The sequence below is a fragment of the Falco peregrinus genome, chromosome 14, assembly GCF_023634155.1.
Source record: "Falco peregrinus isolate bFalPer1 chromosome 14, bFalPer1.pri, whole genome shotgun sequence".
In the NCBI taxonomy this organism is placed as follows: Eukaryota; Metazoa; Chordata; class Aves; order Falconiformes; family Falconidae; genus Falco; species Falco peregrinus.
Window position 1 is genome coordinate 16,497,110 of NC_073734.1, and position 576,716 is coordinate 17,073,825.

The 576,716-nt window shown below is 39.1% G+C and overlaps 10 protein-coding genes and 1 long non-coding RNA gene across 16 annotated transcripts; 5 read left to right on the forward strand and 6 right to left on the reverse strand.

Moving 5' to 3' along the window:
- Positions 1 to 1,881: 1,881 nt before the first annotated feature.
- On the forward strand, positions 1,882 to 4,804 carry LOC101922682 (cytochrome b-c1 complex subunit Rieske, mitochondrial). The gene is made up of 2 exons (XM_055818935.1): positions 1,882 to 2,169; positions 4,006 to 4,804. Exons 1-2 carry the CDS (start codon positions 1,959 to 1,961, stop codon positions 4,614 to 4,616), a joined length of 822 nt encoding a protein of 273 aa, XP_055674910.1. The 5' UTR covers positions 1,882 to 1,958; the 3' UTR covers positions 4,617 to 4,804.
- Positions 4,805 to 5,415: 611 nt separating this feature from the next.
- LOC129785663 (uncharacterized) lies at positions 5,416 to 322,367 on the reverse strand. The gene is made up of 6 exons (XR_008749831.1): positions 322,257 to 322,367; positions 303,288 to 303,394; positions 271,521 to 271,702; positions 266,093 to 266,301; positions 147,207 to 147,367; positions 5,416 to 5,668 (listed from the first exon to the last, which is right to left on the reverse strand). It is a non-coding gene; the product is annotated as an uncharacterized LOC129785663 (long non-coding RNA).
- A 16,396-nt stretch (positions 322,368 to 338,763) lies between these two features.
- On the reverse strand, positions 338,764 to 355,617 carry SHCBP1 (SHC binding and spindle associated 1). 2 transcript variants are annotated; one of them, XM_055818851.1, is made up of 13 exons: positions 355,494 to 355,617; positions 354,481 to 354,651; positions 353,753 to 353,868; positions 352,602 to 352,810; positions 351,453 to 351,545; positions 348,660 to 348,893; positions 348,394 to 348,562; positions 347,015 to 347,135; positions 343,851 to 343,982; positions 342,812 to 342,930; positions 341,974 to 342,060; positions 341,529 to 341,670; positions 338,764 to 340,758 (listed from the first exon to the last, which is right to left on the reverse strand). In XM_055818851.1, the coding sequence occupies exons 1-13, from the start codon at positions 355,603 to 355,605 to the stop codon at positions 340,439 to 340,441; spliced, it is 2,025 nt and encodes a 674-aa protein (XP_055674826.1). In that variant the 5' UTR covers positions 355,606 to 355,617; the 3' UTR covers positions 338,764 to 340,438. The 2 variants fall into 2 exon arrangements, with proteins under 2 accessions (XP_055674826.1, XP_055674827.1); XM_055818852.1 differs by lacking the exon at positions 341,974 to 342,060.
- A 35,145-nt stretch (positions 355,618 to 390,762) lies between these two features.
- Positions 390,763 to 395,871, forward strand: LOC101922328 (histamine H3 receptor-like). The gene is made up of 3 exons (XM_055818591.1): positions 390,763 to 391,037; positions 391,112 to 391,278; positions 393,580 to 395,871. The coding sequence occupies exons 1-3, from the start codon at positions 390,782 to 390,784 to the stop codon at positions 394,459 to 394,461; spliced, it is 1,305 nt and encodes a 434-aa protein (XP_055674566.1). The 5' UTR covers positions 390,763 to 390,781; the 3' UTR covers positions 394,462 to 395,871.
- Positions 395,872 to 396,991: 1,120 nt separating this feature from the next.
- VPS35 (VPS35 retromer complex component) lies at positions 396,992 to 422,464 on the reverse strand. The gene is made up of 17 exons (XM_055818590.1): positions 422,391 to 422,464; positions 415,579 to 415,677; positions 414,005 to 414,101; positions 413,070 to 413,193; positions 411,445 to 411,627; positions 410,906 to 411,119; positions 410,042 to 410,125; positions 409,473 to 409,582; positions 406,377 to 406,473; positions 406,145 to 406,293; positions 405,419 to 405,626; positions 404,735 to 404,890; positions 401,758 to 401,880; positions 400,637 to 400,816; positions 399,215 to 399,454; positions 398,937 to 399,080; positions 396,992 to 397,899 (listed from the first exon to the last, which is right to left on the reverse strand). The coding sequence occupies exons 1-17, from the start codon at positions 422,391 to 422,393 to the stop codon at positions 397,720 to 397,722; spliced, it is 2,391 nt and encodes a 796-aa protein (XP_055674565.1). The 5' UTR covers positions 422,394 to 422,464; the 3' UTR covers positions 396,992 to 397,719.
- An 89-nt stretch (positions 422,465 to 422,553) lies between these two features.
- ORC6 (origin recognition complex subunit 6) lies at positions 422,554 to 429,122 on the forward strand. Of its 2 annotated transcripts, XM_055818470.1 has the most exons (8): positions 422,599 to 422,678; positions 423,111 to 423,240; positions 424,069 to 424,232; positions 425,316 to 425,405; positions 426,554 to 426,666; positions 427,951 to 428,025; positions 428,423 to 428,540; positions 429,046 to 429,122. In XM_055818470.1, the coding sequence occupies exons 1-8, from the start codon at positions 422,614 to 422,616 to the stop codon at positions 429,098 to 429,100; spliced, it is 810 nt and encodes a 269-aa protein (XP_055674445.1). In that variant the 5' UTR covers positions 422,599 to 422,613; the 3' UTR covers positions 429,101 to 429,122. The 2 variants fall into 2 exon arrangements, with proteins under 2 accessions (XP_055674444.1, XP_055674445.1); XM_055818469.1 differs by having other exon boundaries at positions 422,554 to 422,678; positions 428,423 to 429,122.
- A 2,647-nt stretch (positions 429,123 to 431,769) lies between these two features.
- MYLK3 (myosin light chain kinase 3) lies at positions 431,770 to 468,189 on the reverse strand. Of its 3 annotated transcripts, none has more exons than XM_013297910.3 (14): positions 468,061 to 468,189; positions 450,063 to 450,128; positions 448,976 to 449,066; positions 447,228 to 447,666; positions 443,768 to 444,327; positions 441,936 to 442,041; positions 440,754 to 440,847; positions 440,324 to 440,433; positions 438,939 to 439,080; positions 437,846 to 437,916; positions 436,300 to 436,428; positions 435,065 to 435,217; positions 433,102 to 433,234; positions 431,770 to 432,081 (listed from the first exon to the last, which is right to left on the reverse strand). In XM_013297910.3, exons 1-14 carry the CDS (start codon positions 468,067 to 468,069, stop codon positions 432,010 to 432,012), a joined length of 2,175 nt encoding a protein of 724 aa, XP_013153364.1. In that variant the 5' UTR covers positions 468,070 to 468,189; the 3' UTR covers positions 431,770 to 432,009. The 3 variants fall into 3 exon arrangements, with proteins under 3 accessions (XP_013153364.1, XP_027639642.1, XP_013153362.1); XM_027783841.2 differs by lacking the exon at positions 468,061 to 468,189 and adding an exon at positions 452,571 to 453,618; XM_013297908.3 differs by lacking the exons at positions 450,063 to 450,128; positions 468,061 to 468,189 and adding an exon at positions 466,656 to 466,818.
- Positions 468,190 to 479,007: 10,818 nt separating this feature from the next.
- C14H16orf87 (chromosome 14 C16orf87 homolog) lies at positions 479,008 to 492,432 on the reverse strand. Its single transcript, XM_055818471.1, has 4 exons — positions 492,241 to 492,432; positions 488,068 to 488,164; positions 485,348 to 485,530; positions 479,008 to 479,556 (listed from the first exon to the last, which is right to left on the reverse strand). Exons 1-4 carry the CDS (start codon positions 492,304 to 492,306, stop codon positions 479,438 to 479,440), a joined length of 465 nt encoding a protein of 154 aa, XP_055674446.1. The 5' UTR covers positions 492,307 to 492,432; the 3' UTR covers positions 479,008 to 479,437.
- Positions 492,433 to 503,444: 11,012 nt separating this feature from the next.
- Positions 503,445 to 528,536, forward strand: GPT2 (glutamic--pyruvic transaminase 2). The gene is made up of 11 exons (XM_055818438.1): positions 503,445 to 503,834; positions 514,572 to 514,661; positions 516,138 to 516,246; positions 519,906 to 520,039; positions 522,096 to 522,339; positions 523,096 to 523,175; positions 523,748 to 523,884; positions 524,566 to 524,740; positions 525,544 to 525,699; positions 526,750 to 526,862; positions 528,110 to 528,536. Exons 1-11 carry the CDS (start codon positions 503,487 to 503,489, stop codon positions 528,198 to 528,200), a joined length of 1,677 nt encoding a protein of 558 aa, XP_055674413.1. The 5' UTR covers positions 503,445 to 503,486; the 3' UTR covers positions 528,201 to 528,536.
- Positions 528,537 to 532,592: 4,056 nt separating this feature from the next.
- LOC101913422 (borealin-2-like) lies at positions 532,593 to 540,271 on the forward strand. Of its 2 annotated transcripts, none has more exons than XM_055818440.1 (10): positions 532,593 to 532,800; positions 533,200 to 533,328; positions 534,290 to 534,330; positions 534,674 to 534,734; positions 535,412 to 535,476; positions 536,275 to 536,342; positions 537,726 to 537,764; positions 538,848 to 538,980; positions 539,245 to 539,331; positions 540,119 to 540,271. In XM_055818440.1, exons 1-10 carry the CDS (start codon positions 532,671 to 532,673, stop codon positions 540,164 to 540,166), a joined length of 801 nt encoding a protein of 266 aa, XP_055674415.1. In that variant the 5' UTR covers positions 532,593 to 532,670; the 3' UTR covers positions 540,167 to 540,271. The 2 variants fall into 2 exon arrangements, with proteins under 2 accessions (XP_055674415.1, XP_027637374.1); XM_027781573.2 differs by lacking the exon at positions 532,593 to 532,800 and adding an exon at positions 533,008 to 533,110.
- Positions 540,272 to 543,340: 3,069 nt separating this feature from the next.
- Positions 543,341 to 555,459, reverse strand: DNAJA2 (DnaJ heat shock protein family (Hsp40) member A2). Its single transcript, XM_055818439.1, has 9 exons — positions 555,264 to 555,459; positions 552,342 to 552,401; positions 551,167 to 551,390; positions 549,765 to 549,845; positions 549,319 to 549,452; positions 547,416 to 547,612; positions 544,928 to 545,072; positions 544,627 to 544,754; positions 543,341 to 544,112 (listed from the first exon to the last, which is right to left on the reverse strand). Exons 1-9 carry the CDS (start codon positions 555,339 to 555,341, stop codon positions 543,924 to 543,926), a joined length of 1,236 nt encoding a protein of 411 aa, XP_055674414.1. The 5' UTR covers positions 555,342 to 555,459; the 3' UTR covers positions 543,341 to 543,923.
- Positions 555,460 to 576,716: the final 21,257 nt, after the last annotated feature.

Consider the following 576,716-nt stretch of genomic DNA (forward strand, 5'->3'; position numbering starts at 1 on the left):
TTGCAAAGGGGAGAAAGACTGCTATGGCATTCTGCCTCCTTGTCTCTTAAAAATGCTGCCCTTCCTCAGTGTGAATGGCCTGTATCTGCCAAGATTCATTTTATTAACTGAACTACCACCTCCAGAATAGCTCTTGGGAGTGGATTTGGTTTTAATTTGCCTGGAGGATGTCATTTGCTGCTTGTTGCACGAGGGAAGGAGCTGACAGCAGCGTTGTTTTGTTTCAGTTCATTTTTCAGTGCAGTCAACAGGGTGAAATCACACATATTACCTAATTAAAGAAACTAAACATACAAATGAATCAGTATTTCTGTCTTGCACACTGCTGGCATACCATCTTAGAAGATGTACTTTTAAAAACAAAGAAAAAAACAAACCAATTTTATTTCCCTTTGAGAAGCTCCACAAAGTAACACCATCAACCATTTTAGGACTACCCTGGCAGGTCAAGCCAGATCTATTGCTCTCTATCAGACCAGAGAAGATATATTTAAATCTACCAAAATATTTTCTTTAGTATTTAATATTTTTCAGTACTTTGATTTGCCTGTGTCCACAAAAGGACAAGCAATGTACACGGTCAGAAAAAAAATATTAAAACAAATCCTGGAAACAGAACTTTTTATTTAGCTTTTTGCTGCTGAAAAATGTGGCGGGAACTTTTGGAGAATAATCCTTTCTATCTTTAGGAAAGCAACTTTGTATTTTCTTCATAAATAATCAAAATACTTCAAAGATACCCAGAGTACTGAAATCTCTTCCCTTAATGGAAAAGCATTTAAAGTATGTGGGAGGGGAGAGGGTGGGGGTGTTCTGGGCAGCTCTAAAGGTGCAACAGTATGCAAGCTTCCCGTACCATTCACACAGCTGAATTAAACTGATGTGAGCGAAGACAAAAAATTGGACTCAAGTGTTTATAACTCTGCCCATGTTTGTGATTGAGAATGGAAGAAATATATTTTTGGCAATAATTACAGCTGCTGTGTTCCTTCACCCTCCTAATCACCGATGATGAGTTTCTGGGGAACTGTCTGACTTCCCCAGCAGCCTGAGCTCCAGACGCCGTGTGCTGATGAGCAATGGAACACACTGAAGCTGTGGCAGCTGGAGGCTGCCTGCAGAAACTGGTTAACAAACCCAATAAGTGCGCTGTAAAACGTGCTTTGCAGTCTTCAAACTTAAATGTATAAACTTATCCGTCACCGATTTCCTATGACAAGCTGAAAAAGATGTGTTTCTTCCCACTCTGCAGCGGATCTAGGAAGTTGAAAGGACAAAAAAGCAAAAAGGGAAAAAAAACCCCAAAGAATTAAAAAGTGGCAAACGTTGTACAGAACTCAGCGGGCGTGCCGTGAAGCTCACGGGGCAGGGGTATGCTCAGGCAGTAGTTTCTGTACAGACGGTAACGGGCCGATCTGACACAGAGCCTGGTACCGCCCGAACCCCGGCAAAGCCCAGGGCCCTTCGTGCCTGGCCCCGGCCTGGGCTGCGGGCGGCGCCGCTCGCCCTCACGGCCTGAGGCTGCGATCACGCAGCCAAGCTTCTGGAGAGGGGGAACGGTGCCTTGAGAAAAAAACAGTTTGGCACATGAAAGGTTACGAGCAGAGCAGGGAATTAAGATTAATTCTGATGCTCCCGACCTAGAGACAGCCCAGGCCGCCTGGCGAGGGGAGGCGCTCCGCCCGCCCCACCGCACCGAAGCGGCGCAGCGGGGGCTCCTGGGCCGCACCCCCGGCCCGGCCCGCTGGGCCCCTCCCCGCTGCCGCCGGTGGGTCCCGCAGCCCCGGGACTCACCCGGCCCCGCCCGCCCGCGGCGCGGCCCGGCCCGGCACCGTCCCCCGGAAGTGACGCCGGCCCCGCGCGACGGCGTGCTGCCGTGACGTCAGCGCGCGTGCGCAGCGCCCCGCCCCGCCGCCGGGAAGGTCGCAGCTGTGACCGGCCCAGCCGCCGCCGCCGCCATGTTGTCCGTGGCCGCCCGCTCCGGGCCCTTCGCGCCCTACCTGTCGGCCGCGGCGCACGCCGTGCCCGGCCCGCTGAAGCCGCTGGCGCCGGCCGCGGCGCGCCGGGCCGAGAAGGTGCCGCTGGACCTGAAGCGGCCCTTGCTCTGCCGGGAGTCCATGAGCGGCCGCGCGGCGCGGGGGGGCCTCGTCGCCGGCGCCAGTCTCAACGGTACGGGCGGAGGGGCGGGCGGCGGGGCGGGCGGCGGGCCGGGGACAGCGGCTGTGTCGCCGCAGCGGCTGGCGGGGGTGCTGCGGGCCTGGCAGCGCCGCGAGTGCGTGCAGAGGCGCTGGCGCTCGCCACCGTCCCGTCCCGTTTGGGTGCGGGTTGCGGCGGGGACAGCAGCAGCCGCTGGCTGCAGAGCCGGGGCCGGCCGGCTGCCCGCAGCCGGGTATCGGTTTTGCGTTGCGAAGACGCAGGAAAACTGCGTTCGGCTCCATGGGGCGTTTAACGGGGGGCAGCCGAGCAGCGCTGTGCAGCGAGAACTCGCGGCGCGTTTTACTGCCGCGGAAAAGCGGCTCTAACGGTGAATTCGGTGTGCCAGAACCAGCGGCGCGCTGCGCTCGGGGATCGCCGTGCCCCCGGCTCACGCCGCGCTCGCCCAGCTCGGGCGCAGGCAGCCTGCAGCAGCAGCGCGCCCCCGCCCCGCAGCCGGCGGAGCCTCGGGGAAGATGCGCCGCGGCCGCAGCGCTGCGCACCTCCCCTGGCACCGCCGCCGGTACCTCCCCCGGCACCTCCCCGTGCAGGATGAGTTCCGCTGAGAACTCTATAAACCTGTAACTAAGACTGAACGTCAGCTACGTTAGTTTCAGTTAACATCAAGCGTGCTTTTTGCTGCATATAAGGAAGGTTTAGAAGTTAATCGTATTGCTTGTTACTAAATGAGAAAAACTTTAAGTCTTGACGCCGAAATAAATTGGCATGGTTTACTCTGTCAGAAGTTTGAATTTAATTTCTCTGCAATTAAAATCCTACAGCAAATACCTGCTCTATGCTCAGTTACTTGTAAATAAACGTAAATATTTCCCCCATTATTTTGCCTTTAAATCCCCAAGAGCTATTCTAGGTACTTTTGAGAGAATGAGTTTTATTAACCTCTCTTGACTTTGTGCCAGCTGCTAGTAAAAAAATAAAGACTAAATACTTCTTTATAAATAAGAAGCGTTGCACTCTGGCAAGTAATATGTTCTGTCTTTTGTGCGTTCTTCACTTTGGCTTATAGATGTTCCTTGAGGGAAGCCGCTTTCTTGTTCTGAAGAAACTAATGGAACACCTCTTGGTTAGCCATCACGTTAGTTTAGCACACAGGTTTGATGTGAGAATCCCACTCGTAATGCTTTGGTAACTGGATAATTATTAGTTTTATCCTTAAATCCTTCTATGAAGTGAGCCTGGCAAATAGGGAATTGTAGGTTTAAAAATTATTTATTGTGGCAGTTGGCTTTGACAATAGTTTGATGTAAAGAGGGATGCCTGATGCTGCTTTCTTTAATCTGAAAAATGCTTAACCACATACTGAAGATTATTAAAGGCATAGAAGTTACTTAAGTCAAAAGAAAGCACAAAAGTGTTCAGCAACAGATGTGCAATCTTTACTAAATCAAATTTCTTTGTAGTAGTTTTTTTCAGGGAAACTTTTGAATGGAAAACAGATATGTCTTTTCTTAGCTAGTCATGGTATCCTCCAGGAGTTTTTTCTTGAAGACTTCCGAAAAAACAGTTTACTTTAAACCCAGAACTTCTCACAGATTTTTGTGCATCCTTACCAGGCTTTGTGTAATTTTCAAATAGGTAAAACTAAATTCACAAATCACCTGTTTTACCTATCAAAAATACCTTCTGGAAACCATTTTCCTACAAATTAAAATCAAAATTTATAACTAGAGGAATCCTACCCAGACTTGGGAATAACTTTTACCCATTATTCCAAAAATGCAATTAAAAAAGTGTATATACATCATAATATTTTTTACCTGAAAGTTTTGTCATTTCATATTTTTCTTGCAGCACCTGCCAGTGTTCGTTGCATCCATAATGATGTCGTGGTACCTGACTTCTCTGCCTATCGTCGTCAAGATGTGCTAGATGCCACCGTATCTTCTCAAGGCAGCAGTGAAGCTAGAAAAGGGTTTTCATACCTCTTGACTGCAACAACATGTGTAGCAACTGCATATGCTGCTAAAAATGCTGTCACCCAGTTTATTTCCAGCCTGAGTGCCTCTGCTGATGTGCTAGCGTTGTCAAAGATTGAGATCAAGTTATCTGACATTCCAGAAGGCAAGAACATGGCTTTCAAGTGGAGAGGGAAGCCCCTTTTTGTGCGTCACAGAACCCAGGCAGAGATTAATCAGGAAGCTGAAGTTGATTTGTCTAAACTGAGGGATCCGCAGCATGACTTAGACAGAGTAAAGAAACCAGAGTGGGTCATACTGGTGGGTGTCTGCACTCATCTTGGTTGTGTGCCCATTGCTAACTCTGGAGATTTTGGCGGTTATTACTGCCCTTGTCATGGGTCCCATTATGATGCCTCTGGCAGAATCAGGAAAGGTCCTGCTCCCTATAACCTTGAGGTTCCGAGTTACCAGTTTCTTGGTGATGATGTTGTGGTTGTTGGCTGAATAATGAGGTGCTTGCTCACTTTCATGGCTCTGTGAATGTACACTCACAAAAGGGTTAACTGAGATTCTGGAATACTGTAAAACCAGATGATCCTAAAAACGTATTAGCTGTCTAGATTCTCAACCAGAAGTATGTTGGAATACTTCCCTGTGTTTTAATTTTAATAAAAACTTGGAGTGAGCACTTCTTCGTGGCTAACGATAATGTGTATTTATTTGTGTATGGACTTCTAGTGTGTCCAGTCAAAGAGATACTACAGCAGATGCAGAATGTGTTCATGGAGCCCTCCTGAAGGGCTGCTCATGCAAGACAGACACTGAACTACAAAGCCCTTGTTTCTTCATACCACGTATTTTCTTCTTTTGTAATTTTGTTTTGTTTTGCTGCATTATGGCAAGGAACATCTGAAAAAGGTCTTGCTATGAATTTCTAACAGTGAAGTAAGTTTCAAGATAGAATTCTATGAGATTTAATCCTTTTCCTTCCAATGTATTTTTTCCCTTGCTTGTTTTCAAAGGAAGTGAAGGAAAAGTAAATAAAGACCTACCTAGAAAGAAAATTCTTTTACACTGGTCAGAGGCAGCTTATAATTGTTTAGCTAGAATGATAGCAATATAATTTTATGATGATTTGGACAAAAATAAGCATGTCATGTTAAGAGTTATAAAATAGTTGTTTAGTTGCAGATAAGGCTTGATCTTACCTGTATCTAAACATCAGATCAGGTGCTTAGGACACTGGGAAATCTGACAGTTTTCCAAAAGAAGTTGAGAGGGAAGTAAAAAGAGAAATCCACCTTTTACAGAGGGTGAAAAATGCTTTGTAAGAACCACTCAGTCTGGACTAATCTCTGGTGTTAAACATAGCGAAATGTTGATGTGCCATCAAAGATATTTTAAGACTCAGTGATTTGTGTCAAAACTATAATTTCATACTGCCTATAAACTAAGCCAAATAAAGGCCAAAACTTTGAAACCTCTCTTACCTTGATGCTGACTCTGAAGGCATGGAGAAATGCAGCCTGGAGCAGATGATCTAACCAGCCTTGGTCCTGCCAATACAAAACAAAACTAGCAATTAATTGCCAATGGTAGATGAGGAGAAACAAGGTGTGCTGTGTCCAGAACAACCCAAAAAAGCAAAACAAAAAGACACCAAACTATTTCCTGTTTGCTTCCAATTATTTACTGCTGCTCTATGAATGCTTTTGTCTTGCACTGCATTAACATGCTCCCTCCAATTGCAGAACAGAAAATACAATCCTCAGAATTCCGTGGGTCTGGAGTGTTTAGCTTCACATAAACGTCATGTAGAGCTGTGGTGATAGTTGGGTTAAAACTGAAGTTTTAAGCAAAATTAATTAATTGACGCGTTTGGCTTACCTGTTCTCAAACAATTCAGTGAAAAAAAGAACATAAATGGCTGCTGAAGAAGTTCTTAGATATGCATTTTACACCCTTTTGTATTTGAGCTTTACACCTTATCACTATATCCACAAAAACATTCTCAAGAACTCTTTTTGGTATGACGTCACACAAAACCAGTACTGAAAGGGATGTTCCCCAACTTTTATGTAAGCAATTGGTGTTGGTATATGTGCCTTGTATTACAGGGTTGATCATTCCTCAAATTTTCTATTTCAAGGAAAAAACCTCAGGAACTCCTGAAGTAGCATTGCTCATCTGCTGTCAGGTGGCTACTTTTACCTCATCCTAAAAATGTTTTTTAGCCCACAAGTACATTTTTTAGGCCAAATCTTTGTTTACATAATCGCTAAGTAACTGTGGTACCAGTATATTAGTCCCCTGTAAAGCAAAGAAATGGCCAGGGCAGTTTCTGAGCTGACAAGTGAACACAGTGAAAGCTAGAGTAGCTACATCACAGCTGGGCTTTAAAGGGTCACGCATAAAATTCCTTGCACAGAATAAGCTGCTACTTAAATTACATCAAACTGACTGAACCAAATCATACCAATTTCAGCTAATGCGGCACCATGACATTGAACGTGTTTGAGAATAATCTGGCAGCTTTTACTGTAAACATGAGATGCCAGCAATACCTTTTTTCACCAGACTGATGACATAACAGCTGAAGAAGCTGAAGTGTTGCTTACTAGGTAGTGCAGACCTGATAGTCTTCATCTTCTCCCCTCCAAGACTTTGTTCTCTTCATAGCGGCAAAAAGCATTCCTGATGGGCTGCGCATGTCTTAGAAAAGAATCGGGGTTTACTAGAATTTGAGAATTAAGGTGAAGAGTTTAGAGCCTCAAATCTCCAAAACCAGTCACAGTTTGGTATTGAAAGTATGAGCGGAAATGAAAAACCATGACATTTCATCTGATCACGTTAAAATACTTTTTTACTGTGAAGGTTGTCAAGACACTGGAGTAAGTTGTCTGGAGAGGTTGTGGAGTATCCATGAAGATAAATGCCCAAATCACACTGGACAAGAGTCCTGAGCAACCTTGCTTTGTGCAAAGCAGTTGGACTGGATCACCTCAAGAGGTCCCTTCCAACCTCAGCGACATTGTGATTTGCAAGGAGTATTGTCCAATTATTGTGTTGTCTTCTCTGGGACTAGAAACTCCAGAAAGCCCAGGCTCCCTAAGGGGAAGCATGACTGGAGTGAGCAAGGGTAAACCTCCAGTTGCCAGTAATGAGCTCATAATTACCTTGTGGGCTAAGATGTCCTTGGAAGGAGCCTTTACCACTGCCACTAATTACAGACATTGCCACCATACAAATGGGTAATGTTACCCTTTCCATGGCTAGCATACCCCGTGGGGCTGGAAGTGCAGGTGTTCAAGTACACAGAAAAATACCACTATATTTTATTAAATTCTGAGGATTCATTGTGTTCATAAGCAGCAATGGTTTACTGGGCTTTACTACATGTGTATTTCCACTTCGTCTCCTCCTGCACTGCCTGCCTTTCTTCCGAGTGCCTCCAAGGCTCGAAGCAGCAGCCACGTGTCTGGTTCTTCTCAGCTAGCTACTTTCGCTCCTTTAGAACAAAACAGTCTTCGTGAAGTTGCTGAATGGGGTTCATGTTTATTGAATAAAAAAAAAGCTCTTCAGGTAAGGGGAATAAAGATTCTAAAATCAAAACATAATTTTCTAATATTTGACATTTCAAAAGCTTCATCTTTCCTTTTCTGTATCTTTGGAAGAGGGACAATATATTTAATGGTTACTGCTGCCAAAGGAATGATTAGCGCAGAGACTCGAAATGAAAATTCAGAATATTAATTCATTTTCGACAGGCGTTTTTTTCACCCTTCCAATTTGATAGGTCCACTTGTCAGAACGGAAGACAGTTCCCCACACAGCCTCTGTACAGTCATCAACGTATGTTCTTGCAAATGAAATGAGGCAGCGTTCTCAAAGGCTGTATTGCGCAGCAGCACAGTTATCAAGGACACTCGCCACTGCTCACCAAAGAAATAGACCTGAAGAAGAAATTCTGTAAGAGGGTTCTGAAGCAGTTTGGATATATCTGAGGAACACAGTATTCAGTTCCCCAGTTAAAGGAGCCTGCAGTGTCAGAGCAATACATTTCTCGTCAGTAGAAGTCACAACTGACAGAATAATCACCCTTCTTCAACCCTGAAAAGGTAAAAAGTAACTGATTTGCAGACAGAAAGAGTTTAAAGCTATCGAAGGCTGGGTGTCCTCCATTGATAAGGTTTTCTCAGCTACCTACAAATGATGTTTGTTCTATGTGTTAATTGCTTTTATCCTCCACAGAGCTGGTAGCACTGTTCATTATTCAAATGGTTCACATTCTAAGACAATTTTTGGTTATTTACACTGTTGGGAAGCTCTGGCTGTGATCTATATTAACTATGCCAGATTTCCTGCTCTCAAGTAATTTATTTTCCCTATGTTTCAATAAATAGTTTTGAAAAGATGTCTAAATGAAAAATACCTTTCATGTTAATAATGTAGGTAATGCCATCTCTGGAGGACTTTTAGCACTTCATGTCCATTAAAGTCTTGCAGTTTTGCTGACCAGTATACGTTCTGCAATCACCATGAAAATCCAAATTTTCTCTTGTCATAACCTTTTACAAATATGCCGTTTACATAGGCTCAGCTCAAAAGTGTCCGACAATCATCTGGGGGCCTGGTCTGATATGCCTAGAATCTGGTGGTGGTTGGGGTGGTTCCCCAGGCTGTAGCACCTAGTGCATTCAGAGTAGAGTTCCTATGGATTTCAGCTACCATTAAAAGTACCTGACAGTCCTGCAAATCACGATCTTAAGTTAAAAGTCTGGAAAAGGACAGAGAAATGCGATGACCACCTGCAAACAGCTAGAGGTACTGCAACATTACACAGGAACCACAGCACAACTGGGCATACACCTCACACCTCTGGAGTATCGTTCCAGAGCATCCTCCCTTTCTTTTCCTGCAAGCGGGGAATTCATCCCTATGCAACTATATCAACAAGCAAAGAGGGAACAGCTTCCAAGATTTACTTTTGTCCAAAACCCAAGCAGTTGCAAATGTAATACGCTGCACTTGACAAATTATTTAGCATAATGACAACATTTTAAAAACTCCTTTGTTCTTGCAGAAAATAAGTAGGTGTTTTGGTTTTGTTTTCCCTTTTTTTTTTTTTTATTAAGGAAAATACAAGAGCTTTTATGCACTAAAACCAGGGGAAGAACAGATTTGTGTAATTAGGTTTTAGCATAACATGGATGCAAAATGATGTTACTTAAAGCCTACAAGGAAATACTGACCTCAACATTTCAAATCTTTTGGATCTCAGCTGGGATTTCAACTTTTCAAATTATACCGTTGCATTGTACTTCTAGAGAAAAATGAACAGAATATATATATGTTCTGCTTGCAAAGTTGATATCTACTCCCAAGATGAAATGACACCCTTTCTGCATTCCCATATTCCCTCTTGGGAATCGAAGAGGCAAACCACAACAATATAGAGGGCTCCAGTGGATAATACTGTACGTGCTCCCCGAAAACTCAACTAGAGCCAGGCAGGCTCGCCTCCTTTACAGCCTGCTGGATTTGTTTTGCATTCCTGCAGGTAACATGAGTCTGCCAGGATGCAGATAAGCTGAGTCAGAGCCACAGGGGCATTGGGCACATCCTGAATATGGTATTTCTGAAATCTTTAAGCTTCAGAATACCTTGTCATTAAGTGATCCTAACCCAAGCTGCCATCATACCCCAAGATCTTCAGAGTTAAATTACAGCCTACAAACCTTCCCAGCTTGTTCCTGTGGCTACAGAAAACACCAGAAAATTTTCAAGATGCAACTCGTATAAGCTTATTCACTAATAAAATAGTAAAACAAAGAACTCGGATTCCTAGAATTAAGCAGTATTAACCAGAGACTACAATGTGGTCTGTAACGATGCTGATGTCTGGATATATTGAGCTAGGATCCTGCCAGACACCAGCTTTACAACACAAATGTCACGCATTTCAGGGACTCTGTCTCAATTTATGCAAGTAGCAGTCACCGAAACTTTAAAACCATTGTGTCCAGCCTATTTGTGGAGCAACCCACATCCTATGTGCATGCAAATATTAATTCTAATGTGTAATTTTCTTTGTGTCTCATGGAAGAAGAGATCTATTAGACTGCTTTCTCCCTTTCCTTTTCACATGGATTCATACAACACGAAGTTCCTGTAGTTGAAGCAAGCGGACAAGTACAAGAAATGGTGTGCTGCCTGTATTACAACAGGCTCAGGGATGTTGAAATGTGTATATGGTTCAGCTGAGGCACCTGATTCTGCCAGATGAAGTCAAAGGCCAACACTACAGAAAGACGGCGAGAGTCTAAGTTTAGCAAATCAGCTAAAACTGAGAAGTCAGACAAAAAAACCCTCCTCCTAGTAAATAAGGAAATGGCATCAAGAGGAATGTAGTTTCAGAAAACAATTTGGTCACGCTTCCATCTCCTAGCCCCAGCCACTGCTAATACACTTGCCTTAAGGTGTGTGTTATCAAATCCTGGGTGGGTAGAAGTGGCACACCAGGTGCAATCTGCTCATTCCTGTACCTACTGGGTGTATTGCAATCATTTGTGGATAGTATTTGCAATGGGAGGAGGAGAAGGGGGCACTGAGGACTTCAAAAAGGTTCACTGTATTTAGAGAAGTTGTGTAGAAATTTCAAGAGGACAAGAGCTATGACAGGTAACACATAATGCAGTCCCTTAGGGGAAGAGTTGTTTTAATACCAAATTTTCAAAACAAATGACACTTCAATTTATTAAAGCCTTCATTCAGATTTTGTGCATATTAAAATACAAAATAAAACTATAATCCTATTTGTAAGCAGCTGGAGTACTATAAGGTGATAAGTAATAGCCTCCATGGATTTATCAAGAACAAATCATGTCAATACAGTCACATTTGTTGCTATAATAGGATAACAGGCTTTGGAAACAGGGGGATATTAGTAGCTACCAAACTTTCAAGTAAGATTTTTACACAATCTCCCAAGACATTCTCATGTCTACTATTAAATCTGATATAAGTGGAAGTATTGTAGAGGACAACTGCTTCAACTACAGTCCTTACCGATGAACTACCAGCGGTTAGTTCCCTGTTGAACCAAAGAGACGTGCTGTGAGGAGTCCTGCACAAGTCTGGGTCTAGCACCGTTTGGTATATTTGTTAATGAACTATATGTCACAAGACAGAATAAGCTTTATAAAGCTTGCATGCAGTGGTAAACTGCTTAGAGCTGCAAACACTGATGAAAAAAGGGTTAGAGTTTAAAATAATCTTGACAAATAATGCTCTGCAAAGCTAGAACGTGTCGCAATCGGAAGTAATAACTAAGCAGCAGATCTGCAAAGAAGGATCTGGGGTTATAGTAGATCACAAGCTGAAGATAAGTCCAGGACCATAATGTGATGAAAAAGGCTGTCCCGTTGGGATTGAGGGTTGTATGGGAGATGTGAAAACCCATCTTACTTTATCACTGGGGAAAAGATGATTTGTTGCTCAGAGTGTTTTAAATAAAAGGAAATTGTGGCCCAACTAGAGTAGTATCCAGAGGACTACAACAGCTATGCTTAAATTTACATATGACTGAAATATAAGCGGAACAACTGGAAAAGATGGAGAGGACAGAACATTTTTAAAAGTATTTCAAAACAAAAATACAAAGAGATAATGTAAGCTATTCCCTGTAACCTTTGGGTGTAAGCCAAGAAATATAATGACTTGAATCAGAGGCAAAGAGATTTAATTGAGACTCTGGGGGGAGGAAAACAAGTCTTTCCAACTGTAGTTAAGATTAGTTCAATTTTCAGGTATCCTGAAAATAGATGTGGAATGTCTGGACTGAAAATTGTAAAGTACACTTCCCAGTAGCAACTCAGGAATAACTGATGGGGTTTTGGGGACCTTCCGAGGTGGCTTCCAGCTGTACACCTCCATGAATCTATGAAAACAGGGATGGATGGTTTGTAATATTTTTAGCATATCACATTGTATCTTTGAAGATTATATCAGTGGGGAGAAAATATAATACTGAAATGAATAGAATTCTTGATACAGGAAAAAGGTAAGCTGAGGAATCCTTATGCTAAGGGACTGGAAAATTAATGGAAGAATAAAATTGGTTACAAAACATTACTTTGGTCAAGAGGTTGCAAAATAGGGAAAACATTGAGGGAAACATCACTAAATACATGCTTTATTCTCACATTCATTCCTTAGTATCTGTTTATAGCCACTGCTAGAGGTAGGGTACTGAGCTATATGGACTTTTTGTCTATTAGAGTTGTTCTTATATTGTTTAATATCCTGCGTCAACTATGACTAATGAAATGCAAGAGAGAAACAACAGATTATAACATGTCTGGCTTAAAGAAAACACAGAACTTCTGGCATTTATTGTCCTAACACAATTAGCAACCAGTTTATGTCACAACTGTGATATATTTTCTTCATGAAATATTCTGCATTATAACATTTTAACAACCTCAAGACATTACTTATAGCATTGCCTTCTTCTACCAATGCATACTCAAAATGTAATGTACCATCCTTTACTACATGCGCATTTTTTTGGCATTAGAAATTTAGAATAAGCGATTCTGGAATTAAACCATATTAGAGATGCATATGTTATGTTACCTGGTTTTACCTAGCTTTTACAGGAGCTAGAATCATGAGACATGGAGGACTGTCTTTTCTGTCTATAAACGGCAGTAGTATTAGTAGGGGAAGATCACTTCCACATTTAACAATATTACATGGTGCTGATATCTTCTGTCAGCCAATTACAGAACTGGCAACTGTACCATGACTTCGTCCTCGTCCAATACAAGCAGAAGTTATGCACCTAGAAGCAGAGCTGGGATCAGAAGGTGAACATACAAATGATAGTTTGTCTTGTTTCAGGACTTAGCATGAGCCTGTATTTGAGATATCTTTAGTAAAAAAAATCTACAGTACAAATCACCAGTATGCAGATGTCTGTACATAACTTTCTGCAAGCAATCTGATAGTAGTGTTGGACAGAACTGGCTTATTCTCACCATGTAACATAGTAACAGAACTCCAAATTTTCCTCTGTGAGTGCTCATATAATTTGCAAGTAATTGCATACATGTCAGCCTCTAACTCCGATCACAAATAAAAAGTGCCAGCTCCCTGCAGAGTTCTCTTGGTTTGCACAGCCCTAGGACGACCAAAAGAGCTATTGAGAAACACATAATTTCCTAGCAGGTCCAGGAAATTTTATATGTATGGGGATTTAATGTTTTTAAAAAGGTACTCAAAACCAAAATGTAAACTGCTTGAATATATGTTCTGAGAGGATAGACTTTGTGGGTACAGAAATTATCCTCCCATGTCTACACTGTAGAAGTTAAAGAAGAGCAAGAAGCAGCTAAATGAGGTAAGTTTTATTTCACAGGGTAACAGCACTGGGGCTTTGTATTGGTCTGTGTTTGGACCAGGAGAAGGATACCAAGCAGTTTATTTTGTTAACTGTTGCTGTTGTGCCTGCCTCATGTATAGTTGGCTGATGACGGCACCGTTTAGGTAACATTACTATTTGAAAAAAAAAAATAAATAATGGAGCTGTCCATCTAGATTGCAACAAGTGTGACAAAGCATTTCAGATGTCAGTCCAAACTGTCACCTGGAGGATGTCACCCCTACATACAGCACAGCCTGTCAGCTGTGACAGGCTACAGCTGGGTTTTCCCCTCTATTTTCAGTTCCAACTGAACTGCAATTTTGAATTAAGTATTAAAGTATCATGAGTTTCAGTAGCTTTTCCAGCAGTTTGCCTGGAATTGTGTATATTCCAAAGGTCTGAAGTACACTGAAGTTTTGTGCAAGCTAGAATTTCATACACACAACAAGATGTGGCTCACAGATTTCCCACTGAAGTACCTATAGTGGCATGACCAAATCCTGACCTAGCGGTTATTCTTTGCCTATAATGACATGAACTTTGCCTGATAACAAGATTGCATATTTAGGCCAATATGTTTTCCTTTTTAGACTTGTAATATGCTTTGATTTAGATGTTTTTATTTGGAATTTAACGTTTCCACAAGCAGAAGCCTCTATTTACTCTTTGCTCCAGTTCTTTTAATACTTCTGCTTCAGAATACAGTACAAAATAAAAATATCTCTTTCCTTCTCACTGTACTTGACATTTACTAGAAAGATGAATAACTACTTAAAAAATATTTTTGTTGCTTCTAACTAAAAAGAACATTGCTATTCGCTCATAAGGCATATCTGACATTGTATATCTGATAGACAAACCCTTGCATTATGATACAAGAAAAGAAAAAAAACTACCTATACATATATACTTATTTGCATGTATAAATATATATGTCAGGCTCTTAGAATGCAATAATTTAAACTTTACTAGGGTATATTCATTATCAGCTTTTGGAAGGTTGAACATTCCTCCAATAATATTTTTTAGGCCATAATCACAGTGCCACTCAGCTTGTCCTGCTCACTTCTCTTAACCTACTGGAAGAGTTGTTTGTGATCATTTCATGTAATTGAAATTGACAAAGATCTTCTCATCTTGTGCCAATCATTTTTCAGAAACATTTGTTTTTTAAGATAGTTTCCTTTTTTAACAGATAAGCTGTCCTTACTTATAATTCATATCAATAGATATAGGCCATTCTTACTCATAGTCTATAAATCATCAACCTTTTTCGGACTGAATTTCTTGTCATCTCTAGGCTGCTCCGTTGAGGTCACTAAAGGTTGCCATTGCCAGTGCTATTTATCTTCCAAATTTTTTCTCCTCTCTACTTTTTCAGTTCATTTCATTTCCCAGGCAAACATACTTCTACTTAATGGCAGCAGGTCACCTGCTTCTCGCATAGACAGGAGTGATGCTCCACAGGTTCTGCACTGTGAGCACACTTACAAACTCTGGGCTCTTCACTTCCACTGCACTCGTAACCCCAGTGAAAAACACAAGGATTGATCAACTGGGTAGGTTAAAAGAAGTCTGGAAGATCAGTGATAAAATCACGGAGTTATGGTCTAGCTTGTGGTTATGGATTAGGCAGGTTTTATGTCCAGAGCCCATCAGTCTAGAAATAATTATTGTCTTAACAAATCCAGTATTTTTGTACAAAGAAAGTAAAAATATCTTCACAGAGATCCAGAGTCAGCATGAAATAGGTTGTTGCAACCAAGCATATAGCCCACAGGAGTAGGTATATCATCCTGCAGGTACAATGGTAGCCTAAATCTGTCTCATTTTATGTACTAAACTGAATAGTGCCGTGGGGCTTCTATCTTAAGTGGCAAAATAAATGCACCACAAACAATAATGAATTACAATTTTCTGATTGCCAAAGCCCCACTGCATACAGCATGGCCAGAGTTACAGCCTCTGTACCTTTGGTGGAGAAGATTTAGCAATGTACAAAGAAAAATCTCTTGAATCTGTGACTGCATTTCTCCCCATCATGTTTGTGATATTTAAGTAATTTTCCCTTCCATTTACCTTCCACAAAGCTCAGAGGCAGCAGAAATTGCCTCATTCTGTGGTTTTTAGCTGTCTTTCGTTCATCAGTAGTCTATCATCAGTATGCTTCTCCCAAGTGAGATGTAATCTATTAACATTTTTCGCAGCTTCTTGTGTGCTGCTTTTTCGCTGTCTTTACCCAAGTGAGCTTTAAGGGAATGTTTTTTAGCTGATTTGTATTTGTTTGGACGATACAACAGTTTTCTCCATTTTCTTCTGTAATTAGTTTTATCAGTATCAGTTTGTTCTTCACAAGAGAAAAAAAACCCAGCTCCAAACACTGCACATATTTGGTCTCTATCTCACATTCTTTAGACTTAGTTGCAAAGCCATTCTTGTTTCTTCTGCAGCTTTTGGAAACATCTACATTTATCTGTTAGTATTTCTATTTTGAAATAAATTGCAACAATTAAATAATAATTAAGTCCTTGACAGAAATTATCTTTAGCAACTCATTTAACTAATGTTTATAAAACCACTTTCATCTAAGGATGTTAAAGACTGCTATTAACATTATCTTCTAAGCTGCATCCCAGTTGCACTGCAGTGTGTATTCCTGAATGACACACTGCTTTGAAGTCTTTAAACTACACAAGAAAGTCATGGCTTAGGGATGTTTTTGACAACTAATTGTAGTTTTTGATAAAACTCTTCCAATTCACTCTGTAAGAACATAAGTCTCAGTGTTTTCATTATTCTTGGTTCATATTTTATTTAGGCCAAGATTAGCTTGTCACTCACTTGTCTCCGGTCTCTGACTCCCCAGTAATGTCCTTCAGTGTAATCACAGAAACCCCGCTATACGCAGCATAATTTATTTCTGTTTCATATATGTACTAATCTTTGATATATCCAACTCCTTCTGCCACATGATTATATGGTACATAATATTTTTCAGACATGTTGGCTTAAAGTCACATTTTCTTTCAGTTGTGAAAGGTAATTTAGGTGTGACGTATCTACTGTTTAGCCGCGACTCTCGGTACTGCAGAGAAGCGCTTGTCCTTTCCCCCACGGCCATTTTAACCCCAGCAGAATGATAAAGAATAGCAATGCTCGGAATACAATGACTTGTAGAACAGCAAGGGTAACTTGAAAAAACTGATTAAGGTGATGTAGTCCACCAGTAGCCAGCTCAATATACAAGTTATAGTGGTCCATATGCTCTGCAGCTTCTTCATAGACTCGCAACAACCTCCCACTGGGCCAATACATTTAATCAGTGATTGAACTGAATTTAATTTTTTAAAACTCATGTTTCATGCAGTACTAATCAGAGGAGAACAATATAGCAAGAAGAGTAATTGACAGAAATCTTAAGGACATGTATTAGAAGCAGGCTACATCTGCCAGCGTAATATTTAACACCATTCCCTTTCTCAGTGTGTAAATTGTAATTGCATGAGTCTCCCCACACAGAGAAGGAGAGTAAGTGGGTGGGAAGATGCTCAGGAAGCATTTCACAACTCTGAGACTGCATAGGAGCTAACACTGCTCAAAACATTGCTCTTTTAAAGACATATTTAAGGGAACAGAGAAGAATTTTCTTGTTTCAGGATGAAGCACATCTGCCATAAAACAGACACTGTTCAGCTACCAGTTAAATATTTCCAATGCACCATTCACATAATGTCCTAAATTAACAACAAATAAAAGGGATAGAAAGGAATAAAAAGTGTGCAAAGAAATCATCAAACAAGCATAAAACAAAAGGAATATGGATTACACATGGAATCGTTGCTTCAGAATGTAGGGAAAGCAGAAAAATACAGGTAGTTTAACAAGTAGATCAGAAAATTCAGAGAGGAAGGTCCATCTGTCATTTTTGAACACAATGCTCCAGGCTCAGTCTCTGGTTCAAGAGAAGCCTACAGCAGGTGACTGCTGGAGACTAGGGCTGTAAACTCAGAGGAAGGAAAATTCTAGTCTTGCATGTTTCTTGTGCTCTTTCCAGAAGTATTTGCTACCAGTTGATGCTGTAGATAGGGTGGGCCAGCTGTGACCCCATACTGTATTTCTTATGCTCCAAGTAAAGGAAGTAGCTCAGTGGCACTAGTAATTATCTTTCTCAGTGGCAGTAATTTACCCTTTGTTTTATGATATCTGTGATGAAGCAACAGGCTTCTATTTATTTAGATTTACTTATGGCTTTTTGAACAAAGCATGCAGTATATATAATGGGTGACAGTTACCAGTAATGTTATTGTTATTGTCATTACTGTAGAGATTTCAGTGTAAAAACGTTTATAGAGCCAAGGTTTATACAGACCGATTTCACATTGCACCTACTACACTAAAATACTCCACTGAATACAACAGCGCAATAATTCTAAGATACGCTGAATCCAGAGGTTTGAGTAGCAATGGTTATGGCTCCCTTAGAGCCAAGCCAATTCGAGAGCAAATATATAGCTCACATTTTATCTCCCAAATGAGACAGAAAAAGGCCAGTAGTACATTCCTCATAAGCAAAAAGGTTTAAAACTTGAATATAGACTTTTAAAACTTGCATATATTTTAGATTATCGGTACTTGACGGCTCTGTAATAAAAGCTATGGTCAATAAATACACTCAGCAAGATAAGGATGATCTTTGATATACCCAGCAGTTATGAAAAATATCAGCATAGGATACTATTTGGGTTTGCATCAATCCATTTTTGCTGTGCTCTTTGGCTAGTCTTCTGATCCCTGCTACCCTGAGTAGTACAGGTAGTAGTATCTGAAATATCACAAGCTTCTCTGAACTTTTCCAAATTTTAACTGCATAATGAGATCAGCATGTATCCATCATAGTTTAATGTCTTCAAAGTACTCCTTTTTAAACAGAGGCTGTCACAACCGTAGCCAACATGTAGCCTTTAATCAAAGTAGCTAGAAAATAATGCACTCATTTGCTTAATAACATTTGTTGCTAATGTTACATACTAATGCACCATTTCATTACAGAATTAGCTAAGTTAGGTCAAGGTATTATTGAAGTTGCTTATGGAAATGATTGAATAAACTTTGAACCAATCCTGCAGTACAGCACCAATCTCCAGATTAAACGGGAACAAAATTTCATCTGGTTATACAAATTTGTAGGAACTGGTCCAGTGTTTTGAAAAGAAAGTAGTTTTTTAAACCACTCATTATTTAATCAAGCCTATTTACCTTAGAGTGGTTAACTACTTATTTAAATCTTTATAGTATTATAGAATCTTTTAGGTTGGAAAAGGCCTTTGTGATCATCAGGTCCAACCATTAACCCAACACTGCGAAGTCCACCACTAAACCATGTCCCTAAGCACCACATCTACGTGGTTTTTAAACACCTCCATGGATGGTGACTCCACCACCTCCCTGAGCAGCCTGTTCCAATGCTTTCAGTAAATGAAATTTTTCCTGATATCCAATCTAAACCTCCCCTGGTGCAACTTGAGGCCATTTCCTCTTGTCCTGTTGCTTGTTGTCTGGGAGAAGAGACTGACCTCCACCTGTCTACAACCTCCTTTCAGGTAGCTGTAAAAAGCAATAGAATTCCCCTCGAGTCTCCTCTAAACAACCCCAGTTCCCGCAGCTGCTTCTCCTTGCAGGACTCCAGTTATGCAAGTTATCCCTCCATGTTTTCATGATGGCAACTATGTCACAGCCTTCCTGCTGCACAATGGCTTCCAGCTCCCCCTGTTTGTTGCCCATGCTTTGGGCACTGGCACAGATGCACTTCAGCTGTGCTATCAAGCCTCCAACCCTGGTATAAAGCCCCCAGGCTCATCTCTAACCAGCCTGATTTTATTCCCTTCCCCCTCTGAATCTAGTTTAAAGTTCTCTTGATAAGCCCTGCTAACTCCTGACCTAGGATCCTTTTCCTGCTTCAAGAGGTGAACCTTATCTCTTCCAGCAGGTCTGGTGTCATGTAAACTGACCCATGATCCAAAAAAAAAAAAAAAAAAGAAATTTAGCCAATGGCACCAGGTGGGAAGCCAGGTATTGATCTGTGTGATCTTCCAATTACACGCCCCTGCAACTAGCAGGACAGAGGAGAACGCTGCTTGTGTTGCTGATCCCCCAACCAGTCGCCCCAAGGCCCTGAGGTCTCTCTTGATTGCTCTCAGACTTCTTGTCATTTGGACTTTGTCATTGCTCACTTTGAAGACCAGTAATGGGCAGTAAGCAGAGGACTGTACCAGGCAAGGGGATTTTCTAGTAACATCCCTGACCCTGGCCCCAGGGAGGCAGCAACTTCCATGTGGGTTGGCTCTGGTCAGCATACTGGGCCCTCCGTTCCTCTCGGAGTGGAGCTGTTGATGACAACCACCTGTCTTTTTTTCCTAGCAGAGCTGGTTGTGATGCATGGGGTTGACTGACTCTCCCTAGGCAACTCCAAACCGGGTGGGCTTTTGTCCACATCACCATTTTCCTTGCCTTCAGGTTCCAGAGCCACACGCCTACTGTATAGGGGCACCTGGAAGGTGAAGTAGGCTGGGGGTGATTCACCTGCTGCCCCAAGCAGGGACCTGTTTCTGCTCCTCCCCATCACTTCCGACCCTTCCATCTGCCTGGTGGTGAGTGTGTAGTGGAGCATCCGTGTCTTGAGATGCATCCACATGGCGCATTTGTCTCAGTAATGGCAGAGAGCAGCTCCCCCAGCCCATCTCCCCTTCACGCTCCCTGACACTCCTAAACCTTTCTGCTTCCCCTTCCAGCCCTGCCACCGGGCTGAGCGGATCGCCCACCTGGTTGCCCCTTACACAGGTGTTGGTCCACTGCCCTCCAGCAGCAGGGACAGGCTCAGCGCACCCTGCAGCCCTGACCTGGGCAGCTGCGTTTATGTGGGAGCTCTGCCTGGGTCACCACATGCCTGCTGGTGCTGGCTCGTGGCCAAACCATGGCTAGGTTTCTTCTGGGGGCAGGGGGCAATGGCCACTATTGAAGCTCATCTCTCGGAGGCACTGGGGGGACGGCACCCTCCCCACACCAGCCCTGGCTCATGTGCCACACTCCTGATCGCCCACACTGCCTGGGGGCTGCTTTGCTACCTGTGGGGGTTCCGCCACCTGCACTCCTGGCCCTGCCAATGCTGAGCCAGAGATGCCGCTAGTCAGGGTCTCAACGCTTCCTGCTCGGGGGGCTGGGGCACCCCCTCTCCCTCTGCCCTCCCTTCTCGGCTTTGCTGATTCACGGAAAGCTGCCCACGGTCCCTCGACACGGTCCTCTGCTCTGGACCCCCTCTGTCAGAGCAGCATGCCTGGGAAACTCATGTCTTGTTACACCTCTTGTTAATACAGCTATTGTTCTTCAAGCATTTACAAAAAAACCCAGGTAAGCTATCTGGTTCCTGTAAATAATATATTAATTAAATATTCTTCACACAAAATAATTAATTCTGAACAGTAACACTGCATTATAAAACAATTCCTAATAAAACATGCTCTAATTATAATTCCAAAGCTCGCATTATTTTTGAAACTTGTGTTGGCTTTTTGATAGATTATAATAAAAGCAAATTACTGTACATTTTAATAACATAGTTGTCAAATAAAGCCATAATGCCCAACTGATGACTAACCACAATGTATAATTCCCCATAAAAGCTAATTGACAATTGATTTTCTTAAATACTGAAAGAATTCATCATGATTAACACCATTACAATGAAATCCAAAGGAATTAAAAAAGATTTATCTCTATTTGAGCATTTCTGCAAATATTAGACCTACTGAAGAGAATAACAAAGTAGGTTAGGAATGCAGCATCCTCCTCCCTAGTTCATAGAATATGAATTGCAATGATGTAACCAAGGGGCTTGGTGCTTTTTTGTAGGTGCATCACGGTTTATATACACAGTAGCAGCATGGCACGTTGCTCTCTTAGTACTCAAGCTCTGTCAACATGTTCAGCTCTGGGATCACCATCTCATTGCAAATCCTTGACTGGATTTGCTCTCAAAGAAAATTTGGGGGGGGGGGGGGGAAAACCCAACAAAAAAACCTAACTGTATGGGAAACAAGATGATGAAACCAACAGTCGCTATGCAGATAATTTTTAAAGGTAGTTGATATGACAGCCTCAGCCGCCCTCTAAGCACAGAGGGTGGATTTTATGCTGGAGGGGAGCTGACAAGGGAGGCACAGAGTTCCTTGCTGCTCCACATCAGCTCCGTGCAGGAGGCATATGGCCTCAGGGGCTTGGGAAGAAGCTATGGAGCTGTGCTGGAAGCAAGCGTGCCAGTACCCAGAATGAAGCAAGGTAATATGAAATGGAAGCTAATGAGAGGCAGGCAAAGACCCCCACTGCCCTGAAAATTGGATAATTGGAGCAATAATTTTTTCCTTGCCATATTAAATACAAAACAGGAAAGCCAGTGAGCATGATTATTATTTATCGGCTTGTCTAAGGAACTTTAAGCAGTAATTAAAATAAAAAACAGAAACATTTCCCTACCCTGGAGAATTTTTAGTATGCAGCACCCCAACATTGTGATGACAGGCATTTCAAGCCCTTCACTCAACCTCAGTAGGGTTCTCATGGGAAACTTTAAAAAGTTGTCACTGTGGGATACATCAGAAGGTACAAGTGACACTGGGTGGAACATAATAAAAAGGTGAAAGGCTATTGCTGTGTAAGCACACGGCAGTTTAAATTAGTTGTGCATGCTCAAAAGTGCTCTGTACAGTCCAGAGAACTTGCAGCTCAAGGGCAAGAGGATACTAGGCTGGCTTTTAAGCTGCTTTAGCTTCTTTGTGATGCTTTGATACTAGAGGAGCTACCAGGGTCATTTGAACAGCCCCTCTTCCATCAGAAATAATCAGATCTTCCCTGGTATTTAATTACAAATCTTTTGGTTTATACTTTTTACAGTGTGTATTTCATTCCCAGCTATTGCAATTCCTTACTACAGTAAGAGATTCTTTCCTTTTTTATTTAAAATTAAAACTAAATGAGAAAGGATATTTTCTAAATAAATAATTACAAAATAAAAAGCAAATGAGATTGCTCCTGTGCTTTAATGAGAACATAGGAATGGTAAGATGAGTCATATAAACTAGAGCAATGTTGAGAGAGATGTCTCAGTTCAGTACAACTATATAAAATTAAAGAGGAATATAAAGTCAGGTAACAGTCTCCATCTAATTAATCCATCTGAATTTGACATGGCTTATCATGTTCAAACAAGTAAACTACAGTTTTAATATGACATCTGTTTTCTTTGTCCCTAGAAACAATTATATCAGTTTAACAGAAGAAAAAGGTATTAAGATTTGTGTGTGTATGTGCTTTCCATACCTAACATGCTGTGAAGCAGGCTAACTCTGCAGAGGATGTCTAGGAAACTGTCATTTGTGTACATCAACCTCACCCAGACTAAAAAACAGAAACAGTTTAAATAGAGAAGAAACACTATTCCCAACCCACAATTTTCTTCCTTAACAATTTCAAAACTGCTGTGGAATTATTGATGAATTCCTAAACACTTAAGAACGACCAGATATTTGGATTTACTATCCAGCTTCCAGGTGGCAACTAAGGAATTTAGCAGTCCATTTTTCACCTACTTTTGTGTAACTAAGTTTACTCTGGCAATGAGTCTAATCTGCTCCCTGATTGCTTCCCAATGTTTCTGAACTGCCAGATTTCAAGCTGGGAGCGTAAGATGTCTGGAAATCTCATACTAGAAAGCCAAGTTCCCACGAGAAATTGGCTTAAGCTGCAAATATTAAGGCAACTATCATCACAAAGCTGTGAGCCTTGAATACAAGCTTGGAGTCACAATTTGCTTTCCAGTACAGTGATTTAGGCTTTCCGGCTCCCCATTAGCTGCAGCAGATTGCACTGGAGCACAGAGCTAAGCCAGGCTGGGCAGAGCCTAGGAGCCATATTCTACATTATTATGTACAAACACGTCAGTCAGTAAATTATGTATGTATATGAAACACCAGAAAAAGCCTTAACCAACTCTATTAAAAAAAAAAAAAAAACCAGCACAACACCAACCAACCAAACAACTGCCCAGAAAAAAAACAAAACAAAACAAAAAACCACCAAGGTAAAATAACTTAAAGAATGCAGTGGTTTCATTGAATAAATCCCAGTGAGCAATTTTAAGATAATAGGCTAAAATATAACGGAAAGCACAGCATTGCTTGTTCAAAAGCTATTCTGATAGGAATGCTAAACTGACAATAAACACAAACAACTAATAATCCATTTAGTGTCCAATATTCTATAATGAAGAGTTAGACTGGTCAGATCCTTTGGGAAAAGGTATAGAGCTATTTACTATTTTCCATAAAACAAGAATATGAGAGCATTTGTTTAAATGGAAAGCCACACATATTTTTGTGGGCTATGCATAAGTGGATAGTGACAACCAGACTTCTAGACTTCCTCTCCCTGATCAGTTTTGAGGAACTGCCTTCAGTATGAAAAGTACCTTGTAATCCTTATTGGTTTCTCTTTGCATGTACTTTGCACCTATCTGTCAGCACACCTGAGGAAAATGATCCCTGGTTTAAATCTATGGCTTATGACAAATACTGGGAAATGCTTAAAAAATAAAGCAAAACCAAAACATGGCACAATATGGGAATTGCTTGTGGATGTCACTGTCAGAAAACAGCAGTGAAGGAACAATTTATTAAGGTTAGTTAAAAGAAAGTCAAATGCTGAAGACAACTTTCATCCACGTAGAATAATACTAGCTATTTAATACTACCAGTCCTCATATTTCAAACGAGGTATCAAATGAAATTGGGAGAACAGTATTTTTCTTTACTTGGCAAAAGGAAAAATGTTCTCTGAATAGCTTGCATGGGTAGCCTTTCTGCATCCCTTTACTGGAATCAATGCACTGATCTTGCTAGAAGTACAGTGTGATTATCCACAGACAAAACAAGGATGTCCTGGTTTTCCATTAAGTTGAGTGCCAACTATAATTTGTGTGTGTGTGTGTGTGTGTGTGTCTCTGCGCACATGCATACATACAGTTAGAGGTCATGTAACGCAATCATTGCTCATGTTATCTCATACCAAGGTGTGAATATTTATGCAAATAGGAATTTCTGGTTTGAGGACACAGTTGCATATTTTTACAAGAGAATTGCTACCCTCTTGAAAAAAGATCAGACCTGCTATGTCACATGAATCACACACGTGACAGTCTGCATGCATGCTTCCACATTTAGATTTTGTTTTCATTGTTCCCTGTAGGGTTTTTTTTCTGGCTATAATTAAAGTTAATCACATTTCAAAGTACCAAGATAATTATCTCCATGTCAAATTAGCTATTTTCAAATGAAAGACTATTTCTGCTTAATTTTTCCTATCTTGAAAGCAAAGCAGTGATCCCCAGATCTTTTATGTCATTTCTTTATGAACGTCAGGTTACGATAAGCTACTTTCTGAACCACTGCTTGAATACAATTTATTTTACATAGCTTTGCATAATAAAATGGCATTTTAGATAACTTATTCAAAGGGCAGATACTAATTCTCTAAAGATTTCATTAAATCACTCTCTTCGTGTTAAATTAATGTGCCAAGTTAGTTTTGGAATAAACAAACTAAGATATTTAATTGCTTTGTGATAAATATGTAGTATTTGCTTAGAATTTTGTCATGCACTTTTACATTTCAAAACTCCATATATTTCTCTGTGTTGAGAGATTTAAATTTACATTCTTACTGGTACACACAATAATATATATCTAATAAACTAGTAAGTCCATATGTATATCAGACAAAATTTTTCCTCTTTAATAATTATTTTGTATCCTGTGTTTTCCTAAAATTTGTATAAACAATAGAAGGTGTTTTCTTGGAAGAAGTCAATTCTAAATAAATTGACACGGAAAACCTGAAGGATGATGATCAGCTTTGAAAAACGGGAACTAAGATTAAAATATGCAGCTGCACAAGAGCAAGACAACAAAACTCAGAACTGAAGCTAGATTTACTCTACCTCAGACTTCACAAGGCTGCTCCTTTCTTTTCCCCTTAAGTAAATGTAGAGTGCTCCAAACATCACCATTTAACATACAGTTAGCTGGAAACTAGCTCAACTGAATTCAAGTTTGAGTTTCAGAAAATGATCAACTTCAAGTCCAGTCAAATCAAATATTACACAACCCTCCTCCCAGTTTTAAAAGCCCTGTGACACTGCATGTGGTTATTCCATGACTGATCCTGCAAGTGTTCCATTCAACTTTTATCACTGGATAAACAAAAACACTACCTACTAAATCTGTGGTTAAAGATATGCACTGCTGAACAGTAATTAATGCAGCATCTTTAATAAGAGGAAGATTTTGATGAGCTTTACAACTACAAAATAAGACAACAGTCCAGCAACAATTATTTTCTAACACTCTTAAGGAGGAGAAAGATTTGACTTGAGATTTTAGAGCCAAAAGGTACCTTTGGCAGCCATCACTAATTATTATTATTGCTGTTACAATATGGTTGGATGCATATTTTATTTTATTTCTTGGTAATATTTCACATTACTTTTAAAGGACATGAAAATCCATTGCAATACTAATATTTCACACTGATTTATGCAAGCATAATGTTGGAATTAGTGCTCTTTGATGGTTTTTTTTTTTCTGATAGGGTTGTAAAATATTCTTGGGAGTTATTTCATTTTTTTTTATACCTTCACAAGAAAATTATACTTAGGTAGAATAAAGTATTTAATTTCTTCAGTTACCAATGAATAAACAATCTTCTCATTTAGGATAGTTTTTCAGTATGTACCACAAACTGTGGAAGGAACAGTTGAACTGTCATATTGGTACTGATAGCACATTTTTAACTAGAGAATTAATTATTTCACAGTTCTGTAGCTGAAATGTTTCTAGTGAAACTTCTGCAGAGAAAAAAGGTGATACTTGCTTATATTTATGGAATTATTTTTCTGGAAAATAATCGACGTTGGTCAGTTGCTGGATTAATTCTTAGTTAGATATAGCATCTAGGAGAGCTTCCCTTCCTTGTGTATCCATACTCATCCAGCTGATCTTGCTGCAGTCTCTTTTGCCAGGTGAGGGACACGAGGGTACAACACACTCAGTCAGGAGCACATGGAGGAAGGGAGCCAGAATTTCATCATCCTCCTGAGATTTATGTTGCTGTTTTTCTCCAATGGTCTACCAGCCTCTTAACAGCTAATGTAGTACAAAAATGATCCATTTTACTTTGCTTTTCTGCATGACATTCACTGTGCTCTAAGGATGTTTACCTCAGTAACACACACGCAGAGGGAACACCTACTTGATGGATCACAGGCGTACTTAAGCATGATCTACATGCCAGTCTGCTCTGTTCTGCTGGTTTTGGGTGTATTTAAAAGAGCAATGAGTTTCATGACTAATTGTCCTCCATTAATAGAAGAAAGCACTGGGTATAAATTGCATTTGTGAAAGTTCAGTGAATTTTGTTCAAGGGCAGAAAAAGCATAGAGAAACATTTTATACTTCTTAATAGGATACACAAAAAAGTAAGTTTTTAAACTCTTTCAGGACAAATATAGTCAAGCATTATGATAGAAAGTAATCCCCTGGGGGGTGGGGAGAAATCCACACATGCTTAATTTTAAGCATAGTCTTAAGCCTCTTCAAATCCAAGGGTACTAGAGCTCACCAAATTCAGTGTCAGTAAACTAACAACTCAGTATAATCTAAACACTACTGAAAGTGAAGTAACCACCCAAGTGCTTCCTTGACTCAGGCAAAAATAATGCATATGGGGAGCTCACAAGTGACATCACCTTGGGGTTTTACACATGTATTTGTATTTCTACAAAAAAAAAAAAGTCAAAATACTTCTTTTTTCCAGTGGTAGAAAAAAGTGTGCACGCATGTGTAAAATTTGGGGATTGTGTGAAAAATCAGCTTGTTCTCCATCCTCCACATGCTAAAGCAGACAGAGTGCACTCTTAAGTGGAGCACCCCCATGGGAGTACAGCTTATACAGAGAAGTCCTCAAAGGGTTAAGCCCCTGGTCCATTTTCAATAGTTTAAAATTCTCTTACTTTAATTATAAAAAGTTATTGTTTTTCTGAATGAAGAGGAAGAAAGAAGAACAGATGGTCAAAGCAAGAGCAGAAAGTATACATGCTAATATGTGACCAAGTCCTGATCAGCATCCAATTGTGAATACCAGCATCTCTCAATGGGATGAAAATTTGATGATAGGTTGCATGTGCAATTGAGCAACGCAAATACCTTATCCTCAGCTGTACTAAGGGCCAAGGCAGCACTTGTGAAAATAATTATTTTTTTCGAATACACAATTTTGAGGGTCATTGCCCATAGATTGCTGAAAATGCTCTCTCTGGGAATCTAGACTTATTTGTTTGGCCACGAGTTTCTATTTCACAGTGTAAGATAAGGCCTATTTGCTGCTATTGCCCATCACAATGTAATCAGCTTCTGTTATTATCATCAGTTTATTCATTCTTCTGTAGCATACTGTGCTGTTCTGTTCAATCAGAAGAGATTTATTGTAGGAATGACTTGTTTGTTGATTTGCTTGCTTCCCCTCCTCCCAGACAGCACATACGTGGAGATATGTAGGTGAGCTACAACATTTTAATGGTTTCCTAACCCTAAATCAATGTAGCTTCTGGAAAAGTCTTTAAACTGATGCCCATCTATGGTGTCTAACTCTCGTTTTTCAGGGTAGTATTAATATCTAGAAACTTTTGCCTCTTCACGTTAAGAGAAATTGTTTCAGTGCAGGATAAACAATGTGAGAAAATGAGGGCACTGCTGCCTACATTTGAGAAACGCTGCCAAAGACAGCAGGCCAGGGCCAAAGAGAAACTCAATTCTCCTGCAAGCAGTCATCCTGTGGAGGTTAGCTGTAAGATAGCCTGGCTGAGCACACTAGAGTCAGCATAAGTGGAATTTTCTGCTGTGTTATAAAACTGTAAACCTTCTTTCCTATATTTACAGCTACCCAGGCATTTTTTCCTACTACCAGAAGCACTTCAGGGGTTTGCTAATGCATGGGAAGCACCTATCTGATAAGAAACATAAATAGGTACAGCAATAAATCAATAAGCATTATGCTACTCCATGATGTGGAAGGGGATCATTTCATTATGCCAATAACAAAAAAAAAAAAAACAAAACCAAAAAAAACCCCCCAAAAAACACACACACCAAAAAAACCAATGCACGTCATACTACTATACAAAGGTGTATTTCTATGTACAGAGAATCTGAGGAATATTATACCTTGATAGGAGAGGAAAATAGTTACAGGACTTGCTACTCACTGAAAGCAATCAGGATTGCATGGCAACTGACAGTATAGACTTATTAGAGAAGGTTGCATTAGATGACAATATGCCTTATGAGGGAGATAGAGGCATTATTAAAACATAACGCACATCAAAAGTGATGCATACATTACACAGTGACAAGCTAATGCTTCCCAGGAAAAGACATTGTTTTAAACAGAGCTTTAATTACATAATTTTCTTGTTCAAGTGTGCAAAGCTCTAGCCAAGGAAGCATCTCTTTCCATATCAGTTTAAATAGCACCTTTCTCCTATCTAGTTGGTAGCTCCTATTTAATACTGTATTGCCACCAGGAAAATAAAAACTAATTGCATTAATAAAAATCTAATTGCATTAATTAACAGGTGTTTTATTTTAAAATTTCTATAGCAAAATGAAAATTGCGCCTGAGAAGTTGGACCAGCATGTTAATGGTCCTACTTTTCATTATTTATTTGGTACATTTCTTCAATAAAATCGGTTTCTTCCTTTAATTAAACACATTTTATACTTTTATTGCTGTTGCATAAAGTCCAAAAATCACAACAGGGAATACATTACTGAGTCATTACCCACTTCTTAGATGACTGAAAGCACTTAGTTTCACCTCAAACATCACAGTGCTCTCGAGAAGGGGAATATGACGGTGATTATTAATATTAACAATAACTTAGTATTGTGCTTCTATGCTGACGGTCTCCCAGTGACTCTCACCAGCTGTGGATCCAGCTCACCATAGCCTGCAACTTAATCTATTGACAGCTTGTCCCCCACAGAGTTCCTCTGCATGGAGAGAAGCATCCATCGTCCTGTGCTGCCAAAGCAGCTTTTGTCCAGCAATGGGGACACAAGCTAGATTTTGGCAAGACCCAGCACCGGAGTAAAGCCTCAGCTCTGTTCCAGAGAGCGCTTAACCTTGAGTAAATGAAATATTAAGGAAAGATAACACCGTACTACAGGCTTTGAACACTGAAATACAGAAATAAACCTAATGCAAGCTGCTCTTGCCAGCCCTGCAGAATACATGAGGTCCAGAAAGGATTTCATAAATGTTGCAGAAGGCTATTCCAAACCAACGCATCAGCATGAAAGGAAGCATGAAGAAACAGAGGATGGAGAACATTATCTAGTTTTTCTTTAAGATGCCTAAGTCCCAAGGGCGCAAAAAACCACACAGTCTACTTAAGTCACAGAAATACTCAGTGTTTCAGTGTGAGCTTTCACATGCAAACAAGCTTTACAGGACAGTGCCATAGGCTTGTAGTAACCAATCTCATCTCAGTACTCTAACGCCTTTATTTTCATTACCTGGAACACAGTGCCTCTAAGGCCTTTCCTTCTCTATTACTGCTTTTGAACACCACAGTCTGTTGGTACTAGCAACATTTCTCTCCATAACAGTCTCTACATTTGGGATGGTTAACAAGAGGGTCCTGGATCTTTTTTCCTGTCTCCCTCCAGCTATGTATTTCCTTTGGCTGTAGCACATGGGAGTTTTCATCTGTTCCTCTTCAAGTTGTCCATTAACGCTACTCATTTTTACAGCCTCCCACATGTGCCACTCAGTCTTCCAAATGAAGGACCGGCTTCACATCACATTCCCCTCTATTCCTTTCACCTGCACACAAATAGTGTAGATGTTTGGATAAGCGCAAGAAAGCTGCATTTTCCCAGTCACATCATTAGCGTATAGACTGACCAGGAGACATAACAGAAGTAAAAGGATGGAAAATCATTTCAGTCAAATTGTTAGGACTTGGTTGTGGTTAAAAAGAGAACCTCTGAAAATATCTGTATCAATTATAATTTAAACTCCTTTGTGATCATTTAAAATTCCATCCAATTAAGGTAGTTTTTGCAGTATACCTCAAGAAACATCCTATGTGCAAAGTTTCCCTCTATTTATGTTCCCTGGCTCTAAATGCTGCTGCTCTATTGATTACTATAATTCAGCTCTAATTGCACTTTTACAAAGCAGAATGAATAGATTACAGTTGAGCTAGGAGGAAGCCAAACATCAATTATTAATATAAGAGAGCTGGCCTTTACCGTGTCTGTATTATTTACCTTGGGGAGTTTAGGAACCTGCTGAATAGTATTTATTCTTGTAAATTAACCACTTCAAAATATTTGTTTCCATTAAGAAAAGCACCCAGACTAATAAAATACACTTTCAGAAAATGCAAACAAGCCCTCAGTGTCTGTAACGATACGTGAAAACCCAATGCACTTTCTCGGGAGGAGGCAGCCGTGGTATTTCAGAAAGCAGCCTATATATTCTTCACCAAGAATAAACACAGCTGGTTGATCTCCAGATTAGCTTGCAGCACGGGGTCTTTGGTTACTGTTTCAGTCATTGCTATTATTGCTAGGCTATTTTAGCCTCGACAGGGATCCAAAAAGCTGACTGTTTCAGTAAGGAGAAAAAGCTAGTGGTAAAAATGGTATTTCCTCAGTGCAATTTTTTGTATTTACAAGGCAATTACATGAAGCCCTATTTCCCAGCCCTATTTTGGCAGCATAGTGGCCATAATCCTCCCCCCCTGCCAGGCCCCCCTCATTCCTGACTTTCTCATTGGTCTCACTTCTTGCCTGTGCATCCTCTGCTTCTTTGCTCTAGCAGTCTTCATTTCCATTAACAACAGTTAAAACTGACACACTTTATACTCTAACCTTATGGCCTATGGCTCTGGCTGATTATTTGGCTCTATTGATTTTTTTGAAAAAAATATAGATATCGTTAAAGAAGGAAAAATTTAAATTATTCCTCTGACCTTTATCTCTTGTCTTTGGATACTTCATCTGTCCAAAGAAAAAAAGAGTCATCTCTTTTCTGCCACTGGTTTGGTCACCTGCAGAATGATCTGGCTTGGTGCAGAGTGTGCCTGCAACCATATGCACAGGCCTACAAAGAATTTCTTCTTAGGAGTGAATTTCAGAATTGTCCACAGGCAGACAGTACCAGCCACAATTCCCCCCTTCAGTATTTAACTGCTACTTTGAAGGCAGCTCACATGCTGTATAGATTCTGTCGTTCTGTAGGTCGAGGTGAATCTCTTGCAGTAAACAAATACTATGCTTAAAAGCTTTTGTTTCTCAAATAAAAATATTCACCAAAGCTAATTCTGTAGATTTCCACTGTATCATAATCAAGAACTCACTGTACAATAATTAGTTAGCCATTTGCAGCTAGGATTGGAGGCATTCATCTTCTTTCCAAAAGCATATATATCACCATCTGTAACATCCACACAGTGTTTTGAATGAGATAAAACATTTAACACATTGGCTGCTAAAAGTTAGTAGATTTGTTGCAGAACCATAAAATGTGAATTATATTGTGCTGCTCCTTGGAGAGTACAACCCCAGCATTTGCCACTATGGTATAGTCTCTCATTGAAAAGCCTGGAGGGAATCCAATGAAATCTGTGCACAATATTCAACTGCAAGAGTGTTAATCCATGTCTTTTCTCTACCTGATTAGAAGAAACCAGCTCTTTTCTACCCATTACGCATCTTTTATCGGCTCCTGCAATATATGTTTTTATTTCTTTTCAATTCTTTGGAAGTAATATCAGTGCAGTAGTACTCTAGTAACTGTGTATCTGTGATAACAACTTAGGGCTAGATAGTACCTAAGAAAGAAAACAAGATGCTTCTCCTTTGATTTACCGAGGAACTGATTAGAAACCCTCTGAGCAACACAATCCTTGGATATGAGGAACGTCATCAAGGTGGAGCAAGGAAGACTGATAGCTCTGACTTGTTTAGATCCCTCTCTCCAGACGTGCTGTCCTGCGGAGGGTCCCTGGCACCTCCAAAACTTCCAGTTCCCTCCTCCAATGTATTGAGTGCCAGGGGGCCACAGGCCATCCACATTCCACCACCACCCTCCCACCCTCCACATCTCCAAATGTGTTACAGGCAGATTCCTGGAGCTGAAGATTCCTTTACCTCATTTCAGAGTTAGATTTTTCCACAATATAATCCCTACCGTGCAGATAAAACTGCACTGCTCATTGCTGGGTGTGTAATTTTGAACTGGGCTGTGCTAAAGCCCAAGGGAACTGGCCTAACCAGTGAGCAGCATGAGCAAGTGCCCTGTTCTTGATATGTACCTCAACCCTGGGTCACCTGCAAATTTTATCATTGGCAATTTTATATTTACTTCACTATTATCTGCAAAATGGCTGAATAAGATTAATATCGACACTAATTCACTAAAACACCCACTCATTGATTCCTCATTATCAAATATTTGTCATGATCTAAGGGTCTGGCAGTTCTTAAAGCACTTATACCTGTTTTAATAATGTTGCACAGTGCTAGTTTTCCCTCAGAAATCACAGTTTAAGCTATCAGTCTGTAAGTCAACCAATCTCTTCAAGAATTTTTTAATTTATTGACCAATTTCATGTATATTTTATAGTGCTAGAGACCTGAAACATGTTAGAATCCCACAATTTCATGAAAATCAATTATAAAAATGAGAAAGTTCTGAAAAACCTCTCAAAGAACATTTATGGTTCAGGGATGAACTCTACTCCTTAAACACCAGAGAAGCCACACAAGACATCAAATTCAAGACAAAAATTTCATAGGAAGGCAGGTGGCACTCGCTTACCTATATCAAATCACCTGATCCAGTGGAATATTGCGCAGTGCTAAGTCAGCAGCTATCAACTGTACATTTAAATAACTATACAGGTACTCTGTACATGAAAAATGAAACCAGATTTATTTGAGATCTATTTCAAAACATTATGTAAAAGATATCTACAAAACCCCCACCGTCAATTAAGAAGAGTCAGAGAAGTTCTCTCTACCAGATCCATATGTTCTTATGTTCCCTTTTCCTTGCCACTCCCCTCACATGAGAAATCATTGACTTTATCTGGACATGAGCTTTCAATGCATTTTTCTTCCACACCCCTGCCCCCTACCTGATCTTTTTTCCCTAAGCCTTGAGGTATTAGACAAATGCTATCAATTTAGTGAAAACTTTCCTTTTTCTTCAAGAAACAGAGATGAAATCCACTCAGATAGGAGGAAATAAAAAAGGGAAATACTTTAGTCAACCTTGAAAGAGACAGAACAACACTGGAACACCCATTATTTTAAGTATTTTAAAAAAACCAAACAAACGAAAAAAAACAACCACCAAACAAAAAAGCCCACACAACCAAAAAGCCAAACCCCTGAGAGATATGTCTTTGTTTTAGTGATACTTTAGGAGCCTTGAAAGACACCTATGAACATTCACTTTTTCACGTGTTACAAACCACCTTTATTGCAATATACAAGTAGCAGTCTGTTATATCTTGAACAGATATAACATTATTAATAGCAAATTTCTCCTCCCAAATGAAGTCCTTCCATGAATATTTATCTACATTCAAATAGGAATGTCTCTTATCTCTGAAAAGAATTCATGAACTTTAATGGCAACTTCAGATAACTTAATAGGTTTATATTTCCCTCAAATAAACAGCTTTGCATTAGCATATGAATGTTATTATCTATCCTTTAACTTTGCCAGATGCTGACCACTTTGTTGCATTTTTAATAGCCTACCTATGAAATTTCTTCATTAAATGTTTTTGATCGAGTGTTAGCTTTGATGTCAGCTTGAGAAAGAATTTTGCTTGTTTGTGTATCAGTGAGCTGAAACTTACCTGGAAACGCTTTATGCCAGCCTAAATTACAAAAAAGGCCTTACACAGCTAGGCTTACTTCTCTGTTATAACACAGGTATCTGAGGAAAACACATTAAATACCATGAAGGATGCAAAAATACTACAATCTGAACAGCATGTAGCATCACCATTCTCATTCTTTCTTACTACAGGAGAGCTTTTTGAAGAATCAGAATGCTCATTTCACAGAAAATAGTACTTTATGATGTTTTTTCTGCATTCCAGGGGAATTTGAATTACATGTATAAATGTGGACTTACATACAAGAGAGAAGAGAGATGGAGAGATCCCTTTGAGACCTTTGTAGATTGAAGAACTTTATTTATGTACATCTTCCCATTAACATTTTTATTATTAATGAACAACACATGCCTGATAACAGTCACGGAATTTTTTTTTCCTGTGTGGAGAAGATCTCAAACATGGTAATTACTAAGGTCTCTAATGGATCCCTAGGCACTAGAAGAGATTCTGCTCTTCAAGTTTCCTATTAAAGGTTTATCTTGAAGCTCTTCCTAAAGAAGGGAAAATACAGGGATGAAGAAAGATCCTTTCCTCCCAACTTGTTTTATTTTGACCTTCGTTGACTAACCTAGAAAACAGCAAATAAGCATTTTTATTTTTTTTTCATAGGAGAATATCATTATCGTGAATTGAAGACAAGGCTATACTGGACATCTTTCATTTAAGTTAATGTACACACTCTGATTATAACAAAGTCTTTATTTTTACATGCTTGAGGAAACATCTCTTTTATTTGGTATTTCCATTAGTTTAAAAAGTGATTCCTACTACTGAACATGTATGTTCTTACATAACACCCTTTGTGCTACACTGCTTCAGGTCTCAGTCTAAGTAGATAATGAAAGTGATTCTTCCCCACAACACAAATTCCCACCTAGCAGACCCAAGCAAACAGATGCCTCAGAAGGTTGAAACAGATAATCCACCCTGATATAGAAAGAGATTTGTATGCATTTGGTTTTACACCTACTCTGATACATGCAGCCCTAGAGCTTTCCTGGATTAACTCAATTATTCATCATCATCTATTTATCAGTCTACTTGTGTCTGAAATGAATTTCAGAGTAAAATACAGCAACAAGGAACTTGCTACCTCAGTGGACTGAAATTGTTCATGTGACTGCCTCAGTTCCTGATTTACACAGGGCAAATGGGCATTGCCATGCAAGTCAAGCTAATGGTCCATTTGATCCTTTTTCTTACTGTGTCTTAGAAAGGAGCAAAATGTTGTACAGTGGGAAATGATACATAACTATTTAGAGAGGCAGGTTTCCATCCCATCCCACCCTCCAACAAAGATGCTGCTTCCAATTAAGCATGAGACTTTACAACCCCTCCACAAGAAACTCTAGAGTTGAATTGCGTTGGTAACATGAATTTGGCTAAGAGCCAACTGCAGTCCCTCTTGAAGTTTTTCACACTTGCCAGTTTTCCCTTCTGTTCAATATTAATTCATTATTTTCAGTACTGGTTTAAGAAGTTAATCTTCCAAGTTGTAGATCAGACAGTTACTTACTATGAATTTTTATTGGTTATTTACTTGTTCCTGTACCTTAAAAATCAGTAAAATCAAGGCAAAAACTTCATAGAAATGCTTACTGTTTTCCTAGTTATCTCTATGCACGTACCTGGAGAGATGCAGGGTGTGTTCAATGCTTATAGCTGTCACCAGGCTGTTTTAATTTTATCTTAGCAAACTTACACTCCAATATGTATTGATAGTAGGAAGAGTGAAGCAGCTAAAAGCTGAAGTCTTCTATAGTGATTTTAATTAAGAGTCTGTCACCATCTGAATTATTATTACCGTTACTTTAGAAATTAAATTGCAGCATAAATTATTATAATAAAGAAGACTGGTGATTGTGATTTTAGCCAAAGTGCCTGAAATAGGTTTAGCTTGCATTATGCCTTTTGGGCCACTGGGGAAAAAAGAAATTCAAAGACTTTCCATTTGGAAGAAGAGCTGTGATGATGCCAGATACTTCCATAATTACCTGCTGTTCAGCTATGGAAGCTATAGTTGCCCTATCCCCACCTTCAAAGCCCATGGAAGGCCACGGCACTCCCACAGTTTCTCACCCGAGCGCTCCCTTCCTGGGGTCCGTGCTCTCATGTTTGCTGTATCACTGTGTCTCCAACATGCCCAGCTCCCCTCTGTTCCTGCTTGCTCTCTCTTACAAACACACCACAGCAGAATGAAATCCAGAGAAAGCCTTCCACCTCATGTGTACACCACAAATACGTTTGTTTGAAACATGAGATGTCTGCATTTGGGCTGAAAGCGGCAAATGTGTAGCTAGTTGATGTAATAAAACAGCTAAATTCTCAACTTTTTTTTTTTTTTTAAGGGGGGAAAAAAAGCAAGCATTCACTAACTCATAACCATACTTTATCAAACCATGAGAAAAATCAGACAAAAGCCAAGAGAGGAGAGTTTCCAACCAAAGACTTCAATACACAGGCTCCCCTGGGAGTGACTTACACATTGCACGTAAGGGGGTGCCGCCTGCTTTGACTAATGCCTGCGAAAGGTGTCAAGCAGCTGCTTTGCTGGCTGTTGGCAGGGTCTCCTGACAGCCACCTCATGTCATTGCTTTCACTCAGCCACTCCACTCTGGAGAGAAGAGAGGAAGGAAGCTGCCATTCCTACCAAGTGCATGGGGTACAGCACAAACACCAACACGATGCTGCAACTTCAGTGGACTGAGCGGATGCATGTCACGTGGAGAGCTGAAATGGCACTAGCTTCCAGCCTGTGATTGACCTGAAAAGTCATACCCCAACACCACCATCCCCGCTGACCTCCAGTGTGCTTGAAAGATTGGGTTCTCTTTTTTTTTTCCAATCCTTATAGCTTTTAGGGGAATATAAGCAATGAAACTGGGAGGAACTGAGTCACAGCTGTACCTAATACGAGCGAGTCACCCAAGCACTTAAGAGCAGCAGCCCCACACTCCACGAAATGCAACACTGGAAAAATGAAGTGCTACAACAGGCAGAAACGGATTGTGATCCTTAAGCTCCCCCTGCCTGTACCTGCAGACGCACAGCAGCACTTCCTTAGCTAAAACAGCCAGAAAATGGTTTTATGTGAACACTAAACAAGGGAATTATTTCCTATTTGATGCAGATTGTCTTCACGTGTCTGGGCTGAGATTCCTTTTCCTTTGCACCAGAAAACTCAGTTATTTAATTTACAAAAGCATGTGTCTTGGCAAATGAAATGCAGGTGCAGCTAGTTTTTCAGCAGATGGATGCAATGTTTTTACTGTACCCTGAAGGCCAACCAAAACTACAAAATAAAACAACCAAGTATAATATAAAATTCAAACTCTAAGAGAAAAATAATTTTGGCAGCAGGTTAAGTAGGGTGAGTGACTAACAAAAATGCAGAAGATTAAATATTTTTTAAGGAAAATAGAAGATTTTTTTTTTCATATTTAGAGCTTTGTTATCTTTTTTGCTAAGCTGTAATTAATTATAAAACTTTTCTAATTCTGGCTATGAGTTTTAAAGCCCATGTAGTATAAGTCCTTAAAAACCTGCATTTCAAGTTATAGCATTTAATTCCAGTTTTTCAGCAATGGAACCTTCAGAAAATAAAAAGCTCTCAAGTGAAGAAATGTCACTGCCTAGATTCGGATCAGAGTTTCACTTTTGCATGCAAAACAGAAATAATTTACATTTGTTTCAAATTGCTGTAACATGTCAGAATGTGGAGAGCATCCGAGTGGACTGTTTTCTTTATAAGGTAATAGAAGTATTAAAAAGTGGAATCTTACTGTATTTTTCAACAAGAAAAAACATCTTCAACAAGTTAGTTTTATATTCTTACCCAGGCTTCACATTAGGTAATTTATTGTCTGAAAAACAATCTGTTAATATTTAAGATCGCCAGGGCCTGCCCTGCATTACTTGTGTTTCATTCCAAAACCAAAAAAGCATTATGTGTTGGTTGGAAAGCATATAAAACTATGTCTGTACAGCTGATGTCATTTTTCTCCGGCGTGGGTCTGCACAGTTCATACACACCACCACCATCATCATCGATTCACAGCACTCTCTATAAAATGTGTCTGGCAATAAAAGCTTGAAGTGCATTTAGAAAAAAATAGAGCAAATCTTCACCTTTCACAGATGGGTCTTGTCCAGTAGATCTGATTAACTGGTTTGGCAGCCACTCTACCAGAAAGCCACACGCACAGCATAATGCAGTGCTACTCTACGACTTTATCTTAATGTAAATCATGAGATTGTTTACAGATACTCAGAAAATGATAGATACTCTTAGTCTTCAGCTCAGAATCTCTTTCAAATGAGCATCAAAATAATGATTGTTCTCTCTTCTACAAACAGATGCAGGCATTGCTAAGCCCCCAAGCACAAGAGTGAAATTCACCCCAGTGCCAAGGACCTTCACTGAGACTCTCACGCATAAAATGAAGCCAAGGCCTTGTACTTCCATCAAGCACTTTTTCCAAGGCAATACCTCAGTACGCCACTGCAAATGTATATCACTGCTTAATGCTAATCTTTCAAAATCTGTCTCAAACCGCATGATACATGTGGGCAAGTTTTCTGGTTTACTTCTGTGCTTCACACAAGGGCGGCTATATCGGAATGGTCGTTGAAATGACTCCTTTACGTATGCTGTGTACAAAGCGATACAGCATGTTGTGTATTATTTGTTCAGAGTCTCACATTTAAAATGCAATAAAAATAATTCCAAGGAATAGCATTCCTACTTGGGTCTGTATGGCCTGGTTTAGCACTTTTAAAGAAGTATGTTTTGAAACAAGAAAAACCCAAGGTAGAAATGAATTCTTTAAACTGTCCTGATCCTTGTTTTCTATCCAACTTCGAAGACCTTGAAATATAAATAGCACCAGAGCAGTTCAGACACTGAAACATGCACTAACTCCTCTGCAGGCATAAAGAAAAGTTACTCACTTATGACAGGTATACCCATTTGATCATTACCTGAAAATATTCAGAACATGCATCCCTGGGAGACAAAGAATCTTGCTAGGGCTGAGGGCTGTCATATTTTATGCAACTCATGTCTTTAGTAAATCAAGATTATTACATCCACCAATCTAAGCCTGAAAGGGGAATCATAGTAGAGAACTAGGCTTTAAATTTTCTCATTATAAAGAAGTCAACAATTTTGTTCTGGACCCAGAATCCCCCCAAAGCCACACGGCATTCACAGTAAGCCTCCTAGTACAGCACTCTCCTACAAATCTGTTATACACTTCATTCCTTTAGTTCCAGAGTTTCGTGAAACTCAAGCCCTGTTATATAGGGGTCACGCAACTTGGGTAAAAGTAGGAATTTGTCTAAGCCAGGGCTGGATGTGGCCACAATATGAATGATGAGCAGTCACGTGGCCTTTCTCCATCCCATTCTAAGTATCACATAGCCTGCAGGACTTGCAGCAGCTGTGCCTGCAGTTCCCTGGGACTTCCCCAGAAATCCTCATTTTCACATCCCTCGCTCCACACCACAAAAAAGCAACATCACAACAAAGGTAACACGTCTGCAAAATACCTGAATCCTTTGTACAGGCAAAGGCAGACCAACAGGACAGCACGTGATAAGGAGCAGCCATATGAGGCCCAATCCTAGTTTCCAATACAGACACTGGGAATCCCCAGTTCCCAAAATATTAGATCTATTTGATCTCTAAGGAAGGAAAAAAAACATGTTCTATGCTTAGCCTTACATTTAGCAACATTTCTGTCAGAGGCTCAGCAGGTATTCCTGCAATGCTCTGCATTGTCTAGCTAAGCTGGACTCATGCTAAGCAGCAGAAGAGGAATGGATAGAAGCAACGTTCTCATTGTGCTGCACCTATAGACTAATCAGATTCTCTTTCAGGATCAGGTTGTATGTAAAAAAACCCAAACAACAAAACCCACCAAAACTTAGTCTGGGTTTACCAATCTAGTTAATCCATTGTCTCCATTTGCATCTCCTACCAAATCTCATTGTTACAGCAACTGCATCACCTGCAGATCCCTGTCAGGCCCGTTCCCAAGCACCATGTTACCGACCTCTCTTCTCCACCCTTGCGCAGGAAGGTGCCAGGTCCTGCCAGGGCTCAGCGCAGCCCTCCAGCCACAGCACTTCTGCATCCCTTTGGAGCAGTGCTAGCACAGCAAGGTTGTTTTTCCAGAAACAACTACCCTTTACTGTACATAGGGGCCACCTAACAGCTAGAGGAATCATAACAGGCTTTTTCATCTGTGCCTAGCTCTCTCATTCATTACTTGGCTTTACTAAATATTTTAGGAGCTAAGGGCTGGGTCTGCTCAGAGAACAACTGGTTTCAAAATCCCTCTAGAAATGATCTGAGATCTGATGGCACATCTGTCCCCTCTGCCCTGAGCTCCCCCCAGTTCTTCATGTGGAATCACAAACTAGCATATATGACTGCATGACTACCTATAGGTTTCATAAAAATACACATCAGCTACTTCCATTCAGGAGTCTACTTTTCTTCTCCTGCTCTGTCCACTCTCCACTCCCTCTAGCCACAGACCCTCCCCTAGCCCCCCCCCCCCCCCCCCCCCCCCCGTAAGCTAGGAACTCCTTTGGAAGGAAAGGGTTAGCTCTGGCAATCATGTCTCTAACAACATTTAATAACACTGCATAAATGCTTGGAAAAATATGGAAGAAGTGTTTACAGTAGCTGTATATCATGAGATTTATAGGCCTATTAAAAATTATTAGGCTTTACTATTTCTTTAGTGACAAAGCTGCTTTCATAAACTGCTCTCGACAACTTCATATCCAGAGTCTGCAGGATCTGTATTTTTAAGTTTTCAAAGTAAAAATTACATATTTCCTTCACCATAACATTTTTCGTTTTGTTGTTTAAAACAGCAATTCCCTAGCTCTTCTGGCCTAGCAATTCAGTTTAAAAAATAACTATTACCCTGGAAACACTTTCAAATGGACAGTATGATTACAGGGACTGCTGTAAGTAATGCTGTAAAGTGTTCCCAAGTGCCTGAATAACTAAAATGTACATGTCACAGATCAAAGTATGTTGTCCCGTAGGCGGGTTCATTACACGGTGCACAGTGCCAATTCAAGCATCAAGTTGAGGTATTTCTGTTCCTTTATCCTAATTTGCACAACGTACGGAGCTAGATGGTCACCCACAAATACAAATAGCTTTCCAATTATCAAAACTTTACAGTTCAGCAAGCAAAGACATCAGCCTTCATTGGTTACAAGTTACATAATTCCTCCATTACTTTAACACTCGGTTTCCTATTTGTCAACTAATTCTCTCGCTTCTCATGTTAATTAGTTCACATGCTCAGTCTTAACTTCTTTTTGGGTCTGGGGGGTTTCTTGAGTTGGCAGCTGCCATCTCCCCCTGCCAGAATTACCTTCCCCTAGTGCATGCTTCTTGTGGTAAACTTCTAGTCAGATTCATTTATAGAAAGAACTTTTGGGTGCTTAACGAAGCCCTTAGCAGGACATACAAAAATACTTCTATCTTGAATTAACCATTAACAACTCATTTGTTCTAATTGTCTTAAATTCAAACTTCTAACAATGTATTTGACTTAAATGATTAAGGGATTAATTAATAATGTCAAGTATGCAATTGAGCATTGATCACTGATACCAGTTTCAGTAGCTGCTACACTGTGGTTGGACTCGGGGACCTTATTCACAATGGTAAAATCTTTACCCCTGAACATGGCAAGCAGGGAGTCAGGACAACGGAAACATCATTTTCATATTGGCTACAATACAAGCTCTCCCCGTTCCACCCTCTGCCTCACCAAGAAACAGAAGGGTTAGTACTGTCCTTTTGTACACATGATGGCCACGATTCCTTCCTTCAGCGTCCACATATCAATTCCCAATGGCTAATAAGGAAAAGTAAGAGATCTCTCCACTTACTATGAGAGCATAATCTTAGATTTGGCTTCAATTGATTAAACCGATAAAAACATTTGCAAATGTACTTTGTATTAGAATCTAAAAACAGGGAATCATGGCTGCTCTAATACATATGCCAAAGATGATACAGCTGGACAAAGAGAGTCAAATTCAGGAGCTGTTTCATAATCTCATTTTAAATTGCTCAAGTTAACAAAAGGAAAAAAAAAGTTTGAGAGTTTTGAGTTGAAGTGGTGGACAGAAATCACCCTACTCCAGGTTTCATTTGGGTTTGCCTAGGAAAAAAAATCTCATCAAAACTTGCTCAGCACAGAAAGACCTTTGGAATGGGCCTTTTTCCACTAACAAAGGTAATCCTTTGTGTGATACAGACATTTTGAACAACCAAATGACATTAAAAAATATTCTAGCTGTAATCTATTACTTTCTTCCATAAATGATAACAAAAATCACAACACGACTGCCAAAAGAAAAATTGTTTCTATTTCTGAAGGGTGATACCAAAGCTCTGTATTTTCTGTCAAGGCATTTGCAAAGATTTCTCTCCATCACATCCCTTGAGTCTTCAGTACTGGACAGGTACTCTATGTTATAGACAAAAGTTACAGTCAAACTGTGTTAATGAATTAAACACAAGGCTGTACAGAACCCATCATAATTTACATGATAAAACCGCTAAAATCTCAGTGGTAAATCACAATGAGAAAAAATGGTTTGTTCAGGTTAATCCTGGTTAAACCATATAAATTTTTCAATATATCCCAGTGGTCTTTTTTACAGAAAAGATGAATGTGACCTGAATAGAAGACAACTGATTTCAGACTTTGCTGAACCCATTCACAAGAAGAGGTAAAAAAATTTGAAGCCAGCAGGCAAGAGACAAAACGATTTGAAGTTTTCCTTCAGACTTTCATCTGTGTAATATACAGCCCCCACTGTGCAATCTAAGATTATTGGCAACACCAGCAAACCATTACTGACCAAGGCAGCAATTAAAATTCAGCACTGCCCCTAACATTACCTGCTGTTTACTGTTGGCTAAACCAGGAATAATGCTGCAAAAAGAAATGCTGCAATACTCCAGGCCAGTGGAGTTTGTAAGTAGAATGCCAGTGACTTTCAAGATGCTTTTCTATTAAACTACTGGGTGGGACCAATTCCTTCACTTTTATGGAGCTGAATACCACCTACAGCGGACTGAAGTGGGGCATCAGTCTTTACTGCAGCACGTATTGTTTCCAGTGCTAATCCACTGGAAGAAAACTATCAGCCTGAGATTTTCTGATGTGCATCAAGCTTCATGAGAAGTTCTACTTTTCCTCTAAATGGAAAGGAAAATAAACATGTCTATAAAGGTTCTCCTGTGTGCAGGGAATATGAGAACAAACTCTTTTTTCTAACTAGCTACCTTGGAATGGTTTAGCATCAATGAAGAAAGTGAGATGACTCATAGGAATAATGATTTTTATGAGTATAAATACTATACAATCAGGACTGGAACACAGGCTGCATATGGTTAATCTCAGTAAGTACACTGAGGAGTCATGGTGTTTCTCACATGCACGTACAAGACCACACTTGTATTTACTGTTTAAAAAATTATTATTATTGATTTTGATTTAAGCACTGTAGACATAAAAGTATGGAAGCTATTCTGTGTTGTGTCCTAGGAAGTACAATGCATACAATTAGATCACAGTTGTGAAACAAAGCACACTACGCTCACCGAGTGCTGTTAGAGCCAAAATACAAAGTCAGATTAACAAAAGAAAGCAATAACCAAATCAGAAACATTTGTAATGGGATTTTGAGACTTTCAAAAGGTCTTCCAGACAACATTCTGGAATTTGGAATGTGCAAAATCACATAGGAAGAACAAACTACTTAATATCAGGAATCAATCACTAAATTCTAAAGACCCTAGATTAGATAAACACAAGGCAAAGCGACATCCTATGTTAATATTGTCCATATGCATGGACATTAAGAACGCACACAAACATTAGCGACTATGAACAAATGCTTCATAGCTTCAGATACGTTCAGTTTTGGTTTTCTCCCTATCTAGAATGCATGCTCAGTTATACCCACTTTTCTATACAAACGCAGCAAGTTTTTGATTGCACACATTGGACCTTTTGATACAAGTTTTAAATTATAGTTAGTGGCACAATTGCCATTTGTCTCAGCCAGCTAACAGGAAGAGAAAGAGAAACAAAAACTTCTGAGATTTCAGCATTTTCACAAGCAGAAGTGCTGTTGTCAAAGCATTAGATAGCAGCAGTAGTGACCAGATGATCTTGAACAATAATTTGCTGGGGTCAAAGCTAAAGCAGATAATAGAATTAAAAGATTCATTTCACTGAAGAAGGTGGGTGACTAGCAAAATCCCTCTCTCCAGGAAAATTAAAATAAGGGGAAACCAACCACAACAGCCATACAAGCAGTAACGCAATCTTCAAACAAAGATAGCACAGAAGTGTGGAACAGAAGACTAGAAAGTAGTTACTATTTTTCCCCCACATCATGGTTAATATGTAGTACATCACGTATGTATTTCAGAAGGTTCCACAAAAAAAAGTTCATGCTCATATGGCTTTGGGCTACTATTTAAATAAGTTAAGCAACAGAAGTTAGTTTTAACAAATCCAGCAGTCTAAGCCAAGTCCAAATGTGATGATGGCACACAACCGCCCTGACCACCCAGCACCTGGATAGCATCACTACAAATGTGCAAGTCTTGAGCAGAACCTATGCAAGTCTTGAGAAGAATCTGTGCAAGCCTACAAGGAAGAAATTAGGGTGCAACAAGAAGAAACAGCCTTTTATTTCTTTAAGCACTCTGTGGGCTAAACAATCCTTCTTTTACATATTCCCATCTAAGGCAAGAGTTCATAATCTAATACAGGATTCCATGGGTAGTTTCCCTCTCCCCCCTCACATTTGCCATGATTTCTCCCACATTAATTAAAAGAGCAACTACAGACATAAAGGCAAAATTTGTTAAACGTATTACAGATCTTACTTTTTCTTTCTGAAAAAGTATTCTTCGCAGAATATAGTATCAGATTAATATAGATATGGTATCCCTAACAAGTTACAACAGGTAATTAGATCATGGACACCTTCAACAGCAGTATAATTATTTTTACATTGTCTGCAGCTAGTAGTTAGAGAATAGCAGATAAGCTATTTCTAGACAACTCTAATAAGATTGTGGCTTTATCTGAGCCCAGAGATATCCTCTTTCCCTGCAAGTTGCATACAACTCAAGACCTGACAGATACATACATTAGAAACTTTTTATAATTCCAATAATGAAAAATGAAGTCATTATAAAGGCAGCCAAGTGAGATTTGCAATGCCAGCATTTTAAACTAACTTCTGAACACATAAAAGCTTTGTCACTTATCCATACCCTGAGTCTCTGAAGAACTAGCAAATAGATAAATTTTCTTAATTACTCCACCTTATAACCAAATGTCATCAGTTCACTGGAAGTTTACTAGATCCAGTTTCAGTTTTCATATCCAAAATGTTTGCACTCTGAGGTGGCTTCCTAACCTCACACTTCACTAACTGGACATAGTGCTGAGCCAGAAGGGATACTCATGGCTATGTCAAAAGCTCAGCTCAAACACTAGGTCAGCCCAGTGCAGAAGCAGGAGCAGAAAAGCAAGCATGGCAAGAGGCCTGCCTAATCCCACCCACTTGTTTGACAAACTTGCTTGACGTCAGGATAGACCACTCGAGTTTGGAGAAGGAGATCCCTGAAAATCAACTAGCTGTCCTGGACCCCTCTTCTCTCCAGGGTTGTATCCCATGGGATTCTTATAAGCAGATCCCTGAACAGGCTAAAGTCTGCTCTTCTGAAGTCCAGGGTCGGAATCCTGCTGTTTGCCTGGACCAATTCAGTCAGTGCAGCCAAGGCTGCCCTCAGCCTTCATATCCCCAACCAGTTCTTTCTTGTCCATAAATACCAGGTCCAGCAGAACATCTCCTTTCATTGGTTCCTCAATCACCTGTGTTAGTTGTCATTGATACACTTCAAAGACCTCCTGGCTTGCTGATGCCCTGCTGTGTTGCCCTTCCAGCAGGTATTTGGGTCATGAGCGTACACCATGAGGACTAGGACGTGCAAATGTGGTGCTTCTCCAGTTGTCTGAAGAAGGTTTTGTCTACTACTTCTTCCTGATGAGGTGGTGTGTAGCAACCACCACAATGTCACCCCATGTTGGTCTGCCTCTTAACTCTGACCTATAAGCTCTCAGCTGGCTCATCACCTTCCCCAGGCAGAGCTCCATGAACTCCAGCTGCTCTCCCACACACAGGACATGTCTTCCTGGCCTGTCCTTCCTCTCCTGAATTCTGTATGCATCCTTCACAGCAAAGATTACACAGCTATAATTTTGTTAATAACACCACCACAATACCTGCCTAAACTGAAATGGAAAACCGAAACTATGGGATTTGGCAGATTATTACCCAGACAAAGTTTGAAGCATTAAAAAAAATTATCTAAAACTTCACCTGGCTAGTGACTGATACAGCCTCACAGTAACCTTTAGAGGTGGCTATGGGAATACAATGGAAGTTACGGCTGCTGAACCAGTTACTGGAGCACTTTGTAAATAAAGTTAGCTGAGTAGCAGGTGAAAGGAAAAGTAAACTTCACCCTTTGAATATCTGAGTATGGCCTTTTATTATCAATATTGGCACAAAAGCAAACAAGAGTTTAAGCACGGCATCAGCAGAGCAGGAATGCTGAGCATACAGTCCATATACAGTCCATGCAGACTCACTAATATTCATGATTTGCAAAGGAAAGTGTCTGTGTGTGTATCTGTGTGTGTGTGTCTCTCTCTCTCTCTTCTAGCAAGGGGACTACCATTATCACTTACCAGTCACTCATTCCACTTCTCCAGTACGCAGCAGTTTGGTCATGCCTCCCCGAGCACCTAAGCATCTCACTGCACCACACTCATCATCTCACTCTATTTTTAAGGAAAACTCCCCCTTCCCCCATGCATTCACATAACCCCTATGCTCTCTCCTAATGAGCTGTGTAGAAAAACAGCCATTTATCCTAATTAAGGGACAAGGACAAGAACACAGGCATTTCCCGTGTCTTAATTACAGATACCACTTTTTGCAGCTATCACCCAATTTCTAATTGTATGAATACTCATATAGAAAATTCACAAGTTCTGTGAGTGTTTTGGTTTTTTTTTAATCTGATCTTCAAAGCAGGGTCAAACTCAGAAAGACAGAGAGGAATGCAAAAGCTGTCCTGCTTTTCTTAGTGAATGACTTGGAATCAAGGCAGTAAAAAAAGTGAAAAGAAACATTGCCTCTGAGGACAGATTTTGCCAGTTTACGTTCTGCTGGAAGTGCTGAAGATGAAAGCCATCTCCCATACTCATGGAAAGTCAGAGAAGCAAAGCAGCAAGTACCACCAACCACTGCCCATCAGGACAGAAGCTTCATAAGCAACTCGCACAGCAGCTGAAGGGAGCTGAAACTGCACCTTCTGATGCAGAAGTGAGCACAAAACAAAGTACAGAATCTGTGGCAGCTCCAGCTAGGGACTGCACATTATACTTCTTGATGACAACTTAAGAATCGAATCAAAATATTTTACAGTGTGAAAATCCTTTAGTGAAAATCAATTCATTAAGACTAATACAGTGACAATGTGTGGGTTGCACTTCCCTCTGTGAATCCCAGATTGCTTAATGAAGGCTCAAGGAACTGAGCCTTCCAGCTAGAGCTGGTCAAAGTCTGCAATTCCTGCTGCACAGAATATTTTGAAACAGACCTTGGGGATATATCCTACAAAAATTGAAATCTTAAAATTGCTTTCTTCATAAAATAAAAAACTCCCTAACTACTTCATTCTGATATTGCTTTCCTCTCCCTTTATATTGCAAATTATGTCACAGCATACATAGTAATATTTTAAATTATAAATCAAACATAAAACCTATAAAAATTCCTTTAAGTTATTAAAAAATAAATAAAGTCGAAGTCACCACTTTTTTAGGTCATTTTGATATGAGAGAAATGGCATTTTCTAAAGAAAAAAAACCCCACCACTGTCAGGAATTTCTTTAACAAGTTCTTTCTCCGGCATTGAAGAAAGTAATCCCAGGCTGTAAAAGCAGGTCCAGAGAAAACAAAACCACATCTCCCAGTGCATGTTCCTACGCATAAACCAGCAGTCACTACACAGACTTTTCACACAACCAGCTGCATTGCCTACTGATATTTCTTTCAGTATAGATAATTATTCATGCCCTAAGTAAACCAAGAAGCACCCTTCTGAAAATGAGAAATTATTTTTCATCAAGTTTTATTTCAGGTACTAGAAAGAGCACAGGAGTAAATATCTTGCACACAGAGACTGACTGGAATAGCAATGCTCTGTTTTGTTTACCTGGAGCTCATCTGCTACGCCTCAGCAGCTTTAAACAATTATTTCAAAATGGAATTTGAAATTATCAAATTACCATCAAACTAAGTTTTCACAGGTAGAGATAACCCATAGATATATACCAGGAACACATCAAGTAGGGAGAACTCAGGTTCTGCACCATTAATTTCCTTTCCTCCTTACCACAAACCTGGTTCTGCCCACCACGGCCAGGTCACCATGCAGCTGCTCAAAGAAAGGGGACAGTGGGCCTCTCTGCCTCTTTGGGCAGCAACAGCAACTTGAAGTCTTCATGAAATGATGGCTGCAAATTATAATGAAAGAGAGGATGATATTGAGGTAGGGGAAAAAGAGGGAAGTGACATGAGCCACAGGCTCCAGTGGCTGCTCCATGCACAGAGCGGGATTAGAGACTGCTGGAAATGCCAGTGATGCCCATCATGTCACAGTGCCTGCCCTCCCAGTGCCTCGGGTACACTTGTGCCACCATCCCTCTTTTCCCCAACAGGCTCATGTCTCACATCACTTGCACATAATCGTTCACAGAAAAAAAAGAAAATCATACTTCTGCTGAACTGAAACCTTCCCAGAGCACTGTAATGTTACTGTTATTGATTTATCTATTTAAAGTAATGTCAGGATTTTGTCATTAATATTTGATTGGTCTTTTTAAACCGTTACAAGAATTGCACAGACCATAAAAAGGTGTTACAGTAAAGCACCATAGGCAGAACAGCATTATCCTAAACCACGGGGGATGTTGGTTGGCACTATCTTCTACATCTTAAAGCTCTCACAATGTATCAAGACACCATTATGTCATTGCCAGGACCTGACTTCTCAGCACACATGGATTTAAAGATGAGATTAAATAAGACTACTAGAAGTGGCAGAACAAAACAAAAATCTAAAGTTACAGACATTCACAGAATAAAAAGCCATAGTATGTTTATTCATTAGTCAAAGTAAATTCAACATAGTATGCATTGAAGATTTGCACATTTTAACAGGACTTATTACAGTGAAAGGCTTGCACATAAGAATGTACCATTACAAGTGAAGAGCTCTGTCCTATTTCTTCAAATGCAAAGAAAAATAGATCTTGGGGTACTTTAAAATGTGTGCATTACCCCAAGCATACTTAGTATTCTGAAAACATAACTCACAACAAGAGCAATCGTGCTTTTAGAATCAAAGAGAGGATCTATGAAGAAACCTCATCAATGAATTTATGCAAGGCCTTATACACAAACAGAATTAAAATGCATTGGTTCTTCAGAGTGCAAAATAAGTTAAAAATGGTGCCAGGAGAATGATGCAACCCCAAACGTTTATTAGCCACCTATCCACACTACTGACCTAGGGGTAAAATCAAGCTGCCAGCATAACTGCCCAAAGAGTTGGCAAATGAGCCCAGATGCCTTTGATGAGGAAGCATCTCCCATATTTTGACATCTGATGCCTTGGACCATCATCCCAGAACATGTGTTTGGTAGAGTAAAAGGTGTTCAAACTTTTAGCTATGTTATTAAAAGCATACATGTAAATATGCCAGGTTTTACTTATAGAACAGGGGTATTTTTGTATTAATTTTAGATAGAAGTGGTAACTCTACCAAGTCTTTAAGTAGCCTGAGTGCTCCCAATGCGTAACCCAACAATATGTAGTTTGTAACTCTAGTAGGCTGAAGTTTTCCATCCTAGGTATCTGCCACTGAGCTTTCTAAAAAGTTTCAGGTATGAGTTTTGGAAAACTTCTGGAGGGAATTTAGGAAAGAAACACATTCTTTATTCATGGTAAAAATGCTCACAGCCTTTCTGTTGAGGTGTTCTAGTCCAGTATACCTGTGAACTTTAGAAGGGACTTGAATTTTGGCTACAAGTGATGTCCTGGTTTCTGGGCAGTTGCTTTGTCACTCAGAAATTCTTCCAAACATTGCCAAATTATAAACCTCTACGATTCCTCAGCTTTCACCTTCACAGCATTCAAAATACATGAGAATAAGGAGATTCATACTGCATTTTCTAAATCAATACAACTTGAGCACTAATTTAGGAAAGTCTAATACAGTAACAAAACACTACATTAAAAATTGAGTTATCACTAGGGATAAGAGCAGGACTACAAGAATTTAAGACCAACTAATTAAGCCCCAAGCAGATCACTCCACAAGTACTCCTGAAACAGGCAACAGATCCTGCCCCCTGAATAATAAACAAGGTTTGGTAGAAATACTGGAAACACTAGCTAAGTTTATAAATTCTTGCGTCTCACAAAGGTTGCAAAGCACACATCTCCCAAATTACAAGCTGCATACCTGTGGGTGTGATAAAATTTCCCATAAAGGAGGCAAGTAGCTGTGGTAGTTCAAACCATTTCTCCAGTTCAGGGTCAAACCCTCTCTCCTCCAGATGTTCATGCTGTATGCAACATCAAGGGGTACTTACATACATGGCCTAGAGTGGAAATGAGTTTTAAGCTATGTAAAAACAGCACATTACTGCCTATTATCATAAAGCCTGAGTCTGCTATTATATCCACAGTATAAATAAGAATAAACTCCTTTGAAGTCAGTGGAATCAAAATTCTCAATGCCAAGAACAGAATTAGGTCCTCCACTCCAGGCTCTCCACCTACCACATGGACAGAAGTGAAAGACTGATAGAATTGTATGTATTTTAAAAAGTCAGCTTTAAGAATTATACTGCTAAGAAAAGCATGTTAACAAAGTCATTTTCTATAAAAATCTATTTAGCAGAGAAAGGAAGACAGACACGTTTATAGTGCTATGTTTCTTCATGGCCAGAAAAATGCAAAATTAAGCAGGAGAAATTCTTTGTAGTTTATACGAAAGACAGCGTCTGCCAGAAAAGATGTTCCCTGGTAGGAGAGCAGTGGAAGTGTCTTTTGACAATTCTGATCAAGTGCTCTAGTTAGTATTCGGGATGGCCATGATGACAGATTAGATGAATAATTTTGGTCCTTTGTCAGGACTTGGATGATATCTACCTACAATACATCTGTATCAGTGCACTCTTAATTACTGAGTAAAGGACAGATAGAACAGCACAAAACTTTTCTACACATCCTTTATGCTCAGATAATGACAAGTTCATGTAAATTATGGCACATATTACAAAAGAAAACACTATGCTTCTTTTCATTATCACTCACTATACATGTGTAGCATTCTGAAGAGCTATAGGGAGAGTGTTGTTGAACAAGATTCATCTTGTTAAAGAGTGAAGTACAGAATTTGAGATGATAAAGGTCTGAGGACCAAACTTTTCATTGTGCATCTTACTGTAGTTATGCAGAACAAACTGCAAAAATTTAGATTCAGTCTCCTTGTAGGTGGAGAAAGGGGTTGAGGGAGTGATAGAGTGACACAAAGACATCAAATTGTTCTGTGACTTCTTTCTCTGTTTTCTTTAGGATTAAGGCTTCCTGTCTGTACAAGTTGATGAATGGCAGAGTGCAGAGCATCCTCTGTATAAAAAAAAAAAATCCTCCATTATTTCACATCTGCTCTGTATTTACATATTTATTTAGTCATTTCATGCTCCAGAAAAGTGCTTTCGCTTTAGTGGACAATCACCATCCTAAGATCACCTGTGGGTTTTTTTTTAGCATTTTCCCAATCAATTCAGAAGCCCAACATAGGCTTTTAAGTTTTTCTCCTCTTGTAGCTCACCATTTGTCTTTTCTTTTAGTCTTCTCCCCAAAATTTTAGGTTTGTCCTAGTTCTGGAAGATGGTTTGGTGGACTGCAGTGTATATTGAGTTGGAGTAGGTATTGTGTGCACTTTATAGAGCTAAGGCTATTTTGCATAGTTCCTGTGAGAATTGAATCAGACTATATAAATCCTATGCTCCTGGATTCTAGATATCAACCATTTTAGATCTCAGCATCTTGACTTGTTCCTTTCCCTACACCCTACAGCCTTACATATTTGCCTAAGAGAAAGATTATTTCCAAAGAATTCTAGATTATGTTCTCCTTTTTAAGTCATTTACCAGATTTGCTACCACTAAATATCATTTCACTTTAATGTGTGCTTCTTAAATACCTTAATATTATGTATGCTCATTGCTTTATTGCTTATATAAGAAAATATGAACTAATAATCAATATATCTGATGTAAAAGCCCAGATGCTTGGTACAGAAGTCTGAAAAATAGGAGATGAAGCAAGTAAAAAGCAAATAATTCTGAAACTGCTATATTATGATATTATATCTGCTGTGCATTTGTGCAATAGGAACTGTAGCACATTTCTCAGTGTACAGTAATTGATACAGTAAACTACTGGACTAGAAAATTGCTATTGAAAACATATAATCAACCTTTTGAAGTATATAAACCCAGAGAAATGTGAGATTCTACTCTAGATGCAATTCTGCTTCCTCAGGTCACGTATGACTAGTCAGTTTAGATTTCAACCTCAGAAAATAGAGGTGAACAAATTGCAGACAACAGCTCTTACAGGTAAGTTTGTTTAGAATTTCATCATCCCATACACGTAGCATAAAGTCTTTCTGGACTCCATCTTTCGAAAGTATATAGCCCATGCAATAACATGGGAACTGCAGATCTTGATAAGTCCCTTTCATCCCAGAAATGTTATATATGTAAAGATTTAACATCTATTAATAGATCAAAACAATTTTGAATTTTGCCTTTTGAGTCATCTAACCTGATACAGATCAAATACTATTGCTTCTGTTTACTGATAGGTTGTGATGCTGTATTACATAAGAACTATTAAGGCACGTACCAGGTTGAGCTGCTGCTTTGTTTTCCCCTTTACACACACACTCTTCCAGAGAATTCTTTTCCATCCAAGGTTAAATCATAAAAGACAATTCATTATTTGGCATAGATAAGAAAAAGAACTATTAACATATATAATATACTGATTTGTAAGATACTGTCCCATAGTAATGGATCTAAACATTTGCCATGGAAAGACATTCATCTTCAATATACTTCCACTGGTAAAAATCCATGAACTAATGATTGATTGTAATTTGATGTTTGAATACATTTGTGCAATGATTAAATTTACCTTTATCATTTTAGAAGATCATCAAGTTAAAATTCCTCTTTTCATGCCAAAGCTCTCAAATTGACTTGAGATATGGTTCCTAGTCAGGCTTCCAAACCACCTTCTTCAACAATTAAAATTGATTGAAAATATTAATCAAAAGGTATAGTGGCTTGAAGTTTACTTTTTATTGGAGTCTCCCAATGTCATTGGTAGATACTGAATCTGATCCTAGCAGAGGAACTGACTTACCAAGGTAAGCACACTTACCCACTGTAACACTGTAACAACCTTTTCAAGCCCTAATTTTTCAGAAGGCAATTACTGAGCCAGCTTTTTCAGAATATTGATTTAGCTTCTTAAGGTGTCTTAAAGTTTTTGGAAAAATGTTATGGACCCACAGGCAGACAGAGGAAAAAAGAACAACCCAGAGAGGCTGTGGAGTCTCCTTCTCTGGAAATATTCAAAACCTGCCTGGACACACTTCTGTGCAACCTACTCTAGGTGAACCTGTTTTAGCAGTGGGTTAGATTAGATGATCTCCAGAGGTCCTTTTCAACCCTAACCATTCTGTGATTCTATATCACAGGAGTTCCACCTGACCCTCAAATCTGTGACAAACTATATTGTGCTTCAGATCCTTACAGATCTTGCTATTAATTTAGGAATATCCAGATCACCAGATCAATAGCTCTTGGCAGCATTTTACTATCATCTTAAAGAGAAGCAGCTTTAAGATAGCTGCCCATAGAGTATGAATTTTGGGTTCCAATCTTTATCTCTAGGCAGCCCCACACTGAGAAGAGACAATTCTGCTTTGACCTACATCCAACTCCTCTTAATTTTAAAGTGGTCTTCTTGAAAACATATTGCACTTGGTGGCAAATTTGTGATGGGAACTAACTTCTGATGAAGATTCTTGGCAAAAGTCTCTTTCATTTGTGCTGAGGCTATTTTACTGCTATCAAAACCTTGCATTATCTCAACCCGCCACAACTTGCTGAGTTAAAAAGCCTTTTTATCTAAAGATAGAGGTATGCTCACTGTGATAGGTTTCTGGGGCAGTAGAGGTAGAATGAAAAGATCCTATAAAGATAAGTACTTTAAGATGGAGTTCATTCAGTAATTCAGCATTAAAGGGTGTTCCTAACTTAATAGGTGGGTTAAAAAACCATGGGGTTTTTTCACTGTCTTCTGATCCAAGTATTTAGCCTGCTGTTGGTTTTTCTTTTTTTATAACAAAACTTTCTGGCCAGATGTCTGCTGCTTTTTAAGCTCCTCAACATCTGTACTAAACAGTTAGGACATTGCCTAGTCGTAATGCTGGTCTTGTAACAACCATGAGGCTTGTGAATTTGCAGATTTTAGCCTTCCTTTCATGCATATATTGTAACATCTCCTCATGTTTGCTTAATCTATAGGAAAAATGGCTCTTCAGACCATGCCACATGCTGATGTGACTGGACCAGACAGGATTTGTTCAGATTCTGCTCACATTGTCTTCCAAATTCTACAGATCATAATTTCAATATGCATCATGCATATAAAAAAAAAAATGTATGCCCAGGTATGAAGTTATCAGAACTTCCTTATAAATAGCTGCATAATAAAATAAAAGTGTTCTGGGTTTCTGCTAATTTAAGGGAAAGCTGTGAATTAAAACTATGAATTTTAATTGCTTTTGAGGTGGTGAGATGCATGTAAAATGAAGATGAAAAGAATGCACCAACTCTGTCTCACATTTTGGATGAGAACATCAGAACTAGGAAACTTCCAAAAAAGTCAGTTTACTCCTCTAATATGTTTTATATAACTTTATCCTTATATTAATGCTACCTCTTAATGGGTGAATACAGCAGATGGTAAAACAAAATTCAGTCCTTTTGTACCGTCAAGGTGATCATGGGGCTAATACATTCTCTGCCTCTCAGTCCGTCCACAAGCAAGGCGAAAATGTAAACGTGACATCTGCTGCATCGCCTCACAGTTGTCAGCGGAGCACCCTAAAAGAAGGTCCATGAGTTCCACCAGTATATCAAGGCTCTAAGCCTGATAGCCTGTGCCTGGGTCCATAAAAGAATCTCTGTGTAATTACTGCTTTTCTGACAGGAGTCCAACTACATGCTGGCCACTGGCCAATGTGCTCTCAAACTGCAAGAAAACATCAAAGAAGCAGTTTACGGATAGTAAAGCTTTATAGTAAAATTATATCATGTTACCTATTAAAAACAAAACACAATCTCTGTATTTGCTATTGTGCATGAACAACATACGAAGACAAGGAAAGCTCACTCCACTGAATTAAGTCAACATAGAGGTGAATGGACAAATGAGCCTAGACAATAAAATGCATCATTCTCCCATGTTATCAGCTGAGTTTCGTAATAGTATTGCATCACGGGTCATGTTTATATTTCTAGGATGTAACTAGTTCTTTCAGCAGTAATTCATCTTGCAAATTTGACCATAAAGCTAGGTTTACATATACTTTTTTATAAATGAATGGTTACATAAATTTATTTTTCTTAACTCAAAGAGTAATACTTCACCATCCTATCTGCTCTGTTGTGGATTGTGTTAGTGACTAAACTGACTAGCAAGGTAGGACACTAAGTCTATATTTAGCTCATAATGACATAATGACTGTAGATTGCTCTAAGTGATTTGTAGAGTGATACATGAATGAAGTATGCCATGTCACATCAGCAATCAGCTTCTAGTACACATACACAACTTCAAGTGAGGCATGTATTTTAGTTAGAAATTGTTAGTAAGGACTAACAGGAATTAGAAGTCAGCACATACAAGACCACCTATATAATTCTAAATTAAGTGTTCTATTTAGGAAATGTATAAAATCAGGCAATTTTAAAGTACTTATTTTGAAGGGAAACAGTATTAAATGTTTAGTCCAACTCTTAAAGTTAATGTTCAAACAATTTTCAAAGGGTGCTTGATTTGGATCTTAAGTGTTTTCAAACAAAATCCAGGCCAAAACATTTTTAGCCATTAAGGTGTTTCACTGATGTTTGGCTCACAGAAGAACAAAGGAGGGTACACGAGAAGCCTATATATTATCCATAAAAAGACCCACAAAAAACAACAAAACAATTTGCTGGTCATCGCCTCAGAATAGTAGATCCCACAGAACAACAGATGGTGAAATCAGTACAATTCCTACAATCCAAAAGACACTGGCAAAGAGTATTTGAAGTAACATAAAATTGCACTTTCTGAAGTGGCAAGAAAAAGAAAGGAAAAAGGCAAAAGGATATTAAACCCAAATCTACTACACACAAGTAAATGTGCTACATGTTGATAAGCAAGACTAATACTTGAAGCTAGCTTCTCTGTAAGAGATCTAAAATACGTGCTAAGAACAACCTGCTTCTTCTCTAGAAGACAAACCTAGTTTTGCTTAAAAGATATTTTTTCCCATCTTGAGATTTAGTTATATTTTTGCTTCTCAATAGTTAGAATTAATTTTTATAAAATACCTATGTTAAAGTGGTATAGCAGGAACACTCCTTTGTTTTCCAGTTTGGCTGATCCCATTGGACAGAACACCCACGAAGAAAGTGCAAATTCGGTGACTTGACAAGTATTAAGCGGCACAGGAGGGAGGCAGGCGGGGTGCAGGAGTGCACTGTGGGGCAGCCACCCCTAAGCCCAGAAAGCCCCCCGGAGGCGGTGGGGGTGGCAAGCACACTGGCATCACTGGCAGAGCCCCACGCCAGCTGCAGAGCCCCTTGTGCCGCCAGGCGCCAGCTCCCAGCACTCACGCTGAGCCAGCCCAGCCCCGCTCCGCTGCTGCACACCTACAGCATGCCGCCGAGCAAGACCGTGCTCAAACCTTTCAAAATTACTTCTGATTTCTAGCTATGAGAAACCATCTGTGGAGTTAATTAAGCATGCCTAAAATCTATCATAGCTATTTGCTATGAAATTCCTCTTCAGACTTTTCAAAAAGGGTAAAGCAATGGAAGCCACACTGGGGGAGGGTGATAGGTGTAAATACCCATGCAGCAGCTGCACACAGGCAGACTGGGTTTGCAAGGTGGGGTTTCCGACAAGAGACCCCTACTTTGCCATGGTGGAAATATGTCACTGTTCAGATACCAGAAAAAAAAAAACCACAACCAAAACCAGTTTTGTGATTTGCAGCTTTTTAAACCCAGGAATCATTACTTGCCACAAATCCTCTGCAACAAGAAAAGAAACTACTTTCCCATTTTCACCATCATTTTTCCATTGCATATGGTTTACACAATAAGAAATCTGCGTACGTGCCATTTGCTGTGGATCTGCACTGGTAGAAGCAATTTCAATGTTGTAAGGGTGGTTTTCATATACAATTGAATTGATGTAATGTATAGTTTAGAAGGAAATTATTTTAAATTGAGGGCAAGAAGCCAGCTGAAGTCATAGCTACACTTAATGCACATGCTGTATACTGTAAACATTTTTGTCCTCATAAACATGCAGCAATTTAGTTTAATACAAACTTCTTGGGTAGGGTGATCTTACTCATCCTGCAGCATAAAGATTGCTTTGTTCTGTAGTCTCTGGAAAGCAGTATGTAAGAATGACCCAATGTGGATTTAAATTAACTGGAGCTGAATTCCATTGATGATAATCTGTGGTTTTAATTATTCTCATCTCTTCTCAAACAAACTCTGTAGGTTTTCCACCCTATTGTAATAATTTTCTTAAAGTTATAATTATAATTTAATAAGCCTAGTGGCATAGCAGCAGTGCATAAAGCTGCTACGCAAAATACTGTAGTTCCAAATACACCCTTGGGTTTTCATTAATGGCATTTACAACTTGAGATTTTACATTTCAATGGAGGGTAAGAAAATATATTCTCTCCACTTTTTTTTTTTTTTTTTTTTTTAATTATCTTGAAAAAACACATTCCAGAACTCTGACTTTGCCACATATGTAATAGATAACTGCTCCTGAAGCTTCACTATTCTGGACTGCTGGCAGAAAATTCAGCTGCTTCTCCAAGTAAAGGGACAGGCAGCAATCACCCTGGCAAGACACTGTTAGAGTGGATCATTTAAAGAAAAGCATCTCAGTAAGGCATGCATGTGCACCAAAACTGACAACATGCTTAAGGACTATGTAAGCATACCCCAGCTAAATTTAACCAACCTACAACTGCTATCAGAAACAGCGGTGTAGATCATTTTTTGCTGTGGACTTGAGCAATATCTAGAAAGCTGCCTGCCAGCTGGTTTTGCTGACCTGTCCAAAGCAGGTTTTTACAGAGAGCTGAAGAGAGGAAATGAGAAGCCATCAACGCTATGCTGGACCATGCTGCAACCACAGCTCTAGCTGCCATGCAAAGATATTTCTTGGTTTGAGATAACCCAGTTTTATAAAGAGACCCTGAAAACACCACACATCTAAAGGGACTGGTAAAACTATGATTAAGTGTTTTGGTCATTCCTGCATATTGGCTTTGTTTGCTCCTGACTGCACTAGGAAATGCTCATGCTGAAACACAACTATGAAATGTCAGGCTGACACCACACTGACTACCACGGGCATAGAAAAGGGACAATCACATTTTAAATCTTGCCTGGTATTTGAAACCTCTCACTGCAAAGGTAGTAAAGATCACCTGATACAGTAACAACCACGCACCAATTTCACAGAAAGTAATTAAAAAATAATAATTTGTAAAAAATGCCTCTCCTAAAACTCACCATAAAACTTGCCCATCCTATAAAGAATATGAGGACTCTCAAAATCCATAACCAGCCAGTCTTCACTCACACTTTTTTTTCCTCAATGTAAGTCTGTTGCTGTTCCTAAAGAACGGTTACATATTTTGGATATATTGTTAAAATTTTAAGGGGAGGTTTTAATCTCATTTACCTTGACTTAAATCCAGTTTAACTTCACTATGGCAATTCAAAAGGACCAATATCAGCCTGCAGTTTTGTTTTTACTTATAAGTTTTTGGAAGAAAAATGAATGCCACTTCAGTTTCTCTGATAGTTCCCACACTTAAGTTCGGAAGTAAAAATGTTACTATAGTCTCCCTAATCATGAAAATTTCACTCTCTAGAAAGCTTATTTTAAAAAAAAATAAATTCTTTTTTGCAGATATTGCACATGTTTATATATATATGCATATTATCTTTAAATTTTAAACCACACTTGCATTTTAAAAATGACACTAATTTGCTTTTCCCAGATGTATCACTCTTAATCCTAACAGCTAACTAGCTTTTTTATATTGCTGTTATCACTATTTAAAGTTGAGAAGAGGCTTCTAATTGATCCAAATTACATATTCAAATTAGCCTTTTATGATCTCAAATTAACATACCATAGACGTTTTTTTTAATTTGGTCCCCAAAATGTCACCAAAGTAATTTGGTTTTAATATATTAATTAGTACAAATGCACAAATTATTAAACTATAATAAACTCCTCTATCTGAATATTCCTCCTCAAATAGCACCCCAAAGTAACTTAGAGCACACTACGGAGTCACACATTCACAAATTTGTCTTCCTCAGGTTCTTTAATATTTGCCAATGCACTTTTGTTTGCTATCTACACAAGAACTAAAACATCAGAAAAAGCCTTTGGGATTCTCCATCTGGGGGACTTAATGCCTCATATCTAGGTGTGTGAGGGTTTTTTGTTCTCTCTCAATATTGTATTCACATTCAAAAGGTTGAAAAGAGTAGAGAGATAGCTACTTTTTTTTTTTTAAAATGTCTTATTTTAATTAAAACATCTAATTTTGGAATTTTGTTTTCTTATTTTATAAGCTCATCTGCAGTAGAAAGAACCAGGCGAACTTTCCAGTAGAAAGAACTGAACAATCTCCAGTGCACAATGAGGACTCAAGTGGCTCCCCCCTTCCCCCTGCTGCTATCCACCCACCTTGGCAGCATATAAAATTAAAAAACATTACTTGCAAGACTAGAAATACATGTCTGTTTACCTTTTAAGGTTCCTTTTTTTCCCCATTCTTTACTACTGGGAATTTCCAGTCTTTTAGAACCAGGCTCTGACACTAGCCCAACACATCTTTACATTTTCCCAGGCTTATCAAAACCTATTTCATCAGTTCACTGATTCTTGTGTCTAACCTTTCATAAGCAGAAACTGTACTTTGGATAGTTGTTACCTAAACCTGTGGCGTGCTTCACTGCAGGAAAGCAGTTATTGTTGGGTACATCTATCCAGCCACTTATGTCTTTAAATGGCCAACAACAGAATCCAGTCCTGGAAAATCAGGAATCTAAAAAACAGGTCACAGATCCTAGCTACAGTCTGGCTCTCTTGATGAAATGCCATCAGTGACTGGTTTCATAAGGAATGCTTGTCATTACAGAATTATACATCTCTAACTGTTAGATTCCTGCTTCTATCTGTATTCAATTTCAATTTGAACACTTGAGACAAAGTTCAGTTTTCACACATAGCACAAATCCATTATTATTTTACCCCGGAAACTGACAGCTTCCCCAAAGATATGAATGATTTATTTTGTTTAGCAGTTGGCTTGGCTGAGTGATAGCCTCATCTGCATGAGTTATCTATTCCCAGAGATGAATCAACCATGTTTCCCTCATTAAGTCATTCATCTGCAGAGCTTAAGTATACTTCTCTTCACTAGAAGTTCAACTGTTAGTAAAATAAGACCTATAACTTTCCACATTCCTTACTAGTACTTACACACCATATGTCATTGTTTAAACCCAGCTGGCAACCAAGTACTACACAGCCACTCGCTCACTCCCCTGCAGTAGGACAGGGGAGAGAACTGAAAGAATAAAAGTGAGAAAACTCATGAGTTGAGATAAAGACAGTTTAATACGTAGAGTGAAAGCTACACAGGCAAGCAAAGCAAAACAGGAATTCATTTACTACTTCCCATGGGCAGGGAAGTGTTCAGCCATCTCCAGGAAAGCAGGGCTCCATCTCACATAACTGTTACTTGGAGAGACAAACGCCACCACTCCAAATGTGTGCCCCCCCCTCCCCTATACTCAGCATGACATCGTAGGGTACGGAATTCCCCTTGGTCAGTTGGAGTCAGCTAACCCCCAGCTGTGTCCCCTCCTAACTTCTTGTGCAACCCCAGCCTACTCACTGGTGGGGTGGGGTGAGGAGCAGAAAAGGCCTTGATGCCGCATAAGCACTGCTCAGCATTAATAAAACCATCCCCATATTACCAACACCGTTTTCAACACAAATCCAGAATAGCCCCATATTAGCTACTACAAAGAAAATTAACTCTATCCCAGCCCAAACCAGCACACCTTACAATACTCATGAACTTTTTGCTACTGAATGTAATCCTCTGCTCTTGGAAGATTTAAAGGTTTGGGCTTCGTATTCATTAGCTGAAGCATCTGTGCATGTTAAGCACTCCAGACGGTAACAGCAGAGGTGTGCCACCTCAGCTGGGAATGAGTTTGCCTGACAGTGAAACTGGCCAGAATTCTTCATTCGTAGCAAATCTCAGATTTGAAATTTGGCTTCTGTCCAACCTAGAACTAAATATTTTTTTTTTTATTTCTTAAAGGAATTTTTCTATGTTATATGCTATAAGGCCAAATGTTAGAGTTTTCAAAGCACAACGTTTCTTAGATTCCTCAGCTGATGAAAGTTGTTCATATGACACACAGCACTGGTTCTTAACCAAGATGTGTGTTCAATTCAGATATTTTCAGCACCAAATCCTGTGGCCTGTTAGCAGGTAAGTCACTGAGGAAAGTGAAGTTTGGATACTTTTATTGGGGACTTCTGGAATTTCAGTTTCAAAGGCCCTCAGGGCACAGATTTCATGAAGTTCAGTACGAAACAGTGTCTAGTTTGTAAAGTGCAGTTACTAATGAAACACCTGTTGGTCCCAAACCCCCTGGACAGTATTTTGAGGTATGGACTAATCACCACATTGAATTTACTATCAGGTGTATGCGCACAGACATTTTCCTGGGAAATGCTGGACAACAGTATGCTGGACAAGTATTTGGGTGGAATTGTTCTGCTGCATCACACTTCGCATGCTGTTGGCTGGACCTGGGCTTGTGGAGTTTCTGATGCGTTTTGTTTAAAACCAGAAATTATTATATGGATGTAATTGCAGTCCAGAAATGAAAAAAAAAAAAAAAAAGGTCTCTTCAGTCTTTCCTGGGCTACTGCTTTTTTCCTTACAATATTTAGACTCTGTAAAGTGAGTAAATATGTTCTTGATGAACATAATCCTGGAGAAAAATGCCTTCCTTCAATTTAAAAACAAAACAAAACATCAATTAACCCAGAAGAGGGTTTTCAATGGTTAAAAAAATAATAATCTATTAACACTGTGTTGCCCTCAATTTAATAATTCTTTAACAGCCCTTCCCAGATTTTCTGCTCACAACATGAAATTTCTCCAAGAGCTGCATTAACCTACACATAAATAACACACCAATTTCTAAGTTCCTCATTTATAGTATCAAAGAAAGTATGCACAACTGTAGCAACCTTATATACCTTTAAATACATCTTAGTTCAAGGAAAGTTTTTCAAGTTTTCATCAAACATCTGGAGTTTTACAGCAGAATAAGAAATACAAGCAAGCCGTAGCAAGTTTTCACATTTCTGCTATCAGTGGATCATAACAGAAACCCACAGTTCTGCTGAAGCAAAGTGTATATGCTCAATATGTGAGGTGAGGGAAAGTGTGGAATATAAAGCCTACAATGCCACAAGTCCAGAAAAATCAATAAAGAAACTGCAACACAGAATGATACATGTCAGCTGATGTTTTTGAAGTAAAGGTAGAAAGTTATCTTTTCTAAAAACAGTTAATGTGGAAAAATATACTTCTCTGCTCACTTCAGGATTATACTCAAGTTTTCTTGAGTCATTGCCTTTTTTTAGGGGTTGCTTTCTGAAAAGTTTTACTCTTGGGACCAACTCTCAGTCCAAGATAACCCATCTTCATTTCAGCAGAACTTCTGCTTTGTAGACAGCATTGAGGATAACTCTTACAAGACTGAATCATTCAAAACTTTTGAGGGAGGGGAAAAAATAAAATAAAAATCATTCAAAGCATAGATACTATCAGAGTGGAAAATTCAAACGCTACATTTGGTTATCTTGTTCACAGTTTAAAAAACATTTTTTGTCTCTCTCATTATCTCTACAGTCTAATTACAAAGTAGATCGAACTAAGGTTAAAAAATTCATCAGAAAACTATTCAAAAGAAAGACTATTGAATGTAAAGCCACTTGCTTCAAATCCATCTTTGGTTCGTACTTTGTTACAGCTCTTTGATAGGCTCATGCTGGAACAATTTGAACTGTCACAAAATTCTGTTAAGCCCCTTTGTAGACTCTTACTCTGCTCACTAGTGAGGATAGTCACTAAAATAGTCCAGAAAGATGGAAAGCGCATGATCCTAAAGAAGAAACCTTTTTCTCACATTGAAAAGTAACCCAGGACAGTAACTGAGTGGGCTGAGAAGATAAACGTGTGGCATAACAACACACACGGTACCATTTCCACTATAGATGCAGATCTTCATTCATCATTATTACCAGATTTCCATAAAATCCAAAGTGTCTTAGAGAGGAAAGCCTAGCTCAAAATGAACCTTTCCAAAAAACCTACCGTAAACTTTTCTTAGCCAGTTCACATTAAACATTTTTGTTAACTCATTATTCCCAAACTAAAAAACAATTAAGAAATGGAACTACTCTATATCAGGCATTTAGAATAAACTAGATTATTTCAGTTGGAAGGAACCTACAATGAAAGGTCTAGTCCCACTGCCTGACCAATTCAGGGCTGGCCAAGTTAAAGCACGTTAAGGGTGTTGCCCAAATGCGTTATGCCTTCAGGCACTTATATATATACACATAGATACACAGCAGCACTGAAAATATAGCATGTACGATACAAATATACTGTATATTCTTACTAGAACAATGATTTTTGGAAGTCAGCTGAGCAACAATAAGCCTTTTCAGCAGATTGAATTTCAGCAGATAGGTAATAGCAGTTAATCTTCAGTAGCAAAGCTGACGCTGATTATAAAATAAAACATATCTGATGGCCATTTTATTTCTTATAATCTGTGTTTAAAATTAAATTATCCCCCAGCAACTAAGTTACTTGAAGATCTTTCTCCTTGGACAACTTTTGGATCTAGTATTACTATGAAATATTACACAGTTCACATTTAAACACATTTATCAGAAGCCCCACTTGCCTGCTCCCTAGAACTGGGAAAGACTGGGGCAAGGAGTCTCGTTGCTCCTTATTCCTGATCCTAAGCCCAAGCCCTGCTCTGTTAATATTTTTCCTGGGCTCCTGAGCTGGGAAATTAGAATCCCTGCTTTATTCAAAAGGACATATACTCGCGGGCAATACTTGACTTTGAATCTGGATAAATAAAAATCCAGAGATCTCAAACTTAAGTGACTTTGTTGTGTTCATATCTTCACATATTTACTAAATGTATGATGTTCTGCACCAAAATAGCACAAGAACAAAGTGCTCAAGGCATAAATTCCTTTCATTTGCAATACATTTACTGAATGACAGAGATTGCGGCTGTTGCTTCTGTATCTTATATGGCTGCACAGAGGGGATCTGCAAGGCAAGAAAGTCAACATAGCCGTGGTAGTTCAAAATAAAAAAGGATTAGTCTTCCCCAAAATGCATGAAAGCTGCACCTGGGATTTTAATAATGATAAAAATATTTGCCAGGCACCACACAGCCCATCTGAAGTTCTCCAAGGGAAAATTTACCTTCAGTCAGACACCTAAGAAAAACAGCATTTTCACAGCACTGGATGTTACCAGAAGGTGTGTTTTGTTTTTCTCATTTCACAGGGCAATCCAGTATGTGTTGTCTATCAATCTAATTATGCCAAAAGCAGCATACAGTCAATCTGCCAGACAGGCTTTGAACAGTGAATAAGCTGGAAATCAGCAGATCTGAACATTTTTTTTTTTTAAAGCCAAACCCTCAAAAGTGGAAATTAAATCAATTTCTTATTATTCAAATTGCCCCAAGATCCGACTCTCTATTTTAAAGGGTCTGGACAGAAAGACAGGTTAATTCAGCATTTTGACTGTATATGAGGGTTTATATATAAATATATATATATAAAATTCTAAACCACCCCAGCTCATTTTATTAGTTTGCTGTTCCGATACTTAGATGCATATGAAGTGAACTTTGCTTGTTACTTACTATAACAGCATATAGTCAAATTGATTTACAACAAACTACTTTCAAACCTACTTACCAAAACTTGGCAAAACCCCAGAACTGGGTAAAACTCTCCTCCTCGCATTGGTTTCAAGACAGACTAATGAAGTTGTGCCTGATTTATACAGCAGACAGCTCTAAGCATACAGAAAAGTTGCATCAGTTTATCTAAAGACATTGTCAAATTAAAAAATGCAGCTTCAGCAAACTCTTACATGTCCTCTTATTCAAGCCAGGTTTACATGAGCCTAATCTACTGGAATTAGCAATTTATGTGTTATTTCTCCTATAAACAATATAGCATCATGTAACCAAATGCATAGCTACTGCTACAAATAAACATAACTTTGTCACTTGAGCTAATTGAGATAGCTTTAACTGGGGAAAGTGCTGCAGTGCTTCCAGGTCTTGAGCCGGCGTCTCTGCTCAGTACTGCACCTATTTTGCACAGTCGCTGTGCACCATGCAAGAAGGCCGACATCAGGGTTGATCTGGGGTGGTTTTGTTCTTCCCCCATCTCTACACCTCCTGCGTTGCCTTGTCATTTGGTCTGATAATCATTTGGGAGGTTGCAAGCTGCATCAGGTAACCAGTTATGGCTAAAAATAACCTGAGCAAGAAAGGGTGTCTTTTGTACTGGGCAGTTGCTGAGGGAAGCAGAGTGGTTCAACTAGGACAGATGGAAAGAAAAATGACCAAGCTTTTTGGAAGCACAGTACATTTCTCAGCAAACCAGATGCAGTGCAGCTCTTACTGCACAAGAGGCCTCTGTACAAGCTGTAGAATCCATCTCTGTTTGCTTCAGGAGCTGAACAGCGAATCTGTCCCTTCAATTTATTAAACAAAAAGGGGGAGGGGAGGTGGTGTAAAGAAAAGGTCCTTAATAGCTTATATACAAAACACACTTTTATCCTGATCAGTTTGATTTCATATCACTGCTTTTGATTTATACAAGGTGATTTTTTCCATTCTCATCATGTGTCCTCTTCAGTCACAGATTTAATTAAGATTAGGAAAATGAAAAGGTACTGAGAATTAGCCAGATTTTTGAGACAACATCTATAACAATTATTCATTCAGGGCTAGCCAGAAAAGATTACACATGTAACACATTCTGAGGGGAGGGAATACATACCATATGGTAATTTCCAATTTATGGAATACAGTGTAATTTTGTGCTAGACAAGTGTCAAATGTGATTAATAATTAATTTCTGTGGAATCTCGTGGGTCCCTTTTCTGTGCTTTGTTTGTAGAAGATTTAGGTTTGCAGAACACTTTGAATCAGCTAAGACATACTAACACATAAAACATGTTTTACTTTCTTAATGGTGACTTATCATCACAGGTTAAGATCTCCATTTACTTCAACATTCTCTACAGTTTTCCTATCCAAACATTAGCATGATGGTGAAAAGAAAGCAACAGGACAAAACTGATCAAAGTTTGTGCAAGCAACAAGTGACACCACACCTCTTGCACTGACTGAGGATACAGCTGGATACAGGCTTGGCTAGGTAGAAGCAGGCTTGGCCAGAGCAAGTTTCTTATAATATAAGGATCCCTGTTACATAGACTCAGTGCGACCAGCCTCAGGAACAAGGAACACTGGTAAAGTATTAACCTTTGATAGGTAATGGCACTTATAGGCAGCATTTAGCTCACTTAAGTACTGTTCTAATCAGCAAGACTTCATGCAGTCACTTCTGCTCAGAAGGGTTACTTTTTTCCCCCACTAACATCATGAAATCATTGTTATTCACAGATTCAGTTTAGATTAGAAAGAACAAAAGACAGCAAATGTTTGCAAGTGTGCTCAATTAGGGCTGCAATAATTCTACATTATCATTTGTTTTCATGTGGTTTTAAGTAAAAGGCGGAAGACCATGAAACAATAACTGTTCAGTAAGATTGCCCTTTTTAAATTTTTCCTTCAGACACTTTGGTCTGTGGCACAGCTTTTCCCTCCCTTGCAGAGGCTGAAAGCATTGGTGCTGCTAGAACTGGTGCTCAGCATGGGGGAGCTCAGTCCATGAGGTAATGGGCAGAGGCTGCACCCAGTAGCAATGGGAATAGGGGAGGGAGGTTCAAAGCAGACACCTGTAGACTCACACCAACATATCCACACCATTGGGCATCCTAACTTCACAGAAGAGTGTGCTGATAAGCTTGGTAATAGCTTTGTTTCCTGTCTTGCAGCCTATGGGATACAGCTCCTCTCTGTTTTCTCCCTACTGGGAAGAGGATGGCTTTTCCCTGTGAAGTGCTGAGTGCACTGAGGCCATTCCCACGAAGCCTCCAAAGTATTGATGTAACCTTCTTGGGGTAGTCTCTAAACCAGGAAAGTAAAGATAACTTATATTCCCCATCTTCTACTATCTTATCCAATGCATTCACAACAGTGGCAGAGACAGGCCACTGAGACAGATCTGTTAACTCTTGCCATTTCTTATATTCTTCTGTTCTATAAAGGAGAGACAGAAACATCGCATCTAAAATGAGGAAGTGAAAGCTACTTAACACAAGATCAAGCATAGCCATGAAAGAGGAACAGGAAAGCCACCACATATTGATGTTGAAAAGAGAAATTGCAGAAAAAACACTCAGAAAAGAAACCCAGAGCAGTGAAGAAATCATAATGCATTATATTCTTGTGTGAACGTAGCCCCTCCAGCACCACTGCTGTACACCTTTCTTCTGCTTTCAGGAACACTACACCCAGGCTCCCACCAAATTTTATACATGTGTAGGCCACGTGCCGGCAACAGATGTTTTTAGCCATTCCCCATCCTCACGTGTATAGGAGCAACATCCCAAGGTATTCCCTGGGGTATTGTGTTCACATGAAAACTTTTACATGCCATTTGCAAGGACTTGTACTACTAGAAAGTAGCAGTCCTTTACTTCAGTGAACATGGCTATGAGCAGACTTGCTTGAAAAGGTCACTTAACTTGTTAAAATCCAATGAGAAAGACTTTGGGGGTAAACTAACTGAAATACTGAAGATCAAAAGCTAAAATTCAATGATCTAGTAAGTTGAACAAGAGTATAGAAATTAATTGTAGTGATCATTCTGTTGAAGGCCTAAGATAACGACAAGTGATCAGTATGCATGAATGGGTACAGATACATACTAAGAACAAAGTAGTGAAATACAAACGTGAGAAATATAAATCTCTACAGCTTTTGAAAACTGATTCACAATGATTTATCTTGCAAAATCGCACCTATTTTACATCCAAAGCGCTCATAAGCATATTTCATACAACGATGCATCTTATTGCTATTTGCCTGCTCTGTTCCTCCTTCCACGCCCACAACAGAAAGAACATAAAACGGAATTAAAATTCACAGCACACATTTGAGATACTGTGTAATCTGAGTTGCAAACCTTAAAGAGAGTCATGAAAGATATCCCAAAACACTTGACAGCTGACTGAAAGCCTAACCTCCAACCAACACAGATTTATTAACATGGGTTTTTAAGCATGATGATACTACATGTGCATTACTAGCAGGTTAGAGACATTTAAATCCTCTTTAAAGCACCAAAGAGAAATACCCTCAGGAAAAATAATTATTTAATCAGAGCAGGCTGCTTAGCTGTACTTTTAAATCTGAAAAATCAAGGTCTTGTGGTAGAATTTTATAAGCAAATGGGTACTGTACCCAGCAAAGTGCTGTGGAGACAAATGTTCATGTTCACCATGAACTGAACAGAATAGGCCCTTTGCACTGTGCAGCATTGCTGTGTTGTTATGGGAAAGAGGTGTTCTCACAGGTAAATTTAAGGTTTAATATTTTCTTCTTAATCTAGAATGTTCTGTCAAAACTTTCCAGACTTGAACTACAACAAGGCTTTCTAATCTACATACACAAAAAGAAATTCTCTCCTAACCTTGTATACCAAAAATATTCCTCACTGTGAGTGGTAGTGATATCAGCAGTATTTTCCCAGGGAGAAATTTCAAACTGAAAAATTACAATTCTTCTATGGAGGAATAATTTGATATGCAGGCCTTGCACTGTATTTTCCCTTGTAAAATTCCTGTCATGCTTGACAGAGTCACCTGTCCATTTCACAGATGGGAATGCAGATCCAAAAATACAGAAATAAAAACATTCAGACAGTCCTTTGGAGTAATGGATACTTTTGAGAATCTTACTATGTCCATCCATATTAAAAGATGCCTAAATATATTCTCTATTTGGAATATAAGTATTTTTTCCCATGTTCCCCCAGGAAGTCTGGAGATGAGCAAGGAACCTGGGTCATTTCTCCAAACACAGACAGTGCTTTGAGGCAAGAGCCTCCATCCTGACAAACAGCAAAAGGCAGGTCTACAGTTTAAAGTATCAAACCTAAACATGCAGCCTTAAGGACTGTAGCAAAGCCATATACTCTGTGACTAGAGCACAAAATTTAATTCATAGCGCATGTTGAATAGCAAATTAACACAAATGTTTCTGCATTATGTTAAAAAACTGCCCAAATAAACTTTATAAACAAAAAAGTATAGTTGCACTTCAATTTAATCTCATAAGTAGACTGTCTGAAGACATACATTAATGGGTAAAAGCTGTTTATTCTGGGGTTCATTGATAGTTCAGTATGAAAGACAACACCCTATACAAGATCTCTGTATCTTCAAAAAGATTATTTCACTGTTTTGTAGTGCTAAGTAATGCTAAATCCCCCTCAGTGATGTTAATAAATGCACTGCTGTTAATACTGCAGAAAAATGTTACACCTTCACATATCACAGTGTGCAGTTTGTTATGATATCAGGGGCTCTGTACTCTCCAGAGGAGAGAGAAAAGTAAACATTAAAATTTAGATATGAAATGGAAACATCTAAAAAAATCTTGGTAGAGAACCGTAACTTCTATGAACAGGTGGAAGAACAAAAGAAAGGTATGAGCATAGTCTGTAGATACCTAAAACCGTCTGCTGAGTAACTTGCAGAACCTTTTATATTTCTGCTAGCACTAGGAAGACAATTAGAAAAAGTGTTTCACAATTACTTAGGCAAGTTAAGAATCAAGATTGATGAACATGGCCCTTTGAATTTGCTTTTCATACACATTTGCTTGATAATTTGTTTGCAGTCAACAGTTCGATCTGGTGTAGTATTTTGTACGCAGAAGGAAACAGATTACAAGAGTAAGTGACAGGACAGTTCAATAAACACACTAAGCAAGGGGAGACAGTCTCATCGGTGGGCATATTCACTTTGCAATATTTTTGAGGATGTAATTCATACATACTCTTGAAGCTCCTGAGCTTGTTAAAACTCCAATTATATAAGCAGACACAGAAGCAAAATTTGTCTATTCAGCATTGTGATCCATATTTTTTTCCAGGCCCTCATGCTGTTCAGTAATCTCTCAGAGCTAAGAAGTCCGACAGATTCCAGTTTTCTGCCTGACACCAATTTATCCGCACTGAACAAAACAAGCCAGTATATAGCTCAAGTGTTGGCTTACACCAGAGCCTCTGAAACTTATCACCTCCCTCCTTCATCTACCCTGAATAATATTACCCTATAACCAGCCAGGCTTCTCTGACAGGGTACTGGAAGTTTATTTTTGTAACGACAGAACTAGGTGACTGCAGATATTATGTTACATCCTCTTTTTGAGGGAAGGGAGGATGTAATATCTCTCAATATTTGGAGAATTAGTGCAGTGTTGAGTGTCACAGAGTCATTGAGAGAATGTCACAACAGAAAATTCCCAGGCGAAACTATATTTCTATTTTTAGACATTTAAGATTCCACTTCTTGGTTCTCCTGGACATAATAAGATTAAACTGATATGATTATTTCTAGGAAATATACAACACCATGCTCCTACTGTTTGTGGTGCTTTCCCTTGATACAGCCACATTCTCAGCAGGCTTCAATGACCACTTCAAAGCCTCTCCCGGGCTGGGGCAGGTACACCCTGCCCCATTCACACCACATCCCTGCAAGCTTCTAGTACCACCCAAGTTCAACAGCAGAGAATGCATGTGAGCAGCTGAAGCACTAAGTTTAACAGACCAACAGACCATTTGCCCATTTCATTTTGCTTTTAATTTCTCTTACACAAACTCCTTCGGGAGCTCAGTGCTCCAAGTTCAAATCAGTTGTCAGTCAAAATCTACAAAAAACATCTCTTGCTAGCACTTCTCAGGCTTTACTGTGAATGCCATAGGTTTTGGATTATTCATGATATAAACTCCACTTCCTCCTGCAATTGTCATGTTTTCTATTAATCAAGTTTTAATGGCTGAAGGTCTTTCTGCCCTTTTTTTAAGTTTGGCAACCACATGTATTTGTCCAAAACAAATACTTTTTCCCAGAATTTCCACATCTCTCCTTCTCTACACAATATTTTCCAAACCCAGCCTAGGAGTTCAGAAGGAATACTTTATTCTATTTAAATGTAATATTTGGCAATCCTCTGAGCAAGTCCTTTGATGTGTCTTTGGCTTTTATTTTGGCTAAAGGCCCAGATTCAGAATGAAGCCTTGCAGGCAATCTACCATAGCAAAAGCAACAGGAAAATAGGAAAAGCATTTAGTGGAAGTGGCAGCCCAAGCAGTTGCACGCACAGGCTATTTAATACTTTCTCGGAAGTTTCAGATGCAGCTTTCTCAGGGCGGAACAGAAACTGGAGGCTGTTATCACACCTCAGGGAGGGAGACAACCAAGGTTACGGATTGAAGCAAGGGATATTTTTACTAGCCTTCTTAAAAAAGGATTTTGCTTTAAGATTACATTTATGTTAATATCAAACTTAATACATTAAAAATTCTTAATATATTTTATCATGTTTATAACAATTTTAGCAAACCTTTAAAGGATATGGTATCAAGAGGGGAAAAAGGTATCACTTGAATAGATACAGGAGAATGGACACATGGCATGTAAAACAATCAAGCATGTGACCCAAAGGATGAAGGTGTCAGGAAATGAAGATTCCAGTCATTGGCCAGTCACATAACCATGCATGGTAACAAATCCAGAAGTCCCTGAATTCTGAATGACACTGCCATCACACAAAAAAATCATGTGTTTTTTCAGCATCATGTGTGCTAGACAGCAGGGAGAAAAACAGAACAGACAGCTATTAAAAGCTTCCTTGGAACAATCATAAATACCCATTTTCACTTTTGGCTTAAATTTTCTATAGCTCTACTATCAAAAATGATTTATCTTCTTTCATTTTTCACATTATCTGTAAATAGGTTATTCCCACTGGCATTGCTGTAAGAAACATTTGTCACAGCTGTAAGAGGGGGGAGCCTGGCTAATTTCTGGATTCAGAAACGAAGACGAATAGCCTTTCTCACCACACAAACACCCCTTAATATCAGTCAAGCCCTTTCTTCTGAATTAAAATATTATTTTGAAATCTGACAGGTACCTCTCCACCTTGTTTTTCTTTTCATATCCTGATATTTAGGTTGATATGTGCCACTACATTTGCTACTAATAATGATGCAATTTTGTAGAAGAGCAACTTATTTTAACAAGTATTGGAGTATGTGGAAGACAGACTAAAACACAGCAGTACATAGTTAGAATATTAAATATATTAATATAGCCTAATAATAAATTTTTGGCACCTACCAATTTAACTCTGCCAATGCTCCCTTCTTTTATTATTCTTTTCTTATTCTTAGGCCTGTCTACTTAGACTACAAACTTACTCTAAAAAAGCATCTCTCCCAAATGTTACTGGGTCCCCTTTCAGCTGGAGTCACCTATATGTATTACTATGCATCACACTAAATTAAGGCATAAGAATAGACAATTTTTGAGACCTAACTACTGATAAGAACCCTGCTTAGCAGCATTTTTAAAAAGCTGAAAAAAGCTCAGTGACTTGATAATCTACCGAGTGTCAAACCTTCCTTCAGCACTGAAAAACTGAAAACTGGATAGTAAGAAGTGACTAAAATGAGCCTTTTTAAGGCTCAACCTATTACTAATTGGTCACAACCATCCTGCAGAACCTCATTTGTGACACCAGTAGAACAGAAATTATAATGCTAGTTTAATAACCTGAAAGAACTTTGCTACTAAAAGACTGAATCATTTCTTTAATATTAAACAGTACATTTACTTTGTAAATGATGAACCAGTATTTCAGCAGAATGCACAGTGTTAGCCAGCCAAGACTTTTCCTTATTAAAAAAAGGAACAGAAACCACTGTGAGCTGAATTCCACAGTCCTTTCTCCTACAAAGCTCTCTTTGAGGTCAATGAAAAATTTGGCTATTAAAGAATGCTGAACTCTGACCTCGGAATCACACAGCACAAACCATATTCGGTTTTGAAAATAACATCCCATCCTAGGTCTGGAAAGATTTCAAAACAGGAGAAACAGGACATCCTTTTTCTATTATTCTTTCCTTAAGTTCACAATACCTGAAAGATTACAACTTAGCCTGACAAACCATCTCAGCCTCCTCATTTGCTGGCCGATATTGTTTATTGCTTACTTATTTCTTCTTTTAGGATATACAAGTAGTAATAAAGACCATGAATCTATTTAATCTAGCGAGAGTGAAGCAGCATTTATCATTAGACACATTAAGCACAGTAAAAAGAAATACTGTCAATAAGCTTAATGATCTTTTCCAGACTGAAGCAACTGTAAGTCATGATGAACAGGGAAAGAATGCAAACCAAACACCTTTCTTTTTATTTTCTTTCTATCATTCAGGATACTTTAGATGAGTGATGTCTAAACCTAGAGTAACAGAAGATCACAAGGCAAAAAAAAAATGATATGGCAATAATATTCTGACAGAGAAGATCTAGTGATCAGTATTTACAAAAAAAAAAGAATATTTCTTTATAGTACATTTTAGTACAGGCTAAGACCCAACACCATAGAGATTGTCACCTGAATCTTAGAAAAGCAGAACCTGGCTGATTTAAACTTTCAAAAATTCCAGACAACTGACTCTTACTGGATCTGCAGTGCTGAATTCAGTCTCGTATACATAAATGATGCCAATGGGATAAACGCTGCATGGCCCTGTACCTGACAGCAAGACCAGTTCACTTCCAAGGCAGTCACACCTTCACACTACACACACTCTACTACTTCCACAGCTCTTCAGTCAGCATCCCCATGGATAGCCTCAAGGACACAATTACATATTGCTCAATGCACCCAGGGCAAGAGTAAACACTGGCATGATTCAGACAAGGTAAACATCTTTTGCATTGAGTAAATCCCACTACCTCAATAAAACCTATTTTACGAGGCCTAAGGGCAAATCATTTTTCTTAAACAGAAGGAAACAGCAGCTGAAGCTGAAAAGCTGGGCCAGGAAGTTTTGGCGGAGAGTTATTTGGCATGTTGTCTGAGAAGGAAGGTGATATCTACGTTCGATTCTGCCATGACATTGAACATGCATTGGAGTTGCTAAGCATACTTACCGAGCCTTTCATATGATTTGAAATTCACATTTCATTCTTATGAATACCATGTTCAAAAATATTACTTTCAAACTCCAGTTATACTTTCCTACCTGTTTTGCCTACTCATTTTCTATGTCTATTAAAACAGTAGACTCCGCAACACTCTTACATAGCTACAAATCTGTACTTGACTACAACAATGTTCAGATGACTGTAGATTCATTGTTCAGAAACTTTAAATTTAGCTTCAGATCAAACAGCCATTCTATTTTCACATTCAACTTTTGTCTTCGGTCTTTTTTTTTTTTTCTAAAATATATTTTCATTGTAAGTCAGTCCTTTATGTCTAATTTTATAACGTCAAAAAACTTTCCCATGGTCTCAAACTACTTCCATTCTGCTCAAAATAATAGCTTTTACTTAACATGATATGATAGAGCAATTTAACAACTCATTGTCTTCTAACAGTTAGTTATAGGTGATTAATCTTAGTCCTATTAGGTCTGAAGAGTCCCTGAGCTCAATCAATTCTTTCTAGACACCTAAACTGGGGCTGGGATTACATTAAGTGCTTGAAACAAGATACAGGCTGGCCAGAATATTTTATGCTTCAATCAGGTCTGAATAGTTTACTTTCAGTTTAGAGAAAGATCAAGTACAAAGTTAGAGCAGTCTCCCGTCTTGCCTGGAGATCCCTTCTAAGCCATCAGATCAGGACTGAAAGTGCTGGAGTGAAATGCCAGTCATGTTACACTAGGATAAAGGGCATACCTCGTGCCCATATGCTTTGTTCCATCAGTCTCCTCTCATGGAGCTGGGTTTTCCTTGAGGGTCCCATTGCTCTCTCAGAGGGAGGGGGGATTTATTACTCTTTCGTACCTCAAGATACGGGTGGTGATTTTACATCAAAGATGTAAAAAGACTTCCATACTCTGTCTGATAGAATGATTCACCAAAGTTGAAATAGGCCTCCCTCTTTTCTTTCATAAATGTATTTTTTCTCATAAAAAAAAATAAGAAAAAAAATCACACCCCTCGTATTACAGAATTCCTTTAGAAAATACAGTAGACTCAACCTTGGTGCTGCTCCCTTGGTAGGTGTATCATACCCTCACAGACTTCAGATCCCTTCATTTGATCTTGACAGAGTCAGACCAGCACACCCGGCAGCAGTCCAGCCCCATTAAGGGCATTCCTTCATGCACGCAGCCCTGATGGGAACCACTATGACATCCAGGGAGCACAGGCGAATGGCTGGGCTGCAGAGCACTGCTGCCACCAACATACCCACAGGCAGAACTTCACAAAAAGAAGAAAAACTACCACAAGCATTGGCAAAGATTCAAAAGCAATTTTTTTTTTTTTAAGATATATTCATGACGTTTACTTCTTCCCTGTGATTATTTGAGACCTTGAGCAAGATACTCTGAAAACAAACTTCAGTTTAAAGTATACCCTTAAATACCAACCTCTAACAATTGCTTTGATTGCAACTCATTAGAGGTAAATTACCACGTGAGAAATAAAAGGAAGATACAAATATGGTATCATTTGACTTGTGCTCACTACACAGTGTGTTATAATGCTTTGAGAAATGACAATGAAATGAGAATAGTAAGAGCAATGTTATTTCTGGAATAAGAGGTAGACATATCTTAGATAAGTCTAAGTTCTGTTTTTTCCTGCATCTGACAGCATTTTGATCTAACATCTTCCAGATGCCAAAAAAAAAAGTGCAATTTTTTTTGGTGAATCAAAAAATGTAGCCTCTTCTTTTCAATTGGAATAATCCGTGTAATATTGGTCTGTGTATATGAAATAAGGTCAGCTCACGACCCAAATTCCTTCCCAAAAGAGCAAGAAAACACTCTCAGAAAATGTTGTGTGCCCATTTTTCAATTAGGTGTAAGCCAGGATAGAATTTAAGATATTGTCCATTTTATTTCCTTAAACAAGACCATTATTAAGTCAAAACGTAGGTCCTGCTCTGTGTAGCTTGTATAGTTTTATATGATCATGAGCTGGCTGGTTTTGTCTTAAATACAGACCTAAATGCTTACCTATACAAGTGTGCCCCCTTGCATTGTCCAAGAATGAAATGCTTGATTTAACAATATGCAGAGCTGCAGCAGACTGCAGTATGGAATGGATGCTCCCAGTTTCATCATCAACAGGCAAAAGATTTTCTTTTTTTCCTTGGAAAAAACTTGTGTAACATTTTCTTTTTAAACTATATAGAATCATCCCGAGATTTGACATCAGCTGGAAGGCTTAAAGGTGAGATTGATGTTTAACAGCAGGTATGTAGTCCAGTTTTATCTTCTTAGCAATAAAATTTTGAAGTACTATGCTATACAGTCACTAAACTGCTTTCCTTATTGCCACCCAGTATGGACACATTGACAGCAGCAAGGAGAGAGCAAGATATTCAATATGAAATATACACATAACAAAATAAACAAATGGGCTCTTCCTTTCCCTGCTTTCCCCTCTTTCCTCTCCTCAGCACACACTCCAAGCTTTACTTTTCCATTAGGACATTTGCCAAACAAAACCTGGGAGATGCCAGCAGCATGCATGCGCTTCCCCCGTATACTTTGCAGGGCAGAGCAGAGCCAGAGGACGGTGCTAGCCCGGCTGCCTGAGCAGAGGACTCTTCCTATGGGGTGCCAAGCCCCCCAGTCCCGCTTGATGGAGCCTCCTGCACCCAGCACGACCTGGCACGCAAGATGATTTGTCTCAGGACAGAGGCGGCCCTGGGCTGCCTTCAGATTCACAGATAACCTTGGGGCTACCAGAACTGAACAGTATAACACACTACAGACTTCAAAAATCCTTAGCAGCGAGCAACCAGCTACCCTGCCTAATAAGCCTGTACACTTCCTTACGATACTCAGAATATATGCAACTAAAAGCTTATTGTTGAATATTAATTACAAATGGTTAAAAAATTATACTACTCATGTTATGCAAATACATCAACTCAGTCAACCTGAGAATAAACAAGTCTTTCAAATATTTATATGCTGCAGAAAGCACTGCAAGGGTAATTTATGCATTTGTTGACCCTTATTCTAAATGTTCAGCCATAACACTGCATCTTTGTACTTGCCATAAATTCCTACTCCTCCTCCTGCCACTCCTATAAAGAATGTTATTGACTATATCAGCAAGAAATAATCTCCATTCTAACAACCACTTTCAAATTTAAGAATACTTATGTCTCAAATATGACTCATTTTGTTCTCTGTGCATATATATTAAACCCTTCTGTACTTACTCAAGTTAGGAAGGGTGCAGGAGAGTCACTTGGGTGGCTTTGCATAAAATTGCCACAGTACCAACATGGTTAGGGTAGTTTGCAGAGCAAAAGTAGCTGTATGCTTCTCTAAGCTAGTTTAAGACCAATACTGCTACTATGTTTGGAAGGTGCTGTAAGTGGTCTAATAAACTGCTGAAAGTTTGGGGAGGATGTCTGTGGTATAGGTAATCCACAGTTCACAAATATTCAGAGGTAACCAAGCAGCATATAAAATAATGGTCCTCCTCTTGTCCTTAAAAAGGATAGGGTTGGATTATCAAATCTCCTGTAATACTCAAAAGAAGCCAGCTCAGGAAACACTGTGTGCTTCAGAAATTATTATTACACTTATACTAACTACAATTAAATGTTACCTGTATGAAAATTCATAAGGTAACCTCACAGCCAAAGAAAGTATTTCTGTGCTGCACATGGCATGTTAGACTTTGCTTGTGATGTTTACTCACATTTCTAATTACAGAAGAAAATAAGTTCTGTTGAAGTCAATGAGATTTTATACAGATTAGTTTTTCAAATAACTAGACTCACTCTAGAAGCAAGAAGTGGAGGGGATTTAAATGAGCGCATTTAAAATGTAGAAGTTTTAAACTCTGTCAAGAATGATTTTAGGTGTTCAGGAACCTGATTTTGGAAACCTATTTGTCTGCAGCACCTAGCAAGATAAGCTGTTTTTGCAAATAGGACTATGTCAGCTTGACATTTTTGACAATACTACTCTCTGACTCCCTTCAGCATCCTTGTCCTTTCAGGAACTTCACAACATTAAAATCCAAGGAGAGAACAGACTTCAGCAACTGATAATATATTCACAAAATGGTACAACAACAAAGTATATAAAACCAACTAGCTATCCCAGGATTGTCAGGCAAGCAGCCTATAAATCATGCAGACATGTTGCCACATCTGTTCAACAGACATGAAAAGGAATATATTGCTCAAAGAATAGTTACCAGAGTATTACAGGACTGTAAGAGTAAAGGCATTATTTTCACTGCCAGATTCTCTCTCACATGATCTTTATTGTAAATGTTAAATTATTTCATTCTAAAATAATTAATCTCAGTCCTTACCAAAATATTCAGAACATGAAAAGGTTTGTCAGCAGGATCAAAGACATGTGTGCTGAATATTCCTGCCACCTTCAGCAACCAAATACACTCAGAACATGGAGAGTTCCTTGAAAAGAAGCTACTTGACTGCTACTCTAACTGCTGAATATTACTTGTAAGTCACTTCTGAAGTAAAGTCTTTACATACATTTGCACCACACAAAGTCTCTTACATATGGGATACTATTTGCTTCCTAAAGACAACAGGTCAAACTAAAATTCAGCTTTTCTCAGGGTCTGCTAAGCTAGCCAAGTTTCCAGGAATTCCAAACAAGTTGAGCTCAAATAAGAATCACTATCTTCATGGATGTGAGGATGGTATACAGGAAAGACTGGCAGTGTTTGACATCTTATCTTATTCTTCCGAGGAACAGAGCAGTGCACACATGAAATCCAGACAGGCAACAGGAAACATCCCTTTGCTCACAAGTCCATAAACAGGTTTTGGCTTCTCACATTTCATAGAAATATAATGATCTAAGAAAATATATTCCCAAAAACTGAATGAAAGGAAACATTTTTGTTGCTGTAAGCTGTAAAAGTTTTTTTTTCCCTCAAATGGTTCCTGCATTATCATCTACCATACAGAACCACTCAGTCAGCTATGGAAATACTGTAAATGCACTGCTGTCAGGATCCAGTTTTGGCGAAGAAAGCAAGGCAGGATAGGTATGTTTAAATAAGTCAACACATTACAGTAAAATGGACCACATTTGGTGACCTCTAGCTTCTATGTTTATTTATAACAAAACCCAATAATGTACTACATGATTAATTAAAAATACACTGTCCAGAATGAACAAAAGCCAACAACATGCTACAGTCCATTAAATGAAATGATGATTCTGAATTGTAATTGCTTTATAGACCACTGAATTAGAAACTAGGGAGAAAAGATTTATCACAGGAGATGTTTGAGATCATTAGCAAAAGTTTAATTATTAAAAGGTTTTATCTCTGAAGGCCAAATCTGTTTCTGTATTTATGTGTGCTTCTGTTTTTTTTCCCTAAATTACTAAGAACAGTCATTACCAACCCCACCCCCCTTAAACCCCCTTGAAATATTTTATGCACTCTTAACCGCTTTAATGAGATGAATGTAATCCTCTGAGGTCTCAGTTCAGGAAAGCATATAACTGTATCTTAAGTCCCACTGGGGCAAATCCTCAGCTGATATATATCACATGTATGGAACTTCGGCATCCACCTCAGTGGGACTTAATTGCCTTCTCAGTAGGTGGCTGAACCAGGTTATTAAAAAAAAAACAAAACAGTGTTCCTTAAACTGTCATGCAGTATTGACAACACAGAAATTAATATTCTTATGTGGAATTTCATTATAATTATTTTTATGCAATATGAACATTCAGTACTATGTAAATGTTACTGTGCACTAGATAGTACAGCAGCAACATTTTTCAGTCTAAGGTAACACAGCACTTCCTAAAAGATCATTACAGGTCCTTGTGGTCAGGCAATCATTTAGCTGGTGATCTCATTTTGTAGCCAAAGCCATTAAGACAACATAAAACTGATTTCAGGAAAGCACATTAGCTAATTAGAAAGCAATCTAAAACAAACCAAAAGGAAAATATTTGATTTATTCTAATTGTTTATAGATATATTGTAATACTGTGGTTGTCTAGTTTGGTATCTTGTCTGGGGGAAACAGATTTTATAGGAATAGCAATAATATGGGCTTTAGACTTCTTGCTTTTCTTTTAAATAACTTTCTAATAATTCACTTGCAGCTTCTACTGGCAAGAACTGGTCCCAGTTTTATGCCAAATTTTGCTCATGTTGATGTCAACAACCTTCATTAGATGCAATATAAAGATCTCAACATTTTGTGAACAGGAAATTAGTTTCACACCATCTTTCACCAGCTGGTCTGTACAAACCACTCATGAATTTAGGGTGCAGAAAACAGTCCAAACCTTTCTTAAAAGCACAATGGCATGACATGCTTTTCAACTGGTAGCACTGTTTCTTTCTGCAGCCTACTCCATCTTGCTTTCTTTTCTTGGCTTCTTACTACACCTTTTAGACCATAAGCTCCTTGGGACAAAATTATCACTCATCCTGTGTTCTCCAACTGCATGGAAAAGTGGGGCTCAACTGTTTGCAATCACAGTGTAAGTGCTAAATAAATCATAAAAGCAGTCACACTGCATTACAAACCGTATTTGTCTACTATTCCACAATATGAACACAGTGATCTTTTTAGCAGAAAATGCCTTTAGATTTTGCATTTATATAGAACTTACCACAGCAGGGTCCTGGGATAAAATTGGGACTCCTATGATCAGGCTTAAAATGCATAATCATTTCCATTGACTTCTGCTACTGTTCTGGATTGCTCTAGGCTCCTGCTTTAATGTGTACAGATACCAGTTCAAATGACATAAGATGCAATCAGCAATTGTAAGCTGTTAAATCTCACCAGGCAGAAATAGCTATTTATTTCTTGTCACTGCATTTCCTGTGCAACGTGAAGCCTTTCCTTATTCACAGGCTTTCATTATACTCATCAAAAGGTTTATTCTTATCACAGACAAGACCAAGCATATCTAAAGAGATATTGTAGGCACTGCAGTACATTCACCACAAGTCAGGTTTGACATATTCATTTCTAGTGCATCATATATTGCCAGTGGATAGCTTATAGCTTCTTTCTCTAACGTTCAGCTTCTACAGGCAAACAAGTTTCTGCCTTAGACACTTCACTAGAGGAAGCGCCAGCACGCCCCCAATCTGCAACTACCATGAGATGATTCATAACATCTTTCTCCAAGTCTTTTCCACAGAAAGAATCAATTCTTGCTTGGGTTTCTCCATTGCTATCCCAAAATAACTACCCCAGATCCAGCACATATGCAGATTCTGCCAAAACCATCCAAGGTCAAGAGCTTTGCAGGTTTGGGGGGTGGTGGGTGGTGGTGGTGTTTTGTTTTGGGGGTGGGTGGTGCATTTTTTTGTTTGTTTTGGGTTTTTTTTTTCTAATGCTTTAAGTTTTATTATTAATTGAGTAACACGGGGAAACATTGAGCTCTGAATTAAACCAAACAGTTGTGATTCTTGCTGCTGTGACACTGTAGCTGCTGCTATTGCTTAACTCTCCCAGTAGCACAGATCTTTATCCACTGATGTCTACTGCAGCAACCTCAGTGGTTTTAGTAGAAGGAAGACAATGTACAAGCCTATTTAGGCACATGCTTGATAATTTTTATAACAGGAAGGTAATTTTTCAAAATTAATTGTAGCAAAGAAGATTGATACAGCTTGTTACTACAGCAATGGATGCGGAATAGCTAATATTCTTCACAGAGGTAGTGCTGCTCCTCCAACGGCAGGGGTTAGCTCCCAGTTTACGTTCTTCATTTGGAGGCCAGGAAGAAACAGCAGAGGTGGCTCTCCACTCCAAGCAGCCCATCATTCCTGGGCACAGCAGGGTGTAGGCAGAGACATTTTCCTACACTTCCTTTCTGTGTCCCCCACTGAGCTGGAAAAGGGTCCTTTCACACTGAGGTCTGAGGCAAGGCAAACCTGCATCATCCTGCTCCATTCCACAAAACAGTACTTGGGAGCTTGCTATTAGCAGCTGCCTAAGGAGTTTTTTGGGGTTTGATTTTTTTTTTTTCTTTTCTTTTTCCTTCTCCACAGATGGGCACACTTACTCTTATTTAGATAGAAATCATAGCAACTTTTTACAGGGAAGGTGGGCAATTGCAAACAGTCACGTGCTGAATGTGGGCTGATAAGTGTGTGCTAGAGCTATGAGAAAAAAAGAGGGAGACAGAAATTAAGGGCAAAATCTTCTCATCATATACATACACATGTATTTATTCTGATCAGATATCTGAACAGTATGTCTTTGCATGCAGACTACTTACAAATACGTATGGTCCTCTGTAAGCCAATATTCCCACATTTTGGCTGTATAATATTATGCTGTAGGTGAACATATGTATTTAATACAGCTAGATCTTTGAACAGGAAATAGAACTTTCTCTCAGATATTACAGCAGAAAAGGTGTAATATGTGAATCCAGTACTGCACAGCCCTAGAATAGCTTGTCCGCTAGACAGTATTTTTTTAAACCCATCATTTTTTGGTACGTAATGCCCTATAGACAGACATTTGTACAACTGCATGATGAAGATTCTGACTTTTTTCAAGACTTTGCATAGTTTTTACCACTTTTTCGGTCTTGCCTTTCTAATCAAGTTTCAGAAAACAGTGGCAAGTGATTCAAGTTTCATATACTCCCCATTCCTTTTAAGATCAAGAAAAGCTCCTGAATGGTTTTTGTAACTAACCAGTTTGGTGTCGGAAGTTATCTTTATTGGTGACTATACATTTGCATGAGCAACACATAATGGCATTTTCCTACCTTTAGTTGCGAATACTTTCCCCTTTTTATCTAACAGATAACACTCACTTTCTTCCTCAAAACATGTTTGAACTTGCTTCCGTTCCTCTAGAGTTTTTAAGAAATGCACATACATTATTATGTCTGGCCATTGCCAGTCATTGATCAGCACCAATTTAGCAGGTATGAAGCAAACTTGGCACGACTTACTATCTCTGCAGGAGACAAAGGTCATAATTTCAATTATAGTCTTCATTATTTACTACAATTAAATGAATTTGTTAATAATGCCAAAGCTTGGGTTGTTTAACATAATTAATTAAGCCAGTCACAGACTATTCCATCCATTAGCAATGCATTTCTTCTCAGGCTTCTGGTGTTTTACATTTCAGTTAACTGTTTCTATAGCAGACATCAAGTACAGGCAAAGCAGGGGAATTAGAGAGTCTAGCAGCATCTGAAACATCTGTCACTGGAGATGAGAAAACAGCACAGGATGTGGACATACAGCCTAAGCCAATGCAGTATTTTTCTTTTCCACAAGCAAACAACAAAACACAAGTTACTCATGGTATGATGACAAAACAAAAGTAGTTTTGAAATGCTCACCTTGTTCTGCTAAGAGACAGAAAAGAGAGCAAAGTATTTTTTACAGAGGAGGTAAAATACAATACTTACTCTCTTATTGTTTTTGGCATGTGGATACTTTGGTTCATAGCAGCAAAGGATGTTTAATTCCCTATGACTTCAAATAGGTTTATAGTATTTATTACACAAAGGAGATAAGTCACTTAGTTGTTTTGATAGTATGGATTAGTTAGAATAGGAAAGCCTACATTCTCTCAAGTTGAATGACTTCGAGGACCACAGAAACCGATTCCCGCTGAAACCAGGCGCTGTGGCCAAACCCTGCCCTCCTCCCCACTCTGGCTTGAGGAACACAAGGGAGACAAGACATCCCCAGGTGCTTGGAGCACTGCTGTTGAGGGAAGCACAGCTGAGAGCACAGAGAAGAGCTAGGGGCAGCTGCTTCTCATGGCACAGCTCCAACTAGCCAGGCAGATTGGGCAGGCTGAGCAAGCCCACCACAGCTGCCTGCCCCCTGGATAGGGGGAACTGGCAGAACTGCTGGCAGGAGACACTGCTTGCTAAATAGCGTGACGAAGTATTTCATTTAAGTGCTTTGGAAATACTAGTCCAGGCTTAGAAAACAGACTATAAGCTCTTCAGGGCAGGGACCATCTGTCTGTTCTCTACTTAGGATGGAGGGGTCCTACTTTTTCACCAAGTTGTTAAGGAACTGCTGCAGTAAAGCAGGCTGTGTAAACATAAACATCATATATTCAGGACTTAAACTGCAGAACAAAATGGATGATGCTTAACTGCAGAGTGACAGGCAGGCAAGGACTAGTTCCCAGCAATGCAGAGCATTGCTCTATACAGCACACTACATTACAGTTTGTGGGTCCTTAAATTAAAACCTGAAGTTTCTTGAGATAAACACCTTTCCTACCCCTCTTACACCTTTTTTCTTTGGCTCAGAATTTCATTTGAGTTTTTATAGTCTCTAGTTTGGCAAGTGATTTGATGGTAAAGCTTCAGCTGACATACAAAGAACACTAACTGTATTCACAACAGCTCCTGTAGGTAGGCAGATACACATTTGTGCAGCAAAACCATCACCTCAGTCCTGCCTTAGACCTTGTTTATAATAAATGGTTGGATTAGTCAGGATATCAAGAAAGAAATTAATAATTCAAATTAGAAAAATCATTAAGTTCTAATTACACCAGGGTTTTGCAAAGTACACATTGAAGCTAGTAGTTTTTCATGGATATGACAATGAATGGCCCACATCCCATAGCTATGTCTTTCCCACTAATTAATTTTAATTCTAGGAACTGCCAAAAAACATTTCCCCAAAGTACCCTTTGGTTCTTCAAATGGAGCTGTAGTTCTGTTTTGCTGAACCTGAGAATCTTATGGGGTTCTAAGCATGCAAAGTGCTGAAGGATAAGCACCCAATACATTACACAAATGAGAAGATTACTACTGGTAGTTCTTACTCCTACCTTCCCCTGACATTCTACAAGTAAGTATTCCAAAACACCCTCTTGTCTTTCCCAGATTTGATGGCAACTCCTCCTCCCTCGAAGGTTACTGGCTTATTCTGTCCCAGGAATACCTTCACTTCTACCAGGTCATGGTTGAAAGTTTTAGACATTTCCTCCCCCTCTGTCACACTCTCCTGCAGAGAAGGGCAAAAAAACAAAAATAGCTGAAAGAGCACCAAAGCCTACAAGAGTGATTGCATGGCCCATTTTGCCCTTCTTAAATCACAATTAGTTTTCCAGACAGAAAGCAGTAATAAGGGGACATCTGTACATGGCATCCTGTCCTCAGTGTTCACCAATACACTTGTAAAGAGAGAACTGTGACAGAATAACAGCACTAATTTAACATGCTGCAAAACACATTGCCTCCAGTGCTTTGTCTGAGCAACACACCCTGACTCTATTCAACACAAGACAAGAATTAGATGCTACAGAATAGCCTATAAGCCGTCCAAGAAAGACCATTAAACTGCCCAAGCTCTCTCTGCAGGTTTGTTACTCAACACCATTAGTGATTTACAACCTTAAATCCTCCCTTTAGTTAGGCACCTCTAGCTTAATTATACTGAAAACCACCAGCCTTTATTTCAGTAATGCCTAAATGCTTACTGCAGGAGGACTGAAACTCGTTTCCTGTCAAGTGAATGCCCACACTATGAAGCATAACACTATTCTTATACCTACTTGCTCTCCTTGACCCAACAAGGATCAGAGACCAGCAGACAGCCTGGTAGTTCCTTTGGGCTGAACAGGAATTGATCCTCCATCCTGGCTGGATTCTCCATCACTGGGCTGTTCATTAAGCAGTTGTTGTCCTGTTATGTCATGCAATGCCATAAAGCAATCGGAATGACAGCACAGCTTTGGAAAAGATTTCAGTAAAGTTCCAGCATAAAGAGGAAAATCACTAACATCCAGCTTTTATCACCTATTTATGTTTAATTTCACAAGCCCTTTGTAGGCTGAGGAGAACCATAAGCATACTGCTCAGTCGTAGATTCATTGTGCTTCCTCTCAAAAATGCAAGGTAACGCTAAACAAATTAAGAAGAGAAATATTTTTTATATCTGTTCCAATACTGCCATGTTTACTAGTTGAGGAAAACACTGCCATATAATATGTATGTAACAACAGGCTGTAACAAATGAGAGTAATTAAATATGTAATTCCTATAGCAAAGCTGTGTAACTGCAAAAACCCTTACCACATTTTAACTTTACATTAATTTATTAGAATACTCTTGACCTACTATGAATTTTTTCTATATACAAAGGGAACTAAAGAAACCTTCAAAAGTATTTGCTTTAATTTGTCTAGTTATTGCATAAGATCATATTATTAGGTCATTTTCTATTATACATTTGTAACATGTTCAGGAACACTGAGGGGTGGTATTTTATTCTTTAAATTGCCTTGGCATTTTCCATCAGTAAAGAAAGATACTGAGAGTTGCACAGCAGTTTAAACTACCTCACGATAACAAATAATCAGCGTGCTCTGCATTTGTATGAGGTATCTACAGCTACGAAGCACATGGGAGGGATATATTTGTTGTACATTTCTAAATATCAGAAGAATGTCAACACAAAACCAGCTGTTATAGTTCCCATTTTAGCTATGATTCAAATGGTAGGGTACAAGATTGCAAAGCATTGGACAGCTTTTATTCAAGCAGGCTCCATTCCTCCCATCTGATGAATTCTGAAACTCTATCAGAGATTTGCAACTTAGTAGTGAACACGGCAACTGCAATCTAGACTTACACTTAGAGGATTGGCTTGAAACTGAGCCAGAAAAAAAATAAATATGTTTAAAGACTAAAGTAAGCTGATTACCTATAAACCAAAGGTTCAGCTGTACCTAGCAATACATGTAGTGTAAGTTCAGAGTCCTACTCTTCTTGACGAACTGTGGGAGTTAGAACTGTCAGGCCCTGAGCACCTCAAGCAGCTCCAATGTGCAGCCGTGGATCAGGCTGCTGGGAAAATTGTTGCATATGAAGCAGCTGTGAAAAGCTTTGTTGGGACCTTAACCTGTTCATTTAGGAGGTGCTATTAAAACCCAGTGCCCGAGCTTTTAAGTATATTAAGTATTAAGTCATTTTATGATCAAATAAATACAATTTTAGCATGGTGTTTTTAGGTTTGTCAGCAACATCAATTCACATTAGCTTCATGTAGATGGTGCATAGATTTTCATCGATTCATGTTTTAGGATATACATCTGTGACCTCAACGTACACCTTGAGAAAAGAGCAAAAACTTGTTATAAATGTGTATTAGTATTCAAAATAAGGAATTTTATTTATACCGACATATTAAGCAGAAATGGGTGTGGGATATTTCCAATGAGGTGATTATTCTACAAAGCCTAAGCCACCTGTTTCAGTCTTGGCTGTTATGGCAGCCACATAACTCTGTGATACTGCTTGACTTTCAAACTTTCCTGAAAAATTACCTTTCCAAGTATTCTGTACCCTTCAAATGCAATATGCTGTACATTACTGTAATTTGTATCTGATCTATTTAGATCATGCATTCTAGGTTAGATTGTCAGATGCAAATTTTTTTAATTTTTTTAAAATTTTTTTTACAGAGCTGTCCTTCACCACTTGTGCAGGCTATACAAAGACAAAGTAAAACTCTCCTCTATAATATTTTCTAACTAGGTTAAAGATATACTCTGATTATTTATGTCCCTTGATGTTACAGAAGGAACTGTTTGAAGATGCTGGCTTCCAGCTGTAAGGGCAAAAGGATAAAATAAGACAGACAGAAGAACATTCCATTAATCCAAGTCATCTAGAACAGACTCCTGCCTGGCTGGAGTCTCTCCTGCTTGCAGCATCACTCACAATGTTCCATAAATTGGTTCTAGGGAAGTTCTAAAAAAAGACCGGACTTTAAATAGTTAGCTGACAGCTAGCAAGTGGCTTGAATCTTGCTGCTCTTAGTATGACAACTGTCAAATTTGGCGAGGTAAGAGATCAACTTCTATTTATTGAAGGCAAGAAGCTAGAGAATTGGAGGTAGACACTGGAGAAAATTGATTAATTAATATTTGACTTCTGAGGGTATTTCTTTGACTTGTTCCAAATTATCAGCATAGGACGACAGGAAAAGTACCTGCATATTGTTCACAAAAAGTAGACAAAAAGGCTTAAATAAAAGGTCCATCTTCCACGTGCTAAAGTTTACTAGGAGTGATAGCAGAAGAAATAAACCCCAGATCTTATTTATTCAACAATCTTTCCTAGTCTTAGCTATTTTTAAAGCAAGCTTGGGAGGGTATAAGGCAGACAGATGAACAGGTTTTCCCCCCCAGGATATGACTGGTTAATAATGGCAGTATAACAGAAGGGAATTCAGCCAGATTCTGTTTCAAATGCATGAACATTTTTTTGGAGGATGCTTTAATCTTGTCAAAACAATCAAGCAGCTAATTCAAGTCAAGCAAGGCCTTTGATACACAGTGGATTACACATTCTCAACTAGTGTGGATTTACATTGTTTCAGTGCAGTGGTGAATAATTTGTTTTGCTGCAGCCAAGGTCCAAATTCAGCATGTTTAATAGCAGAAGAGAGAAAATTCAAACACTGTTGCCAGCTAGATGTCTTGGAGGACTTGAAATGATAGAAAATCAATTAATCCCTGGGCAAAACCTGCTCTTGTAAACTGCCATCCTGTTTTGTACCAAGTGAAAAATAACATTGATGTTGATAACACCCATTAGGTTGACATAATCTTATAGTTTGCAGCCAGTTGGAAATGTCACCTTAGCAAATACAATGCCTTAAACCACCAACTGGCAAAACCATAACAAAACACCAGAGACCATTAAAGCGAATTTAAGGCTTCGCATTATAGGTCAACAAAACCAAAAAGCTGACGAAAAGCACCACGAAACTCTCATACCAACAATTCAGCTTGTATATATAAAACCATGGCTGTGCAAAATTTGACAGTCTGGATCTGGGACCTTCTCCTTCTGCTTGCTCAGCAGCAACAATCATGCCAGCAAAACACTGGTTGATTTCCCATATTTCAGCATGAGAATTTCTACTTTTGATTCTTGCTCTGAATAATTCCAGCAGTCCCCAGTGGATTGGTATCTGACTACTCTTTTGCAGAACAGATGCTACACTTCCACATTCACTGCCTACAACATTTGAGGCTGGTTGTACCCATCCACAGAGATCATCTCTCTGATGCTGCTCACCTCCAGGAACTTTAAAAATTATAAGAAATGTTGGAGTACTGTGGAATGAAATCAGAAAGCCATCCCCCCAGTAGGTACAGGTGTACTAGAACTGTGCCCCAAATTAAACTTGTTACCACACTATCCAAAATCTTTTAAGATACATACTCTCCTAGTTAGACAATCCTTGTTCTATGTTCATTTCTTCCACCTCAAAAAAAAACCCAAACAAACCAACAAAAAACAAAACGAATCACAGTCATCTGCAACTAGTAAACTGATTTATAGCAAAAAGTGAAGCAAATACAGAGAAAAAAAAATCTGCCATTTAAAGTACTGCCTTAATCCCATCTCTAGCAGACAGTATTAAAATTCTACTTTCTGGAAGAGCTGTGATAATTTCATTGACTCTATTGCACATATTTGGAAAACAAAGTTTACATGGTTGAGGCTCTCTGGGCTCCATAACAAACTGACTTAGATTGTCCCACTTAATATTTGTATCATTTGCAGGCAGTCTCGATTTGGCAAGATAGGCATCAGAAAAATAAAGACCATTATGTACCAGAAAGTTTTAAAGTAGGACCAACAGCAAACATGAATACAGTTAAGTTTTTCAGGGGGTGGTTTAATTCTAATACTCATATTTGGTAGAAGTCTTGAACTGAAGGCAGCTAAGATATATTAAGAGGTCCCCTATTTCCTGAACACAGGAAATTTGATTAAGCACCTTTTTCCTGTTGCTGTTCTGCAGTGATCTGAAGGTTCTAGTTTTCCCTGTACTGCTCATTAGAGGTTGCTCACTGGCACACAAAGGCTAACTTTCAACACAGAAAGCAGAAATGCTGAAATTGATCTTAGTCCTTTTATATCATGTGCCAGGTATACAGATGCTGGACAGGTGTGTCAGTAGGGAAGTAGCTCTGATGGACTGATGCCAATCTATTTACCTGTGAAGAACAAAGCTCCAGCTAAGAAAAGATTTGTGAACATGTAAAAGAGAGTGAAAAGATATTTGAACTTTTTAAAACGGGGGAGAGAGAGAGATATGAAATTGTTCTCCTATAGTTCAATTGTGTTTACTGACCTAGGTCTGAAGGATTCAGCCACATATTTCTTCACTTATTCTTACTTTAAGTGAGAAGGATGGTTTCCTCTCTTATTTTAACTCAAGCCAAAAATATCACATCTGGGGATAAACTGAAAGATGACAAATGATAGTGTTAGCAGAATTAATTGCTCTGTCCTCTCCACAAAAAATTTTTCCATAATTCTATGTGGCATTTCATTTTAGTTTATGGAGTTTGTTTGGGGTTTCTTGGGGGTGAGTATTTTCTTTTCTCCAAGGAAAATATTTTCTACTCTCTTCTTCAAACCTTCCATCGAGAGAAAGACTGTCGTTTCTACAGTCCTCTCCCTAAAAAAAAAAATAATTAAAAAAAGAGAAAAAAAAAGTAAGAAAAGAGTGCAGAATTACCTCCTTATACCAGCAAAATATAAACCTGAATCTTGGCATCTACCATAAAAACATACTTTCATTTACAAAAAACCCCCAATCAAACAACAACCAAAAACCACCACAAACCAACCACAAAACCCAACGTATATCTTAAGATTAGATCTTACTGAGACATCTTCAGGAAAAGCAGGATTAAAAAAAAAACCAAAAAAAACCCCAAACAAACCCACAAACCAATTTTAAACCCTCTTAAATACTAAATCAGGTATTATTTTTTTATTCCTTTCTTTCCAATTCCTATTTAGCCTGCTGGAAAGGAACAGCCTGCTCTTTGGTTTATCTGAACTGTTAGATGTTTTTTTTCCTTCCTTCAGCTTTTTAACATGTCCTTGCCTCAGAGATTGTAAGAGCAATAGGGAAAATACCAAGCATGTTTTCAGATAAAATCCTTGTGTTTTCCATCAAGAGGCAGTGAAGTTCAAAATTAATTCTTAATTAAATTTTAGGCTATGTTGAGAGAGGTCAAGTATACCATTATTGTTACGAACATCACTGGTTTTGTTCAGCTAGAACGCCACAAATCTTTTTTTAGCCATCTTTCATTGCATTTTGCAAGCTATTAATGAATCATTTTGTCATGTGTAGAATATTATCCATCTGAGGACCATCACATCATGAAAAGACATTAAAATGTGCTCTCATTATGGACATGGTGATTACTATAAATCCTTATTTTCAGGTCTTGGGATAAAACTCACTTTAGCAGATGCATTTTATTAAAACATGCAGCAGCTAAAGGTTTCTCTGGAACCAAGTAGTGTAATCACGTAATGACAGTACTGGTCTCAGAGTGAAACGAAAAATTCATTTTCAGATCCTTTTGATCATTTTGCATCACATGAGGATAAGTGTTGTAATATATTAAAGGCTCTCGCATATTAAAGACAGTTTGTACTTAAAGATCATGGTCTTTCATTAGGAATATCCATTTTTTTCATGAACCAATGAAAGAACTGTTCTTTATTTGTCTCTCCATGGATTCATCTATTAGCATTTGAACAGACTAGCTATAACCAATACGTGTAACAGGAGGCTGCAAGTTGAGCCTTTCTTTGTCTTAGAGACACTTGTAGTGCCCATGGCATCTCTCTCAATCTTCACTGTATTTAATCCCACAACACATTCAGAGGTGAAAAAAAAAATATTATCCTGTTGATAGGGTAGCAAAGCACAGACCTTGTGCAGCATTGAGACACTTTCTTCACTCTGGTATCAGATCTGGCTATCTAAACACCTTTTGAGATATGAATCTAAGTGGCCCAAAGTGACATATGTTGTCTACCAGCAAGCAGTATGTTGAAGCCAGCTATTTAAAAAAAAAAAAAAAGCACGCGCTCTTTTTAACCAACATTTTTCTTTTCCCTGAACAGAAACTGCAAAGAAACATGTGAGTATCTCAAATCAGGGTGCTTGCAGCAAAGCCAGTCAGTTTGAACAAAGCAGACTGAGTTGATGCCTTTTGATACAGTTCAACAGCATGTACTTCAAGGAATAAAGCCAGCTGAATCCTGTCATTTTCAGATCTATAAGGTGGTCTGCAAGTACAAAAGGTGCCCATGCAAATTTCCTTTTGATGCACAGATAAAAGTGGCAAATGATGTGTGGTTATTCTTATATATAAAACCACACAAAAGCCATGACTCCATCTGCTTACCACCAAGAGAGGCCTTACTTGTCTTGAGACCTAAAAATACCTTATTTGCACAACACAAAAGTATGCTTAGTCTCTGAAGTGAAACATTTTAAAAGGTGAGCTGTTTGTTGTTTTTTTTTTTAAATGCAGCTATTGATTTTCAACTGTTCCTGCCCTCTTCTCACCATACCCCCAGGTTTTGTTCTTATGGATTAAAAATATCAGGAAAAACCAAAACAGTTCACCCAAAACAAACCTTCACAGTACCAGTCACAAAAATTAAGTAAATAGGAGATGGATCATCCCTCATCCTTTTCATTTAATAGCCAAAAAATCATACAAGTTCAGAACTAAAGACTTTTCTTGATTTCCTGTTCCCACATCCAGTCTCCGTAAGACAAGGATTTCATGGAAGGAGCAGCAGTTTCTAGGGCAGAGCAGAGCTGCCCAGCTCGAAATACTTCCCACCCTTGCACACTATTTGAACAGTTGCCTAGGCAGCATTGAAAAAAAAATTAAATTAAAAAATGGGCGGCAGTCCTTTTGGATTGATCCAGCTAGTTCTTACTCTGTAAGGGTTCTTTAGTAGTTTAAGGAAGAATTGGGGACTACATCTTTAATTCCTCTATCTTGAGAATCTAGCTTAAAAACGTTGCAGTCTAAAGCACTCAAATTCATTAATAGCTTGAGCCAACTGAAACCAAATTTTATAGCAAATAAACTAGTCTGGGGAAAAAAAAGAAAATCTCTTACAACCATAAGCCTGAGAATCTATTTAAAAATACACTTTTGCCTCTCTCTTTTCCTTTTGTGATTTCCCATCATTTATAAACCTTGGATAACTAAATTCAGTGCCAGTGGTGACAAACATTAGGACTGCTGGAAATTAGCTGTTAGATAGACCCCCTATTCTTATGGAAAGGTAGTCCTTTACAGAGGAGTTAAACTAACATTTCAAAGTATTAGGCTTTTCCATTCAAACATAGATCTGACTTTTCATACTTTAAGGAAAGAGGACTATCATAATTAATCTGATGATTTAATGTAATTCTCAAGGTGTATATCTCATTACATTTAAAAGGAGCCAAAACTTGATAAACAAATAAACTGTGGCTCCTACCTACCCTCGACATATCCCTATCTACTGGTACTTTTGACTCCCAAAACCCCAAAGTTCATTGAAATACTACTATTGGTAGCAGCCATTGGATCAAACTTTTTGATATGAAGTCAAGGCTATTTAGTATAAAGACTTATTACTAGGAGACTTTATTTCCACAGAAACAGCTATATAAAGAACTACATGTTTATCTTTTGATTCATATTTTCAGAGCCTGTGACCAGTCACAGTCAGAAACTTAATATTACCATCCTGAAAGGAATTGCTGCACTCAAGCCCTTTTCTCTATGCAGAGGAAGTCTCTAAACAATACATTTGGCTATAGGAAAATTCAACCAAGTGTAATGAATTTTATCACACAGCAGCTGTTCAAATAAAGTAAAGCAAATTTGGCTTAATAGCTACTTGATGAGAATACACTGGTCTAACAGAGAGGCCAAAGCAAAAGTGTACCTGTGTTGTATATTCTGTCACGTAGTAAAGCCTTGATGAAAGAATAACCCACCCCCCCCAAAATATAATTTTCAATTTTACTCAACTATTTAGGAAACTAACAGTATACAGAGTTTTGTATTAAAGATTTATCTCTATAAATATACAATAAATCAATTAAAGAGTTGATGTGATTACATATACGCACCATAGGCAGTGCCCACTATTGCTCTGGAAAAGGAAATCCTGTTCATTTATAACAGTAAAGTTAAAAGATTTGGGGGAACATTACCTTGTAGGCATCAATCTAGAAGTAAAATATTTAAAGTACTTTTCTGTTTGAGTTATGCAATTCTTTTGTACAACAGACAATACAAAAAAGCTCACATAGGATGAAGAGAACAAAGCTGATAAAGTAATTTCCTTGTAAGCTATCACTTTGATGAAAAAGCAGTAATGCTCTTTTAACTGCTGTCTCGCATGATGGATATGAAATTTCTGTAGCACATTCCCTGTTCAAGATCAAGTTTGAAATTGTCCTCTACTGTGGGCCAATTTAGCCCAAACAATTTAACCTTGAGGCACTGTGCAAGAGAACTCAAACATTTCTTCAAAGAGAGGGGAAAAAAAAAATAAAAAAGAAAGAAAAGCACTTGAACAGTTTTAGTTCATGCTACATAAGAAAAGAGAGCTTCTGGACGGAGTATGTTTTGAGAGGGTTTATATGGCTTCAAATCTAATATTTAATATAGTCACAATAAATATTTTTAAACACTTAAATCCTTTTAACCTCTTCTTATAGACGTGTTACACAATTTCACATTTCATTAGGTCAGAATTAGAAGGTGCTGTGAGGACAAAGCTTCATTATAATTAGCTGCAAATGGAGATCTGGTCTATTCTCTGCTAGACCATTACACTTGGACACAATCAAATGCATCCTCATCTATTAAGCCACAGGTGAACTTTGAACACTGACTTGTAGATCCATAGGAAAGGCACTCAGCTTTAATTTCTCAATTTGCATGCCATGAAGGCTGACCTGCAACAGGTGATGGTAGCAGCTCCAGCTTGCACAGGTGGTCTCAGGCCAGCCATGCCTCAATCTGCCTTTCAGCTCCAAGAACCACTCACTCGGCCATATTCTAAGGAACTGTTCACTCACTCGGCGAGTCACATTTTTCCTAAGGTAGGAGGGACTTAATATAATGTCCCAAGGCTCCCCATCAATGCACACTTTCATTCTTCAACATTTAACAGGAAAACAAAGATTGATTAGAATAACTGCTCATTCTGCGTGGGCTATACTGCATGAAAGCCTTCTCCTCCTGTATCTCTAGTACCGAAAGAGAACACTTTTCCCATCACCCTCCACACTTCAGATTGCATTGCACAACCCTGTCAACTTCCTGGAGTTCTGCCCTGCCTTCAACTCTCCACCCTCTCTTTATTTTTAAATAGAAAACACCCCTCCTTTCCCCCAGATGATTCGATAACTGAATAGGGCTGATTGAACTCGATAATGTCTCTACTGTGTTGTACTAGTGACTTACAAAACGCAAGGAGACAGCAATTTATGCTATTAATACGGAGAACAACACTGGAACACCCTCCTCCTTTGAGAAGCAAATTGAAAGTTTTCAGCTGGAAGCTCTTACAGTTTCAATACTTTCCTTATCTGCCTTTGTCCGCAGTTGCTGATGAGAGCTAAACTCTTGCATGCATCCCAGCAAATTACATGAGTTTAATCAAGTGACTGTGTGATATATTTCATGACAGCAGATTTAGTTACCCTGCTGTGATAAAGGGTTGATCAATGTACTATTATTCTTTCCTTTATTGGCTTTTCTTTCTTCCCAGCAAGCATAACACTACAGTATCACAGACCACATTTTCTACAGTTGAGAACTCACCACCCACTTCTAAATCCAGAGGCAATATTTCCCACTTCAAGCAATAAAGTCATTTGTTGCATCTTAAAAATCATGGTTTTCTAGCAATCCTTTTATTTTCACAGAACTGAAGTTACTACACAGAACTTTGCATATGGGCCATCATTATCTATAAGGCTCCTTTTTTTTTTTTTAAACCTCCTCTAAATAGTTCAAAGCAACTGTTTTTGTCCAAATAATAGTTAAAGAATTCCTGCTTTATAGTCTTCCAAAAAAGGAGAACAAAGTAGTAATTTAGTCTTTTGCCCTATTGCTTTCCAGCCTCATTAAATCTAGTCCTTAGTCCAAGACCAAGCTAATGACATGAACTTTAGTCACACAGCCATTGTACTGTCTTTCCCAGCAAAGCTGGGGTTAGGCAACATAATATGACTCCTCTTCAATGATCAGATGAGTAAAACACTATTTTTGGCGAGCTTCTGCAGATGTGTTTAAAAAAAATATTTCCTACATAGTCTCCCTTTTGAAAAATTGTTCCTAGAGGCTGAAGATTTTCATTTCAAAATGCCTCAAATGATGTTCATTGCTGCTACTAGTAAATCATACTGTTCTACAGCACACCTCGGAAACACCCTCTCTGGCTGTAAAATGCCATCTATTACCTAATAGGACATGATACAGGACCAGCCTAATAGGACACTATACAAGACAACATTGCCTGGGTTTGTTCTTTTTTTGTGTTTTGGGGCTTAGTTTTTTTGAAGGTCTTCTATCCCAATTCACTTTGGGATATTATAAGAATGCAACCTTTTAGAATAAAAGGGCAGATTTCAAACTGAAGAAGAGTCTGTGCTGTCTGTAGAATTTGCTCTGCTACTCAGTGTTCTGTTAATGTATTAAAATGTGTACTAAATTTAACTTTACACTTAACGAGTAATTGAAGGATCAGAAAAGCAAAGCTCCCCTTCAAGCTTTTTGCTTTTACTGCCATTTTCTGTCTTAGTAAGCAATGTCTTTATCATGATGTCATTTCTTCTAAGGTAGTAATTGCAAAAAATGCAGAAATCATTCATCTACAGTAGAAGTTTGGAATGGGCACTTAACATTGGAACTTACCTTTGCATTTTGATTATAAAAGAAAATGGCCCATATGGCATAAATATCTTCAAGTGAAATGGGAGTTCATGAATTTATAGCAAAAGTGATAAGGGTAAAAAGACCTCAAGAGGAAATGTTGTGATAATGGTCTTTTAATAGACCTAAGAGAAAAACTGGCTAACTCTTACCATAGCTAAGCAAATAAAGGCACAAATCAGTGAGAAAAGTTGCTAGTCAAACAGAAAAGAATCCAGAGCAAAGTTCATATAATAAAGTGATCTCTCTCCAAGTGAAAGTTAAAAGGCAAATCTCAGTGAGACAAACCTAAGAGCAATAAATTAGAATACAAATGAAGACATAGGTTTTACTGGATGTTGAGAGCTTTGAACTGGCTTAGTAACTGGAAGGGCAGAAGACTGTTCACACAAGAGGCTTGGGAAAAAAAGAGGTGGGGTTTTGTTGTTGTTGGGTTTTGGTTTGTTGGTTTTTCTAAAAATCAATATAATTTTCTTTACCGACTTTGAAATTACTCCAGTGAATCAAAATTCAAATCTGCATTCATTAAGGTATTAAAATCACAATTTCTTAAGGAAATAACCTGTGGTTTCAATTATTAAGTGATAAAAGTACTTCTGAACTCATGGTCTGTGTTATTGGTTCTGGAGTCACACATTCATTTCTATGGTGCAGACCTACTCTAGGAAATAAATGAATTTCTGATTGGATACTACCAAAAAGGACTAAAATTTCATTTTTAATTAGCTTGAAAATGTCCAAATCGTTATTCTAAATTTTTACTTATTTTCTCCAATAGCTCTAATATAGACCAACAGCTTCTATATTATCAGCAGTTCTGAATCCTTCTTATGCGTCTTTAGATGCATAAGTTTAAGTCAAAAGTGCTCCAGTGACAGACACAAAATCTTTATACATTGAATAAGATTCCTATAGTCAAGTATTCTTCAAACCACAGTCTAGGTGTAGGGTTACTATTTAATGAAATTGTATGTGAAATAGAGCTAACAATCTTTGTTTTCTGATATTAGTTTGTTTCCGTAACTATGCTACCTGTGAAGTCTGGTGTCATACAAACAAGTAGAGTGAAAACATAATAACACAAGACAAGACAACTTCGTCACTGGTTGATTTAAAGTTGCTAAAGCAAATGCTTCTTGATGGCATGAGTACTGCCATCAGTAGTACTCTGAAACAAGAGAAAGGCTTATAAACACATGGTACTACACACCAAAAATCCCAAAACAAATATCCAAACATTTAAATGTGAGCATTCAAAAATAGCGTAATATGTCTGACTTAATTCAGTCAACAAATAATTTGCATTTTTCTCTAGCATAATGAACCTATAGAAGACAACACATACACTAGCTGATCCACGCATATACCTACTGCAGACACCAAGTCCTCCACGCTACACTGACTGGTCACTTTCATGTCTATAAAAATACCCTCCTTTGAAAGCTGTAATTATCACAAATCAAATCCTCAGTTTCTAATAAATTGACACAGAAACCACAACCTTTTACTATGGAATTTAGACCCATTTTGCTGCATAATACACTAGGGCCTTTATTTTTATTCTCTTTTCTGTATTACCTATGCAATAGTAAGAAATAGCTTTGGCATACATGAAAAATAGCAGGCAAGATGTCAAAAACCCAAACCAGAACTGTATCCACAACAAGACAGGTAAAAATCCCAATCAAGTTGGCTGCTTTAATTTCTTTTTCACTGTAGCATGATGTGGGTGGTAGAGCAGGAGGGAGACTATCTAGGACTACGCAGAGTCAGAGATCCTGCAGAAAGTAAATGCAGGAACTCCTTGCTCAAATCCTGCTTTGTTCTAGGCAGCATTACATTCAACAAGTCACATCATAAAAGAAAAAGTGAGACTTCTCCATGCTTTAAATTGCTATTGCTATAGTCAGGTTTATCACGTGGTACACTCTATCAATGAATGTCTTATGAAGCAAGATGCTATTACAGTTCCTTCTGATGTAAATTAAACTAGTGAATACAACTGAATTAACAGCTTCTCTCACACTTCTATATACAGAAAAGGTAGCTGATTTTGTTGACTAAGTGATTAATTTTTAATTATTCTCTCAGATTCAACTGTTAAGGGGCATGGTAATGCTTATAATTGTGACTTGACTTGTGTTGGGAAGTTCTTGTTTTGTTTTCAACCACTTACTCTTCCTCCCCCATTTCTCCTAACAGCCACACTATAAAACTCCAAAGCAGATTTGTAAACTTTTAGAAAGAAGGGAGAGGAAACATGAAGTTTTCTGTTATGTGAATCACCACAGACCACAGGTCCCAAAACAAAGCCAAACAGGAGAATCTGTGCAAAATGAAATGCAGCTGCAATATAATGACCAGGAAAAGGATTCAGGAGTTATTACAGAAAAATCCCTAAAAGCCCTCTTCAGAACAAGCCACAGCAAAAGTGAGGAAGGTATTAAAGCCTTTGGATTACACTGACAGTTGCAGCTGAAACAGGTAAAAGCAAAAATTCTACTCTTAAAAAAAAAAAAACAACCAAAAACCAAAAAACCCCACACAATACAAAAAACAAGAACTAGACTTTCACCAAAATATTGCACTATAGATAATTAATTTTTCTTCTCAGTTATCTGTGAAGTAAAGGCATATGGCTCAAATTCATTATCAGGTTTGTAGGGCCCTCCACCAGCCTAAGTACTGGAGGCTTCCTTCAGTGCACAGGTCTGTCTAGCAGCACAACAGCACCCCAGTGACAGCGCTCACCAGCTTGACAGACATGCAGTAGCGATCAGAGAGCCACTGCCCTGGCTTTATCGAATGTCCTTCTCCTGGGCAGAAAAGCTTACAGGAAATGCCACAGTGTTCTTGGCATGGTCTTGAGACCACCTGTCCCTGACAGAAGCTCACCAACCGTGTCAACTTCTATGGTGTATCTTTAAACCACGTATTCCAGCTGTTGAAGAACTCTGGTTTTGCTCTTTTATTATCTTGCCAATGAAAAAACATGACATACACTACATACCACATCAGAACGCAGCCTTGGGCTAAGAAGAACCTCTATACTGTCTAGGCAAAGTTTTCAGCTGCATTACACCAACAGGGCCACAAAGACATCATCATTTTAGGGAATATGGCTAGAAACTACAGGTTAACTGAAACAAAATCAAAGCTTTTATCTGAACTACTGAAATTAAAAAAAATAATCAAGTGACAGATCTAATGACTCAGTGTTTCAGGACATTACTGCACACGTGTACCAGCTGGAAAGAAACAGAGCAGTTTAAAAGGCATTTCTGAAGTACCAACCAAGCTTTCTTTTTGCTCAAAGAAGTAGATTCATTGTTGGTTAACATTCTTTCTGTATATCGTGTATTTGGACAAAAATTGCACTTTGGATTTTCCTATTCTGCAGTACCATCTAGTGACATTGCAACGATGGGAACTGAGCTTCACTGCATTGCTTCTCTTTGGTCATGCAATTATTAGACCAAATCTTGCAACTCCCACTTTAACCATTTCTTTCCTGGCTTGTTATGAGCCCCATAAAAGAACACATATGATAGACAATACACCCTAGAAGAAATAAAAACATCCATGAGCGCAGACACAAAGCACTTTCTGCCTGCTTTCTGGCAGACTGGAGAAGAGAGGATTTCAATGAATCTACAGGTGTGAAATACATCCTGTGTGAAACCAGCTTTAAAATAAAATGCAGCGATTAGTAAGGTACTTACATCACACTGATGTCACTACCTATCCAGTAACTCTGTAACAGTATCTTAACTGGGAGACGGGGGAATCTAATAAACTGTGTCATTAATGAAGGCAGCTGCTTCCCTGGTTCCCAGAAGATCTTGGCTGAACCCACCCCTCAGAGGCATTCCTGAGAAATCTAGAGGGGGAAAAAATTATTTCTAAGCACATTCCAGTATTCTCTTATGTATTGAATACAAATGTTCTTATAAACGTATTAAAATAGTGACTATTACTTAGAGTTAAAAGACTGTATCTGTTAAAAAACACTTAGATACTGCTCCTACAGAGCAAAATAAATACTTCATTTCTAGGTTGCCTTATCTCCGGTTTACTGGGGAGATTGAGAGAGACAAAGATAATGAGGTTTTACAATGTCACAAAAGGTAAATAAAACCTTAAACTATAAAATGAATTCCTTTGCTACAAGAAGTTTTAACACCATTTTACACAGCCCCCATCAATCTGGATTTAATAAATGCTTCCCCACCACCCCCCCCAAGCTATTGTTCCTAACTCAGCTCACAAAACAAAAACGTACATTGACAACCAGAACTCTCATACCTATTCCTAATTACAGTACCAAATGCAACAACTTAAAAACACACACATGTACCATCTTTGAACAGGTTTTTGATCCGCTATATTTGTTCAGGATACAGGCTGTGTAGCTTAAAGACTATACTGATTCATACACTAAAAGCTGTAATTCATATCTATTGCAGCGAGAGAGAGTTTATGTGCAATACTTAGCTTAAAACACATATAAAATTATCTGGAAAGAATACTTGAAGGACAGCTGATCAGCAGCAAGCCAGAATTACCAGTAGTTGTGCTCTTTTTTCTTTTTTTTAATTTGCCCAAAAAATATTCAAATCATCTATTGTCTGGACAGGTGAAAGTAGTTTTTGAAATAAACAGATCATAGCCAATGCTGGACAACCATATATCTGGACTTGCATGAAAAAATGACAGGCAAAACCATTACCTGTGCCAGCATAAGGCAACAAGAAAACACACCGCTTGTACAACTATTTACTTCACCTGATGTTTCAGGAGTTTCAGGGCAGCTGCTCTCTGCATAATGTGAGCAGATGACACCAAAGCATTGAAGCATGGGCAAGACTTGATGACTCAAAGTAATGATACATCAGTATTCTAGGATTTCATGTCCATGCTTTTTGGAAACACACCACTTTCTATAAGGATATGGTTATAAAACTTGCATCAGAATTATCTAATAAAGGATTGGGCTCTGAATAAGAAGTTTCAGTAAATGCATGTCCACAATTCTGATGTTAAATCGGGTAAAAAACAATGGTACTGTCAGAAATTCTTGGCGCTACTTAGTTTCGCGGTCATTGCTTTCAATAGAAGGCCTGCCACTGTCTTCAACAGGATCAAAGAAATAAAGTCAAATTAAGAGCTTTCGAAAACTCTACAAGCTCAAACACAGTGGCCTGGTTGACTGTTGGGTTCCACGAATTTAAATGCCAGTAAACCAAAACAAACCTACTCTGCAGCACCATCTAGTGATGCTACGTGGGTTTCACAAGAAACCAGTATTGCAAAACAGTTTTTAACATTAATTGCACAATTTATGTGTACTAATGCATTGCATGCAGCTTACACTGATCACTTGAGAAGAATTTTAACCAAGTTTAGCTATATGTAAGACAGAGCCCAGTACCTCCAGACCACCATTAGAAAGAAATCTGGAGAAAGAAATTACTTCATAATCCTCCTATAGGTTAAGCCAAAAATAGTGGCAGCAACATTAACTGAAAATAGAAACTTTAAATTCATAGTTAAGATATGGACTGGCCAAAGCAAGATAAATTTGAATTAAATATTGCAACCAAAAAAAATTACGTCAAGTATTTGAGAATAGTCTTAATCTAAAAAGTTTCAGGTTCTAAGCAACTTATTGTATTGGCAATTCTAGGAACACAGAAAAAGATGTTATTTTTAGGACTTCTGCAACTTTCTCCTTCAAGGAACTCTCAAACTGATGTTTTAAGTTTGGGTACTGGGAGGTGGGGGGGAACCTTTTTCCACAATAAGTTTCACTACATATAACAGCACCTGTTACTGCTGTATTAAAAAAATTAATAATAAAAAAATCATCACTGTCCTACCTCAGGATAGCCTTCTACTGACATGATTACACTACCCCAGTAACAGATTTCTAGCAATTCAGAAGAAAGAAAAGTGGCAGACTGCTTTAATGGAATTCTTGCTTTCTTTAGTGACTGCTGTTATTGCAGGAGACAAAAGTCATGCAATAAAAGTTAAAGTGACTCTTCTTCAAGAGGAGGGAGAGAAGACGGCAGTGCCTATTGCCTGAGTAAATGAGCTTCAGACCACAAAACCCAACAGCACTGCACGTTAACTTCTGAAGAACCATCATGAACCAGTGAGTTCTGGCAGCATTAAGCCACTCTTAGGAAGTTCTAATTCATTATCTGAAGTACTAAATTTTCTTCCTTATTAACTGTTTATCTACTACATATTTATAATAGATGTTTTCCTCCTGTGGGATGCTATACTGATTCTACTGATTTGAGGTCTCAAAAAGGATCAAGAAAGAATCTGATTAAAAGCAAGTTGGTTTAAGCTGAAGCACTTCAGTCCGCTAGAGAATTTCACAACCTGCTGCAGATGGTGGCTAGCACCTAGCAGAGTTCTCAGAGCTGTTCTTTGCACTGATACAAAGCGTTCTGCTGGATTTTAAGACAGACCCCAAAAGACACAAAAAAACAAAGCAAACCAAACTATTTACCAGCACTAAGTGGAAAAGTTTCTGTGAGAGCTACACTACCTAACAAAAATAGTTGTACTTTTCCCCTGCATACTCTTTCCTCCCACAATATTGAGAGAGAAAGCTAAGGAATACATGGAGCTGTAATGCACAATCCATGTTACATTAGAAGCCCGCAGAAACTATCAAACCATACAGTTCTGATGTCTTAACTTTCAGAAGAAATTATTATGACACACACACACACAAGAAAAATACCTTTCAACGGACCAAGGTCTAGTAGCATTGCTGTCTCCGCTTACCTTATATCATTAATTAAACTTCAATAGCAGCAAGTGTAGTCACTTTTATCCCTGATCTTACATCTGCATCAAATGTTTCCTAACCATCGTTATCTTAGTGATGAAAGTGTTAATACAAATAAAGTTTTAATAAAGACCTATTTGAGTACAAAAGGACAGGCTAAAAATTAATCACACTTTCTGTGTTTTGAAGGAAACTGAGGCTTCAAACATACTTCCCTCACCTCTAAGTTGCTATACATTTTGAGATAAAAACAATTATCTATAGATGCTATCACATCAAGGGGTGCTGTTTATTTTTGCCTGTGCAACTAAAAGAGATGCAAAAAACAGGTGGGATGTGGTACTATTTAGGCCCAGTACCAGAGATGCTTAGTAGAAAATTCCCCCACCATCTCTCATGGCTTTTTATGATATATCCAGAAAGTCAGTCACACACTACAGCTCTTCCAGATTTACAGGGTTACTGGTTACCTACACAGGTACAGCCTCTATACCTGCATTTTTGCCTGCCTTTCCTAGCTCCTGTAGCCACCTGCCAGAAGTTGAAAAGATGTTATTTTGGGGATTCCTTCTCCCCACCCATCCTCAAATCCTTTTGAAGCCATGTTTAGAATACACTAGAGTGGAACTCACCATCAAGAAAATAATTTCCCTATTATAAAGACACAACTTTTGAGAGCTGTGCTAAGATAATATAGGAACAACTGGTGAAGTGACAACAACACAAGGTTTAAGAGAATTGAGTTTTGTGCAGATAAATAACCAGAATCAAATAGGGCACAGTGCGATGCTCCTGCTCACAAGACCTGCTGCACAAACTGAAGAAGCTAAGCATAAAGAGGACAGCTCAAAATAAACTCACCAGAAAACCCCACATTATACTTCTGTTGTTCTACTGTTATCTTTAGGAGTATCTTAGTACATCTTATAAACTCTGAGAAGAACAAACTCACGGCAGGCTTAAAACACATTTCAGGGGGGATTAGATAAACTTAATTACATTTAAACTCCTAACATAAGGGCTAAAATTACTGGAAATGCTGACCACACACCAATGAGGCCACACTACTGGGCTCTGTTAATTTTCATCCCAAGTGAAAAATAACAAACATAGAATGATGTCTATTTAAAGTACTTTTTAATTATGTACTGCCATATTGTATCCTACTGCAGATTAGAGAAACAACATCCAAGTGCCTCTAAATGAGATGCTTTACTATAAGCAGACTGGGAGCAATAATCACTATTTAACCCTCAGAAATTACTCAAAAAAATAAATCAGAGCAAATGAGGGAATCTCATACAATCTGCCCCATCCCAGAAAAGGGCTGGCAAAATCAACATGGGACCAAAAGAGATACTTGGTTTCTGCTTTATGCCACTGAGTTTAAAGAACCATCTCTTTTTATGTTACCATCAGCTGAACCAACTGAGGAGAGAGGCAGGAAATCAAGGGAAAAACTTCAGTTAGTGTTGATTATATGACTGACTAGATCAAGTATTAATGAAATATAGCCCAACATCTCACCTACGCAATAAAATCCCTTATATGCCAATCATAAAAAAACCCATAATCAACTATGCATACCTGATTTCATTTCATGGTGCTAGTTACCTAACACAGCTTCTGTCAACACTAAACACAACTATGCAGATACACAAAGCTCAAAGATCCTGACCATAGTTCTTTTCCGAGGGATTTCTGCCTTCTGGCTCTCAAACTAACTTGAGGTAAATTGGCAGCACATTAAAATACTTCAGCATGTAGCCCTTTCAGAACAAGGTCAATTAAAACCAAATATAGTAGTTAAGTCCCTTTTTCAATTCGACCACAGGCAGCTTGGACTCTACAGCAGCAGAACCAGGTAACATGGACAACTCCACAGGCCCTCATGGACCCTTGGGCACCAGGACGTACAGTGCTGCCCACTCCAGCCCTACTGCCTGTCCCACCGGCAGCAACACAGGCAAGTGCTCATCATGGGACAAAGGTACATTGGGAAAAGCAAAGGAAGGAGCAGTAACAGCTCCAGAAATTGCAAGTCGCAGTGAAGGAAGAACGAAGCAAGCAGTAAAACTAAGGAAGCTCAATAAATACAGACAATACAAAAAGATACCCTAGCAGAAGAACGTCTCTTCCTCAGTCCATGGTTAAGAAGCCCCCTTCTCCTGTCCTCCCCAATCACAGTCAGTGCAGCAGGTTTTTGGGTAAACACCAGATAGTGCTAATATTCAACAAAAATATTGAAGAGGCAAAAATCAAACTAGGAGGAAAAACAAGACCACTGTGAAAAGAGAGTGATAAGGTCATTTAAAAACCACTGTTTTCCTTCTCAGCATTTGGGTTGGTGCAAAAGGAGCATATCGCCACAACACAAGATGTTTTTACAGCCAGAGTGGTTTTGTGCTATTTCTACTTCCTTCAGCCTCTAGAAGCTGGGATGGGGATACCCACCCTCATCCTAGCTTTTGCTGGGATGTGGCTAAGCTTCATCAGTCCTTCTGAAGAACCAGATCCCACACCTGCCCAGAGCCCTTAGGACCAGTTCCCTCACTGTCCATCAGTGGAATCAGTGACAATGACCTCCAAGAGCATCAAAACAAGTCTTATAGCCCTTTCTGTCTAATACTGAGCTACAAGGAATATCAGCGTCTCTAGGGATAGAAGAAACAGGCAGAAATAACCATAATGGTCTGAGGAAAAAAAAAAAATAAATAAATAAAAAAGAGATCATTAGCAATGCTACAGCAAAAGTGTGATGAACACAAGACAACTGAATTTTTAGAATTTTTGACTGGTTTAGAACACAGGCTGAAAAAACTAGCTAAAAATATGATTTTTCACTTATGAATAATGTTTTATACTACAAAGGTTTTGCCTTTATTTGGACACAAGACAAAAGTATCTGCATATGATTTTTCTAACTCCTGGTATCATTTATTTTGTGGAGGTTTTATTCACTCTTCCTAGAAGCTGTCATCCAATTTATTCATCAGAATAACAGATCTGCATTTCAATAGTAATTTGTAGACAAGTTCCAACACCAAGTTAAAATAATATATTAATAAAACCAAACTGCAGGACAACTTGGAGAGAATATGAAAAGACAGAAAAGTACTCCCAGGAGCAGAAAGAGAAAATAAAAAAAATTCCAAGTTGCCTGCTGGCTCAAAGCCAGATTTCCACCTCCCTGTGAGCTCTTCAGTAAACTAGGATCCAGGAACATTCTCTGTCTGTTGGAAACCGAAAACCATACTGAGAGCAGTTGTTTTGTAGGTAGTGGTTTCATAACTAAAACAAATTTTCCATCAGCGAATCTCTTTCCTACCCCACCTACAAATATCTCAGATATAAGCAACTGTGACATGTGACAAGCTTGAGTTTTTCTCACCCAATTCTCTCCCCACCACCACTAGCTCTCCCACAGCGATATAGCCACAGCAGCTACCCCCAGGCAAGGGGGCAGTGGCAGCACATCACCTGCACTGCACTGGCCTCCCACACCAGCTCTGGCTCCTCGTGCAGTGGCTATTTGTAATTACCAGACACAGCTGAATGTGAGCCAGTACAAGACACTAAGGAGCTCAAATCCGCTGCACTCTCCAGTGATTCTTCTCTCGCTGCCACTCAAAAGGACAGTATTATTCCCGAGTTCAGCCATGGGCAGGGTGATTCAAAAGGGGCAGATAACAGCTTATTTAAGCTAAGACATTTTTCTTCTTCATTAGGTTTCCTGGAGTGACTGAATGGTGTAGAGGATGCTTTTTAAGCCTGGAAAGGAGATGGGAGTGGGTGAAAAGTATGAAGAATAGCCACAAAAGTTCCTTTTCTCCAGGGAAAAATCTGTTGAATAATGAATTTAACAGGGAGATGACACCACCCAACTGTTCAGTTGAGATCTGAACAACATCCTTAATGAATAAAATATTAGCACTAGAAAGCACATTTATAGTCTCCTATAAAAGAGCTTATAAGCAAACCATAAACAAACTATGGCAACAAAAAGGCAACGTACGTGTAAATATTCATGACATTTTCCATTCCACTTAATTTTCATCCTAAAACTGCTCAAGGCCCAAATATTTTTTTTTAACACAGTTACATTAAAATAAAAAGGAGTGAAGGTACAAAGGTCAATCTCACCATGCACAATCCTTCTTAATTACAAATTTATGATATGATGGTTCTTTTTATGAAAAAAGATAATGCCAGAATTAATTAGAATCCATACACTTTAATCCACTACAAGAAATTAATTCATTGTACAAGTGCCTTTGGGATTGACACCATCTCTAGATTGTGTAAAAAAAAATAAATTAATGAGGCAGATCTATTCATATCATTGCAAATGATGACTGGAAATGCAGGACACCATAGTGAATTAGTTTATCAGGGGAGAAGCAGGTAGCCTATGGATCACCACAGGTGCAAGCTTGTAGCGTAATCAGGTGCAAAGACCCGTTTAAATTTCTAACTGTTCCAGAACAAATGCTCAAAACCAGCATTTTGCTACGGCTAGCAACAGTCTCACCCTGCCACAGAGTGCCAACTGCACCAGCCACACAGCACCTTATATATACTTCCTAGATATTATTATAACCTCAGTAATTTTAACTGATTTATGTAAATAACTATCTTTTATAATTTGCATACAGTGCTTTTCCATTGAGCATTACAATTTCATTGTTTTAATCATACTGCTAATCTCATCTTAAAAATTACTCAATTTATCTTCTTCTCTTGCCATTAGATATTTGTAAGCAAGAATGCTAGCGATATTCAGTAAAGCTGCTGCTGCACTTTCATATTTAGGGTTTTATTTCACACTGAGGAATACAATATTATACCACATCAGACAACCACCTGGAAGGATGAGGAGAGTTTATGGAAAATTACCATTCCACAGGTCTGAACCACTGTTGCTTCAGAAATCTTTCTGCAAATCTCACTTTATGAGGCATAAAGAGGAAAAACACCAGGTATATAGGGCTCCTCTCTGAATTTCTAGCTAGATTTTTTGATCTGAAGAATCACCTATGGAACTAATATTGCCCAGATTTCCTAAAACTTTGTAAAATCCTATGTCTACACTGGATTAAAGATGCTGAACCAAGCCAAGGGGCCAGGCACCAGCACAAGTTGGTTGCACCTGTGTTGGTACAAAGTGGCTGTGTTGTGAGCTTCTACAAAGAGTGCTCCTCAAGTGCCCATACTCATCACAATCACATAGGGGTTTTTGTGAACACCTTCCCATGCTTGCTTGGACTTCTTTTATGAGAATGAAGTGTTAGAATTTTAATACCTAATTGTCCTGGTTTCAGCTGGGATAGTTAATTTTCTTCTTAGCAGCTGGTGCAGTGCTGTGTTTTAGACTTGGTGTGAGAACAAAGTTGATAACACACTGATGTTTTCAGTTGTTGCTGGGTAATGTTTATACAACGTCAAGAACTTTTTAACTTCTCACACCCTGCCATCATAAAGGCTGGAGGGGCACAAGAAACCGGGAGGGGACACAGCCAGGACAGCTGACCCAAACTAGCCAAAGGGATATTCCACACCATATGATATCATGCTGAGTATGTATAAGCTCGGGGAAGAAGGAGGACAGGGGGAGATGGGACACACAAGACATTTGGCATTATGGCATTTGTCTTCCCAAGTAACTGTTACACATGATGAAGCCCTGTTTTCCTGGAGATGGCTGAACACCTGCCTGCTGCTGGGAAGTGGTGAATGAATTCTTTGTTTTACTTTGCTTGCGTGCATGGCTTTTGCCTTACCTACTAAACTGTCTTTATCTCAATGCACAAGTTTTCTCACTTTTACTCTTCTGATTATCCCACTGTCAGCAAGCGGCTTCATGGTACTTGGTTACCAGCCAAGATTAAACCACAATACCATATATACTCTGAGAGATAGCAAAGTGCATGACTTTGACCTTTCTAGTGTTCTGTAGTTTGACTCATTGGTAAATCTTACTTATAGCCATAAAGCACCAAAAAGAGCTGTAGTGCTAACAATGCTCAGACGCAAAATACTTCCAAAGGGGACAGCTGATGAAAGGGCTTGATAGGAATTTTCTGGCACTTACAAACTTCCTCTTGGATATTCAGTAAGAAAAAAGGAAGGAAGAACTGCTCCAAGCACAGAAAACCAAATAGCCTGAAGATAACTACCAGAAAGAATTTTATCCAAACTGGAGTTGTATTCTCTAGGGTAGCTCCACTGATTAGAGCAACAGCAGAGCCTACAGTTTTAAATAGTTCTCAGATGTTAGATCCAAAGCTAAAGAGCTTTGCCATAATGGCATGACAACCATCATCACCCCAGAAACTTTCCACTCTCCAGACAGCTACCATATGATTCTTTAGCTCAGGTGTAGGCACAAGAAAGAAAGGTTGTTTCATGGAGGGGGTTTTTGGCTTATGGGTTGTTTGGATTGGGTTGGGGGGTATTTGTTTTTGGTTTTTATTTTTAATCTTTGACTCTGAAACCTATTTTTAAAAGACGACAGCATACTCTTGCACTTGAAGATTAGCAAGAAACAACTCTCTTCCCATCCTGGTGGTGTCAGACTGAACCATTTCAGGGTCACAGCTTAAGTATCAAAAAGCTGTGACGAGTGATGAAACACTAAGAGATACCTCACAGAATGGACTGTAGTCATGCCAGCAGTTTCTGGGAGTAAACACGCAGTTCAGAAGAGTTTATTCTTAGAAAGCAAACCAGAAACCAACAATCACATTATAACAGGAATTAGTTTAACTTTTTTAAAAAGTTATCAAAAACCAAAGCAGAATATTCCTCTGCTGCACGAGCATGCTGGAGTCCCAAATCACCTCAGTTTCTCAAGATTCCTGTCACATAGGCAACATTAAACTTTTTCCCTGTTTCCGTTAATAAAGTGAGAGAGACAGCAAGGGGATTATTTATTCCTACTTATTTTCAGTCTGATCTGTTTGTTTAAATTCATGGGAATAAAATAGTTCCAGACTTTTTCTTATTTTCAGTCTGATCTGTTTGTTTAAATTCATGGGAATAAAATAGTTCCAGACTTTTTTTTTTTTTTCTTACCTCTCTCAACCTCCTTAGCTTTCTTACTTTCTTTTAATGTTTACCTTTCCCCAGCACCCTGTTCTTAACTTTTCACACATTTGGACCCTCTCCTCCTTTTCTACGGCCTCTTACCCCTGCCCCACATCAACTGCAGTGCAGCATCTAAAAGGGGTCTAGAGGGAGTCCTAGGATGTTCTTAGGTCTCATCAATTGCATGTGGCTTAACTATCACCAACCTTAATTGATAGGATGACTTGAACTGCAGACTGTTCTTCCAACCTCCCATGCACCCACTCTGTAATAATTAAGAACATTCAAATGAAGAATTTAGAGCACAGTAAACTGGTACATGGCTAGCACATCACTGGTCTAGCAGTTCATGCAAGCACAGCTACCTTTATCTCAGGCTTAAAACAACAACAAAAAAAAAAAAAACCAACCACCTCAGTTCCCCCCCCCCCCGACAAAAAAAAAAAAAAAAACCAAACAAAAAAAACCCCACAACAACCAGACAGAACTGTTATCCTAACTGATTTTCCTTGAATCAAAGTCAGGGCTTGATCATGCAAGCTACTTCTCTGCAGATTGGAGACAATAGCAGTCTACAGCATTGACATGACTGAATCTGGACAACAGTCCACATCTGTGGTTAAGGTAGTAGCAGTTCTCTTACAATCAAGTGGTTGAACTAGAGCTTGAAAATATCCTACATGGTAGAAGAGTTGCACAAACACTACTATTTAAAGCATAGTAAGTCATCTAATAATAGCTTAGCTTGCAGGCACACATAGCTCTTACACAACACTCATACTGCAATAAGCCCATCTTATTACACAAGAAACATTTAATACAGTTGCCATTAAAACAAAGTAGGAATTGAAGAGGGTTTTCTTATTTTCTGTAATACAAACTGTATTTAGCAACTGGAACATATTTATTCTCCAATATTTTCCTTATTTACTCACTGTAATCTATAGTGGTCCATAAAGAGTCCATTTATCGCAGAACTTGTAACCGGTACTATTTGGACACTTTGGATATTGCTTTGGGATTTTTTTTAATATTTGGATATGCTTAGGGAGTTTTTTTAAAAATCAAGAAAAAACTTACAGATAATATTACTTCCACTTAAAATCTGATTCTTTTTCTATAGTCCAAATAACTCTTCCAATATTCAGGCTAGTCTAAGCTATGAAGCTGGTGCTTTATAGCAAATGCCAGCCTTGTCCTGGAATCATTCAGAGGGTCAGAGAGAATGTCTATAGGTTATTTTAGGCTATATTGTGCTGTTCCCAACAGCAACCTTTGCTGAAGGTCAGTCAAGTCACGGTCTGGCTCCCACTTAAATAATTCTTAAAATTGCAGAGGTTTTATTTTTGCTTTTTATTTAGTTGGGTTTTGGTTTATTTTTAAATCCAGTGGTTCTTCACTAGTATGTATATAAAGCTTGCAGGAAAAGTTTTTGTTAGAGGTTTGCAAACTTCACAAAAAAATGTGTAATAAAGAAGTGCATACTATTGCAGCAAACTTGACTTATTCATCTTCTGTTATAAACAGAAAAATAACCCGATTTGCTGGGCTGCACATTCCAAATCTCCCCACATTTTCAGTAATGCAAAGGGAAAGAGGGGTCGCAGGCAGAAAAGGTTGAAAACAAGTACTTGCTGAAAGGGAAACAAAGCATTTTATAAACATTGCATTTTTGCATACTGAGGCTTGGAGGCAAAGAAGATCCACTATTAGGTTGAAAGATCATGCACTTGCCATACACCCATGCAGTGCCTTCCATTTTGGTGTAGCTACACGCTCCAAGAAAACTGTTTAACAGGCAGCTCAGCTGTTCTCTTCAGCAATGACAATACCAACGGCCATTAAATGCAGGAAAATATCTGATACTGTCATCCTATCTAAACAATGCAGCTTGGAAGCATTAAATTGCTTAGTGTGTTTCAAGCCTGCAGTAATGAGAACAGAAGCATACCAAGGCACATCAGGACATTGTTTACACTTTTTTTTAGGCATTAATACACTTTTTGATAATGCATGTTTCTGAATTATTCCATTAGAAACAAACAGAGATGAAAAGCTCTCACGGTCTCCAAGACATTTCAAAGCCATGTTTTTTGTTTTGTTGTGTTTTTTTTTATAAAACCCCCAAACTACTAAACAATTCAAGGCAATAATGCAAATTAAGTGATGATATCTCATTAATAACAACACAGTTCTAATAGAACCTTGATATTTTGTAAGGAAGAGCTTGTGTTTTTGGGGTTTTTTTTTAAACGCCTTGTTCTTTTTAAGTGTTACTCTACACTCTCATCTGTACATAGGTGAATCTTATTCCAGATCAAGCAATAGCAGCTCTGATTTCACAATCCCTAACTAAATTCTACTCCTAAAAACAACGATGGGTCAGCATTCACCCCTTCCCACCCACAACAAAGGAGGACAATGAGGAAATATATTTACATGAAGAAATATATGGGTTCAATCCTTTAATATTCCTTTTAAGCCACTAAAACTAGATTTATTCTACTACCTCAAAAGATTCAGTCCACAACATTGAAATCCCTGAGAGCGTACAACCTTACATTGTTATTTTAACTGAAGACACCATTGTTCTTTTATGCTGGACAGAAGGTGCAATTCAAGATTTCCAGTGTGTATGAGTTTAAATGATGAAGTTGAAGATTTTCTTTTTTTGTCAGGTTTGTGAATCCATAAAAGATCTCTGGAACTCCTGGTCATGTGAGTAGGCTGAATAGTTTTGATTAAGTTAATCACACAACTCAGTTTCTGGAAAGGAGACAAACTTCTACATTTACCTGTTATAGAGGTACATGGTACTAACAGCATTCCAGGAGTTTCTCCATCTAAGTCAGTGAAAGGATCTGAACTCGCACTTTTTTATATACCCATATATTTCACCGCCAGCTGGTGTCACCATGCACCTTAAATTTATGCCACATTATTTCATACTTATACGGCTCTCCAGCAAGCCATAGGAGAAAAGATTTTAAAGTTTAGGAATAAGAAGCACTAACACTGTATTTTATATACAACCATCCAACTGGCCTTCATTTTTTAAAGATCTGAATTAAAGAAGTTCCCTAAAGAAATTAATTAAAGGTTTTTTCATTGCCTTTGTACAATATTATTTTCACTTCCTTTTGTACATTTTTTTTGTAGCAACAGCAGTCCCCACAAAAATGGATTTATTCCTATGAGCAGAAGAATTCACTTCGGGCATAGCAGTAGCTACTGCTTGTACTTGGAATCACACTTTTCTACTTCAGGACAGGACAGGTTGACTATGTGCACTGAGGATTACTAACTTGCTTCTGTGCAAGAGAGGTACAAAGAAACCGTTAGTTAGGAAGAAAGATATAGGAAGAGAGAGGCTGGTTTGTTTTCTCAAACACTCAAATTGCATGGCCAGATGAATTTCCTCCTAGGATATTTAAAGAACTGGCTGATGAAATCCTTAGAGCCATCAGCAGTTTATTTTTGAGAACTCAGGAGATACAGCTACAGCACAAAAGATTAAATTTAAAGAACAGCAAGTGTGGTGTACCTATAGAAGGGGAAGAACTGAATAGTTACAGAGAAATAGTAGAACAAATGATTGGGTTTCACCGCACAAAAGACAACAAGGCAACAAGAACAGCAAGCAGGATTTATCACAAAAACCTATAAAGTTAACCTAATCTCCTCCTGTAGACAGGTAATGTGCTTTATAAAAATAAAATAGCAGTGATGTTTTACCTACATCTTGGCAAAAAAGCACTAAGGCATATTAGAATTATGGCATCAGAATGTCTTCCAAAGAAACGCAGTATACAGCGGTCTATGCACAGAACTTTTAATGAAGGTACCAGCAGTTTCCTGGCAGAGAAAGGTTGCAATGACAAGGCACCCACAGCATCAAATCCTTTGAGTCAGTCCTATCAAGTACCATAATGACAGGGTTGATGAACTAAGGATATTGCAAACTTTGCCAAAGCTGGAAGAGCCAGGAAATACAGCAGGAGCCTGGACAGAACTCAAGTAATCTTAAATTGGAGACGAGCTCTGGAAAGAGACAGAGGACCAAAAGGTACAAAACTTCAGCAGAAACAATCAGCTACTGCTGTAAAACTGACATTGTTCTGGATGTTGTATGGCAACACATCACAAGCAGTTTAGCATAAAGAAGCAAAGACAGGCAAGAGTCCACGACTGCACTGAGGTATATAAAAATCTGCTCCTAAACTGTGACAAAAGTATTCAGAATAAATAATGAACACTATAAAAAAAAAACAGACATAGAAGCTTAATGGGGAGTACAGGAAATATATAAATATATATATATATAAATACAGCTGTCAAGAATAGCATAGGCCTGTGCTACTCGATCCTGCCTCAAAGACGACTGCAGTATCAGAGGGTCCTGAAGGTCCTTTACCAGCACTGCGATACCAGGGCACCATGTTTTGTTCCCCACAGTCCATCCAACCTCCTTCTTCATTTCCTTATGTCTTTTTTCCCTCCAGTAGCCTTATTTCATCAGTTACAGAACATTTGTGCATTAACATCTTTGTCATACTAGCATATCATTTTCTAGAAGATCACCAATATTTTAATCTACTGCCTTCATTTATACCTCATTATAGGATCCTTCAGTATAACAACCACTGAATTTCTAACCTCTTGAAATCTCAAGTATGGTACAACTGTAAAGTCCAGCCTGCTTTGATCAGTCTCCCACATGATTCGCCCATTATAAAGGTAGCAGAAATCCAAACTATCCTGGTTCTCCCCCCATCCCCACCCCACACAGCCTTCTGATAGTAGCAGCAATAGAAAACAATTTGTTGTAAGCGTCTGGAGATTGAGTACTGACCTGGCCACTCAGCAACCATCCCAAAATACTCATTTTGTCACACAAAGACTAAAATTGCAATGGGAAATTAACAGTAAAGAATACAGATATACACTGACAAGTAACAAGTAGAAAAATTTAGCTTTCAATTATAGCTCACTGAAAAAGTCATACATGCCAATTTCATATTTTCCTCCATGTCTTGTGCTCTACTAGTTTCTGTTTAAAGCCACATATTCATTTCTCTGTAAGACCACTTAAAGAATTGTGTGGAAAAAACCTACTAATCACCAATACAATTGGTTGCAGTAAAATGTGCAATAGCCATAAACAGCCACAATGCTATTATCTGTGGATAATATAAAGACGTTATTAGCATCAATTATCACTTCATAATGAAGAAATAAAAAGCATCCCAAAAATTAGAAGGTAAATAAAATGAAAGATTAAGGTCTTGGATATCTAAACTCCCATCAAATATAAGTGGACTTTTCACTGCGTCTCACTAATCACTAATTCCTTGAGAATACTTACTATTAAACTGTATAATGCAAAATTGCTGGAGTAGTTCAGCAAATACAAAGTATTTTTCTTTGGTTTAAAATAGGTCTTCAGCATTTCTAGCATCTCAGGAAGCCGATATCAGTTGCACTGCAGATCAGTCCCCTAAAATACCAAGCAAAATCCTTCTCAACAGTTTTCCTGAAGCCCAGAGAGCAGAGGAAAGATTATAGCAGATTAGTAACATGCAGGCATTTGTTTAATGCTAATAAAAGCCATCCGAATAGAGAGAAGGAAGATCAGGGAAAAGAAAAAAAACTCACCGAAAGGTACTCCTGATTGCCTAACAAGGGCAGGTTCTGCCCGACTTGGGCAGTCCCATCACAGTCTATGACTTTCAAAGGCTTGTTGTTTGTTTTTTTTAAAATCGGACCTCAGTCATACAGTTGTATTCTATTAGTGTCTCAAAAACTGATTGTAATGGTTCTCTACTCTCCTGTAGTGTGTCCCTACAGCATATAGGAGGAGGGGGCACAATGCTTTAGGACCCCTAGTCAAAATTAAAAGATAGCTGCAATCATGCAATTAAAACTGTATGAGAAATTCTACAGATATTTCATATCTATTCCCTAAAGCTTACAACAGCATAAACAGGAAAATGATGGGGGGGGGGGGGGGGGGGGCGGGAAGAAACATTCAAAAGATTAACAGGGACTGAAATAGATTGCTAAAGGACCGGACCAAGAGAAGTGGTCTGTTCCAAGGGAATTCAAGGATTTCCCCTTACAGATGCTGAAGTACACTGGAATTCCCCACCTCTCCACCCCTCACCCCATTTAAATCCATTCAGCCTCTAGGTCTCCTTGGTGACTTTCAGGATTTCTATAGAAAGCATCCTGCAATTTTACAAATGTTGCAGAGGCTCTATAAATTAAAAGTTCTCTTCCCAGTAATGAAATGAAGATTGTAATTGCATGTATCTGTAATAGTAATGGATATCTTGCCTTTATTTCAAACAGATACAGGAACAGACTCTGATGCAGTTGCTTGCACACACACACACAAAAAAAAAAAGATCGATTTTTATCCTACTTGAGGGACAATATGATTTCACTAGGCAGTGGGAAGATTAAATTATGTAAAACAAAGGCAAAGTTAAATATACAGTGAAGATAAATGTCTGTTATTTGCTAGCACACAAGCATGTTATGTTTAAATGCAACAATTTCCTAGTGAATAAAATTAAGGGGTATTTCTGGACAAAACAGCTCAAACCTAGGACAACTGTGCTCTCCCGTCTTCCTCTTTAGAAGTTTATACTGAGAACCAATGATTATGATACCTTTTATCTTTAAAGAAATTACTTGCTTACATTATAGATATAGTTAAAGCAATTTTTTGTTTCCATCCTTACATCAAAATAGCATTAAAAGATGTTACTAGAGATTACATCTGCCAAAGCTCCCTTCATTTCACAATAGGATTGTTTCTAATAATTTTTCAGAAAAATACCACCTCAACACTTTTATTTTAAAGAAAGTGTATTTCCTTAACAAATGAAAATTATTGTGACCTTTTAATAAAAATAGTGAAGCAAGGTGAGAAATACAATACATTTTTAGGCAATATCCTATTCTTTTAATATTATCTTAAGGATCAGCTAAAATTCAAGATACAGGACATCCCTTCCTAACTCCAGACTCAGCTTCATTTTGCCTATACTATCCAGAGCCCAAGTAGACAAAGACAGTAAATAAAACCAGAATTACCTAAATACTAGAGGTGCAGGGAGAAGCCAATCACATGGTGACATCCACACTCTTTTTAAATACTCAAGATATTAACAAAAGCATAAGAACAAGTTAAGAGAGTTCCTGTTTTTCAGGATCTGTGACTTCATTCACCTGCAAGTTCATTTAAAACGTAACGACATTAGAATGAGTCTTTGTAAACTGAAACTACACAGCCAGCCATAGATGAGACAAACGAACATTCATAACAGATTAGGTATACCATTTTTCAAAAGGGTTTTTTTTTTCAGAATCCAACAAGTTGGAGCTGGTTAGAAGCTCAGAAGGCCCTACCTTCTCATCTACCTAACCACTCACCCTCATATAGTCCTAATCAGAATCCATCTTCAATGCAAAAACAAACAACTATGTCAAATTGACACAATTAAATTATCCTCTACCCTAGTTAGAAACCTCATTTAAACAGTAATGAGGGCAGGAACACGTCTACTCCCAATTATGTATCAGCAATAGCTTTGCCAGAGCTAATAGAAGACACTGTCAGCTCCCAGTAAAGTCAACCTTTAAGTCCAGTTGTATCTTTAATGTAGCCAGTCATGCTATTTTTCTGCCCAATTATAATCTCCCCTGTATCGTTAGCTGTTAAACTGGGTAAGTAGTAAGCATGCAAGAAACTGAATGAGTTAAATGCTACCTCACCACTGTTGAATACCAAGTTCTCTGTAGCTGTAACTCTAGTGTTCAAAGTGATGGTGCAAAAAGAAAAGATAGTCCTACCTTGGGATAAAAAAAATAAAAGTTATATGAGAAGGGAAAGGAGAAACAGAGGAGATAGCAGAGGTCTGAAATTCAACAGTCAACTAATATTTCACTTCATATATGTAACCTTGTACAGGTCAAGCTTATGTTTTAATTCTTTTTCCTTTCAAATATTTCAGTGCATGCCTCTCCCCAATAATGCATGTGGCATAGCTGTCATTACAATCTAACTGCTATTGGTATTGGAGAGCAAGAGTTTCTAGATAGCTAACAAAGCAATTTTAACTTTGCTTTTACCATGCTTGTTACACCAGAAGTTACCTTCGCTTTCATGTATTAGCAGTAATGCTATAGCTGTTTCAGGAAACCCACCGCATGTTTGTACCTCAGAACAGTTTCTTTGAAATTTGTAATTCTACTCATAAATTAGTAAGCATATGCAGCAAAGTTTGCAGGCAGGTGGACTGTTGCTGTATTACCACTTAAACATACCAGACACACCAAACTCATTTGGCAGTTATAAATGAAAAATATCTTAAAATTAAGTCATCCAGGCAATTCACTGGCTAATTCTTCAATTTTACAGAGCGATTGCCACTCCAAAGCATGTGTATAGCCATTAGCAATGTTTTTTTTAGCCCAGGAGATACCCATAATATTTGCACAAAAAGGATGCACCTACATGCTGCCAAGACAAGGACTATAGCTTAGGAATTCTCCAAACATAGCCCTGGCTCAATGGACTACAGCATTTCAGACAACTATTTCACAATGAGTCACATACCCTTATGTCCAAAAGGCTAATAATTCAGCACATTTTGTTGGCTACATAAAAACATGCATGTTGCTTTTAGCAAGTTCTCAAGATTGAGGTTGGAGGGCCTATGCAGAACTTTGTGGCTTTACAAACTACAAATCATACCACACAAAAGGGAAGTCCCTCAAATATATCAGGAAATTATCTGTACCTCCAAGTATAGAGTTGACAGATGACTATTCTGACACAAAAAAAATGCACATAAATGTAAGCAATTCAAATTACCTCTGGAGAGTAAACCAAAATTCTTAGGACTGGTATTTTACCATCACACTAAGTTTAGGTAATATGAAGTCTGGATGACATAAGACAGAGTGTTCCCAGAAATAACGTTGTTTCTATTACTGTCTGACAAATATCAGAACAGCAGCCAGTTGAGCATCATGCATTTAAACTGAAAAATCAGCTGGCATTGGAAGATCATTTTCCTCTTAAAAGAGAAGCTAACATTATGTCGGGCAGTGTGAAAATAATGTTATAAGAAAGAGTTACTGGAGAAAATTAGGTTGTTCCCAATAATAAAAACTTTCCTTCTCTTACAGGAACACTTGACAACCAACTGACAAGTCACCTTTTTAACTAAGCAATCGACTGACAAGTATTTGACAAATGGGTTTTGGATATTGTTGTAATTATATTTACGAAAGTCAATTACTTTATTTCAGTAGCAAATAGGACATGTTTCAGAGAATTTTCAACAAAGTCTTTGTTCCCTAATCTATTGCGAACGGCCAACAGACAGCTGGTGGGCTTTTGAGCATTTAAAATTAGAATATCAGCTGCCAAGTCTCACTTCAAAACTCTAAGCAGTAAAACTGCTCAAGTTTCACAGCTGAAGCAGAATTGACATATTTAGATATATATAACACAGCATAAAGATAGAAACATATCCAGGACAATCTGGGGAACTGGAAGTTTATTGTGAGTTTTGAACCTAGCTTTGTCCAACATAACTAGCAAATGCCACATGCTAGTTTCATCAGTTAAGAGATACCTTTCCATCAGGTCCAGCACTCATTTATCCTAAGCTCAGCATCTTCCCCTCCTTGAAACATTGCACAACACAACTGAGAACTGGAAAGTACAGCAGCGCAGATTTTTTGCCTTGGTGGAATTTGGTATGGTTTCAAAGCTGTAGCTGGTAGAGATCATTAGACATGTACAACTCTGCTCTGATCCTGTAGGTTCAAAGTGTGACACAACCACAAGCTAGCTCCTGGTGGTGATTCAGTGGCAGTAAGAGACATACTACTGCACCAGGCAGGACCCAGGAGACAAACTCGATTTTCAGTCTCTGCAGGGAGATAGGAACCCAGAGAAAATGCTCATCAAGGAAGTGATACGGACCCTCACTTGCCATGCAACCTTTGGCTCTTCATCATGCTTTTCATAATCTTCAAAACCCTTTCCAGCAGCCAGGCAATACATTTAGGGGTTGTGTTAGCTTGAGATAAATTCAAGTACGGCTGGATGTGACCAAGCAGTGGCCTGAATTAGAACAGCAGTGCTTACTTTCAAAGTGTCAGTAGTCTCTGCAGTGCATGCCACCTATTTTTCCTCTCAGTAACCTGTATTTATTTCCTATCCTCACAGATTTACAGAAGAGATTAATAGGAAGATGGCCATATTAAACCTGAAAAGGATGGGCTAGAATAATTTATGGTTTTAAGACAGTTGCATTGTCTTTTTAAGCTACAGATAAATTTAATCTATATAAATACAAGTGTCGTGATAAAGTCACAGTCTAGTGCATTAGAAAGCACTTACTATCCTGTTAAGGACAAAGACGATTAAAATCAGGTTAGTAAGATGAATAATGACAGTGTCATTTTAGCTAATGCACTAGACAAAACCTATCTGTAAATATAGATATAGCCTCAAGGAACCCCCATCAGCACCAGTGTGGTTTGCTCTGTAATCACTGATGACTAACAGGAACTCCGAAATCAGATCTATGATTTTATCCTTGTCAAAATAAAACGGTGTCAGTTATCTGAAGTACACATCAGGAACATTAGACCTTTACAGCCATGATTCATAGTTTGCAGTGCTTAGGAAAATCACTATGGTTACATACACCCCCAAATAAACAAACTTTATTTCTGATTTTCTTCAGAATTTCTTCAGCCTTTACTCCAGTATTCTCCTTGGTGGGAACAAGTTGGTTAGAACCAAAGCAGACAAACTCTACAGGCAAAAGCAGCAGCAAGTGTTGCCATTTTTATTTATTCACACGTGGCCCCTTGCTGTTGACACATCCAGCCTACAAACACTACCAGCACTCAGTCGGAAAAGCACTCCTGCCTCCTCCTCCATCTCCCAGCTAACACACTCTGGGATGCAGCAGTACATACGGGCTGCGCCAGCAGGGTGAAGCTGCTTACCACCTCACCATCTAGCAGCTGCCTCCACACCTCCTATGCTGTCAGTCTCCAAGGAAGCCATATCAAATCTAACTTACCATGCAATCCTTGTTCTTCACAACCAGTTCTCTGGGGCAGCCTCCATCCATTACCACTGCCACTGCTTTATCCCACTTTTTATCCATTTTCTCAATTGCTGCTAAAGTTATTTACTGTCCTGCCTACACAGCCAGGAAACTGCTACCCATCTATCATACTCCTTTACACCTTCCCAAATTGGCTAATGGTTAAATGACACCACAAGTATGCGTGTTTCAGAGCATTAAGTGGACTTCAACAATCTTATTTGTCCCAATTCAAAGTATTGCTTTTCCACATCTAGCTTTCAATATGACATTGAATTTCACCTCTCATTCCACAAATATAAATTTTGGAGAATTCCCTGCCACATCTACTTCAAATATGGGAGAGAGGAGGAGAGAGATAAAGTGAAAAGCTAAGTGATGGCAACCAACAAAATACAAAAAGACACACTGGAGAACAGAATCCAGCTTAATTTTCAAACTAAGGCTTAGTCTCTGTTGGATAACCTCACTCCTTTGTTGTTTTTCTTTTATGCTTTCAAATTGTGTACCTTTAAAAGTAAGGTCCTATGTGGTCTGCTTCAGTTCTCTTGTGTGCAGGTAGAAGAATCTTATCTTGCTTTCAATGAAACACGTGAATACTGTTCAGAAACTGATATAAAACAGGAATGATATTCTAGTTCAAATCACTCAGTCCCAAACCTGCAAAACAGCTCTAATGCAGTTACAAGGCAGTCTTTCAGCAAAAAATAAGAAGCAGTGTTCTCAAATATAAATCTGTTTGGTTATACTGTATGTAATAGATCTTCCGAAGAAGCCACCTGGAGAAGGAAGTATCAAAAAATGAAGGCCAACTGCAATAAAAAGCACAAGCCTGTTAACCTGCAACATGCTAGCACATGCTTCCTCAAGCTAATTAATCAAAATCCACTGAAGACTGAGAATCATTAGCCTGGAGTTTCTCTGGCCAGATAAAATAGTCTAGTCTAGAAAGTTAGGCTTTTTTCTATCCTCTGCATATTAGTTTCACACAAATTCCACCTGCAAATGGGTTAAAATAGACTCCTGTATTTTTTCCATATCTATTACTGCTGAAATTTCTAGTTTGCTGCTAGTTCGGTAGAATAGGTTCCCCATATAAAATTTAATTATGTTTTCCAGGTTATTAAAACCAAAACATCACAAACTTCTTTTTGACATGCAAGCTTATAGAGGATCAGATCGCAGAAGATACTTTTATTTTGCTCCAACTTCACCCTCTCTCTCCAACCCTTGTCATCAAAACTTTTCTTTAAGCCATATCCCTCAGCACCTGAAGTAATCAAAACATTGTAAGATTGATACCGTATCCTCTTTCATTGCTATCCTAGCTATTTTGGCAACAAAATTACTATGTAATTTTACAAATGTAAAAATACATTTGACTCACAGCTTTTTGCTTTATCATTCATTTCCTAAGGTAGCCTCACCAGTACCTTCCCAAGATGCTCTAATTGGATAAAACAGGCTAAGATCACAACTGCTGAAGTACAGATTAGGTCAGATAAAATAAAAACAATTTATAAAAAACAGTTTTGTAAACTCTTTCAGCTTTCAAATATCCATACTCTGAAGCCCTAAAACAATCTGGATATTCCAGCTTTTCCCTGTACAAGCTTGCCTTTCAAGCAACATTTAAAAAAAAAAAAAAGCAGAACTACTTTACTTTACTTGTTAGTATAAATGAAACTATTTCTTCCAGATCAGCCCTAATTGTCCTTCTACAAGACAGCAATTATTGAACTGCAAAATACCTTAAGGAAATGTAATACCTGTTAAAGTTTCTTATACCAGCCCTCCCTTTACTTTAAGGTAATAAGCTTCCTTTGTGATTGTTTCTTACTACACTCCATACTTTTTTTCCTTTGTGATGCAAAAGTAGTGCAAAGTCACAGAAATATGCATAACAAGTGTCCTTTATTGAGCCTACAGGGTGATTATTTATTTTAGGGGGTTTTGACAGTGTACCAAACTCTGCTGCACTCAACATGTTTAGACATACTCTCCCCAAGCTTTTGTCACTCTAAACAAGTACTTCCAACCCTCATCCCTTCACAAAATCTTTGGACAGCAAACCATAAGCTTCAGAAAGACTTGCATCTTTGGATGGTCCTCCCTCACTGTGAGCAGGTAAAGAGCTTTTGAGAAAAGTGACAGAAACTGGACCTTGAAAGTTATTTAAAATAAGAAGCCTTATTGTAAGCAGCACTAACTCAAGCCTAACGTTTGCTGCTTGCACCCTTCAACATGGACAGGCATGGCCCATGCACGCAAAAGAAACTGAGTTTTGGCACTCTAAATATGTGGCAGAGAACAGATTTCTGACAAACTGAAAGAAAAAAACCCAACAAACTAACACGCAGTTACCACTTTGATGTGACTAACATTTCCCTTTTAGTCATTCAGCGTACCAGTCCTTATCAAAGGACAGTATTGAACGTATTTCAAGTACAATCTTTTTTCTACATACCCCAGCTCACAAGCAAAGACTGCATTTCTTCCATTGAGACCTACATTACCTTCCAAGAACAATTTTTTTTACAATGGACTTCATGCTGCGCACTTCTGTGTCATCTGGACAATGCAGCACACACTACTGATAAGGGATTTGAATATTTTCTGCATAGTTTCAAGTAGCTTCCATCTACATTATCTTCTGTGATGCTGTTTTCAGTATGCTCATGGAGGATGTCCAATTTACATTGTCCCTTAAGTATTTCCAGAAATGAAGTATTGAACTAACCTATGTAAAAGTTGTCTTTGCGTTGTAAATTATAATTTACACTTTCAAAGACTACAACATCCATCAGTACTTAAAGTGTCTTTAACAGTAAAGCTATAGTCAGAAAAATCAAATTCTCTCTGTTCTCAATGTATCAAATTGCATATATATTTCAACAGTAAAGTTTCCTCAAGCCTGAGCAACAGGTACAACTACAGTGTTTCAGGAAATCCCTTGTATTAATAAAAAGAATTAATCATTTTAAAGAGCCTCTTTTGGCATTATTGCAATTATTTTCCTTTGACTAGTTGCTGTAATATTTTCCTCAGACTAATTCTGATATTTATGAGCAAGTGTCATGATTATAGTAGGCCTCTTCCCATTTTCAGTTTCAGAGGGCAAAAAAGAAGCATCACCCAAGTTCCAACTTACGCGATAAATATGAAGTGTTCCACATCAGAGTATACAGGAATAAAAAGTGCCCCTTAGAGAATCATTTAGGTTAGAAAAGACTTTTGAGATTATCAAGTCCAACCATTAACCCAGCACTGCCAAGTCCATCACTAAACCATGCCCCTAAGCCCCACATACACATGGTTTTTAAACACCTTCAGGGATGGCAATTCCACATGTTGCTGCCTGTTCCAATGCTTGACCACCCTTTCAGTGAAGAATCTTTTCCTAATATGCAACCTAAACTTCCCCTGGCACAACCTGAGGCCATTTTCTCTTTGTCCTGTCCCTTGTTATCTGGGAGAAGAGACCTGCCCCCACCTGCCTACAACCTCGTTTCAGGTAGTTGTAAAGAGCAATAATTATCTCCCAGTTCTCAGCCACAGTGACTCGTCCACTTCATGTGCATCAGTATTTGACTACAGTTAGTACCCGTAGCTATGTCAAGGCAAAAATTATGTCAAGAGCTTCCTCTCAAACAACTCTAGGCATTGATCCTGAAGACTAAACCCTCAGGCAAGAACACTGTCAAGATGAACACACTGTGCTAGATTCCTTGCCACCCACAGGTCCTGCCTTAGACTAACTGCAGCTCTGAAGACTTGAGTCTTTGGAAATTATTCTCAGACTTTCTTCCACTTTGTTTTTACAAGCACATAATTGTCTTTGGTAGTGTCCTACATGCGGGGAAAGGCACAACAATGTCCACTGCTTGCTCACCTCTGAAACGTTAGCTACTTTAGTTCCCTTTCTTGCCAGTAGGGGAGGGAAAAGGAAGAGCCAATTACTAACTTTAACTTCGAAACGAAAGCAGCAGCAAAGATGTCTGACGGTTTTCAAAAAATAAGATTTATCACCTTTCATCCTACTGGGATCATATCTTTCTCTGATGCCATTTCAAAGTTGCCCAAGTTTTTCCCTAATCTGCAAAATGATTAGAAATACCTACTGTCTCATGGAAAGACGTACTTTCCCTAACCAAACGCAAGTATTCTTTAGTTATGCCATGGCCCAAATAGAGCAGTGCATGTTTCATAGGGAGCGAGGGAAGGGTATCCTCCCTTGGCATGCATATTAAGAATGGTTAGAAGTTTTCACTGAAAGTTTTTAGCAACAATTAGAGATATGTAAGCTGACATGATGCTGCTAGTTAAACCTTTGTAAGCCTTGCAGAATTTAGACTTATTTGACCAGTTAATCTTATAACAGGATACTACAGGTCATAAGGTGTTTCTTAAAATACAAAGGCCTTTTACCCTCACATTTGCCAGACTACTAACTACATTACAACCAGTAAAACCTCAGAAATGTAAGAACACCAACTTGCAGCACTGTAAAGCTTGGCTCATTGATCTTGGCAGTTGTACTGTTAGAAGAAAGCCCCTCTTTGCCTGCATACTTCTCCCTCTCCCATATTTAAACAAAAAAATCTGGCTTTTGTCTTTGACAAACCCAGAATTACCAGTTTCCACTAAACCACTGATCCGTCTAGAAGAGCTAGGACTCTTTCAGAACATTTCTGAGTTGAGAACATTTAGCAAGTGAAATGGATAGGTGAAAATAGGGAAAGGAGAATGACACATTGCTGAAAACCACAGTTGCGTTACTGGAACTCTAGCAATGGCAACAGTGGAATTATTAACAAGTTACCATTATTGACTGCTTAATGCTATCTTGTAATCTCATGGGAATGCAAAATACTAGCCAGATTCTCCACTACTTTGTACTTAGTTATTTAATACCATTAAAACACTACTAATCTAAGTTCAGAGACACACACTATATTCAATTCCGCCAGGTTCAAACAGCTATGCAAAGACTGCAACAATAGAGCGCAAAGACCATAGCATGCATCTTCACAATCCCTATTACTGCACCCTCAACTACCTGCTGTTAAGATCAAATCAATTCACCACTTTTTAAAGTCAAGACTTGTGAAGTATTGATCACTTCCACTGCCTACTGTATATTTAAATAATGCATCCTATACTCAGGCCTTAGTAGAGGGCAGATCCCCTTGATACTTTATCATCTCTACAGCTATAGATTTTACCATTATTGTATTTGCCTTGCGTTACACTGGACTAAGATTGTATTTTTGATTTATAGTAGCAGACAGGCAATTTATTTTGCTGTTTACTTTTTATAGTTGTTTAGGTGGGAGTAATATATAGAAGGAGATACTTGCTTAAGTCACTAATATCTTCTACTGAGTGGTATATATTTTTCTTGAGAGAACAAAGACATTTGTTGATTTGAACAAACTAAATAGTGCAAACTGCAGAAAACAACAGTATCGCCACCATCTGCTAAAGGTGATTAGTTACAGTATTATACACCCAGAAAAGTCTTGATGGTACTGACTTTCCTTAGGGCAACTGTCCAGCCTCCCAGAGTTTAGTCCTGTGAAAGTAAAGAGCAAGTAGTTAACCACGTACATAAAGCCAGACATTCTGGCAGCAAATTTAAAACCAAGCCTGGTGCTTAGTTTGGTTATGTCATGTGTCCCTGCTTCCCTTCGTGCTTCTCTTTGTTTCCATTTCCATACTAGCAGAACGAGAGCCCAAGCAAGTACACGGTTTAGCCAGGAAAACACTAGAGGAATTGGCCATACAGTAACGGCAGAATCACACAAAATGCCTAGAGGTTGCAGTCCTGCTTGAACTATAGCAAAGAAGCGCCACATGCTTCTAAACCAGGTGAGAATGGAGTGGTTTCAGCTCATTTGCTGATTATGCAGGTTATCACAAGGTATTTGTACTGAGGTGAGTTCTTCCATCCAGAATCCCCTTTCCTCCACCCCAGACCACCAGCACCCATCCAGTGCCCTCAGAAGGGCCAGAAAGACAGAGACAAAAAAAAAAAGAGACACACCATACATAAAAAAAAAAAAAAAAACCACCCACACAAAAAATCCCTACCATACACACACGTCTGAGGTCTTGCTGAACAGGAAGGGAAGTTTAGTCCCAAATTATATTAGGAGAGAAGAAGAATCAATTATCACCTTAATCCTGAGGCAGGAAAGCCAAAGATACCCATCATAAGCCAAGTGTATTCAACACAGCCTACCCTGACATGTAGGGTGAGCAATTTGTTAGCTCAGCTGAGTGCACTGTTACTCAGTTTACAGGGAAGTTACCTATTGGATTTGGCATTTAGAGATGCAAATCCAAGCTAAGCATAGTCATAACAAAAAGTAGCACTGCTCACTTACACTAACCTAATCATGCACTAGCGTTTACAGATTAACATTATCACCACCACCTAACTTCATTCAACATAAGCCTATGTAATTGTTACTATAACATTTGGCAACACTGACTAGTGCCACCAGGCAGTTTTAGGTTAGGTAACACAGCCAGCTTCATATTTCACAGCACAGTTTTCTTAGCTCTTACTACTCCCTGCTTAACACTCCGGTTTCAGCATTCGGAGTGCCCAGCCAGCGGGCCTTACACTGTAACTCTTTTTTACCAGTGGTACCCAATTAATTCAAGGAAGATAGAGGCAGATTAAGTTTTAAAATTGCAGACAGGATGTCACACTCCACAGTATCTTTCCTCAAGACAACTGTGGCTGTGCTTTGAAGGTCTGCCTCTATGACAAATGTTTATTTCTCCATGGTTCTTTTAACAAATGGGAACACTGACTGCGTGTCTCTCTGTACTACCCATTCTGCTTTCCAATAGGCCTGCTTGCCTTGTGGCTTACCTGCACACAAGTTGTAAAAACATCTTTTACAACAGAAATATCTCTGTCCATATGAAGTTCACCTTTCAGTTACTTCCTCAAGAGGACACTACAGTTCTAAAAAACCAAAATCATCACTTCCCCATGTGGGTGCGCAGCACTGCACCAACAGCAAGAGCTTCATTCCTCTGACTGTTCACACTAGTTTGGGAGATTAAGCACACATTGTAAAATAACAACAGAAGGGACCCAGTGAGTCTCCTGCCAGGAGCAGGCAAATCAATAGTCCCTAGCAGGCTCAGATTGAACTCCTCTTTAAGAAAGAGGACTATCCCACACCCCTCAGACTTCACCCTTCTAAGTGTAGAGCTTTAGCACGTGCTCCACTAACAACTCTTAAAAATACTTACAGCTTCTCCTGAACACTTCCCAGCACAGCCTGCTCACCCAACACATGCTCCCAATCCTGCTGACTTGTTTACCCCCTTCTCTATAACCCTCCAGTCCCACAGGTGCTGCCAGTCTCTGGTGATTGGCGAATTGGGTCCAGCTGCTCCTCCAGACAGGCCAAGCTGCTGCTTCCAGCCCCCTGTGACAGGGACCTGCTTGATCCCCACCTTAGGGGGTGCACAGTAGGGTATGGCAGCAGTCACTCACAACTTTACCAGAACTTTCAAAAGTTGTGGCCAGAGCCTACAGCAGCTCTCACAGGAGCACAATGTATTTAGGCACAGACAGAGCACAAATTTGACTTCAACGTTTCTCACTCCCAAATTCCCACTGATGGTATGGGTGCTTCCTCCTGTGGGGACTGGCAGGCCCCATGAGCCTGCTGCATGTCCTGGTCACTTGGTACTGCTGTGCTGACTTCAGATCAAGCACACGTCACTCTGATCTGGTCTCAGCCACTCTGAAAAGTCTATTAGCTTCTTTCAACCTTCCAAATCACTGCCTTGGCTGCAGTTCTCATAACTGATATAGTGACTCTAAAAGAGTTCTGAGAGGTAACCCCTACCTTTTTCCCATTTCTATTGTGACATGACTGGAGAGTTACCCCTCCTCTTTAAACTTTTTCTGTATTTCTTGAGCAGAAGTGTAGAAACAGAAATACCGAGCTTCACCACTGACGGAGATCACCAGAGTTACAAGGAAACTGGAGGGGAAAAAAATGTTAATTGTATTTTTACAGATTTCTTCACTATAATTTCTGTGTTGAAATACTGCATTTAATATATATGTATAAGATGTTTTTAGTCAAAAAGATCAAATAACTAGCTGCATTTAATAAGGAAACATACCCTTCAGTGCCTCATATATTTTTTGTCCTATTGCTTTCATTCCCAAGTCTCACTCTCAGATTCGGATCTGCAAAGACTCAAATACAGAAAATTAACCATACTCAGGCCTGATCAGGACTGAAGTCCAAAAGTACATCACCTTCATTCACTGCTTCATGAATCCTCAAGTGGAATTTCTCAGGGATTGGGGACAAACTTTGCCCAGTTTCTTTTGAGAAGACCTGTTTAGAGCATTCTAGTTCCCACAGTTCACTAGAAACATTTTTTAATTTTTTTGTATTGGGAAACAGATATTTTTTTTACATTTCAGGGGGAAGCTTGTGGAGGACTGTCATAGTTTTTTAAACTCTGGATAAATATTAACAATAATTCCATGTCTGTATTGAGGTCAATGTTAATTATTACTATATTAACAATATGGCCTTGATGTAATGCTGCTGAAATCTTTAATTTAAACCTGAAAATAATATGTAGTAGGTAGAAAAAAGATCTAAAAACATATTATGTATCAAATGGTAAATACTACAGAAAAACAAGAATGGAGACCATGGAACTACACCTCATAAAACCAAGCTCATAATTCTTTTAGAACTACACTGACACAATCTCTCTAGCTATCACAGAATTACTCACAGAGACGCCCTGATTCATGGTGGGGGTTTTATGTTTGAATTTCTTTTCAAGAGTCACTCAGCTGTGCTGTATTGGATATCAGAAAGAAAGTATTTTTCAGAAGTAAAGAAAAATCTTTGTCTGCTGGAAAGCTGATGATCTTGATTGTAAAAATCCCAACAAAACATTCAGGCATAAAAATTAATACAAGAGTTTACCAGCTTCAGGAGTCCAAGCTTTGAAGAATCAATTATTCTTCCTCTGGAATACAAGGGAACTTTCTTATATTGACAAATCTGCAAAATTGATCTTTTTCATTCCTAGCCATAATTCATCATCTTCAAAAACGTGAAGCTACAGCACAATAGAAACAAGTCCTTTTTAAAAATGGTAATACATTTCAAAAAAGTATTTTAAAATATGTGTTCTTCCTATTGTAGCAAAGCACAAGATGGCAGGAGAACCATCCTGAAAAATCAGTTGTAAAAGCAATTAAATCATTATGCGGATGTAGGGCCAAAGTTGCCACACAAAGCCCAGAATATGGTCTGAGGCTTATACACATGCAAAGGCCAGGAGAGAAAAATCACTGTCCTGCTTTTCTGTGATGCAAGAACACTGCTGTTCCTGGACCCAAAGGGCATACGCTGCTACTCCCAACCCCACTTGTAAGCCCAAAGGTGACCTGGATTTTGGCATTCTGCAGCACTGTGCTTGTTTTGGCACCTCCAAAATGGGAGGTACACAGGCCAGGGCTTTGACTGCAAGGACTAGGCTGTCCCCAAGGTATTCCTGAACTTAAGTAGATTTGTCCAACACCTACAGCCATCAAAAGCCTGAAGTTTTCAGTTAACCTTCTCAGGCACGTGTGGTAACAAAAATTCACAATACACCCTCAGAGTTTCCAAATACTAGCTTTCTTTACCTAAAAGAAGTGACAGCACATAAGCAGTAAATGCACCTGAACCATGCACTTCCCATTGGAGGGTATCAGATGATCTTTCCTCAACAAGTTGGTTCACCTAGGCAGCAGCCAGTTCTGTAAGTGCTTTTCTTTGATTAGAAAATCACTCGGCTTTAATGACCTCCCTGTTCTTAGCCCTGTATCATACCTTGCATGAATTTCTAGCTTTTTTTGTATGACAGAAAGAGATGAAAGACGGCTAAAAAGTTACAAGTGCAGCAAAAGTACATTGGGTTCATAATCTTAGAACTAACAGGTTACCTAAAGCCACATTACCCTGAATACCACTCCTCCATAATAGACAGGTATTGCTTCTAACCCTATAGACAAATCATCGAGAAAAAGGGAATAACGCTACCAGCCAAAATACTGACATGTAATTACACTCCCTTGAAGTATTTCCAGCATGTTTCCGCTTAAGTCACCTCAAATCCTTAGGCATCAGAATGTAAATACCTAAAACTAAGCTTTACATATTTCAATTGAATGAAAACCTTATCTTTATCTGTTGACATCTAATTATAGCTTTCAAACTGTGTCAATTAAACTGGAAATGGATAACATTTCTTCTCTCTTCAGAAATACTGTTAAATAATTGTAAACTTTTTTCTTATTTCAATAATTGATCTAAGAAAAATCTAAGACAACCTATCATACAGTTTTGAAATTGAAATCTGGTGAGTTATAGACAGCTTTCTGTTATGCAGTGAACTGTCATTGGCAGAAAAACTATACAAAAATACAACTGAGGCATTGGTATGTACAGCATTCATTCAACACAGCTTTCAGAATAAATAATCCTTTTTGTCCCCCGTGTATTTTGTTATTATACAGTATGATGCAGTACTAGTTAGGACAGTGTACAATGACATTAGTGGTCCACTAATCATTTGTAGTATTTAGGTTGAACATAATTATTATCTTTACTTTTGAACAGAAATGAGATTTCCAATTCAATGTATGTTTGGCCACTAGGAAAAGGAAAGCCAAAAAAACCCTGAGTTTTTGTGAGTATTCTGATGAGTAGTAATAAGCACATTGCATGCAGCTCAAACAATTCCTAATGTTCCTAATGAGTTTCATACATACCTTATACATATAATGAAGAAATGCAGAACATTTTAAAGAAAGTGTATATATTTTGATACTCCCAGCTTTGAAAAAAAAATTAAATCAGTGCAGTTGATGGGTTAAGAATCACAGCAGCTAAAAATATCTTTCTGTCATGATGTGTTGGTTCTGACATTAGGAAACCATAACTATAAAATTTGTATTTATATGCAGCCAGAACGAACTGATTTAGAGCTTCCTTTTCTCCAAGACAACCTAATTTATATTTTAATTTGCTGGAGGTAATTGATTATCATGGAGTAAATGCATTGTACTGAAAACTCTATTAAATCACTGACTTAATGGGAGCAGAATGATTTTTTTCTCTTATTGGATAAAGTTTAACCTTTGTAAGCATTTTAAAACTAATGTATCAGGCTTTAAATATTTTATGGTCTGTATTAAGCACTGTTTGGGGTTCGTGTCCCTTTAGACTCCAACACAGTACATTATACTATACAAAGCAATTTGCCCAGAGTAATGAGTTCTGTAGTAGCTTCATGAAGACCAATATCGAATTGCTGCTGCTGCAGGCAAACATTTGGTCTGATATAAAGTACAGTGGGGAAGAGGCTGGCAGATTGCTGCTCGTCCTATTTGTATTGTAACTAGCAAAAACATGAATATTCTTTAACTAATGGGTGGTGGTTGGTACAGGGCTCATAGAAACCAATCCAAATTTACAGACCAGAGTAGATAAACTCATCTTTTTAAATACTCAATATCAATAAGGCTATAAAGTGTAATCTAGTAGATAATTAGACCAAAAAATCAAGGCAAATTGATGAAGTATAAAGGAAATAGAAAAATCTATGCATTTCCAGCAACCAATACCCTCAAACTGAAGACCAGAACTAAATTAATAAAACCTGGAAAATTAATTCAGATAATATCTATGTTTTATTAACCTCATGTCTCTATGTTTCTGAAGTGTTTGCTTATACTGATCACATTTACCAAAGTAGGTTTTATTTTATGAGTTTATTTTTTTCCTTGGGAGTAGTTGTCTAGCCTTTTTAGCTGATTTGGTTTAGATAATACATAAGATACACTCAGTTGAAAAGGTTCAGATTTTACCGAGCATTGAGATTCTTTTAGAATCCAGGATTATTATTTTTCTAGCAGATAGCTTATTCTCTTGTGAAAAAATAGCTGCTCAGGAAATGGAAGATTAAAAAAAATTGGGGTTCTTCTCCATTTTTTTTTATTTACAACTGTAGTATATTCATACAAACATTTTGAGGGTTCTTCCATTTACAGAAGAAATTAAAATCAGCTCTGAGTATAATATTACTGAGAGTGGGGTTACCCAATAATTCATGCTGCTTAGGAGGAAGTGCATAAACTCACTTATGAAACTCCATGCAGATGAGACTGGAACTAAAAACCTCAACCTTCATCTCTGCTGGCCATGACAAATGGCTCATTGACTGTTTTTGTGGCTCTGTTCTAACGGAATGGGCAGGAACCCTTCATAGGAGGAGAAGCGCAACTCTTAAGACAGTCATATAAAGGTTTCTAGTTAATATTAGTGGAGATAATGCTATCATTTTACAGCCCTGGTGTAGTGCCAGCTATAGCATGAACTAGATGGATAAAAGCTGTATCTTGCCTTTGGTCTAACTGTGCAGCTACATGGGCCACTTTCTTTCTCATCCTGCCTGTGATCAAAAATGCTTCAAAGCACACTCCTCGGACACATGCCTTACCACGTCTTCTGCTGTGTCCTTTTCTCTAATCTGAAATATGGTAGTCCTGGGTTTCCTGACCAGCTGTAGTCTAACATACATCTGGATCAATTTGTTATTGTTTAAAGCAAGTGACTATAATGCAAAAAATGCTAACACCAGCTAACACCAAATTTATGGGTAGGTTTTAAGATACAAGCTTCTCTGATTCTCACTTCCCCACACCTGCTAAAGAGCTTGGCTTTAAATTACTTTCAGTTTCAAAAACTGAACTCTTTTAAAGCAGATGGTAAACTTCCACTGCAAATTAATCATGCTGCTCCTATAATTTTTTAATAGAAGTCAGATGCCTAATTTCCTGCACAGCATCTTGACAATTTAACCCATCTAGTACAAGCAGAGGATTGTTTAGAAAAGGAACCTTCTTTAAAAACGAACTGATAGCTGCAGGCCTAATGCAAACTGTAAAGCAGAAAGACCATGAAACACAATACAGAAAGAGCAATACATAAACCCATGATTTGGGTTCTTACATCAAACATTTGCATTTCAAATCCTGGAAAGTGCTGTGCGTGTTGATAGCAAAACATTAAGTTTCCTATTCCTTACAGGTTTTTTTCAATTAATCTCCATCATCTCAGGCCTAAAGTCTCATACACAACATTATGTGCTATCAGACCACAGACCTGATTTTCACTTTGTGAAATCTGGGGTCAAAATGTTGCTTAATTCTCTCATTCTGCCTTATAGAAGTGAATTCAGTTCCTGCAGCTGAGCTCAGAGCAACATGAAGGACCAACCCTGAACACTTTCACCTACGCTCAGATCAGCAACAAAGGGATGATGAGATAGAAGAAGCTATAAAATAAAGGCAAATTCTGCTCCTCCTCATCCCTGTCTTCCAGCTCAGGAGGCTGAGTACCCAGAGGATAACTGGTCTTACTATAAAAGACTGAGGCAAAGAAAGCATCTCATGCTTTTCCTTATCCTTTGTGGCAATGTTCCTCACCACTTCCAATAAAGGATGCAGATTATCCTTGGCTTTCCTTTTGTTTCTAACATTATTTGTAAAAACATTTTTTGTTATCTTTTACAGAAGTGGCCAGGTTGAGCTCCAGCTGGGCTTTTGCCTTTCTAATGTTCTCCCTGCACAACCTCACAAAATTCTTATAGTCCTCCAGAGCTGCCTGCCCCTTCTTCCAAAGGTGATAAACCCTCATTTTTCCCTGTGTTCAGCCACATTTCTCTGTTCAGCGAGGCCAGGCTTCTCCCCTGCCAGTTCATCTTTTGGCACATGGGGACAGCCTGCTCCTGCACCTTTAAGGTTTCATTTTTGAAGGATGCCCAGCCTGCCTGGACCCCTTGGCCCTTCAGGGCTGCCTCCCGAGGGACTCTGTCAGCCGGGCTCCTAAACAGGCCAAAGTCAGCCCTTCAGAAGTCAAGTCCTTTCTCTGACTAGAGACATTAAAGTCCAGGTATCATATCTGGAGAGACAGGCACAGTGCATTTTCCTTTCCATGTGAGCAGAACCATAGACTCTTTGAGGATATCTGGAAATATTTTCACCAAAGTATGAAAAATGAGTACCTTATACATTGATATTTTTTTAAGAATCAAATAGATCCAAATGTATCAGACTGTCTGAAATAAAACAAGAATGGATTTAAGAGAAAACAAAACCACAGCAAAGATAAGGCTCCTTCATATGCAATATAAACGTTTCTGAGAAAAACAATGGGGAATTTACTAAGTGGAAGATGCTTCCCCATGCCCGTTCAGGCAAATTTTTAGGACAGTCTGAAATTTTGTTTTTTATTTTATCATCCTGCAAAAATACATTGTCTAGCCTACCAAATACGGAGTTCATTGGATTAAACAGAATTCAAAAACTGGTCTGTGAAAGACGAAACTTGGGTAAGAATATGGACCCTTTGGGCTTCAAGCTTCTCTCTGTATGCTCATTGTGCTGAGTAAAAGAGTAAAAGATACCTGTTTGTGAAGGAGCTATTACTGTATCACTTTAATAAGTTTATAAGTCACATCTTAGGGGCAAAACGACTTGCTTGAACAAACATTAGTTGAGCTAAGAGGCTGAGGGCTACAGCAAAAAATCCTACAACTTAGAAATCCAGAGTTTCTCACTGTACAAGCATGTAAACCTGCTTTTGCAAAACCAAGTCAGTTGTCATAAGGATGCATTAAGGAAAGACTGACAGAGACCTAAATTATGGTTTACCCTGAAACTGAGAAGACAGATACTTTGTAACACACTATTAGGCAGGAGCATCTTGGCTAACTATAAGTGCCATAAGCAACCTCACCATGGCAGTAGAGTTCTGCACAGGCTGATTCATAGTTCTACAGTTCATGGACTTCTTCACTCCATGCTGTCTTAAGTATCTCTGCAGGGCAGGTGTGATCTAACCTGTTATATCAGGCTTCTGCAAAATGCTGCAGCGTGATATCAGTGCTCTGGATGTCAGCAGTGACATATGAAGGTTGTAATAAATATTTTTTTCTGATTCACCTTAACCTGGGTTATAGACAATTTTACACAGATGACTGCAGCCTCCACACTCTGCAGGCGGTTATGAAAGACGCTTCTCCAAGTTCACCCTGACTCATTTCAGAGAGAGAGTTGTTTAGGTGAGTGAAGGTATGGTTCAAACCAACCTGTCCTAAAAAAGCACCTCTGACAGAGAAAGCACTGGACTGACTGAATCCAGAAGACTACAAAAACTGTAAACTGTTATTATTTTAAACATCCTGTGATTATTTTAAGTCAACTTTATTTTAAGGCCCAATTCTGTCAGGTGTAGCTGATAATGGCAATTAAATGTGAATACAAACCGGGCAGAATTTAGTTTACCCTGATAAATGCAGAACATTAGAGCTTTCTGGAGCTCAGAAGTCATTAAGCCTGGAAATTAATCATGTTCGCATGCACAGAAAAATCTAGTCCCCAGAGAGTTTTGCTAAAATTCAGAAACAGATTCTTTCTGGGTTGAAAGCTATTTGTTCACTAACATTAAAAAACAAACACAGTAAATCTCAGTGCCAATGCCAGATTTCAAGTCTGCAGTTACCAGCATTTGTCCTGCATTAACATCTGTCTTGATGGTTGTGTTCCTAGATCCATCTAGATCCCAGACAGCATTTCATACATTGAAACAATGAGTGGCCTATTGTTGCTAAATTTATGTAGTGTAATTAAATGTTATCCCATCCACAAATCTTGCTTTGCTGTCATATATTTCAGGCCTATCCAAGTGCTGGAACACCAAGCACTACAAGAAAAAATGTCCAAGATGTGCTAGACCAAAAGTACTGCTTGCTAAGTCTGAAGACATATTGCTACTTGTTTATCTGTTTTATGTAATAACTCTCTTCTATCTTGACTGGCTATTTATTTGCATAGTCTCCCCCAGTGATCCAGTTATCAGGTGGACCAAAATAATTAATACAATAAGAATATATGGCCATGATGCCTCCCTGAAAGGGAAGAGGGAGAAATTCATTGTGGATATTAATTGTCTGAAAGGGGGAAAAAAGACAGATGCATTAATTTTTATGCACATTTGCCATATATTTCTGCTGGTCACATCAGATATATAAGTGTTCTTTGATACAAGTATGCCTCTAAAGAGAGTGCTGGGAATCTTGTGCTGGCAGTTGTGTTATGTAAGTGTACTGTCAGACAGAGTGACTCGGGAAGTAGCTCTTATTTTGAAAAATTAAAAACCCACCAGAAAACAAAAAGAAAGGAATAAATTTATGGTTTTGGTTCAGGAAATCTCCTCTGGAGGCATAACATAGTGCTTAAAATAATGAGAAACCCTCTTTGGAGGTATCTCTTACCAAGAAAAAGCTATAGTCTAAAATTGCAATGCTAGAAATGCTGCCCTAGAGAAAGTTATAATACAATGATGAAAGACTTGAGATTCATTTCTGCAACATAAGAAAAATTCTGCCATGGCTCTAAACCAATGCCATTATAAATCTAGGAACATTGGTGCCCTAAAGACAGATCTTACTACAGCACCACATATGAACACTACGACTATGGAAATCTGGATGTGACAGTAGAAATATAATACCCTGAAAAGGAAGATTTCCTCCACTGAAAGCTAATGAAGATCTGTGCTATCTAACAACAACTGTAACAACCCTCATCAGCAATGTTTTGAAGGTTTCTCTGTTTCACAGTTTGCTTAGCAACTGAGGCCTTTCAACACCTACCACTTCATTCTGAAGTGAAGGGTGGACTTTGAGACAGTTTAATAAGACATGTTATCCCTTTATGGCAACTTCAGAAAACCATTCATCCTGAAGGACAGTATGAAAGGCTGACTTGCTATTAGTTGCATTTGAGACTCTTCTACTAGGAGAAGGCCCTCTAGAAATGATGAATGCACAGGTCATGATGATTTACAGTAGAAGTCAGTCGAGGAAGCTACCTTGACATCAGAAATAATGGCATTATTCCTTCTTTAAATTGAGATAGTATCTGCAGAATGGTTTGACTGTAAGCAAGAACTTCATCATTTTACCACATCACATCAATAAGTCATACTCCTTTATCAACCATCAATGGGTTCACAGAATTGAAAATATTATTGTAGGAAAAAATTTAGCCTTTTAACAGACTCCAGTTAAGTAACTCTATATTATAAAAATGTACTGGAAAATTATAGTAGCCAGTAATAGGAAAAAAATTGATAGCATCTTTATGTACCTTGATGGTATGTCTGAAAACTTGTCTGTTCTACCAGTATCAGCTGGTCAAGAAAAAATAAATGTTATCTCTTTTCCCAACCTTATCCTGTCACATAATTTCTATGAATAAATTTGAATTATATTTTAATTTTAAATTAACCCTATGGTCATATACGACCCAAGGTTCACAGACTTGTGAAGTGTAGTTCTCCTGACACTGGAAGATTGCTTGGGGTGACTCTTACATGTTATTATGGATGATTAATGAAAAGATGCAAGGAATTACACTGAAAGAACTACCAGAATAGAGAAGCTGCTAGTGGTATCCCCCAGAGACTGATCATGGGATCTGACACAAGATTAGAAGACACTACCAATATCAAGAATTGTGAGATGAAATTTAACGCCATCTACAGGACAACCAGGGGATCCGGCCCAGTCAGCACGGGGCTATGAAAGGCAGGTCCTGCTTGACAGACCTGGCCTCCCTCTGTGACAAGGTGACCCACCTAGGGGATGAGGGAAAGGCTGTGCATGTTGCCTACCTGGACCTTGGTAAAGCCCTTGACACAGTTCCCCACAGCATCTCCTGGAGAAACCAGCTGCTCATGGCTTGGAGCATGTGTGGGTACAAACTGGCTGGATGGCCGAGCCCAACAAGCGGTGGTTAATGGAGTCACATCCCGCTGGTGACCAGTCACACGTGGTGTTCCCAGGGCTCAGTACTGGGGCCAGTTGCGTTTAATGCCTTTATCAACGATCTGAACAAAGGGATCGAGTGCACCCTCAGTAAGTTTGCCGACAACACCAAGCTGGGCAGGAGTGTTGATCTGCTTGAGGGTCGGCAGGGTCTGCAGAGGGGTCTGGGCAGGCTGGACCGATGGGCCGAGGCCAATTGTATGAAGTTCAAGAAGGAGAAGTGCCAGGTCCTGCACTTGGGTCACAACAACCCGATGCAAAGCTACAGGCTTGGGGAAGAGCGGCTGGAAAGCTGCCTGGCGAAAAAGGACCTGGAGGTCTTGGTCAACAGCCAGGTGAATGTGGGCCAGCAGCATGCCCAGGTGGCCAAGAAGGCCAAGAAAATCCTAGCCCTTATCAGAAATAGCATGGCCAGCAGTACCAGGGCAGTGATTGTCCCCCTGTACTCGGCACTGGTGAGGCCACACCTTGAATACTGCATTCCGTTTTGGGTGCCTCATTTCAAGAGGGATGTAGAGGTACTGGAGTGTGTCCCTCTGGACACAATAAGGGCAATAAGGCTGGGGAAGGCTCTGGAGCACAAGTGTTATGAGGAGCAGCTGAAGGAAGTGGATTTGTTTAGTCTGGAGAAGAGGAGACTCAGGGGGGATCCTATTGTTCTTGACAGCTATGTAAAAGGAGGTTGTAAGCAGGCGGGGGTCAGTCTCTTCTCCCAGACAAGCAACAGGAAAAGAGGAAACAGCCTGTGGTTGCACCAGGGGAGGTTTAGGTTGGGTATTAGGAAAAGCGTTTACTGAAAGGGTGGTGAAGCATTGGCACAGGCTGCCCAGGAAAGCGGTGGAGTCACCATCCCTGGAGGTAGTTAAAAGATGTGTAGATGTGTCACTCAGGGATATGGTTTACTGGTGAACTTGGCAGTGCTGGGTTAACGGTTGAACTTGATGATCTTAAAGGTCTTTTTCAACCTAAATGATTCTATGATTCTGTGACTATAAGGTGCAGGTTTTTTAAAAATAGCAAAAAAGCTTCTTTTGCTATTAATGTACATTCATAAATTGGAAATTATGAAGACAGAAAGAAATCTAGATTATTGCTCAAAGGATGTTTATGTATTACCACCTTGATGCAGCTGTGAAGAAGGTGAATGCAATTCTAAATTGGATGAAAAGAAGCATTTTTATTAGGCACAAGGAAATATTCATGTTAGGAAATAAGAACACAGGAAAGACCTAATTTGGCACATTGCTATCTGGTATAGTTCTGATTATTCTTGATCCATATCCATTAACATAAATGAAAAAAAAATATGAAGAGGGGTTACTTTTTAAAGTATGTCTTCTGAAGAGAGTCTGGGAGAACCTGGATTAGTTTAAACTACCTAAAGAGAAACTCAGGGCTGAACGTGAGCACTGTGATGATCTCCTACAGTGAATGCTGAATGACGAATGACAGAAGTACAGTAGAGGGAAAAGATTGGGACATAGGATGGGGGCACTGGTGTTCTTTGGAGTGTTGCAATACAGAGACCTGACTGGTGTGTCCCCTGGAGAGACGCAGGCCACTGACAGTGCTAATGAACTCTCTTGTTTCTCTTTTGGTTCTGTTTTTGTGGAGGTTTTTTACACCACCTTAACATTTATTGATTTAGTGTTTAAGTTAGTTATAGAGCATAGAGAAGTACTTTCTGTAGATTCCTGCATGACAGGTAATTATGATGTGGTTGCCACTGATCAATAAGGAAATAACTCAATGTTCCAGATGTTTTCAGCATTTCCTTCTAGTCTTCTGCTCAAAAGTTTAATAGTAATATATTTTCCATCTTTCTGGTGTGTGTTTTAAACAGCAGACATCCACAGAGTCACAGAATAGTTGAGACTGGAAAGTCAATTCAATCAGTTTTCAATCCATCTGGCTGTCCCAAGTCTCAGTAGATATCCCCATTCTGATATTTTAAGAAATATAGTTACCATTTGATAAGAAAAAAAATACAATTTTATCTTACATGCAATAATAGATCATTCTTGCTCAGATATGTATTTGCAAGTGTGCATTCAAGGACAATAATTGGACCTCTAGGTGTCCAAATCTTCATCAGTTTGTATGCAGTTACTTGAACTGCATCCACATGATTCCACAAAAATGAGAAATCTGTATATACATGAAATGTGGAACTATATTACTAATCACTACTTTGATTCCTCCTCCTCCAGTCCTTTGCTAAATATCCATGGCTAATTTATGCATCACAGACATAGTGCCAATTCATTCACTGTCTGAGACAGCAGAAATATTTCTCAGATATGCCATTACCTTAGCCCATCCTCATGTAGGCAAACCCATCCAGGCCAGTATGGAGCTACACTTCCATTTTGACCTTAGTGAGTATTTGACCCAAATAACTTCCTAGTGTAAATCTTATTTAAATATTTATATTCTTTACTTTTAGTTCATTCAGATAACTTCAAGAAAACAAGAAAATGCATAGGCTACTAAGGATTAGTGGTGGCGTAATTAATGAGAAACTATCAAATAGGTGTGGTAATTACAACATTCTCTGCGACAAGGTGTTCAATGGGAGAATTCAAAGTACATCCAGGGTATTTAATCCCTTGGAACTCATTTTATATCTGCTTTATTAGGAATGAAATGTGAAGACTTAAACATTGGTCTTGCTTTCGTTGGTCAGAAAATAGAGCTTATAATTATCTTCATAGAGCAGGAAAGTATTTAAGTACTTTGCATTGTATGTATAGCAACACGTTATGGTTCACAATGCAAATTCTGCAGGAGCCTAAAATACAGGCAGATCAAAAAGAAAACTGTAAAGTAATACAACAGAGATGTGGTAAAGCATTATATATAGAAAGCTGTGCACTTAAAAATAAACATCACTTTCCTGTCTAGGGAAAAAAAATAAATGAAGAACTAACTGCCTCTTCAGTTTCAGGGAAACCAGCAGTCCTTGCCAGAAGAATAAATCAGACAGTAGGAGACAAAAACTATTACAGAGTCACTGTGTGAAAAAGTGGCCTCATTGAAATTGGCTTTAGCATTGTGGATGAATGCCCGATGGCTCGAAACAGATCTAGTTTAGTAAACCTTATCTTCTTCGGTGGTAGATACTATGAAACATACTAGTTACAAGGTCAGCACTGCAAGGTCAAAAGCGTGTGTGGTCATGTCCTATGTACTGCATTTTTAAATGTAAACTAAATAAGGGAAAAATAAGGTAACGTGTCATCTACTGAGCAGCTGGAATCGGTTATATAAGAGAATGTAGAGAAAAAAGCAAGGGAAAGTAAAATGATTGATTCAGCTAATAACTGAAATCAAGAGAGCATAGATTCGTGCCACAAATGCTTCACATAGGTTTTTTTAACTCCTGAAGCTGTGTTTTAGCCTGGTCTGCCTCTTAGAGCCTTTTCAAACAGCAGGTCATCACAAATGATTGTGTTCAGTACAGTAAAATCACCCATATTGCTTCAGTTCCTTTCCACTGTTATTTGCTGGACTGGCACTGTAAATCAGGCATGACCAAATCAGCTAAAGACTAATGGACCAGTTGCCAAGATACAGCTGTGTGCCTTTAGATGCTGAAGTCTGCAGAGGAAATTCTCGTTCTGTTTGCTGGTAACATCAGCGTCCTTATGCTAAAAGCAGTACAATCACCCATGTAAATGAATGTCTTTCTCAGTTTCTAGCGCTCTCCCTTACCAGTACACCATTTGGAGTATAACCAATTGTATTAAGAGGAAAGGAAAAAAGAAAAGGTAAAGTGAAAGGAAAGTCATGAATGGTATATATATATGCTCTAATAAAGAGCTGGAAAACAAAAAATCCAACATGCTGAGGAAAGGAGGGGAAAGAAAGCAAGTTACTTCAATCACGTAATGCAAAGCTTAATGAAGATGGCAAAACATGGTATAACAGAAAGCTCTGTCCTTTTTGACAGAAATCTGCACCCACTTTGGCATCACAGAATTGTCTTTGATAGCTACAGTGTCCTCACACTAAAACCTCCCACCATTTGGAGAAGCTTGGTGCATCTAACAGATGCATATCTGTTAAAAGTATTCATTAGAGGAGTTTCATCTGGCAGAATAAGGCTTTGACAATGCCATAGGAAGCATGGTTGGAACAATAATTTCCTTTTCCCAGCTTTCCTCTAACTTGTTAGGTGTGTGCTGAAGACTACAAAGAAGTGCCAATTGAAGTTTCTGGGCCTGGCGGCTGGACAATAAATACAATTTGTGAAGGAGGCTGAGTATCATTGCCCAGTGCTGGTCTTCAGAGACATACTGCATAAAGAAGAAGTTCTTGTATAAAAACACAATTCCATACCTTAAACAACATGCATATGGACATGGCTTTTCCCAAGTTCTTGCTTCTTTTCCAGGCACTGAGCAGCCCATGCTACCTTACATCTGGTAAAAGAACTGCTGCACAACTGCAGTTAAAGTGTGCACCTTCTTGTTCTGCAATGCCCAGTTCTGTACTGCTTGTGCTATGAGTCTACTCAGATCCATACAGTGCGCCAGAATCACTTGGACAACATATTTACCTGCATAGAGGCACAAGGGCCCCTTTTTTCAGAATCTTCAAAATCCTAAAGCATTCTCTGCTGCAAATAATGTACATGATCTCAGACTTCCCAGGTATGAAGCTTGTGCACTGAATTTGCTCAGAGCAGGTTACTCGGCTTTCCCTTGTCTTTCTTGAAGGTTTACAAGGAGAAAGGCATATTTGAAATTTAAGAACAGCATATGTGGAAGCATGAACAGTAGAAAAAAGCTGAACATGCTTCAGTGAATTTTTATGCACCGTGTTACCTACATGACTTTCCTGGAATTCTAAGCTAAGGCCACCCCAAGGACTTGTCACTGCCTGTTATGAAGGAAAAGACAAACTGAGTAACAACACAGGAGAACAGAAAAAAATCTAAAAAGAAACCAGTCTAGCAGGAATTCAGTCAGCCATCCCCCTCTAAAAATTACCATGGTTGAATTCAGTGAGGCCAGACATGTGCGCTAGCCTCAGGCTTGACAATCTGTCAGAAAACAATGCTAGCCTCCCATGCCATTTTGCATTTGGATATGAAATAAACCATGAAATGGTTTTTCAGGCCTGAAAAAGCTATCTGTGTTCTAAAGCTTCTAAAAGGACAGGCAGAGTCCATTAATGGTAACATCTGACTGGGGAAAAAGCAAATGGATAGGTACTGGGCTTCAGGAAAGAATTGCATTCAGAAACACTCAAGCACATTGGAAACTCTTCTGCACTAAGCTCTTGGTGTACAGTCCTCAGCTTTTGTGGTACTTTCCATCTGCGGAATAGCTAACAAGAACTACCTAACCCTTACAGCACCACAGTGAAGTACTGTTATCTCCATGTCCCAATGAAATTGAGTTGCCTCCCTCAGAGGTCTGACTCAGATTCAATCATGAAACTGTAATCCCTGGCTCTCAGTGCCTCCTTCCCGCTGGCAAGAACATACTTCTCTCCTGGCTGAACTTGGCTGTTTAAGAAGTCTTAGATCTTTGGAAAATACTGCTTGGTGATGACATGAACAGCTTACTTTAAAGAGTAAGTAAGAAGAATAAAAGGAGAAAGACATTTTTTATGCAGCAGAATCATAAAAAAATTATTTAGTAAGTAATCCTACCTCCTTGTTGATAGAGTGGCTGAAAGATTCCTCAAAATAAAGCATCCTGTTGCTAAAACCTTGCTTTCTTGTTTGAAGGCTTTGTTTCCCTGGGCTCTTTCCAGAAGACCAAGCCAGCAGGCAGAATTCCAGTACTGCACAGGAACAACAGTGAACACAGCCTGGAAAGCAAATTGCAAAGTGAAATGTGACTTCATATTTAATACTGGGTCATTTTCTCAAACACCACTGACAACATATATGCATACTGTCTACCATCGCCCTCAGACCTGAAGAAAATAAATTCATTAATGTAAATAGAGTTTTGAGTATGGCAAGAGCAGAGCTGTGAAAATGTTTTGCATTCATTCTGAATGACCAAAAAAGTTCTGGAAACACTACACCTATAGACCAGCACCAAAGACAGCAGCTGCTTCTAAGCAGAATGCAGAAAGCTCTGCACAAAATGTGAAATGAAATGTTTGGAGGTAAGTGCAATGCTATTTCCCCAGAATTTCTATAAATTTCTGTATAGACAAGACAGAAATTCTTCATCTGAAATGCATACGCAATCCCTTTAAATGGACACTATTTACCTACAAGAGGTCAAAACACTTACTTAAACCAAAATCTACTTTTTTATGTTCCTTCTGTTGTTACAAAGCAACTACCTCTTTTAGAAATATCTATAAATGAACAGAAAATAATCTACCAAAATTATCTTAATAATTATTTGGTTTCTAGGCAGTATTGCTGTAACTTCTCTCAAGGTGTTAACAAAGATGTTCAAAAAACTCATGTTGTCAATCATAAATGATGGTTTCTTGATTGCTTGGTTCAAATTAACAAGTATTTTTAAAAACTTATAAATATAATTAAATTAAATTTTTGATACTTTATGAATTTACTAGATGCCTTTTTCAGTCTGTATTTTTTGCACTAACTTTTCTGAAGTTGTTTCTTAGTTCCTTAGTTACTAAAAAGTTAAATATTGAAAGGGAAGCCAGAAGAGATTTGGACATCAAATTCAAAAGGACCCATGCTGTATCAGAAGAATATTGTAATTTAAAATCCCATAGCTGCAACTAAGGAAATGCTAGGAATGGCATAACCTACTACTTAGTGTCCTGTTCTTCTCTTTCCTATGGCCTGGCTCCTCTCTGTACCCTCCAATGCTTCTGTAATCCCTGAAGTTCAGTCCAATGCCCTCTCTTTTTTCACCACTATTTCTGTTCTTGCTTTCTTCATGTCCTGCTAATAATTCCTTCCACAAGATACTTGGGTTTCTCATTCAGTGCTGTTATGTCTTTGGTTGTTCATCAAATACTTCAGTTTTCTGTTCTTACTGTCCTCTCCTTCACCAGCAGGTTACTGTCTGTCCCTCTTGTCTTGCCAGTCCTTCACATTCAGCTCAGGCAGTTCTCTCCTGTCTCCTCCAGACCGTCAGCACAGGAGAGACTCTTTCAGGTGCTGCGCCAGGCAATAAATTTGGGTACAGCAACAGAGCTGCTTTTCTACTAACTTCCTCCTGCATGCTGGAGAATGTTTAGATGCTGTTGTAAACCCCCCAGCAGGACTGGTGCTAATCATGTTCAGCTCAGACAAAACTTTGAGAGAATCTAAGTAACAGTTGTTAACACGTTTGTCTGGAATAAGTCATAGAATCATTTAGGTTGGAAAAGACCTTTGAGATCATCAAATCCAACCGTTAACCCAGGACAGTCAGAAGCTTACAACTTGTTTAAATTCTTCAGAGACACCTCAAAGGACATATCCCTCCTTGAAGACTTCACTTTCCTCAGACCCAAAATTGCTTTTCAGGAAAAATGGTTTGCTGCCTTTGGGAGTTCTTTTTTGGTTTTGGTTTGTTTGTTGGGGTTTTTTTGAATATATGGATAAAAGTCAGTTCTCTTTCAGACCAATACTTAAATTTTTGGTAAACTGTATACAAACATTTCTATGTATCATGGAGAATGCCGGGTTAGCTTCACTCTGTCCATTCCTGTTGCTTTCAACGGGATGTATCTTTGCCCGTCCACCACATGCTTCGTTTCCCATGACTTGACAGTTTTGTGGTTTTTCAAAAGGGATCAGGTCAGACAGGCTCTTATAAATGTTGCAATACATTATTAGCCCTGGGAATATGAATATCTTATTCACCCAGAGTTAAACCTCAACAGAAGAGTCTGAAAGCACCAAAATCTCACTTAGAGAAAGACAAAAACTAGAAAAAGGAGTAAGTGTGATCTCCTGCATCCACCAATTCCAGCACATCATTTCTAATCGTTCAAATGCAAGCCATAAAATACCACATTAGAAGTCAGAAGAGTATCAGCAAGCCCTCCTGTATGCCTGACACCATGCAAATACATAGGCAATGCAGACATGCCTATCATTTGTATACAGTCTCTAGAGGCTCCAGGAGTCTGGATCTGCACATCAGAAGCAGATTTATTGGACCGTGACTGTGTGCTCTGCGCAGTAAGAACCAATGAATCTTGTGTTGGATTGATTAAAATTGTAATTGTACAATCTCTGTGATCCAAAGAACGAGGAGTCATTTTTCACAGTGAAACACTTAGCAATTGGATAGACTCAAACTGTCTGCCTCATGGCATTTGTAGCTGTTCTTTACATTGCCACATAAATCAAAGGCATGTATTTTGACCCTCCTACACAAAATGCAGCCAAATAAGAAGTGATACCACAAAAAGAACATTGCTGGTTGAATTTAGAACAGCTTTTCAGACAGAAAAACAATAGTGAATATAAATCCCTTACCTCTTCACAAAATTTTATATAAACTTCATAATAAAAAACACAAAAAATATAAAATTAACAACTAAGTTGCTTAAACTGTACCAATATTCTATTTTTACCACTACATATAAAGGGGAAGAAAGAGGGGAAATGCCAACATAGAAATAGGTAGCAAAATGATCAGGTTCATTTCAAAATTAGAATGGGTGAGCGGGGGAAGAGTTACCCTCACTTCTTTGTTTATATTTCCATAAAAGCTGTTCATAAGACCAAGAATTGAAAACCCTTGCTCTCCATGCTTAATAAGGTTTTCAGGCAATAAAAATCATAGCAGTTTTAAAAAAAAAGTTTAGATTCTGGTTTGCCATCCATTATGGTTATGGAGAAACGTAAACCACATATACAAATAACCTATGAAATACTAAAACAACTGCCAAACCTCTTCAAGAATTCTGCTATAGCTCATGGGCTAAGAATCAGGTGTCAATTTATATTACTAGTGCTCATAAAACTTCTCCACTATAGTAGAAAAACTGCAGGTATTTCTCTTTGAGTGACACATCCACCCCACCTCCCAAAGTAAAAGGGAAAGAGGTAAAAAACCACAGATGCTCAGAAGAAATAACCATATTTCCAGCAGTCAGAAAGTTTTCTTAGGAGACTGCTCAGACAGCTATTGTGACATCTAGTATGTCTACATTTATATGGAACTGAAGACAGAGTTCAGAGACAGTCTAGGACAGAACAACTCATCAAGGGGACTGCTATTGTCCAAGGGTCTTAAATCTGATTGTTCAGACTCATTGGGTTATGCAGTTAATGAGCTACCTTTGTATCACGTTATTGATTCTGTGCTCTAAACTATCTATTCTGTAATTCAAAGGAGCAAAGAACAGACTAGAGACACATTAGTGGCACCTGTGGAACACAGTTTAGCTGCCCACCAGCACACCCTTGCAATATATATGACACAGACTCCAAATGTCAGTTTGTGCCATGAACTATGTTAAAATTATGAAATCATCATATAAGCAAACAAAAATAAGAAGCTTAAGATGGAAAGCATCTATGCATTTCAAGTTCATACACATTGTCAGTAATTGTAACTTCCATTGCAGCCTTCAGCAGCTACATCTGCTGCTCAGGTGACACTGACAAACTCAGCCACTACCCAGTTCATTCACATTCTGAGGAATCACTTGCAGTAGCCATAACAGTTCTTGATTTTGGGTTATTCTTAGCAAAGTCACTCACACAGCTCCCCACAGCTCTTATCTGAAGTGATAAGAGAACAAATAAAAATTGTATCCTGCTTACCACAATTAATATATTTCCAGCAGGTGATGCCACAGTTCTACCCAATCAGTGACAGTACAAACATATTTTCCAATGAAAACCAGAATGACCGTATTGAATCACTTCTTCTACTTCACATTATTTCTTTAGATTTAGAAATTAATGGAAACCAGTCGTATTTTTCACAGCCTGATAAATTAAAAGTGTGTTCACAGAGATCTGACCATTCAGAAGCACAAAACTCAGACCCAACAAAGCAAATTATTTTAGCTAATCTGTAATCTAAGATCACAAAATATACCTTTTATACACCCATAATAATTTCAGGGGCCACATAATCAGTGTAACTACTTGCCTGCAGCTAAGGTAGGGAGTCAGCCAAGATATCCAGTATGTTAGTGAGAAAAACCCATGCACAGCTTCTGCTCAAGAGCCTGTAGGAGTATCTATTACTATGTCAGACCTCAGTCTCTAATACTTCAGCTGTCAAGTTCAACATATTTTAAACTTTGTAGAAATGGTAAAGGAAGAGATCATGGCCCACAGCATCCCAACACATTATTTTTCCTTTGGAAGGCTGCAGAACCACTGCTTTTACTTAGAAAAGTTGTAGCAGGGTGACAAGTCAGGCCTCAGAGCAAAGCCAAGACTTAAAACTTGACCTTGACACAAACAGATTCTGAAGTATAAAAACTCTGTGTTCAAAAGCTTCTCCTGTGGGGTTTACTGTTTTCTGCATCTGAACCCAAGTGGTTTGAAGATACAGTTCAATTTTTCATTTCTCTTGAGAGCCTTTCCATGTAGTGGAAGAACAAAGCTACCGCATTGCTAAATCACTGAATCAATGTCAAGATGTGTTTATTTGAAAATCTCCGATAGACTGTAAAAAACATTTTCTTCAGATAAATGTATCACCATGATTGTGGTTCTATACCTTTTTATCACAAATGATAGCTACTTCAGAAGAAACAGAAACAAAGGCATACTTAGCTTTTTAAAAATTTGTATTAACTATCTCTTTTCTTCATTTGAAGCCTCCTCCTCTGAAGTTACTATCAGTATCAGAACTGTCCTACCTGGGGGGAGGTTGAACAAAGTTCATTCTGGAACACGTTGGTCCAGCTCCTGGCATTTGCTGGCAACTTTCTTTGCTAAAGTGACAGAAAGAAACCCTTGTTCTAGGAGTACATTCCTAGCACAGTCAGGAGGGATGGACTGAGGTGGGGGCCTGCCAAGGGCTGGCTGTCCTATAGGTTACCATAAAACAAGGACACACTGTAATTACAACATAAAGCAACTGGCTGTGAAAGATTATAGCCATCCAAACAGGTGTTTGTTTTTTCTTATAAATATGTAGGAGCTGTTCTGCTTCCATTTACTGTTTCAGCTAACGGCCGTAGGAATTTTGCCAATTTGCTGTGTCAGGTATGTCACTGCTCATTTGACTTTTCTAACCAGGCTTTTCCTAGTAATGTTCACCAGAAATTACTAAAAAATAATTAAACAAACCCCAGATCATTTATCATCTCTTGCAATTAGAAGAGTTTTCTGCGATCAGACTATTATGACAAAATGTTTATTTATATATTAACTGTTTTATAGGTGAACGATCAGTAATTCAACATACACAAATGGACCACTAGAAAAAGCTGTGATGAGTTTGCACCAGCCTTCGGCTCTGACATTCACTGCTGTCCTTTCAGGTGCTCGCTACAGGCAACTTCTGGCTATACCTTTACCTTCTCTTTCTGAGAGCAACTTGAGAACAGGAAGGTCATTGCTGACTTTCTTTCACATCAATAAAAAATAAACCTAGTTAAAAGCAGAGGAAAATATGATAATAACAAATGCCATCTAGCACTCCCCTCTTCTATGCAGCACTGAGAGGCTGCAGTAGGAACAAAGTTCCAGGGAACAGATGCCTTCAGTCTTGCAGAACACTGGTTTTGTTAACAAATCACCACCAGTGGCCCCTTCTACTGAAAAGCTTTGGATGCAACAGCAGAAAGTAAAAGTCTCTAGCATTTAGGAGAGTCAATTGCATACAGAGCATTGTGGAGTTCCAGAGGCTTATACCAGAATGACTCTCAAACAGTTATCTGCACGTGGCCAGCCCTCTCGGTCCTATTCTCTGGAACTGCATGGTGCAGATAAGAAGTGTGACTGCAGCTGGACTTTCCAAGTCTTCTTTTTCTCCTTTTTCTTTTTTTTTTTCTTCCCCTCACTGCAGGGAAAAGTGAGTCCTAAACTACTGGCAAGAATCTGTGAGAGGAAACAAACTACAAAGCAATTTATAGTGAGTATCGATCATTTGGCTGAATGTCCAGGAAGTCAATCTGCGCTCAATCTTCCCCAATGTACGCTTAAATACTATACACTAACTAAAACGGACAGCAGAGCTCTGATGGCCCATCTATACTGAGTGTCATTTAATTGTGCACATACCTGAGTGATCTTTAAATAAGCTGCAGCCACAGTAGCCAAGCCCTTAGCAGCAACCAGCTGTCTGAACAGTTGTTTCTTTGTTGAATTTTGCAGCCCATCCTGAACTCTGTGTTGTTTTTCCATAGTGAGCTTAAGGTGTACGTATAGCTAGGCAAACTTGCACAGATGTACACAGTGTATGTGGCTGCCTACTCTGAAGCAACTTGTATTGAGTGCATGTGCCCAGGCGCTGGCCACAGCGGGTCTCTGTGAGGAGAGGCCGGGGCTGCCCCGCGCTGACAGGACCGGTTCCAGCCGGTTCCAGCTGGTTCTGTGGCCGCCCCCGAGCAGGGCCCAGCTGAGCCCCTCAGCGACACCTCTGGGGAAACCGGTCTGGGAAAGGGCAAAGCGCTGCCCCACAGCCAGGGGACAGCCTGAGGGACAGCCTGAGGGACAGCCTGAGGGACAGCCTGAGGGACAGGCGTGAGGGACAGGCCTAAGGAATAGTCTGAGGGACAGGCCTGAGGGACAGCCTGAGGGACAGCCTGAGGGACAGCCTGAGGGACAGCCCTGCAAGTACCGAGGCCAGAGGAGAAGGGTGTGGAGGAGGTTCTGGGGCTGGAGCAGGGGTTCCCCAGCAGCCTGTGAGGAGACCATGGGGGAGCAGAAACCCACACCGCAGCCCATGGCAGGCCACACGCCAGAGGAGATGAATATTTCCCAAAGAAACTGTGGCCTAAAGAGTGGACCTGCACTGAAGTGGGGAAAAAGTGAGAGGAGGGGGAGCACAGAGAGGAATGGCTGTGGACTGACCACAACCCGCCATTCCCAATCCCCTGCCCTGGCTGGGGCCGGCAGGTAGAGAATCATCCTGGGTATAGTCTGTATGTGCTGTTGTCATTTCCCATACCCATTGCCTTCAGAGAAAGAAGTGTTGTCTACTACACTCACAATAAAAAACTGATCCTCAAAGTCTAGATAACAGGGAATACAAATCATCAATCCCTGTAAAACAAAATCTTCCTTTACAGGCAAATGCAGTCAATGAAATTATGATAACTATCATCTCCTATCTAACTGACATTTAATTACTTCAAAAAGGCTGAATAAATTTGAAGGAGCATTAGATCTCTAAAATACACTCATTTATGGCAGTTTCTTCACCACTAAAAAAATTTATTAGTTTTCCTGTGCAATATAGGCATGCACATATACTCCAAGCTACAATAAATTGAAACATAAATTATACTCTAAAGTTGTACATAATATGCAAAAGATACATTCTATCTCTAGCTGGTCATTAAATTTTATTGCCAAAATTATTTTTGCAATAGCCTTCAAGTTTTAACACAGGAAACTAATCTTAGATTTTTCCAAATCTTCTGATTCACATACTAGTTAAAGTGATTGCCCTTGCTAAAACTGTACTAGCTAAAACATACGTGATCACGCTGAAATCTCCCACTCATAGTGCAGCCCCTTCAGGCCACTGTATTTTAAGAATCAGTTTTGGCTATTCTGGATCAATGCTGGCAGCATTTCTTTGAAATCCACATTTGCCACTTCCCACTTAGGGCAAAAGCAACAGCTTTATTCTGGACTGCATTCCAGTACGTGATATCTTGCTTGGAATTACTGGGTAAGACAAGACAACAACTGCTCTGCTTTTTTCACAATTCTGTCTTGTGAATCAGAGATGCTATGGCCGTATTTCCGAAAACCTTCCCAATGGACCATATAAGTTATGACATTATGCATACTCTAAACTGTTTTGGCATAGGAACATACATTTAAATCCGTTATGCAGAAGGGTGGATATATTTACTAAATTTCAATAAGAGCATTTGTTCAAATAATTTTTAACACCTGACGGAAATATCTAATGGCCATAGAACAGGCACACCAAAATCTTTCTCAAAAATTAAAGCATTTTGGAAAGGTACTGGAGAAAGAGCACTGGGAGGGGGAGAGCGGGACAGTGTGATGTATGAGGTCATTCAGTGCTGGATATTCTGCCCTTGATTCAGCATCAATACCCACCTAGGGCCAGTGGCACCGCCGTAGTGGACAAAATGTAAACATCAGGTCACAACCACCAATGCGTAATTATCATATACCTCACAGGCATGGCTAACTGTACCTTTTGGAGTAATTACATCTTATCCACTGAAAACACCTACTAGTAGTTTACATTGGGTAGAATATGCCCCTCATTCCACCCATTAGTGTGTAATGTGGCCTTGCCTGATTAGCAGATGTTTTATTCTGGCCAGAGGTAGCTTATTATTGAATAAAAGCTATTTTGTAGCTTAAGTCACGTGTGTATTTCTATCCTAAAATAATAAACTACAAGAGCTGAGGAGAAAGGAGAGTGGGATCATGAAATATTTCACACATAACAAAACCACATATGCAGAAAAGTATTTCTGATGTGCAAAACCAGGAAAGGTTTTATATACATAGAACATCATTATTATTGCACGTAAGTACTAGGATTTGACTGTTTCACCTCTAGGTGTCAAGGACAATAGTTAATTCATACAAAGTAGATAAATGAGGTGGAAACTAATCAGAAGAGGTTTGTTTATCTGTTCTTTCATGATATATGACACTGCAATAATAAGACAGTAACTGTGTGTTCTATCTGGCTGAGAATAACTTCCAACATCATTTCTCATTTTTACATATCAGATCTGAAAGCACCTCCCAGTCTTTGAAGTTCATCACAATTCAGAAATAGTAATTAAGCCCAGCCAACTGGTAACAGGGGATTTAAACAAGAGAAGTAATAACATTAAATTCCACAAGTCTGTATTGTTTTACTTGCCTCAACTGACTTGTGTGCATGTCATCTCCTGTTTCCTCTGAATGTAATGGTCACAAGTTCCAGAGACTGCATTAAAATGGTAATTTTTCTTCGTCCTGGGAAACTCCAAATATGCATGTGGTTTTAATTGCATTTTGATATTTTTTTTAAATGTGAAAATACTCATTGTCTTTTGTTAGTACACTGTATTACAATGCAAGAAAACAATTATTTTGGAACACATGTAATATCATGCTTTGATTTAAAAGTCTGTATTGCTAAATATGCTCTCAACAATCCAACTACAACCTGCTTGCTTGCTGGGAGATGGGAGGATGGGGAAGATTTGTAAAAGAAATTCTTCTGTCTTATGCCAAAAATCCAGAGATTTACCAAACAGCTGATGTGGTTCAGCAGAAAACAACTTCCTGAACAGCTAAGAAAATTGAGTTCATTTCACAATTTCAATTTACTTGTCCAATGGCAAGGGCCTCTCCTTCTCTGTGTTGATAAATACTGACACAGAAGTGTGTTATGTTTGCTATTTCTAGAATTTGCAACAGTAGAACTGCCTTTGCCCTCCAAAGGCCAAGACCTCCAGAACTGGAGCAATCTGACAGAATACACAGTGTTCGCTTCATATTTTTTCCCAATTACAAAACACTGTTATTCTGTTTCCCTTAAAGATGCCAATTACAAGCTGCTTACTAAAAAAATAATTTACAGGCTGAAGGAAGTTGATGAGAAGCTACTATTTCTGACAGCAGATTTAACAGTAGAGAAAATGATAAAATAAATGAAGAAGGGGGAGATGTCTATTTAAGCAAGTCAATGAGAACAGATAGAAAAAAATTTATGTTCTGATAAGTGGTAGGAATTTGATTTAACAGAATTTATTAACCATACATATAGTCCTTCACAAGCGCATAAATGCAAGCAGAGGTCTAATATAATCCTATACCCTCCCCTGCCGTCTCACTTTTATAAATGTAAAAGGCACTGACAGCCAAATAAAAATAATGCATTACTTCAAGAGTCTTTAGAAGTAACTGAATTGTTGTTATGCAGTAATATTTATATTGTCTGCCAATGTGCTATATCTACTTTTTATAAAACATAAATACATTTTCAAAGAAGCATATTAGAGCCTTGCCTGCAACAGTGAACAGGAGTTTCTGGAGTAAGTCACATAAGCAGATATAAGCAGGCATGGATTCACCTTGAGCTTTTAGGAAGGCACAGAAAGCCACAAAAATGTCTCATTACTCTAAGAAAGAATTTCATTCTCATAGGTCACAGTCCAATTTTGCAGATTCTTGCAAAATCAGAATTGCTGATTATTTTAGATAACCTGTAAATGTTTTGCTTTAGAATATGATGTGGTAAATGCATGGGAATTGAATGATGTGAAGAATCACCTACCCTGTGTGAACCGAGTTCTTCCACGTATAGTCAGATACAAAACAAAACTGAATGCAGACTAACTGCACTTGCATCTTAGGCTGAGCAAAGGACATATGCGTATTTTGAAAATCAGATTTTTAAAAGCAGATACGTAACATACTGTTAGCAGACCACGTGCAAAAATGAGGAACACAGAGTCTGGCTCCTGACAAAACTATCAGGGTATGAACATTCTTTTCAAGGAGACAATAAATTATTTCTATATGTTTAAGAAGAAGTTACATAAAGCTGAACTTCTAAAAACGGTAAATCTATTTCTTATTTTGTTGGGGTTTTAAATGTATTTATCTGCAGCAGACCTTAGCTTCCCACAAAAATACACCTGGGGAGTTGGCTCCTAATGTTCCAATATATTCCTAAGAGAAGAGAGTGACAGGCTGTGCTTACCTCATAGCACTGATGGCTGGAGTGGTTCACGGGAACGCTGTTTCCAGTCAATTTTAACCTAAGTGGCAAGTCCTTCAGAGTCCCTTATCATTCACAAATAATCCAAAGTGTCAGATGGGGAGGGATTCTCTCCTTCAAGACTAGAGCTATATAATGAAAGTGCTGACAGTCTTTTAATTATCAGTGGCAAAAATGGGTGCTACTATAATAAATCTCCTTTCCTAAACACAGACAAATCAAAAAACTAATTAGTAGCTTCATCAAAGCTCTCTAGGATCAAAGCTGGTCAAAAAGATTATATAGGAAATGCTACTCCAACTGAGTTTAAAATTAAGATGGTCATTTGGGTATACTTAAACACCCCACACTGGTAGTCAAATAAGAATGCAGTACAATATTCTGCTGACATAAAAAAAGATGCCACATAACATTACATTATGGAAATATATATACACATTCTAGTTTTACTTTTTTTCATTTCCTTATTTTTTAAGGAAAACATGAACAGCATTGAAAAGGATAAATGAATGCCATGGAACCCTGTAACATTTATGATTATGATTATGCAACATTAAAAGATCTTTTCTGTAGTCTACACCTTATAGTAAAATCAAGAAAATGGACAGTGAATAATGGTTATCTGGCAAAACAATAGCTCTGGATATCTATTTCTATCTCTCTCTTACACAAGTGGCAATGATGCACTGTAAGATCATAAACCAAGGCAGTTGATTCAGACAAGCTCTAATAAGAAACAGTGAATCTGTGGTTCAGCAAAAGCCCAAAGATACAAATATATCAGTGTAAAATGTTGGAATGATTCTGAGCACGTTAACTATAAAATATCATAGCATATTTGTTGGCATGCTAGAAATACAAAAAAAAAACATTAATCTTAGAAATTCACCTTTATGTCTGCCACTGAGAAAGGATGCTTTTCTGACAGAAATGCACTGTTATCAGTGGCATTCTCTAATACACATACTACGTAGAGCTGTAAAGCTCTGATACTTATCCTAATACTTTCCTGGCAACACACATTTCTAGAGTTCAGCAAACCAGTCTTAGATACTGCCAAAAAATTATTTCACATTTATTTAAAAGACTTTTCTTCACTTCAAATGACTCAAAACAATTACAGGTATCTTCCAGTTTCTCACTACTATTATGACAACAAACAAATGCATAAACCTTGCACATGCGAAACAGAAGAAATCACACTTCTGAAAGAAAAATTAACAGAAAGAGTCACAAACCCCATACAGTCAGATAAATATTAGAACAGGGTTTCTATGACACGGAGATAAAACAATGAGGAGATTTCAAAAACACAAACATTATGTGGTCAATGGGAGCTAAGTGCCAGCCTGCCCTGTGACTTTGAAAGCTTTGCCATAAAGCACTGAGTAATCACTGCAATAAGGAAATCTTTAGTATTGTCTAAGTAGCTGTAGGGAAGTATGTGGAAAATACACTGAAAACAATGCTGATCTGACACAGAAAACAAAAAAAACAATTCCCTTTGAATATAAAATCCACTAGACCAAGAACAGAAACATTTTGCAAGTCCTATTAAACCACAAATTGCAAAATCATTGTGTACTGTGATTTACACAAGAAACTGCTGAAGATGTCACAGTATGAAATTCAGTTCCTAGGTAAATTATTCTTCTAACTGCAAATAGGTAAAATTTATCTCAGTTCTGATTGAGTTATCAAGTTTGATAGCAGTTCAAGCTATCAAATAATACAAATACAAAAAAAAAAAGCCAGGGAAGAGCAACCCCAACCTGTTGTTTGGATCAACAAGTCTGGTGAAATGTCTCAGTTTCTTTTTCTGGAGATTCACTCTTCTCTCTTTTCTTTCGTAAGAACTGCCATACTTCTAAACTTTCATTCTTGAATATTGTTTCTAAGTGCATGTATTGCAAAAAGTTACTCTTCACTTTTCGAGTAAGATATTGAATTCTCACTCATCATATAACAAGCAAACAATAGAAAAAGTGAACCCTGGACACCTATGGATTTTCATCAGGTGAATTGTTTTTTTTGGAGGCTGAAAAGGTACAATATCATCTGAAACCAGAACATCTGTTACACTCTCCAAAGAAACTAGATAAGAAGAATGATGAAGTGGCATATGGACTATCCATGAAAGTTACTTTTTGTTCAGCATTTACACACAATGTTTACACAAAAGCAGAATGTCACCAGAGATTCTTTCAGTTTTGTGAAATGAAACCACAAAGCAGGACATTCTTGGTCCTCATTATGAGTCCAGATACAACATCTGGGCATTGGTCAAGCAAAAAAACCTCACCTTCAATAATAAATTCCTTTTGTATCTTTTTCCCAGGGTATGTTTCATGGGATTGGCATCTAAGAACAGCAGAAGTAATTGAGGTCCTAAAGGATGCTGTAACACCTGTCACTGATACATTTAGAACTTTTGTTATATTGCAAGGTAAACTGATTGTCTCCATTTCTTCTTGGATGATGTGTAGAGGAAGATATTAATTCCTTATAACGATAAATGAAAAACTACTGAAAGTGTTTTAATATCACAAGAGTAATTAATGTCAATACACATACCATCAAAAGCCAGTCTCCTAAGGGAACAGTAATGTTCCGAGTAAATGCAACCTACTACAAAATTCTTTTCCAGAGCAGATGCTTTTTTTTTTCCTGATCCTCTGTAGTAAACATTTCACTTACTTAAACTTTAAAATACAATTATATTTCTAGGGACAAAACCATTTGTCCATACTGTAATGACAAAGCTTTTAGATTTATGTTAAACAAATAATTGCATTGCCTTTTTTAAAAAAGACATTTATTTTGCATTCCACAAACATTCCCTGTATGTTTCCATCCCTGCCAAAGATTTAGAGTAAAGATAAGCAAGCCTACCTATCCAAGAACTCCTTCAATTCTTTCAGCATGCTCTAAGCACTAAGAATGGTCAGGCATGATTTAGTCACCGTTATTGATGATCAAATCGGATTTTCTCTGTGTGAGGTTTATGCCTGGCCTGTTTTGCCACACACATATTAATCATCTATGGTCATTGCCTAAGCCTAAAATATAGATAAGATGAAAATTGCTGTAATATGGGCTTGCACAGCTTTCTGTGATTCTAGGGCTGATGTAAATGCAGCACACAGGACAAAAGGCTGAGATGGAAACAAGCCTGACATTTATTTCTTTTTACTTCCTGTTTTTCCATTTGTTGGACTCAGGGTATTTTGAAAAGGAGAACATAAGAGAAATGGGACACAGAAAAATAAGATTAGACCGCCATTCCAAAACAAAACATGGAGTGTAGTGGGGCTGACAGCATATTTAACTGGGTTATGGTGAAGTCATATCCTGAAGTCATGTTTTCTCAGTTTCTGTAGAATCCAGACCTAGACTGGGGTGCAGCTTCTCCGGTTATGCATGAACGCCAGCTGAAGCTTATCTCCATGGATGGGAAATTCGACATATCTTTTACCAATGCGCATTTTCTGAAGTCTGTACAGGAATCAGCTGCTGCTAATCGTATTTCTAAGCTACCAGACTAGCCAAAATTCACATCAATCACCAGCTGTCTTTTGGTTGTTGCCATACCGAGTAAATACCTTCTAGCACCCCATGGGACATAACTGTGCTGCTTAATATTTTTGGCACTTCCATATTTTGTCAAACATAGTTGAAACTGGTCTGCAGACCTATCCATGGAGGTAAAAAAGGAATGTCACAGACAGTATTGTTTAATTATGTTTAGGCAGAAATATTTCTAGATTTACTGTAAAAATAATAAAGATTACACTTCCACACAAATCTTGAAGTGCACGGTTTATTTTTTTTAATAGCATATATATGCACAGTGTGAAAAAGATGTAGCCATCTGATCATGTACATGTTTTTAAAACTAATTGAAATGTATACATTAATAACACTTTCAGTGGGGTATTTCTAGCTTAAAATCCACCTGTGTGATTCAAAGCACTATCAGGTTCTCTGGACCTCTTTATCAACCATCTCATTAGCAGTACTGAAATGGTGTGGAATCAGTCTGGGGTACATCTCCCTTTGTGTGGAGACTGAAACTGGACCATTGCAGAATTCCATAGGCAACACAATCATTAAGGACAAGCCATTTTTAGATCATTAAGAGACAGAAATTACCACTACACGATTTAGAGAGGGGGAAAAAATCCCAAACACCACTACAATTGCATTAAGCCTTTTCATCAAAAAATGCATTAGGGGTGCATAGGCCTTTTACTAATTTGCTTTGGGTTTCCTAGAGTTCACCCCTGTCTTTTCAGGGTAAGTCAGCTTGTATTGCAAGCCTAAATGCTAGATGGAAAGTCCTGAGATTCATTGCTTTTTCTAAAATAACCTTTCTGATGTTCCCTTGGCTGCATACAGTGCTGTATTGGCTGCTAGTGTGTTTGCATAATGCATGCTCTGCAGTAAGCTGATTCCTTACTGAAAAATATAGCACTTTAATGTTTGTGGAATTTGTTGCAAAGAAAGCAAGCTGTGTCTGGGACAAGCTTCAGTTTAATAGGCAAGTAAATTGACCAGACATTTTAAAGGACAACTGTAAATATCTCTTCAAAATCATCAGTACAGCTAAAACCAAGTGTACCCAGTGACAGTACTGAGTTAAGGGGAAAAATATCCCCCCAACCTGAGCCAATTCTCTCCCTTTGTTTATTCATATATATGAAGAAAGCAAATCAAAGCTGGATTTGGGGAAAAATGTGAGGAGAGAGAAGTGCAGTGACCTGCTTATCTCCCACCATCACTCTCTCCCTAGCTCTGACATGGCTGAGAACAGTTAAGAGCAGGTTGCACAGGTAGAATGAATTAGCCAGTCTGAAGAAAACATTTCCCCAGAAAACTGACTCAGTCCTTGGTTCCAGAGTCAGCTAAAAGAGGCTGCTAGCCTGTGGCATTCTAGTGTTGATGGCCAGAGCTCATTAAATATGATGATCTTTGTTCTTGTGAAAAAGGTAACTACTGGCATGAATGGGCATTTCCTCATTAAACATCACTTTGTCCCTGGTAGGGCTCCAATATTTTAAACTTAAAACTCTACGTCTCCTCCCAACATCTGAGCAAACAGTTTTTAAAAATTATTTCTGTAAAATGAAAAATGAAATTTTTTTCTTACCATGATGCAGGGAAGTTCTCGGCACAGGAAACTCTTTGATGTCTTTAATGAGGTAAGAGCACCCCCCGGCCCCATGATGTCAAAGCACTATCATATAGATTGCTGCAATAAAAATGGATCCTCTGGACTCCACCTAAGATATTCCTTTATTGTCTGGGAACTCAAAAAATATTAACGTATCTTAACAACCTACTTCTTTTAAAAGAACATGGTAACATGGGCCATATAACCACAGAGATTTCCAAGTTTTGGGAAAGAGAGAATACCCATTGCACTACTCTCACACTGTCAGAAGACTTTAAGTTTGCTCTAAGTGTAAATTGTGATTGTTTTCCCCACATAGCTCCTATGGCTCAGTTGTGGGAAAAGATTTCAAAATAAAAATCTTGCAGAAAATCCTGATTCTGAGGACTTCAGACCCACGTCCTATTATGTATCCTTGTCTGACTGCTAGATAAGGAACACGACACGATCCAGAGCTTTTACAAATTTTTCAAGCTTATATCCTAAGTGGTGTCCTATAAAAAGGAAAGGGGAAAAAAGAGCTATTATTCTTTTTGTGGCTAAATCTTTAACAAATATGATTAACTGAATAAAATATTAAAAATAGACACCTGGATTATCTAACCTAAGCTCATGCAAGAGATTAAATAATGATGTATTACATGTAAAGTTTCCTATGGGAAGGCCAGAGCATTGAATATTTGCATGTTGTTGGCAGTGGAATTTTAAGCAGTGTTTTTCATAAGATAGTCAAACTTACAAGGTAAAGAAATTTAAAGAGGATGTGAAGGGCGAGTGCATAAGCATGTCTAAAGGAAAGTCATTAATAGCATAAAATACTCATCATAATAGCCTGATAAATGAGCTTTCATACATCCTACTCGGGACTTACTGCATTTCAATATGCCTTTTTTTTAATTTCCAAATGTAAATGAATTGACCTTGAACATAACTTGAATGCTGGCTCATGATTCTTTACACAAAGACTCAGTTCATTCAACAATGTCAATGAAGTAAATTTACAGTCATTTTGCTTCTAACGCACAAGTCAGCAGGGGAAGTTAAAGCATTTTTACACAGCACTATACTTGCCAGTAAGCTGAGGTTACTTGCCTTGATTTTCTATTTGTAGTCTGCGCATGATTATTCTAGATACATATGGTCATCAGATGTGCAAATTAAAATGAATTTTATAGAGAATATAAAAAGGAAAATTTAGAAAGAACCTACAAAAATAGTTGCATTTCATTTTGCTACAGAACACCTTCCTCTTTTGCCACAGTAAATTTTTAATCAGGTGGAATTTATTTATCTTGCTGTCTGCTGTATGTTCCTCTGTAACTGGCGTAGCCCAGAGGCAGAAGCTCATTTGATGTCTTTGAGGCTCACACCATCAGAAGTTGCAACATTACACTTACACCAATAGTTTAGAATTCAATTCTCAATCAACTTGAAAAGGCAACTTCTGTCTTCACTGTCCTTTTTATATTTCCACTTGAGATATATTACAGTCATTGTATTACTGATGCCTGGACTTACAATTATTTGCAATGTGTCCTTGTTTTCCCTCACTTCAGACTAATTCTATCAAGTAAACTCACCGTGCCTGGTAAATTAATTTCTTCAGATACAGGCTGGGTTCATCTTTGTACCAGCCACACAATGCTTCAGAGACAGAAAAACAAACACCTTAAAAAATTATCTCTACCATGTCAGAATTTGCTTGCCTTGAAGAAAGATCCATCTCTGGCAGCCTTTATGACAGCATACTGTGTTTCCACAAACAACTTTTCACAATGTAAGTAATCAAAATTCTCCAACTTGGAGAGAGAAAACTGTAAACATTTAGAAAAAAAAACCCAGAAAACTCTAGATTTTTTTTTAATTATAGATGTTTACAGACAAGTATGTATAATATCAAATTAAGATAAACAGCAAAATAATAAGTTCAGATGTGTCACTTTACATTCAGTAACTGTGGCCTGTTGCAAGTGTTCTTGAAATACCCTCTTCTAATTTGCTGGTGGTATGAATTTGGGTTTGGAACAAGACCATATATCTTTTCTTTATGAAGCAATTTTCTGATCCTCTGCATTTATTACAGCTGTAGTCCTGACAGTTTGTACCTGACCTTGATTATCATTTGATATTTATACAATACTAAACAGAATCTTCTGCATGAAGCTGCCACAACAATCATGCCTAACACTGCTTAATTCTGCAAGAGGTTTCTTGCTTATTGTTTCCATTTACCTAGAAATTTGAAACTTACTGGAAAAAGACAGGCAGATAGGAGACACAGAGGAGAATCATCTGGGAAGTAAATGAGAAAAGGGACTTGTCAACTGTAATTACTGAATAAATGAAATACAAAGCCTGTCTGGGTAATTCACACCCACCCCCCCCCTTTTTTTTGCTTTTCTCTTTTTTTTTTCTTTAAGAAAACTGCAAGCTTATGTTTACATTTTTTATGACAAATTAATTTCTTATTTAACAGTCATCTCTTTCAATGAATGAAGAGGCAGAAAACTTAACTGACAGATAAGATTTGTCTGTCTAGAGCTTCATCTCAAAATTATAGCTTTTAATGAAAGTTGTAAACACAAGACCTCGTTTTCCAGCAGTTTTATGATACGCATGACATTTGAGCATCACTGTATTACCTCTCAGGATTCAACACCTTTTCTTTTTAGAATTCATTATGTAGTCTGTTACAGTTCCCAGTCATCACTTGCTTAACAATTTCAAAATCTTGTGCAAAGATGTACTGTTAACTCCATTCACTTGTTTGTAATTTCTCCAGGTTTATCAAGACTGGAATAGCCCCTGATGTGTATGGTTAGAAATCAATACCATCTTTGACCTTGGAAAAATCATGTGTAGAAATCAAAAGAAACACAAAACTGCTTGCCTGAAAAAATTTAGTTATTCCATATCCCTCAAATTATTACAATTATTGCAAAGTGTTAATGCACTTAAAAGGTAGAGGAGTGCATCACACCAGGACAACATATTTGTGATTTTCACAGACCAACCTTTCAGAATTTTCAATTATTTTCTACATATTCTATTGCAAAACATTTTAAAAGTTTTATTGAGAGCCTAATGATAAAAATGTACAAGTTTCTAAGACACTATATTCCACCCAAATAACATCAGGCAACCTTGGTTCTCTGAGTATTCTTTCCTTCTTTATGAGCTTAACTTTCAAACTTTACTTTCTTTTAACATAATGAAAACATCTGCACAGTTACATGCATGTAACTACTTATTTGCACACATACGCCCATCTAATATATTATTAAACATTTTAAGGCATATGTGGAAAAAAACATTGTTAAAAATCTACATTCTAAACATGGAAAATGAAGAATCAGCAAGAAGTTCAGTCGAAAGCAGTTACAAAGACTGCCCCTGAGAAGTTCTTCCCACTTTTATGCAGTGTTTTAAAAACATTAGTAATTTGCCCAGTAGATGCACATTCTCAGAATCTGTACTTCTATAAATCCCATTATCTGCCTTCCCTTCAATTACATTGTTGTGGAAACTGCTGAAGTATAGCAGACGCTGAGGGGCAGGGAACAGAGGTTGCTAGCCAGACTTTATTCTAAACTTGCCATTTTGCTCTGTAGCAAGGATCTTAATCCAGGATCTGTATGCATATAAGAATCCCTAACAGTATGGTGAGTAATAGCTGCTGTTCTTGAAAACAGCTGCAAAGCAGGGATTATTTTGCTCTATTATATATATTGTAGTAGAAGGAGCCTTTATTTTTATTAATAGGAAGTGCGGACAAAGTAAAATTTCATTATTATCTCTCTCCACCACAACCAAACACATCAACAGATGATGTATATGGAATATATATATTCCATAATTGCACACTTGCAACATACATCTAATATTATAAACACTACTACTCTAAGTTACCAGTTGTAAAAAAGTTGCAAGGTATATTTCATAATATAAACACCAATACTCCAAATACGTGGATCTGTTAAGTTTAAAGTTTTCCAGAATCAAGAGTATGGCCAAAGGCACATACCAACCTCATACTCATCCTGTTCTTAATGAGAAAAGAGAAGGAAGTGATTATGTACTATTAATATTCGCTTGATCTTTTGTACAATATTTTTTTATTTAACTTGGCCTCACCTCAAGAGCTGGGCATTTTCTCATATAACATTTGCCCTATTTCTTCAACCCAAAGAAATATGTTCAGGAACATGTTTTTATTACATTGTCATTCATTCCTGTTCAGACCTTCAATTTTAACTAACGATATTAAGATTTTATAGTGGCTAAGACAAAAATGGCTTAAATATAAGCACTGCCCATGGTGAATGAACAGAAGAAGAAACCAACAAAGTCACCACAATTCTCTATAATGCAGTAGTGCAATTCCAAGACCTATAAAACCATAGGAAGATGATACTACTACCTTTACTATGCAAGTGTTGAGCTCTAAAAGACATTTACAGAAGAAGAAATGCACCAGAAAGATCTTAAGGTCTAGTAACTGGGGTTTTAGGTTGAAGAAAATCAGCAAGCAGCCCAGAAATATTTTTATACCATAAAATCAAAATAAAGATATTCTAATAGAAGATGATGGAACATCAGGAACGTTCCTAATGCATTAAAATCATGTGAAATAATCCCCACAAACCCTAAATCAGACTATATGCCTGGCTGTTAGTCCTCTTCTATGCTGAATACTCTAAAGGCACAGTGAATGGATTAAAGTAAGCTTTGCTAAGTGCTTAGAGGCTGCTTCATCATTGAGCCTTAGGGGATCAATTTTTCTAATGTGGAAATGCAATTTGGATTTCACGTCTCAAAACGGCACCCTTCTCAAATGAAAATTCATGTTTAATAGAAAATTACAACATTAGTCTTTAAAAGCCCCATGTCTTTGGCTTCAGCTCTTTAACAGAAAGATTTTAGGAAGAAGATCTGTGCTAAATTTTTTGAAGTCTGAAGAACATTAGAGATGCTGAACTGGTTGTCCAACAAGTCAATCAGGGATTATGATTTTATAAAGCTATAACATTTTTTAAGCACAAACTCTCTCTCCAAGGCTTTGTTACATAGACGGAAGAAATTAAGTAACTGCTGACTGGTTAGATTTCAGATGATTTAATTTTCTCTGAAAACCAAGCAACACATTAAAGCCAATAAAAAATGACTTTGCCAAACCTGCAAAATCAAAACAGCTGAAGAAAATAACCCTGGAATAGAACACACTTCAGACAAATCAACCAGGAAGCTTGTAAATCCAGAGCAAGAATGTAAATTTCTGAACAGTGATAGTCAAACTTCATCTTGAAAACAAAAGCATAGTAAGATTATCTGTTAAGCGCCCACATTTCCCTTGTTATAGACAATATCCAGAAATACATTAACAATTTACAGCGGTTTTATCATAACTACTGACTGGATCCATTTTTATATTACTGCATGTACCAATAAATGATAATCTCCTACGCTGCTAATAACATTTGTCAAAAACTGGAATCCAATTCTTCAAGACACTGACAAAGCAGTTGTATTCCAAAATGGAACCAAACATGACATTTCCTTTAAAAAAAAAAAAAAAAAGGTAAAGGCATTCTCTTCCTTTCAACAGCCCTTTATGCCACACTACATCATAGCCAGACCTATGGAGGTTAACCATTCAGTTAATGAGCCTGATTATTGAAGCTGCTGAAGAAGAACCTGAGGTTTTTAGTGGATCCTTAATCAACTGCAACATTCACCACATGACCATATCCATTTTGAGAATCTGTGCTTTTTCAAAGAAAAGGATTTAATCCAAAATAGTCCAAATTAACTAAATAGTCTAAATTAATCTCTGTATTGTTAGAAGAATGTTAAAGTTAGCAGACAATACCTGAGAATGTAGAACTGGCAGGAATATTCTGATGTTATTTTCAGCTCCTGTAAGTATGCAAGGAGCACAAAAAATGTATGTAACAAAACACTATTTTTATCATTAAGAAGTTAAAAACACCACATCTATTATATACATATGTATACATACAAACACCCCAACATATAGATGCAGGTTCAGTGCCTTATTATGTGCCTTATCATAACCAGATTCTACTTTTACATGCCTTGGGGGGCTTATAAGAGTAGAACAAATACCTTCCACAGTGACAAGAGTGCTACACATAAATTCTGAATGTGAAAGATGTTTGTTCAAGAAAATATGTATTTCAATCAGAGATCCCTGTGGGGACTGAAACCTAAACAAAGTAAACAGAGCATATACGTATTTTTATTTCCTCAAGAAACCTGTGAAGGCAGCACACAGGAAAAGAAGTGCATTAAGGAGAAATTCCCGGCTGGCAGCTTTTGTTTTTGAGAACACACTAGCCGGTTCATTTATAACGCAGCTTCTCTTCTGACTGACACATGTTCATCTGCATACTCAAAGCTTTATAAACACCAAGATAAAACTAGCAAGCGTAGTTGTTTACTTGAGGTTTAGCTAGCACAATATTTTAAATCTCTTTATCAAAGTGGAGAATTCAGGTGCTAATTTATACTCTGCTCATTTGATTCTCGTCTACACCTTGAAAGCAGCTACTGCGCTTTTCATTCTATGCCCTGGGATACTATTAAACCTGACAAATTCCCCAGCCATGCTTTAGGTAAGTACTAATAGCTGATTGTTACACAGTAGCTTTTTCCAAATTATAAACAAATCAGCTTCACCCATAAGCCAACCACCTCTGATGCCACATAACAATTTCTGTGGAGTAGTTCAAAACATTTCCACTGTGTTTTAATTTGGTTCTTGCTTGTTTCAGTTAATGCTACCCAAACACTTATTGCCAATATGGCCAGATGGAAGTTTCCTGTGAACTGAATTTGAACCACAAGTTGCCCATTAGGTAACAGCTATACATTAATATATGATACACAACTGAAACTCTTTTAGTACACCCTTGTCAATTCTTTACCTTTTTCTTCTCAAACAACTGTCAAGTATTTACATATATTGATACTTGTCAAATATTTAAGTATATTGCCAAATATTTACATATATGACCTGTATATTCCCTGTCTGGGTGCCTTATGGCCCAGAGACAGTGAAAAGTCCACAGTCAACTTCATATAAATGTCCCTAGAAACCTCATTCAGAAGTTTACCCTATAAATTAAGATGTATTACAGGGAATCTCAGAGGACTGAAATTTGTCCTCTTTATCCACAGAACTGATGACAAAAAGCGGATGACATGAATACACATTTTGCTATACTCAGTTATGACTGTCCAGCTACCTGGACACTGGAGATCCAGTTAACAGCTTTACTGCATTCGTATTTACAGAAAGCCACCTTCCATGGACAGATGTAACTTCAAAGCGAGAAGAGCCACAGTGAGCCTTTCATCACATTTGTGCCTTTTCATGTTGTCTTTATTCCTACCTAACTTAAAAGAAAAAAATACAGTTTTGCATATTCTCCAAATTGTGTAGCATTTAAAACCATGAATTTTTACCACCTTGCATGAGCACAGCACTTGCTGACAGGCTACAGAAACTTTGTGACAGAGATAATCCTTCCTATGATTTGCTCTCAGCTGCTAAAGGCACACTTGATGGGGGTAGCATTCACAGATTGCACTCAGCAAAGAAGTGTGATTCAAATAGAAAACATTTTAAGCATGTCAGTGTTGATAATTTTCTATTTAGTTGTTATATTTTCCAGCTCGATGAACAGAGACAACATGCCTTCTGCTAGAAGGCTCACCTTAACACAGAAGGTGGATGTCTCTGTAGCTGTAAATTGAATTACTTTTTTCCTGTTTCTCAATTAACAGAAAATTAACACGGTCTCTTTTGAGCTTCCATGTTGGCCGAGTTGCCTGGTCAGACTTCCCTGAAATATCAAAGCACCATTTGGGAGCTTCATTTAATTGAAGTAAAAAGTTGTAGTATGAGCATAGTCTGGATGATTAGGCAGGTAGGTGGGTGACTATAGCAAGGTGTTCTAAACTCAGCCACGTGCCTTTCAATCATCTCTTTCAAGAAAGAGCAGAGCACGTAAAGGTCCGAGTGATCAGACAGGCTTCAGGTGAACTGGCAGAACCCCAGTGTAGGTGCATATTAGTGCAACCCTTTTCACTAGACAAACCAGAAGCTCAGTTTTCTAGTGACTGCATGGTGTGCACATTTCCTGTTATGCTGTTATATTCCAAGGTTTTAAACAACTGTGCATAATCTTTGAACTGAAATACTTTTCCAGACAGTTCCAAAACTTCCAGGCAAGTAAAAACAGGCATCTCATTCACTGGAATTATGATTTGTACTACACTACAATGCACGTAACGTTTCATTAAATCTTCAACTATGTTCTGAATGTGCTTGAATATTTTTGATATACTTGTTGATCTATTCCGAATGAATTCTGTTCTTTCACTGTTCTGACAGGTGATAGAGCAGTGTTTGTATACATGGACATCTTCACTGTTCTGATGCAAACTTATTTTGGTTTTCATGCTTCTTGTAATGGGCAAAGCCCAACAGATTTACTTATATTTTTTGGTCCCCTGCTACCTTCCCTCCCATTCCAAAATGCTTTCAGTCCTATAGGCAACTTTCATTTCCGAATTTGTTGTTACACATCTGGATGCATCAGTTTAAAATGTTCAGATCTGTAGTTTTCCTGCCACTGATTTGCAACATCGTTATTCAGCCTTGGTGAACATTGTCTGCGGTGGATATGATTGCATTTCAAAGCTCAGTATGATTGAAGTGGAATTATTATCATTTCCTAGCTGTTTTAAAGTGCCTACTCAATATTTATCCTTACAGTTTTGGATAAATGGAACATGTAACCATGTTCAGATTCCAGGATATAAATTCTGCTCTGTCATTTGAGCCTGTCATATTTACAACAGCTAATAATTACTCAGAATGACTAATGTCAGCTATCCAATTCAGAAACTGTTTAATAGTCTCTCTATTCAGCTACTAATTTTGCTGCAGTTTTTGTGCAAGAAAGATGTGGCCTATGCAAGGACTCCAGCTTATCAAATGTGTTATGCATTCCGCAACAAAGTTACAAACAAATTTACTGTGCAATTTCAGATACTCATTCATGAGTTCCAGACCATCTCAGGCACTCTCTGGCATACTCACAGTATGACTTCTAGGAGCCAGACTGGAAGTCCAAAGGTTTAATATTCTCTGGTGCTTTATTTTAAGGTGTTGTTAGCCACCATGATTTCTTGACATGCTAAGTTTAGATATTCCAATAAAACTGCTAGGAAATCACTTGCATTAGGTAGTCTGCTTGGTTCTTATCTTTACAACTAGAATTTTTTCTTCAAAATTGACAGATAAGATTGCTGCTACATGAATGAAAGAAAATGCCTGTATTCTGTAAAAATAAAAAGGGAAAAACATACAGAGAAAAGCAGATACAATAAGGTGGGGAAGATGGAAGAAAAGGCAAGTTCTCTAATGCCACCAGACACCAAGAAAATGAAACCGTTGATGCTCCTTACCCAGGGGTGTTGCTGATTCATATAACCTCTGCAGCTTACAGATAGACCTGGCTTGCAAAGACCACTTGCCTTAGATTCAAGCAACATTTTTGGATGTCATTTGATTTCTCTGAAAAGAACATTTTCAAAGAACCTTTCCACAAAGGGTCCACACTAGTAACTTCCTTTCCAACAGATCACTATTTTCTGCTGAGTACTGCCAGGATTGTCTGTTCTAGTTCTGTTCTCCATTCCTCATTCATCTCTTGCCTCACAGATACAATATGCTCCCTCATCCATGAAGAATGAAATAACATCTGTCCTGGTGGTTTATTAACAGAGCGGACAGGCTAAAAATGAATTGACCATATTTTGAGTAAGGAAAAAAAAACCAAACAAACAAACCCCAAACCTAAATGTTTTACCACACTTAGGTCCAGATGCCTAGGTAGAAAAAGTTTTAGTTGACAATCAAATGATAAAAAGCTCTTTGGAAAGTCAAGTAAGAGCTTGCAATTAGTGTCTAGTCTAGTCTATAATGTGTTATGTGACTGAAAAATGCTGAAAATTGTAAAAATACAAAAGCTTTTGGCTGTTATTTGAAATTTGATTTATAATTGCATGAATAGCATTGTCATTAATATACAAAAGGGAATAGCATTAGTCTTTAAACATATATTTCCAGGCTAAAGTGATGCAATCCTTGAAGACATACTCTACTGTGATATCTACTCACTGTTACAAATCCATGTTCACATCTTCAGGGAATTCAGAGAACCAAGTATTGGGTAAATACTCCAGTCTCAGTTTTGAGACTAAAATAGCAGCACATGCATTTTTGCATGGACAGTCACATCTGTGTTTCTTTGTCTTATTGCATATTTAATGAAAAACTACAAATATGTGTATATATATTTATGAACATGCTTATGTTAAAATAACCACATTTTCTTAATACACAAGTGTGCTGAATACTAAGAGCCTGATAAACTGGCTCTTTCAAAACAGTGATCATTATTTGCATTTAATTAATTAATCTATAAATACTAGCAGAAATCCTACTGCTTCTTTTCCCCAGTGGTAACATGATCTGTTTCCTAGCATGTTGAACAACCTGAACAATGAGTGTATAAGAATTTTTTTGCTACTTTGGGAGGTAGTGGATGCAATATGAATTTAAAGTTGTTTTTACATAACAGGGTACTCAAAAATAGTTCTTAACATGAAATAATTTCTCAGTTCATTAGATTTTCAAACTTCTCAAAATTGCCAGTATTAAGCAAATGTTCCCTTTGAATGTGACCAATGTTCAGTATTTCAATACATTGCATAATAAAACAAAATTTTCAAATGAAGATTTGCTTTGAAATGTGAAAGCTAAGCAATTCATACTTTAAAAAAAACTTGAAGGGTTTGGTGGAGACTTCTAAAATCTTTATTTTTATATTTTTAAGGACGGTTAGTCAAAATCTACAAAAATAGAGATCAGTAAATCTGCCTACTTCACCGGCAATATTTGGCTATTTGCAGATATTTCACTGAGCGCAATTCACGAGAAACTCAGAGGAGTCATCCCCAAAATTACTAGAAAATATTAATAAATTCATTTTATCCTGCTTTATTACAGGGCATCACCCTTTTGTTTCATCTATTTATGGCAAACCAGAGCAAAAAAATATTTCCTTCAATAAATGTCCATAAAGATACATTGCAGCTAGCAAGTCATGGTATAATTCTGTGGGTTTCATGCAAGTCTTTAAAAGATTATTTTAGGTGAACATGGCTAGTTTTGTTCTCAAATCAAAGCACAAAGAAAGTCAAAGCAGAGTGGCATATTCTTAATGGTTCTTTGGCCTCTTGCAATGGCTCCCCAGAATGACAGGATGACAGACCTATTACTTCTTCCTTGATCTAACATCCAGCATGCAGCTGAAAATCTCCCAGGCCATAAGTGACAAGTGTTGTAAGTACCATCACTGCTGAACTAGGCGATTTTAATTTCTGCTTTTGTCAGTCTGCAGTAATAAGCCTGTCTGCTGCATCACCGAAGGGAAACACACTAATCTTTCTGAAGATATCTGTTTGAAATTCCAGACTTTATGCAGAGGACTCACAAATATGAATGGCTACCCTGCTCGTGGCCTTTTTGAGATATCACTGAAGCTCAGATGCCAAAAATTTAGAACCATACTACACTACATGACCTATAAATGTGAACCAAACTCCAAAGAAGGGAACCAAACTCATACAGAAAGGAATTTACATCATCTTACTAGACTGAAAATAAACCAAGCAGCATGAGAACTGAGTGCACAGTACGCAAGGAATGAAACCCTGGCTGCTACAGCCATTAAAACTGCTAAAATTCATCACAGCTACCATAACTGAAGTCATGAATATGAAACTCCAATGGTAACTAAATCCATAGTACCTTAACAGAAATATTGGAACTTCATGTAATCACCTAAATAAAGCTGTTTATTTTTGTACTTCTTTTTTTTGTATGAGTACTGAAGGTTTTTTGCTGAATCATCAGATTTTACCTCAGCCACCTCAGTGATGCCTAACGTTTTGGTTTTTTTTTTAATGAATGGGGTTGAGCTTTACCCAGCTGTTCACTGCCTTCCTTGGTGCTTACCTATACGAACTCATTAAAATGAACAGAACTATTAATGACAGTCAGTACCAAATCAGCACCACCAACACCCACCCTGACTGCATTCATACTTTACCAAAAAATTTTTGGAATTCTTCTGGATAAAAGTGCAATAACAAATTCATTTATTAATGGATAGATACCAAGAACTATTAATTTTGAAGTTAATATAACAAGCTCTATTTATGTGTGAAATACCAAAGAACCATTAGATTTGGCATTCAAATTTTCTTGGTTTGTGCTGTAGTTAAATACTAAATTATGCGACCTGTTCAGGTAGCTATGATTACGGGTGAAATACCATCTGTATTTCATGATCATTCAGTAAATAACTTCTGGCAGTGCAGTAAAAACACTCCTAAACTGTGTGATTTATCTGATAATGGAATAATGTTCTTCTTTGCAGACCCAGACTTTAAATTTGATTTACCTGCACAGAATTTTTTATAACCATATACGCACAAGATTGATCATATTTCAAACATATTCTGAAGGAAAACTGGGGTAGTGCACTTAAGAAGAAACTTAAATTAGAAGCTCAAATTTTAAAGGAAAAAATTTAGTCCAACTTATAATAAATTAAACAGCAGAAACAGAATTTAAACTCTTCACAGAAAAAAAAAAATTCAACTCTCCCATATTTGGAAGGACTTACTGGTTAATACAGCCTCTTCCTTCCTTGGAAGTGATTTAAATTTTGCACACATTTTTAGACATGGTTGGTCTTACAACTGCATGAGAAAGACATGAGGATTAAAGTTAGATCTTTTTTTTCCACAGAACATTTCATTCTTCTGGCCCTTTCAGTATTGCTCTCATACATATTCATTGAGTGAAAATGCTTTAAATTTTATACTAATCCATGGCCAGTTTTCATTCAACAGAAGGTAAGAGATTTCAGAAGGTGCATTGCAAAGAAATGTTGTTCTCAAGGAGCTCCGAGGATAGGTAAACATAGTAAAGCACTTGCATTCACTGATGTCACTACTGAGGAGATTACAGACAGCAAATCTGGGTTTTCACCACTCCAAAGCATATTAGGGGTCATAAATTCCCACATACATTCTATCATAACTCTCACAGGAATATGTACAAGTATTGATGATGAAAATAAGTCTCCAAAGTAAAATCCCTCTTTTCAAGTAATCATGCCAGTCTGTTGAGATCTATGGTATTTTCAATCCAATAAAAACGACTTTTTTGCAAGTACTTAAAAGAATTTTTACCGTATTATCTGATGCAGCAATATGTCCTTGCAAACACCCCTTCTCTCCCCTTCTCTCAGTCCATATTTCAACATCATAACTTACACTGACTTTAGCAGGATATCATGCAGATCAATATATTATTAAGTAAAACAATGTATTTATAAGTCCATACAAGGCTGTTGGTATCCACCTACCCACTAATTCAGTAGAGGTTTCATCAGCTTTTAGAAACAATATCCCTAACAGAAAAGCGGTTCTTACTTTTTTTTGTCACATCGTAATGGATTACATGGACAGAAATTAGTTCAGTTACAAACATTTGTGAATTTAGTGGTGGAGCTAAGCACAACTATGAGGACAGACATATGATAAACAATTTTACAGTCAAACAGTTGAGCAATTTGGCAGTTGAGTATTCTTACATGTCCTAGCTCAGTGCACCTCTCTTTGGGTCTGAAGTGTTAAAGAAAAGCAGGAGAGCTATACCCAGGTAAGTCCAACGCCATCCCATCTCACTGGATTAAAAAAAATTAAGCTTAGTCACAAAGTGCTACGCCTCCTCCATCTCCAGTTAGAGTTTAACTGACAGCTCATGAGACCCTGACATTTCATGAGTAGGCCCCCTAGAAATATTAGGCCATGTATAGAAATGTATTCACACACAACACACAGGCATATTATGTAACTATTCTATTAAATAGAAAATGGAAAATAAAGATTTCAAGTTTTTTCCACACTTACGCCATGTCTAGAAGGCAGGAAACTCCCTGTAGCAGAGCACAAGGCAAAACCTTTTATACAGAGTTTTCTTGGAAAGTTTGCTTAAGATTATATCACAGCTCCAAAGTGTGTGGTGTCCTGGTTCTGGCTGGGATAGAATTAACTTTCTTCCTAGTAGCTGGCACAGTGCTGTGTTTTGGATTTAGTAGGAGAATAATGTTGATAACACACTGATGGTTTAGTTGTTGCTAAGCAATATTTATACTAAGTCAAGTTCAGTCTTTGCTTAGCAGCTCATAATGCACCTTCCCATGATGAGAAGAATAGGATAGAAATGACAATTTTATTGAGCATTGAAATGGTTCTATATGCTAAGAATTGTCTTTCATAACTTGCACAACATTCCAGATAATTAAAAATCTGATAACCCATCCTGTGGCAGAGATAATAGTGAGCATCAAAAATGGTACAAATGAATCAACCCTATGTTACAGATCAGAATATGGAATGCAATTGAGTAGGTCTTATTACTACATGAAGATAGATAAATTTGCAAGCCTTATTTAAATACACATAGATTGACATGCATATACGTATACTGCAATTTACAAGCAGTTTATGAAAAAGGAAGTTCCTCAGAAATTAATACATGAATACCAAATATCTAAAACTAAAGATACCTTAATATGCAAACTCTAAATAATTAAAGGTATGAGGGATGAAACAGAACATTTAATTGGCATAAAAGTGCAGAAAGTTCCCCACTTCTAAAGCCCACCTCTCGAAGTTATTTTCACACAGAGAATCATTCTGACAACACAGAAATTCTTGGCAATAAAAAGAATTAAAGTATTTACTAATTAAAGATAAATGGAGACTATTAAGTACACTGTTTGAGGTGTGGTCTACTTCTGCTCTCCATTTATGAGAAAAATTCAGCATAATTAAATTTCTATTATTGAACTGTTTCTCTCTCATTTCCTCTCCCTGCATCCCAACTGGTTTCCATTTCAGAACTGTACATTTCTTCTAGACCTTAACAAACTAGTTAAGGTGATGTACTTTGGCATGATTTCATTTCACATGATTTTATCATGTTAGATTCTCAAAAGCATCTAGCATGCAGACTCCCATTTCTCCTTTAACCACTCTGCTAGGCACTAGAGCAAAAAGGTCAATTCCACCGTAGCAAAATTCATCAAATCTTTTCTTACTCTCTTAGCTACATTTTAAGAGACTCCCAGAAATGCTTCCTGAATTTGCCACCTTTCTCTCAGTTCACATTAAAATTCCCCAACAAAACTGAAACTCTCTAAGGATAAATACCTTACCACAGCATGGGAATAACTGTGCTGATATAGCTCACTATTTCCAGTAGAAAGTGGCTATCTTAATCATGACACTAAGTTTCTGAGTACGTGTCCTGTGAGTTCAAATCAAGAAAGAGATTCAAACTAAACTAAGTATTTGTGTAGTTATTAAAAAAAAACACCCACAGGGGCCACCTTCTTTCCAGCTCACATCTTGCAGGCTTACATACCACCATTCAGTGGTGTTACCTCGAAATTCATGCCAGGTTTGTACCTCTGTGGGGCACAGCTACACACTCTGTGTGAACATAAAACTATATCATGCAGTTAGCACACTTCACCATCATTCAACATGGAAACAATTTCAACTGATCATTCCTCTTATATTAGATTCAGCTCAAATTTCTGCTTATGCTATAAATTTTACAAAATTCTTTATAATATCTGATCCATCCAGAAAAGTTGCACTTACTGGTTTGTGCCTTTATTGAGGTAGATGGACACTTTCAGTTTTGTCATTATGCTAAACCTTCTCTGCCTTCAGCCTCCTTCTATCTCCAATTATTTTGGCTACAGATAACCTGGAGTTCTGTTGTTTTTTTCAGAATGTTTCTACTTTTAATGCTATTTGGAGTAATACCCTCCTGGTCAGAACATGAATGAATGGTTCTAAAAACCTTTACTTTCCAAAAGTAAATTATAACCATGTATCATGGTTGCATTATTAGTCTGAGAAACAGGAACATTTCCTAGAAGAAAACACCCTGATATATTTCACTATGATTTGAACATAAGCCATCTATACACATTATTAAAAAATCTGTGTGAAAGTAATGGTGTTGTGATACATTAACTGAAGTATCCTAGTTGCAAACATCTATAAATTCTGTTGACATACACCCATGGTTTTGACACAGAAATTAATTCAGACATAAAAATTACTTGATTTATAAATAAATCAAGCAAATATATTTTAGATGGAGTTTAGATGCTGCATTTCTGTATAAAACTGCTGCATTGACCCTGGCTGAGAACCCATGGCATGTTTAAGAATCAGTGATTCACCTAGCTGTCCACCCGAGCAGGCAGGCTGTGCGGTGTGGCGCACCCAGCCTGGCCTGGCGCAGAACCCTGGACCGCCGTTAATACAGTCTATTCAGTTTCATTTATCTCCACCTTTAATACAGAGCAAGTTTCTGTCAGTCAATTTAAAAATAGCAACAAAGACTACTAGCAATCTGCCAACAAGGCTTTTATTTCTAAAATATGTTATGTAGATAAGGAATACATGAAAGCTTAATGACTTCTTACTAGATCAATGACAGCATGTAAAGGTGTTTGTCTTTTTAAGGGGAAAAACAAAGGGTTTTCCGGTCCAGTCTCATTTCCTTTGAATATTCTTTCAAACATTAAAAAAAAAAAAAAAAGTTAAAGAGACTTTATGGAGTTTTAACAAGGTCAACAGACCCAAAGAAAAAAGAAAAAAATAAAAAAAAACCAACCAAACCCAGCTGGTACCAGACTGGAGGAGGAGGCAAACAGAAAATAAAAATATATTTGAAAATCATAGGATTTTGCTATTTGCAACCTCAACATTATCAAACACTTTCCCTAAAAGTCACCCATCAATGGATTCTGAATTCAGCCTGTCCAGAGCTCTCTGACTAAGCTTGGAGTTGCTACCTCCAGTCACTACCAATACCACTACCTGCCGTTTACGGTATTGCCAAAGGCTGGCTGAGGAGGGCTCTTGGACTTCCAAAGCTGCCACTGCTTTAGCACATGAAGGATTAACAATATGACACTTCTTAAAGAAGCCACACATTTTGAAACAAGAAGGTCAGATGATCTCAGAACCACCTAGGTATCAAAATAAAAAACTATTTCTATGCAGATTTTTATGATAGCTGTCTTTATTTCTTAAGGGAATTGTCTCGGCTTGACTGAAGTGACACTTTTTGAGATACTCAGCAAAAAGTGAATGTGACCAATTCTTGTGCTTATGGGTCACCCCTGTCAGACTGTTGATAAATAGAAAAGTCTGTCAGCACAGAGCAGATAAGATTTCTTTCAAACTAAGTACACCCTAGAGAACACTTTCTGTCTGGAAGATACTGAAGTATAAGATATCATCTTCTTCATTAATAATACTGAAAAGTTTACCGGGCATTGCAGGAAAAAAAAAATAATAAGAGCATTACATTTTATGTGGTTATACAGTCTGGTACATACCTCAGAATTATACCAAAGTATCATATAAATATGTGAATTGTTCCTTCAGCTGTAGCCATTATTTTAATTCTATGGTTAAGCAAAACAAAATATTTCTAATAAAGGAGGTTTATTGCATTTTCAGAAGCAGTTTGTAGCTTGCTGTAGATGGGCAACATTCAATTTTTTAATAATTGCAAGTAATTTCTTTTTTTAAAGGACTGAAAATACACTTTAGTGAAGCTTACATATTAGTCTGTACATTTTTTCCCAAAAGCTTACGGTACTCCAAATAAGTAGTATTCTATTAAATCCAACATATACAACATTATAGAATGTTAAAAGTCTAAGTTCAGAATTAGCACTGATGCCCATTTTTAGTGGTTTCCCCCTATATTCTACTTCAGAAATGGAGAGAAGAGGTAAGAATATATCCTAGCCAATTATCCACTGAATGAGGTAAAATTCTATTGAAGCTCAACAGGCCTTTTTTGCAATCATAAAACAAAACGCTATCTTCTTGTGGCAATGTTTCTTCCCAGATTTAGACTTTGAAATGCAAGCTTTTTTTTTTTTTTTTCAGCATAGTTATAGGAATGAAAAACAGAATGAGAACTGGGAAGTTATTCCAAATTTTTAATTCTTAGAGCTCACCAATGGTCAGAAAGTCAGAGAGAGATGAGACTGGGCCCTAAAATAGAAAACAGGTTCTTTCAGTCTTTACCAATACTTTTTTTTATCTCTATGAATAAAGATCACTTTATTATAACATCCCACAATAACAGATTACTGCAGTAGTATCAACAGGGCGATAGGAGAATACTCTAATACACATGTGCTTGCAAACCAGGAAGAGAAACCAATGAAGACAACTTTTCCCTCCAAACCTGAATGCCAAGCTGCCAATTCAAAACTTGGATTATAAAACCATCTCTTAGGTCCAGTGGGAAAATGATGTATTAGGTACTTAGGGCTTTTGAAAAGGCATAGTCAGTCATGCACCAAGGGCAGAACTTGTCTTTAGGATTTATTTCACACACTTTCTGGTGCCTTATCAAGACATCACAGATTTGTGACTCCATATATTGTGTCAGGATTTCCCATGGAAAGAGCAATAATAAGATACAATACTCAAACCCACAGACATCGTGGCAGAATGCTTGAATGAAAATACACCATTGTGGTAAATGCTCTTCCTTCAGATGCCACTAGAGTAGCTGTGCAATTCATAAGACTTGACTTTTACATTTGGCAAGTGTTCTGTATTACTGTTGGTTTATCACTTGCTGAAACTGTTTTAGTAACAGTTTTTATAAATTTTTTATAGAAGTCATCTAGCAAGGTTTTAATTTTCACTAGGTATGTTAGCTCTAAAACCATGAGCCTATCAGACTTCTTTTTGTTCAGAAGCCCGCACACAAACAAGATTACAAATATCAAGATAATTGACTTTACTCAGGTTAGTGTAATAATAAAGTTTTCTGCTTTATGTAAATTCCTATAAAAACCAGACAGACCAAGTAATCACTGATGATATTGCCAAATGCTCGCACAGACACAGTGTCATATTAATAAAGCATTTCTGAGAAATTTCTGCAAAGAATTTAAGTGGAGCATGGATGAAATATATATCAACATTCACCAAACTGAATATCTAATCCCATTTAAAAAAAAAAAAAATCACACTGGTAATTCACCTTTTCGTCTAAATAAGCAGAAAAACTATATATAACATTGATTGTACACAAAAAATGCATTTTATACCCCTAAATCACTTTCAGGCAAGGGTAAGGGTTTTGAGAACCTATACGATTTTATCTAAGGGCAGACCTGCTGATTCAGTGGCAATTGTTCTCAGGATTATCTTTGATTACCATGGATCCACGAAGAGGCACATGGACCACAACTCAGACAAATGAATTAATCCGAGTGAAACTGAAACAGCAGTTACAGAATGAAATTCTGACACAATATCCTCCCACAGAATGACTTTATAAAGTATTAATGGAGTGTGCCCACTGTGGCAATACAATATGAATTTATCCCGGAGGAATATAAAGAGCAGCATCTTCCATAACAGGGCAGAAACAGCCTTTTTTCTGTCTCTTTAGCTACAATGAATTTGCATCCAATGGTGAGATACCAGTCGCCAGATTGTTATTGCAGGAATATTGGTGGCAGCCATTGCTGCAAGAAGGCTTTAAATATAATGAAGCAACAGTATAAAGGGGGAGGGGCAGCAGCTTTGTGTGTGTACTTGTTATTCTTGCCGCTTGTGAATATCACTGGGAAAGGTCACTTGAATCCGGCAGTTCACAGCATCATGAACTGCTAGCTCAGATAAAGGCATTAGACTGTGGAAGTTGATAACATGTTCTTCCTTTTCTAAGATATTAATCTGAGCTACACTTCTTGATCCCTACACAAGGATTTTAATTTGCCCAGCAAGGATAGCACTGAACACCATCAGATATTTTCTTTTGATAGCGGTGCAAAATCACAGAAAGCCTTTTAATGAACCATTTAAATCCTACTGTTTACAGCAGATTAGCGTGCCCATGCACTGTAGCAGGCTCTAAAGATACTCACTATGCCATAATATTCCATAAAAGTGCACGCTACCAAAAATCACCTTCACACAATGTCTGACGCTGATACCTGCAAGCTGCTTATTAGCATCACCATACTTTTCATGACTCACATCACTTGACCAATTGATGTAATAAATAAGTTGCTGGGTTTCAGCTTGTTTTCCCTTTTTACTGTACTGTACTGTTGTTCCTGAAATAACTCATTTTAACATCCTCTGCAAGGAAATTATAACGCCCCTGGTACAATGGGGGAAAAACACAGTACTGGCCTATCTGTAAGCATGACACTGGGAAGGATGTTCCACTTTCACTTCTTCCACAGCTCCTCTCTACAGACACAGTAATTCATGATTTCACAATACAGAGATTTTCTTGATTTCTATGACAATTTCTGGAAATGAGGCTCAGGTCACCCCTATATCTTTCAGGAATGTAATTAAATTGAACCATATACTGAAAATACTATTTCTTTTCTGTATATTTAGCTGCAAAGAAAAATATTTTCATGCAAGATGTCTTACATGTACAACATTCAAAATCCCAAGAAAGAAACTTCAGGGTTTGACTCATCCTTGACAAGGTTGCACCAAGCTTTACACATTATGCAGTAACCATGCAAGTTAGCACTTTTTGTATCACCTGCAGTATTGCCCAAGCTCTCAATTACATGGGGTTATGTGGAAGCATAATCCTTAAAACTTAAAACAAACAAAAAAAACCCACAAAAAAAAAAAAACACAGAAAGACAACACATCATAAAAAATAAAATGCAATATCAATTTTCTGGCCTTACTGCTTTTAGATATTGATGATTATTCCAGCAGTATTTCTCAAATGGAGACCCAAGAAAGAAGCACAACTTAACACCTATAGCAGAGCTACCTTCCGTTCTCCACATTCAAAACTTTCAACATCTTAAGAACTATTGAAATCATAAGAGTTTGAATTCTGCAATTATTTTTTTCCCAAAACAAGATTAGACCATGAGAAACATTTTTAATTTTTTCCCTTTAAACGCTGTATAATCAATCAAAAGCTTTAACAGTATTTCATATCTGGCTGTAACAGTAAATAGTATCTCAAGCAACACCAAATGCAATAAAAATGTGCTTATAAACATTCACATCATAGAAAGTCATTTCTTTTGTATCTTTATGCTAGAATAGGAAATAAGAAACATAATTCTGTGACAAAAAGTACTAGAGTAAAAGCAAATCATTACAAAACCATATAAAACAGAAACTGAAATGTGCAAGGTTAATCTTTTTTCCTGCTCTGTTAGCATTTCTAAATTAACTTTTTTGAGCAAGGTCTAGTTACCAATAGCTAGCTCATAGCTCAAGTCATTTTTTTGCTTAGCAACATACTGATAGCCCGTTCAAATCGCTTTTTGTTTAGCCACATACTGTATGTTCGATTTGTATCACACGCAAAGCAAAGCTAGCTACAACAGGTTTAAAGAATCACTATCAGGATTTTAAAGTACCTCATAGAAACTACTCCCTGCTTTTTTTCGATATCACAGAGGTAGCAGAAATGGAAGTATTGCAAGGCCTTGTTTAAACAGATACTTGCATCAAGAGCCCTAATTATAACTAATATAAAAGCATTTGCTGGACTTAAAATCTATTTAATAAGAAAGGAAAAAGAAAAACTACTAGCTTTCCAGGATTATCAGTCACATAATAGCAGCAATATTCACAGCAATAGCTGTGGTGAAGCTGCATAAATAAGCCACAGCCTGAATTATGTTTACTTGAGATGTATCTGTTTACACTGGGTACATTTGAGCAATGGATTGTTAAAACTATTTAGAATTTACCTGGTGTAAAGAGCTAAATTTGACAACTGCATCCCTAGTCCTACCAATATTTAAGTATTTACAGACATTTGGGAAATCTCTTTCAGATTTATTTCTCACTGTGTTCCCAGGATAAGGGTTTAAGTTCACATCCCAGACAAACTTTAATCATATAACACCTTGAAGAAAATAAAATAAGTAACAATATAATTTTGATTACACTATTAAAAATTCTGGGACCATCTTTTTGGAAGTACTACAGTGCCTTTAAAATTTGGTCCTTCGAAGAAAAAAAAACACCCCAAAAAGCAACTGGCAGGCCAGTGAAAAAAAAAGCTTTAGAGGCAACAAGGCTCCAAATCAGAGACTGAACTTCATTGTCAGACCTGTCACTAGGTCTGATTTGTATATGACTTAAGAATCACTCTGTCTTCTATCTTTTCCCAGTGGGTAGCCAAAAGTATCAAGTTTCTGCCCACTGGGTGGGAACATCAGATAAAGCTCAAAGTAGCAAATGTCATCAGTATGCGGTCACACAAAGACAGTGAACTTGGGTCAGAGTAATCATGTATGATATGAAATAGTGCCAGGCAGATTGCTAGAAAATGCACTTACCTCCACCCACATGTATTTTCTCACCTGTCTGGGGGCTTGGTTTGAATCAGCACCTTAGAAGTAAGAGGCTGTGCTGTTAACATTTTCCCATATTGCTCAATACCAAAGGTATGATGTGTAATACCACATTATATTTTGGTAGGTACCTACTAGAGAGAAAAATGACAGAGGTACCAGCCTTAAGTTAACTAAAATTCTGCATTTCATCTGAACGTGTCTCAGAACAGTATTTAAATTCATTCCATATGACTGCACAGCAGGATACCTCACTCATTTTTCTCTATTATGGAACAAGGAAAAATGGTCTATTTGTTTTTTAGAGTGCAAAAACCCAATGTTATACAGGGCTTTCAACTGACTGAACAACTCAATGATAAAAAGGGCATGCATCTGCTGACAGCTGCAGCGCAAACTATTCCTGTTCTTTGAAGTTATTGGATGGAAACAAGTAATGGAAGTGCTTCTTCTCTATTTATAATATTTTGTGCTTAGAAATGACCTTTTGTTTCTCATCAAAGGTACTGAAATACTTGAAATATCCATACACGTTCACAAGAAAATTTATAGTGATGTATCTTCTAAGCCTGCTGTTGCATTCAAGGCAAGTTTTCTACTGAGTTACAATAAATAACTTAGACTTTTCTAATTCCAGCAGTCTTAAAAGAAAACCTCTTTCTAGTGCTTTGTACATTTTATTATTTTGCATAAGAACAGGTAAAATCTGAGTCTGCTAAGGATGTATTTCTCAAAAGAGAAAATGAACTATGCTCCACTCATTTCTGCCTGCATAAGCATTCACTGGGATGACTTTTTGATTGTGTGTATAGTTTTAGGGCCCTAATGCACAGCAGTGTTTTTATTACACCCTTTAAAATGTTTGCATCATACATTATAATCAAAATATACATAGCAGTTATAGACATTCATGTGAGTATCTCATTTACTATACGCCATGAGGTAATCATAACATTTTATATCATACCATAGAATTCCAAAGTGTTTAAAAGCATTAGCAAGTTAAATTATATGACAACTTCATGAACTAGGTAAAGATCACTTCAAGATAACTTTGTACACTAATGAAATTAAAACATTTTTATATTAGCAATGTTCTGCTTAGTGAAGAACAAACACTGGAATTAAAAAGATACTAAAATTGTCCAACAGGAACAACGTTATAATTTAATCCAAAACCTCACTGCAGAATATTCATGAGACCACTGCTTTCAGAAAATGCTGTAAAATTACTAATATTATTGTCATGATAAATATCGTTTTACATTACTCTGATGAAAACCAGTTAGAACACAATAAATGGCCAATGCAGTTTGATTTTGGAGTAATACAATTTCTTCAGCTCTTACACCTAGGAAAAAAAACCCTAGATAACTACAAAACTTTCCATCTGAAAAAGTTTTCCTTAAGGTTCTGGAGATGGAAGACCCTATATCTCATCTTTTCTTAAGATTTAATGTTTTTCTTACTAGGATTAGAGAGTAGTTTCACATTCACTAGGAGCAGGATCCTATTGCATACATTGGTAACTCTTTTTGTTCACAATGTATAAAAATTCCCCATCAACAAGATTTATGTCATTATCAGAATACAACACATAAAACAATTTTACCAGTGTAAACCAAGACAAATTTTGATTAGAGTTGTTCTACCATCAATGTCAAAAAAAGAACCCACAAACGAGCAGGTCTTGCAGTGTACTCTGAAAGTCAAAAACCCCTCAAGTTTTGCAAGTTTTTAAAGCAGATTTCAGAAACACACTTTCATTTTTGAAGTCTCAGCATCCAGATACAAATACAGGGGGTTGCTAGGGAAATGCACCATGCGTTCTTATTCTTCCAGTTATCATAAGGGTACATGGGGAAGAAGGGAGGTATTATGGTCAGAGATCAAAGCATTTCTATGCTCACAATACACCTGAAAACAAACTGGAAACCACTGCTGAATGAGGAATGAATGAGGAGCATCATTTTTTACTTGCTGGATTCTAAACAATGTCCTCTTATTTAAATCATTATCAGAATGGTTATTCACAGCAATACAGCTGTGAAGAGCAGAAGTAACTTTCAGGAATACTTGTGTAAATCCTTGACTTGGAGGAAGACGTGTGTGATTTCACAGAACTGATGAGACTTAGGATAAAAACCTATTGTCTCCCCCACAATTTTTAATAAAAGTTGTTGAGAGGCATATTTTCAAATCAGTAGTGAATTTGACATTTACCATATGTTCACACGCAGCATTCCTCACTGTATGAAGGGTATAAAAACTTCCCATAAAGCTCCACTAATTAAATTCAAACAGAAACTGACAAACAGGATGAAGAGCTGACAGTTTTGGTAAGTGCAAACCAGACCAAGTATGCATCTTAAATCCTAATAGCACCATCTGATGGAGGATCACCACAACACTACAGAAAAGATTCAAAGTGTGTTAGAAATTAATCTGAAAAGGTTTTAATACATTTCCTTAATTTGTTTACTAAACTGTAAACATAAGTATACAGATTAGTGGTAATCTGCTAAATAAACCTAATGTAGATTTTGACATTTTAAGTCAATAAAAGTTTTGATTTAGTAGGAAGGAAATCCAGTCTGAGGTTAAGCCAAAAGGAAGAAAAACAGTTTCTTGTCAGTACTCTTTCCAGACACCTCTTTATGTAAGTCTGGATAATAAATTTAAGCACATCTGGTACCTAAGTCAAGTCTTTATTGCTTGTAGGCAGTCAGATTCCCAATATGGAGTAAAATATAAGTGTTTGTGCTTCCTTAAAGGATACCAAGTAGGGTATTCTTTTTTAGCATAGGAGTCACTGAATACCAGAACGGTGTAAGAGAAGAGCACAGGCTTTACAAAGGTAACTCTGGAGGAGAAAACTATGAGGATCAGAGAGCTTTATATACAACACACCAAGCATCTAATCAGAAGGATGGTATGCCACAGCTAAATTCCATGAATATAAGTAGTTACAGTTGTTCCAAAAGCTTTTGGTGAAGCATACATAGTTCCTTCAGAAAAATGTCATGGGCAATCAGTTTAACTATTCCACTGTTTGGTACTGGAAAAATGTAAATAAATTTCTCTGCTTCAAAATGATTCTTCATCTTTTTCTGTGTGTTTTAATAGTAGGTAAAACCTTTTATCAGCTTCCATCTTTTTGGCTTTTTTTTCTTTTTGGAAAATTCTGTGACTTTGGAAAAATAAATACATCAAAACCAACAACTGTTTTCCTAAAGTTAGGCAGTTAAACTAGTAAGTAGTTATACAACAGGCCACACAAAACCACAAATAAAGCCTTTTCCAAGGTTTTGTACCACTTAGCAGCTAAAAAGGTGATTAATGCATAGATTTTTGGCATACATATCCCAAATGAACACACGGAAAGAACAGAGCCTTTCAAAAAGAAACTCTTTTTTGGGGGAAATATTTTTTTTCTTTCTCTTTTTGAAAAAAAAAAATATCTAGAAATCACAAGAGTATTTTAAGCCAACAAGAGCTTAAACAGGAATATTACAATATTTAAGAAGCAACACTGCACCCAGAACATGAGTGCAGCTGCTATCTCACTGTTCAGAGCCCCTCACTAAACACTAAAACAGGAAGGAGAAGAAATGATACTTTATAAAAACATAGCTAAAGCTAACCTGCTTGTGTAAATGTTAGTGGTCTTGTTAATGATTTAAGGGACAGTATCATCAGGGCTACAGACGTTTCAGTCTCCTATTTAGCTCCTGATATTGCCACTGAAATTCTCCTCCCCTTTATTAATACTAATTGCCATCATTCCCTTCAGGTATGCTTGAAAAACACTTTGTTGACTAACCAGCTCTACAAATGTATTTCTCTCAAGGTAAAGTTCAAAACATAGTAAAACCTAAGCATTCTTCTGATTCTTGAGAGCCAAGTGGCCACACTCTCAAATCAAATCCTGTTAGATAAACCTTAAACAGCTCACAACATCAGCCAACCAACTGTACCCACTGCCACTAACGCACAGCAATGAGCCTGCACTGTAGGGTTTGCTCTACAAGTCTAACGATTGTTGCAAAATTAATTTGCATAAAGACAGGCACAGACAGTAAAAGAGATTAGCACTCTGAGGAAACTATCAACTCAACATATCTTCTATGTTATATATATATATAGCCTCTCACTGAATAGGTGAATCTTCATGGATAGAACAGATGACAAACAGAACTTATAATTATTTTCAAATATAAGGCAACTTCTGATTTTTCTACTTTCTTAGTCTCCCAAGTAAAAGACACTTGAGACGCTGTTTTCGCTTGTGTCTTCATTGTATGAAGAACCTATAAAATCTAGCCAGAATCAAAAGCAATAGCTATAATACCTCTCTTTTTATTACTGCTGCTGCATATGGAGTAGGTAAAAAATTCCTTCCCACTGCAGGTCAGGATTTCAGAAAACATCAAAGCCGTCTGCATAGTTTCATACTAATAAAATGAAAAATCCATGACACCAAAGACACAGTCATAGAATATCCTTGCTTCATTCCTCACCTCATGATTCATAAACAGAATTTACTATGCTTTGCTGTATTGGATGGCCCTTAAACTCAAGGGCTCCTCATCCAAATTCATCCAGGAAAAATAAATTTACAAGGAATATGCCTTACCTTTGGCAACCTCACGTGCATGCAGTTTAGACTTTTTCTTTATTGCCAAATTAATTACCTAACCCTTAAATACCTTCATACATGCTGAGAAGTTAGCACAATCCCTCAATTTTTCTACTTTCTGCCATGCCTGAGCAGCCTCCTTCATCAGAAGCCATTGCTTCTACCAGATCCGAACACCTTTCAGATATGACCCTTTCTCTTTTTATTTTAGTTCAACAGGGGTTTTGTCCCTCTCTTATTCTCTAAAAGGTCAGTAAATGAAAAGGCAAAGGTGAGTAATCTAAAAAGTTACTTTAACTTTGAAGATGTGTAACTTTGATACACTTTTCCCCTTCACTATATTGCAAGCCCAAGAGTAAAACTGTTAGTCCAAACCATCTGCTCCACTATGAAAAGTGAAAACAAACGATCTAATGCAGGACCTCATTAGCATACATATTGTTAACTGTCATAGCAGTACCAAATAACAGCAAAATGAGGAAAACTAAAAAGCACAGTGACAGGTGCTTCAGACAGAACCAGACAGTGGAAAATGTAGAAGAATCTAGAAGAAAGTAAGTTAAGTACTTGGTCCTACAGAGACAGAAAAATCCACATGGATCCTCTTACAAGAGTTTTGTTACTGTTTTGCATAAATGGCTTGGATTTTGTCTGCCTTTGTAATAAGAATAATATGAACTAGCAAGCAATTTCATCTGTTGACCTCTGAGATTAGAAGTACCTTTAGTTCCTGGCAGTTACTCTGAAGACAAGAAATCTACATCCTCCAAGGAGATTCTGTTTATTGTTATTGATCTGCTTAAGAAAAAATAAAATACAAGAATTTTCCACAGAGATATGGTGGGGCAGCTCACACCACTGGAGCACTGTGATGGATGAATAGACTGTTTGGGAAGGATGGGCCAGCAAGGTGAGGAAAGGAGTTGTCCTGTACGTGGAAAAGCAGCTGGAGTGCATGAAGATTTGCCTGGGAAAGGTTATGAGTCAGCTGAGAGCTTATGGGTCACAGTTAGGGAGCAGACCTACATGGGTTAAATTGTGGTGGGTGTCTGCTACATAACTGCCTGGTCAGGAAAAAGTAGATGAAGCTTTCTTCAGACAACTGGAAGCATCATCACATTTGCAGGCCCTGGTCCTCACGGAATACATTATCCAGCCTTTAGTATCTGCTGGAAAGGCAACACAGTGGAGCACGAGCAAGCCAAGAGGTGTCCTGATTTTTGGGATGTGTTGATAACTAACACAGATGGCCAAAGAGCCAGCAAGCACAGGTTGTCTGCTGGACCTGATATTTACAAAGAAAGAAGATCTGGTTGAGGATCTGAAGATAGTTAAACATTAAAACAGGGACCCAGAGATGCTATGGAATATCTGACCTTAGAGAAACTCAAACCTGACTGGACAGCTAGACAAGTCCCTGAGTAACTTGACCTAGTTAACCAGTCTTTGAAAAGGGGTTTGGATTAGAAGACCTCAAGAGGTTCATTTCAACCTAAGGTGTTTATAGGACTCCAAGACTTTTTTCAGATAAAACTGGTTTATTTTTTAAAATGTTTTCCCAAACCATTTCATTTTCCAATAAAGTAGAAACTTCCTAAGATAGTGTTTTAAGAAAAAAGAAAAAAACCACAGCATTTTTTTTTCCTAGAATTTTTTTTCTGAATCACCAGAAAGACAATAAAGCAAACAAGCAAGTTTCTTCACAGTTGTACTGTTTCGAAATCAAATACACAAAATAGTAAGAAATGGAGATATCTGATTACACTCTGTTGCCTTCAGAGTATTTTGTATGTGCCTAAAGCAGGAAATAATAGATATGAGAGTGAATTCTGAAGCAAAAGACAATCATAAGTAAAAAATACTGGAGAGCAAGATAAGGAAAAACAGGACACAAAGATTGTATTGAAGTCATTCTAGTTACGCTTCTTTTGAAAAGTAGAATCCTAGAGCAGAATATAAAAACAGACAGCGCCGATAGACCTACTGATAACAGAAGACCTTTAGGGCCAAAGCGTTTGGAACTATGCATACCTGCTGTTCAGTCAGCTCTTGTATGTGTTCTTACAACTTTACTTAAATAAATGCCTACTACTCTGCATTCACAGGACAAAGGAAATTGGGACATATTTTTGCAATAAAAATGTAAAAGGCTTGTTACAGCTTTTTTACTGCCTTTTGTACGCATTGATGTTTATACTTCATTACTTTAATTTTTGTTTTTTACTACAGGTAGTGCCCTAAAGTTAAAGTGGTAAACTACAAGCTTTTAAAACAAGCAGATGTTTCTTATTGTGGAAAAAGACTACAGCTATGTTTTATGCCAAGAATAAATTTTAACACTTAATGGCTTTCACCAAAAAAGTCGTCTTTTTTTTTTTTTTTGTTTTAGTAGATTGAAGCAGGTAGAAAAGACATGAATTATTTAATATCTGCAATCCATTTAGGAGAACTGAAATCCTTTCCAGACTTGCTATTAGCATAGTCATTAGTGCATCAATAAGAGCATGAACAGGTCAAAATCATCCTTGTCTATTGACTTTACTGAAGTTCTGTAAGAAAATGTATTACCTATCCAAACAGTATTAAGAGCTTAACATTTTCAGTTTGTTTTCAAACTTCACACAAAATACAATAAATTGCTGTATCCTGAAAACATGATTTTTTTCCTATAAAAAATTCATTTTCTTCACAATTACTTTCTAGTTCTTAAATTTTAAAGCACATTATCTCACACCCTCTGGTGCCAAACATTTTCCATGCACAAAAAATCCCAGGACCTACTTTTCTTCGTCTTCATTAAAAGAGATTTTACTCCCTATAAAGATGAAAAATTGCCTGACCAAACTAAAACAAAACGAAGAAAAATGAAAAATAAAACTACATCTTTCCCTGATGTAAAAAAGCTATTTTTGCTTTTTAACAGTGGGAGGAAAAGAATATTTCTTTAAGTTTTCTCTCCACTTTTGACCTTTGTCCAACAACTTCCAGCCAAAAGACAGAAGAGAAATAAATGAAAGAAATGGGGGGAAATGAAGACAAAAACTTAAAAAGAAATTAGTCTTTTAGAATGACCTATTAAAAGGTGTGGGCTTTTAATTTAAAATATGAATAATTAATCTGAATTTTTCAGTGAGAAAACTTAGTTGAAGGCATTTTGTCAAACACGCAAGCAGGGAATATGCAAAGGGTGTGATTCCATTTTGTTACATTGCAAATACACTCTGACAATGTCCTTGGTTTATTTCATTTTGAAAGACTTGGTATAGAAACCTAGACTGAATCAGCAGGGTTGGTTACTTCACAAGTCCCACCTCCAATCCTATCAGATTTTGTTAAATCACCACAGAAAAAAAACCTACCATTTCCACTCTCAGTACTAGACTGCAAAATAAATTGCAATGTGAGAACTGTGCTTTATGCAGAAGATACATTTGACAAACGAGATCCATAACAAATTTAGTCCAGAGCATTTGTCTTTATTTTTTGCCTAACTATGCCTTTTATACCACCTTATGATCTGGTCACTAGCATCACACCTGAATTCATTTCTTCTGAATGTAAACAGTTCACATCCACGAGGAATAAATCTCCAGGGGTTCTGTTTATCAAAAAAAAAAAGCTGTACCCATAGGTAAGGGGCATTCAAAAGTCTGCAAAGGGCCTTAGGATAAAAGTGTACTATGAAGGACTGTCAGGTACACCTAGGAAACGATTAGTACAGAAGGCCAGTAACTCAGCAAAAGCAGTATCACAATGAATCAATTTTCTTATTTCATATTGACCCTAAAATGACTTCTAAGCGCTGAACTCTATGCCAAGCAAGTGCCAGAAAAGCAAAGGGTTTCAGGTATCTAGGGACTTCAGTTTTGATCTAGTATATCACTGAAGTGGAAAAGGATCAGACAAAGTGGTATGAGCAGCAGTGTAAGAGACAGGAGAATGAACAATAGTCTAAGGGATATTTTCACATTCTTTAAAGCAATGTATTGTGTAGACAAATACTAACACACACAAGTTTCTAGATATTGCAGATGTATTTATCACTCCAATAACTGGGAAAAAATAATAGAAACTTTAATCTTACTATCCCCATTAGGATGGCAATATTCACCTCTTGGTTGTTTCACCGATGTGTGTACAGTACATTATTTGTAGCTGTTTGCAGTTGTCTGTTTCTGAGGTACGAACACTCTGTAGTCATTGTGGAACAACCACAAAGTATTAGCCACCCCTCCATTTGGGCCTACTGTGAATCATCACAAGAGCTGGAAAAACAGAATCTTTAAAATCTATTTCTTCAACACGATTAAACAGTCCAAATAATAAAGAATGAAAATCATTACCATTTTAGCTAGCATTACTAGCAGTAATTTCTTATTTCACTCTTATTACATAGAAACAAGTAAAGATCTGCAAGACTAGCAAAGGCATAGCTGGTTGCAACTACATCTGATGGAACAACGGGAGAATCCTGATGCACGTAGCAAAGCCCTAACATTCATTGCAAGCCCAGACCTGGTTTGGTTTTTTGTTTCATGTCATGGCAACCATCCCAGTCATGGGAGGGCTTTAACTGCATCACAAACCCTGGATACTTCTACTGTCAGATTCTATTACTTTTGGCAATGCTGACAATATGACCTTTTCCTAAACCAGCCCTTAGCACATTTTTTTTTACTTGGATATTATGTTCTGGTAAGAAGGTTGTGTTTAACAGATGTTATTAAAAATATTAAATAATTAGGAAATTGTAAAACTGTTCACTGTTATTATAAACTTTTAAATTATTATTTATCTACTTCTAAAATCAATTTGACACTGGACAAACAAGATTTACTGAAAATATATATAATATATAACTCAGTTTTAGACAACTTTATTTTGTAGTTTGTAATATGCATAAGATCAAGTTTTGAAGTTAATATTATTAGGGGAAAACTTCTCAACTGGCACTTTTTTTTTATTTAGAGAAATTAGGATAATAAAACCAATGATTTTAAGTAAATTAGAAACTTTACTGTAGATACACAAATAATCTTACTTAGCAAAATCGATAAAAGCAGCATACAATCCCATTAGGAAGCCACAGAGATGAATTTTCTCCAACATTTTCTACTTCAGTTAACAGTCCTGTAACCCAGGGAAGAAAAACTGCCTTGACTAGTTTTCAAAAAAAACACTTCATTGACTTTTTTTCCCCCTCGTTATATCATTCAGCTGACTTAGAGTCTACAATTTTTCTTTTCATACAGTCCAGAATGAGTTTACAAGAGATTTACAATAACGATAAAGTGTTTTCTTCAAAACAGAAAGCTGAAGAGATCCAAATGATATACAGAAGTGAGAATCCATCAACCACTCTTCTTACTGTGTAAGGCAACATGGGCATGTACCAAAACACACAGGATTGTAACAACCATTTGGGACACTAAGCACATACCCTTCAGCGCTCATTCAAAAGCTAATATGAAGAAAAAAAACCACAACTTTTTTCCCTATACAACACTATAACAGCTTACTTTATCACAATAAAGTATGTAAATAATACAAAGATACACTTCATTTTTTTCAAGATTTTCTGTTTTCTAAGGACAGAAGAATACAGTGTAATAAGATTTGGATTTATAGTTAAAAAGTAATAATCTCTAATGTAACTACTCCTTGTGAGAGTAATCAATTTCTTTTGTTTTCTTTGCGTTGTATGTGTTGCATATATTCTAGTTTTTACTACGGGACTTGCATACATGACTGTAAAATGCATATATTTGTATTTAGAAAATATATCCATGTGACGCCCACTTTGTGCAAAATTTTTAGGAAAATAACATGGATATGCAGGATTTTATCACTAAAGATTGAAGTCACTTGTAAAAGCAGCTCATATCCTTTCAAAATTACCTAAATACTTTTTAACGTTCCATTTGTTTCGTACATTAGAAAGATCTGGCTATTAAGTTCAATAACTAAAACCAAAACATCGCATGATTCAAAAACAGTGTTCATGTAGTTAAATGCGTTCATTATTTTCCATAAATGCTGTCTTATTTTCATCATTTCTTCCCTGTGTCTGCCCCACCACCGCCACCTCAAACCATAGGCCTTATACTACTTATTTAATGCACAGTGGCTGATCTCTGAGGTGCTATTTATCTGCACTGCCAAGACACATGAGATAACTCATCCTTGAGCAGGTGTAAGCTTGTACTCAAACAGATTGAGTACATTGAACTTCCAATACATCTTAAGATACTGAGGTCTTTAATTTAGTGCATTCCATAGTCAGTGACAAACAGTAAAAACAGTACCCTAAAACCCAGTCTCTGCAATGCTGTAAATTTCATTTATTTTTTTAGAACAGATCCATTTTCAGTTTGCAGCTCTGAGGAAGTTGAGGAAGCTTTGAGAATGTATAATAATCTTACAGAAAAGTGATTACTATTTATTCTTAAAACCTTCCTGCATTTTGATAAAGACTATTAAAAAACAAATCTTAATTTTTTAGAATTCCTCCAAAATTTCACCTGCATTCGTCAATAGATGCTGTCCTGTCTTGAAGTAGGATCTCAGTTTTGAGCCAAATAATTATAAAAAACACTGAAGACAAGACTGTAAATAAGGCCATCCCACAGAAAGTGGGACGCATGCCTCTGTCAAAAAGGCAGGACATTGCAGCGTGCTGAAATCTTCTGTCACCTTCTGTCGGTTTTATTTTAGATGTAAATTCAGATGGGAGTATTTCAAAGATGAAGTAAGAAAAGGAGATAGGAAGGAAGGAACAGGTCATAATTTGAACCTTACTGTTCATGCCTTCAGCTGTTCACAAGACAAAAATGAAATCTGGATTGTTTGGTGACATGGTGCTATTTTAATGGGAAAAGTAGTGCTGAATCTCTGTGATTAATGTACATGTCAGACTACACAAACAGAAAGATGAGGTTTTAAGAGAAGAAAAATATTCTAAACAAGCTTATACATCAACATATTTTACATTTATTACTGGAAGGACCCTTTTTATAACTTCGACTAATTAGTACTGACAGCAGCAGAGATGAACAAGGAGATTAAAGGCACCCCTTTGCGCTACATTTAAACCATGACAAGGCCAGAAATAGTATAAATTTAGGTGATACATATAAAATGGGCTCCAATTTTATTCATGCAATTTACCTCGACAATTTTTTCCAATTTCCAATATTTAATTCAATTTCAAATGTTACAATTGCTTCATAGCATCAAGAAAATAAAAATAGTGATTATAAATTCAATCTATTATGGCGTTTACCTAAAGATTAAATGAAATGCAGAGGAACACTGTTAATCTACTACAAAAGTCAGAAAACTTTCAGTTGGACTACATATACTCTTAGGCGTTCATTAAATCTGCAAAAATTGAAAACACCTTTTCATTTGTGGTCAATTCAACCATAGTTGCTGTATTAAAGCTGAAAATAAGTCTTAATCCTAAGAGAATGAACTACCTGTGTTCAAAAAAGAAAGCAATGTTTCAACTGATTTCTGAAGCAAAATTTCAGTTCAAGTTTTTGGATTTTTTGCCTCAAAATAGGCAAAAAAGTTTCATGGTCCTTTCTGTATAAGGTAATAAAGTTGCATTTGCTAGTATTCTATTCACATATCAGTATTAGGACCCTAACTGCAATTTTGCATATCTGTCCAATTTCTGTTGCTAGAGAGCTGTATATATTGCACTCCCTGCATGCCATGGTATAAATTACTATCTGCATCTGAAGGACTGCAACTCCCATTAGCTGCCAGGAATAACAGTGATAAGGATTAGCATTGTGATTAGCTTAAAATAAAAAGTAACAGCATCACCAGTGAAGCTGTATTCTGTAAATATCTTTAGTGTTTATAGTCTGACATTGAGGTTATGGCTTGTTTCCTTAGTAAGAGCAGTAGGTATATAAAGTGTCTATACCGTTAGTAATTATTGCTAATTACTAAAATCCCTGATTTGGAAATTTTAAGCAAGGAACACAAATAACTGGACAATTAATCAGTGGTAGCAGTGCAATTATTGGTGCTGCTGCTTATCTTTTACAAGGAAACAAACTTTACACAGATATTTGAAAATGCCACGCACCAAAATACACTATTTTAATGGCAATATTTTCTTTGTTTCTTGAGCAGGAAACAGAAGTTCATACTCCCAAAATCTGTCCTTGTAATCACAGAAAATAATCAAAACTTCCCTATTCTCAGCTCTTTAAGTTTTTTTTAATCACCTGTAATATGAATGAATATGACTACTGTAATTCTTCAGAGTGTTTCCTCTCAGAAACAAACAAGTGTAATCAGATCAGTTCTGACAGTTTAGCTTTATTCTTCATAATAAATTCTTAAATGGAGTATCGTTCTGCACAAATAAATTTGAAACAGAAGTTATCAGCTGAAGGGAACACTACTCTGACATTATGACACCCAGGTGTTGTCTTGGCCATGGCAGCAGGTGACACACTGAAGTAAGCATTACCTCTATGCTGATATACCCAGAGAGACTTAAAGAAATAGCCTCGAGATATGGCTTTTGGACTGCAAATAAGCTGCCAGTTACAAAAGTCTTTTGGTGAAGTTATAGCTAGACATAGGACAACAGAGCAAAACAGGGGAAAAAAGCTAATGGTTTTCATTACTGGATTGCTGTACTTGTCTTCTGGACTGAAAAGTTACCTGATGCTAAGAGCCATGCTGCGTAATTTCCCTGGGGAAAGAGGAGGATTTGTCAATGAGTCTGACATTTCTTTTGTCCAGTTTTACTCATTCCAGAAAAAAAGATGAAAAGACATCCTATTTCCCTGAGGAAAAAGTAGCAGAATCGATTTCCCTTACTGGCATTTTTCAAACCTGCCTGTCTCCTTCTGCCTCACAAGTGGAATTACCAGTTGAAGTTGTTCAAAAACTGGTTATTGAGTTTTTGTGATGGCCAAAAAAGTATAAAAATAGCTAACAATAACAAAGTGTTAGTTCTTACACAAATAAAACACTTGAGAACTAAATTTTTGATCAAATTGATTAATCAATTTGACCCAAAATAATCATTTTGAAGAGATAAGAGTTGGAATCCATCGCTCGCTCAGGATAAAGGCTAAATACCATCTTTTTCAACATGGTATTTTTACTCCCCTAGATTCTCCCATTCTTTAGGGCGATTTCCTCTCAATATCTTCCTTTCCACTTCCTATCTGGAAGTGAGCAAGCCTTTATTCCCACTTTCTGAGCCAAAAGTATTTATTACATTTGGCCTTCCTTCAGACATACTTTTTTTTGTCCACTGTAATCTTATTTTCTTTTTGGCTGAATTAACTACACACCTCATCTGCTCTGTTGACAGCTACATTTCTCCCTCTCTCCCTGCCTTCCAGCTCATCATCTCCCTTTGACCTGTGTTACCACAATCAGCAAATGCTCCAACCCTTGCACTTAAGAGTCTGTTCTCAGGGAAGTCTCTCTCTCCACCTGCCTTACTTTCTGCTCAGTCTTTCCTTCCTGTTCGGTGATTCTTCCTGTTTCTCTTATTACAATAAAAATGGACACATAATTTGATTAACTTAAGCTCATACATGAACATGAAGAAATTGATACAGCTGAGAACACCAATTCACAGCTGAGAACATCAATTCACAGCTCACAGTCCCAAAATCTCCTGGCTCAGAAGAGGGAATAAAGACTGAATACTCTCCAGCATGACTTTAATATCCCATCATATAGAAACACACAGACAAAGCTCTCCAGCTTTTCCCCACAAAAAAAAAATTAGTATTCAGCACTAAGAAATCTATGTGGATAGATAACCATCAGAAGACTGCTGCAGAAGAACCTCAGCAAAATCCTGCGCATGTGATACCTGAGTGTTTATTATTGGAGCACATCTTCTGATCTGAAAAATGTTTCACCACACTGGACTGATACTTATAACACAGTAAGAATAACACTTTTTCTATTTTGCTAGCTTGCTTTGATGACCTATTGATTTACTCAGCTGGTTTCCTGAAACATCTGGGGCACACAGATACGACACCAAACTATCTCATGGACACAGGATTAAAGCTGAAAGTTTCAAACTGACATTTCATTCAGTGGGATCTGAAAATAATGTGTACGTTTCCTTTGACAAAGGTATCAGTGCAACCTAGCAAAACAAAGTTGCAATGATGAATCTCAACAGGACTTGAGAGCCCTCTCTGTGATTTTACCAGTCACTATCTGTGCCGAAATAAGGAGCTGGTTATAAAGGCAGTGTCTGTGTGTGATCTTGAACAACTACTTGTCACAGAACAGAAGAAAATGAGTGGTAAAGAGCTCGAGACCTTTATGCTCAGAGTATGCATAACTAATATAGAAAATACATATTCAGACTCACCAATGTTATCTAGTAGGTCAACAGAGACTATCGGCATCCTTTCAACATGAGTGGTCTTCAGGAAGGAGTAGCTACGGTGCACACATTCATATCAGCGTACCTTCAACAGTAAGTCAGGCAAAAGCTTATTCGTGAATAATTCCTAGACTTAACTAGGACTTGCTGTAGCAATACAATGAATGAGTTCTAACACATATAGTCATCTCATGTATCAGAACTAATCAATGTGTGAAATCTGCGTCAAGTGCTATGCTCCTAGTGCATTAAAATTGTATAATAAAATGTTAATCAAAGCTTCAGAAAAAATATTGAAGAACACATAACAGTACTAAATACAGACTGGGAAAACAGATAATATATGGAAAATAGCTCCTATCTAGTGGATTACAAAATACAACACAACTGCATCAGTACTCAAAAACGTGTTCAGCAGGAAACAGCATAAAGATACTTCTTCATTTAACCGAAATAAATCAGACACATGGCAAAATATTTTCTTTGAACCAGATAATGGTTTGTCTTGAACGGTTATCAGGCTTTTGAATCAGCACAAAGAGGTAGAGATGCTAACAAAATAGAATGGTGGTAACAACTAGATTGAAATTGACCTGTATGAAAAATCAGTTTGGGTTGCCAAGTAAAATCAAGGAAGTCTTTATATCCGTTTGAAAGGGGAAAAAAAATGTTTAAAAATCTAGAGACAAGCAGCATTCTGTTCAGGCAGAAAAGAAGTTTCAACCAAAGCTTAAATGTTTCTTTCAATCATTTTCAACAAAAAGTAGCTGAAGTTAATCTGAAAGTATAATTTTCATTAACTACTTTTTCCTGAAGAACTTTCCTTGAAGAAAAAAAAGTGTAATTCAACCCAAATCCAAAATATTTCCAATTATTCCTGTGTTCCAGATACTTTGTCCCTTCCAAAATAAGTTTTGACAGACTGACAAAAAAAATTTAAAATCACCATAATCATAAAAAAACTGATGTAAAAGGTTTCTTGTTAATCTCACTAAAGATTTGTATTAAAACAATACTATAGAGAATATAATTACAAAATTAGTCATGAAAAAACCTCCTGTTTTTAAAAAAATAAATAAATAGTCTCAAAAAATGCTGAACTCCAAAATCAAAAGAGATTGGTAGGTGTATGACTTTCCAGAAGATAATTCTAGATCTGAAAGTTGCATTGAAGATTTTCAGGATTTTCAAAAATTTCAAGAAGGAATTATGTATTTTACTTTGAACATCAGATTTTGCCTATCTCTTCCACCACTTTTAACTTGCAGAAAAGAAGACTTAGAAGATGTATTTGTTACTCATGCATTAAGATATCAGTTAGTTCTACAGAAAGGTACTACGGTAATTTAATCAAGACCCAAGACACAATGAAAAATTAACACCAGAATGGTTTTGATTAGGGAAGGCAAACAACATCAATAACATTTTGTGAAACTTCTCATAGCTATTTAACAGCTAAAACCTAAATACTTTAGGAATATTTTTTCTAAAAAAGTGGCAAACTTTAAAACATGGAATGGAAAAGCAAATATTATAAGAGATGCAGGAGGAAGAGTTTAGGTAACAGTTCATGTAATTGTGAAATTCACAGTATCCATAAAAAAAAAAAAAACACACCAAGAAGATCAACATAAATTAAAATACTGCAGGTGATAACATTTCATTAGTGCTGAAATAGGCATGGGCTAAGCCCACCTACCGTTGAAAAAACTGGTATATTTAAAGTTGTGATGAATTCTAACTACAAGATACTCCAAAGATGCAGTGTCCGCATCTTTTAAAGTCACTGCTGTATATATTCAGCAGTTTATTAATCAGATTTAAGCCAAATTAATCAACACATAAGCTACTTCCCTGAACCCAAAAAAACCCAGCCATCTAACACCTACCAAGGACAGCATGTAGAAGAGACTCTGCAACTGAAACCTGTGTTATCTTTCAGACAATGCCTGACAGGCATTCTCCCAGCCTTACCAGCTCTCTCCTCTCCTCTCGAGTCTGACTGACGCTGCCAGACCTGTGCTTCAGCACTTTCCCTATGTTTTGTGCCGTGTTTGGCACTCCCAGTAATCAGGCCACACCATCACACAGAAGAACAGAAGCCCATATGCAGCCTTCCAGGAAGTTCTGTTTCCTCTGACAGAACTGTATGTTACAAATAGGTATCTTTCTCTCCAACTGTGTCTGAAAAGAAAAATGGGCACAGAGGCACTTGGACAGCATCTCCACTGTGGCAATTAAACAGCTGTGCACGACACATCTGAAACTAATGTTTTGACATTTTCTAACTGAAGACATTTTCAATATCCTGTAAAAAAAAAAAAATCTCAGCATTTCCATTTTACATCCCTATAACTGACATTCTGATATTTGGATCTAAGTACTAAACTATGAGTAAACAACACTACCAAATTTGTTATTACAGAAAAGAGTTTGCTATAATTGTTCTTAAGATTCTGGTAAGACCAGGGCCTCCAGCACTGATTTAACAGACTATTTATATGCATTCTTTCTTTTCAAATTTAACTTGATAACTTAAGAACTTGCTTCTACTTTGAATAGTAACATTCTTGTAAGTTGTTCTCTCAAAGAACATTCATTTTCCCCTCCCTTTGTTCCTGTTTTCTTGCTGACACCACCACTATTTGTCAAGTATTAAACCACTGTAACTTGTGTGGTGAATGTATATTCTGTTTTTACTGCAGATGATAAATGAAGTAGATTTACCCTGAAGAAGCAGATAATTTGTTGATACTCATAGTCAGTCACAATGTGAAATCAGATCAGTCTTGCCAGTCTTTAAAATTTTATCCATCCCTTATTGAAACTAGTGTTTGCATTAACATTTGCTCTAGCTTGGTTTGCCAAGTCATAGATTAAAAATCGCTCCTGGAAGCTGAATTATATTTCAGTGACTTTCCAACACTCCTAAAAAGATTGTTACTTGAACAAAAATCTCTTTTCTGTATTTTCGGAGAAGATAAACATGAGTAAAAGAAAGAAAATAAGCTCCTGTGATATTTATGTAGAGAAATACATGTCTGGAGTCTCGGTGTTTTTTTAGCTTAAGTTGATTCTTAAGACATGCAGTGCTATATGAGGTTCTATTTAAAAGGGAAAAAAAAGATGTGTACAGAGTAATTTTTGTATTTGTTTTAACCTGCTATATTTCCCCTGCCCTTGACTGTAAGTACTACTATGTTTTTAGACATTCCTAATAGTAGAAAAACCTTCCACTGGCGATTTAAGCTGACTTTATAGTTGCTTTGTACTGCCATAGTGACGTCAGGATTTCAGTAATCTCTCAATGACAAAAGCATTTTGAATACCTGTAAGAAAAATCCAACCTCTATGACTGAAGAATATCATCTTGCAGCACTTCCTTTTTTTTAAGTTTAAGAATCAATGTGTTCAAAAAAAGATACAAAATTTAATTCTTTATAATTAGCAGAGAGCACTTGAGTATCCAGTAAAGCAATTAAGGATGGCTGTGACACACCTCCTTAAAATATTTCATAATGCTGAAAACTAGTCTATCTCCAGAGAAAAGCTGTGAGCTGTAGTTAAGGGAATGATGCTCAAATGAGTCTGGTAATGCCAAAATGTTTCTCGTGTCTCAAATATTGGTAATTTTGCCCTTACACAGCAGGCTGTCTGAGTCCATTGAGAAGTGGACCTGATGTGGACAACAGGAGGCTTCACTCTGTCTCTAGCTGGTTGGATGCAAAGGACATGCTGCTGATGTTAGAACATTTTCGTTGATATATTCAATTTTAAGCTATGTATATCTTGTATTTCAAGAGGTGAACCACACCTTGAAGCAAAATCCCATAAGATGAGGGTACAAAATTTGCTTCCCTTCTAGTGCAGTTTGAACACTTCTGAGACCGTATGTTTTAAAGCAGTGCCTCAGCCTATGAACTTCAAACCTTGCAAAATATCTCTGCCACTCAGAAATGGCCAGAGTGATCTCTCTTTTTGTTTACCAGGAACAGTTGCTCACAGTTTTAGAACCTGTGGGGAAAGCTTCAGCCTCCGGCATTTTTTAGCCACTGAGTTTTTGGTCAAGATGACCAAAAATTTCATGTTATAATCTTGCAGTAATTCTTAAACAAAAAAGAAAAAACCCTACTATTAGTTGGGATTATTCTGAATAAAATTGTAGATCCTTGGTTAAGACTACTAGCAATTTTAATTCTTGCATTCTGATGCTGCAAAGAAGTCTATCCACTACAACTCTCATCTTTCTACCATGGCATCCCCAAGAGGACAGTTAATCTGCATATTTTCAGCACAAGGAAAAATTATAAATAATTCCAGTACTAGAACAGGTCTACTCGATCGCTACTTGCCTTCAATGTACATCTGTCTACATAAAGCACCAATACCCTTTTCTCTAATTTCACTGTGCTACAATATGTCCTTTAATTCTTACGGAATGAATGATTGCTTTATAATCTTTTAAATCACAGAGCTTTGTAGTGAGGACCTTACAGCAACATTATTACAAACAGGTCAAGCAGTAATTGCTTCCCTGTGATTAATTTAATATAAATGGAGTCATTTGACTTTTATTCAGAAACTGTAATCACAGGGAAAAGTCAATATTTTCTCTACTCCCTCATCATTATCACCACCCATCAGAGCTTGAATCTTAACATGTCTCAAATTAACCCCTCCATCCAGTCGTATGAATAGATTCAAGAGTAGGTGCTTAAAACCATGAAATAATAAGAACTAGGCTGAAAAAATAACTAAAAAACACGTGGCTATTAGGGAACAATCTTGAATTTGCAGATGCTGAGAACTGGCAGGAGATAAAAAGGCCTCTTGAAAGTTATTAACTTTGCTCTTAAAAAATGCATCAGAAGTACCACAGTTTTAATAACGAAGTTACTACAATCTCTGAATCATCAAAATAGAGAATATAAAGTTTTGGAAAGCTCTGTGCAAAGGTAGCTTTGAAACTCTGTGCTTACTCCACAGCCCAGTATGATCAGCATTAGATAAAGACCCAGTGCCTTGCTGTTGTACATCAGCACCTCTCAGGCACAGGAATTACGGTTTTAATCAAGTGGTTTTTCCTAACACCTCCAATTTGACCAACATATCTCCTCCCAAATAGTAAATATCAAATGCATCTGCACTTCCATTAAGTTTTGAGATCAGTGGGGCAATGTGCACTGAAATACTAAAAAAAAAAAAATTACATTACTATCACCCAGCAACGTCTCTGGACCACAATCACAAATATATCATTTAGCACATACAGTTCATTAATTGTAAATGTTTGGCAGAGAGCTGCATTCTACCTCTAACAGAATGTACCTAGCCCCTGCCTACAACTGCAGTTCTAAAACCTGAATCACAGATATGGTACTTGGTCCTGCATTTTTATTCCAGGAAAAAAAAGTCCTCCTGAAATCAATGGAGTTTTGTCTGATTAAAAAGACCAAATAAATACATTGGGCAGAATATGGGAATGCAACTGGTACTGTCAACTGAAAACAGTGGTGAGAGAGAAATACGTATTTCTTTTCCTGTAATAGGTACCAGAGTCGGAATGATAAAATACTCCTTGCTTCTTTCCAAAAGATTACGAAAAGCATCTGCAGCTTGCCTTTTCCACATAGCTAGCTGTTGCATTACACGCATGTTTCAACCATTCAATGGAAAAAGACAAGTTGTCTGATTTTTACTATTTACATACAGATAGATATTTTACATCCAGCTAGCTAAGAAAAGTACAGGAAATCACCTCTGTAATGCCTGTGATCAAACTCCAATTCCAAATTCAACAACCTGGTTCAGATTTTCTTTTTACTGCTAGCTGTTCCCTCAAAAGTCTCTCTTTCATACTTCAATACTTTCCAGTTGCTCAGGCAGATCTATTTTGGTTCAGAATGTATAAAACAACACAGCTTTGCTAAAGCAATCTGGGTCTTGGTCAAAGAACAAGTTACAGGATGTATTATTACTTCCTGCTAGGTACAGGTTCAAGAGCGCAGTTTCAAAACTAATTCCATTTTTCTGAATTTAAATACTTGTGATCATGTACAGAAGGCAAAATGCATTATTACATATATTGTTTGTCATGTTTCAAGTTGTCACCTTGCTCCAGGACAAGTCAGTCATATATTCAAACAACTCAGATAACAGTAAATAGATGCTTGGCATCTGCCAGGATCAGTTGCAAAGCATAAAAACGGCATGGAACAGAAATGACTGTGCCTTCTTTAAATGCCTTATCAATACTAACGAAATACTCTGTGTGGAACCGCTGAGGTTGGTTTCCACTGTGTGTGCCCTGCTCTTTCCTAACTTCTCTAAGGTACTGGAACTCTGGAATTAATGTTTTAACCTACTAAGAAAACTATAATTAAAAATAGCAGTAAACTATGTAATCTACCTAGGTAATGGGATAAAGATGAAAACCAAAGTCCACATCCTTTAACTTTTGACACTATTCAAACTTTATTATTTGTGTATTATACACAAAACTCCAAACTATCATCAGGGTTAAAATGACTGTGTTCAAACTCTGAAACCATAGATATTTTAACAGTTTGTACTTCCTGCTCTCTCTGACGCTACAGAGGACCATGATTAGTGCTGGTATTGTTATTACTTAATTTTTATGTGAACATAATTCAAATAGAGGTCCAGCTTTGCACAGTGCTAAACCAGAAACTTAGTAACTCATACTATACCTTCATTAATAAAAGTCCCTTCTTTCACGAGTCAATAAAATGAGAAAAAACTATGACAAATATGCACATGACATTTTATTTCCTAACATAAATCAGTGAGAAAACTCTCTCATTTACAGCTTGTCAGAAAGCAACATTGTAACAAGTAGATGTGATGTCAAATCCACATATAAGCTAACCTTTTCTGTCACTCAAAAAATGTCGTTTACTATTGGATGTGATGCCATATCCAGGAGTATAACCAGTTTGACTGATAGCTCTGGATGTGAAATATGAAGAGAAACATTTCAAATAGATCTTAGTCCACCATTGTAATTCTCATATATTGATGCAAAAAGGAAAGAATCCAAATAATTCAGTAATAATACTAGAATATAAAGTCCTAGTGAAAAACAATTCCAGATTTGCTTTCTTTGTTCATAAACCCAGAACCACCACAAAGGTGGGTGCATTTGTTCCACCGACTGTGTTTCCTGAATTTACATAAAGTAAGAACTCACTGAAAAAAATACCTTCAACCTCTGTTGGGCAATTAGCATTTTAAGACAGACCCAAAAATATGGCTCTAGATAGTATTTAAGCTTGAAGCAGCAACCTTATCAGTGGTTACTATCATAGATTTAACGCGACTCGTTTTTATTCATATCTGAGCCTCTTGTGGGAGATTGTATTTTATTTAAGCATGAATTTCCAATGAGGTATTGTGATCATGTAATACAAAAATCAATTCTTCCATGCTTAGCTAGCATGAATTGATACAGCTCCACTGAAGCAAATCAGCATAAGCAAATGAAACCAGGAGAGGATCTGTTTCAAAATATATGATTCTGCTTTTCTTCCTCAAGCTAGAATTCCTGCTGGGGGAGAGGAAGCAGTTTTATACCCTTAGCAGAAAAGTTAAGATGAAGGGAACAAGACACTGCATGAATGTAGTGATGCCCTGTATTTACAGCTAGTAAGCAGCTCTCATGTTGTACACATTCATCCATATGCACTAAAATTGCATGCCTGTTCACAGAGTACGCACTTTGCCTTTTACTTGCAATTAAGTGAATATTCTTTGCCACTAAAATCCAGATTGCTTTCTGATAGATAGTTCACTTCATAGCATCAGTTTTCCCAGAGTGACAGCACCAGCACGTTCAGTGCATACAATAACTACTGGAGGCATTACCGGATTAGAATGTATTGCTTCTGTATCAGATTTACTGTCCCAGGATCAGGAACACAAGCTCCATTTCTGTGATTGCCTAATAGTACACTGTCCAGTTGGTTTGGTTCTGTTATGCAGAAGTATGTCAGCTTTCAGTTCAGTTATGGATGAGTTGGATAAATTCTATAATATAGTTCTAGGATTAGAAAATGTCAGGAGTGAGTGGTACAGATATATTTAAGATTGCACAGTAAAGATTATACTAATGGTAATTCAACGGTGTTCAGATTTGCTGCTTTACTGCACACTCTTCAAAAAGGCTTCTTTCACCTAGTCATGTCATCTGCCTACACACGCACACAGAGCTTAAGGTCCCATACAATCCCCCTTTCATTGCTCCAGCTATCATTTTTTCCTGGCTTCTTGACAGACCAAAACTCTGAAATGCACACTATTTAATTTTTTTATGTCAATATTAAACATGGCATAACCCAGACTGAAGATAAAATATACATCTTTGTTCCAAATCTCATTTACATTTAGATGCTAAATAAAATATTTTTAGCTTAGAAAATGAAACATTTGACCTTGGAGATGGACCTAGCTGTCCCCCAACCTATTCACTGTCTCCCAACACACTTCTGCTAGGGTACAGCAAGACTGAGAGAGAGAAGGAATAGTAAGATGCTACAGTAAGTATTAGCTATCAGCAACCTAAAAAAAAAGATGCATTGTTATGCCTGAAGACTGTCAAGACTGAAAGACTTGATTGTTATGAATATATATTAAAAAATACAGCAGAGATATTAATTATTTGGACATTTTCAGGAAAAAACAACTTGAAATTCATCTTATAAGCCATCTGTCATACCTATTAACAAAGAGAAATTTGGAACTAATCTGAAAATTTTGCATTTTTGCTTTAAGAGTCCTTTTCACATCTAATGTTTATAATAAGAAAGCCACTAATAAGCTCTTTTTTGCTTAATCATTCAGAACAGAAGGAAGTATTTGCAGCAGAACATATTCAGTGTCTTTTGTGGTTAAGAACATCCATTTTAATAACTTTTTTCCTATGAATTTTTTATGCATATACTGTAACAAAACATACTTCCTTTTATTAAATTTCTGTTACACAAAATCTTCTGGGAGAAAACCAGTAAGACTGAGTGGAATTAATACATACCTCACTGCATTTCTGCTTCTTTGGGCAGAACATAAAGCTGCAACCCAGCCCCAAGATATCCCTTGGGGAAGGATACATCAGGCATCGCTCCTTTTAGATAGATAGATAGATAGATACACAGCCGCCCAGAATGTTGTACCACAAAATGAAAATACTTCAGATTATTATTACAATAGAAATTTTACTTGCACAGATCCACTGGTGAAACGCCAGCACCAACATCCTCTGTCTGAGGCAACGTGACACAACCTTTTTTTATTTCTTGTACTCTCAGTCACAAAGACATAAAAGATTTGAAACAAATGGCCTATTTCTGGAAAAGTATGTTCCCAAATATTACCCCCACCAGATCCCATTAAATTCTCAAAATCCACAGCTAACAACAGATTTTAAAAACATACAGCAACGTTGTAACTTCCGTCCCACTTCCAGAAATACAGTAGAGAAAGGTAAAATACAGACTTGTAAGGAGAAATTACTGAAAATTACACAGTAACATCTCAGACGCATGCAATATATTAAACATTGAGAAGGTCCATGAGCATGATTACAAAGCTGCAATAACCTGACTATACCAGTCTGGTCAGTCCATTAGATTACAGATGTGTGTAACTCCATTGCCAAAATGTACAATTGTAAATCAACCATTAATTAACGGATCACATAACTTTAACAAGATTAGAAAGATATTTAATCCTTCACAAGCAAAATTTTAGTACTGCAAAATAAGGCAATTAGAATCCGGTCTCAGGTTTTTCTGTGTGGCTGTTTCATATGACATATCTAATGCCTCCAGGTCTTGCCCAAGTGCAGCTGTTTTAGAGAGAACCATCTGAGCTAAAATTAGATGAACACAAGAATTTAAAGCCTACATATTTTTTCACTATATTTGCCAATTTGTAAAGGCTTATTACTGAAGAGTTTTCCCAGCTATGTAGTGCACAGATTGCTCAATTTGCTGAATTATAAAGTTATCCTGGTAGCTAATATTCCTCAAAGCAGTAAAAAAAAAAAAAAAAAAAGCAAACCACCACAGATAGGAGAAGAATTTAGTGGGCTAATGGCTTCATTATGTGGACATCTCCAGTTTTATGGACACGCACCCATCACACCCTCATCATTACTTCTTTTCCTAGTGTAAAAACAGAAAAGTCAAACAAAGCCCAAATGATCCTGGTCTGGAAACCAATGTACTGATAAATGCTCCCACAACTGTCCTGGGTTCCTTAGTTCCTCTAAAGGCAGTTCCAGGCAAACATAAATTTATAAATTTGGTTCTAATCTCTACAACACTTCTGTGTTAAAATGTATAATCACAACTTTTGCTAAATCGGACTTCAGAGTTTAACCTTCATGCATCCCCTGTGAGTCTGCCCTAAATTGCCATGACTTAGCTACTAAACTAATATCACATGCGTTTGATTCCTGATCATAGTATTTGCTGACCATTCCTAAAACTATCTCAACTACAGGCATGTCTAACCAGCCCTACTCTGAAAAGGTCACTGTAAGAAACATCATTACTACACAAGTGCTTTAACATTATCTATCTGTACTCTAAAAGTCCGTTATTTGGGAATAACAAGGACAAGAACTATCAGACAGTATGGAAGTAAAGAAGCTAGTGAGACAAAGACCTGTAATATCTGCTTGCTATAGTAATACTTCTTGGAACAGTATCGGTTTCAACAGTTTACCTCCTGTTTTCTTCTTTTTAATTCCCACAAGAACTCCTAGTTATCTCGGTCGAAAATTTCTGCTTATTTACTGTATCTGATGCATCAGTTATCATGACAGCCTAAAGCATCAGTTCAGCTCAAAACAATTTCAGCCAGATTTTTAGGGAAACTGATTTTCCATTATGTTTACTTGCTTCTCAAAAGAACTATCTTCATGGAAGAATGCTATTATTTTTATAAAGTGATACAAGCCCTAGCCTAACAGCTATAAAGGCTGTACATTTGGGGGGGGGGGGGGGGGGGGGGAGCGGGAACGGGACATACAGATAGATTCATATACAGATAGATCAATATATATTCATAGATTCAGATCAGTGGGTCCAAGAACTCCATATTCTCGACATCAACAAATAAGGAAACTCTTCACAAAGTATGACAAAGTACCCTCCTGCTGCAATGCACCTGAGTACCAGTTTTGAAGAGCCAGATCTCCCTGCAATTCCTTTTTGTGAAGAGTTAAAATGCTCCTTCATATGACAGTTTCAGATAAGACTAAAATTTCATCACAGCTCAAAAAAATAATTCTACAAGGAATTGTTTGAAGATGAAACAAAGACAAGAGCTACTAAACAGAAGAAAAGTAAAGAAGCCACTTTTCCAGAACAAGAAAAGAGCAGAGAAACTTTTAGAACTGAAAAGGATGCCTGAGTCATGACATCACTTGATGCAACTCACTTGCCCAGCTTGCTCAGGACTAGGTCTAGTGTTAAAAGTGAGCTGTATATGCCACTGACGCAGACCATAATTCTGTTCAAGTTGAAACATGAATGATAGAACAGTCTGGCAGCTGCTACCATGTTCTCAATTCAGACACAATTTATGGCAGAATCTTAAACAGACAGTAACTTAAGAAAATTTTCATTTAGAAAAGCTTCCAAAAGCCATTGAGAACCCTCATACCTAACAAGAAGTGGGCTAAACTTGAGGCTTACAATTTCTGTGATATTTGTCAAAACAGGAAAAATTTCTCTTTGCCATTTTGCTTATTTTCCAGTGTAAATGCTACACAGTTTCTACAATATTGGATGGGATTGACAGTGTTAAAAAAAAAATAAAATTCAAAACTAAACAACATAGTCACTTAGTTCTAATCAATACTTATTGGGAAATGCTGGCAATAAAATTCAGCAACGGTTTAATGGCAACTCTTCTGAGCTTTTCATTTCATCTTTTCAATTGCAAGGTATAAAACTAGAGCTTCACATGTTTGTGGTCATAAAACTTAAACAGACACCTTCGTGCTATGGAAGTACGCAAACAGCTGAACAGCTGGTGATACTAAGTAAAACCCACAAGCTTCAACGCTTTGTTACAAAGTTATGTATGTTACAGCAAAAGAATGAAAATTTAAACGGAAAATAGCCTGTAAATAGTAACACAAGACTTTCAATTTTAGCAACAAAATTCCATCCTGCATTGTAAGACTGTAGTATGGAATACTGGATACAGAAGAGGAGGGTAGACAATCCTCCCACATACTCACTAGGAGACTAAGAAAAAATAGTGCTGAAAACCTCCACTACACGTTAAATTATATCCTTGAGTAATTTGCTTCATGATACTTCCCAGCTGCAAAAGAGAAAGGCAGATGCATTGCTTCACTCCAGGAATATGTATGCAACCCATTTCTCCTGTGCCACTCGTTGGAAGTAGCTGGCTTGGCTTTGTAAAGCACGTTAAAAAAGGCTGCCGACAATTCTTTCACAAAGATTGCTCAAGGTATTCTAGGAACCTTAACCAACCTACGGCAGAGAGGAACAACAAATGCCAGATACATAAATCCAAGTTCTTATTCTGCCACACAGACCTTTATCTCTGGCAAGTAACTGATCCACTGTTGCATTGGAGAGAACTGCTTTTCTTAATCACACAGGAAAGATGGGAGATGCTTAGTTTTTACAGTAATGGAGCCAGAGGAAAACTTATTAGACAGTTTTATGCCTTTAACTTGGCATGAAGGAAATGAACAAGAATCAAACTTTGTAATGTTTTAATGCTGGCAGTAACATTCTTCAAGCAGTTACCACTTTTCACATAAACTGATCTTCACTACCTTTGAGGCTCTTGTAAAGATCAAGACCCCCTTCTAGCTGGCAAAGCAGACGTGAAGCCAGCCTAACCAGAAAAGGTAAAGCATAAATGACAGAAAAAGAAAAGAGGAAAGGCTGAGCAATGTCCTGGGTGATGCAATGTAAGCATTCCGGCCACAGGTCTAAAACCTTTTGCTTCTATGGAATTTCTATACTCTCAGACACAAATACACGTTTCCTAAGGCACTGGTCTCTCTCAGTTGACCATATAAGTTGATCACTAAAGCCCTTTCAAAAATGCAATAACATAATCAACCCGGAGTCCACTATTTTATTTTAAAACATCTTTTATCACTCTATTTTAAAAACTACACATTTAAGCTTTTTTCAATGTTTAAAAATTTGGGGGCTACATCATACTGGTTTATAGTGATTTCATATTTTTACCACATCAGATAGTTTCACTAAAACTTATATAAGACATGCATTGTAGGCACTCATAAATATGCAGTGGCATGTGAAGCAGTTTGTACATGTGCGTGAGTGTGAGCTTGGGGTTTTAGCAGCTTTTCTATTTGCAGTTATTATTCCCTTAAGTCTAACTCTAAATGGAAGGAATCATACAGACAAGTGTTCACCAAGTGAAGATGATGATTTGACATTTCTGTAAGTACTTTACTGAGTTTGCCAGCCTTTATAGACTTTGTTACAGAATATGAAGCTATATATGTATTGAGCGAGGATGCTGAAACTCAAACTGCAGTTTATTTCAATCAATATTTCTTTTTTGAAGCCATGGACTCTCATGTAGTGCTCATCTGACAGCCTTTGATGTGAACAGCATTAATAACTGTTGACATTTGGCTTGATTACTCTCCGTCTACAAGCATGGACTAGTCAGACACTGACTAATCCCTTCATTCTTTATATTTGAGTTGCTGCTGTTTCCGTTCTGCTTGCTACTACACAGTTTTATCTGTAACTTTCAGTGCGCCAAAAATATAGGATTAGAAAACTTGACACTAACAAGATGTGTGATGTTATTAAGCACCAGCAGAATCTGTAAAAAACGTAGCCTGAATTAACATCAGTGACACGTGTGCCTTTCTAATGTCTGTACAATAATTCTTAAACTAGCACCATCCTGCTTTTGTTTCAGTGTAGACAAGCTACACACTTTTGGACTAGATTGTTGCTCTCTCAGATGATCAGCACAGCGCATGCAGTCACAAACAGTGCACCCTCCTGGAAGCAGTTCAAGGAAGGAAACACACACAGAGAACACACTCTTACTGTTCTGAAGGTCCATATACCATTCAGACTGAACTAGATATGTTATCTGGCACACTGAAAGGTGTCATTACAAGAAAGGGTTATCCTGATCCCCACAACTGATTCTCAGGCTTAGTTAAGCTATAATTAATGAGCGCACAGTACTAGCTTGCTCTTCCACTTGCAAAGCCAATGACAGTTTTTAAAAGACTACATAATTTATTACACAAGATGCCTTTTTTTTTCATTTGGATTATAAAACACATCTAATGCTCTCCATCTCAAAACATTTCTAACTCATTTCCCATTATAATTAAAAATGCTCTATTACTAACCTAAAAATGTATAAACAATTTACTCCGGGGGGGGGTGGGGGGTGGGGGGGGTGGGAAAGGGTGCATAAAAGCCAGCAAGGTCTTAGGAATCCTCCTTTTGAGTAGGAACTCAGGAAAAATCCTGCCCATTAAAAGCTGTTAACTTACAAGACACTATAATCTTCCCATTGAGCTAAACCTCAGTCATTCTATTCAGAAGCTTAACCCAAATAACCCAAATTCATATTGTGTTGCTATTCCAAAAACGGACCCTGGCACTTCATGGAGATTTTTTTTTTGTCTGAGGCTATAAAATAATTATTAATAATGAGGAAATAATTTTAAAAAATTCAGTACTGAGGACGACGACAATGCAAGAGTAATCAGAATACAAAACTGAATGAGGTAGCAGCTAATGTTCTGAAATGCAAACGAATTAATTTACAGGGCTTAAATACCTTTCTTTTAAAGATATTTTATAACTGCTGCCCTGGGAAAAAATTATTTAAGAAGTCTAAAACATATGTTGAAAACCAAACCAAAACAAAACACAAAAATCCCTCACATGTATTAAAACAGCAATTAGCCATTTTTTCTTTCATTAATATCAGTAACTCTGATTTCATCCATTCTTCAGCAGTACATCTACCTGCAAGATTATCCTTGAGTAAGATTATGCAAGTAACCTTTAAGTTTCATCAGAAATGTTATTTCAGTTAATATACACAGTAGCATTTTGGACAATGATATTAAATGTTTACATTAATGTACATAAATTCATCCTTTGCAAAGATTCTCCTCCAAAAGTCTGTTTGATTTTATATGAAAAAGCTAAAATTGAAATCACAATGTTTATGGGGGTTTTTGTTAAGACTGTGAAATATAGTCTTTACCTTGTCAATTCAATCTTTTTCTATTTTTGTTACTTGTTTAGCACAATAATATTGGGTGTTCTGCACACTATTGATGTTTTAAATTATAAGCAAATATTGTAACATATAATTATTATGAGAGGATACTAGTAGTATCAAGTAACACAGCCAGTGCTTGCTACATTGCTACATCGGCATTTGTTAAGAAAAACTATATGGAATTATCTACACATTCTAGTTACTACAGCATATGCAAAATTCAAAAATATGCACTACTGCATTTAGGTGGGATGAACTAAAAGGGAAACCAACTGGAGCTATCCCTTTCCCTGACCTGTTCTGGATGGACCATACCCTAATTAACACGTAAAGAGACTGTCAATTAGACAATACTTTCTTCTCCATTTTTCAGCACTTCCTGTCATTTGGGAAGAGGAAATTTGTGCAGAAGACAGTCAGACAGAGATTCTGGTCAGACAGTCTAGCTTAATATCAAAGAACACCCACAGCTGCATTTACAATTATTCTGCCACATCCTAATATATGATGACCCCATGACCTTCCTTCATCCCTTCTACTGCATACCATCTGTCTTATACACACTCTTGCCATTCTTCAGCAATTCAGAGTTCAAAAGCTTCCAGGCTGAGCCAGAAATTATATCTTTGTGTTTAACTGTCCTTCCTGGAGCCATAATATCTTGCTGCAGCCATAATATCTTGTTGCAGTTAGTTCTAAAACTTAGTTAAATGCTGTGTGAGGAAATACTCCTTTTATTTGTTTTGAACACGTTCCTGATAATTTCATTTTGTTATCACCAGTTGTCTTATGAGAAGAGACAGGGAGCAATCATTCCCTTTCCACCTTCCCTATATTACTGATGATATCATTGACCTTTCTCATATCCCTCCCCGCCATTTCTTTTCCAAAAGGAATAGTTCTAGCCTATTTAACCATTTCTCATGAGGAAGCCATTCTATTCCTTTGCACACACTTGTTGCTTTCCTCTATACATTGCAAATTCAATTAAATATGCTTCAAACAGGACAAGAAGCATATATGGAATTCAAAAAGAAAGCTCAGCATGGATTTCTAACATCACAAAAGCATTTTCTGTTTTGTTTTGTACTCCTTTCCTAATAGTTCCTAATGTAGTATTTGGTTTCAGGCCACTACTTAGCACTGACCAGAAATATTTAAAAAATTCCTTGTATTATTAGCTTCAAGGTCTCTTTTCTGATTGGTAATAGCTTTTCTAAAGCTTGTTATTGAGTTTTTAAAGTTAGAATTTGTTCTCCTCATGAATTATTTCACATTCTTCAACTCTGAATTTCATATATGTCAATTAGAAACCTGTCAGATACCTTACTTTCACCAATGGCATGGTGGTGGACTAGGGCACCATTTTAGCCAGTAAAGATCTTAGTAGTGAGCCATCTGAACATAACAGTAATGAAAGCCATCACTGAACTGTTCCAGCTGGGAGCTACAACAGTGAAAGATGTGAATGAAAGTTGTTTCATAGGTTGCACGAACACTGGTGTGTATAGCCTGTGATACAGCCTCTGGGCCCAAAGAACCAACTGTTTATCTGTTTGTATTGCCCCCATGGAAATTATGCTGGCACAGCTGAAAGGAAATTATGGAGATACCTGGAACACAAAGCACACTTCTCTAGTCTCTGTGTAAACACATTTCTCCTTCTGTCCAACCAGAATTTCCCCTGTTGCATCGTGTGCCTGTTGCCTCACATCCTTTCACTGTGCTCCTTTAAGAAGAGTGTGGTTCTTTCTTTAAAACCACCAATCTCTTTGAGCAACACTATTGACTAATAGCTGAATCAACATTTTTACTACACATGTAAAAACACACCCTTTAACACATCTTTTTCTCATGCCACACAAAGGACCAAGCATTTAATCACCACACATACTTCACCTGGTGGAATGAAGACATTCTGTTAAAGCAATCTCAGTATGTTTTGAGGAATTATTTAAAATACAGACTGCTGAAGGGCCACACAACGGATGTTCTGCATGAAGGAAAGTCCCAGTAACAAATTCCTAGGTAACAATCTCCTGAGCCCATCATACTACCCTGATAGTTTCAGATCTTCTTGTCACTGTAATTTCCTATGCTTAGTGCAGAATATCCCATTTCCTTAATGAACACTGAGAAGGAGAGGATCAAGTCACTGATTCTAGTACCCTACCACAGACAACCACATCACAGAACCTTTTTCAGGAACTCCTGAACTCATTAAGGTGTATTCTAAGATTACTTACCTTTTTTCCCCCTTTGCAGAACCTCTCTTTTGACAGAAACATTCTTGCACTGAAGGCAAGACTCAGGCTTAAGGGAGTTAAGAGACATCGAAAAGTACAGGCTCATGCATGGACAGCACTATACCCAAATCTAGCTCACTTGAGAAGATTGCAAGCATCCACACTGACTACATTTTGTGCTGCCACAGCTACACCTCTTAACAGGTCTTAGGCTACCTGGACACCTTTGGTGCATCTAAATGAGATGCAGAGAAGGTGCATTAGGTCAGGCAGCCACCTCCTTCAGGAAGCTCATTGTGACTGATCTTTTTAGATGGAAAAACCTACTTTGAAACCTCTACTGTCTCGCAAAATCACTGTAGTAATTTATAAAAACTGTGTTATGATACAGCTTTTTAAACAATATAAGAGATTTAATGCCAGAAACAACACGTTACTACCACATGCAATCGGTTTACTACAATAGAGGAGAAACATCACTTTTCTCAGTTACATACTCAGCTGTAAATTGGGGTTGTCATCTGTCAAGGTAATCAAGACAGCCTTGATTTTATGAACGTGAACTGACCACAAAAAAAGAAAAAGCAATTGTCCTGATTCTGTACAGAATAAACAAACCTAATTCTATCAGTAAATGGCCAACAATCTGAATAAAGACAACAGGCAAATGCAGAAATAACTTGCTTCTATTCTCTTGAGTCACTTCTCTTGGTAAAAAGGTACAGGAGTATGTGAGGAGAGCATCTTTTCTACCAAGACTTCACATAATTACTGAATCCCCCAATGTAGGATGTTAACACAGGACCTAAGTGACACTGCTTTCTTAAAGATGGTGTGATTTATGCTGTTCTTAGCTCACAAGATGACCTTTCTATTTTTACTGTAATACAGAGAACCACAGAGAATCTTTTACTACAAGTAAATGTCAAAAGGACTGCCACCACATTTGTATAAATCCATGACTTATTATGGTTATTGCACAGTTGTTACAGAGGAGAGTTCTGTTTTACTTTTCTGCTTATCTTTACTAAGAACTGCAGGATATGTGATTCAGTAGAAACAGCCCCAAAAGAGCAAAACGTGTCAGAAATATGAAATCACCTTTCCATCACAACGTCATAAAGGAGGCTGCAGACTCATATTCTCTGCCTATTCCCCAAAATCCCACTGGAAGATTACGTGATTTTAATGCTTTGCACAAAAATTCAATTTATACAAGCTTGATAGCATTTTCCATGATCATTTAATTCTAATTTAAATTCAGAGTAAATTTTTCAAGTGGTTTAAGAATGCTATAAAACCCAACCTCCTTCATTTTACTGAGAAAATTTAAACCACAGCTAGGACTTGGAGTTATCTAAGGCCCTGAAAGGTTACCTATGGAGATTTGGTCCATTAGGATCAAACAGTGTCAGCAAAGAGCACTGATAAGAATACACTTTCCAAATACTCAATGAATAATGTATATCCCATTGCTTCTGTGGCAGATGTATTCCCAATTAAATATGCAAAGCTATAAGAACCTGCTTATTAACAAAATCCAGTTCTCACTGGATTAGTCCTGTGCCTACCAATGTGGAAATAACAAGCCAAAGCTCACAAAGTTATTTCTAGTATTAACCAGTTTTAATGAAATCATGGAGGTGCCTAGTAATTTATTTTAATAGGTTTATACATATATTCTTATTGTAGTATGATGTTATACTATTTTGCCTTCTGTGTTCCTCGCTTGGACTCCCTCCTTTGTAGCCTTTTCTCTTACAAAATTTTAAACAGAAAGATAGAAAGAGAGAGAGAAGAAGAAATCTAAAAATCTAGCTGTTATGTTTCAAATCATATGTTGTTATATTTTTTCTTTGGGGTTTTTATGATTGACATTAAGTAAATTAAAATTATAGCATGATTTTATCTACATTCTCTGCTTCTGGTTTTTGGACAAAAGAATCAGTGTATCTTGAAAAGATCTGTAGGTAAAACATGATTTATAGCTTCTGGGACATAAAGTCCCCATCCGACATTCAGAAAAGAAACTAATGCACAAGATATCCAAAGATGATACACTTCAAAACTATCAGAACATGACAAAACTGTTAGTTTGCATCAGAGTCTTTACAGAGTTACAGTCAGTGTAATCAAGCAGAAATAGCTTGTATTGTTGTCTTGTCAATATCAATTTAGACCGCCCACTGGTTCTTATTTATTTTTTTATCATTGATTCTGCATCTTTCCTGCCTATATCATACAGCTAATTTCCTTCTAATATGACAAAGCCTTAAGGATTTATAGACATTTCTCAAACTATAACAAATTGCTACTCTTGTTAGGGTTCCAGCTGCAATCCCCATTGGAAAAATTTTACAAGAGAAATACTATTAAAGTGATCCCTGGCTGTTGATGCAGAAATAAAGACAAATCATTTTTAGTTAAAATAAAAAAGGGCAGAACTAGTAGTGGAGTCAGGGAATTTTCTAACTTACAGTCATTTATCAGAAAGAAATAAAATAATTAAAAACCCATAACAGTGTTTAAAAGTGTTGAAGGTCTGTAAATTCTTTGTTTAATACTGCAGCTAAAAATCCTTATTCATTCATTAAAAATATATATCTGGTATCATCTTGCAAGAAATATTCAAGTTTTTTCTCCAGAAATCAGGCCACATGGAATCATAAGATAAACTTTATAAACTAAATTATTTAGCATTCCAAGTTCACTATCTTTTTATTTTTCTTTTTTTTTTTTTTTTTTTTAATAACAGACTGTACTGTTATGTTCAATATAAGCAAGAAACATCAATGGACCTCCTAGTGTCAGGAAGATACATGACCAGGGCACAGCCATAGGGCCAACATTCAGATGCTCTAGCAAAGGACAACAGCAATTTCTGCCAGTTAGGCAATTAACAACTTACTTCTGTCTGCAAAATATTAAGAAAAAGAGAAGATTTTTTTTCCTTTGTCAATTTTTTAAAAATTTTTCACTTTAAAAAATGCAAATCCTTTTTTCTCTCTTACAAATAATATAAGAATGACATCTGGTTTTAACATTAAGAGCTGTTTCCTAAATTCAAGAGATCAGTAATGTGTGAAAAGGTTGAAAATCTACTCTGACATGGACATGCTCAGAATTTTCAACTTTTTGACATACAATGGATAATAAGTATGAGTGAAAAACAGAGGTCTGGGGGTTTTCACTTTGTGCAAGATACCAAAAGATCTGTTAACCGAGACTCACTGGCCCTGATCAGAGCTTCTGACAATGAAATCCAAACAGAAGAGAAACATGGAGGAAATCTGCAGAGGGATCCACTGAGGACAGTTACTACAAGTGTCTTAGTAAAAAAAGCCAGTGTTTGACACCAGCAAGAAACATCAAGTATAGCAAAACTCCACATCCACAAGCCTAGGGCCTTCACTGTTGCTGTTAGATTTCTTTTTGCACTCAGTGTGCTGCCAGTGCTCTTCCCTTTCAGCTCCCTGGAACCAGAGGTGACTAAATACAACTGCCTAGAATGCTTAAGCAACAGAGAAAAATGAAATATACAGCGAAGGCTCAGTGCAGTCTCTTACTTTCAAACAAGCCCTGAAGATGTAAGGAAAGCCAGCCAAGGTCCTTCCCAGCAGAAATGAGAGCTTTCCCTCTTGTGGAGAAGTTTACGAGTGCTGAAATGGCCCACTGTGGGATTTTGGGGGAAAAGGGAAAAACAAAATCAAAACACCCCAACATATTCTCTCTGTAGAGTTTAGCAGTTTTTATAACTTTGGAGTGAACAATAAGGTTAAACACTTAAAAAGAAAAAAATACATCCATTGCTGGTGTGCCAGTTACAATAGGCATATGCTGTGAACTCTCGTACTTCCAGCATAATAAAGCTGGCCTCCAGAAACCAGGAGGAAATAATTTTATTCCTTAAACTCCTTTCATAATTAATAAAGTGAAATCTAACACTTCAATAGCCTTATTCTTTTTTCTCACTTAGAACCAAGAGCAGTAGGATTCTAGTCATCAGTCAGATGAATTTCTAAAGGATTTAAGAGAGACACTACAGAAAACCAAGGTTGCTGGACAGTTTAGAAGGGGTTCCCTGACTCTGACCTCATAATATCCCCAATTACTTTTCTGTTTCTTTTCCCCTACATCTGTCTAACTCTGTTATTAAATTGAACAGACATTCTTCTACCCATGCTATTTTCTCAACACAAAAATGAACAATTTGTTAGCCAGACAAAATCCTTGAAACAATATTTGTTTCCTCACCATAAGATGCTCATCAGAGACTGCATTTGTTGCATATTGACCCTCACACTGGTTTACATGATAATTTATTTCCACAGCAAGCAGAAACTGTCCTACTAATTAACCTACTGGAGACTCAGCGAGAGACTCCACAGCGGCATGAAGTCCACACAGGATTTGTCTGTAGAATAAAGTTCTCATTTTTAAATCATCCTCACTTCCTAGAGAAAGGGAAAGGAAAAAGAAACTAGAGGGGAAAGAGCCACTAGTAAGTTTAATGTTAAAAGAATTTACGTTATTTGCTTCTACATGTAGTACTGTAAACACACCTAACCAGCGCTTCAAGCCTCCATCACACAGAATAACACTGACCACTGCTTCAGGAGTGTAATATTTCAGTGAGGATAGAACAGGCATATGAATCAAAAGCTCACAAAGATAATGGGTGGCAGAGATCAGATAATATATAAGTACAGGTTTTAGCCCATCAATAACAAAAATGTAGCTTCCCACATACCTCATTGCAACCAGAATGGAAAACACGGTTTGCTCTGTAGATGAAGACCTTCTTGTCTTTGAAGGAATATCATAGAGTAGAAAGGACTAGTGGCAGAATTAAGGAATTAAGCAATCTATCCTAATACCTTTCAGATGAAAATGGAAGAGAAAATCTTGCATTACAGATCAGATTAGAAAAGTGGCAGCTATCATGAAAAGCAAGGACAATAAGTTTGTTTTTAGTAAGGAACTTAAATGAGGATATGACAGAGCAGTGAGTTTGGAAGACACTACTAACACCAGTGGTTTTTTAAGGAACTGAAGACAAAAAGGACAGAAAAAAATGGTCTGAGAAGAGATTACTATTACTAAGCATAGAAACAATCAGATTGTAGATGACAGTTTGAAAAGTTTAAATGCTACATGTGGAGCTTGAAACAAAAGGCTGAACTGAGATGCAGAAAGGGTGGTTATAGCTACCTCAAAGTTCACGCAGAGAAGTAAGGTGAGAAAAGTCTGCAAGAAGAAAGAAAAGTCCAAGTAGAAAATAAGAACAAAGAGTCTGGTAAACCTTAGACAGGTTTTACTATATAGAACTGGTCCATTACCCACGTCACTTCACCAGCTCCGTTTTTCCAGTACCTCCTTTACTACAGCTTTGAAAATTTAAAACCTTCATTCAGGATGCCATTTTAGACTGAACATAACATCACAAATCTATCTGCATTTTTATCCTTCATTATACTGCACTTGCAAGGTAGAATTCTGGTAACAGATATTTATCTCTGCAACCACTAAATATTTATGCTTCTCATCAAAAATTTCTGAACTGCAATCAACAGAACTGTTTGGTGCTATTTATATATGTAGCAGTACTGTGCCTTGGCTCTTACAGTGGTATCTGAGCTTCCCTGCTTGACGTTAGTATCAAGGGCAAGCTACTGTATCAGTTTGCTCAGGAAAGTGCAAAATTTAGAATCATTAATGCAGTGTATTGAATGCTTCAGAGCAGCCCAGTAAATTACTTTGAACTCCTATAATTCTTAGAAGACTACAAAACCTTTTCCACAAAAATCTCTGGTATGAAACAGGACAAAACCATACAAATTGAGTTTCAGTTTTCCCATCAGCATCCAAAATCTGAGCCAAGACTTTTGATGTAGGACAACATGAAACCAAATCTAGCCTTTTAACAGAAATTAATGAGATAGGGATAAGACAAACCTGACTGACATTTAAGGCTGTGTAAAAATGTACAACTAAATTGGGCATGAGGTCCACTGGAATTCTTTAAACAACTTAAAACTGCTTTGATTTTTTCTCCTTTCCTACTAATTTTCCTTTTCAGTTTGCCTTATTTTTAATTTACTTCACTTGAGTTTAAGACAAAAACAAGGAAAGGAGTCAGGATATGATCTCTGACCATATTTAGAAATGCAGCACAAAAATGTAAAAAATTATGTAGGGATGGCCAGGAGATTTGGGTTTGGAATCATTGCAAGTTCAGGTCATTTAATTTCCTACTCCCTTCCCTAAATGACCTAATAATGTCTCTGCATGAAGCACTTCTGAGCCATTTAAAGAAGTAGCATGATATCAAATTTAGAGTTTTGGAGCTCTGTTCTATTAGGTGGATGTATGAGATGGGCATTTGTAAAAGGTGGAAAACAGTGCAAATGGAAAAAGTGAAATGCAATCAAAGATTTAAAGGTCAAGAAAATTAACTCCACTGAGATGAACAGAACCATGATTTCAGGCTTATCCAACGTTATTGCTTTGTTCCATAAAAGCAGTAGTTACTAATGCAAATAATCCCTGCTTCCATTTAAAGTGAAACCTAAAGAGAAGGTGTACGGCTGGACATACACTAGCACATGTTACTTTTCAAAACAAGGGGGCTGTAGAGTGAAGCGACTGATGTTTCCACATTATAGGTGTAGCTCGCACCCACACAAGTGTAGTAAGGTCTTACTTCATCCCAGCTATAGTCTGATGCTATGGATCGACATTCCCTTAGTGGAGAGAGTATATTAGGTATGCTCTCAGAACAAATATTCTGGCTTAGTTTCATCTAAAATTAAAAAGTATTCAGTTTGTGCTCTCCATGACCACTTCGTGGTGTAACCTAAAATGCAGTAAATGGAGACTATCAAGAGTGACCTGATAAAAACTGAGACATCAGTGTCACAAGCATAGTTAGCATCATCACCTAATCCACCTGTAAAAGTTACCTTATTAAACCTTATGAAAGGCTTGAAAACTGAAATGAAGAAACAATTGTCAAATAGTAATTAAAGGGCAAGAGACTAGCAAACCACCTTTAACATAATAAGAAATCTGCGGACATAAACAGAAGGGAAAAAACCAAACAAGCTAGAACCAAGATTTTCAGTCTTAAATCTCAGAATCCTTCGGTGAGAATAAATGGTACTGTGAACGTGATGCTCAGTCCTGACCTTCAAATAAAAGAATCTTAGACCCTTTTGAACTTCGAGAGTTTAAACAATTGAACTGAACTATATTCTGCCTTCTAGCACCTTGCAGCTAACCCTCTTCCTAATGCAGAGGACAGTCCCTGTTTATCTGTGACCGCGTAACACTGATGTGAATCACACAATCATTCCAACTCACCAGGGTGATGAGGTCACAAGGGATCACTTCCCATAGATGAGTTTCCTAATTCTGTTTTAGTGTGGATAGTTTTCATAATGACTTTTGTCAGGTTGGTTAGCTGCTAGGTTTGAAGCATGCACGCAAGTCAGTTTAAGCCCAGGCCTTTGTTTTGGCCAAAAATCTCTCAAAATGTCAAATGACCATAATTGTTCACTGCTGTATCACCCATTTATATTTTGTCTAACCTCAATTTTCAGACAGTAGGTGGGAGACCTTTAAGATTCTATCATCCGGAATGTAAAAACAAGAAGAAAAAAAAAAAGGAGATGTGAATAAAGAAAATAGATGCTCCACCTTTTTCCTTGAAGCTGCCATGTGAATAATGTATCAGGGCAGGTCAGGAAAACCTAAACTTTTCAATCTTTTTGAATGTGCTAGTAATTTCAGCGGACATTTTCTTTGTGATTCTTCAGCTTTACTTAGAAAAGTAATTTGTAAGATCTGTTCTTTACATTCTTGAGGCTTTCATGCAGGAGATTCACTATCACCTCTAAAAGAATGTGAAATGTCTAATTATGCTGCCAAGCAGAATGAAAACACTTTGGAGAAAAACTGAAATTACTTTTCGTATGCATTGGAAATAAGAGCTGAAAAAATATTTCCATTTTTAATGGACACATTTTCTAATGGGAATTTTTATTAAAATACAACAACCATATGAAAAGGGATGTGCCTTAAGTCATAAATGCTCAGAAGGGACACAAAAATACTGGTAACCTTTATATTGATCCACAAAATCTTGGGGCGGGGGGGACTAGTAAGCCTCCGTAAAAATAACTTCAAAATGGCAAGTTCAAAATCAGTTTGATCTTTCTGGACAACTCTGAATCAGAGTAAAATCAGTATTGAAAAATACAAAGGGCCATTTTCTAAACATTTTTACTAACGTGTCCCCAATGATGTCACTGTGTTAGAACAAATGAGCAAAAAGTTTATTGCACATACAGAATTCTTAGCCTACTGCAAGAAAACTGACAGTAACGTCCTGCATTTCTGCTGAATATATGTATGACTTATGATTACACTTTGATAAAAAAGAAAAAAAATACAGGTCTTATCAGCTTGTTAAAAAGTGTATCTTTCTCAAAATACATGTTTTGTGAATGCAAAAATGAATAATAAAAGAACAGGAAAAACAGACTGAGACTAGAGTAGCAGTAGCAAGCTGAAGTAGACAAACACTTTGTTGGGGGACGTTCTTTAACATGAATTCAATAAAGTTAAAAATGTCATCTTCCTTTGTGCAATGAGGAAGCCACTCCATTTATTCCAGTTTAATAAATAAATAAAAATATTTAAAGAAGATAACATTTTTGGCTACATCAAAGGGGGGAAAAATTTATCGCTGGGTAACAGACTTCCTTAAATAAAATATTATGTACAGCATTTAGAGCCATTTAATACTGTTTTCATGACCTTCCAGTTAATGCCTCTTTAAAATAGTACACAAGCATTTCTTAGGCTGACCTACCAGTAAGAAGGAAAAAAGCATTTATATGCAGTAGCAGAAGATATCAAAGGCTGAAGATATTTTTACTTAGTAAAATGACACAGGTGTTATATAAACAGCTTAGAATATAATAATGATATAGCAATAATTGAAGGGTGCCCTCCTGTGCTGAAAAGGAATTTAGTCTAGTTAGGCTAGGCAATACAGCTTCTTTCCTTCCAACAATTTTAAAGATAAGTGTACTGTAGTGATTTATTCTGATCCTCATAGACATTGTAATTATTGTAATAAAGATATCAAGGTACAGGTAGCTGAAAATAATTACTAAAGCATAACTTATTAATAGATAAGTTAGTTAAACAGGACAAGCGACATGTTAGTTGATACTGTTTGTATGGTAAATTCTTATGCTAGTTGTTATGGCAATGGAACCAAATAAAGGTACTTTGAATGTGTAATGGAAGGAAAGTACAAACTTGACTAAAATAAATCACATTTTTAACATAGCAGTTCTTTCAGCTGAAGCTCTGGTTCATACATTAGACAGCTCTATATGCCTTCACCCTGACATACCGTTATTTGGAACAGTTTGTAACATTCCCATTTTGTCTGTGAATAGACATTTTAATTGAAAAATCATTTGCCCATAAAATTATCATCATCAATTTACATTCTACAAAGGGACTGCATTATGACCATAAAACAATTTGCAAGTGGATTCATTCTACCCACTAAATCACTTTACATTATTCTGTGAACAGAATGATTAAAGTAGGTTAGCATTTTGCTGGCAAAGTAATTATGTTGTTATGCATTTCAGCCACACAGATACTTATAATAGCTAGTCCATTTATCTTGGTGACATAACATCTATACTAAACGGGCAGAATACATTTTATTTACTTGATGCAATTTATTTAATTCATAAAATACTTTTAAACTTAGTTTTTGTTATCAGGATAGTTTTAGGTAGTTATTTATTTAGCTTTCCTGTAGAACAAATATAATCTTGCATACAAGTAATGAGCAGAATTTGCAAGTGAATTTTAAGAAGAAATGAAAATAAATTAGTAGATCAGCTACACAGAACTTACATTTTTAGATCAGGGAAAATCTACACAGTATGACCTGGTGCAACAGTCTTCTCTTTGGGACTAAATTGCTCTTACTAATGAGTTAGAAAAGGGAAATGACAAAATACAAGGGCAACAGCCACGGTGCTTCAGTACATCATAAAACACAATGTGAATGAATGCTTGCTAGTTGGCTTGCTCACTGTGGTGACCAATATTGACCATGTATGTCACTCCCTAATAAGCAGTAAGCCATCCATAGATGCATCATAACCCACAAAATTCTGGCGGAAAGCTACCTTTTCTCATTGCAGAGAATACCAAAACAACCAGAAGACACTCATAAAATCCTGCTGTAGTTTCACCAACTATTTCAACAACATTAAAGAGCTTGTTCCCACTCCCAAATTCTGGACACTGATCAGTATCCAGCTCTTGGTATTTGGTCATTGATATACGCATGTTCGCTTGACACCATACAGACATAGACAACAACTATAATAATTAATAAACAGCATTGGTAATTCTACTTCTCTATTACAACACCAGGGGACTCCCTGTTGTTCTGCAACTACAAGGATCCCTATGACTGTTGGATACAGTTGAACCTACTGCACGTAAACTAATTATGTTGCCTGCATTGGAAAAATACATGTAAAGTCTGGACATTTGAATTTGAGTTCCTCAGCTAGTGAGGATTTCAAGTCCATTTGCAGGAATTCTACTGGTGTAAAAATAAAAGGAAGAGAAAGTATGAAGCTTGATACCTTCCAAACGATCCATCTCTTCCACGTTCTGTAGTTTCAAGGTAAGAATAGTGAAATGGCTGGTTTGGATTTCTAAATACGCCAACAATGCCAAACTTTTAAGAAATAGCCAGAAAAAAATGTATTTACTGGTAATCCAACTGATTCCAAGATTCCCAATTTATTGAAGTTTTCAGCTGAAAAAGAACACTACTAAATTAGTATATAGAGCTTACAATTACCTTTTGCAAAAGAAATACACCCCTGCATTTTTTTGTATTTGGAAATCCAAAATCTGCATGGACACATCACTGAATAAATATAGCCACTTCAAGGGAGGTGAAAAAACATTCACATCTCTTTAAAACTATGCTCAGAGTTTGTATCATGGCTACAAAGACAATAACATATATTTGTTGACAAACAATTACCGTTTAATATCTTCATCAATGACATAGACAGTGAGATCAAGTGCACCCTTCACCAAGTTTACAGACAACACCAAGCTGAGTGGTGCAGTGGACATGCCTGAGGGACTGGATGACGTCCAGAGGGATCTGGACTACCTCAAAAAGTGGGCTCATTTTGAACATCATGAGGTTCAACACGGCCAAATGCAGGGTCCTGCACCTGGGTCAGTGCAATCCCCAATGTCAATACAGGCTGGGGGATGAAGGGACTGAGATCAGCCCTGCTGAGATGGACTTGTGGATACTGGTGAACGAAAAGCTGGACATGACCCCATCGACTTAGGCTTACAGCCCAGAAAGCCAACTGTATCCTGAACTACATCAAAAACATGGCCAGCAGGTTCAGGGAGGTAATTCTGCCCCTCTGCTCTGCACTGGTGAGACCCCACCTGGAGTACTGCATTCAGCTCTGGAGCCCTCAGCACAGGAAAGACATGGACCTGTTGCAGCAGGTTCAAAGGAGGTCCACGAAGATGATCAGAGGGCTGGAGCACCTCTCCTGTGAAGAAAAGCTGAGAGAATTGGGGTTGTTCAGCCTGGAGAAGAGAAGGCTCCGGCGAGACCTTACAGCAGCCTGCCAGCACTTAAAAGGGGCCTGTAAGGTGTGGACAAACATTTTAGCAGAGCCTGTTGTGATAGGACAAGGAGTAATGGTTTTAAACTAAAAGAGGATAGATTTAGACTAGATATAAGGAAGAAATTCTTTGCAATGAGAGTGGTGAAACACTGGAACAGGTTCCCCAGAGATGGATGCCCCATCGCAGGAAACTTTCAAGGTCAGGCTGGGCAGGGCTCTGAGCAACCTGATCTAGTTGAAGATGTCCCTGCTCATTGCAGCAGGGTTGGACTAGATGGCCTTTAAAGGTCCCTTCCAACCCAAAGTATTCTATGATTCTATGAAATGCATTTCAGAGTGTTACAGCTACGAAGAATGAAATCACAACCAGGTAATGGCAAAAAATCCTTATGAACATTTTTTCTAAGACAAAGGTATTTATGCTAGCTCCTTATCAGATTTTGTTTTATTGCTTGATCAGTCACAAGTAACTTAGATATTAAACATATATGGCTCTCTAGTAATTTTGCATGTTCTTCTTAATAATTAAAAGAATGAAAAACTAAAGATTATGGAAGTACTTAAAATGCTGTAACATTCTGATTGTTTCAATATTACATGAAAACATTTCAGTATTCACAGGTATTAGGTATTAGTCTGCCATATGTATCAATAGTAGTCAAAGATTTCATTTACAATTTGCCTAATTCTTTGTATTAAGAATACATTCTGTGTAGCTGGTCTAGTTGACTGTTTTGCAACTCATTCATTTGATTTCAAAAATAAATTCTTCAACTGTATAATCCTGAGGGCAAAGCAAATCAAAATAATTTAATTTCTTCAGGTATTGTTTCTTGGGAAAACATAAGAAAAAATACAGTTCTTCAACACAATTTATCATGGTTACGTTTAATTCAGAGATTTAAAGCAGATTTACTACCACATACTGAAAATGTTAAGTGAGCGTTTCATACCCACAAATACTGCATATTCTGGTCTTGCCTGTTACTACCTGGGGCATTTTTCTTATTCAAGATTCATCTTTGCCTTTTCTTTTGAATCTTTTGCTAATAGAGTTACAAATGGAAAATGAAATTTAAGGGAAATAAAGAACAAAAGATTATATGATTCATGGCTCTTACAAAATAATGACCTAGCCCCGCAATCATTACACAAGCTCCTCCATTCCTAAATTGTCTGAGTTCAACTTACCTCAAGACTTGAACATGCAGATTACAGAGGATTGTGCATTTGACCTGTGTTTCACTTAAAGACTTTCTGACATGATTAGATTTCATCAGTTGATAAAGCTAATAGTGCATTTTCCCATTATTGCAAATATAATGTCCACATATTGATAACTTCAAAAACCTGACTATGTAAGTGATAGGATTGGTCAGGTTCATGAAGAGGCACAGGCCTTTTTGTTATTTTTCTTTTCTTCTTCATCGAAAAGTTGCAAGTTTTAAACAGAATACCAACTCTCAGGGACCAGTTAAGATCTCAGCTGACACAAATACCAAAACTGCATAGATACAAAAGCTGAATCATTCTCTCCAGTACAGAAATTACCTCTCCAGAGGCAAACGAAAGTGTACCACTGTTAGCGAGCAAAAAAGAAACACACCTGAATTGCATCTCGCTCATTATAAAGGTATAGTAAACAAGTTTTTTTGTCCAATGTTTATCCAATAGCATTGAAAATTACTAAGTCCTCTGAAAATATGAAAGTTCATTATTTTTTTATTTTACATGAAAACTTCATGGTCATATCAACAATTCTAAAACTGTTCCCTTTACTGTAAAAATTTCACCTCTATGGAAGTTTGCAGATAACACATGGAAGAAACATACATATTGCTTCCAAATGTACAACTACAAGTGCGAAAGAATCCATCTCAAATACCTCATTTCAGTGAAGGAGAGCCATACTGGTAACAATGGAGATTCCACAGAAAAAGGTAGCTCTTACTTGGTACCCTTCCCGTTATTCAACCAAACTTCCCACACTTGTAACAAAGGATGTTGCTAAATTACCTTCATAGGTTTTCTGTCTTTCTGACTTCCCTTGACTATGCACATGTCTGCCTTGGCTAACGAAATGCAATGACAGCAGATTCTATGATCAACTGGCAACGACTATTCTATCTGCCCCTTCTGATGCAGAGTAAAGCATTCCCACCAGCAGCTGAGCCACGTGTAGGCCATGGATCTGGTTTTTAGACATACTATGTCCAAGTAGGTGTCTTATGATCTTAAATTCTCACATAAATAATGCCACTAGTTACAGGCAGAGAACTTAAAACAGCAGTTATTTCTCCAGAAAACAAAACATCGAAACCTGATTAAATATCTGTGTGTGCTAATATAGACAGTCATAGCATTCATAGAACTTCCCTTCTACCATGATTAAATATAACTTACATTTAACAAAAAGAAACAAACAAAAAAGCACAGAAAGGATCTCCACACATACACCCTTTCATGACACTTTTACACCATAAATGAGCTGTTGACTTGAGGAAAAAAGAAAAAAAGTACTTTCACTTCACCACAGGTTTGTTACATCAGTTCCGTAAATTACTCACAAGCACCAGACAATTTTTTTAAAGTTATCTAGGGGTTCTTCACGGGTTTTGTTGTTTGGTTGGGGTTGTTCTATTTTTAGAAACAATATGTTTAGACAAAGAATTATGCACCAAAAGCTACATGGACACAATAACATATTTTTATTTGTTGTTCTATTATTTTTTTTTAATCTAAAGAAATTGTGCTTATAGCAATACCATTCCTGTTAAGAGAACTCACAAACTGGTTTCAATTCACAACTGCACAGTCTTTATAAACTGACAGCAGCACTACAGCTTTCCAAACACACTCCATTCTCATTAAATGACTAATCTAAAACAAATCAACCAAAACACATAGAATAACCACACCGAATACAAATGTTTTGCTCCCAAATTGGAACTCAAATTTAAGTAAATCATATTATATCTCAGATCTGAGTGACCACTATTTAAAAATAATTTATTACAAAAAACACATTGGAAAAATCAAGGATTTTCCTTAGTAGCATCAGCAATCAATTACCCAGGCAAATGATTAATATACTTCTGAAATTCAGCAGCAACATTATATAGGCAATAATCTATAGGCAGTTAACAGATTTTTAACAATACTGGAATAAATAGACTTTGTAAAAAAAAAAAGTCAATATTGAATAATGAAAATTATTTCTACTTAAAGGGGTATTGTCTGAAGTCAAATTTTATGTTTATCTAATTCCTAGTATAGTGCTATGCATGCAAGTACATTACTTTGCACAACAAATTTGACCAGACAATCATTTCTTTAATTATTATATCTACTTGTTCTATTCCTTAATACCTATTTGAACTTCCTTCCTCAGATCCAGTGTAATACACCTAGCTAAATGTACACCAAAATGTGCATAAAACATACCCATTCACAAGTTCCATCAAAACTCCTGCTTAAAACAAGCAGCTTACACATAAGAATTTCCTTTGCTTGGCTGATATTTGCAGGCTACATGGCAAACTCAGAGACAGCACAAGCCGTGACAAGGGTGATTGCTGTATAGCCCTGACACAAAAGGTCCGAGTCCTTGGAAGAAAAGATAATGTCCATCCTTCCCTTACTGCCTCCGTCGCATGCAGGATCATAGAGGAAAAGGGATAAATTAAAGCAATCTTAACTGCCACTCTCCCTACTACTCCCCATTGATTGCTTCTTTCCATTACAAAGTGTGTCCTTCCGCCCCCTGGCATTTTTCCAGTAAGCTGAACTTGTAAACCAGCTGAAAGAGAGTATAGTTGTGCATTCCCTTGTACACAAGTACAAAGCCATGTAAGTTGAGAAAATTGTCTTATAGCCTACTAGGGATCTAAACATGAACTGTAATTGGGGGTGGGGGCAGAAGTGGTGGGGTTTTTTGTTGTTGTTTTGCTTGTAAGCAAACAAACTGGGCTTATCTGCAGCATGTACAAAGACCCTTCTAATTCCATCATTCTCAGTTGCTAGTCTGAACCCCACCAGAGCTCTACTTAGCCAGGCCCCTAGCTGTCCAAGGAGACTAAAATTATGACAACATTCAGAAACTGAATGTAGAACAGAACCAGAGACTAAGTACTAGAGAAAGGAAAAGGAAAAAGGAAAAGGAAAAAGGACAGGGAAAGGAAGGGAAAAGGAGGGGAAAAGGAAGGGAAAAGGAGGGGAAAAGGAGGGGAAAAGGAAGGGATAAAGAAAAAGAAACATAGGTGCCTAAGAGTCACAAAAGCGTGTCAAATATATGACTTTTAAAACCACCTATTTATTTCATTCCACCTGAAAAACACAGTGGAAAGTAAAGTGCCTAGATATTGTAAAAGATTTTATTAATAACTTCAGTCATCTTTAAATAACTTTGAAAAATTTGTTATGTTGCACTGACTTTTAATAAGATGCCTACTCCTAGGTGGCCATTAGAAAAGCAAGCTATTTAGAAAGTGTACTCCATGAAAGGTTTCTATCTTTATTTTACCCATATGAAAGCTATAAAAAAATCCTAATAAAACCTCTATATCTATCCATTGCAAAGAGAATCTTCTTATAAGGTTTCTTTAAAGCACTCTAAGCTCTTTAAAACACATCACTAACTGTGATGAGAGCCAATTCACTTTAGTTTCTGATTTTTTTCAAGGCGCAGGACATGGAAGCTCAAAATCCATTAACCAGCTGCAGAAAGGATAACAAAAGGAACTATTTAGCCACAAGTAATGCTAGTGTCTGCAAAGAAGTATAAATACGGCATTGTCTCCCACATTCTGAATAGTCAAACCTGGAGACTATTTAAGTACCGTAATTCACTGGGAGTAACAGATCTCAATCCGCTGCTTCATAACTTGATGGTTACCAGTCAAAATCAAAGGTAGAACAAATATGTAATGTACCAACAACCTCCATTCTGTCACCTGAATCATTTTCTCTTTGTAAATCATCCACGAAAGCCTAAGCGAGATTGCTGGGCTGGGAAAACTTCTGTCTCTTGTACATAAGGCTGCTCAGTCAACAGGTAACAGAAGTTTTGTTACTAAAAATATTGTGTAAAGACCATGGGAAAACTGATCCTTTCACTAGTCTGGGCACCCATACAGTTGACCACAAGTCCTGAAAGAATATGGAATCCAGTGATCTGAGGGGTGCAGAATTAGGGCAGGAATATAGAGATGTACATAATTAAAACTTTCACAAATCCCAATCGCTATTTGCCAAATATGCATGTTTAGGCTTCCCCCCCCCCAATATCTTAAAGGTCAATCAAAGGTTTTAAACCTCCTAGAATTACACTTGTAATCAGGATTATATAACCAGCCTATGAGACCAATAGATAAAGTTTTACAATTTTAAGTAAAACTTAATGAATTGTGCACACGTATTTGGATTTGGGACAGATTTTTGAAGATCCTGTTTTTTCATCTGAGCATTTCTTTCTCCTAATGAAAAGATATCATATGACAATTTGGGGGCATAAAATTAAATTTGGCTTTGGATAATTTTTAATTTCTGATCCCACAGCTGGCCTACTCTTTTGATGTCCCTGTTGATGATTCCATTTTTTCAGAATTGTATGTTCACAGCTGGCTCACTTGAGCAAGGCTACATAAAGCGTTTGATATTCTGGATTTAGTGGGGGGGGGGGGGGGAGGGATAAAAAAATAAGAATAAATAAATTAACTTTGAAAACTTAAAAGAAAGAATATTTCAATGCTCCCTTTATTTTAAAAGTGGAATCTGAAATTCTCTCATTCTGCTATTGATCTGTTGTAGGAACTTCTTCAGACAATTCATGTCAGAACCCTATTTCTCCACATTTAGTGGGGATCATAAATTATTTTTTTCTTAGAAGGTACTCCATGGACACAATTGGTAGGTTTATGTTTGTCTTGCAAATGAACCACTTACCATATATTCCTTTGTTATACTTCTAACTAGTTATCTTAAACTGTCCTGTGACTGCAACAAGCTGTTCCAAACACTTGTGATTATGAAATCTTAATTGCCTCTTTGTAAATGTTACAGAAACATTGCAAAGAAAGACAAAATTGGCAAGTAGCATTTTTAGATGAATTATTTCTCCCCATCCCATCTATTATGTTTTAAACAATTCTACATAATAGACCTTCCTATGCCTTACTAATATGTTCTTAAAATAATACTATCAGCACATCCTTTATGAAAGCTTTAAGTTAATATATACTCAGCTAATATAAAATGTCTAATCTCCCATTAAATCAATGGAGCAAGATAATTCACATGATTGAAAAAATATACCTACATTGTTTCAAAACAGTCTCCTGTTCTTGGCGCTCTGTAATCCAAGTGTCCTCCAATAAAATAGAATGGTGGAATATATACATCTCTATATGACTTTATAGATCAAGGAAGCTAGTAATAATCTATAAGTACATACTATTATATCACTGGTACAATTTTTGCTTGGGAAGAAATGTGTTTTATTTAAATAATGAGGGAAGGGGAATATCAAGCCATGCCCTTGAACACCAAGTAAAGAAACATGAAGTACAGCATGGGATGCTTTCATGTCTATGCTCAAAAACAATGCTAAATCACATTCTTTACAAAAATGATCTGAGGCTTATTCATTTAATCAGATATTTAATTACAAATAAGACAAACAGTGTTAGAGCTATGAAAAGCACAAATACACTTGGAGGCCTTAACAGGTAAATACAATTATATACTGTAATAAAACCTAGCACAGATCTTTTCAGAGCACTCAGATACACTTTTGGAGAAGGATAAACAATGCAAAAACCTATAATTGCAATGTCAGTCATGGTGCCTATACAGAATACCAAGTACAAAATCATATCTTGCTTGATTTATTTCCATGGGTCTTTGGCAAAAGAAAAAACTACAGTCAACTGCAGAAGCACAGTGTCCTCTGCTGGGGAAACTGACTCAGATTTCTTGCCTGAACATAAGGGGGGAAAACACCTGTGACTCTCCTAACCAAAACTGAGCCAGTTCAATCAATCATCATTGCAAAAATCCCATTTTTCACAACACCCATAAAAATAGTACAAGACATAAGACCAACCTGGAGATAGTTCTTCAGTGACTTCTAACAATTCCAACTTGATTAATAGCTCAATAGCCATTATTTATATAATTCACCATAAGTGATCTTAAAATACTTTACTTTTTCATGCATACTGTCATTATGAAAATGACCAATTGAACCATTTGTCAAAGTGAACTGAAAGGGCTCTGAGTTCTTAATCCTTTTTCTTTTTTATTTTATAAGATCAGAATTCAGTTACAAAATGTGCCATCTGTAATTTAAAAAGGAACAAGGAACACAGCATAAGTCAATAGCTCTCTTCGATTACTGGATGTGATCAATTCAACTATATACCCGAAGAAGCTGCAGCTTTCTCTTCTAGGAAAATAAATAAGCTATCTCATTCTAAACTGAGGTGCAGAGAAAAAACCCACACCAACCCTGTGTGAATTTTCTCTCATAACAAGTCAACAGTGCAAGGGTGTAAACTTGTAAACTTACCTGAACAAAAAAGAATTCAACTATCAGAAGCATTCCTCCAGTTTGAATTACATTTACATATGAATGTTAAATATAACGTTTGAAGGGGAACATAAACAAATGTACAGAAAAATAATAAAAAAATAAATATAACAGAAGCATCAACCACTAACCACAACCAATAACAAACAATAGCTTTGGTCTAGAAATGAATTCACAGGTCACATCCCTTATAACATTGCTTCTGTATTTTGTGACAAGATCAGTAAGAATGAACTCTTTTTCAGGCAGCATATGTCTGGCAAAGGAGTATTTCTGTGCAAATATTTAAACCAGCTGAAACAGTTACATTTTTTGCTTTGTTAACCACCATAACACTGAAGTAACCTCACAGAAGTGATATAATGAAGTGAAATTAACTGTCTTCATGGACATAATGCGTTGCTGCGTACCAAATGTTCACCACTGATGCAGGCAAACATCTTAGTTTTAGCTTGCACTATTAAAAGCCCTGACATGTACTGACAGTAAAAACTGAGTACATACCCAGAATGGAGACAAATATATTAGTAAAAAGGAATATGGACAGGACAGAACACAGCTTGTAGTGTTGTGAAACACTGCAGACAAGGTAAAAACAGGCAAAATAAATAGTCTTAGTGTGTATTAGTTGTACCCCTAAAAATGCCACCTGCTGTTCTGCTGGAAAAGACAACAACCACATCTCTTCAAGACAAGCTGGCAATGCTTCAAATTTTCAACTATAGTGAAAAATCATATGAACCTTTCACTCTAATATTGAATGACCAATGGATGATGGGAAGAGACTCAAAATGTGTTAATGTGGCAAATTAATCTCCCTGGCAGAATACATTCTACTCCAACTCTTCCATTTCGTAAAAACTTGAAAATATCTTCTTTTCTTGGAGTTCTTTAATGGGCTTGTGGAAATTATAACCTAGGTTGTTGTATTTAGTTAAATCAGTAAGCAAGCATCTTTTTTAAACCATCCTAGTTTGTATGGCTGTATGTGAACAGCAACTGATAGACTAAAAATTGTCTGTAGTAGTATGATTTGGAATTGCTGACCATTAAACTAGGGTGGTCTTACCCTTTTGTTTAATTCACATGGACATAATTTAGAATGCCTCTTGAAAAAGCTTCTGATTTAGTCTCAGGTTTGTAGCACAGCAAGACCTTACTGATCTGGATTTTTTCACATTAGAAATTATTAGCAGTCTCGAATCTGTTCTTTTAACGCACATATGATTTTCATGCACAGGTTCCTTTCATCCATAATTTCAAATTAATTCTGATGTGCATTATGCATAGTTCAGTAGCAAATGAAGGGAAGGCTATTTGGCAGATCCAGGAGAAAACTCTAAGGCAGGTACTGTTATACACATCAGAAGTCCAGCCTTCTCCTAAAAAATCAAAATTGTTAATGATACCACTGGGGAAAAAAAGGCCCCATCTTACCCTTCTGCCTCCAACAGCACGGAGATGTAAATGTTTTAAATATTCTATAGTTCTTCAGAATGCTTAATTTGTTGCATCTTACATCTAATGATGATAAGTCTCCTTTAATCCAAGAGCACATTAACTTTTCCAACCCTCAAAACATGTCCTGTGTCTGCCTTCACTTAGGCTCATGTCTACATCATACAAAGTTATACAAAAACCTACAACACTTTTGATCAGAGTAGGTACTTAATGGTCACAGGAAGAAGTATAGCTAGAAAGTCTGGGAAGACATTGACCTTAGCTTCTGCCTGAAAGAGGGAGCTATAGTGAAGCAAAAGCAGGGCTCAGGCTATAACAGCTAGAATATAATTACAAGAGCAATATCAAGACTGACTTACATGCTTACAGATCCAACGGTCCCTGACACTGCCAAGTATGACTTCAGTAAACAGCACCAGGAACTACCAGTGTCAAAGAAAACTCTTTCTTCAAAGAATGTAAATGATGGATGAGTCTGGATAATGGTGAAGTCCAGAAAAATTGCACAGTTTAAAAATGTCAACAATAATTGTGTCATAAAGATCAGAAAGCCAATTTACAGCAACAGAAGGCTCACAGTATGAGATGCAGTACAGCAAAGAGTTTACTTTGTATTTATGTAACAGCATAGGAGCTGGCATAGTGAATGAATGTACTTAAATACCACCAAAGACAAAGTGTCTACCCAAGACCAAGACATTCCCTTAGCTGCAATGTAATTTTCAATGGGAATTTTAATTTTTGAAGTGTCAGAATTTCATTTATGTAAAAGGGGTGATTCTACTGCTCTTTTTAAATTACTTTGCACTCCCTTTTAATATGCTTTAAAATCCACAGTTAAAAATGATATACCATACCTACATATTATATTAGTACATGTTCAATTAAGTGTGTGATTTACAATTATAATGACTACAGCTCCATGTGCACATTGGCCAGCTGCACGTGTGTTAATTTCATTTGTGCACATAATAACCCAATTTGTTTGCACAACTGTAATCTTTATTTGCCTAAAGTTTCCAAACTGTTTCCAAATTAGTTTCATTCATTCAAAATTCACATTTCGTGAAAAGGACATAAGAACTCATCTTAATTGTGGCAGCATTTAGGCAACTGAAAGTCAGCTAGGTAGACAACCAAAAATCAAGGGCGTGTATATGTATACAGGGGGAAATACTTTCAGAAAAGGATAAAGACTTTTCCCCTGAGCTAGAACCAAATATTATTTCTCTGAATTAAATGGTAAATTTAAAGATAGGAGGGAAAGATAATTCTACTTTGCCAATAGCCATTCCAAGTAAGATAACCAAGTAGCAGTTAAATTTGACAGCCCAGCAACATACAGCTCTAAGCAGTTATAAAACATTTATCAGAATTGTCCTTAAGCATAAGACCAACTTGACTATAGGCATTAGATCCCATACAGTAGATATGGTACAACAGATGTCTTCAAATATTCAAATAAATACTTTATCTACAGGCTTGCATGGAAACACAGAAAGACCAGACAGAAAAAAAAAAAAAAGAAAAGAAAAAAAAAACAACCCAAAAAAACCCCACAGTTACTCATTTAGCAATTATGAAAAAAGAATGATTCTTTTTTTATAACAAAATATCCTGCCTAGAAACCATGGTTGCATCTGTTCTGCTGCATACAGACCTTTTTAAGGCACTTCTCTGTAAAATGTTACTGGAAAAACCACCCATATCAATTCACAGGGATCATATTATTATACATGTAATATACACATCAAAGCACATACTAACATGCTGTAATAATTGGATCCTAATAGCATTTTACTTGTCTCCTGATATGTTTTAAAAGCCAACTGCCTTGCACATTTTTTGTCTTTTCTGTCACAAAGGACCTTTATACCCATCTCTGTTATTATTCATCAAACACACTGCCAGGGACATAAAGCAGCAGAATAATTTAAAGTCTTTGATCTATATGGTGTTCCTGTAGCACTGTTCAGCTCACTAAAAATCCTATTCAAATATATCATTGCATCTCTAATATCAGATTATTTTAGGACATCAAAGTCTAGAACTATCTATAATTTTTTAGTTAGTTCATCAATACATTCCTTTTCTGGAACTGGGGGCCGGTGGGGTGGAGGGGGACGGACAAGACTTTGTATTGCATAAATGATAAAGAGGATAGCTGTTTCAGCTTGAACAGATTCAATAGAAGTTTTATGTTTCTAAGTCTACTAATGGAGTAAGAGTGTCATCGCTCCCGTCTGCTGGTAAAAATAAGGAAAAGCTACCACAATCATTTAGTTGAAGTCAAAGCATTGTCAGCGTGATCCCCTAAGGCTGCTTTCTGAAGCTGGAAATAAATTATTTTTCCTCTTTGCTTGCTATGCCAAGAAAAGATAATGCAGCACGTTCAGTTAACATTTGTCCCTGAAGCACATTATCCTTCCAGGAGTAATACATGGGAGTAGCACAGACATCATGTTTCAAATTAATCAGGAATAGGATTAAACATGCAACAAATAGAAGTTAAAATATAATATTTAAAAATAAAGTTAGAGCAGTAGCAAAGTATAACTACAATATTCTTCCTTGCTACTGTTTGTTGCCATCGTAAGTTTGATTTTATCAGTTACCTTCCTCTGTTTTTTAATTTCTCAGCCATAATGTTTTACAGTACAAACCTGCCATTTATTAAGGCCTAGTTAGAAATGCATGAGCTTTTTCCCTATTCCTTCATTTTTTAGCAAAATCCTCACTTCAAAGGGATTTTGATCTGCATATAAGATCTGAATGACTTCAGATAGGGACAGTGGACTATGGAGTGCCAGGGAGCAGCGCTATGAGAGGGGAAGGTAAGAACTGAACAGCTGGATAAAGCGAGTGTTGTTTCTGCTGAGAACTGACAATGAAAATCAAAGCAGAATTTTGGAGCATACTCAAACTAATGCCATTTGAGTGCCAGCAATAAGTATGAGAAATCTGTACGTGATACATAACACAAAGGATAGCAGTGGAAGGGCAAGTGGCAAGGCTCACCAAAAGGTATGTGTCATCTGAATGTGGAAGAACATTCACACTGCAGAATTAACACGTCAATCACTTGGTTAGGATTGTTATAATCAGACAAATAAACTAGCATGCTTATTCCCTCCTCCTCCTCACATGTGGTATCTTAATTTCAGTCAAAAACATTTAATTTACTAAATTCAGGTTTCTCAGTGAATTATGCCAGGACCTCTCTAATTTCTTCAGCTGCAATTTGCACTAACTACAATACGGTAATAAGAAGCATGACATTATTTGAAAAAGGTAGGTATAATGAACTGCTGAGAGAAGAACAGCACAATCAGTATTTATTTTGTGTGCATATTATGAAACTTCTTGTATTTATTTGCCACAATAAATCCTAACAATGATTGCTCAAAACTTCATTTTTACCTCACTGGAAGCTCTTTTCTTAATGGAATCATAGTTTCTTTATTTCCTATAAATATAGTAAAAACCTAAAAGTAGATAAAATAATTAGTTTATGCTGATCAGCTGTATTAAATTAAATTGGCTATATTAAATTCAAGGACAGTAATGATCTGTCCTTATTTTTACATGCTCCAGCCTTACTCCTATGGAAACAGAGACTAATGCTTTATTTCTGCACAAACATGCTGAAGCAGTATGCAATTGCTTCCCTGGAATCACATTTTCTCTTTCCACCCATTTGTTCTTCAGAACACATTGTCTTCCTGTTTTATCTACCCAGCATCTTACACCATCTAATGTTCATTTCAAAGACAAAAAAATCCTTTATCCTTTTGGTCTGGCAAAGGATTGTTTTTTTTCATACAATGATGTTGATATGGAATATGCCACATCAACACTCTTTTGCTCTCCTACCAAGAGGCCAAATGAAATTTCTTAAGAGTCAAAGTGCTAAAGTGCTTTACCTACTTCATAACCTTAATCAGACCGTATACTCCTCATTCAAAATGTATAACACAAATCAATATAAATCACAGGATTTTAAAATAGTAAAACTGTTGCTCAATAAAATTGCTATCACACTAAAAAAGGAAGAACTGCAACTTGCATGAATAAGGCATTGACAAGCTTCGTGTTAACATGTAGCGGATTAATTTGTAGAGGTATGAAAATATTTAAGAGCTCAGAGGCTTACAGTTAGTGTTTTTTTAAGAGCTCAGTCAAGCATAGGTTTTATACAAAAATGGAAGCGCTCCAACACTGCAGTCCTTCCCTACTTGGAGCAGCTTCAAATACAACAGGAACAGAGAAGCTAACTTCACACTCAGGCAAGCACAGACAGCAGCTTGCACCACTGATTATTCCCTATATTCAGCACCTCCAAGAACATATCTTGAGTAGTGGGTCTGGTTTGGTGTTTCCCGTTGGAGGAAAGGCACCGACAAACTGGCGTGAATCTAGTAGAGGGCCACCAAGACTGTTAGGGGCCTGGAGCAACTGAAGTACATAGAAAGGATGAAGGACCCAGGTTTGTATAGGCTGAAGAAGGGAAGGGTAAGGGTATCTAAATGCAGTCTTCAATTACGTAAAGGGGTGAGGGTTTCTAGAGAAGTCACAATTAGTCTCAGAGGGAGACAGCAAGAAGCAACAGTCACAATCTTCAAACACATGAAATTTTGGTTAGATAAGCAGAAAAAATTCTTCACCATAAGAGCAATCAAACTCTGGAACAGAGGTCCAGAGAGGCTGTGAAATCTCCATCCCTGGAAACACTCAAAATCCAATTTAAAAAGATCCTGAGCAACTTGATGCAACAAAGCTGTCTCTGGTCTGGACGGTGAGTTGGACCAGTTGACATCTAGAGGTCCCTTTCAAAATTTTTTTAAATCATTGACTGAAAATATAAAAATGCAACACCTTCCAACTAGTTTGTGAGCACTGATTCACATCAGGGAAGGTAGAAATTTTCTAGCCAAACTTCAAAAAAACACCTTTGAATAACTGGTGGATGGGATTCAAAAAATGAGTATTATGATTTAGTAAGTGTGGCTGAAGATGAAGTTCTTCCATTTAGCTCTCTGCATCTTTGTGAGGTATCTTTTTCAGCTATCACAGCCATTAAAACCAAATGTCAAAATAAACAGAACTTAGAACCAGACCTTTGAATAACTGCATCACAAAGTGTTAAGTCGAGATTTTCAAAAATAATGAAGCATATCCAATCACATTGCTTTCTCTAAAAGTGTTATTTATATTATACTTTTTAATTTTTGTTATAATTTTATTAATGGTATTTATTAACTTTTTCACTCCCATTAAATATTAGTTAATATAAATAATTATATTAAAATAAATAAATAATAAAGTTATTTCTCATGTTTTTTTAATTTCTATTTTGTGTATGTTTTGTAATGTAATTATATAATCTATAAATTTAAATACATATATTGGGGGTGTATGTTCAAAAACATTTTTGCTGATGGGATGCACAATAAAAAGGTTTGGAGACCACTGCGCTACGCAATCACACAGTCAACGTCACTCACTCAGTCTGAGTGCACATTAAAGCACATTCATCATTCATTTAAAGTAAAAGTAAAATACAGTTCCACAGAATATTCAGGACGGTATACTAGACTAGAAGTAGATTAAGAATCAAAAGAGAAACTTAAAACTCTAAATAAAGCTTGAGTTACATGAAGGCATCCAAAAGATTCTTGTGGATTTAGTAAATTATTCTTCATGCGTATTGCAAAATTTAGGACACAAACGCTGGACAGATTAGTTATTCAAATAAATCCTCACACCAGCAGGTGGTAAAGGAATCCAAAGCACACTTGATTTTCAAGGAGGCACAGCTTAATGTCAAGAATTTTTAAGTATGGGATAACTGTGCCCTATTGTATAAATATTCCAATTAGGTTTGTTAAATGAAAGGCACAGCAGATTGCTCCAATAAAGTTTCTGAGACACTAATTAATGCCAAACTTGCAAACATTTAGCAGGACAAACTCCAGGAGCAAATTCAGCTGAAGCTATCAAAGAAGGGCTGCAAGAGACCGCAAAATCTCATGAGTTACTCAGATGTGCTATTTGAAATGAAATCATTAGTGAATTATGAAAGCAACTACACCACAGATTTACTTGTTTGAATCAAATTACAGTTTACAGTAAGTCACATTAGAGTTATATCTCCACCTTTACAAACAGATTCCATTAAAAACTGAACAAAGTCCAACACTGTATTTATTTTCTAATAAAGCGAAATATCTATGCATATAAGCTTTTCTAGACTGAGGAAGAAGAGAGACATGATTCTTTAAAAATTAATTACTTGGCTATTGAAGTCAGTGGAAATTATTTTCATGTTCAATTAATATTTTGAAGATTAACAAACATTTTTAAAACCTGAAATCTTTACCTTCTCTATGAAATTTCCATTCTGGCCAAAGTGCTTTAATTACGTTAATTTAAATTAATTTATAAGCATTACAATTAGTGTTATTTCTTAGTTTGGTTTCTTCTCTCCCACATACCAACAAGACTATGAGCTGCAGAGTTAAACAAACAAAAAAAAATTTGAAAGAGCAGTTTTAAGTGCCTTCCATCGCCCATTTTCACCTCTGATCTTTTTATTTTCTTTCAAGAAAACAAATCAAAAAGCAAGTTTTCCTTTCAAAAAACACATAATACCCAGCTTCTAAAATTAATTACTATAATTATTAGGAAATACAGTCATCCTGCAATCCCTACACCATGTTTTATGCTAGACAGAATAAAATAGTGTAAGGCTTTAACATATTTGTTGTTAATTGTGAAGTGAATTGTTGTTCCAGAATTCTCTTGCATCCCTGACTGAACAGTACATCTGTACACATTTTTCAGAAAATTCTGAACAACATTTTACACTGCTTTAAAACTGGCAAATGAACACAGTTAGGTCCTCAATGTAAAAATTGTATTTAATATCATCTTATTTTGCATAATTGCCTTTTTTATTCAACTCTCTTTAGATTTGATTTCAGTAGTCACTACACCTCCCTCTTTTCTATTTCCAGCTCCAGTAATCTCGCACAAATCTCACATGCAACAACCTAGAAACATTATTTAGCATTAGACAGTCAAATCCCGATAGCAATTGGAAAGTATTAATAATAGTAAAAGTATAAAAATCCAGATCTTTAATATCAGCCTATTCAACAATCTGGAGATTTCCACAGAGTAGATGTTTGGGGGCACCTACTGGTATTTTGTACTCTGAGAGCTATGGTGAGCCTGTGACTTCTGCTCTCTAAATGTTTATCTACCTTGTACAAGAATCAATCTCATCATCCTTCCAATACAAAATATATATCTCTCTCCAGACTACGATCTTCTGTTATTTTCATGAATTATAAAGTACAAAATTAATTTAAGGTCTATCAGTATCGAGCACTTCTGGCATCAAGCTACACACACAGGTCCCTCAATAACTCAAGAAACTCCTTAGCTGAGCCTTTGATTGCTTGGTGTTTGGGGAAAATAAAATTATATTTATCCAAGATATTTTTGCTTATTTCTGATGGTTCTAAAGCCAAATCTAGGAAATATTAATGCATATTAATCCCATTGCAAATAGAGAGGATATTTTTCTTGACTAAAAACCAATTCTTGAATGAATTTTAATAAAATAAAACATAGGAATTAAAAATGTGTTGAACCAAATTCCTGTTTACCAGAATATATATTTACACATACTTGTTTGCAGTATTTGCCAAAATCTAATTAGAAGCATCTGCAAACAGTTAACTTCTCCCAACAGCTGGAAAAAGGTTACAGACTAGCAATCTTTTTGAGAAATATGTTTTTTCTTTAGTTGAAGTTTTAAGGTGAAATCTTAGGACCATTAGCAGTTTTAACAGCAAGTTCTGTTCATGTATTAAGTACCAAGTCTCACTCCCAACGCTAAAGCTTGCATCAGGTTCTAGGCTCATGGATATTTTAGTGAATATATTAAAAACAGAATAGGGTGGTGCGTGGGAGGGTTACAATTATATTTAAGACTACCCAGCTTTTCACACCTTACTGAGACATGGATTTTAGCAGAAACCTGTGCAAGAACTGTACATATCATTTATTTTTCATCTTAAAGTAAAAAATGCAACAAAGACTATGAAAAATCCCTTTCAAGCTAGCTGACCTGAAAAAAAGTCTAGTTTCAGTGAGCCAAAAAGCTTTAATTCAGGTCTCTTTTCATATATGAGCAGCCTTATATCTGTAACTGAATTTAGCTCAATTTCTAATTAAAATAGTGCCTTCAAATAAGCAGCCAAACATTTTATTTTATTTTGAGAAGGGTGAATCATAAGACACAAGCCTACCAGAAATTTATTCTTTGAGGGGGATAGGGGAGTGGACTACTTCTGGGTTTACTTTTCCTAACAGAAAAACTTCACCCATTTCCAACTGAACTCATGAGTACCTCTCATTGGCACAACACTGCATCTTTGCACAAGTCACTCAGCCAAACAAAGTGCTTCTCTTGCAGAAATCATATCTCTTTATAGTGTTTCAGTTTGTGTAACCCAAAACTTACCACAGCCATACCTGAAAACATCACACTCAAAAAAGCTATAACTTTGTAGTTATATACAAAACAGGACTGACAATAATTGAATTTCTATTAGCTGAAAATAAATATGCTCTATTTTTAAAAAGCTTTCAGAATAAGAAGAAAGTGATCTGAATTTTGTAATAGCTGTTATTGGCTAAGACTTGAGTCCCAAGTGGTCATTTCAATGCACTCTTACTAGCATGTAGCATGTAGAAACATATACTAAGCAAACAATAAAGACACTTGAGAGAAATTCTCCTGAGTCAAGCTGGATCAAAATAATAAGCAGACAGCAACTTAAAATAAGCTATAAACTTTTCCAATAACAGAAATAAGCACACAGAAAAGAAAAAGAATACAGAATCTTGGTCATCTAACCAATAGACTCCTGTTTGCATTACATCCTAATTAGTATTAGTTATTACAAATTTCAGTTAGAGAATTTCTTTTTAAAAGGGATGAAGAATCTTTAGACTTAATTAAATCCAGAGTAAGCCAAATTCCAAACAATAAAACAAAACCTTTCCTTCCCTTGCCCCCCCCAGATAGGAATGAATCTGTGAAATGTTTAATATACTTTGTTTCCAATATTTGCATTTCTAGAACTAATTGCTGTTCACAGATGCATCATAATTGGCTTGTTCAGACATTAATGATTTCATGACTAATTACAATACTTAATAGGCCATCTCAGGTAGAATTCCAAGAATACATCTACAAAACTATGTTTAATGTGTGAAGAGGGAAATGTTAATGAAGAGATGAAGACAAATCATCTACCAAAAATCAAGAACGAAGACAGGTGATTCAAAAAAAGAAATAGGTATCCGAAGTGAGAACAGATGTTGCCAAGTCACCACTGACTTGTATGGCAAAGCTGCCCTTTCGCTAGTAATTCCAGCCCTTTCCTTTATCACATGCTTATTCATATGAAGATGCATATTTGTGTTTTGTATCTTTTTTTAATAACCCAGTCATCATTCAGATGGTCAAAAGCGCCTGCCTAGTCCAAATGAATCCAATTGGATCCACTTTTAAAGACTACAGAGATTTATTTTTTTTCATCACAAACCCTAGATATTTAACTGAAGCTTTTGTAGGAAGTCCTGTGGAAAGCATCCCAGATTAGCAGACTTAAACACTGACCCCACAACAGCCTTATTTCACTTATGGAGCAAGTTTCATTTCAAACTTGTGTATTGCCTCACTTGGAATATGAACTTCAGTATTCCATACGGCAGACAACTGCTCACCGAGATTATTGCTTGTTGCCTGATGTCTGTCACTCAGTTTGTCTTTATCCTGAGATTAACTAGGAAAATAAGCATATTCTGAGAGCATGTGCATTTCTTCATATACACACAGCTGTTCACCTGTGCTCCTGACATCTCTGAACATATCACAGCAGTTACATTCTTAGAAGTTTTGTTAAAGGCTGAAATATGAACCCAACTCATATTATACACCAGAGAAAGGGTTATGAACATCCCAGCCATAGGAAAAATTTTAATCAGCATTTGCTGATTTGCCTTTTTAGATAAGCGAGTCCAACCATGAATTAGAAACCATCTTATTATATCCACTACTTTCATAATTAATTGCTGGTGAAAAAGTTAATAAGGTTTATTTTTTCAATGTAGCACAGAAATGTCAGAACACTAACATAGCCTAAGAAATGGAAATTGCCTTTTACAAAGAATACTGATGATGATTTAGCCATAGTGTTTATGTTTAGCACATTTAAACTGCCTGTACTAGAAATGGCAAATTAGAAAATATTCATGTACATAGTGATTTTTAATCATTAAAAAACCCAACACAGTTTTAAAAATCATCACTAAATCTTTGGACAAGTAATAGGAATAAAAAAAGATCAAATAATCCATGGGTCTTTAAATGAGAGACTTGAGAGCATCAAATAAAAAATAAACAGTCAAAACAGCAAAGAAAGGTAGTCAAATTTCCCTCTAATTTTCTTTTTCTAGTTTTTTAATTGGAAGCCACTTTTTGACATTGAACATTTTGGATTCAAACATTACTTCCAAAAATATGTGTAATTTCAATGAGGAAAGCTACAGTTATGGCCAAAACCATTTAAGATCTCCAAAGGACAAAAAGTGACTCAACAGATGCAACAAAAATGTTTAAAATAAAATGTGAAATCTCAGCCTTCTCCCATTTCCAATTTATGCACATAGATTGAAAAGGACCATAGTATGCAGTTTGATATAAACAGCCTCATTGATTTACCATTAATTTTCTTTCTCAGTAATCATGAATTAAAAGAATCTGATTAAGATAATCCCTTTTTACATCATCTATAGTTTTTTATACTGTACAATCACAGTGATAAGAAAGCACTGTGCTGTCCAGCAATGTAGGACCCAGAACAACCAAGCTATTCTGGCACAGCATCTCTCCATATACCACTCAAACTGCATATTCTCAATGAATCATTTTGATGCTACCTGCAGTTTTAAACTCAGACAATTTAACACACAGAGACTTTAAATAGTTAGCTCCTTCCCAAATGCTACCGTGTTCTGTGAGGTCTGTCATGTCATCCTATAGTTTCATCAACTTCCAACTAGCTTCAGCAGGAGCTGAATAAGGCTTTATATCTATTTGTACACGTTCTCTGAGTATGTGACAATTTTAGTTTTAGAATGCTTAAAATATGAAAATTATTTGATAGTTTCAGCCTTCAAGTTTAGTCAAACCACACTTAAATGTAAAAAAAACTCTCTTGGGTTTAGATTTTATTGGAACTAGCTCTCTTTCATCAGAAAAGCTAAAACTAAGGGAATGCTGCTGTTTGACAACAATTCCAGTTTACATATAAATAGACCTGACAGCTCCTAGCAGAGGTGACATTGCCACAAGAACTGTGTCATGCTCTTCACATTGTACCTGCACAATCTTCTTGATGTGTGATCACTTCACAGAAATGGTGTGAGAAATCTGAGAGCACTTTAGTTTAAATCTGCTGTTTCTGCCTTTGGCTTCTACATCAGGACAGTTCATTTCTTCCTGTGCACACTAACACAGCTGTATTTTAAATGCAATGTAGGCAACAATTATGATGAATATAAGAAAAAAGATTTTACCATTATTTGTTTGAATTTTCAAAGAAGCTAACTCAAATATAAAGCAATTTCAATTGCAACAGAACCTGCCCTGTTTCCTCATTAAGTCTTAATTTTATATTATTTTTAGTTTCCATGTTTGCAGAGAACATTTATTCATTAAAGCAAAAACAGTGCAAACCGAAGATAATATTCTTGTTCCTCCATCTCATTTGATTTCTTTTTAGAACAGGAGGCAAATCCTATCACAAAAACAGTTCTTATCACACCTAATTAGTGTTAAAATGAGTTAAAGATGAGTCAATCTTTCTAAAGAGTAGAAATAAAAGCATACTTGATCTTCAACATTTTAAACTGCTTAATTCCGCAAATAGCCATGAATAGATTACTTGATAGCACTACCCACAAAAAGCACAGAACTTTATCAAATCTACTCCCGCCCACAGTCACAGTTCCATTCAAAGCCATACGTATTTTTATTTTTTTTTTTTCTATTTCCAAAGCATGTTTTAAGCACGGATTTGCTAATTTCATAGACATCGTAGCATCTGACTAAAAATGAAGCACGTAAAAACAGACATTAAATGCAGTACAAAATAGTAGCGCAGGCTATTAAAGTTGTAATAAACCAAAGAAGGTAAAAATACAAGTTTTCAAAAGCAGGCATTGTATCAATCGCTTAACAGAATACTTTGATAAAGTATACCCTAAAATACATCTGGAATATTTTGTCAATAATACTCCAGTTTTACTTCTGTATATGCCATATCTAGAAACTCTTTTAGACACAATAAGAGCACTTGTAGCCACCAATAATGTTCTCAAAGCTAAGCTGCACCATATATAATTCTTCACAGCATAGGAATAATAGTGAAGATTTTTTTGTTGCTTTTTTTTTGTTTATACTGTTGTATTTTAATTAATGCAAATTGTCCCATAGCTGAAGTATATTGATAGAAATGTTTCTTTATGACTGATTGCTCTTGTAACAGTGCATGTTCAATAATACTTAATTCTTAGCTTTCATAAACTCCTAGGGATTATAAAGGGATTAGTGGGAGATTCATTTAGACATCTTGAGACTCTAATGAGAAGGAAAAAACAAAAAATACAAAAAAGTACAGCAGCCTTTTTTTAAGTCCCTAGTATTTAATATCTGTTTAAAGACAACCAGTTATAAATATATCATGCCTGCTTTTCTTCACTTTAAGGGATGAATATAATACAAGGCAACAACTAGTAATAATATAGATTATCATCTCTGTAGCTAGTGTTGGAAAAAGTGGTAATTTTGGTTTAGGAACCAAAAGCACTATTTATAAAACCTCAAATGAGAAAGTTAATGTTCTAAAGGCAAATCCATATCACAGATATATAGTGAGGACACTGAAGATGAACATTTGGATCTTACAGCACTATAAAAGATAATTAACATTTTGATCAGTTGAGGACTACAAATATACTCACAGTTTCTGGTTCCAAAAGTAATAGTGGTGTAAATCCAAACAATGTATTAGTTATATGCAGTTAAACTGGATTCATGCCCATTTAACAAGGCATGATTACATATGATTACATGATAACAAAATATAGGCTAGATTTGAACAGAAATATCAAGGAGATGAATTTAAATATATGGAGTCGCACTTACAAGAAAGTATTTCCTCTCACATTTAGTTTCTTCAACAAAATTTTGTAATCGGGGGTTTGTGTGGCACAACCTTCCTCCACACGGTTCATTTCTTTATTCTGGAACGAAATAAAATCACAGACACTGTATCAAGAGGTTAAACAGTACACAGAGAAGAATAAAACAAAACAAAACATAAATAACAGAAGGTGGATGCAAAAAAACCACAGCAGAATAGAGACTAGTGTATTTCTTATAGCCCTTTTTATCACATGGTGAGTTGTTTAAACTTGCCAACCAGAGAAGAATTCAGCAAAGACAGTGTTATTCAGTCTACGTATGTATTTTCAAAATGAGTATGAAGAATCTCATATGGCATAGTGTCAGCCCTGACACTCATTTGTTTGCTTAAGTGCAGTCCATTCACTCATGTAGCAGCACAGTAGATTGCTGTTTATTCCAAAATGTAGTTTTACATTTGGAAGAGGAAGGCTGCAGGACAAGGCCTCAAGGACAAGAGTCCAAGTACTGTTAGCCTGATGAATAGAGACATTTTAGAACTTGTAGGACACAAGCCCTGGGAACAAAGAAGCAAGCTAACTGCAGACTCTTGAGCCGTTGCAGTCGAGATGGCAACCAGATGGACAAAGAGGAACAAGTAGCCAGATAAGGGAACGGATAGTGCCGATAAGGAACTTTATTAATTAAGAAAGTCACGTAGGAAGAAACCCCTTAATCTTAGAATAGAAATTGTTGCTATGACAAGGTAAACTAATCAGTTCTTATTGTTTTAACGGTGTGCCTTAAATGTCAACCAATCAGTGGTTTTTACGCTTAAGATTTAACCAATCAGTGTGTAATATGTAGAAGATAGAAACGTATATAATTGTAAGAAAATCACTAATAAACGGACAACTTGCTTGCATCAAGCTGCGTCCCGTCTCTTCATTCGCCGCAGAAGGCTTTCTTCCTTCGGGTCTTGGAAAGTACTCTTCACCTGTACAAGTGACTCTTCTCTATAAATGGAGAGTTCCGTGCAACTTTTAAAGTCCATGGCTGCCTCATCCTCCATAGACCCTGCTGGGGCCTGAGCTGAGCCTGCACGTGTAGCGTGAACTTGCCAACACCCACCAGCATCCTACCAGCCTCACAGGATCCCCTCCAGCACCCTCATCAATTCTTCTCCCAGCTTCCAAAGAGAAGCTATCCTAAAAAGAAACTAACACACTTCTCCCTCGAAAATCCAGATAAAAACACTCATTCAACTTTAAACTGTCTCCAGGGTACATTTAGCTTTTCCACCTTCTGAAATATAATACTTTCTTTAGTGGACAACTATCAGAATTCACATATTCACCCCTATCTATTAGCATGATCACAATGCCCAGGTATCTTCCAAGTTTTTTTTTAAAAAGCAAAAAAATCCTTGTAGTAAATCACACCTCAGCTGAAACAGTTAAAATAATATTTTTATATTGATATGAAAAGGTAAGTATCCATAGGAACAGCTACAACATAAATTAGGGCCTGTGAATAGGTACATTGTACTTTCAGAAGACCTTATAATATAAGTATCTCTTGACTTTTTCATTGTTTGAATAAATGACTACAAGACAAGGGCTTTTGAGAGGTTGCTGATTAAAGTGCCCTTTATTGTTAAAAGCGTAATTAAGTAATACTTGAATTTATAACTCTCTTTGGGGAGTCCACACTCCTAAAGAAATTAGAAAATGGCACAGCCAGAAAGTCATCTAGTTAATAATACTTTTTAATTATCACAGTTAGCCTGTGTGGCATTCACATTTGCAAGGTTTCATTTTATTTAAAGAAATTAAAGTGCAGATCAAGTCATGAAACTCTCCTCTTATGCATTGTCCAAAGTCTATTAAAGAAAATATAATTTAAAAACAGCATGGAGTTATAAATAGCCTGCTGTTTGTAATAGCCTGTCAGTCTGTTCCCAATTATATATGTTTAGCTAACAGCTCTCTAATTAGCACTTGCTTCTGACTACACAGTTCCTAAAATGTTTACATTGGAAGTCACAAATTACCATCTAATTATGTTGGCTACGTTATTTTGCATAAAACATAAATAAAGTATCTGCCTATGTTATAAAAATGAAATACACGGTCATCACTCCATGACTATAAGATATACCATTGATACTGCAAGTCTCAGAAAAAAGAATGCTGAATTGAAACACTTCAAAAGCACAATAGCAACTTTACTCCCATCAAGTAAGATCACATATATTAAGAGAGCGGATCTCTTCTGAAACGTATTTTACTTGGAAAAGCAAAGTAGAATGAACAGCTCCCTTAAATCTGCGGAACTTTTCAAATGTGCATATTGTCATATTTCCATCTACAGTCCTTGGGAATTTTGCATGAAGGATTGCTGAGCAGCAGTGAGAGGCGAGATGGACATGCAAAACGAGAAGGCTGGCAAATAAGCACGCCTTAGGAAGAGTGGGACACACAAGGGTTGTGGGGGAAGCGATGTAAAACCCAGAAAAATCAACATTCTTGTAAAGAGCCCTTTCAAGCCACTGAAACTTGAAAGAAAACTGAAGGCAGCCTAACCTGTATCACATGCTGCCACTTACCCATTCCCACAGCTAAATCAGAGCCAGCCGATAATTGCATTTTCTTTTCCCTCAGAGTGTAGGTTATACTGTTAAATCAGAACCGTGGATCAGATTGAAAATGAAAGACTACTCTTTCTCAGAAAGAAGTGGCCAATGTCTACATTAGAGGGATACCTGACAAAAACCAGCAGTTTTCTCTTTCATACCTGAGCTACTGTAATCTATGTATGAATTTTTTTTCTTAAGAATTATCACAAAGTGGTCTCCAAATTGTCAAATGAAAAGTACCAGCCTCTCTGTGTAATTGCTATATTTAAATAGGATTTCTTTGTCAAATATGTTGAAATATTTCTTTGCTATACTTATGAAACGTGTCATGCTCATTTACAACAATACAGCTAACAACATTTCAATGACCATGTAACAGTTATTCTTTCAGGCAGGCATCGACAAGACTCATGCTTAAACATATAGAACAGTTGGTAAATATTTTTTTCCCCACTTATGTACTTTGGGGATTTCAGAAAACACAATTTTTTCACATCACTCACTTTCCTTCACTAGTATTGCAGAACAAGTTCTTTGAAGTGGTATTTGTAACCTGGGTTTGGGCAAATCTATCTTAATGTGTTCTACCTCTTTCTAATGGCTTCTCTAAGATATAAAAAAATGGTTGCTTCCATTTTTCAAGCTGAGGGTTTGCTTCCTAATAAAAATACTACTCATTTTTGCAGTTAACATGCATTACTTTAAAATACTGAATTTGGATTTACTTGGTCATTTTCTAACTTATTCTATACTGTATTACGTGGTTATTGACTGATATTAACATCCAGTGAGTGGCCTACAGCTCAGCTTTGTGACAGTGATCACAACCATTGGAGCCCAGGTGTTCAGTCAGTTTTCAGTACACCTCACTGTCCTCTTTACTAATCCATACATCTTAAGTTTGTCTGTAAGGATGATACAGGAGACAGTGTTAAAAGCCTCGTAAAGATAAGAACCACCGATGCTCTCCCTTCATCCAATGAGCTAGTCATGTCATCAGAGAAAGCAGTCAGCTTGGTTCAGCATGGTTTCCCCTTCAGAAAACCACGCTGACTGCTCCTGATCACCCCTCTTGTCCTCCACATGTTAGGAAGTGGTTTCTGGAAAATTTGCTCCATCATCTTCTAAGGGTTTGAGGTAAGGCTGACTGGCCTGTAGTTCTCTCCATCTTCCTTCTTGCCCTTCTTGAAGATATGAGGAACATTTGCTTCTTTCTAGTCTTCAGGAAGCTCTCCCAACTGACTTGCAATGACCTTGGCCAGCTGCCTCAGCATTCATGGATACAGCTTATCAGGTGCCATGTCCAATTTGTTTAAAAGTCTCCTAATCCAATCCCCTTACACTAAGGGTATGACTTCCTTGCTCTGCACTTTCCCACTGGTCTAAAGGACTCGGGTTTCCTGAAGGCCAGTCTTGCCAATAAAGACCAAGACAAGACATTCATTCAGCATGCCTGCCTTCTCCATGTCCTCTGTTGCCAGATCTTGTGCCCCTCTCAACAGCAAACCCACATTTTCCCTACTCTTCTTTTGCTGCTGATATGCCTATAGAAGCCTTTCTTGTTGCTCTTAACATCTTCAGACTCCAAGTACATTTTGACTTTTCTATGCCTGTCACCATACGGCTCAAATCACGTCTCTCTGTTCCTCCTGGATCACCTGGTTGTGCTCCCACTTCTGGTACACATCCTTTTCATTATGTTTTAGTTCTGTCAGGAGCTCCCTACTCGTTCAAAATGAACAGTGCATCCTAACACCTTTGCTTGACATCCTGCTCATCAGAGTGGACTATTCTTTCACTTGGAGGTGGCGATCCTTGAAAATTAACCAACTTCCCTGGACCTCTCTTCTCCTCAGGGCTATAGCCCATGGACTTCCTCCAAGCAGGCATTCATGCATCATATAAGGAGCAAACATGTCCATGCAACCGCCTCAGGATAAAAAGCACCAAATTTTATCTTGAGTTATGCTGTTAATATCCTAAACATATAGGTGAAAAGTTGAATGTCACACTAAGGTGACTGAGACCACCTCACTGGATTCAATACTTGATTTTATACAAAAAATAACTTCTGATGTAGTCATAATCTTGAATGCCAGAATGCTAATCCAGATTACAATTCTTTAACATTTGCTCCAATTCTCATCACAGACTTTTTTTTTACATCATCCACATTTTACACATTCAATATTACTTTGGCTTACTTCCTAATTCCCATTTACTGGAATTGGACTTCAGGACATTTTTAGACTTCATATGACCCTTCCCTACCATAGTGGCAGATATCTCAACAAGAAATCACATTCATGCAAAGAACCAGCAACTTCATGTCCAGTGAGCACCTCTTACAACCTCCCAGCAGTATGGCAACAACTGAGTACTCAGTAAAAATAAAGGATTGCAGAATACATCAGAAAGCGAGTCATATCACCTGCAGAACACGAAGAATTCCATACACTTCTTATATTCTTGTATATAGAAATAAATATTCTCTCCTAATTTTTGGAATCAAAGTTGTCCATGGAAAAAGATAAAATTAATATTACTTGATATTCAATCTCATTTCATACTATTTCTATAAAGCAAAATAAAGAAAAAATAGGGGTTTTTCTGTTTAATAAACATTAACCAAAGGCAGTTAACAGAGATTATGAATCAACACTTAAAGAATACTCTTTCAGGACTGTGTTGTGTCCTTTTATCTTTAGTGATACAGTATCTGTTTGTTCCATAAATTCCAACTTCACAATTTTTGGTCATATGGTTATGTAGTGAGAAATCCAGCATATTTTACGGGGTTTTCTGGAGCCAACAATGAGGTTACCTTCACTAAACACTACAAAATCCTAAATGGGAAATTGTTGACTAATACTACAAAAAATAACTCATTTCTGATGAATAAATATAGCAATCATGCCTTCCCTTGCAGAAGTTTGTGGGAGATGAACAAAAAAACATGAGACATCCTATCCTCTTATCAGGAGCTAAAACAAATATGATAATTAGAAAACATTTTGTTTTCCCATGAGAATAAAAACCACAAGAATACATTGCCAATTTATGGCACCATCACTGAAGCTATTTAAGATAAGGCATGGTGTGATTACTGCCATGTTGTATTCCGTTTGATGGAGGGATTTGGATTACAGTAGCTGAAAGGTCAAATCAGCAGTTACAATTCATATGCCAAAGCAGAAATTCTTCTCTTAAGAAAGCCATACAAGATGAAAAGACATGGCTATAAATACTTGAACGAAAATTATTTCAAAACTAAGGCATTTGGATGAATTATCACTCTTTGGAAAAAAGTATGTATTTCTTACTAAGTTTTCAATTCTGTTACTTGAGATGTGTAATAAATATCCTTCACAGTCAGATTTGACACCACTGCTTGTTAATACTTCCTAGAATGAGACGGTTTTTCAGACACTTATTGTGTAGTGGTTTGACCCTGGCAGGACACCAGGTGCCCACCAAAGCCACTCTGTCACTCCCCTCCTCAACCGTATGGGAAGAGAAAATATAACAAAAGGCTCGTGGGTCAAGATAAGGACAGGGAGATCACTCAGAAATTACCATCACAGGCAAAACAGACTCAGCTTGGGGAAATTAATTTATTATCATTCAAATCAGAGTATTGTAATGAGGACTAAAAATCAAAACTTAAAAACACCTTCCCCCCCACCCCTTCCTTTTTCTGGGGCTCAACTTCACTCACAGTTTCTCTGCCTCCTCCCCCCTAGCAGCGCAGGGGGATGGCAAATGGGGGTTACAGTCAGTTCATCACATGTTGTTTCTGCCGCACATTCCTACTTGCACTTTTCCCCTGGTCCAGCGTGGGGTTCCTCCCACAGGAAACAGTTCACTATGAACTTCTCCAACACAAAGTGATCAACGTGTAAATAGAACCCCAGTAATTTCAGGAAGAGACACATTATAGAAACATGAAAATCCCATCCCATGTCCTTAGAGGCTGACACTGAAAAGTTAAAAAGCCAACCAGATTTGTTGTGCATTTTCTCTAATAACAGTTGACCTCTGCTTGTGAATTATTCTTTCTTTAGAAAAACAAGACAAACCCAGAACAGCAGTTCTCCTGTCCTCCAAGGACCTAAACTATTTATTTTTTTTTTATATCCTTACATCTCAATACCTTAATTATTAATTTGTTCCCTCAGCTGACTTGTTTGGTGAGCTGTCCTCACCAGTACAAACCTATTTACCAGGCTGCAATTTTCAACATATAGATGATTCTTCACGGTATTAAAAATCTACTCCCTAAACACTTCCCTATCACTCAGAAAATTAGCTGTCACACATAATTACATTAATTTAGCTTAACATTCATAAAAAATGAGCATGTTATTAACAATGAAAGCAAACATATGGAACAGGTGACCTTGCTTCTGTCAAAGAATGTATTTAGTGCATTCAGCATTTGGTAGGAATGACCTTTAAGTATAGTTAATTGGCTGACTCAACTACAGTGAGAGAGAACATTTCCACTGATAGTAAATTTATTATGGAAAAAAAAAAAAGTTTCCATACCTTGTTTTCCTGTCTTCCAAAGGAGAGAAAAGTTAGGCAGTAACACAGGAAATTACTGTTCCCGCCACGTCCATCTTTTGCGCAAAAAGCCACTACATTGTATTTAGGAGCTGGACATGCCCATATGAGCATCATCTTTGATTTTCAACTCCTAAAACATCCTATGACCAACTTGTCAGACCAAAGTTTCCCCACTACTTGAATTTTTCACTCTTTAAAGTTTAAACTGGAGTATAAAGTCCCATGACTTACTTTATATAGAATGACCACAGCAGTTCCCTATCACTGTTTTTATTTCTGAATTACTCTGTTTGCTTTATTGATCATTTTCTCCAGTTCTTACTTTTTGGATAAGATAATGCAAGTCCTTGATCAGAAATCACTTGTGCTCTGACATATTTCCTACCAGAAAATCTGTCAATTCCAGCTTCAGAATAAAAAGATCATTTTAACCTATTCTCACCTTACCCCTCATTAGTCCAAGGCTAATTCGCTCCCTACCAAGTGAGGAGGGGAACCAAAACAAAACCCACCACCCAAAAAAAAAAAATCCCATATGTTTACAAAGCCACAGAATTTCTATCAGATATTAAAAATCTAAAAAATAAAGATTGCGTTGTAATTAATACAGCACTAAATTTAAAGGACATTAATCCTCTTTAAAAAGAATATTGCTGTAACCATTTTAGGGAACCTCAAATTCCATAAGCAAATCAGTGATATCTGGAGGGAACAGGATAAAAGAATAACCATTCTCACAGGCTTTGCACAATGCCTCCAGAGTGTCACAAGCAAAGCTTTCAAAGCTGCAGATGTCCTTACAGAAAGAGACATTCCCAGCAACTCCCTAAAGGAAGGTATAGCTAATGCTGTTGCTATTAAAAGCCTTTTGACCCACCATTATTGCTTTTATGATGAAAAATTTTGTTTCAATAACTGTTTTCTATAGTCAATAAGTGCAAGTGAATTTTGTAGGCTTATATGCATTTTCATTTTAATGAAGAGTCACCCCAATTTGTATTCAAATTGATTTTTTTATGGTAAATATTTTATTTTAGATTAACTGTGAATATTTTTTAATCTCATTGCTATCAATAGAATTCAGTATTTGACAGAGGAAAATTATGCACATCATCTGGTTTAAAATAAAACTTCCATTGGTTTATGGGTTGTTAAATTTTACTTGAATCCAGAGCAATCACAGCAGAGTTCACTAAACTGTTGATTCCGTTTTAGAGACATGCAAGTTGATGGAAGAAGAAATACATTAATATTTAGGAAAGCTTTATAGTTTTCTTGCCACCTAAAAGGTTTCCTTTCTATAGCTACCATGTCTGAGTGCCTTTTATCTTCTGATTGAAATCTATTTCTTTGAATTAGGCAACACGCTTCACTTGCAACTAATGTGTGTAAGGCAGGGACAATTAAGAAGAACAGCCAGCTTCACACTGTGGAGAAACCTCAGGGCCAATCTGAGCTGACTTGCAGACTGAGTTAAAGAGGGTTTCTGTTTGGTTTTCTTGGTTCACTTTAACTTTATAATGGAACTCCAGTTCACAGGTGGCTTCTTACACCGCAGAAGATAATTTGCTGAAGTTCAATAGGCTGCAAGGGTTCTCAATGCTTTTCTGTCACCTTTACCAGCATATAAAGGAAAATGGCATACTGCTGCTTTGATACTTCAACTCAAATTTTTCCTGCAAGAGTCAGACATGCTGGACTTACGGTCATTGAACTGGTTTTATGCTTTGTCTCGTTAGAATACTTTAATGCAATATTTGTTTCAATGGCTCACTGGGACAAAAAAAAAAAGAAAAAGAAAAGGAAGAAAGATCATGGCAATTAAGAAGCTGCATTTGTGCTAACGAGGACATCAGACTTGCAGTAGTTTGGCACCACTAAGTCAGAATATTTTAGCTATCTACTGTTAATTCATTTCAGTTCCCCTTACCTTTTTATTTCCTGCTTTAACTGGAAAAGCTAATTTATTGCCTTGCTTTTCTTTTCAACTTGAAGCAGTTGAAATCTTGTTTCTAGATTAATCAACATCTCAGTGTGAAGCAGCAAAAAGTCAGAGAAGCAAGCATGGGTCACTGTGCTGTGAAACTAGTGTTTAATTCATGATTGCATAAAATGGACACTAAGCATTTCCTTTTGTTATGGGCGGCATAGAATTTTTTCCTCAGCTCTTACTTTTAAATTAGATTTGTATTTCATAAAAAAAAAACAAAAACAATCACAAAAAACGTTATTTTTTAAATGAAGCACAAACTGCTAAAGGTTCTCATCAGAGCCTGCTGCGGAATAGTCAGATGGGTTACGGATCAAACCATTCCCCCCGATCTCATACATTGACAAAAAAGATCTAGGTGAAAATGGAGACTTCTTCAATCATTTTACTACATGAATGGATTCTCTATAGATTCTTTATAACCCTGACTGCAACTGTTACTAAAGAAACCTTAGTGACCTTTTTTTGTGTCCATTGGCACATGGGTTTGCACTGTAACCTCTTAAGAAGCTAAGAATAAAGAAGCGTTACCTTCTCTTTCCTGAACAAAAAGAGATGTTTAACATGACATGGATTTAAATGTGGATGAAGTTTCAGGTGATATATACAGCCAGGTTTTGTTATGCAAAGTAAATGAAGATACCTGGTTTGAAGTCAAAGTGTCAGGAGATAGAAGTGAAGAAAAGACAGCACGGGAGGATTTAAACAGCAGGCAACAACTTTAGCTCAGTCAAGGGTTTGAACACACTCAAAGAAGGGCTTGCTTACATAGTTACAACCGTAAGTTAAGACTGACTTTCCTTTGAACAAGAACGTAGGAAAGGTTGCCGGGTCAGACAACATGCACATCCACAATTCAGGATCTATTCTCAGCAGTAAGACAAGGGTTCGCATATAATGATGCTTCCCCCAGATATTCTTCTAATAAATTGCAGCTCAGAGGATTCCTGAACAAGAGATGATGCCCTTATACTTAATTTTGAGAACTTTCCTATCCAAATATTTATGCAATCATTTTCTGAAGCCATTTATCCACAGCTTCTAGGCACTTCTAGGTCTTCAGCTGCTCCCAGCTTTTCTGAAAAAAAAATCTCCTTTTGTTTTGAATATAATTCTGTGTGATGTCCTCCAGGCCTTATGTTGAAAGGGACTATGTTGAAAGGGGTGGCATTATTACTTTCTCTGGCTGCAAAGTCCTAATCTTAGTAGTTTTTCTTTTCATACCCTTCTACTCAGCTTCATTTCAGACTCTTTCTTAACCTGTGAAACATAATGTTGGGCAGATTTGCTACATTTAGGGGAAAAAAACATTCATCCTTCAAATTGCAACAATGCAGGTACTCAGAATGCATAAGGTAAGTGAACAAAGCAAAAGACTAACAGTTCTGAACAGAAGTGTAGGTTCATCAGAGTGAGAGTGCAGGGGGCCAGCCATACCTCTTCTCTCACTGGTTCACTGCTGGTGAGAGGGCTGTGGAAAAAGAAGGGCTGGCATTAGCCACCCTGCCTCAGCCTCTAGTGGTTAGCCCAGTCTCCCTCACAATAAACTTGAGTGGTTGTATTACAGCAAAGACTAAGTCTTCAGGTTTGGACAGAGCCTAATAACGGACAACCGGATACGCACTGGGGCTACAGCAATGCAGGCAAATATTATCTGCAGTTGGGCTACTCTTCCCTAGTCTCAAAGAATATAAACTTGGGAAAATCACTTTCACAAAAAACGTTTGCTTAAAGGAGGAAAGAAATTTTGCTTAAAAATATCCACATATACATAGATACTATATTAACAGCTATACATTATAATAGTCATGTAAAAGAAAGAACAGTGCACTAGGAGAGTTTGAAGATTTAGAATTAGAACCCTATATCACTGAAACTTCCCGCATTTCCTCTGACATCTCACTGTGCTTCATCTATTACTTCAGAAATGTGGAATACTTCCCTCACAACATGTGGAAGAGGGAAAAGTAATGAATTTCCAATGAAGTCTTCTGGAACTACAGTAATGGAACACAGAATTCTCAATAAAAATAATCACAGAAGCTGTTGAAATATTTAAGATCATGGTAGGTTTCTATTTAACTTTTAGTCTGAAATCAAGTATTTTCTGGGATGTTTCAAGCATCAGTATGGTTCTTCTGCTGTGGCATAGCTAAAGTTTAGCTAAAGGTAGATTTCACTTTTTCAAAGCCTCCTTCTCTTAAGAGTTTGTTTCTTCAGTGTTTCAGAAATTACTATCATCATTTGTCATTAGCTACACAGATAAATGTAGGTATCTGCTTTGTCACGTCACAATTGCATATTCCTTTAAATCCTTGCATGGAAGTGTTTCATTTCACTGCAGTCGTATATTCCTAACAGTTTATCAGCTTCACTAAATGTCAAAGTTTTAATCTTTTTACAACTCATCTTGTATAATTCTTTTTAAGTTAACTCTGAGTTCTGCATACCAAGCTCTGTGAGCTGCACACATTCCCGTACATAAAGCAGTTAAGTAAAAATCTCTCAGCCTCAGCTAAATCCTTATGACATACTGTGCAGGGAAGGCTGACACAAAACACTCCCTCCAGGCACTTCTCTTTATCTTTATGGGATTTTTTCCACCTACTTGATTAGTACTAGACCTTTGATGCAACAGTGACTATTGTCCTGGCACACGTTCTGCAGAGACTTTATTTTGATAACAAAACAGGTTCCTTTAAGGATTAGCAATTATAAATATAAACAAACAGCATGCTGTCTGCTAAAGGTCTGCATGCTAGAAATCTTGTAATACACACCTGAGGTGAAAAATGTGTGCAAATCAAGGTTTCTAGAGGGAGAAATTGTCTTTTAACTAAATCCCCACGATATAGCTCCTCAGAAATCATGATTTAAATATTTTTCATTACGTCAGTCTTTGCTCCCTATAAGATAACAGGATACTAGACAATTCCACATCAGATGCAGTGATAAATCAGTTTTTTTCCTGGAAATTTAACCAGATTCAGATCGCATTGCCTTATTCTATTGTAACCATTAAAATTCAAAGACTCCCAGTAGCAAATCAATTTATGTGATGACTACATTTAGACTAGTTAGCCTACCTGTTGCAGTTTTCTGATCCCAAGCTAGTTATGCTTAAAAGTATGTGCTTAGAAGGTGAAACCATGTTTGCAGTATGTCTTTCATGAAATGTTGTATATAATATAAACTCACAAAAATCTACCGCATTCATCTCCTTTCCTTATTCTCATTCTTGTGATAGACACTATCTACCTGTTTCATGCATGAAAAGAATCCTTTGAATCTGAATTTAACTAAATAGCACATCTTCCAAAACCATTATAGGAACCTGTAATACTAGCAGCAAAATCAGAAGCATTTTTTTCCCCATTTCATAAGTATGGGATAACAATATCACAGTTGTAAATCCTAAAGCAGTAAATTCATATTTATACTCATGTATTTTAAGATTCTGGACATAATGAAGGTTTTGTACCATCAGGCCTCTGATAACATAACTACATGGTCTATATGGAGCTTAATAGTCATAAGATTTTCTTTCAACATAGTGGTGCATAAAGATACAAATATGCAGAAAGTAGGAAGTACATCACACAGCAACGTGAATCAAGTTTTTTAATTTTACAGATTCAAACTATTTCCAGTCAGTTAACGACTTACAGAAGTGAAAAGAGCTAGAAGAGTGCATATGTGCCCTGATCAAGCTCCAGTTGTGCTGTAAGACAGATGACCACAAACCCCTATTCTGAAAGCACCCCTTAAATATAGTCAGGAAATAACTGCTTTATCTTAATAGGATTCACACATACTGCTAGGTGCTTTCAGGAGAGGCGTTCCTAGCCCCTCCTCTAACAGTTCCCATTTCAGGAAAGGAACAATGGAGCTCATCCTCTCACATGAGAGTAGGGAACATAACCCCACCTTAGACTTCAAAGAACTGAAGCCCAAAACCATATAGCACCACATATAACATGCTTACAACATGTTTGTTGCATATTTAATTTAAATTATTCACTATTTATTGTCATCCACAGCTGAAGGACAACAAAACTATATGAACAGGCATAGAGGACAATTGCACTCCTTTCATACATGCATCAGATAAAACCCAGTTGTTCCGAGGAGCAGATGGAGTTTCCTTACCTGCTTCTCCAATCAAACAATACTTCCAAATGAGAGAAGCTGTAAGACCCATAAAGGACAGGAAGAGGAAGAAGTGTAGCCAAGTCGTGCTGGAGAAAAAATAGTATGCACTCCACTTTCTTTTTTGCTGATTTTGAGGCAACAGTCTGCTCCATCTCAAAGGCATTTACCATCTCTTGCATAATCCAGAGTGGACGGTCTTCTTCCTCCTAAATTGAGAAACCCAAAAGTTTTGGCTTACTCTTTAGGTATAAAATGTTAGATACAACCACGTGCTGCTTTGTTACAAAGGATGACACAACTTGGATCCCAAAGCTTTAATGCTGAAGCACTACAAACAAGTTAGTTAAACAGATCCCCGTCACCACTTTTGTAAGTAAGATGAATAGCAGAAATGCAATGACAAAGCTAAATTGGGCAAGGATAGGTAGACCAGCATTTGATGGGGAGGGGTGGGAATTGATTACGCACAGTAATCAAAGAAAGTTTTTGTCTTCTCAACTTTCAAGACTTCCATAGTCCTTTCCACTGCAAATAGTTTGGAATGTTTCAACAAGCTAAACTCTTTCCATGTGTCCACTCATGGCAATCACATTCAGCATCAAGTCTTCCTTCAAGCCTTTTACACTCAATCTACACACAATTTCAGTGTATAAAGACTTAATACTTGTTGATACACAGAAGGGAGCTTTACAAAGAGACTAAATTTCAGTCACAGACCTAAGGAAAATTGCTCAGTCATTTACAGGTAACCCACACAGATTTGCATCATGAAATATGCTCACCATACTGTGCTAGCTACCAAGACATTGGCCCTTCTCAAGATCCCCCACAAGTTTACAGCTAGCAACTCCAAAAAGGGGCTCATGATGAACCTATGATTAGTGCAGGGTTTATATACCCAACTACGTGAGTACACATTACATACCTTCATCAGAAAATGACATTCTAAAATGTACTTTCATTAGAGCTGCACACATGCTTTCAACCTAAGTTAAATCTACATATATCTTTCAAAGCAAATCAGTATCAGTTTCAAGTCCCATATTAATCTATTTCATCTGTATTCACAGAAAAGCAGACATGCTAATCTTTTGTTTTAACTTACAGCACATAGACTACTTCCACATGCTAGTCAGGACTGCCCAACACCCACAATGGCTGAACCAGAGAGCATCAACTAAGTAATTTTCAAGACAAGCACATTCATCATTTGTGAAACTTCTAGAATAAAGTCTCTTGGGTATGACCCAGGTCCCGCTAATCCTGCTCTGTGGACACAGACTGGATTGTGAATTCTATTGCAGTATCTCATTTCAAATTAGGAGACAGTGAAATGCTCCACAGGAAGTCTCACAAACCACAAGTGAAAAAAGGTTTTCTCCTGCAAGCCAATTATTTCTAGTTAGGCTATCGCCCAACACAGACTTCAGTCTCAATACTCTTCGCAAGATACTAAAATTAGAATAAAGCTGACAGTCTTGTCTCAGTACACCTGCCCTGGCTCTCAGTACATCTATGTTGGGAAAGCTAGATCTGATCACAGCACATTCCAGTGTCTGTTTAACCTGGTTAGCATGGTGAACAAAGCAGCGCTGGTGTGGGCTTTAGCATGTGCTACCAACCAGCCTTTCCCTCTTGAGAGGCTAGGTGCATGGTGCAATTGCTAACTCAAGCCATAGGAACACCGTATCATAGACTCATGTTTCATCCTGATCCACATTTTTATATTAAGTAGAAGGCAGCAGTAGTATGCTGCTCTGCAAATAATCAAGAAGCAGGAGTCAGGCAGCCAGACATGTAACATGCAAGTTCCACCAACAATACTGACAAAATACATGTAAATAAATAAGTAAATAAATATAAATAACAGGTAGAGAGGTCTCAAAAGAATTTACTCGCATCAGAATGTCACAAATTTATTGTTCATTCTGCTCTCCAAAGAGTGCATAATTAAAGTATTTTAATTACTAAACAAAGCAGCAAAATGAAAAATGAAGCAGTTGCAAACATACTAATTATGGCTCCTCAAAAGTGTCATAAACAAAGTTTTTTCCAGCCCACCTGCCTTTTAAATAATTCTGCCCCTCACTCTCACAGTGACCCTTTAGGAACGCTCATATTTTTAGCCAGTTTACTTCTGATACGTACTACATCATCTCACCCACCTCCTAAGACATACACACACTTCTCTCTATTTTTCTTATTGTAAACATTTAAATGGTGTTTGAAATTTCTCAGTTGGTGAAAGATATGCAACTTTTATTTAAAAGGAGTGAACCTTTTTTGGTATGGTTTTTTATAAAAGCATTATGTGACCCGGAAATGTGCACTTGCAGCCCAGAAAGCCAACCATATCCCGGGCTGCATCGAAAGAAGCATGACCAGCAGGTCAAGGGAGGTGATTCTCACCCTCTGCTCCACTCTCATGAGACCCCAGCTGGCGTACTGCCTTCAGCTCTGGGTCCCCCAGCTTAAAAAGGACATGGACCTGTTGGAGAGAGTCCAGAGGAGGGCCATGAAGATGATCAGAGGGCTGGAGCAGCTCTCCTGTGAATAAATCCTGAGAGAGTTGGGGTTGTTCAGGCTGGAGCAGAGAAGGCTCCAGCGAGACCTTACAGCAGCCTGCCAGTACCTAAAGGGGCCTACAACAAAGCTGGAGAGGGACTTTTTACAAGGTCCTGTAGTGATAGGACAAGGGGCAATGGGTTTAAACTAAAAAAGGGCAGATTTGGATTAGATATGAGGAAGAAATTCTTTACTGTGAGGGTGGTGAGGCACTGGAAGAGGCTGCCCAGAGAAGCTGTGGATGCCCCATCCCTGGCAGTGTCCAAGGCCAGGCTGGATGGGGCTTTGAGCAACCTGGACTAGTGGAAGGTGTCCCTGCCCATGGCAGGGGGGCTGGAACCAAATGGTCTTTAAGGTCCCTTCCAACCCAAACCATTCTGTGATTTTATATTATTTCCTAATGCCCACTCCCCACATGGAGTCATCCTAATCCTTTATTTTTGACTTCTACCACAATCAATTACATTATTTTTTCATGAAGAGAAGATAACAACTTCAGGGAAAAAAACAGCAGGATTGGACGAACTCTTACAATATAAAAAGCCAGTGTTGCATGCTGCAGTTGTACTTAGTAACAAATGAAATGAAAAAATAAACATTATACAACACAGGGCTTTTCTTATTGAAAAGCCTTACAATATTATCTCTGTGGGATTGAGGCAACTTAAAATTTTAAACCATTTTTAGATTGCCCATTTAACAATTCTGAGAAAAAGGTCTACTCTACCATCTTTCATATTGGGATCATTATACTCATACTCACATCCAAAAAGCCTACTAATAAATCTAGTGGAAAACAAAAATGAAAACTATTTCTTGATTTTACTACATCTATTTCCTTTTGTCCTCTGAAGTAATATAAGTAATTTGAGTAAATTAAGTAATTCAATTTTGAGAACACACTATTTAACAGCACCTCTCTGGAGAGCAAAAGATGATGAACAAAGCTTTATTTCACTAGTTTTGGTTGAGAATTCCAGTGTTAGTTGCCATGGAGAATTCCATTTGAAGAATTTACTCTAGATTAGGATAGGAAATGAATGTATTTCCCTGATTCTCACAGAATTTCCCTCACAAAAGAAACCATAACAGAAAGTTGCATTCATTCATTTGGCACGCTGGCCATCAATAGCAGTAAATAATATGACATCCTGTGAGACTTAGTTTTCATTAAAGGAGGCCATAAAAGGTTAAATTTTTTGTCATTGGTGATTAATGCCATAAATTAAGGATACGTTAGAGGGAGTATTGCACAATGGCATTAGCCTGTAATGAACTTTGTTTGCTAATATAATCTCAGATCTAGTTGTGAATACAAACTCTTGAAGGTTAATGGAGTAATATGGTATATTATTATGTTGTCTTTTGCATTTATACATTGGTAGGTCAAACAATACCGGTCATTAAAATTTGACCTTGGTTTTTAATAAGAAAAAGTATGGAGAGGAAAAAAAAATATGACTAATCGATTCAGGAATGATAATAATTTCTTTTCAGAAGAATCCTACAAATTTATCTCTCAGCTGGCCTTCATGTTGTGTAATAATGTCTTTAGAGTTATCATCTTGAAAATAACGTTAGTCCTATAATAATTTTTTATCTGATAATTGTCAATACAGCCATAAAGAAAATCTTAGAATTCAACCCACATTAATTAAATGTCAGTATCAAGCCTGTTCATAACAAATTATGCTCACAACAGATCCTTAGTTGTTAACTTTTTCAAAAGCATTACTTCACCTGTTTCATCATAAAAACAAATTCTTCAGTTTGTTTGGATTATTCAAATGGTCCTATAAATGCTCACTAATTTCTACTGGGTTTGGACAGACTGGAAGAAAGTATAGAGTATTGACAAATAAGCGGAATTTCTAAACTGAAATACTAGAAATACTTTTCTTCAACATAGTAATTTTTCTGTTTTAACAAGTATTTATTTAAAATCAGCCATAATTCTACATGGGGTAAAAACAGACATTTCTCTAAGGATTTTCTTCTGTATTTTTTAATATAGGATTTTTTCAATTTGAAATTTAGCTCTGTCAATTATTTATACCATTCTAGATTAGGCACACAGATGTAATGCCTTTTTCTTCAAATTTGTGTTTCTGACTTTTCCAGATCTCACTTACATTCTTTTCCATGTATTTTTATGTCTAGTATTAACTTTGTCTCCCTTTCAGAACGCATCATTTTCTCTTAAGCAACACAAAGGTTTTTTTCTTGTCGTTATCACCTACTATTTACAAGAAAATATTTCTGAATTAACATCACCTATCAGCTCTTCAGAAGTTCTTTTCCTTTTGTATCACCACAGTGTAAATGAATCCCATATTGTTCAGAGTCAGCAGACAATATTATGTGCAGAGCTTATTTAGAACCATCGTGCTGCTGTCAGAGCAGCCCCTGCAGCTCTCTGAACCCAGCCATCCTCTACCGTGTGACAATTACCTGGCTTCTACAAGCCTTCAGTAATATAAACCAATCCAGTATGACAGTCAGGTTTTAAGCCTATTCATATAGTGCATCCTCATTGAGCTCACCAGTTTTATTTAATTGTTTATTCTGAAAGACACCAAAGCAACAGGTAACTCCTTTCTTCCAGATTTAATTGCTTTTATTTTATGGTTCTGAAGATACAATGAAAGATGGGACTAGACTATACACTTTCAGCTTAAAGGACTCATTCTTGTACACAGAAAAGGGGAAATGAGCATATCACTGAAGAGTTCAGAGGAAAAAAAGATGTTAAGAAGATGGGGCCAGGCTCTTTTCAGTAGTGCCCAGTGACATGACGGGGGAACAGGCACAAACTGCAACACAAGATGTTCCTTCTGAACAGGAGGAAGAACTTCTTTACCTTGAGGTTGACACAGTACTGGAACAGACTGCCCAGAGAAGTTGTGGAGTCTTCTTCTCTGGAGGCATTAAAAACGTGCCTGGACAGAACTCTGTACAACCTGGTCTAGGTGAACCTGCTTTAACAGGGGGCTGGACTAGTTATCTCCAGAGGTCCCTTCCAACTTTGACCATTCTGTGATTCTGTAAGAACAGAAAGAAAAGTCTTACTTTGTACTCAGAAAGTTTACAAATGATCACTGTTTTGCCCCACTTTAGGGGATTTTATTAATCTGTTTTGAGTTCTTTTTTAAATGATTAAACATCATCAAGTTGTTGAAGACAGCCTAGACTCAGCAAAAAGAGATTTACATCTAGAGAACTGTAGCGAGACAAATGTTCCCATATAAACTGCTCCTTCTAGCTATCATAACCCCTTAGGAATTAGCACCTCCCTTAAATGTCATGCTATTGGATTAAGCCACTTTCCTGGCTTTGTCCCATTTTGACTTTCGACCGACTAGAAGACTCAATATAGAAATCGGAACAGAGAGCTAGTGAAAAGATTACCACCAAGGAGGTGTTTTTTGTGGAAAACATCCTGATTCCTTCACTTTCAAGGGAGGACAGACTACAGGCTCATATGGTAGCCTTCTGTGACCTCAGAGGTTAATTTCTTCCAAGTTTCCTGCCAGCAAGTAACTCTGAAATTCTGTTAAAACTATTTTGTTTATTTTTAAGGGGTGTAATATACAGTATTTAGTGAGGGAAAAAAACTAATGACCCTTTTTCAGAACTCAATTACCATGTAAAAGAAGAAACTTAATATTGTGTAGGTTTCAGAGTGTATTTTGCCTAAGCAGAGATTTGTTAGTGTTTTTCTTAAAAAGAAAATCAAACAAAAAGAAAAAACACCAAACCATCAAGGTATATATGTACACTTTAAAATACGCTTCACTGCTTGCCTTTAGCACCATTTGCAAAAATATTCCAAATTCCCCATTAATAAATCCAGAAGAAAACAGCTTATTTGCATTAACAACTGCACTGCAGTTCAAAATATGCAGAACAGATCTGTTCCAGGCTCTGCTCCAATTTGCTCTATGACCACAACCATTCCATTCCACTTCAGTTTTAAAATAAGATAAACAGTACTGATGTTTAACTAGCAAACAGCCCAATACCTCCACAAATAACCTTATCGACATTTCAAGAAAGCGAGGTAATTTCCTGCCTTGTGCCAACAGAAATAAAAATATTAGTAACATTTACTGCATTCATCACTAACTTAAATAAACCTAAATAACCTAAATAAACATGCTTCCAAATTGAGCAGAAGATAATGCCATTTGCCATGTCTGTTTGAGACTACACTAGGAAAAAGAACATACTCCTCAATTTATACACAGTTTACTTCAAATCCGTAATCCAGCAGTGAAACACACCATTATATAATCTTAGTTATAAATTATTAAATAATAATTAAGTGTAAGTTGTTGTGAGTGTAATTGGACCATTAGTATGTAGTTTTTGCTCCTGCGGTTATTCAACTTAAGCTTTAGTGGAGGTCTCTGAACAATTTCCTATTACCTTATAATGACTTTCAGCAAGTGCTTATCTGCATCCAACAGATTTCTCTGCTTCAATATACTGTGCTGCAAGAGAAGGAACTAACTGAAATATCATCACCATGAACTAATTATTTGTGGTTGAAAATGTCAAAGAGACCCTCATAACTTGCTGAAGCATAAAATTTGCCCTGCCTTTAACTTGTTATAGTCTAATGAGATTTCAAGTTATAACAGCACATCCCAGTGCTTTCCCTGACACTGTTTTAATCAGATTTCCTTTTTTTTGTTTGATAGGCTTCTGAGAAAATATTGCATATTGCACACATCACTTCAAAATAGTCTCTAACTGCTAATGAACCACAAAAATGGCTTATGATTATTGTGTAGCTTCCACAACCAGCAACTATTCTATGGATGCCATTTGCTAAGCTCTGCAGTGTGCCTAATAGGCCTAGAAGGGTCCTTTTCCAGCAAGTCAAACATTTTCTTCTAAAACAGTGTTTTGGTTTTGTGTCTTACAAAATAACCAAGATAGATAATTTTACTAGATTTATAGCAATGCATCCAAGACCAAACACATCATAGAAAACATATCATAAAAACAAAAGATAGTGGTACATAAAAAACAACACAGACATGTCAGAAAATTCTTGTCCTAGATAAAATCTTTCCAGCTTTGACCAACAAACTTGTTGGAAAAACCTTGAAGTCATTAGCTGTTTACTAAATTCCTCAAAGTAGCATATATGAGTAAAGAATATAGTGTGCCACAGATGCCATGCCAAAAGGGTTTCTTCACATTCAGCTTTCATCTTTTCAGCTATGCCACAAGTTCACACTGTCCAGAGTAATTGCGGCAAAACAGGGAAAAATATGTATGCAGGAAACCAGCTCTTTCAAAGGTATAGTTGATTAAAATAATGTTTCTAGAGAGAATAAAAATCAGTGGATGTGTCAATGACACTATTTTTGAAGAAAGCTTGTTAAAAAGGAAAACTCAGGTAGCAGCTTTGTTGATGTTACCTGTATGCTGATGCTTTTTAAATGTAATACAAAAAAAAAAAAAAAAAGAATGAATGATATTTTTTTCCATCTATCACTTATATTGTTTTTTAAAAAGGAAAAGATGCCATATGTTCCAGTTCAAGTCTTGATCCTAAATTGTTATTGACTGAAATTAATTCCAGAGCTCCTGGCAAATCATCATTTATGTATGTGTGATGCACAGAAGAAAGCACATTAAAAGAATTACTGTAAACTGTAGTATCTTTGTACAGACTACAGGAGTGCAGAGAATGGCCTTTACAGATCTTCAAAAGCTATTTTACAGAGCATTGTTTTTTCCTCCCTGAGATGATCTTGCTCATTTCAGCTGGTGGTATTTTTTTCTGGCATACATTCAGGAAACTAAAAAGTTAACCCAGAGGTATATGACAACATTTGGAGACCTCTTCAGAGTGTTCTTAAGACTGTGAATTACCTTTTGGACTCAAAGGTCCCCAGTTTAATTGTTGCATAACCTATCTTTTAAAAAAAGAGGTTTCTAACACACCGTGTTATAATTCCTGGTGAATATCTAATCTTCTTTATAAGAGGTTAACAAATGCCATCAGAAGGAATAAAGCTAACTATCAGCTGCCTACTGAACAATACAGAACCACACGTGTTCCACTAGTCAAACTCTAGCACTTTATAAGAATCAATTTTCTACTGTACTCTACTCCTTTTGCCATAACAATAGAAGATTAACGCATTCCTAGGAACAATCAGAACTACAGGAGGCTAGAAGCTTTTTTCAGGGTCCATCCCCACTATCAATATGTGACAAGTTAATGGGTCTTAATTATAAAAGCAACACTAAGCAATTAAGCAAACTGAGGGATTGTAGTCCCAGCTGTGGCAGCCCATTTCTTTTTTAGGATAACATATATTTTCTATTTAAAGGGAGATTAATCTTCTAAAGCATACCAAAAATCTTGCTCTGGGAAATTTCTTACTTCTTATTAAAATGAAATCTAGTTTGGGTAATGATTGTAGAAACAAAGTACCACTTTAGGCTTTACATTTTCCAATTGCAGCCAGCCATTTGATCTATGACTGAGTGAGACTAAATAATGGGAAGAACAACAGGTACAGAACTAAAATTATCTTTGACCTAGTGTGTTACGACAGCTATTGCAATATGAAATATTTGTCAATCTACTCAGTTTTATACAACAGTGACACAAGAAAATTCAGTTGTTATTCCCTAGAATTGCTCTTCTATGTACAATAGACCTTTCCCCCCCCCCCTTTCAACAGCTCACCACTTGCATAGAAAGAGTTCAGTTTTCCCTTGCACGTATCCAGGACTGCACACACAATTCTGGTTGCATATAGTCAGATGTACTAACAGCCACTGTGAAGTGCTGGTAAACTTCGACTGTACGTGCAGGTGATGACAGTTTTACACGGCGGACCTAAGAGTTACACCTGTATGTATGCAGGTGTTACTGTATTACAAAGTACACTAAGATATTAGTGCAAAGCATATACCTTTGTTTATGTGCCAGCATATACATGCAGATTAAAAGCACACAAAACCATACATGCTACTGAAAGCCCACTGAACACCTAGCCATATCTAAAAGATCGTATCATCTTTAAGAATAAGATTTGTCTTCTACTTGTAGAAATCCAAAATATTAAGAGAGGGAGTTTGGGGATACGTGACACATATTCTGCCATCCTAGGACAGAGTTTTACTTCCAGTTATCTAGGCATTTCAAGATAGCCTGAAACCCACCACGTTAAAATTTAAGCTGTTAAAAAGTATCTCTCTACTTTATACATGATCTTGTAATATTACTTTCCTGATCAATAAATTCAGTAAGCCTTTGTATAATGTAAGCTTTTATTCGCTGCAAAGCTGGACTGCCTTGAGAGTTCCCACAGCAGATGTTTGCCATAATTGCTTGTAGTATTCCTGCTATGGTGTACTTGAAAGTAGAGCTAGTAAATGGCCTCTAACAGCAAAATATGAGTCTACAGAACAAACCACTGCATCCCTGTCTCATGAAAATACACTGCTGTGGGACTACTGAAACTGCCAGCCAGACTTCTAAGAAATAGAGAGAGAAGATATCATTAGAAGAATCATTAGAAGAATGTTAGCATTAAAATGTCAAGTCTTGCAGCCTTACAGGAAAAACTTCATATAAAATGAAGTTGAATTCCCCCTAAACAAAAAATTCAGACTGCATCTGTCACTTTTACAATATATTATTTAAAACAAAAAAAACACACCCATTCAAGCAGCTTTACAGAGGAAATTCTAAGAACTGAAGCAGGCCGCTAAATTCTGCTCATGGTCTACCTGCTTCTTTAGTTAATTAGTTCATTTTCCTTGAATTAAAATTAAAGGATGCATCTGGTTTGTTTAAGAATAATAGTTAACTAAAATAGCAGCTATAATGCAGTAGAGGGGAAAAAAAAAATTCTTAAAGATACCATTACATGAAATTACCATAGGTATTTATTTTGCTTCCACCTGCTCCATTTGTTTCACTATACTAATACTCTAGTAGTCACAATTAACACAGGACATATTTTCATACTTTTTCTATCATTAGCAGACACAGCCTGAAAAGGCACATCCCTGTACCATGAGAGCACAAGTCATAAGCACAAACCTGAATGCCCATACCCTTTGCTTCTCTCAAAGTCTGTCACTAGCAGCTGAAACTATCTAAACTGCAATTCCTCAATCTTTTCATTTCCCACATTTCCCTTTTTAATTTGAGGGCTACCACTGAGGACCCAAGACACAGATACACAGCGGTAAAGAGCTTTCTATCAAATTGCTGGTACATCAGCATTCAGAATGTACTACTTTTGGAAGTTCAAGCTTGCAAACAAGCCTGATTTATTGAGCTGGAATTGATTTACCATACCTTATATGCAACACTTTAAAAAGCTGTTCTGGGCTAATTACATACTCAGCTGATCCCCAAGTGATTAATAAAGTTCCTGACCAATTTTCTCTCTTCTGAGCTGCCAGATGGAGTACAGAAAACTCATGTACATCCCATAATGCAGATTTTCACATTAATGAATAAAGCTTACACCTAGGAAAAAAAAAAGAAAAAAAAACTAGGGAAGTTTACATCTGCTTTACTTTTACATTTCTAAAAATATACAAACGACTCAGAAATCAGGTCTGTATTTTAATTCTCAGATTAAGTCAGAAATCTCTTTGTATCGGCCTTTGTTTACACAACAGTACTATTATATCAATATTTTAAAATGAATAAAAATGTATCTTTCATTAAATAAGTCATAAGCTATCACATGCCTTTATATATGCATATGCCATCTAGAGCTGACAAGAGTTCCCCCCTGTTTTTGCAGTCTCCGTTCTTTCCGAAGAACTGGTTAAGTGGAGTTAGCATCACTTTGCTCTTCTCACAAACAAAAAACATGCTGAAGGTGACCTTGCTGTTCTTTTTATTATTTCATAATGAATGCAAAAAGTAATCAGAAAAAGATTTCCAGTGATTCAATTCTTTAGAGAACGATTCAAATTCATTTGTCCCTTACAAGAACCAAAGGAGAAGGGAAGGGGGGGAAGGCGCCATTATTAATTTAGGCAATTAAGACTACTTTGAAAGCAATATCCAGTACATTAAAGAACCTGTCTCTGGAGTGCTGCTTACAGTCTATGAAAAGTTAATTTTAGAGCATTTCAAGTGAAGAAAGGTCACTTCCTAGATATGCTCTACAGAATATTATAATTTTTAAACAGTAACCTAAATGAGAAGTGGTTTTTTGTAAATATGGAGTGAATGGTTAAGTGAATTAGAAACAAAATTAAAGCCATGTATTACATTTACCATGTCATTTTAAATTAAACTATGTATAACAAAATTTACGGTCTTTTCCTCTTACGTATCGAAGAAGAATCTATGGGTTTCTTCCCTAACATTACACAGTACACAGTCTAAAAAGAAAATTTCTATACAAGACAAAATAGTTGACATTAAATCTTTATAGTTTCTATGATCAACTGGTTGGAATGAAAACTGAACAAAGCCCATATAAAGTATAATTGCAGTTGTTTAGGGAAAGGGAGGGGTTGTGTCTTACAGCGCAACATTTACTCTGATACACAACTCTTGCCAGTCGCAATGTTCAGGAACAAAAGGCAGCCTCAAAAGGTATATATGAACTTGAACATCTAATCAAATTCTCTCGACTCATCTACAAATTACCTGTCTCACTTTTAAAAAGTGCAGAAACAGATATCTAAGTGAAAACTTGGTATTTACTGATGGCATCAATTCTACAATGGTAAATTGCATGAGTGCGAAAGGAACTACATTAATTTATGTAGAACTTTCTAAAACGATACCAAGAAATAAGAGTCCAAGAGAGACATAATAGAGGCAGTTAAGTAAATTTCTCCCACTGCAAAGTCAGAGAAATGATAATACAGTCACAAAGGCAGAGGGCTGTGATTAAAGTTTCAAATTCTGCCTGCAATAGACTTTCTACTTGAATATAAACACTGCACAACACTGCACAACACTACATCCTCATTGCTCAGTTTCTTATTTATAAAAAAAGATTAATCTTTTCCACATAAAGGTGGAAGCATATGTTGCTGTTAGAAAGAAGCTTCAGAAGTACAGCAAATTTATCACAAATTACAGAGCTGGTTCTCACAGTAGTCAACAGGTTTGTGTGATATTATTCTTTGGCAAATTCAATGTTAAATCCACTAGCATAACTCCTGTGGAAGATAAAGTAATAGCCTCTGATACGGTAATAGTCTCTTATTTTTATACAAGCATTAAAAATGTAAGAAAATGTGATGATGAAGTTTCATGCACCTTCGTTGCAACATAGAAATTACATACTAGCACAGATTCCAAATTCACCCATATGAATGATGCAGCTAGACTAGATAAAAACCATAGCATTTGTATTTGTTATTATTCTGTATTTCTTCCAAAATGCCTTAGATCCCCCATTTGAATCCCCCTCTCAAACAATCATGGTAACCATCAAGAGTGATTATCACAAAACAGTCTTCAATGCAATAGGAAAACTATAGACAGAAATGCCAACAGCTCAAACAATCTTCACACAACATTAAAAAAAAAAAAAAAAGCAAGCATATTTGGAATAAAGATTTGTTCCAATCAAAGGATTACGGGTACATATAGTAAAACAGATTATCACATTCTGTCAAACTAGAAGACAGCAATAAACTTCAATATGATAAAGCAAAAAGATTTCATGGGCCTAAATCTTACACTTCATAATTCCAAAATATATCATCTTTCTATAAAAATACTAAGAGGTAACAGTCCCAGTAAACTATATGTCCTATCTTTTCTCCCTGTACTGGGGTAATAATAGTCAGCTGACATTGTGAAATAGTTGTATGTGCAAGTTAGAAATTTCTTCCCCTCACACGGACAGACAGATATCACACATGGCTTTAAGGATGACTAGATTTTTAATGAAAGCATCATAGAATTTTCTCTAAAACTATTTCAACTTCCAGAAATTTTAAATTAAAATATACTTCTTTTTTTCAATGCAACAGTAACACCACACTGCCAAGACAGGCATAGATTACCACACAAAGATACCTGCACAGCTAATAGCAGGGTTTCACTGGACAATATTTGTAGAATTGTGCCTTTCTGCATCAGAGGAGTCCTGTAAGGTAGACAAAGAAGCAATGAATAAAATGGGGCAACTTGAACAAGCACTGTTATCACCCAAGAAAAAGGCAATTTTTTTTCCTCAAGTGAGGACATGGTGTTATAATCATCGTGTTTGATTCTTGCTGTGTTCCAAGGAACCTTCTTTTGTACAGTCTTTGTAAATAAACTGAACTGTATTAAAAATACTCAGCTTCTCTTTCTTCCTCTAACAGAAACAACAATAACAACCCATTGGACAACCCAGTTTAAAGAAACTGTCAGAATGCTTTTATTGGCAATAGCTAGGTTTAACAAGGTAAATGATGAAAAGGAGCAGAAAAGCAGGTGAGTAAGGAAGAATGAAATTAAAAACATAAGCTGAGAGAGCAGAAGAGAGCAAATGCAGCTCAAGGCAGCAGAAAGGCACAGATTTGCGAATTAAATATGTCATAATAGAAGGCAGATTGAAACTAAGGAATTTTATGAATAAACCTGGCTCAGTCCTCCAAATTATCACCTCCCCTGAACTGCTGACAACACTCTTCCAAATGCATTCCAGGATGCTGTCGGCCCTTTTTTTGCTGCAAGGGTGCATTGCTAGCTCATGTTCAACTTTTTGTCCACCAGGACTTTCAGGTGTTTTTTTGGCAGACCTGCTTCCCAGCTAGGCAGGCCCCAGGCTACACCAATAAATGATGTCATTCCTCCCCATACACAGGGCTTCACACTTTTCTTTATTGAACTCCCTGAGGTTCCTCTTCATGCTCTTCCACTAACATTCAAGGTCAATTATAATGCTGTAGTGACTATGGTAAAGCCCAGAGCAAATCCACTGGAAAGTAGATCAGATAAACTTTCTTTACCTGCAAGTCCTCAGCAGAGGGCCACAGCAAAAGAACGAGCTTTTTGTTGGCAACTTAAGAATAGGAAGAAAAATACCTTGGCACTTGTCAAGTAAAGTACTTTGTCCTTGGAATTAGTCAGTTATTCACCTCTTACATCTGTCTCTTGATTGTATCTGATACTTGATCTCAAGACCTTATGTGGAAGGGAATGTACCCTTCCAGTAAACACAGCTTGGGCAACAGCTGAAAGTCAGAATTTATGTACTTAAAGTTCTCCTTTCTTTTGTGACATTGCCTGCAAGATTATGCACCGAGTACCTCAACACGTCTCTGTTTTAGAAGTAAACCATTTTGCTAGCCTTTGTCAGGAGTGTTTAGAAGTATTCTTTATCTTGAACAAAGGTTGAGTCAAATAATTCTTTTGTTTCAGCTGGGCGTTGCTAACTGCTTTAGTTCTTAGGCCACTGACTACAATGCATGTCATGTTCATCCACCCTTTATCACTGTGGTAAGTCATTTCATAGACCGTGCTTCATTTAAAACTAAACAAACATCTTCTGTCTTTATCCTGGCTCTACTTCAGCTTGTTAAGTACTACAACCTATGTCATCTGTTTCCCTAAACAACCTACATGAGCACAGCATTACAGGATTAGCAATTTAGGAAAATGAAAAACAAGCACCAATTGGCACACAGATGCAGTCATTTGATTTGCTTTAAGTAGACATTTCAGTACAGTCTTTTCCACCCAATAAACATGTCTATAAATAACATTAAAAAATAACCTTGCTCCTGTAGGCACCATCTTTTCAAATACTGCAGTGCATATATGAGGCATAAAAAACACACAAATAAACAAAAGCCTCAAAGCTGTCCTACACGGTTGGTAGAAGAAGCCTCCTCTTTGCAGCATCTGCTGGAATTGTTGTTTAATAAAGATAAACCCACTTTGTCAAGATGCTTACCAGACACAAATACGAGTTTGTTAACTTAAAGGAAAGGTAATTATACCAAGTGTTCTAACCTTCCTTCTTTCATCTGGAACAGACAAGGTCACCAACATTACCACTTAAATAAGTGTCTTCAAATATGTTTGTTTATCAAGAGGAAGAATCAGACATTTTCACAAAGCAGTCTTGATTCTTTCTGCCTGAGCACAAAAAATACCAGAAAAGTATAGGAGGTAGCCTACTTAATGCAGGAGCAAATATATTTCTGCTTTTGCAGGGAAGAAAACAACAGCAAACGTGGGGGCTTAAACTTTCACTTGTGTGCCTGCACATGAAAATACAGAATCCTAAAACGCTTAATACGATTCTGTCACAGATAAGTTTCATGTGTACGTTCAGGATATAATACTCTTAATCCAATTCAGTTTTACTGAAGTCAACAGCATAACCATTGAACTATACCAAATTACAATTGGAATTGCATTCAAGCTGGACATAGCTGCTTGTTTTTTCAGTAAAACCCATGTTCAACACACATTCTCTACATCACAGAAAGTATTTGTGAAACTTAAATACTTCAGGGTCAGGCAAAGACGAAATAAAGCCCAAGCTTAGTAGTGATTCCCTTTCCTCTCCTGCTCAGTTTAACATACAGGGATGTCAGTGGAGGAGTTCCTGAAGATCACACCCCAGTTGTTCACCTGCATGAGAGGGCCCCTGCTGCCCCATTAAGTTGTGCTAACAAATATCTGTGGGACTCTGCTGTGACCTAGATCAGGGAATGGACTCAGTTTAAATAAAATCCTGCTCAAAAAGTTGGTTTCAGCAGGGTTTTTCCCCCCTGTTGGGGTTCATGGTACAGCTTAAATACTAAGACAGCCACAGAGTTTCTTCAATGATGCTGACAGACCCACTTAATACTGCCCAATATCTTCACTAGACAGAATGGAAAACTCAATGGCACAGACTGTAAAAGGGAAAGAAAATAACTATAAGATGTTGCTTAGAGCACTCACCATGGATGGTGGCAGGGGAATGGGGAAGTAGAGCTCTAGCCCCATTCCTATTAAATGAAATATGCTAAAATAGAACAGCAGCACATAAATTAGAAAAAAAAATAAAGAAATCAGCTCAGCATATGAAAGAACTAAATGGCTAAAGGAGAACTGGCAAGAGACAGGACATTCCACCTCGCTTTGATTTAAAACAGAAATGGGATCTGAACAAGGATTATCATAACTAATTAGTACACCACAAGCACTGGGGTAAAAAGCTGTACCATTTTCTGCTACCTTATTTCTAAAGTAACACTGAAACCTTTGAAAGTCTATGTGAAAAATTCCAATGCTCTCCTTAAAAAAAAAATACTAACAAATTCAAAATATTTTTGAGGGGAAAATAATTTGATGCAAGTTGGTGTTATTAAAATCCTGACCATCGCCACCTGCAAAAGAACATCAAAAATGAACAGAAATTAATTAGAGTTTACATTAATCCAATGATTTTGGGTGGCTTATCTTTTTGCCTCAGTTACCAAACTGAAAACTAGAGCTGTGCTCATTTGCAAAACTCTTTTTAGAACCTATATTAGGAAAAAACATCCTACATAAGCACATCAATAATTCACATGGATACTCAGAGATCCAACATTTCTAGGTATTTTTAAATACTGAAAACAACATTTTGAATAATCTATATTAATCATGTTGATCCTGTATATTCCTGTAATCTTCCTAATTGGAAAAGAAGACCATAAAGAGATTTTAATTTTTTTAACCAAATTAAATGGGTTGTTGAGAAAGCATCGGTGATGCAGTGCCACTGCTTTCCTAGGAAAAGCCAACCAGCAGAAGATATAGGGCAAAGTTTTTCCAAAAGTGTCTTGGAACTGAAGAGTTAAATACTTCAGGGCATGTTAAAAAGCAACAGTGGAATTATTTATAACAAAAAGGTACAGTGCTTTTGAGAGTCTTTATGAATACACACATGGGACTCCCTAATTAAGCACTTGCATGTTAATACAAGTCACATTCAGTTGGTCTGATCATCAGCTAAGCTCTGGTTGCCTAAGGTAACTTACCTGGCACACCCACTCACCAGGGCTGCACTTGGGTATTCAGTAAGAAAACACTGCAACAGCCATTGAAAAGACTAAAAATCACATCAACAGTCATTCGCTTTTTTCTCTGGCATGAAATATTTTCAGACACACAGCCAGTTACAAAAATACCTATTTACAAAAGGGTTGTGTTTCACACATATGCTTTTTTACTCTGCTGTGTGCTCCATTTCTTACAATCATTATGAGAAAACACGTTCAACACATTCAATCACAGTTTTGTAGACCTGGACAGATTTTATAGTAGAGGAAGATACTAACGCCTTGAATAGCTTTAAAGTAAAATACAAATTTAGATTTACGGACACACTAGGTATTTCTGAAAGGTAAATTTTGTATTTTTTTATTAACTTACCCTTTGCAGATTAACTAATTTTACACTGACATCTTACTTCACATGATAGCTACATTAATTATAATTTGACATTATATATCTATAAATAATCAATATTATCTTTATATCTTTTTGCATCCAATGAATAATTAAATTGCACTATACAACATCATCAACTTTATCAATGCTGCTTCTCCTCTTTGCTTCAGTATTAGGTAAATAAGCAATTAAAGAACTGAAAAGTAACATGACAATAGCAAACTGGTTCAGTAAGTCAACTTTTGTAAGATTCTGCATCTTGTATGCATTTATAATGGAAGTCTAGTAGCTCTGAAAACATTTCTTGTGAAAATACATTGAATGTACATATTTTAGGCCAGTTACTTTGCTCAGAAAAGGACCTTCAGTAACCATGAACACAGAGCACCTATTCCAGTGTTCATGTATTATGTAGACTTTATTGAAGACACCTCTTATATTGCGGTACATCATCTACCTTATCTGAAGCAGTTAAACCTGCTGATTAACCAGGCTTCTAAAAATAGGTTAAAATAGACACTGACTAGTGCAAACCAGTGCACTGAACCTCTTTCCTCACCTTGGTTGCAGCAGTAAAAAAAAAAAATAAATAAATAAAAAAAAAGTCTTAAACTACCTCACTAAAAGTTATGAACCTACACATACACACATGAGAATTTCTGTCAGGGAATTTTTATCACTTACCAAACTTGACTCAAAATTGATTTATGAAGAAAAATTTAAACACTGAAAAACTTGCTAAAAACTAGAACAAGTATCTTCTCCAAAATCTTCTAATATAGGAACTAAAATATGAGTTACTAGCATTAATATATATATTTATTTTTTTTGCCTAAGTAAATAAAAAAAAAGAATAGGTAGAACTAAGGGTAGTTTAGAACCCAAGCCATTTAATACAAGTAAAAAGTAAAACAGGAACAGTTCTTTATAGTGTATCTCTGAAGCCAGTGAAGCACAAGACTTGATGACAACCAACTGGGATACATTTTGCTGCAAAAAGCAACTCTTCCCCTTCTCAGATACATTAAATAAAAACCAATATGGACCCAAGCACTTGAATAACTGAAAATCCAGATCACAATTCTCCCAGGATACCAAACAAAACAAAACAAAAAAACCCCACCAAAACAAACAAGCAAAAGAACATACACCCCACATGGCATTGCCTCCTATTTTTCCTTTAAATTTTTTATAAAGTACTGAGTATTTCTGCTTTTGGTTCTTCTCAAAATCTAACTTTCTTGCATGACAGATAAGTATTTAGAATATATAATTTTCAGAAGGTAACAGCTTTTTAAGTCTTTGCTGATAAGAAGTACATGAACTGTACTGTTTCCTGGAAACTTACATTTAGACAAAAACAGGCTTTTCTCAGTTCTGTTTACCCCTTTCCTGAGCAAATAAGCACATCACAGGTTTTTCTACAGCTACTCATTAATCTAAAGACTCAAATCACAACATTTTGAGAATTTTTTCCACATATCTAAATAACAGCTTACAAATTTTGTGTTGTCTTCTCTAAATAATTGTATTGTAAAGGAATGTATAGGCTTAAGGACAAGCCAAATAGTTTCTTCTTCAAACATTTTCATTAGTTGTGAGTTTCCAGAAACACTTATAAAGGAAACAGCAGGCCTGCTCATAAGGTGTTAGTTTCTGAAGTGAAAGCTACACAGACAAACAATCACAAAAGATCACAATATCTAATTAGCCACCTGCAATTTGTGATATGTTGCCTCAAACCCCACTAAGATTTCACAATATTTTAAACACAGCCTTGAACTTCTGACTTTCAGTCTAAGCTTGCTTAAAACAAAGCAAAAAAATGAAGAAAATACACTTCCCTGAAGGAAGTAACTTGTAATCTTCATTAACCCCATTATGTGCAATATCATTTCATCACCCTAACACTCCCTGCAGCTGCATCAGTCTGGCAAGCACAAGTCACAAGAAAAGCTCATCTACATACGGCTTCTGGCCTTGTTCACTAGAAAAATTTGCTGAAACAAATTACAGTGTCAAAATAAAGCTCATTAAATTTTTATATCAGATTGCTATTTTACCCTTAGCTCCCTGGGTATTCATCCTTCTTTCTGTCATTAGTTTTCAGTCCTTAAGGCTCAAATATTTTTCAAGGGCAGAAGCAGACCAATTATAAAAAAGGAAGTTATTTGCTTACTAGTATAAGATGAAGCATACAACCATCACTAATTCACATTTACCAAAAATATAGCTCAATTACCATGTCACACGACTGCTGAACAGCATTATATTTCCACATGCATTTAATTTAGTACCAGTATTTGTGCTGAGGCAACAACAGCAATTAAATGTACTGAAATGGGGATTAAGCACATTTTCCACCATTTTTCTGTCCATTATAGTGTTCTTTTTCCTTAACCAAACAGCTAGCCCATTTGTCCAGTGGTGATGTTAATGTTTCAGATACAAAAATCCTTTGGCATCTAGAAAGGTTGAAACAGTTATTAACATCACCTTAAGCTACAGTCATGTTGGGTTTTTTCAAGGAAGAGTCATTTAAAGAATTGAATGACATGAAAGTTATATTCCCATACTCCCATCAAGTCAGTGTTTTAAAAGCAGATAAACAATTAAGAAAGCTGTCTGATTAAAAATAAGAATGGTAAACTAGTGTTTACTTGCCACCAAAAATACAGTTTTATGCTTTTGTTAAAAAAAAAAATGTTCGTTATTTTTTTATTGGGTTTGAAATATTTATTTCAATTTTTTTTAATACTTGTAAGTACTTCTAGATAGCGCACATAACCAGTATTTCATTATGCATTTCAAACAGTACTTTAGATCTTACTTGTTCACAAGGCCAGACACATTAAGACTGTGATTTTATTCGCCATCACTTCAACACTTTAATTTACTTTCAGACCTGGCACATCTAAGTATCATTTGATGGAACGCAGCCATCCCTTCCCAGCCCAAGCCCACACTGTTGCAGCCAGGTAGGCTCCAAATCAAAGCAACTGCTTCTGAATCTTCACAGCAAGTAGAATTCCTCTCTAACAAGTGTCAGAGACAGCATATGCTAAACCTTGCAATGACTTTTTCATTTGAATTTATTTTGTTAAGCTTTCCAGGTATCTTAGACTTCTGCTGAATCAGGATTGCACTTCAAATCTGGTATCTGCTGCTGATCTGCACTTTATCAACTCCCAATATTTAAGTAGTTAACAGGTAATTAACCCAAAGGAATATGACAAAAGTCCTCTGTTTTTCAGCTGCCTGCCCCATGTTTAAGCTACTAATCATCATCATCTAGGGAGTAGAGTCAACTTAGTGAGCCCTGCAACAAAAATAATTCATTTATAAAAAAGCCAGGGGGCAGGGGGAGAGGAGAACTAGGACCTGAAGTCAGCCCCTCTCCCTCTCATCCAATGAATATTTATTCAAGTCAAAACAGCTGTCACATACCATTGTGAGTGATAAGGAGAAGCCACCTGTATTCTAATGATTCAGATATCCACAGGACTTGAAAGAATGAAGGACCAAGGTCAACTTCTTTGCATTAAAAAGTAAAACATAAACCAGTTTGGTCTCCTTGTACTAGGTCAGCACATTTAACTCCAAAAGGAGTCTACATTTTCATGACCTGTTAAGAACATTTTGGAAATTTTGAAATTAAAGCACTTTCCTAATATTTCAGCAGGGAAACTTCTTTCACAAATCTTTCCAACTTCAAAGTAAAGTGTTTATTTCATTAATTTTTTGCCATAACAGATAACTCTGCTAAAGATTCCGATTTTGATTAAATTGGCATTTCTTATACTACTGTATTTGGTTGGAACTGACCAGTCTTTTCCTGTGAACATAATAATGCTCTATCTAGATTGCAGCAAAACTGGAAGATTATCTGAAAACATATTTTCATTTTGCAGATTTTTCCTTTTGACGTACTTATAAAACTTCAAACAAGGAAGTGGAATGGTATTTTAACATTCAGTTTTTCAGCAAGCATTGTTTTTCAAACAGAAACATTTTTCCCTTCAGAGGGAGCACAGAACTGATCAGAACAACTAGCATCTTCACTGACGTTATCTAGAGCAGAAACCAATTTCTGCAAGAACTCTGGCAGTTTGAAATTTCAAGTTGTGACACACACTGAAGGAATCATTTTTCTTACAGAATTTGCAAGGTTTTCATTTAAGAGGTTTAATACTGCTAGAAGGTTCCTGTTTCTCGCATTTTTTTCACTTTGGCTGCCATCTTTGGACACCACCAGAACTGTCACCTATTTGCTTTAAGTACCAACACTAGAAATGCATAATTTTCATTTTGCAAAATGCTAGCTTGGGACTCATTGTAATTTGGAAGACTGGTGGTAAGGGGGAAGGAGAAAGGATGCAAACCACTGGATGTAATGCTCTTTCTACAGGTGGAGGTAGAAATGGAAGGAACTGAAATTAATTTTTTAATGATACAGAAAACAAACCCCTGGAGCATCAGGTCAACTGGCTGCATAAGAAGCAACTGTCTAAAGGGGATTACTATTCCTAACTTCCAAGACAGTCACACATGCAAGATGATCCTGAGTATACTAAGAAGCAGGCTTCTGATCACACTTAAAAATGAATATGATATTTGCCATTTTGTAAAAATAGGATAGAGTTATTAAAGTTTTTCTAAATCTTATATGTGACTTTTGGCTCATGCATAATAGATTTCAATAACTCCTGAGGGAACTGGCAGTCTACTGATGTCAACAAACCAATACTACTCATATAAATTTCCAGAAACACTCAAAAATCCCTGACTGTCCTTGTGGCCAGATGCTGAGTGGCTAAGTATCCCACAGCTGCCCCAGATCAAATGGACAGACCCACTCCATATTCCCATTTTCTGCATATGCGCTAATTTATAAACAGCAAAGTACCTTCAGGTTATTCTTTCACTTGACTTACAGTAAAGTATTTAATATTGGCCTTCCTGCTTGGAACTAAATCAAGGGTAGAGTAACCCATTTAAAATCTTCCTAGCTATAATTGCACACCCTTTCATGCCAGAAATAGTTTGAAATTGAAAACTATTTGAAATTTGTGCAGACCAAAGACAATATAGAGGAACAAAGATAACAACAGGTACTGCTTAAAGACCTAAATTTGTCTTCAGAACTTCCAGATATCAGTTACAGAATTGCATTTTACTTTCTGCTGCTACCTGAGGCAGCTCTTTTATCCAGAACCTGTCAGTCTCCTAAATTAATAATTAGAGCCAGTTCAATGATCCATAACCAGGGTACTTTCTACAGTCATTGACAATTGATTTCTATCTAATTCACAAGGGGCCAAGCTCTGGCTTTATGTACAACCCAATATTCTTTCATCATCCATGTGTTACATAAGGGCTGAATTCACATTAGGATTTCTAATCAGAAATCTGTGCCATTGATTCCTCAGCTTTCAACAAGCTAATTATAGTATCTGTGAGCAAATAACAGTTAGGGAAAATTTTCTGAGGTATTGTTTTGGGGAGGTTGTTTTGCTTTCCTTTTTTTTTTTGAAGGCTCCCTTCCAAATTTATAACATTAATGAGGCAAAATTATCTGACACATGGTATGTCACTTAAATAACGAGTATTTACTCCATCTGCGCAAGTCCCATTGACTTCAGTGAAAGCTCTACACATTGGATATACCACAGAAAACTAAAGATCAGAAGAAATAAATTTTTTGTAGGATGATGGCAACTATTGCTAAAATTTGACACAAAAATAATTCTTTATCATTATCCTATTGAATTAAGCTTTTGTTCACTCTTGAGTTTCACAGGCCTGCTAATGCCTTTTTAAACGTGCTCTTTTCAATCAATCACGCTGATTTAGTGAATTGTGTTCTCTATCATTCTGAAATGAACCAAGGTAGGAGGGAAGAAAAAAAAAGAAAAAAGAAAAAAAAAAAAACCACAGTAGCTATGCACAGCATATGTCCCAACACTGACAGAAGTAATATATTTTGAGGACCTGAAAAAGAGACATAGTCACAAGTTAGACAAACACAGGACAGAACAAGGTTTCATTAAATAATAGTGTTTTCATTGTATTTGTAGCAGTTATAACAAGCATATTCGTGGGTGCTTCTGAAGCTTGAGTTTATGAAAGCAATGTGCACAGAATAAGGTTAAAAGGGCTAAGATTTTGTCCTAAAACTGAAATACTAAACCTGATCTAACTCTCCCAAAATATTTTAATTTCTGAGGTACCATGTTGAAATAAAACATGTCTCAAAGTAGCAGCCATCTTCTGTTATCAAATTAAAACCTGTTATCATTCTTTCTGATAAATCATGTATCACATTTATTTCTAAATTACATTTTTCCAAAAACATTTTATCCCATACCACTGCTTCTCCATAACCCTTTAATCCTCAAAATGTTTGACTTGCTACAGAATCAGATGTATTTATAGAATGGAAGAGAGGCAACTGAATCACATTTATCACTTGTAGCTTTGAAAGTTTGAGGTTTATAGATCAAGACACTATGAATTTTCCTTGGAATGTTAACATATCAATCAGCACTGCTCAAATAGGAGCTAATCTGAATTTTAAGAACACTTTAATACTTTATTGTTATAAAGGCAGGCAGTCCTACGATTAAAATGAGCTATTTTATTACTGAAACCTCATAAAACACTGCATCTGAAAACCTTTGCTGTTTGTAATATAGCAAGCCTTTCAATCTGAAGAATTGCATATTGTGCATTACACCTCTTAAACTGATTGGATGCTGCCATCAGCAGCAGCTGTGGGAATGTGCAGCAGCTTGTGTCTGTGTGAGTGTGCCAACGTTAGCATTTCAACAACTTTTGTCTGAGCTGCATGTTAGGATTCACAGCACATCTACAGTTTGTCATAGTCAGTACCCTTGAGACCGTTTGATTTCGAAGCTGCTTGCTACAAATCCTCTGCAATCAGGTTGTGCTTGTTATTAATACCTTTAATCTGACCTCAGACAGGAGATCTAGTGCAGTGTGATTCTGCCAAACAGAATGAACAGTAATCAGCAACCATATCTGATGGATTATGTTCTTTGTACACTATTTACGGTGAGCAAGGAACACAAAAACATGCATATGTTCATGCCTGTGTGTTACTGTGCACGCAGGCACTGGAGCTGGGTCCATTTATAAGCTCACCATTATGTTCTTTGCATCAAGATCAGTTGAAAAAAATAGCATTTTGGGGAAAAGGGACATACTGTCCCTCTAATGAAATGAAATATTTAGAGCTTTTATCAGCTAAACAAAAAAAAATGTTATACTTTGCATATACTATACAGTAAACAGTAATTCTGAGCACTGTTATATATGTTGGTTTCTTTTGCATATTTAACTGGAAGTCCAGCGGCTTTCTGGATCTTAGGAAAAATTAATAAAAATTTCTGTTCTCCTTCTGGAAAATGTCACTTATCATTTTACTACTACTCATCCCTTCCATTTAAGCTGCCATTACAGTCATAATTCTGAGACCTATGTAACTAGAAGCCAGTACTGTATTACTAATTTAAGTGAATGTTCCTTCCACAGAATTTGTTCTGACAGTGATGTGTTTTTTTTAATGTATAGCCAAAGGCAATCTTCTATGTATACGCTCTAGTCTAGTCTCTTGGGCCCACAGTGTCTACAAAAAAAGGCACATCACTGGGTTCTGATAGTCCAGAGAACTCATCTGCTGTGGCAAATAGCACAAATTTAGCCCACACACACACAGAGAAAAAAACCTCAAAACCCACAAACATTGTCAGTGGAAGCTACATGAAATTTCATAGCATGTACTTCTCAAAGAATGCCAATCTGCTGAAAATAATCAGCACAATGAACTGAAATACTGGCAAAGGTAACAAAAAACCCAGGTGACATTCACTTTGAACAAATATACATTAGATTACTTAGACTACTTCCTCTAAATCCAGGAAATATTGGTGATAAGTGAAAACTGGGAGTCAGCTGAACAGCCACAAATGTTCACAAAGCAGTAACTTCATGCAAATAGACCTTATCAGCTTTGGTTGTATTCTGGATCATTATCACGTGTTAATTTTACCAAATTATTTTTCAGCTTCTACTTGGAGAAACTATTGCTAGAGACCATTGAATTTAATTTAGAGCTACATAATATATGAATTCCTGAGTTCAGAGATTAGCCAAGCCCATCCTCTAAACAGAACTCTTAGTTGAAGAGCCGGATAGGAAAGAAAAACGAATCAATGAAGTAGCACAAAGAAAACAAACTAATAGTTATTAAACAAACATGAAATTCCACAGTGCAGGACTAGCACGAGTACCAAATGTCAAAATTAGGCTGAGAAATTTCACTGCACATTGGTAGGGTGCAGGAAATTATTATCGATAATTAACATACCCACACCCTGAGATTAATGCAAGTAGACATGTCTCACTCTTGCAAAATTTCTTTGAGAGTCTCTTTTCTGAATAAGTTTTACCTACCAGATAATAGCTATCATCACTGACACTCCAAAACATCTATTAGTTGTTTTTTTTCAAAACAAACACAATCATTTTCATCTGCTGCCAATTGATTTTGTTCTGTTACTTAAGCACGGGTCTGTGTGTTTAGCTGCATCTGAAATGTTTGCTTATACTCATCTCTAGAGGCCACCAGGTCAGGATGGGAAAAGAATTGCTCTTTTACGCTGTCATTTTCATTTATTTAACAACAGGCTTTTACGTGGTTGTTCTTGCTGTTAGTTATCTAACTCTAAAGGCTATTATAGCATCTTGCAAGGAAAAAAAGACATTAAAAACTAGAACTAGAAAGAACAGAACATCTTGGGAGAGAGGAAGAAAACTAATAATTTAATATGCCTGTAAATAAGTCTAAAAAATACATACAGCTGTGAATATTATGTACACCATGCTAATGGTACCAATAATTCCACACTGCATGGCAGAGGAGTAAGAGATTTCCAGGCCTGATTCATGATCATTTTACCCAACTGCATGCATACTTCCAACCATAGATCCTGCAGTTAATTCCAGCATTTACCCTCCTACTTTTATTTGATCTCTACAAAACAAAAGTGTTCATTATGGAAACATCAGAAAGTTTCTTTTTTTTTTTAATGTTGCATATAGACTGAATTTCTTTCATAAGTTTCTGAACTATCAGGCTTATGACCACTTTTACCGCATGATCCACATGAATCAAGTTTGTCATATATTTCAGGACAAAAGTGAAAACTAGACAACAATTCATGAAACATGCTGGAAAGACTATTTGACAAGAATTCAGTTAGCAAATCTCTGAAATTCTATTGAAGTGAAAGCAAACAAGTGACAAATACCAATACAATTCATTTTTACCGAATATTGCTTCAATTAAAACTTTCCTTGCAAAGGTAGCACGTTGGTGTTTAACTGCTTGTCAGCTAACAGCAGGTTTTCACTTATGGAATAACATCTTCACCATTAGAATTGTTTGTATTTTAGAACTTGTATAATTTTCTGGTGTATTCTGAAATTAGTTCAAATGCAGAGAATTTCTGAAATGGAGATGTCTGCACTTATATCTGCATTGAAAGAGATTTTTCCATCTCCAAAGCTAATATTCAGCAGAAGACTAGAGAATATCAAAGCATGAAAATATTCTATATTTATGCCTTCTCAGCTTACACTGGTTTCCCCAAGTTCACTGCGATCCGTAGTATAGAAATACCTTCTGAAAAATACTGGATGTTTGCCATATAAGCTAACTGGACCATAGCAATGACTATTCAAGTTCTGTTAGCTAAAAAAAATTAAAAAAAAAAAAAAAAATAAAAATCAGTCAATGTAAACCAAAAGAAAAAAATAATTTCCTTTTAAGCAGAAGGAGAGCCAGATACAGGGCAGCTCATATCTCAAAAAACCTGTACTCTAAGGTACAGAATACACACAAAGCATATGTTAACACCATATGAACAACGCCAAGTAGTATAGCCTGATAGCAAACAACTACCTCACTTCAGAGCTCACAGCTCTCTCCACTTTTTAGATAAAGGGGTCTGGTCATGACTAATATCACTTCCTAAGCATAATTTTTTTTCAAATTGGTGAGAGACTTGGACAGGGAAAGATAGGGCCTGCCAGCTAACCAAATTCAGGAAAATGCCTGAGGACAGCAAAGGGGTTTTGAACCCCATGGCACACTGACTCATCATCAACAGGCAAACAGTGCAAGGACAAAAGTAAATACATGGAATTACTTCCCTTGGCAAGGAAAAGAGTTTATTCAGAAGTGCTAAAGAGTTTTTTTACAGGGAGGCCAAGAGTTAAGCTGATTTGGCAATTTTTTTTCGGAGTGAAACAGCTGTCATATAGAATCTCTAAGCCTGAACAGACTCTGATCAGTGTTTTCAGGAACTCAGTCTTGCCATTTATTTCATGGAAGCCTTTGCCAGAGGAAAAAAAAAAAAAAAAGTCAGATGGCAATAGAAGACAAGGTTAGAGTATGTAGAAAGATTTCATATCGTTAAATTGGTTAGGTTCAATGGATTGAATCTTAAAATACTTCAGTTGTCAAGAAATCTAGTTGTAAGCTCTGAGAATCCATGGTAGACAAAAGTTCCAGGAAAGTAAAAAAATGGGAAATGCAGAGCTGATCTTCCAAAAGGGAACTTCGGGTTGTCATTGTGCACCTTAATTTCAGCTCTTAAAAAACTCCAAAAAACAAACCAAAACAAAAAATGACCACCACCACCACCAAAACAAACCAACCAACCCACTACAATCAACAAACTCCTGAAGATAAAAAGCAATTACATAGCAAGTAAAATTCATTTTTTCAAAAACAAACCAAGTTAAACTAATTAATTTCCCTCTATCACAGGGCGGAAGATCTTCTAGATATTAGGTAAATATAAAGTTTCCTGTATTTTGTAGGAGGTTTTTTGATAGCATTTCATGTGACAGTCCTAAACAAGCTTGGAAATCAGATGAAGATAAAACTATTGCATGGTAAGAGAGAAAATGGTAAGAGAGCAATCCCACTCAGAGAACAGTTATGAGTGACTACCTGTCAAGAACACACCAGGAAGGCTTCACCAAGGTCTGTTCAGTAATTTTTCAGATCATGTGGATGATAAGGACTTTTCTTATCAAAGATACAGCTGATACAAAGCTAGGGACTAGAGTCATCCTGTAAAACAGGTTCAGAACTCAAAGTGAGAGTATGACATGTTAAAAAGTGCTTGTGCTCTATAGGTTATAAATATTGCTAAGCTAAAGGAATGATGTAAAGACAGAAATAACCAACAACCACTAATACAGAAAGAGAAGGTGGTTAGGCAGCAGGTCTAAGCAGCAAGACTGTAAGTCTTGCTTAGACTTAGACTGTAGGTCTATCACAAGCTGAACGTAAGACGACAGAGCAATGCTGCTGCATGAAAGGCAAGTATCATACTACAACACGTGAAGAGAAGACAGGAGAACCCTTCCATTCTATACAGATTAGTAAAGTCTCAACTGGAGAACTCTAGAACAACATTTAGGTGCCACACAAAGAAACATGTGGGCTAATGAAAGTTTCAAGAAACTGGCCTCTGTTCTGTGGAAAGAAGTTAAGACAGTTTATATCACATTACAACAATTAAGCAAAAGCATTTACTCCAAGCTATATTTCTGTCAGCTTTTGCTGAAAAACCTCATCTTAGCAAAGAACTTCCTGCAGTCATTTCTTACTTATAGTGAACATTGCTAGCATTATTACTAACTAAAATATATGTGTTTCTTATTAAAGTACAGAAGCCAGGGCACAAAACATTACTGTCTTGCACTGAGGAGCCAACTCAACGTAGTGCTGGTTTACTAGATCAGTGATTATGTTATACAGCCTATACCTGGGCCAGCTATTAATACATTCCTTTACCTCAGGATGAAAATCCTTCACTATGAAAGACAGAAATGCTGACTTTTTAAAATTAAATTATTTTTAAATGTGAAAAAAAAATATTCATTCTTATTTTGACTAAATTCCACAGCAGAATGAGAAGGTGTTGCATATAAGCACTTCACTGCTTGCAAACCCTAATGACACGTTGATTAACACAGCAATTGATAGTAAGGGAGCCAAGCAACCTCAACGGGCCATACACAGCAACACTGTGACTTATGACTTCAGATTTTTAAATTGGCCTCTCCAGCATGATATGATAAATCAACACACAAGTCATTAAATGGTTCATTATCCCAGTAATATGATTAATTCTCTCTGCCAGGAAACACAAGAGGTGATGGGCATCTTCTACTCGTAACTATGACTGTCCATCAATGTAACAGACTAAGTGTATGAGGGAGTTCAGTTTGGTGTAGAGGTCAATAGGATGCTTCACGTGGCAATTTTTCTTCTGCAAGGCTTGACCTCTTAGCAGGAAAAAAAAAATCCTGCTGTGTAGACAGCTTTTAAAGCTAAAACAATTGTCAAGTTAAAAAATAAGAGCCATGACAGAAGAAAAAGAAACACGGCTCACAGGTGCCTAGCAAGCTATTTTCACACATTTAGTCAACAGGCTTGAGTTAGATTCTTTCTTTCTTTGGAAAGCAAAACTTAGATGTAGTTTAAAAATGCAAATAATTCTGGTGTTATCTGAACATGGTCACTTAGACATGCTTGCCTTTAGTCACCACAATTGCTTAGTCACCATGAAATTTGGCACAATCGACAGTTTGTGCTTAGAAAAGGCCAAAACCTAAAAATCACGGCAATAGGCTACAGATCGAGTAAGCTATAACTGGCAGCTTTACATGTCCGAGCTGACACGTAGTGTGTCTGTTCTCTGTAGTCTAACGTGCGCTACCAGTTCCTAAGTACTCATTATAGTTACCACTTAATCAAGAAAGTGTCTGCAATTACTAGTAAGCTAATAGTTTTAAATGTTTCCCTAAGCAATTGTTTACTGTAATAGGAGTACATTAAACATTTTTCTAAATAAAAACATGTATATAAAAGTTAACTGACTCAAGGAAAAAGTAATACAACCCTACATACAGACTACAAAGAGGAAAAATCCATTATTTGAAGTATACAGAGAATAGTGCCCAACTGGGCATAGAATAGCTGCTCTACCATGACAGAACCAAGTATCACTTTTTTACTATGCATTCATAATTCAGATTGTCTGCAAGGTCCAGACAGCTATAGCAATACCACCGTACAGTATATTTATTAGTGAAAAAAGCAGATATTTTACTAGAAGTCATTTATCTTATAAAAACTTGTACTACCATATTGCTAAGCATAAGGTAATTTCTTATATTCAGTTACTGTGACATCAGAGTATGTGTGTGTACGTGCATATATTTAAATTTTCATTTATGCTATATGCGTACACACGCATATATATTCTTCCCCTTTTTGAGTGAAAAATTTGAATTCATATATACTTGTCAAGAGCCAACAGTTATATTTAACTTTGTTAGTATGTCTGAATGAGAATTACTAGATACATAAAAAAATAAGTCTGTCATCGCTGTGTTATGCTGAAGATCATGGAAGATCCCTGTAAAGATAAAAGGTTTTGGAAAAAAAAAACCTCTGGCCTAAACCAATGAAAAGTAGAAAAAAGTGTATTATCATTAATTCACAGAAACAATGAATAGAAGCAAGTGTGCATCCCTACCTCTAGTAACTCACAATATATCAACATATATTACATAATTAAAAAAAAACCACACTGGTCTGCACAAAGATCATGTCTTTAACTGTAAACACAGTAGCTCAAGGTTTATGTTGAAAACTGAAGGATTCTTACATTCCTTTCCAAGATTATATTTCCAACCAAAGTTTGATTTTGTTAAGTTTTTTCTGGTGTCTGAAAAACAGTTACAAACATCAAAAATACAAACACTTATTATATGGCACTTACAGGAGATGGGAAAGATGAGGTTTTCCTAAAGATACCAGAGAATTGTGCAAAACCATAGCAAGAGCCAGGATTTGGGTTAATTCTATGTGCAGGATAAGTCCAAATGTTGCACCAGAACCTTTGGCTGGGATTATCCACACAAAATTTGATACAGCAAGATGCAAAGGATACTTATGCAAATTATTGCATGACCATGATGGTCCTCATATAAATTATTTAATATAGTTACAGCAGGAAGCAGACCTCTTCCTCAAAGTCAAAACATTACAAATTAACAGACTACAAACATTCCATAGAAAACACCACTTAAATCTGGTCTTCAGCATCCCTGTAATTACAGGCTAGAGATGAGAGAATTCAGGCACAATTTAAAAAAAATATTAATGTGCTTCTAAAGAGGATCCAATTCTTTGAAAACTTAAAGTCCAGGCATTTTCACTAATGCCAGCTGCACTTACAGATTTTGAGAAATCTGTTACATGGATTTCTAGGTATCTATTATGGACCTCTCAAGAGGTGTTGTATAAACTGGCCAGAGCAACATGATGGCATGCTTGAATTAACTGGCAAATGCAAGTAGATTGGATGGTTTGGCTTTGAGGCTTAATGGAATTTCAGCTCTTACTGCCCAGAAAGTCTTCACAAATATCTGTTCCTAGGACACAGAATTGCATAATGAGACCAGAATCTGGCTAGACCCTCCGGGAGTTCAGAAACATGCAGAAGTTCACAAACTCACCCACTGATTGAAATATGACATGGCCCAGTTTGAAGCACTCAGTTGAAAGCACCTTGACTTAAAATAAGTAGATTTTGGCAAGTGTTGCCTGCAGTAAATGTGATAGAAGCTCTTTTCTGATACTGACAAGTACAAGAGTAACACACTCCCTGTGGCTTCCCAAGGAGGTGAATGGCATGGGGTGCTGTACATTTACGAGGTAGCAGATAGACAGCATTTGTACACTGTTCATTCATCATGTTGATTAATAAGAACACAACCTGATGTTCAAGCTTCCACTCCATTTTCTAACCAGTTAATGGATGGAGATCTCCATTCAACATCAAAGTTCTCTGGCTAGCCAGCAACACTCTAGATTTATCACTGTTTACATCAAGATAATTTATTTTTCTTAATTTGCTTTAAGTTTCTTAGTTGGTAGAGCACACAAATAGAGCATGTGTGGGAGGCAGCAGAAAGATTCTTTGCTGTTTCAAGTTATTGATTCCAAATAAGTGTTGCTCAAAATGATTCAGTCTCAAAATCATGCATTATTTTGAATGGCTGACAAAGTTCTCTATAGAAAGAGGTAATTCAGAAATTAAAAAACTTGGAAAAATATTTTGTTTGCTTAAATTTGTGGAGAAAACTACTAAACAAAAAATAATGTCATGTTGTTAAAGTAACAGAAATTTCTGTTTGTGTGGAATATACAAAGGAAAGGGGCTGAGGAAATAATGAAAAAGAAAAGAAGAAAATGTAATGTGTGGGCCTAAAACCATTTCCCTTTAATCCAGGGATATTCCTGTCATTTGCTACTGGTAGCAGAAGGTAACAATTCCCCTGCCTTTCTGTTTGTTTAGGGGCGTGGAGGTATTTGTATACAGGAAATTCTATTCCAAAGCTATTTTCTGATGCAAGTCACATTGAAGAAATCACTATATGTCGCTGAAAAGTTTTGATTCTCATCAGCCTGCATTTCTGATTAGGTCTGCTGGGCTTATTTTGTCACAGCTCCTGACCAGCTGTCCTGTAAGGATGTGATACAGGAACCCGTCCTGTGTTTAGTCCGCTGAAAGCAGGAGTCCTTTGCAGTCCTGTAAGTGCACATGCGTACACATACACAAAATCCATGCTGTCCAACAGGCCTTAACAGCAATTAAGACTACAAAAGCCAAACAAAATTGTTTAACTTTTACTTCAGCAAGTACAGTCTTGCAGAGGCTGAGTGAACAACGATCAGTAGTTGCATGACATTTTACCTTAATTCTGATCCTTTTTCCTCCCATTTGACTTCAGCCATGCAGCATTCAAGCCTGTAACAGCACCCCTTGTGATATTTGTTCACCGCTATAGCAATATGTCAGAGCACTCTGTATCATTTAAAAACCTAATGAAGCTCTAACATTATTGCTAGTTGGACTGTTCAGAAAATTCTACAATGGTAATTCATTTTGTTTCCATTACGGTATTTTCTCTTCCACATTAATCTTATGCATCATACTGATGGAAGTGCTTTCATGTAAGCTAATGTCTGTCATTTGCATCGTTAGAGGTTGAATGTTCCTTATTTAGGAGTCACTACTTCTCCCTGTGTATTTTATTTTATACCCTTTAAAAGCTGTCAAGGCATGAAACCAAAGTAGTTATGGCAACAGGAAAACTTTCCCATATCTCCCAACCAACAACTCTCTTACAAAAACTGGTCCTCCTCTTTTCTTCACTGCAACACAGTACTGTCACCATTATGAGTAATAAACAATACCTTACTATTGTACAGGAAGAAAAGCTCTTCATACAAGTTAAAGCCTGGTCTACACACAGATTTTGGTCCACTGTGACTTATATATAAATGAGAATAAGGAAAACTTTAAGCCCGGATACAAGGTTATCTTCACAATCTAGCACCAGTGGAAAGAGAGAAGAATGTCTAGAGCCTGCATGCAAATATGTTTATAGCTGTCATCACATCCACAGGGTGATAGTGCTACCTAAGGATGGATGAGATGTACCTTAACCACGTTTTTCAGTAATAACACAAAGCATAGCTACACAGAACCTTTTGTTCCTTTTAATTATAAGCACAGCTGCTACTAGAACAAACATGCAAAAGTAATTTCTGCATTCATCCTGACACAGTCATCTTCAACCAACACAGAAATATGGTGACTTTCTACTGTCCTAGATTAGAGCCGGTTTCAGAGAGGTTTGTACAGTAATACTTGCTCCTTCAAAAATGGATTTCTGTCAAGTTTCTTTCTTGTATACTTGTATTGGTGTGCATTGTAGAGAAGATAATTTTGGAAGGTATCAGTGGTAGTGCAAAACTGAATCTGAAAGCAAAGGAACATTTTACTACTAGCAATATTTAGAGAGGAAGGGAAGAAGCTCTTTTTGTCTGTTATTTTAAAAATAAACTTGGTCCAAACTATTTAAGTGAAGAAATTGTCCTAAACCATTTCAAAAGAAAATTTCTTAAGGTTCACAAAACAGTTTTGCGATTATATCTATGCATTACTTCATATGTACTACTTAAAAGTAAGTACACACTACTTGAAAGGCCTTAGTTACTAGTAGCCATTAAATATAAACAAAACCACACATATTCAAAATAAGAATAAATTATTTTTTCAGGTTTAAAAATAATTTAACCTAATAAGGCCAGCATTTCTGTCTTTCATAGTGAGGGAGAGGCCCAATCTTCTATAGCCTGTATTTTACTACTTCTTTTCTGTGACATAAACCAGCGCAAAAATATTACAGCAGGAGTTAAGGTAAATGCAGCAGCTTGTTGCACTTAAAAGTTTGTTTTCCATAGAGGAAGAACTACTAGTTCTACTATTCATCCATCCATCTATCTATCCCATCAGAAAGAGCACTGAGCCATGCAATGACTATCTCAGATATTTTTTTTCTTAAATTAAGCACATTCATACTGTCAATACATGCAGAACTTCCAACAAAGGCGTGAGCACATGTACACACATGGGCACATTCAGCTGGAAAAAATCTCTGCAGTTTAGAACTCAGAAGTTATGAGATTGTCTGGGTCCTATTATGCAAACATGTGCTCTTGCTTTACCTTCTGGGCTGCTGCACAGCATTTTTTTCCTACATTTCCCCAAATACAATGCCTAATCGTTGCTAAACAGACAGGTTTGAATGAACTTAAAACCTGAGTTGAGTGGAATCTAACACAGGGTGATCATGACCTTGAAAGTCACAACCCCTAGGGTTTTTATGGCTTCGTGAGCTGATAAACCTGGGTCCAGAATTACAGCGTTTCAGGGGAAGGATTTGCATTCTTGTCATCTTTGGCAAATCCACAATGATTAGTGATTTTATCCTGTCCAAATTAAGCCATATTTAACAGGTTTCATGATATACTATTTAGTAGTTTATCCAAAACGAGTAGGATGTTAAGGAAGCTCTGACAATTTTAAGCAATTGTTAGTTTTGCTTCATATAAAAGTTTATATAAATAAGCATATACACAGTTTACATAAAAACTTCAGGGGGGGAAAAAAACAACAACAAAGTTCAGGGCAAGCAAAACACATTCACTTATGCTTGGATGAACACTCCTGGAATACTGCTAGAATCCTGATCATTTTGTAAAAAAATATGAACAATCTTCAGCTGATGATGGTCTCAGCTGACATGCAAATTCCTGGGAACAAATAGGCTTTTGTGATAAAAAAAGCACTGTGTGTTAGGGTAGCATTCATCTAGATAATGATTTAGTCACAAATGACCATGTTATCATGAAGATTTACAATGAAATTCTGACCTCTCTGCACTAAATAGCAGAACTATTATCCTCATTGGGACCAGCTCACTTCATTCTGACAAATATGCGCTTGATGAAAGGGTGCGCAGCTACCCAACAGAACAACCGCTGGCCCTTAAGAAGAGCTCAGGAACAGCAGTTATAGTTATAGCTACTTTAATTCTTCTGGAGGAGAGCTAGCTCTTCAGTGAGCATTACGAGACATCTTTTTGGGGAATAGTGATTACAGAGAAGTGGAAGGATTTCTTGAGGGAATCACAAGGATACAAACACAACTCTAACAAAGCAAGATAAAGTTCTTTTTCCCTCTCTCCAGAAACTCACAGAGCAGTAAAATAAGCAATATAGATATAACCCATTTTTATTCTATCATGAACTCGTGCAAGGACCATCTCTGACCAAGGATATTTGTGTAACTTCATTGCTAAAAACTGAAAAGATGCCCACGTTTCCTTACTTCTCTAAGACACACTACAATGCCTTTCTTGACTTTTTTATTCTCCTGATTGATTACACTTCCAGGAGAGTTGGTTTTTTTTGTTTTTGTTGTTCTCCAGAAAACTAAAGCAAATACAGTCTTTCCCACAGACACACCACAGGACTTTTATAAGCTGCTTATGCAAATGACTGCTTAACTGGAGATGGTTCTACACACGACACTAGCATCAATTATAAATTGGGATGCACAGAACTAAGACGCAATAGGAACCCTTCTGCTTCTGTTTTCACAACATGCAGTTTAAACTTTCGATTGGCCTCTAATTCAGTAGACAAATAATCTTATAGCCAAACTGTCTCAACAAAACATACATTATTGGTACTGCTGCTGCTCAACTCACCTTTTTTCTGGGAGATTTGCTTTATACTTCAGGATTGGCTCCATGAAGGAAATCAAATCCATCCCTTCTGCAGTTTCAAGCATACTATTCTGAACTAAAATTTTCATCTGTAGAGGGGGGGAGGGGGAAGAATAAAAAATAAAGGGGCAGGGATTCTCAGAAACTTTCTACTTGACATAAACAAGCATAAGCATTTGTGTTACACAGAAAGATACCTCCCATAAACCAGCCTTCAAACACTGACTAGTCAGCAGGTGGATTGAACCTTCTTCTCTGCAATGCCTGGGTGGGGACCAATTGCCTCATTAGCTTCTTACTTGTGTCCAGGTGTAAAGCAATGAGGAACCTTCCTTGTCGTTCACATATACACAGTTCTGTTTTACAAAGTTAGGTTACCCTTGCTTTCTGAAGGTTGTTTTTAATTACCCACTTACATAGAGCCTTTCCTTGGGAAAAGGGAGGAAAGTTTGGGTTTGGGTTTGGTTGACTGGGGGTGTTTTCTTTACCTCTTCTGGGGAAATTCACTTGTTCTTAAGATAACAAAGTTCAAACCTGCAAAGACAAGGTCCTCCATTCCAGCAAGCTGACTTGGCAAAGTTAACTTGTGGATGTTCTCATGCTTGAGAACAATCAAATGCCCAAGTGAGAGACTATAAGAAGTGTTCAGCATCATGCAGGATCCAGCCTTGAATATGGATAAATAAATAAATAAATAAATTAAATAAATAAATAAAAGCGAGGAGTTTCCCAAGTGTTTCATTGCTTTGGTTGGCTTTTTTCTATCTTGTCATATACTATACTATTTTATGCCTTGGATTTTATGTCAACTACACTTTGCACTTCATATTTTTGAAAATAAGCATATCCTGTGAGGTTTTAATTTTAGATGTCAGTACATTCTAAACAGTCCTGCACTGAATTCAACTTTATCCCATCTCAGTAAATGTTCCCTAGGAATTAAATGGAAGTGACAGCATCAGCATTGGTTGTAGATGATGTATTTGGAACCAAATTACATAAACTAGTATTATGTATAATTAATAGATGTCCAAACAGAGAGATCTGACTTTCTAGATTGAATTATAGAAAAAGTGCCTTATGGCATATCTTTGCAAATCTGTTTTCCTACGACTGGGAAAAATTTACATCTAAACCCAATGAAATATGACATATTCCTCCAGAACAGAGATATTTCTGAAACTAAACTGCATTAAGTAAAAAAAATTAGCATAGGATTAACATTTGTTAAGGAGTCCTAATATGCAAAATTATGTTATTGAAATTGAAAGCAGTTGGGTTTGTCTCTTGACATGGTGCTAGTGGTGGAGAACCTCAGAGGGACTGATGTTCCAGCCCCAACAACTAACCAGGATTCAGTAATAACTAACTAATAAGTAACCAGGATTACTTATTAGAAATAGTAAGTAATGTAAGAATCAGTAGTAAATCTCTTGGAAGAGATTTTTCCCTCAGTCCTTCCAGACAGAGTTTGAGCCATTTCTTTCAGACTTCTAGTATATGAGATATATCTTTTTTTAGTGAGACTCAGGAAGGGGGAAAAAAGAAGGAAAAAAAAAAAGGGGGGTGGGGGGAATAATCTTCATAAACCATCAAGTATGAGGAAAAAGACAAAAGCTGGGATTAACGAGTCACAAATGGCTCAAGTTCAAAATCTCCTGATTTTTTGCTATAACCTAGCAAATTTTTTACGTTTTCCTAATGATGTATTTTCTTTGCCAAATGCAAACTTTTAACTAAAACAAGAAGGGAGAACAAGTACACTTTTATTCAAAATCATATAATAGTTAAATGAGAAGAAAAACATTTCTGAAGTTTCGGATTTTGACATTGAACATTTAGTTATACTTACTATCAATTTTAATGCTGACAGATACTGAACTTCCCTAGCCAGGTGATTTCTACCAATACAACTGTCTTTTCTGATCAGAATATATTGTCCTGCATATCTTTTCACTAAATATTGGCAAGTACCAAATGCACAATGAATAATTTCACAAAACACCTTTCAAAAATGTTGAGGCTCAAAGTGATCCAATACTGAATTCCAGAGGTCTGGAGGGTTTTAACCCAATTTACAACACCGCAATGTAAGAAACAGAAATTAGTCAACTACATGCGAAGAAAACAAAAAAGAACAAGTTATATCAGTTACCTTTAATAGTGTTTTAACTTGAAACCTATTGTTTTCCAAACTACTCACTAAACTGGAAACATCTCATAACCTCACAGAAGCAATTTCCAAGTGCAACCATTCAGCATACAAAACAATTTAGTGTTACCATAGCAACATATTCACATTTCTAGACTTCTGTGTTTATTTTAACAGTGAATCTTAACACTGCATGAGTGTATGTTCACACAAATACACAGTGGTGGAGTAACATCACTCTCCCAGAAGCCAACAGAGAGATTCAGTACTTAAAGCAGAGTTTGGCAGGTGAAAAATTCCACCTGCTAGCACATGTCAGTAGTGTATTTAGTATACATGTGTACAAACCACAGACTGAGACAACTTAACCTTATTCTGGTTTCTAGGTGCTACCTGATAAAACAGCAATAACCAATGCACTGATTGCTATGTATACACATGCTTGCAGTATGTTTACATTTGAGCATAAGTTCTGGTGTAAGCTGGAGAAGCAATGATTTGAAGGTTATCGTCTCACGTAAGAGCGAACATAGCTATCTTTAGAAGGAAATTGCTTAGAGCCAGTCATGTATGTTTATGTTTTGTCCTTGCTCAGATGCAGGTTTTGTAAGCTGTTAGAGGACGTTTTATACCAGAGTGCCTTCTAGTGGCTAAGGAGCTAGAAACATCAGCTTGAAATAGAAGTCCTAGTATTTACCAAATAATTATTCAGTAAATGAATCAATAGTTATAGATGCCTTATCAGAAATATTTGTTGCATGTCAGAACCACAGTTTTCCGTGGTAATGCTGCTCATAAAAATAGAAACATAATTTAGGAGTGGAAAGATATCACTTACCAAACAAGTAAGTGAAAAAATAGCTAACAAATACACTGTTCATCTTTGGGTATATACTTGACCTGGATAGCAGGTTTATGGCAGGTGGTAAAAGTTAGCAATATCATAGTTGATTTCATTGAACAATTCCATTAGCAGTATTTATCAGAATGATTTTTAACCATACCAGCCACACATCAAAAGTTTATGTGATATTGAACCATTAAAAAAAGACACAGAAGTTTATACTTGGACCTGCTTAACAGTTTTTGGCCAGCCACCTGTCACCACAGTAACTCAACATCTAAGAGAGCAACGCTGCATCAGGGCCAACCGCACAATTTGCTTTTTTAGATCAGGAAATAAGATCTCGCTGGTGAGTTACACATACAATAATAGCCAATCCATGTTATCTAAATATCCATCTAAACTCTGCTTCATGTAGGTCTGTCCTAGGAAAAGGAAGTATGAAGTAGCGAACTGATATTGTTGGCTCCCACCCAGAAACCCAGTGTAGGGGAGCTAATGACTGCAAAGGGAATAACTACAGACCACTGTCTCAGGCTGTAGTTTGTAACCAAGTCCAGGCTGTAATACTTTGATCAGACTACAGAATGATATTGAGAATCAGACCAGCACAGAAAAAAAGGCCCAAAAAGTACTTTTGTAACAACTTTCTCAGGTATATCAAGCGCTATTAAACTTGTAATCAAGTCCTTTGGCATTTACAAAAGTAAATATTACAAACAAAACAGTCACAACTGGAAATTCTCTGAGATATAAAACTGTCTGAAAAAGTGGAAAAGAAATGGTCAGATTGTTCAGGGATTGTTGCATTTTTCTAAGCCTACCAACCTTATTTGTAAAGTGTTTTGCAGAGGCTTTGCATTAAGATGTGTATAAACTAGAGGCATAGATCCCTGGCTGCTGTGTTTAATATACTTTGACTAATGGCAGTAGGCTTCAGAACAACCCTCTAGCTTGAAATGTTATATGAAAAAACTGAAACTATTGACGAGAGAAAGGATGACGGAGGGAAGGGAATTTTCTATTCAGAGAGGTTCGTGCATCTTCACCCAGCCTCTAGGCTAGGTCACCAGCACTATATTCCATTGAAGCCGCTTCTACAAATATCTTTTTATTTTCTGGAAACATAACAAACCAGTGTACAGAAGCTACTAGAAAATAGTACCACATCCAAGGAAAAGCTAAAGAGGTTATGCATTAAACTGACCCTAAATTTCTTTCAATGTTTCATACGCATTTCATAAGAGGTGCTTAATGGTTACAGAAAATCTAGGGAGAGGGCTCCGTTTGAATTCAGGTTACATTATTAAAAGAAAGACTCAAAGCCAATTACAAGTTACTTTCTATAGACGATAGATCAACAATCCATACTTTCCCAAATCACTTCAGTGACTAGCAACCCAGTTATCACACACATACCACTGATAATTATCTTATTAAAATCCAAAAGTAAATGCTGCCATTCCAACAGTCCCCAGTGAAGACTTCCCAATTAGGCCAGCTTTATGCCAGGTATTTTATTTCTGTCACATGATTCTGTGACTAAGTTATTTACATTTTTTGAAAAACATGGCAAAACCCTCTAGTATTTTAGGGAATTGTGCATGTAGATAAAAACTTGTAATTATAAACATCAAGTGAAGCATCAGTCCTACTGGAGTGCCCTTGGGTGATCTGTAAGCAAACCCCTGAGCAGACAGAAAATGTGGGTTTTTTCCTTTTTCTCCTGGGGCTTCCACTACCAACAGTGATTTATCACACAGGTTAGGTCAGTACAGCGCGGCCTTTGCGCAGGCTCCCTCTGTCAGCAGTCGCTGCCTCAGCCATCTGCATAGTCACAGAAGAATAATTACTTTTACACCTATAAGGCTAATTCATACATGCAAAATTAAACACTGTGGAAAGTGGTATCTTATGTAAACAATGCATGTAGCATCCTACTAATTTCACTGACACTCACTGAAGGCTTTTAACCAAAGAAGTCATGTAAACGCGTTTACTGCACACATAGTTCCTTAATAGCTATCAGGGCCAAACATAAATTCTCTCTCATCAGCTCAGCATCAGTAATGGAACAGGTAGCCTGTCCCATGGCAAAGCAAGCCTTGTGGGACCTGCCCATAGACTGCTTTTCATGACTACAAAGACGACAGAACACGATATCCCAAATAAAGCATCAGAAACCAAGCGCAGTTGTCTTCTCCTTTAAAGAAATTTTCACGTTTGCAGTCTAGCTCAGCATATCTGCATTGGAAATACAAGCCAGGTCAGGTCTTCTGCTGTCTTCAGCAACAGTTGTGTGGATGGGCCTGGACCTCAGCAACATCTTGCAGGAGCTAAACTGTTGTTACCACCCTGTTCCTGCTCCACAGCTAGACCTTTCACCTCTAAAAGCACTTTCTAGTGAATTCATAAATGCAGGAGGTCTTCAGCGCGTGAATGTTCTGCATCCCTTTCTGACATATGTAGTTGTGTGTATATGACCACCCTTAATAATTTCAGGTTAGCTTTGATCAGTATACAAAACCAGGGGAAATTTCTAGCGTATGACCACACCTGCAATTCCATTCTCTCCATGAGGATGTTTTGAGGAGATGTTCATGAGCAGAATTACCTTTTAACTTCCTCACAGTGATCTATGTACTGAAGTTATATATCCCTTCTAGGTAGAGGCATGATACCAATATGAGTTTTCCATACCAGCACTTGCACCAACATTTTAGTAATAGAATAGTTCTGTAATCCTGTTTCATTTTTTCCTCTTTCTCTCAATATAGTTGTAATATGTATTGTAATATGTATTTCTTATGTCAAGGAACAGTAGCCAATATTAGTCACAGATGTAAAAGCAGTTCTTAATCAGTGAGCTTGAATGGTTGTATGGAACACAGTTGCTGAGGCAGAAGATTTCATAAAGCTTCCTGATGCAAAAGGGAAGGGCAGGAGGTCCCCTTCATAAACCTGGTAGTTATGAACTCTTGTATTCCCACCTCTTTGCTGGTCCCATATAGTTCAACAAGACACATGAGCTGTTTGTACCAAGTTCCCATTCATAAGACAGGAAACATCATTTACCACATTTAGCAGAATAGCGAGGAGAACAGATAATTCATGTTTTCAAAATATTTCAAAGTTAAAACAGGAGGATTAATATTTTTTTTCTTCTTTTCCTGCCTTCAGCTTTACTAGAAATTTATCCTTCTATGTGCTGGTTATGACTTTTAGCTTTTCCAGGGAGCTAGACTCAGAAGTTTGCCTTCTATAACCTTTCTAATCCTCTTGTGAGCCTCTACTCTCCACTAGAAACAATTGTAGTGGATCCATTCCATTCTACATCCAAACTTCCTATGGATCAGCTATTTTATAGAAATGCTAATTCCTTAATAATATATGCTGTATGTTGATTGTCAAGAGGCATTTTTGCCCCCACTCATCCATTCAGTCTTTGGTGTTGTTAGTGCTTTTCATGTCAATAAAGACATGATTTATTTTTTTTCTGGTATCAAGTCTTGAGATGGGAGTTGTTAATTTTAATAGATACGCTGCCAGCATATTCTTGAGATTTGCTTCTGTTTGACAACTTGTTTTTATATTTCATACTTACAATGGGTAAATGTAATGGTAATGTGCCAGAACAAAGCAGTATTGTGACAGTTTGAGCTCTGGCAGCAATTAGGGAGCTTGAAGAGTGTGGTAGTATTTTGGGAACATTTCATTTCAAATCCAAACATGTTTTCTGAAGATGTTTGTTTTCTGATTTATTTGGAATACATACAGAACTTTTGCTGCATCATCATTATGCTCTGTACTGCTGCTGGAGTGTTCAAAATGCCCAAAGTGCAGAAAACAACCAGTAAAAGCAGCTGTTCAGAGCTAATGTATATCTGTTAGCACAGAGACAATGCCAGCCACAGGCAACTGAACTTAAGCACTTGGAAATCAAGAGACTGACTTTCAGACATCAATGCTTTTTAAAACGGTGCATTATGGTTCTTTTGGCTACTTGGCTTTGATACTTTACTTTAGATGTGGAAGACAGCATCCTTTTATGTTGTTTGCTCACAGTCAATGCAACTTACGTTATATCAGAGGTCATGCAGATTGATGGTGTGCCATGCTGTCCTGGGAGTGATAAGAAATTGTCAGGAAGGAGGAAGAAAGAACACACTTTTCCCTAAGAGCAACACATATAGTTGGCTGGAAGAGACTCCTGCAATATACATGTAGGTGGCGGGGCAGCAAGGAGGGAGCCGGCAGCACAAGGGTAGCCTGGAAGAATCCTGGTAGACGCAGGCTATGGGTACACAAGCAGAGCTTTGAAGTGGCAGGGGGAAAAAAACTTTTTCTTAGCCACTGAAAATATGCATCAACTTGTATTTTTCCTTAAATGAGAAAAAAGGTGTTAACCAAGGATGGAAAGAAGGGTCCATACTACAAGAACACAGCAGGCAGGGGAAAATCATTGTCAAAATGATATTTTCATTCCATTTTACCAAAGTGATTTGATCTTCTTTTAATTTCCAGATAGCTTGTATTCAGCAGTGTTTTTTGAGATTGGTACGTTAATGCAAAATGTTTCCAATTTAAAAAAACAGAATTTCCTGACAATGCTCTGTAAAAAATTACTGACAAATTCTAACAAAGTTTTTCATATGCCCCATATATGTGGGTAGTACTTCTAGCTGCCTGTCATGATTAATGAGATAGCTCCCGTCAAAGACAGGAATAAGAGTCTGAATTTGTTTTTACTGAAGAAAGCAAATGAATGGTATACAGCACTAAAAAAAAAAAAAATCATAAAAAATGCAGATCTATAATTGTGGAAATATAAACAGTATTTAACCAAGTGGGAAAGTTTCAGCTAGACAGTGCATGGATTTGGCAAATGCTTTGCTAGCACAAATAAATTCTGTCTTTTCAGAGCTTCAGTGAAGAGGAACAGCATTGCTACAGCCAAAGGAAATCTCCAAAGATTCTGGACTGGGTGGCATGTGTATTTCTTACATCAGTACAGAAGGAAATGTTTTAGGTCAGTTAAAATGGAAGGAATGTAGTGTTGGCTTGCTTTACTGAATTAACTGATGAAATCCCAGCTTTGTGGTTTTGTTCTTTATCAACATCTTTTATTAAATTGCTTCAGAAATAGTCTTGCCTCTGAAATGAGCAAAAGCTCATAGTACCACAGGTAGTGGATCGATGGAATTAATATCCATTTCTGATTGCTATCAGGTAGACAGCAGTTTAGTAGAACATTTAAGCTTTAAAGAGCAAGTTTAAATCTTACTGGAGACAATTATGTCCTTCACTAAATTTAACTGAAGGAAATGGTTGTAGTACCTTTAACAGGCTCATGGTTATGTTCAGAAGTAAGATAAGTAGTGTTAGTAAAAGGTAATAATAGAGTAGCCTGGACACAAAAATACATAAGACAAATACAAATTATCTACTGTATAGGAGAGTGTTATATTAAAACAAAAAAAAAATAATTGTTCCTCTAGCTCAAACTTGAAACAGTGAGTCAGATTGTAGATTTCCGAAGGGGTAACACTTTAGTGCTACCCTTTACTACATAATAGTCATAACAATGTCTTGGTTTCTGTATTCTTACCCTAATTTTAATCATTTTTATAACAGGGAGGATTTCCAACAAACACTAGGTCCAAGGCAAAATTAGTCAAAGTTATTCAGAATTAAACTTCATTTCATTTTTCAAACTCAGAGAAGGTTAAGCCAATCTAAGCTTTTATGATGTATCAGTCCATAGGGAAACATGACATTATTAAAGGCCAGACTCTCAACAGGCATCAAGGTTATAAAATACAATGGTACATAACAGGATCCCTGTCTCCCAGGATGTCTCATCTTGTACTTTGTGATACTGTTATGCCTCTGTGCTTCTTTAATCAGATCAGGTAGGATTTGTAGGCATTGTTCTAATTTGATTCATGTGCTGTCTGTATGTTAGGTGACAGTTTTGCCACTCAAGTGTCAGCGAGATTTTTTAGGACTCAAAATATCCTGGTGAAAATTTTCATTGGGAAGTTCCCAACAAAATCCATTAAGAGGACTCAGAAAACTACTTTTTTTTCCCCCTGAGTTTCTACCAACTGTAATATCCACCTCTGAAATCTCTGAAAATTTAAACAGAAATCAAATATTATCTGTCTTTAATTCTTCCCTTTTATGAAGGTCTTGGAGTTTACTGTAGAATTAGTTGTATTCTGGATTTGAAAGGCTTTAAAGAAGCCACAAATATCTGACCTATTATACCTGCAATTGTGGAGTAAGGGTAGGATTTTAGTTTCAAACAATATGCAGTGTTTCACTGTCAAATTAAGAATATTGGTTGGAAAATCACACAAACTAGGATGCTATCAGCAAATCAGAAAAATGTTTAAATGGAGTACAGGTTTATATATGTAGTATGGAACTACACAGAAAATAATTTTATGTTTTTCAAAGTAGTCATGCTAGTTCCACACAAATTGCATATTCATACTAACATCTTGATCTCTGATAAAATCCAATCATTCTAAGTGTATGTTTGTTTAAAAAAGGTACTTCACAAACCACAAAGTATAATTCATGACAAGGCATCTTCAAAAGTATTTTGTGACAGTAGGACAAATTTGCTACCAATAAATTTCTGGCACCTGATGGAATTAAACTAGCAGTGAATTTAGCCCAATGCGCTTTGTTGTCTTTGGATATTAATTGATTATTTGGCTCCATAATGTCTTTTTTTCAGTGTAGTAGCTTTCTGTAACACAACCTCTTCTAACAGACCTTCAGAATGTCTTCCTGTACCACTCCAAAACGCATGGCCTAGTTAAATTTGGGTAGAGGCCACTGATAATCAAACAGACAAGGATCCAAATAAAGTTGCCTAATCTTTTACTACCATTTTTTTTCCCCTGCTTCTATGGGAAAAGCCCAGGAGCATCTGAAACAAATGAGCACCTGATCTAAAACAAGCCTGAATTAGTGCTGTGATACGTTGGCTGACATGTTCACAGAGAGATGATGAAGGTTAAGAAGTTTACAGTGGAGTTTCTGCCAGCTGCATTTTCCACCACTGAAAACTGGGGATTGTCCTCCAATACAATGGATATTTCTGTCTGTTTGTTTGTCCAGTACAGGTGGAGAGAAGACTCAAACTTCTTTTCTAAAACAGAAGGATAAATACCTCTACATGGTTTTCCCTCGAATGCCTATTTTCTTCACTTTTTAAAAAATTGTATGTACTTGAAAAGGAGATTTAAAGGCAATAAAATTCTTTCTGTAGTGTCAGATGCCCTTCATGATTCTCTTATCCCTTCAAAATTGTTATTTACCGTGAAACCTGAAAGCAACCAGCTACAGGAAAGTGTCATTCTACTTTAAAAGCCAAACACATTTCAAAAGTAAAACAAAACCCAAAGCATTTCCCTCTTGCAGGGTTTTTCCTAATGCATTCACACAAGTTTTTGCACCGTATTTTGAAAATCATATTTGATAATGCCAGAAAACAAAATCACATATAATTGTCATGAATAGAAGTTTTCAGCTTTAGGAAAGATTTTAGATAGTAACACAGTCAACATTACAAAAACTTTTAAGATGCTCCTCTTTCCTTCAGATATTAAAATAGGAGCTCATATAAGTCCATCACCTGCAAATGACTACTCACCTAAGTAAGAGATTTTGTAGAAACAGACTCATAATCTTGGTTCAGAAGGGTTTTGGCATATGTAAGTCTAGAATCTGGCCTATAGGAAGTGTTAAACTAATTTGTATTACAGAGAACTAGTGACACAGAAAATGAAAGCAGACTCAATATCTGTAAAAAGCAGTCTCATGAATATTCAAGCTTTTATTTTAAGTAATAGTATATATTATCCTGCTCAAAAAAGATATTCAACATTATCAGCGGGTAAGTAGCAGTGGGGCAGAGTGCCAAATTGTGATGTGAGGCAAGGCAGGAGGAAATTCTACTTACAAAGAGAAACGTGTATCTTTGGTTTGGGAACATACATTATGCAACAGTTTTCTAATTCTGCCTACATGTTAATGGCCTAAATGTTTAGATTTGCATCTGGAGCAGATGTTGGGCAGGACTTGCAAAGCCTCATTTTTGAAAGGTTTAAAAATCAGGAAATATCTTTCTTTCTACACACACATATCACACAGGAACATATGCACTCGAACATTGAAGGAAATTAGCTGGGAAGCAAATTCCTATTTTGTTAGTGTTGCTTATGTTTGCTCATATTTGCTTTTGAACTCAGAGAGAGATGCCATCATGGGTGGGGGTGAATATTGTCAGTACTGTTTTTTAACAAAAATATCCAAATTGCATCCCAGTTCCGTGAATGTCTGTCCTGTACTGGGCGAAGTGGGAAAGGAAGAAACAGTAGCTATACCCGTAAGTGGCTGATATCACAACTGCTCAAACTCTGATGGCTTTAGAGCGCACCTGTGTTGTGCAAGTAGTGACTCAGTCCTACACCTCCCAAACTCACCTCATAATTAAACAAGGGCTCAAACTCTGGGGTACTGCAGGACAAACTCCCATGCAATTCCTTTCAGCGGCACGAACAAGCCAGGGAAAGCCCTGGATAAGTCTAAATTCTCATCTCCCATAATTCCTTGTTAAGACCTCACACAATTAAAATACAGGTGGTTTCTGGGTGTCATTTAGTTGTGTGGGTTACAGATCGGGGAGTATGTTATGCTTGAACCTATTGCTTGGCCCATCTTCTTACAAATAATCTATAGTTGGTGATATGTGCCCAGAGAATGCTCTGACACCCTCACATCATCTTGGAAACCCTGTTACTCCACAGAGCTCATTCTACATCCATTTTCCGTGACTGAATCGTGCAAACAGTCCTTTCCCGCAATAGGTCTAAACCATTTATCTGTGGGAGTACAAGAGGCCACATTTCTCCTAGACCTGTTTTGCATCCATCATTCTGCAGTACAGTTTCCTCTTCTTTCCGTAACAAACATAGCTCAAAGTTTCCTTATTCAAGGCTCTGTGGAGTGGTTCCCTAGAACATTCTGGATGCTGTGACGGACTGACATAGAGGCACCCAGGATAATCAGCAATAGAGCCGAGTTACGGTATCTTTAATGATGAATTCCTGATCGCAGTTAATCTCCAGACTCATATGTCAGAGACCTGACAACAGCCCTAACTAATGTAGGAAAATTTTGTAGTGATATGAAACAAATACAATTACATACAGTCAGCTGTTCATGCCCCTTGAAAAGAGAAAGTGAAAACTAATAAAAAGCTGTATAGAATTCCACATCATCAGCTAGACCTTTCCAGAAAAGCCTCTTTGATTTTTTTCACTGCAGCTATTTATCAAATGTAACAGAAATAAACCACAAGGCAAACAAACTCCAAAACAAACAACTGGCACAGAAAGATTTTGCTAATCCCTTCAAGTTTTCAGAAGGAAAATAGAACTCCTAAGGACACTATGGCTTGGCACATTTCACGTAAAGCAAATAATTTCCCTTCAAATAGGTTTTCAAGTTATGAGATCTCTATCTATACAGCTTTTCTGTTTTTCTTTGGGAAGTGGGGGGAATTTTTTTTTTATTTTTGGATGAGATTTCACAGCCTTTAACCTTTCAACAATGCCTAAAAGTATTAAAATGTTGTTCAGCTCCCAAAGCCCAGGAATGAAGGAGAAAAAAACCACATTGTCAGAATTTCTTTGCTCTTTATTCACTACTTGAGGGAAGCAGGAAGACATTCCTGGATAAGAAAACAGTATAAACCACATTTGGCCCTTTTACTGCAGAAGTCATCACGACTGGCAGGGAATCCATCTGTTCAATGTAACACCAACATATTTGCCTTTCTGTCGGTTGATCACTAGAGATGTTATTTATTCATGCTTTCACAGTCCTCTGCACGTACAAAGTATTCATCTGTGTCTTTAGTAATTAATGTCACATTACCAAAGGGGAAAGCAGTTTCTCAGTAGAGTGCAACTAACTCCACCTTACACATTACACATTATTCCACAAACTTCACATAACGAAGACCTATCGGTGATGGTGATGCATTAAAAACAGGGAGTCTTGCCAAACAAGATGCCTGGCAGCCTTCTCTGCTTGGGTTGTCCCTGAGGTAAGTAATGCAGAGTAAATCTGAGATATTCCTGTTTCCACAGAAGAAGTATAGTTCACTGATTGATTTTTGCTCTCTTGAACGATAGACACACAGTTCCAGATTCTAAGCTGGCAAGGTTATTTTGTTAGGAACGTGCTATATTTATCTCCATCTTCAGGTTCAAGAAAAAGTACCCGCTGTTGTAATATGGGAATAATGGGTATTTCTCTCTTAAATAGACCATGGTGCAAATATGCTGCGAGTATACACGTTTCACTGCATATGTTGAAAACTATTACGAGAATGGACAAACTATTGCAAAAGATGGTCAACTGCATGGGGTTTTCTTTCTGAAAGAAAGCACCAGTGCTTCCCCCAAGGAAACACTTCCTGAGCAGAAAGGCTTTTTAAAAGGGAATTTCCTCAACTAATGCACAAGAATATTGAGTGGAAATCAACTTTCCTGTGCCCTTACCCACCCTGGACCAGAACCACGGTGGATAAATTCCACACATGCAGAACACAAGCACTATTAAAAACTTGTATAACTAAGTGTTCAATAGCTCTTGCTCTACAGGACATTGTCTCAGCATTTATAAATGAATACTGGCCAAATACAGCTGATGACTAGGAACAAGGCCCAAGTTCTGTAAGGCAGAGGAAGACATAGGATTCCTTAACCCAACTGTTCCCTTACAAATGAGACAAACCTCAGAAGAGTCATAGAGCTTTTGAGGTCTTAGATGCTTTGTTCAAAGTGCAAACTACTGAATAGGGCTCTTTCCACCAGTGACTTCACGATATACTCCAACGCTGGCTGGTTCAGAAAGAGTGTTGATTTCTAGGTGTGTTTTGTGAAGCCTCATCTCTTTTTCTCTGGCACCTGAGCACTCAAAAGGCATACAATATGCAGGCAAGATTTTAAGTCCAAGTGCTCTGCATCAAAACTTCACAGTTGCATTGATACTAACTTGCCTTTTGTTAAGTGCCCAAGCTGTGAGATCAGGCATGTATGACAGAGTTAGGTTTTTAACTTGCAGGGCATCTAAAACTTGAGGTAAAAATCTTGTTCTGTTTGTTTTTAAAGTAAAGATGAAAGAAGTATTGATACCATATAAAGGTAGGTATAAAACCCAGGATATTTTACAAGACTTCATACATCTCTTCCAGAGCAGAAAGACTCTGAGGATCAATAATCACTGTATCAAAAAGGCCATAAAACACTTGGCAGACACAGATGTTACCTTTAGATATTTCATTCAGTGACCTTAAGATATTATTCCTCTACTACCCAAAATGTCAAATACAAAACAAAGGTAGGGGAACCTAAGCAATAGAGATCTTCACTTGAGGCATGTTTATGTGCACCTTCCAGAAGCCAGGTAACAAGGTTGTCTATCCATATAGTTACTTAGGAGTATTTCTGGAATTAAATCTACCTGTCTTGCTTATTGCTTCCTCCTTAGTACATTTCCAGTAACAATTTGCTGAAAGCATGCAATACAGCTACATCAGTCACTACAAAGCTGTAATCACTTTAAAACTCGGTATCACCTTTGTGTTGGCCACAAAACCTGAACCTGATATCATCTTTTAAGTTGCCTAAAATGTATAGATGTTTAAAAATAGAACTAAAGACTTGGCATCAAAATTTGCTGCACCAAGTCTGAAACTTCTGTCACTAGCTACCTGAGAAACTAAGGACCACCAGTTTCCTGGAAAAGAAACCTGAACGTGATTTTGATAAGAATAACGAACCAAATTTAAAAAGAATTCAGAAATACTTCTGATATAATTCCACTGATTTCAGGAAGTTTATCTTAGCAGCTATTTTACTTCTTCAAGTTTATTTGAACCTGAAACTGAACAAAAGGCAAAATCCTGTAACCAGAGAACAGGCAGTCTGCATCTGCAAGCTTCAGGATTCCTTATCCTTTTCCTCAGCTGGGCAGGGAGCCTAAACATGTCAACATATAAAAAATAAGCAACCAACATGGCTCAACAGCTGTGCAAACTTTTTTCATAATGACTTGATTAAAGTTTTTAAAAAAAATAATTGATTAAAAATTATTCTGCCTTCTTTAAAAGTCCTTCTATTGCGCTGAGGTAGTGTAGATCCACTGAGGCCTGATCTACAGTTTAAAGTTTTTGTCAGCATAATTATTTAAGGCATATTAATAACCCTACAGAACTTATCCCTTACAGCCATAGCTAGCAAGACCACTTTCCTCAGTAAAACCAGTTTCATTTGAAAAACAAGGAATGCTCTTGTTAGTGTGAGGTAAGTTTCCATTAGACAAGTTTTCCAGTATTCCTTTAATCTAGAGCCTACCTTAGCTTAAAAAAAAAGAAAGAAATCCAGAATTACCAACTATTCTAAGCCTAGAACTGAAGACCTTTCCACAGTATTGTCACTCCCTTGGAGACGTACCTTAAAAATCCACACTTGCCTTTGAAAATTAATCTTACATTTTATAAACTGCTGCAGTTTTTCACTGCTTATGCCTATGAGCAACTTAAACCCCTTGTATATAGGGGCAGAAGTTATCCCTTAATTTCATTAGTCTAGAACTGACCAGTTTAAGATCAGCATTAGATATTTTACCACTTTGCTACTTTGGCATCTGCAAAATACTCTCTCAGCAAATAACGCTGCCTTCCAAACCATGTAAAGCTTCACCAGACCATGAACATAGCTATTTAACATCCCAGATTTTTTCCACACTCAACAACTTCTATGATACAACCATACTTCACTTCTTTCTCATGGTTTCAATGTAACTGAATATGTAGAATACGCTGGAAAAATAGGATGAGATTTAACAAGCCTGCACTAATTCAACCAGATTAATATGTCCAGTTTGCCAGGATTGAAGTGGCTTTACAAAGAACAGAAAAGAATGTGTGTGCAGAGTCATTTCACCATGGACGCTCCTGGCACTGATTTTCTAGCTTAACCAACGTTCTCACAGCTCTCAGCTAGAAGTGGCAGCTACCAAAATGTTTGTTAACTCTGAGAGCTGCTGATGCTCGGCCAGGAACTGGGGGTGCAATGGAATCCAGGAATCAGCACTTCGTCACAGAAAGAGGAACTAATCTTTCTCTTTCTTTCACACACCACATCTTGAAAGAGCACAGATCCACTTCTTGGCATAAATCAGGATAAAAGTGATGCACATGTGTTTCTCTGTCAAGGAAAGGGAAAATATCTTACAAGAGTCCAAGGCAGTAGGAGGCTGAGAAGGAATTTGTACCACTACCACTGTAATGTACTCTTGTTGGTAAGAAATTCCTCTCGTACCATCTTTGGCACATTACAGTACTAATACAGAAAGGTACGCAGGTCTCAGTGATTGCACCAAAACTACAAGAGCTCCAGGGGAAGAGGTGGGAATGTTTGCCACTATTTCTGGGCCACATGACCAAAACATGCAAAAGACACTGGGCAGTGTTAGTCCTCCAATAAATCTCTTGGTCGTGTGCTAAGCCTGGTCAGATATCAGAGCTTTAACCCAAGATTGTTCTTTCTAAATCGTGTTTACATTATATTCTTCTGCAGAAAAGGACATTTCTCTCTGATTTTTTGGTGTTAGCTTGTCTTTCCTTTGTATGTGTACAGCTCAGATTATGATGGAGCCCTGCCCCCTTATGTTGCTCTGAGCTTTACTAAATTGATTACAATTAAAATAGACAGTTCTTTGACTCATCCTCTTTTCTTAAGTAGAGCTAATGCAGCTTAACTGTCCATAGAAAGAGTCTTTAAGTATCCAGTGCAAGAGAAGTCTCGTATTAAGCATTAGCAGTGGCATCACCGTGTATCACCGTCATTGTTTAATGTGTTGTGCTGTTTGACAATATAGTACAAATGAGCAATTAAAAATACTCTTCTGTGTAAAAAAAAGCCTTAAGTTTTAACTCTCTCACTTGTATTTCAGATGTGCTGTCTCATTGAATGGCAGTTCAAACTACAGCAAGAAGCAATCCTTGGGTGTCCTTCTGTTTAAGAATGAACACAGTTGTATCTACTGAAAAATTAGGTTGTACACAGAGCAATTTAAAATTTCTTAACTCCTTTTCAATCTCAATTTTGTTTTTAAACATATTCAAACACATAAGGAGATGTGAAACATTAGAATGACTATATTAAGACATGACAAACCCTCATAGCCGAGCATGACATATTTCACAACTACATTCCAAGACATTAAAAAAAAAAACCAAAGCCTGAACATGCATAAATTAATTATTAAACCACAGGACTTTCAAAAATACCGGTCTTAATTATGAACAAGGGGTTTATTCTGTGTTGATGGAAAATTCATGGTCAAGGAAATAATTTCCAGCGTATGCAAATGAATAGAATTTGTATAACTTACTATATAAGAAACACTAAGATTGTAAAAGACAAACAGTTTACATAAGAAGCAGATGGATGCAAAGAACTGATTCATAGGATAACATGAGTGAAATAAACAGTAACCTTGCTTCATTGTGATTAGTCCTTACAGAACAGATTGATGAGTGTCTCACTAATTCTTGAAGGCACAACAATAAACGCCTGTGGGATTTACACAATGTACAAATTCACACTGCTACAAGTTTTTTAAAATATTCATTTGCTTGTCTCCATTTCTCCTCCAGTGACTCACAGAGCTTAGACTACAGCTATTTAAGCCCTGCATAGATATTCCTGAATATAAGCATGAAAGGCATGAATGAAACTGATGCTATGGGAAAAGGAGCATGTTTTGATTCTTAATGTTCCCAGATATGAATACTCAAGAATTACTGAAACATCACAGAAGAGTTATTCAAGCAAAATTAAGCAGCAGAATGTTTGTCAATACTTCCATAAGAAATGCACTGGCTTAACTACAATCTAATTTCTAGATGCAGATTTGGACCAGTGTTGGGAAAGATTTTCACTCCCAAGTAATTTCATTCTATATCTATTTCAGTATAGAAAGAAGTCTATTAGCTTTTAAAACTACACAAAAGTATGTCTTAAAAAAAATGTTTTGCAAGCACTACTTTAAGAAAAAGTATCTTTAATGAATAATTCTGCAGATACATAGGTGTTTAGTTTGACTGATACATAGTTGATACTGCCTTTGGTGGACAGAGGGATGTTAAGAATGCATCATAATAAGTGCCATAGCTAAACTTAGCTGGAGTCGTATCAATATGAGAGCGCAACTATAACAGCCATTACATCAGTAATACAGTACATGCTCATGTTGAAATGGAAGGAAACACTTTTTCCTATTTGTTGTACATGGAAGATTTGGGTCTGATGACATTTTATCTCAGCTGGAAATTGGCCAGGAGTATTAGGTAAACTATCCTGTGGCAGTAGAAATTACATTACAGCAATGTAAAGACTTTTTATTTATATTCCTAAGTTATTTGTCAAAGCGTGTTGACAGTAGCTTACCTCCTACGAGAAAGTACTGTAGCACACCGAAATGCACCTGCAGTGTCCAGTGACTTGTAAGGACGCCAGCCTTCTTAGCTGTCACTACACTCTGTCATCTATTACTATGCAGCAGACATGCCACCCACTGTACACCTGGCATTGTGATTTAAGTCCCACGCATTGCATGACTATCATTTTCAAAAAGTGTTTCCATGTGGCAAAGAGTTCTGAGAAGCAAGAACAAGTCAGCCAGCAACTATTCCTCAGAACACTCAAATTTTATTATGGCAAGCCACAACAGCAGTCCAGAAGCCAAGAATACATAAAAGATTATTATACCATCTGGTATGTTTAGGAAGGTTTTTGTTCAAATCTAAAATCATACAACACCACCAACACCACCAATTAAAAAAAAAAATATATCTTACCTTGTTCTTTTTTCCCTAACATAACCTTCTGGCTGAGCAACAAAATGCCCAGCAATAATATTCTTTCATGCTAACGGTTTAGACTTTATAACATTATAACTGACAAACAGTTCCTACTGAGAGAAGGGATTGTGACAGATGGCATGAGATATTGCAGTAATTTTGCTGACAAAGCAGTAAGCACGTGATAGAAGTTCAAAATATATTCAACATATATTCCAGTTGAGGAAGTTTTACAGGCATTAAAGTGGAAGCTTGATAGTAACGTTAATCAGAAAAGAGGGGAAGTTTTCTGCACCACTGAAAATAGAGATATGATTTTTTTGTTTCTGTTTTCTGGATGAAGGGTTAAAACTTTCATTTGGAGAACAAACAAACAAGTTATCTTCATACACTAGAACAGGATTAAGAGGCCTGGAGCCAAACTTTACAGCACTGAAAGAACAGGTTATTTAAGGTAGTGTAATAGCCAGACATTGTAGATTTGACACAGGCAAATACTTCATATAGTTCATCCATTTCAACCAGTACGAGAAGTCCACACAATTTTGCTGGAAAATCTGAATTCAGCTTCAAGAGACAAGTAAACGTATCACCAAATTTACCAACATTCTTTAAGTTAATTCTTTATGGATAATCAGATGGTCACAGATAAACACACTCATGTCACATCTTCATACCAAAGTGCTCTTGTCCGGCAAGTGGGAACTTAATCAAGGATGATTGCATCTGCTCCCAGTTCTTCTACAACCCTTTTGTGTGACCTTGGGAAAGCCATTTTGCCTCTCTGTTTATGATTTGTCATTTACCCTCTCTACCCCCCTCTGTCAGTCTTGTCTGTTTAAAATAGGCAAGTTAGGGATCAAGCTGTAATGGAAGCAACCAAATCCTTGGAAGAAAGCTCTATGAATTACTGCAGAAACAGAAAATGATACAGCAAATGTTGCACATGCTAAGAGCTGCATCCAGTGGTATTTTACACAATACCAATCTAGAATCATAGAAATTTTGAGGTTGGAGAAGACCTTTAAGATCATCGAGTCCACCCTTTAACCCAGCACTGCCAAGCCCACCACTACAGGTGTGGTATGAGTGCCACATCTACACGTTTTTTAAATACCTCCAGTGATGGTGACTCAACCACTTACCTGGGCAGCCTGTTCCAATTTTTTATCTTAAGCAAAAGCTCCCACTGTAGCACTTCAGGAGGAAAAATACATGAACTTTTATAGAGACCACAAAGTAAGGAACTAGGCATCAGGACAAAAGAAAAGATTTTATTCCTGAATTGTTTAATTCTATTTTAATTTTTAAGGTTTTTCTTTAATAAATTTGAGGAGCAGGTTAAATCTCAAAAAACTTTTCCTTTCTTGTTCTCATAGAACTGAGGTGCACATTCTGCTTACCAACCATCTGTACTATACCTTTGTGCACTACCAGAGCTATAAGCAAATCTACTGTTTAAAAGAGAAACCCACTAAGCAACAGTAAAAGACACCTAACAGTGTCTTTAAAAAAAAAAAGGCATTAAAATACACCTACAAATATTTTAATCATGCGACCATCAATGATTATTCTTATAACCCTGTACATCAAGGTTAAGAAAGGCTGATTTTTCCTACATAAACTGGAAGAAATACCTATGTTCCTCCCCACTGGATTTCCAGAGCAATTTTTACTCTCTGTCCTTTTTGAAACGGTGCCCTTAAATTATTCCCACTATTTTTGTCAAAGACTAGAAGAACTGTAATCAGAATCCTTCACTGTCACTACCATCCCCTTACTGAAGTGTTCTGATTTCATGAGACATTTTGTTCCCTTCACAGAACCCTGTAGTGCTCAGTTATCCTTGGAAGAAACCACAGCTCTACCACTGAGTTGGATTTCCAACGTGGTTTTATTCCAGCTAAACCAACACAAAAATACAGTTTTGTCTATTGTTTCAGCTCCTTCTGCCTCCTATTGCAAGCGTTCAAGCATACAGAACGCATGGAAACAAGACTAGCTTTTTGCCCTCTTTGCCTCTTTGCTCAGGAAACAAAATTGCTCCAGCCTAAAGCACAGTTTATTTCAAATGCCAGCTCCTCCCAGCTCTCTCAAACCCATTAAGCCCTTTGCTAAACCATTTACCGGAACAAGCCAGAATGTTCCATCTCAAGAATGTAAGCTCTTGAAATAAATGTTACTGAAACAAGAATTTAATGTCTGGACTTCTGCAGATTGGAGGTTTACAATTTTAAGTTGTTGTAGGACTATAACTTTCATAGTAAATCAGGTGGGAAGACTGATGTGAAAAGACTTTTACGTAAATGGAAAATGTTAGCCGTTTACTTTGACCAAACAAAAGTTAGATCTGCTCTTGGTAGAATTTCACTTCAAGAGATGAAAAAGAAAACCGATTTCCTTGTCCATTCGTCACCCTCATTTCTGAGATTCTCTCATTCCCACCTCAAATATGGTGCAGTTGTAAATCTGTTACTCAGGATGTTCGAGACCTACAACCCATTCAGGTGTAGCCCCTAGAAGGTCAGCTGCCCATGAGCACTGGGGGCTGTCTTCAGAACAAGATGTTTCAGCTTTTCAGTATCTGGGAATACAGGAAAGCGCTAGCTGAAGCTGTAAATGAATACGAAACCAAACAGCCTTTTTACATGTTCAGATATCTTTTGCACTATATCCCCCATAGATTAAATCTATAGAAGAAACAAAAACCTAACAGCTTGTAATTCCACAGCAATGTGCATTATACTTACATGCAGGTAATCCAAAGAAGTATTTACCCCAGTCCTCCATGTTCCCCGCTGCTTCTTCATCTCTACCGACACCTACACTTCTTACACAATACAAATTTTCTTCTGATAAGGGTTATCTGAAGATATGCTTTTAAGAAACAGAGCTTTTAAAGGATGCAAAAATCCTTGGAGATGCAGATCACATAAATAAGAACAACAGAAATATTACTGAAATCAGCTGGGGAAAAAAAAAAAAAGAGAAAATCCAATATAGAATAAAAGAAAATTATTTTCCTAGTTACAGCAGCGTAGCTGACAGCTGGATTTCAGAAACCTGATTGGTTAAGAATTATTAAAAAGATAATAAAATCAGTCAGTGCTAATGTTGATCACAACTAGTTGGCTGTTTTATAAATGATAATTTATTATAAATTTATTATAAATGATAATAAATAAATGCAAAATAAATGCAAAATGCAAATAAAAAGGATATTTTTCAAAATTAATAAACATTAAAAAGAAGCAAGCAGCCAAAAAAACCCAGAGTCAATAGGATCATTAAGGAATGTGAATACACTAATAGTGACAGGTGGGGCTGATATTGCTAAAGGCCTGAATAAGTTACTTGCTTTAACATTCATGAAATAATTTGGAGGACATCCCTGAGACCAAAATACATTTTCACAGGGGAGGGCAACATGGTGAATGAAATATGAGACAGTGTTAGTATTCCAGAGCTCATAGAATAATTAAGACAATGAAAAGCTGACATCGCATCATCTTACAGTGAGAAGAACAACAGAACTCTTACTTTCTAATGGGAAAGATGATGCAACAGCAGAAACTAGCAGATGACAGTGCTGTACTTCAACATATCAGAAACAAAACGGCTGAGCTGCTGGCTGAAATAGTTCCCTGCTTCCTACCGCGGAGGACAAGGACATTGCTTCTGCTATCTCTACTCTTTTGAGAAATACCGTAGACCTCCCTTAACTTTCAATAAATCAGCTTAATAACTAAAACCAATATTCTAATGACTGTTTGCTGACAGGCACACGGCAGGGTTAAGCCATCCTCCCTGCAGGCCACCGGCAGCCCCAGGGACGTTATCAGGGTGACACCACAACCAGCTGGCAGGACCCGTTCAGGGTCACAAGAGGCCTTTAGCAGAGCTCTTCAGCCAGTTTGGGTTCGGAAACCCAAAAAACCACACAGTAAGAGGCCACATGCTTGCCAAAACCCGGAAATAGAAATTAAAGGAATAATGGGTTTACTGTCAGTATGGCTAAAGCATAGCAGTAACACCTCAAGATTCTGTGCAGCGCTGTTTTCTAAAGCAATGTGACAGAAAACATGCAAATTTTGTAATATTTGGCCAGCTTGTTCAAAAAAAAAAAAAAAACCCAAACCCAAATGGATCCACCGGAATAGACTTGGTAAGCAGCACCCAAAGGTGTGGGTTTGTGGTTTCATTCGGTAGGTTTGGCCACGTCCTACACGGGAAAAGTTTCTGGGCCCGTTCCTGAGGCGCAGGAGGGGCCGCGCTGCGCTGAGGTGAGCCTGACCAGCTCCATGGTGGCCATGGCTAGTGCGTCTAGTTCTGCTGCCAGGCTGCAAGCACGCCAACGCCAACATAGATTTATACACCTTATCTCCTGGATAAAGGAAATATTCAGTCAAGTATAGCTACTTTGTCATAACTACAAGATGAATTTTAGGGAAATGTTAGATTTACTATCAAAGAAGAAAATTACTCTTGTTTTTGTGAATAAGTAAGATCATCCAAGAGGCATCATTCACCTGCCAGTATGGTGAATCACAGTGTTGAGTTGGATTTGCTTGAATGCCACAGACCTTTTTTTTTTTTTAATAAAATGAAAGCTTTCCATGCACATTTCAGCATGAAAGCCATATAACTCCCTATTCTTTGTACTGATTGCAGCATAAAAGAAACATCTGCTAGAGCACAAATACTGCAGAATAATCTTCTTTGGGTTAACATTTGGTATTGCCATTATGAATATTTTTTTCTAACCAGATAGCTATAATAGTTCTAAATAATGTAATGTACTATGATTAAATGAAGGAGAAAATTAAGCTAAGACCATACAGACCACAAGGCTTCTGCAGCATCCATTCCCTGTTGTAGGTGCAGAATGAGGGATTTGTTAAAGATGGCAAGAAACTGAAACTTTCCACAGAATCTTGGAATATCAGAAAGATAGATATGCCTTCATGTGCAGTAGATGTAGCTTTTCGGTATGCAACAGTAAGCTACTTTGCATTGCATAGTATGCAGATGAGATACCTAAATGAATTATCATTTCAGGCAGTGTCTATCAGGGGTTTTCCAAGATGCTCACTTCTAGTGAGCAAAGAGCAGCATCACATAGAACAAAGAAGGCACGGCTGGTTCAGGTCGGCTGTTACTAGTAAGTCCTTTCCCAAACAGAGGATACTTTAGGTCATCGGGCCATAGGTACGTGACTCATTTCAGCTGGCTCCTTATGCAAAGCTACCCTACACAACTAACACACAAGAAAAACATCTGCATTCATCATGCCCTCCCATATTTTGTAAGAACCATTCAGGCTACGGCGACTGTCCCATTTGCCTGCCCAAAATTACCGCTGTTCTGGTGGAAAGCCCCTAGCAGCTTTGCAAAGTCAGTTGTGAAGCTCTTTCTCTTTTGAACTGGCGATTTTCACTAGCTAAGCATTTTCCAAGGAAGAAGGTTCAATGTAAATCTGCAATGAGTCACTCACGTTCATTCTTTTCCACCACTTGAACTCGCTCTACACTTTACTAGGTATTTTCCTCTGTGAAAGTACCATTTCAGTTAATGACATGTACTGGGTGCAGCGTGCTGGTATGGCTTTCTTTTCTGTGCCGGAATTCAAAAGACTTAATTGCATCTTGAGATATGAAACTACCTACTTTTATAGGTGACTGTACTTATGTCCACCCACTTTTCCTGATGTTTTCACCTTGATTTATTGCATGTTTCTTTAAAAAAAAAAAAAAAAAAAAAAAGATAGGTGTTGCAGGAGGGAAGGAGCACAAATACAGTATTAGTGCTTATGGCATTACCTCTACAGACTTCCACCCAAAAACGAGTGAGGTACCTTGGAGGCCTGGGAGGTGTTAGCAGAGCACTCGCACAGCTGATTTACACAAGTGCAACACCAGGTTGGAATTGTTTGCACAGACGTTACACCCTCATGTTTCCCATCTGAAGCAAAATGCAACAAAATAGAAAGCCTCTCCTATAGCGGGCTAACGAATTTAAACCAGCCTCCTCTGCCAGTTGCTATAGTAACCAGCTGCAGTAAGTGCTTTGCAGAAATTTCAGGCACAAACTCTATGAATTGTTTGCGTAATTGTCCTGGGTTTATATGCAGAGAGATCTTTGCATTACTAAAAAGAAGTCACTGTATCACAGGAGAGATGTGTGCTTTACTGGCTGTGTTAGCAGAACAGATGTAATACAGGACTGTAGAATAAATAAAGCAGACACTGAATTTTCACTATGAATTTTTAACAGTTATAGCACATCATTACTCTGTGATATATCTGTTCTGGGACATGAAACGGAGCATTCTGTCTTCAGGGCCGTCAGTGAAGCATCTCCGTCAGCATAAAATTCACTTCTAAAACATCTAGATTTTGTTTCTCTTATACAGTAAATATTCTCCAAAATTACAAATATTTTTATATATAATCATAGAGTTTAGAGAAAATAAAAGCCCTGTTAGAGGGACATCTATAACCTCAAGTGAAACCTTCGGAATGTCCTCAGAATATATAACATTCAGTCAGATACTGCTGTTGTGTTTGAGGAGAGAATTTGACATCTAAAGTCCCTGATGGATACTTTGTTTCCTCTTTAAAAAAGTTGGATTGCTTGTGAAAAGGAATATACTCAAAAGATGCAGACCCTCCTGCTTACATCTCAGAATATGCAAAACAGGAAAGTTATAGCTATTGCCCTGCACCTGAAATGTAGTGTTAACCTCTTTTCAGCATTGTAAGATGAGATGTAAAACAAAGCATTTTACAAAATAAAACATCTAATGAGAGCCTTAATTACAAAAAAGCATAGCATTTCACCACTTTAGACCCAAAATGTGATTACTACAGCTCAAGATACTATGTTCTTATGGATTTGAAGACATTTAAGCAAGACAAGTTATGACTTTAGTCTGCCAATTCTAAGTACCTTACTAACTCAACTAAAAATACAGTCTTATAAAAGAAACTAATGTATAGCACAAAAAGGGTAAAAACATGCAGAGCATTCTGGTAAGATATGTCAGAATAGTTCTGTGTTCATTTTTTCCTACTTTTGGCAGAAGCACATCAGAATAAAATTTAGAACAAAGAATTATTCATGCCAGCTAAGCTTTATTTTTAACTCTTGACAGAATTTGGCATTACGGTAGTGGATTTAGTATAAATTTAGACCAAACCCTCTTCAAACGCTTTGCTTTTGAGACTGTTCACCCTGCTATTTGAATTCTCTGCACATATGGTGGCATAACTTTGTTCCCATGGCTTTTCCTCCACTAGTCTATTTTTATTTTTTTTTTCCACTTACTAACATACTTCTCAGGTTAGAAGCATACTGACTGTTAATGATGTCAGCATCTATCATTTTATTACTTGTATTTCTTTTAAAGAAATTAGACTACTGCACAGGTCAAAAGGTTGGCTGATGCTTTGGTTAGCAAGAACGTGAACCCTTTACAATCCACTAAGCTGACTCAGAAAGTGTGTTCTCCGTTTCATTAATCAAATCATACCCAGCTTCCATTGATAATCACATTGATGGAGTATGTTCATATTTAAGCAAGCAAATCAGCCTGTTTTCAGCTGGTTTATTTTCCCTAATTTATATCACTAAGACATTCAACATTGCCAGAAAAAAAGAAAAGAAAATCTGATTTCTACCATATCTCATTGCATTTGTACCTCCTAAAATACTTCTAGAAGCTTTTTGCCTGCATTTGTGTTAAAAGACCTGGGGATGTTTCTTCTCCATTAGTTATTTGATTAGTTAGTTTCTACTCTGAATAAGCATTTACATGTTCATCTGACTGACTGTATCAGAAAAAAAATTATTAGAATGTAACCCACAGGCTATATGAGCTTAAATTTGCACAGCTCTACCTTTTTTCGGGGAAAAAGCTAAAGTACTGGGGGCAGGGAATACAGATAATTTTTAAATCATGTAAGCATACAGTAATACACTACTAGCCAAATGTCATGGAGGGAAAATAAAGGAAACAGATGTTAGTGAAAAAATTCATTTAGTGTGTTTCCAGTGGATTTATTTTTGTTTACTGGAACAGGATGAAAAATTAATTGCAATATATTTTTCATTAAACCTTTCTTGTCCCCCCCCTTTCTTAAACCCATACAAATTGGAAACACTTAACACAAACAATATGATATTCTCACAAAACAGAGTAATGTTTTGTGAAAACTTTGTTGGTTTTGCAGGGCAGGGGTAGCATGCCTGGCAGTGCCATTCGCCGTGCGTCTGGCTGGCTGGCAGTGGGAGATCAGTGTATTGCAGTTTCTCACAAGCAACTTAAATGCTTCAGGTGCCCCCTCCATCATTAGCACCAGATACTGCAGAAAACTCATCTCTGATGGTGCAGGAGTGAGACAAGTCTTCACTGCACGCTCCCAAACACAGCAAATACGAGCAACTGCGAGGCAGTGAGTGGTCACTCCTATGAGCCACCCCGTATCATGAAGTGCAACAATCAATAGTGCTTCTTGTTTAAAACTAGAGCTTCATGCCTTACAACAAAAGAAAAGCTTTTCAAGTACACATTCCGTCGCCAGTTCCCTACCTGCCTCTCTTCCTCCTTCTTACCTTGTCTGTGGCTGTTCCTATTGCCCTGCTGTTGTGGTACTTTGAAATGATGAGCCAGAAATGGATCTGACCTACTTGTGGAGGAAGAAATGGAAGCTGTGAAGACAAAGACTAAACTACTTTAAAAAAAAAAAAAAAAAAAAAAAGAGAGAGAGAAAAAAGAATCAGCAGCATTTGCCCTACTTGCAGGATTGTTAATGTATAGCAGGTAGGGAGGAAATACTGACAAACGCTAGTATATCTCTGGTCCACAACACCTTTCCAAGGAAAACAGCTTGGCACAAGGTTTTCAAATCAAGTAGTCGTTATTCATGAATCATTGCAATCAATGTCGTGTTTCTGATCACTTGGCACCATCTTCCACTCAGTGAACTGGTACACCCTTAGAACTGGCTATAAGGGTTGAAGATCACATTATTTTAACACATGCAAGAAATGCTTTTTTTTTCTTCTGATTTTTGCATAGGTTTTTCCTGTCCAAAAAAGAAAAAAAAAAATTTCCTTCTGTTCCATTATTTTCCTTTTACACTGCAACTAATATAGGTGAAAATATCTTGTCATCCCTTCCTAGTGTTTCTACTGAATATTTACTGCAAGATCCTTCAGTGTACTGTGTTTAAAGTCCATCCTTTTGTTCCTCATTTTCCTTGTTAAGTGAGATTTGATCCGGTTGTGTTCTAAACTGAGGAATCTGACAAATCTTTACTATGGATTTCTTGTAATTTAAACTTTACCTTTAAAGCATTTTTTAGTTACTATTTCTAACCTTTAAAGTCTTCTTCCTTTTCAGTTTTTAAAATTTGTTCCTTTCTACCTCTTTGCTAATTCTAGTTTAAAGTCTGAGGGTTTTTATCTGTATGGCACTGAGTGAGTTTTCCCCCCTTTTATTTGTAAAGTTGCTATAAAAATAAAATAGGAAGTCATTCTGTATTTCAGATGTAACTTCTAAAACATCTTACTGGCTTCATCTGAAACCTGTGCTCCTAAATAATTCAGGCACTTAACTCTAACGCAATCCCATTTAAATAAAGCAACATGTTAAAAAGGCGACTGCTGTTTCTGATAACCCCCAATATCAAACGCATAGAGAAAAACAGGATCAGCAATTTTGTACAAAGTTTTGTAGAAACAGTGTTACTACAGTTGCAAAACTAAGAAAGTATGTTTCCTTGTTATAAAATACAGCTTAAATTAAGCTGGCTATCCAACCTATAATGGAAGTACATTCTAAGAAGAATCCACACATCACATGAAACATAATACAAGGTGGATTCTGCAAATGCTTTCCACATTAGGTATTTCTGGAATTAGGTTGGGAAGAGAAATGGTGAATTTCACCACAACAAAGGGCGCTTATACATATTATTGGTCTCATCAAGGTTCCTATCACAGCATTTTATGTACTGTAATATACATTTGTCAGAGTAGAAGATAATTTTCTCTATGCCTTTACTATAATTTCCCCATAACATTAGTCTCAGACAATTTTTCCCGCTAATAAAGCAATACAGACAAAGAAAATTCTATACAGCTCTAAAAATAATTATTGGTGTTCAAATTACTCTCAGTCAGTAAAGGAAGATAAACATAGATGATGTTTAAATTGAAAACAGGAAAGTAACATTCTCAAACAGTAGGAATGATCAAAGTTACCTTGCATTGAAATACTGAAATTGATTTGTCATTAGGCATAAAAATTCAAGTACTTCATATACCTAATAGGAAAAAAAAAAAAAATCAATGTTCTTGAGGGGGAGGGGAGGTTGGCAAATTCTTTATTGATTTGAAAGAAATTCTAATTTAAAAAGTCAAAGAGATTAATTTACTGTATCACTTAACTACTACTCAGCAAACAGCACAAGTAAGCCTGGTGTACATGGCCAAAGAAACACAATGAAAAGTATCTTAACTCAATGTCTGTGCATAAGTGGATACACTGAAATAACAACCTAAATCTGGTTAAGTCAGCTGCTCTCTCTGAACTTAATTTCTCTAATTAAAAGCATCAAGCATCTACCCACCATAAGGCAATTACAGGCTTGCTTCTTCATATCCAAAATAAAATGCAAAACTTCACAACTGAAAAACAAACTATTACTACAGAATACAATACCAAAAATAAGAACATGATTGTCTATGAACCCCACCCACCCAGAAATGGAAATGGAATATAAGACACATATTGGAAGAGCATACATTTGAGGCCGTCGTGTGTTTTACAGTACATTTCCACTTAATCAGGTAGAACAAGGGAAGGACTTTAAAGACCAAAAACACAGTGAGCGGCAAGTAAGACAAGTGCTTTCACACCTCCTGTCATCCCATTTTAAGGCCAAAAGGTTCTTGCTTTTTATCCCTATATTTCAAACGAGTCTGAAAAAGAAGACATCCTGATATGCTTAAGGGGAAAAAAGGAGAAAGACGAAAGACAATAACAGTCGGGAGTTCTGTCTGCCCTCGCAGTCCAATACCGACACCCAGAACCAGGGAAAGGATAGCACACTCTCCTAGGCTGCTTCGTAATTCAAGACATAGTCTGGCAATACCTTATTCTTTTTCTGCATGTTCTATCTCACTTTTTGTGTCTTTTATCACCGTGAGCATGAGGCAGACTTCTTTGAACTCAAAAAAGAGTAACATGAAACAAAAGCTATAGATGTGAAGTAGTCTTGAAACCCAGCAATGCATGAACATGTGTTCGTAAACAAGTATCAAGACCTATGAACAACATTAAAAGCATAATCAAAAAGACTTGCACAACCACTGGTACAGCCCCTCAGAGAGCTTAAACAAAAAGCAAGTTATATGTCACCATCATATGCTTAAATAAGTCATCCACATTTTCACATTACCTTCCTTTGTCTATAAATACAAATTTAAGCGAAGCATGAGGGTGAATTATGCCCCCCATACAGAAAATCCCTGGTATAAACAGTAGCAAACGTTAATTGCAGGTGGGCTCAAACTTAAATAATGTGTTTGACACCTCTGGAAGAGAAAACAGAACCTGAATCTCGTTTTAGAAAGTATTTCTAGATGGACTTGTCTCAAAATCACCAAGTCCAAAAAACCAGCAGCTTTTAGACAGAGGAACGTTAACTACAGGAAAAGTGGAGATGCTAGTGCTGCAACATCTTGCCGCACACACAGGGGAAAAAAGAATAAAAATAAAGTGTATCAAGCTTCCTTTTTATGCAAGTGCGTTGTGCTTTCAACTAGTACTGTCTGCATTTATATAATCTGCTCCCAGGCCCTAATGACAATAAGAATTACTGTCTGCTACTACTATAAAGTGTAGCCACGAGGATAAACTGAAAGACATCTTTGAACAGATGAATAAGGCGACACGGCTACAACACAGCATCATGGATTAAAAAGGAGAAGTTTTTGCAGGCTGCAAACAGTGTCTTAACAGACAGCTTGACGTGCGGTTATGCACAAATCTACACTGCCAGAGACACAGGTAGGAGTTAAATATTCAGGCACTGGAAACACCTTTTGAGAGTCACGAAACACTATTGATATTTAAAAACCATTGTGAAACCATTATGATATTCCAGTCATGATGTTGTTTCTGTTCCAGAATTTAAAATAAAAAAGGAGGTTGGAAAGCCTTAGAAGCATTAGACCACTTGATCTCTGAGCAAAGGTGCACGGCCAGCCAAGCACGAACCTTAACCTGCAGCATTTCCCTCCCAAACCGCAGCAGGTACATCAGTGAGTAGCGCATCCCTTAAAGACAGCTGCGCAGGGTGGCTTTGTGAGGACTAAGAATGTGCTAATATGCTAAATACCTGTGACAAACACGCTTCACACTATTAAACAAGCACACCAAACCTGGAGAAACGCGTTTGAATAAAAGGGCATGTTTTAAAACAAGCTTTTGAAGATCTGAAAGACTCTTTGAGGACTCTCAAGTAAAGTGGTACTTCTGTGTATTACTGCTTCCAAGTTTTAATTTTCTGCTGAGAGATTATGGTGTTGCTCAAGTGGGTTAAGACCACCCAATCATTTACCAAAAATTACACAAGTGCATCATACAGCGTGAGTGATTCAAACAGCAGTCTGCAGACCACGAAACATGCAGGTGGACCTACACAAAGCGGTAGTCAATCACTGGAGTCAGTCAAGGTCAACTAGAAACAAGCAAGATGAAGAAGCTGAAATTAGTCTGAACACTTTGCTAACGTTTCTCCCTCGAGCCAGCTGGCAAAATTCCTTTGCACTGGAAAAAAATCTTCTCTGACACACAACAACATGCTGCTGCTGGCAAGCTTGCTGCAATGTAGTACCTAATTATGACTTTGACAACATACAGACATCATATTAACTGATCTCAAATATTGGAGGACAGAGGCTTGACTTATTTCACCCCTCCTTCATTTGAAAGTAAGAAACAGGCACCTTACAGCACTGATTGCTCCTCTAATTGAACTGTGGTAGTTATGCAGGAACTTTTTTCTTTGCTCCAAAAGTTAATCTTGGTGAGCTGAGTTTTATCATCTTTGTTGTCCCCACTTTTTTCTCCCCCACCACTTTTTTTTTTTTTTCCTTTTTCCTCCCCTAGGAAGACGATATGAGGTCTGGAGCCATGCTTTACTCTCTCTTCTCTGGTGAAAACAGTATGAAAGGAACCTTAAAGACTTTAACATAAATTCCAGAAATTATCTTTTAGATCCTAACTTTCTTTTATGAAAAGCATTTCCAGATTACTTGCAAATCAAGTACTCAGGTAAAGCATACATGCTTGAATACATTCTAACTAGGGTATATGTGAAATAATGGCAATTTAAGTGTGAAATTCCAAAGGAACAGCTTGGGGGGTGGGGGATGTCTGTTCCTGCATAGACCCCCTGCCCCCCAGGGTGGGTGAGGGACCAGGAGCTGAGGAGATGACATCCAAAAGCACAGAAGGAGACAGACCTCAGATCAGCCATCGGCACTAGGAGCAAACCACTCACTTTAGATTTCCTTTCCAGTTTTACTTACCTTTCAATTGGACATTTCCCATGACCAGCAATTGCCAAACCCCTTAGGCTGCTCACTCCAAGGTTAAAATTTCAGTCTCTTGCTTAAGCTTTCTGTTCTATATAAATAATAAGTTATTGGAACAGAGCTGAGTGTGAGTTTCACACATTTCAGATGAACGTACCCACCACTGTTTGGACCATTTTGGAAGCAGCCTCTTTTTAATTTTACACTTCTGGTTTACTAAAACAGGCTTGTGATTTAATCACCACATTATCCACAGGAAAACGTGACTGCTGCAAGGCGTAGATAAAACCGAACAAAAAAGAAATCCTCTTGTGAAGATGAAGGCAATAGGGAAAGATTGTTTAAAAAAAAAAAAAAAAAAAAAGGGGTTATCTTTGTACCACTCCAAGTGTATAAAACTCGCAGTATTCTTCAGACCAGGAATATCGTGTTCTGTACAACAGCTGGCTGGGTAATTCCTGATACTTTTGAAACCAGCCCGAACAGCGAGGAGTAAGGCAGCGTGGTTATCTGCAGCAGATGTCGAGCTTATCTGAAGCTCTGCAGCTCCACTCTTTATCTGAAGTGCTGCAAGGGGCAGGCCGATTGATTACAGGGCAAGGCGGCCCGTATTTCAGACAGGCTTTGCTCCCCCCACCCACGCTGCGGGGTCCCCTCCGGCTGTAAGTCTCCCCAAGCTCCAGGGCCAGCACTGCCACCGCTACAGCAGTGGGTGGCTGTCCCATGAGGGAGGAAGGCTTTAAAGCACAGCACCGCTGAAGAACAGCGATGTCATTTTCTTTCTTGTTAGAAGGTGGCTTAGCAAACAAGCGAGCCGCTGCACAAGGCTGCTGCTTGCCATGCCTCCTGCTCCGGCCGTGAAAGGCAGAGCTAAACCCATCCTAAACCCACCGCTGGGCTCCTCTGTAGCACGCAGCAGCCCTGCGCCATGTGCTGCAGCAATCCGTTCCCATTTGGCAGGTGCAGCAGTGGGGCACGGAGCTGTTGTATGCCATTCCCAGAGAAAAATCATGGGAAAGTCTAGTACTACAGCAAAGAAAATTTCCAGTTGCTCTACTGCTTCTGAGCTATTCTAGGCCTTTCCCCTCCACTGCTGCAAATTCAGAGCTCACAGTCTGGCACATCTTCCCTTACACCAATAAAGTTCATCCCAGTGTAGAATAATTTATACCACAGCAGCTCTTTAGTTTACCATAGGTAATAAATGTTTTGTGGGAAATAAAAAAAAAAAAAAAGAAAGAAAAAAGGTGGGTAGTGAGCTAAAAGTGATGACAAAGCTTGCGGCACTTTAGCTTTACTTCCCATGGTGGGTTTTTTTCATAAAAATATAGTATTTTGGAATATTGTTTAAAACTTGAGGTAATATATAGCCAATTATTAATTTCACTTTGTCTAATTAATCATTTATTAAGTTTTAAACTAGAAGTTCCAACTCAACTGATTTGCCTCAAAAGCCGTTTCATATACTCTAGGGCTCACAGCTACAGTTGTAAAATCTTTTGCTTGGAATGTATAATTTTTATTAAATTATGAAGATGAAGACATGTAAATATCCATGCTTAATAAATAAGACTAGATAAAGACATGTAAATATCCATGCTTAATAAATAAGACTAGATAAAGACATGTAAATATCCATGCTTAATTACCAGAATCTGTGCTGTCTAGGAACCCTTTGGAAAAAAGTGAATTCCAAAACCAGGAATATAGATTAATACGGTTTGTCATGTATTACTATCCAGGGTTCAGGTATGATAAAGTGGCCCAAGACATGCTGCATGCAGCTTATTCCTCCTGGAAATATTTGTATGGCAGTAATTTATCTACTCAGTGAAGACATGAAGGCGCAGGGAAAATGTTAAAGAAAGCTTGAGGCTGCCAAAAATTTGAGAAAGGAAGAAATAGTGGAACAGCCATACAAACAATAAAACGGAACCAGGACCAACTAGCTAAGCCATGGGGTAAACTTAACGGCACATTTAATAAGCATAAAATGTAGTAAGTCCAAGAACAGGCTAGACACATAGGATGGGGAAACCTCATCCTAGGAGAAAGTTATTTTGCAGCTGCTTAAACATTTCTTGAAACTAAACGTTTTCACTAGCTTTTCTGACAGCTACATAAGAAATCATTCTGGATTTAGTTTCGTAGTCAGGAGGCAGGGAACGACCACAGAGATTAGGGTAGAGCCGTAGTCATTGCTGCAACATCAAAATACCTTTAAGAAAAAAAAAGAAATTTAAGCAAATTCAAAAATCTAAGAAAAAATTAAATTTTCAAGAGTAATATTTAGAGGAGAAACTGAATTTATAGTTTCAAATAGATCATCTGCTAACAAACACATTGCTCCAAGCTGAGGGTACAAACCTCATGTTATTCAACTGTTCTTTCCCTTTATATTTAAACATTTCTCCTTCTGCACTTCAAAGGGAAATTAAAGCTGCAAAATAAACTTATATTTATCACTAACATAAGTGATTGGGAGGACAAAACTCTGAGATGAGTATTCAAAAGCTTAGCCCCCATGAGGCTCAAGCGTCACCAAAATTTAACCACAACTTTATCATACAGCTCCTGCACGAAGGAAACTGCTGGAAGCTGTACTAGCAGCCTCATTTTGCTCCTTGACCTACTGACAACCTGCACAATAGAATCACCATTGGCATCTGGCACAGGAACGGGCAAAACTGTTGGTATTGAAAGCAGAATAGTTACGCTTTTTTTGTTATCTTCATAAACGTAAAGCTGAATTTTCAAAAAGGGAGATAAGAGGCTGTCAAGAGGTAAGGCAGGCTCAAACTGAAGTGCATGGGAAAGAATCGCTACCTACACACCACAAAGGCAGCTTGCTCAGGAGAATTATGATTTGAAAAGATGAGAGGAAAGAACCACAAAATTAGTTTTTAGCCCCAGTCCTTTAATAAGGATTACACTCAGGAAATAAAGGCATAACATCAAAGCATGAAACATGGCATGTGACCTGATGAATAGCTTAAGATACTAAACTACTGCCAGTCTTAGCATTAGGCTTTCACTTGACTCAATTATTTCTTTAAAAATCACTAAGTGGCAAACATGTATGGGTTTGTGCATGTTGAGATACTGCAATGGCATTCATATTCATCAAAACGCGGTTTAGTCCTGAAGTAGAGCGTCCTGAGCAGAATGAGAACAGAAGCAGTGGGCTAGAAAAGCTGCAATAGATCCTGTGGTTCACAGAATGGAAAACAAATGCATGTAAATTACACCTTCCTCTTTTCCTTTCCATCAGCTGCTCACACTAAAACAAATCACGCACTGAAGTGAATTTTGATTGTCATTTCAATTTAAGAATGCTAGAATGGAAAATCTGGATCAGACTATTCACATCCACTTCCAGGCAACGCATTCGTTTCTAGCGAAGGCAGACACCTGCTAAGCTACTTTCAGAAATTATTCCAAAGTCAATTTGCCAGCAACGTGCTTTTCCCTTCTTAACACCCTCTTAACAGCCGATTGTGTTTCATAGGACATCCTGGATCACTTGGGTGTTATTTTCCTACATACATTTCACCCACTGGTTCAAAAACTGACCTACAACTCTTAGTACAAAAGTTTGAAGGCAGCATCTAGATTTGTAATTAAAATAATAATAATAATAATAATAGGCACTGAGGAGTCCTCCTCAATCAGGCAGTCCTTCCAATTTTTCCCTCAAGTACTGAATGTTTCACAGCTGTAGGTTGATAAGATTTCAATGGAAAGTAATTTTTTAAATTTTCCATTCATTTCCAAAACCTCAGCTGCTACAAATGGCATAGTTTTCAAAATTTCAGAATAATGCACCGAAAAGTACAGTATGAATGCCGCTAACAGACAGAGACACATCTATTTTAATTTCTCTTTATTCAGATTAACGGAGTTTAGTTAGATGCTGCCCTCCCTAAGAAAAAGGTGCACAGGCACCGGTAGCTGTTGGAAGTAAACAGCTGGGCACAGAAAGACACAGAAGACTGAATGATACTACCCTTCCAAATGTTTTCTAGAAAATACTTCAAGTATGAAATATGGCAGCCAAACACTACATTCCCAAGGAATAGCATTTCACTAGCTTCTGTTTAATGTAAAAAATTAAGCATGCCAATCGCGTATAGGAGTCAGCCACAGACTAACGACACTTTAAAAAAATACGGAGGGATATGTACTACTAATTGCTGCACATCTGTTGCCCACTTTTCCATGATGAGCCATATCTATATTTTCTTTCTTTGAAGATTTTTTTTTTTTTACAATAAAAAGTTAAATAAATAACCTAAAAAAAGACTCATCAGAGAGCTAGCAAAGAAGCAACACATAGATTAGCAGAATACATGCAGTCTTCAAGCTAGAGTTCTGTTTTCTACCACGCTATCCATAGTATGCAGCAAGGAAGCAAAGTTTCCACATGCAATATATATACTATTAATAAATATTTGTCACATCCCAGTAACATTATGGAAGGCTAATGGAACAGGTTAACTCCTTGAAAAGCAGCAGTGAAAATAATAGCTTGTGCAAATCTTCTATTGCAATGCCATTAGGAGTCAGGACAGTCAGAAAATAAATGTACCAAAACTTCCTTTCCCATTCCATTTGAACTGATTGCCCACAATAGAAACAAACATTTCCTGTGACATTAAGTTTTCATCGGCTTCTGTGATTCCCAGTTCACTCAGTCTTTTCTTGAGCATCTGGCTCTTCTTTGCAGAAGTAGCCCCAAGTTCATTTGCAATTTCATAGTTGCCTTCAGTTTGTTCAGAAATCTCAGCTTGCTCATAGAGCTCCAGCTCATCAGTTATACATTCTGGTAGTCCTTGCCTCAAGCCCTCTACACGGGCTGTCCCATCACCTGACTGGGTAGGCTCCGTATTCCCTAGGTCAGGAAACAATAAGAATGTCATCAACAGTCACACAAAACAGCCAAATCATTTAAAATTCCTGGACTTAAAAGTTTGCTTGAGTCTGAACATTTTCACTTCACCCCACTCACTTTTTGGATAACTGCTTAGTGACAGGCACATATCCCAAATGCACCACAAGGTGCTTGAGAAAAAGGTTTATTCTTGAGATGACTTCAAGTTGTCAAGTGATAGCGATACTAGAGAAAATTGCAGTGGGTTTACACGTTACACTTAGTGACTTCTTGAATAAGACATTATATAGAAATATATAATTTTTATTTTATCATTTGCCATTTTATCTACTGCGGAGAAAAAATTCTGCATGGGAGCGCGTCTCAGCTCTAATGCACAAAAGAAGAAATTAGCAGGGAATTATCATGAACCAGAACAGCTGTAAGAGAAGCCATGTCTGCTATTTCGCTGGTCACACTCTTGTTTCTGTATGACCCAAGGAGGCCATACAGACATACAGGCTCTGCCTAGCAGGGAGCACAGACCATGTGCATAAGGACTTTACAGTGGAAGTACGTAAACACGCCACGAAGCACAGACATTCACAGTTTCTCTGCAGCAAGTTAACCCTTTAGGAATTTCCAGTGTTCTGAGAGTTATGAATAATTATTTCAGCTAAATCAATCTAGACATTATTAGAAAATTTAAGAGACTTGATTATGAATTATACAATCCAAAAACTGGGTAGTTTTAGGAGTTTTTTCTCCTAAAAAAAGGAAGAGAAAAATACCTTTTGTTATCTCTGCTGAAGTATCCTTTACATCAGAGGGCATTGCTGGTCTGACCAGGACTACACCATATCCTTCATTATTATGAATCATATTATTGACCATGGTTATCTTAGGGATGTCGTAATGTTCATCTAAGAAGTTCTACAGCAAAGAAACAGAAATCCAACATGTTATGTCCAGCTAAAGGGGTGCAAAACATTCCAGTTCGAGGTAGAATCAGTTCTATGTATTGGCTAGAATTTTATTATTTGCCGATGAAATAAAGAAATAAAACAAGTATACTGCTTCAGTGGATCAAGCAAAGGCAAACAAGTACTGTTAGCATCATATGCAACAGAAGAGTTCTACCATAAAGCAGCAAGGTGACAAGCCACCAAGGTTATTTGCATTAATTCTAGCAGCTATAAGCTTTTCAAAAACAAGTACATTCTGCCTTGAACTGACCTTTATAAGTATTCCCTCCTTGCAGTGGTGTATGCCACTGTCTAACACGGTACACGTACTACCTGGATATATTTCCACACCAGCACCCTACAAGATAAAATTGATGGCAGTTCACAAATAGTTCAGGCCCATTTCCAATTTAATCTGACAACTCCATTACAGATCTTTGTGTTTATCTACCAGTTCGTGCAAAGCAGAATTGTGTTACCATTCCAGCTTTACAGCTTTGTTAACCAACTTGAGCGGCAATACTCAAGGTTGAGGCCCCATGGATAATATTATTGCCACCAGTCCACAAAAGCTCTGGTAAAGAGTAACTGCACAGCCTTGCATTACTTTCTCATTCTTTACAACATTCAAAGCCCCATCATTCTTCAAAACATCCTAATCAAGAGTTCATTTCTGTGTTCATCATCCTTCTGTAAGGATCAATGGACAAGGTGTCCAAAAAGGGCATTTAATTTTTAGAACAAATGCAACATTTAATGAGAAATATTATTTATGGGCAGAGAAAACAGAAGATTACTGTAAAAGTATTCCAGGACATGAATCAGTCCAGCAATACAGCAACGATTATTTCACAGATGTCCCCTGTTACTACATCATTTTCATATCATCACACAGAAATCAGCATGAGACACTTCACTAGATATTATTGACGGCTACAAGACCCTTGGGACTAATCTCTGAAACTCAATAACATGTAGCTGTCCAAAATGAATTTGTAAAGGTTCTCCCAGGAGCAACAGAAGTCACCCTGTTCTGGATGGCATTATTTCCAAGCAGAAACCTTTATTTTAATTTCGGAAATAAGTCAGAGTCAAGAATTTGCTTGTACCTTGGCACCATACAGATCTGACTTTTTCATTACTAGCTCAGCTGATGTCCGTACTGTTACGCCTGTAGTTTCACATTGTAACACACAATTCTCCAGGGTGGTTTTCCCATGATGGACATCTACACACACAGAAAACATTGTTAAATGAATCAGTTATGCAAAGGCAAACCCCTCCTACAGACAGGTGGACTTGTAGCATTTTTGCAGTGTGATAAAATCACTATTTTAACTTTATCCACTTTGGATTAATTTTAATGATTTGGTCATGCATAGTTTGAACTTATGCTATTTTTCTGGTATAAGCAGAAACACTGCTGCTAGGGAGCACTGACCAAAGATTTGTCTTAGAAGTTTTTTGGCTTTCTGGCTTTTTTTATGGAAATCGACAACTATTCATTACATTCCTAAGAGACTTTTGATTTAAAGATACTAAATACATGTATACAGGTGTTAATAAACAATTTAACATGTTTAGAACCAAATGTCTGTTGAGGCAAAGTATTAACTAGCACCTTCTGCAAAGACAGAAGTCCATGGCCAACAAACTCATTAGATACAACTTAGGATTATTTGAACCTCAGTTTGAATGTGTTGTCAGCAAAGTTCCACACTATTTCTATAGCATATGCCATTCCTCAGTGGAGAGCTGGCTGGGTTCAGCTACAGCTGAATATTGCCATGGTGGTTCTTCTGTGGAAAAAGGAATTATTTCCATTTCCAGGTAGCCTGACACCAGCTGTGCAGCAGTCAGTCAGGTTGCCTCAACAGCAGAAAAATGATCAAGTAAAATGATCTTCTCAGAGTATGAGAATAGAACACAAGAGCTACAATAACTTTAAAGTAAAAAGAGTAGAAATTATTTTGATGTCCACATTATTAGCAAGTTAAAAAAATGGGGAAGCATTGATATTTATACCTGTAGGGCTCCTCTCTACAATACTTCGTTACAACTAGTGAACTCCAACACTAGGTCTCGGCTTTAATTCTAACAGTAAATTGTGAAAGATTCACAAGAAGGTAAAGATGCTTTTATACTTACTTAAAATCCCCTCCACAGCATCATGTTGTACTAACTTCAAACTGGAGATCTTTATATTGGCTCCTGTACAGTCAACAAAGTTGTCTCCTTTCCCTCGTTTTTCTATCACAATATCATCTGGCAGGCCATAGCCTTAAAGCAGAGATGAAAGATGCAAGTTTGATGAATAACTGGTAACAGTCAGGTGCTCAGTATATAGTAGACATTTAAACTAAATACAGAGGTTTAAAACTTGAAGTCTAATACCTTGAATGGGATTTTCCACCCAGTGGTGAAGCTACACCTTACATGCTCTCTGAACTCAAAACCAAACTCAAAAGTTACCTTACTTGAATGACACACAACAAAATGCAAAGTTATTTTAGACAGCTGAGCAAAAGCTTAAGTGAGCTCACCTTTGCCAAGGCCAAAGTTCCTACTCCCAAAAGTTACAACAGAGCAGGGTGATGCAGTAACCAAGGACACACAAGCATCTGCAGCCTGCTTTCAAAGTACAGTTGACTAGAGCAGGCTGAGGTTCCAAGGAGCACGGGGCCAGCGGGAGGGGAGCAGTCACTTCCACAACACAAGGAAGCAAGTGCAGAGGACTTGATATTGCTAGTAAGCTTCACTCAACTTCCCGATTTAAATGAAACTTGGGTCAAAATTTAATGTTCTTGTGTTACATGGGCTTCCAGATTAAAAAGAAACTTTCACAAGCATATGACAACATTGATTTACTAAGCCATCCACAGTTGTCAGCATTCAACCACTTACAGGGGAAGTTATGAGCATGTAAAGCTTTTATTGCTTGTCACTGACAAGAATCATGATAAGGAAAGCAATAATGCAACATCTATTAAAGCAGCGTGAGTCCTACCATTTCCTGAAAGCACACACAAACTCAGATAAGAAGTGCCTGAGCAGGATGCTAGCTTTTAACCAAGTACATAAATAAATACTCTAATGTGCAAGTAGTAAGGTTAAAAAAGAAAAAAAACCTTTGAACAAGAGTTGGCAGAATTAAAGACGGCAGATTTAATGCAAAGTTAAGTGATTGATACTTCAGCACACTATACTAGCTAGAAATCTTTTCCCACCTGCTACTGATTTACAGTCACCCCTGGAGGGGAGGTGGCATGGGGCAGTTTACTTCCAGTACGTCAAAAGAGAACACCACAGGACAGCAATGGCAGATGTAGTTTAACTTCACCCCACTACAGAAAGGGGTTATTATCCAAGGCAAGAGTTTTGGGAATAATTAATTGTCCTACAGACTGCCTGTCATTTTTCTAACCATGCTTTTAGCTTGCTTTACACTTCACCTCTGAAGCAGCAGCTCTAGTAAGAAGGAAGCCAGCGACAAGACAAGGAATAGAGAAGGAAAGATCCACCTGCTATCAAGTGGTGTACAACACACAACGTGGTCATGGCTCAACAACCTGCCCATAAGCCAAGTGACTCCACAGGAGCTAAAGGTATTTCTCATCCATTAACACTGATCACAGATACTAGATGGGCTGATGCTACAGGTTCCCATCCAGCTTGAACAACCACCGTACAAGCAGAAGGAAAGTTCTTAGGTGCCTTTGCTACACGTTTTTGCCACGTGTTAACGTTACCTTTACCATGATTTCCTGCAGCTGCTACTGCTTAACCTTATTTAGTTCTTGTCAGTTTTTTATCCCTGACTTACTAATCCTCTTACTTTCAACCTTACTACTTACTTGTACAGTGGCTTGAAAAAAATAAAACCTCTACTAAGCAAAGTGACATTATATCTTTGTTAAGTCACCCCTTCATCCCAAGAAGGCCACCAAAACCGCCAGCTGCTCAGATGAGTGCCAGCAAAATCTTTCTTGATGCTCCTACTTCAAACACTTTTGGCCACTACTATTGCTATAAAAACTTCTCTAACAGCAGTCCGTATAAGAAGATTAAATACCCTGACATGTACCCATTATTTAGAGAGTGGTTCACACTAAAGATACATATTTATATGCCTTGCTCCTTAAAATAGAGCAGCTCATCCTTTAATAGATGTGCTATTGCACTATTTGTATTACTTTTTCCTTAAAGCTAGAAAAGCAATAAAAACCACCCCACACAATTTTAGCACAATGACATTCTTGCAGATAAATAAAGCACTTTGAGGTCCTTCATCCTGCAGGTGCATTGTCTATCAGCACGCGTATCTATGTAAAACACACACACACAAGAGAAGGGCAAGAAAGAAAATGACACTTATAAAACAAGGGCAAGAAAAAGTCCAGAACAGCAGGAAATTAAACTCCCAGCCTTCTTCCCATTAAATAATTTTGACAAGACAAAAATGCAGCCAAATAAGTATCTGAACAGCTGCACAAGCCCTAGTGATACAGAGACTTACACTGCAGCAGAGTGTGCATGCCTAAAGCAGAGGAATTACACTGAGAAATCAAGAATCACAAGGAAGAGATAGCAACATATCTTAGACAAGGCAGAAGTATTTAAAACACATAATTTGATAGAAAAATGGAATTGTGCATGCTATGTCTGTTTCTACAGGAAAAAGTACATGTTAAGTCAACAGCTCCCTCCTCTACCCATGCACCTCGCATAATGCGGCTTGACACTGGTAGCCACCCCGACCCCCCATCGCTGTCACGCAAAAAGGGCCATAAGCCAGGTTCTAATAGCACTTGGCTCTTCCTCTCCGCATTCACCAGTGCTATACTGGTAATGAGACTCAGAGCATACCTCTGAAATAGATTAAGACATGCAAAGAACAAGGGCAGCTCTCAAGCACTTTTAAGTTACCAGCTGTAAAAACTGAAGCCTCTCAGAAAAACTATTGTGCTTCTTAGATTACCAAAAAAAAAAAATATCAGCAAGTCCCTCATGTTTCTGTTGAATCCTCTCTACTATCTGTATAATCAGAATTTATCTAGACAAATAGTTAGGAAGAAATGATGAATTTGCTATTAATCAGCAACACTTGCAGTTTATTTGTAGAAGCAACTATGCCTAATGAAACAGCTTACTCCATGCCGCATTAGATATGGCTCCACATGCAGAAATAGGAACGCTTTGAAGAAAAAAATCAAATATTCCCAACAAACTCTGCAAAAAGTAAATCCTTATGCAGAGTTAAAGACACTCAGTTCACTTCATTTTAAGGACCTTTAAGCTAGCAAACCTTCTACCTTCTAGTTCAACTGAATCAGCAATGCAGAACATGCCATCTACAACATAACGACCAGGACAGATGATGACACTGTCTCCTTCGTAACAGGCATTTACAGCTGTCAGCGGATCATTGTGAAACTGTGAAAGACAAACACACAATCAGCTCCTGAAGAACACTATAAAAAATGGAATGCATTTATGCCCTTAAAGCTTTGCTTTTCAATTAAGTGTTGTTGGTTTTGCTTGGAAGAAACCCTTTTTAATGGCACCAATAATACACAATTTCTACTTTGAATTCAAGAATCATAGCACTACGGACAAAAACAGCCTTAAAACATTCCTTTGATGTTTGTGTCATGTCCATTCCCCCATGAGAAAACTGGGGCAGAGACACAGATCGAAGAGCATATGCACCAGAAAGGCAACCTCAATATGGCCTTGGTTACAGGCCAACATCTGAATTGTGCCTCAAGTGCCTTGCCATGAATGACTGAAGAAATAGATGACAGAAGGTAAAGAAAATTAAGGAAAACACAAACAACTCAGCAACTATATTTGAGCTGGCCTGAACACTGACATAACCCTTCGGGGGTCCTGGTGCAAGTCACCCCAAAATAGAGTTTAGATATTACTGTGGCAAACATGGGGACCACATGGTCCTTTTTATTGTCTAAAAAGGGCAGGCTAATATCCTTCACAACTATTACTGGGGGATTCTGTATTGAAGAATAACAGAAAGAACAGAAAAACTGCACATTTATTGCTTCCCAGCAAATTCCAGGGTAAGTATAGTGAGAGCATTTCTCAATTGCCAAATCAGAAAACCTGATTTATAGCCCAAAAGTTAATCCCAGATCTTCCCTGTGGCTCCATTTTGGCCATCTGTAATTCATGAACTTGATCAGAATACAGCCAGCAATTTAATTTGGGCCCAAGGAATCCAAACTGCTCTTAACTGTTGAAGTAGCAAGTCCCGTCTGAATTCACTAAAACTTAATGTATCTCCTACACAGTACTAAAGCAACAGAATGACATTTCTCTCTTCCAATTCTAGATCATTATCAGTAGCATCAAGAGACACAAGTATTTCAAGACTAAATGTAAGTATTGTACAATGAAACACAGTAAAGTAATTATTACAGAAAGTTTATCTCATTTCCTACACACAGGAAGGAAACTGCTTGTATGGAGTACTCAGACACAAATGAATTAAAGAAATTACTTGTATCATCCAGTCTCACCACTCACTGTTTAAATTACAGTGCTTTTTTTGAACTGACAAAAAAAAAAATAACACTGTGCAAACATAGTATCTTGCACTTGATAAACTTATTTTCTCCTCAAAAAAAAAGGTGGAAGAAAAGTATTAGCAGACAGACAATTCCTGTTGCCATACCTGTATTTCTAGTTCTTCACCACAAGATTCAGGGCAAAGTTTGTCCCTTAGCAATGACTGCAGCAAACTTGCCACCATGACTGAGGATACAACATGAATGACCTTGGTACCTGTTGGTCTCAGCCCTTTAGCTTGGGAACCGCTGTGTTTCTGGTAACCAAACACATACCTAAAACAAGAGCAACAAAGCCATCAGCTCTTTCTTCAATAAGGAACGTACACGTAGCCTCCTATATGGCCCTCCTCCTTGCCCAAAACCAAGGTACCTCAGCAGCGGATTCTCAATTAGTTTTAGCTTTTGTTTTAAGTGCTCTATTTTCTCATACAATTTTAGTCCTTCCACCATGGAGACATTTTCTTCTTCTGAGTCCGAATCACTGCTTGATATGCTGTTCCTCACATCTATAAACTTCCTGTAAAGCTCTTCACATTGAGACAACAAGTTCTGGTAATCAGCTGCAAGCCCAGAAGGCACACGGTGTTCAATGATGTCATAATGCCTGCAATTCAGAGCAAGAGGTCACTATATTTCACATCTAAAATTTTGAAAGATCAAATATAAACCCAGAGAGAACCCGAAGAGTTCTGCTTCGGTGCTTTAATCAAGATTCTCTGCAGTCTGTATCAACACTGCTCAATTTTTTTTTTTTCCCAAAGTAGCAAAACCAGAAATCTGAACAGACACAAACATACTCCCTTTCTAAATAGTTGTCCACCTACCTTGGAAGATTATACACAGTTATCAGAAATGCATTCTGAAACAAAGGCATAAGCACAGCAACTCAAAAAAAGAGTAAGAATTTAGGAAGTAATTTGATATAAAAATTAGTCTATTTTTAAGCATTTATTAGAAACACTGAGAAAATTGTATCTGAAATAGAAGAAAAATCCTATAATGTGAAGTCTCTATCATCAACAGTCTAACCAATTACCTGCACAAAAATGCAGAATGGATAAGAAAGGTATTACCAGCACCAGGTGAAGATGTGAAGGCACTGCATTGTAAAAAGTTTGCACCATCCCAAGAGCATCCTCTACAAAAGAAAATGCAGGCCAGAAAATACAGCCCAAAGCTGCATTGCCACAGTCAGAAAGATGAGGATATTTGCCAGCTAGACAGTGTCATGAAATCCAGGGCCAATCACATGGGACCAATTATGATCACAACAAAAAAACTGGACAGCAATTAATGATACAATTAAAACAAGATTTAATTATCTCACACCATTTTTGTAGGGAACCAGCTGAACATAGTATAAATAGCTCTATTCAAGAGGGCACATGAAATAAGAGCAAAGATATTCCCTCAATTTTCAGAGGCTCCTTAAAGGGTGCACATGCTGCAAAGAGCAAGAAAATTTGTAGTCAGAGCAGTCAGTATCTATATAGTTACAATAAACAGAGCGTACAGAAATAGAGCCTCACAAAGTTTTGGCAATAGGGTTCTCAGAGGCAACAGAGTTAGTCAGTGCAGCATGATTAGCATCAGAAGATTTTATAGCAATATAGTAATATTAAATATTTGAAGGAAACAACATTGTACATAATTTGGCCCCAAAATGCATGCCGCACATTTTACAACTGATCGCTATGAAAGCACATAAAACTATGTGTTTTTTCAAGCTTTAGTTAAACAGTTCATACAGCTTTACTTGCCTCAGAAGACTAGTACAGCCTAATGTACAGTGCAAAGATACTGTCTGTTCTCATTAAAACAGAGCACACCAGAGACCTGAAAAGTTTAAAGCATCATATGTTTCCATGCATTAAAGATTAATGTTATTTCTGAGCTGATACATCAGTGCTTAGATCACAACACAAGATAACAGCAACATCAGTGTAACTTGGCAGACTGGCTTTGTATCAAGCATCGTATGGGAGAATAAGAAAGGATAACATTTACTTTTCTCCTTGAAGATGTTTAAGCATTTTGGATTCTCACCAAACTGGCTGTAAGGCCACACACAGAATTAAGAAGTTATCCCATGGCACACCGTTTCATTCTGGTTTCATCCCCTGCAAAGTCTCCATAAGGCTCCAAAAACTCAACAGAACAGCCATTTACTGGAGCACACAAGTGTAAATACTTCAAAAACACATACAATTTCCATATACAACACTTCGTCCCAATTTGTATGATCTCAGAAAAACACAGGCATATCAGAGTCCTTAAATGTCACATTGTGTCCTGTTTGAAAGAGAGGCCTGCAGCCACCTTTATAGTGTAGGTAGTTATACTGATTTTCTTTGTAAATCACATTCTATATTCGAGCACATGTAATGCCATATTCTAAATAGTATTTCAGGGTGGGTTATAAATACTGATGTAGCTCCCCAGCATCATAAATTATCAAACCTTGATCTGAATGACACAGAAACTTCCAGAAAATAATGAGGTTAAGTTATAATAAGTAAAGAAAAGGAACTGAAAAATAATCCTTATGAAAGACTTGAGAAAAAGATAGCGTGTCAAATCTCAGAGGAAAAACTACACTAAAAATCACTTTTCAATTATTAGCTCCAGGTACGTTTTACAGTGTGTTTTGGTTATTTAGCAGCCTCAAAAATAACCAGATTGCATCCTCGTGCACTGCTTCAGTTCCATATGGCAGGACAGCATTAAAAGCCCACCTTCAGATAACCTAATGCCGACCAGTCCCACGAGGGAAAGAAATGCACACACTCCTCCTTCAGCATGACCAATTTACATGGGTTTGGCAACATTCAGCTCCGTTCGGATTGTTACGCTATGCCCAGAGGTATCAGAGCACCCCAGGTGAGCTCTAACTGGGATGACAGTGCAGCCCAAGCCGAGGGCAGCTATAGCTGGTTTCGGAGTGCCATCTGATGGAAGGTCAGCGAGTGCAGGGAAACAACGTTCAGAAGTCGTTGCAACCTCAGTCGTTGCACCCCCTTTCCATGCAAAATGTTGACCATCAGACACCGAATGCTGTTAGAACACACTTGATGTACCAGTGACCAGGGTTGGGTTTTTTAAATCTAGTTGCGCGTCACTGTTCCCACGTCTACCCTAGTAATATCAAGGGTGTTACACTTACAATCTCAGTCGAGGCTCAACACATCGCACAAAGTAATCAAAATCATCCTCCTCCTCCTCATCCCAGGTCCTCCAGATGCACTGGTAGAAGAATCTTTTGGAGAAAAGCAAGCATTTAGTCACACAAAGGAGGCCACACTTACCCAAGCAGAGGTGACAGCACTGGAAACACAAATGTGACCAATTTGAGAATTCATCTCTAAGCACCACCTCTCACTAATTCCACTTTACTGTCCTGTAAAGTATTTCACATACAGAGAAGTTATCTTTCTTGCCTGTTGTTTACCTGCATAAAGATTTTTATTTTGTGTATCTAAATCCAAAATTCATAATAGCCTGAGTCCCACTTTCATCAAAACAGAGCAAAAGCTGGATTTGCAAACAAGAGTTACACTCTTAAGATCCTGAGGCTCTTTAGTTGTTTGGTTTAGCCAAGCATGCTTCAGTTAAGCTTTCTTTTTGACAGTGAGTTTGTCACCTCCATCGTTCAAGCTTAGATCTCTGTACCAAGTAATTCACAACAGAATATATCTCTTCTCCCCTTTTCCTCCCGCACCCACCACTTCTGAAACAGCACATTTTCTAGACAGGAAGGTCATTCCTCCTATTTCAGCTTTTTCATCCAGTTCTACCACCTATTTGTAGATCGCTTTCAAACAGCATGTACAATATGAAATCAAGGGAGATGGAAAAGAGACAGAGAGATGACAAAGAAAGGAAACTAAAAGAAAGTTGTGAACGGACACCAAAAGAATCAATAGCAAACATAAGGGAGGAGGCAAAATGCAGAAAAAAGAAAAAGGAAAAAAGCCACACAAATGATATAGAAGAGAAAGGAACACATCACTAGAGCAAGCAAGGTGATACAGTCCAAGGAAATCTGGGGTGGAGAAGACAGGGAAAGCAACACAATTTACATTGTTTTATGTATTATGACACTAGGATGCAGCTAGATGTACTTTGTAGCTGCAGAAGACACCACAGACTTTCTTTTTGAGCAGTTTCCTTATAATACCAGTCATCAGATTGACTTTGGAAAGCTTGGCTTGTGGAGCTGCCAGCATAACCACAAGAACTCAGAGACCACCCACTGAATATCATCAGAGTGTAATTGTTAAAGACAAAAATTAAACCTTGAGCATGTTCCTACCTGACATGCTCTACGGCTAGTGCTGTCTGGTCAAACTCCCCTGACTCGTCATACACAACCCACAGCTCCTGCAGTGGTAGCTGACGCTCCTTCAGCTCCAAGAGCTCCTGCATGCACTCCAAGGTAAAGGTGCTATCCCGTGAGTCACACAGGAAAGGCTCACTCAGTTGCACAACTGCTTTCAGAGCAGAGTACTCCACATCAACCACCTGTTGGAACAAATAGTACTTCAGGTTTCTCCAAACCTTAGGTACAGCGGAGGAAGGCGACCTATTCAGCTGAAGCGAGAACCCCAGAATTAAGCTTCTCAGAACCATACATCTAGAGCCTTTTCCACACTCCAAACTTTGTCCAAACCCCTCATAATACTCATACAATGCCAATAAGTTGCTTCTCTATTTGGGTTTTCTTTGTGGGTTTTTTTTTTTTTAAAAAAAAAAAAAAACAGGAAAAAGCAGCATGCTCAGACTCAAACAAATCAATACCTTACAGTTCTTAGAAACTCCTTTGGGACTAATTTTTCAAAGTGCCCACATGACACAAACAATCACAATCCAACAAGTTAGTCTGGGCCAGTGAAAGCCTTTTTGTCACTAACTGGGCTGAAAAGCTGAGGGCTATAGTTTTTCCCTCTTCAAAAATGTAACAGAAATGCAAGTTTGAACATCCAAGGTTTGCACAAAGATGTATGACCTGGACGCTGAAACACCTAGAAAAGGAGTATCCCAAACCAGCAAACCCTCAGTGGGTCTATGACAGGAGTATGCAATGTGGAAGACCTACTGTCAATACCAAGACGGGTTAAAAGGAAGAATTTTACTGATAATAAAATAAATCAACGAATGATTAGAGCCTAATATTTGAAAAGACTACATTACAATAGCCAGCTCTGGACCAAGTACTTATCTCCCCTCTGTGCCCACAGAGATCTCCTTATGGCTCACTCGCACTGACTTGACGTTTCCCCTTCCAGTCTCAAGCACTGAGCCCTTTGAATAAATTCCTATTGCCCTAGCCATCACTGGCAATTAGATATGAAAACATTACTATTTCCTACCAGCTCATAAACTTCATCGATAAATGATCTGTCTGTTACAGAGGTAAATTATGTCAATCGGAGGCAAATGCCTATGCAACTGCATTCCATTTACCTCAACGAGGACGTCAAACACATTGGTGCGCCAGATTGCCTGCCATCCAGATGGTTCAAGGACCTTCTCCAGGTACTCAGCTGTGAATTCTTTCACTTCAGAAGCTTTGCAGTCAGCTAAAAAGAAATTGAAGGCAGTACATTTATGCAAGGAAAGAAAGAAAAGTCCTCCAGATCACTGGAAAATGAAAGTCAACACAGTTGAAACAGTCCTCTACCACATCTCAAGCTGGACTTCATTCTGTTTCACTCATGATAACCATCAGCATCTTTGCCGTCTGTCTCAGTACTGAGAGAGCTGGAGAGCCATCTGTTCTGTGCTTCTCTGGAAGAAGAGATCCAGTACTCAACCTCCCAGGTACTGAAGGTTTCCGTGCCAGTGGCATTAAGCAGCTAACCTGTGCCTTATCTTAAACAGTCTTATTACACAAAGCACAGTTCTATTAAGATCAGTCAAAACAAGGCACAGAATCCAGTATTAGCACCTTTGCCTTCATTATTCAGATTTTATTTACTTACATTAAAACCATTGCCTCCTGGTCCGCCAGACAGATAAAGCAGCTGAGGTTACAGAATAAGCGACAGCAGGACACCACATCCGTTCTAGTCCCCATTATTAAAAGCATCTCATAGTTTAATATGGAATTGCCTCCATTTACATTGGATCATTTAAGCATTCACTAGAAGAAACCTGGCTATGTGTTCTTTTTCTATTAAGAGGTTACTTACCCAAGATGTAATCCTGGTAAGCTTTAAATCGCTCGTAAAACAAAAGATGTTCGGTATGAAAAATATCTGGAAAAAGCACATTCCCATCTGGCACAGTCCTTCCTAAAGCAGTCCCTGGTTTGTCACGACTGCCATAATCACTACAGGAATCATCATCTTCCCGGAGCAGATCTGGGGAGGAGCGGGCACAAAGCAAACCCAACAAACTGTCAGTTCAATGCAGCCATCACCCACTCCTCTATTCCCAAAGAATTCCTGTTCAGACCAAAATCTATCACGAACCTGCTTTCTACAACACAGCTTGATTTATCCTTGGTGAAGAGACTATCTTACTTGATTACCTGCTCTCTTCTTCAGAGTATCTACCCTGTCCCAAAGGAGGATCTCCCATTTATTGCCAGCTGTCCTGAGCTGCAGTTACATGCTAATTTACGTTGTTCTATATGTAGGATTTAAAAACCTTTAAGTAATACGTTACCGTTCATGTACATACGATGCCTTGCTAGTACACTGCCTGCATCACCCAGATGCAATATCAAGCAATAATCCAAATGACCTTGGAACATGCATAAAACCAGCAGATCCTGCACACAACTGATCCAAAATAACGTACAGGATTACTGTGAGCAAAGAACGAAACATAAGAGGCACAATAAAGCTGTAGATACTAGCCTCAGCTAAAGACATGTTTTCACAGGTGCCCTTTTCTTCTCTTAAGTATTTTCCTGTTCTTCAGTACAAGTATTCTGTTTGTATTTTGATCAACTAACGCAGTCTCCACACCTGAAGTCTCAATTCCAAGCAACATATTTCGACCAAAGGCTGCCGAGCCGTCCCGGGCAAACCGTCCGGCCCCTGCGCTGCCCCAAAGCGGGCGGGCGGTGCCCGCGGCCCTCCGGCGTCTCGGCTGGCCCCTGCCCTTCCGAGCGGCGGCGGAGCCGGGGCGCGCCCGGCGTAGGCAGCCCCAGCCCTCCCTCCCCGCGGCGCGGCCGCCAGGCACCGGCAGCCCCTACCTGGCTTCGCCGCCCCGGCGCGCTCCGGCGGCGGGGTCTGCCCGTCCCCCGGCGGGGTCTGCCCGTCCCCCGGCGGGGCGCCCCCGCTGCCGGCCCGCCCCGGCTCAGCCATACCGCCCGCGCCGCGCCGCCCGCTCAAATTTCAAACTGCCCCAGCAGCTACCGCTCTGCCACGTCACGGGCAGCGGCCGCCCTGATTGGCTAGCGGCAGCGCCGCGGGAGGGCGGGCGGCGCCGTGCCGGGGCCCTGCGGGGGGGGCAAGCGGCGCGGCGGGGCCTGCGGGCGCGTCCCCGCCGGTGTGCGCGTTACCCGCCGGTGTGCGCGTTACCCGCCGGTGCGGCCGTTACCCGCCCTTGCGCCCGGCGGCGGGGATGGCCGTGACCGGTACTGTGCCGTTAGGCAGAACACCGAGGTGCCCTGAGGGGCTCGTCCCTGCGGAGAGGGGTTTGAGCAGCGCACTGGGGGGAGAAGGATCAGTCAAGCGTCACCCCAGAAACCTAAAAAACCTCCAACAATCTATACAGTCCCCTCGTCGTCGTCCCCGCCCCTCCTCCCCCCCCCCAAAAAAAAAACCAAACCACAACCAAAGCAAAAACAAAAACTGTAACTCGCGGAGCAGTTTGCTCACGTAACTCCAGGAAGACAAGCTTTGCTTGTAACTCTGACCGGTTGCCACATAAAAGGCACTTGATATAAATTTAAAGCACAAGGCGTTTCCCCTCTGAATTTGCCATTGGTGCCACCTCCATCACAGTGTTACCATCTCTCATCCCTGTCCTGACATCTCTTTCCAATGCGTTTCTCGGCCCATCTCTTCTTTTCAAGCCACTGGTTGTGTTTCGAGCTCTGTTACCACAAGTCCCTATAAGGATTAAAGTCAAAACAGTGTAAGTAAGGTGGAGCTAAGCAGCTGGAAGACATTAGTATTGAACTGAGCAGATATTTAGCAAAGATGAGGAGACTGAAGCTCATTACAGTATCTGGGGACAGGCAGGAGCTAAGAAAAAAAAAATTAATCAAGATGTTCCAGGAAGAATACGCAGCGCCCTGTGCAATGCAGTTCAGAAGAAGCAGAGGATCAGTGTGCTGTGACGGAGATTTGGGATAGTACAGACTGTTCCCCAGGCGTGTAGGACGGCCACCGTAGGCCAGGCTTTACATAGCTGCTCCTGGCAACCCCATCTGTCAGGTCAATACCTGGGTTTGATCTGTATTAGCATCACAGGTTGTTGGCGTTATCCTGACATTAACAAGTGTAACAGTACACGGAGAAATTTTACATCGGGAAGCATTCCTTTCTCCTCCACACCATGGCTGTTTTTAAATAGATGTTCAAACAGTTCCTTCCCAACAGAAATGGCCACGAGGTGGCTGCCGCAGATTTCCAACATCACGATGAGACGGCGGCCAGCTTACAGCTTCTACTCGTTTACTTTCCAAGTATTAATTGCTTTTGCAGCAGCAGTGTAATGCCTACAGCAGTTTACACATTCAGAGTAAACCAACAGCCCTGTTTAGCCCGGCACTACACGAGCCTGAGTTGCCAGAGGTCCACTGAAATCGACCCTTGCCCATCCTAACCCCAGAAGAAAAAGAGTATCTTCATCCCCAGGACTTTTCTGCAGTATGCTATCAGAATTTAACCATTATACATGGGCATGTATGTTTAACCATGCTCATGTAGTTTTCATCTATCATAATTAGTTATAAAATTACACTAGAACATCTAAATCTCCCCCAAAATCTGGGGTGGGGTGGGGTGGTGTTTGGTTTTTGTTTTTGTTTTTTAAGGTCAGCCTTCAAAGCAGAGTGTTTTTTAATAGAATCATGGAATCATTTAAGTTGGAAAAAACCTCTGAGATCATCAAGTCCAACCGTTAACCCAGCACTGCCAAGCCCACCATTAAACCACGTCCCTAAGTACCACATCTATGTGTTTTCAGGGATGGTGACTCTACCACCTTCCTGGGCAGCCTGTTCCAATGCTTCCCCACCCTTGCAGTAAAGAAATTTTTCCTAATATCCAACCTAAACCTCCCCTGGTGCAACTTGAGGCTGTTTCCTCTTTTCAAGTCCCTTGTTATCTGGGAGAAAAGACCTACCCCCACCTGCCTACAACCTCCTTTCAGGTACTTGTAGAGGGCAATAAGGTCCCCCCTGAGTCTCCTTCTCTCCAGACTAAAAATGAAGTGGTTGTAAATCGGCAAGTTTTAAGTAAGTAAGAACTGGGAGTTTGTCCTCGTTAAACCTGCAGTAGCATTGAACATGGTATTATATTTCAAACAAGTTCCCCCATATTTAAAGAGTGAAGTAACACAGTTATTCACATAAATTCTTTGCTATAAATCCACAGCACTGAGATTCTGCAGTAGGTAACACACATTTGTTATCTTCACACAGAAGAATGTCTCTGATATGAAGGAAACTTCACTGAATGAATAAGGGTTTTGAACCCAACCTCAGCAACACACACTAGCAAAATTGCATTCAGGCTATATGCTGAGTCAGAAGGAGCAGCATAATGGTCAAAAAGAGAAAAAAAAACAGTAAGAAATAGTCTAACAGAGAGGAAAGATAATGGAGGGATAGTAGTAAGAACTTTCACAACAGGGGTGGGAATGAAGAGAATATTTGGAAAGAAAAGTACTGGAATATCCCGCCAAGATGAAGAAGGTCATCTTTTGGCACTTAGATCTAAATCACCCCTGGGATGTTCCTTGTCTTTTACTTTTTTCAATACCTAGAACAAAAAGAGACTATCAGCTTTAAAGGACAGAAATAGCAAACTCAACAGGAGAAGAAAACAAGAAAGGCCAAATAAAAGGGAGGAAAAGCAGAAAGCCAAAGATAGCCTGGAAGATAGGTGAGAAGCCAAACTCTCAGAAAAAAATCAGAAAATGTTTTTGTGACTACAGGACCACATGAACAAGCTTTTTTCCTGAACACAGGAGCTAAATAAAGGATTCAATAACAAGCATGAGGTGGATACAAAAGGAAAGAAAAGGGTAGCAAGTGAAGAACAAGCAAAAAACCTCATTCCATTATAGATTTTAGGTATCTGCTGTTCAGTCTCTGCTGTTACATAATTAGGTATGTAACCTTAGGCCCACAGTCTTGCCTCTATGTATAACTTTATGCATAGAGTAACTGTATAACCATAACTGTTTAACTGACATTATGGGTAAGCGGGTTCCCATATTATTTAAATATTTAGATTATTTTTTCTTTAATAGGTACAATGAATTCAGGGACTCATCAGGGCTTACAATGCGAAGGTCAGTTCTTTCACACCTGGGTGAAACATGGGCAGAACACTGCGAACAGGACAACCCATTTACCCCTATTTGTTCAGTTCTCAGGATAGCTGGAGGCAGAAAGTGTTCTATTCTATAAGAGGCTTCCACAATGTTCAGTTAATTATTCCCAATCCTTGCAACAGAGCTGTTTTACTTCAGAGAAACACAGTCCTAGCAGGGATTGCTGCTGCAGGCAACAAAGTCAGGGACTGATCAAGCTCCATTGTGTTCACAAAATTCCAGCCAAAGCTGGTTTCTTTCGCCTCATACTGGAAAGAGAAATTCAGTTCTCTTACAGCTGGAATCCTTCCATTTTCCAGCTTAAATGGGCACACACAATGCAGGACATCAGTTATTTTCTGGAACTTAAAACAGTTCTTTTTCTCCCTACAATGTTTATCCATCCAATTCATTCATGAGTGTGAATCAGCGCTTTCCTGAACCTCTTATGATAAGTCTCTCCTTTTGCACAGCAGGCTCCCCATTCCCCATAACTCACTAGTTGTCCTTCTTTGCACTTTTTTGCTTTTTTTCCTCAAGCAAGAGTGACCAGGTCTGTGTGAAGTGCAGAGGACTGGCAAGACTTTACATGGAACATTAATGCTCCTGAGTTTAAAGGAGGAAAAGAAAGTGGTTGCCTTCACACTTTGTGCTCAGCTCTCATACTTTGAATGAAATCTCATTGCTATTGCTCCTGTCGATGAGATGTGCGCACTTGAGTCACCTAGATGCTTCTGCGTAGCCTTATTTTAGGCCCCAAATATATTTGCTCAGCTGCCTTTCCCTTGAAATATTAAAACAGTGAGGAGTGCTAATACGCAGAACTCTGACTTTTGAAATCTTCAAAATAGACCTTCACTCAGAAATGTTACATGGCAAATAGTTTGCAAATCACAGAAGACCATTAATTGCTTTACAGAAACTGATGCAAGTCCAGCTACATAAACCTAAGGAAATGCAGAGAGGAGCTAGTGTCTTAGTGCTTGATATACATCTGGAAATGTATGTAGAGTGACATACCTGGATTTGCCTTGCTTACTCTGGACCAGAACGTCATTGTGTACCACTGATTTCACTGGAGCAACGTCTGTTCATGCCACCTGAAAATTTGATTCCGAAGTTAAAAACCTGAAGAAAAACACCAGAATGTTTTACTCAGTGTTCCTATCCAAAGAAAAAATACCTTAATTCTAATCTACTGATGAAAGACAAACCATTAGTTCTCTTTTGTTGACATACCTATATCTCAGTTAGGAGCACAAGCTGTTTCTGCTTTAAGATGTCTTAAAATAATATCTTCTTTGTCATATCTTATTAAAAGGCAAACTTAAAATATAAATAGAATAGAAAGATCAAATTATTTTATTACATGTAATAAAAGAATTGTTAGTTAATACAAGGCTTGCAAATTGGAACATGTCTGTGAAATGCGTGGAAAAAGCACTTGAGACAAGCCAGCAGAGACGTCATGATGGGAAAGAAACACGAAATATGCACAAAAGAAAAAAAAAATCTAAAAAGAGACTGCTAAATAAGATGGTAAAAACAAAACTGTGTACTTTTCCTCATCTTGACACACATTTTTCTTGGTTGCCATGGCAATCGCTTTAGTCTCCCTAGGCTTCCATTTGCCCATTATAAAATGCAGATAATATTTTTTACTGCATATGTTTCATTAGTTCATTTGCAAAGCACTTTTATGTCTGGGGATGAATGGTGCCACATAACTGTAGATTGCTGTTAATTAGTTGGGTTATTGGCTATAACTGATGTCCTTTGACAGGTATTTCGTCAGACTTGATTTTATAGCTGTATAAACTTAAAACGTTGTAAACCTAAATAAATTGAATCTAACCAGAGAAGCAATTAAACTTTTGAAAACCTGTATAGTTCCATTCCCTCAGAAAGTCAAATCTAGTTCTTTTTTATGAACTATTTTGGAGCTTCACATATGAGTTCTCATCCAAATGTCTACATCTATCAAAGGTGGAGCCGTATCACTGAGATCAAGACATCTGACTTCTAAAAGTCAGAAAAATTAGAGCTGGAAATCACCTGCTTGTATCACTGCTTGTCTCTTTATTAACAGAGGACACTTTCTAAAGTGTCAAATCTAAGATCTGAGTAGTTTTCAGAATCTGCTCAATATCGGCTTCTTCAGTGTGGCATTAGAATTGGTCTAACAGCCATCTTACATTTTCAAATCTCTATAACAGCATTGCTTATTTGGATTTTCCTCTTACAGGAAAGTAAGTCACCTTTAACAGCTTCCAAGATTCTTTAACTTTCTTGCAAGTCACCTTTAACAGCTTCCAAGATTCTTACTGCTTTGCCTGCTGAGTGTTGAGTTTTTCTTAACCACAAACATGCCTGGAATTGCTAACTCATTAATTTTCAGAAATGAAAGTTTCAGCTGACTAACCTTGCAAACTGAACCTTTGCTCCTCTTATCAAGGAGTTAGTAAAACAGATTTTAGCATTTTTGCTCACTGAAGAGGATACTGCAGTTCTGTTTTCAAGTTCCATTGAAGAGCAGGGATCCTTCAGGAGGATTAGAACTGGGTCCAGCTGAGGACTGATCTATTTTAGCTGGGGTTTTCTTTTTCTCCCTCCCCCCATTATTTCACGTATATTGAGACATACCTACCTCTCAGCTATGTTTTCATCTCAGGGAACTTTCAATCCAGGTACTGACTTACGGATGGAATCTACATAATGATGGAAATTCAAGTCTATGCAGATGACTGACTCCCTTGCAGCAGAAGTGCTATTGATCATGCTCCCTTAATACTGCATAGGCCCCTTCTCCACATACTCAGCTCTCTGGAGTCTTAATAGCCAAGCAGCAACCCTTTTTTAGCTGTTTCACAGTTGCCAAGAGCCCCAGAAAAATAGACGGGGCCTTACACAAGGTGTTCTTCAACTGACTACAGAGACACAAGAGGAACACAGCCGATAACAAAATGTTTTCTTTCTTTGGAGACAAACAATAAGCAAGCAGAATTTCCAACTGATGTTAAAATTGAAATTGAGTATTGATGGGAATAAATAGAGACTTTGGGCAAAAGCGGAAATGGTAAACAGGCTTCAGCTTTATGACTAACACTGTGAGATTTATTTATTGGGCGTTTAACATCGTATAACAGAGTGAATGCTGCATTTTGCCCTATTACTGTCAAACTTTTCATTGGCATTAGTAAGAATAGTCATCATTGCCATCGCTGGCCATTGATTTCTGCCCCTCTAGAGCTACTGACCACATCTTTGAAAGAATAGCAAAGATGCAGTGATTAAAGATAAGGATGAAATCATGATTACTGCAGATGCAGAACACAACAAATCATTAGGTATAATTATGTCAGGAAAAGGCATGCTTGAAAAGAATGAAAATCACTTGCACTAGTGATTTCACATGATCATTGCACCTCTCCATTCATTACAAACAAAACAAAATTGAATTTACTAATGATGCAAAAGAATGCAGCTGTTGGTGATGGGATATGTTGTTTTGATCAACGCTTCCTTTCCTTTCAGTTAAAATTTTGAACATTGCTGTTTAAAAGCAATTCTCCTATAATTTTGTGATAGTTCGAGTACTTTTGGTTCTTTTTTTCCAGAGGACAGCTGTGTCATCATTTTGACAACTAATGTGTAGTAATGATGGCTCTCGGGTCTTAAAAATTATCTACTTAAGTATGTCGGAAAAGAGATCAATTAGCATGAAGTGATTTCTGACAAACACTTGTCAGTGGGCTTATAATTATGTCTTAACAGATGGTAGTTTGAAAGGTTGGAACTATCTGAAGCGTGCTACTTCGACTGACAGCCAGGAACAGTGATAGGCAGTTCATTTTGGGCATTATAAGCCAGAATAAAGTATGCACGGGCACACTGGACTTCTCTAGTTGCTTTTCTGTTGTTGATTTGGTTTTCTGTGCTCTGCAATCTGCTGAGCAATTTGTGCATAATCACAATAATTTTACTACATACTACATAAATGTGTATATATAATAATGACACAACATGTAACTACATACACACTCAAATGATAAAGGCAACACTTTTTCTACTGGAATTCTTAAAATATTTTTCAATTTAAAAAATACGTCAAAGGCTTTTCAGTGAAAAAATATTTCAGACAAAATACAGGTTTTCTGCTCAGTACAGCACCTGTGACTTATAAAAGAACAGAATATGTGACCCAGTTATCCCTAACAATCCCAATCTGTTCATGATATTCTAGATAAAATTTGCATGAATCTTACTTTTTAGAGGTAGAATGGCATATAAGTTTGCATTCACAGGTATATAAGTTTCTAAATCCCCACAAAAAAATGTTAGTAACAAATTACCAGGATGAAAGTTATTGTTTTGTGTGGTTGTGTGGTTACCATAGTTTGTTGGGGTGGGGCTGGTTTGTTGGTTTGGTTGTCAGGGTGGGGGGGGGGGGGGGTGTAAGTAAATGGAATATAATATGGAGCTTCTGGGAGACCAAAACCATTCATAAGCTGGATCAAATTCAATTAACAGAACAGTTTGTATCAAAAAAGAAGCTTTTTTCCCAAAACTGCCAAAGCATATTTTGGCTATTTAGTGAAATGTTGTAATTCAAATATGACAATGAAAAGATGCATTTCAGCCTGTATACACTATCTTTAAATTATACCCACATTAATTAATAAAATAATGATTAAGTAGTGTGAAATAAAATTGTATTTTTCTTTTGAATGAACACTTCAGTTTTCTCTAAACCAATTTATCCTCTGTGGCCCTTTGAGTAGATGCAAATCTTACCCTTCAAAAACAGGGCCTTATTTATTTAAAAAATAAAAATTATACATTTTAAAGTATTTGAAGCCACTATATTTCTTTCCTTTATACACATCACCAGTCTGCAATGGTGCCTATAATGTAGAATAGATTTCCACTGAAATGGAAAATATGTCTTGCCCAGCTAAAAAAAAAAAATAAATTTTAAAAGTCCAAGTTCTTGATGTTGTTTGTATGCTCTTTTTTTAGATATGCCTTCTTTAGATATACCTGGGGTTTTCTGTAGCAAAGCAGACCACAGTGTGCTTGTTAGAATCCATTACTATGTCTGTACAACCTGGCTTCTTCACAAAATAACTGAAGATTGTCCTTAAAATAAGACTATTGCTAATGAACTATCCCCCTTCCTTGCTTTCCTCCTAGCTTTCCAACACGGGAAAAACACATAGAAAATACGCCTCGTTGCAAGCCGACACGTATAAGTAAAAATCTCCAATGTGAAAAAATAGTCTTAACTATGTCAAAAGTGTGCAAAGCCAGTCATTTTGCAAGTTCCCCTCAAACAGAACATTCTGTAAGTCATACTGTACTGGACAGCAGGATCTTCCCGTGCCAAATCCAGTTCACAGCTTTACCTTCCACGTACAGCCACTGCCACTATGCAACAGTGCTTACAGGAGATGCACAAGCCTCTCAAAGGCATGGTGGGCCCATCCTTACCACACCACCACGGGGCCTAGAAAATCTTATTTGCACAGAGGACCTGATTTCCCAGATCATCAAACACTCATGCTCCACTGTCTCAACTAGGAGCAGCTATGCTCAGGTCACCCCTGAGCAGCATTACAAGAAAACCAAATATTTTAACACACAGCATTAAAAGTTTACTCTTCAAGTTCTCTGTATTCTATGTGACCATTTGCAACTAAGAAGAAGATAGAGACAGCTTCTAAGCTTCTGCATCCCTCAGAACTGGGGAGGGGGGGATGTGTGAATTGGGTACTCTGAATTATACCCAAGGAGAATGGACTGATTAAATCCCCTGGTGGCAAATACAATATAACATTGATGGAAAGAAAACTGAGGCACTCCAATCCATCAGTGCTTTTTGAATGAAATGTAGCCATCCAGCCTCAAAGAGCAGTATGTCACCAAAAAGAATGTGTGTGCAAGGAACAGGACAGAAGACAACAGGCCAGTTACTACGTTCTTACGTACACAGAGGACAAGACACAAATATTTGTGGCTTGCACACCATGGTTTTAAAAAATGAAGGAGGAAACAGAAGAGATTATTTCAACGTGTGAACAAAGTCTAGAAGGACTTTGTACCAAAAGAGACTGAAATTGAGCCTGTTAATTAAAGCATTACATTGGTTTTTTATGTTAAAATTAACAGCTTTTTCACACACATAATAGTGCACACTGGTCTATGGGGAACTGGTCCTCTCTTCTGAAAGAAGACAGGTAACGGTGATGAAAAACATATTACTGAAGAATTTACAGGCAGCTCCTGACTATAGAATGTCACATTACTATTCTAATAAGATGAGTTATTTAGATTGTTTGGCTTCGTATTTATTTTTCTATTATTATTGCGCTACCATTTCAAAACAGAGACTGATGACGAAGAATTTGTTCTCCAACCTCTTTTCACTAGCATAAGCCATAACTGCTAGCCTCCAACATTGGCTGTTTTTGCACATTCCTGCAGAAAATCCTGCACTTGGTAATTCTCCACTGAGAAGACAGATACAGAGGACGCCCCGGGTCACCACCAATCTAATTCCAGCTGCTGACCGGTGTCCTCAGTGTACCAGATAGCACGTGCAGCTGTGCTGCAGCACCTGAGTCATATCACAGCAGCTCACTAGTAAAAAAAGAACATTCATAAATAACAACAGCACAGCAGGTTTGATGGAAGGACAGCATTAAAGCAGTCAATTTGGTTCAAATGCTTGTTACGCCATAAAACAATACCCTCTCAGACAATGTGACACATGCTTTGTGTCAAGTGTACAGCTCAGAGTACTTGTTTGTACAACTTGCTGTCTGTGGGAACTTGCAGCCTGGAGGCTGTTAAAAGAATGAATCAGACCCACTAATTAACTACTTATTAGAGCTTTCAAGGAGGCACATCCTGAATATTTCTGTGAAGTGACAAAGCCTGCAGCAGAATCAGCACAAGAGTCCATACCCAGAGCTACACAGCTCTTACCTACAAATTGAGTGGTCAAAAGGACACTCCCAATGTCTTCCAATCTTTCGAAAAGTGAAAAGCACAGCAAGAGCGAGTGGGGTTTCTCCCATTCAGTCCCATTTTTGTAGCCAAATAATCTCATCTCTGAACAGGGGACCCAATATTCAGCTGTTGTAAGCTACTGCATCCCTCCTGACACTACTGAGATGATACTGACATAAACAAGCTGAGCCCCTCTGTATCTGTCCAGCCTGCTAGGTCAGTATAAGGCTCCCCTCCATGTAAGAAACAAACATTGTATGGTCTTCATTATCACTGTGCTAAAAGTACTGAACCTTTATACAGCTTAGACAGTGGAAAAGTACAGGGAACACATTAACATTGCATACCACCATTCAGCACCATGACTTTCACAAGCTGGGTGATGACTGGGACACTGTTGCGGCCTTTTAGTTATGACTTCCAGAGGTACAGCAGAAAAATAAAACACCAGCACGACTGACAGCATCCCTGCTGGCTACCACTCTATGGTGTGGGAGGACTAGCAGTACAATCAGACCGTTCTTGCCAAAATTTGTCCAAAAGGAAACAAGTGGCAGGACAGGTATCTTTGGCCTGGTAGCGTTTAGACAGGTCAGCAGCAAAGATATATTAATAACACAAAATAGTGGTACAGAGTAAATGGCAAATGCTATCACCATTTTACACAGTACTTTCAGACACCCAAACAGCATTTTCCACAGCAGGATTGCTTCTTTTAAAATGTTTCCCTTATGTTATAATCCAGAGCACCAAAATGATGGTTTAAACCAGCTGTGAACCAGTGAATGGGCTGAGCTTTTTATGTTAGGCATTAGGAAAAAGGATACTGACATCCTTTTGGAAACTGTCTGGGAAGGGGTGAGAAGTTTCCAGTGTTAGATGTTTTTAAGAAGAAGCAGACAAGCATCTGTCGCTAATGAAGTGGTTATGATGAGCTCATCTTGGGGCAGACAGCTGATGAGGCACAGCCCTACTCCCACAACCCACTGTGCTGTTCTGTAAACTGAGTTTTGAAAAATACATCCAACATACTAATGCTTTTTCATCCTTTCAATGGAGATGAAGATACACTTCAGCTGTGATCTGCAGGCATCTGAAAGTAAAAAGAGGTCCTATCTGCCTGATGTATTGTGTGAGAGATCCCAGATCTGTTTGTACTTGCTTTTTGTTGAACTTGTTTGTGATATTAGTATTCCTTTTCAAAGGTCAGTTTTCCTCCTCTCTTCCTGTCTGCTACTATGCACACAGGGCTGTCTGTTTCTTTGTCAATGCAGAACTAAAGCAGGTGGAAAGAAAAGCCTCAGTCCTCAATGTAAGCAGTTCAGCTGTAGGTGCTGTAGCGATTTACAGGCATACTTACTTCCAGACAGCACAGCAGCATTGAAGGAGGCTACGATTTTACCTTCAGGAATCCCAGGCCCCTGAGGCCAGTGGGAAAGCCTGGCGCAAGGAAGACATAGCGTCGGTGGGGGAGGAATAAATCAGGGAACATTTAAATGCAGTGGACATCCACACATCCATGGGAGCTGATGAGATGTACCCAGAAGAGCTGAGGGAGCCGGCCAATGTCACTGTGAGGCCACTCTCAATTATCTTTGAAGGGTCATGGCGATCAGGGAAGGTGTCAAGGAAGAAAGCAAATGTCGATCCTATCTTCAAGAAGGACAAGAAGGATGCAGGGAACTGCAGGCCAGTCAGCTTCCCTCGATGCCTGGTAAGGTGATAGAGCAAATCATTCTGGAAGCCATTTTCAAACACGAAGGACAAGAAAGTGATTTGGGATAATCAGCATTAGGAACAGGAAATCTTGCTTGACCAACCTGAAACAACAGCAATGGCTCGGCGGATGAGGGGACAGCGCTGGATGTTGGTTGTCCTGACTTTAGCAAGGCTTTCAAGCACTGTCTTTTAATACATCCTTGAAGACAAACTGATGAAATATGAACTAGATACGATGACTTTGGATCAAAACCTGATTGAACCGCCTAGGTCAAAGGGTTGCTGACAGCAACTATTGGTGTGCACTATTGGTGTACCCCAGGGGTCAATAGTGGGGCTGACACTGTTTAACCTTTTCATTAATGACCTGGATGATGGGACAGACTGCACCCTCAGCAAGTCTGCAGGTGATGCAAAACCAGAAGTGGCTGACAGATAGAAATGCCCATCCCATTATGTGCTTTAGGCAAAAATTCTTCTGTTTTGACACATTTAAACTAATACCAAAATAAGAAAAATTGACTTGTTTTGTTAAATTCTGTGACAATAACAATATAAGTAATATTAATATATTATATATATAATTGGTAACAAATAATAATAATAGATAGCTAAAGCTCTAAACCATTATATTTTTATTTCTTTTTCTTTTACTATTTCCTTTCAGTCCACCCTTCTCTGATATCAGTGTTCTCTGAATAGGATAGATGTCATGCTATTTGAAATAAGGGTCAACTTAAAAGCAACGATCGTTCCTTAGATAAAAAGCTCAACCCCATACACAGTAGGGCAGTGGTCCCATCTGTTGATGGAACAAAGCTTTGCGGAAGCGAACAACAAAAATCCAATTAAAACTGCATTAAAACACATGCAGTAGCGGGTGGCCTGATTCCCACAGCTTCCAGGCAGTATTGCTCTGGTGTACTTAGCACCCATTCAAAGAGCTGGTGTCACCGGGAAGCGTGGATGTCCTTAGCTGGGTGGGAAGCAGCTGGCAACATGGTGTTCTCAGTGGGTGAAAAAAATCGCTTTGTGTTCATGGTGGTGCTGATGAGTAAAGGCTGACTGGGTAAGAGCATGCCCGTCTCCTATCTCATCTTTAACATACTAAATATGCAGCTTTCTGCTAGACAGATAAAACTCCAGCACTCCTAATCTTGTCTATAAAAAGCATCTTTTACTAACTTCACTCTGTCGATGTCGTTCTGCAACACTCCTAACTGCACCACTAGCATGTGGGAGTTTATTCCTATATTATCTAACTCCATCCAAAGAAATACAGAGGTTCATATGTTGTCAGTGGCAACCGTATGTTAGTCACCAGCACCATGGTGCCCTGCACGGCACACTGTCTCCTGTTTTCCTGCTGAAGTCTGGAGGAGTGAGGAGTGAACCTCTCTCAGCAGGCACTGAAATACAGCACCAACCTGAAAAGCTTTTGCATGTATTATCATCAATATACTTCTAATAAATGTACTCAGAAAGACATCACACTTTTGACAAGACTGCAGACAGACTCCTCTCAAAGACTTCCAAGAAATGGCATACTCCTAATTCCCCGTATGTGGCTTCATAAAAAGGTGGTGTTGTCCAGGGCTTAACACTGGTACCTAGCCAGATCTTTCACCTCTGAGAACAGGGCAGAGATGGCCAGAGAGAGAGGCAGGGAGAGACAATAATTTTGTTCAGAGCTCTGTTACTGAGAGCAGGAAGAGGTTTTCTCTAACTGTATCAAACAAACCTGATCCAAAAGGGAATATCCAGTATTTACATACATTTGCTTTCTTTATGCCTCATCCATATGATCTTTAGCTATTTGTCTATCAAACGGTATTCTGTATGGAACTCCGCATAATACTAACATACAGCCAGGCCTTTCAAAACATGTGTCCCAACATTCAAAAAAATGTCCCAAACATTCCACTGAAGATTGAAGTACGATAGTGTATTTATCACGTGCCAATTAGCCTGGTAAACAACAACTTATAACAACCCCTTGCCAGACCTGATGTATACCTGAGAATAATAAAAATAATAAAGGAATAATTAAAAAAACAGCAGCTCTTAATACAAGGCCAGGACTGAATCTGGTTCTTTTCAATGTTAATCACACTGCAGTGCCACTTACATTGAGCTGTTGTATTACATAGGAACCAAAAAGTCCTGCAGAAACTTGCATAGCCAGGACAAACTACTCAAGGATAAAGCACACAAGTGGGGCTGAAAGACCAAAACAAAAGCACAAATCCAAGCACAAGCAGTGAGTTTTAAGGGAGGACAGAAGAAGTATTTTGTGTGTGTGTACATATGCATATAAATATTCATGGAGAGACCTTACTTAAACTAGGAAAAGACATGAAATCAGTAACAGAACAGACTACAGCTGCACCCAAAAAACCACAAATGATACAAATCCACTTATTTCTTAAGTACCAGAAAGAAAAGTACAGCAAATATTATACCTGTGAATAGAAAAAGAGGTTTCTGGGGAAGGCAGGTTAGCCTAAATACTGTAGGTACATTATATTTTCTTATGCGCTACTCTTGAAGTTATCCACGTAATCCTTCCGAGACCCCAGATTTCTCCACAAATAACTTCCAAAGTAAGAAAGCTCAGTCTGGCACCACTTCTCCCTTCAAAAGCATCTCCCTTCAAAATAGCTAGTTATTATGGTTACTTGTAAGCATAACAACAAGCCTAACAGTTATTTCAGAGCAATGAATTTTGCATATACCTGAGAACTTGAAAATACAAATGCCTGCTCAAAAACAGGAAGCCATGCCCAAATTATTGTTTTTCATAGTTTGGCCAGCTCATTTAGTCATAATCAATAGGTATCTCACAATTCAAATTTTTAAAGTCAGTTTAACACATCCTGTATAGTAACTCACTAGTTTCACCTGCAGTGATATGTCAAAAAATCTCAAAACCATATTAACTTACTAGTTAATGTCAAGTGCAAATACACTGCATCAGTTCATGTCTGAGATGTTATTACTATCTAAAATTGGCTTCAAACTGCCTGTATAACTACATAACTTAGCCGATTTCTATCCAATGAGCTAAAGTAGCCAACAGCTCCACAGATTACTCGGTGAACAATTTAACAACTGTTAGAACATACCACAAGTTCTTCAGCACTAATTTGTGATGATACATAATTAACCACAACAACACTAAAAACCAGAATTTAATAAAAGACACAGTGAATGCAGTGTACTACAGAAGAACACTACTAAGAGGTTATGCTTCTAACACAATGTTAAGTTCTTTATGCCAAACTTCATTACTTCTATTATCAGTCACAGCAGGAGAAAGCTTCAGTTAAAACCTAGACCTTGCCTTTTACTTTAGTGATAACTGAATGTCCTCTTGCCCATGATGTCCAAATACTCTTTTTTACATAAAATCCCAGCTGGTACACTACCTTTGCTTGTGGCCTGTGCAGAAAGCAGCATGCCTGAACAACGCATTTAACACTTACTATGTTTTATGCTTGCCTGGCCTTCTTCTATTCAGTTCTTACTAGTCCACTTGATACTTAAAGTCCTAAAAAAAACCACTGTATGATTTCTTGTTTTATTTGTATTGCTAATTGTTGTCCAGCTTTTTTGGAAGTGGCTGTGATTGGGTTTTAGGTGATTGGCCCTGGAGTTCTTGGCACCATCTAGTTGGCAGATGTCTTCATCTTTCTCACTTTGGCAATGCAGCTTTGGGCTGGTGTTTCTGGCCTGCAGTTTCCTTTGTACAAGATACTCCTGGTTAATGGTGCAAAATATATCATGCAATGAATCCAACTGTGTCCAACAGTGTGACTGTTCCTGGAGTGAAGTAGATTAAGAAGCCAGCCGGGAAGAGGTAACTGCTGCGGGAAACATTTACTGAGAAATGAGAAGTTTTTCAAATTTATACTTAAAATAATAAAGAAATTGTGACCACGCATAAATAAATACTAACAAGCTTTGTCCTTCAAGTTACTCAATGTAAGGAAAAAGAGTAGCCAGGATAAAAATTCACTAATCAGCCATACACCATGTTACACACAGCTTCTTCAGCTATGAGATGGAGGGTATGTTTGTGCTGCATATAAATCATAGAATCATTTAGGTTGGAAAAAACCTTTAAGATCATTGAGTTCAACCACTACCCAACACTGCCAAGTCCATCACTAAACCATGTCCCTAAGTGCCCTGTCTACATGTCTTCTAAATACCTCCAGGGACGGTGAGTCAATCACTTTCCTGGGCAGCCTATTCCAATACTTGATAAACATTTTGGTGAAGAAATTTTTCCTAATATGCAACTTAAACCTCCCCTGGCACAACCGGAGGCTGTTTCCTTTTGTCCTGTCATTCGTTACCTGGCAAAAGAGACCTGCACCCACCTCACCGCAACCTCCTTTCAGGTAGTTGTAGAGAACGATAAGGTCCCCCCTGAGCCTCCTTTCCTCCAGGCTAAACACCCACAGTTTCCTCAGTCGACCCTCACGAGACTTGTGCTCCAGACCCTTCACCAGTTTCACTGCCCTTCTCTCAACACGCTCCAGCACCTCAGTGTCTGTCTAGGAGTGAGGGGCCCAAAACTGACATGACACTGCATTGCTGAGACACCTAAATGCAGGTTGGTAGTTGGTTACTGGAAGCTGCACAGAAATGAAAGGACAGCGCTCTATAGCTAAAGAAGCTCATCACAGTACCTAGACTGCTTCTACCTAATATGCTTGCAGTACAGACATGCACACAGTCACCCTTTTCTTTCTTTTTTATCCAGATCAGGTCCTTCATTACTGATGCTCCATGCAGTTCGGAAACAGCACCACAAGCAACACTTGCTTTTAAGTGGCAGCCTGATCTCATTGGCTTGTCTGGGGATAGAAGTAAAGCCTTCAAAACATGAATGTTGTATTGGAACCAAAACAGATGGGAGACGGACTACTGAAGTGGCAGCAGGAAAAAGCAGCTGGTTCATTTAAAGCATGCAGCAGCTCTGCCTGTTTTTGGGGAGCCTTGTTAGCAAACTGGAACTGGAATGGAGACTGCTCGGGATTTGGTGGTCATGTGCTATTCTGTTGCCTCGGCAGCTGAGAATTGCACAGGCTGTTCAGGGAGCATCTCTCCTGATATTAGCTTAAGAGCAAAGTTTGTGCAATATTTTGAATAAGAAAATTAAGCTGCTATCAACATATCAAATTATGAGAGCAAATTAAAAGCAAAGTCTACGGCCATATGGAATAAAATAACCCTTATTTTTCTTTGTTTCATGCCACAAATGACTAAGTGGGAAAACATTTTAAGATGGCACTCTCTGGTTGCCATTGCACATCTCTGCTTCTGTGAAAAGTTCTCATGCAGACAAAACCTTTGCATGATGACTAAAAAAGAGACTCCTAAGAGAAGGCAAAAAAACCCCCAAAAAACCAAAAAAAAAACCAAAAGGTGATGAACAGCCACACAGATAGCTTCCACAGATGATGTTGTATTTCATAGTAAGGCAGTGAGAGCTTTTTCTTATGGAGTAGATTCTGCTTATCTTACAACCTGTTACTGTTTGAGCGTTCCTGTTAAGGTTGAGCTCAAAAAGGTGATCCACAGCCTGAAGAGACACATCAAAGCTTGACTCTAACTGTAAGGAGCCCTTGAAAACCTACCCAGATTATGAAGAGAACCTAACACAGGAATAATTGCCAATAACATTATTATTATCAATTGCAATATAATTCAATATTTACTGTAGTGTCACCCTGCAAAAAAAAAAAACAGCATGGTCTTAATCATGATCAGTGTAGGGGCAAAAATCACTGAGTACTTTTTCTCAGGTTAGGTCCCCACTGAATTCACTGGTGAAAAGTTCACTAGTAAGATCGAGCAGAGAAGGGCAATTGGAAATTGGTGGTGGAATACTTAAAAATATCATATGCTAGCAGACAACTGGGGAGAGAAAAGGAGAACGTTTTAAGTAGAAAGAGAATTGTTATACCCTTTTCACTTTGAAGTTTTCAAAAAAATTCTTCACCCTGTCCATGGAATAAAGGCAGCTATTACTGTGTCAGACAAATGCTTCTGAAGGGATATCTGATGGAAGAAAACACATTAGTCTCTATTCTATTATTATATATCTATAATATTAAACCTATTAATCTAGAAGTGCAGTACCTGTATTTCCACTCCATTTCAATTTTATTCTTTGTCCAAACAATTAAAGCTGAACTTATAAATGGAGAGTAGTAATACTTTCTTCAATCTACCATAAAAAGCTAGTTTCCTTTACATTGCTATAAGAAAAAGATTATAGAAGCAGAGAAAATATGGCAGATGCCTGTAAAAATCAAGACACACATTATCTTCAGCATTAAATTACCCCTTCAGACCTAGACTGTGTGTAAGTATAAATTCAGCATAGCATGGGTACATGGCTGATAGTTATTTAACTCCATTACCTCCATGTAAATCAATGTATACCTAAAGTATTTTTCAAAGAGGGGCCAAATAGTTTATTGAACTGGGACCTGAGATGACTACGGGGAGTCCAGATAGGCTTCTACCCTAAATATTTCAATATGAGATCATCTAGATTTTGCAGAGAAACAAGGTGTAGAAAATATCATCCTATTACTGAGGGGATGTCTCTGCAAATAAAATAAAAAAAAAAAGTATAATGTCAGGATTTTTTGAACAGAAGTGCAGCAGAGGACATCCTGAATGTGGAATATGGCAAAAAAATTAAGAAACCGGAAAAGAATGGAGAGTAAGAGGAAAAAGGGCTTGTTAAGTGTTCATTACTATCGTGAGCTGAGCAACATTCACATCTTTACCAGCAAAATGCAGTCTTCTGCAGGGTGTACAATTGTGCTACCCCTGTATGTGGCTGACATTTCGTATTTCATGCTTGTATACCAGACGTTGCATTTATGTGGAGGTGCCCATTATCTGTGTCACAGCAACCTCCAGAATTTGTCATTATCAGTGCACTGGCCATCTAATGTGAACAATTTTGGATTTTAGCCTTCTTCATAAGGAAGAATTCAGTACTCTAGTCATACTGAACTGGTAAGATTTGTTCAGAATTTTGGTAATGTAATTTTTCTATTTCAGAGTTTTTCTCTGTAATTTTAAATAATGGTTTAACTGTGGTAGGGTAATCTGGAAAAACTGTAAGGCAGACACGTCACCATTTCTCTGCTACTATAAACTGCACATCTCAAGTGTCCCGTCATTTTTCCGGTGGTTTGTCTAGGAAATATTTTTATAGCTACAGAAATGTAAACAGAGCAATAAAATACCTTACCTGCTTGATTTCTATTTATTTTGGCCTTAACTTAAAATGAGGCTGATTACTGGGATAAATGTGAATGTTATCTTAAGAGACTTCATAACACGCAGCACAGAAAGCTAAGTGCAGGAATTTGATCTATGACTAAACTAGACGCAAATGAGTTTCCCAATATTTAATACACCTAGTAATGACAGTGGGCTATCACACTTCTTGTTTTCAGTCATCATGAACCTTATCAAGACAGTTCACACTTTGAAAAGAAAAATAAATATAGATTTAATTTTTTTTTTATGGCTCTGGATACAAAACCAGCCAAAAAAACCCAGCCTTGCAACAACCAAGACCTTGAGATTATATACCCAAGCAAATCAAAATCCCTGCTCCGCATTTGCAGACTAGGACTTCAAGCCTACATTTGGATATACACAGACAGGTTCTCATTCCTACTCAGAGCCTGCTACATTGGCAGGGAGCGTCTGTCCAACATAATAGCACAAAATCCATGGAACATTATCCCCCAGTCTCCTGAAAGGTATTTCCTCATTCCTCCAGTTATGCTTTGGCCTAGTGTGTTTTCACCTTCTCCCCTGCTCTTCAGATTCCTTCCAGCTACCAGAGAGACTGGCAGTGCCCCTCTTCCCGCTAAAGGGCACTAGTGGTGACAGCAGTCAGGATCTGTCCTGCTTTGAGGCCATATAATCTCCCAGGAATATATACCTCACACTACAAATAGCTGAGAAGATGCCTGTCAGGTTTAAAGACCATGAATCTGCACTGCACTGAGATATGAAACTCAGAGGTGACTGCCAGAAACCACAGATTAATATGTTGTCCTGTGTTAAGACAGGAGGCTGTTAAAGCTTCTCACTGCCACCATGGCCATGCACCAGCCGCTTCAAGTTCTTGAAAAATTACAGCAGATGACAACACAATATATACAACAAAAAACACAGTGTAAATCTCTGATCATCAGGCATCTCGGCCCATCTGAACGTTAGACTGGTTTTCTGAACACTTGAACACAGAACCAGAAAGAAGATCTAAAATTCAAGCACTTTTTTTCTCCCATTTGGGTGCATCCACTTCTAAATTATATTGCATCTATTTTGCACTCTGGTATGCCATATCCTGACCCATCTGGGACATGTGAACACTCTAAGTGCCATTAAGTTTAAGGAGATAAGAACCCAAAGCATATGTTTGTATCTTAGTTTTAATGACTTTTGTTTTCCCAGGAACATGTGCTCAACTTTTATTTATCCTTTCAACTTCAGCTTATCTCAACAGGCAAAATGGAAGCAGTGCTATTTCAACCATGTAATTTGGGCTGAGGATATTAAAACAGCTGCCCACTGAATTGGCATAATAATGTAAATTGTCCAGGAAACATGAAATATAAGGCTACAGTGCCAAGGAGACAGAGGTACATTAAATTTCCATTCATTCTATTAATACTCAAGACCTCATTCTGCAGAAGTTGCTTAAATGCACACAATACATAAGTAAAAAATATCTTGTTTTTAAAAGATAAAAATTTACTAAATGTATGAACAGGTAAATAATATATATGTTCATTCCAAAGAATGTACCCTGTTTCCCATGAGCATTCTTCATTTTATTACACTAGAATTATGTTACTAACCTACTACAATCTAGTAGGTAAATATTTTACTGCATTGTCAGGGAGCTGCTTCTTACAGTAAGAGTTATTAAGGATTATTTGTATCCTGTTCTGGAGGAGTTAAGCTCCAAAATTTAGTACGGCACATTTCTCATCATTCTTCTTACAGGCAAGATTAAAAATTAAATTTGATGAATCTACACAATGTCAGTAGTCCCATCAGGTAGACATGGATGAGTATTCACAGTAACTTCAGCCATCTGATTGAAGTCCCAGTGTGCAAAGCCCAGGTCACTGTATAGGCCTTTGGGAAACACAGACCCCAAACATCCCCAAATGTTGGTGTCTTGATTAACCTTAGGAGGCACCTAATTTATAAACTCAGTCAGCAGAATTTGGTAACTTACAGCAATGACCCTGCAGAGTGACAAATAAAAAGACATATGTAATTCACTTACAATTTAGACTGCATCGTGAAGCTGTGTGAAGAAAATTCTCATTCATTTCTATAAATGCTAGATCACTTACTTCTTCTGACCGTCTCTTAAATATTTAACTATCAGCACCAGACAAATATTCCACTTAAATCTGGATTTTTACTCTCACAGGCTGCATACACAGGATGTTGTGATGAGGATTTGAAGGCTATGAATATGCAGAGCAATGTCACAGGCTGGGTTTTATGAGTCAGACATAATAAACACATGCACGCTGAAAAGTCTATCCTGTCATTTTTTGTTTAAAAGGTCAACACTTTTGTGAAAAGCTTAGGGGAAAAAAAAGATTAATTTTTTATTATTAACAAGATGGGGTCACTTGGCACATGGAAGGAAGAATAAATGAAATCAAGATTTAAAACAAAATGTTAATATTAACAGCTGAAGGAAGACAAAAGGTAATGGAATTCCCATCTTTGAATTGGCACTGAAGACTGGTTCAATGATAATAAAATTCAGTCCAAATCTAAGAACAAGATAATCCTCCCTGACAATAATTACCAGGTGCTGGTACTAGCAAGAAAAGGGCATTTTTATTATTACAGATGTGTGTAGCAGAAATGTTATTACCCATTACAGTCGCCTATTATTCTGCTGTCAGTTACCCTCTGTTAATGAAGTCTCCATGGTCTGACAACTTGTTCTTTAATTGTCACCCCATGCTAGCCTCTGGTTCACTGTCAAATTGTGAGCTGAGTTTTCATATATTATATATATTATTTATTGATTTTTCCAAGCTTCCACTTTTGATATGATCTTAATCTCTCTAAATGACATTCTCCTACAGAGCCAGCACGTGGCTTCAGAGAATGCTTTGTGGAGTGATAAATTACTCTATGTTCTTTTGACAATGGAAGAGTATCCTTATGATCACAAAATTCTTTGGTATATAATCCTGAAGTCTGCAAGTCTCCTGTGAGACACGTCAGCTCTAACATTTAGTATTGAGATGTCTTTAATGCTGATTATCCTCCCATTCCTCAACTCTCTCGAGTAGTTTTTAAGATTCCATAGATACCAGCTCTGTAGTTCTGTTTATTTTTTCCCCTTCAGAAAATTATACCTTCGAGGTATAAGCAGTCCCTTCTTGAAGGAATAAATATCATACAAAGAAGAGACTGCTTATACCTAGAAACCTGCACAACTACCTTTATGTGTTGCAATGCCTCTTATGCACTGTAATGCCTCTTAGATGCTAGCTTCCCTCTGTGATATTCACACCGCTTACGTTAGGTGTTTCAGTAGTTATATTGTGTGCGTGGCATTTTAATAAAAGATTTGCAAACATTCAGCATACTAAGAGGGAAGCCACAAAAACTAGCCAAAAGGAAACACTGAAAGAAACATCTTTTAATTACTCCTTTTCTTGATTTTAGATGGCAAATTCTTGTTTAAAAAGGAGTCACGTATATGCTGGAATTCTACAACTATAGCATTCTCTTATGGAAAAAAAAAAATGGGCAGAGGTTATACTTCAAAAAACAAAGCACATCTCCAAATAAGCCGTTTGCAATGCACATCCCTCTCTTCTCCCATTCTTCCTGCAATAGCTGTCATTAGAGCACTTCTCTAGTGGCGTGGGGAACTCAAGTTCAGTTTTCTCCTCAGTCTTCTAGTTTCTATCCTCGAACACATATGCATGAAGAGATTTGTAAACGTCACATCACAGACAAATAAAATGCAAGAAAAACAAGCCTAAAATCCTTTGTGATATAATCAAGTTTTACGTATGTAAAAAATCTCAGTATAGCAACATGAAGATGCTCCACAAGTTAAGATACGGATACAGTCCAAAGTGACGTAAGAGTAAGGGAGAGCTGTTGAATATGCATGACTGTCATCTGAGGTCAAAATCTCACAGGATTACAATGCTATTAAACATCTTCCTGAAACTCTTGGCCTTTTCAACTGTGAATGGTCATTTTAGCTGAAGTCCAGATCTGCACACTGCCTTTCAACAAAAACTGCTAACTGATACTCTCTTTTGAATTTGTCCTGGTTTTGGCTGGGATAGAGTTAATTTTCTTTTTAGTAGCTGGTAGAATGCTGTGTTTTGGATATAGTATGGGACTAATGTTGATACCACACTGATGTCTTTAGTTGTTGCTAAGTAATGTTTATACCAACTCAAGGACCTTTCAGTTTCTCAGGCCCTGCCAGGGAGAAGGCTGGAGGGGCACAAGGAACTGCAAGGGGACACAGCCAGGACAGCTGACCTGAACTAGCCAAAGGGATATTCCGTACCACAGAATGCCATGCCGAGTATATAAACGGGGTGAGTTGGCCGGGGCCTGGAGATCACTGCCTGGGGACTGGCTGGGCATCCGTCAGTGGGTGGCAAGCAACTGTATTGTGTATCACTTGTTGGATTTTTTTAAATTTTGTTTTTATTCCTCTTTCCCTCTCTCTCTCCTTTTCATTACAATTGTTGTTACTAGTATAATATTTCATTTTATTTCAATTATTAAATTGTTCTTATCTCAACCCATGAGTTTTACCTTTTTCACAATTCTCCTCCCCATCCCACCAGGGGAAGGGGGGAGTGAGTGGCTGCATGGTTCTTAGTTGCCAACTGGGGTTAAACCATGACAGAATTTTACAAAATACTTCTGATATCCCTTCCTCCAAGATCTCAGGTCTTGTGTCATCCTGCTAGATGCAGGGTACTATCAACAGTGAGCCCCTAATTATGTTTCCCTTTGATGCAAGTGTTCATTTGGCTCTGGTTATGATCAAGGCTGAGATTTTGAAGACCAAGGGCCAAGATAAAAACATCCAAACCAGATCAGCCCCAAGGACTTAACTCCTGTCTCCCACTAAAACCTCTGCTGATGAAGGAGCATGAAAACAAAGAAGTCATGTAATGAAATTTCCTCAGAACACTCTCCAAGTCTCCCAGGATTTGCAGCATAAATTCTTGAGAATGAAATTACATCTTCATGTTTAATTACCCTGAGTGGATAATTTCATGGACAGAAAACCCAATTGCTTTTTTAACTTACGTAAGCTTTCAGCATCTACTATGCCCAGTGACCAGCAGCTCCATCATCTATATGTTAGGTGAGGAAATGCCAACCTGTGTGTCAGAATGTACCGATATATTGGTATATCCTTAAATATTATTGGTAAACTTCAGCATGCTCTTCACCCTTTTACTTTGTGCTGCTGAACACGACCTGAACATCACAGGATTTACCACAAGCTGAAGAGGTCGTTAACTTCTGCACTGTATATGGCTCAAAGGGCTAAGATGTGTGCTTGCGTCAGTATGAACTGCTGGTTTATGTTTGGCTTTGATAAAAACATTGGCCCACCTTGTACAACTATAGCAAAGGTAAAAGATGAAAATTCAAGCAAATAAGAGCTCTAAGATCAGCCAGTTGCTGAATCTTCTAGGACTCCAGTACAAAGTTGAGCCAGATGCTTGGAAAGGATTAAGGGCTTAGCCTTTGTAAAAATGTATTGGCCATCTTGCCTGCATTTAAGGTTAGGAAGAAAGAGGCCTGAGACACTCCATGCAGATCTGTATTCTGCATGTTTCAGAAGCCTAGAACAAGGTGTGCAGGTATCAGCAAGCAGGCCAGGGATGAAGTTTGGTTTTGGTGGGCTTGGGGGTTTGTTGGTTGTTGGTTTGTTGGGGTTTTTTTCAAATCAATAAGGGTAAGTCTATGCTTTGGTAAAAAAAAAAAAAAAAAAAGGTTTATTCATGAATATTGCATGGCCCTCCTAGATAGATTAAGGTCAAAAACTGGATACAGCCAATACGCTAAGTCATCTCTCTATGAATTAGGCTACAGAAGAGACTGAAGTTAGGAGGAAGTTTTAGGAAGAAGAAAGAGAAAAAAATTTCTAGCTTGATGATCTTGCAAGATCAATTAGTTTATTGCTAGAATTTTCTTGTCTGAAAATGAGAGAATGGGAGCTGACATATGCCAGTATTTTCTGCTGACATTTAGTTCTAATGCATATATTGCTTTTCAAGGCAAAATAAGTTTAGGATAAAATCTGCATATGGACACTGGGTGTCATTCATTTGGAGTAGGTTTTACACTATGGCATAAATTTGGAGGGGAAAAAATGGGTCAAGGATTTCAGGTTATTGCTGACACCCATACAGCTCTCAGGGCTGAGAAACAGTCTGACATAATCACAGAAGTCAGTTTACCTTTGGCAGCAGTGCAGAATTTGGTCTCCTATAATTTTTGGCAAGGATTGGGACTTACAGATGGAAGAAACACAATGGACCAGTGTACACGGTCCATAAGATTTGCACAAAGGCTTACATCAGAGGCTTCTACACCTCCAGTAAAGGCATCAGCTGGATTAGTAGTTTGCCCAAGGGCACAGTCTCTCTCATTTTGCTTGTCCTGCAGATAGAACAAACCACAGTCACTCCCTGATGAAAAAGAAAGCATTCAAAAAAGTCTATTTTCAATTCAAAAAATAATAGTAGGCTTTTTAAAACCTAAGCTTACTGGAATAGGAAGGCCACTTACCATTCAGTTTTATTCTTTGTCTCTCACCCACTAAATCTAAGAGCCACGCATTTAGAGGCAGACAGAGAAGAAATCTCAAGAGATGCGGCTCAAGAGTCATCTCCTACAGCAGGAACCAAATTCAGGAGAAAACCAAAGTCAAAACAGAAGACAAGAATACACAGTAGACTTTGACGCAAGCCTCAGTAAGCAAAGGCTTTACCTACGTACATAGAACCAGTTACACAACGCTGCTTTTTTTTGCTCAGGGCTGGCACTACCAAAAAGCTCACCTGAGCATGCACCACACCCTTCAAAGGAAGCTTGTCCTGCAGAGGTGTTGGCTTGCTAGGCTCAGCTGTTTCATGGAGTTGAAAACATCTCCAGCAGATCCTACTCAAGCTTCTCCCTTGGGTTGCAATACAAATCAGCTGTGCTAGCAACAGTCTCTTTACCCTGCTGCTGACTCAGGAGAGGTTAAAGCTTCCACTGAGGAAAAGCTAGTCCCTCTCCAGTCTGGTAGCAGTTTTGTTTTAGTGACCTGGCTGTACTGCGTGTTAGCAGATAATACCTGAAGGCTGTATCTCTGTATGTCTGTGTTACTTTTTACAGGGGTAACGCAGCATGTCCTGCAGAGCGTGCTGCTGACAGTGAGCCTTGGGCAGTCGCCTCTGCTCACTGCTCTCTTCCCTGAGCTCTCTTTTACAGAGCTATTAGCCACCAGCCACTCTGATAAGCAAAGCTGCTTCTCTTTTTAGTGGTTAAGAATGACATTGTTTTCCAAAGCTGAAGGTACGAACTGAATGCCTGATTCCGTCAGTATTTCCATGTAGCTAAGGTGGGTGGGCTTTGACAGCTCAGTGCACCATACTGATTCTCCCCTTTGAATGTGCACAGGGAGCAACGGGGTGCTACAGTGTCAGGTAACCGCTGCTCTTTTGCAGGAAACCACTTTTACTGGATTTGAGAATGGGCAGAATACAAATAGCCCCTCAAACAAAAGCAGAAAAAGAGTCTAAATCTGTGCTGTATTTTTACGAGACAAATGAATTCCCCAGAAGTTTCATTTCAAAGCAATACTAAATTATCTTCTCTAATAAGTAAAAAATTGAAAGAGTTCACATTGGCAAGCTGACATTTATTTTACTGAAAGGAAGTGCATTAGTACCTACAAATCAATTCCTTGCCAGATGCAGGCCCTGATCAAACAGCTCCTTAGATATTCACAGCAATCAATGTACTGTTTTGTAAGCACCAGAGCAGGCAGAAGCTGTAGCTTCCCCTTGGTTCTTATTAAAATACAGTCACATTTAAATGTAAGAACTGGTTTGCCGTTTGAGTGTGGGGACTGTGAGAATATTTGTACATTTACTGCACCTTCCTGTGTTCCTCTGGATTTCTATATGTTCCTTATCAGCACATAAAATGCACAGGTGACAATCCTGTGTCTATACAAGATGAGAGGAGTCTAATTGGAGAGTCCAGAGTTGAGCGGTCCTTCAGGATATTTGCTGAGGAAAGCAGAGTTTTGGAGACTGAAAGAGCAACATCCACAACAGTAGCTTTTAAAAATAAACCCCTCCTTCCACTCTCTCTCCTGTCTAAAGAGAATTTCCAAAGATGGCATTTAGATTGGAGATGGCATTCAGATGCAAGATTTTTTTGCAGAAAACTCTTCCTTCTTTCCTTTCTTAGTCCTACACTTGGTACTTAATTAACAATTTTACCCCATTTCTTTTTTTTTTTATTTAAAGTACTTACAACAATTTTGAAATGAAAACTCCCTTTGAAATTGAAGAGCTTAAACATTTCATTTAAAAGCAATGCTCTCGAAATGTAACATTCCAACATGGAAAACAGTTCCCTACATTTCTGGTCATTGTATGTCAACTATTCACAGATTCTCTCCTGAACAAGTAAATTATTCCCTTATCCCACCTGAATTTTTAATGAAATTCACATTTACCAAAATAAATCCAGCTAGTTGTGCCCAAGACACAGATTTTCTGGTATGAGGAATCATTGAAAACATTCAGATTTGCTGAGCTTTTTAACTATAACTCACAGAGCCAATGGTTTTAAGGTCTGCTATATTGAGCTTTAAATAGGAATGTGATATTTTGTTAGCAAATAAGTAAGCACAAAACTTCAAGCATATGAGGAATGTCAATGACTTATTTAAAAAGAAATAAATTTTTTTTGGGTTTTGGGCTGGTTTTTGTTAAGAATGATTAAAGGCTATCATTTCCTCTTAATGTTCCATAATTGGTTATTTAACTCCCACTGACACTAATAGGAACAGCCTGCTTAATCACTGCATGCAAAGATTAATATATTTGAACATGTAGTGGGTGGAAGCTGCCTTGCCTATTGAGTTTAACTATAAACAGAAAAAGGATATGAAATCTATTGTTCTGCTGAGTTGTTTTACAAATCTCTTTAACAATGTGAATTTTTAAAGCTTTTGCTTCTAGAATATAGTTTCAAAAAAGGACTTTTAAGTACCCTGTCCAGTGCAAGAATATTGAGACACACAAAATCTAAGTGATTTTCAACGACCTCAAGTTTACAAGTTTATGGCAGAACCAAGAACAGAACACAGGTCTCTGTCTCCTGCTTAGGTGCTGCAGTGTTCCCTCTGCAATTAGTTAAACCTGATCCTTCTGTGCTTTCCAGCAAAATGCACAATTAGAGGCTGACTCAAGTACACTGAATTCTGTGTAGCTCAGTGGGTTTTGGACCACTTCACATGTATCTCATGGAGCTACATCTCTTCATAAATGGTTGATTTACAAGACTGCCTACATACTGTTGGGGGAGATATAACTGTGTGTATACAGCTGAGGTTTTTTTTCTTTTTGTAGCAATTTGTAGCGATCCTAACCAGCAGACCACTGTATATTGAGGAGTAGTGATCCACAAAGCTAACCTGAGGAGGCCCAAACCTGAGCTGAGCTGCGCTGAGCTGTGGGAACAGCTGAGCCTTCAGGCGTGTGTTGGGCTGCACAATTTCCTTGGTCACAGAGAAACACCAGCCGGCTCAGTGTAACAGAGGAGCCTGCAGCCAGCTCCGCGTGGTACTGGCAGTGACAGCTCCTGTGTGCCTCATCTTCATCTAAAAGTGCAGCAAGAAGTTCTTATATGAACTTCTCTCTTGTCTGACAGTAGAAATTATGAATAGAATTATTTTCTTGTAGGAAAATCATATAATAGCTCGGATGACCCAAAAGGAGGAGCTTCTCTTCGTGGACAGGTTCTGCCCAGCGTGCCGTGGGAAAATCCATCCAGGGTCTGTCCAACACTACAAACACGGCGTTCTCGTCTTCTAAGATTTACTATCTATATTCCTCTTTTTATTCTATCTTATTAAAACATTTATTTTATCAAGCCAATTATTTTTGGGTCTTTCTTACGAAGATCCAGAAGGAACTTTTCTCCAATCTATAAATGAAAATAAATCTTGAAAACACAAAGTTTCATTCCAAACATTCAAACTTCCTATATATCCCTATTAAGCATAGGGTAAAAAAGACACAATCCTAAATAATTAGATCCCATGCAAGTCCAAAAATGATGCAGAACTATTCTCTTGACCATCTAAACGCATAACAGAATGATGAACTACACTTTGCATGCATGTCAGCTCTGCTGCACTGTAACTTCCCAATGTAACGCTGACCATGACACAACTACAGTAAGAGCCTGACATTCAATATTCATGTAATAGTCAAAGGTAGGAAGAAGATAAATAAGCCTAAACATAGTACAGCAGACATTTGTTGAGTTTCTGCATAAAGTGAGAAAATAGATTCTGGCGAATGCATGAAAGTGAAGTTTGAAATAAAGGAAATTTGCGTTCTTCTCTTTTTCCTCCCTAAGAATTTATATCCCACCAAGAATGTGAGGAAACAAAAGGTATCCAGTAGTATCAGAATGATCTGAATCTGTCTTAGCACAAAGCCTACGTGACAGTAACTGGGTCACTGATTAGTAACAAAGATAAGCCATGCTCCCTAACACCACTAATTTCATCTTCTGATGGCAACACATTCATACTTGCTTGAAATCTCACACCTGCCATTGAAACAAATAGGAATTAACTTCCAAAACAGGCATGAGCATTAAGGTCACAGTGTCGGGGACTGCTACTCCAGCTAAAAATGAAAAATGGACAACCCTGAGGAAAAAAATTAGCCCTAACTCATTCTCAAAGCTACAAAACTATAATAGATACTGACATAGCTTCAGCTACGACTGATAGAGATGAAACGCAGGTTTAGAGATACTGTGGAGAATATTCTAAATCTGTCCTTATTATCAGCTTGCCATGGAAATAGCCTCCCGGCTTGGGTCAGAAGGAGATGCAGGAAGCAGATATGCCTCCGGCTTATTCCTGGGGAATGCCATCTACTGGAGGAAAGGAAGGTACTGAGCAAATGCACCTAAATGCCAGAAACACTGTGTTCCAGGACTCCACAGTATTAGTCTGGCTACAAATATTGTTGCAGATTAGCAAAACTGTGTATCTGGACACCATCAGTGCAAATGAAAGAGGGGATAAGCCAGGGGGAAAAGAAATTTTTCCAAGGACTAAGGAAGAAGGAATTAAGAGTGAGAAATAAGCCACAGTCTGGGTATCTCTGATCTTTGCAGTGTCCTTGTTGCCAATACATTGTTAAGGGATATTTTTTTTAAATCTGCCCAGCTCTTACTGTGTGCAACCAAAAAAATATTCAGTCCTCTGTGATGTACTTGCAGCCAAGAGACAAAATTTTTATCACAGCCTTCGATGATGTGATCAACATAAGTGAAACTACCTAAGTGAAATACTGATGCATCAAGTAGCCAGGATGGGGAGGATACGAATGCCAAGTTGCATTTCCACTGGTAATACAGGGTACTAGTAATAACGGGTGAAACTGCTGAATGTATCCAGAAAGAGCAAAAGGAAATAAAACTATCTGTAGTGCCTATATTTTGTTATGATGTTTCTCAATGCTAACATAATTTTGGTGTAACTTTAAGGCAATTGCTTATCAGAGAACTATCTTAGGCACCTTACCACAGTCTAATTATCCAAGTCCATTAAATCATATTTCAAATCTCTCATCTATATTCATCAAAATAATGAGTCTTACTTCTTGACAAACGGTTATTAAAACAGTAAAGCCAGATGTAGAGGGGATCTCAGGCTCATGGTATTTGGATTAATTCATATAGAGTGTGACTTGGCAATTGTGACATCACCTGAAGTGCAGAACACGATGCAGAACCAAATCATCCTGGCCTGGCCCCTGCTGCCTCCCTGATACCGCATTCTTGTTTACATGCAAGCACAACAGGACTCTATTAAGCAGCAGATCACACTTGAAGTGGATGGAAACCAGTTTATTGATGTCTGAACAGGAGGCAATGCAGCTCACCAAGAACTGAGGGGATGGCAGTCTGCTTGCTTTGTGCTATTAAGAAAGTAGTACATCACCTTTAAGCTCCAGCAATGCCTTTACAAGTGCCTTAAATACAGGCTGCAACAACTACAGCCAGCTGCTGCTACTGATACCTACACCAACCTTGCTATCCCACAAGCCTCATTACGTACAGGACTGAATTCTACTGAACGTTTCTTTAGCAAAGAAAAGAAAATGCATAATCAGGAGATGGTAGGTAACACTGTGTACTCTGAAGTAGATGCCTTTCCACAGACACAGATCAAATAGGTGTTTTTTCTCTACATATCCAGGAGCAAGAAGAATTATTTTAAAATACAAATTCCATCGTATGCATGGAGACATCTACATTAAACAAAACGAAGGGAACTGGCATGCAAGCAAAAGCCCTGACTGGCAAAGGGTACAAGGTTAATGGGAAACTATCATAGCAGCATTTAGTTTTCCCCATTCACTTAACTAGGATCAGCTCTGTGTGACAGTATAATTCAATTTACCAGTCGATAAAGCCATGTATGCATTCTCTTAGACAGTCTAAAGTCATTCCTCTTTTCCTGGCCAAGGAAGGTTTTTCTCTGTCAAATACCACTCACTCATAGTGAAAGAACAGTTGACAACCACTTACAAATATTAAATGGAGCTATTTGCAAGTAAATATTTTGTCAGAAATTTGCAAAACTACCAGTGAATAGTTTCCTTTATGTAAGTGAAGGTTCCAGCTATGGTGTGCTTTCATACACTTCACTGAAACGCGCAACAATCACCCTTCAGTTCACTAAGGAGCAAAGCTTAAGTAACGCTTTGGTACCAGATGGCTTGTGACATACCGAGAAAAGAGTCACCCTGTATATGAAATCCTAGGACTAAGACTAAGTACCTTTAAAAGGAACAAGCAGATGAAGAAACATTAAGTACAGTACGTTATTTGGTAAAAGGCACAATGATTTAGGCTTTGAATTCAGATTCAGGCAAAGATCCAATGTAAGTGTGCTTACTACCTTCCTTAATTGTACTTGAAAGAAGATATTACCTGGGAAGGTCTTCTGCATCTTCTGAACTAATTGGCTGTACAGCCAGCTGGAGTCTACCCCCTCTCTATGTGTTTGCCCAAGTCTATTTCGAAGTTGAATTTGGCCTGTTCAGGGAAAAGTGTTATCTGTCTGTGGTGTGGGAAAAAAACATTCTGTTTTTCTACCATTTCTGTATCATGCACATATGCTAGTCATGGGAAACTGCATGATTCAGACAGCTCTCTATTTTAAAAACCACTAAAGAAAGCCTTATAGAAATGAAAACAATTATCACTAAAGAAATCACAGGAAACAAGAACTTAAATTTCAGAAAACATCTGTATTGATATACCTCGGAAAACATTGCATTTTTCATTATTTTCTTGGACTATTGTCATTCCTCTCTACCAATTCTAATCAATTATGTCTCTTGCTACAAGAATTAGGTAAAGATCAGGAACAAAGTATGTTTTCAGAAGTACATAATTCAGTCTTATGCAAAGGCATTTTATAAAGAGTTCTTCCTCTACTTTTACTTCATCCTGCCAAGATCCATTAATCAAGAGCGTTCTCCTTCCAGGACAGACTGCTTGAACAATGGAGCTGATGAGGTATAGCTCTCTTCTCATTCCTGTGCTCGTTGTAAGATTTTTTTTTCCCCAGTATCCATCTTAACATGTATTTTGAAGTAAAGCGAAGCTCTTCTCCCAATAATTAATGTTCTTAAAAGAAAATCAAATAGCTCAATAAAAAAGACAGTAACTCACAGAACATGGGAAAAAAAATGGGAAAAAGAAAACGCTTGAAGTTTGGATTTGTAAACTTGCTGTTCTGAGAGTGCTGCTGACCTAGTGCACACTGGGATTTGCTGCCTGCCAAGGGTCTCCAGACAGCACAAGCACAGTCTTCAACAATAAGTCCCCAAAGTGTAGAATTATAGACTGATGGTGTTGCAGTCATCATGCCTTGCCAAAGCAGCAGTAATAAAGGAGCACCGGAAGGCAGTAAAGATGGTTATTATGGGACTGACTTAGAATCTCAGAATCTGCCAGGAGGTAATACACTACAAAAGCTATTTCAAATACAGTACGCAAGCATACATGCTGCAAACTCAAGGAGCTGCTATAAAATTACCTTACTTTAGAGGAGTTAAAAAACATAGTAATTATTCATGAAAGAATAAATGAATTCTCCCATGTTTTCCTGGTGATTGAGATTAATTTTTCTTCTCTGTGTCTCTTGGCTGCCTCTTATCTTTTGTATTCAACAGCACAATCAGGTAGAAATAATTATCAACAAGCTTGATCCTGCCCAAACTGAAGTGAATGGAAAACTTCCAAGTGGGCTCAAAGGGAAGTGAAAATGATCCCCCAGGTTAGGGAATAGTAATAATCACTGTGGTAATAAGCTAAGGCTTCAGTGTTCCTATCACTTTTGCTTTGTGTGGCTTTACTTATTTGCTTTAGGGAGATAATGACATGGGGGCATGGAAAAAAAGAGTATTTTGCTCACATTGGACATGCAGCTGCTATTTCTGTCTCTGGATTGACATAAACGGAGAGACTGTATCATGAGCAGCATGAATTGCAAAATCTCTTCTGTGGAGCTACCAATTTATAGAGATTACTGGGCCTGGAATTTGTGCTTCCAACACTGACAAAGGCTCGATGCTTCCCTCTGGGGAAAATGCCAGTCCACTGGTACCCTGAGAACACATGCTCAGCCTCAGGCAAATTATAGACAAGTTACTAGGTTGTTCTTGCTTGTCTTACCTGATGTTCGTATGAATAGCGTGCTCGTTAGAAAGCTGCTGTAACTGCTCCTAAATCTGTGGTTTCAAACTGCAGATTTACAGAAATCTTTTATAAAGGAGCTTGCCACATGTGAAACATTGGCTGAATTAAGTGAAAGTGAAGACTATGTGCACCATATCAATGATCAACAATCATCAAATGGTTGTTTTTGGGCAAGTTCCGTTTTCGTTAGTGACGAAGAGTCCACACTAAAGGCAGCAAGTCCCAAAGTGCTCTCAGCCTCTAGGAAACTCTCACAGAAATGCAGGCAAAGCCCATCGATGGCCACATATTTTAGGGCAGATGATGATCCAGTGGGCCAAATAATGAGTCAAGGTGGGCCACATTTCCCCTTTTCAGTCACCCTCCAGTCCTGAGAAGCTTCAGCAGCCTCCGCAGCTTGCGCCGGGGCAGCATCTCCTCCCAGGCACTTGTCAGAGGCTGGAAGATGTCTGAGCCCTTTCCTGGCCGCTCGCATGTTCGGTTTCTGGAATAGATCTGCCTCCTGTGGTAAAAGTGGCTCTCCAACATCATCGTCACAACACACTTCAAATTTCTGTCTAAATCCACTGCCAGTTTCAGCAAGAGAGGACTCGGGAACACCGCGCTCCTGCAGGTTCTGTGAGAACCAGTAACCAGGCACAGCAGCGAGCCCTTGGCCGCCTCGAAGGTGGAAGGGCTGAGGCAGCCGCCCCGAGGCACAAGATGGCTGCCAGGCCACGGCCCGGCTGCGGGCTCGGCGGGGCCAGCCAAGCGCGGGTGGAAGGGGGCAGAAGGTCCCCCCGACATGGCCGAAAGCAGCGTCTGGGGGTCCTGTGGGCCACGGGGGAGCGCGGCAGGTAGGGTGTAAGGCATGAGCCATAGAGACCAGGCAGCCGCCGAGACAACGCCGCCAGCGAGAGCACGTGGGAGGGAGCCGGGCGAGCCCGCGGGAGCTTCGCTTCAGGGCGCCCGACGGGCCGGGCTGCCGGAGGAGCCCCCGCGGCCGGCGGGAACGCTCAGGGCGCCGCGAAGTTCGGCCGCGCCGGGGCCGCCCCGCAGCGCCCGGCCCCGCCCGCCGCCCGGCGGGGGCTGTGGCGGGGCGGGGGCGGCGCCGGCGGCAGAGCGGCGGAGCGCGGGGAGGCAGCGGGCGCTCCGCCGGCAGCCATGGGGCAGGACTCGCCGTGGCTCAACCCCTCGGGCAGCCCGCGGGCGGCGGGCGAGGGCTGCGCGGCGGGCGGGCAGCGCGGCGGGCCCTTCGGCGGCGCCACCGCCGCGCTGCTGGCGGCGCTCATGGGGCTGCTGGTGCTGGCCACGGTGCTGGGCAATGCCCTGGTCATTCTGGCGTTCGTGGTGGACCGCAGCCTCCGCACGCAGGGTAACTTCTTCTTCCTCAACCTGGCCGTCGCCGACCTGCTGGTGGGTGAGTGCCGGGGCGCCGGGAGGGGCGGGGGGGGCCGCGGCGCCGCACCTGTCACCGCCGAGCTCTGTCCGCAGGCGGCTTCTGCATCCCCCTCTACATCCCCTACGTGCTGACGGGCGAGTGGAGGCTCGGCAGGGGCTTGTGTAAGCTGTGGCTGGTGGTAGACTACCTGGTGTGCACTGCCTCCGTCTTCAACATCGTCCTGATCAGCTTCGACAGGTTCATCTCTGTCACCAAAGCGGTAAGGGCCGGGCGAGCGGTCCGCAGGGGGGGCTGCCCTTCCAGGGAGGAGGGTCGCCTGCACGGGGGGCTGCCTTTCCAGGCGGGAGGGTCGCCCGGAGGGGGCCTGGCACTCAGCCCCACTGCACCGCACCCAGACACCACAGGAGACAGGGTACCCAGGCGGTTCCCCTCCGTCCTGGTGACACTTCTGGGAGCGATCAGCTTTGGCGGAAGAGGCATTTGCTTCGCTGTCTTGCATGGGAAGAGGTACTCTGCTTCAGCCACGGGCGCAGGTTGCACATGCTGCTGCGCTGGCTAGAAGTGCAGAGGGAGCAAGGCGTACTTATTTCCTCACCAGCCACACCTTGGGTAAGCGTAGAAAGTGTCACCCAGCTGGAACAGACCATCTCCCTCAGAACACCGCCATGCACCTGTTGGTAACTGACAGCCCAAGCCAGCCTGGCAGCACCCCAGCTGCAACACAAGACAGACCTCCCTCCCTGCAGTGGGTACCAAACTCTCAGAGAGAATTTGATGCATACAGCTGCACATGGTGCAAAAGTAGCAGAATATAAATTAACATCTTTCAAAGGATAAAAATGCTATTTCCATGTAACAACCACAGAGACAGCTAGAGCCATGCCTCAGTCATGCAGCACGTCAGTTAGCGAAAAAGTAGTCTAAATTCTGTAAAAGTCAAAAGCTAACTTCATTTTCTCCTAGATCCCACTGCCTCAAAGTCCTTTGGGTGGTCCTAAATTACACATTTTACCTTCACTCTTCTACACACACTTCATTATTCTTTAGCCCCCTGTTCCACCCACATTTCCTTACAAGGTTAATTTAGCTTCACTGCTCATTCTAAATCACACTAAAAGACAATGATACTTTTTAGCAAACAGTATAGAGGCTGCAAGTTCACTTTACCAGTTTATATGCAACTTCTTTTTGAAGAGGAAGAAATGAACAGATTAATTCTTAAACAGTCAACACTCAGAATTCCTTTATTTTCTAGGTTCTGAATTAGCCGTGAATTTTGCTTTCATAAACCAAACTCATGACTATACACATAATATATAGACTGGATGGCTTCAGAAACAGAAAGGGAAACTGGTCATAATAAAGGAAAAAAATCATCCACTTGAAAAATACTTAATCCTCCATATAAAACCCCTCTCCAGACAAGAGTACAGAAGCTGCCTGTTGGGTGAGGGCAGTGTAAGAACACAGGAAGTGTTCTAAACGTAGGAAGTTCTAAATTATTTTCAATCTCAATGAAAATGGTAATATTCCTGCCAGACTGCTCCTGAAATCATTAGTAGCTTTCTCAGGGATTGCAAAATCAGACCCAATTCAGACAAACTCGGCATTCTTCAGCCGTGTGGGTATTCTACCAGAACAGCACTGGCTTTGGAGATCAATGTCCACAGACTGGGACAGTAAACATGAATCCTATACAGAATTCAGACTCAAGGACTTCATATTTCAAAACACTGTGTGGCCACTGTAGAGATATGAAGATTAAATTCCAATTTGCTATATATATATTGTCCAGTACACCAGGGAATCAGAATACTGAGAAACAGAAGATCTTAGGATTCTACTGAATTAGACTGCTGATACAATTTTCTGATTCAGTATTACTGACAGGGTTTTTTTTTTGTTTGGGGTTTTTTGTTGGTTTTTGGTTTTTTTGTTTGTTTTTTTTTTTACACCTTAGCTTCTTTATTTTCTAAATAAGGGAAATAGTTATTCTTCTTGTAAAGCATGAAATAAAGGGTATCAAGCAGAAGTAAAAGCTGTTATCCATTAATTTTTTTTGGTGTGATTTTCACATTAAGAAAAAAAAAAGGCTCTCTCTCTACAAAGCAAAAAGAAAAGAACTTGCATAGGCATTCTATGAATTCCAATCCTTTTCTGTATTTCACATTCAACGATTTAAAAAAAAAATCTAAGTGAATTTTGAAGGGCCATGTTCTGTAACCTACTGTCACAGCTAATGCAACTGAATGTGTAAGCAACTGGTGACAACCAGTTCTAAGAATAGCAGTTGTTATTTGCTTTGGAAAAGCCTTGGTTTTCTAGCTTTTAAGATCCCATGCACATTCTCAGAACATATCCAGTCACCTTGGTAATGTTTGTTGGAATAGCTATTTCAGAAATAGCTTTTCTGTGGTACCGGTAAGCTTGGCATAACCCTCATCCCTAAACCAACATATTACCAGCCCTCACAAGTGGCAGAGGGGACCATTGCCCAAGGTAGCCATATAACTGTTTGAGACACTAGTAACGTATGTGACAACTTTCCTCTCTCTCTCAGGTCAGTTACAGGGCTCAGAAAAGGATGACCAGAAATGCAGTATTGAAGATGATCACTGTATGGATTGCTGCTTTTCTTCTCTATGGTCCAGCCATTCTCAGCTGGGAGCACATTGCCCAAAAGAGCATCCTCCCTGAAGGAGAATGTCATGCAGAATTCTTCCACAACTGGTATTTCCTAATGATTGCCTCTACGATTGAATTCTTTACACCTTTCCTCACTGTTGCATACTTTAACTTAAGTATTTACCTCAACATCAGGAAACGCACATCCCTCAGAAATGAAAACTTGCCACCTGGTCAAGAGGACTGTGAAATGAGTTTCCAGGGGGAAAAAAGAGAACACACTGTATTTTTTGTAAAACCTAAGAGACACAAACATGAGAAGAGAGCAAGCAGCCTTTCTCCGCCCAGAAAGGCTTCGAGGTTCAACCTACATAAGCTTGACAATCAGTCATTAAATTTGAATGTCAATCAAGACCTTCCACCACTTCAGGTGGAAGTCGAGACCAAGCCCCATAAGAATGGTTTCTACAAAACTACAGAAAGCATATGCAATGCCACTAGCGGAGTGGACATTGCTAACACTATGGGAAGTAGATTTAGACTTTCCCGGGATAAGAGAGTAGCAAAGTCTTTAGCAATTATTGTCTGTGTGTTTGGTTTGTGTTGGGCTCCATATACACTTCTGATGATCATCCGAGCAGCCTGCCATGGGCACTGTGTGCAGCACTCACTCTATGAGACTTCATTTTGGCTTCTGTGGGTGAATTCAGCCATTAACCCTGTTCTATACCCACTGTGTCACATGAGCTTTAGAAAGGCCTTTATAAAACTCCTGTGTCCAGGAAAAGCCAAAATTCATCCTCATATTTTTACATAAAAAAAAAAGTGTGAAAGCTAACAATTAGTGTATCTTGCTTTCAGTGGGAGCATAAACTGGCTAACATTCACCTGCAAGTATTAAGTACAATGTGCACTGGGTAGTGCATGGAATATTTTTAAGTAGGTAAAAGTGTAGATATTCATGTATATACAGTCATCCATGTAGCTGGAGAAATCACAGCAATGAAAAGAAAGATAATTTCTCAAAGCTCTTTTGGAAATTATGCCAACAGTATATCTTTTAAAATGGTGCACTAACATTAAAGTGCTGAAAAGGGAATATAACATTCATGGCCAATAACTAGAGTTCAGGCGCTCTCACTTTTAATAACTGTAAATATTGCCGGTAAGGAATTAAATGAAGTGTTAGCCTTAGACTGGTTATATTTTACCCCCAAACCCACTCTTAAGACTCCAAAGGTCTCAGCTGTTAAGTGTAGAATGCTTTTCCCCCCTCAACTTAGCAGCAAGCCAGACAAGATCTGACCCAATGCAAAAATCTAAATACTGGTGTCCAGAAAAAGCATGGGACAAGAGGCACCTGAACAGTCAGGTTACCAGTGAAGCTGAGCAAGCGTAGCAGGTAAGGGAGCACTGATTTCAGTGGAAAAGGTGATTGAGAAACAAGAGCAGAATTTCTAGTAGAATTAAATTTAGAAACAGAAATATAAAAGGGTTTTGAGCTTTGTGATAGGAGACAGGAGATGAGAATTGAGAGTTTATTGGAAGTTTCACCATGAGTTTCCTCCCTCAGCTGTAACAACTTGTCCCCTGCCATGATCCCACATGGGCAAGAATCTACTCAAGTCAAACCTCTACTTCTTACCAGCACTGACAAGTATTAACTCTTACACTGAAAGCAAAAGATAGAAGAGTAAGCATAATTTATCTGAGATCTATGACAGACAGATCTTGCTATAGACAGAGCTTTAGGTAAATTAACTAGAAATGTTTTAAAAATTACTCCAAGGGAAGACTTCTACTAGTTCCGAAAGGAAAAAAACCCACCCAACTTTTTTTTTCCCCTACCTCACCCACTGGATCTATCCATCCATCAAGTCAGTGGTCAAAAAAAGAAAATTATTACTTGAAGTGCTTAGATATTTTTTAAGTCATGCATCATGACTAGCATGACTCAAAAAAATGTGTTAAAATTTACCACCTTGCTATTGACCATGAGTGTGAAAAACAAAAACATGAACAGCTACAAACTCTTTCTGCTATTGTGCCTCTGCCACAAGAGAAGCTCACACAGCTAGATCCTAGGTTTTGACTAGATTTATCCCACAAGAAGAATCAATTGGAACATCACTAGTGATACAAGTTTGTTTCCATCATAAGCTACGTAGAAAATGCTTAACACACACTTTCCTCGGCTGACAAAAGAGTGGTAGTTGGTGAACTGTAGTTGTATTAAGCTGTAGTTGTCCATTGCCACAGCCAAAACGCATGTTGATCTTAAAGTTTACAAAGAGTATTTTGAAGTGATTTACTTCATAAAGTTTCAATAAAAGTAATTAAGAACTGTGAAGAGTCTTAACTTTGTAGCCTTAACAAGTGGTAACATGGGAAAAAGCACTATCCTACAACATCTGGGTAACTGCAGTTGAAACTGCCAAACCATTATTCAAAGACAATTCCCAAGTTACAAGGACTGACCTTCAGGAATAAACAACCACAGCTGGCAAATACTGTAAACTAGGAGGACATATCCCTATTACATGAATGTGATCATCATGTTCTGCTATGGATGTTTTATAACAAAATAATTAGCTTGAGGGTTCACTTAAAAGGAACAGCATCAACAGGTAACGAGGCAACATTAAGATTTTTTTAAGAGCATTAATTATACCACTGGGCAATTAAAGCCACTAGATTATCTCCTGATTCCTCCTTTCCTCCAAGCCAGACATACATCAGTAGATCAATGATCTAGTTGTCTGCTCCATAGCTCTTGTTTCCTAGGATCCTATTTGCCTTTTTTAGAAAACAGGTAGCACCAAATTATCAGATGCTCTCACTAAAACATCACTTGCTGTCCAATCAAGCCAGGACAATTTTCACAACAGTGGTCAACTAAAGGAGTAAGGAAGTTTAATCAGTTCACTTTAGAACATTACATTCAGTTAAGATAAAACAGTCACTTCAAAACTTTCAGCAACTGGCATTAACCTACATGTAGACTAGACCAGTCTCCACAGGAGTTGCCATTGGCAATTGCTCTGCCACTCAGTTTCTTAAAATCTTGTCATTTAACAGTTACTCATGTCCCTAGCACAGACCTAGAATCCAGTAGGATTCTCCACCACACTCCCAAGATATATCATAAAAGCATTCTGAAACAAACACACAGTCTCAGCATCATTTGGAAAAACACTGGTTTTGAATGATGAATTTCTACATTAGAACTGCTAACAGCCTCCTCCCTGCTTGCCCAACTCTGCCTTGATTTTTCTGTCCCAACAATCAGAAGGTTCCACATTAGCATTGGGTTCACAATGGGCTCTGAAGAGACATGAAACAACAGATGTTAATAGCAACTTTATTGTTTCACTGGTGCAAAATCATGATACTGAATAAACTTGTGTAATGCATTTTCCCCTAAATTTACAGTAATGAAGGTTATACATATCTATATAGATTGCAATTTCTCTATTTTTATACTATTTGGAACAAAATTATCTTGATAAATATGCCCTGTGCACAGTACTGGCCCTCACTGAATGTCACAGAGCCTTAATATGCAAAATATAACTTCTGTTTTTGAACATGGTACTTTAAAACTCTCCAAACATGCATTAATATATTCTAGTTTTTAGGGAAAAATATTACACTTAGTCTTAACTTGCATTAAAAGAAAAGCACAAGCAGAATCTGACGTACAATATTCCCAAAAATCTGATGCTCTGTAAGGATCAGACACAGTTTCAGATGACAGTCACTGCCAGTTTAGAATTCTAGTGCTACAGAAGCAACAGTGAACAGACAGAAGAGAAATCAGAACCAGAAGAGCCCTACCATGTCACATGGATTTCAAAGAAAGTTTCAGCCATGCTAACTGATGAAACCTGTAGTTGCTGGTCCAACCTTTCAAATTTGTTAGAGTACTCAACACAAGTGTTTGAAGTGCCAGACTGAACACATAAATGTTAACTTAACTTGACATTTCTGAAAGGCACAACCTAAGAATCTATCTTAAAAAAACCCCAAACGTACGGTATGTAAATGAAAAGAAATAAGTACAGTGTGTATCTTCCTAAAGAACAAGACCTTCATAAATTGGCCCCTCAGATTCTGGTGATTCCCTCCTCAGACGCAAGTGCTCCAGTGTGTTGTGAAAGTGTTTGTTAATTTGTTCTGTTTCTTCAGTAGACTCAAGGTTTGGGAGATCTTCTCTGATCTTCTGTATAAGTTGATTCAAAACCTGAATTGTCACCTACAGGAGAACATAAAACGGAAGTCATCAGCAAGACCTGTATGTAAGTGCATTGACGTTAGTTTTAACAGACTTGTCTCTAAACTATTGGTATTTGGACAGTTCTTAGAAATTGCGAAGTCAGTCAGGATGGTAGTATGAGATTTAAAGTTACTCTTAGTGACCATGTCATTACATAGGAAAGAACTGCTGCTTGTGGTGTTAAGTCCAGCACTACACAGAACACAGCCCAGAATGCAATGCAGACCACCACTGCATTGGTGGTGTTCAGAGACTATTTTTACATTTGCAAAGTGCTTTGAAATTCTAAGTTTTATTTTCATCTCCATCAGATACAGCATCTCCTATACTAGGGCACTACTATAGCATAAAGCCAGTTCAGTTGTTGGAAAGTCAGCAAATCCCTAAAATATCTTCAGACATTCTCTCAGGACTACACTGTATTCGTTAACATCTGCTCTTGATTAAATGATGACATCAGATGGGATGCTGATCTCCACTTGGCCAAGCAGCTTTTCTAAACTCTCTAAGTTTTCTAGTTACCCGCTAACAGAAAATTATGAGGAACTCTCAAATTGCAGAGGCAGAATTTCAGCTGGTCCATGAGATGCCAGATTTATTTCTTGAAGTTAAAGCTTACACTAACTATTTGTGGCGCACTCAGCAGTGACGTTAGACAGCTATAAGAATGTTCTTTTCCTTTTGTACATATTAATTTAGGTACCTCTCAAGTTAGATGAGGAAGTAGTAAAATTCTAAGCCCTAGTAAGTTTTGATGTTATAAATAATTCAGGTAACCAAGTCTCAATATTTAAGTTCATAAATAAACTGCAAACATTTAGTGGTTTCCCCCATGTAAGAAGAATGATGTTTTATCCACAGTTTTACTACCGCATGAAGAATTGACTACTCTATTACTAGAACTTGTGCCTCTCAGACACCACAGAGCAAGTTGAAGAGACATGATTTGGGGTGTAAGAACAGCTTAAAGAAATGCTCTTTTAAAAAGACACAATAGAGAATGCACTTCTGCTCACCGCCTCGTTTTCCTTTTCATAAAAATAGATATATCTATTCAGAATTTCTATGAAAAGTTGGACTTGCAGAGAAGGGTCCATGCACTGGTTTGCTATCTTCAGAGCCTTCTTTAGGCACTCCATCACTCTTTTTCCTCCATGAAGCTAGAAGGAAAAAACCAAAAGTTACACATTAAAACACATTCCAACTGAATCTGCATCACTAAGTGATATACCTACTTTAGGAGTAAGGCAGAAGAAAGGCAGGACGTGTTACACTGCTGCCACTTTATTCTTACCTCCTCTCCATTCTTGTCAGTATTTCTGCCAGACCAAAACAGATGGGCGCAAGTGCTCACAGCCCGGCATTGGTCTGGCTTCTTAAGGAGCTTAGAAGCTGCTAGTGCACACTGAGTCCTTAACGGCTCGTGGTTCTCTTCACTGAAGCACTTCATCCTCTCGAACGTCCCAATTATCAAGGTGATTGCAGCCAGCTGTGCTTTTGAATCACTGATTTCATCTTCATATAGAGAGAAGGCCTAGTCAAGGGAGAAAGCATGGCTATCACTGCTTTAGAACACATCAGAAAAAACCCTACAAATCACACTTGCTAGTGACATGGCAGGAAAGTGTCCAGTTTTACATTTGTTAAAAGCTTCAGGCAGGAAAAACTATCTTTTACTGGGAGCGCCAAAATCAAGTTAAGTCCACATACTGGAAATAAGTCTTGCAAGAAATACTTCTTACTTAAGTGGTCACAGTAAAGACATGTGATCCTACATATAATCTGAAGACTTAGTTTTTCTTCATTTCACACATCTGTTCAAATACAGAACTTTAGTAGTAGAAATAGTCCCTGAAGAGGATTTAGCTCTTTAAAACACACAGAACAGTAGAGCAGAAGTTGAGCAGTAGGTCAGTGACACAGGGTAGGTACCAAGAGCACACAGATGCAGAGCCTTGAGAGAACACAAGACAAAATCTTGAACTGTCTCTCTAATAGAAGGTTTGTAACTGTCATGGTGCTCTCACATTCAGAATTGTGCTACAATGGCAGCTGATACAAGACAGTGAGGAAGGGCTAAGGTTATCAGTGACTCAGTTTAAGAACATGCATTAATAGCAGTATTAGAAGAAATATTAGGACAAAACTTACAATGTGGGTAACATTAAATACACTGGTTCTTTTATCTGAGGAGGAAAATGGGAAGGCTTTTGCAAAAAGTAAGGCTTAAGACCAAGTAACAGGTTTACGTGGATTTTCAGAATAGTTTATGATAGATTTCAACACAACAATTTTAATTAGCAAAGCCCAGCACGGCAGTAGTGAACACTGCAAGTTTTAAAGAACTTCCAAAGAGTTCTTGCAGTCAGGGTAATACCAGCTACATAACAGGAGCTGGGAGACAGTCTCAGAAGCAGTGAAGAAGCATTTTATGTTGAGAAAGCTACACTCCTCCAGTGAGCCAACTATGCGAGTAGGAGGCAGCATTGCAACATACCACATGTTGTCAGACTGAGTACTCAAATCAGTAGCAATGGGGCTGAATTCCACAGCAGCCTGGGAAGCAAGAATGAAGATGAGGAGTTTCTACCTAGTAGCATTAGCTGTCAATTATTTCAGATGTTTTAATCACACTGGACGGTTCAGTGTTCAGGAAACCTACCCAAGCCAAACTCAAGATAGCACAGGACAATGACTGTAATAGTTGGACACTCACCTGGGACATGAATTCGTAGGCCACAGTTTCATGGTTCTCAAAGCCAATCTCTCCTGCAGCCAGCGCTCCTTGTAGGAAGAGACGGAGAGGCAGCTCTGCCAGTTCTGCTTTGATCAAAGCACTGATGGTCTGATGAGCAAACGAGAAGATCTTCTGGCACTTCTTTTCCCATTTGTCATCCTAGAGAAGTGAAACAAGTCAAAGCTTGAACAAGATCACTGCTATAAGGAAAAGGGAATCTAAACTGTAATAAGATCTGTTAAGTGCTGCAGTCTGTTGTCTCCTGCACGCCACTCCAGGCACTTATTTACTGAACTAGTAGTGAGGTACTGTGTTGACCTCAGTGGGTCTCCACAAAGTATTTCTTCAATTTACCAAAAGTCAGTCCCATTTTTCCATCCAGCTCATAGAAGCCTTCTTTGGAAGTCTACACTGAATTGCAGTTACTACAGCTATGCTTAGAACGTAACTGAGCAAAAGCCTAATTAGCTAAGTGGAGAAAAATTCTGTTCAGTCTGGAGCATTAATCAGAAGTGGAAGAGAAATTTAAAACGTTCGTTTTGAGGAGTATTTTAGCAAACAGCATTTTAACTTATTTCCCCACAACATGAGAAAATACATATTTAATCTAACTATATCAATCAGAAAGCACTGAAGGGCCAAGGAGGATCAGCGATTGTTTAGTGTGCGCTTTTGCAACTACTGTGTAAAGTTAACCTAAAAAGCAGCACTTGCTTTTAGAAACAGTATAGCTACAAATTGAGAAATTGATGAATTTTAATATCCAGATTTAAATCAGTTTCATGCCCTCACTTCCATCTTCATAGTTCTCTAGTCTCCATGTAAAAACACAGTCACCTTCATGAATAAACACAACTAACCAGTTTCTGCCTCACCATTCCTTAAGTGCTGAAGTAATTTAATGTCAATAGATAAAGATATTCCTTAAATTAGAAAACATTCACACCTCAAGTAAAAATTGCCTCGAGCAAAAAAAAACCCAAACCACCACCTAGCATTCTTTATCAAGTTTTAGCACACTGTAGCCAGACAAATGCGCTTTCAAGCAAGTCAAAAAGAAGCAAGTATACTATACAAGAGTTACCTAGAGGTCAACCTACCACTTTGGAGTTCTCTTTGTAGCGAAAAGCAAGCTGGTATGCAGCAAAAACCAATGGTGGCAGTGTAAAACGAATACGTTGGTTCCCACCTGCACCAAAGTGTTTCCGGGCTGTGTTTAGGATCTGAAATAGAAGCACTGTAAGCTTAGATAATTCTTGCAAGAGGTGTGTTATTTGCACCTATAACTTAAATCTGTGCTCTATGGAACAGGAGCATCAGATGAATTACAGCATTCTGAAGAGACTACAAACAAGTTGCTTTAGTTGAATTAAATTTGTGCAGTCCCTCTGTAGCTTTTTATATGGTGTCTGCCCCAACCTCTCCTACAGCTGCTTAATAAGTGCTAGGCAACACTCATACTGTATTAACTGCAGATGCATTCTGGATTGAGCAGCGAGATGGAAGTTGCCTGAGCTTGCATTTAATAATGATACTGGATACATTCTGTCCTCAGCTCTAACAGAAGTTACAAAATAGGACTATTTCTTTCTTACAGTAGCCTGTAAGAAATTAAAAAAAAGAAACCAAGTTTTATGAAACCGAACTCGTAAATCAATAAGGTTTCTCATGCTCTGCAAGAAGGACTGTAGTGCCACATTCTGGTAGCTACACCTGTAACTTTTGCCCTTTCCCCCCAGTTTTAGTTTTGCATCATGCTCATCAATGACAGCTTTTTATTGCCTTTCTCAGTTTTGAGCACAAGCTGCAAACACAACATTAATCTGATACCTTTTCTGCCTATCACCCTTGTTCTTAAACCTGTGAAGAGGGACTAGAGTTCTGCTTGTTTATACTGTTAGCTTCTCCCCTTCCCCTTATTCTGGGATTACTTTTGTCTATTGATATTACTCATATATTCTCCTAACCAGAATTGGCGGGAATAGCAAGAACTCCAGGTATCAGAAAATAAATTAATCGATCTGTTCCAAGCAACCACATTGTATTTGTGGTTTATAATAACCTGACTGCCTTTCAAAGGGGACAAAACTCGGACATGCTGTATTTTACACTAAAACTTCTGAAACCAAATGTCAGAAGATTTCTACTAGAGCTCAGAGTTAATAAGTGGGGTTTTTTTGTTTTGCGTTAAGTGTCAAAACAAAGATGGCTAGGTACCACAGGTATTACCTTGCTTGCTGGTCACAGCAGTCTCATTACTGCTTTGAAACAAGAACTAGAAATGAAGCTCAGTGTCCAACCCCATACACATTTTTAGATTACATGTAGAATTCACGTAAAGTAACCTGAATAAATAGAAATCTGTCATCACACATTATACACTGTATTAGCCACTTCCACTTGTAATGTGATAAGGTGTTTGAATTTGCTTTTCAGATCTCTTCCATACAGAATGCATAATTTAAAGTGAGATACTGTGAAAGAACTGTGAAAATCCCATCGTCTCACTTTTTTTCCTACCAGTAATGTAGGAAAATTTGATACAAGCATTTGTGATGCTGATCAAGAATGCCATTAGGTATTTTTACTAAAAGGTGTTAAGCAGCCTAACAGAATTCTATCCGCAAGGTAATTTGACAAATCCCATGACAGCATTTAAAGGTGGTCAACCTGATTAAAGCTAAGCATTGGTAGACAAGAAAGACAACAGCCAGATGTTCAGAAGCTTTGCAAAAATAGCTATGCAAAGTCCTTTGGGGTAAAAGCCAAACCAAAGAAAATATCAACTACCTTAGGGCAAGCATCCCTTTGAGAGAAGCTTTGCTCTCCACTAGGAAAAAATAAATCTTGGCTTCTCCTATATGAATATGGTACTTGCTAGCTATAATCAACCCATATAGCTCTTACAATGAATGAGGACCTGGTTGACCTTCCTGCCGTACTCCAGCAGTATTCAGAAATAACGCAGTCAGTGAAGGGCAGGTCCCAAAACACAACCATCTCCAACCCGCATACAGGTGTTAAAGCTATGCTTCTCCCCATTGCGGAAGTTGCAGCAAAGCTCTACAGTTCAAGCAAGAAATTTTTATACAGTATTTTAAACCCAGGCTAAAAGAACGACAGCAATGTTATGTATAGCTTCGACTGGGTTATGTTGGTCTCACTGTTTACACAGTAAGATCTTGTTGCAACTTTTAAAACAGTCAGCCAATTGTATTTCAGGCACACTTAACTGTAAACTCACAGGAGTCCCTACTCAGGCCTAAGCTCCGACTACAGCTAACTAGCTGCTGCCATCTGTAACAGCATCCAACTTCAGCACATCTGCCAGCTTCTCCAATGGATTTTGCATAGACAGAATACCCCTGTCCCTCTGCCCCAACACATACTTCTCAACATAGGAAGCCCATTTAAATTTGAAATAAACCAAAGCCAGAAATAGCAGATTAACAGAGCGCTACATAAAGCTTTGATGGATCAACTCAAATTATTACATTTTTATGAAGTATTTTTATTAATTTTTTATTTAATTTATTATTACGCTATTACGTCATGTGTAAATTTCAAGGCCATATCAAATCTGCTATTAAGGACAGACCAAGCAGAGAGGAAAAACATTTGTAACCACTAAGCAGCAGTATATTACATTCTATATAAAGACCATATAATTCCACTAATTAAAATCCCTGAGGACAAACCCATTAGCTGTTTTTTCTAAGCTTTTTTCTGTATTTTGACACCAAGAGAATGCAAATAGCATAGTGCTCTAAGTTTTGCTTGCTGTTTTTTAGATAGATGGTTATGTGTCAGAGTTAATTAAGAATTAACACAATCTATTATAGTTGCATCCAAACTGCCACCTCACCAGACAAAAAAGTCCACAAAAGCTTTTAAGTCCTCACCCGCTTTTCTTCCAAATAAACTACATTTCAAACTACTTTTAAAAGTGTCACACACAATGTTTTCTACCCAGTTTGTAGTGCCTTAGCAGGGATGCTCCCAGCTACACTGAAGTCTTGTACAGTAAACAAAACAAAAACGCACAGTTCAGAGAGTACAAGCATTCAGAAGCCATACCAGATACTGTTGGTCAGGGTCATCAGAACGCAAGAGATGAATAAATCTTCCCACAAGACTCTGCTCATCAGCAAAGTCCTCAGGGTCAGGATCTTCAGCAGGCTGATCCGGTTGATCCTGGATCAGCGTAGATACCAAATTCATGATAGCATCAACCTGTTAAAGGCAATATAAGCTCTGTTTAAAACTTGAGTAGCCTATAAGCATAAGTTGACAGCTACTGGGAACATCTTTACAGCCATTCATAGTGCTGACAAAGCACTAGGGAAGTCTATTAGCTAGTGATGCTTTTAGGACGTATTAGCCTTACTTGCTGAAGAAGGGTCCTCTTAGCAGAGGTAGAACAGCAGAGCAGTACAGAGAAACTCAAATTCTGAAAGTACTATTCCAGCCTTCTACAGGTAACAGGCCTAGCTTTAAGGGGATTCAGGTTCTTTGTTCAAACCTAAAAGAAGAAGTCTCTAGGATGAGGTTAGGCAAGATGTGCAAAGACAAGGTATTTAAGAATGCAGATGGAAGAATTATCAAGGGGGATGGGATAAAGCCTCTGCTATTAAGATGGAGAGATGGGGGCATGCAGGTTAGGAAACAAAGCATGCCCTGCATGAAGTCACTTAGTATGTGTTTTCAAATCTTCAAACAGTAGTTTAAATACCTAGAATTTCAAGTTAACTTATGTCATACCTGTTCTTGGGACACAATTTCTGTGTTATAATCCAGTACATTGCTAAGCACGTAACAACTCATGCTCTTCCTGGACTCATAATCAAAGTATTCAAAGAGTGGGTGAAAATGTTTTAGTTTCAGGACTGTCAGGATATTGTTGTAAGTATCAACGGGGATTTTCAAAAGTCTAGTCAGCTCCTTTGAAACAGCACTGCTTGTTGCAATACTAAAAGAAAATATATGCAAAAACCACAATTAATTAATAGTTCACACATGTAGATAAGATTTAAAGCCTGCCTCAATACCAGTTCTGATGTAATACCACAACATCTAAGCAACTTGCTGCTAGGGAGAAAGAAAATAAAGCATCAAAACAAGTCATATCTTGCTCTTCAGGACGTACAGTGAAAAAATGCATGTTTTAAGTTGCTGATAGCAGAAGCAGAGACTGCGGCTGCAAATGCAGCAAAAGAACTCTAAAGTGCTGTAAGAGATTAATAGATAATGACTACACACAGCTTGGCATATACATTGTGTAGCTGTACAGCCGCACAGTAGGATTTATGCACAGGTGAGCAAGTCCTGGTTAGTCAGTAGTTTATCACAATCCTCTGTAGCTTGGCCCAAAAGCAGTAATCTTACAGATCCAAAGCACATATCTCAGGTATTTCACATTTGGCAAGATAGCAAAGTCAAGATTTTAGAGTGTGAATTGCCACACTACAGAGAATGCAAGAGACTTACTGTTCCAGATTAAGTTTATTGAATATTTCCACAGTCGTCTCCAACACCTTATCAACATAGTCAACACGGTCCGGGTAGCATTTCATAGCCAAGTTAATGAGAGAAACTTGCAAAGATACCACATCCTCTGAGGGCATGTCCTGGCGAGACTGCAATTTGAGACAGCACTAAGTTGATAAAGCACATAACTTCAGAAAAAACACAAAACCGCATGCAAGAATACGCAGCATACCTGTATAACAGTAGCAACCTGCTGTGAAAAGATGTCAAACAGTTTGATATCTGCGGGGATACCAGGTCCATCTTCACGATGTGCAAATAAAGCTAACCTAGTAACAGATAAAGGGAAGCAGCTTCGTCAGCACATTTTTTCACCTCCTCAGATACAGGCCAGAAAGAGATACTGTCAGAAGAAGCAAGTCCTTTAGGTTTATTTGCAAGCTCTATTACAAGCAAAAAGGAAATTAACAGAAGTCAGAAGCCTTAAAAGCAACTGAGTCTGGCAAACATCAGTCCTGGAAAAGAGTACTGACAGAGATGGCAAGATGAAGAAAGAGCAAGAAAGGACATTTCATAATCCATGTTCTTCAGCTAGCAGCAAGTGTTCTGTTCTTTCCAGCAGAGGAGGAGACAGAGTAGGCTGAAGGAAAAGCAAGTATCACGGAAAGGATGCAGGATATTACTGAAGTCTGATATCCAGCAGCATTCTCTGCAAGACAGTCTCCAGAGAAAAAACAGAAGAAATACACTGACTTAACTATGTTTTGTCTCCAAAGACAGACCAACAGGTTTGGGACTTGAACTGTTTGCAAATAGCGAAACATAAAGTAAATTTGAAATGAACAAGAAAACTTTTTTTGGAAAAAAAAGCAAGAGACTGCTATCCAGCAAGCAGCCAAAAGACATTGTAGAGCTATCTCTATCGGTAACAGGAGAAAGTCATGCCAACCACCACTTCTGCAGGAATCAGATACAAGATGAGAAGATTGCTATAAGAAGGCCAGCGATCCCCTTATAAAGCTAAGCATTGCTATCTTCGCTTTCTAATCATTAAAGGATTATTCTATTTTGAATTATAGAAAGGCCAACAAAAATATTTAGAAAGAGGTATCCAACTAAAATTTTTTAAGTTACTTCTTACAGGTCTCTAAACTTTGATTCTAAATGAACTTTGGGTCTGAAACAAAAAGACAGGTAGGAAAAGGCTGAGGTGCCAAAAACCTTCACCGCCAGGAAAAACAGACACTGAACTACTCTTACACTTCATGAGGGTGGTACCAAGCAGACTTTCTAAAGTAAGGAACAATCTCTGCCTTTTCTCAAAGGGACAAGGCAGCTCTTCTTGGCAAAAGCTCAGAGGGTAAGGCCAGCATGCTACAAAGTATGATCAAGTTGCAGGCAGATGGCAGCATAATTAAAAGCTGTGAATGCTTTAGTAAGGCAAGAAGAGATCCCAAAGCAGCAAGGCTATTTGCAGAAAGATTCCTTTAACAGGAAACCGCCATGGGAATAGGGACTAAAGCTTCACAAGCTTCCTCAGTAGTCACTGATGTTCAATTATCCCATGCCAGCTGAAATAAAGATGAGAAATGCCAACAGGCACTACCTGTATGGGGCAGATTCACATCTTGCCTTCACAATCCTGAAAGGCGTAACAATTGTTCCTAACAACCCCCATCCAAACACAAGAGCAACACCTTCCCTACATGCAGGGATCCCATGAACAGATCCGCTCATATCCTCCAACACTTGCAGCAACGTTACAGCCAAAAGCACAAGTTGCCATACTACAAAGATAATCATCACACCACCACCATTCTACCCTTGTCCGACAGCTCAATGAGAAGGCTCTGGAAGACACCGTTAGTGGCCCAACAAAACACAGCAGCAGTAAGACTAGGAGGACGGCAGGTTCACTGCTCGTCAGTTGCTTGCTGTTGTTTGTAACAGTAAGAATAGCAAGCTTACTGTGGAGGCACTACCAAAGCTGTTTAAGCCATCTCAGTAGACATGACAGCAAAAACTACCTGAGGAAAGCCTTCTTGCAAGAATTGCATTGCTACACACTAACATAAGAACCTAGCAAAAGATCCTGCGATCTTTGCTGAAAGGAGTCTCAAGATAGACAGTTTAAAAATTAGATTATTAAAGCAATGTTTCTTGCGATTTGGGGGTTTTGTGGCTTTTGTGCATTTTTTTAAAGCAAATAAAATTATGAACAAAACAGCCACCGCACAGTGGAGGAAACCAATGAATTCCTGGGAACTTCTCTGGATGAAGGCAGAGCTGCTTCCCTGCCAAATGCACAAATTACTGCAATAATACAATAAGACCAAAGTCCTGAACGAACAGATCTGACACAACCTTGAAAAAAATCTAAGTATTTGTTAAGTAAAAAATTCAAGACCTTAAGTTACACCAATCGTGCCTGACATACATGCTCCACCTCCAGGCATTACAGAAGATAAAGAAACCAAGTCACAAGTCTACTCACTGCCAAATGCCAGTGGGACTAAAGATCCCTACGGTAACTGAAGCACAGACATTGGTATACAGACCAGATATACAGCAGTACGTATGTTTGTGTGCAAATGCAAGGACAAGGCTTTTTCGAGGTTCCAGAAAAACATGGAAGTGTACTTTCTTTCTGCAGTAATGAAGTACAAGTCCTCATTGATAATCTGCGTTGTTTCCTTTCAGGATACAAATCAAAAATTCAGTTTGATCTTAAAAGATTTCTTCCAACCTATGTGAGTTATGTTTTCTCTCCCATATCTGACTTCAATGCAAGCAGTCCCTCCACAGGAAAAACACACTTTGGGGAGAACAGCAAGGAAGGTAACAGTAAACTAAGAAGGTAGTTCCATTTCCTACTCGCTCTTTCCTGAACAGGCTTATGTTATATTCTCTGATCAAAACTGCAAGGTACAGCACCCTTGATAAATGATTTAGTCATTAGGATCTTCAAGCTTTCAAGAGGTAACTGAGTAATAAGGCTTTTGGTCAAAGCAGAACACTGCTGCCACTTTATTTCAGAAACACAAAATTCATCAATCCTAAAGAGGTTGTTTCCTGGCTTAATCTGTTGAAAAGTTTTAATCAGTCCTTAAAGCAAGTCTCACTGGAAGTTGCAGAAGCAGGGTCCAGAGAGCAGAAGCTATGGAAATAATGTTCTCCACAGCCTTAGTTAAGCTGATAAAGATGCAGAAACAGTGAAGGTAAGTGATATCAAAAATGGAAAGCTTTCAAATGGTAGAAGAATTATCATCTGCTTGTGCACAACACAAAACTTAATTTTGAGCCAATTTCCACCCCCTTGGTCACTCACCTGTCAATTAAAGCAATAATTATATTTTTCACATTCACATTTTGGTGCAGCTCAGCACAGGCTCTGAGAAATGGGTTCAGGGTTTGGAGGTGAAATTCATCTGGGAAAACCTGAAGTTTTAGATCAATAGTCATCAAGTTATAAACTGAATTTGCCCATTGTTACACAGCAGTAAAATGCAACAAAGTAATTCTAAAGCAGACAGCCACATAGTAAACAGGGTCTGGCCTACAAATGCTTTAGGGTTCCCCAAGCTGACCCTGACTGGGTAAATGCACGAAGCAAGAGATGCAAGACAAATGAGTAACTTGAGGGCCCAGCTACCTATTACAATTCATACTGCAAGCACCGCTGCTCAGATGCTTACAAACTTCTGCCACAGAAGGAACACAACATGGATTAATCTCCACTCTGCCCATCCAGTAAAAAAATATGGGACAAGCCACTATGTCAGAGTCCCAGGAAGCTTTCCAGTTCATAAGGAAGAGCTGAAAGTAGCATGAATGTGATAAAAATTATAGGAGTAAGTACCCGTGTCCCATCACTGCAACTGAATTTAAGCAGCTCACCTGTATGATGCACTCCATGAGATACTCCTGAGCTAAAGCATCTCTGCAGTTTACAACTTGCTCCAATATTCCAGGCAGAACGATCTAGATTAGGAAAAAAAAAAAAAGTCTTGCAGTGATTTTACAATTACTAAGTTTATATTCACACATATGCATTTAATCCAAGCAGAGCAATATTTCTAACATATTGCAGCTTATTCTTTACATAAAGGCTTTCTGATAAAAAGCCCCAATTTTCAGCAGTTCCATCCTTCAGAAAAAAAAAAAATCTACTGGTCTCCAGCATCTGACCTTTTTGTACACTATATGACCTCCAAGTTTGGGTTTAGTAAATCAGTGCTACTACCTTTGCTGGCACATAACACTATTGAGTGTCTCAGCAGTACCACTCAAGTTGTTTCCAGCAGCTATATGGTAGAACTTACAAGGGAACAGACTTCTAAGTAATATATTTACTTGACTATCATTTCATACAATAACAGTTCTCTTGAATGCTTTGGGAAGCATAGCTTCATTTAACTTTTAAAGTCTATCATGTGTACGTATATGCTGTATGCATACATATTCCTTGAACCAGCTAATTATTTTATAAGTAAAACAGGATTCAGGAAAGGAGTTTTAAGATTCCTTGTCAAATTACAAACAAGCTTATAGGAAAAATGCATGAGTCACATCCTTAGCCTCACAACACATTATACAGTTTCATTAGCATTCAGAACTTATCCTCAGGTGAAGAGTTCAAGAAGCACCTGGATTACTGAACTTTTAGCATAGCTGTTAATGCTTCAAGCTGCCGATCTGGAGTCCAAACCGGTTTCATTCGAAAAAGTAACAGAAGTCAGAAAGGATGGCCAGACATCCCACCTGCTTGTATCGCTCCACATTAACACCTTCCAACTGACTGAGGCGAACCAGGTTTGTTCCTACTAGGATTCTCAGTTCCTGCCTTTCTCGCTCTCTTTTCTCTCTGTCCCGACTATGGCCCTGGTGTTGCATTCGCACCCAAAGCTTGTTCATCTCAGCAAAGTTCAGCAGCACAAAATCCATTGAATCACTGATGTCCCCAGTAGTCTCTTCACTGCAATTGAGAACAGGTTAGAAACAGGAAAAGCTTGTTAGAGGTATTCATTCTTCCATCCATTGGTGAATATCCAATTTTTAAGAAGGTGGGAGGGTCAGGAAGCATGTGGTAGGATATCTAGGTTCATAAGAAAGGTGCATATCCTCACTTGTGAGAAACCTTAGTCTGGAAAGGAACTCTTAATGGACAAAATATCTGTCAAGTTCATAGTGCTCTAAAGTATCTACTTTTCTCAAGCCTGAAGTCATACAGAAAATTTTCATTAGGTCCATACAGAAAAAAACCCAGTAATTTTTGTAAAGTTACAGCCCATCTTTCTTACTCTGCTTGCTCGCCTTCATCTGGTAAGATATTCCTCGTACACTGCAGGAGATAGTTTCTAAGAAAGAGGCCTCTAAGAGGATGCTGTACACCACGACACATCTCCACCAGGTCTTTCAAAATATCTTTCCTGGACTGTGGAAATGACTTGACATAGACAACACCTACTGTTATCAGGAGATACCTGCAAAAGGCACAGAATCAAACAATAAATTGTAAAGTAACAATATCACACTTAATAGGGAACAGTTCCTTTCTTCCATCCTGGCAGTATTACCAAAGCATTCTGGGTCTGGATAATTCTGGATATTTAGTCAGTTTTCAACTCCTATTCTCCTCTGCAACAGAGCACAGCATGTCTGAACAGCCACTTGACCTCATTACAATGCTTTATACATTGAACGTGTAAACGCTTAGCATGCATGGAATCCTGAATGCTCTCAGAGCAGCATCAATACTTCCAGCACTCCAATAAGCTGGAAAACAGCTCTGGCACATATAGATAAGTAACCTGCTATGATGAAGCAGTTAAGCCTCTTACACACTGTAGTCTAGCAGGATAGGTGTTACGCTCTTTGGAAATCCCCAAGTATGTACTCATTCCTTCAGCATCTCTATATTAAGCAACAGGTAGAAGGAATACGCAAGATGCAAAGGACTGGCGCTCCAGTATATGCAGACTCCCCTTCAGCTTAAGAGAAAAAAAACAATGCTCAGAACCTTCACATACTTGGTTTAGAGGCTTCAACCCTCTCTGCACATTTCTCTGCCTCACACGCGGATGTGTGCAGAACCTCCATGAAAGCACCAGAAGCATCCACCAGGCAAAAATAGGGGCTACACCAAGCAGGCAGGAAGACAACTCAAGTGGTCACGCAAAGGGGGAAGATATTGTGGTAGTCATTACCCAGACTCCAGAAACTGCATGAGGATGCAGCCTGGTGTCTCCAAAGCCTCTTCCTGGCACAAAAGTCAGGAATTAAAAAGTATCAAGGAAAATCTGAGTCTGAAGTCTGAATATCTAGGAGATCTACTCCAGCCCAATGGTCACATATCTAAAGATAAGTCTTCCCATACCATCTCTAGCACACTAACACATAGCCAAAACAACATATTCAGAAACACAAAGCTTTTAAGAATTACAGACATTTTCAGCTTCCTTCTCACACTTCTTACTCTCCAAAGAGACAGACAGTTATGAAGTACCTACTGTGACGATCCAAGACTCAGATCCTTAGACACAAGTTCATTAACAGAAAATAGAAAAAGTTAATAAATGTGTAGTCAGTATCACTGATCAGAATGTGGTACTTGTTAATTTTCCACTGACCAGCTCTTAAATTTATTCCAAGATGAAAGTGCTTCCATCTTGGTCACGTGCAAAATCAATACGCTGGCAGGGAGAACTGACCTTCTGCAGCTGCACCCCTGGCCTAAACCTCAGAAGTCCTGTAGCAATTCACTCTTAAGACACACAGAAATACTACTCACCATTGCAAACTGATTTCTTGCTGTGAAGCAAGAATGCAGAGTCAATCGTTACCTGAACCCAGAGCCTGACCACACAGTTTAAAAAAAACCACCACAACAAACCAAAAACATATACACTAACATATACACACTTACAGTCTTGGAATAATATTTCCAGCATACTGTACTAGCTCATAAAGGTCTGCCACTTTCCTTCCTTTGGCAAATTCATCTGTCAGGTAGACTTCCAAGTAGTGTAGTTCATCAGAAATTGCCATGTCTTTTCCTCATAGTTAAGGATTTTAAGTTTGAAAGTCTGCAACAGATTTACTTAGTAATGTGCTCATTCACATCATGGAGGAAAGATGCTGTACCAAATACAATCATGCCCAAGCAGGTAGTACTTCTGAAACAACAATCACTATCGGGATACATGTGCAAAATTAACCCCAAGACTACAATTGTCATTTTTAGCATATTAGAGGGGAAAAAAAAAACCTAAATCAAAATAGATAGCAAATTAATGTGATTGAACAGAGTATCTAAAGCAAAGGCATACTGTGTTCACAGAAAAATATCATCCACACATGCAGAAAGTAGTATTTGAATATATTCATACTATTCCCACGTCTGACAAAAAGGCTCTCCTTCAGATACCACCTTATGCACAAGTAAATACATCAAGGCACTAACTTATGGTCAGAAGCTAAGATCATTATCATCTTATACCAATAATTATCTTATTTGTTTATACCAGCAAAATATGAGTTGGTTTTACAGATGTTTGGGGTACCATACTGCAAGCAGAGTTGTTTTACATAGCTGGTATTTTCATAGAACTAGACTCCTGAAACCTCCTAAAGGAGGATATGAAAGACATTAAAGACCTGCTTTGCACTAAAGGGGAAAGACAAACTTCCACAGCGAGCAAAGAAATGTGTGCTCTCTACAATATATCCAGGTAACTGAATACTAAGGAAAAAAATGCTAATAAATATCTGAGGCCAACGAGATGCCATTGTACCAAAAGCAGATGAACACTTCGTTCCAAATTCAGCATTTCAACTATTCATTTCCTCTTCAAAGGATACAGAGCTCATAATAGCTCTTTGGAGATAACATAGAAGTCCTCAGCTCACCAAGCATGTTGGAAGCATGTTTCAGAGCATCCATGAGCTTGTTTTTGTCCTTTAGAGGAAGAAAGAAAGAGTAGTCAGTCAGAAATAGTACTAGGCAGCTGCAGTATTTTAGAAAGCTACACTTTCAGCTTTTTAAAAAAGCACACAGGGATTAACATCAGGAAAGCAATAATTCTAATTAAGTCAAGTTATTTAGTATCTAGCTTGTACTTGCCCATCCTTATTAAGTGGAACATTATACCTGAGTGTGGTAAGGAGACTTACCCGAAGACAGAACTACAGTAATAAATTATAATACTAATGGTAGAAAAAACTAAAAGGAAATTTTGCTTATGCATAAATTCCCACCCAACACTCAGATTCTATCCAGCAAGCAAAAGAGAACAGACTCCCTCTGTCAATATAGTATGTTGTTTTGTTCATATCTCATGAAGAAACCTCTAGTAGACAGCGAATCTGCACTGCCAGCAGACCACTGTTAGAATTCGATTCCTCTTCCCCTACTTCTCACCCAAGAATACCTTATTGAAAGCCATGGTTTGTTAGGCTGCATATAACCTACACTTCTGATGCATATAATCACCTGGCATCACAAGATACAAGACAAACTTCTAATCTACCACCTATACATACTTGTTCAACCCATTATAAGCAGCAGCATTAAGTTTTGGGGGGAGAACAGAAGGGATTGCTAGTGTGATCCACTTAGTATATTGACACTCAGTCACAGATAGCAGTGAAAAGCTCAGCTGCAGCTACTTCAAAGACTTCAAAAGCACTCCACAGAGTAGAAACTGGAAAAGGTGTTACCTTTCTTGCTACCGTAATTTGATGGCAAAGTTAGCTTGGCCAACCACATGAAAATATATGGGAACATTTAAGTTTTCATTGCAACTTTCAGCAGCTTCTCCAAATAAACAGAGGCTTCTCAAACTCAAGAAAGCTAGGTGTGGTGACAAAGCCTGCCTGTATCAACTACAATTTCAAGATAAAGATCTCAGCACAACCCTAGCCAGTGGTGTTTCCCAGTCACAAAAGAATTCATGCATCAGTCTACAGTTAATCACTCCAAAATTTATCTTATGTAGCAGGTAACTTTACATTATTAGTCTCATGGTCTGTGGTTCATGCCAAGAAAAGCCTATACAGAAAAAATACCAGTATGGCGAACACAAACAAGAATAGCTTCTCATCATATAGTTCCATATAAAATGAATTTGAACAATAACCTTCTGATACCATAGCAGGTTATTCCCAGTTTAGGTTACTTAAGTGCAAGCACAAATCATAAAGATGCATCTTTATAATTTATCTTGTCAAATACTGGAGCAAAACTAAGAAAACGCATTCAAAGAATACTCAAGGCTCAACCCTCTCCGAGTAGCTGCCTCATTTATTTGCAAAGCCTCTGGCAGAAGGATGCAGAAAGGGTTAATTTTCCTCACAGCACTAGAGATTAGTATTGATTTACTATTTTACTCCTAGCAGACAAGGAGCTTCATTGCATTTTCAAGTCACATTCTTACCAGGCATCTCTTCATCTGGAAAGACTGCACCTTCACAGCCTGAATGGCTTCATCCAGGAGTTTTTCCTGTTCATCCTGAGGAGATTGCTGTGTTGTTGGCTGGAAGAAAAAAAAAACACAACTAACAACAAAAACAGAACAATTGTTTTTATGAAGCTGGTTATAACTTTATTCACACTGGGTTACTGTAGTTTAGAACATCAGTGAAAGCGACACTGCAGTGTGACCACACACGAGTTGTCAGAAATAGCTGTGTATGTAAGGGAGAAAGCTCCCAGTACTCTGCAAAAACCTGAGGGCAGGGAAGAGATAAGTTATGCGCAGCCTGTGAGCACCATTGCTTCTTGGAGTGCAAAGCCATGGGGACACAACAAGGTCAACTTCTCCCTTCTAACATTTAGAGGCCAAGAATCCACTGCAAGTATCTGGCAAGAAAAAGCTTCAAGAGAATGCAAAGAAATCACGACAATGAGTGGAAGCATTGTTACTTCTTTCCACAGAGCTTCAAAGCAATGCCCAGACCACACATGCACTGCAACTGTACAGGTGCTTTCCTGTACTCACAAGTTCTCAATTAACTGCTATATGAGCCACACAACTCTTAAGAACAAGTTTCAGATAAGCAAAGGATAAAGTACAGATCGTGCTTTCCAGAAGGGGGAACTGACTGGCAGAAGGCAATAGAAAACTGCAGAGAAGCAACAACTCTTCAAGCCCCCTACTTGTCCCAGTGACCTTCTAAACTTCTCCTGGAAGAGGCACATTCCAGGCCTTCAACATCTTTTACCTTTGCAAGGATCATATTGCATTTTCTTGTAATAATAATAAAATCCATTGCTTACTACCTTAGATTTCCCCTCAAACAAGCTATAATAGTCCTCTTCCTACTCCAGCTGCTCCCTGCCCTCTACACCAGATCAACGGGATTAATTTCTATGAGCATCTTTAGGATAACCTAATTTACTTGTTTACCAATTAGTCCAAATTTACTTGGATCAGAACCCCAAACGTTCTCCCAACCTGCAGCCAGCCTTCCTCCTAACATGTTACAAGGAAACACCACCACCCACCAATAGTTTAGGTCCCAGTCTTCAGCATCAACTTAGAGCTTCCCAGCCTCTCCCAATCCTGCAGTTTGTTTTCAGATGGCTTCTGAAATAATCGACAGGGATGAAAGCACTGATATTGCATCCCAGTTACATCTTCTCCAGTCTTAACAAATACCATGTACTCGGTAATTGGTACAGCAGGTTCTCTGAGCCTGCAGCCTCAGTAAATTCTTTTAACTATTTATACCTGTTCCCCTCATCTGCTGTGTTCAGAAGGTTCCTGGTCTCCTCTTTTTAACTAAATCTGTTACAAGCTAGCAGGCCATGAATTACATCCGTCTAGTGTTCTTGAAAACAGTATCTTCAGTACCAACTTCTCCCACACACCCCATGCTTCGGGTCTCCACAAGTATCTTTTGAGGACCGAGATTAAAATTTGTGATCTTTTCATCCACATTGAGATGTTTTAGTTTAACAGCAACTTAATGGTTCTGGAGTATTGCAGCCTTAGCACACCCATGTTCTTCCATATTTAACTGGGTTCTTGTTCTGCAATTGGAATCCCCCTAGTAAGAGTCACAGACAGTATCTCCCCACTACCCTTTTCCACATACAGAGAACAGACAATGACCTGATAACACCCACACATGCAGTGAAACTCTGCTCTTAAAGGTTTTCAATTACCCAGCTAGAAAAAACTAAGGCTGATCTGATCTAACACTGGTGATAATCCTGATACAAGCATGATTCTATGAGATAAAGGTTCCTTCCAACCAACACTTCAGTAACTTGGTGCCTTCAAACCATGCACAACTAATAAATAACTGGACCTCTTAGAAAGTGCTCTCTATAATTAATCTCATAAAGTGCAGGTCTTCCAAAAAGCAATTTAAGCAAAAGGTGAAAGTGGAATCTATGGCTAGAAAATCCTACTTTCCAGGCAATTCAATAACTCTACACTCTTAGAAAACCTCCAACTGTGAAGCTAGTATGTTCTGCCAGCAAAACTTCACTGTAATTGCTAAGCTTTATTTACTCCATTACAGATCAGACTTTCTAGAAAATGAAAATGACAGTGCTGGGACTAGTATGCAACAATCAATATCAAAACATCATGTAACAGACTTGCTGAATTATGTTTATGCCAGAACATTTGTCACACACTGCAGTTCCCTGAACCCACAGTAGTGCTTTAGAGAAGATACAACACTACTCAACTGAATGCCATATGCTCCAACCACACCAAATCTCTCTATATTAAAGCACAGCTAGAAACAGTGCAGTAATGTTAACATCAACCACAACTTCCTAAGCCCCCTTCTCCTAATGGGCATTAACTTACACAGTTACGAGTCCTGCTCTTCCACCCCTAGTTGTTCACGGGACATGTAGTGCTGAGAAAGCTACTTAGGCTGTAAAGCATCAAATAAACTAGAAGACTAGCTCAGTTGATTAATAAATGGTTGATAGCTTATCATTCACCTAGTTCACCCTACAACCAGATAAAACACTGCACGCAGGGCTACAAAAACAAGGCCTTTTGACAGCGACACCAAATTAAAGCGCCGATTGAAACATTTGCTAGAGCCCCAAGAAATAGTTGGCAAGAGTGCATGTGCATCGGCTCCCTTACTTTTGGCGTGAAAAACACCAGTTAAAGCATAATAGCTTCTATGCTTTACATGATACCAATGGTTATCTCATCAGAAATACCTAATTGAAGCTATCTGCTTTCTCATGCAACTGTAGCCCCTGCCTTTCAGCAACAGTTGGGGAAATAATGGAGTTTCAGAGCCTTGCTCTGCCAGACCTAGCCTTCCCATTTGTGATGAGCCAGAGTCAGCTTTGCATCAGATCCCATCTGCATCAACGTAAGATATTGGTAGTATTTCCATTTCTGCTCTACATTGAGTAGCAAGGTCCCACACTGCATTCAACACTGGGGCTGTATTAAGTACATAACTGAATTCATAGACAGAAGCATTTCCATGTTACCACAAGAGATTAATTTTTTTCCTTCCGTATTTCTTAAAGATTAAAAGAGAAATTAGATTCATATATGTTTGTATTTGAAGACTGAGAAGGTGATTGATCTAAATAAGGATGTCTTTACTACAAGGGTATGTACTTCACATCTAAAGAAAAGACAATCTCAGCATTTCAGTCACACAGCTGATAACCTACTGCTGAGTGTCAGAAGCACGCAATGGTGGCAGCTTGAGGTGATGTTTGTAGCAGCTTTACTTCAATACCAAGAGGAAACACCTTAACAGCAGTACCACTGAAAAAGTTCCAACTCTTTCTTACTTTTCAGCTTTCACAGTTTGAATATTTACCAGCTTACCATTTTCTTTCTACTTCAGAAAGCACGCTACTTTCAGCTACAGAACTATAGAGGTTTCTACATATAACCTGGTTATTATCAAGTGATGCATAAGATCACATCAAGATACACATAACCTGATACATATACCTGCATGAGGAAGCTGTGGGGAAAAGCAGCTGAAGTAGAGACACCAAACAGCAAAAGCCCACCACTGACAGCCAGCAGGGCACATACCAAACCAGAAACTAGTTTTTCTGTCAGATAACAACATTGACTAAAGCTGTTTATGCTCTGTATCTTCCACTTCAAATTAGGAACCTAACTGCACAAGGTGGTATTTTCAAGTGCTATTTTACCAAAAAATGCAACTGCACTGTGAAGTCCTATGCCAATCTACAAACAAGAACCCTGAACGTAAGCTTTTGAAATGGAAGATGCTTTGACATTGGAGAAGAGCAGCAATACTCCATAATCAAGGCACAGAATGTCGCTGCTTTGTCAACAACATGTACAATAAGGTATAAAATCTTGCATGAACACTACATAAGCAATTTACAGCAATTTTGAAGCCATTAAGACCCCCATTAAATACACAGCAATTGGTTAAAAAAAAAAAAAGAGAGTCAACATGAACACAAGCTTTCTGCTTTACTCATTCCCTAACCTTTTTTCCTCCGAAGCCACAAGGAAGCAAGTGACTAGAGAAGGGATAGAGAACAGTCTCTTTGAGCTGCACTATCAGTTTCTGTACAAGAGACCATACCCTTTTTCTAGCTTTGAAGAAAGGCCTATCTTAAATTACCACATGCAAGTTATAGAAGTCACAAGACACAGCAGCTGAATTCAGCACAGGATGAGGAGAGCTGGCTTTTGGTGTAAGGTGAGGGGTTTTATGTGGTTTTTTTGTTTGTTTCAAGTTTTGTTTCTTTTTTCTAACTAAAGGTTAGTGAACTGTAAGTTGCCTGGGAAAACAAGAAATTTTTTAAACCCCAAACTAGCTTAGAAGAACTCTACTGCCTGGCTGATCAAAGTGGGTAATTCAAGTTATCCTGCAGATAACAATTAGAAAACTGTATTATCACAGCAGCAAACATTCTGGACCGTGCCTATCCTCAGAATGCCAACTATTCCTGAACATGCAAAGTGAACATTACACCTACTGTGTATGATTTACTTACTTTCTAACACTCAGCTCCATGGAAAGACTTCGTAAGATTCATACTTAGTTTTGCACTTGACACTTAACTGCACCCTGGAGACAGTTATTATTTTGGGTCCATGTGTTGACTAGTTAAGATGCTCATGCCACTTAAAAAAAAAAAAATCAGGTAACTTGCAGTACTCAAAAGAAAGAATTATGTAGTATTGAAATACAGCAGAACTCTAGGCAAGTTTGTGCAGCCTACCAAATAGCCTGTATTCTGGCAACACAGGTATCTTAAGCTGGACACCGAGTATAAATAACACAAAATAAAAGGTTTTGCTTCCATTCTGAAGTGCATTTTCATCTAATCTCCAAATGATTAAGTACTTGAATTCTTCAGATAGCTGATGTGCTTACAGCCTGTTTCCACACATGAGTTTTCCTCCTGTGTACACATACTTGTGTATAGTACCACAACGAATGAGATTTACCCGAGGAGGTTTTTCTGCCTCCTCCTGGTTGGATTTTATAAGAACTGCCTGCCAAGCAGTCACCACCAAGATATTTAAAATGAATGTTACCCACGACAGAAGATGGGTTAGCTACAGAAGTGGACCAGGACAACCACCAGCTTACAGATGAAGCCTGGATGCACACAATGCATTGCTGTAGAAATCACTGAACTGCTTGGAATTAACAAAAAATGCATAAGCGTTTAACTCTATATAGGAATTACTACTCTGAAATACTGACGGCAACTCCAGAACTTCTATTACATCTCACAGTACAGGATCTCAAAGATGAGCCAGAAAGAAAAAAACATTTTTCACATGTTTACATTGGTATTTACTGCCACAAGCAGCCAAAAGACGTTAGTAAGAATCAAGGGGCCAGACTTCTTATTCAGGGGATGATCAAGACCAGCCAGAGCCCTCTCAAAATAAATCCTGTTAAAGATACTAAGTCATTCAGCTTCACAGCTTAAACCAAGCTCAGCCAAAGGAAATGGCAGTGGAACCTAATTTGGTAGAGTGGATTACCCCCACGTTTAACAGCTATACATTTATTTTTTCTGAATCACCTGGTTATCAGCTATTCTTTAAAGGAGGACACGAAACCAGACAAGTCTCAGGCCAGTTCCCTGGGAAGCAACAGGCAGAGGAAAGTTGTGTCATTCTCCAGCTGAAGACTACCACGAAGTATTTACATGGGGACACAGACTGCTATTGATGTAGATTCAGCTTCTCTCATCACCCAATCAAATGTTTTCTTGTCTTCTTTCAAGTAACTTCACAGGTTCAGCCCTCTCACACACCTCCAGAGGTTATAGCATCAAACTGGTACCAAGAGACATACAGCTTTAAAAAGACAGTCTGTCCCAAAAGCCTAAGAACTGTGCAGTCCCCGCTTTATAAAGCACTCAGGCTTTGCCTCACTGCCTAGATAGTTAGTAGTTTCTACTCCACACTTAGGCTGCTTATAATTTTATTGAATAGCACACAAGACGCGCTAAACAGACTTTCCAATTTTACTAGGAAACTTGAGCATCCCCTTATTTTTATTGAAAACGCAAAAGCTTTTCTGAAGAAGAGCTATTTCCACGCCGCAATTTCAGGTTTGCCTCTCTAGCAAACACCAACATTTGCTCCCAAACAGCTCCCTGGGGCTGGGCCCACCAACACAACCCCACCTCGCCTGCAGGTAGGGGAGGCCCGCGAGGGAAGCCTGGCACAGCAGCCCCGGGGGGTCAGGAACGACCGAACGGCGGGCTGCAACGCGGGCAACACCACCACACACGCACGGCGCCAGAAGCGCCAGAAACCAGATCTGTGACAGGGGCAGCGACACAACGCGCCTCCACTGCGGCGGCCGGTGCTGCAGCTGCCCCCCAACAGAGACACCCGCCTCGGCCCAACCCGGCACAGCGGCGACTCGCAGCGCCCGGCCGCCGCGGCGCTGACCGCAGCACGAACCGTTACCGCGGGCACAACGGGCCCGGCCCTCACCTCAGCCCCGCCCGGGCCGAGCGGCGGCCCCCAGGCCCGGCTCCGGCCCCCCCCGCGCGGCCAGGCCCGTCCCCGCCCGAGCGCAGTCGCTGACGGAGCTTGGAGCGGCAGCCCCCAGGCCCAGCGAGGCCGGGCCTGCCCCTGGGCCACCGGCGGCCGCGGGCCGGACCCCTCCCACCCGCACACAGGGCAGCGGCGACGCCGGCTCCCAGGGGCCGCAGCGCCCGCCAGCCTCCCGCCGCGGCCCGGCCCCCGAGCCCCGGCCCCCCGCCGCCCCGGCCCCTCACCATGATCGCGCCGCCGCCACAAGCCGCCCCCGCCAGCAACGCCCCGCAGCGCCGCGCACCGTCATGTGACTGCACCGCCCGCGCCGCCCCGCCCTGCCCCTTTCCCATTGGTCCGCTCCGAGGAAGTGGCCCGCTCCCGGCCGATTGGCGTAGAGCGTGATGATTGGCGGCGGAGCCGGCCAGTCCGCTGGCGAGCGTGGCTGCGCGGCGGGCAAGCGGGAGCATGGAGCGCGGCGCGGTACAGCGCCTGGCCGCCCGGCTGGGCCTCACCGAGCCCGGCGTCATCAGGTACCGCGCGGGTGGGCGGGCGGGCGGTACGGCGGGGCAGCCCCCCTCGGCGGTCCGGCCCCGGCACAGCCTTGGGAGTGGCTTCACCCACCCCCACCCCCCCCCGGGGGCGTCGTTCCCGTCCGGAGAGCCGCGGCTGCCCGGCCTGGTCCCCTGCAGCCTCCTACCCGGGGGCGCTCCCGGCCCTGCCTTCCGCCGCCGGCCCGGTTCTGCGCCGCGGAGGCCAGCCACCGGCGCTGCGGGCTGCCAAGGGCAGAGCTGCTGCTGCCAGGTGCCAGAGGCAGGGCGGCCTTGGCCTGCGCCGGGCCGGCGCCCTCTCCCTCAGCGTGTGCTGGGCTGGGGGCGCCCTGGGCCCGGCTGTCCCGCAGCCCCTGGCTGTCCTCACAGCCCCAGCTGTGCGAACACGGGCTCTGTGTACCGGGTGTTTTGCAGAAAAGCTGAAGAGTATCTGCGGCTGTCCCAGGTGAGATGCCTGGGATTCATGGCTCAGGTGACAGCAACGAGCGCTGCCGTGATGTGCCTGGACCTGGCTGCTAGTTTCATGAAGCAACCGGTTGACAGAGTAAGATACTGGATATGGCTTGGCTGGCTGTTGCATTCTCCATAAATCCAATAAAATCATTGTTCTGTGTGGTGTATGTCGGGAGCAGGACGGGGGGTGGTTATGGTTAGCACTGGCATTACCCTAGACCCAGCAGTGTGCTCCTAGGCACAGTGTTAGAGCTTTCACTACTCAGAGTTTGCAACAAGGCAAATGGAGATCAGTGGCACAGTCGTTTCACAAGTTGACCTTTTATTGCTATAAATTCAGCTCTTTTAGTAACAAGTAAACTACCAGCAAGGATGTTAAATTTACGATCCCTCCCTTTTACTGTGGGAGGGAAGCAGCAGCTACAAGAAGTCCCTCTCTATAGCGGTACCTGTAAACTTCCACCTGCAGACCTGCTGGGTAAATAGCACTGCGCCACCACAATAACGTCTGGTACAAGGGGTTTGTGATTGTCCATTCACAGACAGAAGAGAATTTAATTGGACCTGACCCCATGAGGAGCAGCATAAAAGTATTGCTCATCTCTTTAAATTGCCCAGACCTTGGCTGCCTTTGTTTTTAACCACCTCGTTGTCATACAATGTGGAAAAGACAAACCTCACTTCCAGTGAAATGGTCCAAAAATAGCACTGCATTAAAAGGTGCAGCATTCCTAGGTGGTTAATCTTTCTGCGTGCAGTCAAAACTTACATCATTCGTTGCACAGATTTGTTTAATATAGCAATTGAACTTTATTTTACAGTGTTGTATATTTTCTCCCTAATCTGTGTGGCTTGCCTGCATAAGATGTCGGGAAGGAATCTTGCTAACTCTTCAGGTTTGTTTTTGTCTTCTTGAAAGAGCTATTGTGTTAAACTCTCCGGTTTGAACAAGACTGCTTACCAGAGCTTCATGAAGTCTTTGGAGTGTTTGCTAGAGGTGAAACCTAGACTGGGAATGAGAGACTTGGCTGTGCAATTCTGCTGCACAGAGGCAGTGAACACCGCTTCAAAAATACTGCAGAGGTGAGGAAGCTCTCTGAGCACACTGGTAGCCACTAGTAAGATTCTTTGTTCATTAGATGTGTAAAGAGCTTGATGGTTGAAAGGGCCAGGTATCTCCCACTGGCTGGAGTGGTGAGGTGAGTGCTTACCACTGACAATCCAGCCATTTATCCAGGACACTTTTTAGGATACCTGTTAGAAAGGCTTAGTCTGTGAATCTCAGTAAGTCATTGTCCAAGTCCCAGTTCTTCAGCTGGGAATAGTGTAAAAAATACAGGAATCTTAGTCCCTGTATTTGTCCATAGCATCACACTGTCTTCCATTTAACTGCTGATCATGTCACAGTTCAGAAGGTAATGCTCAGTAGAAACAAATCCTCCCTTCTGGAAAAGCAGATCTCTTAAAACACACGTTACCTGTAAAAACAATAGGTAGAACACTGCAATGGAAATTCAATAGCTTTAACTAAGATTTTGCATTCTGTAACATCTACTTTAACAAGAGCAATACCTGAAGAGCTGTGTTCTGGAGTGCTGTCACCCTGATAGCACATTTAAATGCTGTAAGGTCAATGAACAGAGGCTGTGTATGCTTGACAGTGTTTAACACAAACCAGAAAAAAAACCCCGAACATCCTGGGGACAGGTGGACAATAAAAAATTAAATTCTTCAGTGCTGCACATCCACTATGTCGTTTTCCATATTTAAGCCTTCATCCGTGTAATACCTAGTAGAGGAATCAAAGAAACTGTAATTCTACTCTCTGTTACAGGATGGATGTATGCAAAGCATCTTATTATAACTTGAAGATGTAATGTAGATAGAAGTGCTGTGATGTGGAGCAAGAGAAATAGATTTTGCTGTCATGCTTTGATCCAGATCCCTAACCTAAAATACCTTCAATTCAAAACCAGGAGATGATACTAATGCCCTTCTTTTCCCTACTCTCTTTTGGTCTTCTCAGCCAGCAGCAGCTGTTTCTGCTTGACTTGGTTACAAAGGACCAAGTGATCCAACAGGAGACTTGTTCAACTGCTGAGTACTATGCGACAGCTTCATTTGAGGCAAATGCACTATGCAATTATCATTCTTGTTGTTCTTTAGGTATGAATCCAGCCTCTCTGAAGCACAGCAAATGGACCTTGATTTATCAAAACCACTCTTTACAACAGCTGCGCTATTCACTGCATGCAGGTGAGTATAGCCTGGGGGGTCTTTTATAGGCTCCGATGTCCAGTGAGACACCAAACAGAAACAGCGCTTATAAGTGGATGAGTCATTCTATGTCTGAATGGTCTTGTTTATCCCATCCTGCTGCCCTGCTCCTGGAAGTGGAGACAACTCTAGCAAACCACACCTTTCCTTACAGTGAAGTCTCCAACCTGCACTACGTTTGCCTTCAGGATAAAGCAGGAGTGTTGTTTCAAATACACAGAAAAGGATCTTGAGTTACTTATCCTAAAATCATTAAAACCCGTCTTCCCTGGTGTGTAATGGGATGTTGCGGGTAATTCCATTAAGACATATCCGTGGTAGTGGCTGAAAAACTTTTTTTATCGTTTTGCACTTAACTCTCCTTCCTCTCAGCCTAACCAGCATAATGTAATCCCTCAGTAACATTTCCAGATTTAGTGAGAATTTTTTTCCATTGTCAGGATAGATTTGAGCTGGGCACAAAGCAAGAAGTTCTATAGCTTTTGGTGAGATACTGCTTGAGGTGCAAGAGTGGCTGCTAGCTTACTTCTGAGCACCAAGAAGCAGCCGTTCTAAAGAAGGAAAAGCCCTCAGCCCTACACCGTCACATCCTGAGGGTGTTGTGACCTTTGGGAGATGGATCTAATAGCTGTAAGACCTGTATCATCTTGGAAGATAGGTGTCTGGAGCACCTGACTCAGCCGACCCTTTGTATGAATTTGCTTTGATGCAAGTATCTTGCCTCTCAGTATTATGCCTTGTAACAATCTTATGAAGCAGTTCAGGTGCTGTGTAGTTGCACAGCTCCCGGCAAATGTTCTCGTGACACAGGGGTCCCATTCAGCTTTTTGCAGTAGTGGGATTTTGTCCTCATTCCCTCAAGATCTGAGAAGCACCTTTCCTAACAGAATTTCCTTATGTAACTTGAACTAACCCTGAGTTTCAATTCCTGAACAAGTAGTGACTGAGTAGTGTCGGGGGTCTGTTTTTTAAGCAGATTTGTTTCTGAGTGAGGGAAGGATTAGACAGAACAAAACCTCAGGCCTAACTTTCTCATAGGCATTGTTGGTACAGTAAATGCCACCTCACCTGAGTGATAGTTGCTGGAGCGTTGCTTTGTACAGAGCTAATTTAACTTTCTCTTGTAGGTGTTTGAAGGTAAAAGTGGACAAAACTAAAATGTTGGCTGCATCTGGGGTGAAAAAAGCCATATTTGACCGGCTGTGCAGTCAGCTGGAGAAGATTAGCAAGCAACTCAGCCGTAAGTTTTTGGCTTTACCTGTGTAAGACAGCATACTCATCACCTGGTCTCGGTGCTCCCATCCTTTTCAACTGGTGATTTAATTCTGATGACTTTCAGCTGTCTCCTTCCAGCCAAACCTGCTCATGCATTCCAGCATGATCCCTGCAGTCCAGTTCCCAATCACAGTCATTGCTTCTGGGAAAGTTGCAGCAGCTTAGCATGTGGCAAGACCAAAACCAAATATTTTTCTCTCTTCTCAAATCCTCACTTCTCCTTACATTCTATGCTGCTGCAAGTTATCCCCTACTGCTCCTATACTACCTAACCTATCTTGGATTCCTCCTTTTTGCTTGCTTGCTGCATCTTGTTAACATGGCAACATGACACACAACATAACCATATTGCTCCCTCTCCTGCTTTGACTGACTCCTGCGTTTGTCCTTTACCCCACTGCAGAATTAACCAGTCTAAGCCTTGCTCTTCTGGTAGCAATTCAGCTATTACCTGACACCATCCTTCCACATACAGTGGGCAGACATGAGGAATCTTTAAGCCTGTTGTTCAGCCTGTAACGCTCTCCGCTCCTTTTTGTGGAGGAGGAAGACTGAAATATGATACACACCTTCCTGTCCTTGTATCTCCTCCTTCCTGCATATCTCCTTTTTCATTTCCCAGGCTTTCCTTCTTACTTTCCCCCTGACAGTACCCCTGCTTGACCCTGTCTTCACGCTTTGTATTGTGAAGTTTTCTAGAATGTGCTGCCTGAACCCAAACCAAAAGCTGATGCTCTCTCCCAAGGCATGGACCTTCCCATAGTGCAGTGCCCTATAAAAAAAACCCAAAAACCTTTACTCACCTAACAGCTAAAACAGCTAAAGGCAGCTGGGAGTTTCTGTATCAGTTCAGGGAAAAGCGCGTTTCTGTATACATGGACAGCACCACGGATGTTGTGGGCATCTATAATACAGTAATATACAATATAATACAAAGTGTGGAAGTGGAATAAAAGAAGAAATAACCAATAACCCTGCCTGACTAATGAAGAGGGGTAGCAGTGTGGGTTTGGGGTATAAAAATGGCAGATTATTGTGGTTACTAATGCAGCAGCAGTCTGTGTAACCCTTGAAGCATGCTGGCACCTCTGCATGTAGAGCTTGAGCATCAGTCTGGACCAGGGAACTGCCCTGACTGGGAGACAAAACTTTAGGAAGGTGGCACTGCTGTCAAAGAATGGCATATAGCACACCACCCTTGGGGCCCCAAACACCGTTCAGAAGTAAAGCAACTTACTTATTTTTTTAGAGGAAGATGTTTCACAGGCTGAAGAGCCACCTGAAATCTTGCAGACCAACCTGGAGCACTGTGAGAAGGAAGATGGTAAGTTGTATTTAGCCATGAACTAAAATCACCTCACCAGAGCCGTTCTGAACTTCATAATCACTTAATATTTCAGTTGTGTAATGTGCCATAATGCTCGGGTCACTCTGTTACTCTGTTCTGCAAACCACTGGCTAATGTAAGGACAAAGAGAACTTGGCAGAAGGACAGTGGTGTTCATACTGGGTAGTTCTAGCAGAATGAAGGACAAGTTCCATTCAGACACAAAGGTGAAGAGGTGACTGTTCCAGCAGGTGAGGGGAGCAGCAAACCATAGGGTTAGATAACACAGTGACAGACCCTGTGCTTGTGTCTGTACAGTTGCTCACTACTGTGGTTATTCCCAGCAACATGTTGCCCACGATGGCCTGTCATGGACTTTCTCCTTCTCTAATAGAATCTGAAGATGATGAGGAGATGCCATGTAAACGGCTGAAGACTGAAACAAAAGAAGACTATGAAGAATGGAAAAAGAAAATCCTGGAAAACGCTGCTAAGGCACAAGAGACAAGTAGGAGTACTGCCTCTGTAGTGCCACCTAGTAATACAGCTGCTACATGCTCATAATTTTAACTTTCCCTCTGCTCTAACTTGAGTTCCAATAGCATATGAGTGATGGCTGCCTGGTAGCCAGCTGATTTTATTAGCTAGTTTTTAAGTTTTTAAGAATGTTATTTTTAGTAAATGACACCAGAATTGAGGTGATTTTGCAAGAAGCCTGTCTGACATATTGCCAGGCTGGTACCTGAGCAACTAAGACATGAGGTGGTAGAACAGCTTCATTCTCTTGCTGCAAGCAGCAGGTAACATTCTAATGCCATGTTAAATGTAAACAAGTTTTATGCCCTTTGGCCCCCGGGCTGGAAGTAGTCAGTGAAAAAAAACGGGGAGAGGACTAACAGTGCCTTCTTAAACCGCAAAATCAGCAGAGGAATTAAGACTGATGATTTTTTTATTATTATTTTTTTACTGTTGAAGAAATGTTTAGTCACTGAATTTGACTTATTTTTATGACATGTATGGAATGGAAATGTCTGTGCTTGTAAAGGGTCCCAAATATTCCAAGAAACAATAAAAATAGTGGAAGGAAAAGAAAAGCTTTGCATTATGACATCAGGTTCTTGGCACTTGTCATATATAAAACCTTTGGAATGCAAAATGAAAGACATACAGGAGCTGTCTGTGCTTTATGAAGGAAGATACCCAGGGGACAGAGGTTCTTGGCTGGCTAATGCAGGCTTCTTTGCATCTTGCAGTCATAAACTTCAGGAAGAGGAGAGCATGCTCTGCCCTGTAGTTCTTAGAGGCAACTTTTGCAGTCCTACACTTTCATCCCAGTTACTCAAACTACAATTTACGTTAACTACTTTTTGAAGGTAAATCATTGCTTTCAGCAGTACAGGGCTACTGTAACTATAAAATCAATCCAGGCATCTTCATCCCATTTCTCTTGCATGTTTTCTGCCTGGGATGTGCAAGCAGAAGTTAACTTTCATAAATCCTCATTTCAGAACAATCCAGAACCCCCCCAAGTATCCATATGAAACAGGAGAAATTATATCATGTTTGAGCATTCAGATTTGAAACACTGCTCCTACCTGAGCTTCTCAACAGAACGTTAATAGCTTGCCGAATGCCTCGCTGCTGTGCATGCTCCTTGCTTACCTGGGTGACACTGATGGCACCAGAATTACAATAGCTGGTGTCATTAACTGCTTTAGTTATCGATGTATGGGGCCAGTTCTTCATCATACTTACTGCTTCAGGGATTCGGGTCACTTGAGCTTTTTGTAGACCCCAAAGCAAAATGCACAGGACATGGTGAAACATCCCATAAGGCTGCAGAGGTGGGTTCCACTCTACTGCAGAACCATGCGATGGCTGCTGAATCTAAAGGTTTTTCTTTATGTTAGAAGCAAAACAGTAATCCTGCTGGCCAGATGTGCCTTCTCTTTGTAGAAAATGGAGAGGAAGTACATACAAGACAGCAGAAAGCATACGTGTTACCCTCTTACAAAAATAGAGGAAGAAGCACACAGTAATTGGTAATTAAAACTTACTGGCCATTTTTCTTCCACTTCTCCTCCTCCCAATGCATAAAAAAAGGAAATCATTTGAAGCCAACTTAACTTTAATTAGCAAGGGCTAATTTCATTCCAGATGAGGGTTCTGAATGTAACGGTAACTATTGGGGAATGGACTCCAAAGAGATGCCTGATGTGCAGGTAAAAAACTGGAAAGTTCTAAGTAAGAGCTAAACCAAAACTGAGGAATAAACTTGTTGCACTTCAATGGAATTTATTAGTATCAATTCAGAAATATACAGACCAATTAATATAATCACATTTAGCATGCAGAGCCACTGTGGAAGGAAAACATGAACAAAAGTGGGCCTTCACAGAAGGTGATACACTGTCACGATTATTTCACTTTAATAATACTTCTCTCTAATAACTCTTCTCTGTCTCAATTCTGGAAATGCTGCAGAGGTCCAGAATTCAGGACTACTCACAAGTGAGAAGCAGTAGAGTAGAAAAGATAACTAGACTACGGTAATCCAGTCTTACAAACCTCTTTATTAGCAGCCAACACTTTTGCTAATTCAAGGGACATGAAAGTCCATGAAGTTAAAGGGTACTTTACAGTGGTGGAAAGCTAGTTTTAGTAGTATTAGTTTCTGTTTTTCTTAAGAGCCCATCCAGCTCACAGAAAGAGTTTTGCAAAATCTAGAACAGGAATAAAGGAAACCACAGGTTTAATAATTAATGTTATACTTTCAGTGGAGAGACTGGAAGTGACTCCAACTCTTTATACATCAGGAAAAAATTTTAAATCCAAAAGTTAGTTAGTAGTGTGAAGAAAACATTTAACGTTCAAGAGCAAAGTCAGGGGAAAGAAGGGCTTCAGCCTCCTAACTGGACTAAAGGCTGAGTCTGGCAACACTTTCCCTGCCACTGAACAGCATTAAAACCTATTTTGCATATCACACCGTATCAGCTTCTCAGACTTCATTACAACTGTCAGAGAGAAGAAAAAAATCCTCAAACTAAAACTTAGAAAACTATGGGCTGCACTTACAGCCAGTAAGAAGCACTCACAAGTTTTAAATACATACAAAATGATGTCTGGAAATTTCTTCTTTTCTGGACCAAAGAAGATCTTTTTGCATAGACAGAATGGTTATTAGGTGATTTATTTGTGGCAGTTTCACCTATCTCCTTCCAAAAGCTCAATCCATTCAGCTCAATTCAACTCACCATAAGAAAAAGCATCAATGGACCGACTGACTCAAGTTGCTTCAAACCAGGATTCCTCATATTCCCTAGCTATGCAGTGACTATATTTTAAAGGGCAGGCTAGAGTTAAAAAAAGTAACAAACCAAACCATTCAACTCTGAGTAGTTGCACTGAATCATCATCATGTTTGGGGGAAAAAAGTAGTCTTTTTTTTTTTTTTTTTCCCCAAAAAAATCACAGACGAGCAGGATATCCGATATCTTTTGTTCTAAGTAACAAACATGCGAGGGAAAAATTGTGCCACTGTTGTGGCAGTGCTCTAAAACTGATGACATACATCAGTGATGAAGAAAGTCTTTAGGGATCCCATGCTTGCTGTGAGAAACCAGAAAACTGACAAGGTATGTTCTGATGTAAACACACCAACAACACTCCGCAGAATCAAAGCGTTCAGCAAGAAGTCAGCCCCAGTAACAGCCTTTTTTTTTTTTTTTTTTTTTTCCATTACTATGTACAACAACTGAAAATCTGTAAAAACAAACAAGGTAGCTTCTGCTTTTAGTAATTATTTCAGTGCCTGTTCCTGAGGCACTTCTGGAACCTTAGCACTAACACACATAATGTTTGAAGAGGACAGACCCAAAACTTTATATTATAAACCAGAGGATTCAAATTATTGAAGATACTGAGTCCCTTCTTCCATGTCTTCACGTCCATTTCTAAGAGCAGTAGATGCTTCATACGAGCTTATGCAAGCTTGACCGACATACTCTGAAATCTCTTCAGCCTGTTAGCAGCAGCCACCACATAAAAATGTTTCTGTGAACAAAAGAGAACAGTCCAAGCATGAGTGCAACTGAGCTAAAGGACCTTTGCTGTGGCTGGCACAGATTTTTCTTCTTGGGAAATCCATCTACCTCTAGTGACCTACACCTTGTGTGGACTGCAGTCCAGAACGGGTTTGTACTGGAGAGTCACTGGTTACTGCAGAACAGACTGCTGGTCCTGTGAACTTCTGAAGCATCATTATGAATTGTATAAATCTTTACATCACCTACTTTTTAAAATGCAAGTGTGCAGAAGTATATGACCAAACAGCTGGAGTGCAGAAGTGAAAAAAGTGTAAGCCTCTGGTCTAACTCCATGGCAGGGAATTACAACTCTCCAGTGACGAAAGGAAACGGTCCTCACGAGTTTTCTTCACATTCCCACAGGCTTCTTTGTAACAAGATTACTGTGTTCACCTTTCAGGATCAATTATCTACAATCCAGTAGAAACTTAAACATAAATTCTTACCTAGCGCTTCTTCTTGTAAATATTTAGTTCTGAGGGAGCATGGGGTTATCAGAAAGGTCCTGAAGAGTTCTCTGGATGGGTTTAAGCCTAACTTTTTGTCTCTCCCACCCCTACTCTCTGCAGTGGGAGGCACAAAGCTGCCTTACATTATAACCCTACAGCAGAACAATGCAGCTGTTGTGAATGGAAAACATCTAATATGAAGACAAAGAACATTGCATATATGCTGAGTAGCATCTGAAGTCTCAACTTGTAAGAAAATAAAAAAGTGTAAAAATAAACACCTATCAGAAGGAACAAAAATTGAAACCAACTTGCTAAAAACAAAAGCAATATCATTCTGCGGGGGGGGGGGGCGGGGAGGGGACGACGACACCAAAACCTTAATTTACAACTGCAAATAGACTTTCTAAACTCGTGTTTACAAGAAGGAAGCCTGTGGGCACAAGTAAGCCAACATACAAAAAAAGGAAGGAATAGCTCTGCCTGTGTTGAGCTGCTTTTCCCTCTGGAAGTAGATTTGCCAGACTTTGTCTCTTTACCTTCCATTTTCTGTGAGCCATGTAACTCTGCAGCAACAACTGGGACTTCAGGCGCAGCTTGGACTTCTTGGCTTTGGCAGGTAGATCATTCAACCACTCGTGCTTCAGACACTGTGTCGCACTCATCCGGCAGCTGCAGGAGAGGAAAACCGTCATGTAAGCCCAGCTACCCAAACTGCCATTTTCTCACTGCCCTGTGCTCCTGAATATTGGTGATAAAGAAACTGCCTGAAATGAACCAACGTGAGTGAGTGGAGATGCCTCCTGAGGTGCTGTTCATCCCAGTGCACAGAACCCTAATGACATCCTGCACTCACCAATGTCAAGGGTAAGTGGTGTGAAAAGCTGTGAGCTGTGGTTAAACACAGTATTTTGCCTTTTTAACATTTGGGTTTGGATGTGAGTGGGGGTTTTTTTCCTTCAAAGTAGCTGTACAGGTTTGCGAGTTGATGCATCATTTTGTTATGTGAATGCAGAACTTCCCTAAGAGAATCAGTGCATACAGAAAAATAGTATTTGTGGTGTTACCTGTCTGTCCTGATAGTGCAGGCTTATTCTGTGCCCCACATTTAAAAAGCACAGTTGTCTAGTCACTGTAAACTTGGTTCAAGCTAAGCACACATTATATCCTGACATTCATCATCAGGCCCAAATGCGAAGGCCTATCCAAAATGCCTTGAGAAATAAATGGTAATAGAGGAAATCCTGGGAGAGGTGTTGAGAAAAAAAGTTTAACTTGCCTGTTTTCAAAACAAAAGCCTATGCCTAACTCCTGAGCTTTGGTCTGAGCTGTCACTGAGAAGATGAGGAAAAGACAACTCCTGCCTGCTCGCACCTCATGTCAGTAGCCAGGGGAGGCAAGTACAGGTCTTGCACAAGGCCAGACCTACTGTCCCAGGAGGGCACAGGTGCCCAGCCTGTCGCAGAGCAGAGGCTCTCCAGACACCTGGTGAACACTGGGCCAACTTACTGACAACCCTTCTTTCTTGCATAGTCATTTCATTCACAGCTTCTAACGAGACTTTGGATGGTGTTCCCCCGGCATCCCTATTCCCATTGCACAGGGAAATGGAAGACTCCAAAGCACGTTTACAGCAAATCATCGTCAGCGTCTGAGAAAAAAAAAACCTCCACTGTCTCCTGCTGGCAATATGCTCAAGTTCAGTTTATTCTTAGCTTTTCATACGACTTGCTGTTCAAAATGTAATTAGTACTAGAACTGCTTTGTCTGATTTAGGTAATGATCTGGAAGTTGTTAATATTCTACACACTCCTCTGAATTCCCCTCAAGCACACAATCTGTTTTATGCATCATTTCCTGTTTTGATTAGTTTTGTATCACTACTCAGCAAGAGAAACATTTCTCTGCTCCCTTATCCAACCCCATAGCCATGGTCTGACATCGGTATCATCTTCATTCTCCCCTGTTGTTTCATATGTGCAATCATTTTTTTATTTCAGTGGAGCCAAGACTGAGAAGCCACATGCAGAGTTCAGTCCCAAATGCTTCTTAATATCTACCAAATGCACGCAGACCACTTTTAAAAGAGAACAATGCGTATTTTCACAGCTGCAGCTTCCATCTATCCTCCATAGCATTCAAGAGGCATGTTTGCAATTTGCGGTAGGGCTTGTAAGAATCCAAAGTAACAACAGGAATAGCTTTTGGTCAGAAAAGGAGTCCTAAAGACAGATTCCTACACAACAAATCCTTTCAGATCTGCTCTGTTCTGCCTGTATTGACGCTACTGTGAAAAGCGACTTTCTTCAGTCCAGGTATACAGACATTTTCCTTTCAGATGAGAGGCTTTTGAATAGCTGAGGAACTGCCCAGCAAGGGCAGATACAGTACACAAAAGTGTCACATAGTAAGTTCTCACTGTTGGTGGCAATCCCAACAGTTGGCTGGGAGCAAAATAATGTCATTAGGTGCTACTGTCCTCACCATTAGACAAAGAGGTACCTTTTCTCCTTCACGAGTAGTCTGGAAATAAAGTCTTTAGCTTCTTCCGATAGCTGTTCAAATGCTTCTGCGTCAAAATCCCAGCTGCAATTGACAACATAATTCATTGTCTCTGCATCTGTTTCTCCCAGGAATGGGGACAGGCCACTCAGCCTTCAAAAAAACAAAAAGAAAAAATGTGAGGAAGATGAGCAGTTATTATAGCCATTTATATATCCTTTTTTTTTTTTTCCTTCTACAAATTCCCTGCTTTATAATTCTTGTTAGCTTATGGGGAGGAAAGACTCTGGGCTATGGCGGGCTCCATTTCTCAGTGCCTGCCAAGACAAACCGACAGTTCGGAGCAATAAAGCGCCGCAACACTAGCGTGACTCTCTAGCAGTTCACTCGGCTAAGCTGGGGAGCACTGCTACTAGATCCCCAAGGAAATTAATTCAGTGGGGATCTAGGTACGCACTTCAGTACTTTCCCAGCTAGGAAAGCTAGGGGAACTTGAGAGCTTTCCTAAATCAAGGCCCACATCCATATTTGGCTTGAATTAAATAGAATTGGGGACAACAGCATACTTATTTCAATTAGTCTCCAAGCCCAGATTTATTGCTCCAGTTATTTATTACTTCATTCAGTTGGGTTTTGGCTAACAAATTTAAACCAGGAATGTATCCAGATTTAAACCAGAAAGCATTTGTGAAAGGTTCTGGAATGAAGTCAGCTCATCAGAAGGCAGAGCCCTGGGACAGGGAAGCCGTCCATGGCCACTAGCCAGGTAGCAGAGAAAAGTTTTAGCCCTGTTTGTGACATGACATTTTTTAGACCCGTGGCCTAACACCCAACGTTAATGCCTCCATGCAGATGCACACCAACTCCAAGCTACTAAAATGATGAGATTGCAGATTTGAAAATTAATTCAAGTCCTCAGGAATGCAATTGCAATGAAAATTCTGACGCGCTGTGGGCAACTTTTCCGAGTAAAAGGCGACCTGACCCATTTTACCTTGCTGAATAAGGTAGTACAGAAGAACGTTTATATATTTATTGAAAGGATTATTTGTTATTGAGAGATGCTGTACGCACAGAGAGGTGCCTTCGCATTAAAGGGTGGGGGGTTTAACAGAAGGAATTGGGAGGCACCACACCAGCCGGGCTCAGCACTCCTGCTCTGTGGAGCCCCTGCACCCGCGTGCTCTTGCCGACCCTTTGGTGCCACCACCGCCACCCCTCACAGGGCTACTCACAACATATACGTGATGACGCCTACACTCCACATGTCCGTTGGGAAGGAAACAAAGTCATAGTTCACCACTTCAGGAGCCAAGAACTCCGGAGTTCCAAAATTAACCTTCAGTTTCTCACGAGGTTTGTACCTTCACCAGAAAGAGAGAGCCATCAGTGCCAGCAGCGGGCTGGGGAACACGGCGCAAGCCGAAAAATCCAGGCTTTTTGCTGTGTGAACACAGCAGAGCCAGCATAGCAGACTCCCCAGGCAATCAGGACAGCATTAAAGTCTTTAAAGAATAAATTGGTGAATTTTGCTGTGACTTCAGGTGAATATACCATCAGCTGTCCCTTCACCTGAGAAAACCAGAAGGAAGACCAAGGGCAATGAAACCTGCAAAGGCCAACCCCCCGGGGTGACAGCAGCTTTATTCTCTGCCAGGCTGCACAGGATGCTTTCCAGCAGATGCTGTCCAACATAAAAACACATAAAGCAGCTTCCATTAAAACAGGTTTGGAGAGCATTTGCTTAGCAGGATGCACCCGGCTGCAGCTCAGGGTAAAGGGCTGTGTAACAGATCCCAGCACAGTGTAACTGCTAAGGTGGGACTCTGGAAAGGATTGTTTGGGCTTGGTAACAAGTTATACAGTGATCCCACGCAGGGAGAAAATGATTCTGTTCTGTCTCCGAAAAGGGAAAGGTTACAAGACTGAACCAGCAGTAACTGTCACTGATGGCAGCTGGAGTCACATTTGTGTACAGACAGAACAAACCATTAAAGCATTGCTTTTACGTCCCTGTTTCCTGGTAGATCTTGTCATCAAAACTGCTTAGTTGAAGTTTGTATCTTTACCCTCCCTATTAAAAAAAAAAAAAAAAATCCACCCAAACTTTGATATATCCATTTCTGTTTTCATAAAATACTTCTAAAAGAAATAAGTCCTTGGACAGATACTTACACACAGGTAAGTACAGGTAGGTACATTTATGCATGAATATGCCAGGTTTTGGCTTTAGAAAAGCCTCAAAGGGTTTAGAAAAGCAACAGAAATGTTATTGTTCGTACTGGTATACTAACATGAGTCATTCCTTTTTATTCTAGGGGAACTGATTCATGCTCTCACAGTGCACAAAGTAAAAAGAATGGAGAAAAGTCCCCATTTCTCTTCTCTGAGGGTTTCCTGTTGCAAACATGCTTCCCCCCTGCCCCCCATTCAATCAACTTATCTGTGTAAGAGTTTAGCAGATAATTTCCACAGCTAGGACCTGCACAATAAAACTCAGCAGTCAAGAAGACTCCAAGAGCCTTCATGGAGTCCCCAGAGTAAAGCTCAACGCGGGGAATCATTTAGAGGTAATTGGAACAGCAGTACAGCTTTATCCAACAGAAGTTTTATTTGAGTAGTAATTAGATAATTAATGCACACAGCAGAAAACTCATGCCTACAGCAGCATACTGCTTAGCTCATTCACATAGCAAAATTACCCCGAGAACTACCAAAACATACCAGAAGTCTGTGGATTTTGGTTTTTTTTTTTACATAAACTCATAACTGAACTCTTACCTCCTTGCTAATCCAAAGTCAATTATTTTAATCTGGTTTCCTGTGTGATTTACACATAGTATGTTTTCAGGCTACAAAAAGAGAAGAGGGTATTTTAAGACAGCAAAGGTATAAAAAAAATCTCAGAGATTTTAATGACAACTTTCAGTATAATACTTTTCCTTCTGTTCCTATCATGGGAGAGAAGGATTTGACTAGCATACTAAATTAGTGAAGGTTTGGTTTTGAATCTCCCATAAAGAAGTTTAACTTCTGTTCCTGTATAACAATATTCCTCTATTTGACCACAGGTGACAGATTTTGAAACAGAAAGGCTTCCCTGTATAAACAGTAAAGTCAGTCTGATGGTTGAGGCTTACATGAAGTATAAAAGTAACTATACAAAGTCACAAGAAATGTGCCAAATGCACCTTTTGGTTTGCCCACAAAGGCAAAATTTGGTTTTCCCAGTAAGAGCATTTTGCAAGGTGGGGATGGGCAGGCTGACGGTGTCCAAACTTACAACTGCAGAACTGTCTGCTGGCCAACCCAGTCTAATAATTTATGTAAGGTTCTGTATCAACAAGCAATAAAAAAAAAAAATAAATAAATCAGTTGCTATTTCTGTTCCAGAAGACCAGTTACGAAGGGACTATTAAGAAAACACTGTCATTTTACTGCAGTCCAGTTCCAGGCAGTAAAAAGTACAAACAATAGGAAGATGGTTAAATAAGTATTTGAATACAGTTACAGGTGGGTAGGGGGAAGCAGAGGCGAGACTGCAGGCATTTTCTACCCAAAAACGTTTTTGGGTGTGGTTTTTTCATTGATAACAAAAGGGCATTGCTTAATTCCACACAGAATAAAAAACTCCTGATTTAAGAGGCGCAAAAGCACAGATTCCTGTTCACTTCACTATTCTAAGCAAGCTACCAAACAGGCATCGAAAAAAAAGTAATGAATCTCCAGAGCTCCTTTCATTGTGGCTATTGAATTAACTAAGTCTATTCCTTTACGATGTAAGTCCATGAAATAAGAAATTACTTTTGTAATTAAAGACTCTGGTGGTCCAAACCACAGCATCACTAAAAAGCAGAGAGTACAAACTACTGACCTTCAGATCTAAATGGAGAATATAATGCTGGTGCAAGAAGTGGACTCCTTCACAAATCTGTTTGGTAAACAGGATTGCATCCAACTCCGTTAGATTGTAGTTTTCATCTGTGATCCGGTCAAATAATTCACCACCATCAAGACTAAAATTTTGACATAGAAAAGTGTTACAACACCTACAATCCCTCATACACTCAATTTACTTCCAAGTTGGGAACTTAGGCTCTCTAGTTTGGTAAGGGTCCTAACAACACATCCAATATAAAGTGTATCAGTAGTCTCAATGATTTCAGGAGATTTATTTCTGAGCATGAAATTAGGTATCAACATAAATTCAAAAATGGAAAAGTTGTTCCTAACGTTTTTTGGGGGGGAATAACGTCCAACCCAGCCCACTGGTGATCCGATGGGGACCTGAAGAACCCACAGAGAGTACCAAAGGATCTATTATTCACTCCTCCTACTAGTCTAGAGAAAATAAGTCTTCAACCTATAAAATTTACTAAATGAAACTTCTCAAAGTGACAGCTATTTTACATGAGCTAACAAATGAACTTACTTCTGCACAAAAATTAAGAGAAAATTACCTCAGGCATATAGTCTCTAACAAGGTGTTCCAAGGTAAAAACTTTAGGTATTACTTACACATTTTAATTGACTTATTATGTATTTGATATTTTATTTTGGATCCTTTTTTCCTTCATGTCATTAACAATCACTCCTGTAGCAGAAGCTTTGTAAAGCAGTACGCCACTACGCAGAAAAGGCAGCAGGTATACGTCATGAAAACTCCCTTTTGTGAATTCCGTATTTGATACAGATTAAAATTCTTATTTAGCTTCAAAAGGGGAGACATTTTTATTAATCCTAAAGTTATTCAGAGGTGGAAGACCATGCATATAATTAATTACCTTCCTACTTTCTCCTGGTCTTTTCTAATTCTACTTAAAAGACCTCACTCGTCCTCTTGTCTGGGTCTCTCACCTTCACTCTCCCCCTAATATGAGATTTTATTTACCCACAACACTTTTATGTAATTCAGCAGCTAGGGACAATCTTGGGGCCTCTGAGTTAAACTTAAATTATAAGAGAACCATAGTGAAGTTCCATTCATTAGCAACCTTGCAAATTGGTCCATACTCTCGAAGATGGCTGCCTTTCTTGTCATTTGTTTCAACTGTAATCTCACCAAATATATAGGTTTTAACCTGAAGAAGTTACCTTTAAAACATATTTTGTTTTTCCTTCTAAAAATGAAATCAATTCTCTCTCAGGCTGGGAAACCACTCAAGCCTTCTTCACGCCCCAGAATTATCATTCGCCATTCCCTTTAGCGACCTGAGAAAACCCAAACATCTGACAGTTCCTGAAATCCTTTAAACTTACTATTCCATGATCAAAGTGATGTTATTTCTGGCTTCAAAAGCATCATAAAGCTGGATCAGATTCACATGATTTAATTGGTTCATTATGTTAATTTCATTTTTTACTTCCTCCTGAAAAATAAAAATAAATCAGAGAAAACGAGCAAAATATGCTCCTTAAATCCCACTATATTCAAATACAAGTATTTGTAAAACTCAGTAACAGCTACACCACGGGTCTCGTGTGAACGGGAGGTTTAATCACAAAGATGGGAGATGACAAACAATTACGTAAGGGCCAAGCTGCTACTTACTACAACAGATTTACAGTGTCTGGTACTACCCAACACTAAGGGGCCCCTTAGGGGCCAACCCGGGGAAGGGGCGTCGAGGTGCCTGCAATAAGGCCAGGTTTAGCGTGTGCTCGCTTGGGTTCACAGCGACATAGTTACCCTCTCTTTGGCTCCTTTCACTTTTATGATTTTGGCTGCCAGGTTGAGACCAGTCGATATTTCCGTGCACTTATGAACTTGCCCAAAACGCCCCCTGTGGATACCAAGGAGAAGAGGGGAAAGCGGCTTAACACAGCTCACCGCAGGAACTTTTCATACAACTATTCTTATCGTTGATTAAAAATAGCACAGTACAAAGTGAACAGAATCAGGTGGCCGGCAGCATGAATCTCCTCTTTCTCTCAGCTTACGAAGGATTAGTTTTATCTTTCCAGCCAGTTGTTCGATGCTTACATTAAAATATTATGCCCCCCCTCGCATCACTACATTTCACTGCGGCACGATGACCTGATGATATTCTTTTTCGGTTCTGTAACTGTACCCGCTCGCTGTCCTTCAGTGATGCGTTAGTGGGTATATTAACAAGAATATTTCTGTCCTTATCTCATAACTTTTTAAATGACCGTAAGACCAGTAACTGTAGCCACTCCGCAGACCGCATTTCTTGCGCGTCCTAAATTCTCTCCCATGTTGCCCAGATACATTAATGCCCCTTGGGATGATTTTGAAACACCATCTTCTCTGCTATTGCATCACATTGCTTATACTTATTAAGCTATATTTGTACTTGGATCAACCTGTAAATCAAGCCTTCTTGTCAGATAAGTAAGCATACAAGAATACAAAGGCTGAAGCAGCTGCAGTCTTCCTATGAGTGAAAACTAAACATAAGGTCAAAATAATTAAAACTTCTCCCTTAGTTTCCTTTAACATGCAGTTCAGCATGGAAAAAAGATTTTGGAAGCTGCCTGACCTAATGGGCTTTGCTGACTTCAGATGCTCCAGACCTGCCTGCCTGAAGGGTGCAGGTGTCTCATGACACCAGCTGCAGCCAGGATTATCCTAACACACACGAAAAACAGTCAGCCAAGATCACAGTCACCGAAGGGACAGGCCTCCCCCCCAAAAAAAAAAAAATCAACAGAAAGTTGATACAAGGAACCCAGCAATTTTGGTAGCACAAAAGGTCTCAAGGATGAATGTCCGGCAGCAGTGAGCTTTTATGGGCCTCAGCCACGCGTGCCCTGGGGCCGCCTGAAGAAGACAGCTCTAGCTCTCCAGTGTATTTCTTTATGCCTTGGCTACCAACAACAGTACAGCATGAGGGACAGGGACACTTACCCCCCCAGTACTTCGTGATGACACACCGAGTAGCACGTTGTCACCTCTGTTTGCTTGACACTCACAATGCGATGTTCGAAAGGCGCAGGAGGGGAAGGGCTGTCATCTAAAGAGGAGACAAGCTGGTCACTGAGATGTTTCTGCACACATCACTCAGCGTCACCTCCCTAATACACAGGACACACGCGTGACCTTGTTGTGTTTGCTAAGTGTAATGAGAAATCTCAACTGCCCTCCACGCTCCCAGCACCCACAGCTCCACAAAAGCAGCCTCTCTTGCTCCTCGCGCCTTCAGCATCGCTGTTCCTGAACGGATGAACTCAGTTGCTCAGAGAGGTGTCACCGATGCAGCCCTTGGTGCTTCTGTGGCTGCGGGGCTCTGCAGGAGAAACAGCTGTGGCTAACAGAACCACCTGGACAAGCCAGCCTCTGGCCGCTGCTGCTAAGCTGCTAATGCAAACACTTAAACCAGAACTTTAAAGTGCACCACCCTTTCTCCCATCTTTTCCTCTTTGCTTCATGTTCCTCTACCACACCGTCATTATTTTCTGCTACTGGAATTCAGAGCAGCACTGAAGTCACCTGGATAACATTAAGCATGTGATTCCTTCACTATTTTCAGAGTAGCATGCAAGCAAAAAAACCATTGCATTTGCAGCTAGCCAAAGGAGGGAGGTGCTGAAAATAGCCAAAATCTCTGTTACTTCAAGACTTATACTGCTAATGCCATTTTATTGATGAGGAATAAGGGCCCTGAACTGAGAACAAGATCCCACCTCCTGTATCTCAACCCTGTTTTTTTACTACAGTAAAGCCACTGGACACCTTTAGAGAATCAGCATCTTAGTTTATGCATTAACAGAAGAGGTCACCTGAAAAACACATCTGGAAACGGAAAAAACTACACTCAGTCATCTTTCAGTCATCATATGGCAGCTGGAAAGACCAGCACAAACACACAGCACTGACAAACGATGACAGTTATTGGTAAAATCAGGAAGCTTCTCCTAGCAGTGAGATTTTTGCAGACAATGTCCAAGTTAAAGCTGCAAACATTAGCATGACAACTCTGAAGTTTAATCAGTTTATGGGAAGCTAAATCAGTTAACAACGATACACTTAATGTCCATGTTTTTCTAGGGTAAAGCTTCCATAAACCCACTTTCGGCGTCCCCAGTTCAAAGCAATTTTACAATTAATCTCCAGACACCTCGGGCTGCAATTTAACACTTGATTGAACTCATCTCCAGCCACTGCTGAGAAAGCTAGATCCAGGTCAGGAAATCTACCCATGTATGTACTTTCTAGAACACACAAACATTTGTGCTGCCAGGAGAGAGTACTCCCTGAAACAACGCAATGAAGTGTTCACACAGTAACTGGGAAAAGATCTATGACCCATAACACAACAAAGACCAGAGCAAGATACTCTTTTTTTTTTTTTTTTTCCTGCACTCTTTGCTGCTCTCTGGGTCTCCAGTCCCTAGCTACTAAAGCATACCCGGTTGGCATACTCTTAGATTAAGCATTTATTCCTTATGGTAAGGAAAACTGAATTTTTTCCAGAACTTTTCTCCCCAAAACACATTTCAAAAGGAAAATTACTGTTAAAAATTTGTAGAACCTTTAATTCACTTGTTACTTACATAGTCAAAGACACCCATGGCAATATGCTCTTGAACTGCAGGACACAGATGGTCTACTGAGCACTCCTCCACCATTTGTGTGTGTATGTATGTGTATATATATACACACACACACACACACACACCCCACACGAGTACCACAAAATCCTCAACGTAAGTTCCCAAGAGTAACTGCAAGCAACTTACCGATGATCATTTCATCCTGTGTGGGATGCTCTTTGCTGGCTTCCAATGACTCAGCCTCCTCCGGTGCTGTTCCTGTACACTGACGAGCAGCATTTTCACTTCCCCCTGAAGATGCAGACTCAGGTTCTCTCCTCTCACAGTTGGTATCTGTTGGGGATTCTTCTGCTTTTGCCGTTTCTTGATGGATTTTCACTTCTTTTGTGGGCTCCTTTGCAGAGGTACTCTGTGAAGTTGTGGGCTTGCGTTTTAATTCGGATTTCTCTTCAGCCTTTTTACCTGGTTTGGGCTGGCTGAGTAATGTCTGTTGCTTCCCTGTTCGAGGTGCAAGTTCATTTTGCTTATTGTCCCCTTTCACTTCTTGCTTTGGCTCGGTGCTGATGATTTTAGGACTCTGTTGAAGCTTTAACTTGTCAGGCAGCTGTTTGGCTCCTTCCACTTCTGCTGATGTGGAAGATGAGGATTTTACTTTGGGACTTTTACCTCTCAGATCATTTAAGTTTCCTTCCTGCGTCACCTCAATCTTTTCTTTCATTTCAGTCATACGCATATTGACAGATATCCTGCAGAGCAAACAGTTGACATTTTATGCAGGTGACTACCCTTGCTTTTCTAACTTTGTGGGGGAAGAAAAATCCATAAACTTCCAAAACCTCAGGTTTCTACAGTCAGAGAAATCTAAACCGTACCAAATCCTCTCAGGAAATGCTCACAGCACTAAGGGAAGAGCACCAAAAAGCACGCTGATGCTTCTTCTGTGTCCTCATCTGCGTATATGCTTGCCTTCTGCCAGACACAACCCTGCCCCCCCCCCCCCCCCAAAAAAAAAACAACACAACAAAAAAAAATGCTCACACTGCAAAGCGTTAATCCCACAGGTGAAAGTTTACCCACTTTTTGCACATGTTAGGGTTGGTCAATAAAATACCACTCATCCGGGCAGAGAGAGGGTAGCGATTGCCTTCACAAGTGACAGGCTGATTATGGAAATGGGTGACTGCTTATATGGACCCAAAGGTCCATCCCAGTCCTCTTCCACCTGGCTGACTTGCACGCTCAAACGCCTGTGTGTGCATCTTCTGAAGGGACAGCATTCTTTCCACGGCTTTCTGTTAAAAATCTAACTTTCATAAACTCTTTCACTCCACCAATACTAGTTGCCTTGGCATTCTAGCTACTGGAAAAGTCTAATCATTTTTTTTCCTCTTGTGTTGCCTAAGAAGAATACATACAGGTTAAAACCAATTGTCTCTGCTCCTAAAATCCATCAAAGACATTTGTGTGGTAATTTTTGAGTCAACTGTTACCACTCCAACTGTCATAAGCACGCAGTCTGATTCCAGCGGGGCTGAACTGAAACTTGTGAGGTTGTAAAATAAATTTTACATAACAGCAAATTAAGAATATTTCTGATGTCTAGGAAAGAACGGACCTCATTATCACAAAAGTTCTTGCTTCCTTCAGCAGAGGAACATTATTACAAAAGATGTTACAAAAGAAAATGTTTCTGCTTTTGCGTAAGAGTCTGCAGATTCTAATTTTCAGCACCTTGACCACCCTTGCACGTGCTATGGACCTAAGCTGCACTGGGGTGAGCTATCAGAGCAGCCCAACACAGCTCGGAGCAAACACCTCCACTGCTATCGAGACCAGCCTGAACTCAGTAGGACTCTTGGGCAAGTCTCCAGGCAGGGAACACAATGTTCTTCTGCCACTTCGGCGTGGGCTTCCAGACTTCATTAAAAGTCGCATTCATTTTAGAGAGGCCTTTACCACCCTCGTGTGACTTCACACACAAAAGCACACCAGGTACCCCGTGTGGAGCTTACTCCAGGCTCTGCCTTCCAGTTAACTGCCAGCCTCCCTCCTCCCAAGCCAAGGCTTTTGGGGCTCAGGCACCCCCCTGCCCAAACCATCCAGCTGCTGCAGAAGCTGCTGCCCATCTCCAGGTTCACCACCTGGCGTCAAGATCAACCAGCACCAACTTCCAAGGGGCAGCAGCAACTCTTCCTCCAGGACTTTGCAAACACCTCGAGCCACCCTCACGGCACAGCACGACGGGCACAGCCTCCAAGGCAGCGCTCGGGCAGGCAGCTGGGACGCTGAAGCACAGCGCAGTGCAAGCAGCTCGCCAGCCGCAGCCCAAAACCCACCGGGGAAACACAGGGAGGTCCCTCTCGTCATAGCGGTACCACAGAAACCAGTTTGGACAATGTCTATAAACTGTACATAAAGTTGTTCCTGAATGTCTGAGAAGAGGCCACAGTAGTGGAAGCTTCTGCTTTCTTCTGCCACATCCTTACACTCAGCCTCTTAGGAGAAAAATATCCCAGATGCCAGTCTGCAGTGAGCCCTTTCCCTTGTGCAGCTTATGTCCTGATATCAGGACAACTTTCATTCATTTTGGTAATTTATTCTTCATTCTCTCTCCCTTTTAAAAAAATAAATAAGTTCTGTAATCCCAGCAGACACTCATAGCACAGGAAGATTTCCATCCTATATTCACAAGTACCGCTACAAATTCAAAGTTTATAAAGTACATATACACAAAAGTAGTGTCACGTTCTTGTCTGGGCTTCAGGCACCGATTTGTACACATGAACCATGGGGAAATTCCATCCAAATTAACATACCTACCTATATCTATCTATCTATCTATATATATATCCATCACCCATACATACAACACATAGACATACACAAACAACTTTCTATCTACCAGCCCATACAGAGAAGGCAAGGCAGTTAAAATCTGCCACAGAATTTCCATCTGTTGGGGTTTGGTTGGTAGGGTTTTTTTTTTGGTTGGGGGGTTTTGTTTGTTGTGTGGGTTTTTTATTTAAATAAATGGAATAAAAACCAAATCCTAAATAAATAATTCAAAAGGAAATGGATTATGAAAGGCATATAAGTCTTTTGTAATGTGAGGAAAAGATGAGACTAGTAGATATTAATAAGTGAACAATCTGGTCATGTCTTCAGGTGACCATGGCATTAAAAAAACCCACAAAAACCACCAAGGACAGCAAATGAAACAAGTTGCTTGGTTCTGTCATATACTAGTAAATATCTCAAATTCCTTTCACACCCCCCCAGTTATAGAAACAGAGGAATCAGAAAGGAGTGAATGGTTTATAAATGTCCGACTGTCTGTGCTACACTAGGGTGGTCAGCTTTGTATCTCTAATACACAGAAGCACCAATCATAGAAGAAGTCTCCCATACATCCAGCCCTCTGACACCCTGGCTTCCCAGAAATTCACAGAGCCTTTGTTGCTGTGAGTTTTCTGCCCTACCCATTTGTAAGGTCTCACCGCTCCTACCCTAGCACGGCTGGTTTTTCCCTGGATCGTGCCTTAGCAGGAGCTGCCTCCTTTAGCGACTTGGCTCTCTGTTTTATTTTTCCCTTTTAACACATGAAATGGTTTCAGATCACACAGAAAGCCACCAACAAGGCCATTACCTGGTATGTGTCACTTCACACCCTGCGTCAGATACGGCATGGGATGCAGAGGGCACAGCTTCCCGGGATGCCGCACGTGATGATGGAGGTTTGTTTTCATTCTTCCTGAGTTTCTGATGAACAAGCTGCTCGTGGCACTCATCTAGGCGTGGGGCTCTGTCCGTATCATGTGCTTTAGCAGGAACATTTTGGTTGTCTACGTGATCTTTATTTACCAAGGGAAGACCGTTGTGTTGATTCAAAGCTTTGACACCAACATCCTTTTGCTGTTGACAGCTCTTAGAGCTGTGTGTTTTGCCAGCACCTTCCACTACTTGCTGCTGCACCGTCCTCTCTTTAACTTGGGCTTTGGAGCCAGCTTTGTGGGCTACGGTGCTAGACGTGTTCACCTTCTCACATGCTCCCTCATTTTCATCCAGCTTTTTCCCACTTCTTGTCTCTGAATAAAATAAGCCATTAATAAATTAGCCCTGACAAAACTGATGTTAAAACAGAGAGGGAATTAAGTAACCCACCATGCAAAATAACCTACACAGTTACGTACATCTGAAAAGGCAACAAGAAACCCCCTGAGAGGTTTACAATCCTTACACCAGCAGGCTTGAGACAGCCATTATTAACGCTCACGGTTTCATCAGAGGTTTACCTGCTCTGCTGGCTTTCTAGCAGTGTTACAGGCTGCATTTGGAGTTCCATAAAGCAAACAAAAAAATCCCGCAAGGCTCAAGCTCACTGCCTCTAAAATCTGAAAGCAGTCTGCGGGAAAATATACCAGGTAGTTCAGGCACTTCAGACCCATCCAGGGCCTCCTGAACCTGATAGATCCTCCACTTAATACCCCTCTACGCTCTAATCAGAGGGGTAGAGAGACACTGAACAAGACTCCAAGTGACACCGGGGCTTGCAACAGCACCTCTTGCATTTTCCACAAAAGGACAAGAAGGTTCTTCAGCACCTTCTCATGACAGTGATTGTGAATACTAACAGTAGAAGTTTCTAGGGTAACTTCTTTCGGGATTGGGCACGCACAGGTCACTGGCAATCAAGGTTAGTTCACAACTCCATGTAGCTTTTGAGTCAGAATTGTGACCGCCTGCTTTATTTTTGTCACTTCCTAAATGATGAAGCTATAAAGGGGATCGCCCTTAACTTAAAGGATTCGCCAACAGTTTGTGAAGACAACAGCATGACAGGGCCTGCTCAGCATCACACTCACCCCTGCTGCAACTCCACGGGCATTGTAACGGATGCAGCAGAGCAATGCCCTGACAGATACCTCCTAAATAGGAATCTAGCCCTGACATAGCAATGAAACCAGCTGATCAAAAAAAGATACCCCCAATGTCAACATGTCCCTTTTTCAGAGAGGGGGGGGGAGGGCTGGTTCAGATGTGTTAAGGGAAAAGAATTTATTAGGTTGGCTATGTGATATGGCCACCACCTTCTTGGTATCTCTGAACAAGTATCGCTCTCAGTTCAGCTCACTAATTCCAAAGCAAAGAAACTGTGCAGCCAAAGGTGCTGCTTTTAGTTTCTTCACCTTCCAGCATTTTGTGAGGTTTGATCTGGGGGAAGGATCATCTTGCAGAGGAGGGGAGAACAACTCTATCTCCCCAGTACTGGTGGACAAAGTTACTCAATTACATTTGAGTAATTCAGACAGCGGGAAATAGCAGGCTATTAATTTCCAGTTTGTCTGCTGCATATTCTAGAGTCCAAGGTTGTAGCATGCCTGGAGTGATACATACCTTCCAGAGCCTTCTTGCTTTCAGTTTGGGTCCCTCTGTTACTAAGCACATGCTTCGGTTTTGCACCACTCTCCTCGGACTTATCTTTAGCCTAAAAGTGACAGGGGAGCACAAAAGTAAGAGTTATGTCCAAGAGTGTTTATTTCCCACTAGGTTCCTCCAACTATGTAGGTGTTCAGACTCTGTAAAATAGAAATGAACACCTCTGATCTTCTGGATTTCTAGTTGCTGCTGTGTTTACTCCCTTCTTCCAATCTCTGCCCACTTTTGTGGACAAGCATACTTCTAAAACAAGATGACACAGAATAATACATTACCTCACCGTTATCCAATATTTTGACTGTCAGAGATTCAGCCTCCTTCATCTTTACTCATACTGATTAAAAGCCATGACATGTGAAACATAAAAGAGATTAGAAAAAGAAATTATACTGTATCTCTGTTGCTTTTTGGCTGGTGACTGAAAGATAAGCAACGTCTCTGAAGATATGGTTAATATATTTGTCTCAAGGCATCGAAAGATTCATGGTGTGAGCTATGATAGAGATGCTACCAAAAAAAAAGCCTCTAGCTTTATAGTTACTCTTGTGCACATACTTGACATTACATTTGTCACCTTTGGCGTGGTTAAAAACAGGCCTACTGCCTTTCAGAAGCAAACTTATTTTTAAGCAAATTTCTTCATCCAGTTAAGAAAGCACAGAGGAGGGATATTTTTTAATAGCACCACTGAGCACTTCACAGCTGTACATTTGAAATCAAATTAAAACCAAGTAACTAATATCTAGCAAAAAGCGTTACATGAAAAAGCGTAAAAGTTCTTGGTTGATATATTGCTAAAATCTAGTGATAAGCAGACTCCTATCCTTATTTGTACAAGCAAATAATTAATATTTTAAATATTTCTACAGATAACTCTGGTTACAAGATTGCTGCAAATCAGCACCTTCATCTGTTAGTAAAAGCAGTTAAGGATTTCATGCTCCAACCACATAAATTCCACAACAGAGCACCCACCCTCCTCCCTGACCTCCCCCTTCCCAAAAAACAAAACACCCGTAGAGTAGAAGTAGTAAAAAATCATTACCATTTTTATTACAGCTCTAAGCAAACCTGCAACAATGACCAGGGGGAACATTATTCTTGCAAAATCCTAGGTGCAAAGAAAGCCTTGGATAAGTGACAGTTTAATGCTGGTGGGTTTTTCTGTCTGGTTTTTTTGTTTTTTTGTTTTTTTTTTTTAAGTAAGAAGTTATAGGTTTGGATCCCATGAAGCTCAATTCATAGTCTTTTAATAATTTGACTCCAATCCCACAAAACTTCTTCCATAAGCATTCCCATGGCATCCCTGGAATGCTGTCATACCATCAACAAACAGCTTCACCCAGAAATGAAAACATGACCTCCCCACTCCCACCCCCATACTGAGTAACTTCGCACTAAGCCAGCTCCGCGATAAGCAGCACACTGTTACAAAACAGCAAAAGCTGGAAAACAGAAACAATCAGGTAGCAAATTCCTTTTATGTGCAGCTGTGGAGCCCTTTGGCCATGTCTACACTGCTATCATAAAACAGGCTGCAAAAACCAGACCGAAGCTAGCACATGGCTTAGCGCAAGCCAATTTGTTTTTAAATTCAACCGTGCTACGCTCCACGTTACCCCAGCTAGGTCACGTACATACGCTACCTCACTAATTCTAGTTCAAATAGCACTCAGCAGCCTGCGATCAAAATATCTTAAGGTCTTACCATTGACCTTATGCTCCAATTTCCAAAACTGGTCATGACCAGAAACAAAAAAAGGAGAACAATGATGGCCATGTTGCAAAACTGGAGGTAGCCAAAAAAACTCTCAGTTTGCTCGACATATAATACAAAATACTCCTTGCTTGCGCTGTTCTACAGTTGAGGAGTGGTTAAAGCCTGGGACACAGACCTCCACCCCACCCTAGTCCATCAGGTCACCAACAGCAGGCCAGTCCACCTCTCGGTCTCCATCCGCCCACCCATAAGACCTGGATGAAGTTCTGACCTCCTCCTACCCCCTCTTTTGCAAACACCGACGAGGAGGCAGCACACAGCGGCTAGCTGACAACAAATCCTGACAGTATGCGAGAAGTCCATGTGCAACAGCCCTCCAGTATCCCTCACGTCACCTCCCTTTATTTACATCCCCCCTTACTGCTCTTTTCACTTAGACCCTGACCATCTGGAAACACCACTATTTTATCATCTTTATACCCCCCTTCACCTGGCCGCTGGCATGCCGTGCGCCATCAGGTCAGTTCGAGACGCGAACCCTGCGGAGGGCTCTGCGGCAAGCTGTAACAATGCAGCTCTAACCAGAACGCGCCAAACTCTTCCATTTCTCAAAGAATCTGTAGAACTGAAACTGGAACCGCAAGGAAGCACAAGCTTTGTATCTGTCCAGAAGTAGGACTGACACCTAATGTATGATTAGTTGTTCCCAATGTTAATGCAAATCCTTTATACGTTCTTCTGTCTCCTAACAGTCTAGCTCACTTGTCAGCCTCTGGCACAGAAAAAGGGAGACCAGGAGAGCGTTCAGAAAGCCTGAAAAGGTATGCTAGCACCTAGCATTGCTCTGTTCTTGTAAAAGTTTAGGCGCACCTCCCACCAAAACATTCTACAGTTTTGGTGAAAAATATTTGGATTAAGACACAAACGGACATTTGCATTTGAGCTAAGTTCTCCTTACTGTAATCACACCTCTACATACACGGAGATTCTTGGAATGAACAAATTATTCCAACTCTTGCAGGTTTCCTCCCCTTCTTCACTGCTGTAGGATACAAGCCATAGTGAAAACTGAAAACTCTCATTAGCTAAAACTAATTCCAGATGCCCGCAACTTTTAAAAACAAGGTTAATCAATTCCAGAACACCGTATCAACCACGTACCAGTCTCGCCTGTTCCTCCCTCACTGTCCTCAATAATTAAGAGGTGCTTTGGAATTTATGTCTAGGAACTTGAAAACACAAGAACTCTTTGATTTGAAGAGTGAACAACGTCGATGGAGTTGATAAAGTCACGGTTTCCTCACAAAGCTGTAGCTAAAGAAACTGAAGATGTCGAAGTACCTAAGTCTGCTCAGTAACATGGCCATGAGTCAGCACAGGTTTTAGCAAGCTCAGAATAAGTTCAGAATTAGTTTTAGTGTTCAGAATTCATGATCGATCAAGAAAATAGAAGCATCTTCCAACACAAAAATGCTCCCAGTATGTTACTCGTACTTTTCACTGGTGCCTCAATTCACCCGCTAATTTGAATGACAGTGCTGATCTTTGAGCACTGGTAGAAGCCGAGTTTTCCTTCACAGTAGCAATCTACTGCTCGTACTCGTTCCAGGATTGCTTGGCACGCTTTGGGAACTTCAGACAAGACTGCAAGGCATGTTGTGAGCCTTGGTTGCTGCCTTCAGAGCCCCGCCATTCAAAGGTCACACCAGTAACTTGTAAAAACAACACTGAAAGGAAAACCTGAATTATACATTACGCGAGAAATCAGCAGGAGCGCCCAAAGCCCTGCTACTTCATCAAGAAAAATATGAAGAATAGCAAAACAAAACCAACCTCCACAAGGATTTCCAGCAGACTCCCCTTCTTCCAGGGCACAACACCTTTGAGAATAAAATCCACTACTTTAGAATTTTTCAGTACTTCTCCCACAAATGTAATAACTTTATCCAGTGTATCAACCCTTTTCTCTATCTTTGCCAGCCTCTCCTTATGCTTCGAGGCATCTAGCTGGGCAGCTTTCATCAACTTCAATACTTCCGAGCATATGCTCTGGATATCAGCCTGGTGAGCACTGTCCGATACCTTTAGGCCTTTTTGCATTGCATCCGTCTCATCGGGAGCTGCTCGGGATACTGTTAGCTCATTAATGCCTTTTTCTACATCATCAATGCCTTTGTTAACTCGCTGCAGTTTGCCTGTCAGATCTTCTTGGAAATGCAACAGTTTGTCCATCTTTTCATTCAAGAGATTCAGTTTTTTGTCCATCATACTTAGGTTGTTCACTTTTGTAGGCAGTAATTTTGTCAGGGCATTTCCCTCTGCAGGGTCCAAGCTACCCGCAGACATTCTGTCCAGACAGCAGGATGTCAGACAGACTAGGTTGGCTTTTCATTAATCATAAATTAGAAAATGAGAGTCTCAACGTTCATCTTCTTTAGCTATTCCTACAGCAGACCACCTCACTTATTGGAGTTGCTAGAGCGTATCATGAGATTGCTACTGCATAAAAGATTTATTTCTGTGTTATCTATTTCTTACTGCGTGCTTTCAATGATGGAAGTCATTTGGCACCAGACTGTATTTTCTTGGGCCTCCTTGACGTCACAGAACCATTTAAAATTCTTTCTCGAGTGGCTGTTGATAGGCAAGCATCTTAAAAATTGCCAATGCCTGAGCAGACCTCTGGAAGGAGGAGGATTGTTTTTATGACCAGTTTTAGTTCTGTGATAATGAAAAGAACTTGCTAGAGCATTTCTCTTCGCTAAATAGGAAAAACATAAAAATAAGTCGGTGGCCTTGTGCTAAGGCTTAGAAGAATTCAGCTTTGCAGCACGGATGCAGAACGTAGACACAGGGAGTGCTCTTTAGGTTGGCTGGCACTTGAATTTAAAAATAGAGTACAATGACAAGGATCTGAAATACGTATCTAGCACCAGCATGTCTTTGTCAACTGAAACGTCTAAAATTAAATCTTTCTCGCAGGCTATGAAAGCAAACCAAGTTAAAAAAAAAATCTTCATGAAGGCGCAGTAGAATCAGTCCAACTATCAGCATTCTTAAATCACAAATCTTACTTAAAGGACTTGTTACTGACTTGCTTTCACTTCTGAATCACAGCGTGTCTACTACAAAACTCACAGTCAGCAGAGAACTGAAAGACAGTCACTTTATACTTGCACAGCCCCCACTGCCACAGTTCTGAGTGCTTCCGAAACATTAATGAATGTATCCTCACAATACAACACAGAATGACAGCCAGTCCTCTTCCACAGAGGATGAACTGCAGCATCAAGAGATAAAACAGTTTGTCCTGTGCCAGACATGACAGTGTGTCAAACGACTGCATCTAGCTCTCCCAGGTCCCTCTTCACTGCGGTGTGTACGCAGGGCAGAAGGAAGCAAGCACCGGGGAAATACTGCTGCTGCAGGAGTCCTGATGCAACAGAACAACAGTCACACCAAAGCCATGGGCTTTGGGACACTGAGCATCCCTTTGCCTCCAATCCTTTCCTCATTTTTGGAAGGAGCATATAAGAAGAAAGTGTAATTTTTAAAGTGAATTTGCTGTATGAGATAGGACATTCTAGAAATTAAAATCTTCCCTCTACACATTGCAGAGTAGTAGCAGCATTAAAATTACCCTCTTGAGAGGATGATACGTCCTTGCCACTTCTTTAAGACAAGGGTTTCTACCTTTACAACAAAGAAAAAAAACAAACCCCACATTTTGTTACGTGGCCATGTTAGTTCTCCTGATCCAAAAAAAAAGTATTTTGAAGTCACTGGTATTTTCACAGGGGTCTGCGAGAGTAAGGCATAAGTTTTGTGATATCACATATAATCTTACTTCAATAATCAAACATACAGTGCAGCAAAATATACAGCTCTGTCTTGAAAGTATAGGACATTGGTAATAAAAGCTTTTGAACTCTACTACTTCATTTAAAGAACCAGAGTTTTCAGCCAAATGCCTTTAAGTAATTGATTTCTTCAAGCCCACAAAGGTGCTTGATGACAAGTAATCAAAACAGGCAACATTTTTACTAAATCAAGAGTACCAGCTGAATGTTGTCCTTTCAGGGACAAAAAGAAAAAGGTAGAGTCATTAGATTGTTATATTTAAAGCCAGACAACTTGCAGCAAATATTCCAATACGGAAACCTAGCCACAGAAAGTCACCCACAGCCACATACTTAGACCTTCAGTTGCCACCACCAGTGTGCTATTACAGGCACAGCATGCCCAGCCGTGAAACAATGCAAGTACAACGAAAGTGCAGAACCGGCCTCTGCCTGTGTTTGTGGACAAATGGGAGCCTTTTGAAATCCTGAACCACCACCTTAGTTATTTAACAAGTGAGATCAAAAAAGCTGCCCCACTGTTATTTACTAGTGTTACTATTCATATAACTGATTGTTTCAGCTTCCTCAGATATAATGGACTCTAATGGTAAATGCTGTGTAAAGCAAAAAGGGAACTTAAAAAAAGGAAATTTCTGAATTTATATTAGTTTACACAAGCAGACTTGCCTGACTGCAGCTCAAGGGGACGAACCATATCTTCCTACTCTAGATTCAGCCACACGCACTGTATACTCCAGCTATATGGAACAGATTTCACCACCCAACACCTACTCAGTGCAATGAGAGTTGTATAAGATGATGCACTATAGAGAATTCTTGCTACATCCAGCAAATATTCCTTGCTAGTGTTGTCTGAGGTACGTACAGGGAAGATACAGCCAAAACTGCCTCCTACTCAGATACAGCTGTTCAACTTGTAACACTCTTTACATTATACTTTGCATCCATAAGCAACTGCAAAATCATGGGTGGAATGAAGGACAGAGAAGGCTGACACCTTAACTGGCCCACACTGAAGATTTTTAAACATCTGTCACAAAGTTGTTAAGGTCAGCTTTTCTTTTTTTCTTTTAAATTTCCACCTCCCCTCTCTCCACTCCTTTTGAACTGCTGGCAAACACACAAAAGAAAAAACAGCCCCAATGGATCTGATGGTTTTGTCTTCAGGACAATAATATGCTTAAAAACTGGCAGGACAAATCCTCCATTCCTTTTGCTCTGCATTACAATAGAAGGCAATTTTTGTTTGGAACATTGATTTAGTGCCCAATGTTTGGATCTCGCTTGGGCAGCCTGCAGAAAGCATTCTCTTGAGCCTTCCAATACTGAACAAAAAAATAAGAGAAAAATCCTAAATTGCCTGACTCCATACTACGGATAATGGTACATCCCTCCTTAGACATCACCAAAAAAGTATGGTTATTGTAACAAATGCAACAGCCTATTAAACTAACTTTTCCTTTGTGAGGAGCCATTGCTTGTAATGACAATTTGCACTTACATATTGCAACAGCATTGCTTCATTTTCGATACCCCCCAAACTACATCTGAAGAACTTGAAATGTTTTCTGAACCATGACCACCAGTGAACCTTGCAGGACCTCTGTGGATTGCAGAGCTATGCTCAGCCACCCCATGTTGTCATTGGCAAAATAAACCGGCGATCCACAAGGCTCCACCATAATTTGGATGTAACTGGAATAAAGCTTCTGATGATAACTGGTCTCCTGTGGATTTGTGCTTGTTTCTTCCAGGTAAACAAAAAGCCTGAGCATTGTGATCTGGAGTGACTAGGCAACTGCCTCCGTCCCATCAAGAGCTGAACTGAAATGAACTTCTCCGATACTTGATATTTTGGAGATATTTCAAAGGTATCTCAGGAGTGCCAGATAAAAGGTACACAAATGCTGGAGAAGCAGAACTACAAGTGACCTTGAACCAATGATGCCAAAGCAGCTTTATTCTCAAGGGGGAAAGAAGAATTTATTCCTCTTTGGCTTCAGCCTCACGCACACTCTCCCAGTTGTGAGGGAGATGTCCGAAAATGAGAAAAATTCACATTCAATGCAAAGAATCTACAATCTTACAGTTCAGTTATGATCCCACCTTGCTAGCTCTGACCCAAAGGATGGAAAAAACACAAAGATGGCATGAAAATAAAAGTACAAAAAAAAAAAAAAAAAAAAAAGAAAAATTTACAGCATGTACTAAAGTGACAGTGGAGGCTTAAGTCCCAAACAAGAAATGTCACAGAGGTTAAAACCAGCTGCTCAAACAGATCATCTCATTAGATTATTGCATTGCTTCCAACACACAGTAAAACTGGAGATGGCTGCAAATGTGTAGGTAAATGAAAAAATAATCTTTTATACAGCCTAAACCAAGCCAAAGCTCAATAAAGAACTTGGGGCTCTGGGAGAAGCTTGCAGTGGCTGCAATGCAAGAGATCCTAAGGAGATAAAGAACTTAATGTGGTAAAACATCAGGAGCTCACAAAAAGAAAAACATCAAACAGCAGATAAGCTCAAAACAATCTGGCTACATCTGCTAAACATTACTCGGGGAAAATAAATAACTTTTACATATTTAGAAACCAGCTGTCAACTTTTTCAAGTTACACTGAAAGATCTACTTAATCTACATCTAGCTGCTGCAGCTCATTAACATGCACTGCTTAGTTTTCCACCCAGAAATTGAAAGGGTTAACTAAGCTTTTCTAGGGCACCCAAACTCTTGAAAAATTAAGCCCTACACCGAGGAGTAATTTCTCGTGAACAGCATGTTTCCTAGACACATGAAAGGTAATAAATCATATCCACAGAGTAATGGCGCAGCAACAGACCAATTCTCATGATAAATGGCAAGCACCGAAATGGGCACTGGCTCTCATTTAGAGGAATAACTTCCAAGGGCAAGACACACCATAGTCTAGATAAGTCTATCTAGGCCAACAGCTGGGCTTCCTGCTGGGATCACCTCGTAGGTTCATAGGAACTGGCCCATACCTCCTTTAGATGGTCAGGAACCTGATATTTAACACATCGCTCATGTCAGCTGCTGGTTGAAATCCACCTGCACAATAACAGGGTCTACAAAGCACCACCAGTCTCCCCAGGTGACCGTGGCACAGCCCAGCCAGCACGGGTCCTGCTTGACAGACCTGGCCTCCCTCTGTGACAAGGTGACCCACCTAGGGGATGAGGGAAAGGCTGTGCATGTTGCCTACCTGGACCTTGGTAAAGCCCTTGACACAGTTCCCCACAGCATCTCCTGGAGAAACCAGCTGCTCATGGCTTGGAGCATGTGTGTGTACAAACTGGCTGGATGGCCGAGCCCAACAAGCGGTGGTTAATGGAGTCACATCCCGCTGGTGACCAGTCACACGTGGTGTTCCCAGGGCTCAGTACTGGGGCCAGTTGCGTTTAATGCCTTTATCAACGATCTGAACAAAGGGATCGAGTGCACCCTCAGTAAGTTTGCCGACAACACCAAGCTGGGCAGGAGTGTTGATCTGCTTGAGGGTCGGCAGGGTCTGCAGAGGGGTCTGGGCAGGCTGGACCGATGGGCCGAGGCCAATTGTATGAAGTTCAAGAAGGAGAAGTGCCAGGTCCTGCACTTGGGTCACAACAACCCGATGCAAAGCTACAGGCTTGGGGAAGAGCGGCTGGAAAGCTGCCTGGCGAAAAAGGACCTGGAGGTCTTGGTCAACAGCCAGGTGAATGTGGGCCAGCAGCATGCCCAGGTGGCCAAAGCAACCTGGCTGATATCCAAAGCACTGTAGCCAGCCAGGACCAGGGCAGTGATTGTCCCCCTGTACTCAGCTCTGGTGAGGCCACATCTTGAATACTGCATTCCATTTTAGGCCCCTGACTTCAAGAGGGGCGTAGAGGTCCTGGAGCGTACCCAGAGATGGGTAGTAAGGCTGGGGAAGGCTCTGGAGCATGAGTGTTATGAGGAGCAGCTGAGGGAACTGGGGGTGTTCAGCCTGGAGAAAAGGAGGCTCAGGGGGGACCTTATCGCTCTCTACAACTACGTGAAAGGAGGCTGCAGGCAGGTGGGGGTCGATCTCTTCTCCCAGACAACAAGCAACAGGACGAGAAGAAACAGCCTCTGGTTGCACCAGGGGAGGTTTAGGTTGGATATTAGGAAAAACATGTTTACTGAAAGGGTGGTCAAGCATTGGCACAGGCTGCCCAGGGAGGTGGTGGAGTCACCATCCCTGGAGGTGTTTAAAATACACATAGATGTGGTGCTTAGGGACATGGTTTAGTGGTGGGCTTGGCAGTGCTGGGTTAACAGTTGGGCTTTATGATCTCAGAGGTCTTTTCCAACCTAAATAATCCTATGATTTCAATACCGCCCAGCTCACACCAGTACATTCCTATAGTACCAGCTCAACTAAATCTCAGCAATCACCAATATTTTTTTTTCTTTTTCTGTATATTTAATGACAGAAAACTGTTAACACAGTAGGTTATGAAACAGTCTTGCAAGCCCTGACTTCTTCCTCCCTTACTTTATTCCCTTTTCAAACTACTGAAACTAAGGCTAATGCTCCCAGGCAGTGGCACAGCGAAGGATCGGTTAATGAATCTGAGATCGTGTGTAGTATTGTAATGCATCTCTGTCAAGCAGCTGACAGCAGATAGCTGAACAGATCAATTATGACATTTCATTTACATCAAAGTGATGAGATTGCTAGATAACACTGCCTACCATTTGCCCACATGGCTTAACAAGAACCTTTAAGTCCTTCCTCCAGGTTACTTTGCCTCTTGGGAGGCCAAGAGAGCACCTGTTGCCCATCCACATACACTCACTTGACCCCAGAGTTTATTTTCACCCCCAAACCTGTTGCCCACAGGAACTACATCAAGCAGCTGTCTCATTACTTTTGATTTCCATTTTTTCAAACTTTTTTTTTTTTTTAAACCCAAGCAGCTACTGAACTCTTTTACCCACAGAAGAGTGGTAATCAGTAATGTGTGGTAGTAAGGATTCATCCTCCCACTCCTCCACACCGCCCAACAAAGAGCTCTTTTCTGGAAACTGAAAAGTCACGCTGCTCATTCTGCTTTCCCTGAATTTGAGTGATTTTATATCTAATGGGGTCAGTTCCTTGTAAAGCCTGCAGATTTTAATGGGCAGCCACAAAAGCTACCCTTGGATTCAAGAAGCCCCTCATTTACATGATGCTTTCTCACTACTACTAGGAGCTCAGCAGAGAACCCTAAGGCACTTTTTTTTAAACCTGCCAAAAGCTCCCGTGTCTATGGCAATTTGCTCAGGTACAACTAATTGTAAGTCAGTAGGGATCCACCACAAAGCAGAAGAATAGCCTTGGCTGTGCAGTAGTGCCGAGAGGAATAAAATTGGTAAAAACATTACTTCAGTGACAAGAATTTGCGACAGGACTCTCAGTATAAATATATAGGGAACAGATCTGTTGCATAAGAAAGGGTTATTTCTAGACAGTCAACTTTTCAGAACAAAAAATTTACATAATCCAGAGTTCACTCCAAAACATATTGAAACCAGCACAATTGTTCTTGCTGACTTGAGATTTGACTGGCTTCAAATCAAATCCCTCAGAAAAGCCTCTGCTTTGCCAGCAACACACTTTTGTTTGAGAAGATGAAAATCACCAAATTGCAATGTGCTTTGTGTTGTCTTCTGTTCCTTTCCTACTTCAGAACTTTTCAGCTTCAAGTCTGAAAAATTACCACAAAAATGCACGCACAGAGCTGCGCTGACTTGCTAATTCGCAACCATCATTTCCAACCTCGCCTTTCTCAATACCATGACTGACAATTGTTCTAAGAATATATTCAACTTTTTTTGCCCCTCCACTTATATTTCCAAAGCTAAAAGGCAGCAATACTGTTCCCCCAGCCACCCTTCTGCCTTTTGCAGTTACTGACTGAAGTATGATCACCTCCAATGCAATTTTACATCGCATTGTATTTGAAAGCGTTCGAAAAGTTAAACACAAGCACCTCAAATCCCATCAGACTGCACTGGAATCAAGCGAACGAAGTGCTCATGGACAGCCACGTGAGAGGTGGCCTCCAGCCACTCACAAGCCATTTGACTAGACTTGAGCACGCCTTGGCTACTGACACACTCTTGGAAACCTTTCCCAAATAATTGTAACAGCAGTTAATGCCATCATTTCAGGCCTTGTGCAAGCTACAGTCTCAGTTATTGATTTTTTTCTCACATTTCCACCTGACAGTTGTTGTCGTGGCACACCAAACACCAAGTGCAGTGCTCACTGTTCCTTGCTAATAACAGGCTTTACAGAAACCTAACAACAGGGGAATTTTTTATTTTTTTAAGAACACTCCTTGACATTGCTATTTCCCACTAAAAACTAGAACACCATGTTAAGAAAATTCTAGATCAAGTAAACAGTCATCTGTCCTATAACGAAGTCTGTTATGTGCTATATTCACCTGCTGATTTAGATCCCTCTGACATTTTGCTTTGACATCATTCACAAACACAGGAATAACTTCATTAGTTCAGGCTTAATCTCAACACAAACTCTGTTTTGAAAATGATTGAGGGTAAAAGACTTTGTGTACAAAAGCTGGTGGTTCTGCAAACTCTTCTCAATAATCTAATACAGAGAAGCCACTTGCACGCCTTTAGGTGAATGTTTAAACATCTGGCAAAAAAACACAGAAGATGCCGCATCCATTTCAGATGTACAAAAGATCTCCAGCTAAATTTATAACTGTTTTCATCAAGTTGGAAGAAAGATACAGCAAATAAAAGAATGTCATCTACAAGCTTGCCTAAAACAAAATTAGACCACATGCCGGTGAAACTGCAGAAAGCAGCTAACAACAGGCATCAGGCTTTCCAGAGCAAGGAATGAGAATGCATTTTAAGTTTATCTCTCCAAAGCAGATAGCTCAAGAACAGTTGGGTGTGAGTTAGAAGCCTTGAGTTAGGGCCCCAGTGGTATGACTAAGCACAGTGATCCATTTTTTCCACCTAAAGTTGGTATCTCAGTACAAATGTCTGGCAAAACCAGAAATCCAGAGCACAGGTCATGCAGCCATTTCCACCGCCATATCCGCAAGGCTTCCATGAGAACTCAGCAGGTTTTGCTTCTGAACCACCTTGCTCCTTTAGATCAACAGCCAGACTCCAGAGCATTAATTTTAAGCAACCACATCGAAGGTCCTCTGCACACATAAGAAGCTCCTGAATTAAACCTACTAAACTGTCAGTTTTGCAATTCTGCTGTTAGATCAGTGACCAACTGATCTCCAGATGCATTGCAGAGACAGCTGTGGTATAAACCCAGATACACCGATTACCAGTGCTAGGCTGAAAAAGCAGCACCGAGTCCTGGCACCATAAACCAAAAATCACTCAGAGGAAAGCAAGCAGATAATGTTATTCATAAAAGTTCCAGGATATACATGGTTTGGATTTCATATTAGTTGATAGCAGGAGTATTTGTCACTAAAGGGTAGTAGGGCAGCGCCAGCCACACATCTAACAACAGTGCACCAAGATCTTCTCAGTCTGAGAAATCAGGAGACTAATTAAAATGCTGGGCTAGATGCTGGAGAAGACCGCAGTAACATTCTGCAGAGAGGTGAGCAAGAGTCTCTACACATAGTCCACGAAAATGGTGAAAACACGGAGCTCCCTGGCTCTAGCTCAGCCACAAAAGGAGGGACTGGAACATTTTGCACAAGTTTCTCTAAACTGCATCTAGTGAAGAGTGGATCTTATGAAATTCTGCATGGACCATAACCCAGCGGAAAGCGCACTGGAACAAGCTCAATGCCCCACAGCAATGACGGGCAGCTTTCTGCCTAGCTTGCCAAGACAAATGGTCACTGACAGCCGTGGTTCAGAACTGCCCTGCGGAGCAGGATGACACAGCCAGCCATCTGATAACTTGTGCCAGTGGTTTCTGGCCCTAAGACTGATAATTCTGTATAAAGCAAACCCAGAAACAAGAAAGTCAGTCAATCATCAAAATTGTAGCAAACAATTTTCTTTTTACACCAAGAGAAGTCAAGGAAGATGCAATTCAAGCTGTGCCAATTTTTAAAGAGGATGCTGAGGACTAGCCAGGACCCTGAAGCTGAAGCTCCTCACGCTGGGCTTCTGGGGGACTTAATTTGAAACTGGGAGCAGGAACCCACCAAGAAAATATCCAGGACACAGCTATTTATAGAAAAAGAGCATTTATTTTTAATTCTGCCCCACCCCATACAATACCAGTGAGTATGCAACGACAGTGCTGGGAAGAACCAGGTCTCTGAACAGCAGCATTCAGGACAGTATGTACCTGAGGCCAGAGGCATGCTTAAATAAGTTGGATGAGCCAGAAAGCACGTGTACTGCTCAGGACACAAAACGACAGAGTGCAAGGTGAGACACAAATATAGAATACAACAGCAGGAGGACCTGCGAGCTCCTGCTATCTCAATTCAGCCATGGGAGAAGGTGAAAACAAACCTGTCTTTAAGGTCAGAGACTATATATAGTTTAATACTCTAGCTTCTGGGATACGAATGGTCTGAAAGGATACTCAATCAAATATATAGACTGCAAGCCACTATACACTGGTGCAAAATGTGAATTGGAGCACATGGTATCTTTCTGTTGAGTTGCCACAAAGCCTGGAAAGATGCTGTTCACAATTGAGATGCTCAGAAATTTTCCAACCACGTATTTTTCTAAAAATCCCAGTCCTTCAAAATGGCTCACCCCTTTCATTAAGGGCTGGTTGGTTTGTTTGCTTCAGTCTGTCCACCCCTCTGCCAGCTCTCCGTAGCAGGCTGTACCTTGCCTGCCCAGGACTCCAGACCCAAGGACGGCAGTTGGACCTTGGGGCAGATCACCCCAGAGCCTGGGATCCCAGATCGGCTTTGCCGAGCGGAGGAGTGACTCCCCCAGTAAACAGAAGCCTGAACTGCAGCTATCAAGGCCTGGTCTCCATCAGGCCTGTCCCAGCAGCTCTGTAATCCAAGCACCAAATAACTACACAAAACGGGAGACAACCGTTCAAAGACAGGTTAAAACAAAGGGTATTGTGTGGCGCAGCGAAAGACATTCACAAATAAATACACAAAGGGCAAGATGTGATCCAAGAGTACCCAAGGAGTTCTAAATAACCCTACTCAGGACTCCCAGAACTAAGTCTGAGTAGCAAAAATCAGCAAGGTGTTACCCCAAAAAAGAGAGAGTGGAATGCACACTGGCTACGACAAACAAGAAGTAGGGTAGAGGCATCAAGATTAGCTTATGTGAAGGGCTGGATAACTTCAGGTATCTTGTTAAGTGGCCATGTCCTAAAATAAAAGTCAGATCCTGCAAGTCAGCAGAAGAGTGAGCACAGCAGCACCAAGGCTAAAAGGATTGATGCAGCTGATCATCAAAGCGGTTCAGCTCCCGGGAAGGAAAAGCTTGAAGGAAGCACAGGCAATGTGGTCTTCAGGCACATGTTAGAACGCTCCCATCACTGCCTCTCCTAACAGAGTCCAATTTTGGAAACATAAAATGCTTTATCCTATTGCCTGAGCATGAACTACACCTTCCACTGTACATCAGAGCAGTAACACAAATTTCCAACCAATCTGCAAACACGCTCAGGCCACTGTTTACCGACCTGCCCAGTGCTACCAGCCCTTCCACAACAGCAGGGTCAGCCGAGCCAGCCGCTCGCTCGCGTACAAACAGGCAGATCATCCAGTGCTATGCCAGAAAGAGACTCCAGTCAACAAACATGTAAACAGGTTTCACATGGCAGCCACTGCAATCAGAAGTGTACATACACCCATCAGCTCCTGCTGGAACAGGCTCAAACCCAATTTACAGGCTGCCATTCTACACGGGAGAAGAGAGCTCCCACTGGGGTTAACATTAAGCTTACAGATTAGAGCTGCTCTCACCAACTTTAGTAAGAACTGCACATATGGTCCAAGACACTGTTTATCCTCATATGCCTCTCTGCTGGCAACATCCTCCAAAAGCATCCTTCTCTTTATAATGTTCCATGAATTTGAGCGCTAGCTCTGGGAACAAAACACACAATGATTTTCAGAGAGAGAAACACGATGAGTTTGGTAAACTCGCCAGAGGGATGTAATCCAAAGCAAGACATCCAAAACAAAGTTATTTTTGATTCTTAGCTCACTGAGGACTAGGAAAACAAATAAATCAAACTACATGTAAGACAGCTTTTACCTGTGGACCTTAAAACGTTTTCAGAAGTAGTACTATTATCACTAGTTTTACAGAAAGGGAAACTGAAGCAACGAATATGAAAGAATTAGTCACCCAACAGATCAACTGCAGAGAAACAAGGTATTTTGAATCTCATTACAGCCTTCATATTATTGCAAAATACTAACTCTCACCTACACAGAGCCAAGCCACAGAATGCCACGTAGCCAGATAACCGCAGTACTGACTTCTCCCCCCCAAGACATGACTCGTCCAAAAAACCCCGGATCATTTGCTTTGATGATTCTATAAAAAGTTTCCTGTGGTCCTTCCTGAAATAGCTTTCATTTGCACTCCTCCAGCATTAAGCAAAAGAAAATCGCATGTATTTCAGGCTGCTTAATAGCTTTCTTTAACAAAAAGCTGAACATCAACAATTTAAACACATCATTATCTGTTCACCAAGAACAGTTGAGTAGTATATTCGAATTAATAGACCAAAATGTTTTTCTGCTATGTTGCCATAAATAGACAATAAATCACGTGGCCATAGGGGTATGAAACGTACCTAGTCTTCTGAGCCATTCTGTTTCTCATGTAATAAATGACCAAAAAAAAAAAAAAATCATATTGTACCCTTGGCTATATTAAACCCACTACATGACGTTACATTAGATTAATTTCATGCTTCGGAATAATATCCGACTTGTTAAAATTAGTAAAAATCTTTGTCCTTTTCTTCAACTGGGCCAGAATTTGGTTTATTACTGTTGATTTAGTTAATTTAGTTCGTTGGCTCCTTAAAGATCAAAGGTGATTACAAACTCTTTAAGAAAGCCCATTAGAACTATTATTGAGCAAAATACATGAGGAAAACCTTTCTTCAAAATTTTCAAAAAGACTAGCTTTAAAAAACCCACAACAATCTGATCTATTCTCACTTAAAATGCAACTCTTACAACTTTTTTTTAATTACATATACATGTAATTGATTACATGCATATGTACATGGCATTCTTAAGGATGCTGAAGTCCATTTTCTGCTTCTGTCTGGATGGTAACTCTCTTTCCAGCAACTCAAAAAGTCGGCAAATGCAAACCAAGGAGAACAGAAGTCATGCTTCCCTAGACCTCCTACCACTGTAGCAACTGAAACTGAACTCCACAGTTTTAAAACACAGCGTGGTTTGATCAAGCGCTTACAGTGACAGAAAAGCCGATTCCTATTCTCTCTTCCACTAGTGACGTGTCTGTGTCTCTCTCCCCTTGCAGGGATTATGGTCTGTCGATTGGTGGTCAAGCTGTCCCAGACACTCTTCCACTTTGTTTCCTCAAAGCCTGGCACAACGGGGTTTGCTCTCACGAAGTGCTACCCCAGAGCCACGCCGGCATCGAGTGCCCGCTGCTCACGCTGACCGCACTGCTTTCACTGCAGGGCGAATGGGCTCATGCAAAATTTGGCTCCTCATTAAACTGCCTCAGTGTGAGCCTGCCCAACAGCTTCATCGTCTTAAAACTCAGACATACGGTGACTAAAGCAAAAAGCTGTAACAAGCCACCTCCACATAATCTGAATGGCAGCCCAGCATCCTATACTACAAATAGACCACTCAGAATAAAAGTTTTAATGTGCCAAGGCTCCCCCGAAAAATAAATTTATTTACTAAAGGCAAAGCCTGCACTCATCATTTCAGAAACACCTCCCGGCCATCGGCAGGTGTCTTGCAAGCCAACAGGCTGCACACCCTGGCCAAGAATGTCACACACACGGAGAGCACCTCACAAAAGGCACCGCCATCCAGAAAGTTTTTACTTTCAAATTAGGATCACAACCAAACACTGCGGAGTCCCTTACCGTAAATCTCTTTATGTAATCAGAAACACAAAATCCTCCCATGCTCAGACGAAGGGACCTGTGCAGGGAAGATTCCTGATATAAAGTTCCCATCTCGCTGGGCCTGTGTGGTAGTCACCCACGTCGCCAGCAGCCTTTTACTGAATAAAGCTGCACAGCCTCCCTGGATCTCACTGAAATCCTGCTTGTGTGATGAACTAGGCATTTCATCTTATCTATCACTACACCAGGCATTTCAATCATTTCACTTCCTTATCGGCAGTACCAGGTCCTGCCCGCATCCCTGCAGCTCACTTCCCGAGTTACTGATAGCAGCTACTGTAAGGCACGGGAACAACAGAAGATGACAGTCAAATCTCTTGAGTCCTTAAAGAGTCCCTTCTCTGTGTTCCTCTGTTCCTTAGCTTATTTTTGCCCAAGTCAAAATTTGCTTCAGCTGTAATTTACGGACAGTGTGTTTGCTTCAGCTAAGCAGTGACCACACTGTCATTGACCACTGTTCTTTCTTTCAGCAACACTGATTATTGCTGCAGGATATTTACTTTAAGATTACTGTCCACGTGGACATTTATTTCCAATTTCTTAAGCATAGGAACAAAGGGAACAAACAAATGGACAAAGAAAGGACAAATATCCACCCTCCATCAGAACTCAGGTACTTATTCATGCCTTCAAGCACTGTTTCTGTAGTCTGATGCTAGGTGCACAGAGCCATTCACTTCAGTCTGTAAAACACCGTAGAGTCCAACAAAAATACTCACACAAGTGTATGTTGCCATGCAGGTGTATTTGTGAACCCCTAGATTTAGAATCTTTTAAATTTTTCTCTACCTACACAGTTAAGATCAATAAGCAGTCACGATGCATCCAAATGATGTTCCTCCTCACACATTTGGTCCTCAGCTAACCAATTCCTTTTTATTTTGTCCTGTGTAAAATACACACTTTTTTTCCTTGATTTCTTACCTATAAATTGTGTCAGTGGAATACAAACATATAAAGACAACAGACACCAAGATGCTGGATGACCTAAGGAGGAAAGGAAGTTCTGGAGAAGTAAATCTACTTTCAATTTTCAACCGGGCTGTGCCTTCCTTTCCCATTCCGCCAACAAGCTGCAGCAGAGTTGGCTCTGTTTGATTACTAGCTACAAGTAATCAAACATAAAAAAACGCACATTAACCTGAATGACATCAGGCAAGGGTACACAGAATGACAGCTGCTCACTATGGACCAGTGGCCTTCGAGCAAATGGGCAAGCACCTCAAGACAGCAGTATCTGGGCTTAGCACGGGCCACTTCTTCACTGCTTAAATCAAAATAGAAGTGTGTTTTACCACAGCATGAGCGCACCTGCACTCTCCCCTAAAACAAGCAAGCAAGCAATGCAGAGAAGATACTGTACCTTTATCATTACGATCTAAGACATGTCAGGTCCAGAAGTGTGGGTATAGATCTGGCTACCCCTCTCACAGCAAAAGCGAGTGCTTTGTTTCCACTTGGGTTTGTACAGCAAGATAGCCAATATGCTGTTAAAAAAAAAAAAAAAAAGATAAAACTAACGTGAGTACAGGCAAAACCAGCGAATTATGGTGAATGAGGAACTCCCACAGGGCAAAGGCAGGAAGGTGATGGCCACGCTCGCTGTGCTGCGAGTATTTTTTACCGCCTGGCAGGGGATGTTTTTCAGGCCATTCAACCAACAAGTGAGGCGGCCAGGGGTGGCCCGGGGTACAGGATGATCCAACCGCAGCTCACAGAGGCAAGATAGTTCACCAAGAGGTTGGTAGTCCAGCATCCTGGTGCAGAGACACAGACAACCCGAGGCTCCCCGAGATGCTGGCCTTAGACCTCCAGAAACGTGAAACCAGTCTCAACTGCCAGACTTCTGCGTAATTTCTCTTATCTCTGTGTCTTGGCTTTTCCACCTGTAAAACTGAGTTCAACTCTTCCTAGCTTACAGCGTATTTTCAGAGCTTTAGAACCTATTATTACTATTCCCACTTTTAAAAGGCAAAACCAACCCATAAATCAGAGGTTAGAACTGGCCCCAAAACTGCCAGGCGCATCACCTAGATCCATACAGCAGTACAGGAAATCTGGCATCATCTGAGCAGTCAGCAGCAGCGATGCGGCTGAGCCATTCTGCCCGGACAGGGCAAGGCTGTTGCAGGTTTTGTGGCAGCACCTTGAGCCGTGGTCCCAGCATTTGCTCAAGGGACCTTATCCAGCCATCCCAGTGGGAGAGGAGACCATCCACATGGGCATGGAGCTCTTGAACGCGGCCTTAAGCTTTTTTGTTAACATGTTAACTGATTGTATGAATTAAAGACCCTTATTCCAGACCCTAAGAAAACAATAAATTGCAACTATTAAACAAAATACGGCTATTCAAAAAGTGTAGTGCTTAACAGATGAGTCAGGAGACCCCTAGACCCAGAGGAGGAAATAATAATAATAAAACATAAAAGAAAGTATTTCAATGCATTTGTGACTAATTCCAATAGCACAAATAATCATGTTGTTACTCTAGATTTAATAAAGAGATGTTATTACTTAATGTGGCAGCAGAGGCATGTACAGCATGTAAGCGCCATGCCACAGGGGAAAGACGCATGACAAAGAGAATTCCTTAGGAAATTTGGCAAGCACTCCGGAACAAGCAATGCTCAGCCTGCGACCTTCCATTAACAGATCTAAATACAGAACTGTAGTGTAAAACACCACCTTCCTGCAGTATTTTCATTAATTAATACTAAGAATATAATCATTATGATGATGAGCTTCGCTGACTTAGCTTTTTCTCCATTTTAGCTTCTGGGAATAAAAAAAAAATATATATAAAAAATTGGAGCTTTTCTCTCCATTTTCATTTTAGATCCTACGATGCTGATTCTGAACTGTTTTCAGGAGAGTATTAAAAGCAACAAACCAGCAGCAACTGTGTAACGTCCAATCCACAACAAGCAAATCGCCCATTTTTCACAAAGTTAAACGTATTGCTGTGGGTAAAAAACAGGCAATGGACACAGGACTACACCTTCCTTAGCATTAGGGAAAAGTCTAGTGGGTTTTACACACAAAGGAAAACAGAGCTCTGTGCCTTGCCCCAGAATGCTAAGAGCTAGAGACAAGGAAAGCGCTCACTTTGCATATAGCTATTTCAGTACACGCTTTACGAGACATCTTTTACTTACAGAATAAATGCAACGCTTTCCCAAAAATCATGCAAGTAACACCCAACAAATGAAATCAAGATCAAGGTTAGTACTTTAGCTGTTACAGCAACTCTTCGAATCTGCTATATCTAAGGCTCCCAGACTCCTCTCCCAAACCAAGGGAGGTGTTTGACCACTAAATCAGCGCATTTGGAGCGGAGACCAAGAAAAGGGAAAAGGTTATGTTACAAGGCTGCTAACGACTCCTGCCTTCCTCACCAGCTGCTGAGCGATACGTCAATTCCTGTGTTAACTACAGAGTTAAATGAAGGGGCTCAGCATTTTTGGGGTGATCTCCCTCATCTCACAGCACCAGCCTCCATGAATTAGGAGAGGTACGGTGCACATACACATCCCATTTTCGGTGAATTTAGTCTAAACAACATTTCTTCGTTAAAACTGTTAACATGGCAGTTTATACGAAGTGTCTTCCTTCCTGAAAATAAGACGCTTTAGTCCCTTGGCACATTTCTTTCACCCACACTTGAAATATTTTAGAGCCTTTTTGTCACTAATTATCTGGGCAGGGAGCTACTAACACTGATGTCACCCAGTTCAAGTCACCGACTATGCCCAAAACATCTAATTGAAGGTTCACAGTTCTCTTCCAAAAGGGATTTTCAAACTCTGCCAATAACTCACCCTTTCATTACACTTCCATCCATGCACCAAACCAGAACCAAATGCCAGCACGCAGGAGTGTTCCCAGGGAAACACACGCAGAATCAGCAGGCAAAGTATTGATACCAGAAACGTTTAAGTCCCCTTCTGTATCTGATCAGGACAAGCCTTCAGGAGCCTGTGAAGACTGACTGATGAGGCATTTTCTAAGAGCAGTCAATTCCCAGTTGATCCCTGTGCCCGTGTCAGCACATTTCTAGAGCTGCTCCACTCACAATGGATTAGTACTAAAGGCCAGGTCTGAAAGCCTCCCCAACTCATTAATATTCATTTTATATGCACAAGGACTCACCCCCAAGGCTAGGAGCCTCATAAATTATATTCCATTTTTAAACCTGCAGTATTCACTGTCATTGTTTCAGAAGGGAAACACTAGCAGAGACAGCTTTAGGCAGGCTGGTTTTGTTTAAAAGAATAGTATCTAAAGCCCTGCTTTAACTTCATTAGCCCACAAAGATTTGCACTGCAACGAATCTTGCCTGCAAAGCACAAACACAACAGTCAGCGGATTTTCATTCTTTCATTATTCTGCTTCTGTTCCAGCTGCCAAAGTGGGTGTGTGTAACGTCTGCAGCTGAACAAACGCACAAAAGTCAACTTACCTAGTGAATACTTCGAAAACAGCCACAATCACCATAAAAACAAATTAAGAAACAAAGTGATTATCTACTTTGTCTCCTGGCAAGCACAGGTAGATGATTCTGCATTCAAAGCATACCCCATTACATAGCAAACCTGGCTTTAATAGTCATTAAAAAGCTCCAAAGGAGGACAGACTCTAGCTTCCCTGCAAGGACGGGGGCCAATTTTTGGGTAAGTCTTTTACTTCTGTAGAGCACGGAGCCTCGTTACACAGGTCAGCCCTACAGGCAGCAACAAACACGCCTGGGATCCTGCGGCAGACAGCGCCTGCACCCTCCTAGTCTCCACTAGCGAAGGAACAAACAGCTGAAGGAAAAAGTAAGGTGATTTTTTCTAGTTTTACCTTCTTCTCCTTAGCAAAGCATTTATTGCGATACAGATCTACTATTCAACTGCCTGTTAGATTTTAGCATGGAGAGATACCCTTTTGCAAAAAAAAAAAAACCCAAAAAAAACCAAAAAAACCCCCACGAAACCAAAAGAATTTTACATCATTCCTCTGCTTGCCCTCAAAAAACCCCATAGAGAGAGGAGCAGATCAAGAGTGTTTCCCAGAAGACGGGATGCGTAGGCTGTCAGTTGCATTGGATAATAGATTTTAATCAAGCTCCTAACTCTGCACGCACACCATTCTGTACTTTATTTAATAAAGAATTAACTCAGCCTCTTGCCCACTCTGAGGCAGCCACAAAGCACAGTTGGTACTTACAGCCTCTCCTTACAATGGTCTACTTACTAGAGAAGACAACATTTGAGTAAAGCCCCATAAAGCACACATGCAGCACCAAAATTACAAGTCCAACAAACATACACATGGAAATCAGATTTATAGGAGCCTTTACATTCAAGTTTGAAATTCAGAGGTATTTTAACTTTGGTAGTCTGTATTGTTAATTCCTGGCCTCCCTCCTTTTAAATCAGTGTCCACTAACTAGGTTCATTCTTGTCCTCAAACACCTTCTTTACAAGATGTTTCCCTCATTTTCAAGCAGCTCTGAAAAACAAGGGTAAATACTCTCAATTCCAATCCCATTGGTGGTGGGGGATCTTGTTCATCTTCCACATTGTATTTCAATCTGTTCCCTACAAGAAAAGCCCCAGTGAAGTCACAACTAAGGATACAGATGGGGAAACCCAAACAACAAGAGAGAAAAAAAAAAAAGGGGGGGGGGGGGGGGGGGGGGGGGAAGAGTATAGGTTCTGGAGAATTCATTTCTCAAGCTACCCACTTTTTTTAGGTAAAAAGCAACTGCTCCAGTCCCGAGAACAGCTTGAGTAGTAGCCACCTTACTCCTCCTACAAACACAACATCTCTCTAGTCACATCTCCTTTGTTCTCCAACTTGCCCTGCCCTCCAGAAATCTGAACACGTGCATTGCTTTCTCCAACATATCCTACAAGTCTGTCTCTCTCCCAGAAGCCTTAACACCTTCATCTTTAATTCTCACCATTATACCCTTCCCCGTTCTCTAGCTAAGTCTAGCTTTTCTTTTTTCTATCCTCACCATTCCCAGCTTAGTCACTCCGTCCCTGCCTCCTCATCGTGTCTGGAGTGAGCCGCAGTTACCTTCCTCCCTTTGTCCTATAAGGAAACTCCACTGCAGCTAATAATGAGAACTGCATGCCTGAAATCCCAGAAATTGAGATTAATGTCATCATCATACAATAACAGTCTGCCAGCGGCCTTTTAGGTAGATTGTGCTTGTGTGCTTTATTACTGCAGTCATGAAGAGTGCAAGCTGTCAAAAAACCCCTTAAGATATCACAGTTTGATCAGCAAAGAAGCAGTAGCAAATTGACAAGCATCAAAGACAATCTGAAATAATTAATCTAATATAATCTCAACCCACCTGTTAGTCTCACAAAATATCTATATATCATTTTTGAGACTGTCTCAGGTTCCCCATATTCAGATAAATAATCTTTTTTTCCCCCGTAATGCCTTTGTAACACAGGCATTCAAAAAAGGATACATCCCCTGCTCTTTTCCATTTGCTCTATTTTTATTTCTGATCTTTCTATAGTTGGTAGGAATAGGGTTCTGTTCATTTTGTTTTCAAGTCCTTGTAATACATCAATGACTAATAAAGATTTTAAAAGACAAAACATTTTATGCAATGTATTTTCATATGTACTATAGCCATCAGTCTCAAAATCAAAAGGGCTGAACAGAAAAAATTGTTAAACGTTTCCCCCTCCAAACAACTCTGTACTCCTTTAACCTTTTTTTACCCCCCCAGAACTACATTTAGATGCATACACATGAGCTGTACATAAACGTGAGCTTTGCTGTTGCTAAGTAACTGTGTGCCAGCAGATAGCACTGAGCACGCTGTAAGCATCATACAAGTTGCCAAGTTTGTGATTTGGTCAGCGCCAAGAAATGTAAGCAAAGTATTTTGGATGAGGCTCTCGATCCCTTTAAAAAGGGGATAAGCAACAGCGAACGAAAAACACATGGAGAAGTGACTAGATTCATGAGCTTGCTGTTGTTGAGGATGAGGACATGGGGCCCAGACCACCTACGCAGCAGACTCTGACCACGCAGCTCATCACTACACGTCCTCAGACGTGCACAGACACACACAGACACACACACACATTCTGCTCCGCAGCTTCTCCAAATAAAGCAACTCTGATCTCAGTTTGAAAATTTTTCTTTATTAGCAAGATACTTTCAATAAAATATTCAAAAGCTGTTTATTCCCAGACAAAACAAGAACCACTGAGACTTGGTAAACTGCCAGACTATTAATGTTTATACTCCTAGTATATGGAACACTCACTGCTCTTAACAGCATTTTATGGTCTTCAACACTGTCCAGGATCAAAAACAGTATTTATTTCTTAGCCCTTACAACAAAATTAAAGATTAAGTTATGATTGAGAGAAATAATGCACAGTAGGAGACCAAAGGCAGTAAGCTAACTTTTGTAAAATGGAGTTCATGTTCTATATACAAAGCTAAGAAGCACCAAGAAAAGCAGCTTATGGAGGCTGGGGGGAAGATGAGGGAGTGGTACCTGACTTTTTCCTGGGGCATATGCTGCATGACGACACCAAATGATTCATGAAAACCATGTTTTGAGCTTGAAATTAAAGAACTTCGGTGAAAGCAGGTTTAGGTTTTCTTCTGGAGGAAAAAAAAAGAAATATACAGATTTATCCATTTCAAGTGCCTTCTGCCTAATCACTTTCTTGCTTCTTACTTAGATTGCACATCCCAATCAACAGCTTGCAGCTATGAGCAACCCTTTTTAAAGAGCAGGAAAAGAAAACCCAAACACTCTAGTATATTGATTTTCAGATACTCTGTTCATTATGAATTCACAGTATCTACTGAAGTCACGCAGTGTATTTCTGCAGTGTCTCATCAACCACAAGGCAGCAAAATTGATCATCCTCATTTCAACAGAAATACTGCCTAATCAGATATAATTTGGGGGCAGCCAAGTTGTTCAAGTTCTGCAACTACTAGTGAGTTTTGAAAATAACAGCCTAAAAAAGGGGGGGGGGGGGGGGGAAATTCTATTACTTATTAGAGCTGTCCTAACACCACTGCTACTTAAGTGGCAAATCTTAAGCACCTCAAGAAAGGATAGACAAACAACTGGGGAAAGCAACATCTTGAAATGCTACAGTTAGATTTGCTAGAAGTTACTTGCCAGGATCTACAGTGAAATAAAGTAGGAAGCCTGTGGCAAAACACTGATGACATTGTTACTACTTTGAAGGATAGACTGCTTTTCGACTCACCTGGAATGTGTTGATTAAACTTGTTAACATTTGCTCTTCTGTATTTTCATAATATGCAAGAAGTGAGGCACAGTAAGAGAACTGTAGAGCTCAACAGTTGGTACTGAGAGCCCAACACCTGCTACAGTGGGTGCTTGGTCTGTGGAACCACAACTACCTAACAGCTGAAAGACATCTTCAAGGTCAGAGTTTTGTAAAAAGGAATCTGTGTCCTGCTCCACAAGACCATTCCATGGTACAAACATAAGCACTGGAAATACAGACTATCATAAGATTTGCTTGAAACCACTCTTATTCCAAACACACTTGCACAGATGCACCCAAAGATACAAAACAGGACACCAGCAATACCTGCACGTGTTCACACACGCAGAGGAATAGTATTCTGGAGAACAGAAACTCAAGAAGGCTTAAACAGTGGTTTAAAACAGCTTTCTGGTGACACTGTTCAATCACAGGGTATCAATACCTGAAAGATTATCAGTATCCTGAAGAACAAGGGTCAAGCACCACGTCCTGTTAGGCGGTAAGATACTAAGCATCCTTGATAGGTACAGTCCAAGACACAAGGAATAGACACAGTGCTGCTAGTAGCCTACATGAATTGCTGTTTCACTCTAAAAAACCCTAGGGGAAAAAAAAATACTGAAAAACACTAAGCAAAACCAACCCAAAGACCTTGTTTACGACCTGGTATTTGAAGCAAATATCTCAATTCTAGTCTCCATCTCTGTGAATCCTTCTGCCTAGCCACAGGGGGGTGATGATCTGTGAAATACTCCCCAATACCTTACCCCATTTTCAACTTTATTTTTGTAATCAACCATAATGGTATTGGAAAATGACAGGAAAATTTGAGATGTTTGTAAAATCTGACACCAAAGAAAATGTACGTATATGGGACTTCCAGGGGAAGTGAAGACAAGTTTCCTTAAACCACTTTTTATTAAATTGCCTACTGAAAGTTCAGAGTTCTTTGATTCTTGGCAAATTACTAGTCTACCGATTTTCACAGCTCAAAAGCTAACATCCCGCACAATGGATGAAGCCATCTACTTGCTGTGCAGATAGCACATAACACCCACTAGCAGGATTATAAGCTTCCGTGCTAGATATCAATGAGTGATGTTCTAAAGAAAAATAATCTTTCAGTGCCCTTTCCCCGAAAACTGAGTGCCAGGCTTTTCCTAGCATGAGTAGTAAGAATGCCTGAACAGACAGGAACTGTCTTTAGAATAAGGCTGCCATCTAGTAGCACCACAGAGCAAACGCAGAGAAATCTCAAACCAGAATTTGAACTGTGACCCTGCCTGATGGTCTGACACGCTATTTACACAGACCTATAAACAGTAGAAGCATAGTTCAGGGAGAAAAAAAAAAGTGAAAGGAAGTGGCAGAAAGCAGAATTTGCTAGACGATAGTTCTATCTATCTAACTGATAGCTCTCCATATGATCCTGAACGATTCAGTTCACAACAAAGTTCATCTACTCGGGTGAGTCAGCATGTAGAGGCAACGTAGAGTGGAGTGGTATTTTTGTGGTGGTGACATACTTGACCTTCAAGTTAATTAAAAAAACTGCAGCCTAATTAACTTTTTCTGAAAGACAATTCTTCTGTGTGAGGTCTTATGCTACAAAATGCAGCGAAACAAACGAACTTAGACTGAACCACAAAGACATTCAAAGGCAGAGCCTAAAATCTTGTACTGGAACTAGAGTCACCAAAAAAATAATCTTGCACAAGCAACTTCCTGAAGTGTTATCATACTTACTCTTGCTTCGGGGAAACTACGCGGTTTCCAAGTCAGTCAGAGCTGCCGTACATAGAATTTTACTCAACATTTAGCTGTCACTGGCTTTATTTTAGTTTCATACACCGAAAGCAAATGCATTTCACAACTATAACCTACAGCCATCTGCCAGCATTACACCCATTGATCACTTCTAACACACAAAGAAGGAGCTCTGAGATGCCATCGTGTTGATGCCTATTTCATACAACACAGACACCTTCCAGTTCAGCCACTGAATAAGTTACAAGAAATCTGCACCTCAGGATACCACAGCTACAGAGCGGCCATGGCTTCTGGAAAACGCTCCTGTCTATATAGGAAAGCATGGTTTGTTCCTGGTGGGTGGGAAGAGAAAGTCAGGACTCTTGCCACGCAAGATTCACCAGCAAAGAACCACTCTTCTCCCTGGAATATTTTCAAGGCCACCTGCTTCCATCACAGTTTTCCTCGAAAAAACTGGAGGCCAGCAGGGGATGAAAAATAGCATGATGCCAACTGGGAAAGAGCTGACAGCAGAGACCTGGGGAAGACAAAGAGAAGAAGTACAGAAACAGTGGCTGAGTTCTGTTTCAAGAAGAGTCTCCACCAGTGGAAGAAAACAGTCTTGTGCTTTTGAGAGGTCTGAACGTATTTTTCAGTACTTATCAGAGAAGGCAGCAATCTAAATGTAAAAATCTTAAGTTAAATTTTGTTATATCTAAAACACTAACTTCAGTCCTCTGAAGATAACTTTCTTTCTGGTCCTGTACATGGAATTAAAGAGATATTTGTAGGAACGTGGGTTAGAGCACCGAACAGACTGCATTAGTAGTTCCCTTTGTCCCTCAACACATAGACCTCATTCTAACAACAGAAGCAACACAAGCCTGACCATATCCTTAAGTTCTCAAAATCAGAACTTCCCTTTTGTCATTCTAACTTCAGTAACTTACCAGGCAAGCATATCCTCTATCCTTAAGTTACTCATCTGTCCTTACTACTGGTATCTGTTACAGGCTACAGCTGTGGAAAGCAGAAGTCTACACGATGTAGGGAAGTAGGTCTTGAGTTCAAATTTCCTCATTTACTGAAATAAAAGACAAATGTGTATTAGTGGTTTAAGTGTATTTCCACATCCATTCCTCAGTGTTGAAAAGGACCCAAATTACTCCTTAGGAGTTAGGAATTAAAAATAACTCCCCGTTTCCTTGCTCCTGCTTACGAAGTTTGCATCTGATCAGTCCCTTGCAGTTTAAGTCAAAACTCCCATAGCTCCTTCCTTTAACCAGTAACTCAAAATAAACAGTCAGTATTTGACGGTCTAGCTCTGTTAATAAAAATCTCTCCTTCCGCCCAGAGATCAGTTCTGTACCAGAACCTCTTAAGGTAAATCTCACTATTAAAGTAATGTGGTACTGAAAAGTATGAGTAACACTGAAGAAAACCCAAGACATTTAGTTGCCTTCCCTTTCTTAGGAAAGAGTGAATGAAAGCTGAGGAAAAGCTTGTATGTCAGATTTCACGAATGCAGTGACCTCCTACACCTCCTCCCTCAGGGTTCTACAGGGCTTGAGCTTTTCTTTTTATCTCAGTAAGGCAAAACCCTCATAAATTTACTAAAGTGAGAGTTTTGCCTCAAATTGCATTGCACCACTTCAACAAAGACTATGCCGTCAGATGTCTTCCCCAAACCTGTTTCTACCAAAACAGCTCATTTTTGCACACTCAGGTAGACTTTTGCTTTGGTATTTACAATCAGCAGTCCACAGACAACACTGCTAAGAATTACACACTTAAAACACAGAAAAAAACCTACTGAGAGTAAAAGGAACTAGCACATCCTCATCTTTTGGAAATACCAGGAATGAAATGCTAGCTGCAGATCCACATCTCCGATGCCTGCTTCTCTCCCTCTGCAGTAAACGATGGGGCAGGAGTATGGGAGCAGTACTTACCGGCTGGACAAAGCAGAAAACCCAGCAAATAGTTGTTACAACCTTCAGGAGTCTGACCCCAAAAAGTGTACGTGATTTTTAAAAAACAACTCTCTGTAACAGGGAATCATTTTCCAGAGAGAAGTCATAAACAATACGAAGCTGTCAAGCAGAATAATCCCCCAAAATGAAAACACTTTAATTTTCTTTCTCTCAGAATTATATCATACCTATTAAAAAAAAAAGCAAATTTCAAGTCATACCTAGGATGAATACCACATTTTAAAGATAATTAAAACCAACACACCCTAAGTATCACAAATGTACTTAATTCCCAGTTCAATAAAATATTGGAATATCAATTTATTAAAAAGTTATGTGAACTGTACATATGTAAACTGCAATATAGCTGAAAAATCTGAAATATATAATTTTAAAGGAAAATCATTTATTTCTGAAAATATTTAAAATATTGCATTTCTGGCAGCAAATTTAAAGAAGTGCTCTGGAATGGGTGCAGTCTCTCTGTGCATTTGTCTAGCATTTGTCTTCAAGGCGTAAAACATGATCTGCTTTCTGATTTCTCACAGCACAATCTTGTGAACACTTTCTTTCTGACTTGTAGAGACAGAATTCGATTTCCAAGAACAGCAGCAGAATTTTAACAGGAAATACTATGGTCCTTGTCGGTGCAGACAACACACTTTCCGAGAGTCCATGGCACCTTGGAAATATGCTAGCCATTCTGCAAATAAACGCATCAGATTGTGCTTACAAGTTACAGAATAAGTCTTTGATTGAGAATTTTTCTGTTTATTTCCGCCAAGGCCACTGAAAATACGAAGGCCTTTTCATCTGAAAGGTTAGCATACATGTCAACTTCTTTTTCTTGTTTCTCTGTAGAAGAAAAGAGAGTCACTATTAGAAGCTTTTTCCATCATCGGAAGTTAACGCAAGTTACATAGTAGTTAATAAGTTACGTGGAACGGAGTACTGGCATTGAAAAGGAGTTAGACAATCGGCTCCTATGCAGCGAGAGATTGAGAGAGAGGAGGAAGGAACTGGAGACACACAAAGGTACTAGAAGAGCCACAGGATTAGTCATCCAAAAGCATGACTGAATTTCTGTTGCTTAATGATGAAGAAAGAATGAGTCATTAACAGTATGTTGACTCCCGACACAAACAAGCATTCAAGTGTCCCTCCAGTTTTGGGGGGGTGGGGGGTGGGGTGCTTTTTGCTTGTATATAGACACCCCCCATCCTAGAAAACAGTTATTTTACAATATCCTCATTAAATACGACATCTGTTCCCCTATTTTACATCTAGGTAACAGGCACCCAAGAGTTCAATTACAGCGTCCAAGACCAAAGAGCAGATACACAGCAAAAGTCAGGTTCCAAATTTGTCACCGTGAACATTTCTGGACTTAGTATACTGCAGACTTTCAATCTTATCCCAGATACAGAAAAATGCTAACACCTCGGTGAGCAGCTGCAAGCCTCTGAATTCCCTCTGCTGACGTTGGCTTGTTTCAACACCACAGACACACAACAGGAAGCCATCAAGCACTTTCCGTACTGCAGTCCTCGAGTACGCTAAGCTACACTACAGCATGTGACAAAACTCAGAATAGTGTGATTTCACAAATACCACTTACTCCAGATCATGACTATTTATATCCCAGGTTAGCTAGCTACAGGTAACTGATATAACCCATTAAGAAAAAAAAAAAAACCAAAAAAAAAGCCATCTTTGTCAGCAGAAGACCAGGCTTGTAGACACAAAGAAGAGGAATACATATAGAGCTTTTAAGGATGGCGTCTAGCCGTGCAACTCCATCTCTAATCCAAATTCCGCAGTGGCCTGGACTAACTTACAATCACAACAGTGACCTGACAGACTCCCCTGTGTCCTTAACACACAGACGCACACACGCGCGCTCCCTTTCTGCCCCACAGCACGCTCAGCAGACGGCTCCACCAAGACACCTAAATCAGCAATGGGTAAGTGAAAGACAAAGCAGCACTGGGAAACAATGGAAAGCACCACGTGGCAAAAAAGCTGCCAGCATCTATCTCCACCTGCTCACACTGTTATTCATTCAATGGGTCCATATTCATAACAACAGTTTTAAATTTGGGTTCACATGCATGTTACAGCTACAGACACCATCCCAACCGACTGCCTTTCCTGTGAAGTCAAGCGCTTGCCCTAAACAACTAAGTGGGAGAAACTGAAAAATAATACCGATAAACACACACAGTGACAAAATCCCTACTTAAAAGATTTCTAGACAACGTAAATTACACACAAGCTCACCTTTCCCCACAAATAAAACTGCTTAGCGAGGAGCCTGGACACATAAAGATGCATCCATTTTTAATCTGAAAACAAGAAACTTGCTTAGAAAAGTAAGATAAATCGAAGTATGTTTGATATTTCGAACAAAGTGATTTCTGCTGGTTGCCTGGTTATGCCAGACAGTGGTTTTTAGTATCCTGAATTTGAGGTGGAAGCTAAGAAACTGAGTTTTGCTGGAAGTCCCACCCTGCAGTTGAAGACAAATGAGTTTCTATACGTACACTCCGTCTGGGTTGCTCCACTTCCTCCCTCCCACCATTTACAAATTAACAATGCTGGGAGTTGTTCTGGGCACAGAAACTACACACTGGTTATTCCACATGAACCTTTTCTATTTTCATATCTAAACCTCTCCCCTTTTTTCATACTTCCCAATCCAAACAAATCCAGCCGCCACCTGAATATGTCAGCACCCAGCAGGATTAAAAATATCCCCCCTCTCAGTTACCGTTAACAGATTGTAGACTTCTTAGCAAAAAAAGTTTCTCAAGTATTGCTTCCTCCTGTCCTCCCAAAATACTGGCTTGTTCTGAGAGACTTCAGCTTTAAAGAACTGAAACCTTGATACCAAACAGTACTGGGGATTAAGACAAGTTTGCAAGCTTTATGCTTACTTAAGACAATTCCTGTTCTCATCAGTAACTAGCAAAGAGCTTGCATCTGCATGACATTTTATTATATGCTACTCATAGGATACCGTGGTTTCTACAGACATGATTAAAACTTTCCACTTCAGTCTTACCTCAAATTAGTTTTGACTCATTTCTCCATTATTAGCAAAAGACTGTTTTACAGAATCACAATGCCATTTTTATCAGATGTTAAAAATACTAAGTCTTTTGCTGTGCAACGAAGAGGCTCTTTAGGTGAAAATATTCAGTCTTTCTGGAACATGCCTCTCATTCCCAGATCTCCTGCAACCACTAGACCCCGCAGCCCTTAAGATTGTGATTACGCATAAATCACATACAGACCCTTCCTCCTTATAAGTTTTCTATGGATTCAGAATCCCCAAGTTCTGAGATCTGCTGTCCAAGACACTAAGATACTTCAAATATACACTTGCTTGCCCAATGTGCACCAGTAATCCAGTTGGTAATTAATGGAAAAGGAAAATTTAGGTCAAGAAATTTAGTTCAGCTTAATTGTTATCAGGATACTAAGATGCATTTATCTTTATTACAAAGATTCATCCCTTGTTAAATATCAAGTATACTTTAGTAAGATTCCAGGCCACTCCTATTGAGTCTCACTTGATGGAACCTCTTTCCGAATACCCAACACCACTTCCTCCAGCATACGAGGGGATTTTTGTTTGTTTTAATATAATCAAGGTTGTTACCTACATAACAAGGCAGCCTGGGAACCAGTCTAGCTGTGTATCAGCCCCACACAGCAAAACAAAAAACACCACCACCACAAAACCAGAATCAAATTATTACAAAATGTTTATATTTTCAAAATACGTTGGAGCATTTCTGACAGAGACATGAAGTGACAATTTTGACACAACAAGCCCGCAGGGAGAAGTTCCTGTTTTCCAGGGTCATCACATGCCTCGGGAATATGCGATATGAGCATTCTCTGGGTCCCAGCATCCTGCCATATCCCCACAATCTACGTCAGCTTCCTCCTTCCTCCCCCTCCATTCCTTCTTACTAAATCTGCAGGAAAAATAGCTTATTTTAAAAAGCCCTTTTGCTTCTCCTATTCTTCTTAATTGCTGTTGAATCTTGCAGCTCTTTGCTCTAATGTGAACCAGTCACGAAGGATACAAAAGAACTAGTCAAAGGCACAGACATAGCTGGGAACAAGCACGCCACGTTTGAAAAGAGCATAACAAGCAAGGAAGCAAAGCTACAGATGTCATGGGTGTCTTTAGGATAGCTGGGTGGTCTTCAAATGGATGGATTATCTGCTCTTGCATGCTATTGTAATTCGTGTGTTCTCTGTCCTCCTCTTTTTCCATCTACAAATGTATTAGGCATTACAGAAGCCTGAGAGGCACAAAATATTTAACAGCTTTGCAAGCAGTGTCCTGTTTTCAAGTCTTTCAGGGGGAAAGAAAAAAAGCAAAATCTCCAGTGGCAAGTAACATGTACCCAAAATATCCTACAAATATACAACAGGCAAGGAAATAAGATACTTAGTCTAACACTAATCTCATGTCTTGCACTCCAGAGCTAACTTTCAACACTATGCAGACTGATACAAGGACTAGCAACGAGTCACACAAAAATCACCTTAATTGTAGTAGAAGAATCAAAGTCGCTTAGTATCCTTTTATGCAAACAATATTATCAAGCAGCAGGTATGATAAAGGAAAAATATTTCTAAAATCCCCACTAATTGCTCTACATGTAATAGGCCAATCTTATAAGCCACTTGAAAAGGAAACAGTCAATGTTAACTTGTTTTCTATTAATCATTTACAAAGCGATAGGTTTTCTGCTGAATTTATTACTAAACACAAAGGTATGCTGTACTGGTGACGAGCAAAGATAATTACAAATGGGTGTGAACCTAAACTCTGTACCAGCTCTGCAGAAGAGGTCAAGGAAAAAATAGTAGCAATAGTCACAACACCAAGTAAAGGGGATGGTAGGACAGGACAAAGATGAAGGCCATATTCTCAAGTGAGATTCAACTTAAAAAAGCCACACCACCAACCACCAAGAAAACACCACACTATACACACACTCTCACACAAAGTTCTCACAGCATCTGTTATTTCTAGTTTTCTACCTCAGAGCAGTGGCATATTGTCACACTTCAGAGCATGCAGGAAGAGATTGAAAACATTCAGCCTAGTTTTGGATAAGAAAACATGTTCTCTAAATATCCCTCATGCTTTCAAATTCTTGCTATTTGGAGGCTATAACACATGGATTAAAAGAATGGATCTTTTATTTTGATGGCTTAGATTGCTTTCCTCTTTTTCAGAGGCCAGGAAAGATTTACTTTTATAAGGCAACTCACCCAACTTGCAGGAATTTTCAAACCAAAGCTGTATGTGAACTAGACTGCAGTAAAACACCTAGAAGGGATCCCGTAGGTGCTAGACAAAGGCTAGCTTGGATCAAAAACAAATAGGGAAGCTCTATATTCTGTGAAGCTACCTACACCAATAAGCCACATGCAACAGTGGAAAGATTACATGTAAGTGTATTCCTATCACAATAAAGCAATTCCCATCCAGAAAACATATATAAATCAAATTCCATCTCCTCTTTCCCCAACTAAAGCACTAGAACAAAAAAATCCCAATTTATATATGTATTTTTTTAATAGGAAAGAAACTTTAAGGAAGAATATATTTACATTAAACAGCAGAGACAACAAAATTGGTTTTGATAGGTTAGAAGTTAAAGGAACTCACCTTGCAGCATAGATTAATGCCCATTTTTTTTGTTAACAAATAAGATGGCAGGGGAAAAAAACAAAACAAAAAACACAAACCAATTTCATTTCTAAGTTATGCCACAAGGTATGCTTGAAGGTTTCAGTACTTTTAATAACACGATCTTCTGAATATTTATATGAAGTCTTGTTCTTCCCCTTCTATCTGCCTTCCAGCCTTTTGAAGTCTATGCTAAGTTTTGGATACAGTATTCAGGCCTAAAATTACTGTCTCAAAAACCACAGATAGGAACTGCAGTGCCAATAGGCTCTTAAAAAAAAAAATGAAATCCTGAAAGTGACCATCACATATTGAAGGGCTCCAAAATTGCTCTAGTGCCTGTAACAGTCTCTTTATTGTATAAAGATTAAAACCAGCAGGTCACCAAGTAACCTTAATAAGCAAGGAGGCATTTTCTCCTCTAGACTATTATCCTGTAGAAACACGGGACAAAAATTCAGGTCAGAGTAGTGACTCAAGATGCCCTTTTTACTTTGGCCCTCCAAAAAGTTTCAGGGAACTTTTCAAGCGACCCAGTCATTCTAATCACTTTCTGACAACATAGTTACGTTGTTTGTCCTTGCGATATAAAGAAGTACTTCACTCAAAAAAAAATTAACAGAAACAAACCAAAAAACCCGCTAAGCAGTGCGGTCCCCACGGCTTTCAACCTACATGTTGAAACTTGATAAGGTGGCTAAAAGTACAGACTTAGTTCTTTGCAGTCAGTTCTGATCAGACACTGGAACATAAAACCAGAGGTCTCCGCAGATGTGAAACAGTCCCTTCCCCTTATGAAGATACTGGGCGTTGGCTGAACTAGTCTAGTTACTTAAATGGTTTGAATGGTATAAAGGTTGATCGATTAAGAAAGTCTTCACACGAAAAGAAAACCCAATGAACATATTTCTCCAGTTCTCATACCTCTTTCTTCCTCGTGCTTTTTGGCTGAGGCACTCTTAGGTCTTCCTCTTCCTCGTCTGCTATGATCTGAATGGCTGTTAGACCTGGATCTTTTTCGGTTTTCTAAGTCTTTATTTACTGCAGAATTTATCTTCTCCCGCTTAACTCTCTCTGTCCGTCTCCTTTTGGCCTCGCTCTTGTTTTCTGTGCAAATGAATAGAAATGGTGGGTGTGATCTAGGGTTTTTTCATCTTTGTTCTTAATTTACTCTCAGTGCTTACCCCACATGATCACCTCTTTTTCTTTATATCTCTTAGCAAAAGTGGCTAAGTGGCTACACTTTTACAGGATAATTATATCTGCACAATATCCATGCACAAATTAAGGCGCCGGATGCAGAATGACACTTCACTTCTTGATTACAAGGATCAAGCCTTTAATTACTTCAAAAACATTTTGCAACATGAGACATTTGCTAGTATACAAAGAAGCTCAGTTTCCCATAATAAGACAAAAAAAACCCGTACAGATCACAGACATCAAGACAGACCATTGCATTTGTTTCCACTAATCCAAAAAAAAAAAGTTTCTCATATAAGCAAAGAGCAAAGTTCTTCATCTTCTGTTGACACTTAACAATGAAATCGCTCCTGCTGCTCTCAGAAACCAAAATGCTGAGTCAATGTCAGTAACTACCTATCAGTAAACACCACATTACGTAGCATACACGTCCCACCAAATCTAGCCTATGACAAGGCCTCATAATTCTTCATGCTGAGCAGGAGTATTGTTTTTCTACACACCGGAGCCAGAAAAAGAAGTATTTACGTGAGTTTCACCTGTAAATTAAGTATGGATTAAGGAGCTTGGGTACTGAAAACAGTACAGTCACCGCAGCACGCTATTCAACACGGACTAGGTGCACATTTGCAAGGCTGCAGCACCGTGCAGCAGTAGCTATATTGTTGAAAATACCGGACCAACGTTTTCTAAAAGAAGTTGCAGTTACCTTATAAGCATAATATAAAAATGCAATCTCCCCCTATAGCTTCCTGGTGAACTGGCTGCCTTTTGCTGCGGTTGTCCCACAAACTGTTGTATAAACGCAGGGTACAAGCGGGACAGCAGAGTAACTTGTCACTTGTTAATACTTGCAACTTGTTAATACAAAAGCTGTATTTCACAGTATCACAAAAAGGTTGGGGTAGCAAGGCACCTCTGGAGATCAACCTGTCCAACCCCCCTGCTCAAGCAGGGCCACGTGGAGCCAGTTGCCCAGGACCATGTCCAGATGGCTTTTCAGTATCTCCAAGGACAGAGACTCCACCGCTTCTCTGGGCAACACGTGCCAGTGCTCAGTCACTGCCGCAGTAAAAGCTGTTTCCTGACGTCCAGGGAGAACAGCCTGTGTCTCAGTTTGTGCCCACCGCCTCTCGTCCTGTCACTGGGCACCACTGAGAAGAGCCTGGCTCCACCTATTTTACACCCTTCCTTCAGGCATTTACACACAATGATGAGATTCCCCTGAGCCTTCTCTTCTCCAGGCTGAAGAGTCCCAGCTCTCAAACTTTCCTCAGAGGAAAGATGCTCCAAGTTCCTTTACCAACTCCACAGCTCTTCACTGGACTCTCTCCAGTATTTCCATGTCTCTCTTGAACTGGGAAGCCCACAACTGGACACAGCACTCCAGGTGTGGCCTCACCAGTGCCAAGTAGAGGGGAAGGATCCCCTCCGTCGACCTGCTGGCCATTCTTTGCCTAGTGCAGAATACTGATAGCCACTTTTGCCACAGGGGCACGTTGCTGGCTCATGTTCATTCAGCCTGCTGTCCCCCAGGACCCCAGGCCCTTTCCTGCAAAGCTGCTTTCCAGCAGGGAGACCCCCTCGTGGCATGCATGCGGTTCTTCCTCTCCTTCCTATGTACAAAGCCAAACTCTGCTCCACCAGGTTATGGCCTTCGGCTTCATTTGTAATTACTTTATCAATAATTGAGGAGGGGGAAAGAAAATTGACCAACATTTCCAAACTACCCCAGATAAAACAGCAATATAAATACCAAATACTTAGCTTCCATTTCATAGGCCTGGCAGATAATTTTAAAAAGGAGACATTATAGATCAGATGTTAAAAAAGTACCTTCCCTGACAGGTGCTTGTTCTGACTAATTCCTGCTAGGACTAGAAAAAGTGATAAAAATGAACACAAGAATGTTAATCGTGCCAGAATGCACATTCAACTGACTTGCTACTGTGCCCATCAACAACAAAGGACATAAAATACTGTAATTTTTGTGTCTAACTTGTAATTTAACAACACATGCAGAAAGAAGCAAGAACCACCTGGATTTAGATTAAACATACGACCATTTTTTACTTTCAGAAAACCCAGCTTCAATCACCATGTCCTCTGAAATGTGACCCCTTTGGCACCTCTAGACATGCTTCAAAATAGACAGCTTTCTGTAAAGAGTTATTATGCAGTGACCAATGGGCACAGCTAGAATATACACAGAATAAATGCCAACATCACAAGTACAAATGAAGTAAATCTGAAAACAGCAGCCTCCTCCCTCGTCAAAATTCAAGAAAAATTAACATATTCAAAGTCTACCATGCACAAATTCAAGGGAATGTGAACTGACAACAGTCAATTTACACAGATAAGTAAAACATTGTATCTTTTGCCCCCAAGAAATGAGGAAAGAAGTGTTGTCCCCTTCTTCCCACCTCTATAAGCATTACCTGTGATAGGTGGTGATCTCTCAGCACGTTTAGCATGCAAGAGTTTTCGACTAATAAATATGTAGCCACAGGGGCATGATTTACATGCTACAGGAACCTGTGAAAACAAAAGACATGTTTCAGATCATTTCAAGTTATGACAAAATTCCTGTCCCATGAAGAAAAAAACAAAACTAACTTGCATTTTGTCCTCAGAGATACCTCTTCAAATTCAGTCTGAACTGCAAACTATGGACAGTGCTGTTATACAATTGTATTTAAAGGTAGAAAAAACAGGTTCTGCTGTGAATCACCCACCAAGCCTTTTCTTTATGCAGTTGTTCGAAAGCAAGCTTGAAATGTACAGCTGTTGTGATCGCTTTGTACTAAAAACCCTTTTCCCCCAGGCTGTGAGGAAGGGGGTGGGGGAAAACGGAGAGCACCAAAGCAAGGGGGAATTAGAACCAAAACACAGTTTCTCTTCAGAGCTCTCATACATCCCCAATCAAATCTCTCTGACATTCCCAGATTTGCTTGTTTCCTTTACTTAAAAGCAAAAAAAAAAAAAAAAAAAAAAAAAGAGTATGAGTTAAAACTATCAGTACATTCTGAACACATTCACGTTCAGAGGCATTTGAAAGCAACTCAGAGAGCAGGAGCAGCTTTAAATAGGAGGCACAATAGAGCTCAAAGCAAAACAGATGCATTTGTACCAGGCTCTACAACAGCCTCGTAGACAAGGCCGGGTGGTTATACAGAAGGACCTAGTTAATTCAAAATGCAAATAACCTACCACAGCTAGTCAAAAGCTAACTGCAGGCTGAAGAGTTTGAGACACACTCAGCTGAGCAGTCAGGGGCTGTATGTTCCTCCAGCATATGACAATTTAAAACAGGATGAGGAAAATCTGGAAGTGTCACGCTTATATGGAAAACGACAAAAAAAAAATCTTAAGTCTGAGCGATTAAAAAAAAAGTGATGTTGATAAATTATAAACCTCATTACCTTCACTTAAAGCCAGGATCTTTCAAGATCTTTTAAAGTCGTAAGGAATATACCATATTGCTTTGATTAGGTTTAGGACTGAAAACACAAAAATCAAAGCAAGTTTAAACAGAGATCTGCAAGAGATTAACATAACACACATTAAAGTCAAGTCATGCTGAAGCACGACAGCAGAGCAAAAAAAAGCAGGAGGTAATTTCTCAATTGTAATTCTTTAGGACAGGTCTCTGCAAGTTTGCCAGTGTCCACTGAAACAAACAGGAGTACAGAACCACAACTGCCTGCTCGATTTTACTGGAATCAGTTCCAGCGTTCTACTGGCTAGGAAAAAAACTGACAAATTAGTTCATGAATTTGTAAAGGGAAACCTAACTGCGACTCGGAAGAAAAATTCTTTTGTTTTCTGTAGCACATCTCAATTCCTGTACTTCACCCTATGAATAGCTTACAGGTAGACTGTTGATACAAGTTTTATGTTAATTTGAGACTCTTAAATTCCCTCTATGGAAACACTGACAGAATAAAACCAATTTGAATCAAGGTTTTTTGAACCTTAAAGCTCAGAATTTAGTAGACTTGTGTGCACGCTTATTCTTGGTTCTTGTTCACATGTCAGTATAACAGTACCAAAAAACACCACCTAGCAAACAAGTTTGTCTGTATTAAGGTGATACCGAAGTTCCACTTAAACCCATTTTTTGAACACCTGGGTCTCTGCAGTCATTACGTTTCCAGGCTCAACGCCCCCCAAAATTTGGGGAAAACCACCCACGGGGATTGGAGCAGACCCAGTATTTTTCAATTAACTTCACCGTGTTTAACAGAATAGCGGTCTCGTGTTACAGGTTCCACATGTAGGTTTGCCTGCCATTTGGCAGGGTGGGGGATTAGGTGGGAAGGGGCTTATTCACTGAAACGTATCAGTTACCCTTTGAAAACCTACACTGGCAACATCCTGTAACGTCATTAAGGCAACACAGTCTTACAAACGTTATTGCACTCTGTTTAAAGTTTTCCTAACCAAAAAGAAATTGAGTTTCTCATACAAGAAAGTTTACCTGAAGCTAAGTTAAGAAATGAAAATTATTTCTTCTGATTGACTGCAAGTACTTCAGGCTCCCTAGTTTAATGGGGCTGTGCTTTGGTTGTGAAAGTGTCATCAAAACCCTTTTTATTAATTTATTTTTTAAAAGTCTAAATGTCAACTGCATATTATCTAAATTACAAGAGAAAAAGTTGAAAAGCTTAAGTGTTACTCAATATTATGCTCCAATATTTGTGGCTGTCGAAATATTTTCATGCATGCCACTTCTGGCGAAGAAATCAGAAACAAAGTCCTTGTTTGTGGAAGAGTTTTAAGAAATGCTGGTACAGGACACAACCACTTAAAGCGTCACACAAGAGCTTCCCTGCACTCTGCAAAGGGCTGACTTGTAGGGTTTTAGTTTCTCGTCCTCTCAAATATTTGGCACTGGAAAATGAGGTCCTGTGAGCAATGCTTGTGCCAGGGCAGGACACGTACGCACATTAATTCCATTTTAGCCACAGAAGAGTTGCTAACAGAAAATCTACATCAACATATGCATATCACGTGTTTTAGTTTTAAAGTGTAGAATAAAGTGAAAGTTTCAGTTCAAAGCGCCTATGTTTGCTTGCTTGCTCTTCCTATTGTTGGCAGTTTGACATTCACTTGGTTAAAAAAAAAAAAAACAAACTAAAACCACACAACCAAAAAGAAAACCCACCGCCACTCTCATACTCAACTTCTCACTCAAATTTTTTCCTTCACCAACTGAACAACCAGAACTTGGCACGTAGGTTTTTCTCAGAAAGAGCTTAACACGTGGGCATTTGCAGCGGCTCATCTATTGCTTTAAACATGTAAGGATGCCCCCACACAGCGTAAAATCTTAAACTGCGCCAGGATGAGTAGAAACACTACAGAAATGATGAAAGTCTGAACAAATACGATGGCTTTTTTTTTTTTTGGCCCCCTCAATCTTTTTAAGGAAATAAGAAATACCATGCGATTTCTTTTTTTAAGTATCTTTAAAAGAGTGCACACCAGCCAAGTTCAACAGCAGGAAGGCGCTTCCCAGGCCGAGGGGCTGCAGCCGCCCCCCTGCCCGCGCCCCCCCGGCGGTGCCATTGTTCCGCTGGGACACACGGGCCTGGCTCTATCAGCAGCAGCGTCACCAGCCAGGAAAAACCGTCAATGAAGAGAAGCCGGTGATCCAGTAACGGTGCAAACCAGCCGTCGATAACGTTGAACTGCAAGTAACTCCCACCCGGTTACACATAACAAACGGCGGCGACCGCCAGCAGCCCACCCGTCACCGCAGCTCCGCTGTCCGTGCGGGAGCACCGCAGTCCCCCGCGCAGCCTTCCGCACGCCAGGCGCCCCAGGGGCAAACCGCATCGTATCAATCACTAAACTCGTTCTCATCTTTTTAATCAATTACCGAACAGCACTAGCACATACTCCCGCCCGTCGCACCGAGATCCTTCGGCATAGCGGAACTATTGCGCTACCCCCGCAAGGGGAACGCGGCGTTTAAGCCACGTTCCGAGCAGAGCCCGCAAAGGCAGCAGTCATTTACCGCAGGTAAACACCGCTCCGCCGCGGCATGCCGCCCCCGCCCCCGCCCCGCTCGGTCGGCAGCCCCCGGCCGCGCCGTTACGTGCGGATAATCCGCAGCGGCGGCGGAGCGCGAGCAGGAAGCGGGGCCGGGCACCAGCGCGGGGCACGGCAGCGGGAGCTGCCAGGCGGCTGCGAGCGGCCTCCGAGCTCCGCCCGGCCCGGCGGAGGGGCACCGCGGGACGGCGCGCACCTCGCCCGCCGCGCAACGGGCAGCCCCGGCGGCGCTGCCGGAGGGGGACGGCGAACGCCGGAGCTGCGCTGAAAGAGCTGGTGCCGCAGCCCGCGGTCCCAGAGCCCACCGGCGGGGCCCGAAGCCCTCCTCGCCCGGCTCGGCCCACGGCTCCCGCCCCTGCGCCAGGGCCCCAGCCGCGAGAGCACCTGCCCCCGCCGGGGCGGCCGGCGAGCACTCCCGCCGCAGGGCACCCGCCGCCGGTGAGGGCCGCCCAGCCCCGGGCCGGGCAGAAGCAGCGGGGCCAGCTCCTCCCGGTCACGGGGGCACCGCTCGAACCCCGCGACCGCCAATCGCCCGTCCCCGGCGGGCGCCTCACCTGCTGGTCGCACTCCGGGCAGGACTTGGTGGCCATCTTCACTTTCTTGGCCCTGCTCGAGGACATGCTCGCTGCTGCTGCTGCCGCCGCTGCCGGGGCTCCGGCCGCGCCGCGCCGCCCCGCCCTTCCCCGCCCCGGGGAGGGCGGGAGGAGAGGGCCGGGCCGAGACGAGGCGCGGCGCCGGTCGGGGGCGCGCAGCCGTCAGCAGCCCGCGCAGCCGTCAGCAGCCCGCACCGCCTCCGCGCGGCCCCGCCGACAAAGGAGCCGCGCCCCCGCGCCGCCGCCGCCGGAGAAGCCCCGCCCCGGCAAGGGCAGAGCGGGGGCGGGGCGCGTGCGCGCGGAGCCGGCTGCCCCGCCCGATTGGCTGCGTGCGGCGGGGCGGGGCGCTTGGCGGCCCCGCCCCGGAGCTGAGGGGGCGGTGCCTTACCGGTCCCTGTCGCGCCTACCGGCCCAACCGCCCCTACGTGTGTGTCCTAGGCCGGTGGCCTCCCGGTTGTCCCGTTTCCACGGCCTTAGGCTTTAGTCGAGGCGGCAGCCAGCGACGGGGCTGCTCCGTTACTGCCGTCCCGCTGCCCGTGCCCCGTAGGCGGCGCCGGCTGGGTGGCGTCCCGCGGGAACGTCCCGGCGCCGGGAGGCGTTACTGGTGCCTTTCTGGTCTCATCCCGGCTCTGAGAAGGGAAGGACCACGGGGGAGGGGGAGGGGTGCGGCCTGCCCTTCCCTCGCCCCCGGGACCCCGGTGGCACAGCCGGCACGGAGCTCCCTCGCGGCCTAAAAGCGGTTACGCTTCCGAATTTGAAGGTTTTACATCAGTATGTTAATCTTCCTGTCACACCCACCTAAAAAAATGTTAATAACATAATGTAAACTAACTGCACTTCTATGTTTCCTGTGAAATACGTTTTAAAAGAAATACAGCAGCTAGAAATACTCATTTCAACCCCAAAATTCTTTCAAGATACAGCTCCTAGACTAAAACTTTGCATCAGCATGTAAAAGCTTTGTATTCCTACAAAACATTTATAGTCCAAATCATTTACCTCTGGAGTTTAAAATAACAAACCAACCAAACAGGAAAGTGATAATACTGCCGTTAACAGGAGTTTGGCTGATTTATTTTTTTTCTGTATGACAAAACGTCTACAGGAGAAAACTGCAGCAAAGCTGCAACAGAAAATTCTTTTTGAAAATCACTGTTTAAAAAAGCCTGAAGTACAGCTGCCAACAAATATTAAAGAACTGTACTGGACCTGTGACATGCTGTCACATGAGTGGCAACGAGCACATCTCTGAGGCTGGCTCCGGGCCTGATACAACAGAAATTTTATTTTATGTTTGTAGTTTAGTCTTGAACTCAGTTTGCTGCACCTACACATTGGGAAAAAAACATTGGAGGAGTGGCAGTTTTAGTAAGACTTTTGTCTATACTTACGTTCCAGCAAAATTAACCTAAAAGCAGTTGGGAAGAAACTTCTTTAAAGTTACTTCTACAAAACAGCTGTTTAAATGTTCATACTGTCTGCTAGCTCTGTTCCTGACTGTGATGCATTTGGTCAGTTCTTGGTGGGACTGGAATCTAGAGAGATTCATCTGTCAGGACAGCCCCAATAATTCTTCCCTGCCAGGCAAATTAAAAAGGCACGTCTTCCTTCAGGCAGAAAAAGACTTGCGCTTGTCATAGTTCCTCGCAGAGTAAAATTCTCCCTTGCAGCTGAAGGTCCAGTGGTCTTACCTTCTTGTGGGGCTTGTTGACCATCCCTACAGATCAGGTGGTATCCTAGTTGGCAAGTAATCTTGTCTGGAGTCTCACTAGTGCTTGATTTATTCAGCCTAATTGTTGAGGCCAATTTATTACAAGTTATGTCAAACCTGAAAATGGACTTCCAGATCCATAAAAGACCACACATGCTCTCGATAAGCAGTATGTTTTTGTTACAGATTTCTGAGTGACATGATTGCTGCCCATACCTTAAATGTAGACTGTAAAAACTGAAACATCTTTTGAAATGCCACACAGGGTAACAAATACATACTTCTATTCTGCGGAAAATCTGCATGTTTAGGAGGTAACATAAGGAAGTCATGTGATTTAATAAATTTAACAGTAAAGAGGTACATCCTCACCTTAATCATTTGAAATGTGGTTCCCTTTAGTAATCTTTACAGTTAATCTCATACGACAGCGTCCACAGGTGACAATCTTAGGATAAAATTTTCCTTTTCTGAATTTTAAAACCAAATCTCTTTTACTTCATATTAACCATGACCTCCTCAGAGTAGATTTCTCGCATGTACTGTTTGAAGTGGGAGGTTGCAGCTCTGCCTCCAAGTACGATCAGTCCAAGTTATTTACTATCTGCTCTTACTGACCAACTTATCTCTGAGATTATCAGGGGCAGATCTCCAATGAGAGCTTCTGGGTCAAACAGACTAACAGAACTCTGGACTATGCTATTTTTCACGTGCAAACTGAGGAAATGAAAGGGGTTTAGTCACTTCTAATCTGTTTAGGCTCCACTTTTCCCACCTGGCCCAGGAGAATATCTTCCCACCGTTCCTTTAGCAGTCACCCTAGAGAGGGGAAACGATCTCAGAGCATCCAAGTGGAGAGGAGCATACCCTGTAATGGACAGAGACCCCATGAAGACAGCCCCTAAATGAACATAATGATCCATATTTGTACAAAATACCGTACTTCTCATTGTACTTCTCACTGTACTCGATTTCACAAGTCTTTCATAAATATTTATAACTTTGTATTCACTAACATACACAAGTTAATTAAAGACACTGAAAAAATCTATTCTGGGAATAGACCAGCTGTACCGTTTCTTTGTTGTTGTTGTTTTGCACTTCTCCTAAATTAATTGATTTGATGTAAAACTGTTGTGAGATTGAAATGACCAGTAGGAGCTGCTTAGTAAATGGGTTTTCTACCTCTTTTCCACTGGAAGCCCTACATGTCACATCTGGCTGCAGAAGCTTCACATTATTGCAATATTGCAACACAAAGTATTTTGCTTTCTGGTGATAAAACAAATGCTGACAGAGGTAATTGCTCCAGATAGCTCTGTATTTTCGCCGGGGCAAAAAGTAAAGACAAGAAAATAACTTCAACATTTTGATTCGAAATTACTCACATAAACCAAAAGAGGATGGATGCTTATTAAACTATTCTACAACTAAGATTTCCACCACTGGAACACATCATAGTTAGACTTCCAAGTGCAATGCTTGCTTCATGGATGCTACCATGAAATGAAAGCGATGCTGGAATGGATATATGAATTGTAGGCAAACAAAAATAAACTCATAATATAAAGTGCATATGGTCAAAACATTATTAGAAGTGTTTAAAATCCTGAATATTGATAGTGAGGGAACATCACTGAACTCTGATTACCATCTCTCCACACGAATACATTCTGAGCGGTTTTCTAGGTGCTGTGGGTATCTAGATGCTGTGAGTTACAATTATCAGCTTTGTCTCTTACAGATAAATGTAAGATATACAGCTGTACAGGTTTGTTTGATCTAGTTTTCCTGATCCTAGGCCCAATGCCTCAACTATAAAACCATCCTTACTGCAGTCTCGTACACCAATTTCTCTTCCTGAAGACCACAGTCAACGTTCTCAGACAGCAGTGTGGCACTACCAGGACCAAAGCAACAGGAAAAGCACTAGACATCTGCTATCTCAGCAGGGCCCGAATTTCTGAGAGGTAAATTACATTTATGCCCTAGAAAGTATCCCTCAGATTCCCAGTTTGTCATGCCAGCCCTCTCCATCCTTACCACCGGTATTGTCTGATGAATAAAGAATCAAACAGCATTTGCAGTATCCTTTCCTGTGACAGTACAACCTATTGATTTGTTTTCTATCCCTCCTCCACCTCTATCTTGAGCCCAGTTTCCACGCAGGGCATGGGAACATACTTTTCGGTACTTGTGAGCATCCTGGGCTGCCCATGTGTGTGTTGTGGTTTCTGTGGAAGTACAGAGTTACTGAATTGGCTGATTTGCCCTTTTCCTTTTCTTGTTAGGATCTAAGTTATGTCTCAGAGGGTGAGTTTTGTTTCCCTTTTCTCTCTGCTCATTGTTTTCGGCCTATGCCAACCCATTACCAGCAGAGGTCTTCCTCCAGAGATACACAAAGACAAGACAAGATTTATTTTTTATATAAACTGTGACTGTTGCCAAAAGCACGAATGTTTTCTGTGTAGCACGACATCCAGATTTTGTTCCTGAATCAAGACCAAATCCATGCAACCAGGACCCTGAAACTACTTTTGGATATTTTTATTTTATTTTTTTTTCGTCTTAACTGAGAAGGTCCAGACATAGGGAAACACAGACTCTTCTGCTATTCCAGAGTGTCCTTGTAACAGCAGGGGGCTCTGCTGTGTGTGTAGTAACAGCAGCTAGTAAAGAGGTCAGTGAATACACAAGGGAACTAGCAGAGAACTATGGCAATACCCTGCCTTTCTTTACAGAGCAAATAAACTAGTCAGTGACAGCTGTTCAACTATTCTAATACAAACAAAAATAGTTTCCTTACTGAATGCAAACAAGACAGTACTCGTAGCTAGACAACTGGTTACAAAGATTTACCAAACAGATACATATTTTTCTTGTTATTCTAATTTATTAACACATTAGTGTTGAGGTCTGAAAGTCCAAGACTTTCTTTGGCATCATTTCAGAGGTTTAATCCAGCCCTGAGAAAAAAAAAAAACAACAAATACCTTTTTAAGGGTACAGGTATTACCTCTCTTAAGACAGTCAATAATTTAAGTGGCACTTTGCAAGACCAAGCCTCATTTAAAATGTATTCTACACTGATTTAAAACAGAAAATAAGAAAGTTATGCCATTTCTCTGTTTTATGAAAAGCTACACATGACTTTCTAAGTGTCTGTTTCTGTCGTCTTTGCTGCAGTTGCAACAGAGTCCAGCTGACCTGAATGGTCAGAGATCTCAGGGCTCTTTCCCCCCTTAACTGGAATGCAGTGTATATGCTTGCTACACCAACTTCTTGCACGCTACAGTGATTTTGGCATTTACTTAACAAGAAAAAAAAATCCTAAAGTAGGTACAATTCACATATCTAATCCACGTCAGATTTGGAGAGAGAAGCACTTCCTAAGTTCTATTTCCACTCACGAATACAGTTTGGAAGCGTTCTGCTCTCTGGCAACAGGAGTTCCCTGTGAGCTCTCCTGTGAGGGCTGACAGCCTCAGACTTGCCTAAGAGCTGACAACATGCAGCAAACTGAAAAACTAAAATCCTAAAAACCTTTGCAACCTTGTGTCAGAAAGGTTATAAAGTGCATCCTGGTTGAGTAACAACTTCCTCATTATTCAGCTATGTTCAGTGGGGGGGTTATTCTTCCCACAGGTAAAGTACTATCTAGAGAATGATTAAGTTACATCTAAAATACATGGGTATTCATACCAAGAACAGAATGTATCAAAGGAAAATTACAAATAGTAGGAACAGCCTGATGATAACATTTGCGATGTTACTGTGAATTAATTTAAGTCGTAATGTAACAGTATACAACTAGTAAGAGGAAAGTACTGTATAAAAATCAATGCATTATATAGACAAGCTTTAATCCGATTTTCTATGATTCTGGGTTTGGCAATTTTGGTAATCACAATATTCTGCAATACTTAAAACTGGTACTGTGCTTCTCATCAGTACATTTCAGAGTAGCTGTAATCTGAGTGCCCTCTTGGGTCCTTTCATAAGAAATCAAAGTTGCTCCTAACAAGTCCTTTGAGATCCTGTTACTCTGAACTTGGGCAAGTACAACATTTAAGTGGTACAAATGTTGGCATTGTTCTCCAAGTACAGCTAAATATTGAGCGTTTCCCAATTACAAAGCGTTTTTTTCTTCAGAATGTCGCTAGGCATCGGTGCCTGGTGGTTTCAGGAAGCCCACATTCAGGGTGACTCCCTGCCTTCAGCTTAGGTTTTGCACAGTAGAGCTTGCCTGAAAACAAAGACCATGCCACCATGGTAAGTATGCCAGCTTCTACCAACGCAACGTGACTGCTGGCTATTTCAGATGACTATGACAGTTCTGAGCCAGCTCAAAGTGTTCCTGCATCACAAGCTTCCCAGGTAATCAAGGCCCACTCTTGCTTTACAGTCATTGCAGCACTTCACCACTTGGGCAACTCAAAGTCAGCATCACCTGTCCACCGCAATCCACGGCGACAGTCTAATCAAAGTGAAACCCACTTCAGTAAACAATATTTTACATTTCTTTAAGAAGTCATATTTTTGATGCCTTTACTGTGCTTCTTTTTGTATTCAGAATGAAACATTTTAATGTGTAGCTCCTGTATTTTGGTAAGTTGCTATATTAGTAATGGAAAAATACCCTCCTTGAGCTTTTCCATTCAGCTGCTTGATTTTACTTGATTCTTAAAGCAAATGTGTCCAATACAGTGACCTTGTCCATATAATGTAACAATGAGTTACACTGTCGCTGAAACCCTCAAGGGGTAAAAACTTGGTGGGATGTTCCCTCTAATCAAGCTGAAGCATAACCTACAAAATTAGTCTTATGGTCCAGGACAACAGTGTTTTTCAAACAAGATCTATTTGCTTTGCAAAGCGAGTCAGCTTCAGACAAGAAGGCTTCCAACATTTTTTTTCTCACTATCAGGCCTTTTTCATGGGAAACTTTATCAAAATCCACATGTTGTTCTGCAATTTTTCACCAAAAACCTTCAGAGGAGTTTTATTTTAAATGTAGTGTGTATAAAAAATGCTTTGCAAAATAAAATAACATTATTTTCATAGAGCACCTTTTCAATTAATTCTAAGGAAGATAATTCAATAGACAATTTCACATGTTTCATTTCATTTTGAGTTTGTTTTTTGACCAGGAGGTTGGCGCTTTTTTTTTTTGCCTTTTTTTTTTTTTTTTTTTTTTTGCTTATCACAGGAGAATAAGAGCTGGTAAACATTAAGATATGAAGTCACTAAAGTGGCACTTTTTCCACTGACTGCACTGAGCTTTGGATCAGATCTTAAAGATTTATGTTCAGTTTGAAAAACAGTATGAACAGTAATTTCTCTGAAGATGCTCCTTATACTGAACTGCTACCCTCCCACAGGAAACAACCACCCTCCATACTTGTACAATGCGGAATACAGAAAGGGTTTGCTCTTTTTGCCTAAAAAACCCAGGTTTTTTAATGTGGTTTCCATTTACTTAGTATCTTCAAAAAATCCTAAATACCTTTAACAACACTTTGACATTTTAAGCTATTAAGAGTAGTTTTGTGTCTAGTGCCTTTATTTAAATGAAACAGCAGGAAAAAATGAATGCTTAGTTACCACGTGCCATTATTGCAGTCATGGGGTTTAAACCATGCAACTATTCATGACAAAGCTTGCTGAAGGTCTGTCAAAACCACAGCACGTGATGGCAGCTGTTATCCAACTCTGTATCTACCTTTCTATGTATTTATGCATTTGCTGTTGTTCTGTATCTCTAACTCCTCACCATCAACATGAATCATTATTCTAGTTTTTTATGACTGCAAGAAAACCATGCCTTCGTGACTAAAGGTGGAATGCAAAACACGGGGATCAAGGAACTGCTGCGGGTAAGCAGTACTTGCCAACTTCTTTGTCTGACTCCTCTGAAACTTGTGTTCATATGATTTGTATAGGATACATCAACCGTCTATTGATCAAGCCAATGGATCACCACAGGCCAACTTGCAAAAGCTTACGTCTTCTCTGAAGGGTATAGCGTGAGGCTGTGATTATGTATGCTATCTGCAGTTCAACTAAGAGGGCAGGGGAGAGAGAAAGGAAGATTGCCCTAAGTAAATACAAAAAGATACTTCATCCTTAATAGGTCATTGCACAAGATTTTTACAAACATTCATTAACTTGTTTCACAGCTCATGAGGTAAGTTTTCTTTTCCTCATATGATACATAGATATGGCAAGTCACAGTAAATCTAAGTAGCATGCACAAAACCAGTCACACCGACATTGGAGTGGAATGCTGACTCTTCTGAAGTCATCAGAAGCTTTGCCGCTAACTTCAAAAAGCAAAAAGGCATAATTTTGCCTCAACATTGCAAGTTCATCATATGCTATTCGCTTTCCTGAAAACTATCTGTATTAAAGTAACATTTGGAAATACATTTATCACAATTAAAGCAACAGATACTTCTTCTGTAATCCAAACACCACTTTCTGCTACACTGAACATGGAAAGGCTCTTTTTTCAACCCATTTATTTCCTGTGTGCATTTCCAAACTTAGGAAATTAATCAGACTATTAAACTTCAAGTTTGCAGACATTCATTCAAATGTTTTACTGAAATGTATGCTTTGGCTTGTGCAACACGCATTTCAAGATTGTTAGCCTTATTCCAGTGCTGCCGTGCTACGTTATGAGCTAACATGCAGCATTACAGAATTTGCAAACAAGGTCTGAAGTTTTGCCTGGATTGTCAGCTAGAGGCAGAACCGGAGATGTCAGGCAGCCTGGACCTTTACTTCCTGAGGGGATCCATCCGAGATACTGTGGCAATGCTGGCTGGAAACTTTCTGCTTCGCCAGCTCTTTCACGGGGGCATATTGGGGGTGGAACAGTAGCATGTGGACCAAGAGCAAAGGTTAATTTGTGTTCTTCCCCTAGCAAAATCCTAGCTTCCAAATCCGTTGGACTTCGATTTTTAATAGGCTGGGTAGCATTTCAACCTTGATTTCTAATGAAACCTGAAATACACTCAGATCAAGATGTCTGGGAAGTCAGCTTGTATACACTGAATGTAAATAGTAGAATTTAAAGTAAGTTGAACATTTCAGGTGATCAGACTGAAGCTTGCTGCAAAATCAGTTCTGGTTTACTTTTTGTGGCAAATTTGACCTTGACAAGTCTTACCACCGCTTGAATTTTTTTCTTCTGAACAACATTTTATCAAACCTGGAAAAAAAGCACCATAACACCGCTTGTTAAAAAGCCAGATTCAGGGAACACTCAGCTTTCCAGATACATGACTGATGACAACTTTAAAGGAAAAGTGTCAAAACACACAGGCTCCAAAATTTGACATTTCAAAAGTGAAAAAGGTTTGAAATATGGAAAAAACCCACCCCACCTAAACCTGGTCTGAAGGAGATGCAGACTGCAGTGTCCTTTAAGCAGTTATTGAAGCTGCAAATAAACAAAAATGTCCTTCTTGGAACTTGAATTTCTGACATCTAGTGCTCCCCTGGGTCATTTTGTGAGGAGAATTTTGGTGGGAGGATAAGCAGGGCCAGACACACTCAGCTTTCAGAAGCTGAGCAGTAAACAAGAAAAAGTTCAATACAATCAGTACAATGACTGGAAACATGCAAAGTTTAATTCCTGAGTAAAACAAATGAGTTTTCTGTACCACCTCAGGACAGTCCCTTCAGCACAAAAAAAAAAAAAAAAATATCCCATTTCTGTTATTCTGTTAGCTATGAATTGACTGAAATTCTCAAGTAGCAATTATTTTTAAATTAGCACAGAGCAAGAGCTAAAATATTGCACTTGAAATAGAATAAGGACTGGAACAAATGACTTAAGAAACTAAACAATAGGCCAAGCAGAAGTTTGTTAGAAAGAAGAAATAGTAAAGACAGGAAAAAGACTCAAGATATAATTGTATGGGACAAAATAAAATCAAACACAGCAAAAGCAGCTTGTTTCCTCTTCATCAACCAGGGAAAGATAGGAAAACACACAGAACAGAACCCAAGTCTCAAACCGTCTAATTTAGGCACCCAAAATAGGAAGCTGGTTTTCAATACTCTCTTAAGTCAGTGGCAAAAGAGAAAGTAAAAAGAAGGTTCTACAAAACAATTCACAAATAAGCGTGATTTACAGCCCAGGCTCTTACTCAGAGAGGTATCATGAGGTCATAGGAATATTCCTGAGTGAATGATCCCTTATTCCACTCTGAGCACAAACAAGGAGCCTCTTCTGGGCACCCAGGACGGGTAAAAGCGGCCTTCTCCTGCCCGGGGGCAGCCAGGAGAGCGCGTTAACCTCTCCCCCGCCCCCCGAATTCTGCTGCTGCTGTCTTTCATGGCACATCTCCAGCCATTTGCTGTGAAAACCGAAGACGAGAGATAGAAACATTGTCATCATCTGGAAACAATGAGGAAACTGTGGAAGAGGACCGGCTTGTTCCTGCGGGAGGGAAGGATCAGGAGAGAAGGCTGCGCTGGCAGGGTGACAGCGTGAGGGATGAGGCTGCTGGCTGCCCGCCCGGCCCCTGCCCGCCCCGCTCCCCTCAGCCCAGCAACAGGTGACCCCCCCCCCGCCCCCCGCCGCACGCTAAACCTCACGCAGCGTTTCTAACGCCGGCGCCAAGCTGGGACCGGAGCGCAGGCGGCTGCTTCGCCCAGGGCACAGCCGAGAGCCGGCGGGGCCAGCCCGGCGCTTCCCACACCGCCGAGCCGAGGGCAGCGCCAGACAAAGGCAGCGCTCCCCGCCGCGGGCGGGCGGCGGGCACGGCGGGACCCGCACAACGCGCTGCCCGGCCGGCCCCCGGCGCCCCCGGCCCCGCTCCGCGGCTGGCACCGGGCACGGCTGGCAGCGCCTCCGGGCCTGCCCCCTCCCCGGTTCCCCCGGCATCTCCGGCAGCGGGGGCGCGCCCCGCCCGCGGGCGGCGGCGGGCAATGCGGGACGGCGGGGCGGCCCGGGGAGGCCTGTGGGTGCGGTAGTTCCCTGCCCATCACCTGACGCTGTGGGCAGGCGCAGCCCCGGCGCTGCAGGAACTACAAAGCCCGCCAGGCAGCGCGGCCGGCCGGCGGCTGCTGCAATCCGCACCTTCGCACGCCTCGGGGGGGCCGGGGTGAGCGCTGGCAGGGGCGGCCGCCGCCGCTGGCTCGGGAAGGATGGTTGTACCCGGGACTCCGCCGGAACACTAGCGCGGGCACTTCTGTCGGGGACGGGGGCCTGCAGCGGGGCTCTGATGCAATGGTGGGACCTATTGCTCCTGTGGTGGCATCGCAACACTGCGAGATCATTTGTGCCCATCGCAATTAAGTTTGCAGGATCTGGACATGGGAGGATCGAGCGTGTACGTGTGACTGTGCCTGCTCCTCGGCATTTCTCCTGACTGCATCTCTTGCTCGTGCGCGGCTTGCTAGCTCCCGGTTCTGGCTACAGGGTACGCCGATCCTCAGCACTAGTATCCTTATTCTTGCTTCGGGAACTACCTGGAAGACCATGCATCGTTTTGTCTCGGTTGCCAAGCAAACTGCGGCAAGCCTGGGCTGCGAAGGGCCGGGGGTCTGCCGCGGCGGAAGGAAAGCCATGGCTCTGCGCTGCGCCGCTTCGCTGGCGGCCGGGCGTCAGCCGCGGTGTCCCTGTCCCCGGCTCCCGCGGCCGGCGCGGGCGGGCACGGTGCGCTGGAGCAGCGCTGCCAAGGCCTCCGCGGTGAAGATCAACGAGAAGGCGAGCAGGGAGAAGATCCTGACGCTGGAGTCCATGAACCCGCAAGTGAAGGCGGTGGAATACGCGGTACGGGGCCCCATCGTCCTTAAAGCCGGCGAGATCGAGAAGGAGCTGCGGAAGGTGAGGCGGGGGCGGCCGGGGTGCGGGCAGGGCAGGGCGGGCAGGCAGGGCAGGGCAGGGCGGGCAGGGCAGGGCGGGCAGGCAGGGCAGGGCAGGGCGGGCAGGCAGGGCACATCAGGCAGGGCAGGGCGGGCAGGCAGGGCACATCAAGCAGGGCACAGCAGGCAGGGCACAGCGGGCAGGGCAGGGCACAGCAGGCAGGGCACAGCGGGCAGGGCAGGGCGGGCAGGCAGGGCACAGCGGGCAGGGCAGGGCAGGGCGCACTCCCCGCCGCTCCGCTCCGCGCCGCCCGCTCCCGCGGCGTGCCCGCCGCCGCCCGCGCTGGCCCTGCCCCCGGGGCACTCCTCCGCCGCCGCCGCTCCTGATTGGGGCGCCGGGGGGCTCGGCGGGGCCGCGGCCGGCGGTGGGGCCGACGTGGCAGGCAGTGGGGCCGGCGGCGCCGCTCACGCCCCGCGGGGCCGAGACGCGACCCCGTGGAAGCCTCGGGAAGGCGGGCGGGCGGCCGGGGGCGGCCCGGGGCGGCGGCGCGGCGAGTGCCGGTGTAGCGCCTCCCTGCCAAGTTACGAACTCGCAGACCAGGAGCGGCGTCTCCCCCCGTCCCTGCCGCTGCCCGAAGCCGTGGCCGGCCGCGCTTTCCCCGCGGGGGGCTGCGGGAACGGGGCCGGGGCGTGCAGCCGCCCCCCGCCCCTGCGCTGCCCACCCCGGCCCCACTGCGCTGTGCTGCGGGACGCCCCCCCCGCGCCCCTCACACGGGAGGCGGGAGAGGCACAAAACAAAGAAACCCGCCCTCCGGCTACTGTTTATCTGCTGTCACGGATTGCGTAAGGCAAATACGGTATAGCCCCGTAGAGCAGTGTTTACATTTCTTCAGCCACTGTGACCCCCCCCGGTCCTTTCTGTTACACGACCACCTCGCACCATCACAGAGCGCTTGGAGGCCCGCGGGGATGGCAGCGGTACCCCCTGGCCGGCCCGGGACCCTTTTGAAGCCGGGAGCCTCCTGCCCCCCACGCGAGAGGGACCCGGCTCTTCCCAGCGCTCCCGTCCCTGCCCCTGGGCTCTCCGGAGCCGGGGATGCTGTCCGAGGGGGCGCCGGTACTGTGCTGCTCCTGTTGGACTGCAGGCGCCGAGGTGCTTCAGGACAAGCCGCCAGAGCACAAACCCGCTGTAGCGCTGCGCAAAGTTTTTGGTGCTTGTAGGAGCTCAGGCAATGCGGCCTGACACGGGATGCTCCCGAGAGCTTGGGCCAAAATGCGCTAAATAAAGCATCCAAGTCAGTCTGCGCTTACATTCTGTTCTTCCTAATATTTTTTTTTTCTTATTCCTTACCTTAATACTAAGACTTCACATTGGAAAAAAAATCCCAAACACCTCCCCCTCCCAAGCCCTTAGCAATTCAGGCATGGCTTTTTACTTGTACTGCTCACATCGCAGCTTCCCCTGCCAGCACCAGGGCTCGCTTGTTTTTGTTCTGAATAAAGCATCTGGCACGGTTACTCTTCTATGATTTCAAATATCATTCCTTGCCTTCACTGCTTTAGCAAGTCTTGCTAATATGTTATTACAGGTACTGCAAGACCATTTTGGTTAGTGTATGTAAAGTGCTTTGATCAAAACCAATGCCATAGCAATGCTAACAAGAAACAAGAAGAGATTATTCTTTGGACTTTTGTGTTAATTGGTTCCCCTTGTTTTAGAAGGTGAATAATGTTTTTATCTCACTGTGTATTACATACAGCGATTACTTATGTCTACCGCAATAATTGTTAGAAACAGCTCCTTTTTTAGAATCCTACTTAAAAACTTCAGAGTGGTGATGGAGATTTCATTTCCGAACATTTGGTTTGATTTTTGCCTTATAACTTGCTTATAAAGGTGTCATTGTCTTCATGCAACTAGGTTCCCTGGTGGGGTGCATTTTCCAGAGGATGAAATCTCCCAGTGTTCTGACTGAATGTGTTGTTTTTCAAGTTAACCTCACAGGGCAGGAGATACTACTTGACAAAACAAACATAATGTGGTCCTCACTAACCCCTCCCAACTCCCCTGCTTACTTCAATTACCAGCTGAGTCACTGGCAGAGAGTCATCTTCTGTGCACTTTTTAAAATACGCAACAGCGAGCCATTGCCAATTGCTTTATTAAAAGATTGTTATGGCAGGTTTCGTGCCCACTGAGGCGACATTTTCCATTTTAAAGGTTTTTTCTTGCACCAGTCTCATGGAATTGTGGTAGCCATTATCAATGGCTACCAGCATTCATAGACATGTGACTATGCTCTGGGATGACTAAAGCAAACAAAACCTTCCCAGTTGGCAGGGGAGGAGGACGGATTACTGCAAAAGTTGAGACAATGTGTCTGCAGAGAACCCTAATCAAGGAACCAGCTGAAAGCCTTCATTTTCTTCCCTACTGCTCAAGTTACTCAATCCTCTTTGCCTTTCTGATAAAAATACTCTTCCTTCTATTGTTTAATCAAACTGGTAAAGTAGCCTTGTGTAACGCCTACGTTCCTTATCACTGAAACATTACAGATTATCTAAATGAGGGGTTTTGGTCTAAAATTTACCTCTGTGAGATCACAGGTCAATGGCACTTAATTGTTCCCTTTTCATTAAAACTGGACAACTACTTTTTTCATCTTTCTCAACCTTGGCTCACAGAGTTAGGTCAGCCACTGCTGGCAGAATTGACACTGCCTGGTGAAGTAAAGAGGCTGAAGCAGTTGCCAGAGAAAGGTGATGCCCCACAGCTTCTCTAGATCAATGATTACTCTTCACTGACAGCAAAAGGGTTGCCCCATAGCAACTTTATTACATATGATGGGGAAGGAGCTCTGCGCGGGCATGAAAGCATGGACTCTGTAGTATGTCAAGGAAGCGCCGCACTGGCTAGTGGTAGCAAGAGCAGGCAGAGGTGAAGCAATAATAGTAAATCTGCATTCGTCCCATTCTGCCAAGATGCTTTTGGGTCATTTGTCTCTATAAACTAAAAGCATCTTAAATGCAGACGTTGTCTAATCAGGTGCAATAGAGGCTCTCCCTCTTTAAACTTGGTTCAATTCAGTTAAGAGTTCACACTTGCGTAACTTAGACAGCTTGTTATGTAGACTATAAAATAGCTAATTGAAGCTGCTTGCACAGTGTAAGCTTTCATCTTCTCCAAGTTTTGTTCTGCTGCCTCAGATTCTGAATAGCAGTCCCTCTCTTATTCTATCTGGCACTTGCTTCTTTTGTATATTAACTGCAAATGATTACAACTCCACAGTGCACAGCAAAATAAGGACTAAAATGTTACTTGGGAAGTCTCTGACTAGGCCACTGAAGGGATAGTTCTTTAAAAAAGTAAATAAAAATGAGGCATTAATTAAGCAGTAATTTTAGCTAATGTGCCAGCGTAAGACAAGTTAGAATACTCTATTAAAGGAGAATAAGATTGATCACTTAGGATTACAGATAGGGCATGCTGTACTTGGACTTTTCAAGTCTTGTTGGCCTGTGATCTGTATTTATCTAGGTGGAAAAATGAGGTTTTCATCCATATTAAGTCTTTCCAACTGGAAGTCTTTATGCAAAGTCACTTACTTGAATCCCCTCTCTGAATATTTTTTTAAAAATAATTTTGAAATTACATCATGCTTCAAAAGTGAAAACCTGGTTTCTCTTCCCCTTTGCTAATATCCATAATCAGCTGATTCTGACTTACTAAGGTGATATAGGAAGAAGGAATTAACTCCAGCCATTTTCCTTGGTGTTTCTGGAAACTTTTTAAAGCAAGGTAGATCAAGAGGTATATCTTAATAAATGATTGTGCTCTCAACAGAACTCAAAACAAATAAGACCTTTTTTCTATCCCTGTTTTTTAGACTTGCTAGCAGATGGCCACCATATCAAGTACTGACTTGAATTACATTTCAGACTAGAAATTTTAGCCTGCACATGGATTCAATGCAAGAATAATGTAATCTCTGGACAAAGCCCTTCTCTTTACTTAACTAGTAATAAACAACCTAGCTTTATCTTTACACAGGCAGCATGCATGCCTGATTTGTTACTTTGCACTTATGCGAATTTTAACTGACCTTGTTGTGGGAAGTTCCTTCATATCTGTTACTCTGACATCTCTCCCCACTTACAGTCTCCCTTTTTCCCCATTTCCTACTTAGGTTTTACACAATGTCAAATTGTATTTCAGGTTAAGTTGGCTTACATGCACTTGCAAAGCATGTACATATTAAACAGCATTTTAGGATCCACAAGTCAACTTGTGTAACATTGGAACCTGTGCCTGGGTTAGTGTAAGTGGGACACCATTGGGTCCCTGTTCAAAACTTTCAAATGACAAGAAAGAGAATTGTAGGACAGAAGGGGGTAGAGGGATGGTATGCAGAGGTGCATTGGTACCTTGTAGAAAGTTCCCTCAGATCAGCACAGGTGGTTAGCATATTCCACCACTGGGTCTGAACTATGTGCCTTTAATGGCAATATGCAGTCTCTACACACTGAAGCTCTTTGGTTTTTTTGAACAGCCACTGTAGTCTGACTTACTTTTACAGTAAAAGGGTTCTACGCTCATCTCCTGTTCCCATGCTTTTCATTTGCATAAACTACTCCAAATAGGTTCCTGTTGCACATTTGTTCTTCAAGTCACTGGTTCACTCCCTAAATTTCTGTTTAGATAATAAAACTACCAAAATCCCTTCTGCTTATGTACCTATAGTCTCAGGTGGCTTCTGCTGAAGTATTTTGGTTAAAAGACTCTTGAGCTTTTCTTTTTCTTTTCTAATTCTTCAGGCTTTTAAATTGAATTTAAAAAAATCTGACTTAGAATCCAGACTTATTTGTAAATGTGAGTTGACTGTGTCCCTGGGAGTTGTGGAAAGATAAAACACAGTTTGGACAATGACATGAAGAAATATAATTTGACATGCCAAGAGAAAGATACAAGATTGACTGGTACACCCAGTAATGAAAGATGTTAAGCTTAAATTACCATCCTATAATTTTCTGCTTTGAATACGTGACTGTGTGCACACTAAGAAAGTATCTTCCAGGCAAGAGCATCTGACCTCATTAAGACAGAATGGTTGTTCCTCAGCTGCCTGTACATGTTGCATATGGAAGGGAATCTGTCGTAGATGTTTTTTAACAGAGTGAAAACTTCTGCAGATGAAGATGAAAGAAAACAAGTTTTAAGAGTATGATTACCAAAATCATATGTTCAGAGGCACACAGTTCACAAGATCCAGTTATTTGATCTTTTCTTGTTGAATACACTAGCAAAATCTATTCCAAAATAGCCCTTTTCCAATAGGTCTTCAAGTTAAGAGGGCACTGATGTCTAATCTCCTTCTAATGAGCATTATTTTAATTCCGTCATTTACAGTCACATTAAAATCTAGGACTTCATTCATACAGGCAAAATTTCTGGATGCAAATGCACTTTGAACAATGTATAAGGCAAAAGTAACTTGGCGACGACTCCTGTTCTGTAATCCCTGAATCAGATCTGCCAATTAATGGTGATTGTCCCATCTGATCCTAGGGAGCGTGCAAGTCATCACTGCCATATCAAGTCAAAATCCAGAATTTGCCTTCTCTTTCCTTCCAACAACAGTTCATGTCAGCTTGAATTACACATGCATAGCACAAACTCAAAGCCTTACTCTGTGGTAAGCAGGTCAGGTTTATTTTTTTGCTGTGAGCTGTTTTAATAAAAAGATTGGAATGCTAATTCAGGCCTTCAAGTCGCTATTAGTTAAGGCCCTCTGGGTAGTGCTTTCTCGGCCCTTTGAGAGAGGAGCGGGGGAAAAAAGCAACTTGGCTACTACAACATAGATCTCAACTATGCTGAAATGTTTGGTTTTTCTGGCTCTCTTATTATATAGCTTGTTTGTGCAAGTCACGGCAAAACCAGACTCAGCTTGCGCTAGGGAAATAGCACAATGTTTCACAGTGTGATGTTACTGCCTGATAACCGCCAAGAGGAGACACAATGCAATGGCCTTGAAAATGAAACAATGAGGAGCAGTCAAAAGTCAAAAGTCAGATTCTGAAATTCAAAAGTAGTTGAAATACCATGTTGCTTTTCTGGGATTACAAGCACCTCACATTTTCATGGCCTCCTCAAGGGAACCCTTTTCAGTTGTCTCCTACCACCATTACCAAATCCAAATCATGCAGACGTCTTTACAGACTGAGGGTTTTCCTTTGAAATTTGCTGAAGACTTTAGCAAAGACGGCTTTAGGTCAGTTTTCACCCTTCTTTTTCTGGGCACGGTGTTATTTTGCAATTTGCCATCATTCTCAGATGGCACCATCATAAAGGGAACCTCCAGGCATGCTAAAATTTCTAAGAGACAAACCAGCTCCTGGCAGTGTACGCCTTCTGGTTAGTTCTTTGGGACAGTGTATGTTCTGGCATCATATAGTTTCCTTAATCAAACAATTCTCCCAACACTTCTCACATGGCGACTTTCTCCTTGAGAGACAGCTCATCATTTCATGCTGTACTCCTTACTGCTGGGTTTCTCGAGGCTGTGGGGATGTCTAGGGGAAAAGGAAGGTTCTCTAAACCTGGTGAACTACACAGAGATTTGTATTGACTCTGCACCAATGAATTCAGTTCATATATGAAAATCCATTCTCCCAACTCTGAATGATACTTAGAACACTGATACAGTTGTTAGAACAATCCTGTCTGACCTGCGTCAGGTTTCAGGGGCTTTTTATCTGGTCTCTTAAAAAGACTGCATTTCCTTTAAGAGGAGAGTGACAGAAGTACCAGTTTCCGAAGAGCTTATTCTAAACCTGGGAAGATACTTTTGTTCCATCCAAATCCTTTCATTATCAAGAAGACAGCAGCTGAGACAAAAAGCACACATTTTTATATTTTCTGATTCACATCTGAATTTGAAAGTGCAAGATGGCTTCTTCAGCTTTAAACATGGTTACTACAATGAGTCCCTTTGCCAACAGTTTCAAAAGAACGGCAGAAGATTGGCTTTGTTCCCAAGATCAAGATGAATCATGTTACAGTGGTTGTTTTGTAGGGCTGGGGATTGGTTTTCCCCCTTGATGTGGTTCATACCCTCTTCAGCAGACATGAGGATCTATCTGGTACTTACTGCTCAAGAGTTTGTTATTAGAGCTCCTGTTCTGCAAGCTTCACTTCTCCAAATTTCTGACTGCTGGCAGAGGCCAGTTACAGCCCAGTCAGACTGCCTCTAGAACACACCTTGAGAACCTGCACATACGGAGAGAGAAAGAATATGAGAGAGAAAATGAAAGCATGAATGAGAAAGCAAGAGCGAGAGTATGAGAGAGAGAATATGAGAGAGAAGCAGGGTGGGGGGCAGCTCTCCATCTAGAAGAAAGCAAAACGATTCCATTGGCCTACTTTCTGCTCCCCTTGTATGTTCCTTGTTTTGCCAGGGACTTACATTGTCTCAGCACAGGCATGTTGCTGACATTGTCAAAAGACTGCTTAGCCTTCTGCAGTGAAATAAGTCTTGCCCTAACAAACTATGTCCTGTTGCAGCACTTTTCCTTCAGTTCTGCAACCTGATGCTGAGGTTATCAACTTCACACTCACATGTCCTCCTTTTATACAGATCTTTTAACAGACTTTCCAAAAAGTATTTGACATTAATCTTCCCTTGGATACCCATGTGCACCAGTGCCATCACCACAGGAGAAACCTTGACACAAGTAATCAGTGATTAATGCCACGCTGTCTTAAGGATTTGAATAGAATTCCACCTTGAACTCATCTGCAGAGTCATAGGCACTGTCTAGAATTCCCTTGATGCCAGCTTCTGATATCCTTGCTTTGAAACTTTGACTCATTAGCATTCGACATTTCTTCTTGCCTGTTACTGCTCCTGTTCCTTCTTTCTGAAATGGTAAGATGGGAGTTTTTGTTTCTGGAAGAATCAAAACTAAATCTGAACAACTTCTGATATTCCTTCTTTCAATAGGAAAACTTGAAATCAAGTAATAGAAAGTGATGATAAAACCCCTAAGTAGTCATAATAACTTTTTCTAGATTTCACTTGGAGGGGATACAGTGAATCTCGTGAAGACCGTTCTAAATAATTGCTGATATTAACTCATTGTCAGGGAAGGCAAAGGCCCCAGTTAACTAAAGGCATCTCTCTTTTGAAAGACAAAAAGAGCAACAGCTCTTGTGACTGAGAACAAGAAATATAAGTTAGTCAGGAGGACCACAGGCCTTTAAGCAGATATGTGAGAAGAGTGTTGTACAACACAGAAAACCTACTTGCTCCTTCTCTACCAAGTTTCACGGTAAGGTGACTGTTACGTATGGTTTGCTGTTTTCTCCAGATCAATTATTTTAGTAGCAAAGGTAGAGTGTGGTTTACGGAGTAGGTGATGATTATACACACACTTGCAGTTGATGCCTAAAGGCAGTGATGGCATAAATGCTGAGTTTGGTGCTAGGAAGAGATCTGGATGCTCTCAATACTAATAAGCTGCAACATTATTTACAATAAATCTGACACAGACACCAAAAAGTTCTGTTACCTTTGTTGTAAAGGCCGTAGCACTACAAAAACTCCCAAGGTACATTATGAAATGCAGGGTATCTTTCAGCATTTCACTAACCTAAGAAGCAACTATTTTTTTATTGCAGAACACAATAGTATTTGTGTGAAAACCCCATCTAAATTGTCTTAACAGAATGTATCTATGCTGTTAGGGCTCTTGTTTGTTCTGGTTTTAATCTGGTAAAACAGGGTATTTCTATTTCATCTTACTGCTGAGAACTGCTATGTTGTTTTAGACTGCCTGACTTAAGGCAAAGAAAGTATCATCCCTTATTCTTTAAGAAATCTGTATTACTGTGCAAATCTAGTGAGACTGAATCAGTTTGCTGTAAGAAGGACTGAATGCAACCAAAATCTGTGGGAATTTTTCTTAATTTCAAGCTGGATTTGTTCTCCTTCTACATGCATCTTTCTTTTCCTGCTTATCTGTAAATTAGAATGAAACCATCTTGTGCTATCAGCAGACCCCAGAGAGTTTGAAGAGCATTTTCTAGCTATTTGTATTACTCACAGATTGCTAAATTTCAGCCTCAGGTACCTGTAATCTTTATCCGATATCCCCTTACCCTAATTCTTTATTTAAGGTCAAAATACTACTTTTATTGAGGCACTCACTTAGATCAGTAAACATGAGGAAATGACTTGATGGAGTCAGTGTGTCACTTTCAATTCTAAGCGAACATTTTTTTGAATTCCTGCTAAATTTAAGGCCGTATGAAATTGACCCTTTTGAGTCGGAATCAGCTGAGTCCAATTGTCTTGCCATTTCTACCTACCTATTTAATTTCAAAAGAAATAAATAAATGCTATCAGTTATATGATGGAATGGGTCTGTAGTGGGGATCTGAATCACATCCCATAACCTGCCAGCCACGTTGTGCAGCTGTAAACCTTGAAATCGTGGCATAGCTGGGCATTTATGTCCCTGGTGACTACTAACATTTTGGTCATTGTTATCTTTGCACATCTGGGTTCCGGTCTGTCGTTGAGGTCCAATACATAATCCATTGTAGAAAAGCAAAAATTAGTTAAGGCTTGCCAGCCACATATTCTATATCCAAATCCAGTAAATTGCTGTAAATGTATAGGCCAGGAAGAGGCTTTGTGAGTCCACAGTCCACAGCCAGAGCAGGTTGTTATAGGTAATTCTGTACAGAAAACTAATTGGTCTAATTTTGCAGTTCATTAGTCCACGTGAAAATCCTGTCACTATTTGAAGGCCGTTGTTAGAAGGCCACTGCTATATAGTAGGGACTGCTGTCTCTTACACTTAAATATACATTAGAAAAGCTATAAATTAGTTCTTGCCTACCTCATTTATTCTTCTTGTTATGTTGGCTTTTACTTTCAGTTAATCTCTTTTATTTAAATCAATGGTGTTTTTTTCCTAGCAATCAGTTCCTTGGCTTTTTTCCCTTATTTTATTTTGCTTTTTAAAGAGCTGTGATTGCTAATCAACATTCATCAACTGTTTTCCCTCTGTTCTCATGATGTATTCAGCTTCTGACAGAAAAAATGGCTGTCTGTTCAGATTTCAGAGATTAGGAAGCTTTTAAATATTCATGGTGATTATTTAGCACTTCTGCTGTTTATCGTATAGAACCTCACTATGATATACTTTGTAAAACATCTGTAGATGGAAAAGTGGGGTCATCACACAGTGAATATTTAATCTAAATAGAAAATAAATAAGCAAGCAGTACTTTTACAGTTTTTACTCTAAAAAGTATTGAAGGTCTTGAGGTTTGTTTTGTTAGTGGATTTCTCAAATATCCTCAAACCTTTTTTAGCTTCTTGACTGATCCATCCCTCCCTTAGGTGTCTCAAACATGTTGCTCTAATACTGACAATTCAAAACGCCTTTTTAATCTTTTGTACTTCAACACATAGTTTCTGGGCAAGTCAATCTCTTACTTGTAGCTAGCAGAAGAAAAAAGCCAGACTATTATTTAAAAATGTGTCATAGTCAGCATAATTTCTGTAAATCATTTAAGATTTACTCGCCGTATTGTAGAAGAAATGCATGAAGCTTTACATTAAACACTCTATCTGTTCTAAACAGAGATTAGGCACTGTTTAGTTACAGCCGTATGACAGATACCAAAAAAGAGGAATTCCTTATCACCTACTTCAGCCTTAAGAATACATTGTGAATTATCTCTTTTTAGGGAATCAAAAAACCTTTTACTGAAGTAATTAAAGCCAACATTGGAGATGCACATGCAATGGGACAGAGGCCAATCACTTTCCTCCGTCAGGTAAGAATATTGTAAAATGTTATTCTTGATTTTTTATTAGATTACCAAGAATGCCTTAAAATCTGTCTGATGTGTGTATTAGTATAAATGATTCCCCAGATGCACTAAGACTTAAAATAATTATTTTGTAAAGAACTGCCAATTTTGATTTCTGAGCCAAAGTCCTATACCTTGCTTGTTGAGTGTGTTCTTTTTCAACACAGTAGATTTCCTTACTTTTCATATCATTCCCCATCCATAATTTTTCCTGCCACTTTTCCTCTACTGTCAATAATGCACTTCAAAAAAGAAAGTGGTTGTCTTCAAAGAAAAAAGCAAATGCCTTTCTTCATCTGACAGTATACTTTAAGATCTGCACCAGTTGGGTGTAACTAGTTATACTGTTGCCGATTTTGCACATTCTACCTTTGAGAAAACTAATTGGTAGGTTAACTTTCAGAAAAGACTACAACAAAATCCACATTTGTATATTATTCCTAAAACACAAACAAGGTTTAAAACTAGTGTGACACTATTTACTGAGCATCCCTTGTAATCATCCCTTTACACGTGTACACACATGTAAAATCCTCAGTCTATAATAATGTAAATTCAGAGTTCCAGGACAACCCAAAGCCATATCAAACTGGGGGTCCACGTCACAAGATTATAAAATTGAGCTATACAGCAAACGGTCAGCAAACTAGGAGGACTGGAGCTTCTTAGAAATTATTCAGACCCAATGTTATTAAAGAAAATACTGGGTAAATGGGAAATCTTTTCTCCCCATGACTGTGTGCACACATGGATTAATTCTTTAGTCATTGTCCCACAAGATGACAACAGCCTATCCATATTACACCATGTAAGCATAAAAATGAGAGACTGGGACAAATTAAGCTGATCTCAAGCAAGACCTCTAGATTCTTTGCGTCTTACTTTCCTTCATAAACTTAATTCTGCTAGGTCATCTTTCTACTTTTACTATGTTCTATATCACCACTTCTTTTTTAATTAAATATTTCCCACAAATTCAAATTAGTAATAGCTATAAGTTATTTTTGGGAAGGATTATTAGAACATGCAACTGGGACTTCAAAATTTGATGATATTTCTCAGTTCTGCTCCATATTTAAACTCTTGATTTCTTGTCAATAAAGTGGGCTAGTAATACACAGAGACTGTATAACATACGAGTAATTAACTGTGTTTTACTGTGTTTGCAGTGCATAGCTTACTTGGACTCCAATCTTCACTGTCCATAATACAAATAGTTAATAATTCTATAACTGTTTTTATCAGCAGAACTTGGAACACAGTAAGACTTCTGTACGTCACTTCTGTAAGCACTAACCTTAAAAAAACAACTGCAAACTCTTCATCAATAATCTTTGGTTTAGATTTGTGATCTTCATTTCCAAGGAAAGTTAACAGTAATATAACCAACTTAAAATAAACATTGAGAAGTGGCCAATTTACAATTTCTTGGCACTCTAGGTAGTGGCACTGTGTACATACCCAAACCTGTTGGACAGCCCAAGTTTTCCAGAGGATGCCAAAAAGCGAGCCAGACGGATCTTGCAGGGTTGTGGAGGAAACAGCTTAGGTAAGCACGTGTTTCAGTTGCTCCTGTTGATATGAGAATCAACAAAGATAGTTTCAGTTATCTGCAGTGCTGAAATTTCTTAATCAAGTTTTTTTATATGATTCCAGGTCAAATGGGAGCTGGCCTAGGGCAAAATGATCGGGGCAGGATTCAATTGTGTCCTACCAAGCAGTGACAAATGATGTGAATTTTGGATGAGGCTTGTCACAGGAAAGGACACAATGGGCATTATTAGAAAGCTATGCAGGCCTCTCCACAATAACACCTAGGCGGAACCCTAAAGAGAATGCTGAGCTCTTTTATATTAGAAAAATGAGTGGCAGAGAGTGCTAGTGAGGCTTTGTTACTGTTCTTACAACATCTGTTAATCCTCGACTCTGTGTCTCTTGCTAAATCTAGGTGGGGCTGTTTACAATTTTATCATCTTTAGGATGTTTCCCTGCCAAGGAGTCTATGTCCCTGTAACGATGGTATCAGCAAACAACAGATGTCCATCTCAGCTGATCCAGTTCACAGTCCTGTATCTCAGTTTTGAACCATCAGTCCAAGTATCTTTGTCAGGATGTGAACTGGCATATCAGAAACTCAGGTACCAAGACGATAAAGCTCTGCAAAGGGAAAGCTACACAGCTGAAAGGTGGTAGCTTTTTACTTATCCAAGATAGTTTTAACTGAAGGTGTCAAAACCCTGAAATAACCCTTGAGAGAATTAAAGAACTCTGTTCTTCAACCACCATTCCTCCAAGAGTATACATACACTATACATGTAAGGAAGTACAGACTTTATGTAGTCAGTAGGGGGGAAATGGAAGAGACAAATTCTTTATTGTGTGGCAACTGTACTGCCTGCTTCTAATTGGGAATGCCACTAGGATTTCTACTCTGCAGATAGTGTTACAGCTGCTGGGTACAGCAAAGAATCTGGCACACTTAATCACCTTCTTTTAGGTAGGCTCACAGTGACATATTCAGAGTATGCATTAGAGTAATTGGCATATTTCTTAAGCTTTGTGGTTGCAGTGCCTGTTTGCACTGGCATATTTTGAAAGTAGGCTCTGTGAAACTTAGTAAGATAAACAAAACCTAAACAGTGGTTATGTTAGCGGTATTTCAGCCTCGGACTATTCCTAACAACACAGCCTAATACAGAACGTATTTTATCTTCACCTTTTTTTTGCATTGGTTTTGCTTCTATATGTAAAACATTAAATGCACATTTATCAAAACTGAGAAGTTCCTCTAGCTCCATTAATTCCTCTTCTGGCTTACTTTTGAACAATAATTTGTCATGTAGAGTTACTGGGAACATGTTTGAATTTTGCCTCAATCTTCCTTTGTAGTGATTTTCACATCCAGGGACATGGTAAGGGTGCTCAGAATGCTAGGTCTCAGCCGCATGCTGGAGTGAAATGTAAGGAATTCAGCCTTGCATGATATTTCAGAAATATGTTGACTGTACAAAATCCCTTTTCAGCAGATCACGTATTTCAAGTAATTTGCATTAGCTCAGTAGGCGCTGAGGAAGTAGGACTGAAACAGTTGCAATATTCAAGTAAGATGATCACTCTGAATACACCCTTTTAATTTCAGTAGAGAAAATGCAGTTCTGTAAGTAACTGGAGTCTAAATTATTTTTTTCCTGATACGATATGTACCAAAACCAACTGTCCCTTTAAATTCCTGAAAACTAAAACCACTGTAGACTTTACCAATCTGCTGTACTGGTTTATACCTTCTCTCCACCCTCCCTGTCCCCAGTATCATATATCAGCCCCTTCTCTTGGCCTCAGTTGCTCCTCAGCCTCTGTACACCATCCCATAAACACACAGCCTGCGGCAAGTGGATGTGCAGCTGAACAGAAGTTACTCCTATCACTTTGCTGGTAGTTTGACAACTTACTGCTGTTCTTTTCGTGGCTGAGAAGGAGAAACTGGCTTTCTTGGGAAAAAGCAAAGGTCAAAACCCGATGCCTCCATGTAGCTTTAAGTGCAGTGTTGTGTTTTAATAAAACCTTATTTTCCAAACATTTGTCAATCCAACACAGAAGCGGCTTCACCACATACGATCGAGCCCTTTGAAGTGTTGTACCCGCATCTATGCCAGCCTATTTAAATGTATTAATTGCAAAGTTAATACGACCTTCTTGACCTGTGGACATGAACTAGAATAACCTTACTTCCAATAAACGTCCATTTGGCAAAACCCTACTCATAGTATTGAGTCTTGCTACTCCCAGACCAAGTATGAAGGCTCAGATATGTCCTCAACTTCTGTTGTGTTCAAATACTCTGAGATTCCTTTGACGTCACTTACTTTGCATGTGGGATAACTGTCACATCCTTCCAGGCAGTTGAGAAATTTACCTCTCTGCTACATTTGAAAATACCTAATACATGCACATGCGGCTTTTTGGGTTGGGTTTGCTTATTTGCATTACACAGTGCAAACAGATGGGTTCTAGTCAAAGCTATCAGTTGAGTACAATTAAGTGTAGAAGTCCTGAAAATGGAATTCTGGCCTTCTGCATCTCCTCACCGAGTCACGCGACTGAGTCCCCGGTGGAGCACAAGACAGAATGACAGCTTGGGTTTGTTCTAGTTTAACAACAGCTTCCTAGCTGTGGTCAAAAACCCATGTATAGACCCAAAATACCTTTTAGTCCTGTAAAAGTAAATGTTTAGGATGTCAGGGAACTTTGTGCCTGGAATTACCATCTTGTCCCATGCAATTATACAGTACTTGCAAAGGTTCTTTGTCTTTATAGATTACACTTCCACAGAAGTATTATCAGGTAGACCACCAGCATGTAACTGAGTGCTGAGAGTTAAGTCAGGCACAATTATTCCACTCCACCCAACAAGCAAAGAAGATTCTGCAGCTTCATGACAGTGTTCTAAATTAGATGTACACTTGTCACTTCATTGTCCATCAGTCTTAGGCTTCATAGCTTGAATCCATTCCTGATTTTGGCTTAGGCTTATTTTTACTCTTTATTTGTTGCACACGCTCAGGAATAATGCACACAGGCATCTAATACCTTACTTTATTTATTATTAGTTGTGCTCTGTAAACTGCACATAAGGCTTATGGATTGGGGTGACCCTAGATGTTTCTGCTGCAAGTAACTGAAAAGCAGTTGTGGGAGATGCTGTGGGGAGAGAGAAGCAGTTTAAAATTTTGGGGGTTTCAGACAGTGGGAGAAAATGGCATGGTATTATTTTCATATTGGAAATAGTAACCTTATTTTTGTCATGGATTTGAAGAAGTTATTTTCCTTTCTATTGCACATGCCACCTCAGTACTTAAATAGGTGTTGGTTGACATTCTGAAGTGGTTTTCAACATAAAGCAAGCAACTGGAAGATAGTCAAAATGGGATTGCTGCCCCAGTTTGCAAAGTAGCCTTTAAATCCTACTTTTTAACAATCCAGTTTTGTTTTTTTTTTTTGTATTATAGTAATACTTATGATATTTGTCTAATTCCAAATGAATTCTTTTGCTCAATGAACAAACCAACTCTTTCTTACTCCCCCAGTTCTGGGGATCCAAAGCCCTCAGCTATAGAAACACATTCAGACAATACTCAGGAGTTTTGCTACCAAACAGAAAATCTGATGTTCGTTTTACTCAATTCTCATCTCATTCTCTATTTGTCACAGGATCTTACAGTGCCAGTCAAGGTATAAATTGCATCCGTGAAGATGTTGCTTCATATATTGAACGAAGAGATGGAGGTGTTCCTGCAGATCCAGATAACATATATCTTACCACGGGGGCAAGTGATGGTATTGCTGTAAGTGTTAAAACTAAACCTGTCTTTTCTTGGTATAAACTATAATTTATCAGTTACCTTTGGAAATACAGATCTCTTGTCGAACATCTGGTCTCAGAAACTCCTGCAAATTTGATCTAACAGATACTGAAGTCACATGAAGTGGATATCCGATACCCAGAATTATGTGGATGTGAGATGCCAGCTAAGAAACAGGTGTATGGAGACAAAGTCTCTTAATATACATTAACTTGTATCTTTTGTAAAGGCCGTATAAACTACATAGTTGCCTAAATATAAATCTAGGGGATTCAGACCATTCAGACTAAATAATGGTGTCCTCAGAGGTCGAGACACATTAGCACTGCAGGTCAGAGGGTATGAATCAGTGGCAGAGGGAAAAGGGAATGACCTCAGAGGCGAGAAGGATCAGCAGGTCTTCTTCCTAGCAAACTCTCTGCTAGCGCAGATTAATGCCAGTGAAAACCCCAAAGACCTATTTCAGTAACCAGCTTGTCTGGGAAAAACTTCAGGTTTTGGCTTCAACCAAGGTGCGAAGATGGCCTTCAGTTAAGACAGGAATAACTGTCTCTATTAGATTTTTCCTTTACACAGACACATTTACTGATATTACAAGCACCAAAAGTTCTTTGCGTTTATTAAGGCAGCCTTTCATAGCTTGTTTGTAAAAGGTTGTTTTTTGTTTTTTTTTAAATGACATCTAGTGGCAGAGTTCAGAATGACAATGTTTGCCATGAACAGCTCTCCAGGTGTCTTTAGCGAACTGGCTTTCCAGAGTTTATGATGCCAAGCGGTTGGTGTACTGGTAGCTTGTCAGGAATGGCAGCGTAGCATATCAAATCGGTACCATGCTTATTTGCTTTCACCAGTGATGAAAAGTCAGCAGTACAAGTCTCATTATTTGGCACTTCCAAGGATAAAACAACTTTTGTTTCCTAACTTGGGGGACAGAAGGCGTTAAAGTTTTTAAATTTGCATTTGGTCCTGATTATACATTTTGGATGCTTGGTATTTTTAAACTAGTGGTGGGTACAAAATTATGCTGATTATAAATCATTAGCTTAGCAGCTGAGTTAGTATGTGATGAGAGGCACAGAAAGGCAGATTTTGTTCTAGAACAAATGAGAAACTTAAAAGGATACCGCTGTTATACTTGCAGAGATGTTTTTGGTTTGGCACTATCAATTACACGTTGATAAGGATGCTGCTTTGATTGCATCTGTACTTCTGTACTGCAGAGTTCTCCCTTGATTATTTGCCAAGAAATCCATCCACTTCCTGCACCAAATGCACTCTTTCATTTAATTCACGTGTAAAAAGCCTACACATAGACACACACAGACACACAGCTGCTGGGCACAGGTAAACCCTCTGGACTGACCTTAGCACAAGCATTACATTTCTCTCTGTATCTTCTGGGAATAAATTACATACGATACATTAGATTTCCATCCCAAGACATGGAGACTTTTGGTCTCTTCTGTTACTTGAAAATGAAACCATCATGTGAGTCTCTAGCTTTGTTCCACCTGGCCACAGTTTCTCCTAATCTAAAATAGGTCTTTCTGTTCCAAAGGAGAACCTCCACAGGCCCCAGTTTCTAGCGTCTGGTTTTATTTGTTGGCCTCTTGTGTTTAGTGAGATAAATGAGTGGAAGGCAACAAGCAACAACAAGCTGAGGCTTCTTTGCTTACAGCTGGGTGCAGTAGAAAAATCATTATCTTGATATTCCTGTTTCCAGCTTTCCCTCTAGCTTTGTGCTTAGAATGTTTTTTTGTAAGTTTTGCAGGTGATCAGACATGATCTCCAGAAGCCGTGACACGCAGAGGAATTCCATTAAGCTGAGTTAGACCATCCTCACTCAGCCAGTAACTTAATAATGTGAAATAAATAAATGCCCTTTGATATGAGAAGATGACTGTATTCTTCTGGAATAGAAATCTACCTTAACTCTAGATTTTTAAAGAAGGAAGATCAGTAACTTATTCTAGCATATACTATTAATGCTGGTGTGTGACTTTTTTTTTTTTTTTTTAAATTCCTACTTTTTCCCCAGACAATTTTAAAGATCCTGGTCTCAGGAGGTGGAAAATCCCGAACAGGAGTGATGATCCCTATACCACAATATCCCTTATATTCAGCAGCCATATCTGAACTAGATGCTATCCAGGTGAACTACTATTTGGACGAAGAAAATTGCTGGGCTCTAGATGTGAATGAACTTCGCCGTTCCTTGAATGAAGCTAAGGCATATTGCAATCCAAAAGTCCTCTGCATCATCAACCCTGGAAATCCCACAGGTATATAGCAATTTTATTTAATTGTTGGGCTTTAAGACCGATTTTTTCCCCAAATTTTTTCATTCATTTGACATTGCAGGCAAATCCTAAATACGTACCAAATATGTAAAGCTGAATTCTAGAGATCAGTGCTCTAAGTAGGACAGTATGTCATACTTTTTGACACTTATTTTCAGTATCATGGAACTCCAGGGATTTGGGAAGAGAGGAGGGAGCAGGTTCACTTCACTGGATCCCATTTGAAGCCACAGCTTCCACCGAACTTTTGCAGACTTGTGGAATGACTTTCAGTCACTTCTGGTCTTTGTCACAGATCTTGTCTCTGACACGGCCTGTAGCCTCTGAGAGGCAATGCCTGCAGATACACTGAGGGGCAACCACTGCCTCCCTCAGAAGAATCTAGTTTTTCAAGCAGTTGAGGGTGATGAGTGGGATAATAGCTCACACTTAGCCATCATGCATGTGAGTATTTGCCATGATCTGTTACACACAGAGTACTTTTAGTAAGTTACGGATTGATTACTGTATCTCACACTTCCTTTGCTTGAGATAGACTAAGTTACCTTGAACCGTAATTCTTCCCAAAATGTTCCTTTATGTCACACTTAATGAATTAAATTCTAAAATCCAATGGCACTTTTTTGAGGACGAGCGTTAGCTTATTGAAAAGCTAGTAGCCTGACTAGGTCTGGGCAAAAAGATTTGTATATATAATGTTCCACTAACTTTCTTCTTGCTTTAAAAATCAAACTATAGGACAGGTCCAAAACAGAAAGTGCATTGAAGATGTGATACACTTTGCTTGGGAAGAGAAACTTTTTCTTCTGGCTGATGAGGTAATGGAATACTCTGTTCTCTCAAAAGCACAGCTGAAAGTACACATAGGAGGTGTAATTTTGTTCCATGTCTGGTATTGATATTTTTTCAGTACCGGGAACAGATTCTTTAGTATCATATTAAGACATGAACAAACAGGCAAGATTCTTAATATCAGAGGATTAATATGAGAGGTGGCTTGATCTGGATTTGAACTAGGGAGAAAGTGTAGGGAACACAAGCAAGGAGACACAAGGAGGAGCTTTTCTGGAACCGACTTAAAAACCTGTGCGATACTCAGACCACTTCAAATGAAAGAAACAAAAGGGAAAATCAATTTAAACATAAAAGTAAAGCTTAAATTACACAAAGAAGATCGCTTTCTTCCAAAGGCTAAACTATTAATTATGGCCGCATGAGATAAAATGTATCATTACAGTAACTATTACTTAACAAAGCAACTTGTGTCTTCTAAGGGCTTTAAGTTTTGAGTGTTGCCACTGTTTCTTCAGTTCAGATCTGGCTCTCTAAAAGGCCATCTTTTATCCTTAGTTGAGGGAACAGAGCACATTAATGTCTTCTGACTGTTCAGGTTTACCAGGACAATGTGTACTCTGAAGGATGCCAGTTTCATTCTTTCAAAAAGATTCTGTATGAGATGGGACCCGAGTACTATAACAATGTTGAGCTGGCCTCTTTTCACTCCACCTCTAAGGGATACATGGGCGAGTAAGTCTGCTTTAGTTTTTTTTTTTATCTCATCTTCCTCATTAATCTGGTTGGACAGCCGTTTCATGCTAGTGACCTGAAGGTAATCCACTGTCTTCTATGAGTTTTCACTAAAAATTATTAAGAAAAGGAAAACGAGCATTTAAAGCACAGAGTAATGGATTAGCTCAGTGGTTTTCAAACTACCAAATAATAAGTGTGTTTATTTCAGACACTTAATGCCTCAGTTCCACAAAGGTGAAATCCTACAGTCCTAAAATACTGTCTCCAACATTCAAGGGAACAGCTCAAGAATCACTGGGATGTCTGATATTACAAATGTTTGGGTTTGGTTGTTTTGGGGAGGAAGAGATGGAAGAAGAATAATTTTCTGATGAAATGAATGCCATTACAGCCATATGCTCTTGTTCTGAAGAGCACACAATCCAAGCTAATTGTTAACTTGCCTGAAGGGAAGCTGCATGTACACCTTTTTCCCTGTATAGGATACTAGGGCTTAATGACATAGCATTTAGCTCCATCTTAAAACGTTATCAGTATAGCAGCTGTTTCAACAAGCTGTACGTTATATATTGTAAGATGCTCATTAATTGTCTTTCCACTTCTGCAGTCATTTTCATTGCTTTTCCAGTGTTTATACACTTGAGGTTAACCAGTCTTTTCTGTTCACTTTAATCACAGATGTGGCTACAGAGGAGGTTACATGGAGGTCATTAACTTGCACCCAGAAATTAAAGGACAGCTTGTTAAGCTGCTTTCTGTTCGCCTTTGTCCTCCAGTCTCAGGACAAGCAGCAATGGATATTGTAGTGAATCCTCCAATACCTGGAGAAGAATCTTATTCACAGTTCATAAAGGTCAGCAATAACAAGCTTGTTCTTTCGTGCTTTTCCTAAACCTAAATATTGGGAACTCAAAATACGCACAGAGACCAGTCTTCTTCCCTTTCTTCTCGGACAGTCCTGTAATAACACCAGTTTACAGAACTATGCAGGGTATTTTAAATTAACTCAATATGACTACCTTTAAAAATATTTTTTATCCCTTTTATGGCTCCTTTGTTTAAGAGCCAAAAAAAGCTAAGGCGGCATTACCAAGTCAGCTTTCCTGCTGATAAATTCCTTTTCTCCTGTTTTAGCACGACATAAGAAATCAATAAGTTTTGCTTTTACTAAAATCTAAACAGGACTGTAAATTCAAATACAGTTATAAAAGCAGCCTTGCTCTTAGGTATCCAGTGCCTCTGTATTCTGAACAACATGGTAGTCTGTATTAAAGTATACATATAGCTTCTCACTTGTAAAAATGAATTTGGCTTAAGAAATTACAGTATTGAGTTAGATCAAAGGTTCAGCTACCATGATCTCTAAAGACAGACAAGAGCACATGCTCAGAAGAATGTAAGAAGAGGACATGCAGACAGAGACTTCTGCAGGGTATTGTCTAGCTACACCACTTTGCAGTTGTATCCTGCTGATGCCTTTTTGCATTGCTATCTTTAAGGGTATGACTGGAGTTGGGAACCTCATTTGTTCCAATCGCTCAGCAAAGCCTTCAAAGTGCTTAATGCGGGCAAGGCTTCTTGAAGCATCATAGTTTCCTCTGACGTTTTTATTGCCACTTCAAATACCTCAAACTGAACACCTTTCCTTTTAAACAGGAGAAGGAGTCTGTTTTGAACAATCTTGCCAAAAAAGCCAAACTAACAGAAGACATGTTCAACAAAGTACCAGGAATTCACTGCAATCCACTTCAAGGAGCTATGTATGCTTTCCCACGGATCTTTATTCCTTCCAAAGCCATTGAGGAAGCAAAGGTCAGTCAGTCAGTTTTACCCCAATCCATTTTAACTTTCACACACTTGTGCCTGCCACTTGTAATAATGAACTTTTATCCAGAGATAGAGTAAGCTCATGTAGTTACACAAGTGGTACTTCATTGACTATGTATGATCTTAAATACAACATGATCTTTCTTTTAAGAGAGGAAAACAAAATAGAGTGTGCTGTCCCAGTGGTAAGGCTTCCAGGTTGAGAATGTTACCCAAGGACATTGGTGTTAAATAGATTAAGTCATAAGGTGGGCAAGTAACTGGACCTGTGCAAATTCCAAACTGCTGCCTGTGCCAGCACGTGCGATAGGGGTTGTGATGGCAGTGTGCTACTGACCCTGCAAAAGAAGCCCCATTCAGCAAGTGCAGGGAAGACGGAGGGAGGCTTCCCTAAACAAATTTTACCTTTTTGCATTTGAGTCAGTAAGCTATATTACTAAATGAAAAATCTTTTCCTTCCTAACTAGAGCTCTCTTACCTAATGTGGAATATTCATTTTTTAAAGAGAGTTTTATCAGCATAGCTGAGGACAAAAATAGGGCTGTTTTTCAGCTGATTATTTGATTAGGCATATAACCTGCAGTATTTAAGAACTTCCATAGTTATTAATCAGGGGACTTTCCAGTCTGCAGATAATTCAGGGGAAAAAAATAGTAACTGCCAACGAAACTGGAACACACAGCTCTCAAATTAATTTCATCTTGTCAAATGTCAGTGGCTTAGATTTTTGTAAGTACAATTTTGAGAGTTTGGACAAAAAGTTACAAGCAAGTCAAGGAGAAAAACAAAAATACCTAAACTCTTTTTTTCAAAGCAAGCGTTTCGTGTAGGTTCTTCAGCCTTGCTCCTCAATGAAGTACTGTTAGGTAGTTCACAGTACGAACTGTCCCATTAGCAATTGTTCTTCATCTTCTTCAGTAAATAGATTAAGAAACTAATAATCTAACAGAAGGTTACAGAAAGAAAAACAATTGTGAAATTCTATATATTCGAAATATTTTGACTTCAATAATTCCAAAACATCCATTCCCTTAGACTCATAAAATGGCACCTGATATGTTCTATTGCATGAAACTTCTGGAAGAGACCGGAATATGTGTTGTACCTGGAAGTGGATTCGGCCAAAGAGAAGGAACCTATCATTTCAGGTACGGTTTCTGTTTGTTTAAAATCAAATTAACTGTAATAAGCTAAGTACCATCCCAGTACAGTTCTTTATCTTCTGATTAAATGTAAGGATTTTTATTTCAGTTTATGTTGTCTCACTTTCTACTGGACATTTTCTGTGGGCTGACAGCTAGGTCAAAGACCTGGTCTGCTAGATAAGCTATTCAGGTTTTATGGTGTTTTCATAGCTTGCTGACATAGTTTTATTCTATTTTTATACACTGACAGTTGAAATGCCTTCTCCACAAATACAAACAGTAATAATAGCTTGTACTCTAATCTTAAAGTTGGCTAAGGCATTACAAAAACTGCCCTGCTTTCTTCTGGGGGGAGGGAGGATAAAACTCCATAACGTTTCCATATGGAAACAAAAATGTTTCCATATGGAGAAACTGCGTGGAAGATGCAGTATCTTCTCTACAAACGTGCTCTGTAAACACACTGAGTAACTCTTCACTTTACCAAAAGAAGATGTTGGACTAAACTTTCCAATATCAAAGCTGTGAACATAAACTCTATTGCTTTTGCTTCCAATAAACAGCGCTTTACTCCAGCCGAGCCACTGACAGCTAGACTTTTTCATGGAATTTAGTCTTGTTCAGTCTGAAGCAACGTCACAGAGGGTACCTTTAGCCGTGATAGTTCTGCAACAGAGATAGCAGCGTGAGATGTCTGGGTGCATGCTGCTCCAGGAAAAAGCTAGTGTGAGTCTATTCCTATACCAGCGTGGGAAAAACATTTTGTTCTGTAGGTCTTGCATACATACTCAACATGATTTTCAGATTATGCAGAAGAAGGAAGAAAGGGCCCAAAAGCTGCAGTGTAGGGTGTTGCATTGTTTTAACGTTTCTGAATTAAGTTTTCAATTCAAAAAAAAATCTACATTTACTCAGAGCTGCCCACCTCCCAAGCTCAAAAAATGGGGTATAATTTGGGGTAACTGCACCAAAAATGGAAACTGAGTTGCTGTTATTTCTTACTTCTCACTCAACAAAAAATAACAATTCTTTCCTGTATATTAACCAACTGAAACAAATTGCTCTAGTTTAATAGTATAGTTCAATTAAAGCACAAATGCAGAAAATAAGAGAAACACATCAAAACAGGTACTAAACACGTTACTAGCTGTGCCTGGAGATTAATCAAGAGCTGTGCAAAGATCACAGTTTAGTTTGTTTTGAAGATCATGTGGGTTGTTTTATTTCTTCCTTTAAATATTATTTTTCAGAATGACCATTCTTCCTCCAGTAGAGAAGCTGAAGATCCTACTGGAGAAAGTGAAAGACTTCCACATAAAGTTTCTTGAAAAATATGCATGAAACTACTGTGGCTTTTTCCCCTCATCCCCTCCCCTTCAAGGCGAATGCAGAAAATGAACAAAGATGTGCTGAGAATGTGCTGTTCATCTAATCCAACTAAATTCAAAATAGAACCAATCTCAGATATTGTTACAACCTACCGGACTATTCAATTTAATGTCTGGTATAGAAGACATTGTTACACTAACTTTTTGTTTAAGGGGAAGGGGAGAATGTGAAGAAAGTGGTGAGAAGAAAGTCAGTAATTGATTTTGTGCCTTGATTGGAAGTTACATTTGTGAACTTTTGACTCAGTAGGTTGGGGAAGGGAGCTGCTCATTAAAATTACTACTGTTGTGTTGTTTTTTTGGGGTGTTTTTTTACAGAACAGAAATGTCAAGAGCAATTGTTTAGCTAGGAACATGGTTCCCATCTTGAAATTCTACTAAACAAAAATTCAAAACCTGCATTATAGATACTGTTTGGTTTGATTTTTATTGTTGTTGTTAAGTATGAAGTGTTCTCCAAACCTGATTAAGCATGTAGGTACATCATGCTTATTAAAAAGAAAATTTTGGCAGATGTGCGCAGATACCTTTGTACTTCTGTTAAAGAGAAATCCTGCCATCACAGCATAATGAGTGGAACATGCAGGTTTGATCAGAGGAGTGAACATGGTGTCTGCTTGAACCCTATTTTTAAGAAGCGGGAACATAATGAGGAATATTAGTTTCTTACTCATATGCTGTTCAACACATTATCCCAGCATAAGAGAAGTTCACTGAACACTTCCTCTGGTAACAACTCCCTGAGTCTCCTGTTAGCTCACATCTTTTACATACATGGAACATAGCAAGTTACTGTTTCAAAGCAGATCTGAGTACTGTAAATACTTTCAAGCAGGGTAAAATGCAACACTATTTCAGAATCCCTTTATCTAGGGAGAACATTTGTTTGGAACCATGTGACTGAGAGGCCTGTTATTTGGCCAAAATCCAGCTTGAACTGGCATGGACTAACAGATGTTGTTACCAGGAGAAATGCTGGGGGTGGATCCTAATGAAGGAAAAGGTATTTAAAGGAAAATTTCTTGCACCTGGCATAAAGATAACGATAGCCCAGCTCACTCTTAAATCTTCCACAGTCATACTGCTGGCTGAATGATCCTGCGTGCTTATTGAAACCCAGCTAAACCAGGTCACTATCTAGCAGTACAGCTGTATTACTCTCCTAATCGATGCCAGTCTCCCTGCACAGCAAAAGGCAGCTTCTGTTTCTCTAGAGAGGGAAGCTGGACACCTGCTAGCACTGATAAAGGACTGAAGGAACATATCTTCCAGTATTCAGACATGAAAGCATTAGCATTTGTCAGGCTTAGGCTTAGCATTTACAAAGTTTATTCATTAAGAGTATCTCATTTAATCTAATCACTGATTTTAAGTTATTATTTCGAAATAAACTCATTTTAGTGTCTACTAGCACTTCGTTAGGCTGCCTGTGTAGCTAGTTCAACATCCTACGCTGATCCAGGTCAGTAAAGCCAAGGGCTAGAGAATCACCATACGGATAAAGCCTGTGCCAGTCTACTACGTGTGCAAGACGAGATGTTGCCAATAGCTGTCCTTGCAACAGCAGCTACTAGTTTACAACATAGTGTTAGCAGCTGGTCTACTTCTCACAGTTCCTTACTGAAGCCCATGAGAAGGATTTAGCACCTCTCGGTCACCTGCCAGCAGTCACAGGTTCATACATGAAAATGGCATGCTGCTTCACAAAGTTACTATGGAGGCTTGAGGTAAAAAAAAAAACCAAACTTTTATCCTTGGAGAAATGGATTTCTTGGAGGACAGCAGGCTGAGAACACTTACGTTGCTACTATCCATTGATAAATACAACCTTTTATCAGTTAGCGCTCTCCACTGGGCATCCTTAATATGCACTAATAAAACAAATCCAGAAAGCAAAACTGTACTAAGAGGTCAGAATATTGATGTAAAAATAACGCAGACAGCACTTTCCTATTCTGGGAGTGTGTCCAAATCAGATCTGGCTTTGGACTCGTGATGCAGCGTAGATTGAAGCTAAGATCTAACAATGGGAGTTAGAATATTTTTTTATATTTTTGTAACTACAGCTTTTTCATGGGGTAGTATTTGTAATCTAATAAGTCAATAGATTTTATATTTGCCTTGCATTTGCACCTGATACTTCTGGAAAAAAATGTAAAGGTTTACAAGTTTCTAATGATAATTTACAGGTGTGAAAGGCTTTTTGTTTTAAGTCGGGACAGCAATTCTTACACTTTTAAATCAAAAGACAATGGCATAAACTGATTTTTTTCTAAACATTCTATTATGGTGCCTTTTATGTTTCAGACATTATAAGGGATAACAATTTGTTCTTGATGCATCTCATATGGAAGGGTGATGATTTCTATTGTCCATCCACAATATTTGTATGTACCGTGATAAGGTTAATGTGCATTTTTGTGGAACAATCCTGTAAAGCTAAGGAAAGAGGCTTATTTTCAACGTCTTTGAAATATTTCATTAATAACAGACAATCCTTACTTTCAAATGCATGCTTCTAGGTTTGATTTTCCTACAGGTGCTCCTTATAATGGTATTTCAGATGTATAAGACTTCCAAATAATAAAGCACATGTTAAAAAAAAAAAGGTACTAGTTCTCCATTTCCTGTGTCACTGAAGCAACACTTGCTGGATTGCACTATGAAGCATTTAATGGCACGTTCAAACTAGTATTTACTTTAATCCATGAACCTGATAATTAATTTCTGCATCACTCCAATTTATGCACTTGAAATTTGTCAAATTTGTTAGCACAAAGCAATTCCCTGTCAGTGCAGGACTATACATAGAGATGGTCTTAGGCATGTTTTATGCTCATAATTATTTACACCTTTTTATGTAAGGAGATGTAACCAGGAATTAAGCAAGCTAGACTTCTTTCTTCATAAAAAGCGTCAATCAGTCAGGCTGATCAGCTGTGGCCTGAAAGCTTTAGTGAGGGGGTTGTTTGGTATTGTCAGCTGCTTCCTTTTTAAAAAAAACTTATTACGTGGCTTTTATAAGATTAAACTTACAAAGGAACACCATCTTGTCTTTTTGCAGTGACACCTCAGAATGACTTCAGTGGTGTTTGCTTGGTAATTCAAAACAAACTGAAGTTCAGGGAAAGAGAAGTTCGTTCTGCTTCCCTAAACATATGCATATGCCAGCACCTCTAAAGAAAAGCAAAAGCAATCTATTCTCTTCTTCGTATCCAGTATCTGAGTGTTTTCTGGAGCAGAAATGTTTACCTGGGGTTTTGTGGGAATATGCTGTTTGTTTTACAAACAAGAACGTGGTCCGATATAAAATGATTATATTACCAATTGTCAGTCTGATTTTTTACAGCTTTTTTTGAGTGATGTAGTTTGTCCCATCTGGATCAGTAGATAAGGATGCTGCGCCAGATGCATACGGTACAGAAAAAACTATTAACTTCAGGGAGCTTGCCACATGAACCACACAGGCTGTGTGAAAACCACTAGTATTTAAAAACATTATTTAAATCCCTTTTTCCACAGTTCTTTGGTCAATAAAGAATACAGGGTTGATCGGTTGTACAAAACCTGAGACACCCATGCCTCTGGCATGATTTTTATTTGGATGCATATTAATACAGTAAGTTTTTGCAAGGAATTCTACTTTTAAGGATACAGCTTTGGATGTTTTTAGACAGTCAGTACTATGCCTAGCCATGCCTTTCTCATGTTCTGCGTTATGACGTGTTTATTAAATACTGTCTTCACCTGATTGTAATTTACACACCCCGTAACCCTTTGCATCAGGCAGAACAGGTCGGTCACTGCAGCCAAACAGCCAAACCCAGCCAAACCCAGCCAAACCCAGCCGCCAGCTCCGCAACAGGCTCCCCCCGACGGCGCACCAAGGACCCCCGGCCCCACCGGCCCCGCCGCCCCCCGCTGCGCGCCCCGGGGCGGACACGGCTCCCTGCGCCCCACCCCGCGCCGGGGCCGGCAGCGGCCGTTTCACGTCAATTAACGAAAAAACGTAATTAACGAACAAAGCGCAATTAATTGTGTTCCACCGCGAGCACGCGCGTGTGCGGGCGGGTACGTACAGGCCTGCCCAGCGCAGCCCGCCCCAGGGCGCAGGGGCCTGGCGTTGTGCGCGTCCGGCCGTGCCTGAGCCCACCGCCGGGGCTCCCCGCGGTGCCCGCCCTCGCCTCCCTTCCGGCAGGGGCGGCCGAGGCCCCGCGGTGCCCTCCCCCCGCCCCACGGGCCGGGGCAGCCCCCTCCCCTCATACCCGCCGCCACTGAGAGGGCCGGGGCCGCCCGCTCCCGCCGCCCCGGGAGGGTGGTGTCCGCCGGGGGAAGGGAAGGGGAGGGGAGGGGAGGGAGAAGCCCCGCTTTTACTAAAGCTTCCCGGGCGAGGAGCGGCGCGTTTGCCCCGCGGGTGGCAGCCATGCCCCCGAGGAAGCCCGCGGGCAAGCGGCGCAGCACCGACTCGGGCGTGGAGCCCGGCCGCGGGGCCCTCTCGCAGGAGAAGAAGGACCAGCGCATCGCACTCTTCCTCAGGGACTTCGACCAGCAGGGTAGGGTAGGGCGGGGGAGGGACCTCGGGGCTGCCCCGGGCGGGCACAGTGGCGGTACCGGTGGTGCCTGCCCTGCCGGCTGCTTCCCTGCCCGCTGAGGGAACCGCGGCTCCGGAGCGGGGAGCGGGGAGCCGCTCGCCCCGTCCCGTGAGGGGCACCGCGCCCAGCCCGCGCCGGGCCGGCTCCGTGGCGCCGCCGTTCCGGCAGGGGGCGCCCTGGCGGCGCCGGGGGCCGAGCGGGCTGCAGCGCCCGGTGCGGGGCCCTGGCCCTTCCCGCCCGGGGCCGCGGGTCCCAAGTCCGATTATCCCGGGTTGGTTTGAACCCTGTTTTGTAACGCAGCCTGCCAGTGCTTGGGAATCTGTGACACGTATGGCAGTAAAAGCCTGTTTTGTTTTAAAGCCAAGGAGAACATCCAGGAGATGAGGAAGGAGCTGGACTCGCTGCTGCAGACGGCCGAGAAGGCGTTTGCCGTGGAGCTGCTGAAGATGCCGGTTGCCGTCAGGAAGATGCGGAGGAAAGACCTTCTCGGTAAGCGCGGGTGGCCCGCGGCCCCGCACGGCCGGCCCCGCACCGCCGCGGTGTGTGCGAAGCGGGTATAGGGTCAGTGGGTGACACGGTACAGAGCCTGGAGCCTTCTTTTGTGTGTGCTTCTAAGGCTTCTTTATGTGGCTTATTTAAAGCCTGAAGAGAGGAGGCATCATGACAAGGCTGGCGTGTGCTGTGCGTAACAATTCAAGCACTTCTTCCCACCAGAATCTGTGCCTCCAGAGATTTTGTCTTTCTGTTAGTCCCAAGTCTGTTGCTGAGCCGTTCTCATCTAGTTGTTTACCTGCAATGACGAGCAAACATGTTTAATTTTAACCTCATGTTTACGCAGCAGTTTCAGCTGTGGTGCACAGCCAGCATCAGTTCCATGCTCTGGTGAGAACTGATGTTTCGGAATCCACCTTGCAGCTGGAAATTGCAGGGGCCGCACAGAGGCCAAACTGAACTCTTGAAGAACTTTTTACTGTATGCCTTTGCTGAGTATAAATGTCAGTATCTTTCTTGAAAACTTATGCCTAAAATCATTACCTTTCAGCAGCACAACATAGGGGGCTTTTTTTTTCTTTCAATTCAGGTTATATACTGCGTGACTATGCTTAGTATCCTTTCAAAGATTAAATGCAGTGAAATGTACATAAAAGCATTACCTTTCAGCAGCACGACATAGGGTGTTTTTTTTTCTTCTTTCAATTCCAGTTATATACTGCGTGGCTGCACTTAGTACCCTTTTGAAGATTACATGTACTGAAATAGCCTAAGATTTATTGTTGTTTTGTAGGAGTGACTGTCTTAGGCTTGGATCCTGTTCAGATGCAGCATGTATGTTAGCTAAGGTTAACTATTTAGGGAACTGTAATCCTGAATTACTTGTTCAGCTTCATAGCACGTAAGGTAATTATGTGAGTAATTGTATGTAAACGAGTTATACTTTCTTGAGTTACAGACTTGCCAAGAGGGGAGGAAGTGGCTCTTGCTGCTGCAGTGGTAAGTGTGTGTTTTCAAATTTTGTCACAGCTTACAGAATGGAAGTCTTCTCTCCCTGCCGTAAACATTTCAGGCAAATTATTTTGCTTGGCTGTCTGTTTACATAGAAGATGATATGAAAAGGCTAGACAGCCAGCTATGGTGCAGTTCTGAATGTCACCTAAAGCTTTAGTGTCATCTGCTGGAAGAAATCCAGATGTTTCTGAAAAAATAAACTGGTATTTAGCCAATCTCATTTCGGTCACTTCCTTTTATGCCCACTTGGTTCACTGCCTTTTGTAGAATAATATACGTTTACTGGGCAAAAACTGCTGACTTTCCCTTGTTGGATAAATTTTTTTAGACTGACTGCTCTCTAGGAGACGTACCGAATCCAAAACTGGTGAAGACCAACAGCAAAAAAGGCAAGTCAATCTATTAATATATAGCTTGTTTGTTAAATGTTCAGGTTTTGTTGTGTGGGGTTTTTTTTTCCCACTGCTTTGGTCTGAGCATTTATAAAGTGAGTGATAAGCCTGAAGTATACGAGAGGAAAAAGTGTATAGCTAGAAGTACAAGATACAGGTCCCCCAGCATTCAGTGTGGAGGATGATGAGCTATGCTATTGTAGAGGTACTTCAAAACATGAGATAAGAGTTCCTGGCCTTTGGTTTGTCACTGAAAATGGCGAGAAGAGACATATTTAAGTGACTTGTCGGTGCTTTATGGTATAGCAGGAGAGCTATGAAGTTTATCCCGGTTTTCTCATATATTTGCCTTTGACCTCCTGCACACTGAGGTTTCTTAGGAAAATAGTTTCTCTTCATACACCAAAGTATGCAGTAAGAAGGACACTACCACTGAAATGCAATTCTGTTTTGTCTGGGTGTTGAGGGGTTATGTGGTGTCTTTTAATGTGTGTCACAATGTGACGAAGACACATAGTTTGCTTTGAACCCTGTCCCAGGTGAATGACCGTCAGATAGCAGAACCGATACATAGCTGTCGGGGTAAACAGGCTTCAACCAAATCCCTTGGAAGCAGTGTTTTTTGCTCTTCGTGAGATTTTTATTTTCCTTGTCTTTCTAATCTCTATTTCTAGTTAAGGTAACTACAATTGTTGAATATGAAGATGGCAAGCATATTTCTGCAAAGAAAATCTCTAAAGTAAGTTTTTTCTGAACAACCTAACAGTTCTGACCTGCTGTGAACCCTGCTAGGTCCATGAGGAGACAGGCCAGTGGCCTGCTGTTTCTTTGAAAAATCAGTTGGTTTAAAGTCAACAAATTTTAAGTTAAGCAAGGCGAAACTGTATAGTAAGTTAATACCATAATGAAACATGATATTTGAGGTTCTGGTAACTGATTTCACGCAGACTTGCATATGCTGGCATAGTCATTCTCCCTTGACTTCCCAGTAAGTCTTAATGGTTTGTGGAACCATGTTTTGTTGACTTTTTTAAAAAAAAAAACATGCTCAACTTCATGTTTTAATACATGCTCTTCTATATTTGAATGACTTGTGCGTTCTTGTCCACCTTGATCCTTAACCAAATAACACAAGTGTATTAATGTTATCACCTCATACCATCTGTGCAACGGAGTGTCTCAGCCAGACACTGAAGTATGTAGCAATATGACAGCCAAGACAAAAAGATTATATGTGGAGTCACAGGCGTTAATTAATTATAAGAGGGCTTAAAAGCTGGAGGGGTGTATATTAGGAAGGTGGTTGTTCACACGGGACTTCAGTATGGACAAAAACATTCTGACATTATGAAACTCTTGTTTGGAATGTCTATTTGCCATTTTATCGACGCGCAGAACTATATAAAAGGCAGCACTATGGGGCTTAAATGTTCTTTTTCAACCGGGAATTCTTACAGTATAGTTCCCTGGAAATATATTATCGTTTTGCCTTAAAACGCCACTTCTTTTAACTGTGGTCTCACATCTATGTTTTCAGACTTCCAAAACCAAGTCGTTGGTTTCATTGGCCTCTGGTTTAAATAGTGAACTGAACCATCTTTCTAGGTAAGACTGACCTTGATAGCTTATTTAACTCGCCTGAACTTATGAATGCTGAATAAAATGCTTTTCAAATAAAGTAGCTGAGACTTGAGCCCAACGGGAATACAGTTGATAAAGATGTCTTCCACACCACCACAAAACATCTGATTCAGGTTATGAACTCTGAACAAAAAAGCACCCCTAGCTGGGGAAGGGAATGTAGCTGTATCTCACACTCACTGAATGGTGCATAGTTCTGAATATATGTAATCAGCAGAGAATTCCAAACAATACTTAATGGAAGAGTGTATGTCAGGGAAACATCTTTGTTGCTGTGTTAGGACTAATGAATTGTTCTGCAACTTTTCCCTGTCATACATAGCTGAAAGGGAGGTGTCATTAGCAGAAAAATCCACACTTGCAAAAACGCCTTAAAGCTAATCACAGTCATGATGGACCAAATTCAAGTCTCCCTATAAGACCTAATGGCTTAAAAAAATTGGTGGATACCTGCGTGAAAATTTTTTTGAGAAGCTCCTGCTACACCTACAGCTCCAGTGTACATACTTGTACCCACTGGCACTTACTTTGATACATTCAGTTTGTCTTCAGGGAAATGCAATTTAAGTAACATATTGGTGTTTAATGTGCTTAAAAGAAATAAAAAAGAATCTTAGCCAGGTTTAGTTACTTTCTTGAACTGGGATTAGAAAATTATTGGCTCAACAAAATCCATCTGGAGAAGGCTGCTTTGCCTGGGGAAGTCTAACCTTTCAGGTTTTGAAGGTTGCTTTTATTCCAGTATGTGAACACTGGGCCAGAAACACATGCCCTTACAATATCTCCAAAATGTGTGTGGGAAGAGGGAGATGAGGAAAGAATGAGGTAAACTTCTGTCATCGAGATTTCTGTGAACTGAGTTAAAATCCAAAACTGGAAAAAATTTGTTCTCTGCATTCAGGTCAACCACACGGGACAAATATTGTCAGAACTAATCTAGAAAAATGAATTCCTGCTGAAAAAGGAACTTCCCAAGAAACTTTTTGCACACTCACATAGAAGGCTGTGGATGTTCCCTTAATTATACCCAACTTCGGTATTGCAACCCTCCCTCACCTACTAACTTAATCATTCTTTCATTCTGCTACGGTGGTAGGAGGGTTTCACGTGTATATATACTAGATCTGTCACGGAGCACTTCAGCATTCTGTAGTCCACCTTCTGTCCATCTTCGTCCTAGCTAAACTTTACAGTAGAAGTAGATGAGGAGGAAATGGAAAAAAAACCCCAAAACCACACAAAAAAACCCCAACAAACAAAACCAATAACCTCTGTGTTGTTATTTTTTTTTTTTTGTCTGTTCACTCCTCTGCAAATGTGACTGAGGCCATTCTCTTCTGATTGCAGTGCCGCAGATTTCAAAGCCACAACAAAGGTATCCAAAAGGTAAGGGGTTTTTTGTCTTGTTCTTAAGAAATAAATTTGTTAAATACCAAGACACTATGTATCTACATTAATACCAATCTAGATGGTAATTAATCATCAATCTAGATTTAATGGATCTTCTTGGTCTGCCACTAAATTTGGTTGTGAGGATGTGAACCAGTCACACCTTCTGCTTTGAGTGTTCACTTATGTTCTCATGGAGGTACAGGGCTTGGTGTCATAACTAAGCCAGTTTAAAAAAAACCCCAAGAGATTTGGAGTGTAAGTTCTATTCCCACTCACTTTGTTTTTTAAAGGTTTACAGCTTAAACTAATACTTGGAGCCCAAGTTTGATTAAAAAGTCATACTGCTGTGTTCTAAAAGCCAGAAACAACCCCCCAAAAAACCCCAATCAATGAGAGTCATTATAATTTCTTTGCATATTGAACAGTTAAGGTTTTCAGTTATTATTGTTTCCCATACTCTACAGAGTCTGGTTTTGGCAGAAGTAATCAGCTGAAATGAGGGGTTAAAAAATTTAGCAACAAATGGGTCAGGAAACCAGCAAATGGCTTCGTTTCACCTTGGCCTGCTATCAATGTCAGACTAAATTTTTATTTTTTAAGTGGAATAAGAACAATTGTACCATGAAAGAAACTTAGGAATTCTGTATGGCATTAAGGCATGCCCTGTACCTCTGAGAGCCAGCAGCTTTGGTAATTCTTGGTATCTCCCTCTGTAGCAGACAGACAGAGCACACATCTTATCTTAAACCCTGAGGCATGAAGTTTCCTCTTTCCAAAACTGTAAGAATTCACTGTTGATATTGGAGGGTGGATATTATTGTTACCGAGTGGTCCAAATGTCAGCTTGCTCGCTGGCCTGTAACACAGGGTTATGAGGCTACTATAGTGTTTCAGGGTCATAAAATGTTACTCAGTGGTGCTAGTAAAAGCTGCTGGTGGTTGGATTTCACGTAGTCTTCTGGTAGAACTGGAAAAATTTAAACATTTAAAAATTTAAACAAATGCCCTTCTATAAGGTGCGTTTGCTTCATGCTTGAAAATTTCCTGCAGAGCAACATTTTTTTTTTTGTATTCTAGTGCTGGATTACAACAGACTGTCTCAAGAACTGTACCTACCAGTGGAAGAGCTCAAGGAATGTTACCAAGAAGTAAATCAGTACCCCAAGATAAAACTGTTCCATTTGTAAACATTCCCCTGGCTGATGGAAAGGTATCAAACTTTTTTTTTAAAAAAAAAAAAGAACAACCCACCATTTTCAACTTAAAGTAGTTGACAAACTGTGACTAGTCTGATAGTGATAGCTTTTGCCATCCCTAAATGAGTTGCTGTTAAAACAAAAAATGGTTGCTTAAGTTCTGCAGCGTAGCAGGGAAGCACATGATTTTCAGAAAAGCTGGTCGTGCAAGTAAAAACTTTCAGAATAGTTTTTGTCTTAAAACTGTTTGTCTTAAAACTGTTTTTCTTCATGTTTAGACTCTTTGTATGGCTGGTGGAGAGCTCCATAATATTGATGTGCAACTACTAAATCAAGATACAGTACAGCATATTCATAACTTAGTGGTAAGCTTAAAACTATTAGGGTTAAATTTTCAGACACCTAGTCTCAGGTTTTCACGTCGGGTACTGTCATGAATGCAAATTCTAAGTGCTTTTAACTCTTCTGATGTTAAGCCTAAATTGATTGGCATAAATTGGAGGGAATAGGGCAAGGGAGGAGCAGGGAGGGGAGAACTGCTGCACACAGCGTGTAAAAGTTAATGCACTTAAATAAGCATGTGCAGTTTGGTAATTGCCTGGGAGGTAACAGAAACATGAATTCTTCCTTCTAGATGGCTCTGGTGTCCCTCTGTCTCATATTCACAAAGGCTTACGAAGCTACAGCTATGTTTCGATTCTTGTTACAATCTCGCTATTATTGTATGTCCCTTGCTGAGTAAGAGCTATACTCCTGTTAATTCTCTGGTGCAGTTGAACAGGAACTGCCTTACCTTTGGTTCAGGGAAGTAAATTGTTGGGAAGTGAAGTTGAACACAACTTTGGAGCACATAGTGCCTGACTCTTCTCAAGATCAGTGTACCTGGGCTTCTGGTGAAGTCATGTGCAGCACCAGCAATCTGTCTAGACATAAGAAATATTAATCAGTTTACAGTCTTTTAGATGTCAATGCAGCTATTGGAGTCAAGCTAAAGGTGTGCAAGCTGTTTTGGATTTTATAACATGGACTTGCCTCTGTAGGTAGACGGTGGAGGGGAGGGAGCGCTTGCTCACTGCTTGCTTTAACAGTAGTGACTTTTTCTTCTGAGTTCTGTTGGTTCGCTTGAACTGAAATGAGTTTCCCCCCCCTTAGAGTGAGCTGACTGTACTGTGTGGAAAGGCGACAGCTAAACCAAGTTAACGGAACTGCCTGGTGCCTTCAGAATATTCACGCAAGGTCTTGCCTGCTGCCTCTCAAGTGTTTAGAGAATGTCTATAATGTCTTAATAAAGTTGTATACTGCCCAGTAAGTGGTTTTATATAAAAAGCTTACAATGTGATGTGTGTTATTAAATTCCTGTTACCTCTGTGAAGGATACAAAAGCGGAACAAAATTCTACTTTTCCAGTACAATGAACAGTAATAGGTTGTGTGTAGGCAGTAAGTTTTAACTGATATTCTTAACAGGACACTCTGGGTTTCTTTACATAATTAATTGTAAGTATAGAGCTCTTAATGTCATTCTTCCATGCGTGCCAAAGCAGAATGTAATGTTGGTTTATTACTCGTGTTTAGTCTTCCCGGTATGGATTTCAGCTTAATTCCAGAGTTAAGATTCAAGGAGATCAAAGTTTCTAAATTCTTGAATAATGTTTCAAGGCATGCAACTTACGTTCTGTGTGGTATATAGGGATCTGACACAGAAATAAAACTTCCTGTGCTGTGACAGGACAGCAATGTGCAAAATGACAGGTTGTAACCCAGACTTACTGTAACTTGTGGTGTCAACCTGATTTTTCTAGTAGTGATATACTTTGGAGTAATTTGTAGGAAAGGTTTTGACATCCTTGCAGGTAACTATGTCAGTCCAGCAGTCACTCTGCTGTGGGCGCTATTATTATGCATGTAGTATTTTCAGGACTTGAGGATGCACTTGGATTTTACTCGGCCAGTGGTGATTTCAATTAAAGTGTTTTCACTGTGGTCAAGGATGGTATGAAAGACTCCCACATTCTCAAAACTAAAACATTAGTTTAAAAATGAAATGTAGATTAGTTTTTCTTCTGTTCTGCTTCCACCTTTGCTTGCTTGAAGAAACAAAGGTCATAAGTATGACACAAGGAAAAAAGAAAGCTTTCCAAGGCATGGGAGATGACTGCTAAAGAATGTGACTGCACTTCACACTTCTGTTTGCCTGAGGCTAGAGTGGAAGGTTATGGATTAATAAACAAATGACAATTTTTCTATTGCATCCTGTTTAGAAGGCTGAGGAATGCTGCATGTTAACAGGTCTTTGACATGTTTCATATTTTTTCATACAGGAGTAGTCTTCCACTGATTAATTCCAATTTCTTTGCAAACCTATTTTTCTGAAGAATATAGGCTCATCATTGATGTGAAAAAGCTGAATCTCTTTTTCACTGTGTCTTGTAAATAAGAACGTTGTGAACACCTTGGTAAATTAAATGCAAACAAGAGGACAGAGATTACTTTCCACAAAAGTCTAGGCCGGTTTTACTCCCTGCATACACAGAAGCAGCTATGTCAAAAAAATAACCTAGAGAGGATTTCTTGCATATTTTTTTTTTCCTTTCACGTTCTTGAGGCCAATAGTGAAGATGTAAGAAAGTGGCAATTAAAAACTATTCCAGTACATTTTCTTCTTGCCCCACCATACAAAATACTCCTTTGGTTATAGTACCACCTTTAACAGAAGTAGTTAAGTTGCAGCTGTTTATTACTGAGAACACTCAACTAATGTTTATCTGGTTACAGGATAGGTCAAGTCACATTGGCCCACTTAAAGCATTAATAGCTAATGTTAAGCATTAAGCTTCAGCAGTAAACTACTGAAGAATTAGTAACTGCAGTAGTATGTTACTTGCCACTTAAATATTGAAAGCAAGACAGTAAAGACTGAATTATGTGAAGTTTTTCTACGCTACAAGTTTGTGAAGGGATACCCTCTTACTGAAGCAGGAGATACACAAGGGCAACTCTCAGGAAGCAGCCACTCATAGAAAGATGCTGCTGTGTGGAGCCTAAATTAACACAATCTCAGGACTGAAACAGAACTAGCCTAACTCACACTACAGCATGCTCAGCTTCCCCTCCACCCATCCATCCTTCAGCATGCTGCCCAAATCATTACCACAACTCCCTTCCTCTAGAACCCCTGAATAAAAGCAATCCTAAACTATGGAGATAAAAGCAGCAGATAACTGTTTTAATTGTTGAAGCATTGGAGGTTAAGATGACTGCCGCCTTGGAGAAATTAATCAGGAGAAAGGACCAGTATGTAACCATGCCTTCAGGTTGCTTTTCATGAAGTTTTAATAAATGAAAATAAAAGATTCACTAGATGAGAATGCCACAGCATAAGTCATCAATACTGAAATACAGGTCAAACAGTATTTATTCTTCAGTTTTAGAGTCTGTAACAAGGATGTTCAGCAACAGTCAAATGCCAGTGCCTACCCAAGTACACAGAAACCCTTGGAGTTTGTCCCTCCAACCTCATTGGTAAAGCATCAACAACTATCTGAGCAATTATTAAACAAGTCACACTTCAGATTTGTAAATAAAAAGTAGAGGCATCTTTCAACTTTGTCACTTCAACAGGGAGAAAAACCTTACTATAGAGAAGCAGCTTACCAACCAGAGTTCATGCACAGTCGCTTAACATTGTAACAGAATGCTTAGATAACTGTACCCAATAATTAAATTTAAGGTCACATTTGTGCTTTGTTGTGGTACTTTTTACCAAGTAAAAGCATATAAAAAGGAACAGAACTGAAGCTGGAGAACTTAAATGTCTTAATAGTCTAAATGAAAACTACTGGACAAGTAACAAAACCATCTACGCTTAGTATGTTTCCAGGTAAAAAACTTTTTGTCAAGTACAATACTCATCTCATTGTCTTTACAAACTGTGTTAATTCAACCACAAGTTGCCAGGCATAACATTCATTTTTACAAAGTGGTTTGTTGTTTTTTTTTTAACTGGAATTACTTCTCTGGGAAGTCAGACTGAATCAGGCTTTGAACTGGATTCAAAAGCCAAGAGAAAGACACCATTGTTTTGGGATTTAATCATCTTCCTTTAAAAGGTTTTGTTATCTTCCGATTGAAAGCAGATACCCTTATGTTTTCTTCATACAAAAGGGACACGGCTGCAGCCTTCCCCATGCCCATTTAGGCATATCTCATTTCAAGAAAAACTTTTTTATGTGGCACGCAATTGTTACCTAACTGCTACCTAGTCTGAAAGCAGCTCCAGCCTCCCTGTTTACAAAATGTCTACCATCTACATAACCTCTTCATACACAGAATAGTTAAAGCCACTGGAAAATTAAGAGTTACAAGGCAAAAGAAATATATTATACACCAACTGCTTTTATTTAATTTCAGAAACCGTTCACAAGATGGTAGAAAAAACTTACAACCACTTCTAATTCAGTCTTCCATTGTTCCCAGTCAGCTCTAAACCCATTATGTGCAAAGCCCATTTACCATGCATCTAGATGATAGATACAGGCTATGAAATTCTTTATTCTACTTGTAGCAGCTTATGCAGGTGCAGCCAAATACCAAGCCTCAGGACAAATTTTACACAAACTTTACAATGTAGAATTTGAATTTAAAATATGGAACTTAAAATCTACACAAAACTGGTAAAAATCAAGCACAGATACGAGGACAAACTTAAAACCCATGTGAAAAGGATTCTCGTCTTCCTTTCAAGTGCTTTATTCTGCTACACAGTCAAAATGAAGATGTAAGCTTGTGGTTAGTTTAAATTACACTCTGTAGATACTATAGACCAATTTAAAAGTTACACATACAGCAATAGATGTCCATTGGTTCATCTGGATTACTTACACAATCCAGCTGGATTGCTGAAAACAAGTCAGGCAAAATTTGAAAGAAAATCCTTGTGCAACTTTTTAGACAAATGTTTACTGATGGGCACACTGTACCCCAGGTCCATGATGGCTGCTTTCTTCATCAGAACTATCATTATAAGCTTCACGTCTCTGGCCACCACCTGAACCACGAGTGGTATCAAATTCCTGAAGATCCACCTCTTCTGCGTCACCAATTACATTGGGAAATTCTGGTCTAGCTGGCAGAAGATCTTCAAGTTCCTGCGCCAAAAAAAGAAGCATATTCAGTACTGCATCTACAACTGCTAAATCAAGTGACCATTTTCCGACAACATCAAGACCTCCTCTCAGAGCAGGTCTGGTTTAGAAGTCTAAGCTGATGTAAACCTTGAAGTGCACACTCATTCCAAAGTATCCAAAGTATTTTTATCAACTGGAAGACAGCCCTTAAAGAAAGCCAACAGCTCCACATACCATCAACCAAAAGTGCAATCAGTAAATACAGTTGCACTCTGAAAACTTATCACACAGCAGCAGGAAGATGCTTCCTCCTGCCCTCATCTGCCAAACAACTGCATAGCTCTTACATACAGGTTCCATAAATTCATATTCCAGTGGGTATTTTCAAGTCACATGTTGCCCATAAACAACGTTAAAAGAACAAATGGACCTGCACCTAAATTTAAGCACTGAAAGCAAGCATAAGGTACAACACACACACCTTGCACACGCTGTTAAATAAGACCATCACATTTATCCTTGAAAGACTACTTACTGAAAGCTTTTCTGGGCTAATCCAGTTATTTTCAGGAAACTGAACGTCAAATTTAATGTAGAGATCTCCCTTCTCAAAAGGATTGCGATACTGTGGCATTCCCTCGCCTCTGACTACGCGAACACAACCTGTAATTCAAAAGGAAGCAAGCTGGAGAGCGATGCTTCAGAACAATTCTTTCTCTACACAATTCTCTTCATTTCTCTAGCCTAGGTTCAGTTCACGGGACAACAAGAATGAGATTAAGTGTTAAAGAACCACAAAAGCATAGTCAAAGTAGTCCTTATCAGGTCAAGTTTACCTGGCTCAATTACTTTTCCAGGAGGATATTTAACCACAATTTGACGTCCATCAAGGTGCTTAAATGTGAACTGAAATCCACACAGTGCTTCAACAAGTCCAATCTTGTGCGTCATATGCAAGTCATTCCCATCCCGCTGGAACACCTATAGAACAGAAACAGGAGATGCCTCTTCTAGTACCATGATCGTATCTCCACCAGACTCATTATTTACACTTCACTATTATTTATCCTTAAAATTCAGTGTTAAAGCAACAGCTTTTATACAAAATTTACTTGATTCCGTTAATTCAAATAGCTTAATATGCTTGGAAAGTTTGTGCATGATGAGCGTCATGTAAGATAAAGACAAACCACAGTACCTCATAGTATGTAAAGTTCAAATTAAACAAGAAGGCCTGTATTAACAGCAGTGCTGCCTTACCCTCTAGATCTTCCACGCAAGTGCCATCGTTTAACCCCAGCCAGAAACCAAGCACCACGCAGTTGCTTGCTCACCCCCCATTCCCAAAGGATGGGGAGTAGAATTGGAAAGGAATGTAAAACTCGAGGGTTGATATAAGAAGAATTTAATAATTCAAAGAAAACAGGAGGAACAAAAAAACCCCCAAACAGTAAAACAATAATGATGACAATAAAGAAAAGGCAGAAAGGGAGAGGAATAAAATCCAAAAGGAAAAACAACCAAACCAACAAGTGATGCACAATGCAGTTGCTCACCACCCACTGACAGATGTCCAGCTAGTCCCCAGGCAGCGATCTCCAGGCCCCAGTCAACTCCCCCAGTTTATACACTCAGCACAACGTTCTATGGTATGGGGTATCCCTTTGGCCACTTTGGGTCAACTGTGCTCCCTCCAAATTTCTTGTGCCCCTCCAGCCTTCTTGCTGGCAGGGCCTAAGAAACTAAGTTGTCCTTGAGTTGGTATAAACATTACTTAACAACAACTAAAGACACCAGTGTGTTATCAACATTGTTCTCATACTAAATCCAAAACACAGCATTCTACCAGCTACTGAAAAGATCCCAGCTGAAACCAGGACAACAAGCAACCTATAAACAAAACTTAAAACACTTTGACACTACTTCCCCTGCACTGGAGCACAACCCCCCCACACATGTGTGTTCCTCAACATTAAACTCGTTAGCTGAAGCAGATACGCGTGATGACTACCTACAGCAGGGCTTTGATCAATTAGTCCACAGCTGTCAGTAAGTGATCTTTAAGCCCTATCATTCAGGATTCTTAAGCAGTAAATGTAAGCTTTATCCACTGGCAGAACCATGACTCCCACCTCAAGGGAAATTTTACGAACACTAAAAAGTTTCACTAAAAGTCAGTCTAGTTTTACTCACTAGAACACAAGGTACAGTATTTTTCAGCATTGTTAATACTGTAAATCTAGATGTAGTTCATTAGAAGACTAAGAAGGGGCATCCACCATCTGGAATTTGATGCTGTCATGCACATCTGACTGTTCTGTATGCTTACAGGCTGCTTCTCCATTATCATTGTCAAAATCAGCTGCGATGCCACTTTTCAACCAGTATTGCAGAATAAAGTGTAAAAAGCTACACAAAACTGATCAACAACTAGCAGTCCTTGACACAGCTTTGAAAAACTTACAAAGTACCTAATTTTTAGATAACCAGTGTTATATCCTTAATATATCACTGGAATTTAAATATGTACCCAATACTATTCTTTGTCACAACGGAATTTCTCCCCCCCCGCCTCCATTCCATTCAACATTTTTTGCAGAATGTAACACACAAACTATTTCTTACTTCATCATAGTAATACCTGTCCTTTCCAAACAAAAGCATTCAAAAATTAAAAAAGCAGTCACCTCAACTGTCCTGAGTTTTAAATACAGAGAAAGATTAATTGCAATATTTAATTCACAAGTGCAATGTATATACTCCAGAAGACACTAAGCATAAGCCTTAAACTAGTATGAAATAATAACGTTCCTTTGTAAAGTGAATTAGTAACATCACCATTCTGTGTTTTATTGCCAGAACCACAGTAGCAGAAAGAGAAAGCACCGTCTGGGAATTCTAAGAATTCCCTGCCATGTCACAAGACATTGGGGGGGGAAGAAAAGAAAAGAAAAGGAAAAGAAAAAAAACCCACAACCAACACTTAGCATTTTGTTAGCATCACAAGCAAAGCAGACAGAAGTTAACATCCTGAATGGCTCTTTACTGTCTGCTGTACCAAAGCCAACCTGAGCTTATCTGAGAAAGCTACCATTAGCACTAGGAAGCACCAGAATCTGCATGTCCTCTGGCTACAGACTTGCAAATTTTTTTCTGGCTCACCATGAAAGCCATGTTACTGGCTACAAATCTATTGAAAGCTATTCACCATCTCTCCCAGAGCTGCAACTATATGAATGATTTTAAAATGAACAGCCATCCTATCACTTCAATATTAAAGACTAGGATAAAAGGCATTTAAAATACGATCTCAAAAAGCATTACCTCATTCTCCTTTTCTTGGAGTAAGAGGACAATATCACCCGGTTCCACACCTGGAGCCTGATCTGCTTCGCCACTGAATGTAATTCTTTGCCCATGCTTCATGCCTTTGTCTACATGGACTTCAAGTATTTTTACCTCTTTGATCACCTTCTTCCCTTCACATTTTTTACAGCGGTCTTTTTCATTAATTACTTCACCTGAAGAAAGACACAAATTTTGAGTTCAGGTTTCCGTATCGTTGCATCTGTTTCTGAAGAAAAACTATTTTGAAGTAAGCTCAAGAATTCATGCAACACAACTAGTAATTCAGATGTTGCTTTATGAATTCCTCACAAGAGAAAGCCAGGCTCAATTTACGCTACCTGGGAGAGGGGGGAAGTAAAAAACAAACAGGAGCTGGGGAGGGAATACAAAGCTAGGCATAACCTTCAGAGCTGTCTTAACAAGAACTCTGAAAAGTCAAGAGTGCTTTAGAGAAAGGCAAAACAAGACTTTGTCTACAGCTTCTAGTGCTTCTTAAGTCTTGAACTGGCTCCAGTATCCTTACCACTCAACTTACTACTCTTAAAAAAATTTAACAACCTACTTTTCCATTCCTTGTTACGCTGGAGGACAGCAGCCGTAAGAGAAAGGATGAAGCTAAACCAAACTGAAGCATCTCCCTCCCTTAAAAGTCAGAACACAAATTTCAAACTATTTAAATGAATTGCGAAAGTTTAGTTCCAGTTATTAACAACAGTAAAAAAAAGGATTACCGGGTTCTGTTCACTGACAGCCACATTTTCCAGTATACCACAACAAAGTACTATGTAAATGCAGCCAGTAGAACCAGAGTCTGGCATACAAAATGCAGCTGGTCAAATCAGTTTCATTCAAGAGCAATATACAGTTTTTTTCATGGAAAGGATCTAACATTTTCTGGCACATAAGGCATTTCACTTTTATACTCTGAAACTGAATAGTTTTTCACACTGTCCATCACCTCCAGCAAGGCAATTACTTTTTTGAGCAAACTGAATGATGACTATCCAAACTGGCTTCAGTTCTCTCTTCTACCTCACGTTTGTTCGTTTTTTTTCCAAGTAAGCTATTGTCTTTGTACACAGTAACTAAAATATTAGGCCACATGCACTGTACAACTTCAGTACTTATTTCCAACGTTGGTCTAAGTGCCACAAGCAGATGGACTTGACCTAAAATTTTCAACTTGCCAGCTTAAACCACCTTTCAGTGAAACAAAGCATAACATCACGATGCAGTTGAAACTACTAAATATGTAGGTTATGTAAACTGAAAACAAGACATTCTAAGACAACACGTATGAAATGTTTTGACTAGTCAAAAAATACAACTCTAATTTCCAAGTACTGTGAAGAGTAGAATCATCCACAAGGTGACGTTACTGCTGTGCAAACTGCAGAGGATCTGGAAAGGAATCACGTGAAGTGCAGATCACGTGCTGAACTTGTTCCCCCGAACGCAACCTATTCAGCAAAAGCCATCATCTTAATTTGAAAAGTTAAAATCCAACTTGAGGTTTCCATTCTTAACCTAAACCTGTCTTTGGATATTAGAGGACTGCAAAAAGACTAACATCACCTAAAACACAAAATCTTGGGGTTTATTTTAACACAAGCGTAATAGCAATAAGCAATATTCACATTTAAATTTTTTAAAGAACAATCAATCCCTACTCTTCAGGCTCCCAGGCTGCTTTTCAGTACATTAAACACTGTAAATCTTGCTGCTGTTCCGAGTTAAATGATTCCTCCACACAGACATAAGATTGAAACCCAGCTGACTAGATGGGAACAACGCAGTCCTGGCTAAGTCCCTCCTAAGATTCAACTAGGAAGTTAGACCCAACTAAATGCATTTAGTAACACAGAATAGCTTGGCCTACCTTCTCCATTGCAGTCAGAGCATACAGACTGCATCTGCTGAACCATTCCAGGAGCCAGCTGTCTGATCATGATACGTACACCTCTACCCCGGCAAGCATTACATTTCTGAACAGCTCCGGCCTTCCCTCCCTGCCTAGAATAGAAAGCACGAGTTGCACGAAAAGTAAGGTTTTCAGAAACATATGACAAAAAAACCCCTACATCAGTAGGTTAACATGCCTAACTGCACTGCCAATTATAATTAGGTTCTCTCCTCCCCCCTTCCCCCCTAAACAAAGCCCTTGAATAGTTCCAGTTCCATCAACAGTATCATTCAAGTTCAACAATTTTCTAGTCTGAAAGCAGGCTCCAGTAAGTCAAATACTGATAAAAATCTGACATAGGAGATGCTTCATTACACTACACGCCAACAAAGCAACCAGAGAACTCAAAAATACAAACTTACCCATTACACGCACTACAAAGGACATTCTTGCTAAGCTGTAGTTTAGTTGTCTTTCCATTATACAGATCTTCTAAAGAGACTCTAAAAAATAAAGCATTTCTCCTGGGTTATCATTCGACAACTTATTTTCCCCATGTAACTAAAATACTTGCCTAGGACAAACTAAATAAACCCAAATCTTCATAAAAACTCTAAATCTGCTATTAAAATAAGATTTTAAAGCACAATTTTAACTTTCACAGTCATTAAAAACTATTCCATACATATGAATATACACACGCAATCCTGAACATAAACCAGAGAGGATTGCTTGCATTTCTCAATAGGAAATAAGCTGATCCAGCACGTTAGTTTTTATTATATAGTGATAAGTTGATTTTTTTTTTCCAGTTGTAACCAGGCAGGTGATAAACAAACCTCTCTAGACAATATTTACATCATGCATACCTAAACATAAATACAGAATACTTACTACTCTATCTACTGTATTGGGCTTTCCTCATGAAATAGTGGGGAGGATTTCGCCACTTATTTCTTTACATTTGTTCCTGCTTCAATTTTTTTTTAGAACCACTAGAATACACTATCGAACTCCAATAATTTTCATACATTGATACTTCATGAACACATTTAGTGTTTCTCCTAAAAGCATGTTAGTAGACAGAAATTTTAATTCAATGTATTGAAAAAACAGTTGCCTGGCATCAGTGTTTACAAATAACAACAAAACCAAAGCTAATTAATAATACAGCATGCAGTACTAGCTACTAAACTAAGCAAGCATGTAAAAGTAAACAGACTTCGCTAAGCAGTTCGCCAGCCTCAGGAAAGATACGCCTTAAGGACTTCGAAAGGACCTGCTCAGCAGGCAGAAAGCCAGTCACGATTGCAAGCAAACATGTATAAAACAATCAGATGTTACACCCAAGCATCGCTTAAAACAAATCACTAGCAAAACCAAACCCGCCACACACACACTTTTCCATTAATTATGCAGTTCCAACTTTAGTTGCAGCTGGTGTCACGCTATGAATCCAAGTCAACTTAAGTCTTTCCAGAGCCTTAGTACCTCTGCTTCCCTGAGAATCCAGCTGACGAGTAATACTTGGTTATTAAATGTGTTTTCAGATTAGAAATTCCAAACATAATTAAGGAGCAAACCCAAGGAAAATAATGCTAACAAAGTATATACGGGCTAATAACCAGGCAAAGCAAAGTATCAGGTAGTCTGCAACACAAACCAATCATAAGAAGTAACTCAAGAGGACTGCCTTCTGGGCTACATACTACATGCAAACTGCAGAATATCTCAAGTGAGAGGCATATAAGGAACATAAACCACCAGAGTCAGGTACTGATCAGGAAAGCTTGAAAGTACAAATTGTAGTATCAAGGTACTCACTTGAGCGGATGCATCATATCTTCTCCTCTTCTTCTACCATTACGACTTCTACTCTGACCACCCATGAAATTGAACAATCCACCACCAAAGATATGGGAGAAGATATCGTCCATTCCACTGCTTCCACCACTACCTTCTCGAAGACCCTGTTCTCCATATCTATCATATAACTCACGTTTCTCTGGATTTGACAATACTTCATAGGCAAAGCTTATTTCTTTGAACTAGAAATGGAACAGAGTCAAAACAGTGCATGATAATTTAGAACTTCAAGGGAGCATTTTACTACTGTTTCTTGCCCAGCATGAACAACCATTTCAGAAAGTACGGTTTTCCATCCTTATTCTAATACGCAAGACTTAAAAGTCAGGCTTGGGCTTCGTTGTGCTACCTCTTAAAATGAAATGACATTTTATTGCAAAACTTCATTGACTTTGTTCTTTACTGTGCCTAGCGTAAGACAGTTTTCTTACAAACAAACAAAATCCAACCGAAGAAGAAACCCCCCAACTATGCAGTACTGCAGTAGCCAGCAGGCAACACCCCCCCCCAGTTGCATACTAATGGAAAAGACTGTGACATACGTTAACGTATTTTAAGTGCCTAACAATTGAGCAACTTACTAAAATGTGTATTAATATGGTTGTCCTCATAACAAATTCATATATTTTCATAGTCATCCCTGCTCGTCTCTTAAGCAACCATCAGAACTTCAGTTCTGTTAAAGAGAACCCGCAGAGTCAATTTAAATGACTTTTTAAATTGCTATTAGCATAACAAATCAAATTCAACTTCCCAGATAGTAATTTGTTCTATGCTGCAGCAGTTTCAAGAACCTCCACATATACATTTTTCCAGTTTGGAAAAACTTGGAAGACTTCTTTTTCAAATACCTACATTGATGTCAATGCCAGCTGACATCATCTCAACAGATGAAGAGAAGCAGTTCTTCCCTCAGCATCACCTTCTCCACCAATTTGACTCAGCCAGCTGCTGCATTTTTTCCACAAGGTACAGTGGTAGATTTGAGATTGGGAAGAAGTAGACAAGATAGGGTTCCCTCTCACAGCTGTTTTTTTAACAACTTGTAACAGCAAGCCCTTAACACCTGTATTGGGTTCCTTGGATGCTACCCTAATAGCAAAATTCAGGAATTAAAATAAAATAATTCTTACTTTGTCGCCTGCATTTGGATTCTTATCAGGATGGTACTCCTTGGCCAGCTTTCTGTATGCCTAGTTGAAAGAGGTAAAAAAATTAGTTTAGATTTTGATTAATCAGTTCTTTTCTGAGAAACTCAAGTAGCATCTTCTGGAAGAAAGAAAAACCCTAATAAAGCAAAGCGAGAAAATGAGTGGTTTTAAATCACCCATACATTCAAGTGATACACAAGACATTCTGACACTGCTATATGCATAAATTAACTACACTTGGACTCAAACACAACTATAGCACACAATAGCTAGAACTAGTTTTCCTGCTTATCTTCATTAACTCACAGGAAGAATCACACTGGACCTTCATTAAAAAGACTTACTCTATAGAAACCACTCAAAACCTACAGTGTGACAATTTAAGTTTCAACCCATTTGTCTTTCGCTTCAATCACAGCAATGCATTAACAACAAAATGGCTGCCTCAGCCTCTCATTCAACCCTATCTGTCAATCCTCACAATAATAATTTTATTCTTCCTACCTATCAATAATGGGAGATTTCATCTCACTTTGAACGAAGTATGTGAGTAACATGTGTAGAATGTACAGATAATAGGTTTTACTGAAATTCATTATTCTAAAACAGTAGGAGGAGTAAATACAGCCAGATGTCCAGAAGAGATTTTTCAGAACGCCTTTTTTTTTTTTTTTGACTACTACCTTGACTCTCAGGACCATTTTTCTACAGCAGTACCTCATCTGATTTGCTTATACTTTAGAGGATCAAAGCACATAACAGGACAGACAGAGACCTTTCCTACAGAGTGTTTTTGACAGGAAGGACCTCAACTCTTCCCCCACTCCACCTCAACACTCTCCATTAACAATCAGGGGACAGACATTAATAAGTTACATGGCACACAGTCTTTTATTTTTTCAATTATACATATAAAAATCTACAGTGATGCAACTGCAAACAATTGGAACACTGGTTTTCAAGAGTGGATTCTTCAAAAGCTCTGTTTCTGTAGAGCCAAGCATCTAAACTAGCTCTTTAGAGCTACATTAAGAGAGCTTTACACACAAAGCTTTATAGAGATCACAATTTTCCATTTTGTACTGGAACAAGGAAGATTCCTTTTTTTGTATCTGCACAGTTACTCCTCTTCACCGATTATCTGGAAACACTCCATATTTCTGCATGCAATCAAGAAATAAAAGTTTGATAAGGAACTAACAAAACAAACCCAGAACACTGATATTACAAGCCGAATATATGCTGAACCACAGCACGCGTTAAGAACATACGCCACAGGTCTGGTAGGACAAACCACCCATCAGTAACAAAGCATAATCTTCCACAAACCTACACATTCTGTAATTATAATGACAGATTTCCCCCTACGTATTTCAAGGAGTGTAACCAAGTAAAACACCTAACAGAACAGTGAACTGAAAACCTATGTATCATTATCTAATCAGGAAAAAAGAAGCCTGCACGGCGTTCTTTAAAAAGAGAAAACAGTCATGTCTTTGCTGATAACAGCATTCCAGTTTAGCGCAATTCTTAGGGACTACCCAGGGTCCAAAACAAAGCTACTACTCTTTATGTAATCAGAAACAGATCCAGATTCAAGGTCTACACTGGCACCATATTGCAACTTCAATAAAAGTTAATTTAACTAATCAGTGATAAAGCCTGTTCTCTTGGCCCGTTTTGACTAAACTATTACCTATTTGTTTTCACTTTCCTGCACTACTATATAGGTTAAAACATGAGATTAATAAAGCATCCGTGTAACCTCTCAGTGACAATAAGATATAGATGAACTTCTTTCTGTTAGACAGTGGAAAACTTTACATTCCAGGGTAAATCTAACCTATGAGCAACACAGGTTATCCGAATGGCAAAACGCTGTCAGTTCTTCATTCTCACAGGACACAGAAAACTTTTAAGAAATGCAGTAAGAAAAAAAATATTCTAGTTGATCGCATTGGGTATACAGCATTATCTTCTCACCGCACGCTTTCCACCTCTTAACGCTATTTCGACACTGCAATTGCCTATCCCTGCACAAATTAGGCTACCGCATGCGTGATGGGTAACTCCGAGCTGCTAATACCAGCACCACCCATCAGCGGAAGCAGGTCACTGCTAGTAAACTGGCTAGTTAATTATCCCCCCTCACGTGTAAATGGGCATCGAGCGCTTTGAGAAAAACGTGGTTGATGCACGACGGAACGAAAGGGACACAGAGAACTGTCGCACCGATGACCCGGCTCCAAGTTTTCACCTTGCTCCTTTGTTTACCTTACCTTGCGGCTGCGGGGCCGGGGGGATCGCACACACGGGCAAAGCGGAACCTCGCTGAGGCCCACACGTGGGGCAGACAATGGCACCGCTTAGAAACTACTGGTCCCTCACGAGGGTTTCTACCCCCAAAAAGCCTTTCACCGGCCGCAGCGACCGCTCTGCGCCTGCGGGGGCGAGCCGGGCCCCGCCGGCGCCCGGAGCCAACGCGGGCCCCGCCGGCGCCAGGGCCCCGGGAAGCACGGCCGGGCCCCGCGGCTGCCCCCTCCCGCCGGCGCCCCCTCCCCCGGGCCCTGCCCGCGGCCTACCCCGCGCCGGCAGCGCCCGCCCGCAAGCCAGGCCCCGGCGGCGCGGCCTACCCCGGCGGGCTGCGGCGGCACCGGGCGCCTGTACCGGGCGCCCTCGCCCGGCGCCGCACCCTTCCCCCCCGCAGGCCGCAGCCAAGCGGACGGGCGGGCCGTCGCCGCCTCCAGGCCGCGCTCCCCGCGCCCAGGACCTGCCCCCAGCTGCCCTCCCCGCGCCGCCCGCCTCGGCCGTCCCGCGGGGCCCTGCCCGGCGGCCAGCCCGCCCCCTCCCCCGCAGTGCTGCCGCCCGGTCTCCCCGGGCGCCGCCGACGCCCTTCCCCCGCACCTTCTTCAGCTCGTTGTCGGAGGCCCCGGGCGGCACTCCCAGAATGTCGTACAGCTTCGTGTCGGCCACGTTCGCCATGGCGGCAGCGGACGGCGGGCGCAGGCCGGAACGGGCCGAGGGGCGGCGAGGGCGAGACCGGGAGCAGGACGAAAGCCGCCGCGACGTCACGCGCAGGCTCCCGCGTCACCGCGCCGCGCCGCGGGAGGAGCCCGCCCGCCCCCTTCGCCCTTCGCCGGCGCGGCCCCGCCCCCTCGGCCCACTTCGGGCGCCTGACCCAGTTCCGGCGCGGCGCGGCAGGGGGCGCTCCTGTGCGGGGAGGGGTGCGGAGGGAGGCGGTGCGCGCCGCCGCCCGCCGCCGCCCGCCAGCGCCGCGCGCGGGAGGCGGGAAGAGGCGCTGAGGAGAGGCGGGAAGAGGCAGGATGGATGCCTGCGGGCGCGGAGGCGCCAGGCTGTCTTCCCCGGGCACTGGGGGGGGGATAGATCCCGTTTTGACGTTTATACCATCGTTCCGGCAAAGAGGAACGTCGCACGTGAAAACAATAACCTCAGCTTTCCTCCCTGCCATTTCGGAGCCCCAAATTCCACCACCTGTGTGCGTGCATCCCCAGAGGCCTCTGCCTGGTGTCGTTTCTCCTTGCTCCTGATGTACGGCACTGAAGTTTATGGGGCGAGGGGCACCCACCTGCTGTCTAACCTCAAGCACCAATGTATGTTTCTTTAGGGACATATTGCTAAGGCTTCAGTAGTTATAAACAGTATTGGTACCCATCTGCTCCATTTTTGTGTTTTGCCTCACTTCTAGCATCTTAAAGAAAGCACTAGTTGCTATGCTAGGCCTAAAGTGACTCACAGGAGCAAAGTGTACTTGAGTGGCACAGTGGCCCTGAGGGCCTAGTTAGACACCACTTTCGGCAGGCAAATAAAAAGCCAGTTTGTGTCTAATAAGAAGTTTTATCCCTCAAAGCCCAGCCAAGAGAGCAGCTACTGAGCTTCTCCTCAGGTGTAGTTTACTTGGTCATTAGTCCCTTGTTAGGCAGGGGGTGCCGGAAGGCTTTCAAAGCTGTGGCAGGTGGCTGGCTGAGGAAGGGGGGATGGGGTCCTTGTAAGAGCAGAAAACAAAGAAGACCTTGGTTTCTCTGTGGATAAGTCTAGAGCATGCTTTGGAGAGGGTGCTTTCTGTGAAAGAGGTGAGCAAAGCCGAGCCTGGAGGAGAGTCTACTGGGAACAGATTAGCAACTTGGCATGTGAGAAAGAGTAAAAAAGGCCCTTTGAAGTGATGAATGGATTTGTGGGGATAGAAATTTTAATAAGCTCCTTGCCTGAGGAGAGCAGATCTGTGCTTGAAGGCTTCTTCCCTCATCATCTGTAGGGGTATTCTTCATCTTTAGTTCCTTGACGTAGCTTGTGGTTGTGATGGCTGTTCTGGGAAATCCAGTGCTGGTGGTTTCTCTGCACCTTCTTAGGCTGGTGTGTATGGGGCCTTAAACTCCATCGTTGTGTTTATTCATTTTGGCATAGTCTGATTCAGTAGGTGATTGAAATACCTACTTCGGGTGTTGTAAGTGTGGCAGTAGTCAATAGCTCAGAAAATGCAGACTAGTTTTGGAAGGAGAAAAATAGTGGCAGGGCAGACAATAGCTACTGGAAGGACAGTCACATGGAATGTAGTTTTTAGCCGGGTTGAGAGATGTACAGAAAGAAAAAACAACTTGCAGGGAGAGGTATGTTTTTGGAGTCTGTGTGTACAGCCTTTGGTAACTGTATGGTTCAACATGTAGGTAAAACCAGTGAGGTTTCACAATTTGATTCACCTGTGTTTTGCACTACTTGGCTTCATCTTTTATTTTGGCAAGGCTGAGTTCAGCTAGCTTTAAAAACTGTCTGGCATGCATACTTGGCTTAACTATTTTGGATTGTGCTCACTTGCAGATTGATATGCTTCTAGAAAAGATTTTCTTTGTCATACAGGATTTTCTTTTTAGCTGGCAGTTTGGTAAGAAAAGTTAGGAGTGTGTGGAGGAGTGCTTCTTTGCCCTACAAGTCAGACTTGTAATCTTAGACATTAAGCAGAATCAACAGGACTAATATAAACAGTATTTAAAATACCATAGGATACCATTTATATGTGTCTTTGCATTAAAAAAAAAAAAAAAAAAAAAAAGAAAAGCATCTGAAGGGTAAGCTAGCTCTAATCAGTGGGGTGTCATTCTTCTCTGTGCCTGCAGGGATGGAGTTCACCAAGGATATGATTCAGCCCAGACTTACCTGTCCTGTGATCTAAGTGGCTTGTTTGCAACTCAAGCCAGAACATGGGCCAGATTGATGGATAGTAGGAAGGGTAGGTGAACTTGGTGTGTCAGCTTGAGCCCAAGCTAAGGAGGCAATTTAGAACCAGTGTTTGTATGCTTCCTTCTCCCTTGCCAAAACATTCCTGTTACTACAGGTCTGTTCTGTGTCTTACATGACCAAAACATGCAATAAGTAACAAGAAAACTCCTCTGGGATGAAACTTTACATTTTCTCTTCAAGTGGAGCTTAAGAATCACAGGCTTGGATGATTAACTTTTTATTAAAATGCAAATGAATAGCAAAGTAGAGTTTTGTCTTCCTGCATACTGCTTTTACAATTGACTTGTGAGTTGTACTGATAGAACATGTTAGTCATGCAGCTGAAATGTTGTGTCCTCCCCCAATTTTTTTAACACTTGCACATTGTCTTTGTTTTCTTTGTATTTTTCCATCTTTTTTATTATTTCCCTCTTCCTCCAGGCAACAGGTTTTTCATTTAGTTTCTAATGTTATTATCATACAATGTGATGAAAAGCCATTGCTATATGAAGTTTTGTTTTTAAATAGACTGCACAATTCTTAGCTCTTCAGGGTCATGTTTTGGCCTTACATAGGCACTAAAAGGGACCATTCAAATTCAGTTCTTGTTTCAGACCTTTTTTGCATTTTTTATATAAAACAAATTTAATTTTTTTTTAAGATGAAGCATTGTAAAATGCTTCCTTAGAAGTCAAGTAAGTATCGATTATGTTTATCACTGAATAATTAGGAAGAAATCAGTTTCAAGATACTGCAAAAGAAAAATTCTGCTGCACATTCTATGAAAAATAACAGCTATGTAAGAAAAAAATCTTCATTTTAAAACAGGTCATGAGAATTTTGTCTACTTTTAATTAATCATTAAGTGGGTTTTGTGTCTTTGGAAACATTAAAAACATTGTCTAGCACTAAAGCTGCCTTAGCCCTGCTCTGCACATGCATATGTGACAGCACAGACTGACAATTTAAAATCAAAATAAATCTGAGCCAGTAATTTCTGTAGGTATAAATCTAAATTAAGTAGTCTATATACAGAAATGGAGAATGCAGAGCCTTGAATTTTACAAGGCCTTCAAGTGTATTTATCAAACTATATGTTTAACATGGTCTTAACATGAAAGTATGAGGAGACATTGCTGACTTCTGCTTAAATCTAGTGCTATACAGACAAATTTAAATACTCCTGAAGAATGCAGTTGTGCTGTAAAAAAAATTACAGAGCCTGCATGGCCATTGCTTTGAACCTTTCTGGTATCAGCTTTCATCAGATAAAGCAGTTGGTGTATTGTGCGCACCGTCTGTCTGATTTCTAGAACTTTTCAACTATGGAAAGAGAGCAGGCCAGTAAAGAACAAAAGAAAGAACCTGAAACTTGTAGAGAATTTTGAGATTCACCCACTGAAGAGCCTGTTAGGAAGTGGGTAGCTGCCTGTGCTGGCAGGTGCAGAAGGCACAACAGCTAGGGCTCTTGTGCCAGCCAGTTGTTCCCTTGCTGGTCAGGAAGAGCGCCCTGTCTGCCCCTGTCCCAGTTGTCCTGACCAGGGAAGCAGGCTTGAGTTCTGTGATATGGTCAGAACAACAGGTCTGGTTTGTTGTCCTGCCCCAGCAGTGGTGACGAAACCCAGGGCTGCCTGACAGGTACCTCTCCGTGCAGCACCAGTAGTACGAGTTGCACGCTTTATTCATTTTGCTCTTTCCTCACCCTCATTTTTGCTGTCCTCACACCTCTTTCCCCATCCCAGTCTCCTCCAAAATAAACAACCCATCCCTAATTACTTATTCCCCATTGGTCACAGTTTTGCTACATCTGTACAGAGATTTGGGTTATTTGGATAGTGTTACTTAGATAGTCTCTGTCTTCTATGGAATTGCTGATATGATTACCTAGGTGCTGTCGGCCTTGTGTGACTTTACTCCCTAAAAGGTCCCTAGCAGCCCCTTCCAATTATCTCTGATGTCTAGCAATTTCTTCTGTAACTCTGCCTTAAGCACCTGTGGGATCCAGCCACTCGCACAGCACTATCTGTAACTTTCCTTGCTGTCTCAATGTTATTTTAATTCCGAAGGATACTTTTTTGTTATGTCCAATAGTTTTCCACATCTTGTTCAGTTAACAGAATCTCATGCCAAAACCTAGTCAGTGGCTTGTCATTTGCCTGCAACCCTAATTAAACATAGGTGATGGAAAATCAGAATTTTAAATACTTTTATGAGCACTATGGATTATTTTTTCCATTAGGAAATGAAAGTAGACATCAGCAAAGAGGGGAACATTGGCAGGTAGTGTGCTAACAAGCTCGGAGACTACTGTGGGAATCTGTTAAGAGGGAGGGAGATAGCTTAAGGGATTTTCCTTCTGAATTAGCAAGAACAGCTGAGGAGTTCCATGCTTTTAAATGGCAAGTTATCCAGGCAGTTGGGCTCTGCTAGATTTTTCCATCTTCATGAAGGGTATGTGACAAATCTTTTTTTCTTGCAAGAAAGTAGAGTGTTTTGAGTTTGGATTTAGGTTTTTTCTGTGCACTGTCAGAGATCACAGAGCAATGTGGGCAGGGTGGGAAGAGGTTTAATTTCCTCCTCACTGAAAGAGACTTCTGTGTGATGAACAAATAGTGTTCAGTGTTATGTATAGACTTTTTGAAGATTGGGAGGGGATTGGAAGAAATGTACAAAGAAAACTAATCAACTTCATCTTTTTTCTTCCCAATAAACTCTTGGTCAGGCACTTTCCTCTGTGAGCCAGAGCAAGATAAGTTGAAAGTTTCAACACTAGTTTGGCATACAGTTTCTGAGATAAAGTTATGAAGTACTGTTAGATTATCAGGCTGAATTTGTAATGGTCTTTAGCAAGATGGAAAGCCTTTTTTTCTAAGCTAGGAGAAAGCTCAAAAGGATTGTTATTTTATCCTATGCTAAGAGCTGGATGAGTAAAGAATGCCTCCACCCCACGCTACTGCATGTGTGTATGTATAAAAAGCAAAAATTGTGTGTGTGCATGTGTGTCGAAAAATTGACATTGCAAGAAGTTTCCCGCTCCATTTGACTTGCAGCTGCTTGGAACCCGTATCACAGATTTCTTTGTAGACATTGTACTAAGCAATGTCTTGCAACAGCCAGTGTATTTGCATCTGTACCTATGTCTTAACAGTGGATAATGCACTAGAATCTTAGTATGTTAAATGCTTATTCTAAACATAATTTTTATTATTTGATACTTTCATTGCTTTATGTATTTGCTTGGGTTTTCTTATGTGCTCATGTTGTTCTGCATGTGCTAGAATGGTGCTTTGGGGAGGATTTTTATGGATTGCAGAGCTTATTGCAACAGAAGCATGATACAAGTATGTTAGATGAATGTCAATACTAAGCAAAGGTGTTGTGAAAACCAGGTTGGTTAAGGAATCAAAGGCTTAGCTTTGAAATGGAAAGAAGTGGTAGTTTAGAAATTTTTACTAATACCTTTTAAAGAGTTTCATTTAAGACTTGAGAATGTCTACGGGAAGTTTTCAGTTGGAAAAACAACCTAAACTTGAAAAAAAGTTAATCCAGTGGGAAAGAAATGCCACTGGCAGAGATCAAGGGGTGAAGAGTACTAACATTTATTCACAACTTAAATATACACTTAATCTTTGACAAAATAATTTCTAAATTTGAAAATCATCATTTGAATTAAAAAAAACCCTAACAACATGAAACAAGCTAAACCAAAACAACTTTGCTCAAATACAATTTTGGTGAAGAAGGAAAAATCATCAAAATCAATGCTGAAAAAAATCAGCCAGTCCTGTTGCATTGTCTGTTATTTAAATAGCTGAATGAGGTCCAGCTTTCTTCTTTTTCTAATGTGAAGATCTCTGTGTTTCTAGACAAAATTGTTTTTAATAAGGTTTGTCTTTGGAAAAAGTGTTTAGGTTGAGTAGGGTGTATAGTGCATGTAACAGCTGAGATGTAAAGTCCTTTACATGGTATGAAGGGGCTTTGCCAACTTTTAGTTATCATGGGGTTTAGTTATCATGTTTTGTAATATAACCGAGTATATAATAGGTATCTATTATAACTGAGTGCTTGTGTTCACTATTTTTATAGAAGACTTTCCCTTTTTTTCCAGTGTGCAGCAAGTCCAGTAGTATTCAATACAAAATGAGTGCTTGAACTGTAAGTATCTGATTTTTAATTTTACTAACAATTTAAGTTCACTTACGTTGAGAACTCTTGATGTGTGTTACTTGGAAGGCCTGCTGGTTGCGTGAACTTTTGCCCTTAACTCTGTGTGGAGTGGGAACCAAAGGCATTCTTAAGGGTTATAATTCTGTAAAACATGTGCAAAACCACAATCTCTGTATACAAAGACAGAATTGCCAGGTGTTATTTTCATACTTAAAATTTGGATGCAACTCAAGTTTACATATTCTTGAACTATACGCTTTTAAAAAGCTGTCCTATTAGGTCCTGTTTTCTGTAATATGGGCAAATACTGTGAAGAAAAATATACTCTATGTCTATTTTTAATTGAAGGCCTGTTCTCAGCAAATGGCTTCATTTCAAAGGAGAGTAACAAGGATATTTTCTTGCCGTATAAATGTAAAGATACTCTTGTTATACTCCTGTATGTTGCACTGTAACAGAATAGACTAGTCCCTCTAATTGTGGGGTGAGAAGGCAACAACCGTGAAGCTAGGTGGTGCTGAGCAGACTGTACAGAGGTTTAAGTGTGGATGAAAGGAACCATTGGAGAAGGTAACTGGGGAGAAACAGCAGTTGTTTAATGTTTACTTAGAAAAGAAGACTTACTTCTGAGAATCATTCATACATAATCCCTAAGCAGTCATATGGGATTTAATTCTCTCCAGATGCAGTTAAAATACAGACAAATAATGACTGGCTTTGAGCCACAGAACTTGGGGTAGTATGCAGCAGCCTTCTTTATAGTGCTGGAGCTACATTGTACTATCATGGGGTTTTTGAAGGAAAGAGAGTGACAGTGTGTGTGTGGGTATGCTGAAGAAGGAAGTACTCACATGGGTGGGGGAAACAAGGCAGAACGGGAATTGGGGGATGAGGAGATAAAGTACAGTTTTATGACTGTTTTAGCAAAAAAAATCCCAAGAAAGTAGTATGGCTTCTTGAGGTAATAAGCTGCTGCTGAATGTGTCCATCTGCAAGAGTATATAACTTTCTAGAAGAAAGGAGGCAGCAAAGGTGCAGATAACAAGCTTTTAATAATATTTTAAGGCTAGGCTGTGTAAAACGCAATGAAAGTATTCTGTAGAAGTGATCAGCTATTCGCTCAATAGTTATTTATTCTATAGAAGAAACCACAACTGTTCATTAGCCTACCAATAATCCATTAGTCAGTGGTTGTCTTAAAAGAAGCTGGTCTAGTTTTTTACAGAATCTTGAACAAAATAAACGCGTTCCTGAAAGCTGTTACTGAACTCCAGCCTGATGACGGCCTGTGACTGACAGTTTCCTCTATGCTTTGAGCTTATATTTGTAATTAATCTTACTACAGCCAAGAGTCAAATTATTGCTAGATCAACACTTTGATAGTAAATGTTTAGGAAACACATAAGGAATTTATCAGAAACTATTGAATATCAGCTTTTTGTAAATATTTTCCATTGCATATGCTGTCTCCAGTTATATTGTGTCTCAGATAAATAAATACATGAAATATTTCACTGCAGTTATTTCCATGAGTGTGAAAACTGCAAAACAACTGGGAATAATGCTTCACCTTTAGTTATGAAAGTATCTCCATTTCTTTCCTTTATATAGCCAAAATTTTGATGTCTAGTTATGTGTTATTTTGGAGAGACAACATCTGATAAAAGTTAGATTTTTGTGTTTATATAAATGTAGAGGATTGTCACATTTGGAGCTTTCCAAAATGAATCAATTTTACAAGCTGGGACAGTATTTCTTGACCCATTTAAGAGTGCTATTTCAAAGTTGCACACTAAAGGGCACGTCTGTCCTCATAGAGATTTTTATGAGTTTGTTTAACGGTCCACCGGTATCTATGACACTATTTGTTTTAGTTCTAAAGGTTACTTCATAACTTTAGGTTCAGTCTTGCTCCAGTTGATCTGTTTTACTGTTGATTTCAACAGTAGTGAAAGTCTGGAACCTTACCAAATGTCTGTCTAAGCTTTGCCAATTTGAAACATGTTTGAAGAACAAGTTAAAATGGGAATAGCTTTTTATCTATCACTGAATTACTAATGTGGATAGAGTACCTGAAAGTATGAGATGTCTGCCTTTCAGCTACCAGCCAACTCTTTAGCCTTTGGGAACAATGTGTGACTTAGTGGAGAGAAATATTAAAACTGTCTTGCAGATCCTTTCTAGTATTAAAAGCACAAGTTGTTTATTCATGTATCTATTACCTCTGTACTCTGGGAAAATGTAAAAAATAACTGTGTTAACTTGTCACCATAGTCCTTCACTCAAATAATGACTTATTTCTAACTCCTTATGAGAGGTTTGGGAAGGGGGAAAGGTGAGGAGATAGAATCTCTTCCTGTGTTAATTAAGAACCTTGTTTTGTAATTCAGTGGGGGAGAAAATAAGGCCTGAATAAGAAATGAAATTATTTTTGAGAAACAGTAATACCTAAGATTTTCAGACTTACAGCCCTCAAAGATGGCTCTGACTGATTTGGTCACATGGTTCATGTAGAAGATTGGGAGATTTAAGATCATCTAATTAAACTTTCCCTAAAGTAAAGACTAACTTCCCTCATTCTCATCTAAGACTATTTGTGGTATTGAGCTGCTGCTCTAAAGAATTTGCTCCACTTACATGTTTTGGCTAGTACAGAGCACAGTAGTTCTCCCTTTCATGAGATAACCTGTGGTTTAACCCCAGTTGGCAAGGAAGTACTATGCAGCTGTTCACTCACCCTCCCTGCAGGATGGGGAGGGGAACTGGGGAAAAACCCGTTGGTTTTTAAACCAACAATTAAATAGGAACAATTTAATAATTGAAATAAAAATAATATTGTAAAGAAAAGGAGAGAGGAATAAAACCCAAAAGAAAAAACAAGTGATGGATGATACAATTGTTCACCACCCACTGACCGATGTCCAATCCCTGAGCAGCGATCAGCCCCTCCTGGCCAAGTACCCCTCAGTTTATATACAGCCCATGACGTTCTACGGTATGGGGTATCCCTTCTGGCCAGTTGGGGTCAACTGTCCTGGCTGTGCTCCCTCCTGATTTCTTGTGCCCCTCCAGCCTTCTCGCTGGCCGGGCCTTAAGTCGTCCTTGACTTGTTGCTAAGTAATGTTTATACCAACTAAAAACATCAGTGTGTTATCAACGTTATTCTCGCACTAAACCCAAAATCTAGCACTACACCAGCTACTGAGAAGAAAGTTAACTCTATCCCAGCCAAAACCAGGACATAACTGCAGTGTCTTCAGCTGAAATGTTAATTGCAAATGAAACAGGAAGGGGGAGGAGTCCAGAAAAAAGGGGACTGCCAAGAGAGTCTGGCTTTTTTTCTGTGTGCAACTTTCCTGTCTTTTAAACGTGGTTTAAGTCATAAGTATTTTGTTGGACATGCAACCTAACATAACAGCAAGGTATTGGAGATTGCTTCCTCTCTTTCTTTCTTTTTTTCTCTTATCTCATGTCTGTAAGGAATAAAGGAATTTTGCATCAGATCCCCAGTGAAGAAATCGGCAAGAGAAAATACAGAAATGCCTAGGGCTACGTTTATTTCTGCAGGTAGATAGATACCTGTCACACCCCCCTGCAAGTTTGCACCAACATCCTGGCTCTGTTTCCTTGAGCCTAGCTGTCTCTAGGCAAGCACCTGCAGACAGGTTTTTGTATCTGAGCCCTGTTGAACTGGAGATGGGGGTTGTTTACAAAATACCTCTTGTCTACTAGAGGTCTGAGGCTTGAGGAAGGTAGATTTTTCTCAAGGCCAGAGCAGAGCTCTTCCTGGAGTGCTTTCTCACCATCTCTGATTAAAGCCAAGAACCGTTCTCTAAGATCAAGTGCCAAAAAGACTGCCATCATCAGGGGGTGTGCTTTGTGTTATGTAGCATGCTAGTGGCTCCCTTTATGAAAAATCTGTGGTAAAAGGCTTTAACTCTCATCTTTCGCTGCTTGTTGAAGAACTTTTTTCTAGATCTCAGAAATTTGCCATGTGGAAGTTCAGCAGAAGCAAACTGGCTTTGTGTTGAGAAATGTAGATATTCCGAGTACTGTGTCAAATGAGGTAAAGTACCGCTGAAAATAGCGTAGGGTGGCCATGCTGTCTTGCAGAAATCTTCCTGTTCAGCTTCGGTTGTCAGAGCAGCAGTGATCCTAGTTAAAGAACAGTTATTGTGGGTCATCTTGGGTATCGTCAGATAAACTTCTGAACTTTGAAATCTGTTATTTATATCAGTAAAGAAATTAATCCCCCTAAAGCAAGAGGAAATGGGCATACTTAATTTCTGAATAAAGCTGAAGCATGTGGTTCAAAGAATATTTTTGTCCTTTCTCATTTTTACCAGTGAATCTGGAAGAAAAAAAAAAAAAAAGGGAGAAAAGCCCGGTATTTAAAGTGTTGCGCTTTTCCAAAACTAAGTGGTTTTTGTTGGTGGTTTGTTGTTTGGGGTTTTTTTACTATTTGTATGTGTTGTGATGGTTTGGGATGCTGCTGACCTCTGAGTTAAATTCAGTCGGCTGAAGGTTACGAACTCCCTAGTCTTCTGCTTACTGGTTTTCCCCTCTTAATTCTTGTCCCCTTTCATGAAAGGAATTATTTTTCCTCAGTGTCTGTGTCCGGGTAGCTGGTCGGAGAGAGAACGGCAGCAGGGGACGGAGCGGGGCTCAACCCGGAGCGCCGTCAGCGCGCCCCCGCTGCCGCCCCACCGCGCCGCCATTCCGCCGCCAGAGGGCGCCCCTGCGCGCTAAATGGGGCGTGCCCCGCTCACAAGTTTTCCTAAAAAACAAAACCACCCCAAAATCTGCACTTATTAACCTAAACAGTTTTCATTAAAATTATCATAACTGACAGAATATCAGATGAGTAGAAATATCAGGATGTTGAATTGTTTCCATAATAACTTGAAAATAGATGCTTAGGAACACAACCTACTAAACTGACAGTAAATTACATTGGGAATAATGTTGGTAATCATAGTGAGTTTGGTGTGACTTCTGTGAATTCAGTAGTGTTCGTTTGAGCAAAATCTGCTCCATACTGCCTGGTCAGACAGCGCTGGTGGTTGGCTATATTGTACTATGTGGGAAACCTGACCACAACCCAATGCTTTAAAAAAAATATTAAATAAGTATAGGTTTCAATTATTTATTTAATTAACAGTTGAAAAGGAGGAAAAAAAGATTTGTAAATGGTAGACGTTTAAATTGGAGGCTGACTTACGTTTGCTGTCTATCTTGTGGTAAAAGGGAAGTTTAGGTAAGTGCCGTGTTATGACGAGCGGCAGCCAAAGCTACTTCTTTTTCATTTAATGCCAAGTGTAACCATTTTTTGTATCTCATAAACATAGCTAGTACTTGTAACATTCTACCTTTATCTTTTTAGTAGAGAGCACAGCTTCACACATTAAGGGATTTCTTCCTGATCCATCACTGAGGAAACAAAGAAAAGCTTACTCCTTTAAGAAGTATAGAGATTATAATCTAGGGAACAAAAAAATAACTTAATGAAGAGGCCTGTATCTCCCAGTTTCCTCAGCTGCTCCTCATTAAGACTTGTTCTCCAGACCCTTCACCAGCTTTGTTGCCCTTCTCTGGACACACTCTAGTACCTCTACATCCCTCTTCAAATGAGGTGTCCAAAACTGAACACAGTATTCAAGGTGTGGCCTTGCCAGGGCTGGGTATAGGAGGACAAGCACTGCTCTTGTCCTGCTGGCCACACTATGTTGGATACCAGCCAGGTTGCTCTTGGCCACCTGGGCACACTGCTGGCTCATGTTCATCTGGCTGTCAACTGGCACCCTCAGGTCTGTTTCTGCCAGGCAGCTTTCCAGCCTCTTTGCCCCAAGCCCGTAGCAATGCATGGGGTTGTTGTGACCCAAGTGCAGGACTCGGCACTTCTCCTTGTTGAACCTCATACAGTTGGCCCATCAGTCCAGCCTGTCCAGATCCCTCTGCAGTGCCTGACGACCCTCAAGCAGATCAATGCTCCCACCCAGCTTGGTGCCATCTGCAGATTTACTGAGGGTGCACTCAATCCCCTCATCCAGATTGTCAGTAAAGGGATTAAACAGAACTGGCCCCAGTACTGAGCCCTGGGTAACACCACTTGTGACTGGCTGCCAGCGGGATGTAACCCCATTCGCTACCACTCATTGGACTTGGCCACTCAGCCAGTTTGTACCCAGCACAGAGTACACCCGTCCAAGCCATGAACAGCTGGTTTCTCCAGGAGAATGCTGTGGGAGACTGTGTCAAGGCTTTACTAAGGTTCAGGTAGACAACATGCACAGCCTGTCCTTCACCCACTAGACGATCACCTTGTAGAAGGAGATCAGTTTTGTCAAGGAGGACCTGCATTTCATAGCCCAGTGCTGGCTGGATTTGATCCCCCAGTTGTCCTGCATGTGCCACATGATGGCACTCGGGATGATCTGCTCCATAACTTCCTCCAGCACTGAGGTCAGGCTGACAGGCCTGTAGCTCCCCAGATCCTCCTTCCTGCTCTTCTTGTAGACAGATATCACACTGGCCAATCTCCAGCCTGCTGGGACCTCCCCGGTTAGCCAGGGCTTCTGATAAATGATGGAGAGCCACTTGGCAAGCTCCTCCACCAGCTCCCTCAGTGCCCTCAGGTGGATTCCACCCAGCCACATAGACTCATGTGTGTCTAAATGGAGCAGCAGGTCACTGACTGTGTCCTCCTGGACTCTGGGGACTTCATTCTGCTCCTCATCCCTGTCTTCCGGCTCAGGGGGCCGGGTACCCAGAGGGAAGCTGGTCTTGCTGTTAAAGACTGAGGCAAGAAAGCAAAAAGCACCTCAGCCTTTTCCTCATCCCTTGTGGTAATGTTCCCTGCTGCATCCAACAAAGGATGCAGATTATCCCTGGCCCTCATTGGCCATCAAATTAATTATTTAAAGCACAGAAGAGACTGAGAGAAACTTTTCCTGTACTCTTTTTGATTGTAAGAATGTTGTTTTCATTTAACAGAGGTAAAGCACTCTGCTGTCAAACCACTGGATAGGGGAAACCAAAAATTATAGAATAAAAAGTCTGAGGACAAAAGAGGATGATGCAGATTTAAAAATTTTGTTACTCTGTGTGTGCATTTTAGAAAAAAAACAGAGAAAGTAACAATTTCACTATTATTTTAAAATACCCTATCGAAACCATATTGCCTATTTCTGTCTATTAATATCAGCAGGTGCTTAAGGTAGCTCCTCAATGAGTTATGCTTATATAGTTCACTTAGAAACATGACCTTTTGATTCTAGTGTTACGATATGTGATTTGCTGTGAAAATTTTATTTGTAGGCAAGTAGGTTAGCATCACCACAGGCATAATTTCAAGGGAGTTCAAGTATAGTGGACAGACTTCTAAAAATATGTTCTTTTAAGAGAGTCAGCTTTATTCTTTCATCTTTCATAACCTATATCGAAATGCAGCCAAGATTTGGGACAGATCTGCTTTTTATGTGGATATTCAAGCATAGAACCAGGGTAGCAGTGGTTGCAGACTGGCTTCCTAACTACATTCCCTGAACAGTGAAGAAGAGCTTTTTTGACCTGCATATGGGAACACAGTACGTGTGTTGCTACATGTTTGTTACCTTATTAAGCTCTAAAACAGTTTAAGTTTTTGGACAGGGGAAAAACGATCTGAAGGCTTGGGGCCTTTAATTCATTCAGTTCTATTAGCTAAAACCAGAAACAATCACACTTTATCAAACAAGCTGATTTTGCTCAGTCAATAAAATTACAGTATATGGGTTTGGCACACTGACAATTAAGTGAGCAGCTGACTTACACTGAGTATATTGATAATCTCAGAAATAAGATGCCCTGCTGGAGGTAACGTCTCGCAATAAATACGCTGTTTCCAGATGGAGAAGTGAGTAATGAGCCCAGATGCCCTCCAGCGGTGCTCCATTCTACCTTCAGCATTGCCTTTTCCTGTCAAGTGAAGGAACCTCTGGGCAATAACAGCTCAGTGCTCCTGACAGGAAGCATCTCAGCTAATGATGTATGACAAAGGGGTTTATAGTAACGCTACCATAACACGTAGGAGAAGGAGAGTTCATTGCCCGTTCTGAGCTGACAAAGAGGGCAAAGTGCCTAGCTACAGCAGAGCATCAAGATGAGCTAAATCGAGTAGTAGTTTCCTCTTACTACTGGCAAAAGCTGTGTCAAAAGAAGGGTGGTACGATTAGAGGAGATCAATAGAGGAGGGAGTCATCCCTTACAAAATGATTTAGAAATTCTTTGGAAAGAAAATATGCTGCGTTAGTCCTGAGAGACAAGGTATAAGGTCTGCTACATAAATGTGTAGAAGGATATTTTTTTTCTTTTCTGTAAGTATTCGCATGAAGTCTTGTGAAGTTAAAAAGCATGCTTACAGCGTGCCTGTATATGCTCCCTGCCACCTCCTCACCCCACTAGTTGGCCAGCAAGGCCTTTTCTTAGTTCTGTATCTCTGCTGAACAGAGATGAAATTACTCTGCTGAACTGAATGTTGCATAACTAGGGTGGCTATCACCTGTGAGGTAAACTGTCTGAGAACCTCTGTCTCTGGAATTCTTGTATTAGCCAACTGTTCAAAGCAGAAGATGGTAATGTGGGTTGTAGAGTACTTCGCAAACAAAAGAAGATTTAGGGTTTTCTCAATTTGGAGTACACACACTTATCTCATTGGGTTGTGGTGTCCTAAAGAGGTGAGAAATCATAGCAAACTGCTTTTTTTCTAAATGAGAATTTTCAGCCTAGTGTCTGCTGCTATCCTGAACAGTTACAGTAAGTTCCTCAGACCTATGCACTAAGATTCCCGTCACTTCTACCCAAGTAGTATATAACTAATTTTTCAGAACCGTAGTGATTTAAAATAGTTATTGAGGTAGCTTAAGATCTCTTGCACAGCCTGTTTCACTTCATTCTCCACTTCAGCCCAATATCACCATGGATAGTAATAGTAAGATTTACATCATGTGTATTTGTTTTGTCTTACTATATTCCCATTTTCTTTCCAGTAAAAATAAATCGAATAATGTGAATGTTCTAACCTATACATTGCTGATAAACTTACATTAACACTGCTCAGATTAAAATTTTGCTGGAATTAATAATGGGGAAGGGAAGACAAAGCTATTTCATGTTTTTACATTAAAAATGAGAAGGATTCAGCAGCTAAATGATACTTCCGTTCTTGATTTCAGAGACTGACAGCCTAATTTCTCTATACTAAAACAAAAAATCTAGTTTGAGATTGTGATGTATATACCTGAAAGCAAAAATTGGCACTTATGCATCTTATAATATTCATCAATGAAGTCTTAAAATATTGTAATAGATTAAGCACCAAGTAATTTTTCTTGTTTCATGCATGAGTAGAGTGAGACAAAGAAACCATCTTAAGACATTTTTGAAGATCATGCAGAAAGTTTTTGGGAGAGAAAGGAACTTGGTGAATATTTCTTGTTTCTAGTCCTGCTCCTCTGAACGCTTACCCATGCTAGCTCTTTGTCCTAGCTGGTGAGAATATATACATACATTGCAGTGTGGCCTCTTGGCTGCTTCAAGGAAAATTAATAAATCTGATACATGTACTCTTTAGAACACACACAGAGCCCAAAACTGTCCTGTTGTTTCCAACAGGTTCTGAATGAACCAAGCTTATAATGAAAATATTGGCTAGAACTCTTTTTGCTAGTTACTCTCAGGCTTGGGGTTGTGATGGGTATGAATGGGATTGTAAACCCAAAGAGAATTTATGCTAGTTTTTTGGGGCAATCAGGGTCTCTACAACTGCAAAATTAGGGGGTTGTAACTTGGGCCAAAAGCCAAAAAGAGGGCTGCTGCCTTTGATGGCGTTATGTAGCTGTAGGAATCAAGGGGGGAACACTTTAGAATGTGGTGTTTTTCTAGTTCATTAGTAGACTCCAAATTCTGTGCAGAACCTTAAGGTTTTATTTCAATACTAACATGTAAATCAAGCTTGGTAGTCTTTTAAATATCGAATTTTTAAAACCTCAATGTGTTTAATGGGAAGGAGTGATGTTATACAGATCAGATATATCAAGTGTGGTGCAGGAAAGTCGCTTGGTAAATATCACAGTTACATTGCAAAACTGCACAAAGTTAGAATCTAAATTGCTTCTCCTTAAATCCAAACCAGAATTTTATATAAGCTTTTATATGCGTAATAAAAAACCTAGCTAGTGCCAACTCAATCATGAGTTTCATGTAAAGTAGCTCATTATCTGGTTGATCCTTGGCCTTCATGTCATGTTGAGCCTGACCAATGGAAAAATATAAAAAGTCTTATGGTTGTTGAAGACCCTAGTGGCATGGAGTCTTTGGGAAGGGGGTTGGGAAGAAGATTGTTCTAGAATATTTTAATCTTTTTCTTTTTAATCCGTACAACAAATAAAGTAGTATATGATCTGGGATGGTATTTAGAACTTATTTATGTAGAAAATTTGGATTTTATATAAAAATAAGTGTAATTGTTTACCTGTTTTTCATGTATTATACAGACTGCTCTTGACTGGGCTAATAGCTGTCCTATTCATTTTTAGTTTAGTGAAGAGGTGGAGACTATAGAGATTATGATGATATTTACTTTTTTCCTGAATGTCATATTTTCTTTTAAATACTGTGCAATAACCTTTCTTTCACTGTAGTTTGCTTTGTATGTTAAGGCAAAATTGATCCCTGAGCAGGATTTTTGTGCAAGAGTTACATGCTTCTTAAATTCTATGTAAACTCCACCAGATGCATGGGATTTATACTGATATTTTGCAAAGAGTTGAACTTCACCTTTAAAACCTGGCTAAGACATTCTTAACTTGGTATCAGTAGGCCACTTGTGAGGAGAGGCGTTGCTTAATAAGAGTTGAATCAAGCTTCACTTTTTTTCATGCTGAGTTTCTTGAAATTTCATATAGCATTTGTAAAAAGTAATCGCTATTTTCTCATTGTCACAATACTTTGTTTTCAACATCTGTTACCTCATATCTACCTACGGAAAGAAAATAAGGTAACATCTTTATTTCCAAGGCTATTACCAATCAGACTACCATTGTGTCTGTCCTTACGTCCTGTTTGATGAGATGCCTATAAATGAAGAAACTCCTGAAAAATGTGTACCCTTAAAGGCTGAGTTCAACTATGTAACATTTTGGGATTTAATTAAAACTGGAAATGGAAGTTTTCATATACTTTGCAATCCACTTACGCTGATGCGTATTTTAACTTGGACTTTTACTTGTGTTGTTAGTCAGACATGCTTGATGTGCTTAACTGTTGGTCTTAATAACAAAGTTCCACAGCCAAACTATCACATGTTCATCTGAATATAAGGTCAATTCTTAAATGTTTGAAGGAGCTTCTCAGTTTTTGTGTGTTCTTCTACCGTGATAAAATGGGACACATTGTTCTGCTGTTGCACTTGTTTTTATTTGTTGGGATGGGGATCTTTGGTTTCATTTTTATGTTAGTTCTTGTACCTGAGGCCGGAATTTAGTCCAAAGCTGTATTAGTATTAAATCCAGATAAAAACAGTCTGGAACAAAGTCATGGTTTAGTTCACTTGAAGACTCCAAGTTTCACAGTAATATCTGTTATTTTATTGTACTGTCATTTTTCAGTGCAGGAAATAAATTTTGTGTTACCCTTAAAAAATGCTAGAACAATCAATTATATTACAGTGGTGAAACGATAATATCCGGTTTGGTCTTGGGTTTTCCTAAAACATACAAGAATTTCTTACGAATTTTGTTCTTCTGCAGTCATGAACCAGTATAAACATTGGAAGAAAGGAGCACGTTCCTTTCATCCTCTCGGTAAGCCCCAGGAAACACCAGAGAAAGTAAACTGTTAGCTAATATGGAATACAGAGCACTGAGAATTGGGGAAGAGTAGTAGTTTTGCAGGCAAGAAATTTAGTTAGGACTGAGTTTCAGAAGTTTAGACATGTGCTTGAACATAGGTATACTTAATGTGTCTCATGTGTCATTATAAACAAAATTGCCTTTAATAGATTTAATAAAAGCTAAACTAGCAGTGATGATGACTGCTTTGGTAAATTTGGACAAATGCGTAAGTATTTATGAGTATTTGTAAAAACAGTTCTTTGAAAAAATAACTGAATTTGTAGTTCTGATGATGCTTCTAAACCAGCATTTTTGTGAGTCTGTACTCTCTGATCTAACATTGTCTAAACCACAAACAGTTTTTCAGTCTTCCTTGCTCAACATTGTTTCAGGGCAACCTCATTGCTACTTTACTGACCTTTGTCTATAACTGAGTTCTGAGATAATGTCCTGGAAGGCTTTGTGGCTGATACATCTTTCTGATTTAACAGGATTCCTTTGGTGTTCCAGGCTTTTTGTTTTTCCTTTGAGCTATCCCAGTGACATGTGTACGCCAGCACAGTGCACTTCTAGTTGTGTATCAAGATATCCTAAACATTCTTCTTTCTTCTGCCTATTTACTGTGGAGAAAAAAATATTTGTCTGATTCACATGGCTTTGTTATTAGGCTCAGTTTGTAAAATCAGCAGCCTTGATCTCTTAGAATTCCAGGTCAAGAATAAAATAGATCATACAGATCAGAACTGAAATGTGTGCACAGAATTTGATGATGAAACTTGTATAGCACACATCAGGAATTTGCCTGCTTTGAAAATGTCACCACATTCATTAGGGCTGAAACTATCCTCCTGATCTGATAGTTGAATAACTGAAGTAAAAATTATGATGAAGGAACAATCATCCTCTCAAACTTTCTGTAAAAAACTAGCACACAAAGTGCATCACTGGTTTGTATCTGTGTCCTTTTAAGACTGTATGACAGCATAGAAGAGAAGTTGTTTTTCTGAGAAAACCATGTTGGTGATTATAGGAATAGCTTCAGACTATAATTAATTATAATCAGAAATTGATTAATACTTTACAAATCTCTATTATCTTGACAACTTTATATGCTAAAATGTAATTGTTATTTGTATAAATATTAGTGGTTTGGAATTCAAACTTCTTGAAGTAACTGCTTCAGGGGAACAGCAAGATACAATTGTGTATTAGAGGCCTTTCATTTTAGGAGAGGTTAAAAACCTCCAAACTTACTGAAAACTACGCATTGGATTGCACCATTCAAGCCTGAGGTATCTATAGATAAATGGTACAATTATCTTCTAGTACGTTTATTTTCTGTCTGTTCCAAACCTGAATACATACCCTATAGGAGGAAAACAGCTTGACCCAAAAACCTGTGATGCATTATTTTCTATGGCACTGTCAGTCGCTGCACTGGGCTGCTAGCTCATCTGGGAAAGATAGGACAGAGAGTTCTACTGTGAGCTTACTTTGCAGTCCTGTCTCTTCTCACATCATGCTTTTGAGTAGCTTTCTCCAGCTGAGTTGCAGAGATAATGACTGTTCATATCTTTCTGCCCTTATGTGGACTGGTAACTGTCACATTCTTCCCAAGTCTGCTTCAAAGCTTTAAAGTGTATTTTTCCAGCATCCTCTAAATTCTAGATCTCCTTTAACTTGAATGAGGCAGGGGATACAGCTATTGCTGCTAAGCTGTTTACTGTCATATGCTTTGCTAGTTCAGCTTCCTTTTCGTGTCTTAGTATTGTTTGTAGCTTATCTGTAAATAATGCTGAATCAAGAAAAAGAAAACAGAGACAAATAGCAAAAGGACTGGTTTTATCCACTTTTGCTTTACAACACTATACATATTTGTGGTTGCTGGTGCTTAGGATACATTGTTTCACAGTGCACAACTTGAACAGATGTGATATATGGTGCTTTGCCAAAACAAAGACTGTAATATTCAACTATCATCTCTAAAGCTTATGTTTGAAGGTTGGATAAAGTAGCATTGAGACTTGTTTTGTCAGCATTGTCTGGAAGGAAGATTTTCAAAGTAATAGGGATGGGGAATGTTATATTCTAACTATATTAGACCAGCATTTGCAAAATTTGCTAGAAATGGCTCATAGTAGTCCATACTTTGTTTTCCTTTAATACAGTAGAATTAAGAGGCATTCTTTTTACAGGAAAAAAAGCACATTCATTCTAGCACCCGGTTTTATGGGAACAAAGAATTCAGGGAGGTAAAAGGGAGGTAGATGGTGCCCTTTTTGAATTTCATTGAGCTATTTATGTAGTTTTGTTAAGTAGTACTGAATGAAAAGGAGACCCCACAATGTTTACAAATGATTTTTTTATTTTTTTGTGCAATTAGCGGTAACTATTTTGTTACATTAATCGTGCATGGGATGGTACAACAGAATTTATAAACTCCATGAGGAAGCAATACACTCCTATGACAAAACCAGTCATATGGGAAAGGCATCACTTTGATACTGCTCAGAAAGACCTCTTACTTGGAGGTGAGGATGAGACTAGAATAGGGCAATGTGCCTACTGACAAGCAAGGAAAACCTTGTTCTGTGCCATTCTTCCTCCTGTTTTCTGTAGAAGATCCTTCCCACTAGGTTTTGCAGAAGCTGACAGATATGGGTAAAAAGTTTCAATTCTTGTTTTGTTTTGGTTTTGTAATATGCTTTTGTCTAAAGGAGCTACATTATTCCATGATCCCATGGAAAATAAGTAAGCAGATTCTTTCAGAATATTTTCCTTATGGAGGTTGAGGCATTCTATAGAATTACTGTGTAGAATCTCTCACTTTTAAGGATGAGACATTGGGAGGGAGAGTGAAAAACCTCTAAGCTATAAAACCCCCCACAAAATCACCTGTCAGGATCTCTGTGTAGAGTTTACCACTCGTAGATATAGCAGATGGCAGCACCGTTGCAGGTTTGCTGCCTCCAACAGCCTCTGTGTTAGTCAGCCATGCATTTTCCCCATGCCTAGAGCTATCCCTGCTCTTTGGTTAGAACATGGAGTTATTTTATGAGCCCCTGAAAATAAGAGTTTCATTTATTAT

What these genes read in the sequence shown, in the direction of transcription:
- GPT2 (XM_055818438.1), top strand. Translation starts at nt 503,487, where the DNA reads ATGCATCGTTTTGTCTCGGTTGCCAAGCAAACTGCGGCAAGCCTGGGC. An exon ending in CAATCACTTTCCTCCGTCAG is followed by an intron (nt 514,662 to 516,137) that starts GTAAGAATATTG and finishes TTGGCACTCTAG; the next exon opens with GTAGTGGCACTGTGTACATA. An exon ending in AAGCCATTGAGGAAGCAAAG is followed by an intron (nt 525,700 to 526,749) that starts GTCAGTCAGTCA and finishes CCATTCCCTTAG; the next exon opens with ACTCATAAAATGGCACCTGA.
- MYLK3 (XM_027783841.2), bottom strand. Translation starts at nt 453,083, where the DNA reads ATGTCTGCGGGTAGCTTGGACCCTGCAGAGGGAAATGCCCTGACAAAA. An exon ending in TTAGAGCTGTAATAAAAATG is followed by an intron (nt 449,067 to 450,062) that starts GTAATGATTTTT and finishes TGTCACTTTTAG; the next exon opens with GCTAAAGATAAGTCCGAGGA. An exon ending in TGAAAGGAGCCAAAGAGAGG is followed by an intron (nt 440,434 to 440,753) that starts GTAACTATGTCG and finishes TTTATTTTTCAG; the next exon opens with GAGGAAGTAAAAAATGAAAT.
- LOC101922682 (XM_055818935.1), top strand. Translation starts at nt 1,959, where the DNA reads ATGTTGTCCGTGGCCGCCCGCTCCGGGCCCTTCGCGCCCTACCTGTCG. An exon ending in CGCCGGCGCCAGTCTCAACG is followed by an intron (nt 2,170 to 4,005) that starts GTACGGGCGGAG and finishes TTTTTCTTGCAG; the next exon opens with CACCTGCCAGTGTTCGTTGC.
- LOC101913422 (XM_055818440.1), top strand. Translation starts at nt 532,671, where the DNA reads ATGCCCCCGAGGAAGCCCGCGGGCAAGCGGCGCAGCACCGACTCGGGC. An exon ending in ACAACAAAGGTATCCAAAAG is followed by an intron (nt 537,765 to 538,847) that starts GTAAGGGGTTTT and finishes TTTGTATTCTAG; the next exon opens with TGCTGGATTACAACAGACTG. An exon ending in AGCATATTCATAACTTAGTG is followed by an intron (nt 539,332 to 540,118) that starts GTAAGCTTAAAA and finishes CCCCCCCCTTAG; the next exon opens with AGTGAGCTGACTGTACTGTG.
- LOC101922328 (XM_055818591.1), top strand. Translation starts at nt 390,782, where the DNA reads ATGGGGCAGGACTCGCCGTGGCTCAACCCCTCGGGCAGCCCGCGGGCG. An exon ending in CGTCGCCGACCTGCTGGTGG is followed by an intron (nt 391,038 to 391,111) that starts GTGAGTGCCGGG and finishes CTCTGTCCGCAG; the next exon opens with GCGGCTTCTGCATCCCCCTC. An exon ending in TCATCTCTGTCACCAAAGCG is followed by an intron (nt 391,279 to 393,579) that starts GTAAGGGCCGGG and finishes TCTCTCTCTCAG; the next exon opens with GTCAGTTACAGGGCTCAGAA.
- C14H16orf87 (XM_055818471.1), bottom strand. Translation starts at nt 492,306, where the DNA reads ATGTCCTCGAGCAGGGCCAAGAAAGTGAAGATGGCCACCAAGTCCTGC. An exon ending in GAGATCACCACCTATCACAG is followed by an intron (nt 485,531 to 488,067) that starts GTAATGCTTATA and finishes TCATTTGCACAG; the next exon opens with AAAACAAGAGCGAGGCCAAA. An exon ending in AAAGCACGAGGAAGAAAGAG is followed by an intron (nt 479,557 to 485,347) that starts GTATGAGAACTG and finishes TTTCTTCTACAG; the next exon opens with AGAAACAAGAAAAAGAAGTT.
- VPS35 (XM_055818590.1), bottom strand. An exon ending in AATAAACTTAATCTGGAACA is followed by an intron (nt 405,627 to 406,144) that starts GTAAGTCTCTTG and finishes ATTTTCTTTTAG; the next exon opens with TATTGCAACAAGCAGTGCTG. An exon ending in ACCCTGACCAACAGTATCTG is followed by an intron (nt 401,881 to 404,734) that starts GTATGGCTTCTG and finishes CTTCTATTTCAG; the next exon opens with ATCCTAAACACAGCCCGGAA.
- ORC6 (XM_055818470.1), top strand. Translation starts at nt 422,614, where the DNA reads ATGGAGCGCGGCGCGGTACAGCGCCTGGCCGCCCGGCTGGGCCTCACC. An exon ending in ACCGAGCCCGGCGTCATCAG is followed by an intron (nt 422,679 to 423,110) that starts GTACCGCGCGGG and finishes GGTGTTTTGCAG; the next exon opens with AAAAGCTGAAGAGTATCTGC. An exon ending in GCGCTATTCACTGCATGCAG is followed by an intron (nt 425,406 to 426,553) that starts GTGAGTATAGCC and finishes TTTCTCTTGTAG; the next exon opens with GTGTTTGAAGGTAAAAGTGG.
- DNAJA2 (XM_055818439.1), bottom strand. Translation starts at nt 555,341, where the DNA reads ATGGCGAACGTGGCCGACACGAAGCTGTACGACATTCTGGGAGTGCCG. An exon ending in ATCCAAATGCAGGCGACAAA is followed by an intron (nt 551,391 to 552,341) that starts GTAAGAATTATT and finishes TTCCATTTCTAG; the next exon opens with TTCAAAGAAATAAGCTTTGC. An exon ending in GATATGATGCATCCGCTCAA is followed by an intron (nt 549,846 to 551,166) that starts GTGAGTACCTTG and finishes TTTATTTTTTAG; the next exon opens with AGTCTCTTTAGAAGATCTGT.
- SHCBP1 (XM_055818851.1), bottom strand. Translation starts at nt 355,605, where the DNA reads ATGGCTGAGCCGGGGCGGGCCGGCAGCGGGGGCGCCCCGCCGGGGGAC. An exon ending in TGCTGTGGAGGGGATTTTAA is followed by an intron (nt 342,931 to 343,850) that starts GTAAGTATAAAA and finishes CTGTGTGTGTAG; the next exon opens with ATGTCCATCATGGGAAAACC. An exon ending in CAGATCTGTATGGTGCCAAG is followed by an intron (nt 342,061 to 342,811) that starts GTACAAGCAAAT and finishes TTTATCTTGTAG; the next exon opens with GGTGCTGGTGTGGAAATATA.